Below are 520,000 nucleotides of genomic sequence, written 5' to 3'. Positions count from 1 at the left end.
ACTTGAGCTCCTCTCATATTATTTGTCCTCTGGTATTTGAATGGATGAGGAGGGCATAGGGCTAGGCTCTGCCCAAAACCCACCACCATCTTTACAGTTTGAACCATATAGCGTCCCTATTCAGGGGGGGGGGGCGAAAATAGTTGATCTACAAGCTGTGGTGCAACAGTTGTGCTGCTGCTTGAAGATCGTCGACACGGTAATCTAAACATAGACCTAAGGTATATAGTGTTTAAGTGGTTCTGGCTGCACCAGGAAGCCAGACAGTCAACCTAAAACATCTGTAGTCTGTCTGTGTTTCAGAAGCTTGACCCGATTGGTGGTTGCTGTTGCTGTTAAACAGCTGTTATCCTATATCTATCTCATCTGATCATATCAGTATAGGAGAAAAGAGTATAGGATGCACCAGTGCATTCTGTCATTATTGATGTCCTCTGAAGGTAAGAGAACCATCGTAACAATAAGGCAATATGACACTATGGGCATGGCAAGGCGATATCACTCTAAGTAATGCATGTATGCCTTTCATCATGTCATCTATAATCCTCACTGATCTCACACGCACACACGCAGGCACGCACGCATATTTTTCTCTGTCAATGTTTCTCTCTGTCACACAAACTCCAGTTACCCCACATACTCTCTGCATGTGCACGGCCCGACGTGTCTGTCTGCATCTGTCTCTCACACAGATATGCACTCCTATGGTACTAACAGTAGGGGAAGATGCAACTCTCTTTTGATGCATTAATGAGCGGTCCATACTGTAAACACAGTGGAACAGTATGGTATTGAGTAGTTCACAAATACCACTGCACATAATAATCAATCAACAAATCGACAATTAACACAACAGAGTTAGAGCAGATGGAATTGTTAGCAAAAACATATGTAATATGACTCGTCTTGTCACTGATCTATTTGATGTAGGCCTATATTTATTCTCTCCAACGTTCTTTTTTTGGTAGCCCCTGATATCATAACAAATTTACCCAGAATATTTTGTGATATAATTATAGTCTTGTACAAGATTGGCTCTGCTGAGGATAAAGACTGATTTATATATAATTGTCATATGACTAAATGAAAGTACCGGTAGGCTATTATGTTAGTGCCTATAGGTGACTTGTTGTTTTATTTGTTTTGTGCATTTTGTTGTAACTGTTACATTTCAGATACAATACAATTTTGATTACTATGAAAACCTGCAAAACCTGTCAGTCCGTTGTTCCGTCGGCCATGACGTCGGCGTGACGGATGGAACAACGGACAGAACGACGGACAGAACGACGGGCTGACATGTTTTGCAGGTTTTCTAGAAGAATGGATCATCACCTAGATCTGCATAATATACTGTAGAGCAGGCCAGCAACTCTACATCTGATCTCCATATATGGAGCTGATCTGTTCTGACATTCCATTATGTTGATCCTTCCACCCGTCCTTCCTCTTCGATGTCTCCCTTTTGACTGATACCTGTCCATTCAATCTCTGGACGGGCCCGTCCCAAAGTTATTAGTGCAGCTGCGCCCAGCAGCCGGCGAAAACTAGAGTTCTCAACAGGCCCGAAAAGTAAGGCCCGGCCCTACCTGGGCCCTCATCAAACCCTGTACACTCAAGACACTTCCCCCACTGCCACGGTGCCACCCTTAGATCTCCATATATGGAGCTGACTGTTCTGACATTCCATATGTTGATCTGACCTCATCAAACCCTGTACACTCAAGACACGCTCCATATATGGCCAGACCTCATCAAACCCTGTACACTTAAGACACTGCCCCCGCTACCACCCTTAGATCTTCATATATGGAGCTGACCTGTTTTGACATTCCATATGTTGATCTGATTCTGTACAGGCCATATATGGCCTGTACAGAATTCATTCCATGTTGATCTGACCCCCCATGCCAAATCGCCAGCGCTCGCTCAGCAGTCTGTCCTCCCCCAGGCGTATGTCGCTTCTCGCCCTCAGGGCTATATAGATTCAATGCATTAGAGACTTGTCAAAGATACGGTTGTGTGGTAGGCTACTCATTGTGTTGTGTGTTACACCACTAAAATCATATTGGGTCATGATAATGAGAAACTGCATTTATGTACCCATGTGTGCTCAATTGGAAATGAGATAAGTCTCAATTTAAATACTTCCAGTAGAATTTGTATATAATTTAATGTATTACTCATGTTTCAGGCCACGAGTAATCACATAATATTATTAATTAAGGATTACAGTTGAGAAGTATAGTAGGCTACAAGGAGAGGAATGTCGACGGTGTCTCTGTGATAGTGTGTTTTATTACAGTAGTCACCCTGATGTGGTTGTTCACCCTCATTGGCAGCCTGGCTGGCACAGAGCGAGGGCTTTCCTTCTTTAGGCTGGTCGTACAAAACAAGGCTCGGGGTAAACAATGATAGCACATCCCAGATGCTGTACAGCATTGCCAATTCCCCTGCATTCTTTATTTTTATTTTTTATCTCCCAAGCCAGCTGCACTTCTATATGATACAGTTGATCTGCAGAGCTTTGAACTCACAAACTTTTCTCCTTGAGGGGCTTGGACACGTATACAGTGGAAATGTGGATGTCTTCAAAGACACCGAGACTTGCAGTGTTAAAAAAAGAGATGTAGGCTAGCTAGACAGTGGGGTAACATTAAAACAAAACTTTTCTTTCATTCTTTCTTTCTTTCTTTCTTTCTTGCCTGATTAAATGAGGGCTAAAAAACCAGAGTCACACTTACTATTGTAGGCTATATTTAAATATGAATATATCAGAGGCCATTGTGATTATTATATTATGGCTACAGTGTTGTTTGCAGAGCACCAACAACAGCAGTGTTTTAAGAAAAACAAAAGATGGAACAAAAGGGTCGCTAACGCTAACGCTAACCTCAGTCTTAACCGGCCACGTAGGTCGCTAACGCTAACCTCAGTCTTAACCGGCCACGTAGGTTGCTAACGCTAACCTCAGTCTTAACCGGCCACATAGGTCGCTAACGATAACCTCAAGACACTTCCTCTCTACATCTCTCTCTGTGTGGGGCATGCGATGTTTTGGGGTTATGCATTGTGTACGTGTATGGAAAGGCACGCATGGGGCAACGAGGGACCGTTATAATAATGAATGCTGATTATTCATTCCTTGTGTCAATTATGTTTGTTACAGGGGCGGACTGGGAACACCAATCAACCCAGGATAAATTACAGCAGCCCCCATACAGTATCTGTCCAAATGACTAAATAAAGCATGCAGCCAAAGCATGTTGAAAGCTGATAGTCTATAGAAGAAATGCAAATTAAGAGGAATTAATGCTGCAGAAAGCAATGCTTGTTTGTAGCAAGCATAGCAGCAGGTACAGTGTGGAGGGAGGTTACATTGGATAGCAGCAGGGACACCGTGTGGAGGGAGGTTACATTGGATAGCAGCAGGGACACAGTGTGGAGGGCATGGGCGGAGCTTGAGGGGGTTCAGGGGGTGCACTGCACCCCCTGGCAAAAAAAAATAAAAAAAAGTTTTTTTTTTTTTTTTTTTTTTTTTTAACTTAACTTCTGACTGTAGTTTGTAATCATCTCTCTTATCATGATATGATGACTCGCTTTATGGCTGTAGTGCATGTGTGTATGTGTGTGAGCTGCTGTACTACCTAAATAACTCATTTTTAGGGGTTAGGGCATTGTAAAAACGCTAAAATAATAAAATAAAGGTAAAAGAAATCGCGCGCGCACGCTTTGCGTGTGGAGGGAGGTTACATTGCATAGCAGCAGGGACACAGTGTGGAGGGAGGTTACATTTGATAGCAGCAGGGACACAGTGCAGGGAGGTTACATTGGATAGCAGCAGGGACACAGTGTGGAGGGAGGTTACATTGGATAGCAGCAGGGACACAGTGTGGAGGGAGGTTACATTGGATAGCAGCAGGGACACCGTGTGGAGGGAGGTTACATTGGATAGCAGCAGGGACACATTGTGGAGGGAGGTTACATTGGATAGCAGCAGGGACACAGTGTGGAGGGAGGTTACATTGGATAGCAGCAGGGACACAGTGCAGGGAGGTTACATTGGATAGCAGCAGGGACACAATGTGGAGGGAGGTTACATTGGATAGCAGCAGGGACACATTGTGGAGGGAGGTTACATTGGATAGCAGCAGGGACACAGTGTGGAGGGAGGTTACATTGGATAGCAGCAGGGACAAGAAAATGTGACCCCTATCTGTGCCACACTCTACTTGCTTGTAGATCGCCTATATTTCACAATGTTTGTCCCGACCCCCAATTTGGGAACCATTGCCCTAGGGGACTTGGATTATTATTATTTTTCCAGACACCTTTACAAACAATAGTGAAGACATTTCTTGTTTCTTTCAAGATTTGTGTAATATTCCCAGTCACTTGGTAGACATGCTTTTACAAATGTCACAGTACCAACCCGTAATAATGAATGTATTCCTTATTGGTATGGTATCAAAATAAATCTCCTGAAAGCTCCAACAGAGGGAATTATGTGTATACGTAATTAATTCACCAATCGTGGGCATTACGGCATATAGAAAAGGGAGAAATGTCCTATTACACTGTTATAACCTTATTGCTTTAATATATTGTAATTTTTTTACTATAATTTATATATGCTAATTGGATTCCTAGATCACCAAAACATGGGATTAGGCACCAAAATGACTTGTCTACCGTGCATAAGTAATGACCTTTTAAGGAACTGGGGGCGGCATCTTGAAAATCTGACCTTTCGCATGGTCAAACTTTGGTAAACTTTTAGTATGTTATTAAGGACAATACTACAAAAAACAGTTGAGAAACCTTCTGTTTTTTTAGGGTCAAACCATAATTGCACCCGCCTATTTCTAGGACTTCATGTGCATGTGTTTACTGTTTTGCAGTCCTTCATGTTAAAATTATGGTAAAATCATCATCCAAACATTCCAAAGTAATAGTGCAAAACAGAACAAAAAAACAGAAGTCAGGAGATTTAATAGGACAACATGATGCATGTTTGTGATGTCCCCATTACAATAAAATACTAAAGTGGACTCTCATAAATTATTTAACAGTGTTTGTACTTATTATCTCTTCCAGGCCATGAAGGAAGAGAGATGGAAATAACATTTTCTCCCTTGTCTGTGTGTCGGTGTTTGTGTGTGTGTGTGTGTGTGTGTGTGTGTGTGTGTGTGTGTGTGTGTGTGTGTGTGTGTGTGTGTGTGTGTGTGTGTGTGTGTGTGTGTGTGTGTGTGTGTGTCCGTGTCCGTGTGCGTGCGTGCGTGAAAATGAAGACATGCACGTAATTTTTCAAGTTCATGAGCTATGAAAAGAAGACAATTTACTTGTACCTCGAACACCTGACATCAATTTCCTTCCACTATTTACTCGCAGGCAACTAGGGCGTGACCTCACCGTAGCTAAAATAATACTTTCATGCCCATATTCATGTTCATGGATTCACTGTTGATTCAATTCAATTCAATTCAATTCAATTCAATTCAATTCAATTCAATTCAATTCAATTCAATTCAATTCAAGTGTCAAATCACAACAAGTTGTCTCAAGACACTTTACAACCAACAAAGATCCACCCAGAGCAAGCAAAATTGCGACAATGGTAACGAAAAACTCCCCTTTAGGTAGAAACGTCAGGCAGAACCCGACTCTAGGGTCGGCAGCCGTCTGCCTCTACCGTGTCGGGGGAGATGCGGGGAGGGGGGGGGGGGGGGGGGGGGGTTAGAGGGGGAATAGGAAGAAAGAAGAGAGATAGACAGGGTGGGGCCTGGTCCACGTTTGGTCTAGGTTTGTACTCTGTGAGGCCGGGTCCACAGTCACACTTCTGATGGGCTCCATGAAGAGGCCTGGTCCACGGTCACACTCGGCAGTCTGTAAATATGCTAATTCAGTCACTCAGAGACCCAGTGCGATGTTGTGGACTAAATTAAATTAAATTAAATTTATATCTTGTATTGGCTCTTGATTCCCACTCCTGTTCCTTTTTAACTCTAAGGCTGTTGCTACAGTACATGTATCATGACAACAAACTTAATTTCCTCACAGTGATGTATAAGGTTTATCTTGTAATTTTCTTTCTACTGCATCTTGCGGATATACCATTTTGACTTCTATAATTCTCCTATAATTTCTTAAGCAAAGCTAGGCATACTTTAACCCATTAAAATGCAGGAATGCAACCGTGTCATTACAGAGTTTTTGTACTGGCTATTCAAAAATAGCGGTTATACAAGATCACTTATGTGCCGCTGCTGCCGCACTTGTACATCTTCTATTTTACAAAAATCTTGAAGAGAATTACTGATTTAGAACGTTCACCATCTATCTTTAGAATTCCCATAATTCCACGCACAAAACAGCTCAGCGTGGTTCAAATCAGCAAGTCATATACCGTGACGTCGGCAACACTGCGCCGACACTATCGTCCCCCACTGTGCTTTCTGCTCCTCCTGCTTCCCCTCTGCATGTTTTGTCATCCATCTCCACACGTGATGGCACACTGTGCGCCTCAACGCCCCTCACGCGACATTGAACTGTCCTCTGGCACCAACTGTGACTCCTTTCACCACCTTATAGGCCTATGAGCTTGCATTCTTTAATTTACTTTAATTTAGCCAATTCGCCTTCCCGTAGCATCTTGCCTACTACCGCTTCTGAAAGCCACAATTACACTCACCCCTCCGACGTTGCGTCCTCTGTCAGCGTTAATATTGTAACCTCGACACAGCATAACAACAGAAATTACCCCAGAACGTCCATGTTGTGTTCAACTACTGCCAACACCGCCAATATTAGATCTACAAGCTCCAAGGGTTACGTCCGCAGTGCGTTGTGAGGTCCTCACAAGTATACAACACCGCTACACGAAATTCCTCTGCATCCCCCCCAAAAAGTTGCAATTTACCTCGCACCATACTCAGGCAATTCACAACAGATTGTTATACTGTAATTCCAAATGGAAGTGTATATTATCATTGGGTGTATACTGTATAAATCATGTTTTTTATATGACTTTATCAATGACATTATTCGAATAGGCTAAAATGTACATGAACCCCCCCGAAAATAGTCCAAACTGAGCACATGTGTTTCGATCTATAAGGCCAAACATCAACAAAAACATAGTCGGCTATATGACAGCCTTTTAAAATGTTTATACTGTTACTATATATATATATACTATATATATATATATATATATATATATATATATATATATATATATATATATATATATATATATATATATATAATTATATATATATACTATATACTATATACTATACTTTTACACAGGTGCTATACCAAATAACTACATCATGCCATTCTGTTTGTGAAATCTGGGTCAGATCAGTGTTGATTTCGTCGACTAATACCATGACAATTTATTTTCGTTGGATACCATTTTTCACTGACGATAACTAAATGGAAACTAAGCTATGATGACTAAAACTAAGATTAAATGTATTGACAATTTCATCAACAAATAAAAACCAGACTAAAATGTTATAAGGGACTAGTGGACAAGAGATCCAGTATAAGTCATGTTACACTTGATCCAGTAGAAGTAATTTTACACTTGGTTGCATAGATCGGTTATTTTCAGCAAATGTAAAATCAGTCATTACTAAATCAACTGTAGATTTAGTTGACAAAAATCGTATGATATTTAGTCGACTAAAACTAGACTAACACTAAAACATTCCAGGTGACTAAAATGTGACTAAAACTAAATGAAAACTATTCAGGAGACTATGACTAAAACTAAAATCAAAATGTGCTGTCAAAATCAAGCAAGGAAAAAAACGACCAGTTCCGAAACGGGTCTTAACCAGGAACTGGATTCGTGACACACGCATCGACGCACTGAAAGCCATTTATTTTCCTGTGTGTGTGTGTGTGTGTGTGTGTGTGTGTGTGTGTATTTTAAAAGCTTTGGCAGATACCGCCTTTAAGAAAAATATTCAAAGAGCACTTTACAATGATTGATATAGGCCTACTATTTACTCTGGGTGTGCGTGTCTCTACAAGGGAGTCGAACCCGCGGCACGCCGTCAGGCTGGCTCAGCAGCCTAGGTTAGGCTAACCTGTAACTTTATTTTAAGAGAGAAATCGAGGACAATGTTGCATTCTGCATTTTTTTTAACCAATTACAAAGCATGAGGGAGACAGTTTAGTAGAAGAACAGAAGGCTCTGACCTCATTGGATCCCAGCCCAACAAAGGTATGCATGTAGCTCACTGTCTTGTCGCTCCATTTTCTTCCTAAAGTAGCCCAATCATCATTCAAATTTGACCTTCATTAAAGAAAGGCTTTCTGAATTATTATTATTGCTCTATTTCAGCATTCTTTCAGCACCCACTGGGCAGCTTTGCTAAAGCAATCGGGAATAGAACAAGTACGCCATTCAAGGGCACCTAGTACGAGTACGTGGTAGTTCTTGAAGGGTAAATAAAGCTTTTATGTGTGTTTTTTATGCCAAGAATATTTTTGGATTTTCTCAGACAGTCTGGGGATTCAAATGTCAGATATTCTACCCACACTAATCTTGCTTTATCCCCACATTTAGTCGAGATCAGTTAACTTTATGATTTAGGGGTGATGTAATTGTAACAGGGTGGTATGAATTAAACTATAACCAACTACGTAGGAAATATTTATAAAGATATAGCAATGAACACCCTCTGTACTGACTCCTCACACAGATTTGTTTACATATAAAAGGCAGGCAGAAACATGTTTACAAAGGTACAAAAGGTTTTATTTAAATTAATCAGTCATAAGTATGGCAACCTGAACCAACCAATAATATTTACCAGTTCATTATCCCACAATTAAAACATTTCAAGATTCAACCATTAAGAGTTTAGTCATTATATTCAACAATAAGAATATACATCCAAGGGGGGTAAAATGGGTGAAGACATCCATACAAGCCAGACACTGGTTAGAGTAATGACTATATGAGTCAGTACGTCACAATGGGATATATTAAAAACCCGTATTCTCTATAGTCTTCACATCACCATTATGGCAAGAGATAGGTGTCGACCTAGGAGTGGTCCCACAAACTAACCAAAGTAATCAAAAACAAACAAAATAATAAAACAAAGTTTAGTTGACCTCAGGCTCAGACGGACAATTAGACGACCCCTATTCACAGCCACTAGTCGCTGTCTGGTCGCTCTTGCACTGGCCGTTTGGTGAGAGGGGAGAAGGAGTGGAGGGAGGAGAGGCTGTGTTGACCCCTTAAACAAACCCCAGCAAAGCAGAAGTGTGCCGCTGGCCTGAAAGCACAAGGGGCCGTGTTAAACCAATACTTAAAAACTGCAATCCACTGAGGCAAGAACAGCGAGATGCACAATGAGACCTACTACCGCTTTAATGAAGGCAACACGCACCATCGTGTCCACCACGGCGGAGACCAGGTAGGGACTCTGTAATAACAACAGAGACCACATTTATATTCCTGTGGCATCAAAGCCACCAAATGAACATATACTGCGGAACAGAAAAGGAGAGCCAACATACCTGGGTGGCGTGGTGAAGTTTCACCCCACGCCGACGCAGGACTCGATCCAGAAGGAGTGAGTGTAGTGTAGCCCTGAGGCTAAAGAGACAAGGGGTCACAGTCAAGTTCAAGACCAATAATATAAAGTTCAGGTGATCGTTTAAACAACAAGAGAAGAAACTTACCTGTCCTGCACCAATGTGTATACACAAAACACACTGTCGCCCGACGGGACAGCTTCGTTTAGAATTACCACTGTAGTGAAATATCTCCCAGCCGTTGAAGAGCGTGGCACCCACGAGGCGTGACCGTATGGAGGAGTGATGTCACGAGGCGTTGACCATATATGGAAGCGTGATGTCACGAGGCGTGACCATATGGAGGCGAGACTAACGGACGGGAGATGCAGGTTTTCATAGTAAATGCTTTTTTTTGGTGATAAATCGACAAATTGTTTGTGAGCAAATCGTTTCGGATCTGTGAATCTCTCACACTAGAGGTAATCTATTCCGATCAGCCTTGAACTGGGAACTGAAAAGGGACACTTCGCCCTATATGAAGTGTCCCTATTCCCTATGTTACTGACGTTTAGAAGATTTAGAACACTTTCCTCGGGGTCTTTGTGTAATATGTGGTTTTAGAAGTGACTGATGTCATGGACACAGGGCTCACTAACTTCCTGGAATACATGTTGTCTCAGTAAGACAGCCCTCCCTCTATACTCATATTTGTTGAACATTTGCACATTGAGCTACAGACTGTAGCCTACAGTGAATTAAAACAGCTGTGCACCAGCATAAAATAATACACTGTACACCAATTGGAAATTAATATACAGTTTAACAATTAAGGTTTCCTGGGAGGTGCATGTGCTGCGAGTGAGTATGTGGGTGCTTCATTAGTCACTCCATCCAGATGCAGACAAGTAGTAATTACTGCATCACCTACTGCTATAATGAATTAAACCTGACTTCGGAAAACCAGAGTTTTGTCAGAAAAAGACACACAACTAGCCCTTACCCGTTGTGAGATATTTGCCCCCCCCCCCCCCTTGTGGCCGTGGGGGGTACTGCGCCCGGGTGCGTTTGTAATTGACAAATAAAATCATTAATAATCATTAATGTGTCAAATCGAAAAAAGGTTACGCCCTCCATATTCATATGGTCAATGCCTGTGTGAAAAGTGGGAGTGATTGGTGCAGGCAGTAAGGAGTTACGGCAGTCACAGTGACACACTGACACACACACAGACACTCAGACATTGTTAGAATTATAGTATGATGATGATGATGATAGTATGATGAGTGCCATTTACAATTGGATTAGCCTCAACGGAACAATGACAAACAACAGGCTGCAATTAACTGTTTCCACATGGATGAAGGTATAACAGTGTGGATAGTAGTACATTTACAACAATTTTGAGGTACTTTTACTTTACTTGACTCATAGGCGGCGCGTGCATTTCACATTTGGATAGGCTGGAATTGCGTCTTGACTATAGGGCATATTTTTTGCAGTGTTAATACGGCCATGTTGTGGTGCCTGTGTGAAAAATGTTTATTTTACTATAAATACCCTTGGACACAATCAAATGTTTTATGGTCATGATTCACCAGGAGCCTGGATGGCTTGGTTTCAGGTTTAAAATAATTTATATAAATATTTTCGGAAATCTCTATGGGAAAAATGAATGGGCTTTCGATCTGATGCCAGCTAAGAAGGTCCGGAGGGACCGAAACGTTGCATTATAAAAGAAAATACTCATACCGAGCAGATACATAGTGTGCGGGTGTATTTTCATTCCTTTCAGATCTGTGGCACCACTAAATGGCCACCGCTGCTATCCCCTATTCCATATTCCCCATTTCCCTGATAGTTTATACAGTCGGCCTGCTTCTTCTAAATTACAGTACATCTCAGATGCAAATATTGTGCTTTTTAATCCACTGCACTTTGACAACTTTACTTACAGTAGGCTACTTGGCAGATTGATTATTACAAAACCTGCGCACACCGATCTACAACATCATATGTGACGCTCTGTGATCTTGTACTCAAGTAAAATGTTGAATACAGTCCTGTGTACTTATTACACCACTGGTTACTGTGTAGCTCTGTAAAAGGTTGAATCAATCTTTCTTTGGCAGGTGGAATTGATCCACTGAGAGACCTACACAGGGGCTCCGCCCAAGGTCAGTGAGCTTCTCATGTTAATGCACATGAACACACAATCCAATCTTCACGTCCACCTTCACACGATATACAATAAATATGTGCAGGAGAACTAAACGTTGTGGGAAATCCTCCAGGCTATATTGCTGCTGAAAAAGTAAAAAAGAAAAACGTCCACAAAATGACATTTTTCTTTTCATGGTTAAAACACACAATCATGCTTCTTTTCCTTTATTTTATTTTTAGTTTGTTTTTGTTTAGAATGACCTTTTTGTTCTTGAACATGAATATTTGAACATGAATAATAGGGGGGGGGGGGGGGAAACAACTGTGGCTTGCAATGACTACAAGTGCAAGACTATTAAAATACAATACCACAATATTGAATAAGTACAACCTCACAGACCCTTTGTTTGCGAGATTATAGATTGTCTATTTTCAAATAGCCTATAGGGCTAAAATGGTTAATGTATGTTTTATACTATGATAATTTATATCCGCAAAGTAACTAAAGTTTTCAAATAATTGCAGTGGAGTAAAAGTACAGAGAGAGAAGGATGAGGCTGGCAGGGCACTGCGTCAGGCACTCAGAACTTGAGGCAAGTAAATTGACCCTATGGGAGCCAACCAAGGGCAAAGCCAGGAGGGGAAAGAAGCGTATACCACCTATGTAGACGTGCGTACGGTGCGACAGCTTGGCTGACAACACTGCAGAGCTCAAGAACCTGATGTTGGATAGGAAATTGTGGAGGGCAGCGATCCAGGAATCCTGAGTTGGTGTTGGCTAGTCCTCACTCTCGTAGTAACTAACTAAAAGTACAATATTTGCCTCTGAGACATAATTAAATGATTATTATTGGAAATTGGAAATACTCTGATAATGTAAAAAGTACCTCAAAATTGTAGATAAGTATTAAGTACATTGCTTAAGTATACCGGTATATTACTTTCCACCACTGCACATGTGCGCACATACCCACACGGCACACGGCGCATGAGCGATAAGTTGTTACAGACATTTGGCTCCATTTGCACACTCTCAGACTAAAATGAACATGAACAGGTTTTAACCGTGTAGATTAGGGTCCCAGAGATAAACATTATTTGTATCAAATGGGGGTCCGTGGCCTACTGCATGTCAAAAGATGTTGAGAATCACTGTCTGATGACCCCCTAGGGGTCCCAGGCCCCCTGTTGAAGACCCCATGCATGTAGGGTGTGCCCCACTGACATGAGTGCAGTTTTACTCCTTTTAACTCGGCCCCACATCATCATCTGTATACTGCATGTGCTGCATGTGAAGAAGAAATGCACCATTTAAGAAGGATGCATCAAAGTTAACATAGAAAGTCATGCAAATTTGGGAAAAAGTGGTCCGCCGTCCTTGCTTTCCAAGTACCTCCATCCTTCAGTTGAAGACGCCCCCGTCTGCCTGGGTCCCCTCCCACGGGTGCTATGCCGGTGGCACAAATATGATGTGCCAATTCCTTTCTGTCTGCTGAGACGCCAGTGCGAGAGATGGATGTCTCCACCAGGGGCGAGTCTGCTTGTTTCCATCTTGTTAATGTCCCTCTGAGAGGCGCCGGCGTCCGGCTCCCGCCAGCCAACCCACCAGAGGGCCGGCTCGTTGGACTACTGTTGGACTTGGACAAGATAAACACGACTACAGACGGCGACAGAGACCTTCAGAGCAGCGTAAATAATGACCTTGTGGGAGGCTGGAGGACAGGCGCGCTAATGCTGATGCTTCTGTAGCCACTAGCTGCCTGGGAGACATTCTGTGTACTGTAATGTAAGGGCCAGCCACATTGTACTGATTTATTTTCAACCCATTAAGACCTGAGGCTGATTCTACATTATGCCTTCTAAATTAGTAGTACTCAAACATTTCGTGACAAGAACCCCGAAAATTGTTTGGCCTGCGCACGGACAATGAAGTATAATATGTAGGGTTTAAATTGTGAATAAGTGTCTCTCACATCTCCCTCTCATGTCCACGACCACAACTAAAGAGCTCAGAAATCTGAACAGCTCTCAGAAACATGTGATGTGATTTTATGTACAAATGGTACACATGGGTACAGACAAAGAGACAGATAGGTTATATAGACTATAGAGTAAGTACATTCACACACTGACACCGGGGAGCTGACCATGCAGTATGACCTCATTCCCTGTAACAGCTGCCTGGCTTTTTACCTGGCTGGAACCTCCTCAAGGACACCTGGGGGTCCCCACACCCCACTTTGAGAAACAGTGACATGACTGTCCTTCCCTGTCCAAACTTCTAATTTGACCGAACCGTCTTCCAGTCTCCGAACCGAAGTCTGTGAATTTGGATGCCACAAAGACTTATCAGCATCACCATGAGCGGGGATGAGAAACAAACAAGAGAACGCGACGGAGAAAATAATTCTACATGTTTGCATTGTATTTCCTCACTTGTCATCCCTTTGTGAATTAAGCGGTGTTGTCTCATGGTCCATCGCACCCGTCTCTGTCTGAAGGGTAAAACGATGAATGGACGTCAGAGTAGTATTTCAATATGAGCTCTGCTTGAATGTGATTAGGAGCACAGCTCATGTCTCTCTGTCTGGGAGGAAGACTGAGCACCTGTCCTCTTCAAACACTATCCATAACAGACTAATGGGGCAGCTCACTTCCTCGCAAACAGAAGAATAAATCCATATTCCATTAATTTATTGTGAAGCAGAGCTGAGCTTACTCACCCACCTTTTCTTATAATCAGTTCTCTTCTAGCCATTTCATTTTAAAGCTTATCGTGAGTACAAATGTACAGTGTGGTATAATTTCTCCGTTTGAAGAAAGCAACTCAAGTACAATGTATATATCGTTGTCGGACAGAAACCTCTTATCTCCATATTTTACCTTTGTGTTTTTTTGTAAAAAAAACAAACACAAAAAAGCATAAAAAAGTAGAAGATCCACAAGCTTGAAACGATCTGCTTCTTTTGCTAATTTTGAATTTGAAAATGAGGTTTCAGACAATATTCTACTCATTAGCAGAGGCACGGTTGCTGATGAGAAGATATTGGAATTAACAACTCTTAGTAGGCCTATATTCTTTTTGGAAAATTGCTTGTTCCAGATTTAATAAGCAAGTTATTCATACTGATTTAATTTAGAACTGGGCAAATACCATTCAAAATGCATTTTGAAGAGCTGGCTCATGCTTGAGCAGGAAACTAATACAGTGTGATAGTGTTTGTGTTCTTTACTTAAAAAAACCCACTATGAGTAAGCCATCTTTTGACAGAAGGGACATATTCTTATACAATGATGGATAGTTCCACATATTACAATAAAAGTTGTGTCCTTGGTTGACATGCAGCCTGAAACTACAAAGCACGTTCCTTTCTTCTGTTTAGTCTATCCACAAATGATAGTTCCTATACTGTAGTTATAAAATAGAATAAAGATTTGACGGGAATGGCAAATCAAAACAGATGCAGCAGGATGATTCACTGCCTGTTTCATATATATTGCATTGACCATGAGGTCAACGCTCAAGACCCTTTGTACTGTAGTGTAAACATTGTTACTTTATTAATATTGTACATTTTCTGCATTGCTGTATAAGAACATCTAAAATATCGTTGTGCGTCTTCGGGGGTTTAATAACCATAGTGACCTTGACCTCCTATGTAAAGCCTTTGTTGGGATAAAGACAGGAGCATGCACTGTGATACTAATTGCCCTGGTTAGGAATTTAATTGGGCCATGCATGTACTGTATGTGGTACCGTTTTACCGTAATTAGAAAAAATACAAAAATAATGGGATACATTCTGTTAATACTCTCAGTGAATCTGTCAGTGAGTAGATGCAAGTTGTACTGCACGTAGGTGTGAAAAAGTGGAAATCTGAGTTAAATGAACAGTCCTGGGATGTGGGAAAACCGGGATGTATGCTACCCTACAAAGCCAAAGTGCAGTAATGGCATGGGGGAATTGGCCGATATTGGGTTTAAGTGTTTCAACTGGTCAGCCAAATGAGATATCGGCAAATAAGAGATATTACACTAATTGCAAATACAGTATGTTCTTGAGGTAATTTTTCTCCCCCAAAAACACGAAGGCTAATTTGATCTTTGGGATGCACAAATAAGTCGGTGTGTCCAAACACGTACTTACTGCACACTTTGACTTAACACTCTGCAGTTACATGTCATGGATTTAAATCTGGATTATGAATTATCACAACCTGTCCATTTCTGCTCGTGCCTAAATGAGCAGAAGCGAAAATTAACGTCTTAGAGAGAGAGAAAAAAAGGTAATTCATATAACTCACATGTTCCGTGTACATTCTCAGAGTTAAAGCACATTTTCTTGTGCACTTTCTGATATGTTAATGAAAAAAAGTATCTATTTATGGAGTGTGAAAGACTGAAAGTATATGACAGATGGTGAGGGAAAAGGATCACACCAAGTGTGCATGGGAAGAGTAAATCCTGGTCAAAGCCTCTTCTCTAAGCAACAGACACATCCATAACCCAGGACAGCTGTAGTGTAGGCGATTGGCCGGGATATATATATATATATAGGACAGCAAGCACACACGTAATATTTCATCAGGATTTACCCATGTAATTTAAATAAATAAATACAAAAAGTGGATTGCTCTAAAAGCTACTCAGTTTAGTGACTATATCGTTTCAATTATATAATGCCGCTAGTACTTTTCCAGTGGAGGTCGGCTAGGCTGGCTGCTGTGACGGCAGGGATCCGATCGTCTCTAGGCTATTGCTAGATCGGTCATTATTACCATCGCAACCGTCAGACGTCCTTGAGGTTTTTAATACCACTGGAGGATAAAGAATGAGAGCCCATCTCTTTTCATTTCACAATGACATGACCGCTCCTTGGCAGAGAGACAGTTCATCAAAATCAGCCCTCTGTAGGAGGGCCGCTGATGTCTCCTTGATTTTGGGGTGTTAGCGGCTATGTGTAGAGATCCAATTATTTCTTATTCTGCCGGGGAAGTTGTGACGGGAGACTGAGGAGCTCTGCTCGCTGCTGAAGGACACGTGGTGCCAGCCGTTGACCTTTCACAGGACGCAGGGCAGGACACGCTAACCATTAACCACTTCAAAAGGATGGAAAAAGTTGCACACTCTGGTTCCATAATACATTTCGTAACATTTCTCGGCTCAGAATCAACTAACCACTTAAAACCTATAATTGACCAGGGTCAACTATATCAGTGGTTTAAAACCATTTTCATATCAAGGTCCATTATTTATTCTGCATTTGAGCGATGCACCACAAATTGATGAGATGTAGCCTAGCTCTCAGACTCAAAACGTAGAATATTTTGTTATTGTTGGATAAGATTTTGACCACAATTCCATGCTGTAGTGTAGTCTATTGATGTTGGTACAATAGGAGTGTTAACAGGCAAACGTTGATTAAAATAACAATTCTCCTACATTCTCAAATTGTGTAGACTTCTTGTAAATTAAGTAATGCAGATGTTTAACAATAATCTAACTCTCAAGAGTTAAAGATCTAATAAGGATTTGGTTATGAACTCTCAATCATGTAGCTGGGGACCACCTGGAACCCCTTCAAGGACGACTGGTTGAGAACCACTGAACGATATACACTATAGTATGCACCAGACCAAATATCTTTGCTGAAAATATCTACACTGTGAGTGTGAGCTTGCAGATCAGCTATTTTCAAACAGTGTTTGCCCCAGAGTAGGGACATCAGAGTAGGCTACATGTGGGTACGGCCGATTTATCACAACAGGGCCTGTGGATAGACTAGGACTGCAGTTGCCAGCCACCAACTTCACCTCTTCATGGCATAAGTGCAAACGATTGCAAAACATGCACATTTTATTATGCACTCAAATGAAGATGCATGCAGTATACTGTAACATATGGCAGGGGTTCTCAACGTTTTTGGCTGGGGACCCCCGGACACGCTTTGGCCTGCATGTCTCGCGACAACCTCATTTATGAGGGTGCCTGTCTCTCGTTCACAATGTTTTTTAGTTTTTTTGGGGGCAAAATAAAAGCATCGCTGCATGGAACTATCTAATTAGTGAATTGAAGGCCATCCATACTTTTTAATTAATCTACATTTCACAGACTTTTTCCACAAACTCTAATTACACTCAAATATGTACTCTGAAGTCTGAAGGCCACTTTTTCCAAACGTCTTCATGTTCAAACAAGCCACAATTAATCGAAGCAAGAAAGCAAGACAAAACAAAGGGAATGCTTGTTAGGCTAATGAGCTGGAGGGATGAGAAGTTCAACCACAGATATAGAGCCGATGAGATGAGATTTAGTACTTCACCACTTGGGAAAATGGAATTATTACTCTAGAAGGATTTTAATAGATTATTTTCATGTTCTTCAGAAGACGGTTGATGTACGTACGTGTAGGTAATTTACAAGACTTTTAGCTCATCAAGACATCGGGGAGGAGGGGGATTGACGTAAACAAACGATGCCATATCTGGTTCAAAAGAGTGTTAGAAAATCAAACAGAAAACTGTCCTTGGTGCTTCTGCAAGTTCTTACCAGGGGAAATATCTCATTTGCAGCCTAAGAAGTTGGAAAAGAGTGAGCTGATGAGGATGTGCTTAAATTTCTAATGAGGGCAGGCTGATACATGGTAATTGCACACTCTTGCTATGAGCTCTGTCGTAGCTTGTAAGGACGATAAACAAAAAACAAAAAAAACATTTACTATGGGCCTGAGTATGAGATGAGATACAGAACTATGAACACTGATGACAAAAGGAATGTCCAGTCCACACTGCAGTTTAAGGATGCAAAGTGCTATGCAAAAAAAATGACGAAAATAATAAAATAATAAATGAGTGGCATCAAAAGGGTGTGGGGTGAGAACAGAAAGAGACATTTTGGTACAAATGTTCTTCCGTCTTCCGATAAGAGGACAGGGCACACAGCTGAGTCCTATAGGAACAGTTTCTCTATTCCCTCCCCTGTGTGGTGTTTTGATCTGCTGGATTACACAGAAAGTGAGGGAGGAAACAAGGCGGCTGCCGGCATCTTTGAAGTGATGGGCAATGGAGGACCTTTCATCTCATCTCCAGATTGTGCTTCTGTGCTCAATCAATAGTCCTTGTCTTAACTTGTCTTGTATAGTTTAGTTTGGGCAATATATTGAAGTCCACATGAGAGGAGAGACTGACAGATCATAATAGAAATAGAATGCATGAGTCGGACTGTACTTGGCCACTGGAAGTTGATAATAAAAGGGGCACTGCTGCAGAGAAAGCCCTACAGATAGGAACTGTGGAAAACACAAATCTGTTGTGGACAGATGGAGATGGAGAGAAGTTTGTTGCGAGTCTATTGACCTACAACAAACGTGTATGCCTTGTGGTACCTTGGCACAAGGCTGTGTTACACCACTAGTGGGCATTCATTCAGCAGAGGTGCTTCATCACAGCAAGAAAGAGACAACCACTAGAGACAATGTGAAATAACAATTTCAAATTTCAAAAACAGAGAAGTGTTAACTCTTATTATGGTAAAGTATCCATACTGTGCATATTTTAGCACTGTACCCATGCAGGCATTGTCAAGTGGTTAAGATGTTGACGTCTGCACCACATAGATACAATGCCTTTATACGGCCATATAGAGTGCCTCCTGTCTGAGATAAATAAACATCCATTTTGATATTGTAACCCCCTACAAAAAACTTTTCTGCCTCAGTCCTTCTTCCTGGTACTTCTAATTGCAATGCTCTTTTACCTGGTGAAAAAACACAAACCTTGTGTGTAAATAAAGTAAGTAGCCTTGCCGAGCCATGAGGCCCATAGGCCAGGAGCCTATCTCCTGTTTCTGTAGCGTGAGGCAGCTTGATGTACAAGTACACCCCCTGGACATGACGCTAGTATGTCGCAGGGACTTACCCCCAATCCAACCCTCCCAGTCCAATTTTTACAGTCTTTGGTATGACCCGGCCGGGGATCGAACCCCGACCTCCCAGTCTCAGGGCGGACACTAACCACAAGGCCACTGAGCTGGTAAACCTTTTGTGTACTATCTATTTAATGAATATACTGAAAGGAGTTCTTGATCTCTCTATTAAATCAAGTGGCATAGTCAGCAATCTTAAAGGGTTTATTGAGTTACACAGTAGTATGCACCTTGCACTTTTAAACAGTGCGCCTGAATATATATATGAATGTGTTTCTCAAGAGTTGAACAGTAATTTGTTAAAGTTTTATGTGACTCATTTCGGCCACCGGTCACATTTTTATAAAGACTAGCGACATCCATTGTACAAAATATGTCAGTCGCTTGAATATTCTGAACTGAATTCAATTTATTCAAAAAATCAATAGTATCTTTCAGGAAAGAAGGCAAATTAGATACCAGCTGTTTGATATGAGACATTGGTTCTGTCAAAGACTGTGTCCCAGCCACTATGGGGTGTCCTGGAACGGGTTCAATCAAACTTTTATGCACTTTAGGCAGTGTGTAAAATATAGGGCGCACAGGATGCTCCTGTCACATGAAACCATATTCATTTTTAGATATAAGCTGGTCATCAAACGCCTTTTTTAAGAAAGGAATGTATCTTGAGAGAATTTCAAAGTGGGGTCAAAAGATAAAGGAGTTAACTCATTGTAGCTCAGCTCAGTATAAGACTTATTTTGCACCACTGTGGCTCCACCTTTATCTGCGTTTCTTAAAACAATAGTTTGATCTTTAGATAGATCAATCAACGCTTTCCTCTCCTGAATAGACACATTAGGATAGCATTCATTCCTTTTATTAGTATGGTGAAATAAATCAGCGACATCTTGGTTCGACAAGTCTACAAAAAGTAGCTACAGAGGAATACATTTCTTACCAAGAATTTTCTTCACCAATGTGTTTGTAAGGGTGTCTACTATATATATCCCACATTGGTTTCTATTCAACCACCCTGGGGGAATTTTTGACAGCTGCTGAAAGTTGGGGTACCATCAACAACCAATATTGCAAAATGTTCTAAATTTCATTATACATTAAGTAGCATGTGATTGTGACGTGATTCTGAACCTACCATATTCCAAGCATTAGTTTTACACAAAAAACACTCCTTGGGCTAAAAACGGCCATAGCCGTCATCACAAATGTGACATCAGTGTATGAATGTGCGTGTGAATGGGTGAATGTAATGCACAATCTATGTAAAGCGCTTTGGATAAAGGCGCTATATAAATGTACCATTTACATGTTACTTAAAGAAGTACAATGAAAGTTAGAAAATGTTGCCATATATTGGTTGTTGATGGTACCCCAACTTTCAGCAGTTGTCAAAAATTCCCTTAGGGTGGTTGAATAGAAACCATTAAACCAATGTGGGATATGTTAGTAGACACCTTTACAAACACATTGGTGAAGAAAATTCTTGGTAAGAAATGTATTCCCAGATTTTATTAATATCCTCTGACTACACCTACACTGACTAATTTCCAAGTCAAGGAGCAGCGGTTTGCAATGGAAATTAATGGTCTCACTATTAGTAAGTAAGCAACATCAGGAAGAAGCAGGACTCAACCATCAGGATTCAAACTCCATTCTTTATTGTATATCTCATCACACCAGAGAGAGACTAGTGTCTCTCTCCAGAGCTTCCCTCCGAACTCCATATTTTATACTTTCAGCAGTGTACAGAGTTTCAGGAGTAACAAGAGATGGTCATTCCTTAAATGGACTCTATTCTATAGTTAACTCACACAGTTTGAAATAGGTTCACATGAGTCGGCAGTCTCTAATGAGTTTGTCAGTGAAGAACAGGTGGTAATTAGAGTGTATAGTATCATCTACTAGTAGGCTACATTCAATGAATCAATACCATAGTGTTTATATGCATTTTTGCCACCACAGGTTCTACTCCAGTCTTTCGTGGATGACTGTACTGTCCAACCTATCTCTAAGGGCGCTTGTCTCGGTACCTGATCTTCTAATTTTTCCCTGTACACCAAATCCCTTTGCCGAAAATAGCCGATCTACAAGCTAACAATACAACGCGTTGTGAGCTTGTAGATCTGCTTTTTTCGGCTACCAGAATAGGAATGCAAGGGTTCAAGTGGTTAGTGTAAAAATGTAGTCCCTATCACACAAATATTTGGCACTCATCCCCCTGCGGTATCTCTGAGGAACCCCTAGACCCCTGCCTTATTCCAAAATGCTACTCTATGTTTTATATTACATGGGGCATTACATTTTTAAGAGTTTGAAACTCGGTTGCATGTTGATTTATAACGATATACGAACACTTTAATCCCAAATTACCAACACTATTAGCAACCAAGGGGTAGGTTACTAAAAATAAAGTATATGCTGAAAAACAGAAGCACTGCTGTAAAAATCAATCAAGTAATCAATCAAGTAATTAAGTAATCAATCAATCAATCAAGTAATTAAGTAATCAATCAATCAATCAATCAATAAATCAATCAATCAATAAATTATTACTAAATAAAACTGCACGCAAGCATAAACAGTATATATTCCAACTCTCATCGGTGCCAATCCTTCCCAATAAATTATCTGCTTTGAGCTGACAGAAATAAACCATCACACCTGTGTGAAGTGAGGGGCGCTATATATACATATTTTATGGCGTACAGCGACACAGCCAGGCATTAAACATTCATCTATTTCATTAATCCTCAAACAGTGTGCCAGTGAACACATTAGCACAGCACTTAACCAATACTTACCCAACTTACAATTGTATATAAACATTAGCAGGGTACAGTATATAGCTGGACAACTCAGTCATTACCATTAATGAAGAGATACACTGCAAATGTCATTTAACTTTTGCCTGAGGTACGCAATTAAGTGATTATGTGACCAAGCTGATTTTACTATGACTTTTAAACACTTCAGTAAGTTCAGCTCTACGCTCCAGAACTTGAATATTTGCTCTTAGGCAGGGAAGGAGGGGGAGAAAGACTTATCTTATCTTGTCCCCCCGCAGTACCCTCATCATCACCAGGTGCGATGACAGTGCCCGGCAAAGCAAAACCACACTGATCAATCAGTTTGCATGGCCGTGAAAGTACAGTATATTGTAAATACCCTGGCATGGCCACAAATCAAAAGAAAGCCATGACTTGTTATCGTCTTGCAGCCTGTCCCACGTCTCAGCGGAGAGAGGAGCCATATCTTTGGCTTTGATGTTGGAGCCACTGGCGATGTTTCAAGCATTGCTTATCGACCATGCGCCTGTTCATTAAATCCTCAAGCTGCTTCTAATTACAGGCAGCATCAGGAGGAGCCCCTCAGCGCTGGACACTGGGGCAGAGAACAATGTGCATGACACTAAAGCCAAACAGTGCTGGGGGACACAGGGGCCCCATATGACACAGAATATGTCTGCATTTCACTGATGCTCATAACACAAGTTTACTGGTCTTTATAGAGCACTCTGCAGGATTCAATGTCATGACACTCATTAATGGAGTTCTTGCCAAGGACATGCAAAGTTTGGATTGGCTAAACAACATTGGTAAACATAACGTGTTGAAACTTCATGATCTGGGTGTTTTTATTTTATTAATTTGTATTCGGAACAGCTACAGCGAGGTGCCGTCACTTTAATTGACACTTTGCAGGCTGATGTTTTAGAGCCTGCCAGAGTGAAATGTTTCCCTGCAAGTTAACTGAGCTGCAGCGAGGGAATGTGGGTTGTATTTCAACGAGACTCTTTCATCCTAAAAGTCTCAGTTCCCTTGTCACCTGCGCTCCCAGCCAATCTATTTATAACTTGTAACCATAACAACTGCTCCTTTTCTCCTCACAAATCTAAGAGTATGGATGTCACTAGGTGTCTTCTGTGCCTGAGTGTACAAGCATGACATGATATCTGCATGACAAATTTCATCAGCACCGTGAAGAAGGCGATACTTCCACCATCAAAAGTTAACGGATGCAACTAGAGCTATATTGGTAAGGATCTGTATTATTATCTTTCAGACAAAACATTCCTAAATATGACACTTCCTTCCAATGCCGGATACAAATCTGGAGCACTTTGTTCTTGCATGATGAATGAAGCGTCTGTGCTGAAGGGTGGCTGGCAGAGATGAATGAGACTTTGAGGTGGAGAAGAGTAGAGGCATCTTCATCTTGTAAAAGAGTTTCAAGCGCTTTGCATCATTTTACTAAGGCCAAGAAGAGTTGGCTCACATCTGCTGTGCCTTGTTTAGTCAAGGTTTGATGCGAAATTTAACAGAAAACACGTCTGAAACAACAGCTGAGATGCTGATGCAATGCAAGCAACAGAGGACAGTTCTCCCTTTCCATGCAGTGGACGACTGGTTTAGATTGTGTTGGTCATCATCACGCACAAACGCACTGTGTGCATACACACATACGGTTTAAAACTGACATAAACAAGGACAAAGTGTGAAACGCACGCACGCACGCACGCACGCACGCACACACACACACACAGCCTGACGTGAGACACACAAACAGGTACTTTTCGAATGAAATCCCTGCATGCGTACAGTCTGGGAGCAGTCACGTGGAACAAACCCACAACAGCGCCAGGCGCCATGGAGGCATGGTGTAACAGCCGTTTAGCTGAGGAGGGCTGCAGACCATGCTTGACGTCTCGTTGTGCTCCCACCATCCTATATTCTTTATTGAGGACTAATTGCTCCCAGAGGGACCAATCCCTTGTTCACACCGTCATGAACTTCACCCAACTGCATTGTGGGGGGTGAAGGGGTATGATCCTGCAGGTTCACTTTCCAACTGTACAGTCACTCAGCCATCACACATATCCTATGCCGCACTCACATACTGTATACAAAATGTGTCTCGTGTCTTATTTTTGGGGGAAAGGGGATGGAGAAACAGCTTCAATTAATTTTCAATGGAAGTCATTATGGTTTTGAAGAGACAGCCTTGTTTGCTTGTTTCATGCCCTCCCCCCATGAAACAAGGCTGTCTCTTCAAAACCATTTGACTCCCAAGGTCCTGGGGCAAACATTCTGCAAGAATTGCAGATTTGGTGTAGAGCGGGGGTCTTCAACAGGCCACGGACCCCTTGGTATCAGGTAAAGTTAGCGAAAGTTGTGGGAAACCTGGGAAAAAAATGCTTACTGGTATCCCAACTTTAAGCAGCTGTCACAAAGTTTCCCAAGGGAGTTGGCTTGGAACAAATTGATATGTGATAGTAGACACCTTAACTTTTGCTAACTTTACCTAACTATTAGCTGAGAGAGAGATGGAGCAGGGACCACCACTATATATTGTATAAAACTGTGTTGCAGATTAAACTTTTCATAGATTTCAGATAGCGTCATAGACTTGTTTGACAGCACAGTCGTTGAGTGTCGTGTTGGATGATAATGTGCATTTTCAGACATTTAACCACTTAAACTGTCACTGACTAAACTTGACATTTCACACGGTATATGATCTGCTCTATTTTTCCCTCTACACCAAATGTCTTTGCCAAAAATAGCTGATCTACAAGCTCACAATGCCTCATGTTGGGAGGGCTCCAGACTAAGGGGGTCCCTAGTCCTACGTCCAGGGGACTATACAATATCTATTTGGGACTTCAATTAATGTCAGCCGTGACGGTTTCGTGACTAGAAACGCTCTCCTCCGCGTCAGTCAGCCGCGGGGGTGGAGCTTCTTTTCCATCCACCAGCTGTCTAAAAAGCCGTAATGACGTTGGGCGTCAGCTTCGTCTGTCTGCGGCTGTGCGCTAAGGTGTGCCTGCGCTGAGAGACAGACTGTATTCACGTAGGCTCAGTGCTTCCTGCAGCACAAGGAGATGTACCACTCCCTTTTCCATCAAAAAATGTTCATATGATAAGCCAAAAGTTAAAATAAGGACACTGTCACAAATTAATACTGTACATGAAAGAGTGACTCTCAACAGCCTGTGGACGGTGGATAGAACAATGTGGTGGATGCACCTGCTGTTGGTAAGATATTAAGATCCATAAAAATATATCACACACCTAACACCTGGGGGCGGGGGCATTACCCTAACACCACAAGTGAGAAGCTCACAGTGGGCAAATCGATGCTGCATGTGCATTGATCAGCCCATACATGGGCAACTGGCAGCCCGCGGGCCACACACGGCCCCCACCTTCACTTAATGTGGCCCTCAGAATACTGATAAGTGATATTTTATTGATTTCAGCTGTTCAATTCCAAACATGCTAACATGACCCGCTTTAATTACTTACAGTCTAAATTAGTAGCTTGCTGAGTAGTATTACAAATAAGGTTATTGTCTTTTTTTATGTCCAATATATTTGTATTTAGTTAAAATGACTTTTCAGGATCCCAATTAAAAATAGCAAAAATTTATTCAGGATTTCAATTCAAATATAGCAACAATAGCTGATCTGTTCAAAACACGTCGCAGCGACGCGTTTTGAACTATTTTTGCTACGACATGCATGCAATGTGGCCCCTCTGGAGTGAGTATGGAAATATAATGGCCCTCTCCATCGTCAAAGTTACCCACCCCTGGATCAGCCCTATGTGTCTGAGGTTCTGACGCACGAAAGTGAGGTTCTGACGCACGTCAGTGAAAAAGACGTGTGCATCCGAAAACCTTTACCTACTAATTACCTAAATATGCAATAATATGTAATATGTATAAACAAAAGTTCAACTGAGAGGTGGAACGGCCAGCCACCAACCAACTCAGTTCCCCTTCACCCTTTCTGCCCTGCTCCAACCAGATCAGTGCATCTCACGTCCGGGCCCCTTAAAAGGGTGCCTCCTACTTCCTTGTCTCACCCAAGGAAAATTAGAGAAGGAAGTGACATGTTCACGTGACTGTGCTGCGCCATGACACTTTCATGGGAGCCAAATCTCGCACCGGAAGTGACATGTATACAAAGCAGTGAATGGAGCAAGCTGGACCAGCTCATAACAAACATTATTTATGCACCATTGAGACCTTTGTCATATAATCGGTTCAGGCACATGAAAGAAGACATATCACAGTTTGCTTTCTAATCACTTGCTTTTCGATGTGCACAGTACATCATTTTATTTGGGAATTTAAGGTATCGTTTCTGTTCCGGGGTCTCACGAGATTTGGCTGCCAGACAGGAAACGGTGGGCAATCTCGCGATACTTCAGAAATGTACTTTTTGCTCTTTAGATACCTCTATAAAATTACACAGTGTACACATCGAAAAGCAACACAGCAGACAATAATATGTTACATGTCTTCTGTTATTTGCCAGAAGTGATTACTTTACAAAAGATCTCAGTCATTCAGAAATAGTGTTTGTTCATGAGCTGGTCACTGAGCTCTCATTGACTCCTGTGCATTCTGCCGAACTTCCGGGTGCAGTTTGGCTCCAATGGTGCGACGAATCTGCCGTCTGGAATTGCGTGATAGCGAAAATGACATTGGTGACCTTACCTCCATTTAATATACCTTGGTCTCACCTATGCCTTCCGTTCAGGTCAACCCGCCACCTCCCCGACACCGCCCAGCAGCAGGCACCACCTGGAAGAGCCCACAGGGGCGGGCTCCGGAGCCCCTGCTTTCCATCAGTCAGGATCCGATTCAAGGCTCCCGAGTCCCGACCAGATCATCCGTTGGGGCCGGCGCCAAAGCACCTAACGTCGTGCCAATACGACTGCATTCGTTCTTGACTTTATCATGTTCCATTCATTCAATTGTTCATTCTCAATGTAATCCCCTTCTCGTAAAAAAGGTCAGTGCATTCATTCAGTCCTGTGTAGTGAAATCTCTCTTAAGTTGAAATTCTGTTTTGTGATCGTGCTTTTACTGAAATAGAAAACATGGATCTATTTTTTAATTCAGATTTTCATTACTTTGCACATGCATATTCAGAAATGCAACTGGCGACCCCTCCAAAATGTTTGGTTACCTCTCGGGGGCTGATCTAAAGATACCAAGAAGACATTTTAGCATTAAAGGATTAATGCATTTACCAAGGATCATTATGATACCTTGATACCCATTATGATTCCTTGCCACTTTCAAAATCAATGCTGAAAATCTTTAAATAACTGTTCTGCCCTCACATTAATCATCAAAAAATAAATAAATATGAAGTATATATCGGTACTGTATATATTCACTTTGGGACGGTTCAAATTGTATTTTGGGACGGTCCTGGGACGTTGGTGAAAAACGTTAGTCTGCAGCTCTGGTAAACATCTGCTATTTTTGGCTAAAGTTCTCAAAATAGAGATGCGTTGCAAGGGTTCAAGTGATTAATATAAAAAGGTTCCTGTCAAACAAAGATTTGGCGTCCCCCCTTTTTAGTAACTCTGACTCCTTGGGTCCCGGACACCCTGTTGAAGACCCCTGGTAGGGCCTAGACTCCTGGGGGACAACGGTCAATTAAGTATAGGGTTTAAGGTTAATCCCCCTCCCAGGAAGCAGGAACTATTTGGCCGACCAACCATTAGGATGGATCTAAATAAACAGCTTGGTTTGCCTTCCTCTGCTAATGGTGAAGGGATTAACAATGCTTATCGGAACATTATTGTTTACTGTATTAATTGGCCCTGACCTAATTTGTAATGTAATTTAAAACTTCTTAAAAGATTACGTCGACACGAGTCACATTCCGTCGCCTACAAGCAGCATAGTGTGTGGGAGGACTGCAGTGAGAACGCCATCCCCCCAAATAACTTTTCAATGGCGCTCCAAGGTTGCACAGTGAATAAATGATTCTGAACCCTAGTGTCAGGGACAAACCGTACAGCAGCCTTGCATACAAAATGAGTTCCTTCAAAGTGTTTTTTGGAAGGACAAGACTCACTGACTGTAACCATTAAAAGACTATCAAGCTTGCTGGATTTTAACAGCACAGCTGGAAGGCATCCTTCACTAAACTGATTGCTCGGCTAAAACATTTTAATCCATCCAGGTTAAACGCTTCGTAGAACATCAACTATAAACTAATGTAGTTTATAGTCAATAAAATAAAAATGTATTGTTTTCGTTTTAGTTGACTGAATAACATAAAGGTCACCTAAATCTACAGTTAATTTAATCCAGTGTTTCTCAACCTTTTAGGCTGGCGACACCCAAAAAGACTCGCGACCATCCCTCCGTCACTCTTCGACAATCTACAGTAGCAACATATGGACTCTTGCATTTCCAGCAACTGTGTACAAGTACAATTAAGTATTTACGCTTTGAGTCAAACGGTGAATCAGCTCCAGCAGCACTAACGTTGGCCCTGCGGTAATGTTGAAAAACTGATTTATGGATGTGATTTGGATGTTTGGTGTAACATATCTATTTTTTCACTGACATAAAGCTTCTGTGTGCCAGAGAAACCTCAAACATTTAACCCATTATGACCTGAGGCCGATTCTACAAATCTTTCTGAAAAAACGGTATGTTCCTAGTGTTTCTCAAACTTTTTCATGTCAAGGACCCCGAAAATTATAATTAAATTAAATTATATAACTCCCACCTCAAAATTGTTTAAAAACATATTTGCACACATTTTCAAGATCTTTAAAAAATATCAGATCTACCTTGTAGATCTGATATTTTTCTTCTATTTGTTAATAGCCAGCAATGTGTGTCGCTGCCGTTTCATGTATTGTGTCAGTTTCCTTACATAGATAAAAATGTCGCTGTTGTCTTATGAAAGTTTCTTAAGCTTTTACGTAGCAAGTTACGTTTATGAGGCAAAGGCAGGAGTAAATCTGTCCTGTGCTGCAGCCTGCAGGAAGCACAGAGCAAGTTTGTCTCGCAAACACACAGACCACTGTGCCGCCACGTGCACACGCACACTTCCTCTTCCCACGGAAAAAATACCTACTAATTAAACATTCTTGACTGTGCTTAGTAAACAGAAAAATATCAACTTTATTTATTTTATTTTATAAAAAACCGCATCTTGTGACCCCTCCAAATTATTTGGCGACCCCCCACACACCTTGGGCAGTTGGGGGGTCTGATTTAGTTGACTAAAATGTATTCTGGCGGGCCGGGATGGTGTCGTAATGCCTGATTTATGCTTAGTGGCGTGCCGAAAATAGCCGACGTCACGCAGCGATGTGTTGTGAGCTTGTAGATGGTTTTTTTGAGGGGCTAAAATAACTTCTCCTCCGTAACATTTAATTTCGTTTTTTATTTGTTATTGAAATTGATAATGTATTTAGCTTAGTTTTTATTTAGTTGGGAAAAATAGTTTGTCATAACTTTTGTCGACAAATTAACACTGCAATTCAGGGGCCCACTATTCAAACAACCAAACAAATTATATGAGACCAACTGAATCGTCATTCATTTTCAATGTTTAAGGTCAAACGTATTTGACGAAATGGATACAGTCATTTTTGTAAATGAAATGTTCATCTGGTCCGTATTCTTCTTGGCCTTTCCAAGCTTATTACACAATTTCGCAGATACAGTACAATACAGTAAACTATCCCCTAGGCATGGAACCTACAGGCCCTTACAGTATGTTTAATTCAATAGTCGCTGAGCTGGGGATGAGCAATGGTGATGAACTCCTCAACCTTAACATTTGAATTTCTGAGTAATTTCAGTAGGAAGCCAATTAAAGGGCTGCTTCATTCATTATTTCCCATTTCTTTTAACTTTTCTGACTGAACCAGTGAGCGCAGCAGGGCACTGAATAACAGCATCGCTCACCGTAAGCACTACAGAAAATCAATCCAACACTGTTTCTGTAGTGGAAGTCAACACAAGCATTGTTTGTTTCCTACCTCTGAGAACATTGGCGTTCCTGGTTTGTTTATACATTTCTGCTTTATTGGACAGCGGAGAGACAGCAGTGTATGGGTAGATGGGAGAAGAAGGGGGGGGGGGGGGGGGGCTTATAATTTGAACATACCTTTCAACAGTAACCTTTGTGTATTTATTCTGCCCAGTTCGCTTGAGAGGCAGATTCAGAGCAGTAGCCTATATCGCTGCACAAGTGAGGAGGTGTTTTATTACAATTCGTTCAATTAATCACAGAAATCTCTCTAATATCATCCATCTCAGTCAGGGAATCCTTGAGGAAGGAGGAGTTTGAGGCAGTCCAGAAAGCCATATTTATTTCACTTATGCCTCCCTTCAGTCACTGCAATTCCTTGCTCAAACTGAGACAGTGGATAACACCAAAGAGCCTTGCTTACAGTGGGTGTCTTAAGCTTCCCACCACCTCAAGCTCAACAAACTTAGCTTCTCTTTTTCCCTGGAAAGTCTTGAACCTATTGACACCTCCCTGGTGACTTCTGCTCAAACTGCAAAGGACCAGACGTCACCGGAGTGATCCTGGACATTAAGCTGTCCTGTAGGTTTGCACAGGTTACAACATCCAGAGAGTCATACCATTCCTCGAGTCTGCCCAGCTCCTTATCAAAGCTCTGATCATCTCCAGACTTGGTTACTGAAACACTTTCCATGCTGGTCTGCTGTTATGCTCTCTCATACCCCTTTTACGGAACAACAATGCTGTGCCACACCTGGTCTTCAACCTCCCTACATTTTCTGCATTCCCTTCACTGGCTTTGAGTTGCTGACTGGCAGTGACTGCATAGATATTTAAAAAAAGTGATGACTTACTCAATACAAGGCAAGGGCATGGGTACTCCCCTACTATACCTCCAGGACATGATCCACCTCATCACCTACTGTAGCATGCTTGATTTCCCTTTAATGTACAGTAATTGCTAGTCCACATCGTCACAAACAGTACAATTACAATATGTAGGCCTACTGTACTGTACTGTACTGAGCTTCTTCTCTGTGACTTTCAGATCCATGAACATGGACATGGACACTGGGAAAAAAGAGGAGTGTATTCACATACAGAACTGTAATTTCTGTACAGCTTACCCCCCCCCCCCACCCTCCCACACTATTGTTGATATAATAATTCCTCAGGGGATTTTTTGGTCTGTCTTATTAATCTAGCTTTAGTGTCATTTTCTCAGCCAGGCTAGAACAGCCGTATCATGTTTCTGCTTGAGTGAGTCTGTCTGTTTGTCTTTGAGTTTGTCTGTGGGCAGCACATGTTTGACACTTAGACATCTATGTGAATAATAAGTGTAAATGAGGCATAAATGCTAGAAATAAATGTTCTAGAACTATATTATTGGCCGATGTATTAACATAACTTTTTCCATAATTTTAATTGAAGTCGTTCTCATAATCCGAACCTAATCCTAATCCTATTTTACACAAAGGATGTTTACATTTGGAAAAGCCTTGTTGCATATGCATGATGTGTTAATCCCACCACAGGAGATATTTAATGTTGTTACCTGACATTACCTTTGGTGAAAAAAGACGGCATATATCGTTATCGGTTGATATCCTAATCAGAAATGAAGAATTGGACAAGTCACAATATCGGAAAATTCATGTGCCAATGAGTGTCAAACAGGCCTTTATATTATGAAATTCTTCAGGGCATGACTGTTAGTAACATAGTCTTGCGTAGCCAGACAACGATTCCACAATCTCCGAATGCTATCTCCGTCACATTATGCTTAGATTATTTCTATATTATATTAGGATAGATTTGCGTGACTGTAAAGACGAAACGGAAGTGGGGAGGAGGCTCCACTCCGCTTTATATTTTACTCATGGCTGTGTGACGGAAGCATTTGAAAATTGCAAGAGGCAACAGTCTGGCAACGCGAGACTACTTGAAATAGAGTATTCAATAAAATGTTGCCCTATAGCTGCAATGTTGGTGAGTTTAACACAGGCAGATTGGAAATTGCAATTTGATATGGACTGTCAATGTAGGGTATTGCAACTTTATTTCAACACAATATAAAAAATCTAGTGTTGCAAATTACGACTAGGTAGGGTGGGAAAAGGTAGGAAATGGGGCATTTTAGGTATTTAGCAGACGCTCTGATCTAGAGCGTCTGCAAGATCAGCATAAGTGGCATGAATGTCTATCAGCTCTTTTCGCCAAATTGTCACCCAAAGAATATGAACGCTATAGGGTTCATGTAACCCCTAATTGCTCCATTCAAGCTACACTGTGGTCCAATACTGTAAATGAGTATTGTCAGTCAGCCAGTGTGTACATCAATGCTTCAGTGAACTATGCCAGTGTTACTGTAACTCCATTATTGCTCGCTAGGTGGTAGCATAGGAACACCTAACCTGTGCCACCGGTCCGCTCTCACTCTACGATCCTTAATTGTTTCATTTCCGGGATATCAGTGAGGGGGGGGGCTGTTGTTGTGAGGACATTGATCGTTAGCCGTAACCTCATACCCCATAGCTCTCGTCATAAACAGTCCGCAGTCCGCAGCGTTGATCGTCTGGATGTGCGACAGCTCACCTTGGACAGCGCTCAAAGCTTTAGAGATACAAGTCTTTGAAAATCCTGTTATAATGGAGCCTCAATGGAGCTGGATTTAAAAATCCCATAGCTGGTGAGGACGGAGGCTCTCCATAGCAACCGGAGCAATACTAAAAGGTAAATTGACGGTCGCTGCTTTCATATACTGTATGGCGTATACGGGGGGTACGATTATAATTGTAGAAAGCAGAGGAAAAGTTAATTGCCCTAAGTTAAGGAAGGGGTTACAATTCAGGATTTTTGGGGAAAGACGCGATGGGCGATCAATAGACTTGGCTGGCGATGGGGAATTATAGGCTCTCTAAGCAAACATTAAAGGTCCATAGACTTGGCTGCCACGTAATTTTGGAAAGCTGACCCTCAAAAAGCTCATGACATGTCACCACTCACTACACAGTGTATTTGTAGCTGTAACGACTGCATCTTTGCGACTGCCCATGTGAACGCATCAATAGAGCTTAAGACCTTAAGTGTTAAAAACCAGGAATAGACAACACTTACACATCACAAATACTGAGATAATATCCTTAATCCCAGAGGACATCTAGAGTCATAATATCGTTAAAATACCGATTCATTGCCCAGCCCTAAGGAGGATGCCAAGAGACATGAGAGTCTTGAACAGGATTCAAACCCAGCCAGGATAATGGAATTAAGCGGCATGGGCCTTGAGCCACCAGGGCGAATATTATTCTCAATATCCACCTCTGTATAATGCCTTTCAGAGGTGGCTACAGCTTACATGGGAGCGTGCCGTTGTCTGCTCGACCAAAGGACGATCCTCGTGGGGGCTATATACTGTAGGCATCTGTGGACACCAGATTCATCCTTCAAACATAGCTCACATAAATAATTACTTTTCAGAGTAATTACATTTTCACCATTGTTGACTATGGAGACCCGCTGGCTGTGATCACTCACTGCAACAAAACTCATTAATGAAATCACCAAGTGCTCAGTAATCCTGACAGATGAAATCCCAGTGGGTAATAAAATCCCTACCCCGCCCTCATCCCCCACCTCTCCCGAAAATGAAATAATATCCTGTGTGACTCAATGTGCTTAGAGTGGCAGTGACACTGCCAGAGGTAGCGGAACTATTTCCTGTTATTCACAATGGGTAGAGGATTACACTGCCACCATCCACTTAACCCATAAAGCGCAATTATCGTAACTTACGTTATTTGGTTTAGTCTCGCACATATTAACTATATATGATGATTTCGGGTGTGCCAGTACAGTACAGTGACAGTATAGGGTACAGTAGAGGGACCGGCACACGGTAACTCTCATTTCTCAAACGTTTCAGACACGGGGCGGCACGCTGGAACCGGCCCGGCCCCCTGGGTGCGTTCCTGGGGGTCTGGAATATTGTTCTTCACGTTGCTTGCTGGCCCCAACAATGTGCCATTGTGTCTGTGTGTGTCTGTCTGTGTCTGTGTGTGTGTGTGTGTGTGTGTGTGTGTGTGTGTGTGTGTGTGTGTGTGTGTGTGTGTGTGTGTGTGTGTGTGTGTGTGTATGTGCGTGTGCGTGTGCGTGTGCGTGTACATGTGCATGTGCATGTGCATGTGCACGTGTACATGTGCAGGTCAGTGGCTATTTTTGCTTCCTGACCAGTGGGTACAGTGGCAGATGATGTGGGAGCTATAGAGGTCGTATCCAGGTGCACTATATGGAAGCCATGCCAAGCGGTGTGTGGTGTTTGGGAGCGCCCTGTGAGTGTCGGGTCAGTAACTCTGGCCTCTGTCATGCGGTATCTTTCACAGGGGGACGACACAGTGAGCAGCCTTACATGACCTGCCCACAGTGAGCCCTGCGGTCAGCCTGTGTCCATGGCTGTTCTTGACCTCCTCATGTCTTCCTTCTATATTAGAACTGGCCCATTAGGCAAAATCTCCTTCCAAATTAGAGGTGCAACAGTTAACCGAACTGATCTACAGTAATTGATTATTAAAATAATATGTGATTTTAATATTATCGATTTAGATGAAAAAAAGGATTTGGGTAAATGGTATTCCATAAAGGCGCAGTGAAATGAAAAATACGTTTTTCACACTTTTAGACCATATCCGTGGTCATCATAATGGGCTTCCTATGGGTGCCATCCATAGTGGCATCCTATGGTGGCATCATATGGGCATCCTATTTTGGCATCATAACAATGGATGCCAAACAAATTCTCATTTTTGTGTGTTTTTATATATCAAAAGTCCATCAAAACGAAAACATGCTGCGTGATGACGTGTAGAGATACACATCAATAAAAGCCAATAAAAATGAAGCTCAACAGTTTGTTTCCCATGCTTCTTGTCCTCCAGCTGGTTTTGATTAAAGAACTACTCAGTTTTTAATCTCATTCAAGATGACATCCAGACAGTGTATTACTTGTTTTAAACTTAATCATCACTCTAAAATATGTAGATAGGTTATTAGGTTGTGTATACCGGTAGGTTATAAATAATCCGCTGACTTGTCCTCATGCACTTTGTTTACAAACTAAATTCACATGCAGGAAGTCACAGACTTTGAGGATCATGGAGCTTGATACCCCGAAAAGATCTGATAACAGGCTTATTGAGTATCCGTTATCAATAAGCTTTGGGCTTAATTATCAAGCCTGTTATCGAGCATAGCGGCATTGAGGCCTATGACGTCATGACGTCAAAAGAGAAAAATAACAACAAATAAATATATGTGGGCATATGCAAGGGCTAGTATGCATGTGCTGCAGGTGTTGGATTATACAGTTAAGATGATCCTTTTGAAACTTCTCAAAGGAACTTTCGAGGCCAATTTCAATCTGGCTTGCAGGTCGTTCCATGACCAGGGGCCAGAAAGTAAGACACTTTTTACCCCCCTCAGATTTAAATGCTGGTACTACACACCGTAGCCAGGCATTTTGATCTGAGGTTTAGCCCATTTTTTACCAAATTAAATTTGGAGGAAATGTAAAGGGGCAACACACCAAGAATGGCTTTATAAATGAGAATATACCAATGATGCAGCCTGCGCGAGGTCAGAGAGAACCAACCAACGGCAGCGTACAACGAACAATGATGTGTTCTGAAAGGTGAGTTAATTATGAATCTCAGTGCAGCATGGTACAGGGGATCCAGTTTGGCCAAGGTGGAGGAGCAAGCAAACCTATAAAGGGTATCAACATAATCCAACTGGCACAGAAAGAGGCCAGTGACCAGTTTTTTTGCGAGCTGAACTCTAACTCTAACTCTAACTCCACCCCATACATATTGGACAAAATGTAATTGTATTCATTAAAAAGGTTACATTGTGCCATCATACGTGGTTAATCAGACCAATTTATTTGGTTGATTATATATTTTTGAGGGGCTATGCACAGCTTTGTGTGTTTGTAGCATGGACTTTTTTCATGTCAATTCGTTAAAACTAACAAATAGAGATAAAGATATATAATAGTTGCAGCCCTAGATGATCTCTCAGAGCCGTGGTGAAAATGATGACAGGAGAAGAGAAGACAGGACTCCCAGTGCTCTCCCCTCCTTATCACCAGCCCTGGGCCTGGGGGTTACTGTATCTCTGCACAGGGGAGGAGGCATGCCGCGGCTCCTATATACACCACTGATCCACACAAATAAGCACCCACGGAGCTCAGCAATCGTCCAGGAAGCCTGCGTATGAAAGGAAGGGGAAGAATAGATTGGATCACATACAGGTGCAAGCCCATTTCACCATGCTCCAGTAGACAAACAAGGCAAGGAGGAGTGGTGATTGCCTGGACTGGGGGACTGTCTGAGAATACTATCAGACAGGGGAGTCGGATCGTGAGGCATCACTGTGGTCAGTGGGCAGCGCTGCTGATGGCTTCACATTCACCACCGTGACACACTTGCGTGTTACTACTCCCTTTGTAAGCAACCGTTCGATATAGGGACAGGAATCCGGCACGACATCTTATCTCAGATCTTTTGTACTGCTGTCAGAGCTGCAGCCGTCTTATCTCTGAGGGGGTATAAATATAATGCAGGCCACGGGAATAAACACCTAGTACGTCGATAAGTGAGGTAATGTGTCTCTTTCATTGTTATGTACACCCTTGATCATGATACAGGAAAAAGAGGCCGCCTCACAACACTACTAAATGCCTTATGCTCTTTAGTGTTACAATATTCAACACAAATCACAGGCACTCTTGCCTAAAATAATAAAAACATACTCACTCAATCATTCCTTCTGTTCTGAAGATGTTATCTACTGTATCTCTATGCCTAATGCTCAATAAATGGTAACATATATTATAGGAAAAACAATAGGCTCTAATCAAAAAGGATAGGCTCTGTGTTAAGTGTTATGGATTTATATTACAGTACCATGCACTTGCTTGGAACATATCATCAATTGTTGGTTTCACACTGTCAATCATTATATGGGTTTACAACTACAGTAATCGCTCAAGACAGATCCAGCTAATAGGAAGGAAGTGGTGCAATATGGTCAAAACACTGCACTCTGTACATGTAATACAGATTTTTTGACTTTTTGTCACATACTGTAATAGACCAGATCAGTATATTTGGTAAAAACGTTTATGGATATATCTACCCTATAAGAGTAAGAAGACAGTGTCCAGAATATTAGCTGTATGTCACGTTCGTCAACCTGTGGATATTTAGTAGAGTCAATAACAATATCACAAGTGGACTATAGCTTCCAGATATGAATACTGCTCCAACAGCCAGCGTTATTTATTTATTATTTATCTATCTATAGGTCCTTTCAACAATTGCCATTTTGATGGGTATAAGCACAGTTGAAGGTAATTACTTTTAGTTGTGTTTCATTTAGGTGTTACTGTGTGGCCATGCATAACTGTAGGCTATTTGAGCAACTGGGACATATACTCCACAACTGGAGAATCAGGCCTGTTAATAAACTTTGCTAGTTACAATCAATGTATTCATTTTATTTCTGTCAATGAAGGACAATTTGTAGGAAGGGGGAGGTCTATCAGGGGAACTGCAGACCATTAAAACATTCTCAGGCATATAGTACCCAGCTGAGCCTCTTGGCACACATGTACCCATGTGTGTGTTAGTGCACCATCCAAACACATCGTCCTGGATTCCAATCAGGCTCTTGACCTGGGCCCCGGCTCCCATGTAATCTGTTCTTTAAGCCGCCAACGCCAACCTGTCTTTATCTACAGTTCTATCTGATATAGCTGAACGGCCTTAAAAATAAGATTGACAATATTGTACTTGTGACTAACACTTTCCTTCTGCATGCTTCAAGGCCAGCCATGTGCCCACTAAAGTCACACCGCTACACTACAACAGTACAACAATACATTCAACTGTCAAGTTCCAGTGCTGATTCAGCTCTAAAACAGTTTACTAAAAAGAAAAATCCTTGACATTGAATCAATCATTAATTGATTGATTGATTGATGTCAACACATATCCAGTGTTTGTCAGTCAAAATCAATTTCTAGTCTAAAGGACATAATGAGTGCGAGCTACAATTTACAATTTACAATTTAGGCATTTAGCAGACGCTCTTAATCCAGAGCGACTTACATTTAGGCAAGAACAAAAGCATGGGAATACATCACATAAAAGCATTTATCATGAAACATGCGTAAGCTAAGAAGGTAACAGTGGAATATCTATATGATGAAACTATACATACACTATACATAATAAACTATACATATTCACTACTATGCTATACATATGTACTATGGCGTGCTATGACTATATACAATACAATTATAGTGCTGTCTACATAACATGCTATAAGTCTAAGTCAAATGCTATCTAAGCCAACAGAAATTCTATCTAAGGGGTTAGGGTAAGTGCTATGGGCCATGATGGAGTCTGAAAAGGAGCTAGAGGACAGACGAGCATTACTGAAGTGTAGTTACCAGTTACAACCTCAGTGATGTCAACAAAATGTAAGGCAGGACTATTTTTATTGATTTGATCGGGTATTTCAGCTTTATAAGAAATGTTTATAATACGTGCACATGCAAAATAAATCATGAGCTGCCAGAGCCGATTTATGTTCACTTGTATATTGAAATGCATAGATTATAATCTAGGATCATCGGTAAACCAATAATTTATGATCAGTCTAAACAGTATAATCTCTTCACTGAATAAAGCTATTTGAGATTCCTCTTGAGAGATAAATATTAGTTTAAAGCTCTATATATACATAATATATATATAGTTATTGCGACTGTAGGTTGCAGTTTACTATGAAAACCTGCATTTCCCGTCAGCCGTGTCACGCGTCGTGTACGCCTCCATGGTCACGTCTCCATGGTCACGCATCCATGGCCACCCCTCGTGGCAGGACACGCAACCATATATGAACATATATACCACGACAGTGACCTCATCAAACCCTGGATAGCCATACATGGAGAAGACTGGATCATCAAGTCTAGATTTTTCCCCCCTTTTTTCCTCATTTGGTACAGAAAACACTGCGAGAGCAGGCAGGCACATCCGCTGCAGCACTCGTTACTGTATAAGCACAGCTCTCTTATAATGTTAATGTGAGTGTGCTCCTCATAATATGGGTATAATACATTTATTTCATTGCTTTGTAGTGACTTGTGACTTCAGTGGACTCAGTGGGGGAAGAGTCCCGAGTCCCTTGGTTCGAGACCAATTCAAATTAAGGCGAGACCGTGATGAGACCGAGTACTGTAAATGAAAATGTGGACTCGAGACTGGAGTCGAGACGAGTCAACAACAACACTAATAAAAACCTAATGATTTGGATGGTAAGCAGTTTCAGATGTGCCATTGAATTCATGTCAAAGAAATTATTCTGGAAAGAAATTGATGCACTGTGGATCTCCACAGACGGATAAATCCAGAGTGACTGGTCTAAGGAGAAAGCTTTTGATTTCGCAGCACAAAAATTGAGCCACGCGGGGTGCAGAATGAGGACACCGCACTATAGCTCAGGGAGGCAGGGAGGAACGTGACCGGAGGCTTAAAGGAGATTCAGGTGGCTGGAAAATGAAATTTAATGACGTCCCAGGAGGTCAGGACGCAGAGACAGGCTGACCCTGTCAAGTGGAAGTCGGCGCCAGATCACCTTGGCAGGGCATGGGACATGTAAATGGGCTTCTCTCTTCCTGCTCGCCGCTGTGACATTTCCACCAGCCAAGATAATCTGCCTCATTATTACGAGGGAGCAGTTTGATGAAGTTTAGGCTGAAAGTTGACAGTCATGCAGCTTTTATTGTCAGGTCTTACTTGTGCAGACAGGTGCCGACCCCTGCACCTCACTCACCTCATTAAAACAACAACAACAAAATAGAATGAAACAAAAATCCTCTAAAATGATGATATGCTGCGACACCGCTGAATCATCATCATTGAGCTCTATAAGAGCCGTTTCTAAAATGACTGATGGCGTGCTCGGACAGTGCCAAAACAACGGTGAAGGACGTGGGCAGCAGAGATGTCAGGAGAGACACTCACGCCTCCATCTATATTGACTTGTCTTAGAGAGAGAGCAAAGCGAAGGTAACCTCACATCTGGCGTCTGTTATAATGCACTATATCAACTTTATACACTTGTCTACGTGCATGTCTGTATTCCCCAGACCAAAGCCCCCTGCACACGCCACCCTCTCATCACGCAAGCCCAAGGGTTAAATGGCTGCGCGGTCCTCTTCCCTGTCAGATTTACAACATCGGGAAGGCCTTGGGACACATCCCACATTTTCTCTACGTAGCATGTGACAGCATATGCCGTCACAACAACTCCATTATCCCCGTTGGCCTTGTGAGCAGTCCCCCGTGTGCTGCGGTGTCAGTGAAAACACAGTCGAAATGATGTTGACTCAACAATATCTACAGGCCGTTTCATTGCTACCTTCACCTGGAATTGGCCACAATAAGCACTGCAGAGATATCCACTGAAGTGTATATCCTCAAAAGCTCCTGGGGAATATGATATAAGGTACAGTATGCTAGAGGTTACAATGTGTGTGCCCCATACTTGAGTGGACCATGAGGTTATACTGTACAGTTTTGACATTTTCATTCGTTTTTATTTTGTGATGAATGACTTTGATGTGATGATCTGAATTTCCTCAAGCTTTCTTTGCTTTGTTTTCAGGTCCTCACTTAGTTTTGGTATTTAATTTGCTGATGCTTTTTGGATCGATTCCATCCATCTATTCATGGTGTCTAGATCTTTCAGTGCAATCTGCATCCATATGAGACCAGCACAGACCATGGCACAGGCAGCTAGTAGGCTATGATGACCAGTAACAAGGGGCATGAGACCTTTGCTGCATGTCACTCCCCATCTCTCTCCCCGGCATTTCCTGTCAGTTTACTGTACACTATCACTAATTAACCACATCGGACTCTGTGCAAAGTCAGTAAAGAGTATAATCTTTACAGTTTACACTCTCAGAGTTAAATTGACACTGGTGACACAGTGTTTGCACAGTATGCAAAATAGATCTCTAATGCTACATCTGATAGAGCCGTTTCTCAAACAACAACAACAACCCCCATTTTGATATGTAGCCTATTTTGTCTCGTTTTTTCTTTCTTTTCTTTTCTCTTTTTTATTTGATTTTATTTAAATTGTCACTTTAAAATGTGCACATACCCTACTGTATACACTTATGCAGGGTATACTGTGTTGGTTTGTTTAGTGTCGAGTAAGAAAACAATGTTACACATTAAGCTAATTATTTGGGGTTGAGAAGCAGGCAGCTAGAGGGCATGGTTACAGAAGGTAGAGCAGACCTCTGTGTGTTGATTGAATTCCTAGGCTGAAGGAGTCAGCAGGGCATGTAGGGGTCAGTGTAAACGAGAGCTCTAAATATGCAGATTCTCTTAAGTATCATGGGGCCAGACAGTACAATAATGTGCAAGAGAAGTCAGTATAGGCTACTGTATATATACTGTATATTCTGTAACACATAATATCTGAATAAGACTGCTTTTACAAAAACTAAATATGTTTCTGAAGAAATGCACAGCAGATGGTCACTGGACCAAAACTTGTCTATGCTACACTTTTTTGCACTTTTGGAATAAAATGTGTCTAGATTGCACCAGCCTCTCCTGACTTTTAATGATACTTTGTATCGTTAAAAAGTTTGACTATTAGTCACAGAGCCGTCACTGTTGGACTGTTATTCTCCACTAAGGTATTACAGTTTAAGCGAGAGAATGTTGCCTCAAACTTCTCCAAGTGTTATAATTTATGTATTACGATTTGCATAATGCCCAAAATGCTTTGGTTCCCTGCATATTCTGCATGCTCACTTAAACAGAGTTTAAGTGCGTTTATAGGTGGCCACATAATGTTGAGTAGAAACACAGAATATAATGGGAAGTAGGCATAATTGACTAATTAAGCAAAATGAGCCATAGGATACTGTTGGATGTTAATGACTTAATTTGACTGCTGGATTGAGTAACATCTCCTTGAACTCGTCCAGACATGCTGCATTGCAGCGTTATCCACAGTGATGGAAGAAGTATCAATACTGCAATGTAGAAATACACTGTTGAAAATAGCAGATCTTGAAGTTTCAAGTTTTTGGCTATTTTCAAATAGCTGAAATATATATGGGGCTGAAAGTAGTTAATGTATGTTTTGTGATAATAATCTAAATTTGCAAAGTAACTAGTAGGCTAACGAAAGGTTTCAAATAATTGTGAAATGTAAAATGTGTAACATTTGCTTCTGAAATGTAGTGGAGTAGAAGTAAAATTCAATCTGAAAATTGGAATTTGGAATTACTAAATAAAGTAAAATATATATCTCAAAATTGCACTTGAGTAAACATACTTACAGTATACTGTAAAGTAACTTACTGTAAAGTAACTATAGTTACTTTGCACCTCTGGTGTTGTCTACCTTGTGGGCCCACTTCAGTTTATTATCGATGCTACAGTATCCTATGTATGTTCATTCTTCCTTCAGAAAATTCTCTGATTCAATGCTATAAGCTAGCAGTCTGCATGCCCTTGTAGTGACCCCATGGCATATACAGTAGGCTACTTTCAAATTATTATTTTTTCCCACATTTAGAATCCATTTTCCAAATAATGTCATTGTCACTGACTCCGTGAGTCCAGATGCTCTTGGAGCCCCATGAACCCCTGCAATAAAAGGAAGATGATGCGGTGGTGGGTGGCAAAAAGGGGATGTATTAGTCTTCATCAGACCCTTGAGACAGTGACACTTATGAAGACCTATGTCATTTAATATACATCAGCAGCTTTATTGCAGAAAATGGGAGCAGAGAGCAGATTCAGTGCCTCATGCAGCCCAAGGCCAGGCTGCTAAACCGGGAGGGAGGGAGGGAGGGAGGGATCGGCAGAAAAAGGAGTCCGCTTTGTCCATCAAGGCTAACGCTGCAGACGGACAGCATGCGGAGACGTTTAATTCTGCTGGCAGACATGGAATAATGAACTACAATGGGTGTGAACTATTATAAGTGCCAATTAGTTCAACCACACTTAACAATGCAACGCATGTCCCCGTTTTTTCAAAGTTTAACCATCAGCCCTATGTTACACTTTGGCTATTCGAAAATAGGCAACGTACATTACAAGCTCACAAGCTTTTAGATTGGCTTGTAGATCTGACATCATCGATGTGGAATGCCGTTCGGCAGCATCGTGAGGCGAGTGCCAGTGAAATGCGTAACATACAGTAAGCAAAGAAGAAGAGCCTCATCCGCCTGACCCGGAAGTGATGGCCTCCATATCTGTAGTCTAGCCCAGGGGTTCTCAACCTGGGGGTCGCAACCCCACAGGGGGGTCAGAAATGTTTTTTGTACCAATAATATATTTTTATATTTTTTCAAATCTCGTGTATCTCGTGGATGGCCCAGATGGTAATAATAGCTTTCCTCGAGATATCTTGTGGATGGCTTGGATTGGGTGAATATGAACTGCAGGCTTTCTATTTCTGTGAAGTTAGCATAATAGAAGCCATTGTTCTCACATTGTCATATTGTAGTCACTGGTTTTTATAGTCATCATGTGAAGGCCAGAACCCCAAACTAGGAACAACTGGAATAATTATCTGTGATCATAATTTTAGCGCATACCTAATAAAATACTTGATGCAGCATAGTTTCACTGATCTTTTAAATACAAAATAAATATTATTATTTTCCAGAGACAATTTAACTTCTGAATACCTTTGTTATCCCATGCACAGTGAAATTCTAATTTATTGGGTATAGGCCCTAATGATCGCTGGTTATTATTAACAATTATTATTTGGGTACTTTCTTATTCCGGTTGTGGTTACTGGCCTGATGACTACAAACCGGTGACTACAACATGACATTAGATATCCTCCGTATCATAAAGCCAAGAAGGAATGCTTCCCAGGCTAAATGTTCAACTAGGCTATTATGCCATGTCCAGAAATGGAACGCTATAGGGTTCAAGTTGTCAAGAGTGTCAACAAGTTTACCAGATGGGGTTGAGAACACAGCCAGAGGCAGCCTGTATCACGCATACACGCACACGCACGCACACACACACACACACACACACACACACACACACACACACACACACACACACACACACACACACACACACACACACACACACACACACACACACACACACACACACACACACACACACACACACACACACACACACACACACACACACACACACACACACACACACACACAGTTGAATGCAGTGTTGAATGCATCTGCCATTCCATTTCCAAAATGCTTAAAGCGCAAATAACATGCATTTTAAAACGGCTTTGAATATTTAATATCATATTGTCTATGTCCATCAAAGTTATTTCTAATGGTTTGAGCCTCAATCACCACTCTGATATAACCAGGCCTTGTCATTTCTTTCTGGACTTTAAAAGCAGTTTTAGCTGCAATACCACAATGTCCTGAGGTGGTGGGGGTGCTGATATGCAGAATATTTAATATTTGAGTCATTATAATACTGATGCTAGAAAAAACCAGATTCGTTTCCATTCCATGCCAAAGTGGAAATGCAAATTTGAAACTGAAGACTGAAGAAGGAGGAAATATACAAAGTAGGGTGACATTGATGACATCACGATGAGACCAAAATCAGTTGAGCTGTTCCTGAGAGCAATTTCCATTAAAGCACCAATATGATATGAAAGCCTGATTGTTCAAAATTCGTTATTTGTGGGGAGAGAAAACACATATGGGAGCCCCAAAAACACAAAATAAATTGAAAAAGTTGAATTTTATGTTATAGGTCCTTTAAGTCATGTTCTGCTCCTCCTTCAGGCTACAGCCTGTATCTTACCATTTTGTGGTCTTCAATGTAAATGTTGTGTTTCCCAAAGATGTAGGAACATAACCCAGTTCAGGTTGCGGACCTGTTTTATGCGGGTCTTTTGACCTTTCTGATTAAAAAACTTTAAAAATGAAAAATGAAAAAATGAAAATAGCAGATAAACAAGCACACAACGTGTTGCATTGAACCTCAGTGAGCTTGTAGAAATAGGGCTTAATTGATTAATTCATAGTGTATATTTTTAAGTTTGGGTCTTGACACCCTAATGTCTCTTTTGCGAGTCCATGTCTGTCTGCATTAGACAACTGCAGGATGTTTTTGTTGTGTAATGTCTGTTTGTCTTTAAAAAACCAATAAATATACTTTATAAAAAAAAAGACAACTGCAGGATGAGATGGAAATAAGGAGTTGGATCAGGACTCCGGAGTTTCTCTGATCGGGACATTGGGAGCTAAGCCTTAATATCCCCTTCATCATGTACACACACAGACATCCTACTATAGCTAGAGGCTCTGCAGCCACAGGGACATCCTACTATAGATGCTCTGCAGCCTCATGGACATACTACTAAAGATAGAGGCTCTGCAGCCTCATGGACATCCTACTATAGATAGATGCTCTGCAGCCTCATGGACATCCTACTATAGATGCTCTGCAGCCTCATGGACATCCTACTATAGATAGATGCTCTGCAGCCTCATGGACATCCTACTATAGATAGATGCTCTGCAGCCTCATGGACATTCTACTATAGATAGATGCTCTGCAGCCTCATGGACATTCTACTATAGATAGATGCTCTGCAGCCTCATGGACATCCTACCATAGATGCTCTGCAGCCTCATGGACATCCTACTATAGATAGATGCTCTGCAGCCTCATGGACATTATACTATAGATGCTCTGCAGCGTCATGGACATCCTACTATAGATGCTCTGCAGCGTCATGGACATCCTACTATAGATGCTCTGCAGCGTCATGGACATTCTACTATAGATGCTCTGCAGCGTCATGGACATCCTACTATAGATAGATGCTCTGCAGCCTCATGGACATCCTACTATAGATGCTCTGCAGCGTCATGGACATCCTACTATAGATGCTCTGCAGCGTCATGGACATCCTACTATAGATGCTCTGCAGCGTCATGGACATTCTACTATAGATGCTCTGCAGCGTCATGGACATTCTACTATAGATGCTCTGCAGCCTCATGGACATCCTACTATAGATGCTCTGCAGCGTCATGGACATCCTACTATAGATGCTCTGCAGCGTCATGGACATTCTACTATAGATGCTCTGCAGCCTCATGGACATCCTACTATAGATGCTCTGCAGCGTCATGGACATTCTACTATAGATGCTCTGCAGCGTCATGGACATCCTACTATAGATGCTCTGCAGCGTCATGGACATCCTACTATAGATGCTCTGCAGCGTCATGGACATTCTACTATAGATGCTCTGCAGCGTCATGGACATTCTACTATAGATGCTCTGCAGCGTCATGGACATTCTACTATAGATGCTCTGCAGCGTCATGGACATTCTACTATAGATGCTCTGCAGCGTCATGGACATCCTACTATAGATGCTCTGCAGCGTCATGGACATCCTACTATAGATGCTCTGCAGCGTCATGGACATTCTACTATAGATGCTCTGCAGCGTCATGGACATCCTACTATAGATGCTCTGCAGCGTCATGGACATTCTACTATAGATGCTCTGCAGCCTCATGGACATTCTACTATAGATGCTCTGCAGCGTCATGGACATTCTACTATAGATGCTCTGCAGCGTCATGGACATCCTACTATAGATGCTCTGCAGCGTCATGGACATTCTACTATAGATGCTCTGCAGCCTCATGGACATCCTACTATAGATGCTCTGCAGCCTCATGGATATTCTACTATAGATGCTCTGCAGCCTCATGGACATTATACTATAGATGCTCTGCAGCCTCATGGACATCCTACTATAGATGCTCTGCAGCGTCATGGACATTATACTATAGATGCTCTGCAGCCTCATGGACATCCTACTATAGATGCTCTGCAGCCTCATGGACATCCTACTATAGATGCTCTGCAGCCTCATGGACATTATACTATAGATGCTCTGCAGCGTCATGGACATTCTACTATAGATGCTCTGCAGCCTCATGGACATCCTACTATAGATGCTCTGCAGCGTCATGGACATTCTACTATAGATGCTCTGCAGCCTCATGGACATCCTACTATAGATGCTCTGCAGCCTCAGGGACATCCTACTATAGATGCTCTGCAGCCTCATGGACATCCTACTATAGATAGATGCTCTGCAGCCTCATGGACATCCTACTATAGATGCTCTGCAGCCTCATGGACATCCTACTATAGATAGAGGCTCTGCAGCCACAGAAACCCCAGTTAGCTCACAGTCACATTCAAAGGCAGAGGTGTGCACAGATAGACACTAGAGCACCACCTGCCCTTGCCATCTGGACAGCAATGTGCCCTTTTTTGTACAGTATGTGGACCATGGTTAGCCTGGTTAATAAACCAGACCGAATCAGCCGTTGGCAAAAATAAATTGCCCCGGCGGATTTCGGTCTGGAGAGGCTCAATTGTACGCCCATTTCCTACACCAGAGAATGTGGGCGGCCAATCGGGACACGGTATGCAATATGGGCGGGCTTTGGTACAGTGACTTTCAATGCTTGAGACCTTTGACTGACAGTAGCTCTGACCAATTGCGTCAAAGAGAAAATGTTTCCCTGGAAATGAAATCCAAGCTGAGCCTCCCCAGACTAATATCCCGCGGTCCGTGCGATATTAGTCTGGTTTATTAACCAGGCTAGACCATGGTGACATTGATCAATTCTTGATTAAAAAAAAGCTTCTAATATATTATTTATGCCCCAAAATCTATACATCTCACACTATTAAGGCAACTGGCCGGTTCCACGCACTTGAGCACCTGCCCCTCTAAATGTCTGTGCATGCCACTGTTCAAAGGCATTCATCCTCTTATCTGGACTTCGTTTTACAGGTTTACAGTGACCCTGGAATGATAATTTATTTATAGGCTAACAAAGTATGCTGTAACAGTGAGGAGAACCTCTCATACTGTGTATACAGTATCTGGGTCAATTGCTATTATGATGTCAGTGTGTGCACATGCATTGTATTCATTTTAATCCAACTTCCCTCGTTATCCCAGGAGGCAAAGATGATGTTTTCACCTGTGTGTGTGTGTGTGTGTGTGTGTGTGCGTGTGTGTGTGCGTGCGTGCGCTCGCGCGTGCATGCATAGCTAATCTCGGAAACCGCTGAATCGTTCGGCATCACTGCCAGAACAGAACAAGGCATTTGTTGTACAAAATGTCCTTGTTATTGTACAGTTTTGCACACAATAATCAGAATGTCTGCATGCTAATAGTTAACAAACTTTCCTCATTATTGCATGTATAGCGTTTCCTCACAACGAAGGCAGGCTGTGAGCCTTCCATCGCCTTTAAATCTTCAGGGAAATCAACTTCTTAGTTAGATGCTTCTAACAGTCTATCTTTGGCTTCTCTCCCACCTCCGCCTCTCAGTGATTCTTCAGGCAGTGACACCATCTCCAATGACTCAGTGTGCAACAGACACCAGTGATTAATAATGTTTTTACAGAAATAGTTACACAGATATAACAGCCCCAGTAACCCATGGTTACAGGGAACAACGTCACGAGGTGTCATCGATTCAGTCGACCGTGTTTTTCTAACTCCCAATTAACTGTCCCCCGACAAAGTATGCAGTATATAGTCTCTAAAGAATTTCACATGCAGAACAAACAATCGAAAAAAATAAGAAAAAATAAGATAATTTGAATTCATTTGCTGCAATGTTTGCCACCCAAAATACAATTCAACCTTTTCCTTTTTCTTCCCTCCCACAGTAGATGTGCCCGAGCAGCATGCTGGCTCATTTGAGAAATGTCACATCATCAGAATGCATGGCTTCAGACCTTGAACTCTCTTTGGTAATCTTTGGTAATAAGCAAGGGGAGGGAAAAAAACTAAATTGAAAGTTTACGGAGGGTAGAAGTGTGACTATAATGAACCGGTTTCCTGCCGAGTAATGAAAGGTCTGAGCCTAATGCCAAGGGCAGGCAGACAAGCACGAAGACCATTAGAGCTAGCGCTTACAACTCCATCAGAAAACAGCCCATTTTGTTACAAGGCTCACAGGCAGGAACAATAAGAAAAACACAACACTTGAATAGACTTGCATGTGAGTGACTGTAATGACCTGTCACAGTCTAATGTAATAATAATAATAATAATAATTGTAATAATAATAATAATAATAATAATAATACATTTTATTTATATAGCAACTTTCATGACATAAATGCAGCCAAAAGTGCTTTACAGAGCAATAAAAAGAGAAAAACATTGTGAGCGTGATAATCTAATTGTCTCTCTCTCTCTCTCTCTCTCTCTCTCTCTCTCTCTGATTGACATGTGATTCTCTCTCAGTGATTGACATGAGATTAACCCATTCTGACCCGAGATCAGATTCATACAAGGTTTCCGCCGGACACACACTGGTCTGATCAACCCATTCTGACCTGAGATCAGATTCTAAAAATGTCAGTCGTTCTTCGATTTAAAAAAAAATAGCAGACCTACAAGCTCGTATCGCGCCACTCGGTGGCGCGATATGAGCTTGTAGATCTGCTATTTTTAAATAGCTAAAGCATAACATGATGCTGACACCAAAATGGGTGCCCGTTCAGAATGGGTTAAGTAATCTCCAGCAAAGTTATAACATTATTATTGTCTTAGAAAATTAGGCTCCCTTCCAAACCTTTTCATCATGCATCTATTACCATGAAGCCTGTGCCAGTATAGCTCCTTTTTAACGTTTAATGGTTCTGTTTCCACTATTGTTCACATTTGTGAAGAGTTTACATCAGGGTTGCGAGATCAAAGCACACAAGTAACACAGCGAATGACATTAACAACATTGAGAAAGAACAAAATCACACGCCAATGCCAACCAGAGTGACAGTATATAGCACGAATTAATAATAGGCCTAATGATGAAAAGTGTGAAAAATGAAATGAACACGGCATCATGGCATGTGATTACCAGTCATTCAGGGCTATCTATTTTTGTTTCCGGTGATTTAAAATGTAGGCATTTAGCAGACGTCCTAACAGTAGAATATCCATACATTGAAACTATAAACACTATAGAATGCTATAGGCTAGCGCATAGTTTGGGAGCCAGAAGGGAGAAGAATCTGGGACATGTGGAGCATTGTCCCAGATGTTTTAGTGAAGGTTCTGCCAGTTTCCCTGTGTTGCTTTGTAGGCTAACAACAGTGTTTTGTACTATGTGCAGGCAGTAACCAGGAGCCGATGGAGGGAGCGGAGAAGGGCCAAGACAATTTTTTGTTAGTTAAAGAACAAGCGTGCTGTGGCATTCTGGATCAATATTGTAGAGGCTTAGGCCAGTAAGAAGAGAGTTACAATAGTCACATTTTGATATGACTGATTGCTGGATAAGGAGCTGGGGCTGACTCTTAGGTGAGAAAGGGTCTAATACTTTGAATGTTATGTTATAGAGTGTAAACCTACAGGATCGAGTGACCGCTGTAATGTGTGCTTTGAATGAGAGCTGACTGTCACCAAACTTCTTGGCTGTTGGATCCAAAAAGTCACCAGGGCGTTGTCTATGGAAATACTTAGATCCCGTGTGGGGCAGGGCTCAGTCAGGTAATGTTATTGTCTGCTCATTTTGTATGTCCATCGTGGCTAATTTTACTTTGACAAAAATGTCAACCACAAGCCAAGATGACCCCTGCAAGCACAATGTTGTTGGAACTAAGATTGTTTTCAACAATAATGCAACTTTTATGAGTTGGCAATGTAGCCTACTGCAAACATGTACCTGTGATTGGCAAGTACCAACACAATCCCATAAACCCGGAGAGACCTGAGCCCGATTGGCACATTAGAACTGAGGTCCTTGGCTTGCTGGCAGCCTGAACGTGCACACACGCAGAGACAGAGCCGGATGAAAGAATCTTCTGGCAGAGATTAAATAAATCAGGTGCTAATTAAACTTCTGGCAGAGGCCCTGCTAGAGCCACCACGCATGTTCACTAAAATATTAAATGTGGGTCACATAATAGATAGAACATGCATAACAAGCCCACATCATGAATTGTATTCATGCACGGATATTACCACTGAATCATAATGAATTGGCCTTGTGTAGCATTTAATTATCATAGAATTCGATATATACAGAGGCAACGGCAAGCTCTGTTTTCTCTGTGTCAGTGAAACATAATTTAACCAGAGATAGGCCTTCAGTTCATTTAACAATGTGCACAATACAAAGACATCAAAAGCTGTAGAAATATACAGTATATGAAAGGGATTTACCACATCAGAGATATAGCCCCATTTCATGTAAGAATAATAATTAAAAAAAGAATGACGCATTAAAGGTGAGGGTGGTTTATCGATGTGTATAGTACTAGTCACATAATTGGCACCTCGGTGAAAGAAAACGAGTGAAAGACAGTTAAACATTTATAGCAAGGCTTGCAACTTTTACATTTAACCAATAAAAACCGGGAAAGCATCTTTCTCATTTTAGATTTTATAGTTGGCTAGTATTCACTAATAACAGATCTACAAGCTCACAGTGCATCACTCCATGCCGTGCTGCCATTTCTTAACTTTTTTGGTGTGTTTAATTTACACACACACACACACACACACACACACACACACACACACACACACACACACACACACACACACACACACACACACACACACACACACACACACACACACACACACACACACACACACACACACACACACACACACACACACACAGTTTGTTGTCTTATTCTTCTTTCTTCCAGGTGTACAGGGACACCTGAAAGGGATGATGCTAAGTGGGACTATAACCGAACCCTATTTTCTACTTTCAAAGAGGAGGCGTCTCTGGTGGGCTGTGGTTGTATAGCTCCCCTGGTACTCAGAACAACATCTAAAATGCACGGCTCAAATGAGCTTTGCACACTTTATTACCCATCTGCAAACAGATTAAGTGTCAGGCAGCGCATCCAGACTCATTTATGTTCATAGGAAACATTGAAAGATGAAGACAATTAGCCCTCACATATTCACATGGGCGCTCTATAACCAAACAAACACAAAGCTCTTATGCAAACTAAAGGCTGGCAACACAATTTCTGCCTGGCATTATTGCCAAGATGTAATTGCAACTTGAGAGGGAATGTGTGTGTGACACAATTGGGTGTTCCTAATGAGAGGCCATATAGCAGAAGTCTCTAGAACTTCAAAAGGGACCCAAAGCCTCACATTCTGAATTACTATGCGCCATTGTGGTGCAATTGTAAGTACATTTACTCAAATAGTACTGTGCTTTACTACTTTAGTACACTTAAATAGTGGGCAGCGACATATTTCCAATCTTCAGTAAATTATCTTACAATTTGAAAACGCTATAGTTACTAGTTCATCTGTAGATTTTCATTATGTTACAATCTTGTCTAGGGAAAATTAAGGATTGTCAGATAACAGGTTGGCAACTGGCAAGTGACGTTTTGTTAGTCTTGTCTTGTTAGTTTTACAAATTGACAATGAATTAATTAATTTATGACATGACAATAGAAAATAGCCCCTGGTGAAAACAACAAATAAAGCAACCTAAACCTAACCTTGCACTTAAATGCCAACTATCCTAATATAAAATAAAAACAGACAGTACTAGGCTACGTATACTATCTCTATCTTTTTCTTTTGATCGAAGTTGAGTTGTGTCAAACTGCTATAGCAGTAGCCAGCCAAAACGTCAACTGCCCTGACTGTCATGATTATCATGACAGTCATGACGCAACTGAAGCCAGTTTTACGTGATCGCTACATTTACACGAAAAACGTGTACATAAACATTCAGATTTCAAATATAAAGTCCTCGCCACATGTGCCACGGGTGTTAGAAATTTGCTGGTACAGAGTTTAGCATTGCTGCATCCCGCGTTGTTTAATAAAAAGCATTTTTCTCCGAGCACCCCGACTGCTTTTCTCAAATGGTGTTCGTTTGGGAAATTCACAGCTGCACACCGGGAGCGCACTCGCCTATTAGTCAAGGTTCAAGGTTCAAGGTTTCTTTATTTTGTCTCCCAAGGGAGAAATTTGTCTTGGACCCCAAGGACCCGCCCTGCAGCATACAGATACAATACAATACAATATACAAAACAATACACAATACAAGACAACAAAGGCACACAGTGACCCGTACAACATTTAAAAAACCACACACCAACATACCTAGTGCAAAAGAGGAAGAACATCACCTCATAACCTTCGACCCCTATACCCTGTCTGCCCTCTGCAAGGACTCTGTTAAGGAGTGTGATTGACAAAGGGACAAAGGAATGCTTCCTTGTACCTATTATATTATACCTATTATATTTGCACGCATGGACCTCGTACCTCCTACCTGATGGCATTAGCCGATACTCAGGGTATAGTACATAGGAGGGGTCAGACACAATTTTCTTAACCTGTCCAATGGTGGCCTGCTCAAAGATGACCTGGGGGGTGATCGGAGGTGTAGACATACCCATGATCTTCCCTGCCATTTTGGCTAATCTAAGGATCTCAGGATCTTAGTTTGTATTGGCAGTGCGCAGTGTTGGGGAGTATTAAGCTACATGTAGCTGAGCTACGTAGCTTAGCTACATTTTGCTGTAGCTTGTGGTATTTTAGCTACATTTGTGTACTCATATTTGTGTACCTCGGCTACATTTTGGGTCATTTTTTGTAGCTTAGCTACTCAAGTTACAAGCTACAATTTTGGGCAATAACATGAAAGAAATATATTAATTTTGACCATTAGTTGCTGTGTTAATTCTTGTACTAGAACCCCCTTTGAAAAATCAAGGACTGTTCCTTTTTCTGATTGCTTTGAGGGCATATCAGCACTTGACAAGCCAACAGCTGCCTCTAATTGGCCTCTGATTGGCCCTGGTATCACAGGGTGGGAGGGGTCTCCCAGAGGGGAGCAGGGGTCTCCCAGAGGGGAGGAGGGGTCTCCCAGAGGGGAGCAGGGGGAGGAGGGGTCTCCCAGAGGGGAGCAGGGGGAGGAGGGGTCTCCCAGAGGGGAGCAGGGTGAGGAGGGGTCTCCCAGAGGGGAGCAGGGTGGGGGGGTCTCCCAGAGGGGAGCAGGGTGAGGAGGGGTCTCCCAGAGGGGAGCAGGGTGGGAGGGGTCTCCCAGAGGGGAGGAGGGGTCTCCCAGAGGGGAGCAGGGTGGGAGGAGGGGTCTCCCAGAGGGGAGCAGGGTGAGGAGGGGTCTCCCAGAGGGGAGCAGGGGTCTCCCAGAGGGGAGCATGGTGAGGAGGGGTCTCCCAGAGGGGAGCAGGGTGAGGAGGGGTCTCCCAGAGGGGAGCAGGGGGAGGAGGGGTCTCCCAGAGGGGAGCAGGGTGGGAGGGGTCTCCCAGAGGGGAGCAGGCTGGGAGGGGTCTCCCAGAGGGGAGCAGGGTGGGAGGGGTCTCCCAGAGGGGAGCAGGGGGAGGAGGGGTCTCCCCGAGGGGAGCAGGGTGGGAGGGGTCTCCCAGAGGGGAGGAGGGGTCTCCCAGAGGGGAGGGGTCTCCCAGAGGGGAGGAGGGGTCTCCCCCATGTACATTCTCAATTTAACGCTGAAAAATAAAAAGTAGCTGAGCTACTTTGAGCTACTTTTTCCATGTAGCTGTAGCTTTACAAGCTACATCTCTCCAGGGGTAGCTATGTAGCTTGATCAAGCTACTGCCATGGTGAGCTACTTGTAGCTTTACAAGCTACGCTTTCAAAGTAACTTCCCCAACACTGGCAGTGCGGTCAGCATGCCTATATCGAACACACCCAGTGCCACACTCCTCCCGGCCGATAGGGACGCGTAGTTGAAAGCCAATGGCAAAAAAACTGCTCGGATAAAAATGCCTGTACCAGTAAACACCCGTGGCACATGTGGTGAGTACTTTATATTTCAAATCTAAATGTTTATGTACACGTTTACAATGTAAATGTAGCGATCGCGTAAAACAGGCGGAAGTTAAGCCATGACGCTCGTGAAGTACGAGCGTCATGTGAGCCATGGCTACACTCAACCCGAACACGGGACAATTGTATTCGCATAGACGCCTGACAAACCCTGATGCAACAGTGTGGTGGTGGACAAGGACTTACCACTCTATGTGCCACCTGAGCACGACAGTCACACACACTCACTCACTCACACACACACACACACACACACACACACACACACACACACACACACACACACACACACACACACACACACACACACACACACACACACACACACACACACACACACACACACACACACACACACACACACGACGTGGTTCTGCCATAAAAAAGGCTGTCAATTTGACGAGCTAGGCTGCTAGAGGGATAAATTAATTAACCATTTAAACACTATCTGTACTTGGTGTCCCCTAGGGGTCTGTACTCGACCCCCTACTTTTTTCCTTGCACACCAAAGCTCGTTGCCGAAAATAGCCGCTGTACACTTTACGTGAGTATCAGCTAAATTATGACAATGACGGTTTTAGTTTTTCACTAAGCTCCTCTCCCTCTCAGCCCTGATCAGTCAAAGCAATATCAATTTTAATGCCAAAGCCCCTAGCAGTGAAAGCACGGCTGCCCAACTAATTTGTTTGACCTTTATGTATCCTGAGAAGAATTTTGCTGAAGCATGCATATTCTTTTCCAGAACTGCCCTGCTTCGCATTCATGCAGTCGCACACATTCACACACCTGGGAACGTCCCAGCCCAATCAGTCATCTACTGGTGCCTACCAAGTGGCTCCATTGGAGCTTGGGGGTTACTTTAAGTGTTTTGCCCCCAGGGCACTGAAACAGTTGATTAGTTTAACTTTCCCTCACCCAGGCCAAGTATTAACCTTATGTACTAAATGGAGAAAACATACAGTAAATGTGTCACCAATTTTTGTGAGGTAGGGGGAGGGAGTATGCCAAAGACCAATTTCTGGAGCTTGCCCCTCATGGGTAGGGGGGCGCTGTCGTCGTCGAGGATTCCAAGAGACAAGTAAAGGGTTAAATCAACAGGGATTCAACTCAGGTATGTATCTTAATCTTTAACTTAATTCAAATACAGGGGACAGGTAAGATATTTCACGGTAAGTATTTCTACTCAGCCTGTACTCGAATAGAGTATTTGTACTAGTGGGCGCTAGGTTGACAGCCTAGCGTGCCCCGACGATGCCTGAGTTTTTAACACAGAGAAAGACAGAACGATCAGTTCAATTCACAGGTATCACATATAATGGGATTGTGAATAATAGTGGTAAATCTCGCTTTCTTACCGCCCAACGTCTGCACGCGCCTGCCTGCCTGCTGCTGCTGCTGGAGAGCCGCACTTGCTCTTAATTTTCCATGTTGGGACACATTTTAGTGTTTTCTTATTTCCATTAAACAGATCTAAATCTTTCGCGACAATGTTTAGACCGGTGTCTAGCTGCACTAATGAAAATAGTGACACTGTGGAGTGTGGACAAGTGCACTTATATCCCCCCCTATGCATGAAGTGAGCCTAAATTGTGCGTGAAGTGAATGAATAAGGTCAATACATTCAAACCAGCAGCCATTCGTTCAAACACCGCTACTTTAACCTTGTCTGCTCACTCTTAAAGGACCTATAACATAAAATTCTACTTTTTCAATTTATTTTGTGTTTTTGGAGCTCCCATGTGTGTTTTCTATCCCCACAAATAACCAATTTTGAACAATCAGGCTTTCATGGCATATGGGTGTTTTAATGGAAATTGCTCTCAGAAACAGCTCGACTGATTTTGGCCTCATCGTGATGTCATCAATGTCACCCTACTTTGTATAATTCCTCCATTTCTTCAGTCTTCACTTTGTTTACAATGTCCACCATTGTTGATTTTCCAAGCTGGCATGGAATGGAAACAAGCCTGGTTTTATCGAGCATCAGTATTATAATGACTCAAATATTAAATATTCTGCATATCAGCACCCTCTCCACCTCAGGACATTGTGGTACTGCAGCTAAAACTGCTTTCAAAGTCCAGAAAGAAATGACAAGGTCTGGTTATATCAGAGTGGTGATTGAGGCTCAAACCATTAGAAATAACTTTGAGGGACATAGACAATATGATTATTAAATATTAAAAGCAGTTTTAAAATGCATGTTATTTGCGCTTTAAATAGAAACTGTTGGGAGAAATTACCCGTCATGGGGCTAAAGGTGGTAATGTACCATAGGGGAGGCTCCGTGAGCTTGGTCAGCAGCAGACTTAACCTCCATGTCAACCTTCTTTCCACACATGTGCGCGCATGCATGTGCGCGCGCGCACACACACACACACACACACACACACACACACACACACACACACACACACACACACACACACACACACACACACCTATTTATCCACATACTTAAAACTCATAGAGGGGGTTGAGTGCAGGAGCAAATCCCTGCCATTAAGCCGATGTGCGACAGCAGTAATGGTAATTTAATTCTGCTTAAACGATCCGAAGGGATCTGAGCATCGTACATGTCTCATTATGACCGCTCTCGCCATCCTTCTGGATTGTACAACTGACTGCAAGTGGGCAGATATTTGTTTTTGAGTGGTGCTAGCCACTCCTATGTAGAGCTATGTGTGTATGTATGTGTACAGTACAGTAGAGTACAGTACAGTACCACTCACTTCAGACGGGTCTGATTTTCTTTTTTTTCCTGTCTTCTCCTTGACCCAATGAATGTAATACTATGACGTGCTACGTCAGTATTGTTAAAGTCCAAATGAGGCTCATTTTTTATTATTATTTTTCTGGATCTGTCAGACTCCACTGGACTGTGATCCCACACAGAGGGATAAAGCCCCCCCCCCCCCCCCCCCCCAGCAGCAGATGGGTGCGCTCTGGCCAGAGCAGCAGACACAGGTCTCAACTACCAATCTTGAGAAGGAACAGGTTTTTCGCATAACATTTCTTTCTAAAATGGGACATTTATGCACTTAATACCTGATTCATGTCAACTCCGTCAGACACACTAAAATCCCTTTTAATTGAATTTGATAATTTCAACAATAATATAAAGTCCTCAGTTATCTTATAATGGCTTTCAGTAATCAAGTTAAGTAATACAATTATTTTAATATTGTTTTGTTCCAATATCACACTATTATGAAATATCCAATTTCTCAAATCCGTCATTTCAACCTTTATTTTCAATATTATAACATGAAAACCATGTAAAAAAATATATATATCATCATTACGTATCATTTCAGTTGGTGTTTCAATACATAAGCACAAAAGATTTAACATCAAATTTTCTATTTCTTTGGAAATTAACAAAAACATAACGGGACGAACGTCTGACGGAGTTGACGAACATCTGACGGAGTTGACAAGTTTAACTGATTTAGGTTCTAGACCACCTAGGATCTTGATTCTGGTGACTAATCCCACATTTTCAAGGATGAGGAATACAGTGGTACTATTTATATTGGCCCTGTGACCATGGCAGCCATTTTCAAAATGGCCGCCACCTGCTGTTATTTTACAATAACTCAAGTTCTACACCACCTAGGATCTTGATTCTGGTGACTAATCCTACATTTTCAAGGAGGAGGAATACAGTTGTACTATTTAGATTTATCCTGTGACAATGGCAGCCATTTTCAAAAATGGTGGACCTGCTATTATTTTACCAATTTAGTCAGGGAATATTATCAGAATAATGTCAAATCTGTGAATACATTTCTTACCAAGAATTCTTTCACCAATGTGTTTGTAAAGGTGTCTACTAACATATCCCACATTGGTTTCTATTGAACCACTCTAGGGGCGTTTTTGACAGCTGCTGAAAGTTGGGTACCATACCAAGTGGCTATGGCAAAACTAGGGAGTCTATGGCCAAACTAGGGGTCAAACACCTTGGGCTAAATTCGGCCATATATCCACTTGCCCAAATGTGCTGACCTCATTTTGTGATGACGGCTATGGCCGTTTTCAGCCCAAGGAGTGTTCTTCGTGCATAGCTAATGCTTGGAATGAATTCAGAATCATGAAAACTCCCTAGTTTGACATGTCACATGCTACTTAAAGCATAATGAACAACAGGTTGTTGATGGTACCCCAACTTTCAGCAGCTGTCAAAAGTTCCCCTAGGATGGTTGAATATAAAGCAATGTGGGATATGTTAGTAGACACCCTTCCAAACACATTGGTGAAGACAATTCTTGATAAGGAATTTATTACCAGATTGTATTAATATCCCCTGACTAACTCATCTTCTAGACCACCTAGACCCGACTTCACCAACAGAGACCTGATTGACACCTAAACAACAAGTTTGGACAGCCCCACCAATTAGTGTTACGAAAAATAGCAAGTGTCTACCCTAGGCCCAGAGGGAGACACAGAACTTAGATGCGGCTCACATGTTGCACGACTCCTCAACAAGCTGCCACCAGAGATGAGAGCTGAATTCTGCCGCACAATGCTCTGCGGCCCAGGAACAACCAACACCATGTTGGAGTTCTCTGAGTGGTTGAAGCACGAGTCCTAGCCATATAGCCTGTGCAAAGGCAAACACCTTGAAGACCTGCTTGAGGTGAACAGTGAGCAGTGAACAGTGAGCGAAAGACTGAAGACAGAAGATCTGCCTTCAGGACTATCAGGCAGGATGTGCAGACACTGAAGGCATCAGTGTCGTTCTGTGTCCCCAGCATGTCAACCAAAGCAATGATACCAAATCAAAGGAGCCTTCACCTCAAGTCACCTGGGGCTGGGTGAGCAATCGTATCCTGTATCTAGCCTCACAACTAAATACAGACACTTGGCCAGACTGCCGTTTGAAATCCTGATTCATCCTGATTGGGGAAGACCACCCCACCTAATCACACCAACCGAACAAGTGAGGTTGGGGCCTCCAGGTGGGCCAGCAGCCATCTGCACAAGACTGGGCTGGACCCTGCAGGAAAGCAATCTCCAGCCAAGACAATGTAAGTTGACTATAACAGAGCCCCAGAACACCAAGATACAACGCCACACTGCAGTGGCCAGTAAAGTCAAACTGTGCGTCTGTACCTGAAAGGGACAAGTCAAAGGCCAGAAAGCCCACCTCCTTTTAATGTCCTGTCAGTAGCAACTCAACCTGCACCTGAAATAAGCCCTGACCCCTCCCAGAGAAAGTTCATCCTTGAAAATGTAATGATTAGTCACCAGAATCAAGATCCTTGGTGGTCTAAAACTTGAGTTATTGGTAAAAAGCAGGTTGGTGGTCATTTTGAAAAACAATGGCTGCCATGGTCACAGGACAAATCTAAATAGTACCACTGTATTCCTCATCTTTTAAAATGTATTATTAGTTGCCAGAATCAAGATCCTAGGTGGTCTAAAACTTGAGTTATTGTAAAATAACAGCAGGTGGCGGCCATTTTGAAAAACAATGGCTGCCATGGTCACAGGACAAATCTAAATAGTACCAATGTATCCCACATCCTTGAAAATGTATGATTAGTCACCAGAATCAAGATCCTAGATGGTGTAGAACTTGAGTTATTGTAAAATAACAGCAGGTGGTGGCCATTTTGAAAAATGGCTGCCATGGTCACAGGGAAAATCTAAATTGTACCACTGTATCCCTCATCCTTGAAAATGTAGTCTTAGTCACCAGAATCAAGATCCTAGGTGGTGTAGAACTTGAGTTATTGTAAAATAACATCAGGTGGCGGCAATTTTGGAAAATGGCTGCCATGGTCACCACGAGACAAATCTGTGATGGCCCTATAGCCAAAAATGTTCCTTAAGGCATGCTCTAACTGTGTGCTGTCGTGGAAATTTAGAGATAAACAGTTAATAATACTCCAGTTACAGGTTGGTGCTGTTTCAGTGCTGTTTGTTTTATGACGTCACTGTCCCATTTGGTGAATGCCTTGTGGCTATGTTGGGGGGTTGTCTGTGTGGGAGAGAGCTTTAAAGGCTGTCCTGTCTTGTCCTTCGGGGAATCAGACTGGGGTTTCCAATACATGAAACAGGTTCGTGTAAGTCTTGTCTCCTTACTCGAGTAAATCCTTATACTCTATAACTCCGAATTCTTGTGTTGTCTCATTATTCATTATTGTGATTTGTCTTTTGAGCTTATGTCCAAACAGATTTCCATTACAATTTGGAGGTTTCCCACCGAGACATGCTGTATGGGCTTGGCGGTTCGGCCTGGTGAGTAAAGTTCTGTCTTTCGGCTGGGCCGACATCGCGCAAGTGAGTATATGGGTCTGTTTGGGTGTTCAGAAAATGAGGTATTGCTTTTATTCGGGGTTTTAAAGTATCAGTGATGAATTTGGTTGTGATCACAATTTTCTTTTGGATGGCCTATATTTAAAGAGGGAAACTGTGAAGTTTTGCCTTTCATGTGTGCATATGAGAGATGGAGGAACAGTGTTTGGTTGGTTGAATGACTCAAGTTGGTTAGACATGAGGTCTGACGAATGGTAAAAAAAGTGGTCTATTCAATAAATCATTCATTAAGTTGCCTACTGTCTAAAATAGGGGGATGAGTTCCTGCCTAGGATATCCTGTTGTTTTATGAAGCAACGAATAATTGGCTAGCCAGTGTGTGAATGTAGGCCTACTGTGTTTGAGTGTTTTGCCTATCTGCCTGTGTGTGTGTGTATGAGTGAGGCAATGTGTCAGGATGACAGAGAGAATAACTATGTGGAAATGGGAGATTTAATAATCTAAAATGGAGATATGAGAATGCCTGATATAGAGGTATGCCTAGGAAGTAAAGTAATACATTTTAGTCACATGATATCACATAATTCTCGAGTCGAGAAAACGGAAATGGTTCCAAAATATGGATAAAAGTAAGGATGTGAAACTAAGGAGAGTGTGAGAGTGGTATGGTTTCATTTTTCATCTTGGCATATTATATTTGGTGTGTTGAAATTATAAGATATTCTATTATAGATATTGTTTCTGTGTCATATGTGGAGTTAAAGTAATTTTGGTGAAATAGTGAGCCTATAATAGTTCAATCTATTAACTACATTATATAAATTTATATGTAGGGTCAAAGTATTCTTGATGAAATAGTAACTACGAAATACCTCATATGAGCAGTTGAGTGTCTGAATTAGGTTTATTTTATTTTTCTTCCTCCTTAACACTAGGAAGTCTGAGCAGCCGTTCTGACCGAATTTGAGATTTCAATGTTTATTTTCTCAGCCCATGGAGTCCAGAGAAAGTTCCCCTTGCATGACTTTGTCTAAATATTCGATTGAAATCATCTCTGTTTTTTTCCCCATTTGAAACGTTTTGTAAATATGATTTTAGGCATATATCTCTTACTCAGTCTGACTATATCGGCCCATTCGACCGCTCTCCCCCTTTATCCCTCCACCCCCGCACCACTCGTTCACACCTCTGGAGCTGGAGACGTCATTGTTGCCTACACGCACTCACTTTTATTTTTTATTTTCTTCCCTCTCTTATGAATACATTATTATACACCCAATGAAAATGTACACTTCACGGATTATATATTTGGAATTAGGACAATCGGTAGAAAATTGGCCGAGAATAGCACAATAGCACATTAATTGTTGCCTAAATGTATACGCACTTTTCTGAAAATGGTTAATCTGCAAGCTGCCCCATTTCCTTTTCAACTTGATATGTTTCGTAGAGAGGGCATACACAAGCCAGAATTCCGTGGTTTACATGAGCAAAAAATAAGCGAGTTATGTAAAGAGGGGTGGAGGGAAAAAGGCGATTATTTGGCACAATCAATCAAATATATATTAATTACATCGCGTAGCCTATAATGTTTCCCCCTCTATATAATAGAGGGGGACAATATATAACTCTAATGTCGTATTTCGTCATGTATGTGAACTATATGCTGCTTGTAATACTGTTGGTCAAAGTAACTAGTAGTTGGACAGGCTAAATATAATAGTAGGCTATAAGCCCGTTTTCAGCTAAATGCTTTTTGTTCTCTTTTCTCCAGGCTCACCCGCATCGAGATGAGCTAGCTCTGCGACAGCCGTGCTGTTTTCAATTAAATTACTTGCAGTATAATATTAATAAATACTACATCCTATATATATTGTTTGTCTGTCTAATCATTCAAATGTTTTTCTGCATGCATATTGCATAGTTTATGTAAGCCTGAATTAAAGTCTGATTACGGAGGCTTTTCCCCCGTCTCACAAACAACGAAGCCTATAAATATTGTCTGAGAAGTTGAGAATTGGTGTCATGCACATATATATGCACCACACATTCCTGCTGTTGTCACCACGCGGTAAATAATGAATACTTTGTGTTAATTCAACCATGTTTATTTTTTCTTATTGTTCACAATATCAGAAAGCATGAAAGAAAGCAAATATAAAGCGGAATAAAATCAGGGAAAACACAAATCCTACGCATTAGTTTCTGTTGCTATACTTAGAGACACTTGACACATGTCATTGTAAATGTTCCCGTACATGTACCACATTGGCCATGTATTGCGTAAATCCACATCTTGCCTTGGATGGGAAGAGTTGCTCATCGACCGTGATGTTTCCTCCAGGCACATAGCAAGATATGCAGTTATCTGTGAACTGATTCCAAATGTCCGTTATTGCAGCAAACTTGTCTGTTTCTTTGCGTGCTTCTCTGGTGTCCTTGTCGTCAAATCGCAGGTATCGCATTATGGATTTGAAACGGTCACGAGACATTGTTTCTCTCACCGTCTCATTCCCCCATGCCCCTTTCGCCCACAGTTGATTCAATGGATAACCAGATGTCGACATCGCACGAATGAAAAACACGCTGATGAATGCTTTCAGTTCAGTAACAGACAGATCCCATTCTTGATTCTGTCCATCACTGCGGGCAAACTTCACTGTGCAGTCTTTGACGTTTTCCAACATGTCGGGGTCAAACATACACAAAAAACTGCTCAACTCGTCGTGGATTCTGACTTTGGCAAAAGCAGTAGGACCTGGCCTGGCATTTCCCCTCACTGTATATGTATCTTTATTCTTTTCCCTTTTTGCTTCCTATATGATGAATTCCTGTTCTACTGGCTGGTAGCCTATGTCTTGTATAGGGCCTTGTATATCTGTTTATTTTAAGCATGCCGCCGCATTCTGTCAGAGCAGAGACATATTTATTTAAAATAATCCTGTCTCGCACGGCCTATATAGAGCCAATGAACGGAGCACATTCCCTCAGCATGTATTATTATTAACGAAAAACATAAATACTAGCCTACTATTTTATTGGTCTAGTTCAGTTGATTTAAACAAAAGTAATACATTCAGTATAGGCCTGGTTTTGATATAATGATGCGCTATAACAGAACAGGAATTCATCATATAGGAAGCAAAAAGGGAAAAGATACATATACAGTGAGGGGAAATGGGGTGGGGGGGGGGCCTACATTTAGGCCTACATGGGACAAGCTATATATATATATATATATATATATATTTCCCTATTTGTCTATTGGTATGTCTCTAAATGTTTTGATGAATTGAACAATGTGGACCCTGTTGTAAACAAGTGTAATGCTTCATTGGGTTAATATAGTATGTTTTTGAACGAATATTTGGGCCTAAGCAGTTTTTTGTGTGTGTGTGTGTGTGACCAGTGTTGCTCGTCGACTCGGGAAATGGGGTGGGGGGGGGGATTCAGGTTTTACAGAGGCCACTTCGAATTGCAGCCATCCGTATAGGTGCCACACATCAGGGGTTGGGGGGGTTGGGCAGGCGCACACTGACACAAAGGGCACCTACGGATGGCTGCAATTCCGAGTCGACTAACACTGGTCACACACACACACACAAAAAACTGCTTAGGCCCAAATATTCGTTCAAAAACATACTATATTAACCCAATGAAGCATTACACTTGTTTACAACAGGGTCCACATTGTTCAATTCATCAAAACATTTAGAGACATACCAATAGACAAATAGGGAAATATATATATATATATATAGCTTGTCCCATGTAGGCCTAAATGTTTTTATGATCGAATGTGACCAAATAGTGCCCATTGAGAGTGCAGGTTTTCTTTCTTTATTTTATTTTTCGTTTATAGATTCGTTTTAGGCTTACGTTATAAGTTATATACTATGCATAGTCAATACTAATAGACTGCTCTGACAGAATGCGGCGGCATGCTTAAAATAAACAGATATACAAGGCCCTATACAAGACATAGGCTACCAGCCAGTAGAACAGGAATTCATCATATAGGAAGCAAAAAGGGAAAAGAATAAAGATACATATACAGTGAGGGGAAATGCCAGGCCAGGTCCTACTGCTTTTGCCAAAGTCAGAATCCACGACGAGTTGAGCAGTTTTTTGTGTATGTTTGACCCCGACATGTTGGAAAACGTCAAAGACTGCACAGTGAAGTTTGCCCGCAGTGATGGACAGAATCAAGAATGGGATCTGTCTGTTACTGAACTGAAAGCATTCATCAGCGTGTTTTTCATTCGTGCGATGTCGACATCTGGTTATCCATTGAATCAACTGTGGGCGAAAGGGGCATGGGGGAATGAGACGGTGAGAGAAACAATGTCTCGTGACCGTTTCAAATCCATAATGCGATACCTGCGATTTGACGACAAGGACACCAGAGAAGCACGCAAAGAAACAGACAAGTTTGCTGCAATAACGGACATTTGGAATCAGTTCACAGATAACTGCATATCTTGCTATGTGCCTGGAGGAAACATCACGGTTGATGAGCAACTCTTCCCATCCAAGGCAAGATGTGGATTTACGCAATACATGGCCAATGTGGTACATGTACGGGAACATTTACAATGACATGTGTCAAGTGTCTCTAAGTATAGCAACAGAAACTAATGCGTAGGATTTGTGTTTTCCCTGATTTTATTCCGCTTTATATTTGCTTTCTTTCATGCTTTCTGATATTGTGAACAATAAGAAAAAATAAACATGGTTGAATTAACACAAAGTATTCATTATTTACCGCGTGGTGACAACAGCAGGAATGTGTGGTGCATATATATGTGCATGACACCAATTCTCAACTTCTCAGACAATATTTATAGGCTTCGTTGTTTGTGAGACGGGGAAAAAGCCTCCGTAATCAGACTTTAATTCAGGCTTACATAAACTATGCAATATGCATGCAGAAAAACATTTGAATGATTAGACAGACAAACAATATATATAGGATGTAGTATTTATTAATATTATACTGCAAGTAATTTAATTGAAAACAGCACGGCTGTCGCAGAGCTAGCTCATCTCGATGCGGGTATATGAGCCTGGAGAAAAGAGAACAAAAAGCATTTAGCTGAAAACGGGCTTATAGCCTACTATTATATTTAGCCTGTCCAACTACTAGTTACTTTGACCAACAGTATTACAAGCAGCATATAGTTCACATACATGACGAAATACGACATTAGAGTTATATATTGTCCCCCTCTATTATATAGAGGGGGAAACATTATAGGCTACGCGATGTAATTAATATATATTTGATTGATTGTGCCAAATAATCGCCTTTTTCCCTCCACCCCTCTTTACATAACTCGCTTATTTTTTGCTCATGTAAACCACGGAATTCTGGCTTGTGTATGCCCTCTCTACGAAACATATCAAGTTGAAAAGGAAATGGGGCAGCTTGCAGATTAACCATTTTCAGAAAAGTGCGTATACATTTAGGCAACAATTAATGTGCTATTGTGCTATTCTCGGCCAATTTTCTACCGATTGTCCTAATTCCAAATATATAATCCGTGAAGTGCATGTACATTTTCATTGGGTGTATAATAATGTATTCATAAGAGAGGGAAGAAAATAAAAAATAAAAGTGAGTGCGTGTAGGCAACAATGACGTCTCCAGCTCCAGAGGTGTGAACGAGTGGTGCGGGGGTGGGGGGGATAAAGGGGGAGAGCGGTCGAATGGGCCGATATAGTCAGACTGAGTAGGAGTGATTTTTTTTCAGCCTTGCTAGTGTTAACATGGCATGATAGCTAGCCAGTATTCTATATGGCTCCCTGCAAGGGGAGTTGTCGAGAAATTTAGGATTGTTTTATGTCGAAAAACAAAATGTAATCTAAATTCCCCAGGCAGGCCATGCCCTGATTAATATTGTAAGTTAGTTTAAGAGCCATGCACCATATTAGGAGGCTATCTCCTGTTTTCTGAAATATACGCGGCGTGTTGTATGAGTATGCCCTGGATATTCTTGTAAATCGCTCCGGATTGAGAGCGTCTGCTCAATAGTATATTGGACTGTGTCAATTAGTGTAGTAAGATTGTGAGAAAGATAACTTGATTTTGTTAAATGGCAGATCTACTGTGCATGAGGCACAAGGCACGTTGTCTAAATTGTAGACATATCAGATTGAGAAAAGCAAAAAGAAGTAGTGACAGAATAGTAGTATGTTGTTAATGTTAAACTGTTTGAGGTTTAAGATAAAACAGAATGGAAAAATGTTACAGAAATAGCAGAGAATTGCAGTAACACAGCATGTGGCCCGGATTATAAATACCTCAACTTGCCTGGGTACAAATAGAGGTTAAAGAAGTGCGGATTGGAGGATAAGATTAGAATAGGCCGAAAGTTAACACTGGGTATAGTGTATGCAATCAATGCATCCAAAAGAGCTGAGAAAAAGGAAAAGAGTTTTTATGGACTCACAATAGTGATTATTGGTTAAGTTAAGTTTTGCCATGACCATTTGTTACATAAATGTGTTGTTAAAGTATACTTGTATTGAAACACCCCTATAGGCGAATTGGTAATGATAGGGTTCATTTGAGGAAGCAAATGTGGCTAGAAGTAGTTTGTGTATTAGGCCGTTGTAAAAGCAGGAAAAGATAAAGGAATGTGGAGTGCTGTTGTACGCAAGTAATGCCTGGGGGTAGTGAAATAGTCAGTAGAGGAAGAAACAGTCCTATATAGGGGCCATAGGTAATTGTCCGAAGAAAATAAATTAAGTAAGTAATTAGTATACCAGGTTGGTGTTGTAATCTACAGTATGTCTTAAAGTATAAATCTGCAGTATACGATTTCTAAAAATATATACCAATGTATTATCCCATTAGGGGTGGGAACTTTTTTTGGTGTTAGCATCATGTCATGGACATTTTTTAGAATCTGATCTCAGAATCTGATCTAAAATACGGAATAGGACATAGCAGCTACAACTACAATTGCAAAATTTAGTGTGCAAAGGATTGCAATATTATGCAAAAATAAATGTACAGCTGTCAACAAAACCTCGTCCTGTTCCGTTGGGAAAAGGATACCACGGTCACATTCAACCTACTGGTTTTGTTTTTTCCAGTATGAGGGGGGTTGATACATCAGAACGAACTGAACATTGGACATTGGTCACTAACATGGACATTGATGAACTGACATTGTGAGATGGAAAACACTGGCAAACAGTGATGAGGGGGACTGGGAATCCCTGGGAATCGCTGAAACACTGGGAGTACGATCAGGAACAAGATTCTTGAACCAACCTGCTTGTGACAACTGAGTGAAAAAGAAGCTATTTTTGTGACTGATTGTGTTTTTCTCTGCAGTTATGGAGGGATGAGGTGAAGCCGACAGGTGTACATTGAGATCAAAATGATAGTGAGTGAGTACAGAGTTGCGTTTGTGTAATTGTAGCTGCTATGAGACAAAGTATGTTGTATTTACTGTGAGTGACAGGACGTAAATTTATCTTAACCGAGAACTAAGGGTTCCAGCTGTCGCAAGGCCCTTATCTGAGTTCCTCTAATAGTAGAGACAATAAAACCCCCTTCTGAATGTTAATGATTTTACAACATGATCAAAGCACAACAAAACCCACAGTACTATGATCAGCTGCTCAGAGGTAGCCTTGCCGAGGCATAGGCCATAGGGGCAGGAGCCTAACTCCTGTTTCTGTAGCGTGAGGCATCTTGATGTACAAGTACACCCCCTGGACATGACGCTAGTGTGTCGCGGGAACCTGCCCCAGTCCAATTCTTGATGCTGAGTGTCAAGCAGGGAGGCACTGGGTCCCATTTTTACAGTCTTTGGTGTGACCCGGCCGGGGATTGAGCCCCGACCTCCCAGTCTCAGGGCGGACACTCTAACCACAAGGCCACTGAACTGAACTGGTCAGAGTTTAGATACTGCAATACTAATATGAATTAGTGCAGTTCAATAGTACAGTATTAAATAAGAAATAGATCATTATGTGTGTGCAGTAATACGCTCATTCAAATAAGAAGATGAACAGTTAAGATTCTACTGCAGTCATATAGGTCATGTAACAGTGTAAAATCAGTCAATCTCTACATTGTATTGTATTGGTTAGAGAATTAATTAGGATGTGAGTACAGTGAGTGCAGGCATAGTTTTGTTAAAAAAACAATTGATTTGAAATAGTATTTGTAATGATACATGACGGTTTTGATTGAAGCTATGTTGTGTTACACTCTTGTCTTCAGGACCATTGAATTTAAATTGGGAAATGGAATGTGTGTCATAGATGAGATGAGGTGAGATTCAATTTAATGTCAGTACAGTAAAGTACAGCGGAGAGTAACCCAACCATTTGTTTGCAAATATGGAATTATGGACTATATCCACGAGACCGCAATACAGTAGTGTGAGCAAGTACAGAGCTATGCAGTCGTCATTTAAATAAGTAAATAAATAGGGATAAGGAAGATAAAAAGACACTGACAACATAGATGTCATTTATAGAGTAACGTTGAGTAACTATGCTGCCGACGACTAGTGAATTGTACCTTGGTTAAACGTTGTTTAAATGTGGTCCTAAATTGAGCTCTGAGATGCACAAGTGCACTCGCAAACTCGCAAACGCATGGTAGTTTTAAAAGTTAGACGTTTCTGTGTAGTTTTAATTAAACTATTGATTTAAGTATCATTAGTGAACTTATATGACAGCGTTGTTGTACATTCTAGAATAGAAATACTATATGATGTATTACAAGATATTATTCATAGGAGTCACACAGACTAATGTGAGTGAGTCCGCAGTTCTGTTTCAGGGGACGCCCTGAAATAGACAAAGTATTTAAATACAATGTGTTTCCTGTATAAATGTATGAATGTTCTGATCCCGGTTTCTTTTTAGGTTCAAGGTGGAGGCGGTCCAGATTCATATGTTTGTGGAATGATTTACTAATGAAATGACTAATCTCTAACAGGAATTGAAATTGAAATTGTGCATGCGCGTCGAAAATGGGTATATTGCTTTGATTACAGGGAAAAGTATCATTGGATTGTGGAAATCAGATCTGTGAGTATTAAATGCAACATTTTGATGTTCTGAAGATATTTTCTTGATACCTGCTGTATGTTATATTGTAGTTATATTGTCATGGCTGGCTCTTGCCATGACAAACATTAGGAGCAGGAGACATCTGAAAGGTGAACAATATATGTGTTTATTAAATAATAGGCCTATACAAAGAAACTAAAGCAGTACTGGACATAACGAATGCTGTGGGGTGTGTACTAAAGAGACGTGAGAATGTATTTTAGGAGATGGTTATAGTGTCAGCTGGTAGACAGCTGTCGGTCACGCGGACCCCTGAGGACTTTAATTGCACCCCCAGTAAAAAGTTCTGTTCTCACAGGCTGACTAGGTAAAGACTCTGAGAGAGACCTATAATGACATGCCTACACCTTCTGTGAGTAAGGAACCAACAATATACATGTGTCCATGTTAAATATGATTTATCATATTCCCGTCATATTACAGAGTGTTGAGTCCACCATCAACACTCAAATTAGTACTAGATAGAGTAGGGGCTTTAAAAATTGGTTTGTAGTATGTTTTTTTCCAGCTCCATAAGATCCTATGAAGACGACAGCATGGCAGAGGAGATGATGATGATGATGATGTGTGACTAGTCTGCTACTATGACGTCTCCACACTGATGTTCCTAAATGAGAGTGCTGTTGGCACTCTGGACTCTGAATCCGGCGATCATGTGCGATCGTGTGCTCCGGAACGTCACCTGTGCGGTGACAATTTCTGGTCTTTTGGGAAGCTGTGACGTGTGCTGTTCTGTTGAAATGGCCAATCTGCAAACTCGCAACATGTTTGGGCCCTGCACATTGGTACTCGTGGTCCGTGAAGGAGCTAAAAAGACTTTCGGTTTGGCTTGCTCTGTGTGGTTTTGACTACATGAGACCTGCAGTACACTGTCCGTGAAGTGTGCGAGTGGACAATTCTGAATGGACACTCTCTGGTGCTGAGATGTTTTCTTGGGTCCGATGTCTGCAACGGTTGTTGTATGTTTAATTTGGCGTTGCCTTATTGATGTTTTCTTGGGTCCGATGTCTGCAACGGTTGTTGTATGTTTAATTTGGCGTTGCCTTATTTGTTTATTGTTGTAAAACCATTGTGTCACTGTATATCGTAGGCTTTAAGCGGTCGCTCTATTAAGATGAGGGCCATGTAGGAATTTTCCCTGTGTATCTGACATGTGTTCCAGGTTTTCGCCTGCATCTGCGATGTGCTGATAAATGGTGTTTATGAGTTTTTAAATGTTTAAAAGTGGGGTAATTTCGTGGAAATTTAGAGATAAACAGTTAATAATACTTCAGTTACAGGTTGGTGCTGTTTCAGTGCTGTTTGTTTTATGACGTCACTGTCCCATTTGGTGAATGCCTTGTGGCTATATGTTGGGGGGTTGTCTGTGTGGGAGAGAGCTATAAAGGCTGTCCTGTCTTGTCCTTCGGGGAGTCAGACTGGGGTTTCCAATACATGAAACAGGTTCGTGTAAGTCTTGTCTCCTTACTCGAGTAAATCCTTATACTCTATAACTCCGAATTCTTGTGTTGTCTCATTATTCATTATTGTGATTTGTCTTTTGAGCTTATGTCCAAACAGATTTCCATTACAGTGCCAAATTAGAATACGTCCCATTATTCAAAAACTAGTTGACAAAATGTCATTTGTTTTCATCTTAACCCTCTGTAGTACAATGTAGCCATTTTGTTTTTGCTTCATTTGTTAGCTAAATCTAACCCTAAACTAAAATAATAAACATTATTTTGGAATTCTTAACAAAGATCATAATAATGTCCTGACGGAGTTGACATGTAAAAGCTGTGACCTCATTGATATCAACATTGTTTGTTTAAAATATCAAACAATTGAATGCTTGTCAGACCAGGTGCTCCACTGTTGCAACAAATATAAACGGGACTTGGAAAAGGAGTCTTCAGGCTAAATCTGTCGACAATATTTTCTGATTAATTTAAGAGTTGACGGGAGACGTGGGACACACATTTGATGAGATATCTAATGGAAAATATAAATTAAAATTAACTGTGTATATTGTTTGCCATGTTGTTGACAATCTACTTTCATTTAGTATGTATATTTATTTGATTGTGACAGTATTAGACACTTTTTTAGCAGTTTGAAATTGTGACCACTTGCTGGGGACAGGCTAAATACAGGCGTTTTTGGGTACAGTGCCTGCTTTTAACTAATTCAGATGGCATATGAAAACAATTATAATGAAATTAATGGCATAATAATACACAACTGTATTACATTTAACTTTGCAAGTGCTTTTATTTTTATGAATTAATTTATTTTTAACATAAATAAGGCTCTTATGTGTGTGTTTTCCACTTTTGTCCCTCATCTCAAGAATGAGTGATATAGATATATATGAGCCATATCATGCTCTGTGATTGCTATTTATCTGGCACACTGACAGTCTGACACAACATCTTGAGAGACTGAATCCTGCAGTGTTTTATTGGTTGAAGCACATCTGAAAAGCCGATTACCGATTTAGTTAAGTGGAAAATTATGATCATTACAAGCAATCAAGATGGGCTTGTTTGCATATTGCAGAGAAGTTAAGCAGCTGTAATTACAACGCTGGGCAAACAGTGTTTCTCTGCAGAGATTCCACCCAGTAGATGGGGCGATGAACACTAGAGCCTTCAAGGGGATAATTCCATTCTAAATTGTATTCTACTGTACTACAGTACAGTAGAACTGTACTTTGTTCAATTAAAGTCAGCTAAACCTCCTGTCAATGATTTTCACTGAAATTCTGTCATTTGCTAATTTCATCAGTTACGGTACCAACAATGTAGGACGGAACCAGTTCTAGAACCAAAGTTATTTTGATGGGGTTCCTTTAGGGGTCCAATGGCCAAACTTTACTATAAATGGACCCATATGATATGGATCCATTTGTTTCCATAATCAGTATACACTCAGGCCTCTTTTCCACCAGGGTTCAACCGTTCAGTCATTTTTTCCTGCCTAATATTGAACCAGTTCCATTTGGAAGTATGGAAGCTGCCAATCTCTGGTCTGAATATAAGCTCGGAGAGTTCCGTGCTGCGGCTCCTGCTGTCGGGGGCAGTTTGATACTCCCAGTAGCGGCCTGCTTGCTGAAGATGTCAAATCTCCAGTCCCCAAGCTCTAATTTTCCATAACTATAATACCCCACGAAGAAGAAGGATCAGTAAATCTGTGCTCCACCTGCATGGTCTACTGAGGAAAAACGTGCACGTACTGTTCACTAGCATGCTGATTAAGTTTAAAACGAGTAATACACTGTCTGTCATGTCAACTTGAATGAGATTGAAAACTGAGGAGTTCAGGAAAAACTGAACGCAGCAATGGGAAACAAACAGGTGAATGAAATCAAGATAAATTTTTATTCATGCAGGCCTCGACACGACTCATCACGCATCACGTTTTTATTCAAAGGAAGTAAGTAAAATTGGCTTTTTATGGACTTTTGATTTAAAAATAATGGAAATCTTCCCATTGTTTTGGCATAGATTGTTAGGTATATACCCATATGATGACCACCATATGCTCTAAAAGTGTGAAAAACATATTTTAAATTTCTTTAAGGTTATCATCTGAGGACCCCCAAAATATTGTGGGGACAAAGATTGAGAACCAATTGCCTACTGTAGGCGAGTGCAGTGCATGCCTTTTGTCCGACGGGGCATAGGTCCGATCCATTGGTCCCATCGACTACCTACCCCAAACCCTCACCCTAACCATAACCGCGAGCACGGGGAAGCACACCTAAACCTAACCTAACAGATTTTTTATAATTTCTTGTGTTAAACCGACAGCTTTTCTACAGATGACCCAGCACCGCCTCCCACGCAATGGCCCACATTCATGTCTGATTCCATTATTGGAACCCCAAATGAGAGAGAAAAAAAAGATCAATGTTGGAAATGAAAGGGTTGTGTGTCATCGAGGCCTGTTGTCTGAACAGATTACATTTCATTTTGTTTGTTTGGTCCCCCAGAGTGTTTGTTGTGTTGTGCTTTAAGACTCCCTGAGCGAATTTGACTTTCCTTGTGCCATGTTTTCTCCGCTATTTGCTGCTCCAGATGATTTGTTTGAACAAAGCAGAGAGCTGATTGGAGCTGACTTCTGCTTGCTATCGAAGCTTAGATGGGCGACGAGAGCCAAGAGGTCTTGAGCTCAATCTAAGCTAATCTTTGTTCACAGTGTGTCGACACGATGCCAAAACAAGGACACAGAAAACCCTTGTCCAATAAACCCCTGTCCATTTAAACTGCCGATCACGAATCCAGGGGTTGGGTATGCTATAATCTTTAAGCACAAAATGTTACGATATTGCGTCTATACCCCTACTATATTCTATGCTATTCCTGCAATCAACAACTGCAGAATTTGTTTGTTATAATAGATAATTTCCAATAACCTGCAGGACCATCTCTGCAATCTTTTGATGAAGTAAATTGGCATAGTCTAAGACTAAGTCTTACATGTAGAGAAGTATGGTAAAGTGTTGCTGCATTTTTGTATCACCTACAGCAGGGGTAATTAGGCTGGAGGCCACAACTGTAGAATGATTGCGCGGAAATTTGTGGGTTCTCAAAATGCATTTTGTGCTCCTCAAATATGAAGATTTATGTAGACATAATACATTTGTGCACAGTAATGAGCAGGATAATATGCAGGTATATACCCTAGAATTGATGTAGACCTATTTGACAGTGCATAAACATAATTGCTTTGGCATTAACAAGCGTCAACAAGCACTGCATCAGTGCTCTAGTGTCTAGTCTAAAGTGACTTGAGTCCGTCTCATTCCTTTCCAAAAGAATATGATTAAGGATTACTATTATTATGGTAATCTCACACTTCATAAAACAGCATACCTGCAACTTTCATTAGACCTGGGGGCCACCCCGTGGGCCGCATTTGGCCCGCGGGGTACTTATTTACAGGCTTGAGATGCCATGCATATTTATCTTTTTCACCGCAGTGATTAGTTGATTTCTAAACTACAGTGTTATAAAGTGAAATAAATCAATTGGTGAAAAAATTATAATTACAAACAGAGGAGAAAGGGATATGTGCAGATTGGACAAAAAAACAAGGGATCTCAAATCAAATTAATTAACTAACTAAAATAAACAAAACGCAACGTAGCAAAAAAAAGAAATGAAAGAAACAAGATCAAACTGGCAGCAGACATAACTGTTTTCAAGCTTTTTATTGCGACTACGGGTCGCATTTACTATGAAAACGTGCATTTCCCGTCAGTTCGTCCGTCCACCCTTAGATCTCCATAATATATAGAGCTGACCTGTTCTGACATTCTACGTATATGTTGATATGTTTGATGTTCATCAAACCCTGTACACTCAAGACACGCTCCATACAGAATTAATTCCCGACCCCCCATGCCAAAGCGCCAGGCTGCGCTCGCCCAGCAGTCTGCCGTAAGAGACTGAGTGCATGCGACCTCGCCCCTCAGGGCGTCTTCCTGGTACATTAAAACACATTTGAAACTTTTGTTTCTACTTTTGTTACTTTTTACATTTTGATACCAATACTTTTGTACTTTTACTCAAGTAAACTTTGAATTGCCGACTTTTACTTTTACTTGGGGCAACCAGACTAATAGTATATATATTTTTTTTTTAAGATATTTTTTTGCGGCTTACGCCTTTTTTTAATTGATTTTTTAAGGGACAGATAGTAGGCTGACAGGAAACGGGAGAGAGATGGGGGGATGACATGCGGTAAAGGCCATGTCGGGTTCGGGAGTCGAACCCGCGGCACACCGCGACTGGATCACCAGTCCGGTGCCCAGACCGTTACGCTACGGCCTGGGCCACTAATAGTATTTTGTATGGCTTTTTCTGCCTTTTTATTGATAGTAGACTGACAGGAATTGGGGATAGAGATGGGGGAGTCAAACCTGCAGCACGCCGCCAGGCTGGCTCAGCAGCCTAGGTGCCCAGACGGTTGAGCTAACTGTCCAGGCCAGACTAATAATATGTTCTGTATACATTTGTTTAGGGTCCGTGTGACATCATGTGGGTCAATACAATCATACTGTACTTATGCAAGACTCAAAGCTTGAAAACCACACTTGCAATTTCCCAGAATTGCATCTAGTTCTACAGTACATTGCAGTTTCGATGCTTTTTTTAAGCTTTTACTTAAAAAAAGTATTAGTTTTTCCACCACCATCCTACTCCTCCCACTCAACACTCCCTGCGGTGCCACCCTAACCCGTAGGATTATGTGTAGTGATATCACCCTCCCCGCCCGGCTTCCCCATGTATGTATGTACAGTATGTAATACACGTTTAACGTTTTATCTCAAAATATTGACCTATGTAAATTCATTGTCATTCAATTGTCATAACAAACCTAAAAATCCTACATCACTTATGGCTTAGTTGATAGCATTACAATTAGCATTATCTCCTGTGATGTATATGGAACCACAATTCACAATTAATATAGCTTAAATAACCATGTTTAAACTAAAGTGGATCTTGGTTTCTCTCATGAGTGAGAGAACAAACATGTCAGGACAGGAACAGTTGTCCTTGTATGCTAAATAGAGCACAGCTGTTGATAGCAAGTACTGTTCTTCCTGGTGACCACCATTTAATTTTAAGGGAACAATTTGGGACAGTGGGGGTTTGAGAACCACCTTTTGCCATGTCCCTTTGTCTTTGATGTCTCTGTCTTGAGTTGTATTTAAACCCTACTGAAATGTATCTAGTGTGTGTTAGTCCCAGGAGCCGCCAGGCTGCCTGTTGGAGCTCCATGGCTGTAATCTGCTGTCTTTGTACACTCTGCAATAAAATGGACTTGAAAACTTTCATCTGACTGTCCGTCGTCCGTTCTCTTCTCTCTTTAAGTAGCTAGGAAATATACAACACCTGTCATTCCAGCAGTCCTGATCAGTCACGTATGTCAGTTAACAATTTACATTTGGACAAAGCTGGTCACCTTCTCCACCAGCAGTGGCCTCGCCTCATCCATAACCCCAACAGTGTGTGTGTGTGTGTGTGTGTGTGTGTGTGTGTGTGTGCGTGTGCGTGTGTGTGTGTGTGTGTGTGACACACTGACACTACAGTATGTCATCCTCATGCATGATAGACTACATTGGAGCAGCATGCTTTTGCTCAAGGCCTCCAAAAGGAACAGCAGGAATTTTCTTTCCCTTATGGGGAATAATAATCTGGAACCAAATGAGGTGTTTTTCCAAAAGTGCTCTCTCTCTCTCTCTCGCTCTCTCGAAAAATAATCTGCCTGAAATGTGGAGAATTCAGTACGTCTGACTCTCTTCTCTAATTATCAAATATGGAAAGGACAATCAACAACAAGCTGTTATTGAAAAAGAGAATAATGCAGGCTTGGAGTACATTATCCTGCTTATACCTTGGCTCTCTTACCACCAATAAAAATATGTTAACGTATTATTCAATTGTACGACAGAGTATAAATTAAGCATACTACTCTGGAAAGTGGAGGAAGCTGTAGTAGCGACCTAGAAACGAATACCACAAACATCAACTAGATTCCAATTAAATATTTGCATAATTATACAGTATAACCCTTCCTACAGTACAATCTTTATTATGTGTATTAATATAGAACGATGATGTGGCCACTACTGTACTGTAGTCTGTATGTCAAAGGTGCGTGTGCACCATCCATGCAGAATCAAGGCTTCTCCGTGGCCATAGTGTAACCTTTATTACATAGGCCTACTATAAAAGCACTCACATTTTACAGTCTATCAAATTGTAGCTTGAAGGTATATCACTTGATATTTGGAATTATACTCTTTCCACCCCTCTTGTTATGCTGTACTTTTATATGCTGACCACCTGAACACTGAATTACACACAGTGAGAAGAAGTAGCAAACTAGACGCCAACCAGAATTGTACAAAGCAGCGTGTGTTTGGAGAGTGTTTAGCCCGGGGATGGAACGGTTAACACCTCAGCTTTCTCAGTGGCGCAGTGATGTGGATTGTGGACCGGTGTTCGCAGGCACAGAAGGCTCCCTGCTTCCTCAGTGGTGTGGCCACTAGAGAATGTTGCATCACGCTGCAAGGGAACGCCTGTTTTGTGGTTGTGTTGTCAGTGGTGGAAAGTAACTAAGTACATTTACTCAAGTACTGTACGTGAGTAACGTGGGCTCCGTCACGGGGTAAACAGGGGAGAGAAAGCGAGTGCATTTTCCGGCATCGGCATCAGCCGTGGAACACCTGCGGCAGGTGGTAGTGTTTCTCGGCGGCATCAGTCCGACACTACCCCAAACTCTAAACCTAACCCTAACCGCAAGCACGACGCAACGCATGGCATCAGCCACGGAACACCCGCGGCAGGCATCAGTGGAAATGAGCAGCAGTCGAGTGACATAATCCCCCCAGTTTCCCCGGCAAATGCCGCCTCTTCTCTCGACACGCCACAGCTGTTAACCCACAGTTACTGGCAGTTTACCGGCAGTGCCGAACGGACCGAGATGGAGCGGCAGTGGAGTGACATAATCCCCCAGCATATGCCGGCCCACCCCCATGTTGCCGGAGAATGCACTCACTGCTTCTGCCACAGGGTGCGCACAGCAAGCTAGCTGGATGCCATCATAATGCCATCATGAAGAATCCCTCCCAACCTCTCATAAAGATAATCAGGTACCAGAGTAAAAGAGGAAATGACAGATTCACCAGTGATCGTGGAGGTGTGAGAGACTTGGCGAGTCCTTGGTGCCGGTGGCTTTGAAGATCTAAAATGAGACAGAGACACACAACCGTCGCTTGGCTTCAACCGTAACTTAACCTGGAATAAATAGATGTTTTCAATAAAGACCTCTAATGACATTCCTATAGGGTTTTTGTGCTATTTTTCACTGAGCACTTTCTCATGCATTTGATACTGACTGAATGCCCAGGCAGACCAAGAATCAGTTGGAGGGATTATCTCCAAAATTGTGCGGGAACGCCTCGGGATCCCCAGAATGAAGTTACTGTTGCTCTGAAGAGGGAAGTTTGGAGCTCTCTGGTGGAGCTGTTGCCCCCACGACCTGACTACGGATAAGCGGTTGAGGATGGATGGATGTTATTGATTGGCATTGCACATCTAGCTCTCTATCTACAGTATTTACACATCTAGCTCTCTATCTACAGTATTTACACATCTAGCTCTATCTATTTACAAAAGAAAATATTACATTTTGTACATAATGATATACCTTGTGAAACAGGACATTCTGCATAATGAGTACTTTTACTTTTGGTACATTAAATATATTTTGAATTCCAGACATTTACTTGTAACAAAGTATATATATCTACATTGCAGTATTGATATTTTTACTTTTTCCACCACTGTGTGTTGTTCCCTTACAACAAACCAAAAGAAGTGCCATTGTGACGCACATACAGCCCCTTAGGACAGTTCTGAATTCTTTAACTGGCATCCAAAATGCCTCCCCGCAGTGAGGTGCAATGTTGTGTCGCAAAGCTGCTGAATTATTGAACAGTGAATACAAATGACTCTGCTGACTTCCCAAAGTTAAAGACAAGACAAGGAACTTAACCTCCCTCCCTGTCATTGCCTCGTCACTTTGTACAATTTTCCATTCCCCCATCACTTGCTTATCCCTGCCAAACAAACAGGTGTTGGCATCTTAAAAGACCGTGGGGTGAGTGTCAGAGCATTGCATGCATATTTTATCTTAATGTGCCATATGCCAGAGTAAGACAGCAAAAATCTAGCTAATTACCATGCAGGTCTGCCGGGATGTGGGCTGTTTCCATGGTCTGAAATCCTTCTGAAGGATATATCAGCAGATGCAGCAAAGCCATCCGGAAGTTAATTATTCTCTGACTTAAGGCTGTAGTAGTCTTGTGAAAAAGAGTAGAAGTGATAACGTATACAATTGGGGTAGTTGTATTTGGTCTCCCTACTCTACTGTTGAAACATTTAGATCCTGTATCTACTGCCTGAAGGACACAATTACATTTCTCCCCAGAGCAAGCATACAGGTTATATTAGCTCAAGTGATAAACATTTCTGCACTTGACATAAAGGTTACAGAGCTAGCTTTAATATAGCCATCTGTGTGACTTAAAGGGTGCAAAATGACACAAACGTATGGGTTCAGTTTAGGGCTGCAACTTCTTATTTTATTCATTTTTCAATTAATTGAAGAACCAAGAAGCACTTATTCAGACCAACTAGAGAAAGACCAGGGCCACACAATCCGCCACTCTGGAACTACTCTGCCGGGACTGGGAGGTAGACCAATCTTGCACATGGAAGAACTAGGCTCTGTCGGTTGACTCCTGTCCGGGCCCCTCCTAAGTCTCACCAGGTCCAGGACCTGTGTGTTGCACCAGACTCCAAGCACCAGACACTTCATTCAGTAGTGGTACGTAGATTCTTGAGCCGCAATGGTTCTGCAGGCTCCACCTGGGCAACGGTGGTGCTGCAGGCTCCGCTTGCAGCTTGAGTGGCCCTCCTATAGGCCTTACCAAGGGTTTTTTGGGCTTCCTCCTCACGGAAGACACGTGCAGGCTGGGGGGCCAACCCATACTGCTCCTGGGTACCGACTACATTCCGGCTGTCATCCGTTACTCCGGTGGTCACCAGACTATACCTGGTTGTCACATAGTCCATTCCTATAAGTCAATATAGAATACCTAAGAACGAAAATACATCGCATGGATGCACCTGGGACGTATCCTGATTCCTCAGTGATGTATCCCAAGGTCGTCGGGGGTTTCGGGTCTCGCGAACATCATACCCCTCACTCAGATGACCCAGCCGGGGTGATCAAGTCCCGACTTACGTCCCAGTAGCTACCCTCGACCCACTATAGGGAAATACCAGGGCCACACAATCTGCCGTTCCGGAACTACTCTGACGGGACTGGGAGGTAGACCAATCTGGCGCATGGAAGGACTAGGCTCTGTAGGTTGACTACTGTCCGGGCCCCTCCTACGTCTCACCAGGTCCATTCCTGCTCTCACCAGGTCCAGGACCTGTGCGTTGCACCAGACTCCCAGCACCAGACACTTCATTCAGTAGTGGTAGATTCTTGAACCGCAATGGTTCTGCAGGTTCCACCTGGGTAACGGTGGTGCTGACAGGCTGGGGCGCCAACCCATACTGCTCCCGGGTGCGGTCTACATTCCCGCTGTCACCCGTCTCTCCCGTGGTCAACAGACTACCTGTATACCTGGTTGTCACATAGTCTATTCCTATATGAGTCACTACTCACTATAAATAGAATACATAAGAACAAAAATACATCGCATATGGCTGCACCTAGGACATGTCCTCAGTGATACTCTATGGTATGTGGAAGTACTGCACACGTGTATAAAGTGTCCATTGTTTTATGTATATAGTGTCCCTACTTTTATGTATAGAGTGAGTCTGTACTTTTACATAATTTTGCACTTCTACAGCAGCATAGTCCAACTGACCTTGCTTGCAACTGCAATTGTGTTGGCTTTTTAAAACGATAAACAGTCTTCCATCTATATGTCTGAAGTACTCTTTTGGGATCAATCATGGTGCCAGCAGAAAGTAAAGACAAACGGTTGCCAGAAGAAGGGAATTCGCATTGCGCACGTACTTGCTCGTGTACGCCCGGTGCTGCTGTTCTGACAGCATTCTCCTTTGTTAACTTATGCCCGAACCGGCAAGTCCTGTCAGAAGAGGCAGACACAGGCCCTTCTAATGAGCAGGCCCCAGGGAGGGCTGAGGTGTGGGAATCATAGAGAGTGGATTAGTCAATCCGCTGGTTAGGCCTGTCTCTTGGGGCTGTTCATATTCACACAGTCAGACCTGCAATGGCGACGCTCGTTGCCAAGGTCACACAAAATGAGTCAGGTGGGATGACTGGGATGTGCTCACAGTGCGCGTAAGAGAGAAGGAGCTCAATCGTCCTCTATCCGTCATGTCCTGACACTGTGGCCATGGTGACACAATAACCGCCTGGCTGCCACCCCCACTGGTGGCGCCCCATATAAAGACTTTTACAAAGACTCCTTTGAGAATAGTTGGATGGTTAGGAAGCTCATTTCAGGTCCACAAGGTATCACAGAGTCATGATTATTGTGTATATTAGTACACACTGATTATTGGGTGGATTAAAGCAGTGGTTCTTTAAATTGGGGTCCAGGCATGCATGCACGCACGCACACACAAAGAATGTGTGTTTTTTTTATGCTACATACTGTAGCATAAAACATGGGAGTCCGCAGCCAAATACATATTAATTTGGGAGTTCTTCACTATTCTCATTTTAACTAATTTCTGCATAATTCATTTTGAAAAGCAAACTGATATTGTTGTAAAGATAGGAACTATTATGTAAACATCTCAAGCTGTCCCTCATCTACTATATATTGCCCTGAACAGACTTGTTTTCATTTTCTACAGTCTCTCTCACAGCATGTCACTGTGCCAGATGCTTCAAAACGCCTTTTGGCAATTAAACTACTGCTTAAAGGGCCAATATATACCTCACTGTGCCTCACATTACCGCTCTATCTTGCAGTGTCATCTTGAGAATATAAGGTGCTTACTTTGTGAGAAATGCATCCCAGCAGGCAGGCAGGCAGGCATCCATAACCGCCACAATAGTAGGAAGGGATGTGGCAGCATATTAAATGCTAATTAGTCCAACAGAGGCACTTAAAGAACAACATCAGAGACAACGGCAGAAAAATAGTACACACATTCTTCAGCATGCCCCTTTTCATGATAGCTTTGGAACGCATCTACTCAATTTGCTGATTAATGCTGTATCAGACTAATGCCTGACAGCTGAGTAGCAGGGGGAAAGATAAAGATTTGAAGTGTAAGGAATTTCAAAAGGATGCCTTTGATGTGTTCCCACTTCCCAAAGGCCATAAAGGAGCTTGGGTGACTGATAAACACTGGCATTGAAATGGATTCTTGTATCCATTATCATATTTTTTTGCTGATTTAAAAGAAAATGAAAAACATCTGTTAGGCAGAACACCCTCAACCATTGTAACTACAATTAGAAACTGTTGATACAATTCCAAAAAGAAACCAACTCTCTGTGTTACTAATGTCTAATGAATTATATTCGTTTGGAGAGTGTGTAGGCTGCAGCAGTATAGGGGGATGGTAGCCCCAGTATGTTCCCTCAGCACTACGCTCATTCTGTAGCTCCGAGATGTAACCGTTTAAAGTTGGATTTTCTCGACCGGGGCTAAGTTTGAATTAGTGTAAAACGTTCCTGGCCCTTCACTTTTTGGATTCATTGTGCAGAAAAGGGTAAGAAGCGTTCCTTGTGGAAACATGCGCCGTTTCTGAACAGCGGTGGGAGGGGCCCAGGGTGTGACCTCATCTCGGATGACTACCAACAGCCTGTCACCAGAGAAAACAAGATACGGAGAAGGTGGATATTTTTTAAACCTCAAAAGTGTTGCAAGGGGCATCCCAATCCTAGATTTTTAACATGAGAGTGTATTCATTACTAGGCCTACTCAATGTCTATCAGTATGCAACAGCTGGATTTGCATAGCTTGGTGTGGCCACTCACTTTGCTCGTGCCTCGCTCGGGCCAAAAGGCAGCCTGAGATTTAGGCTAAGAGTGATTTGCAGAAACGTACAATGGCAATGTTTCTCCTCTGGTGAATGGTTTTGCTACCTCTGTGTGAGGCCTCCAATGATCACTGATGAGGAACACTCTCAGCATCTTGGAGATGAAGTGGATGTCTGCCTAAGATTCGGCCCGAGTGAGGTACTAGACTAGACAATTTAAGATCTTACTGATGACTTTTAAAGCCTTGCAAGGCCTGGCTCCTAGCTTCATCCTTGATATGCTGGAACTGCATGCTGGGGAGGTGAGGAGGAGATCTCTTGCAAGATTTAAGAATGACTTTAAATCATGGCTCCATCTTCACACTAACTGGTCATAGTTAGATCCAAACCCCGGATACCCCACTCCCCTGCTCTGGATTCTTCACTTAGGGTACCTTTTGTATAACAACCTCCATCTTTAACATCAGCAAAACAAAGGAGACGATCCTAGATTACAAGAGGCTGCAGGGACCTACTGTATATTTGACAATACGTCCAGATTCCAGAATCCAGTTGCACAAAGCGGTGTCGAGCCCTTATATTAGGTCTCTGAGGTTGGTGATGAGCTTGGATGGCACAATTTTGTTGAATACTGAACTGCACCACTATAGACATTAAACTGTATGTGTTCCTCAACTTCACAAATCAAACGACATTTGTAACGACATTATTTTCAAGCTCCCAATGTTTTGGAATTACAGTTGAGACGAATAACAGTCTAAGTCCACACTAATTATCCATAATGTAAAAATGATGGATAAGGGGTCAGGAGGACAGCTAGGCCTTTTCGGGGAGGGGTCAGAATAAATTATGGATTTAGACTGTTATTAATCTCAACTGCTCAATTATAGTCATAAGAATAGAGATGGAAACAAAGTAAAAAGAAAAGTATGAAAGTCTGAATGGCCCCTAGTATGGCCGTGTCGTATTTTTTTAATAAATCAATCACTCCAACGGTACGGTACACACGCAAACACACACGCACAGAAATGCGTGCACACAAGTTACAACATGCGCAGGCACAGGCACGCACGCACACACGCACACGCACACGCACACGCACGCACACACACACACACACACACACACACACACACACACACACACACACACACACACACACACACACACACACACACACACACACACACACACACACACACACACTCTCTTATGGTAGTCTGACTTCTACTTCTTCTGCTGGTGAGTTTTGAGGTGACTGAGAAGTCCAATTCGAGCACCACATGGTTTATTGCAGTGAGGGCATATGAAGTCATTATTAGTTGTGGTTTTGGCTGCATTGTCCATCTTTCTCCCCTGGCGTTTCCTTTCCCTCACCCCACTCCTCTCTTCTTCAAAGCGCTGCAGTACGGTATGGCAAAGCTGCCTCCATAAAGGGCGTTCTGAGGCAGAGCTTTCAAGCTGGGTGTGCTGAATTCCACACCTCTTCAGTGCCGTTTTGAGTTGGTCCTTGTATCTCCGCTTTTGCCCTCCTGTGGATCGCTGGCCATGATGTAGCTGACCATACAGCAGTTGACGTGGAAGCCTGTCCTCTGGCATCCTGATGGTGTGTCCAACCCATCGTTGGTGATGAAGGAAAGTTGGTGCTGGTTCTCTTCAGGATTTCCGTGTGGTACACAGTCACGCCAGGTCAGCCCAAGGATGCGCTGGAGACATTTGATGTGGAAGTTCTCCAGCTGACACACGCACACACACACACACGCACGCACGCACGCACGCACGCACGCACGCATCCATCCTTTGTTCCATCTCAAAGGTCATAGAGAGACTAGTGTATGAACAGATAAATTCATATCTGCTTCAAAACAAGCTTCTTTTTGAATTTCAGTCAGGCTTCAGAAGATCTCACTCCACTGACACATGTCTGTTATACTTGACAGATAACATCAGACGTGAGGTGGACTCAGGCAAGTACTGTGGCATGGTCATGCTGGACCTTCAAAAGGCGTTTGACACTGTGAACCACTCCATACTGCTAAACAAGCTGAAGGCAATCGGTTTTGATGGCCCATCATTAAAATGGGTGAGATCTTACCTTGAGGGAAGGAAACAGGTGGTCGATGTAAATGGTACCCTGTCTACCTCCCTCCCAGTAGAGTGTGGGGTCCCCCAAGGGAGCATCCTAGGGCCTCTACTGTTTCTAATTTATGTAAATGACATGAACTCGGCATGTAAATGCAATCTGTTCTTGTTCGCAGACGACTCAGCTCTCCTGGTCTCGGACAAAGATAAGTCGCAGGTCGAGAGAGTACTCAGCACAGAGCTCGGTAGCATCTGTCTTTGGCTCTCCGACAACAAATTGTCACTGCACCTTGGGAAAACTGAGTCTATTCTCTTTGGTTCAAGTCATAACCTCAACAAGTCCCCAGGCTTCACAGTTAGAGTGGGTGACAGTGTGGTCACAAATAGTGAAGAGGTCACTTACTTGGGTTTTATACTAGATAACAAACTCACAGGTGAAAAAATGGCAATGAAAGTGATCTCAAAGGTCAACCAGAGAACTCGTTTCTTGGGCAGGATATCCCCTTATGTCAACAGCAGTGCTATGAGGACCTTGGCCGGTGCCCTCATCCAGTGCCACTTTGACTATGCGTGTACTTCATGGTACAGAGGTATCTCCAAGCTTTTGAAAACAAAGCTGCAGACCTCCCAAAACTAGCTTGTGAGGTTACTACTAAAATTGAACCCCAGGTCTCATCTTACCTCTGCCCACTTTAGTAGCCTGGGATGGCTAAGGGTGGAGGAGAGAGTATCTCAGCTCTCATTGTGTCTGGTCTTCAAGATCCTAGGTGCCTCTGTTCCAGAGTACCTGCTGGGCTACCTGCCCAGAGTGAGGGATGCTCACAGGTACTCAACCAGAGGAAATCCTTATGACCTAGTTCCCCCCAGTTTCAGGACACTCATGGGAAAAAATGCTTTTTTCTATGCAGCCACTACTCTGTGGAATGCACTCCCTCCAGCCCTGAAATCCCTAAATTCTATTGCAACTATTGCAATATTTAGGAAAGACCTGAAATCATGGCTCCATCTACACACTAACTGGTCATAGTTAGCTTCCGACCCTGGATAGCCCATCTCCCATGCTCAGGACTTTTCTCTCAGGGTATCTCTTGTCCTATGTATATAGCTCCCAGCCTTATAGGATTATGTATTATATGTTCCATGGTTGTTTTGTCTGTACAGTATGTATGTGTATAGTTTCATGTCACAAAGTGGACCACAATGGAAACAAGCGAAGGCTTTTTAAATGTCATTTTCTGTAATTTTCTTAAACTGCCAATAAAGTATTCTATCTATCTATCTATGCACGCACGCACGCACGCACGCACGCACGCACGCACGCACGCACGCACGCACGCACACACACACACACACACACACACACACACACACACACACACACACACACACACACACACACACACACACACACACACACACACACACACACACACACACACACACACACACACACACACACACACACACACACACACACACACACACACACACACGGCTTCTCACTCAAAAAGTACTGCTCTCATCACTTAAGTATCGTGGTACTGGGTATAGTATATTGCATATCATCACTGTCAGCTGGAAACCTGAAAATGGAAATAAGAACTACTGGTATGAAGTCAAGTGTTCCAATTAATGGATACAGTGTAGTTATTTAGTCACAAGATCTTAATACTTTTCATAGGTTAAATTCATAAAACCCACAGACACGCATAAACCGCTTTCAACTTGATGCCCCATATTTTGGGCTACAACTTTCCAAAAGTATTGGAAAAAGCCAAACTACAAGCTCACAACGTGTAGAAAATGGGGCATTCATTAAAAAAGAAAAGAAAAAAGAGGAAATATGGAGATACAAGGTTTTGTCCACTATGTGACAATATTATACAGTATATCATCGCTGTCGGGTGGAAACCGTGTAAGAGCAAAACCTTTGCCTATTTTAAAATGAGTGAAAATAGCCGATCTACAAGCTCACAACGCCTCACATCATGAGGCGTTGTGAGCCTATAGATCTGCTATTTTCACTTATTTTGTGCGACACTTTTGTATGACGAAGCAGGACATTAATTTATGAAAAAACATAAAAACCTACAAATATGGAGATTTGCAATGCAGCCAGGATATGCAATGCATACAATATTTTGTAAAAATAACGCTACCATGTTGAGCAAAAAAAACCTGTTGTTCATCAGACTAAATTCATTACTTAGACTCTTGCCTGGGTGCTTCCCGGGGCTGATAGATAGACAGGATTGCTGTTCATAGCTCTTTTCCTCTGTGCCCACACCCCAGAGGACATGATGATGGATGGCAGGGTGAGGAACGCTGCGCCTCTCCCTCAAGGGAGGCTAGCTAATGGAACGGGGGGCAAGTGGGCCGGTGGAAGAGGAGTGTACAGAATGCCCTCAAGTGGGAAAATGATTTAATCTCTTATCAGCAGGCAAAAGAAACGCTCAGACTCGGCCTGTGTATAGATTTATCTGGATCAGTTAATACTCCGGGTGACAGATTAGGCACAGAGGAGATGATATTACCTTTGAGGGGGGATTGCTCTTTAAAGTGTGCAAAATGCACTGTGCGCCGGACCCTAGTCAATCTGTGCTGTCCATCTCAGGTCAAATAATAATAATAATAATAGACACAATTGCAGTAGCCTAACATACAATTTTGTTACATTACTCTGGCTTCATGACATGGATGCATATAATATAATTTATCATTATAATTTCATAATTTATCATTATAATTTCTAAATTATTATTATCATCATGATATAATGACAAAATGTTTTATGATCGGTATTTTGTGAAAACTTGAATTTGTGATATAAGATTAGACGGCCCTAGTTGCAAAATCCCGAAACTTGCAATAGCCTTTATATTGCATATTTACGGTAACTGCTTTAAACACAATACTAAGAACAACACTGAGCGAGGAGGGGGCGAGGAGTATCAACACTGTAAGGACCCCGGGTCAATGGAGTATGGAAGTGGTTAACTGCAGCAATATGTTGATGAATTGTTTCCACAATGGAAACAAGTCCCCAGGACTTTTTGTTTTATCCTTTAAGCCTTAATGTCTTACTGTACCACATGCTGTTTACATGTCTGACTAATAAAGTATTCAATCAATCAATATAAAATGGTTTTGTTTTACCTTTGTTTAGAGGTACTATAGACCAGTGCCTGCCTGTAGTGCACCGAGTCAGTAACAATGGAAGTTAGAGATCCATGTCCAACCCTGACTATGCAATACCTGTGTCAGAGTACCCGTTCTACCCATCGGTCTGTGTCCCTTTTCTGCCCATATATGGACATTTCTGTATCTGCCTCTCTGTGTCCTTTATTCTTATATGGAGTTCTGTGTCAGGCATGCCCAAAATGAAGTGTTGTGATGTCAGAACAGGCCAGCTCCATATATGGAGCCTGGGCAAGTCGTGGGGCAAATGGTTCTCGAGTTACATTGATTACAGACGTACACGCGTATGGAGTTCTGTGTCAGGCATGACCAAATATGGAGTGTTGTGATGTCAGAACATATGAAATATGTTCTAAAGTAAGGTAGACTCCAAGTGTGATAAACTTGGAGTCTAAAATGTAAGTGAGTGAAAAATGTAAGTATAGTTGTTTCTGTCGGTTTGTATAATATGAAACATGGAAAAGAATACCAGAACTCACGTTATGTCCAGTAGGATTCTTGTGTATTATTTAGATTTCCCCCAGCAGCAAGTAACATATGCGGCCGGCCTTCCTCAGCGTAAATCTGAGGTGTCACTTATAAACAGGACCTGGGTGCCACGCACAAAACGGTCCGAGTGCAACCTAACTCACGATATTCATAATATTACACATTAACATGTCAACTCATTTTCCCACAGGAGGAGTACATTTCAACAAGAAAAAAGTAAACACATAAAAACCCATACAAAATACACCATTTACACATTACAATTTTATCTTTTAAGATAACTCTTGGAAGCCCAACTGCACCTACTATAAAGTGTCTGACCCTGTGCAGGTCTTTAAGAGCCCTATATAAAGACCACCATTCTAAAAGCCCTTTCAGATGTTCAGTTTGTAAAGTGTGTATACACCATGCTTCTCGCTGTAACAATAATTTATCCCGATCCCCACCTCCTTTTAAAGGCTACAGCCTCAATGCCCTGGAACCTCAGGGAGCACTCATTAAAGTGTCTAACAACTGGTGATTTCTAATCCTTGTTCCAAATATTACTCTTATGTTCTGTAATCCTTACTTTAAATTATCTTTTGGTTTTACCCACATGATGTAACACAGTCCAACACAGTCCAACAAGGGCACACAAATACACCACAAACTTAGTCTTACAGGTGATGATACCCTTAATATCAATCTTTTTTACCAGAATGGTGTAATATATGATTACCTCTGATCATTGCATTGCAATGATCACAGTTCGAACATGGAAAGTTACCTTTAGGTAAATCTGACATAAAATGTGACGGGGGAACATAACAGTATGCTTTCACTAAAGAGTCTCTCACATTTTTGGCACATCTGTGTAAAAAATGGGAGGAGTAGATAACGTCTCTGGAGAGAAGTTATCTACTTGTGTTTGTGTTGTTATAGATAACAAACCGACAGAAACAACTATACTTACATTTTTCACTCACTTACATTTTAGACTCCAAGTTATCACACTTGGAGTCTACCTTACTTTAGAACAAAAATAATCTGTAGTTCCGACAGTGCTTTTGAGAGGCAAGCGAAGGACTTATGTGAGCGTTTTAAAACCAAAGGTTATAGCGACAAAGTGCTGAACACTAACTTAGAGAGAGCTCGTGAAAAAGAGAGAACTAGCTTGTTGACTTCTAAACCTGCTCAGACAGGTGAGTCAACATTGGTTTTGTCCACAACTTATTCTCCTCTATGATTAAAACTGCGGTAAAGAAACATTGGCACATCTTATCTGACCTTGCTCAGCGCCCCAGCCTGTGTCCTCCGTGAGGAGGAAGCCCAACAAACCTTGGTGAGGCCTTTACAGTATGATTCCTGAGTCCTGGGCCTGGTGAGAGCAGGAGTGGACGGAGTGGACCTGGTGAGATGTAGGAGGGGCCCGGACAGGAGTCAACCCACATTATGTTAAAAAAGATTGAGGTTAAGAGTATTATCACCTGTAAGACTAAGTTTGTGGTGTATTTGTTAAAGTGACCTTGTGGACTGTGTTGGACTGTGTTACGTCATGTGGGTAAAACCAAAAGATAATTTAAAGTAAGGATTACAGAACATAAGAGTAATAGGAACAAGGATGAGAAATCACCAGTTGTTAGTTAGACACTTTAATGAGGAGTGCTCTCTGAGGTTCCAGGGCATTGAGGCTGTACAGCCCTTAAAACGAGGTGGGGATCGAGTTAAATTATTGTTACAGCGAGAAGCATGGTGGGTACACACTTTACAAACTGAACACCCGAAAGGGCTCAATGAGGAGTTATTACTTGGCTGTTTTTATAATGTATATCTGAAAATCAGATTTACGCTGAGGAAGGCCGGCCGGGCCGAAACGTCCGTATATATGTTGCTTGCTGCTGAAATCATATAAACAAGAATCCTACTGGAGATAACATGAGTGCTGGTATTCTTTTCCATGAACTGTATTTGCCTGAACCGTGCACCCGCTACAGTATTACTTTGGACTAATCAACTGAGTGATGGCTCCTCTTCCTTTCTTGATGTTAGAACAGGCCAGCTTCATATATGGAGCCTAGGCAGGGGCCCTATCCAGAGCCCGGGCAGAGGCCTTTTGTGGCGGTTCTGGACAACCATGGGTCCGACGGACTCGACCCCAGGCACTGCACTCCCCGCGGGGGTGTGGAACGCGTGTGTCGAATTTGAAGTTGGTGGGACGAACGGTTCTCGAGTTACGTGCACTAACTGCTGCATTACAGCTGTACACAGACAGACATTGTGCAGATAGATACTGTAATGATATGAGCAAATCGTATTTGCTTCATTGATTATTCATGACTGTGTTGTGTAGATCTGTCTTGATCACTACATAGTTTGACTAGTAATGCCTAGAATATACACAGCCTTCCCAGGGTGCTGTTCTTGCATATTCTCAATACAGAGCCCGCCAGAACTATTGTGCTCCTGTTTGTAACTTGCACTTGCCTCATATTCATATTCTTTCAGTAAATTACGTATACTCTTTCAAGAACGTTTCCTTATTGAACTAACCCACAAACACAAGATATTACAGATACGTTGGCTAAGAATGTATTCTCTTTTACAGCAATGTCCTGTCCCAAGCGTATTTGTATCTTTTCCTTGAACATAATCTTGTGATCCGTTTCTTTGTGTCTAAATATACCCAACCTATTGGTATCTGTATACCGTATATGTTGTTTGTATTGTGAGGATTGATGCCAACTACAAGTGACAAACAGGCAGGGAACAGTGTTAGGCTCAGGCATGGCACCCATTTATTATCAGAAATGTACAGAATCAGAAATGCAAAGTCATTCAGAGGTAAGTGCACCTAACCTAAGGGGGGGACCGGGGGACGACACCGCACACGGGTGAAATCACCCCTCAACGGCTTCTAACAGACATACTAGGGGGTGGTGGAACATGCATCCAGTAAGCCCAACCCAGTATAGTCACTTTGAGTGGCACCACACAAAGCCACAAAGGACCCCTCATCAACCTTAATCTGGTCGTTTTAACGGACCCCTCACCAACCTTAATCCAGTCGTTTTAATGGACCCCTCACCAACCTTAATCCAGTCGTTTTAACGGACCCCTCACCAACCTTAATGGCAGCTCAGGTGGTTCTCATCTGAAGCTCTCTAGCAGCTAATCGAGATAATACCTGCCTCCAATTACGCGGTCCAGCCTGTTGCGCTTTACTCCGCCTCCCACGCTCTCTCTCTCTCTTCAAGGAGGTGGTGACGTGGCTCGCGGTCCCTCAGCGAGACACCACAATAGGGAGTCATGCTGTAAGAGCATGGTGGTTTAACTGGATAACTGGTAAGATGGAAATGTGATTTGGAAATTTATATGAATGAAGTTTGGTTCTCACGACCATGCACGCGCACGCACGCACGCGGGGTTAAAACAATACTGAAAACACATTATTGGACACTGGACAGTGTAGCGCATCGAGGCAAGACCAGTTTATTTTGTATTACACATTGCACACACAAGTCCAAGCCACAGCTATTAGCACAACATGTTAGGGTTTATATAATAAGGCAGAGGAGTGTGACTCTGTGAGAGGTCACACCTACGTACATGTATTTTACACCGCAGAACACCTCATGCAGAGTACAGAGAAGATCCCATCATCCCAGAAGTCCAGAAGTGCTTCAACAAGCCCTGTGAGTCCTTTGGGTCTTTTCGACACTTTGGGGGTCTTTCTAATAAGGTTCATTGTAAAGTGCCCACACAACCTAAGCGCACGCGCACACACACACACGCCTAGCATTTTTTTATTTTATTTTTGCACAGCTGCACTTAATACATGAACCAGACTCTAACCTTTCTTTTCCAATCCCACACTGTCACTGTCACTGAAGCCCCCATACTGTATGTCCCATGTTAGACCCAGAAATGTTGTTTAAGCAAACTTTTATGATTCATATGTCATCTATAGGCTTGGCAGATGAGATTAAGCTTGGTTGCTAAAAGTTGCACATTGAGCAATTAGCATAATTAGCGAATGAATCAACATAAACTGTAAATGGCTATAATTGTGCTTTCAGTTAACTTAGAAAAGTGATCTACGGTAATAGTCTAAGCCTATGTTTTTGATGACCACAAAGTAATTTATGACCATGGTGAAGTCATGCAATCTTTCCTCATTAGCATAATTTCCATGAATTATGTAGAAATCCAGTGAAAATCAGGAAAGGGGTTTATTTCTTTGCTATTACTCTGTCTTGATGTCCATAAAATAATTTCCATGGACAGGTGGCTCCAGACTCAGTCCTGTTCCACCATCACTGATCGTGATATGGCTGCCTGAGAAAGGGTGACAAGTCTGTCCTTGTCAAAAGAGTACCTGATAGTATGTCCCAATATTGTCCTAGTTGATGCAAGTTAGCTGCTCTACCACATTGTCTGGCCTGTGGCAGGTACAATTGGGGACATTGCCTCTAGCATTAAATCATGCCTCACCAAAGCCTACACTGCAGTTGGAACTGATGAGACATTTGTCATCTTTGACCATTACAGTGATGTGCCCAGTGCAAAAGACCATGAGTGGAGAAGACGAGCACGGGTTGACACAACCGAGTACAAGTTGACAATCAACACACCTCTTCCTCGTAGAGAAGCTGTGATGAAGAGCACATCAAGCAAAATACAGTTATCACGCCTTCTGTTATGACTTCACTGCTGATAAGATCCTGCTTGTGAACATGGACAGCATCATAAACCATGAGGAGGCTGACATCACCCTCATTAGTTACATGCTGCAAGCTACTGGAGCAGGGGCACCCACCATACGCATATTAGGCGATGACACGGATGTACAGTATTTGTCCTGTTAGTGTACTGGGTTTGGAAAGCCAACATTCCTTCTGCAGTGCAGATGGAGAAATGTGATGGCACCATCCTGGACATCAATGCCACTGTCAGCACATTGGGCGAGAAATGCCAGGGTCTCCTGGGGATGCTGGAAACCCCCATATCAGGATGTGATTCTGTATCCTATATCCATGTGGAAAGGGCAAGGAATCTGCACTGAAAGTACTCCTGGGAAGTGTCATACCTGGTCTGAATACAGTGCTTGGGGAACCTGCGATGCCAGTGACCTAAAACATACAGGAACAGAGTTCTTATTTGCACTGTATGGGATGGAGACAGCCAAAAGCATAAACAATGCTCACTGCAGATCTATACACACAAAGGAAGAAAACACCAGATCTTAAAAAGCTTCCTCCTACTGATGGCAACATGATGCTGCACATAATGTGAGCTATTCAGATAATTATGTGGAAGGCTGCAGATCAGATGGAGCCACCTGCAGAGACAAGATACATCACATTTAGGTGGGAGGTTAAAGGAGGGGCTGTTATGCCCGCTGTTTCCACCCAGGCAGTGGCTCCAATAAATGTGCTTGATGTCATCAGCTGCAGTTGCAGTGCATTGAAGGCCTGCAAGTTAAGAAACTGTAGTTGCCATGCTGCAAGTCTCAGTTGCACTGACTACTGCAAGTGTGAAGGAGGTGAGGTCCTCTGCTGCAACCCACCATACATGGAGACAAAGAAGATGAGGAGGAAGGAAATAAGGAAAGAGATGATGAAGAGGATTAAGCCCATTGAGTGTGATGTTCTATAGGTTAACTTTTGAGATTATTTAGAGTATTTCTAAATATGAATGTATTGACCTTTTCTGTTATTTGGTGATGTATTAGCTAATATCATACATTATGTAAATAGTTGGAATGATGTCACAATCTTTACCTTTCAAATGACGCCATGACTATTTTTTATTTTCACTTTTTTCATTATAGTTATCAACGTGTTATAAGCATTATCATTAATTATTATACTACTAATACAGGCATAATGATGAGGCTATATATTTTATATGCACTATGCAGTAGATAAACATTAAAATACTTAACTTAATCTGGTTAGTCTGCGATTATCTTTTATTTTACCTATAATTTATATATAATAGCTAATTCTGCAAATTGCTCAATGTGCAACTTTTAGCAACCAAGCTGAATTTCATCCATTAGGCCTATAGATAACATTTCTAGCATAAAAGTTTGCATTAATCACCATTTCTGGGTTCATGGAATTTCCAGTATAGACTATGACTCTTCTGGGGCTTTGGGTTTCAAATGATCAGAGGGAATGTAATATAAGGTGATAATATTCAGACGCAACCATCTCCTTCCTTATTCCCTATCTGTGGCAACAGCGGTGGCTGCTGCTGCAGTGCAGTATTATGTTCAACTTAAAGTGTTCCCTTCGGCGCGCACGTGTTGCTCCACAGCTGCCTCCATCTCCTCCTCCTCCGCCTCGCAGGAACCCACCAGAGACAGGCTGGAGGTCCACTGGCACTTATAGGGTCCCGGGTGCCTTTGAAATGCCTTTGATATTTATGCTCCAATGTTCAATTTCCTTTCAAATCACACAAGAGTTGTTTTTTCTTGAATGTTCAAAAAAAGTATTGCATGTTTATACAAAGAATATGAAGGTCACATAGTACACATGGGCATGGGGGGTTGGCTGACAGAATCATATTTTCCCAGAAATTAATGTGCAGTATGTTTGAAACATTTTATTTGTTCCCCAGCTAAAACGAAATTAAGAGAGTGTGTGAGTGTGTGTGTGTGTGTGTGTGTGTGTGTGTGTGTGTGTGTGTGTTTGTGCGTGCGTGCATGCATCAATAGCCTAATGCATACATCACAGTCTGAATATTGTGTGCTATACAGTCTGATGTTTATGAGTTCCTTGAAGGAAAATTAGCCTACAGATGATTTGAATCACACACACACACACACACACACACACACACACACACACACACACACACACACACACACACACACACACACACACACACACACACACACACACTTATCTATAGGCTACCCAATGAGAAATGTGTATGCATTTGTGTCTGCATTAGACGAGATTAAGCCAATGAGCCAGACCATCTTCAATGGAAGAATCACTCAACTCTAGTCTAGTCATTTTAACCAGCCCGTTGCTTATTGCTATAAAGTCCAATGAACAAAGCATTCAACACAGTGTGTGGTTTTAACACTCACCATCACCATTAACCATCACAAATGGGATAAATAAAAAATGCAAATAAGGAAGTTTCAGCGATACTCCCCTTAGAGGCGAGCCCCATAATGCACTTGTGTACGTGTCTTTGTGATTCAGTTCATACTAGTATTGCGCGTGTGTGTGTGGATAGAAACTGGGTGGGAGGGTTCTTGTGGCCGTTTTCCATTTAATCCTACACAAACCTATATAATTTGACTTCAAACTCGCTCTTCTCTTATGAATTCAATACAGAATGTTTTGAGCAGTGGCACAGAGAGAAAGAAAATGTTCTCTAAGTTAAAAAAAATAAAGACAAAAGTAAAGCTGACAAAAAGAAGGCCTGTATACCACCTATAGGGCAGTTCCAGACAGCAATATAACCTGGAATCAATATTTAATGTTCATTCTCACCCAGCAGTCTCCTTCTAAACCAGAGAAAATTGGCAGGGGTGTGTCAGGCCAGATTTATACTTGGTCATACGACCCTATTGTGCGTACGACTATGGTCATATTTTGCCTTAACTGTGTTTATAAACACTGTACTTGATGTCAAATGCTGATTGACCCATTCATTACATGAAAGAAATAAATAATTATTTTAGTGTGTCAAGTGTCATGCCACCTCGTGGCCCATTCTTCATGGGATTATATGATACAAACAATGGTTGTCGGTATTGCTGATCATATACAACATACCAACAGACTATAAGTATAGTTTGCCAGTTTAAATATATATTTTTCAAATAAACAGTTCATAATAAATTGTGTCCAAAGTCCAAACATATTCAGCAATGCATTGCAATGCATTATAATATTATTAAACAATTCTTCTTGGATCCTCCAAGCCAATCGGCATGATTGCTGCATGTAAAGTACGGTCTACAGTGTTCATAAATGCCGCTTGTCATTTCTGAGTACTGTTAGGTCTACTATTTTCAGAATGTGAAGAGAGTATTATACTGTAAATTAAGTTTCAGGCAGATTGTGGTGGCAGCAGATATTACAGATATAGAGTCAAATATATGACTGCCAGACGAGTGAAGTCACAACTCATGGGGTTCAAAGTCGCACTTTGGTCGGTGGAGAAGACATATTGTGGCCGTGGCCCTGACACAAACATGAATCCTCCCTCCTCGGCCCAAAATAAAGCCATCTAAAGCACATCTCCAGCCAGGTGCACTGAAACAGACACTGTGCAGTACTTAACGACCGCACAGGGCTGTTCATTTCACCCCGTCCTGACAAAAGAGGCCACAGAGAAATACCTCATGATCCAAAGACAGAAAGGAAGGTGGCGGAGGACAGGCCTGACAACCAAAAGGACTACAGGTGATTAATCACGCAGCCATGAGATCAATTTATGTTACCAGTACTGTATCTCAATCTGCACTCTCAAACATTCATGTAAGGTATATCCCAAATGCATCATGGGGGATACCTCCATATCATACAATTCTCTGTACAAGTGAGTTGAGTTACTGTATGCTTGATTTATGCTCCGTTGTACTGTATGATGGTGTTGTGCGTTCAAAAGAACCTTTCTAAAAACTCATTGCATCAGCGGCGCACTGTTGTGAGTTGATCGGCTATTTTTGGCTATAGTGAGATGATTGTGCGATGAAGTAGGCTTATAATTGTAAGGTGTATTTAGTTCACACTGCCCAGCATGCACGCACGCTCGCACACACAGTCTCGGCCTAATGCTTCTCATCCAGACCTCGAGCATCAGAGCAGTCAGCCAGAGGATTGGCTACCCACGCTGTGCCATGCCTGTCTATTGATCAGGCCCCGACTTCAGCTTTAGAACAGCATCAGTGAAAAAAGCTCAAATGAAGTGCTGCACCACTGCATTCATCTTCATCAGGTGCACCCTAAGGTATAAGGTATAGGGATTTGCCTTGGAGGGATGGAATGGATCCAAGGGAAGCATTGGAGTCAGATTATTGTCTCGACTAAAAACACATCTGACCAGCCTTTGACCCCCCCCCCCCCCCCCCCCCCCCCCCCCTCTCTCCCGCCGGGAAGAATCCTCTCATCTCCATATACTAACTTTTTTTTTAAATAGTAAATGAACACCCTACTTGATCATACTAAAGCGTCACACACAAAAGTATCAAATGTAGCAGATCCACAACTCAACAATTGTTTTAGACCACTCACTTTGACCTGAGTTGACACTGAAGTTGCACCCGTACAAAAAGAAGAAGAAAAAAGAAAGAACCAACAAGAAATAGAATTACACAAGATGTCAGTATGTAGGTCTGATGGAAAATGTTGGGTTTACTCAGGCTGGTGTAATTCATTAAACTGTTAGGCACTGCCATTTATCATAATCAGTCCAAGGGCGGCCGGGCCAAAAGAGCAATTTACAGCAGTGTAGAGTTATGCCATTGCTGAGTCTGTAATAACTTTGAGGAAGATTATATAAGGCAATATTGGACCTTGGGGTACCGTTTCTGTCAGTGTGTGTAATGAATCATTCATTACGAGAGATCCATAGCCTGTGGAATCTGTCAACAAGTTAACCCAGACAAGTGAAACTAAAACGATGGATCCAGCTGAGGCATTGCATGAATAAATTCTAAGTAATAAAGGTTTCCATGACTGGCCCAGATGCTTCGAAATGGTGTAGAAATGTAAAAGTGATTAATTTATTTTTTATTTTTGGGGGGTCCCCCATTGAAGCAGAGTTGTCGTAAATGAGATTGTCAGGGCTTATCACCCACTCAGCATTCCTGTCTGAGGGTATATTACCATACGTTACATACCATAAGCCTATACCTGCTATATTTAAGCAGGTACTGTAGGGTTTTTCAGGACTGAAGATAATGAGGCTTATTTTCTCACTGGCCCAAATATGTCTAAAAAAACACTTAACCACTTAAACTCATTATACTAGCTTGAATGGGGTCCCCCAGGGCTCTGTAACAGGCCCTTGCTTTTCCCTCTCTACAATACACCAAATGTTTGTTATTGTGACATGTTTATATGAGTTTTAAATTGCCCCAAAGGTTTAAAATTATGATGATCTAATCTGTCAATTCAGGAGATACAGAAGAACAATGAAATGCGTGCAACTGCTTTTCTTTTTTTGATGCTTGTCCTTTTCCTCCCTGATTTTAGTCGTTATGCCAAATTAATTCCTTCACACACACATTTCTGTGTTCTTACCTGACAGTGAGGAGCCCCCTCCGCTTCCCTCATCTGAACACGGATCAATTTTGTTCATATATTTTGTTCGTATAGACAAGCACCGCGGTGTGGATTCGAACCCACAAGCTCCGCGGTGGTGGGTGGATGCAAATGCGTTTCATCCCACAAACAGCAGTGATAGACTATAACTTGTTTGGTGGCGATTAATATGAACTGTCTGTTTTGCTTGGAGCAGGCATCGGAGCCCATTATTGATTGTGACTGACACCAGATGCCAGAAGTTGATGAGCGATGAGCAGTGAGAGGATGGTATTGATGAATGTGCCTGGAGGGGATAGTCTGTCTTTAGGCCAACGAAATGGTGTCAGGATTCTGAAACCCTGACATCCATCAAAATCAAGTTGGCCAACAGAGTACATGTTCATTAACACACATTAGAAGCTGTGGGCACTTTCCCTCGAGAGGGCTGGTCAAAGTTCCGGTCGATCGAGGTGTTTGCTGCCGAGTAAAGTTTGCTGTCCATCTCAAAAACAAGTTGAAATGGAAAACAACAATATTTCTAATGATGCAGTTTACCGACCCACATCTGGAAACCTAAGGGATCCCCAACAGCTAAGATTTCCGTTAAAAAGGTTCACTTAAAAAACTAAATAAATTAAAAGATTTGCACACAAAAAATTGCAGATCTACGTACAAGCTTATTACACGGCACGAAGTGATCGACACGGTATGCGCTTGTAGATCTAGAAGCTAGAAGTATAAAATATGGTTAAAGTGGTTAAAATGATTGAATACATTCATACGTTAACCAATTTAGCTAGGGACCCCCTGGAACCCCCCCCCCCCAAGGACCCCTGGGGGTCCCCAGAACACACTTTGAGAACTTATGATCTCAAGAGAATAATGAGTGAACTAGTCAGTGTCTTGCTCAAGAACATTGACAGGACCCATGATGACGACCCGTGTTGCTAAGTGTGGCAGTGTTTTCTTTTTACAGCGTTTTGCGGCAATTGTAGTCTAGGAAAATGTAAAAATAATAATAATAATAATAATAACTGCTTGACATGCAAAAGTTTAGGAATCTCTGTAGTAGGCTACTATGGTGTGTGTACGTCATGGTATCAATATTCAACTTGGTATCTTGGTCATAACAAAACCCTGTGAATAACTATTGACCCAACGTATTAATTCTGTCTGTGTGGCGCTGAACATGAGAAAATTACACATTGTTTTTTCGTACAATTTTGAAAATCCTGCTTCATCTGTGACATCATCAAATTCTCACATAGTCATGCAAGTGAAAGAAAACTGCTTACAAAGGTTCCCTCTTAGCTCACTGATGCAAAAACAGGCACTGCCTGGCTGGTATTTTTAGCATGATTTTCCCACTCCTTACGCTGGTTAAGAGTAGATACTGCACACACATGCACTGTCCATGGTCCCTTCAGAGACACTGCAGCTGCTGCTCCATTAGTGTGTGTAAGCTGTTCAGCACTTGGGCTATGTTTTGCCCCAGTTACAGAACAGCCTTGTGAAAAAAAGGGAGAAAAAAAAAACTCCTCACTCCTCCTGCACAATAACACACGTCCCATGCATGTGGTGGTGCTGCTATAGCATACTGTAACTCTAAAGCTTCCACATGCAGGCACTTAATGAGCATGACTGATCGTTGGCGTTGAACCTGCCTGCTGCCAATCAGTACTATCTCAAACCAGTAGAGGGTGTGAGAGAGTAGGGCTCAAGTGTGGATGGAAGCCTATAGCTCTTTCCTGTCAACCACACCCCGAGGAGACGCTATGGGGCTTATTAACCATTTTGTATCAGCAATCAAGCAACCCCATTAATATAAACATTACATAATACCAACATCATAATACATCTAGCCTAGTCCAGTCCAGGGTATTGCATTTAGCATGTTTGTCATCATTTATTTTCCAATGAGATAGAGAGGAACAGAAGGTTTTTATGTTGTCAGTAGACCATAACCAGTCCATCATAGTTCCAAAAATAAATGCTGCAGCCCAGAAAACCACTTAGAACATAATAGACACATTGCCTTATACTGTAGCTGCAATTGAGCAGCCTCTCTCATATTAATTTATTATATATTTTGGGTTATTTTTATCACTTTAAAATTTGTAGTGAAGTGAGGGTCATGTGGACCAGATTTCCAAACTCCCACCTGTGCTTCCTGCTGGCTTCTGGGCTGGTTAAACAAGAGGTAGGCCTATTTGTAAAAATAAAAATAAACAACCACAAGAACAACAACAAAAACCGAGAAACAGGTAAACAGAGAAATCTGCAAAGCCATAATATTAAATAGACTGTGGTGAAATAAGGCTATCTTTTCATGTGGGCACAGCATTTACTGTTTTCATGAAACCCCTATCCTATCAGGGGTCTTCAATGTTCTTCAGACCAAGGACCCCTTAGCTGAGAGAGAGAGAGAGAGAGAGAGAGAGATGAAGCAGGGACCCCCACTACATATTGCATGGATTAATGTTAATAATGTGTACTTTCAGACATTTAACAACTTAAACCCTACTGTAAAAGTATAGTAAATAATGTCCATATCATACAAAGATTTGGCAACCCCCCGCCCCGATCTCTGAGGACCCCCATAGGGGTCCCGGACCCCTATGTTGAAGACCCCTACCCATTTACCCAGCTGTGTATTTCTTTCTTGGGAGACAGTGACCGGGTCAAAATCCCTTTCAAATCATTGCAAGCGCACACATATATAGCTTAAAGTGCAGGCTTATATGTGGAACAAAGATAATGCCTATAGGAAGTGCTCACAGCCAGGGTCATGGATGAATAACTGCAGCATAACATTGGCAGTCTCCCAAGAGACACCTTGGGAGACACCTGTCTCCCGAGCACTGAACCACAACCATAAATAGGGAGCGAGAGGTGGTTTTTAATAGGGTTATGAAACAAAAATAACTTGAATGATACTTCAAATGAATCAGGCTACTTCGTTTGCTGATATAGCGGGTCCTATATGGAAGCCAACCAAGCACTTCAGTTTCAATTAATTAAACACTCAAACAAGAGCAGACATGTGTTTCTGCAAACAAACTGTTAATACGTTATCCAATAAATCAATCAATCAATCAAAAATACTTATTTTGCAAACTGTTTAGTTCTTAATTATACCTGCAATATAGCATAGTTAACGCTATATTAATGGGCCAATCCAAATATGATATAAACTATCGAGACATCAAACTACATGCGATGCAGCCTGCAAATAGCATCAGCAGCAAGGTGCACACAGCCTACTGTACTTGCATTCTGTAAGACTGATAATAACGCGCAGGCAGCGCGAGTGTGCTCTCGCAGTTTGGAAGAAGAAGCAGTTTGTTTCCGTGAGGAGAGACACGGTAATCTGATCTCATTCCCATTTGAGTCCTTTAATTAACTTAGAAACGGCACTCCCGGTGTGCACCGAATCAGCATAATACATTTGCTTATCTATCTTGGTGATCGCTTGGTGATCTCCCCCCGTAGCCTAGTGCACTGTACCACGCGTGGATCTCGGTTTAATAGCGTCGGGAATTGGCCTCGTCTTATCGCGAGCCAAATCGCCTGCTACAAGACAAGGACTGCAAATAAGATGGTCCCAAATGTAGTGAGTATAGCAGCAGCAAAAAGGTTTACCAAAAGAGGTATACAGCGTGTGAGTGAGACGTGAGAGGGACACACACGCACCACACCTTCCTTGGAGTTTTCGGAATGCAAGACACAATGCACAATATGCGCGAGTGAAGGAGGACTCTTGCCGGACATATCTGCATTACTCTATAATACATTTCTATCATACAGCCTCAGCCAGGATCATCAAAGAGATATCAAACTTGGGAGAGACCTTCCCTTCTCGGTTGCGGTCCGTTCATTCCAAGAGCCGTATCATCTTCCCAAAGAGGCGGACACGCTTTCCGTGGTGCTGAAAATAAGAAGACTTGGCTGTACTGATCAACTAGTGAAGACACAGAGCCTGCACAGAGGTTTGTGTTGTATGTGCTGTACTGTAGTATGTATTGTCAATTGCACAGGGAGGTTAGATTCCTGAAGCTTTCTGCTTTTGTGCTATAGCTCAAATGTGGAGTGGGGGGAACTCCGCATTTATACCTTAAACATTAATTATAAATAACAATGCTTTAATATTCTGGGGAAACGGCAGTTTCGCTGACATTTGTAGTTGGACTATACAGGTATGCTGTAATGCCTAATTTATTGTTAGGACTACAATCTAAAATCCTGCGTAAATGTATACATTTGTTTCTGGGAGTTTACAAATGTAAATGGTGGGTCATTACAGGATCATCACAGTCATTACCATAGAGTATATACTCTAAGGTCATTACCAGTAGGATCAGTAAAGGGTGCATCATTCTGTACACACTACAACTCACAGTTGTAGTGTGTTAACATGTTGCTGTCACACAGGTTTGGTGATTAGTGGCATTAAGTTATATTTCCATATGCTCCCTGTGTGATGACAATAATGGGAAAGTATATGCCTACTATTGTGCTGAATGGCACACTTTGGCTTTTCTGTAGCTGGTGTTAATTCTCAACAGATTTTTACGGTCTTCCTTTCATAAAAAAAGGGTTATCTTGGTCTTTAAGCTTTCCACTCACTGGCACTACATGTTCTGCTTGGTTTTTATTCAGTTTGCTTTGTTGGACATTTAAAGATTATAGCACTGCTCTTCCCTCACAATAGTCAACCTTGTAGAATCAGAGGAAGTTTGAGTGGGCCACTCATTTGAATACATTAGGTTAGATCTCAGTTTTTAGATTTTTTCCAGTGGGACTTAATTAGTGTGATTGTAGAATATTTGCTGAAATAGGCATATACGAAAAGGTAGCCTGCAAGCATTCTCAGCCTCGTGAGTCTTGATCCAATAGACTAATGTTTTATGAACTTAAATGGCTGAGTATTCAGAACGCCAAAGTTACTGAGTTGTTAAGTGGCTTATGGGCATTTTGGTGTTATGTGATGAGAAATAAATCCTCACAATTATATTTCTATTCCGTTTGTAGTGTTTTACTTATTTAAAATTTCTTGTGCCAAAAAATGCAAACAGACATGCAAACAATACGCAGACTCTTACTAAATGAGTAAAGTAATTAAATGTCACTTCAGCATTTTAAACAAAACGTATGCAAATTATAAACTTAACGAAGTATGTTAAGTTATACAGTTCATATTATGCACCGTATTTGTGTATAGGCTATACTTGTAACATGCAATTCCATGCCGCACAACAAACTGATGATAGATGTGTGTGGCATTCAGTAATTTTTATCTGTTTGTTTTTTCTGTACCCATGTATGGACTGCATACAAACCAGAAGAGAACATAATAAGCTTACACATCTTTCTTGAGGAGGGTGGCGCTGGTGGTCATGTGTGCTTTGATGGGGAGACAGGATGGATGAGGCTGGAAACCTTCATATTGTCTCTGTCGGGTGGAAACCTCATTATGCCCAAAAGTAGCGAGATTCAAATAAAACAATAGCAGATCTACAATCTCAAAACAAGCTTTCGACCTGACAGATCTGCTACTTTTGATGCGTTGGTGTGATGCTGTAGTATGATCAAGTAGTAATTTATGGGGGGGAAAAACACACAAAAACCTATTATATAGAATATGGAGATAAGAGGTTTCTCCCCAACGGCAATGATATTGCAAATGATTGCCGTTTTCTTACAGAAGTGTCTGGCACTCATTCGCTGGCCTTGAATATACAATTATGTAGCCTCTTGTGCTAGATGTAATTTATTGTCATCACAGTACGGGTTTCTGCAGGAGCTAGAACTCAAAACATATGTTCTTCTACACCAGTGGTGTTCAGCAGGTTGCAATAGTATAGCGTGGATGCCAATTAAGCCTGATATACTCCGTTGCTCAACTGTGTTTCTCACCGAAAATTAGTGTTGTACCGTTGTGAAACAAAATGTGACATTAGACCTGAGCTTGTGTGCCATGTCATTTACTTGCTCTCTGCAATTTCCTTGTCTTCATAGACCAATAAAGACGACAAGGAGGAAATGTTATTTTAAATATTAAAAATGAATTCACCCTTCAAAAAACGATGGTCTTTTTCGTAATTGTTGCATTACAGTAGTTGTGAAGTAAAACTCCAGGAGGTAATGCTCAGGATACCATGATTATTTTATAAAATGATCACACTTTTGCATCTAGTCTATACAGACTGATCTGCAGATTTTTCTACTATGCCCCTGAATGATGCAAGGGGAACTACTGTCGTGGATAGCCATTCATGATCTGCATATATGGAGCCGGCCAGCAACTCTACATTTGACCTCAAACCTCAAACCCTTAGATCTCCATATATGATCTGTTCATACAGTATATGGAATGGACCTGTTCTGACATTCCATATGTTGATCATTCCCCACCCGTCCTTCCTCTTCGATGTCTCCCCTTTGACTGATACCTGTCCATTCAAACTCTAGACGGGCCTGCCAAAAGTTATTAGCACAGCCGTGCCCTAATGGGCAAATTACTGGTATAATACCAAAACAGAAATATTATATTATATTTTTACAGCATTTTGGTGGTTAATATGGTTTTAATCAATTATACCTAACTGTCACCCTCCATCCGGTGGGAGCAAGCGCAGGTGTTATCAAAGCAGAGCAAAGTCTCCTTTGAGGTGGAAGCCATGTGCCAGTGAATGGCTTCACTCAGCTGGGTCATTGGACACAGTGGAGCTTTGACAGTGTACAAATCGTGCTTGAAGAAGCTGTGTTCACCCCGGGAGTCTTAACGGCTGGCACAGGACCAGTGGAGCAGGGACATGGCACGGGCAGATGGCCCCAGAGAGTCCCTCGGTTCCTGGGAACTGAGGAAGAGAGCTGGCCAAGGCCAGCTGGGAGTCAGGGAAGCTGGACTGCCGTTAGCAGAGTGTGATGGTGCACCGCACATGGATAGTGCCAGAAAGGAGAGAAAGAAACTAGTGGCATAGTGGTCCTGTATGCCAGGATTTGATTCTCGCTGCTAAAAGTCTACACCTTAATTTAATTGTTAAGCATTTGGAAAAGTTGACAACAGTCTTAAGCAACAGCATGTATGTTGTTTGAGTACCACCACCTGCCAGCATTAATATCTACAGTATTATAGCAATGGGCTGGTAAAGTAGACAATCGATAGACTATCTTTTTTTTTATCAACAGTATTGCTTTACAAGTGCGGCCACCACAGTGTGTGAAATAAGTATTTCCACCCGATCCCTGCCATATACAGTCTTGTATGAGAGCCATGGGAGGTGCTTGATGTTCTGTATGTTCTTCATGGTGCAGTGGAATATAGTTTCATGACACCCTGGTGTGAGCAGAGATCCTTTTTGATATTCACTCCTTGCTCTGATTGAGAGCAAGGAGTCCGTGGTGGCTTATGTGACATCAATGGTCTCTCTCAAGAGAAGTGAGTGAGAGGAAGAGCAAAGAGCAGAGAGAGAGAGAGAGAGAGAGAGAGAGAGAGAGAGAGAGAGAGAGAGAGAGAGATGGAGATAGCGCAAGGATACTGTAGGTACATGGTAGAGACAGAGAGATGGGGGGGGGGGGCACTTTTCATTCCACCACATCCGGTCTGTGATGGAATGGAGCATGATCTGCACTCTGATCACAATAAATTATTCCTTTCCTGGCTATAAATATGGCATGTGCTCTCTCTCTCTCTCTCTCTCTCTCTCTCTCTCTCTCCTGTGACTTCATCCATCATCTGTGCAATTTTGGGTTAATCCCCAAGCGACAATTGCAGGTCTATCTGAGGTGACAGAGAGAGAGAGGCTCCAGCCTGTAGTCAGAGGTAGTGTTGTAGCTTCTATTTTGCATGAGAGCCAATCCCAGCAAATGTGTGGATCGAAGTTGCCATTGCAATGTCAAATAGATAGAGAGGAAATACCCCATCACAGTGGCCCTCACAAACATTGTCATGTCAATAACCCACAAATTGATAGGTATTAGGCCATATACATTAGTGCCCCCCCACCCATGACAAAACAGATTGATAGGTATTAGGCCATATGCATTAGTGCCCCCCCACCCATGACAAAACAGATTGATAGGTATTAGGCCATATATATTAGTGCCCCCCCACCCATGACAAAACGTTCATAGGGAGCACCAAAACCGATCCGAGTTGCAGGCATAGGCCTGAATACGTCGTCCCTGCGCAAGCACCACCAAGGGTTAATCCGGCCCTGTACACCGCCCTGCCTCACATCAAGACTAAGCTGACCACTAAAAGCTGTTTGCAGAGAAGACAGTGACCCCACATGACCAACGCCCACTTTCACATTCAATCCAATCGTAGATGCTTATGTGTTGCACGGTTCTTGCTCAAATGTGAATCTCGATTTTCCTTTTCTCCATTGCAAATCTCGATTTGCAGCACTAATGCTTATTGTAATGCAAAAGAGTGGAATTTAATACAAATAAGGTGTAGTGGAGGATGTATTCAACAGAGCAACGATGCCTTTCCTTCACATAAATCACTGCCAGGTGCCGGACTGAGAGTGTAGTGGTGATTTCAGAGGAGTTATGCCTATTCGTGCGCCGTATATACTGTATGTATTTTGTCGTTGAACATTCGAACATAAACAAACAAATTACATTTCTGCTTGCTTTTAGACTTTGAAGTTACAGTTCAGATATGGCCAATAACAAAGAAATGACTGACATATGATATTTAATAACATTACTAAACAAATTCACAGTGGAAATAGCCAATCTATAAACTCACAAAGTGTCAAATCGCGACACGCTGCAGCTTGTAGATCTGTTATTTCCACTATTTAACAACATGGAAAAGATTGACAATTATACAAAATAATTGCGATGATCGTGATGATCTCAAATAATTGCGTTTAGGCGTTGTTTTGCGTTAATCCTTGTGAGTGTGACAGGTCTAATCACATGTTGTGATCGTGCGCTTGTGGATCAGCCATTTCCGGCGTGCAACGCCATTGTACGATGAAGTATATAAATCAGGCTTTAATCTGCTCTGTGACGGCTCCACACGTTCGTTCCTTCGTTCGAGCCTCACCCAGGAAGAATCAGCTAGCGCTATCAGCCTACATCCCCTCTAATGGGTACAAAAGGTCACCCCTTAATTATTCATCAGGGATGTCAAACAATCCTCTGCCGTCTGTTATTTAGGGGCTGGAGGAGATCCGTTGAATAATTCAGAGCGGGGATTCTCTTTCCTCCGAAAGCGGCAGGGTGGTTCAGATGTACCTGTGGGCCCCTATCTGCGCGCTCACAGCCCCTCTGTCATCAGCGCCTGACCTTGGCTGTCATCATCGTCACTAAGTTGGACAGGGCAGGAGGTGGCCGGGATGCTTGTGTTGCATGTATTTCTCTCCTGGGAGCACACACGCACACTGGGCCATCTCTCCAGGTATCCGTTTACTGGTACAGTATGCGCCACGCTGTGCGGAGCCAAGTGCCAAAGCGGAAAACATAAAAAGCATATAATTATATTCACACACACACACACACACACACACACACACACACACACACACACACACACACACACACACACACACACACACACACACACACACACACACACACACACACACACACACACACACACACACACACACACACACTTCCTCCTTTTCACCCGAGGTATGCTTTGGTGGACTAGCCATGTCAATTGCTCTTAAACAGCTTTCTCGAGATGTATCGGGTGTTTATTGTGGCTGAGGAGGCAAAAATGAGATATTAATGTTATTAAAGTGTATTAAACTGAAGAATGCTGTAATGTGAGTCACTTCAGTGGGAGGATTAGAGGGAGCGAGCAAGGAGCATTCTGAAGAGAGAGAGAGAGAGAGAGAGAGAGAGAGAGAGAGAGAGAGAAAACATGTTCCCTTTGTTGTTCGAGAGGCAGGATGGGAGAGAGGGAGGAGTGAGAAGGAGGGACGTGGGAAGAGAGATTGTGTACGTGCGTGCATTCATACAGTACGTGCATGTGTGTGTGCAGAATAATAATAATAATAATGGATTTTATTTATATTGCAATTTACATTCAGGAAAAAGTGCGCAAAGTGAGCATAGAGCCTAGAGGTAAACCAATGTAGCAAAAAAAGAAATGCTTTGTTAAAAAGGTAGGTCCTTAGACCTCTCTTAAGAGTCTTAAAAAGAGCGTATTGTACATGTGTGCATGCCTCACTGTACATGTGTGTGTTGATGTGGCAGTTTTACACACTCTAAACGCGTGAGGAATCAGGAGGCAAGCAAGTTCCCTTTGTTGATCTTTATTTAACGTGTACAGCCATACACGGATGCCGCAGCTCACAGGCGGGTCTCAAGGCAAACATAATGATACAACACAGAGGTACAGTTTATATACAGTGTTAGTCCCACCCACAAGGTGGAGCAGAAAGAGAGTGGGGGTTTAGGAACAGGATGCGAGGTGAATAAAGCTCTATCAAGATGAAAGGAACATTGCTAAGGAAGGTAGGGGGGGTGGGGGACAGGTGAGCAGCAAATGGTCGCAGGTCACAGGGCCATGTGTCAAACTCTGTTGTTATCACAGCGTGGTTCCGAGAAGCTTCAAAGGGTTTGTCTAGACTAATTCAATGTATTCAAATGGGGTTCAAATGAGCTTTGGTGATGGAAATTCCTCGTCAAATCCTTCCTCTTGTTAATTAAACAACAACTTAATTAAACAATAATTGTGAATTTTCCATCAATATCAAAAGAATACATCATAATACATTTGAAGAAAATACATAAAAAATAGAAGTACTTGTAACATATTTGAGCTAAGCAAAAGAATGACACAAGGGTTTAACAATCGTGGTTAGATAATCAAATAAAGTCCCTAAAAATGATACTAATACAGTACCCTGTTGAATCAATTTGACCTGTATTAGCACAGCAAAATATATCATAACAAATAAACCAGAAATCATATATTCCAAACAATATTTTCTTTCCAGGTATACAGTCAAGTGATACCCCCACTTTCTTTTTTTTTTTAATTCGGCTGTCTGATAGGGGAAGGTGTGTGTGTGTGTGTGTGTGGTCAGTGGAGCAAATGACAGGTAGGACAAGGTCCTGGGGTGTAATGGGTGCATAACCTGGACCGGCGGTTGTAGCGTCGTCCCTTATCGGCCCCAGTTATCCTGTCCACCACCCCCTGGCAGCCAGTGTCCATAATCTTCTTCATCCCTGTGGTCTCCCTCGGATGATGAATGTTAGACTGGATTGCGTTCGTCATAATAGCCCCTACTGTCCTCTCTCTGCATATCTTCTTTGTCTTTTGACAGCATAGTGACAGCGCTTATCATGGCAAGCTGAAGGACTTCAGTCTTGTTTTTATCCTGTTTCTTCTCTTTTTCGTTCATCTCGTTTTCGACGTCCTCTGCATGAGTTGCATGCTTGATGATGTCGGCCGGATCAGCTGTTCTGTAGCCAATGAGAGATTGTTTCACACGCTTAGAGAGTTTGTCATGCATGTTGCTTATCAGCTGGCTGACCAGGAATGCTTTGGCAAACGGGTCGTTCGGGTCTTTTCCTCCTCCGTGGGCGAGTATGGATTCCTCCAGGCGGTGGCGGAACTGACTAACCGTTTCATCTTTGCCCTGCTTACAGTTCTGCACTTCAGTCAGATTTAATATCGTTGGGAAGAGAGTCATAATCTTCTCACACACTGCATCCACAGCAGTCATGTATCTGCGATTGTCCTCAAATTGTACAAGGACAGGCCTCTCATCTTGATACGTTTGGGCGACATCTAGGACTGCTTGCATTTTGGAAGGTTCCATATTCTTGGCACAGATGTCAAGTACCTCTTTCATTGTAGGTCTGTATGTACGACAAAAGGCCTGCAGTTCCTTAGTCCAGCGGCGTCCTCCCACTTCAGTAGGCGTTTTCAGTGTAGCTGCGTATTGGGCTATGTCGTCTGGAGACCACAGGCGTTGCACCATCATTACATCGCCGTATGGGTTGGCCACTTCTACCATGGGACATTGCATGTCAGCCAGCAGTATGTTGTCCCCGTCCTCCTGGTCCATCCATGGGTCAGAACAAAGTTCACTTGAGGTGGGCACACCGCCCGGCAGACGACAAAACTCTGATGCACCCTGTGCACGTCTCACTGTCCCAGGCCCTCTTCTTCCCTGCTCATGTGGCGGTGTGCTGCCCTGGGTGATGCCGACACTGCTGCGATGAGGCCCTGTCCCCCCACGTTGGCCAGGGGTGGACGGATGCACAGATGGAAGCAGCAAGGTCTGTGGTTTCCGTCCTGTTGATGCGGGAACTGGAGCTCTTGGCTGTGCCGTGCCCTCATCGCCACTGTCGGCTCTTAGCAGTGTCATTGGACCGAACGGAGCCTTCCCTGTGTTGAGCTTCTTCCAATAGGCCCAGCGCAGCAGACACCAGGATCGCCGTTGGAGTAGAGGGCTGCAGGCTTGTAGTAACAGTCTCCAAAAGGCTGAGCGTAGCGGACACCAGGATCGCCGTTGGAGTAGAGGGCTGCAGACCCGTAGCCGGGCATTGACTGGCTTGCATGGGTGAGTAGCCCAGGTCTAGGTCGATGAGGGTCAGTGCCTGCTGTGAAGGAGACAAAGGAGGATTCTGCGAATATATAGGCTCTGATACGACATATGCAGGAGGAGCCAGTGGTTGGCTCTCTTCCCTCAAAGAATCTACGTTTGGCAGTTCTTTCATATGACTCTCCCGTTGTCTAAATTGTGCTTCCTCCATCCACATTGAAAATACTTTTTTTGTGGCGGTCACATTTGTCAAGTTTGTGTGTCTTTACTGACTTTTTCTTTCTCATTTTCTTCTCAGCTTCTTTTAGTAGTCGATCTAATTCAAGCAATTTTTTTTATACTTAAAGAGCCTTGTTCCGGGAACCCCATCTGTTTCCACTCATCAAGGCAGTCTAATGCTTCTGGACCATATTTTGCAACCATCTCGCGCATAACAGAAGACCATCTTTCTTTATCTTCTGCCAGCGGCGCACTTTTTTTATTACCCATACTGAAATACTGACTTAATGCAACAACGGTATCTTTATGTTATTTTGTAAGGACAACAAATTGTATGTTATGCCCACAGTTTTAACAAGGTGTCTTTGTTGCTACAAACTTGACTTAATGCAAACACGGTATCTTTATGTTTTTCTTTATGTTGTTTTATACAACAAGGTTAGTAACAAGGTGTCTTTGTGTTTACAAACTTGACTTTGCAAGGTCTCTTTTCTTTTCTCTTTCTTTTCTACCCACTAGGCTAGATTTTCTGCTGTATTTTGTGAATCAAACATACTTGACTATACAATAGAGATAGGTTGGCAAAATATGGTCTTAGAATTTATAATTAGCACTTCAATTGTCTGGAATTTGGAGGATTCTCACAGTTTTCAGTGTAGCCACAGGATTTTTCTTTTTTTTTAAATCCAGGCGCTGAACTCCGTAGATGCAGCTGTGACTCTCCTGTAGATCTGTCCTTTTGGATCCGTTCGTTGACGTGATGGATAAATCAGTCGTGGCTTGATCTTTCAGACGACACAGGATCCCACTTCTAGACACCAAAATGTTGTAGCAGTTTTACACACTCTAAACGCGTGAGGAATCAGGAGGCAAGCAAGTTCCCTTTGTTGATCTTTATTTAACGTGTACAGCCGTACACGGATGCCGCAGCTCACAGGCGGGTCTCAAGCCACCCACAAGGTGGAGCAGAAAGAGAATGGGGGTTTAGGAACAGGATGCGAGGTGAATAAAGCTCTATCAAGATGAAAGGAACATTGCTAAGGAAGGTAGGGGGGGTGGGGGACAGGTGAGCAGCAAATGGTCGCAGGTCACAGGGCCATGTGTCAAACTCTGTTGTTATCACAGCGTGGTTCCGAGAAGCTTCAAAGGGTTTGTCTAGACTAATTAAATGTATTCAAATGAGCTTTGGTGATGGAAATTCCTCGTCAGTGTGCATATGTGTGTGTGCATATACTGTACGTGCGTGTGTGCATGAGTGCATGGGTGTGCCTGCCTGCCTGCCATGTCTATCATCTGATAGAACAATAAAAGAGAGACCAAGGCATAGATGTGTGACTTATCGGGGAACACAGGAAATGGGCCTGCCTGAGCAGCATAGAGGAAAGAAGAGGGCTAGGCATCTTTGTCATTGTGAATGTAACCAATAGAAGAGCCCTATCCTATACTTTCTTGCACAGCTATAGAATCATACTGGCCTTTGTACTATATTGAATCCATGATGGTAATCTAATATTCGTGAAAGAAGCAATACTGGGGCGGGGGACAGAGTCAGAACATCTCATTGCTTTAAGATGGCAAACAAATAACAGCGATCAGTGATTCTGCATATAGGCTACTATCTATCAATAAGGCATTTAAAACAGGGTTGTACCGATCGGATCGGGTGATCGGAAATAGGGGCCGATCACGACATTTTCAAATGATCGGAAACGGATCGGGAGCCAAAAAACGTGACCGGAACATCCCTACTCAATATTATATCCATATCATGATATTAGACTGGATATTGTCTGTGATTTCCATCCCCCCCCTCCCTCTCTGTCAATACCCCTCACCCATTTATGCTTCCCCCCCCCCCCCCCCCCACCCCTATCTGCCTCTTTTTCTTTTTTTTCTATGATGTAAAGAGAAGTTTGTGGCGGCGCGACTTATGTTGCTGCGGCTCATGCACTCAGCACATCGAAGTTTCGTTTTTCTGCTGTTCACAGTTGTAAAAATGACAAATAAACCTATCTATGGCAGGGAAATTATTTGGGATATTATACTATTGGCATAAATGTGTTCTATAAAACATAAATAAATATCGTATCAGGAAAAATCAGTATCGGCAGATGCTCAAAATCAAATAATCGGAATTGGATCGGGAGTAAAAAAACGTGATTGGGACATCCCTAATTTAAATCTTTAATAGGAATGGGTTATGACTGTATTAACAGGGACTTCTGTTGAGTCTGATCTTAGGGTTTTGTGCAGCTGTCATCCAACCAAACTAATCTTATCGAGCACCATTATAACAGGGCGAGCTCCCTGGGGGCAGATTGAAATCATAATAGGGACAGTGGTTTGCTTATATGTATGTTTACTTGTGCAATTTCTGCTTTACTTCATCGTGTCAGAGCACATGTCTGTTTGTGTTGTATCAATGTTAGGTGCACAATAAAATAAAAATGTACCCCCCATTGCTTTTCTGAAAATATACGTTCATAACAATTGAATGTACAGCATATCAATACGAAGCAACTGAAAAACCTGTTATATCAATGGTAGTGGAAGGAAAGAAAGGATTTTCGTCCAACCACGAAACGGCAACCAATGGGTGCGAAGAGGGGCACAACCATGGGCGGGACTTGACAAAGGGTGAGAAGCTTAAGAAATCCCCATCTGCCGATTGGAGTTATGTCACTGTTGCATAATGCTGAGTGCTATTGTGGTTTCTTGCAAGCAAACACAATTGACGAAACAGTTATATTAAAGCGTATGTACTTTACTGACCCCCCCCCCCCCCCACACACACACACACACACACACACACACACACACACACACACACACACACACACACACACACACACACACACACACACACACACACACACACACACACACACACACCTCTACATGATTGAACAACTATAGCTTGCCAGCTCTGCTACTTTGCACCATTGAGCCAGCCCTCTCTCAGACTGTCAACATTCTCTGGTGCTGTGTGTGCAAGTTTGATTACAAAAACTGCTTCCTGACTCCCTGCAGTGCATATACCAATGCCCGTATGCAAGTTCAGATCAACTGTTCAACCCACAGCGGAGGAAAAGTGGACAGCCAGAAGGACATGGTTTTCATAGTACAGTATTATACGATAACCAAGGTCTATGGTGTTCAATAAGTTGTCCCAAGCAATTGGGGCATTGCTGAGAAGAGAAGTGGCACAGTAATTTAATTTGTTGCACATGATGCAAGAACAAGATACTGCATACATACAGTGTGGTGTACAGAGAGTGCATGAAGGCCATGTCACATCTACATACTGTATAAACACTGATGCTGTTAAGCCGTGTTCAGACCTGAATATACAGTATATTGGCCTTGGTTCGTCCCGTTTTTGGTGCTCTCCCGTTCGCGCAACTATTGTCTTTGCATTGACTTTGTATGTAATCACGTCGCTCTAACCATCCAAGTCTGAGCGCAGCTTAAGAGCAGCCTGGCATACTGTGTGTAGTGGTCTATGGCTGCAGCAGTAAAGCCAAAGCAGCAGTGGCGTACAGACCTGGCGAAAGGCCCCAGTGCAGATATTTTGTTTAGGCCTCCCCAACCCTTCCTCCCCACAGGGTCTCGATGCTGTGCGTCTCGCATCTTATCATTGTACCAAAACGTGGAAGATAGTTGTTATGACATTGGCATTATAACAACGATAGGATGATTAAAAACGTTATGTCTGTAGGAGTGCAGGGCTGCATTCTGCAGGCTATCAGAAATGAGTTTGGATAGATGGAAAACACTATAGTTAAACTTGCAGAGTGACGGATTACTTTCCTGGCAATCTTCTGATAGTTGTATACTTGAATATTGACGTGAAATAATAATCCTATCTTTCAGATTAGCGCAAACGCTGAACGCCGTAACAAAATAGGCTACAGCTGAGTGTTGTCATGCTGCTGTCAGCAGCATAACGTTGATCATATACACACACACACACGTTGAAACAAACTTGAAGCTGTTTACCAGTAAGACATCTGAGGTCGAGAAGCGACCTCGACCTAAAGGGCAAGGTCGTGTACACGCATCCGTCTGGGTGACAGCAGACGGCTGGGCGAGCGCTGGTGCTTTAGCATGGGGGGTCAGATCAACATATGGAATGAATTCTGTACTGGCCATATATGGAGCGTGTCTTGAGTATACAGGGTTTGATGAAGTCAGATCAACATTATGTTATGTCAGAACAGGTCAGCTCCATATATGGAGATCTAAGGGTGGCAGCCGGGTCAGTATCTTGAGTGTACAGGGTTTGATGAGGGCCCAGGTAGGGCTGGCTGTTTGAAAACTCTAGTTTTCTCCAACTGCCGGGCGTGGCTGCATTAATAACTGAGGTGCACTGCTGTACCTTGCTGGCCAATATTGACATATATTGATATATCAGGGATCTCCATATATGGGCTTAATATTGATGACATCACGTGATGTAATGACCATATACAGGCATGACCATATACTGTATGGAGGCGTGACTGGCGGGAAATGCACGATTTCATAGTTAACCTGTGATCGCAATAAACCAGTCAGTCATGTTAAAAACGTGAGGTTTGTTTTGTATTGTATTTTATGTATATAAGAACTGTGTTTGAAAAATAAACCAATCATCCCAGCCTTTTCACTCATATGGATATGAAGTATCAACTGAAGGTGGAAATGTACAAATATACCCAAAGAGTAAATAAAAGGTGAAATAACAAACCAATAGCCCCCCCCAAAAGGCTGCTTCTCCTGAGAACAGCTGTTTGGAATTAATAGGCAATTCCTTTCCTGGAAGCAGGACTTTGGGACCTGTGGCTGATGAATTGGGGGAATGAAAGCTGGATTTTATTTGGGGACACTGATGCTCAGAGGTTGGTTTGTGGTGTCAGTATTTCTTTGAAAGATACTGCCCTTATTGCCACTGTTTGAGTTGCCATGTGCTCAGCGGTGACATTGCTCATTTATCTTGGAGCTGGAATAAAGGTGAGGGATAGTGGTTTGCATTGGGAGTATAGCTCTAAAGAACTATAGGGTGGAATGTGGATGGTGCCAAAGAAAATGTTTTGTCAGGGGTGGGGGGTTGGGGTGGCCAGGGTTCGTCTTCAGACCAGGCCAGGTCATACCTTTGGAGGCTCACAACAACTATGGCGCTGTGCCATAATACAATCTACTTTATAGGACTGACTGTCAACACTGTTCTTTGCAATTGATCAGATCAGATTTGTTATTCAGACAACTGTTTGCCCTGCCCTGCTTTTGGTGTTACCGTCTTTTATTTCCTCATACAGCGTTTAGACATTGGTTCCCTCTGGCACTGAGGAAAACAACTTCTTAAGGCTCATACATAGTCTGGATTTACGGTGGTGGGGTGACCACCGAACTACAACATGACGTCACGAGCCGCGGTGAAGAGCAAACCACCGCCACCGCTCCAGCCCTTCTCTCTGTTTTTACTCACCACCGCTCAACGTTATTTCAGCTCCGGTGGTCAGCTCACCACCGGAGCGGTGGTCACCTTACCACCGAAAATCCAGACTATGAATAGGCCTTTAAACACCTTCCTCCCATGCTGTGAGATATATGCTGGTTCCTGTAGAATCTTTTAAGCTTTGTCTGTATTGAGACATGTAAAATACCCAGTACCCATGTAATTTATCACTCTGTCCATGACTGTTCTCCATTTCTTCCACTTAGTTGAGAATCCTTCTCACTGACACTTTCTGGATTTGACATTGTTGTGTGTCACATTGCGAGTGATGTATAGCAATTGGTTTTCAACCTTTGTCAATCATCATTACAACCTTTCAGGGCCTGAGGTCGTTTATAAACTTGCTTGGCTTCTATTGTCTAATTTTCTCATTTATGAAGTGCTAAAACCCAGTACATACTTAATTGATTTAACTTAAACCTAATCTTAATGATTATTCAATCACTGGTGCTTGTTTTGTAAATGCCCCCTTTCTAGGGTAGAACAGTATTATATACTACTTCTATATACTACTCCATATCTCCACAAACTTGAATAGTTAAACAATCTCCCTGCAGCTTCATGTCCTGATGGCTTTACCTCATGGCTGAAACAGCCCTGGCTAGGCAACCAAGCCTGGCGAAGATCTATACGCTCCAAAGTGTGCACTTTTCTAGATTTTCTATTCAAATTTGATAAAAGCAAACTTGTTCAATTCTGGATGTGCCAAAAAACGAACATAGACTTAGCACCATGAGCAGGTATATCTTTGTTCAATTTCTGCTCCATACAGAAATAGAACATACATGCCCACTCAGTCTCAGACTCTCCCCAGCAGGGCTCTTAAAACTTTAACTCCATGTGTTGGGACTCCACATGCCACTGTGCCAGAGTGTTGATCAATTAGGCCACAGTGTTGTGGCCTTCGGTTAATTACACTCATTTATTTTGCCACTGCTTGACAGTAGCTGGCAAAGCATTCAGATCTTAAATTCTGGGCATTCAGTATAGCTTTGGCATTCAGTCATACCCCAGCTGAGGAGGCTAGTTCCTTGATAGAGCCAGAAGTGTTTTAGTAGCTCCTAAGACCAATTAGAAGGTAAATATTAAAGGGTTTAAGACAAGAGCTGCTAATTATATCGCTTGAACATATTTTAATTGCCATCATTGTTGCATGGGAAATGTATACAAACCATATTATGAGAAGTGTGGCTGTGTGTCTTGGAATGCATTTGCGGTGAGGGAAGAAGTACTCACATTTTTTACATAAGTAAAACTGTCTATCAATACCTTGTAGAAATGTGTTACAAGTACAAGTTAGGTATTCAAAATTTACTTAAGTAAATATACAAAAGTATTGGGATCAAAATGTATGTCAAGTACCACAAGTAAAATCGAAATCTCTCTAGCTCTACTTTTCGTGGATTTACATTTTTAAATTTTAAACGTTTTGAAATATGTTTTATATTTGTTATTTTAGGTTATGATGTCCGTCATGGTTGATGCTGTATGTCGTCCGCCGCAAAAATGGACTTTGGATTGGCTTGGATTTATCCAATGGATGATGTCATCAGTTTTTACACGGAACATACAGTGTCAGACTGTGTCAGACAGAGATCATCCTGTTTCTCCATGGAACAGTAAACAGTGTAGTTAATTATGTTTGATCACTTTATCGCCCACAGTTAAGTTTAAATTTATACTGCAATTGTCCAATTTCACGTGGGAATCAATACAAACTCAGCATCAAGAAAGTACTAAATACCAAGGACGACGATTCTTTATGAAACATAGATGGTTAACTGATCAATAGCCCACCTTGCCTCAATTAAAGCTCAGCAGTCCCCATCCATCCAAGAGCATTAAATCCTTCTGTGCTGTGATTAAACAGTGACTAGAGGCTCATTAAATTAGCACTTCATTCAGTAGATTTAATTACCGCCAATCCCTGCCCTCTGTGACTCCACAGACGGCAACATACCGTATGACTGAGGAGGAGTAACGGCGGGGCTCTGTGTGACACGGGTCAAAAAACGAACCGGGGCCATTTTAAAGCAGTCACCGAACGCAACGCAACGCATCGTAGGCAGTGGAGCCACGTACCCTTCATTGATTACGCGTCCAGTGGAGCCCCGGTGTAAGCTACACATACCTGATATTAACCCTGGCCCGGAAACAATGGAGGGGATTGACTGTCATCACATATCCACTCATTTCAAAACAATCTATAGTGAAGATTAAAGCTTCTACTAAGAGATGGGTGTGTGTGCATCGACCTCAGCCTCAGTCTACTCTCTACTAAAGGCCCCTGTGATGCATGTTGCCAGCTGCCCACCTCCACACTCACGTGGGCCTCTTTGATGTTCCAGTAGCCTAGACACACCCTCCTGTCTGTTCAATGCCCCTATAACACCCTTGGAGACAGATGCTGTTCTTCCTCGCTTGGAGTAAAACAAAGCTTGAACTGTACAAGGTCAGAGACAGCGAGAACTCACGAGAGACTTCGCATACTGAACCAATCAAATTAAGTCAATATTGCTAAAGTTCTTTATTTTTTCTTTTTGACAGAGCAAGGTTACCGCAAAAAAGAACCGACCAAACAAACAAATTACCCTTTCTGTATCGTGTATCGCATTTTCAACCTGTTTTCGTATGAATGGATCTCACTAATGCTCATTATAATAATATGGTACCATTTTTGTCTGTGTCTCATATTCGTGTGGTGACATCAACAATGGGGGGAATTCAAGCTAATAGAAGCTACAAGCTTTTCATTACCGGAAAGTTAGCATGCTATAACCATTCTTCTTTGGTGTATCATCATCGCATGTCCAGATCAATATGTTGTGCAGCCACGCCCTCGTCAGGTCCCACATCAAAGAGGCCGGCCTCCGATGGTGGTGTATAGAGGACAGGTGTGGATTATGTGATCGAAGCCATTGTTATCGCACTAGGGTCAAGAGTCAAGACATATCACACCGCAGGGACAACGCTAAAACCGTCTTGACCCTTTGGTGTGGTTAGGGCTTAAGTTTTATGTGAATTAATCACATAAAACATTATCATATTGTTTATTTGCATGACCTTGTGTGCAGCTACACCTTTATGGATGAGACTTTACAATGTTTCTATTTAAAATGTCATGATCATTCGCTGACCTGAGACTCCCGCATAGTCACTCCCTACATGAGGACAAAAGGAGGGAAGAAAGTAATTACGTTTTGCTTGAATCTAGAGGGTACGGCTCTTGGTTTTGTGCTAAATAAGGATGTTTTTGTTCAATCAAATAATCTGTTTGGCTTTAGCATTAAGTTAGTTTTTTCGCTCTTTATTTCTGTTACTAAGTAACCAAACCCAGCAGTTCAATTTCTCTAGGACCGTGGCACTCTCAGGCATAGATCATTTGACCTTTCAATTGTGTGAATGTGTTGCTTTAGTATCTATTCTATATTGGAGAAGTTGTCACGTGGCGCAAAAGTGTGTCACTAGCCAATGAAAAGATGTGCCCATGTGGCCTGTGGCCACTAGCCAATGAAAACTCAACCAACTCAACCAAGCCACACCCGTCACTAGCTCTCAGCCCCCCCTCTCTCTTTGGCTGCTGTAATGTGATCTCCCCTATGGCTCTCCCTCTCCGCAGAGAAACCTTACCTATAGTCGCCTCACCATTTAGCTTATTCCTTCTAAATCTCTGCATTTAAAATATAGGTCGCTCAGCGAATGTCTTAGTTACATTAACATTGTTCTTAGAAACTACTTGGTTTGTACCTAACTACTACGATTAGACAGATCGCGTTTGTTATTTCGCTACTGCCAGTACTTCTGATTGCACGCACACACGCACACACACACACACACACACACACACACACACACACACACACACACACACACACACACACACACACACACACACTACCCGTGTCCCACACACACACAACACTGCCGTGCGGATTTAAGCTGTCAAAACTATTTTGTTAAAGTTACATATGCCACAGACACTTGCCTGAACTGTGCAGCTGATATATATACAGCATTGTCATATTTAAAAGGCGCTTTATAGCTTCTCTCAGCTCAAAGCGTGTATGAATAAGGAGATAAATGAACAGCTGACGTCGGTGGGAGAAGACGTCAGCTGTGTGTGTGTGTGTGTGTGTGTGTGTGTGTGTGTGTGTGCGCGCGCGTGTGAGAGGGAGGTACCGTAAACAGTCAGCAACACGTTAAATTTCTACTTCTACTAAAGAAAGAGGCAGCGATGGAGCCATAAGTCCATATCCATAAATTCGGGGATATAAATTGCGCAAAATACTGTTGAACATGACGGCATCAGCCTGCTGCATCCTCCTAGCTGTTGTGTGCTAAGCTAAATCATCATACAGAACAGTCAACACGGCATTGACCAGGGTTGCCTTATTGACTGAGAGGGAAACAAGCAACCAGGTCTATGAAAATGTTAACAGGCCAGATCAAGTCAGAAAATTAATCTAGAATAAGCAACAATATTGCTGACTGTCAAACAACAATGTTGTTTTTCAGCAGTGGTTCTCAAACATTTTCATGTCATGGACCACTAATATTCTATATGTATATATATTTATATATATATATATATATATATATATATATATATATATATATATAATATATAATATATATATTTACTATATATATTTACTGTATATACTTTTATATATATTTTTAGGCTATGAAAAGTGTGCCCTGGGACAAAAAAGGTTGAGTTAAGCGGTGCCCAAAAGGTAGATCACGATCTACCAGTAACGTCAGATCAGGGGTTTTGTCGGCCAGCGCCAAAAATGCTCCCCGACAGCAAATACCGGGCAGTGTGTATGAGCCATAACGTGTTGACTACACTAACCTACACTAATAAGGACACATAATAATAACTAATAACCCATCCGTTACTACATGTGGAGTCAACTCCCGCAATTTCCTTCTTCCCATAGTGCGCGGCAAAGTAACTCTGGGATGAGCGGCCGCGAAATTCTAGTAAACAATAGTTTCTTGGGGAAGGTAGCCAGCCACCTGAATTAATCTCTTGTGTCTTGTTATGATATGGACCAACAGTTTAGTGCATTATTCACAAGAATTATTCCCCTTGTGTAGGTGCCTTGCATTCAAATTTAATGAAGGATGACTATTAATATTTAAAATCAACTATTCAAGCATTTGTGTCAAATGTAAGCTTGACGCTAATACCTTCAAAGAGAGAGAGAGAGAGAGAGAGAGAGAGAGAGAGAGAGAGAGAGAGAGAGAATGAGACTATGCGAGACAGTAGGGGAAATAACTTTATCCCCTGAATGTAGCCATAATTCATATCTTGCTAAAGTAAAGCATGCATGACCACTCGTGCGCCAGGTATAATATATCTATATCTGGTTTATGGCGAAACAGTGCTGGATTTTTAGGAGTCTGCATGTTTTATTTTGACAGCCTGTTCCCGACCGCAGGCATTTAAATACCACCCGCGCCTTTCATAGAGATTTCATAGAGACCCACCTGTACCACGGAATCCCACTCCCAATGCAGGGATCTTATTAGTACCATCCTACCCCCCCACCGCCCACGTTGACCAAAAAATGTCCTGAGGACACCAAACCTGGTTGTAAAAAAGTGTTGACCCGGCCCTGTACAGTATTGATGTGCAGGCCGACCTGTACCTGAGGGGCAGGCTGAGTCGAGTCAAGACATTTTCACTTTATTGGCGAGGGTTGGTTGCGGGTCAAATAATGGAATGGAATTTTTACAAATGATTGTTGTTGCCACTTGTTTTGATTAGGTGTTCCTATACTGTCGTTTAAGCACGGCTAGAATGATCTTTCAACCAATCAGATTGCTTCCTTGAAACAACCTGTTGTATAATGACTAATTGACTATAGCCTATTAAGACCGTTTACCATCGCACCTTAAAGAATAAAAGCTGTATTCAAAGACATATATGTTGATGTGTATTTAATGTTTGCGGGTTAAGGCGGGGTGGTTTGTGAAAATGTATGTGGTGGTGCGGGGCTGGCTGGCCGGGGCCAAGTCAAATTATTAATACATGCGGGACCCTGGGTCATAAAAAACGAGGGAACCCTGACCATGGGTCATCACTACTGCACAGGACGCACATGCCTCCAGCAGAACTGGTTACCAGAGAGGAGGGAGAAATGTGCTGATGACTCTTGATGCCTCATCTCATTTTAAATGCTCCTTAAAGTGGCAGCAGGTTTCATTTATAAATAAACCAGTTGCTTGCACTATACGCACACAGGGCTCCAATTTCGTCTCATCTTTCTAAATACACTGTTTGGGGATGTAGCAGTGGGGAAGGGGTGTTCCCCCACTAAAGTTGTCTAAATCCCTAAAACACCTCTGTTACCCGTTGTTATATTATGCATGTGTGGTTTGGGCGTTACAATAATTGAACCAATCACCAGTCCACGTGCCATTGCCTTTAAGAGATCCCATATCCGTTGCCCGTTATGCCCAGTTCTATATTGCTTCATAGCCTTATGGTCTATATAGCCCATGGAAGAGCGATGTGTTGCTGCCTTGAAGTCTTGATGCGATATGGTTGATGATGTTGCGTGTTTGGTCGTGTAAACAAATTGTTTTTAAATTCTTTATGTTTTTTCATTTATTTTTTGTTTATCTTGTCTATCCTTGTTTTATATTATGTTTATGTGCTCATACATATGCCATGCCACTTGTATTCTGCTGTTGTTGCTGTTTGTTTTTTCAGTTTATTTGTAAAAAACCCAAATATAGTGCAGATCATAAAAAACAATAGTAAAGTAAAAATGAACAATGAGCATTTTTACTGTGTGGGTCAGGAGCAGTTCAACTCCGAACCTGATATTTCCTCAACAATGTGACACAAGTCTATCCCTCTGTATTGATTTGTTAATTAGCCAAAGTATTAAATAATGGTTGTGTGGTTGTGTTTAAAATCTAAAATGACTCATATGTTGCAGGAGTTGTGGTGTGGCTGTACAACATGATTGTGTCAGGTCAGAAAGTCAAGCTAGAAGTGTTTGCTAATTAGTTCTTAGTTTCTTTTATGACAATGGATTAATGGAGTGTATGATGAGTAGTCAGATATAGAAAGATTTTTAAAAAATCACACCGGTGTGAACTGAGTGGTGCAACTCCGTGTGGGGGTCCCCGGAACTTCCAGACTCCCAGGAACGCACCCAGGGAGCCGGAACGGTTCCGGCGAACCACCCCAGGTATGAAACGGTTGAGAAACACTCTCTCTCTCTCACAAGTAAGAGTGCGGTATATTCTCTCTCTCTCTCTCTCTCTCTCTCTCTCTACATTGTAATTAGCAGGCAACAGTGCAACACTATCTCTCTCTCTCTCTGTTTCTAGCTCAACAACGCCACTTTGGCACGTCTTGTTGGTACCCGGCCGTAACATAGGGACATACAGACATAGGGAGGGACATGAGGGATGGACATTGTTATTCCTTGGAGTGGCTGCATGAAAAATGGTGCAAGATCAAAACCTAAACGTTTCCTCACCTCTGATCAAAGTCAGGCACCCTATTGCATCAAAGTGGCTGTGAAACTGCATTCCTTTGAAATCCTGTCATGCCTGTAATCGATCACTCATCATACGTATCCGCTTTGACTCTCAAGGGTATTCATATTTTTGTTCCATTTAATTGGCATACCTTTAATCACACCTATGGATGGTCCAGGACTCATCAACATCGAATAGAGGGTATGCGCATACATAAAGTGAATTTAATGTCTTTTAACATAATTTAATGCAATCGGATTGATATTTTTTTGCCATTCAGTAGCTGTTCCCGCATAACTTCCGGGTATGATGATAATGTCACGCGCATACACAAACCACAACTATGGACTATATGAACACAGCTGCCATCTGCCAGCAAGTGCAACTTCCCATTGACAGCCCATTCATTCAAACAGAAAATTCCTATCTAATTGTATTAAACAACGTCCAACTCACCAACATTGCTGCTGTACAAAAAGCTTGAATTAACCTCTTTCAGTCTGTAAAGTTTTTGTTTCATAAAAATCCACCATAGACATGTTATGTGCTACTTCCTGTCAAGAAATTCATTGCAGGTGATTCTTTTTGAGTGGTGCAACCACTCCAAGGAACAGCAATGTCCGTGTCCACCTATGTGACGTTAATGTGTGTGTTAATGAGCACCAGTATGACTATGAGTACCAGTAGGGGCGCTGTTGTGCCAGAAACGGAGAGAGAGAGAGAGAGAGAGAGAGAGAGTGCTGCACTGTTGCCTGCTAATGAGAGAGAGAGAGAGAGAGTTCACACGGGTGTGAATTTTTTCAAAGTGTTGGAGTTTGGAAGTGCTCGTTGTACAGTATAATAATAATAATAACTTTATTTATATAGCACTTTTCTGGACAAGGTCACAAAGTGCTGCACAACAAATTCACAGGAAAATCGAACACATCCAAACGGATGCAGCACAGCAAATCAAGAACCCACAGCAGAAAGCATATTCAAAGATACAATATAAAAACAACAACAATGTAATAGATAAAAATAAAAATACCGACAGAGTTTAGTGAACAAACATTCAACGGGGCTAGGGGGGGAATGCTTTTCTGAACAAGTATGTTTTGAGAAGAGTTTTAAAAGATGCAATGGTATCTGCTTGTCGGATGGTTTTGGGGAGGGTGTTCCAAATTTTAGGGGCACGGACAGAGAAGGCTTGTTCTCCCTTGTTTACACGATGAAATTTCTCGGGAACCTTTAGGAGAGCCCCGTCTGAGGACCTAAGGATACGGGGAGGGTTATAGGGGTGTAGGAGATCAGCAAGATATTGGGGTGCCTGGCCCATTTGTACCTTAAATGTTAATAAAAGGATTTTAAAATCAATTCTAAAAACAACAGGGAGCCAGTGAAGTGTAGCCAGGACCGGAGTGATGTGGTCCCGTTTCCTGGTGTTTGTCAGGAGTCTGGCGGCAGCGTTTTGGACAAGTGTAGTACCTACAAGGATTGTGTTTGACATTACCTGTGTATCATACCTGTTCACATAGGTGTTTACATCCATAGTTTCCACCACCTGCCAATAGGTGGCAGTGTTAGTTCACAGCTAGTGAAATGCCTAGTGTGGGGTCACAGAGGGCGGAAAGAGATAAGAGTTGAGGGGGGAACCACGTTCTGATCTGTGTGGATGTTTTGTACCGGTATGTCTCTCCTGCTTTGAAAATAATAAAACGAACAATCTTTTGATACACAACGATCGTGTGCAAGACTGTATGGATCCGAGTGTAATATCTGGAGGTCCTACCGAGATGAAACGTTTTATCACGGAGGAGGACGACTTTTAATGCACGGAACTAACACTAAAACTGCGGTGATCAAGACGGTTTATGGAAGAGCAGTGAAGCGAGGAAGCCACTGTCTTGTCAGAGCCTGAGACACGTTGTTTACCAAGTGTTGAGTGAGTGTAAAGAGACAAAATGTCGGAGCACAGAGAAGAATTATTGTTTGAAATAGAACGAAAACTTTTTGGATTCACTGTGGAAGATTTGCATAATATTTGTAAGTATTGCAGTATCACAGGCGAAAATAATGCAGCCATACAACACAAGAGCCGTCGAGCCTTAGTGAAGCATATAATGCAGTTTTGTGAACGTGAAGAAATAATTGCATTAGAGGATGAAGGCATGTCTATGCTGTTGGCTTTGAATGACGCTGTGAATGCCGTGCGGGACGGAGACACACGCTACGACTCGTCTAGCGACACACCCGCGTTGGATTTGTCCGTCGGGGGACCACCACAAAGCGGGGGGACTCCACAGTCATTGACGCCGCACATCATCGCCATGAGAGACAGAAACGTCGCATCTCAGCATCACCATACAGCCGCCGCGGGAGATGACGGCGCACGTCAGCAGCCAGACAGACAGACAGCCGCCGCGGGAGATGACGGCGCACGCCAGCAGCCAGACAGACAGACAGCCAACGCGGGAGATGACGGCGCACCCCAGCATCACCAGCCAGGAGCAGCGCGGGAACTCAACTATAGGAGGAGTGACAATTTTGGAGCGCAGCATGGAGGGAGAGAATCAATGGGGAGCAACAGCTGCTGCCTTTCTACTAATGCTGCATACCGTCGTGAATTCAGGATTAACGGCCACATTGGTGAGTTAAATCAAAGGGATAACCTGAGTTTCAGTAGTCTTGAACACCAAATTGAAAGTGGGCTTAGGAAAGGATATCCAGAGATGGAAATTGTGGAGGCAGTGATTCGTGCAGTGAGCCCTAGTGCAAAGCTGAGGAGCTATTTAGAGGGGAAAATGGACCTCACCCTGAACACCCTTCGACACATTCTGAGAGCTCACTATGCAGAAAAAGATGCTACTGACTTGTACCAGCAGCTAACTAAAGCTGTACAGGCACCAGGGGAAACATCCCTTGACTTCCTTATCAGAGTACTTGATTTGCGACAGAAAGTTCTTTTTGCATCGGAACGCTCCCAGTCTGGCCTGAAATACAACAGAGAGTTAGTGCAGAGCCAATGTTTTCAGTCCATCCTCACAGGTCTGTCAAATGACAACATTAGGGCAGAAATTAGGTTTTTCTTGCAAAATGTGGACAGTAGTGATGAACTTTTGCTGGAGAAAATGCAAATTGCACAATACAATGAGAATGAGCGGAACCAAAAGATTAAAGTGATGAACAGAACCTCTCATAGAACCAACATTAATGTGATAGAGAGAGAGGATGATGACACTCCCCAGGCAGACCCAGTCTCTGTAAAACCCACTAAACAAACCAAAGATAATTCACTGTATGCGAAGATAGAGGAACTCACATGTCAAGTTGCATCTCTAGTGCAGACTGTTCAACATGAGAGAGCCACCGTGACTAACCCCCAGACAACGCCAGCCAATTCTGAATACAGGAGACCAAACAGGCGCTGTCAAACGTGTCAGCAGCAGAACGTGCCCAATTGCAATCATTGTTTCAAGTGTGGCAGTGACACCCATTTTGCCTTGGGATGTAGAGTAGGGAATGCACAGAGAGGGTCGGGAAACGGGCGGAGGTTGTGACTGAGGGGCGGGCCATAACCTTAACAAAACCAATGTCCCAGATAAATACAGTAGTGCAGCAAATTTCATCAACAGGAAAACCTGAGAGAAATCCAAACAAGACAGCTCCCATGTCGTTCAATCCCTTCACCAAGCGAAGAAATGTTGCACAACTCATTGGTAGGAAGTGCCTTGTGTGGTGTTCAATGAATAAAATGAAAACTCAAGCGCTGTGGGATACAGGAGCACAAGTGTCCATAATGAGTAAGGAATGGAAACAAACAAACTTACCTGATGTCGGGGTGAAGCCAATCAGTGAACTGCTAAGTGCAGATGAACTACTTAATTTGAGAGCCGCAAATGGCTCAGAAATACCATTCCAAGGGTGGGTTGAGGTTAAACTCAGCTTGTTTGATCCAAAGACCAAAACAGCAGGGTCAACTGAACTACTGGTACCCATGCTAGTGAGCAAAGCCTTGGTGGAGAGGCCCATCATTGGTTTCAATGCGATTGAGGAAATATTCAACAATGATAATGGCACCCATGGAGACAATGTGGCCATGCTGAGGAATGCATTGAGGATGGGGGCAGGCAAGGCAGAGACATTACTAAACCTAATCCAAAATACAGCCGATGAAAGTGATACTTTCCTTGTGAAGACTGGATGGAATACCACGGTTGTCCCGAGTGGACAGTTAAAGCGGATCAGCTGCGCTGTCACAACAGACCTCACAGTGCCCACTGAAATGTTATTTGAGCCAGATGAAAGGCTGTCATGGGACGAAGGGTTGAAAGTAAACTGTCAGTTTGTGCATGTCCCACGTTCAGCACGCAGAGTAAATATCTATGTGAGAAACAGTACTAAACATGATATCTCCCTACCCAGTAAAACTGTCATAGGCAGTGTACAAAGAGTGACAGACCATTATCCAGTCCACCCAGAGGAAAATTCCCTGCTGATTCCTGAACCTGAACTGCCCACTGATGAAAATCAAGCCCAATGCACAGGTATTGACCCACCAGTGAAACTGGACCACCTGACAACAGAACAACAGACAATTGTAAGGAGAATGATCAGAGAGGAATCCGGTGTGTTTGGAAAAAAAGATGAGGTGGGCTATATTCATAATCTGAAAATGGACATTAAACTAACAGATAATGTCCCTGTTGCCAAAACGTACAATGCAATACCACGCCCTTTATATGAAGAAGTAAAGAAACACATTTCTGACCTGTTAAACAGAGGCTTCATTCGCAAATCCAGTTCTGCATACGCATCACCAGTTGTGTGCGTGAGAAAAAAAGACGGAAGTCTCAGACTATGCATTGATTTTAGGGAGCTCAACAAGAAGACCATCGCCGACAGACATCCTATACCACGCATGCAGGAAATTCTGGATGGGCTTGGGGGACATGCCTGGTTCACAGTACTGGACCAAGGCAAAGCATACCATCAAGGTACTATCAGTGAGGACTCGAGACATGGAATGGAACAGGATCCCTTTCGGCTTGACTAATGCGCCAGCTGCCTTCCAGCGCAGCATGGAGGAAAGTTTAGAGGGCCTCAGAGACAAAATAGCTGTACCATATTTGGATGATACTTTGATTTTTAGCTCGACCTTTGAACAGCATGTGGAGGATGTAAGACGTGTCCTCAAACAACAACAACAGCACGGTATCAAACTGAGACCTGACAAGTGTGACATGTTTAAAAATGAGGTTCGATATATTGGAAAAATAATCTCAGCTGAAGGTTATAGAATGGATGAGAAGGAAACTGAAGTGGTGAAATCCCTGAAGACAAATACACCCATTAATGTCAAAGAATTGAGAAAGCTGTTAGGTTTCTTGGGGTATTATAGAGGGTATGTCCGTGACTTTTCTCGCCATGCAAAGTGCCTGTATGACTTACTAGCCGGGGATGCCTCATCTGAGCGCAACAACAAGGACAGAAAGGGCCAAGCAAAAAGGGCAGGACAGTTACCACCACATACCAAAGTTATATGGACTGACAATCACCAGAAGGCGCTAGACTACATAGTGGATGTGTTAACAAACCCTCCTGTCATAGCCTACCCCAAATTCGAAGACCCATTCATTCTGCACATTGATGCCTCGGAAGAAGGGCTTGGAGCCGTGCTATATCAAAGACAGGAAGGCAAACTCAGGGTTATAGGTTATGGCTCACGTACGCTCACACCTGCTGAAAAGAACTACAGGTTACATTCAGGAAAGCTTGAGTTCTTAGCTTTGAAGTGGGCAGTTACAGACAGATTTAGAGACTACCTATTTTATGCCCCAGCAGTGACAATTTACAGTGACAACAATCCCCTCACTTATGTCCTGACATCAGCTAAATTAAATGCAAGTGGGCACCGGTGGGTATCTGAACTGGCAGACTATAATATAACCTTGAAATATCGCCCTGGAAGGGTGAACATTGATGCAGACTTCCTGTCTCGCACACCCCGAAACATGGAGGACTACATGGGTGAGTGTGTGGAACAGTGCTCACCTGAAGTGTTAGCTGCAGTCATAACCGCAGTCACGACACAAGAGGATGTGAACTGGATCTCAGCCATCACTTGTAATCCAGCTATTCAAGAGATCATAACTACACAGGAACAGTCAGGGATACGAGTGACACGGCAGGAACTGTTACAAGCTCAGCTTCAGGACCCAGTCATATCTACAGTACTGCACATGAAAAAGAAATTGGAAAAACCAGACCGACAAACACTGAGTAAAGAATCAACCAAAGTGAAATGCCTGCTACGTGAATGGAATAAGCTACTTGTCTCAAAAGAAGGCCTACTGATCTGTAAAACTGTGTCCCGTACTCAAGTGGTGCTTCCAGAAAAGTACAAGGATTTAGTTTACCAACAGTTACATGCCGAGATGGGCCATTTGGGTTCAGAGCGGGTTGTGAACTTGGCCAGAGATAGGTTTTATTGGCCCGGAATGCAGGGTGACATTGAGTATTTTGTAACCAAAGTATGTAAGTGCATTAAACAAAAAAAACCTACTGTTCAAAGCAGAGCTCCCATGGGTCACATACCTGCTACCGCACCATTTGAAATGGTATCTATAGATTATCTTCATCTTGAAAAAAGCAGGGGAGGGTATGAGTATATTTTAGTGATCATTGACAATTTCACCAAATTTGCACAGGCATATGCAACCAGAAACAAATCAGGCAAGACGGCTGCAGACAAAATCTTTAATGACTTTTCCCTGAAATTCAATTTTCCCACGAAAATCCACCACGATCAGGGTCGAGAATTTGAGAACCAGCTGTTCAAAAGACTACAGAAATATACAGGAATGACTAATTCAAAAACGACCCCCTACCACCCACAAGGAAATCCTACAGAGAGAATGAATCGCACCTTGTTGTCCATGCTGAGGACCTTGGACGAAGACAAAAAGCCCAACTGGAGTGAGTATCTGAATAAAGTAATCCATGCTTATAACTGCACAACGAGTGAGGCCACAGGTTATTCACCTTTTTACTTACTGTTTGGGAGAAAGCCCCGTTTGCCGATTGACCTAATCTTTGGGCTAAGTGAAGAAGAGGAAGGGAAGTCATATCAAGAATATGCACAGAAATGGCAGCAGCAAATGAAGGAAGCATATGATATTGCATCTAGGACAATCACAAACACTACAGCCAGAGGAAAAAGGTACTATGATCAAAGGAGACAGAGCTCAGTCCTTACAGCAGGAGACAGGGTTCTTGTAAGAAACATGTCTGAGCGGGGAGGACCTGGGAAATTACGCTCCCATTGGGAAGAGCAAATACATGTTGTAGTCTCCAGGAAAGGAGAGGACAGTCCGGTGTATGAAGTGAAACCAGAGCGTGGGCCAGGGAGAAGCAGAATACTCCACCGCAATATGTTATTGTCTTGCAATGCTCTGCCACTAGAGGAATCAGTGCCTGTTTCTGTAAGAAAAGAATCGCAGGTTCAACAGAGAAGCTGTCGCAAACAGTTGGAAACGAGAGAGATATCCGAGGACTCTGAGAGCTCTGAGGAGGAGGAAAGCCATTGGGCAAACAGGCTCAGACACTCTCAGCACAGACAACCTGTTGTCACTCCTGAAACTAGAACACAATTCTCACTCAATCCTGGGGTGGAGGAGTTCACATTCACAATGGAGAATCTGGTGCAGGAGCCTGTGGAAGAGGAAAGGGCAACGGAGACTGTGCAGCTGACAGGGACAGCGGAACTGGAAGACGACAGCAGTAATCAGGGACCAGCTCAGTCTGAAATGCAACGGCTGACAGGGACAGTAGAACTGGAAGGTGACGGCTGTAACCAGGAAACAGCTCAGCCTGAAACACAACAACGGAGATCTCAAAGAGAGCGTCGGCCCAAAGAGACACTGACCTATGATACGTTAGGTCAACCTACTCACCGTGTTGTAGAACTGCACAATAACCCAGTGTATGTAGATGCACCAAGGCTAGCCAGTGGACATTATGGAGTACCCTGGGCAGTCCCATACTGGTGGGGTCCTCAGATGATACACCCCATATCGGTGCCTGTTGGATATTATTGAAATCCACTTACGGTGTGTGACCGGCAAAGGACTGTCTTACACATGCACACACAGCCTACATGGCTTCGGAGAGACTGTTACATGCACAGTGCAATCAGACATACGGACTAATATGAGGCTCGCATAGCCTTTCGAACTGATCTCTGCATACAGTTGTATATGGAATAATGAGAACAGTAAAGTGTGGCACTGTGATGTGAGTAGAAAGGAAAGAAAAAAAGAGATGAAAAAAAAAGATAACTTGTTACTCACCTGTTATTGCAATGGTTTGATACTATTTTGAAGCAATGGGAAGGGCTGTGATACTTGCCTGGTGATAACAATATTTGACGGTTGAAACTGTAATTGAGTATTGTTGATTGTGATTGACAATTTGACATGGACAGGGAAATTGAAAGAAGGAAATGACAACAGAATGTATATTGCTTTATTGCTTTAGAATGCACATAGTCACTGACTTTTCATTCATTTGGCAGCTCTTTTGCAGAGAATGCACATTCATGTTGTGGACAACATTTATTTTGCAGGGGAGAATGTAGTACCTACAAGGATTGTGTTTGACATTACCTGTGTATCATACCTGTTCACATAGGTGTTTACATCCATAGTTTCCACCACCTGCCAATAGGTGGCAGTGTTAGTTCACAGCTAGTGAAATGCCTAGTGTGGGGTCACAGAGGGCGGAAAGAGATAAGAGTTGAGGGGGGAACCACGTTCTGATCTGTGTGGATGTTTTGTACCGGTATGTCTCTCCTGCTTTGAAAATAATAAAACGAACAATCTTTTGATACACAACGATCGTGTGCAAGACTGTATGGATCCGAGTGTAATACAAGTTGTAAGCGGGAAATGGATTTATGGGTTAGGCCTGTGTATAGTGCGTTACAATAATCTAAGCGTGATGTGATGAGGGTCGGGGACTGTTAAAAATGGCTTGATTTTAGCTATGCTTCTTAATTGGAAGAAGCATGCTTGTACGGTTTTCTTTATTTGGGTGTCAAAGCTAAGGCCTGAGTCAATGAAAACCCCAAGGTTTTTGGCTACCGGTGTGATGTTCATAGCCATGTCTGCTAGGCTGTTTTTTAGGATGTCGGTGACGCTTGGAGGGCCAAAGAGAACTATTTCGGTTTTATTTGCGTTGAGCTGGAGAAAGTTTTGGGACATCCAACTATTTATGTCCAGGAGACAAGCCTTAAGGGCGACTAGACTGTCAGGGGTAGGGGACTTTATGGGGACGTATATTTGGGTGTCGTCTGCATAGCAATGGAAAGTGAGGTTATGTTTATGGATAATAACACCTAGGGAGAGCATGTAAACTGAAAACAGTAGGGGACCAAGTATGGAGCCCTGGGGGACACCACAGGTGAGTGGGGCTATGGAGGAGGAGGCATCTCCGGACGTGACGCAAAAAGTCCTATTTGCCAGGTAGGATCGGATAAGTTCCAGGGCTGTTCCCTGCAAACCAACCCATGTCTGCAGGAGTACAGCTCATCACTCAACAGCCCTCCGTATACCACCACAAATTTTGAATTTGCACATAATACAGGAGGCAGAACGAGGTTGCTTTACTGATAACAAGCGCTTCCAAACTCTGACACTTAGAAGATAAGTGCCACCCACCCCCTGGAGCGTGCTTTGCACACCTGCAAGATGTGGACATTTTTTCCCCTGGATTGTAACAGAAAGACAAGGCCATAAATCACTCAAAGTGAGTGACAGACTCAACACATTGTAGCACACAGCATGCAAGGCAGCGATGCATGCATGCAAACAACATGTTTCTCCAGCTGAGATTATGGGCTCCTAATGGGCTCCTAATGTTCCCATTGACCATGACTTCCATGAGAGCATTTCAGGCGACGTGCTCTAGTCTGTGCTGAGTGCTTATTGCTGCAGTGCAGCAGGCCACAAAACCTACAGCTCTATGGCAGGAAGGTTTAAGAAAACCCTGGGTGGGAAGCTGAGAAGCACCAGCCTGGTGGCTTTGAGGTGGTGATTTAAATGTCCCAGTCTTTGCATACTAGCTTTTGGCAGACACAATCTTCATAACTTAAAAGGTTATTTATTTATTTATTGTTTGTAAATAATTTCCATCTCTTTTCTCTTTTTTTAAACAGCAGGAGGAGAAATAGGCGACAATTGATTTAAATTATCGCAAACCTGGAGTTGCTGCAGTCTCGGCATGAATCAAATATTCACACTAGTGTGTGTGTGTGTGTGTGTGTGTGTGTGTGTGTGTATAGTAGAATTTGAGAAATAGACATTGTGAGGACCATTTTCCTGCTTACTGGACAACTAAATGAAATGCCTCAACTCCAAGTGCTTGTCAGGGTGGGGGCCGGCGGCCCCCACTTTAAATCAGATTATTTTGTGAGGTCGTAGCCTGAAATGGAGAACCACTGTTTTAGTAGGCTGCCTGTTTGCCAGGCTACAGTAGCAGGACATTCTTGCTTATACGTATACGTAGCTATACCGTTGATTCTGTATGTTTGGTGACTCTGGTCACAGACGTTGGTAGTAGCAGATATGTCACTGCCAGTTGTATTGGTATTGATCTGATGCTGCTGCTTATAGGTTGGATTGTGCACACCTAAGTCAAGCTATCAAACTGGGCGAGTGTAGCTGGGGGGTTATTATCACTATCAGTGCCTAACAGGTTTTCAAGAGAGACAGAATTTTGCAAGGGACTTTTAACACTTCAGGTCAAAATCTGGTGATTTGCAGAACGGGGCCTGTCCAGTTGGCCAATTTGGCTTATTACTCCAGTTCTAACCTGTGAGTTTAGGGCTAAGCCCTAGATCACTGCCCTAGACTCTAGGGCAGTGGTTCTCAACTTGTGGGTCTCGTTCAAATTGTCACATTATTTTTCGAAACTATTGCGAAAATAACCGATCTAGAAGTTTGTGAGCTTGTAGAGCATGTAGATCAACTATTTTTGGTGTAAAGTATACTGCTAAAAATTAATTGTCACAGTATAACACCAAGTCCCAGATATACATCAGGGGTATATAATTTGTCCAATGTAGGAAGCACAAATGCATCAATCAATGCGCAATCCATTTAATCTGCAGGTCAGAGCGAGGTCAAACAGAGTGGCAAAAGAAAAACAACAATAATTACAAATCCGAAATCCCAGTCAGACTATATTATATCTAGTCTCATAATGTATCATGATTGATATATATCGCCCAGCTCTACACTATGGAATCTGAACTGACAGGAGATGAAAGGCATGAATAACGATGAGGCAAAAAGAGGGAAAGTGTTCATTTCGACTTCTGATTAAAGCCCTCGATATTTCCACTCAATAATTCATCTAATGTGGTGAACATGTGCTGAATTTACTGAGCTGAATTGCGAGATGGGTGCGTGCCGAACCTACAGAGCATCTGCTGAAGCAGTGATGATTCCGTCAACTAAAGCAATGATGAAAAATGTTCATCGACTACCTTTTTTCACAGACGAAAACTAAATAAAAACTAAGCTACGATGACTAAAACTATAAGACTATAGACGCCTTAACAGACGACGTCACACTGATAAGCAACAGCATGCACGCGCATACCGGCAGCACAAGAACCCTGCCACTCATAAGATGCAATGGAAAAGTTCTAACTGCACTGATTTTTATTGTGATCTCTCGCCCTTGAAATATATATAATAATCCTTGGTTTCTGTTGTGTTTGAACAATAATAGCAATTAAAAGCAGTTGTTCTAAAAACCACACCTCCAGTCGCTGTCATAAGAACAGGAGGTGCGCTCATGATAGAGCCTGCATAGCTGCAAGCGCACCTGCAGCCCATCAAGTATAATTTATGCTTCGTCCCGCGATGGTGTCGCGCACGCAGACCTCTACGCTCACAACAGTCGCATCTGCGATGCGATGTGAGCTTGTATATGAGCTGTTCTCTGTGTGCAACACTGTTGCGCTTTGAAGTATAAATGTATCCTAGGGTGCACCTCACTAGCCAACACACAAGAGGAGGTTGAATGGACTGAAACCAGCAGTCCCCAAAACAACAGGTTTGGTGCATACAGGGTATCTGAAATTGTCTAAAGTGACAAAGACTTTTAAGACCTATTTAATACCTCTAAAATGTCAATGACCATTACTGCGTAAAAAGTAAGCAACAAACTACTCAAACATTGGCTAAAACGAGAACGAGTAGATCGGCTATTTTCTCAGTTTTTGCCAGGTGTTAAACCTGGCCTACAGTCACTAGTGGTTCTAGTAGAGACACTTTTTCTAGTTTGGCTGCCTGATCCTCTAATTCAATGGGAGACTTACCTAGGGTTACCATATTATTCTGAATTACCAAAAAGAGGACACATGACTGAGCATGCATGTGCACGTGCACATCGTGCGTGAGCGTGCATGTGTCATGCGTGAGCGGTTCTGTTTGAATTAAATTCAGATGTCAAAATAATCTATAAAAAAAGTTATGCTCCTAAATTTCATCAAATATGCTCTCCAAACCATCATATCTTATGCTTTGCTAGGTTTTACAAAATATTATTCGGTCAATTTAGTTTGCAGAAGGAAAACTCACCTCGTGCACAGCTGCCTTGTCTGTGTTGTTGACATGGGCCATCGTCGTTTCTCATTGGTCAGTCACTAAAGAAAAGAAAGAAAGAAAGAAAGCTAAGAAAACAGTATCCTACTTTTTCTGCATGTCAATGGTTAGATAGTTCTTTGGCATTTCAAGCACTCCTCACGGAGAGCAAGAGGAGACAACAGTCTATATGCAGACAGCAGCCGCAGCGAGCCTTTCTTTGATCTTCTGTCAGGAGCAGTGCTGTCAGCTGAGCGCATGCAGAGTAAAAAAAAACTCGGACAGCCCACCAAAAGAGGACTTGTCCGGGCAAAAGAGGACGTACAGTATAGTAACCCTAACTTACCCATAGTCTGAACGCCACAACGTGAAGCCGTATTGGCTTATTGGCATAAGGGTAGGCCTAACACCAGTGACGTTGGCCAGCGAATGGCAACATAAGTGTTATGAGCTAAAGAAGCTAGCAGTGTCTACAGAGGAAAGCCATATATTTGATAGATCTTTATCGGCAACGAATCGCAGGTGGCAACAAAAGCTAATGTTATGAGCGGTCACACCACGTCTAAAAGCTGCTGCAAACATTGCGAGATGGATTTTGCGTGGCATGGGAGCCATAGCCACTTGTGCAAATGTGCAGACCTCATCAAATTTGTGATGACGGCTATGGCCATTTTTAGGCGAAGGAGTGTTTTTGTGCAAAACGAATGCTTGCAATGGATTCAGAATCATGAAAACACCCTAGTTTGACACATCACATGTTACTGAAATTTGGACATTTTTGCCTTATATTGGATGTTAATGGTACCCCAACTTTCAGCAGCTGTCGCAAAGTTTCCCATGGGAGTTGGGTTGGAACAATGTTTGCTGTGATAGTAGACACCTTTATGAACACATTTGTGAAGAAAGCTAGTAGTAAGCATTTTTTGCAGATTTGCCACACATTTAGCAAATTTTCCCTTATTAATAGCCAACTTGCATTAAAATCGTAATATCTACTATGATATTAAATATTTAAATAAGAATTAGTAGAACATACATTTATTCTACATTCCTGAGATAAAAGTAGAAGTCTATTTGTGTGCGGAGAACCACAGATCATAAATCTCACACAGGCTATCATTGGTGCATTCCGATGGGAAAAGGAGATTGTCTTGCCTTAGCAGAATCAATGAATGACTATTCAAAGCTTCTGATCCCAAAAGGTTGCAGTTGCAGACTAGTTCCAAGAGGTGTGGATGTTATGTTAAACCACACACATATAATGTCTGATGATCCGGTAATTGCAGGGAAGAGAGAGAGAGAGAGAGAGAGCGAGAGAGACAGAGAGAGAGAGCGAGAGAGAGAGAGATCATCCAAAAGCCATGTCCTCAAGTGGCATAGATATACATAATATATCAATAAAAATGTGTGAGTGTGTGTGTGTGTGTGTGTGTGTGTGTGTGTGTGTGTGTGTGTGTGTGTGTGTGTGTGTGTGTGTGTGTGGGTGCACGCGGCGTGTGTGCGTGCGCGTGCATGCGAACCTACACATGACTGTCACAAACCTAGCCTTTCACAAACGGGAATAAATTGTCTGTTTTGTTTCTCTTTTCCCCGTGTCCTCTACAATATATGTTCCTGTTTTTTGTTTTTTTTAAATATATTTCTGGGGCTTTTTCTTCCTTTATTGATAGATTGATAGTAGACTGACAGAAAATGGGGAGAGAGATGGGGGAAGACACATGGCAAGGGCCATCGGGATTGGGAGTCGAACCCGCGGCACGCCGTCAGGCTGGCTCAGCAGCCTAGGTGCCTAGACGGTTGAGCTAACCGCCCACTGCGCCCAGGCCACCTCTATGTTCCTGTTTGTGCTGCATTGAACTAAACATTTAAACAAACTTTGTACTGTAGGTGAAACAGAATCCCATTTGATCCTGCTCTTTACTGGATTACCCAAATGTGTCTGACACATCTACCTGTCTGTTCCAAGAAAATATGGTCAACGACAATATGTCACTCAAGTAATAAAACCTTAGTAATTTTATTGAATCCTGCATGTTCTCTCAGAAAACGCTGTTCCAAATGCTTCATGCAATGGCTGGTGCAGTGAGTGACATGCAAAAAATTACCTTGATATTTTACCAACTAATTAGCATGAATGAAAGAAAGAAAGAAAGAAAGAAAGAAAGAAAGAAAGAAAGAAAGAAAGAAAGAAAGAAAGGAGGCTACCCTACATTACAAGAAATTAATTAATGCTTTGGCCTCGCTCAATAACTTAAAAATGAAAATGTAATCAGTTTATGCAAGTTCATTATAGACATGATTGATTGATTGATTGATTCTTTATTGCAGACTCAGGGGAATCCATATCACAGTACAGAACAGCAACACAATAGATAAAAAGAATAATAATATAGAAAGAAATATACAATAAAAAGAGTTCCACCATATTCAGTTTCGAACATACAGACAAGTTCGCCAATGGTTCCACAGTCTGGAGGAGAACCTGACAGAACTACGTATCGTGTTAGTGATGACATTAATGATGTCATTTACTGACTCAGATACCCTACACATGAATTTATACATAAGATTGCGTAGCACAGCAGAGCAGGTGGGAACCCCAACACTGACAAACATTTGACTTGCACTGGAGCTTCTTGGAGCTCTCAGAAGCAGCCTCATACAGTCATTGTAGGCCACTGTCAATCGTCTGAAACTGGCCTGCTTGTTGCGGCACCACAGGTGGGCGGTGTACAGGGGTGTACAAAAGGATTTAAAAAGTGAGATCTTCACCGGTACTGAGCACATGCTAAATTTTCTACACAGCATGTTTCCTTGCGCATACAACATCCGACGCTGTCTAAATATATCCTTGTCATCAGAGAGGTCATTCGAGATGATGTGGCCCAAATATTTAATCTCACTGCAGACACTAAGGATAGAGCCAGAGAGATAAAAGTCAGGAAAGGTTAAATGTCTGTCTTCCCTGCTACGGACAATCATAATCTTGCTCTTTTTTGCATTGTATTTAATGTCAAAGTCAACACCGTACTGTGAGCATGCACTCAGCAGCTGTTGAAGGCCAGCACTATATGGACTAAAGATGACCAAATCGTCTGCGTACATAAGGTGATTCATTAGCAGGTTTCCAACCCTACACCCTGTACCACAAGCATTTAATTCCATAGATAAATCATCCATATAGACGTTAAAAAGAAAAGGGGATAAAATCCCACCCTGCCTGACGCCATTGTTTACCCCAAAAGGAGCAGAGGTTGACCTCCCCCCAGCCTCTAGATGGAGCTCTTGTACATGGTCATTCCACCCTGGCTTGGCATTAAACATTTTGGCCTTGTGTTTGCAGAGAGCCCTGCTGGAGATGCACAGAGACGCCACAATAGATTCGTACAGGGAACATAATGCATTACAATGAAGAGGGTTTTTGCAGTGCATATCTCTACACATTAACACATCTTTTGGAACATTGATATTACCCAACAAGGCATCTGAGTGGTTCAAATATTTATCAAGATCTCTCTTGCACAATTTAGACCAGTCTATTTTACCCGCACTTGCGCTGTTATCCACCGGCAACAATATTGGTAAGTTGCCTGTATTTAATACCACACGAAAGGGTATGTGGTCAGTGGTAGCCAAATCATACACAATTTCCATTGATTCAATAGAGTCATGGGCATCCATTGTACAGAGGCAGTGATCCAGCCAGGAAGTGCTGTGCCAAGCCTTGCTTATATAAGTATAACTATTTGCTGGTAACAGTATCTTACTAGATAAAATCAAACCACTGTCTGAACAGAAGTCCATTAAATGATTGCCAAATATAGATTTTGCATCAGTTACGTCAGCATTCAGGTCACCAACCACGTAGATGGAGGTGGAAGGATTATCCTGAATAAAAGTCATAATGAATGCCATTCTACTGAGATACTCATCCTCATTTTGATAGCACTCATACGGAGTGGAGACATTCACAATAATTAACTTTTTACCATTACAGCACAGCTCTATCCCAACAGCCCAGTCCACTCCCAGTCTAATGACATTAACCAACTGGTCATCCAGAAGAGGGGAGAATCGAGTAGCAAACACACTCACCAGTTTGGTTGTCACCACTGCGATGTTGCTTTCCGTGCCCATGCCAACTATGCCAGGGTTCTTCTGCTCACGTTTCAAGTTTGCTTGCTTGTTGTGTTTGGGTCGCGCTGCTGCTTTCAATGACACCGGCTTCTTGCGCCCTTCCTTCACGACAACGCTCCACTGTTGGGACTGTAGTTGCGAACGTGGCGATGCAGTTGTAATGACATCTGTCACATCCACCACTTCCTCATGTTGATCGCCATCCGCGGGCCCTGCATGAATGACCCCCACTCGTGAGGTACTGGGGGTTCCACCAGAGCCCAAACCCGCCGGGACAACGAGCCGTAGCTCCCCGGCGGTAGACGTTAGCTCCTGTTGGCGAGTAGTAGTACCAGAGCCCATACACGCCGGGACAACGAGCCGTAGCTCCCCGGCGGTAGACGTTAGCTCCTGTTGGTGAGCAGGGGCTGTTAGCGGGCACACCCCCTCCTGTGCAGTGACAGCCCTGCTGTCAGTGACAGCTGTCACCCGGCGATCTAGGGCCGCAACAATAGCACCGAGGTTCACGCTCACATCTGTCTGTGTTTCGAGTGACCTCCTCAGACCAGAAACATCATGGCTCAGCTGCTCCATTCTGCTTAGAAGCGCCGAGATGTCCATATTGCCGAACCCCACAGGTGGTAGCTCATCCAGGTAGTGTGAGACAAACCGGGGAATATTTTCTCCGAGCTCATTGAATGCTTTCAAACAGGCCTTGATGTTTTTTACGTCCTTCTGTGGGCCTTTGTGCATTACATTACGTGAGGTGGTATTTGGACAGAGCTCAAACAGCAACTGCTTGGATTCCTCAATCCAGTGGGATGAAAAGTTGTTTGTCACAATTTCATCATGACTCAGTGTCTTCATTTTTACCACAATAAATTTTTAAAGTTCGTCTTCCACAATCACCTTTTCATCCTCCGTTTTGTATATATCGGGTTTTGAGCGAGGGCAAGTAGAGCCTCCACCATCAGCACGCACACCCGCCATTGTCTCTGGCCTCAGTGAATGCACAAACCTCCAGATCCCGTCCCGTTCCATGCTAACCTCAGAAGGCATGATCATGAAACAGAAGTGAATTAATTAAACATAGAAAAAAGAATAATTTACAGCTCTTGCAGGTGAGATTTTCAAACAATCAATCGGTTAGCATGCTACCATAATGTATTACCATTGTTTCAAGATACCTTTCAGGGGGTTTCAGTTTATGCATTTTTACTCGAACCAATCATATACTGCCAGTGTCACCTGTTGCTACGACGTCTTTCTTCAGAAGAGAACATGTGAATTAAGTAGTTTCCAATCTGATGATTGTTTGTTCCAGTCACACTATTAATCCCATGTTTAATACAACCCACTGCAACTCCCCAAGCTAGGGAGAAGAAATTGCTTTGTGAAAAATGCTCATCACCACTCCTTTGAAAAAAAGGTGAAAAAAATCAGAACACGTATGCTCCAGTAAACAACCCACAATCCCTGATTTGTTTCTGGGTATTTTCATCTGTTGAGCAGAAATAGGATATCGGCTGAGAATGTTATTGTGCAATTCAAGAAGAACAAGAACAAAAAAATAATAAGAAGAAGAAAGAAAAGCTGTGGCACCCAGTAGGCATTATATGGGCATGGTTAGAAATTATGCCTACTGTACACTAATGAATAAACAAAGAGAGACACAGATAAATAAGCAGACACATTTTCAGTGCAAGTTGAGGGAGCAGGTTATGGGAGTCGGGAGTGTGATTACAAAGCTTCAGACTTCCATGAAAACCAATTCCCACTTTGTAGTAGTTTCTGTAACCGTACAGTCACAGTCTTGAAAAACAAGCCTGAAGCCCAAATATTTAACAATTATGTGTCATTTATACGTTACGTGGTGACACATGAGTTTGTAGATCAAATTTAATTTCAGGGACCGACTCCGTATAAATCAACTTCTCCAAACGGTATGGCGTATGGAATGATATAGCACTTTAGCTGACATTGAACTGATCTAGCTACCATATATAACTATCTGTAAAAGATGCCCCGAAAAATGTGTCTTTCTTAAGACACAGGTATTACATGGAGATTCAGCAAATTATTAACAATGGAGAATGTACTGTAAATTAAATTATAATTTTAAGGAGAATCAGAAATGGTTCACTCATGTAAACCTTCACACTATGATCTTGAGTTCCATCGAGTTGATGATTGATGTAGTTGTGGTTGCTTTGAGCAGAGGGTACATTTCTGTCAGAATGTCAATTAAAAGCATAGGGGCACAGTGCACCAATGCTGATTTACAATAAAATATGAGCCCTTTCAGCAAGGTATAAAACGCAGATTTATCGACTGCCCTTTCCACTAAGAATATTAATGTCCACTAATCCAGCATTAAGTAATCCCGAGTGGTTTTGAGTTTTTAATGTCAGCTGAGTAACTCATTCACAGCCGGCAGTTTAGCAGTGAAATAAATTAAATAATAGTGGTTACAGACATTCTCCATCTCACATGGGCAACACCTCAAAGTTTCTGGCAAACGTTGTGAATGTCTCTGACTGACTGACCAAGTCACTGAGGGATGAAGTAAGTAAAACCATTGGTCTAACACCAAAATCATCCCTCTAGCAGCAATACCCAGAAAGGATGATTGCTGGGTAATGTTGTTCAATATAGGAGGGAGGGCAGAATCCATTTCTTGCGACCGACTGTCGGTCGTTACGCACCGTCGGCCGGTCTTTTTATAGGTCGGCCGGTCGGTCCGAATGCAATTTTAGCGGCCGACGTATTTCACGTCGGTCTGTATGTGCGTCGGCCGGTCCGTATGTGCGTCGGCCGGTCAGTATTTACGTCGGCCGGTCAGTATTTACGTTGGCCGGTCAGTATTTACGTCGGCCGGTCAGTATTTATGTCGGCCGCTCCGTATTTACGTCGGCCGGTCTATGTTCACGTCGGCCGGTCCGTATGTGCGTCGGCCGGTCCGTGATTAGGTCTTTCTTCATATATTTTTTTTTCTGCTCTCGTTGCAAAAGATAAGTCCAGTGGAACACTTCTTTTTAGTAATGTATGGCTTCCGTAGTGTCGCGGTCTATGCTGTCGCCTCTTGATTTATTTTTGCATGTGGAAGTTAGTTCGAATCACGCTCGCGGCAGGCAAATATTATTATATTTAAAAAAATAGCCGTATGGAATTAATACATTATTTGATAGGCAGGCAGGCAGGCAGACACCAGGAAGGCAGGCAGACAGACAGACGAACGGACAGACAGACAGACAGACAGACAGACAGACAGCCTATCAAATAATTAATAATGTATTAATTCCATACGGCTATTTTTTTAAATATAATAATTTTTGCCTGCCGCGAGTGTGATTCGAACTAACTTCCACATGCAAAAATAAATCGAGAGGCGACAGCAATAGCATAGACCGCGACACTACGGAAGCCATACATTACTAAAAAGAAGTGTTCCACTAGACTTATGTTTTGCAACGAGAGCAGAAAAAAAAAATATGAAGAAAGACCTAATCACGTGACTTGACACATTTACCCCCGCACGCACACACGCACCTCCCCTCCCGTATGTCTAACGTCCTGCGCTATCAAAGCCAGGAGGAGCGCTTATACCTGAGCGGCCCAGGTGAGGAGAGGAGATTTTAAAAAACGGCTATTTAAAAAAAAAAATAGCCGTATGGAATTAATACATTATTAATTATTTGATAGGCAGTCTGTCTGTCTGTCTGTCTGTCTGTCCGTCCGTCTGCGGACAGTGGAGTGCTATAGTGTTTGATTTCAGCCAGTCCACCAATCGACGCTGGCTGGCTTCTACCCATTTTGTAGCTCTCAATCACATTTAACATGGCCTGTCAGGAGAATTCTGTCACTTTTTAGCTGGTTCGCTATCTTGTTTCCTGTGTCAAGCAGCATTTAGTCAGTGTTGTTTCTTTTACTCAACAGAACCGTGAACATAACCAAGGGCTAAATTATGAAAATGATTGATAAAAATGTTTTGCTTGTGTGATTAGTAGGGCCATCCTGGGATGTGTGAGTGAATAGTCGAGACAGTGGAGAATGTATAAAAAAAGAACTCAAGAAATAAACGAGGACAGGGATAGGCCCATTAATGGACCATTTGAATGATGAAATGCTGTAAACGAGCTGGGTTTTTATTTCCCCTTTCCATGGTGTGAATAATGAATATGTATCATTTTAATTTGGAGAGAGACTTACAGTACTGCTTTTCTGTTATGCACATGACCACCTGGTTTTGGTTTGAACATGTATCGGAGCCTAAGTTATTCAAATCATTATTTGATACACGTTTCTCATTCATTCTCAGAATTATTCACTGACATCATTGACTCCCCTTTCTCCCAGACCTATGTAACGTCATTTCATCATTATTATTATACCCTCTGCCTGCGGACAGCCATTCCCGGAGGTATTATGTTTTCGGGTTGTCCCTCTGTCCGTCCATAATGTACTTAATGTATATGTACGTACAGTATGTACGTCTGTCACAACCAATTGTGAAGGCCTTGAGATAATTCACCCTTTGTCAGCCTTCCGATTGGTCCCTGACTGACCAGCAGGCTCTTTCTGCCTTGTTCCACCCTGGTTCCACCTTGTTTATGTTGAATTTGCTAAAGCTAAAAACAAACCCAGTCACAATGCTGCATCTGTGATGTTCCTTTTTACTGACAACAATTTTAAAATAAGAATACCTGGAAGTTATGCCGGAACGCCCACTGAGTGGCAAAAAACTACTTTCTGGCCTTGACAGCGCATCCAAACAGAAAAGTCCTGTCTGATTGCATTAAACAATGTTAAACTCACCAACATTGCAGCTGTACGAAAAGCTTGAATTATCCTCTTTCTATCTGCAGTTTTAGTTTTAGTTTCATAAAAATCCACCATAGAAACGTTATGAGCTACTTTCTGCCAAGAAATGCCCTGCATTTGATTATTTTTCCAAGTGTCAGAGTTTGGAAGTGCTTGTTTTCAATAACAACATTTTGCTGCCTCCTGCATTGTGACATTTAGAAACAACACTCCATGCTGCTCAATAATCTGTCTAGATGAGGGGGGCGTGTCGTGATGGGAAAATCATGCATGTGCATACTCTCTATTGAGTGCACAGAATATCAATATGAAGCAACTGAAAAACATGTTATTTCAATGGTAGTGGATGGAGAGAAAGGACTTTTGTCCAACCACGTAGTGGTAGTGGAGTAAAAGTACAATTTGCTTCTGGAGTAAAAAAAACAACACTTTACACTGCCTGGTTTCATTAATGTATTGTAACTTATCTAAGACTGCTGTAGTTAGGCCCCTACTCAAGAAACACAATCTTGATCCCTCTGTTTTGGGTAACTATCGACCCATTTCAAATCTGCCCTTTCTGGGCAAGGTTTTAGAAAAATGCATCTTTCATCAATTGGATGTGTTTCTACAGAACAATAATGTGCATAACAAATTCCAATCTGGCTTTAGGAAAGGTCACAGCACAGAAACAGCACTTGTAAAAGTAATTAATGATCAATTACAAGAAACATGTATCCGTTCTCTTACTTCTAGATCTAACGGCTGCATTTGGTCCTCTGCCAATCACGGAGTCAATTTTCATTTCTATGCTGATGATATCAAACTATCTTTCTGTGGCTCCAGATGATCCCTGTGCTTTAGACCCGCTGTTGACCTGTCTGTCTAGCATCAAATGCTGGATGAGTGAGAACATTCTCAAGCTAAATGAGGATAAGACAGAAGTTCTCATAATCGGTTCTAGTGAGCAGAAAGAATAAGCAGACTTGGCAACCTGACTGTAGAAAGTAACAGTACAGTAAAGAACCGTGGGGGTCATTATTGATTCTGAATTGTATTTTAATTCACACATTAATCATGTTACCAAGATTTCCTATTTGTCTTTGGACGATGCAAAAACGCTAATCCACGCCTTTGTTTTTTCTCGGCTTGATTACGGCAATGCACTTTTTTCTGGACTGCCTAAGAAAACAACTGACAGATTACAACTTGTCCAAAATGCAGCAGCCAGAGTTTTAACTAGAACTAAGATGAGAGAACATATTACTCCAGTTTTGGCTTCACTGCACTGGCTTCCGGTTGTTTTTAGGATTGATTTTAAAATTATTTTACTTGTGTATAAAGCTCTCAATGGTCTCGCACCTTCCTACCTACATGACTGCCTGCCTAAATATGTCCCAAACCGCCCCCTAAGGTCTTCCACTGCTGGCCTGCTCGCTTTGCCTAAAAAAATGGCAACTAAAAAATACGGGGAAGCAGCTTTTTGCTTCTACAGGCCGACGGCATGGAACAAGCTCCCACTGTACCTTCGTCAGGCAGCCCAAGACCCATTTCTACAACATAGCTTTTAATTGATCTTTTATTTTTTGTTATTCATGTCCTCACTGTATTGCATTACTGCTTGTTTTTTAATGTCTTTGCCTTGCTTTTCTTTTCTTTTTTCCATTGCTCTGTAAAGCACTTTGAGCTGCATTTCATGTCATGAAAGGTGCTATACAAATAAAGTTTTATTATTATTATTATCTGTCCACACTCCACAGTCTATCTATTGATTGCCACTATGAGGTAACTGTAACATCTTTCCCCAATCTATTATTATCTCTTCTCTAATCTCTCATTTTGACTGTTCACATTGTCATAACACTCATAGTCCACATCCAATCACATATAATGCATGGGCCCAGGCGAGAACTTTCACTAATCGGGGACACTCAACGTGGCAAATTCTTCCCCCCCCCCCCCCCCCCCCCCCTAGATAATATTATTTCAGGTAAAATACAAATTTACAATTTAGGCATTTATCAGGTCATACGCTATTTAATGTAGAGTGACTTACAGTAAGCAAGGTATACACGAGGTAATACCTCAAAGGCATAGAAATCATCATCATTTTTCGAGTCGAACCCACGGAACACAGCCAGACGGGATTACCAGCCAAGGTGCCTGGACCGCTGAGCCACGACCCAGGCAATCAGATGCTATTTTCTTGTTGCTCTATGGCTATTATAGGTCTACAATTTATTGCCCAGTATTTGTTGTTTAGGGAGGTTAGATAACCAAGAATGCCTGCTTATATTCTATTCGATATCACACTCAGACTGAGGATAAGTAAATTATATTGCACAGATATTAGGCTTTCCTCTATTCTCAGTGGTTCACATTTGGCAGTAGAAGACATATTTCATTTTATTTCATTACTCCCTTGCTCATATCTGTGGCATTCCTGCTCCATTCACCATCTTAGTCTCACCACATTTGTATAATACGGTACTTCCCACAAGCCCTATCTGCCAAACCAATCTCAGGGAATTCTCTCATCCAAATTTTGTCAGTGAAGTGCACGCTGTCCTGCCTCTAGTATGAGTAATGGCAGCACAAATGCATCTGCCAATGAGATTGGCAGACGTCAGCCTGTTTTTATTAATGCAAAGGTTGTCTACTCTTCCCTAAAACAGCTCCTCTTGTTCATTTAACTTAAATTGAGGCAGCCATTGAGAGATTACTAACATTGAACAGTCTTCACAAAATGTTCTGAGCTGACAGGAAAATGAATGTGTTTTAGTCATGGGATTCAGAGGATGTGTCTAGTCCTCAATGAGGGGGGGTGTGCGTGTGCGTGTGTGCGTGCGTGTGTGTAAACTGGAAACACTCAGTAAAGTAAAAAATCCTCAAAACGGTACTGAAGTACAGTACTTGAGTAAATGTACTTACTTTACAACACTGTGTGTGTGCGTGTGTGTGTGTGTGTGTGTGTGTGTGTGTGTGTGTGTGTGTGTGTGTGTGTGTGTGTGTGTGTGTGTGTGTGTGTGCCTGCGTGCGTGCGTACAGTATATTTCAATGCAGGTACTGACAATATATTGTATGCACATGTCATATTTTCTGGGTCCTATCCTGTCTTATATCTGCTGCAGGTGCGTGTGTGGAAATACCCCATTGGTTTTCACTCAGTAAGTGTCTTTCAGTATACCTAGATCTCTGCTCAATATAATAGAAATACTGTATCAAATATCACTTCTGTCTTTTTTCATCTTTCTGATGGGTGGTGTCATTTGTTATCTGTCTGGGTGAGCTACTGCAAGTCACAGCATTTTGTTTCAGTTTGCAGCAGAAATGGGATGTCTGACTTGGCTGCAAGTGGCAAGGTGTTTTATTTATGACATAAAGTCTGTCCGCTGTCTAACATTTTGAAAAAGAGCACATTACCTCTTGCCTTGGACACAGGCCCATGTTAAACTTGGCACAGTGTGGCTGTATAGAAATTATAATTATAGTCAAAGAATACAGTATAATTCCCACACATAGTACTGTATGCGGCTATGCCATACTTTATGGGAATTAGAAAGATGCAATCATGCAGAATTGCGAGTGCAGTTGCCTATCTCTATAAGAATATTGTTAAATTAGAAGAGTTGAGTTGGTCACTGTATACTGTCCAATCAGATGAGGGCAAAGCTCACAAATGCCTTGGGAAGATTTCCGAATCGCTGGCCAATCAGAGGGGAGAAAAGCAAGTTAGTTATTGCAAAATGTAAACATTTTTTATCAATTTAATCACTGGAGTGCAATAACTATAGTCTGCTTGCCTATAGGCTATCTATCACCTATCCAATCAGCCTGATTGGAATGTAGTTTTGACTGCCTTGAACTACTCGTTGTATAATAATGATTTTATACAGAAGGATGGTCTTCCTGCTTTCTTTGTCGCACCTCCAACGGTGCCATGGAGGACTATATATAGTATGTTATGGATTTTGTATACATACAGTACACTGTAAAGTGAAGTTGAATAGTTATTTGAATATTAAAGGCTCATACATAGTCTGGTTTTACGGTGGTGGGGTGACCACCGAACTACAACATGACGTCACGAGCCGCGGTGAAGAGCAAACCACCGCCACCGCTCCAGCCCTTCTCTCTGTTTTTACTCACCACCGCTCAACGTTATTTCAGCTCCGGTGGTCAGCTCACCACCGGAGCGGTGGTCACCTTACCACCGAAAATCCAGACTATGAATAGGCCTTTAGACCACCAAATCTCTGCACCTGAAATAGCTGATCTACAAGCTCAAACATGAACCCTAGCGCCCCCAGAAAAAGGATGCTAGGGTTCATGTTGTTAATAATCTAATCCTGTATTATTAATACAGGATCAATGGCGGATCAATAAATGAAGGGGGTAGTTTACAATGGCTACCACCGTAGGGTTACTGTCCAAGGACACAATGACAGGGACGGGCACAGGCTTTTTTCAGGGACCTTTCTAGAATGACGTGACTGCTCGTCTCTCCCAGGATATGGGCGACATCTAAAGAATACATTTGTTTTCTACAGTATAGTACTCACATATTATTGTGAATTTGTGACCCATCCCAACAAGTTGCCAATCATGCCACGTTTACAGGATAGGAGAGTAGAAATTGCTTCGCCAAATAATCACCTCTTGTATAGTGCACTGTGCCAACCAATCTACCAACCCCAAGATCACTGAAAACAACAAAGTGGCCACACACACATTTAGCTATGCAGGTCGCCGCCCCGTGTGGCTTTATCTTTCTTTGCGTCTAATATTGGCACTTAAGCCATGTGTGCTATGCGGTCACTTAAAAAAAATAGATTAAGAGGGTATGCGCATGCATAAAGTGAGTGTCAAATCGAGTGGCAAAGTGAGTGGCAAAGTGAATTTAATGTAATTTAATGCAATCAGATAGGACTTTTCTGTTTGGATGTCAAGGACAGAAAGTAGTTATTTGTCACTCAGTAGGCGTTCCCGAATAACTTCCGAGTATGATGATGTCACACGCATACCCTCTATAAAGTCAGAGCTAAAATTGATGTATAAATATAATATAAAAAATATATATAAAATTAATATATTAATATTATATAAATTAATGTATTAATATCAACTCATGTAAGTCGTCCATTATTATATTGCATGGCCGTGTAAAAGGCTGTCTTTCATACTTCCCAAAATACCTCTAATTGAGACTCATCCTTGTGACCGAGTATGATTACATACTAGATTTTCTCTTTTCCCCCTGAAAATATCAATTTCAAATTCATGCAGACCTCAGATTAATTGGTTTCAGTTTCATCATGACAAAGTCAGATTGGTGTATGGCAAGTTAAGAACTATGGCTGAAATCATCACTCTAGAATCTAAAGTTTTAGTCAGAGTACCAAATATAGGGGAGCTATACGAGGAGCTCGTTCGGCTCACCTGAATGAGACTTGAGTTCCTCAGGAAGACTCAGTTGAGAAATGTAGGCTGAGAAAGTAGGCCTATTTTGGTCTTGTTTTGTTGTGTTGTGTCTGGACAAAAAGTCTGTGTATTCAGGATAAAAAACTAATAGTATAGCACTTTATTCAATATAGCATTCAATATTCATATTCAATATATATATATTCTATATCAATTTGCAATAAGCTATGTTTAATAAAGAAATATGTTTATACGGTATATGTGACATACAGTACAGCTCAAACTCCATTATAAAGTTAGCTGACAACATCACCATCACTAGCCTGATTATGGATGAGGACATGTGAGTCCTGCAGATATCGTGGTGTAAGGATAACAACCTCCATCTTAACGTCAGCTAAACAAAAGGAGATGAACACAAGTCCTGTTTACATCGTCAGGAATGCAGTGGAGAAAGTCAGCAGCCTCAGCCAGGTTACTCATGGTTCACAGCATCATAGAGGATCAGGCCTGGTTACAACATGTGGGTGTTAACACCTAGGATTTGAACCCAGGTGTCCCGTGTGGAAAGCCAACATCTTATCCGCTAGCCTAAAGGGGAATTCCGCTCTTGGACATCAGGCAGAGCCTCTAAGCATAGTTGCTACATTTACTCTCCCGTTTTGATCCTCCCCCACCGGGAAACCTGATCTAGGTCACGGCACCAATATAATGCCCAGGATTTGAACCCAGGTCTGCCGCGTGGAAAGCCGATATCTTATCCACTAGCCTAAAGGAGAATTCCCCCTTGGCCAGGGGAGATATTAGGCTTTTGGTCATCAGGCAGAGGCTCTGAGCCAATACGCCAGTCACCACATGGGCAACAACAGCGTCATGGTGGCAGTGGCTTTTCTTCTTCATGCAGGCTGAAGAGGTTGGACTCACTGCAACTTCTACAGCAAAACTTGTAAAGAACATGCAGGACCTCTACACCAGCGGTTCCCAAATGTTTTGCTTGAGAAAGCGAAATGTGACTTCTCCCTGGGACACTCAAACTGGTGACAATTAGGCTCACAATGCGACACGTTGGGAGCTTGTAGATCTGCTATTTAGGGTTTTTGTTGTTCTTAGGGTTAGGGTTTTAATTTGAAAAAATTTAAATCTTTTGAAATATATATACTTTTATTTGTAGGAAACAGAAAAAATGGATTTACTCGCAACCCATGGATTCACGAACCAATAATAGGTCCTTGCTTGCGGAAATAAATCACACTTGTGTGAAATGAGGGGCGCTCTTATCATCATACTTCATCACATCATATTCCGTGCTCAGCCAATCAAATCAAATCATTTCAAATTTGGCACACACAAAGCTGGGCATTGGAGGGGCCAGTGCCCCTCAAAAACCACACCCCAGTATGAAGTGAGCGGTGCCTTTGAGTTGCTCTTGATGATGATGTCTGATGATGATGCAGTACATGGCCCACATCACATGATAGTCATTTATTTTGCCATTGACTTAAATGGGAATTGGGGGCGGAACACACAAAGACATGATGTTGGAGCGGTAGGCACCACTCCAAAACAAAAAAAAACAAATGCACTAAACCCAGAGGAGCAGGTTGAAGACCCAGACTATCATCATGCCAAGGATCGTGGTCAACACAGCAGTGGACTGTTCACTCAGCAACAGGTCTTTACAGTATATCCAGCAGGCTCAGGCTCCCTTTCTATCCTCAGGCCATGAAACGTTTGAACTCAAAACAGCAACTGAATTCACAACTGAGACTCACATATCCCCATGCACGCGCACACGCATGAACCGTACGACTACGCATGCACGTACGCACACACACAATTTCCCCCCCAAAACACACACACCATTGCATACCCCCACACAGTATTCATGCAGCTATTGCGATGAAATATTCACTTGAATTCCTGATGATTAGTCTGCAGAGTCAGACACTGTTTGCCACACACACACACACACACACACACACACACACACACACACGTGTCTCTCACACACACACACACACACACACACACACACACACACACACACACACACACACACACACACACACACACACACACACACACACACACACACACACACACACACACACAATACAGGTTAATATAACCAAGCTTGACAACCGTGCAGTCTTATGCAAAGGTACTGTAGGTAGGTTCATTTGTAGACCTGGCATATTCTAATCTAACTATATGTACAGATTAATTAGTTTTGGATATTACGGTTTAGACTGATGCTATAGGTTCTCGGTTTACCTATTATCCTAGTTTGCTGAAGCACTAACACTCTCTCTGCATTTGATGTAGCTTCTTCATTACTGTCTGTAAGTAGCTCTGAATACAGAACGTGTGCTGAACGCCTAAATTGTAAAATGTTCAGAGATTGCAAAAATTCAGACTGTTCTCTGACCTACTTTTATTCCTGATTATTCCACCCCCCCCCCCCCCCCCCCCCCCCCAATGTATTTATTCATTTATTTATTTATTTGTGGTTTCATGTCTCCTCCAATACACACCTTTTCATCTGACAGCGAGGCGTTTCACTGCCGTGTATAGTGTACATCTCCATCAGCTCCGCTCCCTGTTGAAGAGGCGCCCCAGCTGCCAGTTTGATGTGTAAGCTTAAGGGTCCATATTAGTTCAAAAGCTTCCATATTAAATGTACAGATCATATTTAGATACTCTAGGGGCATGTGGTAAACAAGACTATAGTACACATAATTAGCTGGGCCGTGTACAGTAGCAAACACAATTTGAAACGATGGATACGGCAAACACACACACACACACACACACACACACGCCAATGAGCTTGTACACCGATTTGTTGGTTGTTTCATCCAGATAGAGGAATCAGATAGGGGACATACCAATATCAGTTCTTCTAAAATGTGGGACATGGACAGACTTAAATAAAACTGCATTTTTAATTTACTTTCCCCATCTCATCTTGTAAGATATCAGACTAATCATATAGCCCTACTGCATGCATCGATTGCAACACAGCTGTTGTACAGCACAACTTTGATACACGTATAGCAGGACTTGCAGGACTCACTACATCTTTTTGCACTTGCCTCACTCAAGTATAGTGAATAATGTTATTTACTGACTGTCCAATGCAACTAACAATAGTGTGGTAGTTTAGGGTAGAATTGCTAAAACCACACCAACAATACCCGATAGGCCATGACAGCAAATCATAATAATTTTGTGCTAGGGACATAGATCTATATGAGCTCTTGTAGATCGGCTCTTTTCAAAAAGCCAATGTACAGTATATAGGTTCAAAAGTGCTCTTGGTGTAGGGTTGCTTCTTTTGGGCTCGTTTACATAGACATGCTTGCTTATTTCTCTCACAAAATAATCTGGCAACAATGCTGACCAATGGCGTCTACATCCCATAGCCTGTGGTGATGAACCGCTCGTCAAAGTGCAAAGTCACGGTTTTACGTAATCACTAGCAATAAATTGCATCACTCTATCATCACCAGCTCACGCATGAGCAGCTGTGTTGTATGTCGACAAGTCACGGTGTAGCTGTCTCTCACATGGGCATGCTTTAACTTTTAGCTGTCGCCTGTGGGCATTGCTGTCTGTCGGTTACCATTATGACTCTGCAATAATGACTCAAATAGTTGTTCACTTATTTTACATGAATTTGCATAATTACATTTGAATATGTAATTTGGATATGTCAAATATGACAGGAAAATGTCAGCGTCCCGTGTTTCCTCTTTATGGATGACAAAAAACACCACAGACACATGACAGTGCTGGACAGCAGTGAAGCTCCATCCAGCTTTGACAGGCACAAACGCCTTCGCCCAGGAAAATACCTCTAACATGTTTTGAGTGCAGTGTTTCATAGTTATATGTTTCCATTCTACTGTATAGCTACTGTACAACACAGACAAGTGTTCTAAACTTGCCGATGTTGGCTGGAACTTTCTCATGGCCTGACCATGGTCAATAACAGAAAAAACAGAAGGAAATGGATATTGGCACAGTGGATTACAGCTCCTGCCAATACTTTATTGATTAGTACGTTTCAAGCCAATAGGGTCTCCATCTCTTCACATCTACTTTTATCCTGCACCTGGCTGGCTTAAACAGGCTGGATGTGCAGAGCACTACAGCTACTGTACTGTGTAGAAACAACACACCATCTGTGGCTGATCCAGATAGGATTAATATCCCTAAGTAGCACGGTAAATAATGTAATTACAGAACCTCACATACCCTAGAGAAATTAATCCTGTCCAAACAGAGCTTTTATGTCACATTACATTGTAGAGGGTATAAGGAACTAGTTTTATGGTGTTACTGTAGTATACAGTACCAGCCAGGTCATTACACAGTCAAATCATGGCAGTGAGTGGTCACACACAGGACAACTAGTTAATTGAATTCATGGCGATCTCCACATGTTTACAGTACAGGTTTGTACACTCTACCGTAGGTAGTTTTCCCCAAGGTAGTTTTTCGTCACTGTCGGGTGGAATGTCCAAACCTGTTTCAGGCTTCTGATTTAAAAATAGGAAAGATGTCACAGAAATTGCTTTCTCAGGGTGGGACAATGTCGATCTGTGCTCTAAAGTATATCGAGACAACTTGTTGTGGTGGTTTGGCACTTAAAATACAATGGAAATGGAGTGACACCGTTGTATGACAAAGTATAAATAAGGCAAAAATACATGTTTGAGCTGGAATGAGTGAAAAATGCTGCTGTGCGCAGTTTCAGTCAACATTCATATTCATATTTGGTTTTGTGGTTATTCTGTAGTATGTTAATGATTCCCAGGTGATTTATCTTATACAAATAACAGACTTTTTTCTTTTGCTACATCAAACAAACACCATTCCACGAGATTTCTGTTTTTAGCTGCATGAGATGTGTGCCCCTCTGTTTGCTAATGAACACAGTGTAGAAATTAAACACAATTCATATAAATGCAGCGCAGCTATAGTTCATTACGACATGGAAGGCAGGAGGATACTTCTTTTTTATATATATATTTTTCCCCCCACGATTTTGCAAACCATTTGTTTTACCCAGTGTCAATTATCTACACTTCCACTGCCAACCTGGGGAGAGCAACGGACTGACCTCATGCTCCCTTCTATGCATGAGGAGTCCAAGCCGCTTCTCTTCATCTGACAGGGGGGAATTGGAACATGGGTGGAGGGAACACGTCATTCCAACCAGTTCCAACCAGCGCCTTTCCCCTCCATCAGGCGCCCCGGCTGGCCAGGGGGAGGCAGTTTAGAGACCAGGATTACTGCATGTCTTTTGTGAGGGTACAGGCCAGGGTACCTACCCTAGGGGCCATGGGGAGAACATGCAAACTCCACAAAGGCCCTTTTGGCAACCCCACCCAGGCTATGGGCACCGATGACGAGGAGAGAACACACCCTCAGTGCCCAAGGGAGGAGGATACTTCTAATTATCTCTCCCCGGACCCCCCATTCAGTGGCTAATAGAGGGTATGCGCATGCTTAAAGTGAATGGCACATCGAGTGGCAAAGCAACATGCAAAGTGAGTTTAACATTGTTTAACGTTGTTTAATGCAATCAGATACGACTTTTCTGTTTGGATGTATGGGCTGTCGAGGCTAGAAAGTAGTTTTTTGCCACTCAGTAGGCGTTCCTGCATAACTTCCTGGTTTAATGATGATGTCACATGCATACCCTCTATAGTTAATTTATATATACTCCCACTAATCAGTCTCCTTCTCATTCGCTTCAAGCTAACACACACGGCCACAATATATCAGGCAGTCAATTTAAGCAGTCTATATTCTGTGTTCACTATAGCTGAGACAGTAGTTGTTCAGATGTTGGCGTACAAATTCCCTCCAACTCCCCGGCCTCCTCCCTGTGGCATTTAGATCTGTAATGGGTGATTCTGTGATTATATGTATGGGTTGTACGTACAATGTGGTATCTGTAATGGGTGATTCAGAGAGTGATAATGTGATTTTTCAAGAAATAAAAAATATAAATGTTTCAGTGGTAATGGGCAATCCTGAGCTGAAGAGTCTTAATGAATAAATGCCGTGGTTTCACCGTTTGATTCAATTAGCACATACAGTACTACTAACTACAGATAACAAAACCAAAATAGTTCAGGCATTTTACCCCAACATGTGGGTCAACATCATACAAATTGCAAGAGAAACAAACTCAAGGGATTTGTGTCAATCTGAGCGAGACAGAAAAAAAGGAATTGTATGAAGGGAAATGTTTAAAATTTGCCTAAATATGATCTAGCCAAAAGCACGTTCTTTTTGTTAGCCCTATGGTGCAGTGCCCATTCATGGCGTGGCCACCATTTTGGAACATGAACCTGTTCTGAGCAACCAGTCTGGGGAACCACTCTTCCTATCAACTTCAAACTCAACACCACACTGCCCTTGGGTCCTCAGCAATACATCTGCCACCCTACATTTACACAGTGTTACAAGTTACTCTAAACAGTAATATTAGTAACTAGATAACGTGCCCCTCGGGGCACAGGTCTCCACCAGGGCAGGTGATGTTGTGGCCTCCTGGTTGCACTATAATAGGCCAATGTGAAAAGGGTACCATTTCTTCTTACGCCTTGGATGTCAATTGGATGTTTTTAGGCATTTTGTTAAAAAAATCCACCTGTTAGTGGCGCTATAACAGGCCAATGTGAAAAGGGTGGGATATATTCCTCAGCCTAGTAGAAAAGTCTGTGAAAGATTTCACGTAATATTAAAGGTACAGTATATTCAGTGATTTCACTCAAAAAACCTTAGGTTTCGTTTTTGCCTTGGGACCCAAACTTTCGTCCAATCAGGATAGAGAGTCAAAAACGAAACCTAAGGTTTTTTGACCCCCAGGGGTTAACTGGGGACAGGGAGGAACTCCTTATATGGTCAGCACACTCTATAGTAGAGAGGATTATCACAACAAAACAAAAAAATAAGTGATATTTGAATTAAGTGAAATCACTGAATATACCTTTATATTACGTATATTATAATATATATTTTATTATTAAAAAAAAATGATTTACAAAAGTCGGCCTCCTGGTGGCGCTATAACAGGCCGTTCTGGAGAATTTGGGGCAGAGGTTCATCGTTGGCATCCAGGGAGTGTGTGCTCAAAATTTGGCATCGTCCAGGTTAACGGTGCCGGAGATTAGCTGTTAACAGACGGACGGACACACTGTTTTTTTTTTGTTTTTTTTATATGGACATGCATGGACACAGGACATATTTAATCCACCGGACCATGCGGTTTTGGCTTTTCTTTTCCTTCTTTTTTTTTCTTGTGGGATTAATCCGTTTTTGGACTCGGAAAGGCTATATTTCATCCGATCCAACTACGTTGTATGTTTCCTGATCAAGGTAAGAGTTGGCTATTCTCTGTGTGGCGTCCGCATGTGATCAATATACATTATTATAAATTATTACCACAACGCAGGCCTGGGCCGTGGCTCAGTGGTACAGGCAATCCAGTCTGGCAGTGTGCCGCGGGTTCGACTCCTGATCCCGACGGCCCTTACTGCATGTCACTCCCCTATCTCTCTCCCCATTTCCTGTCAGCCTACTGTCTGTCCCTCCATAACAAATATAAAATAAAGGCAGATAGGTGCTTGCAGCAAAGGCATTAGGCCTATGTGAAACTTTAATTGGCTGAGTCTCTGTCAACATGCTGATCAGCGAGTTACAGTAGGTAGTAAGGATCATCATCAACTGCCTTTCTTATGTCTGTCTGTCCGTCATGTTTGTGAACAAGCGCAAGTGTAGGTGAGCTGGCTTTAAACCATGATATGACTGGCCGACTTTCAAACACGTTGATGCCATTCAGTAATGTGGTCTTCTATTTTTTATATACTGCAGTAACCCTCGATTTCGCTTGCATATAGGCAATGGCATACAAGTGATACTAGGCTTTTATATAGGGCAGGCTATCATGTTTTTATGTGCTGACCAATGTTGGGGACACATATTTTATCTGAGGTTTGGGAACTATTTATTGATTCAGCATGAAGAGTAAAGCCTTCTAAATAAATATAAGCCGTATGCCCTATACACCACCCTGGAGCAGACGTCGATATGAGCGGAGTTTACGGCCAATTAAGGGACGTCAAAGTCAAGTTCAAGTACATGGCCATGAATTCCCACATAACGTGGGAATCCTTGTAAATGCCCGTCCGCTCACGATATGAGCGTAAACGCGATTGTGAATGAGGTCCATGACTATTACTGTGTATGAATTCATAAATTACAGACTAAATGAAAAGCACACCTGGGCTCAAAATCATAATGAAACGCAATATTTGAACAACTTCTGTTGTTTATTAAAGCAAACATAGTGCTATAGCTGCTTTTTTTTAAATAAAATGCCAGTGTCGGTGTCTCCTCCACCTCCATGTTTAGTTTGTTTACTTCTCTTGCAGTCTACCACGAGTCACACACTAATTTGTTGTTCCGCGTTCCGGACAGGTTAAGGCCCGCCCTTCTGCATCCGATACTTCACACGTACTAGTCTCACAAGGTCGCTTCTCACTTACTGGTGTTAAGTAGTATATAAAACGAACACATCTCACTTTAATAATGTTGATAAAACCATGTCGGAATCTACATTGCAGCGCAAACATTTGGACAATGTCTGTGTGTGCGGCGTGTGTGTGTATGTGTGTGTGCGCGTGCACGTGTGTGCGTGCGTGCGTGCGTGTGCACATACGTACAGTACGGAGAGAGAGATGCAGAGAGACAGATAATTACTTTTATGAAAATCAAGATTTTGCCGTTAAATCAGACAGGAGCAAAATGTTTGCATCCTGTCTGCTCTACATTTCGCCCTGTGTATTGTGTGTGAGCGAGAGAGCCTATCGGGTCTAGATCACATATTGGTTATAACTCTGCAGTGTGTGATCCATAGTTGGCAATCAAACGTGTTTAGTGTGAAATACATAACGATCTGATGACTCCCCGACAACTTTAAAAGTCCTACAGTGTGTAGGGGCCATAAGTCTCCATTCTTCCTGCGTTCCTTTTGCATATTGTTGTTGTTATGTGACGTTTGCTCCCACCACTGCCCCAGCATCTCCGGTGGGTGGTTATTGCGAATGCAGTGATTGCGAACGCCATGAGCCATTACTATGTAACCCAGGCAGAACTGTCTGTCTGTCTGTCTGTCACGCTGTGACACCACCCGCCCGCCACCAGAGGGCGCAGCTGTATCACACACAAAAAATACGTACACACACACACACACACACACACACACACACACACACACACACACACACACACACACACACACACACACACACACACACACACACACACACACACACACACACACACACACACACACACACACACACACACACACAAATAAATAAGAGTACGTCATTTATTCTAATTGTTATTGCAATTTACGAGCTGTGTTCGCTTCCCGCGTTCGCATGTCTTACTTGTTACTAGTTCTGTTCCCCATGGGGGAGTTGTTATTGTATCTACTATCACTGCTCTTAATGTTTAATGATGACTGTCTAATTGTGCTGAGCAGGAAGATAGAATGTAGCAGGGCTGAACGTCAAGATGAATATTATATTCTCATTCTATATTAAATATTGGTTAAATATATTCGTGAGTTATCTGACTGAACTCAAATAGCCGTACCTGTGAATGGAGGTGCTAATGAAACATATATCAATCATTCTGTATGGTTAATCACAATCATACTGATTTGAATGCAGCGGTTAAAAGCAGATAAAAAAAAAAAAATCCAATTTGTGTTGCGATTTTTAGTACTGCAGTTATATCATTTGAGACAGAGCAGAGAGCACAAAAAATTAAACAATGGCGCAGCGCTTGATGCCTCCGTGCTAAAAAAATCATAGTTGGCCAGCAGAGACTAGGCTGTAAGAACAGAATATCCTCAAAGAAAAAGATCAAGTCACAAAGTGTAGATTCCTGCTGCTTGTACCCGTTTCCTTCAAAAAATAATTATGAAAAACGAAAAACAAGAAATGTGTCGGATGCTTAAAATGTAAATTGCAGCTACGTGCTGACAATTTCTAGTGACACACAAACATTTCAAAGACAGTTAACAGAAAGCCTTTTGTAATAGTTGTTTGAAGAGACTTTTTGTTGCATGTTCTTTGAAATGGATTACTTGCTGTGCTTTCTAGCAACAAATTTAAACTACAAAAAAACGATGGATGATATGATAGTAACAGACAGCAGGTATATGGATAATACTGAGCTTCCATAATTAATAAATAATAATCAACCCCATATAGGTGTATTGAATCTTAATTAAAATCTTATTTAGCAATTTACCAAGATTTTACCAGGCATTATTGGAGTTTCCAGTTAAAATAAATACAACTTTATTCAAATACCTAGTGTTCCTAATATTTTGCACAACTTATATCATGTTATAAAACTATAGCATTCAAGCTTTCTGTGGCATCTGAATTTAGTTCACCTGGAGAGACAAAAGCAGGTACAAAACACAGCCGTCTGTGCTGTACGTGTGAATACAAGGAACGGGACTTTAATAGAATCCAGCTGAATGATGTGTGAGCTCACCACTCTGCCCGCATTGAGCACACAGGGTCGTCATGAAAGAAGGCAGTGAAAAGTGATAATGATTCATGGGGCCTGAGGCTGCGTGGGTGGCCCCAGTATTAAAGTCATCATCAGTATATGTTTTATACTGAAAGGCGCCCGCCGCCATATCGGTCATGAGCCCCTAGAATTCCTGGCAATTCCCCTGATAGTGGTAAAGACAGCCGTCGGCGATTTAGAACACGGAGAGAGAACATGAGTGGGGTCAGTCAGTGCAGTTGCAGCGTTATTGCTGTGTTTTTGTGCTCGACAGTGGGTCTGGTGTTTGGCAGTGATGGGAGAAGTACTCGCCTTTCTTTAAAAAAGTAAAAGTATCAATGAAATAGTAGTAATGTTAGGCCTACTATTAGGTACAGTACAAGTTCGGTATTAAAAATGTACTTGAGTAAAAGTACAAAAGCATTGGTGTCAAAATGTATACTTAAAGTACCACAAGTAAAAGTACTCATGCAGAAGCTAATCTCACTTTGCGACACGTTTTTCAAATTTGTACGGTAATAATAATAAAGTAGAAGTAAAAGTACAGAAAATTGGAAATACTCCAGTAAAGTAAAAGTAGGCTATCACAAGATTTTACTCAAGTACAGTACTTGAGTAAATGCACTAGTTATTTTCCACCACTGGTGGGTGGGTGAGTAGGTACAGTAGACAGAGATGACATCTGGATATCTAGAGCAGTCGCGAACGACTCGATCCGATCCCAAACTGTGTGCCACTGCCTCGGCACACAGCGGAGTGCCGCGAGACAAGTCTAGGTGTGCTTTGGGATTTGGTGACAACCACTTTTCTGCCCTCACTTTTTATCCTCAATACGTACTTTTCTCAGCCAATCAAATCATCAGAAATGCCTAATTGGGGAGCCAGGCAGTGTAATACCTGGCACAACAGGACAGCAGGACTGAAAGAAGTCTGGGGTTGTCCGGAACTGAAGTCAACAACCAGTGTCAGTCTGTCAGACATATTACTGTTGGATTCCTGTTAGATTTTTTTTTCTTCTTCAAAATCTGTATGGCATACTCACTCAGCACCTCCACTGCATGACAAGACTTGATTATGGGAGTGTAATCCACAGGCAGGCTTATATTTATACATCTACTGCCCCACTCAGAGGTATGTAACATTCATGATCCATGCATGTACCCCCCTGTGGTGTCTGCCAGCAGGGAATATCACACCTTCCTATAGTGAGCACGAGAAGTAGCCGATACAGTACATTTTGATTTAGTTTGTACACCCCTCCAGTAATGACTTAGGTCAGTCATGCACCGAGCTGTAATGCTTCATTACACGCCTGCAGTGCAGTGTCGATGTTTACAGTGCAAACATTGGCAAAAATGCAAAAGATTGTGCATGATCAAGATTATGACACCTACTGAAATTACACACACACACACACACACACACACACACACACACACACACACACACACACACACACACACACACACACACACACACACACACACACACACACACACACACACACACACACACTCACTCAGTTTAATTAATAAAAAACATTGCATTTCTTTGTCCCAACTTGCAAGTACATGAACCACGTGACCGGGCTGTTTTCTGCCCCCTCAATGTCGCAACCCAAATATTTTATAAGATGGCTCTCCGCATCATAAGTGCATAATACTTGTTTATTTGGAGTGAACATGACAATGACGAGTAAATAAATATTAACACGACTCCCGTCGATAAGTTATTTAGCCTGGACATTTCCGCATTTAGCTGAAAACGGGCTTAGTAGCCTACTATTATATTTGATTGATTGTGCCAAAGAATCGCGTCGGGTCAAACCGGCCATGCAAACGAAAAAGTTATATAAATATATATAAAGTTATATATTGTCATTTTTATATAGAGGGGGAAACATTATAGGCTACGCGTGTTATCGATGTAATTAATATATATTTGATTGATTGTGCCAAATAATCGCCTAGTTAGCTGTGTTGTGTGTAGTTGTGTGTTCTTTTTTTTTCCTCCACCCCTCTTTTCTTTCAATCATAACTCGCTCATTTTTTGCTCATTTAAAGAAACTCAAAATACCATGTAAACTACGACATTTGGTCTTTCATTTGGTATATAGATCGGTTATGTAGGCCCTATCTACGAAACGGTATCAAGTGAAAAGGAAATGTCGGGAAATCGGTTTATTGTGTAAAAGATTGGATACGTCTTTTCAAATACGGCCGTTAGTACTGTTAATTCAACATCCGGTGAGGAGAGGATACGGATCGTGTATGTATTGTGTATAGAAATCAGCGCATACAGTGGGTGGGCTTTAGACCGGATGTAAGCCTTGCACACTAGCAATAGCAGCAGCATTTGAGAGAGGGAGGAGGAGGAAAAAAAAGAATTGCCTTGCGTGCAGGGCAGCTGGGCAGGCACACTTGCAGATCAGGTCCACGTCGCTTGCAGAAAGAACTGTTCTTTTGACTGACAAAACATTTAGAGGTTCGGGAGGTCTATCTGGTTGGAATTATTTCAAACACTTTTTATTTTGTATCGCGCATCGGCAAGCATTCTCGCTTCATGGAAAGTAAATGTCGGTCGAGTCTAACCGAGCATTCAATAATAATAATAATAATAATAATAATAATAATAACAATGATAATAATCATTGTATTCATATTCCTATTATCTTATCAAAATAATAAACAAATTCCAAGTTAATTAACCAGCCAAACGTATATGATTTAATTCGTTGGACATGGAATGCAGGCTTGAACAATGCCGTCTCCAGCTGTCGGAGGTGACAGACGAGTGGGGGAGAAAGGGGGACGGCGGTCGATTGTGCCGATATAGTCAGACTGAGTAAGAGATATATGCCTAAAAACAAATTTACAAAAAGTTTCAAATGGGGAAAAAAACAGAGATGATTTCAATCGAATATTTAGACAAAGTCATGCAAGGGGAACTTTCCCTGGACTCCATGGGCTAAGAAAATAAATGTTGAAATCTCAAATTCGGTCAGAACGGCTGCTCAGACTTCCTAGTGTTAACTGAACTGCTCATTTTACTTTAACCAGCTCATAGTGCCATCTGAGCTTGTAGATCTGCTATTTGACAAATCGTGAACATTTGTGCAAATCTTTGAATACCTTATGTATGTTTTTTAAAGATTCTGGGGGTCCCTGGAACAACATATTTTGAGATGGGGGTCCGCTGCCAAGTACATTTTGGGGGTCCTTGTCATGAAAAGGGTTTGCGCACTACTGAATTATAGTAGGTTTTTTAGAAAACTTAAGGGGTTAAACCTATAGTTTCTTCTTAAATACAGTAGTGCTGCTGTAGTGAGCATTCATTTTGTTGACCTGCTTCCACAATAAATGTGGAACAATGTTGCCTAGACACAGTCTAGACAAGAGAGGAAGCAAACATTGCTGTCATTGTTGTACGCTGTGAGGTGTGGTGTTGTTGTATTTGTTTACACTATATAATTTCTATAGAAATTTGTGCAAAACAGGAAAACAGGAAATTATCCTATATGGATCCGATGTAGTTATTAAGCCCTTATACTTTCTATTGGTAAAATATTTATAAAACCCACTTAACCACTTTACTTCCCCCTTAGGGGACATATTGGGTAGATCTTTTTCAGGGGTAGGTAAAAATAAATAAAAACAGTGGGTAGATTTTTTTCAAGGATAGGTAAAACGAACATGTGGGTATATATTTTTTCAAGGGTAGAAAAAAAAGGTTGAAATTATGTTTTCAGGGGATGACATTTTTTGTTTGTCTTGGACTTCAGTACAGAACAGATGAGGGTAGAGAAGAGGGAGGACATGCACCACCGCTGGAATCAATGGAGCAGCTAATGTATAGACCAGTCCTGAAAAGAAAAAAAATAAAAAAAAAAGAAAATGACCCTGTAGGCATTCTTGAGGAAAAGTACGTTGTTTCTATATGATTTGGATGTGCTGAATCCATTTCTGCCGTATGCCGAGTGATACGGGTCACTGTGTGGTCAGAAATGGAGTAATTAACATAATTAATCACTAAAAACTGGAAATGGGCTATAATTCTGATAAATAATTGTGTTTAATGGGTTGTTTCTATGATTTTTATGTGCTGAATCCATTTCTGCCGTATGCCGAGTGATACGGGTCACCGTGTGGTCAGAAATTGAGTAATTTGTATAATGAATCACAAAAAACTGGAAATTGGCTATATAATTCTGATACATTGTACTTAATTTGTTGTTTCTATATGATTTGTATGTGCTGAATCCATTTCTGCTGTTTGCTGGGTGCTATGAGTCACCGTTTTGTCAGAAATTGAGTAATTCACATTTAGTATTTAGCATTTTTTGAAAGTTCAATGTAACCCAAATAAGAATCCACTGTATGCCGGTGAAGGGTCCCTGTTTTTTTTAATTCCTCTTCCAACAACATGGTGATGATGTTTTAGGCAAAACATCCTGGGCAAAGTAATGTATACGATTAGGCCCCTGGTGGTGACCGAAAACACATTGGCCCTCATTTATTAATTGAGTGTAAAATCTGCCACAGATTCGAGTGCAGGTTTCGTAGTACACCCACGTCGCCACGGCATTTATAAAGTGATCGCAAACAGCTGATCCTTCCTTAATTTTGCCGCCTCACCCCGCTCTCTCATACACACACACACACACAGACGCACACGCAACTTGCAAGCCCAACTAACTGGTGTCTTGTTAAATAAATAAAGAACGAACACCTGCATGAATTAAATACAGTTGTAGGCCTACCCTGTCTGTTTCCCTCTCACCTCGCTTGCCTTGCTGTCATGTCCACGCACGCACGCACCTACATGACACATCGACGTCGCATCGCCATGAATGGAATTAGTTTGTAGGCTGGGCTGGCCTATATTAATTTTACCCATTCGTGCGCAGTGCACGGCGAAGGCGTGAGACTGAGAGATAGGCTATCATGTCGTCAAGGCAGTCATAATCAACGTTTATGTAGTGATTTGATCATTGATGAACGAATCATAAACGTATGGATGAAGGCTTAGAAAAAAAAATCCCTCGCTTGCCTTGCACACACACGCTGCTGTTTTGCATATAGTGCTCCTCCTGTCCTGTCTGTCTGTCTGTCTCTCTCTATCACTGTAGTCCGCCCGTGACCATTGACCAACTGACCATGCACGTTCGACAGTCTATTTAGATTGCCTCGCAGTCGCTAGTCGCTGTCAACTGTCAATATATGAATGTGCAGCGGCCAAAACCGTAGCCTCATGTGGCTGCATGGCACTGGTGGTGGTGCTGGCTGGGTACTGGGTAGCCTATACTATCTCCGATGCGGTTCCCACTTGCGCTGGCACGGTACATTTGGCATTGAGCGAAGCGTCAGGTTTATTAAACGAGGAGGAGATTGCACATACCGTAACTCCAGAAAGGCCTGCTGTAGATTAGGGCATTAGGCTACAGTATATGCTACCCACGTTAATTGGGACTCTCCGTCATGGAAATATTTCAGCACAGACAGCCCAAATCCTCGCATGTATGCGCTCATGCAAAACACTGTTTAAATGGCTTAAGCATCTAACTTGCAACATTGTTTTTAATAGCGCGATTTTATCTCCTACTAATTTCATAATGACACAAAGACACATCGTTGATGTATTCCTTTACTTTTTTCTTTTTTACATGTAGGAGTGAATACATATATGTTTAGATGCCTGTGGCAGCCTCTCAGCTGGTCAAACAATGCTGCCCCGCTGTTCTACGACAGAAAAACAGGTGAGGACAAAGCGTACGACAGCTCCCGACCAGACGTGACTTTTGAACTTTGTCAAGTTCAATTTCAAGCTTTGGCGGAAATGGTAAATGCCGAAAATGTCGGTCATTTCGGCGTGCACCCATATTTTGGCGTACGCACGGTTGATAAATGAGGGCCATTGAATTCAATGGAGCGACATTCTATAAATGGCTATTCTATAATATAATGGGGATTTCTGTTTTGTAGAACTCACCCCCAGAATGAGTTATGAGCACATGGAAAAAATACATTTAGCACAATTATTTATGAAAATTATAGCCCATTTCCAGTGTTTAATGAGTAATTGTGCTAATTACTCCATTTCTGACGAAACGGTCACACGTATCACTCGGCATACGGCAGAAATAGTTGGGGCCCTTAGGGAGATTTTAGGGTATGTTCGTTCACTGCACAGGTGTAGCTCAGGGCATACTTAAATGATTTGGCTAGGGCACCCGCGCCGGTGACCTTTGGGGTCGCCACAGAGGCTGATCCAATATGGCCACCACCTGAACACGCTTTTGCCTCTACATTTGAACCAGATGAGCTACAAATCCAAACTTGGTGTCTATTTCATGTTTTTTGACAATTAGAAATATGATGGAAAAATCATCTTTATGATTGGGTGTGTCTGGACACCTAATTAGCATATTTCCAAGATGGCGGCCATGTAAAAATTAGGTGTACCTTAACTTTTGATACTTTTGGCAAACTATTTTAGGTTTTTTGAGCATCAGAAACCTACTGGAATGATCAGATTTATGATTAAATGTATCTAGAGCACTTTACCTTCCATATTAACAACATAGCCATTATTCACCAAAATGTATTGCACAGATAGAATGTAAAGCTGTACCACCATCATGGAGCTAGAGCTACTACTGTGTCGATTCATTCGGTCACTTCGTGAAGGAAACTTCAATTTGTATGTTCAAGTTTGTGATGAACTGTGTGCTTGGTTTCATGTGATGGATCACACAAACTATGCCCGCTGGTTACCTATCCATGTACGAGACATGGTTGAACTATCGGAAAAACATCCGGCAATTTATGAAGAGTTTTTGAAGGGGAATTTTGTAGTGCAACGTTCAGAACACAAGTTCAGCTTGATTGCAAAGGATCAATCACATTCAAACTAAATTCTGCAGTCCTATGGTGGAGCAGCTGGACTCTATGAAAATCCTGAAGCTCTCACACTATTCATGCTTGCAGGGCCAGACAGTGCCAGGTTGGTGCAAGAGTTTGAAGCTGTGTATAGTAACATCAGCTCACCATCCTCAACTTCTCATCATGAAGAGGCACATAGCTTGCAGGTCAAGTTCATGAAAGATGTCAAATCCTTCACAGCCATTATGGAAAGTCACAGGAATCCTTTTCTATCAGTAGATCATGACCTCACAGCACTTGACACGCAGGAAATTGTGGAAACAGAAGTATCTGAATCACTCACAACCGTTCACAAAGTTGCTATAGCCCTACATTTAGCTTATGTAGAGGAGCGACTTGAGAAGGCCACAAAGCCCATTTCGGATATAATTCCACGGACAAAAATCTTGACTTTTGCAAATCGACCAGACCGAAAAGCCAAACGCAATAACTTATTGCGTTTGTAAATAATTCAGAAGCAAAACATGAATCTCATCACCCAACTATTCCTTTCCCTTCAATCGAGGCCTGATGCAGACATGGCAGAGTTCTTCAAGTATGAAAACCAGAGAGAGCCACCCAGCATTTCCAACCAAGGGCTTTTACGCTGCGGCACAAAGGCGGACATACTTGAATGCTTGAATGTCCAAAAAGTCCGCATAGCAGCAGCTAAGAAGGCCACTGTAGTTGTGCTTGATGGAGCAGTAATGGCCAAAATGGTCCGGCCCCTCGCTGCAAATACATTCAATGAATACATAAACACCAATATTGCAGGGTTTGTTAGGTCATACATGAGCCATGACTCTGTTGAGCGCTTGGATATTGTGTTTGACACATATCCATAGAACCTAAAAGCACAAACTCACCAACGCAGAGGAATGGGGAAAATAACTAAAATAGGGGAAGGCAGAACTCCTATTCCAAAGCGTAATTGGAACAGTGAGTTCCTGAAAAATGAAGACAATAAGAAAGAACTGTTTGGACTTGTAAGTGTCGAGCTCACAAAGGATGACATGCAGGGTAAACTACTGCTGTGTACGATTAATGATGATGTTCTCTGCAACAGGCCTGGATTCAATTTGTCTACACTTAAGCCTTTTAACCATCCTGAAGCAGACACGAGAATGGTTCTGCACTTGGCCCATGCTGGGGCCAATGGCCATAAAAAGGCTTTTGTCCGTACGGTTGACAGTGATGTTGTCATTCTTGCAATCCACTTTTTTGATGCATAAAAGATCACAGATCTTTGGATTGGCTTAGGCTGTGGAAAAAGCTACCGAGACATTCCTGTCCATGAAATCCGCAATGCAATGGGTCCTATGTGATACTACATCAGCCTTCCTTGGCCATGGGAAAAAGAGTGCATGGGCAGCTTGGGAGGCAACACCATATCTCACAGACACCTTGGTTGCCCTCACCTTGGAGCCTGAGAAGATGAACTCTGATCCTGTTCATATGCAACGTCTGGAGCGTATGGTTGTCATCATGTACAGTAAGAGTTGTGGCTGCAGTAGTGTAGATGAGGCCAGACAGCGGCTTTTCTCAAATGGTACAAAGTCCCTTGAGAACCTTCCTCCCACCCAAGCTGCACTGACTCAGCATGTAAAAAGGGCACTGCTGCAGGCCAGTTTTTATTGGAGTCAGGCAACCTCCGTCAAACTGAATATTCCCAATTTTGGAATGTGGAGATGGAACAGCTCGACAACAAAGGCTTGGGAACCATACTGGACCCATCTGCCAGATGCCAGTACAGCCTGTGCCATCCTTCTCCGCTGCGGGTGCAAGAAGTCTTGTAGCGGGCACTGCAAGTGCTTTAAATCTGGGGTCTGTTGCACCTCATTGTGTGGATGTGAGGGTGCATGCACCAACAATGAGGGTCCAGCACACTAACCTGGATGCGCACACTTGGTGCAGCTTTTGTCTAGTTATTGAGGAACAAAAACAACAACAACCCCAACCCCCCCCCCCCCCCCCCAGCCTCCACGTGGCCTCCCCCGCAAGTAGCCAAAGAGCCCTTTAAGCGAAACCAATGTCTTCAAAATGTCACAACCACAGCCCCCAGTGTGTGTGTGTGTGTGTGTGTGTGTGTGTGTGTGTGTGTGTGTGTGTGTGTGTGTGTGTGTGTGTGTGTGTGTGTGTGTGTGTGTGTGTGTGTGTGTCTCTCTCTCTAAGGTTCACACTTGTCCAACACCTGTCTCAGAGCTCACATTAAACTTTTCCCACAGAAGCTGGTTTGCTCCCCTTAATCCTCGACTTCCTGGCCGGTAATCCTTCCTCCCCCCACCAACATGCTCTCTCATCATCATATAGTCAATTATCCAACTCTCGCAGACACCGGGTGCATCAAATATTTAAGACCACCATCCTAATATTGACTTTGCTCTACATTACTCCTTCAATGAAGACAATTGATTTAATAACGGAAACCAATAGGTGATCATAGCCTTGGCCTTGAGTTCACCTGGTCAGTGTCTTGGGATAAGAGCAGGTGGTCCAATAATGGTTTACACACACAAACACACGAAGCAAACTGCAGGAGTGAGCCAAACAGCACGGTTGGTATCAGGGCCACGCAGTACTACAATGAGCTCATTAAATATAATTATGGTTATTTAGCCTTTTAAGATATTCAGCAGCCAATCTGTATTCATAGTGCAATCTAAATTGTTTTCCCGGCGGATCATTTGTCTGACATATATAATAAGGGCCATGTACTATAAAAGCATTATAAGGATTTACTTCATTATATTTCAACTAGCTAGTCCAGGTTTCTCCAGGTTTCTTTCAGGTTCAGAGTTTCATTGAGGGTTTCTCTGGTAAATGTAGAGCTGTTTTGTTGTGAGGACAGACAGACAGAAAGACAGACAGACCTGTGTGTGTGCATGCCTGCCTGCGTGCGTGGCTGCCTGTCTGTCTGTCTGTCTGTGTGCGTGCCTGCATGTGAGTCTGTGTTTTTATTGATCATAAAATGCCCTCACACAAACAGCTGGCTTGTTTCCAAAGTGCTGTATTCTAAAACTAAAGGTAAGTAAATACATGCATCTGGATATCAAAGGAGAAAATGACCCAGGTTGTAACCCAGTTATCATTGTTCTAATATAAACATGAAAAAACCTGACATAATAATATGCAAGAGAGGCAATTTTTTATCCTGAGGTCGTTTCTACAAATAGGCCTACATGTCTACAAATATCAGCACTTGAACAGAAGCCTGGGTTCAAATCAGGGGTAGAACAAAAAAATTACATAGTGCAGCATTAAAGATGGAGTGCCATGATTTTTTTTCACCCTAAAACATGATCATCAGGTATTATTGTAATATAAGGAGGATGATCTTTTTCCAAAAAGTGTACAGTATTTGTTAAAATCATTATTTTATGTGGACACGCCCACCAGTTCATTAAGTATGCCTGGTTTGCCTGGTGGGTGGTGATGGGTGGTGATCCACCTGAACTGAAGCTGCACCCACAGCTGTAGTTATGATAAAGGGGGACAGGTTAGAGGAGGGGCTGATAGTGTGATGTCACTATATTACTGTTTATTTCATTTGACTGTCAAGGGTTCAGCCTCCAGGAAGAAACCCTAAATACAAAGTTAATACACCATTGCACATAAAAACGACTCAAGGGTGTCTAATGAAGTACTGTCACCTCATAGACACATGAAAAACTGGAAAAATACAAAAATGGTGGCACTCCATCTTTAAAATATAGCTTTTAAAATATATTCAAAGATTTGCATAAGATTTATTTTTAAATAGCAGATCTACAAGCATAGCACACCACTTAGTGCCGTGCTATGACCTTATAGAGCTAAAAATATTACATCGATGCTTTCCCGGGTTTATGGAGAAATAATAGAAACTAGAAAAAGCCCTCGGGGCACAGGTCTCCACCAGGATAATAGCATTTGTGTTGTTTGGACAAAATGTGTAGGAGTAAATCTAACAGATCTGTGTTGAACACATGTCTATAGACAGACAGATTTGCATGATGTATGGATAAAATCTGTACGAGTAATATAAAGCAATGTGTGGAAAATGCAGGGCAAAGGTTTTTCCTTGGCCTCTGGGGAGTGCGCATACAAAGATCGGTGCAGTTATAGGTGAAAACATGATTTGGCCTGGTATAGCGCCACCATGAGGCTGATTTGAATTTGTGTCATTTCTTCCTCAGCCTAATGGGAATGTGTGCATAATGTCACGGAAATTGCACGTTGCCTGCTTACTTTGGAAGGCAATCGGGATGTAATATGCAAAACAAGATCAGAACAGAACAGATCCGTGTTGATCACATGACTATGGGAGATACGGTATACCGATTTGCATAATGCATGTATAAAATGTGTATGAGTAACATACAGGATTGGCCTCATGGTGGCGCTATAACAAGCCAGGTATAATAGCATTAGCCCCATATATATTCATCACCACTAATCAAAACATATAAAAAAAACGTGAACGTTACACGTGAACTGACAGTTTATCTGTTTGCCGCCATAATGTCGCAGGACAAGAAAATCTTAAATATTGAGTGATTTATTCAGCCACATTTAAAACTGGTTGCTAGGGCTGACAACGATCAATGTGGAGCTGAATAATAAACATACATTTCTCTCTTTAAACGTAAGGAAGGATGTATTACCGTGTATTGTTGGCTGATCATGGAACCGCTGTGACAGGTCTAAGTGTATAAATAGAATACACTAGAAATAGATATGTCAGACGTGCTGTCGTGCACGGGAGAGGAAAGCACTTGGCATGTACTGTATTGGGGGCTGATGTGATATGATGCAGCCCTGGACCTATTGTATTAATTGAAGCCTGTCTGAGCATGTGTTCAAGAGCTGTTGCTCCATCTGCCTGAGCTGGTAATGTCACTGTTCTGACGACACAATCAGGCTTACTGATCGACCGACTATACATGGTTTTTCAGTGGCTGATGCCGATATATAAAATAAATACAACATTAATAATATGAAACAGTAGCTAACAACAACACATAAGTGAAAACAACAAGGTGAGTGAGCCACGGGTGACTGAGTTTTAACCAGCAATGCATGCCGGGAGCCACAGGTGAGTCTTCCCATGCAGCCAAGTATTTGTCGGACTAATGCCTGATCGGACCAACGTATGGGCCCACTTCTAAATCAGTAGTTATCACACTTTCAAGATTTTTTAAAAATATTAAAAAATAGCAGATGTAAAGTACAAGCTTACACACGGCATGAACACTAAGGACTGCTTTTGCAAAATGATTGCATATCTAAAATCCTCAGAAGATTTAATAGGACAAAATAATAATGCATGGTTTTGTATGTCCTACATGAAAAAGCAAAGTTGAATCCCATAATAAATTATTGAGCATTTATTTTATGCCGTGTGAGCATTTCTGAAGATCATTCGGCTCATCTTGAACTGCTAAAGTGATCTGCAGGACTAGTAAGGGCTAGTAATGGTAAAACGGTAAATGGTCTGCATTTCTATGGCGCCTTCATCCAAATACGTGCGTTTCACCCATTCGCACACAGACGGAGGAAACCACTGAAGATACCACCATCGTTGGTAGCAGTTAGGGGTTCATTGTCTTGCACAAGGATACAGTACATACATTGACATTGTTGATATAAAATCACATCAAAATAGGCAAACTTTTGGCACAAATAGGTGATATATGGTACAAAATCACAACTGAGCTTGTACACTATTTTCAACAAAGAAGGCTATAGAGGTAAACGAAAAAATGGCAGGGACCAAGACTAGACCTGGAGAACTAAAAATGTAAAAATGTATTTACTGTTACATTTTGAATTTAACCGCTGTTTTGTTCAAAACAACAAACTTCTAACCCTCTGACCGCTGACTGTATAAGACACCAAGCTTTAGCTGATAACAGGACGGTGATTCTATCTCCCTCTCACGGCTAGTCTCCATCCCAGCGCTCGGAAGAGCACATTAATTCAGATAGGGGAGATGGGCATAAATAAATAAATAAATAAATAAATAAATAAATAAATAAATAAATAAATAAATAAATAAATAAATAAATAAATAAATAAATAAATAAATAAATAAAGACAATTAGCTGCGCTTTCAACACAATTTTACTGGCTCCCACTTCACCCGCTGTCAAATTCCCCTCTCATAGGTAATTATTAATGAATGAAACATGCCCACCAATGGTGCCGGCATCTCTTTGTTTATCAGCCAGTGTTGTTCCTTTCAAACTAGGATTCAAGGAGCAGTAGATATGCATGATATTCATAAAATCTGCCTCATCTTTCTAGGGCACCTGTTCTCCGAAGCCGCTGATTGCATATGCAGAGAGATAATTAAGAGGTTTTTTATGCATTCTGTGCCATAAGGGGCGAGCTCCAAAAGTGGTCTTTGGTATACCTCTCTACAAAAAGTGGTATACCACTTTTAAAAGTGATACCACTTTTAAAAGCTGTCTCTGATGTCTTGGTATAGTGGGCAGGTGGGCAGAAAGTGTAGCTCTGTTTCAACTGCATTTTGTGTGCAGTGGGTGCATAGTCTGTGGTGGCCTCTCTCTATTGCAAAGCTGTGTTCACTGAGCCTGTACCTACAGTACTACAGTTCCTTAGTTTTAGGTCAGGTATTCTGACATTATATTCTCTATTTAGGGCTAGTTAGCGTTCCATTTTGCTTTGGTTTTAGGTTGTCTCTTTTCAGTATGTCAGTTAGCTTTTGTGTTTTCGTATACATAGCAACAATGAATGCCCCTAGTGAAAGAAATCGTATAGTCCTGCCGAGATTCCCATACAATGTGGCCTGGATAAACTTCTATGTTTTGTCAGCTGTGAATTCTATACTAAACTAGATAAAGTGCCAATCGGCACAGGTCTCCACCAGGATTCTTCCTCAGCCTAGTGGGAATATGCGTGCACAGTTTCAACGCAATCGGACGCTGCGTTGAGGAGTTGTGGCCATTTGCTACTCCTGAAAACTGTAGGAGCCAATCGTGGCCAATCAGGATGGAATATGAGAAATCAAACAAACCTGTCTTGATCACATGACTATGGAGATCATGTGTACCGATTTGCGTGAAATGTGGATAAAATCTGAAGGAGTAATAATAGAAAATGTGTTTTACATATGTCGGCCTCCTGGTGGCGCTATAAAGAGCAGATGTGAAAAATTCCAGGCAAAGGTTTTTCCTTGGCCTCTAGGGAGTTGGCATACAAAGTTATCCACAGATCCGTGCAGTTAGAGGTAAAAACACTTTTCGGCCAGTTATAGCGCCACCTTGAGGCTGAGTTGAAATTGTTCATGTGGCATTTCGTCCTCGGCCTAGTGGGAATGTGGGTGCACAATTTCAAGGAAATCACACGATGTGTTCATGATTTGCAGCATTTTGTTTGAAACTGAGCACTCCTGTGAATTTTGGAAGCCAATCTTAACCAATCAGGATGGAGTCTGAGAAATCTGAAAGACCGGTTTGGTTGAATGGCTCTAGAGAGACCAATTTGCGTGATGTTTGGACACAATCTGTAGGTGTACTGTGCAAAAACTTGTTTTGCACAAAGCGGCCTCCTGGTGGCGCTATAACAGGCCGTTCTGGAAAGTTTGGGGCAGAGGTTCATGGTTGGCATCCAGGGAGTGTGTGTGCAAAATTTGGCATCGACCGGGTTAACGGTGGCCGAGATTAGCTGCTCACGGACACACGGACGGACGGACGGACACACGGACGGACGGAGTGCAAAACATACTCTCCCCACATGCCTTCGGCCTGGTGGAGACAATTACTCGGTTTGGTTGAAGTGGTAAATTTCTGTTATTTTCATACTGGATTGTACAAAGAAGGTATGAGAGAATGAGTTCAAGATTCAAGATGTTTATCGTCACCAGGATGTACAAGTATAGGCTACTAGTATACTATTTCTCATATTAAAATATTATGAACTTCGGAATACTGCAGGACTCTTATTGCACTCTATGTGCGTTTGTCGTGGATTGGCTTTGTGAGCTAGTTCCAGCACATTTAATTTTAAATGATTCTGCAATGTGGAACAAAGCCTCTGAGGACTGTCTTATTGAGTTAAAACGCCTGTGTATTCATTCCAATGTATGCTAGTTATAATAATTCATTAGCATTTTGTATTCAAATTAGTGGGATAAAATGGGGTCATCCCTGATTCCCTATGTTCCCCTGCCGGGTTCCTTGATTAGGGTTTAGGGTTAGGTTTATTGTTGTAAGCGGGGAACACAGAACATTTTTAGCAGGTGTAAGTGGGGAACATAGGTACGGTCCAAATAAAAGCCTACCCATGTCAGGCAGAAACCTCTTATCTCCATATTCAAACCTTTTGCTCAAATTTACATTCCTCATGTTGGACAAAAGGTATAGCTCTCCACCAAACAGACTAGTACAGACTAGGCCTACTTCAGACTGGCAGTGGAATAAAGTCAGGAGATCAGTCGGTTGGAACTTGGAAGGTGTATACCGGTATATATTTCTTTGCTGAATGCACCTGAGAGGCGACAACCGACAGAGATTTCGATGGTGCTAAAAATAGTCTTTTTCAACAACAAGCCTGCTTCTATGCAATGGTCGAAAACCATTCAGTGCTTTTCTACAACTCACCCTGCAACATGACAGTTCGACCCAACGTGACAGTGTACCCAGCACCCATTGAACCGCAGATTTTCGGCAACAGGCACTTTCCAACACTTACCGACGACAGTGAGGTGGAGAGCTACCTTTAGAAAGGAAATAAAGTTGTGCACCTCAACTTCAATTATCAATACCATAAGAACCCCCCCCCCCCCCCGTGTCACTTCGCGTCATTTTGTGCGTGCAATAACTATGCAGATAAGATCTGCGGCTTCTATAAAGGTTACACACACCGGGACATTCTGGGAGCGGTGACATTTCGCGGTGGACCTTTATTTACCAGTATTTATTCAACTCTAAAACCTATATATATGGCATCTTTTAGTGTTGTCAGGCCTGGCTCCAGATGTATCACTTCACTCCATTCACTATCAGCGTCATCATCTGTACACACAGTATCAGTCAAGCTAAAGTCCGTCTGACTGCAAGGTGTCATTCTCACTCTGATCTTCTGCTATTGTATTGCGCCATTGCTCACCCTGGCCCTCATTCATGAAGTCATCACAATTTATCAAAAGTAAAAGATTCAAAATGTTACTCAAGTAACATTTTGAATCTTTTACTTTACTTTTGATAAATTGTGATGACTTCATGAATAGTATAATATATACTTAAAGAAATAGCCTACCGGTATGTATACAATCGTATACCTAAAAGGTCAGTACAAAAAAAAACCTGGCAAGAAATATGTGGATAAAACATTATTATGAACACTTCTCTTCTCTGTCTACCCCCCTCAGATCTTCCTGTGTTGGTCCTGTACTGTACTGTGCTGCACCATGCTGTGGATGGAGTGGAGGGTGGTGGTGGACTCGCTGCGCGGGCGGAGGAGGATGCTGCCCTGCACCTTCTGGTTCCTGTTGCTGTTCGCCGCTGGCGGCCTGGTTCTCTTCATCCACCTGCAGGACCTGTCTGAGATGGTCCAGCAGCAGGGACCAGGTTGGTGTGTCTGCCTGCATTCTACATAATACTAGCAAAGATGGTTTATTTATGAGCATCCTATTGGAGTCGCTATAGAGGCTATATAAATGGTCTCCTAAGTGGGCAATAGCACCCAGATCTCGTGAAAGTCCGTTCTTTACTTGTGCTAGATCTCATGAGAGTGTGTTTGCTGAGACAAAATAATTGATTGTCTCCTGATTTATCTCTCTGAAAAAAGCAATTTTTAGTGTGACAATCTTGGGAAGGTTGTGTGGCTTGTGACGATCAGGTCCGATATTTGGTTTAGTGACCATGATGGGGCTGAAGAATATAGTTCAGAAGCTGTGTTCACGTTCACTCTTCCATTGGAAATAATAGACTCCAACCTGCTTCCGGTCTTGTGAAAAGACAGCCTCCTATGTCATGCGGATATGGGAAGAAAACCGGAGATGGCATATCTTTTCTTTTTCTTAGATACCTATTTATTCCCAGCGTTTTCTCAGATCTCAGAGGAGAAAAGCCTGGTAACAACCTAGACCATCTTCACATGGCGGCCATCTTGCCATTACTCATTCCCTCTCTTGTTGTCACATCCTCATTAGAGTCACATCCTGTTGTGCCTCTGAAGTTACATCGCTACGTTTAATACACCTTCATGTCTGCTTTTCACCTTTTAGACACTGAGCTGACACTCAATCCAAGCGCAATGAAGAGTCAGCTACTCGATCAACAACATAAAAAGTTAGCAATAGTAACATGTGCAAAGGGTCAGAGATATAGCCTAGTGGTTCTCAAACTTCTTCATGTCATGTACTTGGCCACGGACCCCCAAATCTAAATATTTTTACTATACTGTCCAAAGCGAAGAGTTGTCAAAAATATTCGCTTGACTTTTGATTTAACAAAAAAAAATATCCATAAACGATTCAAGATGTTTTGTAAAATAGCCGACCTACAAGCTCAAAGTGCTTGACAAAGTGCCTGACAAAGTGACACTCTGTGAGCTTGTAGATCTGCTATTTTTGAATCACTAATTGCGTACACAATTATCACCCACACAAGCACAGAAATGGGCAACAAAATCTAAGGCATCCATGGAGACAGTGGCGTAGTGATGCAAATGCACAAATGGATGCATACAAGCACACATGGCACTCCAGAGAAGCTGGCTAATGGACTCCAAGGACACACACGCACGCACGCACGCACGCACGCACGCACGCACGCACACACGCACGCACGCACGCACGCACACACACCATTACAGTACGATTGGAAAAACAGTCTCCCCTCCCGTGAAACTAAGAAATGGTGTCTCGGAGGTACCAAGACTTGGAGGGGGATTCTGTCCCTATCGATACATAAGTCGGAGGACGAGTCGACTTAAGGTGACTTCCCAATGCTCTGGCCTAAGCTCGCTCGGCAGTGCCTCACGTGGCTCAAGTCACGCTGCGCCTCCGAGTGCTCACAACGCCACTGGGTGGTAGAGCGGCTGACTCATGCATCTTCTTGTCGTCGTGTCCTTGAGCAACAAACTGAACCCATAACTGCTCCCTGCCGATGAGCAGGCTGGTGTCTCGCATAATGGTTTCTCCTGTGTGTGTGAATGTGTGCGTGAATGAATGTAATGGCACATATAGTAAAGTGCTTCGGATAAAAGGCACTATAAGAAAGCCAGCTCCATTTATTTACTTTATTGATCCCTGTGGGGAAATGTATTCTCGGCGGTTGACCTGATCCTACTTATTAGGAGCCATTGAAGCAACCACTGAGCAGTGCCTGGGGACCAGTACAGGTGTGAGGCCAGTACCTGTATGTCCCCAAACGGCAAACTTACATGCATTGTGTTGGAGGAAAGCCACATGTAAGTACAGCTCATAAGCCTAGTTAGTGGTGGGTGAACTAGGCAACCTTAGGCATGGGTGCCAACATTGGCACAGTGGAGGGTAGCCTAAATACTGGCACATGATGCAGGTAGCCTAAGATTTTTCTTTTAAAATAAAATATTATTTTAAAATGTGGTCTATTAAATTAAGTCCCCTGGCTCCCACATATGTAGGAAAATTAAACCCTGCACATAATTCTAGATTAATATAAACGTTGAACGCTGACTGGGGAGAGATTCTGAGAGATGGGTAATTGCTCTGAATCTAATGGTCATTACAATGTCCTGATATGAAAGAAAATAATGAAAATCAAGGCAGTGGTAAAGTCCCACCGCCGTTGTGGGTTCAAATCTACCTTTCTTCCCCTTGGCTTGTATACAGTAACCAATAACCATAATACAACCTTATCATTGCCACCAGAGGAAACAATCAGTTTTCACATTTTTAAGTAGAACTGCATGGTACTACTACTTTACTGAAAGTGAGCTAGTTTCATGGGCTTGGGCTCCATTCAGCTGCAGGGATAGACTTGTTCTTTTACATCCCTTAAAATAGAACCTTTTGGACATGCATTAGTTTTAACCTGTAGCAAATGTTCAACTTCAACAAGAGATATTGCTTAGAGATTCTACATTAAAATTATTCGCCGTCAATTTGAAAGCGGAAATGTTGCGTGTCTTCGCGTCGCCGGCCTAATTCTCTGCAGGTCCTCCTCTCTGACCTGTCAGATTTGGCTTCCCCCATTACCAGACTCAAATTGTTTCCCTCCTTTATCGCTTCCTCCATGCTGTAGTTAACTGTCACGCTGAGAAGCAGGAGTAATTGGCCGTGAACTGTGGCGAGTGTGAAACAGTTGGGAGTCAGTGAGTCTGAAATGAACTCCTGCACACCTTCTGCTCTCGGAGGACAGACACTAACGAAACGCCTCAATCAGAATAATCAGAAGCAATGAAACAATCACAGCAGGTATCGATTCGTATCGTGTATATACACGTAACTAATAACTTGGCCAAGTTGTAATTCAAGGGATTTGGTGTTGCTGTTGCTCACATTAAACATTAATCTGAACATGGCAACATTAAATAAATTAATTGGGAGGGATAACAAATTACTGTAGGCAGCTGGGATTTGGATCTCCTCTGCACATTATGCACATAATCTTGGTAAAAACTAGACTGATTATACTGATTATTTATGCAAAATATTTACAAACGACGTACACTACTGCAGCACACTGAGACTGAAAGCTCTACATGGGAGGGAGGGAAAGAGGAAGACAGAGACAGATAAGCCTGAGTAATATTTAGTTGTGTGGGTGAAAATAGGCAATCTACTACTAAGATCTGTGATTGTCTCCACCAGGCCGAAGGCATGTGGGGAGAGTATGTTTTGCACTCCGTCCGTCCGCGTGTCCGCGTGTCCGTCCGTGTGTCCGTGTGTCCGTGTGTCCGTGAACAGCTAATCTCGGCCACCGTTAACCCGGTCGATGCCATATTTTGCACACACACTCCCTGGATGCCAACCATGAACCTCTGCCCCAAACTTTCCAGAACGGCCTGTTATAGCGCCACCAGGAGGCCGCTTTGTGCAAAACAAGTTTTTCGATGCCATATTTTGCACACACACTCCCTGGATGCCAACCATGAACCTCTGCCCCAAACTTTCCAGAACGGCCTGTTATATAGCGCCACCAGGAGGCCGCTTTGTGAAAAACAAGTTTTTGCACAGTACACATACAGATTTTGTCCAAACATCACGCAAATTGGTACACAGTCTCTCTAGAGCCATTCAACGAAACGGGTCTTTCAGATTTATCAGACTCCATCCTGATTGGTTAAGATTGGCTTCCAAAGTTCACAGGAGTGCTCAGTTTCAAACAAAATGCTGCAAATCATGAACACATCGCGTGATTTCCGTGAAATTGTGCACCCACATTCCCACTAGGCCGAGGACGAAATGCCACATGAACAATTTCAACTCAGCCTCAAGGTGGCGCTATAACTGGCCGAAAAGTGTTTTTACCTCTAACTGCACGGATCTGTGGATAACCTGGTGGAGACCTGTGCCCGGAAGGGCACTTTTTCTAGTTTTCATTGTGTTACACCAGCCAGCATGCAACCGCGTATGGAACCGCGTATGGAAAGTAACTTAGTAATTCTGAGTTATTTTTTTGACAGTGGGTCGCATCACAACGCGTTTTTTTATTTAAAAAACTTGACATTGGATATTCTTCATCGGCCACTACTTCTGTACCTTTAATCAAGTAAACTTTGAATACAAAACTTTTACTTGTAAACAGAGCATTTCCACATTGTGGTATTGGTACAGTAGCCTACTTTTACTTAAGTAAAGAAAAAAGGTTTTATAGGGCCATTGAGGCTCGATCTGGCCTTGTCCACTGCTGAGTTATTTCTATTGGCACTGTGTTGGCCTCTCTGCCCTAGAGTACAGACTCTCCGCTGGCCTACAATTATACTGATTGTCAAGATACGTTTTCTAATCGTCTCACCCAACAATCTGTTTTCACAGGCAGGCACACCAACGTGTGCATCCAATACACTTCTACACGCGCACGCGCACGCGCACACGCACACACACACACACACACACACACACACACACACACACACACACACACACACACGTAAATGTGGCAGCTGAATCATGAGCGAGAGAGAGAGAGAGAGAGAGAGAGAGAGAGAGAGAGAGAGAGAGAGAGTGCTTTGTGCAGAAAACAGTTGCTATTAGTACCGTGAAGGCACAAGGCAGAGTGAGAGAGTATATTTGCCTAAAGCTATGGTGCTTCAGCCCAACAAAAGCTCATATCTAATAGCGTTGAGGTTTAATACATTGTGTGTCAGCTTTGATCTGCCTCTCTCTCATTCTCCTCCTCTTTATTTGTGCTATAGCAGTGCAACAAGGCGATCCAGAACCCCGACGTGGTTGAAGACAGCAGCACATACAGTGAAAATGGCCTGCAGTTTAGCCGACAACAGACTTTGGCCCCCTTGATCTCAGTCACACACGTACAGGAGTAATTGCTTAAGAACATTTTGAGAGTCAACCCAAAGAGCCAATAGTTCAGATAAATTGCCGGCACAAATGTTCATCCCCGAGCAGCACTCTTCTGATACTGTGACTGAGCTGCAGGTGATGACTGCAAGGTCTGGTTTTGTGTCACCTCACTGAAGCTTAAAAAGTGGGTGGAAAGTGTCTCACACTCTGGTCACATTCTTACCTAATACTTTGGTAGACTCATGCGTATGGGCGGAGATTTTGGGATTCTTGCATATTTAATTTGCTGCGGTTTGCCTTCACACTGTCATCCGTAGCAATTGGAAACGCAGCAGGGGGGACCTTTATCAATGTGTTCCATTCATAAACCTAGCCTACAACACAGCCTACAACACAGTGAAATCTATTGTGATAAAATTATACTCATATCGTGCATGTGTCGTGCCGTCTGGGACTGGACCCCCCCCCCCCCCCCCCCTCTCTCTCTCTCTCACTATACGCATGCAGCCACAGTGCCACACACTGTTCTATTGGGCATGCAGGCACAGCGCTGAGCGCACTGATATAACAGACAGCAGCGCAAAATGTTTACACTTTATTGAGATGAAAGTTCCAGTCCCCATACTAGTCCCCACACAGTGACAGCACTCCATGTTTACGGCACGCACAGACAGACAGACAGAATATTCTGTAGGCTATAATACTATTACACTGCACTGCAGTGTTTATGTGTTTTCTTAAGCAATTGATTAATGTACTCGTCCTCATTTTGATCAGGGCTTCAGTCTCCTCATTCGACCACGTCTATCCACGGTAACGGGACATCTTTGCGCTGCGTAAAATATGCTTTCTCCGTCTCCAACTGTGTTCAGCTCCTCACCCGCTACATTGTTTGCTTCATTTCCTTTATTTACTGCGGATTGCATTCACACCTGCACCGAATCGTAATCAAGTGCGATTGGAAGCGAAGCGAAACCCCCGTTTTTGCTCGGAGTATAATGCGGTTCTTTGATACACATTACGATTCGAATGAGCCTTCACACCTGCCAAACGAAGTGCACTTTCTGAAAATGCGCAGCAGAATTCGTTTTAATCGCAGCAAAGCTCTCTGGTATGAATGTGACCTCTGTCTCCATAATGCTATACTGTACCAGTGATTCTCAAACGTTTTCGTGCCAATTAAGGACCCCCAAATTGAGCACAGAGTTGTCACAATGAGAACTGCCCATAAGGCAACCATCCCGTTAGTCAGACCTGCGTGGCCGCACTGGCTGGTTAAAACTCATTTTAACAGCGGGCAAGCATCGGCCGACACATCGCCCGATCGCCCGAAAAGATGAATTATTTTTATCTTTTCGGGCGACGTTCCTCCGCCCACTTTTCGACCATCGCCTGTTCACCTGCTATCCCTGGTAGTCGCCGGGTCCCATAGACAAATAATGCACTTCGAGGAAAATTCACCTGGCTGTCGCCTGCTGTTAAAACGTGCTGTTACTGTAGGGTTAGGTTAGGAATGGTCTGACTAACGGGAGGCCGGATCAATGACATGTTACCGTCAAGACGGTCACGATTACACAATTTCAGATTAAGGCTTAGTAATAACAAAAATTAACAGGGTAGATACAGTATGACAAATAACTGACATATTTAATAATTTTATACTAAACAAATGTTGGAACTGGCTGATCTACAAACTTACAACACGTCACTTTAAGCTTGTAGCCATTTCTTCTTTTTGTATTCATTCAAATCACTTCCAGATAGATAGCTTTAAAAGGGAACAGCAGCACACAATTGAAAATATGCTTCAGCTACATTTTATTGCACTGTCTCCTGATTAGCTTAATGCTGCCACGCCCACTGGCGGCAGACATTTTAACCATGAATAATTTTCATTTTGATTACATTTTATGCCTTCAATAAATGTATTATGCACGCACACGCACACGCACACGCACACACACACACACACACACACACACACACACACACACACACACACACACACACACACACACACACACACACACACACACACACACACACACACACACACACACACACACACACTTCTTCGCCTCTTACTTCTTACGAGGCTTTTCCCATGTATTAGATAAAGTTAACGAACTCAGCTGGAGGAATTTGTTATAAAAAGGAGCATTTGCTTAAATAATGAACTGGAAAATTAGCCTATTATGTGGCGAGACATAACATTCTTTTTTTTTCTTTTTTTTTTTAAGATATTTTTTTGCGGCTTACGCCTTTTATTGATTTTTTAAGGGATAGAAAGTAAGCTGACAGGAAACGGGAGAGAGATGGGGGGATGACATGCGGTAAAGGCCGTGTCGGGTCCGGGAGTCGAACCCGCGGCACACCGCGACTGGATCACCAGTCCGGTGCCCAGACCGTTACGCTACGGCCTGGGCCAGACATAACATTCTTCTAGCGTTTTGGTTCTATATATATAGTTCACCAGTTCTGTAGTTCATGGCACACAAAACCCTGCCTGGAGATTATATTCCCTGTGAAGGGCAGTAGTAGTACAAATCATCTGGACAATGTTTTTTTATAAAAAAATTCAACCAAGGTTCATGTTTTAGGTTATTAGAGATTGTAAAAGATGACAGGCCGCGGGGGAATTCAGACTTTAGTCCTACTAGACTCCCGGAAATTATATCTTGCCACAGTTGTTTTCCATGTGTCTCAAAGAACAACTGGATGCTAGGGGTCTGCCATACCCCATGGGGCACATTTGAGCCGACAGCCGCGGACAGAATAAGCTGCGTTTTATGCCCATGCTGATACTGTGTGTTGTAGGCTCATCAGTTTGTCACCTCCCCCTTCACATTCAATAGATCCTGTATCTTTTGTGGCCAAATATACTTTCCTGAGGACTATAGGCTATATAAAAATAAAGAAATCGCTGTACAATTTTAAAGGGATATTTGTTTTTTGAAAAAAGATTTTTTTTAATAAAAAAACAAAAACAAAAAAACATAATTGAAACACATCGCCGCACATATTAGGACAATATCAGTCATCAGAACGAAGGACGGGCGTTTTAATTTCATTGAATCTATTGGTTATAAAAAAGTGTTTGACGGAGTTGACGGGTTTGTATAGCTGCCGTGGAGATATTAGCTGTCCTGACGATTAGATTGAAGATCAGAGGTGACCGCTCCTTCTCTGTCGCTGCCCCCAAGCTGTACAACAGCATTCCCTTCTCCCTTCTGTGCCCTCCTCCGTTGAATCTTTTAAATTTGTTGTTTCCATATTATGGCACTTCTTCTGGTGGTTAGGGTTAAAATCCTCGGTAGGACATTACGGATTGCAGCTTTAAGGGGGAAAAAAGGCATTACTAACTGTGGCATGTAAGACCATGTTAAAACGTCTCTAGTATCGGTGCAGTCAATTTCAGAGCAAACATGCCACAGGCTTTCACAAATGAAATGGCTGATGTGTACTTTTCCACCCGTTACACTTGTAGGATTATAAATGTTCTTGTTGTGGAGTGAACATTCATTCTAACTCCTCTTTCACTTTGCATCTCGTCTCAGGATATCATCTGATCGTGATTATTCACTGCACAGTATACTACCTCTGCATGCACTATGCCTAATTTCCACGCAGCAAAAACAGATGATCTACAAGTTCATAATGCTTTGCATTAAACTCTATTTTCCACGTTGTTGTATGATGGTGTCGCACATGCAGGCAAAAATAAATCCAGTCCAGATGCAACATTTTCACACAAAAATGTTTCAAAGTGTCTACCTATAATGGCAAATTGAATGCATTGCTTTGAAAGGAAAAAGACATACAGCAACAACAACAAAATTCTCATTCTACTGTTCTGCCACCAAGATGTGGAATGCTCTGACACCATCCATTAACTGCTATCTGTCAACATTGGTCTGAAAAAAGGCCAATCAGGAGACCACAATGTTCCCAAGCATCCAAAGGAGGTGTCATTCACTGCTGCCGTTTTCTCTTTTTCTCCTTTGCATATAGTGTTTTTGTATTCATTGATGACATGTACAGTATCTTTCGTTACCGTTTTAATGCTTTGTCGATTAATTAAATACATACACACAATGGAATGTCTGACTACCATGTTCCGCTTGCATTTCTGACTATTAAAGTATTCAATCAATCAACCAATCAACCAACCCTCAGCCGTGATATCACCAATATTTTTCAAATCAACTCTCATCTTGGCTTTTCCATGAGCAGACTCCCTCCCTCCATCCATCCCTGCCAGGGACTGCGTGGGCATATTGTTTCTCTCTGGAGGTAGAATTTGATCTCCCAGCCAGAGGTCCCGTAATCCCCCTAAGCCCCGTCTGTTTGCAGAGTCTAATTTAGCTGTCTCCTAATGTAATTAAATTGTGCCGATGACCCCTGGAGTGGGGTGGGGGGGGGGGGGGGGGGTGCACAATATTTCTATGCAAATCCCACCAATGGATGATAGTCGTAGTGATGGAGGTGGAGGTGGTGGCAGCAGGGTGGAGTGACAGGATGTTATTTTACCCTTTTTTTCATCCTCTGACTGTGCCCACAAAGCTGCTTTAAACAATGCCGTCTTTCTTGTGTAGTGCTGGCACTGTCCCCTGCATTGGGCACAAGGCACAAGGGAGAGCATTGGAAAGCAATGCTTGGCACGGCTCACTTCATCGCAGTCATTTTACACAACTCCTTAAGTGCAAAACAAGGGAGAGCTTGTGTCTCGGGGGAACCGGCTACGATAACAGACCTTGATTGGAATGTTGCGAACAGCATTGGTGGTGGGGAGTATACTAGGGGGTCCGCTCTGCTATATAGCCTGCTTCTGTGTTCGGCTTGGATGGCCACCTGGACCGGTATCCCCGGCAACTGGGCACCTCGGGGAGCTTAAGGGCGACTCAGGATACCTCAGCTCTGGGGAGGCTTCTGGGATCTCCTGAAAAGAAGGAGGGGGAGAAATGGATTGCCAACGGGGAAGTACAACCCTGTATTCTTCCTCCACGCAGGCAGTGTGCTGTGTGGGTATCAGATGGCTACAGCACACTGCCTTAGTGCCATTTCCAGACCGGGGCTATCCGGAATTGGATTTGAGAACAACTCATGGCAAATGTGAGATCACCCATGTGGTGTTCCATTTACATTAAATCCGTGGGTTATTCCATGGGCTCTCCCAGCGTAATAAGATTTTCCCTGCAATCTGATCTTCCCATCAGTGGCACATATCAGTGTATCACAGTAAAATCCTCACCGCTAATTTAATACTGAGAGCTTACAAATGTAACCATAATGGACCCCATTTGTACTGTTGTCTGTTGTACACGCACTTCTGGTTGCATTTGCAGACTCAGTCACTCACAGAGACACAAAAGTGGATAAAAAACATGGAGGATTTTATAGTGTATAATACGCTGTCAAATAATGGGTTTGTATTTGTCTTCTGCATCTCTACTACGAGCGAGTCTATCATGGAAAAATAAAAAATATCTAAAATGTTGTGAGGCAACAAACGTTAAAGATGCGTTTGATAGAATAATCCCACCAAACCAAGGATTTATGGTTTCTGTCGAGTGGACGTTCTGTCCAAAACTGTGGATTCAAATATTTGTGACGCTTTTTGAGCATGTAGATCTGCTACTTTTGTGTGTACTGTATATGTATGATCAAGCAGTGTATTATTTTTTTTTTTTACAAAAAACAAATTAGAATATATTGACTAGAAAAGAATCGCTGCAAGCAGCGACAAGGCAGGATCAAGCAGGAAGGCAATAAGCAATAAGAATAATATGGAAGAGTGAAATTGTGAAAAAAAAAGGACCATGTAATTGTGACAGGGTCAGTTTTAATCATGTGTGTGCTGTCTGCTACACTCACCTCCCTTTTGACCTCCACCCACGGGGAAACCCGACCCGGGTCACAGCACCAATGTAACGCCCAGTATTCGAACTCGGGCCTCCCGCGTTAAAGTCCAACATCTTAACCACTATAGAACATGTGGTCTACATGACATTGTTCTATTGTTAACAGCAGAATCATTCAATGTTTGTGATGACAATTATTTGTGTCCAGGTCCATTATTCATTACTACAGTGTGTTCGCTTTTCATGTTTTTTTAAGGCTGGTTTCAGTGCTATTTGGCATGACCCTCTACCATACTGTAAAGTTGCAAAAGCATATGATGCTGCATGTATGTATTGGGGACAAAAGAAGAATTTTCACAAAACGGAAATTTCCATTGGCTCATAAAACCGGGTGATCTAGACTAGGTCAGAGGTCAAAAGTAAGAGCACGATACTTGTTCGGCATGAGGAGACGCATATGTGTATCGAAGTTTCATTGCCGACGGTCAAACGGTTCAAAGTTAGCATTTTCAATTGAGTGCTATAGCGCCACCCTTTGGCCAATGGTTGTGGGCTTCGCATCCTCACTGTTTGGCATGGCCCTCTACCTCCACATTTAAAACCAACTGCACGGTTCAGCCAGAACTGCTATTTTTTGGCGGAAGGAGAAGGAGAAGGAGAAAACAAAATAGCAATAACAATAAAGAACCAAGTCCTTTCAGGACTGCTTTGTCCTTTAACACCTTGAGGGCCCGGGCCTATTTAATCCATTAATAAAATGTGCCCATCGTCAGCAAGCGCCTCTAGGCTCAGTGTAGAGCGATGCGATCAGTTTTCATAGCACTAATTTGAGATTATCAATCTCCGTCTCGGGCACATGACCGTGCACTTGAACTTGACGGTGATTTACACCATGGGCCCGATGGTGTTAATAAGAGGTTTATTCTGCCTGACAGCAATGATAAGTAAGATATAAAACACTTATGCCACGTTGAAAACAGTTGGCCGCAACTCAGGAAGCTACATTAGAATCGGAACTGGAAGAAATAATTTCACCTGACAGGAAATGTCCTACTGTTTTACAGTAACTATTTATCAAATACATTACATATGTGTGAAACACATGGATAGTGCAGGTTTTTTTTAAGGGAAAGATTTATTATGGATATAAATGAGTAAACACTGTGATTCTCTGGCAAATAGATGGACATTGCACCGGTATTTGAACACATGGACAAACCCACACCTTGACATGAACACAGAGAATACACACATTCTTTGATAAACCAATAGCTATATGGAATGGAAAAGTAATTAAACCCATCTTTTTCTTTCGAAAGTACTTGATTATTTCCATTGCAAAACGATACGATACAAAGTCAAACGATACGATACTTGCTGTTTACATCGATATACTTCGATTTTCTTGATATTTGATAGTTACTATATCGCTACACCCCTAATATATACTGTGTGTATGTGTATATATACACACACACACTGTATGCTACTGTGTAGGAGAGTCCAAAGGGAATCATGGGTCACAGCCACAAATCACATTAGTGTGGAGCTGAAGCCTTGGCATTATACTCTTTCTCAACTATTCTTCACTTCTCTGACATGAAAGAAAGCTTTAAAAGAGCTGATGGGGGTAATAGAGAGAGCCAGGAAGCATCAAATTCATTTCTTTTCTCTGCTGAAAGAAGCTACATTTGTGATTTTCAACTGAGCACAGACTAGAGGCAGCAAGCAGGGAGTGATGTATATGTAGGCTACTCAAGTACTGTACTTGAGTACAATTTTAAGATGTGGTTATTATATGTATTATATATTTTATTATATTTCAAATTTCAAATACTTTTACTTCTACTCCACTACATCTCAGATGTAAATATTATACTTATTATAACTACAATACACTACAATTATTTGATAACTTTAGTTGGGCCTACTAGTTATTTTGATTATTATTACAAAACATACATTAACCACTTCAGTATACATTTTGGCCATTTGAGACGTGTTGTAGTTCTGCTATTTTTAAAGATGTAGTGGCATGATTCTTTCCACCCTAAAACATGATCATCGGGTATAATTAAAGAGGAAGAACTTTTTCCAAAATGTGTACAGTATGTGTTAAAATCATGCTTTTATGTGGACAAGCCCACCAGTTCATTAAGTTTGCCTGGTTTGCCTGGTGGGTGGTGATGGGTGGTGATCCATCTGAACTGAAGCTGTAGTTGTATGATAAAGGGGTTAGAGGAGGGGCTGATAGTGTGATGTCACTATATTACTGTTTATTTCATTTGACTGCTAAGGGTTCAGCCTCCAGGAAGAAACCCTAAATACAAAGAAAAGACACCATTGCACATAAAAACGACTCCAGGGTGTCTAATGAAGTATACTGTCACCTCATAGACTGGAAAAATACAAAAAAAATTACATTCCATCTTTTAAGAAGTTGTATGGATTTTAAAACATGTGAAATGGGACCTTCTGCAATAATGAGTATTTTTACTTTAGGTACTTTACGTACATTTTGATGCAAACACTCTTGTACTTTCTTGAATATGGAGTACAATAGGGTATTGCTACTTTTACTAAAATATCTGAGTACTTCTTCCGCAATGGGGAGGGGTATAGGACACCCCACTGACGCAGGGAGCAGTAGAGTAGAGGGGGGCCTGTGTGGATGGTTGGGTGGGTGGTTGGTTGTGGTATAGTGGGACTGTGAGGTTTGCCCTTTTCACTAACACCATGCTGGGCTGCATTAAAAAACTCCAAAGGAAATCAAAACAGCATAGTGGAGGGGGGAGGGGGCATGCAGGTGGAAACCCAATAGAGAGGCTGCCCCCCTTTCTATTTAGATGAAAGTCTTTGAGGGCTGTAATCAGGGGAGTGTGCCACTCAGCTGCTGCCGAGCCTAACCCCCCATGCTGGGTCACTGAGCGGTGTAGCTGCTGGAACAGTACAGTGGCCTTTACTGCAGCAACAAAGGGAGAGAACACCTTCATGGATAGACCCAATCGAAATGCAGTCTATGTCAGTCTATCAGTCACTCTATCAGTCAGTCAGAGCAGGACAAGAAGCATGAAACAAAATAAAACATTGATTAAAAAATAAACATTTTGAGGACACAATAGCCAGCATTTTTGTATAATATGTGAGGATCTTGTGTTTTGTTCCTTTGCTTTTCATTTGTTCATTTAAAGCACAGAATAAATGTAGAATAGGCTAAATGTTACACACACCCACACCCACTGCCCCTCATCATGCACCATCAGTTGTTCACTTGCTTGGGTGTGGTATAAGCGTTAATCATGCAGGCTCCCTCTGGGGAATCAAACTCTCATTTCCACCATGTTCGCCATGAATGAACACATATGAACGTACGTAGCATGCTTTTAAAGGTTATTATGGCAGACAGACACTCAAATGAGAAATGACACATGGCTACAAGCATCTCTCACATGCAGCGTGCTCTCCTCTTGAGAGAGAGTGAGGGAGAGAGAGGGAGGGAGGGAGGGAGAGGGAGAACAGTATTGATCAGAACAAAGTTTCTGATAGATTTGGAAAGATTATATTTTATTTGTAGGCTTGGTGCAGTGGGTGATTTGTAATAGAAGTAAAACTTTCCAAATTGATTTCTTTCATAATAAATATGCCAAATTTCATTTCAAAAACTATAATGTTCTACTGGAACTGCAGTTATTTTGCGAATGCTGCTTGCCTTGGGAATCCAATAAACAAAGTACTTGTATCAGCACTATTTTCCTATTGCATAATAGTCAAGGTAGAGTTTGTACTGTTTTACTGTAATATGACTGACGTTCACAATTTTACCTATATCGTGGTTATAGGGTTGTGTATATTATTTTCAAGTAGGTAAAGGCAAGCTGTGCGTGCCATCTGTGGGTGGTGGCTCGGAGTGTGGAGAGCCCCACGTACGAGGCCAGGGTATAGCATGGCCCCGACTGGGCTTTTCCCACCGGATCGTATACTGTAGTAACTTGGCGATGCCCCCTTATATCACTGACGCGGAACTGCTTTGCCCCCAGTAGTAGTCATGCATGCGTCACATTCCAGGAGGACGACAGCACTGCACCGCACTGCCCGGCTTCCTCCGTGGTGGGAAATAGTGCTCAGTGCTGGCACTGCCTATTCCCATTTATGACCCGAGGGTCATTCTACAAAATTCCTTTTAAATCAGTGGTTTTCAAACTTTTTCGTGCTAAGGATGCCCATGTAGATTAGCCAGGCGCCCACAGAAGAAAAGATTTGTGTTAAAAAATTCTAAATTATTTGAGATTTTTCAAACACTTAGCCAATGCTAAAATCTAAAATGACAGATGCTTTACCAGTTTTAATGGGTTAAAAGACGGCCCAAAAGATGACATGGTCGGTGTGTTCCTCTGTATTCTCGCATCTGTCTTCACTTCAGTTGATGAGCTCCCATTGTGTCATTAGCTTGTATCACTTCACAATAGTGACATCTTTTGAACGTATCCTAGGTGATGAACATGGGCTAGCCAACATCATTCGTGTTTCTTTTGTTAACGAATAAGAACAGGTCCGACAGAGTGCTGCATTGCCTAGACGACACTTATTAAAGTTGACACGCTTCTTTCTTATTGGCTATGAAAGAAATGGACCCTGATCAGTGCACCAATCATACTCATACACCATCTGTATAACGCTGTCCAACAACAAATCCTCATCTTTCTCTGGGAAAACAAATCTGTCTGCACCGCAGCTTCACCAATTAATCAAGTCTGGATCGGTTTTCAAAGGGCCTGTAATTTGCCACAACATGGCTGTAATGTAACATGTATCTCAGAGTCAAAACTGACATCTCTGCAATGACTTCAACCAAATTGTTCATCTTATTAACCAGAAATTGGAGAGTTTCAAGGAGAATAATAAACATTGCACTATACATTATATCCCCTATTTGTTTTGTTCCTTGTTCTTGCTTTTGGTAAAAAAAAAAGAAAGTAATCAGAGCTGAGAACAGCAGAGTGATTTTGAGACAGGGCGTAACTATCCTGGGATCAATACCATTTCCAGGTTTCTGGAACGGAAATAACTTCACGTCATCAGGTGGCCAGAACACACAACCTTCTAACTGGTGGTGCAATGACTAAGGGGCGATTCACACTATGGTCCCGGGTGCGCACTCTGGACCACTTGGCAGATGTTGTGGTAGTGTGAATAATGCGTACCGTTCCCAGGAGCGGATCGCCCAACCGTCCCCGGGAACGCATGGGGGGCGGGTCTCTGGACCGTTGAAGTGTATTCGGATACGGATAGTTCCAATGTGAATGCATGCGTACCTAAAGGAGGAAGTGGACTTTTTTTTAGAACGTGACATAATCTCTAGTCGACGAGCCAAGCGTAAAAAAAACCCCCACACTGTTACGCTGCACGACGCGTAACACTAGTACATTTCTCAACGCCGCCCGTCTCCTGTTGAATCTGCGTATACGCGCAGTACGTGATTATCTTATTCTGCTCTGCGGACTACATGTGGCTCTTGGGCTTTGCTTGGCATAGTCACCAAAGTAAAACAAAATAATAATGCTAAAGTAGAATCCATAGCAAACTGACTGACTGACTGACACAGTGAATAGCAGGCAGGCTGACAGTGAAGTAGTATAACGGCAAAGAGCCAAAGAGGCAATTCAATGCAGTGTGTCTGAATTTATTGGAGACAATGTCGCAGAGTTGATGGTCAGTGTCCGTGCGAGCCAGCCATCAAGCAGACCGCCACTTGGAGGATCAAAGTGTGTTATGCAAGTGTACCCGGGTGCGCTGTTGAATCTCGGGCAATGTGAATCTTGGCCAGCGGGGAACAGGCAACCGTATGCGGAAACGGTTCAAATGAAACAGACTCGTCTGCATCTCAGTATGAATCCCCTATTAGACTATAAACTCATTGATTTGTGCATTATATGTGTTGAACAAAAACAATGAACACACCACCGGAACACAATTTTTTCCCCCTTATTTCTAAACCGGATCACATTCACATGGCTCAGTTTTATAATAAATACCAGGCTTTCCTCCGTGGTGGAAAGCCTGGTGAAGCAAGGTTAGGGCATGGCAGATGGTTTCCTGGTGTCCCTGTCACCCTATATGAGCCTGCCCATCCTTCAAACGTTGGTCCCTGTCAGAGCACTTGTCTTTGCTGTGGCAAAGTTTTCTTACAGTTGAATATGATCAAAACAAACATCATGTAAGCATTTAAGCTCTGTTGCCAACTTTTAGCACATCGCGATTTGCGATACATGGTTGACACGACACATGGATGATATTCATTAATTTATATAGCGATACGATACAATGATTTAAAATCGATACAGTATAACTATTGAGCAAAAAATTATGTGTGAAATGTACTGTATGTGTACATGGTACAGGATTTCTCTTTTAAGGGAAAAAATAATGATTCACTGGCAAATACATTTTATTTGACCAAATATGGACTTACTCATACCTTGACAGGCATGCAGAGATGCCCACATGTATAGGCTAGAGATGAAGTATGGAACTAAGTGTGAATACTAAACCCCTCTCGTTGTAACAGCTAAATACAAGGCATAAGTTCTTACAGTCGGTCAATACATTACGTTTGTTCTTTGCAAGTCACACAACACAATATTTTAATGTTTACTCATCAATATAGTTGATCGTTGATTCGTTGGGCAGGAGGAGTAGGACGAAGGCTCTACTGTATGTCCTAATAGGTGCTCCTCACTGGCAGGTGAGTCAAGTCAGTAGGATAAAACAGCAGTGAAAGCTTATAGAAATGTGTGTGGGGAGGAATCAATAACTTAGTATAACTATTAAATTGGGGAGAAAATAAGGTAAAAAGCAACAAAAAAATGAAATGGAAAAATACAGATATATAGAGACGGACTGACAAACCCTGTTCTAGGCGGCTGAACATTTCTACGCCACTATGTGAAAATAGCTTGCTAGACGCCCGTCTGCCATATAGGGCAAGTTGACATAGTAACCAAAGCATTTTGATGTTTTTCGTTGTGGAAACCTGTGGAGTCTGTTGACTAGCGATAAACTGTGTACACTGTTCTATTCTCCCTATAGTTCCCTAGGTCATTTCAGAAAAAAACTCACCACTCGCCTGGGAAAACCGAGAATAGCATAGTATCTGATTTCTTGTACAGTCTCAGAACAAAGACTGAGCCCCTCCATCTGCCAACAACCCCCCCACCTCACCCCCCATCTCATTATAGTCACAGAGACCCATTTTTGACTAAGATTCCAAAATGTGCAATAAAGTTATACAATGTTGCTCCCTGGAGACGAGAAACCTGACCGTGTGATATACGTCACCGGCAGACAGGAAGCCAGAGAAGGACGCTGCTCATCACTGATCTCCCCCCGTCTGCGAGGTGAGCCATGCAGAATGTGAGATCACTGTGCTCCGCTGAGGTTTCCATCACTGTAATCCCTCCACAAAGTGGCCGGGTCTGGTCTTAAGACGGGAGATGAAAAGAGAGGAGAGAGAGGGAGCCCTATTCACTGAGTTGTGTGTCGCCACAGAGGGATTAAAAAAGGAAGAACAGAGTAGATTGACACACACACACACACACACACACACACACACACACACACACACACACACACACACACACACACACACACACACACACACACACACACACACACACACACACACACACACACACACACACACACACACACACACACACACACACACACACACACGCGCGAAAAGAACAAAAGATAAAGCCGTCCTGCCATCCACAGTGATAACAAGCTGTCAACTTCTAAAATGTAATCGGCTGACTCTGGGAGGAAGTGTCAGTGTCAGTGGAGAGGGTCGCCACAGGATGATGCTTATCACCTGAGTGGCACAATGTGATGGAGATGGAGAGAGGGGGGGGGGGGGGGGGGTACACAGACCCACTCTCCCAATGTCTGTCTGTCCTCCCTCCTCTCCACATGGAAGATGGACCACAGAAATCCATCAACGCCACAACTGCTGGTTGGATCCTTTTCTTTTATGTAAAGCGACTTTGGGTATTTAGAAGAGCTATATAAATAATAATAATAAATATAGCTGCAAGCAGCGATAAGGCGGGACCAAGAAAGAAGACAATACGCAATAAGAACAAAATGTACAAATAAGAGTCATGGGCTGAGTCGTCGGTACCCGCATGTGAACCAACAATCTTGTGGTCAGAAAGCAAGAGCTCAACCAACTGAGCTATCTGGACACAGTCAGTTGTTTCATTGTAAACAGTAACATCATGAAGTGTTTTGGTAACAAGTATGCATGTCCTCATTTTGGACATGTCATTATCCGTGTTCGATGTTCATGTTTTCACGTACAAACTTCTCTTCAACCAGGATTTCAGTTAATGTTCCATAGATTGTGTGTAGAACGTTTCATGCAAATTACTAACAAAAAACAGGCAGAAAATAAGGTATAAGTGTTTTTTAAACTGCTCAAAGTGGCCGAAAATCTGAGGGCGGATCTTACTGATCAAAGTTACAAATGTGTTCCCCATGAGTCAAGGAACATGTGGAAACAAGTGCCATGAATTTTGACCAAACGAGGCAAGAGTTATGCCTGTTCAAAGGTTTCATTTTCAAAATAATGCTATAGCGCCACCCTTTGGCCTATTGCAGTAAGACTGGTTTCAGTGCTATTTGGCTTGACCTTCTACCATACTGTAAAGTATCATAAGTAAATGACGCTGCATGTAGGTATTAGGGGCAGAAGAAGAAGTTTCACAAAACAGCAATTTTCATTGGCTCATAAAAACTTCATTTTTTCACTTAAAAATAATGTACTTCGATTTTTTTTGTCCGTATAGGTCCAAACTTCACGTGTAGACGATTTTGTGCATTTTGATCAAAGATCCTGGGAGAATATACATTTTAACTGTTTTTCATATAATTCAAAATAACGGGTGATTTAAAGGTCAGAGGTCAAAAGTCAGAACACGGAAGTTGTTAAGCACGAGGAGACACATGTGTATATCAAAGTGTCATTGCCAACGGTCAAACGGTTCATGAGATATGCACGTTCAAAGTTTGCATTTTCAATGAGTGCTATAGCGCCACCATTTGGCCAAACGTCATGGGCTTCGCATAGTCACCGTTTGGCATGGCCCTCTAGTCTACCAGATTACCGCGTTTCGCGAAAACCAACTGCACGGTTCAGCCAGAACTGCTATTTTTGGTGGAAGGAGGAGAAGAAGAAAAACAATTTATTTATTATAGTTATAATAAGTTATTTAATTTAATTATTATAATAATAATTATTATTATTATAGTTATTATTTGCATTTCATTCAATCTGACCAGAAGAAAACATATCCCCACCAGCTATAATAAAAATAAAGACCAGAAGTGGAATATTAAAAGCAAAGTCAAGCAAATCGAACCCTGCATATACTGTATATACCTCCCTCCTAACACGCACACTTCAGACCAGATAAAAAACATGAATGGCCATAGTGAGGGGACAGTAAGCCATCACCCCTGACAATGCTGACAAGTGATGGGAGGCTCTCTTCTGTCAATGTCGCTCCTTCGCTTCCACCGGACCATTCCCATCGGAGTCCTCCTGATTGTTAAATGTGTTAAAAGCATTATTGCTGCCAACACAGAGAATCTAATGTGCAGGTTGCAGTATGGGAGTTGTCACAAGCCTGTAGCCCAGTAAATCAATCCAACATGGGTATTATTGCAGGTCTTTAACAAGGATCCCAATGGAGTATAATTGACCTTATACCTGCTTCGAGAAGAACTAACCTCAAGCTCCCAGCTTTTCTCTCAACTGTCAAAACATTGCTTGAACGTACCCAAGGCAGCTGATAAAGTACGTCTTTCATCGTTGAGTGTAACAGCCATGAACATTGAGCCATATAATCTCTGTGGTCTTGCGTCTCTAAAAAGGTGAGTCCATTTACAATACCGCGTGGCAGCGGCACAAAGGCATGTTAGTCACAGCGAGGCCATTTGAGGCCGGGGGTGTTTACAGTTTTATTTCAGACTGGAGTCAATGGGGGGTGGGGTTGGGAATCCCAAGTGGATACAGGAGCTATTGGTCCTGTTCATGCGATACGAAATTGATAAGCTTAGTTATGTAGAGCCTGCTGAGACAGAAATGGATGGCTGAAACTCTGGGTGTCCGAGAGTTACCTCGTACAATACAAGACGTAACTGGTTCTAAATAGACAGATAAAGCCCCGAACTAAACGACCATTCTCCGAAAGGTTTCCGAAACGGTTTCCAAGACGCATATGGTGTAAGACTTGTAGTGCTGCACATGCTCAGATGCCCTCTAGGTCGCACACAGAAGCCTGTTAACATAGACATTCCGTGCATAGATGTGCCACGCAATGGTAGGCCTCAGGTCTATCATTCTGAAATTTAATATAATAATATTTGGACTGCTGGACAGCTGACAGTAGGCTCTCTTTACTCTTAAAAAAATTATGATATATATATATATATATATATATAATTTATTTTATATATATATATTTTTAGAGGCCTACCATTGCGTGGCACATCTATGCACGGAATGTCTATGTTCACAGGCTTCTGTGTGCGGCCTAGAGGGCATCTGAGCATGTGCAGCACTACAAGTCTTACACCATATGCGTTTGGAAAACCCAGCCAGTGTCTTACTTACAATGACGCTGTTGATTTGGACTATAGTTGTGTTTTTCATAAAAAAATAGGGCTTTATGCTGCATTGTATTAATGAATCGTTCATTTCATGTCAGAATTCATTTCATGGCTGTGTACAATAGGCTGTAGGGGAATGTGATGTAATATCATGATAATTTATCATCCTATTATAAATGTGTGAAATCTCTGTCCGGCCTTCCATCTGTCCATCTCTCTGTGCATCGGTAGTTCACGTATCTTGAAAACTTGAAAACTTCAAACTTGTCGCGTGTGTCTCCGACAACCAGAGGGAACGCCGTGCCTGGCATCAGACGGTTGTCCAGAACCGTCGATCCAACCGCTATGCCCGAGTGATACTCTAGGTCAGGACCACAGGGACAAACTAACAAGACATAATTTAAAGGGTCGGTGCAAGAGATTCTTTGTTTTCCTGGTTCACAACAAGTAATTGTAAACTTCTCCGGTAAACACTGAAATACAACAGTTTGTTGTATTTCCCTTGAGATCCAACTATTGGTGCTGAGTGACGTGGCAGCACACCCACCACTGGCAGGCCAACAGAGTGCATGAATACTAGTAATAAAAGCAATGACTGCCAAGTCTATTGGGAAATTAACAGCAGGCACAAGCTGACTGCTGGTATATTAGGTAGTGGTATGGCATGGTAGTCTATTCTAGGCACAAAAACAGCCAATGTCTTGACGTTCTCTCCTCCATTGCTATTGACAATTTTACAAATTGGGTATTTACTGGAAACTCTTACGACTTCCAAAGTGCAATTTGAGAGCATGCATGCTCCACGAACACTATATAGTCTTCCAACACTCCACAGAAAGGAATTAGAATACTAAAATGGGTATGTGCTACGTAAGTGCTACGTAAGGAGCCGTAATCAACTGGGTGAGTGGGTGAAATTAGTTTTGTGCATAGTTCCCATTGTGTAGGCCTAGTTATTCCAAGAAAGAAAAAAAAAGGAAGAGAAGAAGGGGGGGGGGGGGGGGGGGGGGGGCAAGGAGATCAAGGCAGGAAGAAAAAGTTAAGTTAAGCTTTTTCCACAAGTCGTACAAAAAAGGGCTTCCCCAAAGAGTTTAAGTTTAAAGCTTTTCGATTAGTAGGACTATAAATAAAGGCTTGGCAAACCTTTGCTACTAGTCACATAAAAACATATTTACATATATAGTACCTGAGATAACATGATAGGTAACTTACCTTACCTAGCATCTAACTAGCTATCTAGGAAGTGCAGACACAAAGGTAGTAACTGTGAAAGGTCTGATATGTGGTGGGGTTTGAAGACGTGAGATTTCAAACTGCGGCACAACATGGAAAATGAGTCTATCTGTAGTCCTGACTGCAGACTCCAATGTCCGCGGAACTGAATAAAAATGATTTGTACTCTTACGTCCTGCCTAGTACACGGGACTTAGGGCTGGGCGATATGACTTCAAATCAAGATCGCTATTTCTGCACACTACCATTGTACAACAAATTATAAAATGGGTAGGCATTGGCACGGGTGCCAACATTGGTACATGGGAGTGTGTTCTCTGGCACCCTGGCATAAGTGTGAGAGAAAATTAAGCATTTTAAAACATTTAGTATAGATTCAATGACATGCAATGCAAATTACATCCTGCACATAATTCTACATACATTCAAACTTTGAACTCTGACTGGGGAGGGTGTTTGGGAGATAGGTGGATTATTGCGTGGATTATTGAGTCTAATGATCATTCCAATGTCCAAATTCCAATGTGAAAGAAATTATTTTGAAAGAAGAAAAATAAGTCAAAATCTTTTGGAAATGTTTTTTTCATGTTGTGTCATCATAATTAAACATAATGTTGATATGGAACACTGACCATCAAGAAAATAAAAAAGGTTGCAGACCCCTTGATATAGGTTAGTCTTCTTCTAGTGTTCTAGTCTTCTTTGTCTTGTCCTATGTTTTTTTCTTTTTTCTCTCAGTCTTATAGCGCACTACACATACCAAACCTATGAACCTAATCAGACTAATCAATTTCGATGAATCTACATGAGCAAGATTAAGTCGATTATTGGTTCTAAATTTCAGTCCAGTACAAAACATAACAAAAAATCCTGAAACGTGAACCTTGAACCTTGAGTATTGACTGTGGGGGGAGCGGAGGACATTCCACGTCCGCTTTGGATCCAGCAGGGAGAAGAATCTCCCTGGAGCTGTGGCCAGGGTGTCGTAGGGAAGGGAGGTATCGTGTGTTTGCTGATCGTAGTGTGTAGGAAGGGCAGGTATAGGGGGAGCAGGATACACGTACAGTGACGAGTGCATGGTAACCATCATGAGCCACTGTGTATGAAATAGTAACTTTCCTGGCCTGTTGCGAGGGAATTGGCAAGGTGCTGCCTGGCTGTTATAATAAGGTGTTGTTCAATAATAAGTGAGACAAACAAGAACATGGGGGGTGGGGGTGACTGACATAGACCCAGACTCCTGCAGTTTCTTCTTTCTCTGCAGATGAGGATGATGATGGTGATGATGGCAGGAACTCAGCAGAATGAACCCTGCTGGCCTGTCAGGCACGTATTCACAAATAAGTAGAGAAATGAGAACTTGGCTATGTACTGTATGTACAGTGATCTGAATGTCACATCCCGAACCTTGATGCTTTCAATGTGTATATCTTCACTACCTCATTATCACTAGCCCTCTCTCTCTCTGTCGTCCTTTTGGAACTGGAAAGGCAACCGCCTGCCATAAACGCATTCAAGTGCAACTTTGCAATTAGAGAACATATGTTTTACATCAATTACTATCTCGCACATATGCATCAAAGCACACACACAGGACGGCACTTCTTATCCTCTGCATCTCCCCACCCTGTCTCAGCTAGCTGTCTAAAGCCACTTCCGTTTTGGCTTAATGACATTGAGCCGCTCTCTGTGGGAAGCCATTAGTATAGCATTGGGGTTGCTGCCAGCGTTGCCAGATTCTGCGAGAAAAGAAGACTATATAGGCCACATGAGAGCCACAAACCTATATTCATCGGCTATTTGAAAATAGCCAATCTGCAAGCTCACAAACAAACAAGCCCCCCCAAAAAACACAACCTGCAACTACCACTGAATTTACGAGCAACTTTACAGAAAAAGATCAGCCCAAAGTTGCTTATATAATAAGCGGACATGGCAACACAGTACAGTGCAGTGCAGTACAAAGGACTACGTACAGTACAGTACAGTACAGTACAGTACAGTACAGTACAGTACAGTACAGTACAGTACAGTACAGTACAGTACAGTACAGTACAGTACAGTACAGTACAGTACAGTACAGTACATGCTAGGTTGCCTCATTTCCGGCTTCCAAGCAACTTGGGATATAGAAACATGCTCGCTTTCATACCAAAAAAACAACATAAAAAACAACAGAGCCAACTTTGCGGTTCACAAGCAACTGCGTATATGAAAACATCATGGGTTTCCATGTTTGCTTTTCCAAGTAAAAAAACAAAACAAAAACAGCATCGCCCTCCCGCTATTGCCTTCTTCCCAATTGCGACGTGTGGCGCTAGGATGAGCGGGCCAAAGGCCAGAGAAATTCTAGTGTATTATGCATTTAATCACATATTTATTCCATCCCCTCTCCATCACTGAAAGCATGAACTCGTACAGTACAATAAGATTGCAAGTGTGCAGGCATAACGAGACTCACTAATAGTCACAGTCACATGGTTTTCTTTGACAGCAATGTTTTACGTTATACATACTGTACTTGTGGGTCCTTTTAACGCCACATGCAGTTAAAATTGAAAAGCTGTTAGACATCTGCCAGGGAGTTGTAGATTGTTTCCTCATACGAATCATACGCATGTTGTTATTCCTGCCCAACTCTCCCCCTCCCCCGCATTAGACTGATCAGCACAAGCCATTCATACAGCAACATCCCATTTAAAATCTGAAATCTGCAGGATTTGTTTCAGCCTCTACCATAAAACAGCCACTGTTTTATATGATAAGAATTGATTTAGTGAGGCAGGAATGAATGGCTTAACTTACAAGGCACGGGACTGTCCTTCATTTCTCAACTTAGTTGTCACTGCTGTTGCTGTATAATTGCTACACGGTACTGCACTCTATGTCCCATGGCCTTTTGGCTTATCGGGATCTTCAGAAATAAAAGCCATGGCAGAAAATAACACAACACATTTCAAACATATCAGCAATAACAATGAATGATTAGAGAGAGTGCTAGCAAAAGGAGAAGCATTGATCCCACCTGCTACGCATCCCTCCAGTAAATCAAATGCTGATTCTGCTAACCTAAAATCAAGCAGCTTTCCTTGAGAAAAAAAGGCTATTGTTACAAATATCAAGGATTCAGTCGTCTAGGTCGGATATCACAGCAGCGCCAGCAAATAGTAAAAGTCATCTGTCATCTCTTCAATGGCAGATTGAGTCAAGTTCACCTTTCATAAGATCATGCTATACACCAAAACATGTTTTAACACTAATGCAATTTGTGGTGATTTTTGTTATCGCCATTTCAGTGTGATCATTATTATCACTATTTATAGGCTTATATGCAGAACTGTAGCTTTCTAACATTTTTTAATACGCATTGTTTTGGCATGTCGCATAATCATCTTTACTCTACGCAAGAGTAACTAATCACTAGACAATATAGTCAATTTTGTAATAATAACCATTTGGTTCATTTAGTTCTCCAGTTGTCTTGTATGGTAACAGAAAGACTGGGCACTATAAGGAAGAATGGGCACCTCAATTCACATTTCTTTCTTTTATTAAATCGACAATAAAGGTCTCATTGAGTGCACCACGTCTCTTCAACCCATAGGAAATGAGCCCACTACAGTGGAGGGATTTGCAAGGCCCACACAGACTCAGTTCATGTGATCGATTGTTATCGGCTGTCTTTTTTGTTGGAAGGGACCACTGGTGTTTGACTGATAATTTATTATGTATCATATATTATATGATACATAATAAATACACGGTGAGATTTGCTACTGGCAACAAAACAATACTATGCATCAATGGCTACGTTTACATGAAGGGTGATCATTCCGAATAAATACTTCCGAATAAAATACATCCGATGTAATGTTTTTTGCCGCGAGTTTACATGGGAAATGGTCATTCCGAATGAGTGTTTATATGGAGAAGTGATAGAAGACATGATACATGTTAATTCACGTGAAACTACGCCATCTGTTGGACACATAAAATATAGGCAGTTCATTCATTGTGACTTTCAGACGAAAGACGACACTTTGAAATCCCATAATTTCATTCCGCAGTAGTTTTGAGGCTGCTGCTTGGATAGGGACAGACATACATATTATGTTTACCGTCTTTTTTTCCCCACCTGCTGCGGCTTCCCTTCTCCGCTGGGAAGGTGATCATCTCGTTTTTATGTGTAGCCTACTTTATTATCTACAGCACGGCCAGGGCACGCAACACACTGATTATTATTGTATCGGGTCGCTCGTTATTTTTGAGAGAGAGAGAGAGAGAGAGAGAGAGAGAGAGTGTGAGAGAGAGACCGTTGAACACACACACACACACACAAAATGCACGAAATAACGCGCTCTATGTGCAAACTCCTCGGCGCGCCTTGGATATGAGGCTTATGAGCGCCTTGGAGTTGGAGCGCAATGGAAATGAGCATGCTCAGAAAGACCAGAATGAATTTACATCCGAAGCAGTGTATACATGAGTCCAATTTTCTTTCAATCGCATTGAACATCGGAGTAATCCGGCCAGTAGCCTCGATACCCAGGCTTTCATTTCGTCTGCGCGAAAGATGAAAGCCTGGAAAAAGCCGTGGGCTGAACCAGTCTAAAAGTGGGAGTCAACCCTTCCGGGTGGGCGTCGCTCTAAATGATGTGACGTAGCGCTGCACTAGGGGGGAGAGGAGGGGCCGGGGGTGACGGACAGATCGATGAGATCCAATCAGGGTGCGCGCATTTCTGAGGCGCGACCCGCCCCTCTAGACCAGAAATGTCTCTGCTTAGGTCAGGCTATCCGGCCAGTGACATCGGAATGGTTTTTAGATCGCATCGAGCGTTTTCATTCGGATGTAAGTTTTTGTAGGTGTTTACATAACAACGTTTAATAGGATTGAACTTCTATTCGGAATGAAAAGGGGATTTAACTGCTCATGTAAACGTAGCCATTGATTGTCTCCACTAGTTTGAGGCCATGCTAAGCGAAACTATTATTTTCAGGATTCAAGTTCAAAACCAGCAAAAGTAGCAGTTCTGTCATGACAACACATCATATAATAGAATATATTTGTATTGAATATAAAATGAGCAATATATTTATTATGGTTTGGCAATAAATTGGATCTGCTTTTTATGTACTCTGATAAAGCGCATCAGTCCCGACCATAGAAAGAAAGAAAGAAAGAAAAGGCCTACTGTACATAGACATTCTTTGCCAGAAATTGACACCATGCCAGTCAGAAACCAATAAAGCCACCCTGTCACAATAACTCACAACAAACGTACTGTTTATCAATCTTCAATTGAAAATTAACATTTAGAATTGTTGGCTGTTATGTCAAAGCCCAAAACCTCTATCGAACCAAAAAAAATAGCGAATTCACTCATAGGATTATTTAAGTGATCAAGAGCCAAATACACATATACTGTTCCCTGTTACAACTCACATACCTTCAACGGCAGATACAACACAACATACAAACTGTAGATTCACATCAGGATTCAATTCCAGAGCCACACACAGTTACTAAACATGTTTCATTGCCACCCAGTCATTGGGTCCCAACATGACAGTAATAGTACACCAGCTTGTATCACACTAATTTACACACAGCATACAACACAAACACAGCAGCAAAGAAGCAAACAACAAATTTTACCTTGAGCCGTCTTCTACTTGACTTCATCAATTGTGTAAGTGATGCCAGGGTCATGATGAGCCCTTCAGCGGCGTCTCCAGTCATCTCCATCCTCCATACATGTGGCTATCTGGCCAGTACTTTCCTTCCAGTATCAATGGCACCGACCAGCCTCATTCTCCTGGCTGCCATCTTCTCACTCAGCCTTGGATGTAGCCCCTTTCGGGACCCTCGGTTACCTTTTCTGAATTTTGGACGGCGGATTTACCTACTCTCTGTTCACAGGAAGTCAACAAGGACGTCAAGGAAGAGAGAGAGAGAAGTTCAGTACTTAACGGCAACTCCGATTAGTGCTCTTTCACACACGTTTCCGTTGTCTCCTATAGCTGTGTTATGCATCTTTGAAACATCTCACCAACACGCGGCGCAGGTCTCCGTGAGCTGAACTTGGGGGTTTGGACTGGGGTCATCACTGGGGTCATCACCCTGGCTAATGTACCTGTGGAGCAGGTTGAGAGAGACACTATAAGCTTTGAGTATATGGTACAAAGAAAGAAAGAAAGAAAGAAAGAAAGAAAGAAAGAAAGAAAGCTGACCAAGAGCAACATACTGTACACAGTGTACACTGTACCCTGCCCTGCCACAATTCAATAGTAACAGCAGACAAACATATACAGCCTGTATACGTATATCCTTCCAGTTATAACATATACAGCCTAGTAGTTAGCCGCAATTTGCAACTCTAGATCTTTTTAGAATGGGATGAATCTAGAGTTGCAATACCCTCCATTGACTTCCCATTCATCCAATTTGCATTTGCGATCTGCTTGTATTAAACAACGTTAGACTCACCAACATTGCAGCTCTAGGCCAAGCTCGAATTATCCTCTTTCAATCTGCCAAGCTTTTGTTTCATAAAAATCCACCGTAGACTACTTTTTGTCAAGAAATTCTGTGCAGGTGATTATTTTTATTTTAAGTGTTGGAGTTTGGAAGCACTCGTCGAAGTCACTGAACCGCCGTCCAAAATTCAGAAAAGGTAACTAACTGAGAGTTCCGAAAGGGGCTAGGCCTAGCTGCAATGTTGGCGAGTTTAATGTTGTTTAATACAAACAGAAACTGCAGATCGCAAACTGGATGAATGGAGAGTTAATGGAGGGTATTCTAGGGTAACTGTAGATTCATCCCATTATAAAAAATCTAGAGTTGCAAATTGTGGCTACCTAGTAGACAGTGTATACTGTATATGTCACAAGTCACAACACAGCCTGCCCTATAGTATACATAGGTGTACATATATACACAAATGTTAGTTTAATATCGGATATACATTTTAGGAAGGAAGCTGTGGGAACTATGCACAAAAATAAAAGGATTTGTCATTTGTGCTGTGACATGCACCCCAAACGAAGCATTTTGTCTGTATATTTATTCTAGAAATGTATAGGATCCATGCACAGAGCACTTCAAGCTCATTTATTTGTTCATGTCACCCACACACACAAGCTAATACTTAGCATACTACTTAGCATACTATACGTAGGTATACAGCTAACTCACCTGCAGAATAAAAACAGATCGACCAAGCAGTTTGTTATGAAGATGAATTAACTTCCTAACAACCCAGACTCAACTTCCATGAAGTTGTTTATTTCACTCTTTTTACTACCAAACATAATGAGCTAGTGTCTGTCTGTTTGTTTGCAGCAGGTGTGTGTGGATGAGGGGGAGGGGGCGTGGCTACCAGCAGAGATTTTAAAGAGCGTGCTTGAAGCCTGTTTAGTGCTCAGGCACTGTCTATGTCTATCAATTCACTAAACTAGAGTGTCTATTCACTAGAATGTCTCGAGAACTACTATTAAACTGACCAACACACATAGAATGGGAAACAGAAGGGCAAAATGGAATTGGTAGGATTTTTATATGTATTATAATTATAACTTGTAATGTTTGTAAATTGTCTGCAATGCTCTTGAAAACAATGTATTGCTTTGTGGGTTTGAGGTAACATGTCCTTTTTATGTCAATTAATCAAGTCGCCTTAATTCAAGTGGCAGATGCCAATTTTATATTTTATATTTTAGGAGCATGTCATGTGGTCTACTTGCACAGCCTATATGATCTACTGGTAGGCCTACTGTAGATCGCGATCTACCTTTTGGGCACCCCCTGCGTCTACTTTCTATTTGAAGATCTGGATTCGGATCCACGGATCCAGTCCAGGTTTTGGTGATGTTCTAGTGTCTGAATCAACTTTGTTTGTGTTTGTTTCCGGTCTAAAAGAGTGACTTTGAGAGCGTACAATGTAAGTCAATGAGGAGCATATTTTGAATTATCAATTTCTAATCACTGGAGCAATTATTTTCTTTTTCTTGTCCACATTTGGAGTTACATCATGGCAAGGTAACTACATCAACCCAGACCTCTACCAAAGTGGCCTTGCCCTTGGAGACTACCCCCTGGCCTCAAGGACCGGACCACTGGTTGAGAACACTGGTGTAGACGCAGACAAACATGGTTGCATAACAGGGGATTTTAACCAACAACCTCTGTGGTGGTGGGCAGGGATTTTACCACTGCACCACCCGAGCAGCTATAGGATCTGCTACTTTTGCTACTTTTGTGTGACACTGTAGTACAGTATGATCAAGTAGTAGGGTGTTCATTTACGACAAAACACAAAATGCATATGGAGATAAGAGGTTTCTGCCCAACAGTACCCATTATCATCGTGGCCTTCTGGAGGTCAGTCTGTCATCAGTATACCTATAGTGTCATATTGATGACAGCAGAGGTGGTCATATATGGACACGTAATGATACCAGATCACATTACGTTCATGTTTGTGATTGACAGCTCATTTGTTTCATTGTTTTATTTATTATTCTCTTTTTCTTTTGTTGAATTGTTTTGATGTAAATGTAATGCAATGGCGTGCAAAAGAGTTGCTGTTTTTCATTACATATTCGAAATAAACAACCACATAAAAAAAAGTACAAGGTAATGAAGGCTGTTGTGCAACTTCTCAGGTAGCACTCATGCTGAACGACTCCCTCCCAAACCATTAGTGCAGACAATTCCAAAATGAATTAGCCGATTTGGATAACAGGACCAGATTGGAGTGGGCTCTTGATATCCGGCCCTATTCATGATGCAACGTGTCTTATTTTTATGGGAGAACTTCATTGTGGGCGTTTATGTGAAAAGAGGATTCTAGGGGATCCATGAGAAATGGTAGAATCGCTGTTAAGAAATAAGCCCACTTCAATGGAGGGATTTGCCAGGCCCACTCAGACAGTGGGAGGGAGCCCTTTCAAAGCTGCCCCTGTTCCAAGGCTGTTTCAAATTGGAACTGTCCACACACAGTGACTGGCACAACTCAGCATGTTTATGAGTCTTTCCACCACTGATGGTGGAACTTAAGTGATTTCGTTTTCAAATACAATTGAAGTGCAGTAAAAATATAATATTTGCCTATGAGATGTAGTGGAATAGCAACAATTTTGGAAATTTTGGAAATAGTCCAATACAGGAAACATTGTACAGTATTTGAGTAGATGTTACTTTACACCACTGCTCTCCACCTCCTCAGAAATGTAATTGGCTCTTCAGCACAGTAAACAGTGTTAATTTAACTCCAAGAGTGTACAGATACCAAATTGAATGTGTCAATTTTGCTACATTTGTACACTCTCAGAGATACAAATTAACACTGAGGAGTTTACTATGAAAGCTCTGTCATACCCTGCACTATTAGATTGCAATCTCCTTCAATGACCAGTACCATTATTTTTATAGTATTCTATTCAAAGGCATTGTATCTTATCAAAATGGATACACAAATCACTACGGCGTTCAACATGTTCATTGTCATTTTAAATCCTCTTAAAGTTTCACAGTTTTACCTTTGGTCATCCATCCAAGTTCAGCTTGACAGCGGCTTTCAATATTTCTGAGAACGTGACTAGCTTGTAATTCCACCAACAGATCAATGTAGGCTTAGAACTGACAAATATGTGCATGCCGCTGTCTGCTGCCTGTCCCCGTCATAGTGCCACTGACCCCTAAATGGCAAATCTATCAATTGTGTGTCAAGCTCCCCACCCTCCCATGAGAGGGAGTGGGGCAGCATTAATTATGAGCCTTTGAGCTACAAGGGACAGTTAATCTTTGTCATTTTGCTCCAGGAGACATTTGGATCTGCCACCGAGATTGGAGCCAGGTCGCAGCTCTTGACCCCTACTAGCTGGTGATCTGAATTCTGTTCACGATCCTGTCAGAGACTAGTGATCATTTACCTTATCCCTTACATGGTTTCAAGGCTTTTAAAAGTCTGTGGATTAATGTGTGGCCCCACCACTTTCCAGGGGAAAGTTTTGAATCACCTTAAGCAAGTTCTTCTAGTGGGTAAAAAAGATCTTCATCAGATTAAGAGCCCATGGAGTGTGAGAAATACTGGAAACTGCACTTTTTAGTTGGGTCGTTTACGCAGTTCAGTGACCGCGGAGAGCAAAGGTTCGTTTCTCAATGGATTTGTCATCTAGGAGGGTTATTAAATCGTAAATCTCAAAAATGCTGGGAAATTTGATGAGAGCCCCAAATCCATAGCCACCTTTGGCTAAAAACGGCCATAGCCACTTGATAACCATCCTATATCCTTGATTTGTTTTTGTTCCGTATGGATTGTTTCTTGTTTTGTTTTGTGTTGTGCTCTGAGGACCCTCCCAAAAAACTAGAAGCTGAACCTCAAGGGGCTTATTTATCCTAGCATCAGCTTTTCAAATATGGTTATTTGACCAACAAGGCCAACATTAGCATTTGTTTTCAACCCTGATAAATATTTTTGAGCACACGTCAGATCATGCATTCATACATTTGGAAAAAAGCTCTTTACATAATGAGCTCTCGCCATTATAAGGGGACCGTTCATGCTCGATCGTGTCTAGTCTGCGAGGCTCATTGTTTGGCTCATTATCATTTGCAGATTGACATTGAAGAGACAGCGCATTCAAGTCAAGCAGCCATCTTGAGTAGGTAAAAGACTCGAGGGAGTTATCATAAACCAGGTGTAGATAATTAACCGATTGATTCACATGGGCAAACCAGACAACAATGCAATAGAGAGAAACATAAAACTGTGGGAAACAATTCAAAAGAATTGGGGCATCTTCTATTTATTCTACATTCTTGGTGCAGTGCCCATTTTGTATGTGCTTAATATCTTCAGAAGCGGGGCAGGTCTCACGTCAATACAGAAAGATGATACTAATAAATACCTCTATATTCACCACAGGCATGTGGTGAATAGTCCAGATAGTCGCATGGGGCCAAGCCTCATGTGCATGCATACATTATAGTCTGGCAGTAATTGGCAGGCTGAGAGGATGCAAACTCACTGCCTCGTGAGTGTATAAGCACAGCAGTAGTATGCAGGGCCATGGGCGCAGGTGTTCATGGCAATAAAAAAGAGGTGTGCTGCTTAAGCTGCTAATTCCACGAATGCAAAATTGCACTGAGGTTTTAATTCAAACACACGTCCTTATTTGCCTTTCAGCTGCTCCCTGCCATGACACACAGCATAAATCATTGCTGTCTTCATATACCATCTCCATGTTTCAAATGTTCATGTTGATTTTTCCTGTGAATTAACGCCCTACTTCGTCCTAAGAGTGTGTCATACAAAAGTAGTGACAATTTCACTTATTATTCAAACTTATATATTCTAATATCCAATAAAGTATTACAAGAGCTTGTGACTAAATAATAACTACATTGGATCCATTGGAGTGCAGGTTATTTTTCCCTGTCCTTAAAAGTAACACTTTTGAACAAATACGAGGTTTCTGCCCAGCAGCAATGAAACGTTGAGTAGCATCCTCCAGAGAATATGCCACCCAATAAGATGGGCAGGCACACGCAGAGCAAGGCAACTCTTTGACTCCTGGTGCTATGAAGATTAATGTGACACTGGGTGTTGTGTCAGTTGTAGGCCACTGCCACCTGAAAGAGGAGCGTGGCTTGTTTGCAGAAAGAGACGGCCCGCTGTGGCACATGTGTCCCGCCTTGAGTGCACGGGTCCTTCTTATCTGGGACAGAATGGGGGGGGGGGGGCTGGTCTAGGGGGGGCTTAATGGAGTGACACAGTGGGGGGGATGGGACAAGAATGCCTCAGCTGTGTAAAGCAGTGTGGTTCTAAAAGTGGCGTCGAAGGCGTCCCCTGGCAAAATGAGAGAGTTCAATCACTGTATTATTTGGACATTTGGCACAGTGGTTATCAAACGTTTTTGTACCAAGGACCTCCGAATTGGTATGTATTTGGCCAAGGACGCCCATCTGAAAATGTGTTGTGCCAGGCACCCCCAGAAGAGAATATTTATGTTTAAAAAAAAATCTAAATGACGATGCGATATTTTTCAAAAGTGGTTAAAGTCATTGTGATGCTGCACTAACTACTTTTGCTGGGGTACCTGGCCGGGTACCCCCTCAGTACAACATCAAATGCATAGAAACAGCTAGTGTAGTGCCTTAGTAATCTAGGATCATACAGTTTACATACAGTACGTAAGCTAAGAACAGCTAAGAACAACAGTCTAAACAGTATAATATCGCAAAATATACTATATTGAATGCCAGGTCTACAAATGAACCTGGCATATGTCTAAATAACATGCTCTCTAAATTGCATATTTAACCTTTGCATGAGACTGATATGGCCGTCAAGGCTATAGTCAAGTGCTACACGTCTGTTATTCTTTCCACTTAATGCACCATGCCACCGTCCAATTAGATTACCATAGTTTCCAGTGCCTTCCACTGGATGCATGCTCATGGATTATAGTGGTGGATAGTAACCAAGTACATTTACCCAAGACATGTTGAGGTACATTTGACTTTACTGGAGTACTTGTACATGTCGCAAAGCGACTCGTTGTGAGCTTGTAAATCGACTATATGCAAAGGATTTTTATACAACTTGTCAAACGGGACATTCTGCACAAGCACAATGAGTATTAACTTTTGGTACTTTACTTTGTCTGTGAGGCCTTTCTGACCCATTTTGAGATTTTTAAGCTGATTATCTTTCCCCGTGAATTGATTGATTTAATATTTTATTAGACAACACACAAATGCATGGATTTGTCAAAGTGTCTGGAGACAGTAGTCAATAACCTGAATTCAGCTTGTGCGGTAGGTGGCCTTCCTTCAGTGTTAACTATACCTTTTGATGCCAATATTTGGTACATTTTGAATACTGAACTTGTACTTGTAACAGTTCTACAATAGTGTATTGCTAAATGTGAGTACTTCTTCCATCACTGATGATCCATTCCCTCCAGAAATAGATTAAGCGTGGGTGGTGGTGGTGGGTGTGGCGGGCGGGTGGACGGACGGGTTCTTGCAATTATTTTCTTTACGTTGTCAGCAGCACAGAAGTGTTAATGGTGTTTCTTATCTGTGATTGATGAAATGATGCATTCAGGGATAAGGTATATCATTATTATTAGTATTCACAGATTAGGTCTATCGACTGTATGGAATACTTGTTCTTCCCCTCAGGAGCGTAAATAATAAATAAATAAATAAATTAGGCCATCAGGTGTGAACACACACACACACACACACACACGCGCCACACAGACGCACGTGTACGTGCATTGCGTGATGATCTCGTTCATTATGACTGATGCATTATGATTAGTGCATTCGATGCGTATGACAGTGCGTAAAATGAGCTGCATGCAGCCAGGTGCCATTAGAGCTTCCTAATTTGCATTCTCTAATATTTGAAGAGGGTTCCGTATTTATTTGCCTATAGAGTGGCAATACATTAGGTTCGGGGGTGGTTTAAACAGAGATTGCCTCACATTCATTTTGCAGATGCATGGTCTCATGGTCATGGCGATGATTCCTTACCCATTCCCAGCATCAGTGAGGTCATTACCATGTCCATATTTAAACAGGTTGATGAGGCACATTTTTCTGTTGATGACGGACTAGAGGCAAAGGACACAGTGTCTCCTTCCAATTCTTAGCTGTTGATTATGGTATATACAATAAGTAAGGATTTTGAATGTAGGTACAGTGAAAAGTTCATGGAAGGTCATGGAATCATCGAATGCTGCCGAAAGAAGAACAGTCAGTCTGCTTGATGTAGATACAAATTGCACCCGCTGGCCATGCATGCAGGAGGATCCATGGCACTATAGAGCACTTCATGGTGAACGCCCTCCCCAGATCAAACATATCAAACATGCCTAAACTTAACGCAGACTAACAAAAAACAAACAGTTTTCTGAATAACTTGCCTTTCTATGTTGGTTCTTCTCACGTATTAGGCCACGGACCCCCATCTCAAAATATTTCGTCCCAGGAACCCCCAGAAGCAAAGATTTGAGTAAAAGATGTTTGCTTTAAAAGTATATATAGGCTATAGCAGATAGCTCATAGCGCTGCACAAAGTGACCTGCTATGAGCTAATATATCTATAAGTATAAAATAATGGTTAAAGTGGTTAAATTCTAAAATGACACAGATGCTGGATGTTTCTAAATCTAAACCAATAACAAAACATTGTGCAATGCATCAGAGATATGCATGATGGCGCCCAGCAGGTATATTTAGCATTCTCTGAGCTTTGCAACTCAGTGCTGCACTAAAATACTGAGAAGACAGCCCACCATATCAATCAGAATGCAGAGGAAAGGGTGTGTGACAGAGACTGATTACGTAACGAAACATGCATTTAAGAGTTTAGTGTTATATTCTTATATACTTGTGTCTGTTGATAAAATGAGCTGTAGACCTGGGTTGTAGATATGGATGGAGCGTGCAGGACACGCTCAAAATCATATATTTTTGAAGATTGACTGCAAAATAATTACCACAGATTCCTTGAGGGAAGGGTCTGTGACCATTATTTATTGCATTTATTTGCTTAAAGTTAAGATATTCCACAACACATTAAAAGTATGTTGAAGAAAAGGGATTCTATATGAAAAAATGTATTCCAAAAATCATGGCATAATGTAGTTCTGCTGCAAAATTCTTTGATTGCCTCTAAATCCTATTACATTTGGAGGGCTTAAAATCAGCTGCCAGAGTCGCCTATGTGTAAAATACAAAAGAAAAAAAGTTTCTGTGAATCAATCAGGTCCAATCAGATATTTAATCATGTCAGTTCAGTGCCATCTAAGAAATAAAACACGTTATATTACTGAGACTCACCTCATCCTATTCGTCACTGTCCTTGGGGAGACAAAGTTATCTGCGGGAGAAGATTCATCTCTCTTTTCACTTGGCTTTTCTCTCTTTCAGTGTGAAACTACAGTAGTACCTGAATACCTGGAGTGAGATCTTTTATTTCAACCCGTTTCAAATTAAGACCCCTGGGTCTGCCACCACTGCACCCCTGCTGGCCTGCATGGACAAATCACGTCAGTGGCCTCTACTGTCTCCCCTCCGCCGTGTTCCTCTCAGGGTTAACCTCTCCTAACGAATTACGTACATTCCCAAAGGTTTTCCATGCACCATCCTTGGGAAAAATGAGAAAATCTCATTTTGAGCAGGTTGGAGAGGATAGGGGAAGAGGGATCTGGTCTGCCTGCATGGCCAAGCTCAACTAATGAATCTTCTTAGCATATATTTGGCCCCTGTGCTGGGTCTCTTACTGGTCCCCTGTTAAAGAAAGGCCAGAGGGGTCGATGTGCTCAATATCCCTCCTGTTTAATTACTCACCTCATTACCACACAGCTGTGCGGATTGACGATCAGCACCTCTGCCCAGTGTGGCGTGCACTGCACCGGCCATATAGTGACTAGCCACTCAAAATACAACCCCAATCGATTGGTCTCTCTTGTTACAGCTGTTAACAGTATTGACACCATCAAAAAACAAGATGACCAGGTTGAGCCGGACAGGGTTTCCACAGAAAACATTTGACAGGGCAATTTGCGAGTTGAGTATGACTGAAGGGTTTCATTCCATTTGAAAAATGAGACCTCGTAGATTTGATAGTGGAAAACAAGATATAGCTATGTTTTGAAGGACTGTAGGTAACTTATGCCTTCGGTTGACCACAACATCGTACTCAACATCGTACGCGACCAATTCGCATAACCACTTTCAACCTGGCGTCCATACTTTGGGCATTAAGAATGTAAAAATAGCACTTGTGTGAAGTGAGGGGCTGGAAATTAACTAATTATTTCTCTGTTGGTCTTTTTCAGTAAACAAGGTAACGGATGTCTACATCTGCAGAGTAAAACGACCTGAAAGTCAATTTTGGTGTAATTCCTTATCCTTGAGAAAAATAATCAACTTTAACATGTGTTGCCAACTTGCCACTGACTTCCCAAACAGTCACATTCTTTGCCATGTTAGATATTCAAACTAAATGAAACATCTGAGTAGAGGGTCTTTCACTTGGACCTTTGCAGACGAAGCGGAGCCCTTAAGCGTTTCCTCATGCCTCCCAATCCTAAACAGGCAGATTAAAAAGGGTTTGAATAATGCATGGGCACAAACTCCATTCAGGGTTCAGCAGCCTCTCGGCTGACCAGCGATAAATCACGCTCGTATTATCACCCCTGCAAAAGTTAAGAAAACGATAAGCAAGGTCCCAGTGACACAAAGATAAATTCTCATTCTTTCCCATGGAGATGGAGGGGATTTTCGGATCCGCTAGGCCCTATCCTGAGATTTGGGTTCATTGATTCTCTTTCTTTTTAGCACTGCCTTTGCTTAAAACATTAAAACTGGAGAGGCACCTGTGTCGTTTTTCATAATTTTGCATCACAATCTTTTAACCACTTTCTTTAACCATAATTTATACCTTGGCTATTCAAAAATAGTAGACATGCAAGTTCCTAGCGCGGCACAATTGAGCTTGTAGATCTGCTATTTTAGAAAAATCTTGAAAATAATGTGCAAATCTTTGAATATTATTTTAAAGCGACGAAATACATATCAATTTGGGGGTCCTTGTCACGAAAAGGTATGGGCACCACTGATATAACAACATACAGTAAGCATTTTCAAAAACTGTTTGATGATTTTGAAGATATTTGTAGAATCGGTCTAAATGGGTTAAGTCTGTAATTTGATTAATTCCGTAGGTCATTTGTACGTCTTGGCTGAATTTGAATGATTCCCTTTAGTATAGCATCACAGTGCCTTAATGCTTCATGTTATCAAGTGGAAAAATGCAGCTGTTTCCGTAGACTAAAGGAATCCACCTATATGGATTTAAATTCAAAGCCTTACTATTTATTTGTTTTCTTGGGCTTTTCCCACCGGGGATATATCCAGCATGTGCTGATCTGTTTGCAACAATCTGCTTTATATTCATAGAGAGATATAAACATTCACATTCTGGGAGCAGCTCAGTTGTCAAACCTTTTAGTCACTGAGCAGCTATTATCCCCCAAAATTATCTTTAACTGGGGACGCCCAAAAATAATCATATTTGAACTGTGGACGCCCCAAAATAATCATATTTGAACTGGGAATGCCCCAAAATAATCATATTTGAACTGGGGACGCCCCAAAATAATCATATTTGAACTGGGGATGCCCCAAAATAATCATATTTGAACTGGAGACCCCCCCAAAATAATCATAATATGAACTGGGGAGCCACACTCTGACAAGCACTTGGTAGGCATTACATTTAGGTTGACTCGGTTCCACAGATCGTTGGCCTCTTTCTTACGTAATATTTGACAATTTGGTCAATGTGGTATTAACTTACTTACTTATTATATCAATCAATCAATCAATCAAAACTTTATTTGTATAGCACATTTCATACAGCAAGTGCAACTCAATGTGCTTCACAGTTTACAAATATAAAAACATTAAAGGAGATGGAAAACAAAGAAGAAAAATAAAGAAAACATTTAAGAAAAACATTAAAGATAAACATAAACAAGGATAATGATATGAGCTAATTAAACGCAATGTTAAAAAGGTATGTCTTAAGGTTTCTTTTAAAAATGTCTGTGGATTCAGAGAGCCGCAGGTTAACTGGCAGGCTGTTCCACATTACCAGGGAGCATTACCATGGATAGATTTAAAAACCAGCAGAAGGACCTTAAAATCAATTCTAGATAAAACAGGCAACCAGTGAAGGGATTTTAAAATGGGTGTGATGTGTGCTCTCCGTCTGGTCTTGGTCAGTACGCGTGCTGCTGCATTCTGGACTAGTTGTAGCCGGGCAACTTCTTTTTTGGGGACACCAGATAGGAGAGCATTGCAGTAGTCTAGCCTGCTAGTGATGAATGCGTGCATCAGTCTTTCTGTGTCAGCTTGTGAGAGAAACCCACGGACTCTGACAATATTCCTCAGGTGATAAAAGGATATTTTGGTGATGTTGCTGATGTGGGCCTTGAAATTTAGATTTGAGTCAAGTATGACACCAAAGTTTTTTACCTGATCCTTGGTGCTAGAGATGAGTCGGTCATGAACGAACGAATCAAAAGATTCGTTCTTTTTGATGAACGAAACCGACCCGTTCATTTCCGTGAACGATCCGTTCAAAATGCAAATGACGGGGAATCGCCCGGCTGCTCTTCTCATTCAGTGCGAGGCTGCGAGCCGGAGGGTGCAGTGAGGGCGGGGCCGAGCTCTCCCAGGGCTCCCACAGCGCACAACAGTTGCAGAGGAGAAGTGGGTGGTGACTGGTCATACGATACGACCGAAAGACCGAAATGCATATTTCGTTCTTCGTTCAAAGTGGGTCGGATCGGTCATACTGGTACATTGACCGAGGAGACCGAAAGACCTTCGGTCTTCGTTCAAAGTTTCGTTCTTCGTTCAAAGTGGGTCGGATCGGTCATACTGGTACATTGACCGAGGAGACCGAAAGAACGAAATGCATATTCTTCGTTCAAAGTGCTGTAACAGTATAACCGACCGGGAGAAGGGGGTGGTGACTGAACGAAGTGCTGTAAACTAACTGTGTTAGTGTACGAATGACTGACTTGGCTCTGACATTGTCTAGCATTGGAAACCCATACGTTTTTATTATTATTATTTTTACTATTTTATAGGAAAGACCGACGAGTCTATATAATAATGCATGACTGACTGACTGAATGACTGATTGTATTTGTAGCCCTCTGGTTGCAAATACAAATACTACTTGCAAAGTTGCAAGTGCAACAAACAACGTCATGATGATTAACTTAGAAACATTAAACTTTGATTGATTGATTGAAATACGTATTAACAGTTTTCAGAAGAGGGTCCACGGTGGACTTATTCATGCTCCCCTGTGACGTCATGGCAGCCAAGTCTGTGGACTTTTAATGCTTGCTTTATTGATTGTCACTCTTTGATGAATTGAACAAGGTGGACCACCTTGTTCAATTCATCAAAGAGTGACAATCAAACAATAAAAGTGACTGGTTATTAAATTAGCTCTCTTCTGTTTAAATGTACTAATATTAAAATGTATGGTGATATATACTATTATATTATTATTATTATTATACTATTATGGTGAAATTATATCAATGGAAAATAAACAGGCTAATGCATACCAAAAAAAAAAGAAGTATTTAATGCTATAAAAACATGAAAATAGATTAGGCTCCTTCTTTATACTAATAGCATTAATAGCATACAATTCATATTACCATAATTGGTTAGTATAGATTAAATATAGGAGGGGCTCATTGGCTCAATAACCATGGAAACTAAAGGGATGGAGGGTAGAGAAATGGAGTTAATCAATGATAATATTTTATTTGTGGATATAAATTATATATATATATCTTAGTTTTACCAACATTGTTAATGTGAAATAGTTTCAATATGCTTATTTAAATTGTGATAATTGCTATAGCTATTGGAGCTCTGGTGGTCCCAGAAGACAGGGGATGTAAAAGAGGAAATTATGCCCGGGTAGGAGGCATCATGCATGGGGGTGACTGGGAGGAGTGACTGGTGTTGACATCACGGATCGTCTGACTCTGCCAAAACGGAACAGTTACCCTTAAAAAAAACACCTCCATTCAGTTTAATTGTAACTGACATTTTCGATCATAATTCATATTTTTTTAATACTGTATTTAGCTATAACGAGCACAAATGTCCGATGCTAATTGACAGTGCTACTATGCTACTACCAATAGACCGCAGGGGAAAAAATGGCTACTCTCAGCCACACAAGAGGAGATTAGACCCCATCCCTCCCAGGAAAATCCCATAGCCTGGAAGGACGATCGGCCTGGCTCGGCCAATGATTGAACGACTCGTTCGAGTGACTGGTGGGTCCGTGCCATAGAGTATGGTCCGTACGGATCCTATAGTACATGACCGAAATGACCGAAATGAACGACATGAACGGATCATTTTAGTGAACGAACGAACGACCGACCCGTTCACTGAAAAGAACGAAAGTTCCCATCTCTACTTGGTGCTTAATGAGCAGGATTTTAGTTTGTGAGATATTTATTCCCTGTGGGGACCATCTCCAATAACTAAGATTTCCGTTTTGTCTTTATTTAGCTGGAGAAAGTTTTCTGACATCCAGACATTGATGTCCGAGATGCAGTTTGTTAGGGTGTCAATGGGGCTGAGGTCCTTAGGGGATACAGATATATAAAGCTGTGTGTCGTCAGCATAGCTATGGAAATCAATTTTGTGTCTCCTGATGACATTGCCAAGTGGCAACATGTACAAATTAAAAAGCATAGGACCTAGAATAGAGCCTTGGGGAACCCCACATGTCATCTCCGTCTTTTCAGAGGTATGGTCACCCAGGGCTACAAAGGACTCTCGACCTGTCAGATAGGATCTGAACCACTTGAGGACAGTGCCAGAGAGACCAACGTGGTGCTCAAGTCTGTTCAGGAGAGTGTTGTGGTCGATTGTATCAAACGCTGCACTGAGGTCCAGGAGGACAAGGACGGACAGGTGCTTAGTGTCAGCGTTCACTCTAAGGTCATTTATGACCTTGACTAGGGCCGTCTCTGTGCTATAATTTGGTCTGAATCCAGACTGGAATAGTTCAAGAATATTATTATTGTTTAAAAACTCATGTAGTTGATTAAAGACCAGTTTTTCTAAAATCTTACTTAAGAACGGAAGATTTGATATGGGCCGATAATTACTGAGGAGTAGGCTATCCAGGTTATTCTTTTTGAGGATTGGTTTTACAATGGCAGTTTTGAGTGATTTGGGGAATGTGCCTATGAGCAGGGATTGGTTGACCAGGACTAGTAGCTCCTCGGATAGTGAGTTGAAAACCGTTTTAAAAAATGCGGTGGGGATAGGGTCAATGGAGCAGGTGGAGGATTTTAATCCTGTCACCACTTTGGTGATCATTTCGAGATCCACTGGGGTAAAGTGGACTAAGGTGTGATAACTGTGTGCAAGGTTAAGGTCAGCAGTGTTTGCTGGTCTCTGATTTATGTTTGACCTGATTGTAATGACCTTGTCTCTGAAGTAGGCTGAAAATTCGTTGCATTTTTTAGTTGTAAGGAAATCACTGGGATATTGGAAGGGGGGGTTTGTTAAACTATCAATGGGTTCTGAAAAATGTGCTTGCCTAGCCTCTCTGAGGATTGTATTGTATGTTTTCTGTTGTTCCTTAAGTATGTCAAAATGAACTTGTAGTTTAGTTTTTCTCCATGTACGTTCGGCTTTCCGACAATTCCGTTTTTGCTCGTTTACTGACTAATTTTTCCATGGGGGCTTCTGTTTGGAGGAGAGCTTTTTAACTTTTATAGGCGCTACAGAGTCAAGCGTTGACCTTAATTTATTGTTAAATGCCGTAACTAGTTCATCAACAGATGAGGGCAGGGTGAGGGTGGGTATGCTATTTAGACAGTGTGCAAACTGTTCAGCTACTTCAGGGGTAATGTAGCGCTTTTTTACAAGGCGGTCAATATTGTACAGTGGTACCGGTAGACATACAGTGAACACAATAAAGAAATGGTCAGAGAACACAACATCTGTGGCTGAAGAAATATGTGCAGTGAGCCCACGTGTAATGACAAGGTCTAATGTGTGACCACATTTATGTGTTGGACCCTTCATGTGTTGAGCAAAGCCCAGATCATTTAATAGGGAAATAAAGTCTATGGCTTTTTTGTCTGTTTTATTGTCAATGTGCAGGTTTACGTCACCAGTAATAATTATCTTATCAAAATTGGTAGTTATGATAGATAGAAACTCTGAGAAATCTGTTAAAAAGTTGGGCAGCTTTGGTGGTCTATAGACTGTTATTACTAATGTGATACCTTGGCAGTTTAGTAGGCAGGCATGATATTCAAAGGACTTAAATTGATCAAAGGAGATGCTCGTAGAGTTTAACCCCTTTGTGATTATAGAGGCTGTCCCTCCACCCTTCTGTACCTGTCTGCTACAGTAGAATAAATCATAATTAGGGCGGGATGTCTCAATAAGAACAGCCGGGGCATCGGTAGTAAGCCATGTTTCTGTTAAGAACAGGCAGTCCAGCTTGTGTGTTGTAATTAGGTCTCTAACTAAAAACGTTTTATCTTTATTAAGGGACCTTATATTTAAAAGTGCCATTCGTAGAACCTCTGGTTTGTGTTTTGTCGGGGGAAGCTGGATGGAAGGTGTGATTGATAATAAATTGGAAAAAATAGGATTTGCTGTTAGATGTGATGGTACTGCAGGACGCTTGAGATGATTACTGTTCAGCCTGGGAGTAATTCTAACAGGGATAGAATGAGCGTGTAAATATGAATTGAAATGTAAATATGAATTGAAGTGTAAATATGAATTGAAGTGTTTTGGTCCGAGCCCAGTGGAGATGGGGCGGAGGAACAGGGCGGAACTATACTGGGATAGACCGGGGGGAGTCGGGGGACGTCAATAGTGGACGGACCTATCTGCGGTCAGCGCTGTGTGGTGGCTTACACCGCGGGCCATGTTATGCGCTAGCATTTTACTTCCCAGCCTGTTCGGGTGGAGACCGTCATTGCGGAACAGAAGTGCACGGCCCCAGAACAGATACAAATTATCTATAAAGTTAAGGTCGTGGGAGCGGCAGATCCTTGTTAACCAGGTGTTGAGGCTGGCAATTCCCGTGAAGCGCTCATCACTGCCCGTGAAGATTGGGATGGGACCGGAGACAAAAAAATATATAAGGCCACTACTAGTTAAAAGATCAAAAAGGCGAAGAAAGTCGGTTTTTGTCTGCTCGGTGTGACAGCGAGCAGTGTCGTTCGATCCAATGTGGACTATCACTCTTGTGATGGACGGTGGAAGTGAATTAAAAACATGTGGAAGTTTCTCCAGGAGGATTGGGACGGTCGCGCCAGGAAAGCAGCGGATTAAAGAAAGGGAAGCAGAAATACCCTTCACTATGGAGTCACCTACAATCAGAAGTGTAGGGGGTGGCGCGGTGGATGGAGCATTGTTATCGATGGGCTGATTCACTTGGTTTATAGGAGGACAGTGCTGGACAGCAGTAGGAGGGGAGGGGGTCTGGAGAGGTGGCGTTGTGGATGGAGCATTGATACCGGGAGGGAGCAGCTGTGGCAGGGGACGTGGTGCCAGTATGAGTTCCATCAGCGGCGGAGGTTTCGGGAGTGTGGGGGGGTGCTTGGCCATTTGCTCGCGGGGAGAGTAACCTCCCGCCCGACATTTCACAGCCGCCTTGAGGAGGTGACGGCGGTCGCTTTTGGGGCCATTGGAGAGTGGGGGAAAATCGCTCATATTAAATACAGAAAATGAGTTGCTTATGGTGATTGGAGGGGCCTGGACTGTGAAAGGACGGGGAGGGGGGCCTCGGGAGACCGTTTTCCAGCGTACTGGAGTGGAGCTGGCCTGGAGTGGAATGGAACCGGGAGCGGGGAGTGTTTTGTCAAGGTCTGACCTGAATGGTGGGCGAGTGTCCTTGGGCCTGGCACCGGCGCAGGTCCAGCGGTCTGGGACAGCCGGGAGGGTTGCGTCCAGCGGCTCCAGCCTTTCCTTGGCAGCGGCGGCGGCAGCAGCAGGACCGGCAGTGATGTCGTCTAGACAGAGGCTGTCGATGAGAGTTTCGTCGGCTCTGATCTGGTGAAGTCTGGACACTCTTGACTTTAGCTGGGAGACCTCTTGGGACAGCTGTAGGCAGCGTTCGCAGTCGGGCGATGAGGTAGGTGATACCATGATGATGATGATGATGACGATGATGATGGCTGAGGGTTAGAAAGCACCTATGGCCAGTAACATAGAAAATGATAGCAGACTAATTGTTTGGGGATAGTGTAGCAAGAAGGACAGCAGCTTCGAAGGGCACTTACACGCGGGGGCCACAAATGTGGCCCGTTGCGGAGAGTAGACTCGTATTTGCACCCAGGATCGATGTTTCGGTGATCCTCCCTTGGCAGATGCTAGCTGTCAAACTAGCCACTGGGCTAGCACCGGCAACCAGCTGTTTAGGCTAGCATCCGACTAGCGTCAGTGAACTAGTGGCAGCAATCCGTGTGGGTTTAGGTCGACAGAAAACATCAAAAACATGACGTTGTTGCGATCGATCATAAAAAAAATGACGTGATCGTGGCAACGGTGACAGGTGACAGGCTGTCAGAGTTAGCCGAGGTTAGCGGTCAGCTGCTAGCTGTCAAACCAGTGGTAAACTGGCGGCAGTGGTCCGAGTAGGATACTCGACAGAAACTTCTAAAAAATAATCAATATCACTGATCATTAATATCTGTTGATGATATTAAAATAGAGATAGAGACTGACCAAATACCAGTAGCTGGATGGGATCGGGCATTCAGAAGTAATTAAAAGTAGTCCATTTCTGAGGAGCTGCTGTGGCGTGCTGCTGCTCTCTCTCTATAGACCATGGGTTCCAAATGGGTAGACCATATCCTCTTCGTCCCGGTTGGGGCATAAGGCCGCAATCATACACGGCCACTGAATCCTGCCTCATGCTTTGGCCTGTGCTTCGTCCCAGTGTAAGACCCATCTCTGCAGTTCCCCTTTGCCTTGGGTAACCTTTCGTTGGGCAAACTCAATACATGGCTGAGCCATCTTAGTCTGCGTCTCTTTATCTCAAGGGACATATGAAAGCTGCCCGTCTTCTTCTAAAGTTCGTCATTTGAGATTTTATTTGGCCAGAAGATGTTACAGATTTTGTGTAAGCAGCTATTATGGAAGACGTCAACCTTTCTCATATCCTCTTTCGTTTCTCTCCAGCACTCAGAACCGAATAGCAGGACAGCCTTAACATTGCTGTTGTAGAGCCTGAGCTTGGTTTTGAGGTATTGTTTGGACTTCCAAATGTTGTGAAGTTGGCTGAAAGCACCTCTTGCTTTTTTTAGACGCGTCTTGATGTCTTTTTGCGTTCCACTTTCTCTGCCTATGAGGCTTCCAAGGTATGTAAACACATTCCAATGTCTCTCCATCGATGGTGATTTGAGGTGCTGTTGCTGTGTTGATGCACATCACCTGGGTCTTTTTCTGGTTGATGTACAGACCAGTTCACTTTGCATAATTGCATAGCCGGTCAGACTTTTCCTGGAGGTGGCTATGAGTGGATGACATGACTGCCAGGTCGTCTGCAAAGTCAAGGTCTTCCATAAAAGAGAACAGGGTTCATTGGATTCCACGTGGACGTGATGTGACGCATAACCCAGTCAATGGTAATCAGGAACAGAATAGGAGAGAGGATGCAGCCCTGTCTTACTCTACGTCGTCCTCGCACGAGCCCTCCATCTGCGTCTCCAGTCATCTTGGTTCTCCATACATCTGGCCAGCTCATTTGTGCTTTCTGCACCAGCATCTTTCTTTAGTACGTCCACATAGGTAGGTGTGGGACATGCTCTCGATCGATGCCCATGTGTTGGTTCCCACAGTACAAGCTTTTTGGCTGGGAGTTCTTAGTGTCGGTGGCAGTGGCCAGCTAGACTCATCCTCCTTACTGCTATCTTCTCTGTTACACTTGGTAATGACCCGTACAGATGCTCGAGGTGTTATCAAGGATTACACTGCATTCAAAGTGTTCATAGAATGTCCCTGTGATATTAACATTTGGTATTAAAAAGGTCTCAAAATGTAACTTTAGAAATGTGCAGATATCCTGTATAGACTGGTGTTGGTTTGTTTACTGTTGAGGTAGAAAACAATGTTGCACAGTAAGCTAATCATTTGGGGCCCACCATGGGGTTTCCGACCCACAGTTTGAGAACTACTGCTCTAGGGCAGTTGCGGCTAGTGTCTCATCCCTTAACCTGATTTTATTCCTTGAGAGATTTGGGACTCTACTGACACCATGCAGCCTCCACTGTACTCTAATAAAAATGTATCACAGGTCGATTCAAACTCACTAAACACATCAGTATATCAAAGTGAAATATAGAGACATACACCCCTACAATTTGTATACACGCTAAAATCCAGAGTGTACGTACCTGCCTCAGAAAGTCCTGCAGTCACAGTAGCGCCTACAAGGCAATGAGGCATAGTGATGTCATGTGACACATGAAGTTCCACCATTTATTTATTTGTATATCTTAACTCTGCAGTTATTGCATCCATTTGTTTGTCATAGAGCTATAATAGTTACAGTTACGGTATGAATATGAGAGGCCTGCTCGCATTCCCTCTCCCCTTCCGCTTCACTGCAGGTTTGACGTGATTAATATTGTCACAGACGATATTAATGCAAGTCTATTTTTAAACGCTGACAAAGGCACGGCTTTCTTTCACACCAATAATACTGCTGATTGAGAGCATCTGCTTTTTTTCTTTCTTTTTTCTTTTTACATAAGAGAACATTTATGTAAGCAATAATTCCTCAGCACATGTTGGTGTGTTTTGGTCTATATTTAAGCGCTGCGATTGCAAAATAGTACAGTATGTGCGAGGAAGAACAGCCTGAGCAGTGTTCTTTGGGGGTATAGGGGGGTGGCGGGGCTGGGGCAGCTGGGGATTCATCCCAGAGTGGTGAGATATTGAATGTAAGCTCATTTGTGTTTATATGGGGGTGGTATTAATAGCTCGTCGATAATGGGATATTTCAAAACTCTAAAATTATAGCTTGCGGAATAATTAAGCTGGCGAGAAATTCACTGATTAAAGACGACATTTTGATAGTCCTGAGAGATCAGAGGGATTTCTAATGCTTCTCCGTCTACCTCTTTCCCTTAATAGATTACCACTGATCTAGTTGGGAATGATGCTCCATCAGTATTACGATGGTGGTATCTGTACAACGTAATGTATATGATGTGATTCCGATTGCCACTGTACAAGCTGAGATCATATTGTCTTTACGCATGTAGGACAACTCTCCCACCGGATCAGAAACCGTTAGAAGAAGGGCAGGCGCACTCAACTCAGGGGGAGTCTTGAGGAATAATCTCTTGGTTGCTGCGGGTACATGCAGATTCTTGAAGATGTACAGAGAAAGGAATATCCGCACTCCCTTGAGTAGTTTCTTATGAACTTGGTTTATTGAAGAACAATTGAAACAACAATTGGCCTTCCTCAGCGTTTCAAAAAGTGCCGAGGAAGGCAGACGTGCTGACTCGAAGAGTCTCCTACTTTGAGTACGAGACACGTTGAGTTGGTCATCAAATTATTGGTTTAGGAATGCGACAAAAACAAAATCTCATTGAATTCAAGGCTTCATGGGATGTGTAATTGATAGAAAATATGTACGTTTTTTTGTGGTTTAGTGGTTACGTTGGGCCGTTGGCAAGATATGTGTCAGCACCCACACCATCAAGACTAAATCTGTAGTTTGGCAAACAACTTGCTGAATCTGAGTCACACTTATAATCATGTTTGCTCTCGCTGCAATATAGCATGTTTTTCAAAAGCTTTATTAATGACTGGGGACATTGTGGGAATTCACTGTTAATTACTGTCAGGGTTTTTAACGATTATGATGAATAATCCCTAACTAGAGGCACGGTATACAGCATGCGTGTGCATGTAATTATATGCATTGCAGGCGTGTATTATTATGAAATCGAGTGCTGCCCTCAGAAGCATTCCAAGGGATATAAGTCTTCTGCGTATTGCTCAGAGTTTCAATGGAAGTTGCTCAGTGGCGTTTGAAGCACCCGGTAGCACTCTACAGTACCCTACTTCTGCATTTTCATGATTTGTGCGGAAGTGCGGAAGTGAACAAGTGCTCTGTGTTTTGTTTTTGGTTTTTTTATGGGTTTTTTTGTGTGGCTTTCGCATTTATTTTATATATTTTATGGAGGGACAGACAGTAGGCTGACAGGAAAGAGAGAGATGGGGGAAGACATGCAGTAAAGGCCGTCGGGATCGGGAGTCGAACCCGCGGCACACTGCCAGACTGGATTACCAGCCAAGGTGCCTGGCCCGCTGAGCCATGGCCCAGGCCAAGCGCTCTGTGTTGAACACCTCTTTTACTCATCTATGTACTTTTCCTGCCTGCCGTTCTAGCTTTGGCCAGTAGGGTGGGGCGGCTTCAATGTGTCCCAGCCGCTCTGGGGGCTTGGTACATGCATTTGAGTGCATGCATACAGTACAGTATAGTCTGTCATACTACAGATAATAGCTGAGCTTATTAACCAGATGCCACAAGCCTGATTCAGACGCCATTCATAGAGAATCACATAGACACTACAAGTTCACAGAGCTTGTAGATCTGTTATTTTCAGCATGCGACACCACTGTGCATTAACAACACATGAACCCTATAGCAGCAGGGATGTCAAACTCAAATATACGGTGGGCCAAAATAAAGAAATTGGTAGAAGTCAAGGGCCAGACTGTGTTTCAACTGAAAATGCATTATTATTAAGCTCAGTGTCCTGTTCTATGATCCTCACAAAGCAGGACGTAGTATTATGGTGGTCCGTGCAATATACCAGAGGGCCAGTTCTAATACTAATTAAATATCATCTCTCGAGCCAAAGATAATTCATTCACTGGCCTGATTTGGCCTCCGGGCCTTGAGTTTGACATATATGCCCTATAGCATCCTTACAGCCGGGCTACACTGCATGGGCGCGGACTTGGCTCTATTCCGTTCGCGGAGCGGAGTCCGCAACGGTACGCTGCCACTATCAATGGAACCGGGCTACACCGAGCACGCCTGCGGTGCGCAAGTTGTGCTCCGCACGCAAATCTTTTTTTACGCAAGTGCTCTATTTTTTCATGTGTACGTGGGGGTTGTGCAGCCCTTCGCCTCGCCTTCAGAGGGGGAAAAACCCAGTAAATACGCCCACGGTACGATTCCGTTCCGTCCCTAGTGTAGCCCCCCCGTTATTCTGACCATGGCATAATAGGCAAGGCAAACTTTCTGCAAAATTTGTAGATCTACTGTACAGTCCCAGTCAACAAAGTCGGGTTTAAGTAGATAAGCGTCAGTCTAGCTAGCCCCACAAATCTGCTACCCTGATGGAACAGACCACAGCAAATCAGCAGCCATTAGAGGTTGGACAGTAAAAACAAAACTAATGCTTTTCTAGCCAGGGCTCCTTCTCAAGTATGAATGCACTGTCAACCAAACATCTGTCTTAATAATGTGGTGTGGTCTGGGAAAAAATGCAATAAAACCACTCACGGATAGTGAGTGCTGCTATTTCCCACTAAGCACAATCCACCGAATAACTGGCACATTGCATTATTGTTCACTCAACCCGATCCATACGGAGGCACAAAACACTAAGATTTCATCAAAGGCTGGAAAATGTGCACCTGTCCGATATTACCTCCCAATTCAAAGCTGAAACAGTATCACAGTATCACTGTTGAAAAAAAAAAAAAAATTGACTGAAAGTCAGATAGTCTACCTACAGTACAACATGATAATGGCACCTTTCAGTTTAACTAAAAGCTAAAATGGCTAAAAGTTCCAATTACATGGCTGTTCTTTATCTGGCAAAAATAATATTGATAAAGAAAGAGCCTATGGAAGCATGCTTTGTACTGTAGGGAATATTAAATGTGGCATTGTGTGTGTGTGTGTGTGTGTGTGTGTGTGTGTGTGTGTGTGTGTGTGTGTGTGTGTGTGTGTGTGTGTGTGTGTGTCACTTACACAGAGTGCACTGGACCATTGCACTACTGTATTCCTGGGACTTCACAACACAACAATGAGAGGGCACAACATTCAAATTGTTCCCGTGTGACCAGGGGCATTTCGGGTCATTCTGGTGACTAGATTGTTGACAGGCGGAGTAGCTGTGAGAATGTTGACCAGCTGATTTGCCTATGCCTAATGCTACTATATAATGACATCTAAGCCACTGGTTATCAAACCGTTTCATGTCAAACACCACCAAATGTGTTTGGCCACGGACCCCCATCTGAAAATTGTGTTGTGCTACAGAACCCTACAAGAGAAGATTTGTCTTTCGATATCGAAATTATTCAAAAAAAGATTTTCGACTGCGCTGTGAGTTTGTACATTTTTGAATAGGCAACATATAAATGGATTAAATGATTGTGATGCTGTATTAACACATTTAGCTGCGGACAGCAAAGGACCCCTGGCCCACTTTGAAAACCAATGATCATGTGAATCCTGATGCGTAGATCATGTTCAATACTAGTTCTACAACTCTACTGCTGCTGCTACTACAATTATTACTAAATTATTACTATATTACTTCTAGAACTACATGGCCTTGTGTCCGGGTATCTTAGTCAGTAGTATTCTCGTGGTGTATATTTCTGTACCAAGTGACCCATATGTTGTAGCAGCGATGGTGAGTGGAAGAAATTGGAGTCAAGCAACAGGTTCTACAGTCTACGAATCTGGTCAGATTTATTGAACAGAATTCACTCAGTTACAAGGCGCCATGGGCAGAAGGCCCTGTGGTATTCAGTGGAGTCACATTGCGGCCAATCTCAATGTGAACACACCATGGTGAATACAACATTACAGGTTATACTAACTTCAAGGTCCCTCCTCCATGGGAACTAGCAGGCTACCTCAGCCTGACACACAGCTGAGAATAGGTCGACTGATATGTACAGATGTCCAGATCTGTCCAGATCTGATACATCTGGCCTTTGGACCACAATGTTCTGGGTTTAACTTTGATCCCGGGCACCAGCAGCTGTGTATGGCACAGCACAGCTTCAGTAGCTACCGTAAGTCGTGCATTATTATTGGGAACTGATCATATGATGCTGCACTCTACCTCAGCTCTACTGCATTTAAAAGGGGACAGACACCCTCGTTCTGGGCTAATACGGACTTACTTTTATTCCTTACTTTATGACTACTACTAAAATGATTACTATACCGACTATTATAGCCACTAAAGCAATTATTGTACTTATACTACTTTATTCTGTTGCCTTTCCTGTCGTTTGGTCTTTTTGGATGGTCTATTTATATGGGTTTAACCTTTTTGCCTGCTTCCCGTAGTGCCCTACTTGTAATGTAAGTGTATTATCACGCGTCTGTATAAAAATACCCTTTAAATAATCTTTAATTCAGTGTTAAGGGGGGGGTGGGGGGGAGGCAACAATCTGTTTGTGTGCTCTGTGCAGCCGTACCAGTCCGCCATGGGCATTGGCCTGGCTTGTGATAGTAGCATGCCTGGTTTGCTGTGCATCCGTCCGTTCATGTGTGCACTTACATGCCCTGCTTACCGGTTGAACACAGTCAAAATAGCCACTACACCAATCCACGAGGCATTTATTTTGTCTGTCCCACTGGGCAGGGACGGGAAAGCTGTTTTTTCAGGCTAACAATTAGGACACAGAAAAGGCCAAATTGTGCCTTGTGCAAACTCACAAAGGATTTGCAAATCAGGGTTAATTATGAGTCAAACTGGCCTTGCAGGGGCAACAGCAACACTTGCAGACGGGCTGTAGCAATGCAGGATGGAATATCATATTTGTAACATACAGTACAATATAAACAGATAAACTACTTTTTAAAATCACTGTACATACTGTACCTTTGTTGATTTGTTTGTTTGTTTTGTATTGTCAGAGCACTTAATTTACACCATTACACTGTGCAATTAGTAGGCTATTATGTTTCTTCCCCCTTCCCCGTGGGACTCACATAGTACAACACCGGTGTTGTACATAGATCACGGCCGGCATTTATAAAGACAGAATATTGTATTTAACATTATCTGACTCAGATTCGGTCTTACTACTTTTAACAACTCTTGCGTTGCTACAGTACTTTAAAGTCTAATTAGGATATTTTTTTCCATGGCATATTCCCCTGACACATTCATTTCATCAGACGGGGTAAAGAACACAGAGGAGCACAGGAACAGAGCAAGTAGATGTGGGTGTGTTGACACGTTATTATGGGGTTCAAACCTGTGTCTTCTGCTTAATGGCACTGTGTCCAGTATTTACCAGACAATTCTGTTGGCCAAAGCACGGTGCAAACATCACATTTAATGATATTCTGTATCTGGTGACTGTTACCCGTTACTAGTCATGGTCTAGTTTCAGTTGTAGATCAGGGGTCTTCAACATATTTCATGGCAAGGACCCCTTAGCTGAGAGAAAGATGAAGCAGGGACCCCTGCTCTACATATTGTATAAAATAAAATTATGTTGCAGATTAAAGGGATATTACACTTTCAATTTTATAGCCTATACTCAGACTCATGTAGTCTGAGTAGGCTACTCAGACTACATGTTTTTAAGTATTTATTTTTTATAGGCCTATATTGTATATATTTTGTTTTTTGGATGGAGCCTTACCCTCAAACCGGAAGAATAATACTTTCCCAATAAAAGTGTGACTCACTCTCCCGTAGCCTGCGATGAGAATAGAATTTCCCTGTGGGATTACAAAGGTATACAGACACTAAATAGTAGACTTACTAGACATAGACTTATGTGACAGCACTATGATCAGTGTTGTTAATGTGTATTTTCAGACATTTAACCACTTAATCCCTCAATACTTGATTGTTGGCTCTGTATACTGGACTGGTCAGCGCACCACTACTTATGATATATACATAATAATGGTAATCGCACGCACACACATGCAATGCTGCGAGGCGTTGCATGTGAGCTTGTGGATCTGCTATTTTCAGCTAATGTTCCCCTCAGAATGGAAGCTGATCTGAGGACACCCTAGGGGTTCTGGACCCCCTGTTGAAGACCACTGCTGTACAGCAGATGACTAATCAAAGCACAGACTCTACCTCAAGGTCCTCCACAATCTTATTATAATTCACCACGACTAATGACTTCCCCTCTCTTCTTCTGAAGTTGGTCAAATAGGTTACTAGAGGCTTATATGCGCTTGCAGGCTATACCAAAAGGTTTATGATTGACATTTCACAGTGATTGAGTTCTAGGAGTTTATTAGGATGATAGTATCAGATCTCCTTGGAGTCCACGGCCCACAGGAAGATGAAATATGCACGTTACAACAAAAGGGTTATAATGTTCTAATGTTATGGCTCTACCTGACTTCATATTCAACTCTTTCAAGCTGAATGACATTTAAATAGCCATTTTTACTTTATTTTCCATAATTGCGACCAAAGGTCGCAGTTAACTATCGAATAGAGCATTTCCCGTCAGTTTGTTGGTTGGTTGGTCACATATATATGGTCATGCCTCGTGACATCACGTAACATCATCAGGGAGGGTGTCATCAATATTAAGCCCATACTGTATATGAAGATCCCTGATGTCATCAATATTGGCCAGCAACTCTACATCTGACCTCAAACCTCAAAACCTTAGATCTCCATATATGGAGCTGACCTGTTCTGACATTCCATATGTTGATCCATCCCCATCCGTCCTTCCTCTTCTCCCTTTTGACTGATACCTGTCCATTTAAACTCTAGACGGGCCTGCCCGAAAATTCATTCCATATGTTGATCTGACCACCAATGCCAAAGCGCCAGCACTCGCCCAGCAGTCTGCTGTCACCCAAGCGGATATGTTGATCTGACCCCCTATTCCAAAGCGCCAGCGCTCGCCCAGCAGTCTGCTGCCCAGGCGGATGCATATACCTTGCTGTGCTTTATGTGTAGATCTATCGCTATCTACAAAGTCAACAGTCGCCTATAACAAAGCCTTGCGTCTAGCAAGGCAGGCATATTTCTCTGGCATTATTAATGAGAACAAGAAAAATGCCAGAGTCCTATTCTCTACCATTGAACGACTTTTAACCCCCCCCCCCCCCCCCCCCCCCCCAGTCATTCCCGGCCTCTAAAGCTAAGTGTAATGAGTTTGCATGCTTTTTTGACAACAACATTTTTAACATTAGAGCTGATATTATGAATGGTGCTGCTGCTAGCGCAAACCTTCAAACAGCAGCTAATGGTCCAGGGTAGATCTCTCCAGGGGGAGCCTATTATCGTTCTGCGCAATTGATGAAGACGAACTCCGCAAAACCATATCACAGATGACATCATCCTCCTGTTCATTGGATACAATTCCCACCACCTTTCTCAAAGAGGTCTTAGACAGTGTGATTGGAGATATCCTAAAAATTGTAAACAGCTCTCTACAATCAGGCGTCTTCACAGATTCACTGAAGACTGCTGTAGTTAGGCCCCTACTCAAGAAACACAATCTTGATCCCGCTGTTTTGGGTAACTATCGAACTACTATTTCAAATCTACCCTTTCTGGGCAAGGTTTTAGAAAAATGCATCTTCCATCAATTGGATGTGTTTCTACAGAACAATAATGTCCACAACAAATTCCAATCTGGCTTTAGGAAAGGTCACAGCACAGAAACAGCACTTGTAAAAGTAATGAATGATCTTAGGGTGCATTTGACACGATTGATCATTCAATTTTAATACAGCGTCTGGAGCACTGGATAGGCCTGTCTGGTACGGCCCTGTCCTGGTTTTCCTCCTACCTATCAAACAGAAGTTACTTTGTCAATCTAGCCGAGTTTGACTCAGACAAACACGACATCAGTTCTGGTATTCCACAGGGCTCGATTCTTGGCCCTCTGCTTTTCTCCTTGTACATACTGCCATTGGGCGAACTAATTACCAAGCACAGAGTCAATTTCCATTTCTATGCTGATGATACCCAACTATATCTCTCTGTGGCTCCAGATGATCCCTGTCTGTCTAGCATCAAATGTTGGATGAGTGAGAACTTTCTCAAGCTAAATGAGGATAAGACAGAAGTTCTCATAATCGGTTCTAGTGAGCAGAAAGAATCAATAATAAGCAGACTTGGCAACCTGACTGTAGAAAGTAACAGTACAGTAAAGAACCTGGGGGTTATTATTGATTCTGAATTGAATTTTAATTCACACATTAATCTTGTTACCAAGATTGCCTTTTTTCACCTTAGAAATATTGCACGAATCAGAGCCTATTTGTCCTTGGACGATGCAAAAACGCTAATCCACGCCTTTGTTTTTTCTCGGCTTGATTACTGCAATGCACTTTTTTCAGGACTGCCTAAGAAAACAACTGACAGATTACAACTTATCCAAAATGCAGCAGCCAGAGTTTTAACTAGAACTAAGATGAGAGAACATATTACTCCAGTTTTGGCATCACTGCACTGGCTTCCGGTTGTTTTTAGGATTGATTTTAAAATTATTTTACTTGTCTATAAAGCTCTCAATGGTCTCGCACCTTCCTACCTACATGACTGCCTGCCTAAATATGTCCCAAACCGCCCCCTAAGGTCTTCCACTGCTGGCCTGCTCGCTTTGCCTAAAAAAATGGCAACAAAAAAATACGGGGAAGCAGCTTTTTGCTTCTACGGGCCGTCGGCATGGAACAAGCTCCCACTGTACCTTCGTCAGGCAGCCTCTGTAGACATTTTTAAAGCTCAGCTCAAGACCCACTTCTACAACATTGCTTTTAATTGATCTTTTATTTTAATTTTTTTGTTATTCATGTCCTCACTGTATTGCATTACTGCTTGTTTTTTAATGTCGTTGCCTTGCTTTTCTTTTATTCTCCATTGTTCTGTAAAGCACTTTGAGCTGCATTTCATGTCATGAAAGGTGCTATACAAATAAAGTTTTATTATTATTATTATTATTATTATAAGCACCAGAGAGCTCTCTTATAATGTTAATGTGAATGGGCTCCTCCTAATGAGTATAATACAAAATATTTAATTGCATTGTCATGTTACTCGAGTGGACTTAGTGGGAGAAGAGTCCCAAGTCCCTTGGCCCGAGACAGAGTCAAGTCCAAGTCAAATTAAGGGCGAGACCGAGACCAGACCAGAGTAGGCTAAATGAAAATGTGGACTCGAGACCAGACTCGAGACGAGTCAAGGACTCGAGTACTACAACACTAGCTTGTAGATCGGCTATTTTCGGAAAATATCCCTGACACTTAAGTATAATGGGTGGTTAAATTCTCCACATTTAATTCACACTTGTTTAGCATCACACTCCATTTGGTTGGGATGCCGCTCATGTTGAGAACCTTTATTGAGAAAAGGATATCCCCTTGAGATGTATCATATCGTTTTCGAGGGGGTCCAGCAACATACAGCAAATACAAGACAATACAAGTACATTCATACATAATCGAGGACAAAACAAACAACAAAGCTCTCCTAAAACTAGCCGCTCCCATCCCACCTATTCACCCGCAACATTGTATCAATAAGTCTATATAGTAATGATACAAGTATACAAGATGATGAACATACTGTACACCGGAAGAACAACAGGCCGAGCATCATGACAGCCATGCGAACAGCTTCTGGGCGGGAACCCATTTTGGTGTTTTACCCACTCAGATCGGGAACCCATATTTGGGTTCTGTACAGTATGTACAGTAGGCTACTCAAAAATGTAAACATTTCGATTCTGCTATATAAATATTTGAAGTTTTTCAGAAACCTTATGTCAGGATTTAGAGGCGTTTTTAGAATCGGCCTCAGGCCTAAATGGGTTAACAACATTGTCATGTGCACGCCACGGCACGCTTCAATATGTTTGCATTTCGGACGGCTTACTTGTCTCTCACTTTAACAAGCGCATGATCCCGGTGTATTCTGGGCGTAATTAATAATTCACATGCTCCAGGAGTGTCAGCTGATGATGGGTCATCCGCAGTGCTCCCACCTTGCGCTTTGTCTCATTAAAATGGTAATCTGAACCACTGACCCACCCTGTTGGTGAGGAGGACTCATAATGATTGACCATGCAGCCATTCCCCTAGCTCTCTTCCTAGCTCTCACACCCTAAGGACCCTACCCACGTACGGGGCTTCCCAGGTGCCAAAGCAGGGAGCTCTTTACAGTCAATAAGAACACGTTGATTTGGTGCGGAAAGAAACATTGTATCTCCATTAGGGCTGTCACCATTATGACATTTTACTTGACTATTAACGTAAGCTTGTAGATTAGCTATTTCCACTATTTTATGAACATGTTTTAAAATGTATGAACATATTTTTCAACATGCAAATGATCATGATTCTATGCAAAATAATTGTGATTATCTCAAATAATTTCAATTATGTCGCACTGCCGATCCCACCAATTTGTCTGATTCACAGCATGTCAGGGGGTTGTACCTGTTTGTCTGTGTCCCTTTCATGCCCATATGGAGTGCCCAGATCAGTATATATGCCCATAATGCCCATATATTGGCATGAAAATGATGGGCATATCATATATGTATGGAGCTGACTGATTTGTTTGAGCCACGTTGAGGTTAGGCAACAGTGCAAGCTTGTAACTTGTATAGGGATATTTTCGGGGCACATGGCAAAGTATAAATCAGGCATTACGATGGCATCAAGGCCTGCCAAATTACATTTGAGTAGACAAAAGGCCCATGCATACTCCAATTTTAGGTGAACCACCTTTTCAGTGGTTAGTAAAAACAACGAGACTTGTTGGGGTGAGCGGTTAGTCGCTTATCACTGTGGCTCAGTGACGTCATATTGTAGTTTTCCGAACCACCGCAGTGAGTAGGTTATCACCGAAATGAGCATGAGCCTTAAATCAACTGTACATGTAGTTGTCTAAAATATTTAGTAAACTAAATCTAGACTAAAATCTTTCAGATTACTAAAATGTGTGTACTAAAAGTGTAATTTTAACGCTTTTGGGCATACAAGTTTTCCACCCGACAGTGGTGATAATATCCACAGTAAGCTATTCATTTATTCCACTGTGCTCCCCTGCTGCTGCCATGGAAACCAAGGCCTCATTAACCAAATGTGATTTCCTTGTTTTTCTTTCTTTCTTTCCCCCCCCCTCCTTCTCTCCTTTAAAATAGCTCTTTTCATTTCTGTCACCTAGCATATACCATACTCGGCAGGGGTGAAGGTTCTGTGTTCAGGGAGAAGCTGCGACCGCAGAGATTATGAAGTGCTGAAGACTCATTTGTCAGTCACAGAACAGTGGGATTCTGGGATATGAGATGGAAAAGAGGAGGGGGTCCTATGGGGTTTAGAGAGGCTCCTCTGGTCCCAGGCCTATTAAATCTGGGGAAATTATTATTTTCTGACCGATATTTGATCTCTGATTATTTGCAGGGTCATATCTGCCTATACAGATTCTGACCGATTCCGATATTATACTGAGGACCACAATGGAAACAAGCCTAGGCCCTATAGGCCTATAAGAGCTTGGCCCAAAGCCTGTAAATAAAGTATTCAATCAATCAATCAATCAATCAATCAATCATTCAATCAATAAATATACTCTTTTTCCAAGTGTCTGTTTTCACTACTGAATGACTACAGAATGAGATGAGTAGGCCTATACTGTTCTAGACTAGAGGTACTATAGACAGAAAAATCCTCTGCTGTCTTCAAACATTAGAAATACAGAAACAAAAGCGACAGAAAGGCGGACTGGCTGCTCTGTGAGTACAAAGCTATTGACGGTCACATTGTCGCGTTATTATTGCATTACATTATTATTGCGTCATCAATATCTGTGGAAATAATCTGGATAGTTTTTTGACCGATCCGATACAGATATGGCATTTTGAGGGGCGCCAGCGCATCCTATACACAGGTTTAATGTTTGTCTTTAGTTCAATGTTTGTTTTGTAAATGCCATTGACAATGAAGGGAAAATTTACGTCATAATGTGCCTCATTACGTCATATTGTCTCTTTATTGTTAATGGCGTTTAATGTTTGTGTTTGCACCATTTGTTTTACATCACCATTACATCACCTAATCAACATGAGTTAGACTTTAATATATTAGTGCCCCTCACTTCACACGGGTGCGATATGGCCGATTTCGATATGCTATCATATGCTATCGTGCATCACTATTTTTTACAGCTTGATGAGCTTGTAGCTATTGTGCTTGTGCTATTTTATAGTATCCAAAAGACAGATTATATCAAAAGCATTTTGTCAGTTAGTAGTACAGACAAATCAACGTGTTTTTGGGATAGAACATTGGCTGTGGTGGTCACACTGTGCACAGGCTCACCAGTCAAGTTAGTCAAAAGTTTTGCATTAGGCCCCTGAAATAGGACATCATCTGGTATTAGTCTAAATACAGTATAATCATAATTGGCTGCGGTGCTCAGTGGCGAGGAATTGTCTGATTCATTTCCAACTACTTGTTTTACATTATTGTCTCTCTGTCAATTTTAAAATGAATGTTTCAAGGCTGTGTATGTACTGTACTGTACTGTACTGTACTGTACTGTACTGTACTGTACTGTACTGTACTGTACTGTACTGTACTGTACTGTACTGTACTGTACTGTACTGTACTGTACTGTACTGTACTGTACTGTACTTGTTGGCAGTCACAGTTGCCAGAGAGTTTGGTGTACTAGCTGCTGTTTCTGACTATAGGTCTTTTGAGTTGATGAAGCTCAACCAGCCTTCGGCCGGTCTCACTCCAGCACCCAAAAATAAGAAAAGAAAGATTGGGCAAAAAAGACAAAACACACACACACACACACACACACACACACACACACACACACGTGAACTGAGCGGTGCAACTATACGTACTGTAGTACCTGTACTGTACCGCACTGGCTACTGTAATACTCGGAGTAAAGTACAGTGCTGTACTTTACTGCAGTGTTCGTACTGTTACCGTAGTGTACTGTACTGTACTGTACTGTAGTAATTGAACTCTACCATACTGTACTATACTGTACTACTGACCCTGACTGCACAGTACTGTACTGTTCATGCTGTACCGTACTGTACTGTACTATTCATACTGTACCTTACTTTACTGTACTGTATAATTCGTACGGTACTGTACTACTCGAACTGTACTGTAAAATACTGTATGGTACTGCACTTTGTACTGGAGTCTATGCTGTATTGTACTGTACACTGTGTTGTATACTCTGTAGGCCTACTGTACTCTGTACTGTACGTGCTGTAGTCTGGACTGGACTGCACTGTAGTAACATTGATGCTGCAGTGGTGAATGGGTGTGTGTGTGTGTTGCAGTACTGAAGTGGAGTGGTTAGGCACCGGAGTGGTTAGGAGTGGTTGGAGTTGGCGCCGAAACTAAAAAAGTTCAGTTCAGGAAGTAGCCAGCGGAGGTATTGCAGTGTTATGTTTATTGTACATGGAGGAAGTACAGTAAGGCTGAAGAAAGTGGCTATTATAATATACAGACTACGGAGGAAGATTTATTTCCTTATAATTATTTGGAGCATGCGTGTTGCCGTGTGCGAGGAGACGCCGGCATAATACTCCTCCGGACTCCATTGCGAGATGGTGTCAATTATTATTGTAGCAGGATCATGTGCATGCATTGTGTGTGTGTGTGTGCGTGCGCGTGTGCATCTGTGTCCAAAAGGTCTGACTGATACCTGATACTGAATACTGATAGAAATAAGAGTGTAGATCAAACAGAAATGCTATATGTGTGAACTAACATGCATTAGGTTAAGGTTTGTACCCTGATTCTGCATCTTTGCTTTTAGGCTGCCTTTCAAGACCTAACCACATGCATTTTTACTTTGTACTGAACCTTTTGTTTGTTACCTATAATTATGCACAAGGCTGTTTTCTACCATGTTTCTACACCAGAAGGTCAGAGTGCCGTGTTATGCAGCAGATATCCTGTGTGTGGTTCGCATGAAAGATCTTAGGCATACTGGCTAAAGAGCAATCCATGCCAAGCACTACAACTAACTATAACAACTACTATAAATGTTGTTCACCACTGTCGTTATCTCCACCAGGCCGGAATAGCCAGGGACAGGGAATCAGGGAATCAGGGATCAGGGGCAGGGATTATGTCTTCACCCTCGTGAGTCAGTCTGTCTGTCTGCTTTTTCTGGTTTTATCCTCGTAGCAGTTTTTGTATAACTACAAACTGTCAGTGCAATTTTCAATCAATCAATCAATCAATCATTCAATCAATCATTCATTCAATCAATCAATGTCAATCAAAGTGCCTTATCTGGCAAATAGAGAGATGTTGATCAATGTCACAACGCCACACGATAAAGCAGAGGTGCCAAGTGCCTTATCTGGCAAATAGAGAGATGTTGAAAGGTACAGCATACTGTGTAAACATTGCTTTGTAGAGCTAGGATTTTATACTTTACATTCAGCTTTCTCATTCCTTACAGTTTTGAGCAATATTATGTCATTTCTTTATTATTATTTTTTTGTCTATCCCCACTTCCCAAATGCTGTGGAGAAAGAAAAAGAAAAGTCACTGCGGCAGTTTGCAGTACTCCACATCAGCTATAACTGGCATTTACTTTGTGAAAAGCTTCAATTAAATTTTGATGTGTGTCACAGGCTCTGCCTGGTGGTGCCAAGGCCAGCCATTCTAATTGACAGGCAGTGCTAGCTTAACTGATTGGACGCCACAGATGTTTAGCCGAGTTTTATTTAATAATGCATTGGATGCCTCAGACGTTAAGACGAGGTATGATAAATTAGGCTTAATCTAGAGTTTTAAAAATATTTATTACCTTGATTTAGCTTCGGTCGCTATAGCCGCTACTGGCTTCAGTAACAGCCAAAATGCGTGCACACAGGGAGCCTCAGTAGACCAGGGGGTATACGTACTTTCAGTTTCAGGCACAACAAGAACTTTTCCTCTCTGCTCATGTTGCACATTTAGCTGGCACTCGGCACATAGCGCCCCCATATGGGTCTAAAGTCTTAATAGAAGGGCTTTACGTGCTGCAGCACAGGGCACCAACCTTGGGCACCAAACATAAGGAAGAAAGTCACAGAAGACTCAACTATTGCCGCAAGAGCACCGAAATTTAGCAACGGCTGCTGAACATGGGCATGGGCCAAATTCCTAAAAGCTTTCTACAGAGGCACCACAGAGAGCATTCTGACTGGCTGCTTCACGGCCTGGTATGGTATGTAGCTGCACCGACCTCAACCGCAAAGCAATGCAGAGAGGGTTGTGCGAACAGCTGAACGCATCAGCGGATGTGATCTCCCCCCCATTGAAGCCCTGAACGACGATCGTTGTGTCAGCAAAGCTCGTGGAATTATGAAAGACCCAAGCCATCTCAACCACAGACTGTTTGAGATGCTGCCGCATGGAAAACGTTTTTGCAGTCTCGAAGCCACTGGAAACAGACTGCAAAAGAGCTTCTTTCCCCGAACAATCAGATACATGAACGAACTGATAAGAACCAGAGCGAAACCGGGCAAAAGAAAACGCTAGACACCCGCCCTCCCCTTCTTGCACTATCAGGCTGTAATTGCACCTTTTAAACTAAATTTGCTGTATATACGGAACATAACCTCAAATTTCCTTCTTAAACTAAATTGTGTTGTACTATAATGGAACATAACCTACTGTGAAGCTGTTCACAAGTTTACCTAACTTTGCTACTACATTGAAAACATGCACAGTATGTAGACTACTTATGTTACCATTTAATTTTAATTTTTGAGTGGTGCAACCACTCCTATACAACCAGCAATGTCCGTGTACTTGTGTACCTGTTTGTGTGTGTACCTGTGTGAGCACCAGTGGTGTGCGCATGCGTGCATCAGCGACGCGGATTGATATCCATAATAAAGCTAATCTGACGGAGCAGAGAGAGAGAGAGAGAGAGAGAGAGAGAGAGAGAGAGGGGGGAGTTGCACCACTCGGTTCACACAGGTGTGATTTTTTTGATCTATAGGACAAACAGACAGGGAGGCTGGGTGGGGATGAATGTAAAGGATGCGGTAATGTGTACTTTGGCTAGAGTCCTAGCCAGTCATACCTGCTGTTACAAGGCAGCAGAACAAAGCAAGATCTTATCAGCACACCAGTGCATCTATGACCGCAGGCGCAGATATAGAATAGTGTCCTGGTTGGTTGGAGAGGTTCACAAGCAGGTCAGGAATACTTTTTATAATTGTCTACAAATGTCTGTCTTCCGTCAGTCCGTCCGTCCGTCCGTTCGTCCATGGACGAGCTTGATCACTGCCAAACTATGCACACACTCCCTCGATGCCAGAGCAGAACCTCTGCCCCGAATGTAAAGTTTTTATCCTCATTTAGACCTGAGCATAACTTTATTTTCTTCTGATCTAAGTGCAGTGGTATTTTGGTTTTGGCTGTAGACATCCCATCTGAAAATATTTTGTGCAACTCTTTTTGGGACCCCAAAAAGATAATATTAGTGTAAAAAGGTTTTCAAATGTATTCAAACATTTTCAAAATTATTCAAACACTTTCAAGATTTCAAAATGTTCCAAAATAGCAGATGTACAAGCTTGCAGCGTGGGACAAAGTGATGCACTGTGAGCTTGTATATCTGCTATTTTTAAATAGCCATGGTAACTAATTTAGCTGGGGACCTCCTCCAAAGACCCCCGGGGGTCCCGGACCCCAGAACCACTGGTATAGAGATCAAAGCAGTCCAGTTATAATGTATATATATTTCTGGTAAATCGTATTGGAGAGTAATTTCAGTCTGTCTTATCAGTGTTTTGGCTTGTAACACATCGGAAGTTGTAAAGATTGTTTTAGTAATGCTAGAGGGCAGTGGATCCAAAAAGTCAAGATGATGAAAATTCCTGTTAAACCCAGAGACCTGCTGTTCAGACGAATTGTGGTAATTGGAGAAGTTGGGTCAGAAAGCTATGTTCTACTTCTCTCTGCTGTAAGTTCATCAGAAAGTGAATGCAGAAATGAGAATAGAAGAATATATTATATGTATTCAGGACAATGTGTGTCATTGCTGCAGCATGGCTATTTTAGTAGAAGCACTACTATACTTAATCTAACCTGCCCAGATCAACTGTCAGTACATGGATACCGCTAGAGGCAGAATGGTAGAAACATTCACTCTTCCATTAGAAATAATAGACTCCGGTCTCCTAAAAAGGCGTCCTATCTACTTACTGATCAAGTAAACCAGAGATGGCATGTCTTTCTATTTTTGTCTTGGGCCATACTAACCTACACTAGTGTAGGCCTGACCATGCATTGTGATCAAATAAAACCAACCAAATCTAGCAGATCTCTGAAGACTACCTGAAATTTAAATGTTGTGTATGTATAATTATAGTTACCAGAGAGTACTGTAGTGTGTGTGTGTGTGTGTGTGTGTGTGTGTGTGTGTGTGTGTGTGTGTGTGTGTGTATACGTCCTAGCCCCCCTGCTCCCCCTCACTTGCACGCATGCATTTTGCACACAGACATTGAACATCATGTTATGCAACAAAGCCCCTTTTCCATATTAACAAACTGAACACTGTTTATTTGCGTTTATTTGCATTTTCCCACAGTTACACCCTTACTGCGCATGCATGGTTGCCACAGCGTCACCCTTATGCATGCGTGGTTGCTTTACTGCATGCGTGATTGCGTTACACCATCATTCGTTGCCTATCGAATTTAGCCACGTACGCTGGACACTCCAAGCCTCATAACAACACTGACTCACAGGCACTCACAGTCGTATGTTTTTGGATGCCTATGTCTGTACGTTGCTCCATTTCACCTCTAAAAACAACCACAGACTCTCTGTGTGTGTGTGTGTGTGTGTGTGTGTGTGTGTGTGTGTGTGTGTGTGTGTGTGTGTGTGTGTGTGTGTGTGTGTGTGTGTGCGCGTGCGTGTGTGTGTGTGTGTGCGCGTGCTCGCGTCGTGTTCATATATTCGAATGGGTACAGACTACATAAATATGACAATTATGTCCTCTTGCGTACGCCTTTTATACTCTGTCGCATAGCTGATCTACAAGCGCACAGAGAGTCAATTTCAGGGCAAGTGGTGCCAGTGCGCGACAGCCTATTTAAGCATCACTGGTACAATCCACGACACAGCTAAAGCTAAAGTTTGAACAATGCTCAGGCTGGTAGTGTATATGTAATTGCCACCGAGGGACTGTGCTTATTGTTCGATGGCACCATTGGCACGCAGCCTGCCCTGTGCTTTCTTAATTACCCTAATTAAGCTGATGATTGTTGTCTCCACCAGGCCGAAGGCATGGGGGGAGAGTATGTTTTGCACTGCGTCCGTCCGTGTGTCCGTCCGTCCGTCCGTCCGTTAGCAGCTAATCTCGGCCACCGTTAACCCGGTCGATGCCAAATTTTGCACACACACTCCCTGGATGCCAACGATGAACCTCTGCCCCAAACTTTCCAGAACGGCCTGTTATAGCGCCACCAGGAGGCCGCTTTGTGCAAAACAAGTTTTTGCACAGTACACCTACAGATTTTGTCCAAACATCACGCAAATTGCTAGACAGTCTCTCTAGAGCCATTCAACGAAACGGGTCTTTCAGATTTCTCAGACTCCATCCTGATTGGTTAAGATTGGCTTCCAAAGTTCACAGGAGTGCTCAGTTTCAAACAAAATGCTGCAAATCATGAACACATCGCGTGATTTCCGTGAAATTGTGCACCCACATTCCCACTAGGCCGAGGACGAAATGCCACATGAACAATTTCAACTCAGCCTCAAGGTGGCGTTATAACTGGCCGAAAAGTGTTTTTACCTCTAACTGCACGGATCTGTGGATAACTTTGTATGCCAACTCCCTAGAGGCCAAGGAAAAACCTTTGCCTGGAATTTTTCACATCTGCTCTTTATAGCGCCACCAGGAGGCCCATTTAGGCAAAAACCATTTCTGTAGATTACTCGTACACATTTTATCCATACATCACATAATTCGGTATACACTATCTCCATAGTCATGTGATCAACACGGAGCGGCACCATTTCCCATCTTCCATCCTGATTGGCTAAGATTGGCTTCCAAAGCTCACACGATTGGTCTGTTTCGAAAAAATGCCACAAATCACAAACGCAGTGTGCAATTTCCCTTAAATTATACACGCACATTTCCACTAGGCCGAGGACGACATGCCACAATTTTCCCCCCCAAATCAGCCTCACGGTGGCGCTATAACAGGCCAATTCCTGTTTTTAGCTATAACTGCATCGATCTGTATACAACTTATGTATGCGCACTCCCTAGAGGCCATGGAAAAACATTGTCCCTGCATCCCTCCACTTCTGCCAGTTATAGCGCCACCATGAGGCCGATGTCTGTAAAACACATTGCTTATGTTAGTCGCACAGATTTCATCCAAATCTCACGCAAATCGGTCCACATGATCTCTATAGTCATGTGTTCAAGACGGATCAGTCCGATATATCATTTTCCATCCTAATTGGCTAACATTGGCTTTCAACGTTTGCAGGATTGGCCCCAGCCTCAAATCAACCAATTGCCATCCAAGGCAAGAAGAAATGGCACCCTTTTCACATTGGCCTATTATAGCGCCACCAGGAGGCCACAACCTGACCTGCCCTGGTGGAGACCTGTGCCGATTGGCACTTTATCTAGTTTTTGCTGTTTCTCTTCTCGATACTTCCTGGGGCAGGGAAAGGCCTGGGGCACACAAACGTACACAAGATTTCTACGGAGGAATTCTCAAATAACTGTTTGGTTATCATGTTAAGGAGCTTACTGTCTGTAGATAGATACTGCATTGCGTGTTTGACACCTGTAAATGTGCTGGTTGGTGATACATCTAATTGTTTGCTCACGCTTTTGATGCTTGCATCCTTAATGGGAAAATATATCTTATACGGTATGTTCTTCCCTCAAGATATTTTTAGTAACAACCACACATTTCTGGAAATGGCAGTAATATCATCCTCTTACGCTGTACATCTGAAATAAATGTATAGTCATCTCTTTGAGCACAATTTGCATTGTCTTGTCTGTCATCTTTGTGGACTAATGCAGGGGTCTACAACAGGGGGTCCACGATCCCTAGGGGGTCCTCAGTACCAGGGGGGCTTCCAAACCCATATGATAGGAACCATCAGACAACAATGTAAAACCTTTGACATTAGCTCTGATAAGCCACTATATGCTTATGTGGATAACAAGAGGACATGTGAGGCAGCATTAGTTCAGGATAATGAACTCATAGTGGCTGATACCAGGACATCTGGCAAAGTGACTGTTCTGTGCATCCATAACAAGAGAGCCCACTGAGAAACAAGGCTGGTGGCAGCCAAATCTTCTAATTAACTCCCAGATTTGCATCATGCTGCAACACCCCTCAGTAGATAATCAAATTTGAACAAAAAAACTACAAAAGTGTTTATTTATTGGTTTGTTTATTCTTTGCCAGAAGTAAAACTATAGTGTGCCATAGCCATCTTGGATGTCAACAGATATCGGTTTGTTTTGAGGGGGCACGCTGGGTATTTTATTTCCTCCAGCTTTGTGTAAAATAAATTCCCAAATAATCATGGAAAGGGCCTCTCTGTTCCTCAGCAGAGATTTATGCACCACTAATTTGGAAAATGGTATGTATATGTATGTATGTGTGTGTGTGTGTGTGTGTGTGTGTGCGTGCGTGCGTGCGTGCGTGCGTGCGTGCGTGCGTGCGTGCGTGCGTGCGTGCGTGCGTGCGGGGGCATACGAATAAGAAAAAAGAAAGAAAGTCTGTAGGGTACTGTAGGAGACAATAGGGACGGCAACAACGGCTATGGCAGGCAACCGGAAATGGATCAGTGCTCGATACATAAACCTGCTTTCCGTCTCAGCCCTTTCTACTACGGCAGAATATATAATATAGGCTTACTTAAAGTACCAAAGTAAAAGTACTCATTATGCAGAAGGTCCCATTTCACAAGTTTTCAAATGTATCAAATGTATAAAAATCCTTTGCCAATAGCATATAAAGCTCACAACGTGTCACTTTGCTTTACCAAATTACTTTAGCTATTTTCAAATTGCTAAAGTATGGGCCTATATCAATATATATATATACTGAAGTGGTTTTGTAATAATTATCAAAACTAGTAACTAGTAACTAATACGTTTTCTAATAATTGTATTGGGGTAAAAAGTACAATATTTGTACTCCAGTTAAGTAAAAAAAAAAAAAAAAAACTCTAAATTGTACAGTACGTGCAGTACTTGAGTAAATCTACTTATATCACATGTTTCATGAGTAAGGAGCACCTCTGTCAGATCAATGTGTGAATCGATGCTTGGATTCTGAAACATTACACATCCCTTTCCTTTTCTCTTTCCCAATTAAAATCACAGTTTGACAGACTTTTGCAACCTGAATGTGGAAAGCCTTTGATATGAAATATTAGTGAAGAAAGAGTTGCTCTGACATGCAGCTTTACACTTGATTCTATTTATATGTGACATACTTTGTGCACTATATGTGTTACTCTGTAATAAATCACAGTTATGTATACTAAAAGCACACTTTTGTATTATTGCTGCTATATATGCATTTGTGAGAAAATGGATACAATATATTCATATTATGAATAGTAAATGCATGGGGGTACTTTTATTCAGCATCAGCACTCTACATCAGCCATTTGAAAATTACTGATCTACAAGTTCACAATTTGTCACTCAAAATCGCAAAATATTTCTTAGGCCTATATTTATGTTTTAAATGACACAAATCTTGGAAAATGACATATTAATCTGGGGGTCCTTGACATGAAAACATGTGGAAACCACTGGTTTAAACAACATTACAAACCATGGCAAGCCAAGAAAACAAAAAACACAACCCGCAACTACCAATGTTTGCGAGTGACTTTACAGAAAAACAAGTGCAATACTGTTGGTTATAATAAGCAGACATGGCAATACTGGTAAACAGAAAAAACCCTTGATATCCCCCTTCCCCCTCTCCCATGGTGCGCTTGGCCAGAAATAAAGTGAACAGTGTCTAACGGTGTTTTGTAAGAAAAAGCTATATAGCTATAAAGAACTAGGGCCCCTCATGGACAGGCGTGCCGTTCTGCAGACGGAAATCAAGATGGTAAAATATAAACCAATCTGCATGTAGCAGGCAGATTGAATTAGTCAATCTGACCCCCTGCACTGAGAGAGAAGAGAAGAAGAAGGAACCAGACAGGCAGATGGGAGACCAATCCCAATCATTTAAACAGACTCCCCACAGTTGCGAGTTGGCGTCTAGCCTGTGAGCCAAGGCAGACAATAACACCTTCTAAATAATGAAACAAGCCTTCGTTTAATGAAAGATTCAGGCCTCGGAATACTGACTCTAACATTACTATGGCTTTCTCTCCTCAGTGCCAAAGCCATTCATTTCCAAGCTATCTTACCCTATACTTACCTGATGGGTAAGTGTTCATTCATGTTCATTCCATATAAAGAAAAGACAGGAGGAAAGTGGGCAAGGATTATGAATTTGGTGGCATTTCACATTGCAAAAGGGTGCAGGAAGAGTGGGCACGTGGGCACCTCAGTGTTAAATATCCTTATTGGCCAATGGCCATTAGGTTGAACATGCCCATGCAGAAGGTATGGGGTGTCTCATTCAAAGACAAAGTTTTACTCTGTCAAAAGTATAATGTGTTTGGCATCAAAGACGTTTTACTATACATTTAATTTATATATATATTGTTTTAATATATATATATATATATATATAGGGCACCCACATTCCCACTAGGCCGAGGACGAAATGCCACATGAACAATTTCAACTCAGACTCAAGGTGGCGCTATAACTGGCCGAAAAGTGTTTTTACCTCTAACTGCACGGATCTGTGGATAACTTTGTATGCCAACTCCCTAGAGGCCAAGGAAAAACCTTTGCCTGGAATTTTTCACATCTGCTCTTTATAGCGCCACCAGGAGGCTGACATATGTAAAACACATTTTCTATTATTACTCCTTCAGATTTTATCCAAATTTCACGCAAATCGGTATACACTATCTCCATAGTCATGTGATCAACACGGAGCGGCACCATTTCCCATCTTCCATCCTGATTGGCTAAGATTGGCTTCCAAAGCTCACACGATTCGTCCATTTCGAAAAAAGGCCACAAATCACAAACACAGTGTGCAATTTCCGTTAAATTATACACGCACATTTTCACTAGGCCGAGGACGACATGCCACAATTTTTTCCTCAAAATCAGCCTCACGGTGGCGCTATAACAGGCCAATTCCTGTTTTTAGCTATAACTGCATCGATCTGTATACAACTTATGTATGCACACATGGAAAAACATTGTACCTGCATCCCTCCAACACGAACCTCCGGCCCAAATCTTCCTCAACAGCCTGTTATAGCGCCACCATGAGGCCACAACCTGACCTGCCCTGGTGGAGACCTGTGCCGATTGGCACTTTGTCTAGTTCCATATTGGTGTGTTCTCTCCTTTATTGAAGCAGTTTACATGTTGCTGCTTGCATACAAAATCATGTCTCATAATGAACATAATGCAATTTAACACCACTTAAAGGAGTAGTTCACCCAAAAAATTACTTATTTTCTATAAATTACACACCCCATCAAGCGCTGAATGAGGGGTCAGATCAACATATCCGCCTGTGTGACAGCAGACTGCTGGGCGAGCGCTGGTGCTTTGGCATGGGGGCCTGGGGGGTCAGCCCGTCTAGACTTTAAATGGACAGGTATATCAGTCAAAAGGGAGACATTGAAGAGGAAGGATGGATGGGGAAGGATTAACATATGGAATGTCAGAACAGGTCAGCTCCATATATGGAGATATAAGGTTTGAGGTGAGATGTAGAGTTGCTGGCCAATATTGATGACATCAGGGATCTCCATATAATGGGCTTAATATTGATGACATCACGTGATGTCACGAGGCATGACCATATATGGGGCGTGACCAACTGATGGGAAATACACAATGTCATAGTTAACTGCGACCTGTGATCGCAATAAGTGTATACAATACCAAATTGCTTCTTTCTTATAGAATATTTGACAATTTGGCCAAACATTGTGAAAATCTGAGATATGTTGTGAGCTCATAGATCTGCCATGTTCAGCCCTCGGAGTAGGAATACTATAGGGTTAGTTTCTATCACACAAACATTTGACGCCCCCCCCCTGTAGTAACTTAAGGACCCCCTGTTGATGAATCATGATATAAATTATATAATCTTTTTATATAATTTCTATCCCACGATTTTGCAACCCAGTTTTTTTTCACCCAGTGCCAAATATCTAATGTAATCCTGGGCGCTACACTTTCTCTGCCAACCTGGGGGGCTGCTTCTTTTCACCTGACAGGGGGGAATTTCCCTGGTCGGACGTAGCATGTGGAAGGAACACGTTATTCCGACCAGTTCTTTCCCCTCCATCAGGTGCCCCGGCTGGCCAGGGGGAGGCAGTTTTAGAGACCAGGATTACTGCATGTTTTTGTGAGGGTATCTACCCTAGGGGACACGGGGAGAACATGCAAACTCCACACAGAAGGGCCCTTTCGCCAACCCCACCTCGGGTATGGGCACTGATGATGCGGAGGAGGGAACACGCCAACAGCGTCCCCAGCGGGAATCGAACTGAAGGACCTTCTAGCTGTGAGGCGACAGCACTACCGACTGTGCCACCGTGCCCCTAGCCTCGATACCCAGGCTTTCATTTCGTCTGCGCGAAAGATGAAAGCCTGGAAAAAGCCGTGGGCTGAACCAGTCTAAAAGTGGGAGTCAACCCTTCCGGGTGGGCGTCGCTCTAAATGATGTGACGTAGCGCTGCACTAGGGGGGAGAGGAGGGGCCGGGGGTGACGGACAGATCGATGAGATCCAATCAGGGTGCGCGCATTTCTGAGGCGCGACCCGCCCCTCTAGACCAGAAATGTCTCTGCTTAGGTCAGGCTACCGTGCCCCTAACAGTATACAATTTCTGTGTACTGATTGAGATTACACTTCCGCATTGACATTAGACTTAGGCTAATTAACATTGCTACAGTAATGTGTTATAAATGTGCACCTTCAAATATTTGACCTTTAACCCCCAGGGTTAGTATAAGTGTTTCTGTCTCTTTGTCTGAAGTTGGAGGTCCATGTGATGAGAGCTATAAAGTACATACTTGCACCACTGGCCTAGATTAACGTCAGTAAGGTTCATAATAAACATTACATAATACAACCATGTAATATTGCAAGCTTGTAGATCTGCTATTTCTAGTGCGACAATCAAGTATAAATGAAAAATTAGTGTCTGAATGAGTAGCAGTGAAAGAAGTGCTGGGGAGACGAGCAAAAGGGGAGACTGGGTTAGCGAGACACTTTCTCCTCATCGCTAATGGGATTACTGATGAGGCTAAGAAGTGCTCTATTCTCCTGAGTGTGTGTGGGGCAAAAACTTACAAGCTTCTAAGTAATTAACCAGTTAAAACCGGGAAGGCAACTGTTTCATTTTACGTTGTAGCTATATAGCTAACATAATATTTTAGACTTTGGTTATTCAAATGCTTGAGAAATTGTGAACATTTGTGCAAATCTTTGAATATATATGCCACCAAAACGTCGCTCCTGGGGATCTCTGGGACAAAATGTTTTGAGATGGGGGGTCGGCGGCCAAATACATACATGTGGGGGCCCTTTAAGTTCTAATTTTAGATTTACATTTCATATTTTGTAGAATCGGCCTCAGGTCTTAATGGGTTAAGCCTGAGGAGACGGTGGAGACCGGGGGATATCCCATATGAGGAGCTAGTGGCTTGTGTCGTGTGAGCAACCACTATATCCTGAAGAGCTCTGTGATATAGTTCAGAGGTTCAAATGCCATGCACAGACACTTTCATGGGGCAAGGACAGCCACATGTACGTATGGCTGACTATAGTGGCAGTTGTCAGAGCACCGAGTGACTTTGGCGCCATGCTGGATGGCATGCTCCTTAAGTTCCTAAATTTCTAAACAAAATTTTGTAATTGTTACAACCCTAGTTTAGAATAGAAAATGTAGACGATGAATTGTCATACAAATTAGTGTGGTTAATGATTTAATTGTGTCATGTCATTGAACACTGAAAATATAAGAATACAATTTTAACATTTCAGTTTGTTAGTTATCAAAAATGGCAAAGGGCATATGATAAATTAACTCACTGCCACGCGATGCGTCCTACTGTGTAAACTCCCCCCGTCAGGTGATACGAATTGGCCTGCTCACTCCTCCTCATTTACATGCATTGAAGGAAGCATGAGCTCAGTTCGGGGCTCTCCCCAGGTTGGCAGAGGGAGAGTAGCGCCCAGGATTACATCTTAGGCAATTGGCAGTGGGTGAAAAAAATATTACAGGGTTAAACAAAAACACTGAATGAAGGAGAGAGAGAGCACGTGAACAAGAAAGACAGAGAGACAGAGAGAGAAAGAGATACGGCCATTATCCATTAATAGCACAGCGACAAATTGATCACTGTTATGGGCTACCATTACAGGGCCACTTCACCCCTTTTGCAACTAGATCCTAGATCCTGGACTACATATTGTCTCAGTAAGACAGCCCTCCCCCTCTCCACAAGGTGTGGTGAATGCAACAAAGCATTATGGTCATTGTAGTAATCCAGCAATCCAGTCAAACCCTATAGTAAAACACACAGACTACATTATTTTTCTGTGCAAATTTCAAATTGTGCTACTGTTATCTAGGCGTACTACCAGTAAGATGCCTAAGAGCGAGAAGCACGCATCTGCCTCGTTGACAGCAGACTGCTGGGCGAGCGCTGGCGCTTTGGCATGGGGGGTCAGATCAACATGGAATGAATTCTGTACTGGCCATATAAGGAGCGGTTACAGGCTTTAATTTAAACATACTATTGGTCTGACTGTCAGTAGACCGACAACCTACCTCAAACCCTAACCTAACCCTAACCGCAAACACGGATCAGCACATGTTCGACCGCATGTCCGACCGTTGTTTCCACATGTCGGTCCGTTGGTGTGTCTAATCTGTGTGTGCATCCCATAAGAAGCATGTCTTGAGTGTATAGGGTTTGATGAGGTCAGATCAACATAATGGAACAGGTCAGCTCCCTATATGCAGATCTAAGGGTGGTAGCGAGGACATTCTCTTGAGTGTACAGGGTTTGATGAGGGCCCAGGTAGGGCCGGTCCTACATTTTTGGGCCTGTTGCCGGCTGCCGGGCACGGCTGCACTAATAACTTTGGGGCAGGCCCGTCTAGAGTTTGAATGGACAGGTATCAGTCAAAAGGGAGACATCGAAGAGGGAGGATTGGATGGGGAAGGATCAACATAATGTGACCAGATTTGACTGAGGGGCTGCCATCCTGCAACCTCCAGCTTTTCACCAGATTTCTTATCCAAAATGAGTTAATAGCACAGGCAGACTCAGGCTACTAGAGCATGTCTGAAATAAATGTCAGAGCTAAATATGAAATAAATGCTTAAACATGTAGCTAGCCTACAGTAGGTGTAATAAGTCCACAAAAGTGAACCTTTCAAGCCTGTTTTCTTCAAGACATTACTCTATAAGCCATATTTCCAAAACTGGTGGGTCAAACTGAACAACCAATACGTCAATTTTAAGCTATGATTCTGCTTTCATATGACATGAAAAAAGTCCCTCAGTCAAATCTGGTTGCAATAGAAGATACGAAACACATATACTGTAAGCTAAATTACGCCGCATCAAGGTTTTTTTTGTGTATACTCTAAATGTATGATGCCCTTGATCGCGGGTAATTCTGGTTCAGGTTTGGTGGTTCCGGCCTGATGATTACAAACCAGTGACTGACTACAACATGATGTACATTAAGTAATTTCCACTCCCGACCAGATCATAAACCCGAAAATGGTATTGATCCCAGGCTAGGCTGCCATAACGTAATGCTTAGAGAAACATGCCATGTTTCAGTGCCTTGGAAAAACTTGGGTTGACTCATTGACTGTACAAGATCCCAAACAAAAGCGCAATCATCTTTCCTTCTTTAGTGGCCTATTTATTTAGATTTGTCGCAAGCTGAGCCCAATCACTGTTATTATTCTTGAGGATTAGGTGTGTATTTCTGCCACAGCCACTGCATGCTCATTATTCTGGACTGAGAAAATGTGTTGTAATAACAATGCTGCAATCATGCAGAATTATGCACGCATGCCACGCACTCAAACGTGAATTTTCTACATTCCATTTTTATATTACTCAAATAGTTTTCAATCCAAAATATAATGCTGTAAAATTATGTTGATGTGGCCACTCACACTGAAGCTATGATTGTAGTGATTGTAGTTTTTATTTTATTTTTCTAAGCCCAGCAGTGTACATGTACTTAATAAAATGTGCCCATCGTCAGCAAGCGCCTCTAGGCTGTGTAGAGTGATGCGATCATTTTTCATAGCACTAATTTGACGGAGATTATCACTTTACTTTTTGTCGACTCACACCCAGTAATATTGTCTCCAAAAGTGTCACACTATCAAGTTTGTTCCGGGACCTGCCCTTCCGCATCCGATACTTCACACGTACAGACAAGTGCACATTGTTTCTTTGTCCGCTCTAGAGTCTAGATCTAGACAGGATCAGCAGCCTGCAAAGCAACTCCATCCCAACCCAGTCTACCAGTATAAATAGCCTCCAAGGCTGAAAATTGTAAATTTTGGAAAATGGTCAAATGTATTATTACTCAAAAAGTACTAATTATATTACTAGTTACTGGAAAAAGGTAATAATATTACTTTAAGTGATAAGTTACTTTAGTTACTTTCCAACAGGGATGATTTAACAGGGAACTTTAATATTCTGCATAATGAGTACTTTTACTTTTGGTACTGTAAGCTTATTTTGATGCCAATACTTTTGTACTCAAGCACATTTTTAATACCTGACTTCTACTTACAAGAGAGTGTTTCTACATTCACATTTTGAATACATGACTTCTACTTATAAGTAACAGAGTGTTTCTACATTGTGGAAATCATACTTTTCCTTTAAGGACATATAGCATAAAACTCAACTTTTTCAATTTTTTTGTGTTTTTGGGGATTCCATGTGTTTTCTATCCCCACAAATCAGGCTTTCATATCATATGTGCTTTAATGGAAATTGCTCTCAGGAACAGCTCAACTGATTGTGTCCTCATCGTGATGTCATCAATGTCACCCTGCTTTGTATAATTCCTCCTCTTCTTCAGTCTTCAGTTCCACATTTGCATTTCCACTTTGTTTACAATGTCTGCCATTGTTGATTTTCCAAGCTGGCATGAAATGGAAACAAGCCTGGGTTTATCAGTATTATAATGACTCAAATATTAAATAAGTTGCATATCAGCACCCCCACCACCTCAGGACATTGTGGTACTGTCCAGAAATAAATAACAAGGACTGGTTATATCGGAGTGGTGATTGAGGCTCAAGCCATCAGAAATAACTTTGAGGGACATAGACAATATAATATTAAATATCAAAAGCAGTTTTAAAATGCATGTTAGTTGCGCTATTAAAAAATAAAGTAAAGTAAAGAAAAGTGAGTTTCCACCACCATCGGTGTATGAATGTGTGTGTGAATGGGTGAATGTAATGCACCTATCTAAAGTGCTTTGGATGAAAGCGCTATAAATGCACCATTGACTATATGCACCATTTATTGAAGCCCTCTCTACGCGGCATCCCAAGAAAACCAAAGTGGAGAATTATAAGCTGGAGTGGTTACGGAGACGGCATCATGTTGGCATCATTGAAGCAGTCCCGCTTGTTCTCCACGTGGGTGGCATGCACACCCATTGTCCAAGTCCTGAAAGAAACGCAGTGAATTAGGTCACCAAAGCGGGATGAGTATGTCCACTGCCATTGATGACTGGAGGTTCTATTTATATCCCTTTCTAGTGGTATAAGACCGTTCACAAAGCTGGACATGAACCATGCCTACCAGCAGCTATTATTAGACAATGATTCAAAACAGTTGTCACCACCGACTGACACAAGGGTCTGCTCAAGTGGTAACCAAGTGGTTTGGGGCAGCGTCCAGCTTCCACAGGACAATGGACCATCGGCTGCAAGACATCCTCCTACATGTGGCCAGCTACCTGGACAGTATACTTTGGTAAATACAGGGGCCATAGACACAGAGCATCTGGCCAACCTGGATCAGGTGCTAAAGTGGCTTCTACAAGGTTGGTGAAGCCGCTGTCCGTTTCCAGTATTAGATTGACCCGCCACTCTTTCAGGCTAGGGTCATTTTAGATTTTTGCTATACATATAGCAGGTGAGATCAATCTGGAAAGATATACCCGTACACTGCCACTTGCACGTTCATGAGAAGTTTTTATTAAACTCATTTACTGCCAATGACGTATTTTTCCCTGACAAAGATTTTGACGTCTATTTATGAGTTTTTAGGTATTTTGCACTAGATGGCGTTCTTGGCTAACTATGGTCACACACCGGAACGTTGGTATAATGTGAGCCGTTCATTGCACGTTCGTGAAATTGAAAGTGACCGTGCTGAAACTGGAATGATACAGCAAGATAAATAATTGGAAGAGAATCAATGTCTGCCGTGGGGAGCAAGTGAGAGGAGATTTTTGCGACCATGTGGTGTCCTTGTGGTCTCGCTGCACAGAGAGGTGTATCCGACTGTCTTTCAGTAGTATTGTAGTCGTGTATCTGATTGCTCCCTAAGCCTAGATCACTTGAAATTCCTTTGTGCATGTCCTTTTGACTCCCTTCCTTCCCTCCGTTAAGCTCGGTGCCTGTGAGTTAGTTTGTTACTGTACTTAATACTATTATTCTGTGAAAGGGTGAACTTAATCATTTGATTTTTGGCGAGCATATTCACACACTAATATTTGAGGTTGAAGGAGGCCAACCTCACATTGTAGACTTCTATGTTCAGCTGTGCCAGGGTGTGTCTCATTGCAGCCTCATCTTTGATAGCATGTGGGGAGAAGTTTTCTTTTAGGAATGTTATGGGCTATGCATAAGGTGCAGGATTAAAAATTGTAATGGGTAGATGGCACAAGAGAAGTGCCGACATGCTTCTTTTGCAGGTGGAAAACATACCCAGCATAATACAAATAGCAGCAGGCATTGAACATTTGGAGTAGAGTTGGACTGGTGGAATTTAACTCAAGTAGAAACAGCTAAATTGAGTGATGCTGAAATTGATTGAAAACTTCTCCAACTGTGAGAAGAATAATTTGGGCAACTATTTAAAAAACAACACAATAACAATTCCTGAGTGAAAACAGATGGCAAAACAAGGATTTGGTGCTTTGTTAGAGATTACTTGAACAGTCACTGTGTGTTTCCTATTTCTGGAAATGTGTTTTCTCAGTTTATTGTGTTGAATATCATACTGCGGGGAAACTTACAGTATGTTTTTGTCTGTGTTAAAAGAGCACATTCTCCAGCGACAGACGTCAGTGGATGTGTGCAATGCTAATGGTGCTAAATGCTAAAGGAGTTCGGCTGTTTCCAGAAGGGAACAATCGTGTGGGAAGTTCACAGTTTCTGCAGCTGTTAAGTTGTAAAACCTTTGAAAATGTGTGCCTGTTAACTTACAGTATGGGTCTGCTATTCTCGGCCATTCTTGGTGTGCTGCGAAGCATAAATTAGGCTTAAATGCTGACACCGATATCAACAAATAATGGCCGATACATTAGCCATATAACTGATATGGGTCAGGCTCTGAAAAAGGCCTCATTTCCTGACCAGATCACATCATCAGTGGGGCTCAGATGCCTGTGAGTGTGAACGTTGCTCTTCCATGATTGGATTATTCTGCCACTCGAGCAGAAGCAGAGCTTGCCACACAGATGTAAAGTGAGAAAACGCAATGTGCAAAGCCCAGATGAGATGTTAATAGAAGAAAAGAATCACCCTCCGAACAAAAAAATGCAGAGTTGGGGAGGCATTGTGAATAAGATATTTTGAGACTGATGTGGCGAGGCTGATATATCTAATGATTTTCCAAGTCGGCCAGCTTCGACGGAGAAATATAATATAGACGCCCCCGTAATCCCCTCTGCTGCCTTCTCCCACACAGCCATTGTCAGTGTGCTAGCTAGCCAGTTAGCCAGCCGAGCGCCAGCTGATGAGTGCTCAGAATCTACTGATGGCCGGGTAGTATTCCCATATCAATTATTATACTTTCTTCGCTACATAAACTTTGCAGAGTTACATTTTCTGCAATTATCTTTTTTCTTTTCTTTCTTTTCTTTTCTTTTCTTTTCTGTTTTAAAACATGTCAGAACTTCAGTCTTTGTTGCCTTAAACAATTCAGACTGCTCTTTTTATGTTGTGGCGTGGTGTGGCGGAGTACATTAAAGAGATAGTGACCGGGCAAAAAGCCATGTAACATTTATTGATAAATCCAGGAGAAAACATGTTATCTACAAAGAGTTATAGCAACATACTGTTTGTTTTTCAGAAAACTCTTAGGATTAAGAACAGTGGTTCAATATGATATTCAAGCTCACATCGTATAGCTGCTATTTTTGGAAAATCTGTGTTTTTTTAACACAAATCTTCTCTTCTGGGGGTCCTGGCACAAAACATTGTCAGATGGGGGGGGTGTTCGTGGCCAAATATATACCATTTTGGCACGAGAGAGTTTGAGAACTACTGATTTGAATTTGTCCCTATTGGGTTAAAATACAAATCGTGTGTGTGTGCATGTGTATGTGTGTGCGTGAATTGTACTCTCTAGACTCCCACACAAGCTTTCTCTCACATGCAAACACACACACACACACACACACACACACACACACACCCACACACACACACACACACACACACACACACACACACACACACACACACACACACACACACACACACACACACACACACACACACACACACACACACACACACACACACACACACACAAAACAGGGACCCTCTGGAGCTAATGGCTTTTTCTTTGTTATGGCCAACACTCTGATTGATGATAGAACTCCAACAGTAGCCTATATATAATGTGAAAGCGCACAATGCACTGTGAACTTCTAAGAACTTTCACCATAAGGGAACTCCTTTCTTTTTTTTTTATTATAATCTTTATCCCACGATTTTGTAACCCATTTTTCACCCCTGTGTCAATTATCTAATGTGATCCTGGGCTCTACACACCCTCCACCAACCTGGGGAGAGCAACGGACTTGAACTCATGCTTCCTTCATGCTTGAGTGTCCAAGTTGCTCCTTGTTTCCCTGGTTGGACGTAGCGCGTGGAAGGAACACATTATTCCAACCAGTTCCATTCCCCTCCATCAGGCGCCCCGGGTGGCCAGGGGGAGGCAGTTTAGAGACCAGGATTACTGCATGTTTTTGTGAGGGTACCTACCCTAGGGGACATGGGGAGAACATGCAAACTCCACACAGAAAGGCCCTTTCGCCAACACCGCCTCGGGTATGGGCACTGATGACGCAGAGGAGGAAACACGCCGCCAGCACCCACAGCGCCCTGAGCGGGAATCGAACCCAGGACCTTCTAGCTGTGAGGCGACAGCACTACCAACTGTGCCACCGTGCCCAAGGGGGGGGGACGGGACGGGACATTCCTGTAGGTTGGATATGGCCCTAAATGGACCTGGATCTGATTTGTGTGTGGGCGGTGTGTATATGTGTGTATGCGTACGTGCTTGTGAATGAAAGCATGTGGGTCTGTACGGGAAATTGTGTGTAAAGCAAGATGGAGAGAGCACACACACACACACACACACACACACACACACACACACACACACACACACACACACACACACACACCTGTAACTACCAGAAACACCAGTCCACCTGATCCCTCAGGTGGCCACCTTTAATTAGCCAATGGAACCAAAACCCTTTTCATGCTGGAAAAGCTGCTCCTCTGACTAAATGAGCCTGTCGATCACAGCCCCATTCCCCATAGAGTCCCTCCCTCATCCCTGTGCTGCTGATTAATGGCGTGAAGTGAATTCATCAATGTGCCATATATATCCAGCATGCAATTCATTATGCCTTGATTTATACCGTGGTTGTCCGTCGAAAATAGCCAATCTATACCGCAGCATGTTGTGAGCTTATAGATCAGCTGGTGCAAGACATGGTGCAAAACCAAGTTTAACTGATTAAAACCGGGAAAGCAGGTGTGTCATTTTAGATTTTAACCACTCTAACCATTATTTTATACTTTTACTATTAAAAATCACACCCGTGTGAACTGAGTGGTGAAACTCCCCTCCCCCCCCCCCCCCCTCTCTCTCTCTCTCTCTCTCTCTCTCTCTCTTACTCTCTCTCTCTCTCTCATTAGCAGGCAACAGTGTCTCTCTCTGTTTCTGGCACAACAGCGCCCCTACTGGTAATGATAGTCATACTGGTGCTCATGGCCACATACATGAACCAACACATAGGTGAACACGGACATTGCTGTTCCTTGGAGTGGTTGCACACTCAAAAAGCAGATATACAAACTCATGCGTCAATTTGTGCTGTACAGATCTGCTCATTTTGAAAAACCGTGAACATGTGTGCAAATCTTTGAACATAGTTTCTAAAGCCATTGGGGGCCCCTGAACACCTGTATGCTCATCTCAGGGATTCAATAGGAAACAAAAAGCCTCTCTCCTGCCCACACACACACACACACACACACACACACACACACACACACACACACACACACACACACACACACACACACACCAACACACCAACACACCAACACACCAACACACACACACACACACACACACACACACACACACACACACACCACACACCAACACACACACACACACACACACACACCACACACCAACACACACACACACACACACACACACACACACCACCCCACACACACACACACACACCCCCCCCCCCCCCACACACACACACACACAACACACCACCCCACACACACACACACACACACACACACACACACACACACACACACAACACACCACACACCAACACACACACACACACACACACACACACACACACACACACACACACACACACGGTTGGCAGGCATTATGGAAGAGGAAAACTGAAAAGAAGGGCAGTCATTAATCAAATCATCCACAGCCAACAATTTAAAAGCATCAGTCTGGCTGGCTACGTATGGAAAAGTCCGAAGGGCAAATACTTACAAGGCTGCCGCAAATACATAAATTAGGCGGCGGAGTTAATTCCCCGCCGGTGCTTCAAAATGATTGTTTCATGGCCTCGGTGAGCGCAAGGGGCTCACTGATCGTGTCTTATGCAGATCATGTCATGCCTGTCTACAGTATCAAGCTTTGTGTCTTTCTTGTTTCCCCATGTGCATCCACCGTCCGTACATGCTCGCAGGTTCCATCACATGCCATTTTTTACAAAGAAATCTCCAATTTAAACATGCACAGGCCAGCACCTACCTCCCCTATGATTTATTCGATCACATGTCCACGCTAATTAAACCAAAATGTCACGCTAATTTAAGAGGAGAAATGATTCTCTGAATCATCTGACCAAAGCTCTCACTGTACAAATGAGCCTGTGAGTTATTGATAGCTTCCATGCTGAGCTTTACTGTGCGCTTATTAATCTCATATTAACTAAGGCAGTGTGGAGAAAAGAAAAAAAAGCGCTGTTTGCGTTCCAATAATCCACGGTTGACTGGATTTTTTATTACATGACATTTTAATTAACAAGGCTCAGCTGTATATTCTCAATATACGGTGCAGTGCACCTTACTGGAGTGTCTTGCATATCATATCATCCATACAAGCTTGAACATCTGCACTTTCTGAACATTTTGGAAACATTTTAACACAAATCTTATCTTCTGGTGGCTCTCTGGCCAATAAATAAAAAAATATAAACAATCACGTGGGGGGTCTTGGGTCAAATAACATTTATATCAATTAGGGGGTCCTTGACACGAAAACGTTGAAGCAGTGGTTCCCAAAGTGTGGTCCGGGGACATAGGGTTCCTTGAGTTCCAGAGGGTCCCCAGCTAAGGAACCAAATGGACCCTTATGGGTCTGTAACTCAGAGAGTGTAGTAGTTAAATTAACTGAGTTAACTGAGTTAAATTAACAGTGATTTTACAATATACTGTACATTGGGGTCCCAGAGATAGAAATGCCATTAAATAGGGGGCCGTAGCCTAATTCAGGTAGAACCGTGGGGTTCATGAAATGAAAATGATAGAAAATCAATGCTAGAGCCGTAAAAATTATTTGGCATATATTTTCAAATGGGGGTCCGCGGGTCAATGAGTATAATTTTGGAGGTCATTGACATGAAATAGTTCACTGCTCTAACTAAATAGCTTTCCGTTTTCATCCTCCTCATGTCTGGAGGTTTTATGGTGTCTGTCTGTTTGATGACATCCATATAAAGCTCCTTTGGGAAGGCCACATGATGTGGAGAAAGCAGTTCCAAGGTGTGGTGTGGACCAGCAATAGGCCGGCAGCAGCGTAAAGGAACCGGGGGAAGTCAGGATGTGTCTCTGATTGCCTGGATGTGCTGGAACGTTCTTTTACTTTTTTTTTAAAAAGCCTATAATCATAAGAATAGTTTGATTCGGGTGCCATATTGTTTCATGCATGGGTCATGTCATGTGCATATGATTATTTTTTTTATTTTTTTGGGATTCCTTCATTGTTCACCAATGGGTGAAATGGGGAAATTAAAATTGGTGCATCGATGCAGTGAACTGTAGAATGGCCACTTGCCCAAATGTGATGGCCGTTTTAAGTCCAAGGAGTGTTTTCCGTGCAAAACAAATTGCAATTGATTCAGAATCATGAATAGTTTGACATGTGCTACTTAAAGCATAATAGAGATTTGAATTTTGGTTCACACAGTATTACCCTAAGTTCACACTCATGTCAAACATGCATGTCAAACCTCAATAAAGGCAGAAGCTGCAGATCTAAGTTCAAACCTTGAGCTTGTGGATCTGCTACTTTTGTGTGGCGTTGTAGAATGTAGATGATCAAATATATAGCATTATTTACGGAAAAACACAAAAAGTTAGAATATGCATTGCATATATGAGGTTTCTGCCCGACACCAACCATATCGAAGATGACAGGTCGCAGAAGAACAGCGACCCAGAAATGTCAGAGAAGTTGTAAGCGCAGCAGTCTTGGCCGCACCTATGAGGGCAGGAGTTGTGAATATAGAAGCCCACCACAGCTCAAGCAGCCTTTAGGCTCATACATACTCCAGTTTTTGGTGATAGCTTATCACCGCGGTGTAGTTTTTAAAGGGTTGAAAAACTACACCATTACGTCAGTCGCGGACCGGTGATGATCAGCTATCGCCGTGGACACAGACCCATCTCTCTGTTTTTACTATCAGACAAGTCTTTCACTGATTGGTCTAGAAGTTGGGTAAACCACCTATCACCAAAAACTGGAGTATGTATGAGCCTTTACAGAGACACAGACCAATGGTTATGGATGATGCAGAGGGTCACTTTGAAGAGACGAAGGCCATGTTCGCAGGTGTCACACTTTGCCTAGTGTGGATAGTGTTAGGCCGGATGGCACAGGTTGCAAAATAGCCAAAAAGCAGGAAAGATACTGAATAATACTCAAAATAGCAAGTCTGAGTCCCTGAGTCAAAATTAAACAAATTAAACAAAACAGAACCGGAAAGATTGGCCTGGGTTTCAAACCCCCACAGTCCAACCTTGACTGATCTGGCAGTGGCAGGTCTCCATATTTATAGGCTAAGCCCCTCCCACTGGACCATACCAAATCTTAATTTAATCCACAATTACACCAGTTCAATACACTATGTCCAGAGACATTACATTTCTTAATACACATTGTGTCACACATTACACATAATATAAATTATCCCCATAATATGATTAAAGATAAGTGTCTCTATACATAATCAAGTTGGTGTGTTCCACACACAAACCCAGTTAGTATGCTCCCTACCCTGGAGCCAATTAGCATTTAGCAATCACTTCATCAGATACCACACAATATACATAAAGTCACAATAACAAATATCACTGAAACGCACACAATAATTCAAACTTTAACACTGTGTTGAATTCAGTCTCAGTGGCAGGCTGAACTGCCACAGAAGGTACTGCACATGGAAGTATAGGGATGGAAATTACACGATTAAAGGCAGTTTCAGAAGGTGGAGCGATGACGCGCCTTTAGTCATTCTTGTTAAATGAGAGGCGGGCAATTATTTGGGACGCACAGAGAAGTTGAGGGGCAGAGAGGCAAGTGGGCGCGGTCCCGGGAAATTCTCACACGCGTGCTCGTTTCATGCAGGCAGCAAGAGATTGAGGATTGTGGTCAGCTTTTTTCCCCACGCTACGTCTGCACATAAAACCGTGGGGCAATCCCTGCTGATCCAAGCAAGAATGCCCGCATCAATAGTTCCCCGTCTGAAATGGCCTATACCGTGGCAAAAATGAATAGCGATTATTTTATCACGATAATCAAAATATGCTTAAAACTTTAAAAGCACATACCTATTCCGTGGGGGGGAAGGGGGGGGGGGGGGGGGGAGACGTTCGCCCCAAATAGCCGATACATGCTAACAACGCATTATGTTGCAATGCATTGTGAGCTTGTAGATTTGCTATTTTTGGCGAATCTATTGTGTAGAGTGAATTAAGAGCGTACCAAATGTTCTTCTCACAGGTCCGTTTTAGCGTAGAGGGTCAAGTGAAGTGGCACTGTGTTTGTAGCTGAACTCTTGGAATGTTAAAATGTCAATGTGCAAATCGAAAAAAGAGAGTGAATTACCCACACACATGAACCCATAAAAAGATTAGAATGACAGCATTTTATCGATACAAGAAGCGAATAGACCTGAACTTGTGAAAGTGAGAGGTAATATTTTATCATTGCCTAGGCTGGTAGTCACGTTTTGAGCCTGAGCAGGCAAATAGGATTCTGGGGGAAAAAAGGGGGGAAAAAAGAGAAAGACGATGGGTCTTTTATGACATTGAAGATGAAATTGAATGCTGCCTTTCAAAGCTTTAATGGAAAGTGGCTGCAATTTACAGGACTTGAAAGAGTGAATGTACCGGTGACAGAGGGCATGCAAAACAGACACAAAACGAAGAGAAAAAGATCCGAGCAGAATCATAAGCTTTTAATGTGCTTTCGGCTAAACCTTTCCTTGTGTATTTAGCCGCGGATTTGAGGAGAGACTGAACGGGACCCTTGCAACCAATCTAGTGTAGAATAACTTGAATAACTCTCTGAATGGAATTCAGAGAGCAGGCCGTTTGGCTTGGTGTTGGGACACAGGGTTTTTGAATTTCAGCTATTTAAATTGAGCGCATCAGCTATAATGTTTTCATGCCCGAGAATATAGATTGCACATTATAAAATGACCAGTCATACACGTCTGTGTGAGACATCTGAGAAAGCCATAATTGTGGGCATTAAAATGTACTTTATCATTCAATCTAGTAATCACGACAGCTACTTCGTCATCATGCAGAACTGTGATCGGTTTGCAAAACTGGTACTTGCTACGGTGATAATTCAATCAGTTCTTTGTATACCAAACGGTAGCATTTCCTCAGGCCAAATATCAGAAAACCATTAGATGCCCCAATAAAGAGAGCATAGATCCATTTCTGACAGCAGGGCAGCTAAGGAGAATGGTTTTAGGATTGCTAGACAAGGCTTGCATTAAAATGCTGACGAGCAGGATGCCCAGACATTCTATATTAGTGTGTTTCTTCCAGACAGCAGAGATGTACTACTTTGTCCCCTACGGCTATTCATACACCAACTGTGCCTGGAGCCTGGAACCGATAAATACCATACCAGTGACAAGTTCAGTATAATTTGTCTGGGAATTAATGCAGATTGTAACCTTTCCCATTAAAGCCAAAAGCAGTGGGTTAGTGCGCATGCCCTTTTTATTTTTTTTGCATGCAATATATATATATATATATATACATACACGTGTGTGTGTGTGTGTGTGTGTGTGTGTGTGTGTGTGTGTGTGTGTGTGTGTGTGTGTGTGTGTGTGTGTGTGTGTGTGTGTGTGTGTGTTTCTCCATTATCCGTTTCATCAAAAAGGTTATCGATATAATAAACCATTCCACCATGTGACCCCCTGAGCTTTTCTTCATTGGTATATCACAGATCCCACACTGTGCTCGTCCCAGCAGGGGGAAGTGCCACTCTGTAGCTTAATGTCTACACATCCTACTTGTTTCCTTCAATGACGAATACAACAGCAATGAACCATGAGGGAATTACATTGAATTACAGGCTGTCTACACCTCCTAATAGCGGTACGTGTTTGGGTATATTGGTGCTATTACTGTCACAGAATTGTGCATCATGATGTCTGGTGGATTCCTCTTTTGGCAGCTATTACTTCTTATTCAATTTGCATGTCAAATGACTCAGCTATTGACCCCTCTCCCTCGCTCAGCAGTCTATTATACTAGGATGGTTATTGCACTCATAGATGCATACTGCATGGCTGAGTGTGTGTGAGTGTGAGTGTGAGTGTGAGTGTGAGTGTGAGTGTGAGTGTGAGTGTGTGTGTGTGTGTGTGTGTGTGTGTGTGTGTGTGTGTGTGTGTGTGTGTGTGTGTGTGTGTGTGTGTACATTTTTATCAGCCAGTAAATGTATTGTACAGCAAAGATGGCCTTGGAGAAAGTGATGGCAGGCCATACATTTTCAGTTCATCAGTCCACTATCTATAAATGATGAAGTGGGGAGATCTTGCTGTTGCAAAACTGCAAGATAGTCTCCACTGGTGGATATCAACACCAGAGAGTTTGTCAGTATACTGCATGCCACCACTGTACTCCTTTAACCACTTAGACTCTATACTGCCCCTACTGTACCCATGTACTGTAACCACTTATAATCTGCAATAAGCCACAAGAGGTGTGAGGTTAGTTACCTTGTGTTTTATAATGGCTGAGAGGCGTGGTGAGGCACAAGACGTAGTCGAGTGCCTCCAACTACTTGGAACCGAATTTCGGTACCCACCCCTAGTCACCACTCACCATGCGGTACCCACCCCTAGTCACCACTCACCATGCGCGGGCGGTGCTTAGAAGCCTGCATGGTTTCAAGCGCTTCCCTTCCCTAGTTCAGCTACAGATGTGCTGGATCACTGTAGTAAGTAAGTATATTTTATTTATAAAGCACCTTTCAAAACAATGTTACAAAGTGCTGTACAGTGGACAACAAGGTAAAACAATCAAATTAAAACACAAGAGCAATAACACAACAAGAAGAAAAGCACAACACTGACCTGCACGAATAGGTCAGGTACAGTAGACATTTCATAGGCCAAAATGCATACGAAATAAATACGCTTTCAACAAATTCTTAAAACCGTCAGCAGACTCTGCCTTAGGTTGGGAACTTGGGACCAGGCTTTATACATAAAGAGATGCAATGACAGTTGAGTTGATCAAAGTTTGGCGGAGCCTGGTGGTGGCACACACGTGTCCTGCCCCCCAACAGCTCTGGTAGAGTGTAGGCTAGTAACGTGGAAGAAGTCAAGAGGAGAGGGTGCCCCGTGGGCGGCTGAACCGTTTGTGACATTAAAAAAAAAGGTTTTGGAATTGTTCTTATTTTTTTTAGGTTTTCTAATCTCAATTGCACCCAAAAAACATGAACTTTTAACATACAGTAGATTTTCTGTGATCTGGGGTTTTCTGGCTCAAACAGGTGCTCTGATTTGCCGGCAGTAAGTGACATCACTTTCTGCAAATCCCATATGTCAATGGGATTTGCCAGCAGATGTCACTGTTTCACTGTGTTGCCTGTTTTCATTGTAGCTCAAAAGTAGCTCCAAACCCCAAAGAAAACTTCAGACCACAGAAAATCCACTGAATGTTCAAAGTTCAGGTTTTTTGGGTGTAATTGAGGTCATAAAACCTAAAAGAAAAAAGAAAAAGAAAAATAAATGAAAATGAATGTCATAAAACCTTTAAGGTGCTGGAGTGTTTAAACAGATCAATACTAGGCCGGCATACAAAGAGAATACAGCCCCATTTCAAAGACATTTCTCATGACAAGGACATAGGCAAGGGCATGAAAAAAAAGAATGCATGGACCTACTAGGTGGACGTTTGTCCACATAGTTTATTTGGCGAGTAGGAATTGGGTTTATGAACTTGGACTTCACACTGAGAAACACTTTCTCATGGCCAGATGTAAACTGCGTCTGTTATTTTCTCCCAAGATAATTAATTCCTCATGATCGCTTGGTGATCTGTTTGGGGTGCCATATTATTTAACGACTCCGCAACTTCCTCCAACACAAGGACATCAGCTTGCTCTTGGGAGACATGTAGTTTCCAACGCTTTTCTTCTTCCATCACACTGTGGAAATGACCAGTACACCATCAAGCTGAATGTGCACTACACTGCTCTTAAAGGTAATCACCACAAGTGACCATTTGATTCGTCATGACTCAATCCACCTGCGGCACAGTATGCACCACTCAGCCTATAATCCAATCCACCTCACCACTTCACTACACCCATCTCCAGTCAGGAAAATACCAAACGTGTGTCACCAACAACAACCACACCACTGAATGCACTTCACGCAGCTTCAACTTGGACTGAAGTCGAGAAAAATGTGTTGGCTCATTTTACCAGCAATATGATGATAACAATGCTGATTGTGGGTATGTACTGTATGTTCATATACAGTACAGTATATATATGGGCCTGTGGGTGCATGTATACAGCATGTCTTCTTGGTGAGTGTACAGTATGCCTGCACGTGTGCATGCAGGTGTGTGTGTGTGTGTGTGTGTGTGTGTGTGTGTGTGTGTGTGTGTGTGTGTGTGTGTGTGTGTGTGTGTGACTGTGCGTGCGTGATCCAGTTAATCAGACATCCAGGCTCCTGCAGGCTCCTATATGATGAAAAGAGACATCTCGCGTTAGAATCAATGCGAGGACGTCACCGTGATGAATTCATTTTCCAACTGGATTCAGTGTTGGGGGAACACACACACTGCACATTATCCCATGTTGAAGACCTGGCTTGTATACTCCTCATGAATACAGCTTGTACATCTTTATTTTTAATAGCCAACGCAAAAATCTAATCAAATGACACAGATGCTCTCCCAGTATTAATGGGTTAACCACTTGAACCCCTAGTAGTATTTATAGCAGACATTGCATGCTGCGTTCATGATTTGAGGCATTTTGTTAAAAACAGACCAATCCTGCAAACTTTGGAAGGCAATGTTAGCCAATCAGAATGGCATATGACAAATTTGACAGATCCATTTTGATCACATGTCTATAGAGATACTGTGTACCGATTTGCATGATGTTTGGACGAAATCTTATAGTAACAAAAATGTGCCTCCTGGTGACACTATAACTGGCCAATCTGAAAGATTTGAGACAGTGGTTCTGCTCTGGCACTCAGGGAGTGTGTGTGGCACAGTTTAGCTGCGATCAGGCGACCAGTGGCGGCGTTTAGCTACTCGTAGACACACACACGGACATGGACACACGGATGTACGGACAGGATGCAAAACAAACCGGTAGTCTCGGCCAGGACAAATTACATACAGCTGGGAGCAAACAGAAATGTAGAACCAAGAAAAGTAGACCAGCTAACAAAACATAATCTGTGACTGTGACACACCCTGTTCTATAGACTGCTCATCCATATAGGGCAGGCCTATAGGAGATACGCTGATCCACGCCCACCACCCATATTTCATTTTACTTTTTCAATTGAAGTCTTGGGCAGAATGCCATCTGGAGAAAAATTATACAGTGAGGAGCGTCGATTGCAATTCATGGCAACGTGCTGTTGGGTGGGAGAGGAGAGGAGGGAATGGGGAAAGTCGATTCATCAAACTCTCAAGTAACTGCCTATTTGCAACACCAAAACAACAGGATAGCAATTTTCTTCCAGCTAGGGCGAAATCCAAAAGACTGAAGTGGCGGTCGGGTCTTTTGGATTTCGCCCTTCCTCAAGGTTTGTTCTCTCCTGGGCCCTCCGGGGAACATCTGCATGATGATTTCTTAAAATCAGGTCAGACACATAGGGACAGCAGGAGGTATTACGGACCATCATTTCAAGTAATCTGTCAGTGTGTCTGCGATCGGCAAGGCCTTAAAGCAGAGGTATTCAACTATATTAGGCAGGGGGCTGCAGAATGATTGTGTGTGTGTGTGTGGGGGGGGGGGGGGGGGGGGGGGGAGGGCACGAAAAATGTTTGCGTTCTCAAAAATGCATCTTGTGCTCAAAAACGAACATTTATCTATAGTCTATAATACATTTGTGCACAGTAATGAGCAGGATGATATATGTATATATGCTACCTTATAGATGTATACCTTAAAGGTTGGTTAACTAGAGTTTCTCTGTTCTGTTGAAAACTCTGTTGCAATTGCAGAGCAATTTGTTCACTGGCACTGACATGCCATTTAATATGTTAGGCAGTAGGCACTGTCCAGATAAATCTAGGGCATGTCCAGAGTGACTGGGTTCATATCACTTTTGTATGGGAGTGTACTAATGTAAAATAGAAATACTGTACAATTGTAGACTTTGAGTTAAGGCCAGCAGAGAGCACAGTTGGTTCTCAACAGTTTGATATGCATTAGACCAGAAACCGGACAAATCTCTGGGACACACTAAACCATGCAGTAATATTTATTGTCAGTGTTCATTGAATCCTGGTTCCATTTGTACACTCTGAGTTACAGACTGATAAGGTTCCATTTTGTATCAAATCAGCACTGTAGATGGCCCGGCGCTCCCCTGGCCAGCTGGCCTGGACTCGCCCTCAAGGACTCCTGCGGATCCCTAGACCACACACTGAGAACCAGTATAGAGCCATGCTCAAAGACATTTTTGTAACAAGCCACATGATGGCCATTAACAGGCAAACCAATGGCTTTTTGGTTACAAGAGTCTCTTTATTAAAATGGCCAGGCCCTGTCTTTCTCTAAATCGCAATGCCGTACTAATGGCACAGAAGAATATAAAAGGGCTTATATACGGTTTCAAAGATCCACACATGAATGACACCAGAGGTTTGGTATAGCCCCCATTAAAATAACACTATACGAAGCGCTCCATAACTCTCACGCCACTGAAGCTGTTCCCACATTGACCCATCGCCGGCTTGATTGGGCACTTCTGTCAAAAGCCCTAGCATCACCGTAGGAGATCTTTACGATGCGCAGCCAGAGAGGGCATGTTGATTTTATGACATACTCTTCAAATAAAATAGAGAGCGGGAGGGGGGGGGGGGGGGGGGGGGGGGGTGTTGGGGGAGAGAGAGAGAGAGACACACGAGCAATAGGCTACCATTAATTTCACTGTGTGGGCTGTAAAATATTTTTCTCGTTTGCGTGTTGTGTGGAGGTTCCTTCACACTCTGCGATTCCAACATGTCATATAATTCAGTGCCGGGGCAGGGCTGACGCATCCCATTCTGGATACAACTTCCTCACGGTGGAGCGCACTGATGAACTGTAGAACACACTGACACCTGATTTATACTTGGGTTGTGGGTCGTGTCGCGCACCGATATACAACTCACGACGCGCCGCAGCTGCATCGCGTTGTGAGCTTGCAGATCGGCTGTTTTCGGTGTGTGATGACGCAACCAAGTAAATCAGGCATGACTGCACTTCCCCAACCAGCTGTTAATACATACACATGTGTAGTGGTGTGATATGTGTATGGTTTGCTGTCAAAATAGCTGATCTACAAGCTGGAAACGCAGCGCGAAGCAACGCATTTCGACACACTGACAACCTGACTTCAATAAATCCTGTAAAGAAATGGAGTAAGTCTTACAACATTTCTTTACAGTATTTGTTGAAGTTACCTCCCCCCAGCAACATACATTCTTCAGAAAACAGTTTTTAGAAGATTCTTCTTTTTTTTTACTATGTATGTAAATTATGAGTTTATGTCCCCGCACCGGTGTCACAACAGTGAATGTGACTGAAGTTTCTGTTTAGCATCACAGGCTAGACCTGTACTGTAAGACTCCCCGTTTTCTGATCATAGGAGGTAGCCAGTGGATTCTCTTGTTACAAAGCACAGGCCTGGAAAAAGAAGACAGGTGCAATAGAAACTAGATAAAGTGTCTACACCAGGGCAGGTCAGGTTGTGGCCTCCTGGTGGCACTATAATAGGCCAATGTGAAAAGGGTGCCATTTCGCCTTGGATGTCAATTGGATGATTTGAAGCATTTTGTTCCAAACATGTGGTGGCGCTATAACAGGCCAATGTGAAAAGGGTGGGATATATTCCTCAGCCTACTAGTAGGAAAGTCTGTGAAAGATTTCACGTAAATTGCACGCTGCGTTTTTGTGAAAAAACGGGCCAATCCTGAAAACTTTGAAAGCCAATGTTAGCCAATTCGGATGGAATATGAAATATCAGAGAGATCCGTCTTCAACACATGACTATAGAGATAGTGTGTAACGATTTGCAGGATTTTTGGACAGAATCTGGAGGAGTAATATCCAAAAATTTGTTTTTCAAAAGTCAGCCTCCTAGTGGCGCTATAACAGGCCGTTCTGGAAAATGTGTTCATCGTCGGCATCCAGGGAGTGCGTGTGCAAAATTTGGCATCGACCGGGTTAACAGTGCCGGAGATTAGCTGTACACAGACGAACGGATGGACACACACACACACGGACACACACACGCGGACACACACACGGACGGAGTGCAAAACATACTCTCTCTCTATGCATTCGGCCTGAAGGAGACAATGAACTGCAGGATGCTGTTCATTTCTATTGCATCTGTCGGCAGCCTTCTTTTTGGGGAAATTCATGATTTTCCCCACCCTGCTGCTTTTTCCAGTCTATTGAATTTGTTGTTGTTTTTCTGCAGTAAAGCCAAATAACTCCATTATTAGACGAACTGAAAGCATAAAGCAGATTATTGACCACTGTTTGGAACCATGCCAATTGAGTATTGTTTGTTCTGCCTCATTTGTTTGTTGTTGGACAGTGTCATCTATTTATGATCATATTAATCCAACCTATTTTCCCACATTGCCTCTGTATTATACAGCACTGACACTATATACAACTACGTTATAGAAAATATATGGGTTTAAAAGAGCAAGAGAAAACAGGTTATCCATCTTAATTAATTAATTAACAAAGATTGTAACCACTTTCATACCTATTCATAAATTTCAGCATTATAGGCAAACCTTTTTTAGCAAAAGGCCGATGCACACCTCAGAAGGCTAGTGACAGGTGCGTAGGGCAATAGAGCATACATTAAAAAGGGTATCTTTGAAAAACAAAGAAAAGGTCCCACACAGGCACACACTGTCAGACACTTGCTGCTCTTTATTAGGTCGACGTTTCGGTCGATTAAACCGTCATCAGGACGGTCGATTAGACCTTCATCAGGACAGACATTGTCTTTCCTGATGAAGGTCTAATCGACCGAAACGTCAACCTAATAAAGAGCAACATTTTGGCAAGTGTCTGACAGTGTGCGGGACCTTTTCTTTGATTTTCAAAACCTTAGTTTAAAAGAATGTTTTCCCCATTTCTTTCATTCATTCATTCATTTATGAAAGTAGCATACCGGTATCTATACGCCTTTCTATTTTTGCTATACAACCGTATACAACCATCAAGCTCCAAGGTTCCTCTCTGCATCATTCTAGACGTCACAGCTCTCTTATTGTCACCGTGCTGACCTTGAAGTGAGGGGGGGAAAATCCATGTGTTTACATGCAGGAAGCTTCGGACTGTGAACCCACAAAGGGCCACTATGTTTTAAAAGAGGCCATTAGATCTAACGTCTAATTTGATTAGAATTTTGATTAGAACTGCTGTGATTAACCTCTTTTGTAATTAGTCCCAGAAGCAATCAACTGTGATTCCAATAGCAACTATCATCGTATGATTAAGATTTGTCAGGAACCATAGACTAGTATACTGTGATTACCATTTATTGTAATTAAAAATTTTACTTATAATTTGTCCACTGCATTCTATTTCCATTGATGTAATGCATTTTAGATATGCATCATACTTCTCTTATTGACAATCTGTATTAATGTATTGCATTTGCAACTGTAGCTGCTGAACAGAACAAATTTCCTTCGGGTTTAATAAAGTTTATCACAAAGCTCGGTTGAATGCTTGATTCTGATTGGTCAATCACCAAATTCAGCTGTGTGTTATAATGACAGCATGGTCAATAACAGACCATGCTGTCTAATCAAAGCCTCAGAGCACCTGCTGCACTGCTTGATTTTATGCAGTATGATGTAAACAAACGCACAGCTAAAAATTGCTCTCAAGAATGTTTTTGAAAACATTCCAAGCTTTCAAATCAATCAAATCAATCGCACACCAGATGCCATATTATCAGGGGAGTTGTGGTTCCCAAACTTTTTAGCTCAAGACCCAAAAGATAGAATTTAGTTTGCGGGCAGTGAAAATACTAAAATAGCAGATCTACAAGTTTACAGTGCTTCATGCCTTGTTGTGAGCTTTTGAATCTAATATTTTCACGACTTATTAAACATTTTATTTATTTATGGAAATTATTAGATTTCTTCATTTTATTTATGCAATACTTTGTTTGAATTGTTTTTAATTGATGAAAAGTTTTTTTTATATATATATATTATAATATAATACATGAAAAAAAAACCCACACAACTTTTCATCAATTAAAAACAATTCAAACAAAGTATTTCATAAATAAAATGAAGAAATCAATTAATTATATTTTTTATGTAGGAAAAAGAAAAAAGTATACATTTACTATAGCAACCCATAAAAAATTGGTCTGCGATCCAAAGATGGGTCCCGCCCTACTGTTTGGGAAACATGATATAGACTATACAGCACAGTCACACAAGTAAAGACATTAGAACCACGGTGTGATTAAAGTCCATTAGGCGGATTTATGGTTTTCTATGAGGATGCTGATTTCAACCAAACAGCCATTTCAAATTTGCAATGAGTCATGCTCCATTAAATTCACGAGTTTAAAGATGGAGAATATTATTAAGCCGAGAGGGAATTAATTAAAGTATGTTACTACTTTCTCAATTCGTTGAATGTCAGACGTTCTTCTTCGTGGCGGGGATATTGTATAGTAAATCTGGATTTATATTAAAGTCAGGATGGCCTTGAGGTTAGTTTTATTGGACAAACATGTTTACTCATTGAAGGTATATCACTTGAGGTGGCTCGCAGGTCTCATTAAACACAACAAGGCACAGAGACTAATACGGCTGGACAGGGACAAAAACGTGTCCCTGGGCATTTAGGCTAATGCCTTGACCTGCCCACATCTGATGTGAGGAGAGTGGGTGGGGGTACTGGCTCAATGTTATTTTCATCCCTTGTGCTCATCAACAATGCATTCCAGCATCAATTCATTAACAGTAACAGACTATAATGCGCAATGGCGCACACAGCCTCTCTCACACATGGCTGATACAGTATAGCCGGGTGGCTCAGGGGTAGAGTGGCCGGATGCCGGTAACCACAAGGCTGCCAGTTCGAACCCGGGCTCCCCCAGAGTTAGTGTCGAAATGTCCTTGAGCAAAACACTGAACCCAGAATTGCTCCTGATGTGCTGGTTTCCGCCACCATCAGTGTGTGAATGTAATGCACAATTTATGTAAAGCGCCTTGGATAAAGGCGCTATATATAAATGCACCATTTACCATTTATTTTAGTCCAAGGTTGTTGTCACAGCTTGCTTATCAAATCAAGTAGATTGACAAATTAGCCTAAACCCAAATCTAGTCACTCAGGGCTGCCCACAGAAATGACTCCAGGGCTCTATACTTGGTTTGCGCCTTTTATTTCCCACCCCATCACACCAAATCTCTCTGCTGAAAATGGCCTTGTAGATCTGCTATTTAACCCATTTTGAGCTGGAAACCCTTTTGGTGGTTACATACATTATGTTATAATTTAGCTATTGAAAAATAGCAGATCTACAAGCTTGTAGGTCTGCTATTTATGAAAAATCGTTAAAATGTGCCTCAAAGCTTTCAGAAAATTGTCATGATTTAGAAAACTTTTTTTTCTTTCCGACGTCAGGCCTGAATGGGTTCAAATGAGTGTTCACCCCAGAATAGGGACACAAGGGTTTAGCTCCATTATGATCTATGAACAACAAGACATCTGACTCAGGATCCTACACTCTCCACACACAACGCCACCAAGACCAAGCATATAGCAGAAATAGAGAAATGGGTAGACAAGAGGAAACTCACTCACACAGGCAATTATATCCCTCTGAAGTTCTCGACAGCGGCCCAGGAGACATTTTTCTCAATGTCAACATTAATTTGAGTCAGACACTTTTGCTACTGTAGGTTTTAGGGCTCTGAAATAGAATGTGGTCTACACACTTAGTCAGTTTGAGGTTTGAAAGGATTTTATTGTCTCCAACAGGCCGAAGGCATGTGGGGAGAGTATGTTTTGCACTTCGTCCGTCCGCGTGTCCGTCCGTCCGTCCGTGTGTCCGTCCGTGTGTCCGTCCGTGTGTCCGTCCGTGTGTCCGTGAACAGCTAATCTCGGCCACCGTTAACCCGGTCGATGCCACATTTTGCACACACACTCCCTGGATGCCAACGATGAACCTCTGCCCCAAACTTTCCAGAACGGCCTGTTATAGCGCCACCAGGAGGCCGCTTTGTGCAAAACAAGTTTTTTCACAGTACACCTACAGATTTTGTCCAAACATCACGCAAATTAGTACACAGTCTCTCTAGAGCCATTCAACGAAACGGGTCTTTCAGATTTCTCAGACTCCATCCTGATTGGTTAAGATTGGCTTCCAAAGTTCACAGGAGTGCTCAGTTTCAAACAAAATGCTGCAAATCATGAACACATCGCGTGATTTCCGTGAAATTGTGCACGCACATTCCCACTAGGCCGAGGACGAAATGCCACATGAACAATTTCAACTCAGCCTCAAGGTGGCGCTATAACTGGCCGAAAAGTGTTTTTACCTCTAACTGCACGGATCTGTGGATAACCTGGTGGAGACCTGTGCCCAGAAGGGCACTTTTTTTAAACTCTAATTCTAATGGTGAACTGTGCCATATTTTCCCCCAAACGAGAGACCCAATCATTATTCCCTGGGCAAGATTTAATTTCATTTGTGACAACTCGTTCTGTCTGAGCTCAGTAAAGCTCCAGTTACCATTGACCTTCTTTGTCCTTGGGTATGTTTTACTTAAAAGTTGGTCTGTGATGAGTTACTTTCATAACATTACACTTTTATAAAAAGGCAATAAGAGCTTATCTTTTCTTGGGTCAAACCTGAAGGCCAAGCATATGATCTATACGGGTAATTTAATATCTTTTTCCCAGTTGGGTAGACAGATATTTTTGAGGGGCGCTTTTGGTGTATGCACACAAACGTTGTCCTACACAAACATTACATTCCCATTGACAATGAATGTACAATTTAACGTCATAGTGTCTATTTTACGTCATGGTGATGTACGATGATAAGAGTACCCTCAGTTCACACAGGAGTGATTTTTGAGGGGCGCTAGCCCTTTCTATATACAGGTTTAATGTTTGTTTTTATTTTATTGTTTGTTTTTAAAACGCCATTGACAATGGAGGGAAGATTTACGTCATATTGTCCCTTATTACGTCATATTGTCATTTTATTGTTAATGGCATTTAACCCATTCTGAACGGGCACCCATTTTGGTGTATGGCATCATGTTATGCTGTAGCTATTGAAAAATAGCAGATCTACAGGCTCATATCGCGCCACCGAGTGGCGCGATACGAGCTTGTAGATCTGCTATTTATTTATTTTAATCGAAGAACGACTGACATTTTTAGAATCTGATCTCAGGTCAGAATGGGTTAATCAGACCAGTGTGTGTCCAGTGGAAACCTTGTGTGAATCTGATCTCAGGTCAGAATGGGTTAATGATTGTGTTGGCACCATTTGTTTTACATCACCATTACCACCATCACCTAATCAACATAAGTTAGACTTTAATATATTAGCGGTTTAGCGCCCCTCACTTCACACGGGTGAGACGGGTGTGATATAAGGGCTACGCTTGCATGCGGGCCCTTTGTCTAAGACAAATTTCTTCCTCGGGAGACAAATAATAATAAAGAACCTTGATTTTTTAAAGGCATCTAGTCTGGAGAGGAGATTGTTTGCTCTATTCACTATACAAGCTTGATCATTAAGCACATAGAAATCTTTCACGCAATTACTTTTAGAAATTATGTTTTCGTTACCATGGCTATGAATCTTACTTATTTAACCATACAAGGGCAGATAAATTATTTTCTTAATGTTCCTACTCAGTTCATCTTCAAACCTGCCCTGGTCATTTGTATTCCATTAAAAGGCACACTGTCATTACCAACAACATTTTGATTATGATGTTCTATTCCCTTGGCACCACTGTGCCATCCCTATGGGCATGTGTCAGCTTTGTAATTACCTGGCTGACTGTACATGGCTGACTGTACACATAAATGCCAGCCACAAAGGGAGTCTATAAAGGCAGGCCATTAAAATGTAACCCTGCTGCTCAATAGCTTCCATTGAATAGCACAGACTTGACCTGTAGGCACTCTTCTTTCCCTGTGGAACGACGGATATTTCTCCCCACCTATGCCAGGGAGATGCATTTATAAACACTTTATTAAGGCTCCCTGGCACATCGTCCAGTTCAGCGTTCATGTTGGATGTATTGTACATGCATGTGTGTGTAAAATGCATGTAACATGTAGATGTACTGTAACAATTGCTTTTCAAAAATCCAGAATTCAACTTATTGTTTTATTGAGCACTGCTTGAAGACTAAGAGAAAGTACTTTGCAAAAATCAACCCAGCTAGTCTGGCATTGCTTGCCCCATCATTGAAATTGATTACGCAAATAGGAGGGTGAAATGCAAAGGTAAAGTGACTGCGGCTGTAGCTGTCTGATTTAGATCAATCCTGAGTGCAGTGACACTAATGGCAGTGGAAAATCAACCCTGTCTCCCAAGCTAAACGTGACCTAGTAACGTTTCAGAGAAAACATTTACACCGTAAAAATGTCATTATTAATTTATCCATTTGTAACCCTGAGAGTATACAAATAGAACCAAAATGGAACCTTATTGGTCCATTTGGTTCCATTTATACACGGTAAGACTTTTTTTACAGTGTTGAAAACTAGATGTTGCACTCAGAAAAATGCCACATGCTGCTATAGTAAATGAGACCCTGGTGTCATTGTAAGACAAAGACACAATGCTGTTTGACTGACTGATTGACTGACTGATTACCAGACTAGAATATGGAGATGATCTCTGCAGACTCACCCATCTGCACCAGTGCTCATACAGAGTGGATGGACAACTGTTGATGGTGGAGAGTTAGCAATTCAGTGGATGCGCACAGCCCCTGCACCAGATGTAGTCCTGGAGTTTTTGGCCTGTAAATGTGCACGAGAATGCAAGCTTCCTAACTGAAGTGGTCTCAGCAGTGGTTTGAGATGTACAGACCTCTGCAAACTCCAGAACTGTACAAATCAAGCACCTGAGGAAGATTCAATGCCTACAGTTGAACAGGACAGTTCTGATGAGGAAGAGGTTGCATAGTTCAATACAGCCATTGACATCTATAGACGTAATTTGGTGTTTTCAGCGTTTACGATACAGGGTGTGCAACCTGTGCAACGTTAATCTACGGCTTCCGAATCAGCGGTAGACAGGAGAAAATGTGATCAAAACCAATCCAAGACATGTGTACTAGTATTATAGGACATTTTTGATCCAAAATGACCTTGACATTGACCTTTGACACATGACCCTGAACTTGAATTGCTTCAGTCACCTCTTAACCCATTTTGGGCGGGAACCCCTTTTGGTGTTGCATTATGTAATGCTTTAGCTATTGAAAAATAGCAGATCTGCAAGCTCATAGCGTGCCACCGAATGGCGCGCTATCCTATCCCTCCAGTTCCTGACTGAAATACCTCCATGTCTCAGACGCTCATGGATAGGTGATCACAGTAGCTGACTTTTGTTTGTACTGTCCATGACCTTGCTTTAACCATAACATACTTAATATCTCATTTTATTTTTTTGATTTTGACATGTAGATATATTGTATTTATACACACTATCATCACTTAAGAGAAAACACAAAAAGGCATTTTTTTATGCTTTAAGTATTTTATTGATTGATTGGGATTATATTGTTGAATATTATATAGAAAAGCTAAGGTAAGATCATAGGAATCAGAAGAACATTTTAATAAATGCTGATAAAATATGATTTAAAAAGAAGTATTGATATGAATCACAGAAATCACATAAATCAAAAATCTTTGTAATATACTGTATTTGGGACTCCTTGCATCGTTGACTGTGATGTCAGACAGCAGGCTCAGATCCTCTTGGCGCAGATAGAGGGATAACGGTGGGAGCAATAACCATCGTCCCAGCGCAACCCCGCTGTTGAGCACAGAGACAGATGCGGATGTTGGAGTTATCCATGACACACTGACACGCACGCACGCACGCACGCACACACACACATACAACAAGTTTATTTTAGTAGCCAATTATTTCACCCCCCTTTTTCTTCTCAAATTAGTATGCCAATTGATTCCTCCCTGTGCACGCACATTTCTGTGTGGTCACTGCTATTACGTGCAATGACCAGTATCACCCTCCCTGTCCGGCCTCCCTCCCCGGTACACAGGCCAGCTGTGACCGGTTGCATGGTGCACCAACCTCCGTGGTGGTAGGAAGGGCCTAATACCACCCCTTGCAAGATATTGTGTGCTGTCATTTACCGTTGTAGTTCATCGCCAAACAGTGCTGATTACGTCCATTTCCACCATTGTTTGGTTCTCCTATGGCCCAGGCCCGATAATTCATCCTCGACCCATCAGTCCAGAACCAGAAATGCTCCTGAGAAATTATATAAATCAGACACACACGTGTGCGCACACACACACACACACACACACACACACACACACACACACACACAGTATGAGTTACATTCTGACACGTGTTTTTGTTGATTTAATCCTACATAAAATGGTAATTGTTTTGTTCACCTGTGTTGCGTCATAGCCTCCTATCCAGGTGTACCTTGTGGTCAACAGCTGCAGGAAGTGGTATTCTTTAGAGCTGTGGACCGAGGCCAGGTGCCCTCCGTGGATTAAACAATACCTCTTCATGGAGACACAGACAGATGCAATGCACGTTTTTTATTTATTATGTTAAGCCCTATGTGTTTCCTCAAAACTACCACTAGCCTCAACCCTATAACCATAACCCCTAATCCCAAATTTAATGATACACTAAGCCTAAACCTTAGACTAAGGGAATACTAGGGCAGATGGAACATAGGCATGACCCCTTGCATATTAATATGACTGGTTGTGACGGTGTCATTATATGTCAAAGTTCATTTCATTCAGTAGCCTACTTCTACATAGCCTGGCTAATAAGCCAGACCGAATCAACAGTTGGCAAAAATAATTGCCTGCTGGCGGATTACGGTCTGGAGAGGCTCAATTCTACGACCATTTCCTACACCAGAGAACTGGTGTGGCCAATCGGCTGACTTTCTCCCTTCCTACAGGATGCAAAGTTGCAAACGTTCCTCACCTCAGCCTCAGCCCAGGTCCTTGATGTCGACTTGAGTGTAAAGCAACGTTGTCCGTACTGGCTCCATCCCCTCGGACATGATGAACTTCTTGTCTGCACGAACTGGACGAGCAGAACAGCGGACAGCACTGTCATCAATCTCATCATGGTCCACATCCTGGAGATCACAAAAACAAAACAAGATTAGAGCAATTACAACATGCAAATTTCAAATGCAAATGTTCAAACTTCACAGATCTAATGCAGGAGAATGACATTCTGCAGTGACAGAAACCCCTAAAGACATCAGCTCCATCGGCCAATGCAAACACCTCTCTCACCTTCAGTATAGGCCTGCCAACAGCTTGTGTTTGAAAGTCCACCAAGAAGTGAGCATTTATACAATTTTGTTGGTGTCACATGGTACCAGGTGACCACTTGGTTCCAGTGAAAACTACTTCATTCCTCATTCTATTTCCAAGGAACATCAAGAATGTCAATGATGTACCGATACAAATCCACTGAGGAGTGTCCTGGGTGCAGCCATAGCTGATGAGTGATGAGTTACATTAAGCTTGACACCTGGGCACGGTCCGCGCGTTTAGAGTAAACGCACACACACACACACACACACACACACACACACACACACACACACACACACACACAAAGGACTTTCCGCATGTCGTGAGAAGGAGAACTGAACTAGCACAACAGAAACATGTTTTGACATAAATAATAATGTGTGATCGGAGCATCCCTACCTAACTAAACTAAACTAAACTAACTAAACTAACTAAAAAACGAAAACTAGAATAAAAAAAACATTTTAGTTAACTGAAACTAATTCAAACTAAAAATAAATTAAAAAACGATAACTAAACTGAAACTGTATTGTGTGTCCTCAAAACTAACTGAAATTATAGACAAAATAACCCTAGGTTTAGTTTTTATCAATATGTATATGCCTTTCGGATATTTATAAATAATCCTTCTAAATTCATTAGATTCATTTCCTCATTTCTCCAACAAGTTTTACGGCAGTTTTCAGCACCGTACGGCAGCATGTAGCCACGCTAACCCTAACCCACAAATAAACCCAAGTACGAAAAAAAGTTAAACTAGATAAAGTGCCAATCGGCACAGGTCTCCACCAGGATTCTTCCTCAGCCTAGTGGGAATATGCGTGCACAGTTTCATCGCAATCGGACGCTGCCGAGTTGTGGCCATCATTTGCTACTCCTGAAAACTGTAGGAGCCAATCGTGGCCAATCAGGATGGAATATGAGAAATCAAACAAACCTGTGTTGATCACATGACTATGGAGATCATGTGTACCGATTTGCGTGAAATTTGGATGAAATCTGAAGGAGTAATAATAGAAAATGTGTTTTACATATGTGGGCCTCCTGGTGGCGCTATAAAGAGCAGATGTGAAAAATTCCAGACAAAGGTTTTTCCTTGGCCTCTAGGGAGTTGGCATACAAAGTGATCCACAGATTCGTGCAGTTAGAAGTAAAAACACTTTTCGGCCAGTTATAGCGCCACCTTGAGGCTGAGTTGAAATTGTTCATGTGGCATTTCGTCCTCGGCCTAGTGGGAATGTGGGTGCACAATTTCAAGGAAATCACACGATGTGTTCATGATTTGCAGCATTTTGTTTGAAACTGAGCACTCCTGTGAACTTTGGAAGCCAATCTTAACCAATCAGGATGGAGTCTGAGAAATCTGAAAGACCGGTTTTGTTGAATGGCTGTAGAGAGACTGTGTACCAATTTGCGTGATGTTTGGACAAAATCTGTAGGTGTACTGTGCAAAAAGTTGTTTTGCACAAAGCGGCCTCCTGGTGGCGCTATAACAGGCCGTTCTGGAAAGTTTGGGGCAGAGGTTCATCGTTGGCATCCAGGGAGTGTGTGTGCAAAATTTGGCATCGACCGGGTTAACGGTGGCCGAGATTAGCTACTAACGGACGGACGGACGGACACACACACACACACACACACACGGACGGACACACGGACGGACGGAGTGCAAAACATACTCTCCCCACATGCCTTCGGCCACACACACACGGACGGACACACGGACGGACGGAGTGCAAAACATACTCTCCCCACATGCCTTCGGCCTGGTGGAGACAATAACCAATGGAAAACGCTATGATTGCCCTGATTACAACCTCAGTTGGTTTCAACTCAGAGTCTAAGTCAGTGTAATGTTATGTTTCTAAATGCTATTTAGCTATTTAATTCTGTTACATTATCATGCAGTGTACAAACAGGCAGCCTGGCCAAGGTATATTTTATCGGTAGCATTACGTAGTAAAAGATGACGTTTATAGAATCATCATAACTCAACACGTCAACATTTATTTCTTACCTTTCCAACGGACGGCGTCTATGAGAAAGTGATGACTTGAAAGACCAGCTAGTGCCAGAGAGGGTTGTTGAGATTCCAGAGGAAGGTGAAGGGTGTGTCTGAAGGTTGACAGCTCGCGGTGTGTTCTCCCGGAACCACACCAGCGTTTTATAGCTTCTGCATGGACTTGTTTAGTCATTGTGTTGTTGTTGTTGTGTATTTCACCACTGTGTTGTATCTGCGATAGCGATCACATGTCGTAACATCCAGGATATGTGGTCACACACACAAGGCCTTATCTCCACGGACACAGACACGACACACGTTTCTCGTTTTCTGATGGCGCTCATCGCCATCGTCGCGCTCAAATGCATGGGTCTTCAACGTGTTGGGGGTTCCGGGACCCCCTATGAGGGCGAGGTCCTCGGAGTTACAATAGGGAGGGGGCTGCCAAATCTTTGTGCGATAGGGATTTATAGAATACGGTAGATTAGATTAAATTACAGGTGTTTTTATTATCCACAAGGGATTTTATTTTCTCGGGTCACATAGCATACAGACAAGACAATATTAATACAATATACATACATGCACGACAATTAACACCCGGCAAAGTACTTCAATGATATAAAAGCTCATTCTAAATGTAAAAGAGTCTTTGAGAGAAAGCAATGTCCTGCACTTCTACTGAGACGTTTAGTTGGCATAAGGTCATGGGTCACCCAGACAGCCTATAGGATCTGGCACGAATTGTGACCTGATGGTCAAGATTAAATTTATCCCCTGAGCAAGCGTTAGCTCAGTGGTAAGATCAAAATCAGCACTCGAGCAGGAAACCGGGTTCAATGAAATACAGGGTAGAGGAGGAAAGTTACATGAATCTAATAGATTAACTATTAGAGTAATCTATGATTTCTAGATTACATTAATATAGAAATCATTTCCACCGGTTGGTTCCCAATGGGAACAGGTTCTTTTGGTTCTTATAGTCAGAGCTCCACAATTGGACCGTTAATTATGAATTGAGTGTGGGCAAAAACACACGGGTCGTTGTCACCATGACACTTCCTCATACACGGAGACAATGATTTATTGTAGTACAAATGTTATTTTATTTTAAATATGTAAAAAAAAGAAAATATGAAAAAGCTGCTACCGTTTACTTATATTGATCCTATAAACACCCCCCCCCCTCCACTGGGGAGGCACTGAGGGGGCACTTGGGACAGTGGAGGCATTGGGGGGACACTGAGGACAGTGGAGGCATTGGGGGGACACTGGGGACAGTGGAGGCATTGGGGGACACTGGGGACAGTCCGCGCGTTTAGAGTAAACGCACACACACACACACACACACACACACACACACACACACACACACACAAAGGACTTTCCGCATGTCGTGAGAAGGAGAACTGAACTAGCACAACAGAAACATGTTTTGACATAAATAATAATGTGTGATCGGAGCATCCCTACCTAACTAAACTAAACTAAACTAACTAAACTAACTAAAAAACGAAAACTAGAATAAAAAAAACATTTTAGTTAACTGAAACTAATTCAAACTAAAAATAAATTAAAAAACGATAACTAAACTGAAACTGTATTGTGTGTCCTCAAAACTAACTGAAATTATAGACAAAATAACCCTAGGTTTAGTTTTTATCAATATGTATATGCCTTTCGGATATTTATAAATAATCCTTCTAAATTCATTAGATTCATTTCCTCATTTCTCCAACAAGTTTTACGGCAGTTTTCAGCACCGTACGGCAGCATGTAGCCACGCTAACCCTAACCCACAAATAAACCCAAGTACGAAAAAAAGTTAAACTAGATAAAGTGCCAATCGGCACAGGTCTCCACCAGGATTCTTCCTCAGCCTAGTGGGAATATGCGTGCACAGTTTCATCGCAATCGGACGCTGCCGAGTTGTGGCCATCATTTGCTACTCCTGAAAACTGTAGGAGCCAATCGTGGCCAATCAGGATGGAATATGAGAAATCAAACAAACCTGTGTTGATCACATGACTATGGAGATCATGTGTACCGATTTGCGTGAAATTTGGATGAAATCTGAAGGAGTAATAATAGAAAATGTGTTTTACATATGTGGGCCTCCTGGTGGCGCTATAAAGAGCAGATGTGAAAAATTCCAGACAAAGGTTTTTCCTTGGCCTCTAGGGAGTTGGCATACAAAGTGATCCACAGATTCGTGCAGTTAGAAGTAAAAACACTTTTCGGCCAGTTATAGCGCCACCTTGAGGCTGAGTTGAAATTGTTCATGTGGCATTTCGTCCTCGGCCTAGTGGGAATGTGGGTGCACAATTTCAAGGAAATCACACGATGTGTTCATGATTTGCAGCATTTTGTTTGAAACTGAGCACTCCTGTGAACTTTGGAAGCCAATCTTAACCAATCAGGATGGAGTCTGAGAAATCTGAAAGACCGGTTTTGTTGAATGGCTGTAGAGAGACTGTGTACCAATTTGCGTGATGTTTGGACAAAATCTGTAGGTGTACTGTGCAAAAAGTTGTTTTGCACAAAGCGGCCTCCTGGTGGCGCTATAACAGGCCGTTCTGGAAAGTTTGGGGCAGAGGTTCATCGTTGGCATCCAGGGAGTGTGTGTGCAAAATTTGGCATCGACCGGGTTAACGGTGGCCGAGATTAGCTACTAACGGACGGACGGACGGACACACACACACACACACACACACGGACGGACACACGGACGGACGGAGTGCAAAACATACTCTCCCCACATGCCTTCGGCCACACACACACGGACGGACACACGGACGGACGGAGTGCAAAACATACTCTCCCCACATGCCTTCGGCCTGGTGGAGACAATAACCAATGGAAAACGCTATGATTGCCCTGATTACAACCTCAGTTGGTTTCAACTCAGAGTCTAAGTCAGTGTAATGTTATGTTTCTAAATGCTATTTAGCTATTTAATTCTGTTACATTATCATGCAGTGTACAAACAGGCAGCCTGGCCAAGGTATATTTTATCGGTAGCATTACGTAGTAAAAGATGACGTTTATAGAATCATCATAACTCAACACGTCAACATTTATTTCTTACCTTTCCAACGGACGGCGTCTATGAGAAAGTGATGACTTGAAAGACCAGCTAGTGCCAGAGAGGGTTGTTGAGATTCCAGAGGAAGGTGAAGGGTGTGTCTGAAGGTTGACAGCTCGCGGTGTGTTCTCCCGGAACCACACCAGCGTTTTATAGCTTCTGCATGGACTTGTTTAGTCATTGTGTTGTTGTTGTTGTGTATTTCACCACTGTGTTGTATCTGCGATAGCGATCACATGTCGTAACATCCAGGATATGTGGTCACACACACAAGGCCTTATCTCCACGGACACAGACACGACACACGTTTCTCGTTTTCTGATGGCGCTCATCGCCATCGTCGCGCTCAAATGCATGGGTCTTCAACGTGTTGGGGGTTCCGGGACCCCCTATGAGGGCGAGGTCCTCGGAGTTACAATAGGGAGGGGGCTGCCAAATCTTTGTGCGATAGGGATTTATAGAATACGGTAGATTAGATTAAATTACAGGTGTTTTTATTATCCACAAGGGATTTTATTTTCTCGGGTCACATAGCATACAGACAAGACAATATTAATACAATATACATACATGCACGACAATTAACACCCGGCAAAGTACTTCAATGATATAAAAGCTCATTCTAAATGTAAAAGAGTCTTTGAGAGAAAGCAATGTCCTGCACTTCTACTGAGACGTTTAGTTGGCATAAGGTCATGGGTCACCCAGACAGCCTATAGGATCTGGCACGAATTGTGACCTGATGGTCAAGATTAAATTTATCCCCTGAGCAAGCGTTAGCTCAGTGGTAAGATCAAAATCAGCACTCGAGCAGGAAACCGGGTTCAATGAAATACAGGGTAGAGGAGGAAAGTTACATGAATCTAATAGATTAACTATTAGAGTAATCTATGATTTCTAGATTACATTAATATAGAAATCATTTCCACCGGTTGGTTCCCAATGGGAACAGGTTCTTTTGGTTCTTATAGTCAGAGCTCCACAATTGGACCGTTAATTATGAATTGAGTGTGGGCAAAAACACACGGGTCGTTGTCACCATGACACTTCCTCATACACGGAGACAATGATTTATTGTAGTACAAATGTTATTTTATTTTAAATATGTAAAAAAAAGAAAATATGAAAAAGCTGCTACCGTTTACTTATATTGATCCTATAAACACCCCCCCCCCCTCCACTGGGGAGGCACTGAGGGGGCACTTGGGACAGTGGAGGCATTGGGGGGACACTGAGGACAGTGGAGGCATTGGGGGGACACTGGGGACAGTGGAGGCATTGGGGGACACTGGGGACAGTGGAGGCATTGGGGGGACACTGAGGACAGTGGAGGCATTGGGGGGACACTGGGGACAGTGGAGGCATTGGGGGGACACTGAGGACAGTGGAGGCATTGGGGGGACACTGAGGACAGTGGAGGCATTGGGGGGACACTGAGGACAGTGGAGGCATTGGGGGGACACTGAGGACAGTGGAGGCATTGGGGGGACAGTGGAGGCATTGGGGGACACTGGGGACAGTGGAGGCATTGGGGTCTCACTAGGGAGGCCCTGGGCAGACATTGGGGAGGCACTGGGGGGACACTGGGCAGTTTTTGGGAGTAAAAGAATAAATAAAAAATAAATGTGTGGCCTGTAGGAAGGGCCGGGCCTGTATAAACAATAAGGGATAGTTTTGCCCCGCACTCAATTCATAATTAACGTTCCAATGTTGGAGCTCTGGCTCATGGACTAAGAACCAAAAAGAAATGAACCATTGGGAACCAACTGGTGGAAAAAGGGGCCTGAGTGCAAAGCAAACAGCGTATATCTTAGTCACCTGGAATGTTTTAGTGTTTAGTCTAGTTTTAGTTGACTAAATATCATAAGATTTTAGTCGACTAAAATCTTGGTGGGCCTTGATGCTGCTTGTTGTCAGTAAAAGTCTCCAGGTTTTCTTCAGCATATTTATGTACAGTATGACATTGATTTACACTATGGCATATTAGGAGTCCTGCAGTACCAAATGTTTCATTCGCAAAGACCTCCTTAACTCTAAGAGCTTTGAAATGGAACCAAGTAGACCCACGGGTCCATTTGGATCTCTTCTCCACTCGTGCCTCCCTAACATTTTAGTGTAGTTTTTATTTTATTTTACGAAATTGTCAATATATTTAGTCTTAGTCATCGTAAATCTTTATTTTTATTTCGATTTTATTCAACCTTTCCTCTGTGTAAAAAGGTAGCCGACGGACATATTTCGTCATAGTCATAGTTCCAGTTGACGAAATCAGCACTGGCGTGAACAAACACTATTTTTGATCATGGTGAGCGATCGAGCTAGGGCTGTTGGGCAATGCCGCCACTGTCACCATGACTGCTCGCTTTTATCGATTGAAAGGACGATACGGAGGTGAAAGATCTGATCTGCGATGAGTTTGTCATGCAACCGTTATTGTGAAAGAAGTATATGTCTATAGACTATAGGTCAGGAGTCTTCAACATGTTTTAGCCCATAAGGACCCCTTGGCTGAGAGACAGATGAAGCAGGGACCCCCCTACGTAGGCCTATGAGGGACCCCTTAGCTGAGAGACAGATGAAGCAGGGACCCCCCTACATAGGCCTATGAGGGACCCCTTAGCTGAGAGACAGATGAAGCAGGGACCCCCCCCTACATATCCCACTGTATATGAGGGACCCCTTAGCTGAGAGACAGATGAAGCAGGGACCCCCCCCCCTACATATCCCACTGTATATGAGGGACCCCTTAGCTGAGAGACAGATGAAGCAGGGACCCCCCTACAAACTATATACAATTATGTTGTCATGTCATAGATTATTTGACAACTTTAGTTACTATATAGCCTATAGTTACAAAGAGAAATCAACCATGGGGCCGGACTGGTAAACCAAATCAGGTCGGGAGATGAATCGAGGGTATGCGCATGCATGAAGTGAACGGCAAATCGAGTGGCAAATTGAGTGGCATTTTGTGAGTTGTCAAGGCTAGAAAGGATACTTTTTTGCCACTCTGTATAAGCATTCCTGCATTTCTGGTTTGATGATGATGTCACGCGCATATTACCCTCATATATAGCCAGGCCACACACTTTTTCAAATTAATTATTTAATTCTTATTTTTTGCGCCCCCGTGGATGTAATGTTGATCATTAATCATTTTTTACTAATTATGATCAACAAAAACACAGACAAAGCCGGTCACCAAAACAACATATATGGAGGTGTGACCGACCGAACGACTGATGGGAAATGCATGTTTTCATAGTAAACTGCGGCCAACCACTTGGATGGTTTTGAAATTAGAAGAGTGGTAATATGTCTTTTTTTCTAAAATAGTCTTGCCTAGGCTGCCTATAGGCTATCATATATCTATCATGTAGTCCATATCCATATAGTCTAAAAGGCTATAAACAGCCATATCACTTTAAAAGTTAAAAGTTGTAGGCTACTATTGTGCTCAGTTTGTACTATCACCCAATAATTAATTACCTCGCACCACTTGCACCTGTCACCAAAGGAAGTTTTCATAGTTCAGTCCTGCAGTTTGCCTGAACTTGGAGAATGTTGTCTGTGGGAATATATTTTTCGACACAGCCCATGATGACAGAAAGTTTCATTAATATGAAACTTGAGGACATGCATAGCTGATCCCGAATTGCAGCAGGCTATATAAATGCACATGACAGAATAACTCTTCTGGGCCCCTTCCCTATACTTCCTTCACAGGTGTTACCGATGATACTAATTGTCTCCACCAGGCCGAAGGCATGTGGGGAGAGTATGTTTTGCACTCCGTCCGTCCGCGTGTCCGTCCGTCCGTGTGTCCGTCCGTGTGTCCGTGAACAGCTAATCTCGGCCACCGTTAACCTGGTCGATGCCAGTGGAGGCATTGGGGGGACACTGAGGACAGTGGAGGCATTGGGGGGACAGTGGAGGCATTGGGGGACACTGGGGACAGTGGAGGCATTGGGGTCTCACTAGGGAGGCCCTGGGCAGACATTGGGGAGGCACTGGGCAGTTTTTGGGAGTAAAAGAATAAATAAAAAAATAATGTGTGGCCTGTAGGAAGGGCCGGGCCTGTATAAACAATAAGGGATAGTTTTGCCCCGCACTCAATTCATAATTAACGTTCCAATGTTGGAGCTCTGGCTCATGGACTAAGAACCAAAAAGAAATGAACCATTGGGAACCAACTGGTGGAAAAAGGGGCCTGAGTGCAAAGCAAACAGCGTAGAAGTGCTTCACAGAGCAGTTCAGGGGTCATCACTATGTCCCTACTCAGTCTGGACCAGTGTTGTTTTTGGCAGCAAAAAAATTGTTTTTTTCATATTTTAGTCACCTGGAATGTTTTAGTGTTTAGTCTAGTTTTAGTTGACTAAATATCATAAGATTTTAGTCGACTAAAATCTTGGTGGGCCTTGATGCTGCTTGTTGTCAGTAAAAGTCTCCAGGTTTTCTTCAGCATATTTATGTACAGTATGACATTGATTTACACTATGGCATATTAGGAGTCCTGCAGTACCAAATGTTTCATTCGCAAAGACCTCCTTAACTCTAAGAGCTTTGAAATGGAACCAAGTAGACCCACGGGTCCATTTGGATCTCTTCTCCACTCGTGCCTCCCTAACATTTTAGTGTAGTTTTTATTTTATTTTACGAAATTGTCAATATATTTAGTCTTAGTCATCGTAAATCTTTATTTTTATTTCGATTTTATTCAACCTTTCCTCTGTGTAAAAAGGTAGCCGACGGACATATTTCGTCATAGTCATAGTTCCAGTTGACGAAATCAGCACTGGCGTGAACAAACACTATTTTTGATCATGGTGAGCGATCGAGCTAGGGCTGTTGGGCAATGCCGCCACTGTCACCATGACTGCTCGCTTTTATCGATTGAAAGGACGATACGGAGGTGAAAGATCTGATCTGCGATGAGTTTGTCATGCAACCGTTATTGTGAAAGAAGTATATGTCTATAGACTATAGGTCAGGAGTCTTCAACATGTTTTAGCCCATAAGGACCCCTTGGCTGAGAGACAGATGAAGCAGGGACCCCCCTACGTAGGCCTATGAGGGACCCCTTAGCTGAGAGACAGATGAAGCAGGGACCCCCCTACATAGGCCTATGAGGGACCCCTTAGCTGAGAGACAGATGAAGCAGGGACCCCCCTACATAGGCCTATGAGGGACCCCTTAGCTGAGAGACAGATGAAGCAGGGACCCCCCCCCTACATATCCCACTGTATATGAGGGACCCCTTAGCTGAGAGACAGATGAAGCAGGGACCCCCCCCCCACATATCCCACTGTATATGAGGGACCCCTTAGCTGAGAGACAGATGAAGCAGGGACCCCCCTACAAACTATATACAATTATGTTGTCATGTCATAGATTATTTGACAACTTTAGTTACTATATAGCCTATAGTTACAAAGAGAAATCAACCATGGGGCCGGACTGGTAAACCAAATCAGGTCGGGAGATGAATCGAGGGTATGCGCATGCATGAAGTGAACGGCAAATCGAGTGGCAAATTGAGTGGCATTTTGTGAGTTGTCAAGGCTAGAAAGGATACTTTTTTGCCACTCTGTATAAGCATTCCTGCATTTCTGGTTTGATGATGATGTCACGCGCATATTACCCTCATATATAGCCAGGCCACACACTTTTTCAAATTAATTATTTAATTCTTATTTTTTGCGCCCCCGTGGATGTAATGTTGATCATTAATCATTTTTTACTAATTATGATCAACAAAAACACAGACAAAGCCGGTCACCAAAACAACATATATGGAGGTGTGACCGACCGAACGACTGATGGGAAATGCATGTTTTCATAGTAAACTGCGGCCAACCACTTGGATGGTTTTGAAATTAGAAGAGTGGTAATATGTCTTTTTTTCTAAAATAGTCTTGCCTAGGCTGCCTATAGGCTATCATATATCTATCATGTAGTCCATATCCATATAGTCTAAAAGGCTATAAACAGCCATATCACTTTAAAAGTTAAAAGTTGTAGGCTACTATTGTGCTCAGTTTGTACTATCACCCAATAATTAATTACCTCGCACCACTTGCACCTGTCACCAAAGGAAGTTTTCATAGTTCAGTCCTGCAGTTTGCCTGAACTTGGAGAATGTTGTCTGTGGGAATATATTTTTCGACACAGCCCATGATGACAGAAAGTTTCATTAATATGAAACTTGAGGACATGCATAGCTGATCCCGAATTGCAGCAGGCTATATAAATGCACATGACAGAATAACTCTTCTGGGCCCCTTCCCTATACTTCCTTCACAGGTGTTACCGATGATACTAATTGTCTCCACCAGGCCGAAGGCATGTGGGGAGAGTATGTTTTGCACTCCGTCCGTCCGCGTGTCCGTCCGTCCGTGTGTCCGTCCGTGTGTCCGTGAACAGCTAATCTCAGCCACCGTTAACCCGGTCGATGCCAGTGGAGGCATTGGGGGGACACTGAGGACAGTGGAGGCATTGGGGGGACAGTGGAGGCATTGGGGTCTCACTAGGGAGGCCCTGGGCAGACATTGGGGAGGCACTGGGGGGACACTGGGCAGTTTTTGGGAGTAAAAGAATAAATAAAAAATTAATGTGTGGCCTGTAGGAAGGGCCGGGCCTGTATAAACAATAAGGGATAGTTTTGCCCCGCACTCAATTCATAATTAACGTTCCAATGTTGGAGCTCTGGCTCATGGACTAAGAACCAAAAAGAAATGAACCATTGGGAACCAACTGGTGGAAAAAGGGGCCTGAGTGCAAAGCAAACAGCGTAGAAGTGCTTCACAGAGCAGTTCAGGGGTCATCACTATGTCCCTACTCAGTCTGGAACAGTGTTGTTTTTGGCAGCAAAAAAATTGTTTTTTTCATATTTTAGTCACCTGGAATGTTTTAGTGTTTAGTCTAGTTTTAGTTGACTAAATATCATAAGATTTTAGTCGACTAAAATCTTGGTGGGCCTTGATGCTGCTTGTTGTCAGTAAAAGTCTCCAGGTTTTCTTCAGCATATTTATGTACAGTATGACATTGATTTACACTATGGCATATTAGGAGTCCTGCAGTACCAAATGTTTCATTCGCAAAGACCTCCTTAACTCTAAGAGCTTTGAAATGGAACCAAGTAGACCCACGGGTCCATTTGGATCTCTTCTCCACTCGTGCCTCCCTAACATTTTAGTGTAGTTTTTATTTTATTTTACGAAATTGTCAATATATTTAGTCTTAGTCATCGTAAATCTTTATTTTTATTTCGATTTTATTCAACCTTTCCTCTGTGTAAAAAGGTAGCCGACGGACATATTTCGTCATAGTCATAGTTCCAGTTGACGAAATCAGCACTGGCGTGAACAAACACTATTTTTGATCATGGTGAGCGATCGAGCTAGGGCTGTTGGGCAATGCCGCCACTGTCACCATGACTGCTCGCTTTTATCGATTGAAAGGACGATACGGAGGTGAAAGATCTGATCTGCGATGAGTTTGTCATGCAACCGTTATTGTGAAAGAAGTATATGTCTATAGACTATAGGTCAGGAGTCTTCAACATGTTTTAGCCCATAAGGACCCCTTGGCTGAGAGACAGATGAAGCAGGGACCCCCCTACGTAGGCCTATGAGGGACCCCTTAGCTGAGAGACAGATGAAGCAGGGACCCCCCTACATAGGCCTATGAGGGACCCCTTAGCTGAGAGACAGATGAAGCAGGGACCCCCCTACATAGGCCTATGAGGGACCCCTTAGCTGAGAGACAGATGAAGCAGGGACCCCCCCCCTACATATCCCACTGTATATGAGGGACCCCTTAGCTGAGAGACAGATGAAGCAGGGACCCCCCCCCACATATCCCACTGTATATGAGGGACCCCTTAGCTGAGAGACAGATGAAGCAGGGACCCCCCTACAAACTATATACAATTATGTTGTCATGTCATAGATTATTTGACAACTTTAGTTACTATATAGCCTATAGTTACAAAGAGAAATCAACCATGGGGCCGGACTGGTAAACCAAATCAGGTCGGGAGATGAATCGAGGGTATGCGCATGCATGAAGTGAACGGCAAATCGAGTGGCAAATTGAGTGGCATTTTGTGAGTTGTCAAGGCTAGAAAGGATACTTTTTTGCCACTCTGTATAAGCATTCCTGCATTTCTGGTTTGATGATGATGTCACGCGCATATTACCCTCATATATAGCCAGGCCACACACTTTTTCAAATTAATTATTTAATTCTTATTTTTTGCGCCCCCGTGGATGTAATGTTGATCATTAATCATTTTTTACTAATTATGATCAACAAAAACACAGACAAAGCCGGTCACCAAAACAACATATATGGAGGTGTGACCGACCGAACGACTGATGGGAAATGCATGTTTTCATAGTAAACTGCGGCCAACCACTTGGATGGTTTTGAAATTAGAAGAGTGGTAATATGTCTTTTTTTCTAAAATAGTCTTGCCTAGGCTGCCTATAGGCTATCATATATCTATCATGTAGTCCATATCCATATAGTCTAAAAGGCTATAAACAGCCATATCACTTTAAAAGTTAAAAGTTGTAGGCTACTATTGTGCTCAGTTTGTACTATCACCCAATAATTAATTACCTCGCACCACTTGCACCTGTCACCAAAGGAAGTTTTCATAGTTCAGTCCTGCAGTTTGCCTGAACTTGGAGAATGTTGTCTGTGGGAATATATTTTTCGACACAGCCCATGATGACAAAAAGTTTCATTAATATGAAACTTGAGGACATGCATAGCTGATCCCGAATTGCAGCAGGCTATATAAATGCACATGACAGAATAACTCTTCTGGGCCCCTTCCCTATACTTCCTTCACAGGTGTTACCGATGATACTAATTGTCTCCACCAGGCCGAAGGCATGTGGGGAGAGTATGTTTTGCACTCCGTCCGTCCGCGTGTCCGTCCGTCCGTGTGTCCGTCCGTGTGTCCGTGAACAGCTAATCTCAGCCACCGTTAACCCGGTCGATGCCAGTGGAGGCATTGGGGGGACACTGAGGACAGTGGAGGCATTGGGGGGACAGTGGAGGCATTGGGGGACACTGGGGACAGTGGAGGCATTGGGGTCTCACTAGGGAGGCCCTGGGCAGACATTGGGGAGGCACTGGGGGGACACTGGGCAGTTTTTGGGAGTAAAAGAATAAATAAAAAATAAATGTGTGGCCTGTAGGAAGGGCCGGGCCTGTATAAACAATAAGGGATAGTTTTGCCCCGCACTCAATTCATAATTAACGTTCCAATGTTGGAGCTCTGGCTCATGGACTAAGAACCAAAAAGAAATGAACCATTGGGAACCAACTGGTGGAAAAAGGGGCCTGAGTGCAAAGCAAACAGCGTAGAAGTGCTTCACAGAGCAGTTCAGGGGTCATCACTATGTCCCTACTCAGTCTGGACCAGTGTTGTTTTTGGCAGCAAAAAAATTGTTTTTTTCATATTTTAGTCACCTGGAATGTTTTAGTGTTTAGTCTAGTTTTAGTTGACTAAATATCATAAGATTTTAGTCGACTAAAATCTTGGTGGGCCTTGATGCTGCTTGTTGTCAGTAAAAGTCTCCAGGTTTTCTTCAGCATATTTATGTACAGTATGACATTGATTTACACTATGGCATATTAGGAGTCCTGCAGTACCAAATGTTTCATTCGCAAAGACCTCCTTAACTCTAAGAGCTTTGAAATGGAACCAAGTAGACCCACGGGTCCATTTGGATCTCTTCTCCACTCGTGCCTCCCTAACATTTTAGTGTAGTTTTTATTTTATTTTACGAAATTGTCAATATATTTAGTCTTAGTCATCGTAAATCTTTATTTTTATTTCGATTTTATTCAACCTTTCCTCTGTGTAAAAAGGTAGCCGACGGACATATTTCGTCATAGTCATAGTTCCAGTTGACGAAATCAGCACTGGCGTGAACAAACACTATTTTTGATCATGGTGAGCGATCGAGCTAGGGCTGTTGGGCAATGCCGCCACTGTCACCATGACTGCTCGCTTTTATCGATTGAAAGGACGATACGGAGGTGAAAGATCTGATCTGCGATGAGTTTGTCATGCAACCGTTATTGTGAAAGAAGTATATGTCTATAGACTATAGGTCAGGAGTCTTCAACATGTTTTAGCCCATAAGGACCCCTTGGCTGAGAGACAGATGAAGCAGGGACCCCCCTACGTAGGCCTATGAGGGACCCCTTAGCTGAGAGACAGATGAAGCAGGGACCCCCCTACATAGGCCTATGAGGGACCCCTTAGCTGAGAGACAGATGAAGCAGGGACCCCCCTATACATAGGCCTATGAGGGACCCCTTAGCTGAGAGACAGATGAAGCAGGGACCCCCTATACATAGGCCTATGAGGGACCCCTTAGCTGAGAGACAGATGAAGCAGGGACCCCCCTACATAGGCCTATGAGGGACCCCTTAGCTGAGAGACAGATGAAGCAGGGACCCCCCCCTACATATCCCACTGTATATGAGGGACCCCTTAGCTGAGAGACAGATGAAGCAGGGACCCCCCCCCTACATATCCCACTGTATATGAGGGACCCCTTAGCTGAGAGACAGATGAAGCAGGGACCCCCCTACAAACTATATACAATTATGTTGTCATGTCATAGATTATTTGACAACTTTAGTTACTATATAGCCTATAGTTACAAAGAGAAATCAACCATGGGGCCGGACTGGTAAACCAAATCAGGTCGGGAGATGAATCGAGGGTATGCGCATGCATGAAGTGAACGGCAAATCGAGTGGCAAATTGAGTGGCATTTTGTGAGTTGTCAAGGCTAGAAAGGATACTTTTTTGCCACTCTGTATAAGCATTCCTGCATTTCTGGTTTGATGATGATGTCACGCGCATATTACCCTCATATATAGCCAGGCCACACACTTTTTCAAATTAATTATTTAATTCTTATTTTTTGCGCCCCCGTGGATGTAATGTTGATCATTAATCATTTTTTACTAATTATGATCAACAAAAACACAGACAAAGCCGGTCACCAAAACAACATATATGGAGGTGTGACCGACCGAACGACTGATGGGAAATGCATGTTTTCATAGTAAACTGCGGCCAACCACTTGGATGGTTTTGAAATTAGAAGAGTGGTAATATGTCTTTTTTTCTAAAATAGTCTTGCCTAGGCTGCCTATAGGCTATCATATATCTATCATGTAGTCCATATCCATATAGTCTAAAAGGCTATAAACAGCCATATCACTTTAAAAGTTAAAAGTTGTAGGCTACTATTGTGCTCAGTTTGTACTATCACCCAATAATTAATTACCTCGCACCACTTGCACCTGTCACCAAAGGAAGTTTTCATAGTTCAGTCCTGCAGTTTGCCTGAACTTGGAGAATGTTGTCTGTGGGAATATATTTTTCGACACAGCCCATAATGACAGAAAGTTTCATTAATATGAAACTTGAGGACATGCATAGCTGATCCCGAATTGCAGCAGGCTATATAAATGCACATGACAGAATAACTCTTCTGGGCCCCTTCCCTATACTTCCTTCACAGGTGTTACCGATGATACTAATTGTCTCCACCAGGCCGAAGGCATGTGGGGAGAGTATGTTTTGCACTCCGTCCGTCCGCGTGTCCGTCCGTCCGTGTGTCCGTCCGTGTGTCCGTGAACAGCTAATCTCGGCCACCGTTAACCCGGTCGATGCCATATTTTGCACACACACTCCCTGGATGCCAACCATGAACCTCTGCCCCAAACTTTCCAGAACGGCCTGTTATAGCGCCACCAGGAGGCCGCTTTGTGCAAAACAAGTTTTTGCACAGTACACCTACAGATTTTGTCCAAACATCACGCAAATTGGTACACAGTCTCTCTAGAGCCATTCAACGAAACGTGTCTTTCAGATTTATCAGACTCCATCCTGATTGGTTAAGATTGGCTTCCAAAGTTCACAGGAGTGCTCAGTTTCAAACAAAATGCTGCAAATCATGAACACATTGCGTGATTTCCGTGAAATTGTGCACCCACATTCCCACTAGGCCGAGGACGAAATGCCACATGAACAATTTCAACTCAGCCTCAAGGTGGCGCTATAACTGGCCGAAAAGTGTTTTTACCTCTAACTGCACGGATCTGTGGATAACCTGGTGGAGACCTGTGCCCGGAAGGGCACTTTTTCTAGTTGATTCTGAATTAGGATCTGATTACACTTATGACATTTTGAATTGTTAGTGGACAGAGGAAGGAAAATATTTCTCTCTCTGTTGTACTGTATGTGTGAGCATATGCTGGATTAGGCGAGAGGTGCCAACAAATTCCATGAAATGATTCATCAAATCTGAAAAATCTGCCTACTTGGAACTGGTTCCAAATTGGAACCAGCTATGGACCAATCTTGAAATGCTTTTCATAGGACCCATCTTCTAAATCCCTGCAACCCCCGAAAGGAAATTGCAGGGTTAAGCATGTTCTAATCAAGTATACTTTACTTATTAAAAACATTTCCTGTGTTTCTATGTGACACAGTCATTTCTGTCTCATGATCATATAACTGGTCAAATGAGCAGACACACTGGCCTGATGCAAGTATCAACTATCAAGTCTGTCAGAGAAGTCTCAATTGGAGTCACAAGGTTTTCTTGTGCATTCAGTGGTGTGGTTGTTGGTGGTGACACACATTTGATATTTTCCTGACTGGAGATGGGTGTAGTGAAGTGGTGAGGTGGATTGGATTATAGGCTGAGTGGTGGATTGAGTCGTGACGATATAAATGGTCACTTTTGATTACTTTTGATTAAGAGCAGTGTAGTGCACATTCAGCGCAGACAGCAGCCCCATGTTGCTAGCAGATCTGCCTTTTATGCATAGTAGGCCAAATAAGTAACTTTGTCATGTTTTACGGACGCTATACACAATTTCCTACGCTACGCAATTTCCTCCCGGAATTATCCTGTTAAGGACGCTCCGCGACCCGTTTTTTCTCCCAGATTGTATCGATATTTGCCGGCGGTCGATATATATCGCAATATCAACATTTCAGAACACCCCTACTATTTATAAATGCACCAATAAGTCTCTGTACATGTGTGTGCATATACGTATGTCTGTAATCCACGTACTGTAACTTGAAAACCGTTCGCCCCGCCGACTTCAAATTTTACACACACGTTCCACTCCACCACAGCGAGTACAGTGCCCTGTGTCGAGTCCGTTGAATAGCCCATTGTCCAGAACAGCACAAAAGCCTCTGCCCAGGCTCTGGACAGGGCCCCTGCCCGGGCTCTGGACAGGGCCCAAATTTTCCAATTGATCAAATCTGATGATTGGCTAATTTCTCAATATAATATTGGAGCTGGCCTGTTCTGACATCACAATGATGTTCTGACATCTGCATAGACTCCATACTTTAGGCATGCCTGTCAAAGAACTCCATATGGGCATAAAAGGGACACAGACATAAGCATGCCCATTGGCCAGTGCACAACGGGCCCTGCTCTAGTAAAAGGGACATTTCACAGCTGGAAGAAATTGCAGTCACTCAATGTTAACCCATTCTGACCTGAGATCAGATTCATACGAGGTTTCCACCGGACACACACTGGTCTGATGAACCCATTCTGACCTGAGATCAGATTCTAAAAATGTCAGTCGTTCTTCGATTTTTCAAAAAATAGCAGACCTACAAGCTCGTATCGCGCCACTCGGTGGCGCGATATGAGCTTGTAGATCTGCTATTTTTCAATAGCTAAAGCATAACATGATGCTGACACCAAAATGGGTGCCCGTTCAGAATGGGTTAATAGTATTTGTAGTAGAAAACAATGGTAAAAATATCAGCACTCGCGCAGGAAACCAGGTTCAAATCCAGGGTAGAAGAGGAAAGTAACAGCTTCAATGTATACATCTGTTTCACTGTTCACTCAAGTATTCAATTGCCACTGAGAAAGGTGCAGTGAGGTTAATAAGCCATGTATTGCAGTTCTTTGTTATGTTCAGTTTACTGAAGGACCTCTCTCCCCCTGTCACAGTAAAGTAATGTTAGTTGTAAGTAATGTTAGTAAGTAGTAATGTTAGCTGTAGCATTCAGACTGAGCAGGTTTCAGAGCTGAATGAAAAAAGTATCATCTCTTGGCATCCCTGTTTAAATGTAGCCTACAGGTCCTGACATAGCAAGGACATTCACTCCAGTAGTTTAGATCAGTAGGCCTATTGTTGATATTGTTATTGTTGTACAGTATTGTAGCAGAAATCTATTATCTCCATATTTTTCCTTTTTGTGTGTGTACTTTGAGGGGTGCTAGCCCCTCCTATATACAGGTTTAATGTTTGTTTTTAGTTTAATGTTTGTTTTAAAAACGCCATTGACAATGAAGGGAAAATTTCCTCATTACATCATATTGTCTCTTTATTGTTAATGGCCTTTTATGTTTGTGTTTGCACCGTTTGTTTTACATCACCATTACATCACCTAATCAACATGAGTTAGACTTTAATATATTAGCGCCCCTCACTTACACGGGTGCATTTTTTTAAATTAATTCCCAATAATGGCTTCTGTGCATATATAGAGTCTATATTTTCATTTTATTCCAAACATGTTAAAAATATACAGTAAATGAGGAAAGACAACGGATCAGCCAGTGTGTCTTTGAGCAATGCCCTAAAACCTCTTACCCATTGCAAGTCTCTTGCATAAGCATGCAGACCAGCTAAATGGCTTGAAATGTGAATGTTGATGTACAGTATTTACAGGATCGCTCAAGTCTCATGTGACACGATATATGTCACATGTCTAATACACACACAACCGGAGTGGGTGGAGGGTTAAACCGTTAAGACCTGAGGCTGATTCTAAAAATGTTAAAGGTATATTCAGTGATTTCACTCAAAAAACCTTAGGTTTCGTTTTTGGCTGTGGGACCCAGCCTTTCGTCCAATCAGGATAGAGAGTCAAAAACTAAACCTAAGGTTTTTTGACCCCCAGGGGTTAACTGGGGACACGGAGGAACTCCTTATATGGCCAGCACACTATATAGTAGGGAGGATTATCACAACGAAACAAAAAAATAAGTGATATTTGAATTAAGTGAAATCACTGAATATACCTTTAATGTCTTTTTTAATAAAACGCATGTTGCTACGTATATCAGTGGTTCATGTCAAGGACCCCCAAAATGATATGGCCACCGACAACCCCATCTTTTAATTGTTTTTATTGTGACACACTTAAAGCTCAAATCTAAAATGAAACGGAAGCTTTCCCGGTTTTAACGGTTTAAGGGATCAGAGTGAAGTCCTCTGTTCTAAAGCTGTGTATGCATGTGTCAGACACCAGAGCATGCACCACGGTATTGCAAAGTGGCCCAATGGCATTCTCAGAGAGTACACAGTGGAGCATCGGCTATACAGAAGGAGATTTGCCATGGTTACTTAGCTTCACTACCGCTGTTGATACAAATATGTCTTCTTGAGCAGATCTGTTCCCTTTTTTTGACAGCATTTGATTCGTATCAACATAAAAAAAAGAAAAACATAATCCTTGGCATACTGCATAATTTTCATGTAACTGTGGGTGGTCTGTAAATGCTCATTCAGGCCTAAGTGGTCGGTGACATGCAAACAGGGGATAGGCTACAATTTTCCCCTGCATGCATTATTACGGTATCTTCAATATCTTGTCATGTCAGCTTTTACATGATTCTACTGTATCTGATTTGTACCTTAAAATGGTATCATGCTCAAACTTCAGTTACTGAGTTACAGTTATGTTGCATCTTCTGTAGTCTATTCCACAATCTCCGAATGCTATATAAAGTCTGGAACTAGTCCCCTCCCAAAAGCCGTCATCTGTTCGTCATTTCCATTCATGAAAATATATTTAAGAAAATCTTTACATTTTATTTTAGATTTTACATTTCTGCTAAGTAGCCTATATTGCTTAGATGATTTATATTTATATTTAAATTTGCACAACTGTAAAGGCGAAGCAGAAGCAGGGAGGACTAGGCGTCACTAGGGGCTTGATCATTTTCAGAGCTTCCGTTGCTCCAGACTGTATGATGGAAGCATTTGAAAATTGTGGGAGGCAACAGTCTCCTCACGAGATTACACATCGTCTGAGTCATGAGTTTATTGTTTATGTACGAGTTCACAAATGATGTGTCAAGTATCCTTACACAAGTGCAAGTGCATAGCGACAGACTGTATATTACTTGTACGGCTTATTCAAATGTGCAGTACAAAAGCGTTAACATTTCATTTCCAGTCAGGAAATATGAAGTGACTGTTTAAATATAAAGTCGCTGATGCATAAACGGAGTGGAAACATACTGTGTTCAGGTTATTTCACAATATGATGTATAATAAAGTGACTGATGCATAGCGAAAGAGTTTAATATAATATTGGAGAGTGTCTCCCCAGTGTTTCCAGAAGGGAAATGTTAAATTATCGTACCTGAGGCATATGATTTTAAAGAAAACAATATGGTGCACAGCCAACTTGGAACGATGCAAGTTGGAAATGCATGCTCACCCAGTGTACAAATATGATGATTATCGTACTGTACGTACATCTGACAACACTGCTTGTTTTTTTGTCATTGCTCACAGTATAGAAGTGTTACTTTATTCCTAAAGAAGAAGTTTGGATATGTCTTGACAATTATTCTGAACTACAGTACAGCAATGTAGTGGAGATGTTTTGAAGGTTCCGGGCTAATAGCCTTTCCAGAATATTACTATCAGCAATGACAGTGTGACTGAAAGGCATACATGTTGTTGGGGAACTACAGCATTATCCTGCTCTTCTCTGCCTGCAGCCCAGAAGCATTATCAGTTGGTCCAGTGCAGTTGGTCCATAATCATAAACCAATTTATATTTTAATGAGTGTGACATTAGATGGAAGTTAGTGTGGAATAAGCGGTGTGCAACCATGCCAAACAACAGCAGTGGCACAGGGGGGTGGAATGGCCGCGGATGAGATTTCAACTCAACAAGTAAGGTCGCATTCACACCTAATACTTCGGTAGATTTGATCCGAATGGGCGGAGAAGTTGGGATTCTTGCATATTTAATTTGCTGCAGTTTGCCTTCACACTGTCATCCGCAGCAATTGAAAACGCAGCAGGGAAATGTGTTCCATTCATAAACTACACAGTGAAATCTATGGTGTTAAAATAATACTTTGAGTAATAGTTAGAACGTAAAATTAGGGTAACGTGTGTCGGGGACTAGACGTCTCTCTCTCTTTCTCACTCTTGCGTGCGTGTGTGCACGCACTGTTCTTTTGGGCATGTGGAGGCACAGTGCAGACAGCAGCACAAAATGAATCCGACCTCCGTTTACAAGTTTATCGACATGAAGAAAGTTCCCACTCCCTCCTCACACAGTGACAGCAGTGACTGACAACACTCCATGTTTACGCACAGACGGACTGAATATTCTGTACACTACAGTGTTTATGTGTTTCCTTAAGGGTTTTCAACTGGTTTTGACCCAGGGACCACCATTCTGACTAGCAGCAGCCTGGGGACCACCACTGTTGTGTCGGGTGGGTTCATCGTAGATCTACGATGGACCCACCCGACACAATAGTGGTGGGGCATTCATGCACCATGGGTTAAGATTGTTTTTGTTTTCTTCTTACTTGTTACTCACTAATCACACTATCACAGGCTACATTCATGAGCTGGACAAAGCTCATGAATGTAGCCTGTGATAGATTCATGAGTGAATCTATCACAGGCTACATTCTAGCCTGTGATAGATTCACAGGCTAGAATGTAGCCTGTGATAGTGTGAATGTAGCCTATCACAGAGTCTCTGTGATAGGCTACATTCACACTATCACAGGCTATCACATTCAGGCTATCACATTCTATCACAGAGGCTCATGAATGTAGCCTCTGTGATAGGCTACATTCTATCACAGGCTACATTCATGAGCTGGACAAAAAAAACTAAGTATTTTATTATCAAAAGTTTAACAAAAGTGTTTTTGAGTGGTGCAACCACTCCTACAACCAGCTTGCAATGTCCTCGTACCTGTTTGTTTGTGTGTGTCTGTCTGTGTAAGCACGAGTATGTGACTTAATAATAGCAGTAGGGGGCGCCAGAAACAGTGAGAGGGGTAGTGACTCTAATGAGAGAGAGTGAGAGAGAGAGAGAGAGAGAGAGAGAGAGAGAGAGAGAGGGGGGGGGTGGGGGGGGGGAATTGCACCACTCAGTTCACACGTGTGTGATTTTTTACTTGTACTAAGCAGGACTCAAAATAAGTCTCAAAATAATAATCCATTTCAGTTAATCACCCAAACACTGAAGACACATTTGACACTTGGTGCATTTGACAGTCACAGTAGGTTTGTTTCTGACAAACCCCCCCCCCCCCCCACACACACACACACACACACACACACACACACAGAAACAGAATATATATTTTTATCTTTATCTTATTCTATTAATCTAATAATCTTCTCTTTATTTTAACCAACCTACAACCTGCACCGGTTTATACATTACCTTTCTAACATACAGAGGGAACTGTTCATTGTGTACCGTCACTTTAAAAGCGTAATGTATACATCATCGTACGACGGTGTCACGCACCAAAAATAGCCAATCTACCAGCTCACATTGCACCTGGTTGCATCGCGTTGTGAGCTTGTAGCTCTGCCTTTTCGACAACGATAGACTGAGAAGTTGCACATTGAATAGGTCTACGTCACGTATTATGTGAGACTATTCAATCGATCCGCGGCAGATATTATAACTCTGTGGCAGGGAGATTTGACTTTCCCAAACGTATTATTATGAATTGGATGAATAATTATTGCAACGTCTTACCGTGCTTGCCTTGGGCAGCAAGCACGGTAAGCATGCATGCGTTGGGTGGAAGCACAACATGCGTTGGGTCGGTGGAAGAGAAGGATGCGGTTGTTCCGCTGCAGCAGCTGATGGCTCCGTCAGCTTTTTTTTTGTTTATTTGACACGTTGAGCACTTGACTTTTTGAATTGTAATGTTAGATTCGACTTAAGTTATTATTATTCACAAACAAGTAAAAATAGTGCAAATAAGTTTTATATATATTATTAGAAAGGTAAAAAAAAAAGTAAAGAAAAAAAGGCAAAAATACAACTTTTCTGAATGCTGGCTGCGGACCACCAGCAGTACCTCCGCGGACCACCAGGGGGCCGTGGACCACCGGTTGAAAACCCCTGCCTTAAGCAATTGATTCATGTAGGCTACTCGTCCTCATATTTCAATGAGGGCTTCAGTCTCCTTATTTTCCCACGTGACACGTCTATCCACGGTTAAACGGGACATCTTTGCACTGCGTAAAATTAATATTCCTTCTCCGTCTCCAACTGTGTTTAGCTTCATTTCCTTTATTTGCTGTGGATTGCATTCCCACCCAAAATCAAATGTGATTGGAAGCGAAGTGAAACCCCCGTTTTTTGGTAGAATGCGGTTCTTGATGCGCATTAGGATTCGAATGAGGCTTCACACCTGCCAAACGAAGCGCACTTTCCGACAATGTGCAGCAGGATTCGTTTTAATCGCATGAAAGCTTTCTGGTGTGAAGGCAACCTAAAAGTCCTGTAGGCCTATTCAACATTTACTTGAATAAACATGCAACATCAAAATATACTTAACGAACCAATAGGCCGTGTTGGGACCCATGAAAAAGTGCTTAGAAAATGAGTTTCGTTCCCATGTCAAGCGAACTACGCATTCAATGCATTTTTTCATAGATAATACCCTTCTAGACTTTGGGTAAAAAGTTCTACTCATAAAAACCTGCTGTTTTTTTTTTATAGCCATAAATGTATAAACAGTTTATAACCAAAAAACGAAAATCGTGTGCTGCTGTTTTTGCTTGTAAAATGTGTTTTTGGCAACAATTTTTTTTCCTCAAATGTCAAATGCATATACATAACATCTGACATAAGTATTGGTGCCTTTAGTTTACTCATATGTGAATTTATATCATGAAATGTAGCATATTTGTTAAAGAATATGCTTCAACTTAAGTGTTTGCCACACAGTACAATGAAACCTACACAGTAAATTGTGTCAAGAGCTTATGTTTCATACATAGAAAATGTCTCATCCTAATGTGTAATGAAAGGTAGAAAAGAAAATCAGGGCACCTTGGACCAACATGGCAGAAAATCTATCAAAATGTTACCACGCCCCCTAAATTGGAATAATGCAACAAATGGACAAGACTAAGAATTAAAGTAGTAGAGGTCAGAATTATTACAACATATGGTATGAAACATTTATTTATTTACAAGTGGGTCACAGCAAAGGGTCACAGCATCTGTCATCTGTACATCCACCCCCCCGGCCAAGGAAATATATGAAAATTGAAAATACAAAATAACATACAAATGCATAATAATTGTTGAAAAACAAAAGTAGTAGGCCTACATGGTAACATGTTGGGTTACTCATCCCTATCACTTTCATCAGAGTCATCATCCCATGTAGGCCTACCTCTTTCTTCTGTTTCCTTTGACACATTTTCACAGTCCTGGCAGTGACATAAATCAGTGCAAAACAGTTTTGCAGACATACATGAACATCTTTCAGTCTCACATTTGCTTTTTTTGCAATTACAGTGGACTACCTGCAACACACTATCAGGGGCAGGATTTCTAGTCATCCATTGTACTGTTAACTCCCCATCCTCCATGACCCATCCACTGCCAATGGGTGAAGGAGCACACATCCTACTAGTCAGAGAACGTCTCATCACTGCTGCTTGGTAGTTTGCCCTTTTGCAATGTTGGTGGAGAGCATCACTTGTTGGGGGAATGTACAGTTCTGGCAAAGCTGATGATGCCGTACAGAATGATTTGTACCTTGCATCATTCACGTTTTTGGCAGATGATTGGCCATACAGGTAGCACACATATTTGCTCAGTGTGTTGAAAGTTGACTGGTCAAGGGTAAAACTGCTGCCAAGATGAACCTGCTTGGCTTACCTCAGTTGACTCAAAGAATGCCAAAGAGGTAACCTAAAAGTTCCTCAGAAAGATTGAGGCGCAGCTTCCTCAGTGTAAGCAGAAGTCTCTGAGTATCACTAAGTGACTGTTTTGCAGGAGGTGGTAAACTTGGTGACACAAAATTGACAACATGAAAGTCCTGTGAAGAATTTCATTTTGCTGTCATCAAATTCTGAAGGATCAAGAGTACGATGTTTCAACTCACTTTCTAATTTGTTGACCCTAAGTGATTGACATTCAGCATTTAAAGATTTAATCTGTTCATGTAATGAGGCAATGTCATTTTGTGTTTCCTCTGTCTGGACCCCAATGCCTGGGACTTCAACAACAGTCTGTACCTCTGCTGTACTTCGATCAGTGATGGAGGTGAAACCAAATAACCTTGGCACGTAGTCAGGATGTAGAGGATCATCACTCTTTTCCCCTTAAATAACAAAAACAACAAAAACATTTACAAGAAATATGATATTAATTTGTTTACATATATGGGGTGTTTTCACATATGTCCTGTTTCAGACATCAGCCTCAAAACAAACTCATCCGGGACGGGGCTGCCAAATCATTGTGAGATTATTTTTTTACATTAACCACTGGAACAATAGCATCCCTATTCTGGAGGGAACATTTGCAGAAAATAGCAGATCTACAAGCTCACAACATTGTTGGTGTAGAGCAGGGGTAGGCAGCTTTAACCACGGGTGCTAAGGGTGACCACTGGCACACACTGGAAATGCCAGTGTCTCACTCTAATGCCAGTCTGGCATTAGAGTGAGAGAGGATTAGCCTGCATGTCTGTAACTGTGTACAAATGGAACCAATGGACCCCATTGGACCGCAAATGGACCCTTCTTAGGAACCAAATGGACCTTACAGGTCTGTAACTCTGAGAGATGGAACCAAATGGACCCTTACAGCCTGAGTGTACAAATGGACACATGCAGGTCTGTAACTCTGACACTATGGGTCCATTTGGTTCCATTCGTACACTCTCAGAGTAAGTCCATTTGTGCAATAACAATCAAACGTTATGTGGGTCCTTGAAAAAAACAAACAAAAAAAGTTTGATATTAAACCACTGTAGTGGTTATCAGTGGACTCTTAATGTGTCATATAAATCAGTGTCATACGATATTCTGAGGGAAACCATGGAGACTTAACATTCAGTAACTGCAGGGTGTGTTGATCAATAAGAACATTAACATTAAAGTCTTTCCACGGACTCACGTAACATGTTGATGAGTAATTACTCCTGACCAGATCTCTTTCCGGGTAACGGACTATGTTAATCCACTTCTTGGTCCACAAGAAGAGAACTCCGTTAGGTTCGTTTAAAACGGGACATTGTGTGAAAAGGCCCTTTTACATTGAACGTATGGTTTTACAAAAAAAGCAACATACCTGACACAAAGTGAAAGTGGCACCCCCAAATCCATGTAGCCCTGAAACATGACTACATCGGCGAAGTGCAGCGATCCATTTACTTCTTTTTTCTTTACATTTCGGCAGTCTGTAAAAGGATAGCTCCGAGTTCTTTTTTAATCTGTTTGTACAGTCAATCGCACAACGGCTCTTTCCCATTTTCCCAGTTTAGAGAATGAAAACAGCGTCGCAACAGTGAGTTGCTAGGTTGCTATGGACAACAAAAAGTTCTTCCGCATACGAAGACGTTACGCGCATACTCAAGGGAATAAAGCGGCTACGCGATTGGTCCACGTGACCAAAACCACACCACTCCCCTTGCACATATTATTACGCCTTGTAAGAAATAGTCCCGTTTTAGATCGCGGATTATAAAATAACTGCAGCGTCGGACGAGTAGAACTTTTTTATTTAGACTGTCTACCTATAAATCTCTTTTATGGAGAAAAAATTGTGTAGTCCCCCTTCCGTGGGAACGGACCTGAACGAAAAGGGACCTCACAACACGGCCTACAAAGGAAAAAGATTGTAGAATGTCGGTTTCACAAGTTTAAAAAAATGTATACAAATCTTTTGAAAATAGCTACAAGCTCACAACTGTTGTGAGCTTGACGTTGGCTATTTCCCAAAGCCAAAAGTATAAAATCGGACTTAGATGGTTAATGCATGGATAATAATCTTACTCTATAAAGTAACTAAAGTTCTCAAATTGTAATGGAGTAAAAGTTAATGGAAATACTCAAGTAAAGTAAAAGTAACTCAAATTGGTATTTAAGTATAGTACTTAGTTACTTTACAACTTTGTCGACTGTTGTAAGGAGAGGTATAGGACTGGGTGACTTTGATTTGTGGAAATTGGCAATGGTTTCTGCTCGATTCCTAAAGCAGCAAAAAAAAACGAATTGGGTTTATTACTTTTCCCACACAAAGCACAGTGCAATCAATCCCAATCAGACAGCTTCAGTCACTCACAAAGTTATTTTGAATGCAACGCCTAATTATTTTTTGTGGATTGGAGTATGGCCACTTTCACATAATGAGCTGCTATATGGATGTTTTCAGTTGAATTCATTAGACCATTGCAGCTAAAAAGCAGCAGAATTGGAAAGGAACAAAAGATTGCAAGAGTTTATGGTGATATAGATTGCAATTATTACTGACTACGACCATCATTGATTTTTGCCATGACACTTAAAGCCCTTGTAATTATTTCCACCAGGAGATAATGCATGTATCCCTGTGTGTGTGTGTGTGTGTGTGTGTGTGTGTGTGTGTGTGTGTGTGTGTGTGTGTGTGTGTGTGTGTGTGTGTGTGTGTGTGTGTGTGTGTGTGTGTGTGTGTCCACAGCTAAGCTTCCACAGTACTAGGCCTTGCTGACATCAGGCCAATTTACCAATTATAAGAAACTAAATTCTTTGAATCTGTCAAAAACTAAGCCATTTTTTTAAATAAATCGCAGATCAATCATCCCTTCAGGATATGGGAGAAGCATCCTGCCTGGCTGTGGACCGGAGCTAATCACAGACACGCAGACCCCCCCCACCCCCACCCCCCCCCACCCCCTCACATTCAAATCCATGATTGAAAGTGAATGTTTATTGTCTGTGCTCATCTTTTTGTCTGAACAGTGAGCTGGATGATTCGTTTTTGCAACTAATGACAGAGGAGTTGAGTGTCATTAACTAACTACCAACAGAACCCATTCAAACTAATGGCGGTGGTCGGTGGAGTTGAGTGTCGACAAACTACCACCAGAACCCATTCAAACCGGGAAAGCATGCGCGAGTCATTTTAGATTTTAGCACAGGCTATTCAAAGAATAACATATGTACAGTACAAGCTCTCAGTGCGATACTTTGTTCCAAGATTCGTGCTTGTAGATCTGCTAATCTTGAAAGTTTGAGAACAACTAATTTAGGTGACCTTCACACCAGAAAGCTTTACTGCGATTAAAACGAATCCTGCTGCACATTGTCGGAAAGTGCACTTCGTTTGGCAGGCTCAATCTAATCCTAATGCGCATCAAGAACCGCATTCTACTCCGACCAAAAACGGGGGTTTCGCTTCGCTTCCAATCGCACTTGATTACGATTCAATGCAGGTGGGAATGCAATCCGCAGCAAATAAAGGAAATGAAGCAAACAATGTGGCAAACAATGTGGCGGGTGAGGAGCTAAACACAGTTGGAGACGAAGAAGGCATATTTTACGCAGTGCAAAGATGTCCCGTTACCATGGATAGATAGACGTGGTCGAATGAGGAGACGAAAGCCCTGGTCAAAATGAGGATGAGTACATTAATCAATTGCTTAAGGAAACACATAAAAACACTGCAGTGTAGCCTACAGAATATTCTGTCTGTCTGTCTGTCTGTCTGTGCGTAAACATGGAGTGCTGTCACTGTGTGCAGTGTGTGGGGAGTAGGGACTTAAGTCTGTCTGTGCTTAATCTGAGTTCCCAGAAGTTTTATTTTTCGCCACTAGGGGGGCGAGAAAGAAGTCTATGCTCAGTGCGCCTCTATGCCCAAAGGAACAGTGCGTGCGGACTGCGGAGGGAGAGGGAGAGAGAGAGAGAGAGAGAGAGGTCCAGCCCCCGACGGCACGACACATGGATGGATTAGAGTGAAAATAGGCCCTGTGCACAACACCGAAAGGCCACCCAAAGCCTGCCCAATTTTATGTGTTCAGCACGGTTGTTTCAACTGCCTAGCAGCCTAACAGTAAGGCAGAGGTGAAAAACAGGCAAAAATCGGCAATCGAAAACCGGCTAAAGTGGCCGTTTTCATTATCTTTGGCCATTATCTTTTGGCTATTATCTATCATTATCTTTCTGACGTCCAAAGTCCAATCTGCTCAGTCCGAAGCTTGTTGGAGCCGTGACTTTGAGGACATTCTGAACCCAAGGGCCCCCATTGGCTCAGGGCCCCTGTGCACATGCACACTTGGCACAAGCCAAAATTCGTCCATGGCACGACACATGCACGTTATGAGTATAATTTTAATTATACATTTTGTGTAGGGTAGGCTATAGTTTATAGCCCTAAGTGGGTGAATGAAGATGGTTGCCGGATTGTATATCAAAATGTGTGTATTCATTCATGCAGCACACTGATCCAGTGGGGGTGGGGGGTAATTCTAGTAACTCTTCCGGTTACTAACTGACATACAGCCAGGACATGGAGACGTCGGTCGAATGGGGTGGATATTGACCCTTAATTGATGCAGAGCCTGGTCCATTTTTTTTAACCATTACTATCCGTTATTATGTCTGATATCTTGTGGTCACGTCAGTTGGGATCCAGCTCTATATATGTTCCTGTACGTGTAATAAACTTTAGCGTGATACTGTCTCGTGTTGTGTTATTGTTCTCCCAGGCCCGCCGCCGCTGTCGCCGTACCAAGGTATACTTCAACCGGATTGTCGCACACCACACAGCCGGCACACACTACCTGTCTGTCAAACCAGACGAGGGTTCAGTACTTAGAGTTTTACAACACTATCTATACCAGCCAAAGGCCGGGGGCAGAAATTCTGTTTTCATCCCTGTGTGTGCGTGTTTTGCGCATGTGCATGTGTGTGTGTGTGTGTGTGTGTGCGCCTGCGTGCGAATCCAGAGCTAATCTTGCAAACCGCAGGATCTATTAGCAAACACTTTGTGCACGCATTCAGTATACTTATAATTATTATTATTATTACTTTGTATTAGTATTATTAGGCCTACTGAAGTCAATGTATTCTGAAAATGATTAGTTTTTATATAAAGACTATTTCTCAGCCTCAGATGGAAACAGAATTGGGTCGGGACAGCATTCGATATGGTGAACCCACGGCTACCACATGAACATGCTAAAATGGAGGCAGAGTGGCTAGGAGGGCAAGGGTGTAGTTGCTGGAACGAGAATGAGCCTAAATATCGTCTCTCAATATCGTCTCTCAAAACGGTTACGTTTCAGGATTCAAATTCAAAAGTAGCAAAAGTAGAAGATCGACACGCCACGCTTCAAGCCTTTATTGATAGTGAACTGTACTATATAGACAGGAAAGGGGGAGAGAGATGGGGAGTGACATGCGGCAAAGGCCGTCGGGCTCGGGAGTCGAACCCGCGGCATGCCGACCTGCTGGCTTGGCAGCCTTAGCCTAGGTGCCCAGACGTTTGAGCTAACCGTCCGGGCCTTGGATCTGGTACTTGTGGTGCTTTTATGTGACACTACTATAGTATGATCAAGTAGTAGGGCGTGATGCAATGTGTTGCAGCAGCTTTCGTTTAGATATAAGCTTAGAAAGTGGCAGATTTGATGGGCTGTGTGGTGTGGTGGAACAGTAAGGTCAGTGCATCAGTCGGTGCACCCACTGATGAGACAGTGACAATTAAACCACACAACATGTGCCTTAGTTGCATTAGTGTAGACGGGCCTTATAAACACATCTTTTGCCAGGAACCGGCAAAACCTTGACCTTGTGTCTCTCTCTGCTGCCTGCGGCTACTGTAGGAACGAGGCCTGTCTAAATTGCCCCAAACATTTCCTGGCATATCAGCATCCTTTAGGACACGGTAGCCAAGCAGTATGAGAGATAATGGCAGAAGCAACACTGAAGACACTAGTTATTAATATGCTCCGTGCCTCAGATTCTGATCAGTACGTTTAACCATGAGGCTGATCCTACAAAATGCCTTCTAATTCAGTAGTTACTGTATCAAACTTTCTCGTGCCAAGGATCCCCAAATGTATGTATGTATGTATTTGACCTCATCTGAAAATGTTTTGAGCCAGCCTGCCCTGTTAAAAAAAGGCAAAATGATTTGAGATAATAGAACAAACACTGGGGCGCCACTGGCCTAGTGGTTAAGGCACATGGCTCTAATGTGATCTCTCTCCCTGTGTCTCTTTCTACTGTATATTTTATCAACAATAAAATAAAATAAAATATGTACAATAGATTGTACAGTTTTCTTTTTTTGCAACGTATGTTGCCATCATGACACGGATGCCTTCCCAGTTTTAATGTGTTAAAAGGAAGACTCATGCAGTGCATTTATCATGCAGCTGCATGCCCGGTGGCTATCTACATTAACACATAGTCAAACTATATTAAACGTAGATTAATTGCCAAGGTGAAATGCATAATTTAATAAAACGTAATATCCCTAATGTTTTATTTAGCAATTATGTATAATACTATAATTATTAAATCGCCATCAACCTATTAAGGAGCAGTAGCAGAGGGTAGTCAAGAGTGAATATAGGATTAAGACATGTGATATGTGACCACCACCCACCATCAATCTCTCTCTCCAATGCTGTCTGGAATCAGTCATAAAATCTGAGTTGTGGCCAGACCTGCACATGAACACATTTATGACAATACACGAATGGTCTGTCTTTATACTTTGTTTCTTGGGGGTTATTCTAGTTTTTAGTTTTTTTGCTGACCACATATCCCAGTGGTCATATCTATCCCATAGAAGCATTTTCTGTCCTTCCCGATTCTGTTTCTCCACTGTGCTTTCAAACAAAGCCAGAAAAAATATCTTTGGGGGATAAAGAGAACTACATCACCAGCCAGCCTGTGTTTATTTCTTGTATGTGCAGTTTCCACTATAGGCTATATTTCTATTAGGCAAACAGATTAGGAGGATTCGGCCTCAACTTCCGAAGCATTTATAGCTCCCCCAATTTCTGTCAATAATCCAGACCCTCCCTCGGTGGTCCTGACGTGATCCTGTTATGTATTGATTTTGAAATGCGTTGCCAGTTGCCACGGGCAATGCCTCAGTAGTGAGATGTCCTTTGTGTCGCCTTGCTGGAGGCCAGTAGAGGGGGTTTGAGTGGCCGGAGGACCAGCTCACCTTAAGGCCGTTTGAGGGCTGTTCAGTTCGGAGCCTGACCTGAATCTCCAACCAGTTGCTCCTATTGCTCCTATGCCACTAAAATGTGGAACACCCTACAAACAGCCATTACGAAATGTGAATCCCTTGACTCCTTCAAAACCGCTCTCAAAGACCACAGATCTACGGACGGCCACAATCCACCCCACCACCGTCTTTTTCCCATAGTGTACATGTTCATCATTTTTGTCTCCACCAGCCGAAGGCATGGGGAGAGTATGTTTTGCACTCCTTCCGTCCGTGCGCATGCGTGCGTGCCCGTCTCCGTACAGCTAATCTCTGGCACCGTTGGCCCGGTCGATGCCAAACTGTGCACACACACTCCTTGGATGACAATGAACCTCTGCCTCAATTTTTCCATAACGGCCTATTATAGCACCACCATGAGGCAGATTATTGCAAAGTATTATATTACTCATTTACTTATAGTTTACATAGAAGTGTATATTTGTTCTGATGAATTGACCCTGATGTAAACATTTCTTTTCATGCTTTTTATGGTTTCGTCCTCAAGGTAGCAGTTTTTGTATTGACTTTTGTACCAGTTCCAGTTCTGTGAAATAAAAAATGCAATCAATTTCAATCAATTCTGTGTTTTTCTTTTTTTTCTTTTTTTCAGAACCAGCTCTTGGCCAGGTATTGGCTGGTCTAGAATCATACTTACATACATGAATAAATGCATTTATTTAGTTATAATAGGAAAGAAAACACATACAGCAGACACAATATCCCTGGGGATAAAAAACACAATAAAGCCAAAAGCCCTCAGGCTTTATTTCCATTGTGGCCTCAAAAATCTAAAAAAAAGTGCTGAGGCGGGATTGTCGAGCTTCAGGACAGCATTCAAAGTAATAGGGCGACTGAAAAGCCTAGGTCCAGCCTACAGTAGGTGACTGGACCACTCGGCCGGCCCAGGCCGATTAACTAAAACTTTATGGCCATTAAAAACAAAACAAAAACAACAGTGTTTCAACACGGACAAACCAAAAAGTATCATTCTAAACAACAGAGTATATAGTGTTTACGGTTTGAATAGCCTCGCAAAAACCAAGGAGCAACATAACCTCATGAACCCGAGCCTCCCTATTCTGGGCATGTCATAATTGGCGAACATTTGGTGGGAAATAGGCAAACATGAACTGAAAACAGTCAATCCACAGGTCACAACACACCACATTCGCTATTTGACGTACAAGTACTGTGTATAGCGTTTAAAGTGGTTAAAAAGATGTATGTAAACTTAAATTAATGGTTGTTGAGCCTTTAAATTGGCACTAATCGCCAGCCCAGAACCACAACAAGGTCTGCGTTGGTGGGAATGGGGGTAAAACGGATGCCCGTAGGCTGATGGCTGTGGGCAAGCATAGAGAACAGACAAGTGGGCAGATTAAAAGCTGGCAAGTGTGTGTGTGTGTGTGTGTGTGTGTGTGTGTGTGTGTGTGTGTGTGTGTGTGTGTGTGTGCGTGCATGCGTGCGTGGAGGGGGGGGGGGGGGGGGGGTTGGTTGGGGTCAGTGAGAATTAGCTTTCAGGAGAGAGAGGGAGGTCTGTGGGGATTGTTTTTGCTACTAGATGCACTCAGGAATTATTTCTCTTCTTGTCAGTGGGAGAACGATTCCTCATGTGATCTCCAACGGCCTGAATCAAAACGCACGTTATTCATATGCCGCACCACTACGGACATGTATGTGCAGCATGGTCTTTAATGCACTTCTCTTGTTCCTCTGAAAGCAAGGAAAAGTGCTTTTGTCTTCTCTCATACATATGCACATGTTACACATACTGTACATGCAAACACATTACACAAATCGTCTCTCTGTCTGTCAGGTGGAAACCTCATATGTCCAATATGTTACTTTTTAGGAAAAATAGCAAAAGTAGCAGATCGGCAAGCTCAAAATGCGGCGCTTCACGAGTCACGACGCTTTTTGAGCTCGCAGATCTTCTACTTTTGCAACAAAATAGTAAAATTGGGCATTCAGGTGTCAAATGTCTACACACAGTGTATATATTTTACCCATCTATTTGCTGGGGGGATTGGGTGAAATGTCATGCCTCTACTTTTGTCCGGTGGGGATAATTACGTTTCATCCCCTGCTTCTGTAACCTGACGCTGCCAGATCCAAGAAGCTTGCTACACAAATTTGTTTCACAGCTTATTGGGATCTGGGATCGCGGAAGCAAATTCGATGACGGGGCTGTTCCTTTTTTTCAAGATACTTGGTAGATGATTGGATGGGACCGTCTGTCTATCACCGTGTGGGCGTGCAAACACAACCAATCATATTGACGTGTCTATATAGCTTCACATCCGGTTTCGCACATATCCCGCCCTTAGCTCACGCTGATTGGTCCGGTACGGAACGGATTTTTGTCAGCTCAACTCCCTGAGAGATCCCAGATGAAGGCTGTGTTGGGGAACATGGTTACCCAATACCGCCCTCATCTGGCAGCGTCAGGTTACTGCTTCTGGCCATGCAGACTGAATTAAAATACATGCATTTTCCTTTTGAGAAATGTAGATGTGTGATATGTGTGAAATGTTTGTTTGATAATCACAATTTAAATTTAAAAACAAAATCATGTCAACCATATTAACCCATTAAGACCGATGTCTTCTAAAGCAGTAGTTATCTGTGCCAAATTGAATTGACAAATTTTGAATAGCCAACTCTAATGACAACGATGATTTCCTGGTTTTAAAGGGTTAACCCTGGTCTCCTGATTTGGAGGGGAAAAAAGGGAGCCCAATCCATGTTCCCTATGTACTTGTACAGAAAAAGTATACTTAAGAAGCCCCCACTCTGTTTTTTTCTTTACAAATGGAAGCCTGAATCTGAATGTTGTTTTGTTGTACAGTAGATGTGTGATTCGTGTCTTACCATCTTCTTGCAGGTGCTCAGAATATTAATGCTCCCCAATGTGTTTTTTTCTTTTTTTTTTTAAAGAGGCCGCTATGTTGGCTATAACTTGCCTCACTCTTTTTCTCTCTCTCCCTCTCTGCCCTCCGTTTTCATCTCCAACCGTGACTTGTCTGTATGGCCATTCATCCGTCCACATGTGCATCATCATCTAACAGGTAAGCACAAATCTCACTATTAATGTTATTACATTACACCAAGCAGGGGGAAGCACAATGCTTACAGTCGCTGAACTTTCAAAGGACCTTCCCAACTATTGATTTGATTTCTTATCACTTTTCCAGCTCGGGATTATCACTTTGAGACTGACACTTTTCGTTATCTTCTCTCGAGTGTGCATAATGGTTATGCAAGCAATATGCGTGAGCCACTCACAATTTAGTTTGGAATACAGAATGCAGCCTTAATAAGCGCTTATCGTCTTTTCCAAACGATGCCTATTGACTTATCCAACAGTACAGTAAGCAAACTATAACAATAAGCCACCACCCCCCACGCACACGCACACGAGGAGGTGACATGCTGTAGGCATTCCTCTTTGGCAGGGTTAAAAACTATACGCCGAGCTGACTGAAAAGGAACATAAAGCAGATTTCAGACGAGTTGCGCAAGGTTGCTTGTTCGCAGAGAAGAGTGCATAATAGATATGCAAAGTGCATCCCTATGCACAGCGCAGCATAGCAGAAAAACATTTCAGCAGAGCTTGCATGCCTTGCATTCGTTTGAAGACATCAAGGCTATTGTTTTCCCCCCTGAAGGAATTTAGTTTGTTGAAGAAGGGACATTTATTTATTTATTTTCATATTATTATTGTATTAAATTTTGAGGTGGCTTCTTAAGATGTGTACAATGTGTCAGTTTATGAGCATCAAGATGAGAATAATAACCTTAGCAAATTGAACATAACTGATTCAAAACCTGCTGAGAGCCTGAAGGCCTTTTGAAATTTGCATTAATACATCAATCACTTCGACTTTGTCGGTTCAAAACCATATGAAAGAACCAAGTTCAACTCCATGCTGAAGTTCTCCTCGACTCTGACATTAAGCATGCACTGCTTTTCAACACACAAACTGCTTTTAGTTCTTACCGCTTAAACATTGTATCGACTCTGTCGGGTGGAAACCTCATACTGTATGTCCAAAACTGTTACTTTTCAGAATCAGCATTCAAATTTAAAAATAAATAGCTGACCAGCAAGCTCAGCTGCTTGTGATGTTTTTGTGTGATGCTGTATGATCAAGTTGGAATATGGAGAAAGGAGGTTTCTGCCGACAGCGACAATATACTTTGTTGAGGGTCCCCCAGCGGTGCTACAGTACTTGGTCCCCGTCTAGGTAAGGTAATCCATTATTAGTTGTTGTTGAGCTTGAAGTTGGTGCTTATCACCAGCCCAGAACCACAACTGGGTTTGCGTTTGTTGGGAATGGGTGTAAAAAACGGATGCCTGTGGGCTGATGGCTGTGGGCAAGAATAGAACAGAGAAGTGGACACATTAAAGGCTGGTAAACAGCATTCATGTTGCGATTGTGTGTTTCTGTAAGCGCAAATGCGCCATGTGTGTGTGTGTGTGTGTGTGTGTGTGTGTGTGTGTGTGTGTGTGTGTGTGTGTGTGTGTGTGTGTGTGTGTGTGTGTGCGTGTGCGTGTGTGTGCACAACACTATAGGGTACAGGCGTTGCTACTGTATATTTTGGTGAATGATACACTGAATCCCCACCTACAGTAGATACACAGTTATATAAAAACAACTGCACTTCCTCACAGTTTTGAAGACAATGCAAATTGTATTAATCAGAAGCATAGCAGTACTGCATGAGCTGTTTGTTGGCCTAGTTTGAATAATGAAACCACGCTGGGGATCAAATGAGGTCAGCTCTTCTTGAGGAGAGCAGCAGTTTCTTTTACAGTGTGATTTCTTTATCAGAAGACAATCACGGAATGATCTGGAACCAGGATCTCAACAGGATTATAAAGAAGCATCAACATATCGCACATGCACGCGCCCGCACACACACACACACACACACACACACACACACCCCTCTGTATGCCAACCTTTGACAGAACATTTCACAACAATGTCGTCAGCCGTATACTATACAGTAGCTTAATTATCCCTCCTTATTTCCCCACACGACGGCTTCATGATCCATCAGCTACCAGACAAGTTTGTCAGTAAAGTGAAACTTTGTTTTCCGTTTGCTGCTCAGCTCTTTGTGCAGTTCTAGCTAAAATCTTAATTGAACTCAATCTACTGTACATTAAGTACATACATAATATATAATATTTGGCCCGATACCATCAGCACGCCACTACAAAACGGCCTCACAGTTGCTGGAGATTTATCAGGGTCAGCATCTCTCTGCGGAGTGCCAAGCAGCAAGACATGCCTCTTAATCCTCCTCCGTTTCATGGGTGCAGTCGGTCCGCTCACGGATTCAACCATGACAGTACAAGCCAATGCTGGAGCGATGTGATGTATGTGAGCTTATAGATAGTCTATTTTCAGCATGTAAAACTGTTTTGTCTAATAATACATTGGCTTTTGCTTAATCCATACCCCTTATATATACAGCGTTATGCAACAAAATATGAATCAGGCTGTGTGCACCATAGAGTATAAAGACAGATAGAGACTGAACTGGCGGGTCCGCCTGCAGTCCCTCCTCTTACCACTAGGGCCCAGTGCTTCAACGTTGGAGAGCCTCACTGGCCCCTTGGGTGTGCACAGGCACCTCAGTTAGGGTGTGAAGGGGTATTTTATTTTTGCAAGCTAAAAACACGTCGGAGCGCTCTACATGTTCTGTGTGCTCCAGAGCCACATGACACCTTCCCTCCACCATGTGCGTGCGTGCGTGCGTGCGTGCGTGCGTGCATATACACAACACACTATGAGCTTTTTGTTATAGATTTGTGTGTGAATGTGACGTGTGTTCATGTCTGTGACTGTGCATGCATCTAGTATGCACGCACTGTACGTGTACAGTTGCATAAGTGTGCATACCATATATATACTGTATATATATAATATACTATACATACTGTACATACAGTCTATATACTGTGCGTGTGTGTGCCCTGCTGTCTGTATGTGTGCACATGCTGTATAGTACATAATCACCTGGGCATTTGTTCATCACGTGCCTATCGTCCACACCGCGTTGTGAGCTTGTACTGCCATACTTAACATGTTTGGTTTGTCACAACATGTGAATGGCCCGACCCATGACAGAGGACACACATTAGATTTAATTATTACCAAGGGTGTTAACATCTCCAATGTTAATGTGCTGAAGGTTGCTCTATCAGATCATTCTTGTATATTATTTGACCTCTTCATTACACCAAAAAATAAGATTGTATCTGAAACTATTAAAAAGAGATACATTAATGAGAATACCACAACACTTTTTGTGGAAGCCATTAAAGCTGAATTCGATCTAGCATCAAATCATGACAATCTGCTTGGTACATTCAATACTAAAGTACTGAATGTAATTAATGCCATTGCTCCTGCTAAGGATGAATTAATTACCAATAAGCAAACGGCACCATGGAGAAACACTCTCTCTGTAAGGGACCAGAAAAGAGTGTCGAAAAGCAGAGCGAAAATGGCGTAAATCAAACCTGCACATTAATTTAGAAATGTATAAACAAACCCTGCATATCTTTAACATGAAATTGAACAGTGCCAGACGATCTTATTTTTCTAAGATCATCAAAAAGCACAGTAACAATTCACGCATGTTATTTGCTACATTTGACAGACTAACTAATCCTCCAGATTCAATATCATCAGAACTAGTCACTACCAGCAAATGTAATGAGTTTGCATCATTTTTTAATGACAAGATTCAAGGTATCAGGAATGCTGCTAGCTCCTCAGTGTCAAACTCGGCCATCTTATCACTACCACAGACACACAGAAACAACATGGTATGTATGGTGCAATTTAATTCTATTGATGACAAAACACTTGAAGATGTTGTCTCCAGTTTGAATTAATCTACTTGTTGCCTTGATGTTTTACCCACTAGTTTTTTCAAAGCTGTTTTGGGCAGTCTGGTGAAAAAACTAGTAAATATTGTAAATGATTCTCTTCAATCTGGTATTTTTCCTGAGGACCTGAAAACTGCAGTTGTCAAGCCTCTCCGTAAAAAGAGGAGCCTTGATGCTGCTGTACTAAATAATTACCGGCCGATATCAAATTTACCTTTTATAGGTAAAATAATGCAAGCTAGCTCTAATATAAACTTTAAGCAACTTTTGACTTTTTAGTCTAAAACTGTCCAATCGGGATCACATTGGATCCAAAACTGATGAATTGAATACATAAGACCACAATGGGAAAATAACTTGTTTTGTGTTATCATTTTAGCCTTAATGTCTTACTGCACCACATGCTGCTTACATTTCAACTAATAAAGTATTCAGTCAATAGGAAAGAAAGAAAGAAAGAAAGAAAGAAAGAAAGAAACTTAGATGGTCTACTTAAACAAAAAGCCTGAGGTCTCCGAGGCAAGGCTCTTACTCTCTTTGTCTGTCGTCCATTATCACATGCAACAAAAACAACAGCTCTGAGGCCATTGGCAGAATGCACAGTATAGCTCCATACCACAATCAGGACTACCAACCACCTTGGATCCTGCAGGAGTCTCCTACTGGATTTTGGAGAGTCGTCCCAAAACTTGGATTCTCACAGACCAATGTTGGCAGCCCTGATACTATCCCAATGATTAATTAATCCCCCATGGGGTGTGATAATCACCACCTCTGAAACAGGAGAATATGAATCAGATCTATCAAAGCCTGAAGTAAAGAAAAGCCTTTTCCCGCATACAGGCTCTGCCGTCCTCATAATTAAATGCAGCCCATTGAACCCCATTAATGCTTCTTGCTAGCAGGCCTGACGAACAGCTACTGCAAACACAGGCCTACATTCTATACAATACCATTATTGCTGTATGTCATAGACCTCTCCACATTATTTCCATTATTGCTGTATGTCATACACCTCTCCACATTATTTCCAGTGTGGTTTCAACAAATGGGCGAGGGTTATAGCTCTCTATGGCAGAGAGAGCCCTTATTATGCAAGTTGAGAGGTGCAAATAAATCATGACTTTGTGCATAACAAAATCCCCCAACCCGGCGTGGAGGACTTAGCTCCAGGGCCTATCTGGTCTTCCTGGCTGCAGGTCTGAAATTCAATTACCTAGTGCCGTGGGTTACTGCTCGCCTGGAAGCAAATCATGGATCTCCGCTCACGTTTAATGGATTCAAAATATAATTTGCTTCTGGCTTTGGCTCCTGAGAGACAGGTCACCATTACCTGTAACCACATTAGGGGTAATCAGAGATTCTCCTGAATTCGTTACCGAGACATGAAGCAAGACACCTTGAGTGTTCCATGCTGTTGTTTTTTTTTTATGCTCTGAAGGACAGGGGGAAAAATAATAATAAAAAGAAACCCCATGGACATAAATCATGCATGTTTTGAATATGGATGAATCGTGAAAAACATCACGTAACCACCAGTACAGTTTGTTTCCTTCATACTGTAAATTGGCAAGTACATTTACTCAAGTACTGAACAGATTTTGAGGTATTTGCAGTTTACTTGAGTATTTCCAATTTCCAATACTTTTGCTTCTACTCCACTACATCTCAGATCCAAATATTGTACTTTTACTCTATTACATTTTATTATCATCCTGCTGATGAAAATGTTTTGGCTGTTTGGTTTTATTCATCCATCCAACTGAACAAGTCGCTTTGGTTAAGATGATAATTTTCTTTCTTTCTTTCTTATTGATTGATTGATTGATTCTTTATAAGTCAGACATGTAAACACCATGTGGCAAGACATTAAAGCTAAAGGGAAACAGAAAAAGCTCATGGGATTGTTTTCATTCTGGTCCTAATACATATCATCAAACACTACATACAAAAGAGATGGTGAAATTACATTAACCTCCCCTTGTGGTATCGTGATAGATTAAGGCCAATTTTTAAAGGAACCAGTGTTACACATCCTATAATGGGTGGTTTCTCTCTCTCTCTCTCTCTCTCTCTCTCTCTCTCTCTCTAGCTCTCTCTCTCTCTAACAGGCATAGTTCCCCTCCCCCTCCCTCCCCTCCCCTCCAAAGACACCTATTATTAATTATCCTGTTTAATCAGAGACCTGGGAGTATAGCAGGCACTCCTCGGATGACAAATGAATTGGCGGTTTAGAAAAATGGAACCAAATTCATCCACTCTTGGAATTTCTGTTCCATATCCAGGCAAACTTCTTCCAGAATAATGGATGGTGTGCAGCAGGGAGAGTGTTGGAGGCGTGGCCCGGAATGCCAATAAATAGTTCATGTTGTGAAAAGTCTACTGCTTCCTAGCACTACTGTATTAGTTTTCTAGATAGTTTCAATGCTTGCCTTGCGTTCTGGTTAAAGTCAAATAGCGCAGTCTATTGCAAGAATTAAACAACAGAGAACAAACGCACTCTCCATATTCTGTTTGTTGTACAGTGTAAGTAAAAAAAGGTTTGCTTAAAATATATAAGAGTTGCACACATTTTCGTGACAAAAAAAGCTCTACAAGCTGGTATATCTGCTATTTTTGAATTGCCAAAGCATAAAATATGGCTGAAACGTCAAATGACACAGATGCTTTCTATTCCCAGTTTTAATGAGTTAAGTGCATTTATATCAGGCAAAGTACCTCACTTTGATTCTGACCAGATAGTTACATTACGATTACGAATATTCACGATAGCATTGAGCATGGCTGATGAATCTGCTGTTTTCAAGTTTATAACTACTGTATGCAAACAGCTGAATGTAAACACTATCTGGGATTTGTATTGCTCCCCTGCAGCGAGAAGTGGACTGTTTGAATGATTGAATATGCTGTATGCTGCAGTGGGGCGATACACTTAAAACGAAATAGCTATCACGTCGCAATGTGCCGAGTTTTTCAGAAGGCATTCAAATTGTCATGCATCAGAGCATTCTTATTGCATTAATCAGTAACAACAACATTGCTTATCAAGTTTTATGCAAAACAAAATATGCAGAAAATTAACTGCAATGTGCCCAGGCTTTGCCACAAGTTGGGGGAAAAGTGAAACAATTTGATATAAATGCATAGAGGTTTCTCTAGCGTGCAAAAGTGTTTGCGAAATATTACATCATCGCACATGTACGCGAAGCGGCGCACACACACACACACACACACACACACTTCGATTTCTTTATTTGAGTCCACATTTATAAAATACATTATCAAGGGCAGTAGGGCACAAATATTTTCAGTTGCTTCTGATAATACTACGCACTCGAAACATCACGTGTCTCAGTGCTTGAGTCCAAACAAGCCCGAATTGTACAGAATATAGGCAACACATGAACTTATTCACAGCAAACATTGGTCACTTCAGTCTGTCATATTACCAACATCGAAAGTAAATCATGGGTACAAAAAGCACCTTCTCCTCCAAATAGACCGACTGCCTATAATGGAGGAGATTGAACAGTATATGTTGCAAGCTGCTTTGCCTTACACTTGGACAACCCTATAATCCTCAAGCCTCTGACCACTAGCCTGTGGACATGGCCCAGGCTGCCAAATATAAAAACAATGAGCTGACACGTATATAGCCCAGTTGTATAATGGCCTGTACTAATGGTTTATATTTTACTTTTTTAGTAAGGAAAGCTTCCTCTAAACTTGAATCAAAAACACAGCCAACTTCCAATAGAAAAACCTCTCTGCTGTTCTATATATTTATAATGACATCTGGTGTATTTGCAGTTATATTTGCAAACACGGTTGGGTCATTGCATTGAAACATTTCTGGTTTGACACAAGATTTTTTGTGAAACACAGATGGAATGCACAGTTATATTAATGTAATATACAGATGGGAATGCAACATTTTCGAGGCTTTACACAACCCCCCCCCCCCCCCCCCCAACAATGAATGATTGATTTAATGATGATGATTGTCTTACACTATGCGTAGCCTACTGTTTTTAACCATTCATCCTTGTTAATGATGTACTGTATATATTGTAGTTTTTTTTTCACTATACTATTGTACATACTGTCAGAACAGTAAAACTGTAATAACGCAGTTAGTAATATCAACAGATTTCACCAAGACACATTTCTGAAGATTTTTTGTTGTTGGTTTGTGCTCAGCAATCGGAGTCATTGTGGTTTTGAGGTATGCCTTCTCGAGCTCACAGCAGCTGTTACAGAGAAACCCACTGCTGTCATTGATGGCACTGAATTCTGTTTGATCACTTTTGCTGGCTCGTCATATAGAAGCACCACAGAAGCTCATCCCAAGAACAGCTGCCCAGGGGCTTGAAGTTGTCCAAATAGCACATACAAATTGCAAGAGTTTGAACATTCACGGCGCACAGCTTTCATCTTTTAGATGATTGCCACGTGCCCTGTTTACAAGTGGATGGAAACGCGTCACCAACGTGTAATCATAAATAAGACAGTGGACATTTAAGCGGATGAGAAGCAGGACAGCAGCGTTTGGAAGCCAACACAGATCTTGCCATCTCAACATCAAAACTGTCATTCCCAAAGGTCCTATTCTATTCCCTTTCATATGACAGCTTCCTAATACGCTCCCCTTCCTTCTCCCAGACAAACAGGCTCTGATAAAGTAATACCAGCCGATAGATTGCATTTCAGACAAATTTCACAGGCGCCCGATTGTCATTCAGTGTCCATTGCTGTGGATGTTATATAGATAGACTTACAAAGGACACAAGAGAGACAGAACGAGAGAGAGGGAGGAGAAGATGGCTGTCTAGTATGATTATGCACCATATTTTGCTGAACATAAACCTTTAAGAGGCTTGGAGCGCTCTTAAAAGATAACGGAGATAGAATGTCACCGTTTTGTCATTGTAACTGACAAACTTTGTGTTGATTTGGGTGAGCATTAAAAAATAAAACCAACATGCTATAACAGCCTGTCTCAGGCTTGCTCTTTGAGTACAGAAAGCCCTGAAATAATTAGATTTGTCACGGGATGTCGCCGGTCTTTGATGTGCCAGTAAGAGCCAGTCATCAGGTTCAGGAATTCACTATAGACAGACACTGACGGCAAAGACTAAAAAATTGTCTCCACCTCTGCCTCAGCTGCCCTCATTTTAATGTTTCAAAACATGGCCCAGTGTGCTCAAGGCATAAATCAAAGGCCCAGCAGCCATCGCTTGCACCAAACTAATACCATTATCAGCATTCCTGGGGCCAAGGAGGGAGGAAGCAACTAATTCATTTAATTTTCTTTTTTATAATGAACTCGCACATTAAACTCACTTTGAGCGTCTGGCTGAAACAAGATAACGGGTTCATAATGGAAAGTGGGCTTGACACCCCTCTTTAATGAGACTAAAGGTCTGCAGAACTCATTTAATGAGCTTATGTCCAAGACCACAAACACACGACAGAGGGAGGAAAGAAGATAAATAAATACAATTATATATCATATCTGTCGGGTGGAAACGTCATATGTCCAAAACTGTTACTTTTCAGGATTCAAATTCAAAAAGGAGGAAAAGTAGCAGATCTACAAGCTCAAAACGTGTTGCTACTTTGTTTTGCTTTTCTGTGATGCTGTGGAGGATTAAGTAGGGCACCAATTCACAGGAAAAAAAACACAAAAATGGAGATAAGGGGTTGCTGACACACACACACACACACACACACACACACACACACACACACACACACACACACACACACACACACACACACACACACACACACACACACACACACACACACACACACACACACACACACACACACACACATAAATGCCCTATGTTAAACTTACTAATTCAGTGAGGAAGACTTACGTAAATGCCAGTGGTCCTGTTGTAAAGGGCTCTCCGCACACAGTTGCAGCCATTGGTCAGGTAATAAGACTGTGGTTGAAGCCCAGGCTCTGAGTTATCATTACAGGGCCCGTTGGGGCTGGCAAGTAATGCCCGTGTGATTCTCCATCCTCCAGTAATTTGCCAGCTGCATGAGGATGGCACTGAGGGAGAGGCAGGGAGAATAATCAATGCTGTGGGTGTGAACCTACAAAACAAATAATTACAAGGATGGAGAAACTTTTTCTGAACTCAATGGCAGGATGCATTTTTCCCACTCGGGTAAATAAAAACGTACAGTAGGCCGTGACCAGCCAACATAATCGTATTTTAGCGGGGGGGTGGCCACCCTGACAAGCACTTGGAATGGAGTTGAGGCATTTAATTAAAACCAAAAATGAATGCCTCAACTCAGAGATGCTTTAGGGAAATAAAGACTGGAGTGGAGCTCAATGATAGTTAGCCAGACCATTGTGATTGCATGCTTCCGTGTGTGAGCACTGGTAGCTGTCCCATTGTCGATCAATGACTGTCCGACTGTCTTGATGTATCTGACAGCTCAGAGAAGGACACAGAGAGAGAGAGAGAGAGAGAGACGGAGGCCGACATCACTTTTGTAATTGACAAAATGATGAAAAGATCCGAGGCCAAGCCCCTGAGTGACACATGGGTAGATGGTAGATGGTAGCTTCTAATCCATTGTGCTGCCAGTGGAACACAGCCTTGGCCTGAGCTAAATGCCATCTCTCCCCTCTGAAGAATTATTCTTCACACCTTTAATTGGGGATCCAGGTAAGGTGAAGCATTTTTTTCCAAGACCTGTACGTATACCTGCTTATGAGGTCACCGGTAGGCCTTGGATTTTCAGTAAAGCTATAGCTGTCAGACAAACACATCAGACAGCCAAGTCAACATAACACATTATTCATTTAAATCCATCAAAAGAGAGATTCCAAAAATAATATAAAAATCTGTTAATTTAACTGAGAGTTACAAATGAATAAGATTAAGCGCTGAGAATTTACATGTGTATATAGAGGACGGTTCTCATTCTTTGTTTCCCCATATAATGCAATCAAAATGTGGGATTGTCTACGATTTCAAGTGGAAAAACATCTGAAACAACAAATATTTCAATGGAGAGGAGAAATAGGCGAACAAACAACAAAACAAGGCTATAAATGTGATGCATTATGTGCAAATGCATTTCTCCCAATCGCAATAAAAATAGCACAGATTAATATTTAATGCTATATCTTATTGTCGGTTCTCATCAAAACAGTCAAACGGGAGTCCTTCTCACTGCTGGTAAATCGATTCCAAAGCAAGATTGGCTTTCATGTTTTTAAAGGTAATCCTGCTTTAACCGATACAGCGGAGACAGGACAGACAGAAACAGAGAAAGGAGACGACATACATATTTATAATATTATTTGAAACCACATTGTTACGGTAAGGACTGTGCCTTTGTTGTCCCTTAGGGCAAATTCTCCAATAAGTGAAAGTCTTCCAAAAAAAGGATAAAAATCTTGAATGTTAAATCATTAAATAATAACAATAAAACTGTTGCGCAGGTCTCTGCCAGGCGGGGTTGCCTACCCAAGTACAAGCTCAGTGCGAGCTTGTACATCTGCCATTTTTAATAAATATTTGACAAATATCACAATATTTTTAGATGGGGGTCCATGGCCAAATACATATCAATTTGGGGGTCCTTGCCATGAAAATGTTAAGATTAACAAGAGCTCTCTCTATGTATGTAACGGTATTTTTATTTCTGTTTTTGTGTCATGTCAAATGTGAGTATATGTGTTGCAGTGCAAACTGACAAAGTATTATATCATATCATATCAGCAATATATCAATAATGACTACACTGGATCCATTGGAATCTTTTTAGATTTTAGTTTTTAGATTAATTACCTAAAAAGGTTTCCCATTCAATTAATCAACAGTCATTGGCGCCAAAAAGGTGCATAAGGTGAATTAGCAGTTCAACAAGTGTTGAGTAAAAAACATGATACTGCTCCAATGGCTACAGTACATCTTATACACCAGCAGAAACCCTCCCCCCACCCCCGATCAATTGAAAGTGTTTGCTTGTCTACCCTGATTGTTTGACTGGGAGGTTGAGACCGCGTCTCGCGGGGGAGGAGAGCAGAGCAGGACGGCTGCTGCTGATGTGTTTATTTATAGAGAATAATGAGCCTAATTGGTAAATTGGTCTGATGATTGATTCACTATCGAGTTTGGTGTCGTCTGTCTGGCCTCCGCGGTGAGGGATGTCTTTAAATAGCATGGATGACAGCCAGGCAGAAAGGAGAGCCAATGCGTACGGTCCCAGGGAGCGAAATCCTCTGTCTCTCTCAATCTCACTACCCAAGCACCTCCACGAGAGCTTATCTCAAATATCAGCAATTAGACAGAGAAAGGTTACGGCCCCTCTGTCTGCTTGTCATGATGTTGAAGGAAGACAGTGACACGTTGCTTTTCTGTACCCACTGGACTGTAACTTTGCAGTCTGGGAACCCATTTGGTAAAAAAAAAAATCACACCAGTGTGAACCGAGTGGTGCAACTCCCGTCTATTGGTTCTCTGTATCATTCCAATTTGTATCGTCCAATTTCTTCTCTGTATCGTTCCAATTTACTCTGGTGCCCCCTACTGGTATAAATAAGTAACATACCCGTGCTCACTTATACAAACATACATACAGGTACCTACCTACCTACCTACCTAGGTACATGGACGTTGCTGGATGTAGGCGTGGTTGCACCACTCAAAAAAGAAAGGAAAAAAGTACTTTTTCCCCTTTATTTTGGCCTCTGTAGAAACAGGAACTCGGATTTGCAACCCATTTTTTCACCCAGTGTCAATCATCTAATGTAATCCTGGGCTCTACACTTCCTCTGCCAAACTAGGGGGCAGCGGACTGACTTCCTTCTATGCATGAGGTGTCCAAGCTGCTTCTGGGGGAGAGTTTCCCCGACCATGCAGTTCCTTTCCCCTCCATCATGGGGCCCCGGTTGGCCAGGGGGAAGTAGTTTAGAGACCAGGATTAATGCATGTTTTTTGTGAGGGTACCTACCCTATAGGCCTAGGACACGGGGAGAATATGCAAAAGAAAGGCCCTTTCGCCAACCCCGCCTCGGGTATGGGCACTAATGACGCGGAGGAGAGAACACGCCCCCGCAGCGCTCACACTACCAACCCGTGCCCCTATACTAGAGATTTTTTAAACATAGTTGCCACTTTGTGAACTTGTAAATCAGCTATTTTCGCTACCTTTGTCATACTGTACAACAAGCCACAACATGTTATACCTCAAAACCTGTATTATCGAGACACAAGGTTTCTGCCCGACAATATACTAATTTGCTTCTAGTGCTATCCAAGAAACTAACTTTGTTTGCCACACGGCGGCAGCAAAGGGTAGGTAAGCCATGCCAAGGCATTTTCGCTATATACTGTAGGGGTACTTTCATTCCTGGAGACCGCCATTGTAAGGAACGGCTAATATATATATACCTTTATTGAAAGGATAAGCCCCTTGAGATGTCGCATCTCATTTTAGAGGGGGTCCTCAACACAGATACATTGTACAATACAGTTCACAAAGCAATACAACAGTACAACCATACACACAGAAAACAAAACAAGACAAAACAAAAGCTCTCCCAAAGATAGCTCCCACCCCACTGTTTCAACCCTAAATAGCAGAGTTCATATGGGGAAAAATATATACCCTTTGCACAATAAGACCATGTTATTAGGCAAAAAAACTAAACAAAAGCAAACAAGCAATGCCAGCATGCATAATGTGATAATAATGAACAGCAGCATCGAGCCAGCAGGGAACACATATGAAGGTACATACAGATCGGTCGGTATGTTATATTTATGGAAAACAAGGGCAACTGCCAAGAAGAGTACGTTAATTTAGAAGCATGAGCACGGCGTTAGAAGGTGTATGAAAATTGATTCCTTAAATACGTTGAGGGAAGTGATTGATCTGAGTGGACTTGGTAGGTCATTCCAATCAGATGGAGCTTTAAATTTGAAGGCACGGCGCCCACTTTCCTTTTTTATCCTTGTGGGGACTGTAAAGTAGGGATGGTCCGTGTGTCTTAAATTATAGTGTGGTGTGTATGGGACAAGAAATTGTTTTAGGTACTGTGGATAAGGAAAGAAAATACATTTAAAAATAAATTGTAGCCAATGTGAGTGTCTTCTTGATTTAGGTGATAGCCAGTTTAAAGACTCTATATGGGCATCTCAGTATGAATCTACATAGGTTATTATAGGTGACATTGAGGGGGTAGAGGTTTGTATCGGTGGTGTTCTGATATATGACATCCGCATATTATGGGTAGTAGCAGCTGTGAAATTAATCTTTTTCTAATCTGAAGGGTAAAACTATTGATGGATCGATATAGAGTTTTCAAACTGAAATTTATTTTCTGAACAATAGAGTTAATATGAGTCTTAAAGGAGTGTTGAGGATCCAGCCAAAGTCCTAGGTACTTAAACTCCTCCACTTTCTCCAATGCTGCCCCATCGGAAAAGTTAAGGACTAGAGGATGAGGGTTTGGGCTTTGAGTGAACAGCATACTGACAGATTTTCTTTTGTTCAACAGCAGTTTATTAGAGTGAAACCATTTTTGAACGGAGTCAAAATCAGCCTGTAAAGTACGCTCAATTTCGGAGATAATTAAATTAGATGAATAAATAACTGTGTCATCGGCATATAGTTGAATATGACTGTTGGAGCAGATTGAGGGCAGATCGTTTTTTTTTCTTGTAATTGAGAAGAGCAGTGGACCCAAGGAAGAACCTTTGGGTACGCCCTTTTCCATGATCGTGGAGTCTGACTGAGAACCCTGATAAGATACACTTTGACGTCTGTGATGGAGATATGAATTGAACCATAGTAAGGATTGTCTTGAGAGACCAATTGCATAAAGCTTATCGAGGAGTAAATAGTGGTCCACCATGTCAAAAGCCTTGGAGAGGTCTATAAATATTGCTCCTGTGGGCATACTGTTACCAAATGCGGAAAATACATTGTTGGTAAGTTTCATAAGTGTGGTTGTTGTCGAGAAATTTGGCCTGAAACCTGATTGGAAAGGTGATAGGATATTGAAATTATTGAGATACTTAGACAGTTGGTTAAAAATCAGTTTCTCAAAGATCTTCACTACACTATTTATAATTGAGATAGGCCTGTAGTTGTTTAGATCATGAGGATCACCTCCTTTATGTAGTGGCATGACTCTGGCACATTTCCAGGTAGAAGGAACTACTCCTGTTGAGAGAGATAAATTAAATAAATCCGCTAGTGGATATGCCAGAATATGAGGTGCAATTTTGAAGAACTTGATGTCCAGACCATCTGGCCCAGCACTGCTTCCTGATTTTAGGTCACGGATAGTACGTTCAACATCGGATGGGTAAATGTTTTTGAGGGAGAAAGAGTTGACACGTTCAGGGTTATTTGGAGGGGCATGAGAGTAAGGTGGGTCTGATGGCTGTGATCTGCAAATTGAGGAGAAATGCTGGCTGAATGAGTTACATTATTATGGAGGGATCGTCGGTTAAATTATTATTTATTCTGATACGGTTGGGGCTTTTGTTTCCTTTATTTAATATATTATTCATTTTATTCCAGAATTGTTTGGGATTATTAGTCACTCGTCAAACAGTTTTTAAAGTAATCGGCTTCGGCGTTTCTTGTATTTGTTTTGCATGTATTTCTTAGATGTTTATAAATAATCCAATCAGCAGGGTCATTTGTCGAGCGGCACTTTCGCAAAGCCTTATCTCTTTGTTTAAAGAGGCGTATGAGCTCACCACTGATCCAGGGCAAATGTCTGCCTTTTACTTTTATTGTTAACAACGGGGCATGCCTGTCAATAACATTAATCAGTTCGGTGTAAAAGAAATTCCAGGCATCCTCTACAGATGGTATCAGTTGGAACCTATTCCAGTTTATGTCGATCACGTCACGAATGAAAAGATCAGAGTTTATATATTTTTGTTTCCGCACTTTAATAAATCTTGGTGGAAGTCTGGGAAGTTTAATCTTCCAAACGCAGGAGATGATGGAATGGTCACTAAAACAGTCCGGTAATACTTCGGATGACACAATCCTGTCGGGATGAGTGACAAGGATCCAGTCTAATAGAGACTTAGTTTTGTGTACCGGGTCGGTTCTGGTGGGCTCTTTTATAAGTTGAGTGAGGTTTGCACTGCTAAGGAGGTTACATTCTTTGGAACAGGACCGGTCTGTCCTGTTCCTGTTAAAATCACCACAGATAATGGCCTCATTTGAGTGATCCAGGGACTTAATGGTGGACAAAATGCAGTTAATAGATTCCGCAGGGGCATTCGGAGGCCTATAGATGTTTCCTATAGTCAAATGTTTATTATCATGGTATTTTAATAAATAAGGATTCAAAATGCAAAGGATTCTCCTTCGGTGTAACAGGCTCGGAGGCCAGATTGGAGGAAACATATGTAGCCACTCCTCCTCCTGCCCCTGTTCTCCTATCAGCTCTATAAGGAATAGTTGTCAAGATGAATAGCATTGTCAGGGATCTTACTAGTTAGCCATGTTTCCGAGATTGTGATTACATTAGGTTTGTTATAGACCACCCAGGCTTTTAATAAATTAATTTTAAGGAATAGGCTTCTGATATTCACATGTATAATATGTAGACCTTTCATTCATTATACATAGGTGAGTAAAGTGCTACATGGGTGTGCAACATGAGTATATATAGATGGAAGAAACATTGTATAGGGTGGAGGTGGAGAGAGCAGCGTCCCGGGGAGCAGAGGAGCTACAAACACACATACACACAAGAACAGGATCAAACAACAAAGACGAGAAACAAATAAACAGAAAAACTAAACAAAAACAAAGACAAAAAAGGAGTAATACAAAACAAGCAAGACAAAAAACACGGCAGACATGCCATGTGTCGCTGACACATGGCGGCAAAGTTACCAGGCCGCTATCCATTAGTATCGATAGCAGAGTAACTTTGCAGTGGGCGTTCGAGAGACTGGGTGTGTTGGTATAATTTATGCGTCTGAATGTAGCTCTAGAGGTAGTGTGGCGATAGGTAGTGACAGGACAAGGAAGCATGAGTGACAAGCGGAAGCACCACTACCACCCAAGCCCCAAGCAGCACGGGAGGCCACAGCGGACAGATGGCGCATTGAGGTACATTCGGCAAGGGACGTATCCCCCGACCCCCCACCCCTCACCCCTCTCCCCCTCGGTTTGAGGTGGCATCCGTGGGACCCATCGGGATTCTACGATTCTTCATCGGGAGCTACTCCCAGACCCTGGGGAGGGCGTCAGCCCACAGCATCCTCCCAGCTAGGTCCCACAGTTTTAATTAATTAAAGGTATATTCAGTGATTTCACTTAATTCAAATATCACTTATTTTTTTGTTTTGTTGTGATAATCCTCCCTACTATAGAGTGTGCTGGCCATATAAGGAGTTCCTCCCTGTCCCCAGTTAACCCCTGGGGGTCAAAAAACCTTAGGTTTCGTTTTTGACTCTATCTTGATTGGACGAAAGGCTGGGTCCCACAGCCAAAAACTAAACCTAAGGTTTTTTGAGTGAAATCACTGAATATACCTTTAAGTTCTAATGTTAGCATTAGCTCACAATGTTTATCTTTCATCAGAAACGTTAACATGTCAGGTGCGATGCGATGAAAAATCACAAATCACATCCGAACCTCGGATGGATCATCATTTTTGAGTGGTGCAACCACTCCTACAATCAGGAATGTCCGTATGTATCATGTATCGTGTATGTATCCGTCATGAGCACGAGTGGTGTGCGCATGCCTGAAATTGTAAAGAGAGAAGTATGTGACATGGCTGCCACCTGCTGGACGCAAATCCAACTACTGACTGTCTAGGTTCATTGATATCCATAATAAATCTGACAGAGCAGAGAGAGAGAAAGAGAGAGAGAGAGAGAGAGAGAGGGGGGGGGGGGGGGAGAGGGGAGTTGCACCACTCGGTTCACACAGGTGTGATTTTTTTTTAGAGAAGAGTCTATGCTTTAGAAGAGCCTATGCTTTTAATGGAACCCTATGGGATGCGCACGCAAGCATCCTGGGACTGGGGGTATGCAAAGCGTTGCCTTAAAAGTTGATTTTCAGCTAAACTATTTCAATTTTGATATAAAGCTATATCTAGTAGTTTGCACACAAATAATTAATTGTCCGTAGTTGTAATATAGGGTCTTATTATACTGCTATTGTACGTCATGTTAAGGTTCACTCACCCTCCTATCAATTCATCTTCATACACTTTAAATGAAGCAGTTCAATTGCTAGCGCTTTCAAATTGTTTGAATTGTGAATGTGAATTCATCAAAATATTATAAAGGGAACAAAACTGTCCATACAAAAAAATAGAGATAAAGATCAAACCTAGCCCCTTGTGACACTTGGATACTTATTACGCATTTGCATAATCTGAGTGTAATGAATGTTTAATAGCCGTCTATACAGAAGAACACAGTGTACAGTACCCCTCCAATCATGAATGTTCCATGTGGCTTCTTCCCCAAAGGTTCATTATCACTTCATATTAACAAATTAATACAACCCCAAGAGAGGAAGATATATAAAATTTAAAAAAAGAATGGTGTCCGCCTAAAATGAGCGTGGGTTAGTTACTCAGGTCTAAATCATAACGTTTAAAAAAAATTGGGGGGAAATTGGGAATGCCAGAGTCAACGTTTCAAGAGCCTGTTTTATAATTCATAGCGAAGGCAGAGAGGAGGCACTTGGCATCATCTCCTCTCCTGGATGTCTACCTGCATTCTCTCAGGCTCCTGGTTGGAGCTGCTGTATATACTGTATTGCTTCTCAGGCTGTCAAAGATTCAAGATCGTCCAACCTCCTGTCACCACACAGAGAAAAACATTTCACTCACACTGACTGAAGCCTCATGTCAATACCTCCTCCAAGACAAACACAAGCATTTTAAAATAAACTGTCAAGACGGCCAAGCTATGAGCGTCAAGAAACATATCTACAAATATTTCTGCTATTGTACAGTATGTCTATCTGTCCACTGAAGGCATGAACTTGCACAAAGATATAACGTCAGTATCTTGAACGAGAGTCAATTTTGTCGCAGAGCAAACCTACGTGTGTAGCAACCAAAGAGTTTGTCTGGGTGGCATATGTGCAACGACATTATGCAACGGCAAATGCAATAGCACCATGCACTGACTGACACAGGTGTTGAAGGCCTTGCATACTGTACAGTACAGTGTGATATAGTAGAGATGTTTGAGGGTTTTGCAGTTATGACATTGTGACACAATGTGACAGGCAGAGTATAAGCCCAATTAAGTGCTTGGTTTTGAAATCGTTATCAATGTGACTGTATTCTATGGCTTGCTGGGGTTTTTTGCAGGTCGCCTTGTGTTTTTGAGGTTTCCCAAACAGTGGGTTGGGACTCATATGTGGGTCCCAATGTTTGTTTTGACCTATTATTTCAAAACATTTTCAAAAAGCATTCCCGAAAAAGCTAAATCTTTCATTGAATAAAAGAAAAAAATGTTTTTTTTCCCCAGTAATTTCATGAAGAAATAAAACAAATTCCATGAATTAGAAAACAAATGTATAAGTAGAATTGAAAATAGCCGATCTACAAGCTCATAGCTCGTTGTGTGGCATTTTCACTAGTTTGGTTCCCAGTTTTGGGTCTTGAGCTAAAAAGTTTGGGAACCACTTAACTGCTCTATTGGGCCTTGAGTTATTGGAAGGGTGCCCCGGGGGTGCCCCCAAGTTGAAAAGAATTGCACTCAAAGCAGTAAAGTGAAAAAGGTGCTGTGAGCTACTCTGCTTTGTAGACTGCATGAAAAAAAGTCAGTGCGGCACTGCCGTGTGTTTTGCAGCCTGAAAAACACATCCCTTCTGATTGGGGCCTTAGTGGGTTTTATGAATTTGTGCAGTGAGCCTTGAACTCTCCAAGCAAAGTACAAAAAACAAAAGAGAAAATGCATTTTATCAATATTCCATCAGAGAGGGGCCTCGGCCCAAGTTAATATAGTGGCCACACTATAGTGGCACAGCATCGACCCAGAAGACCTCACAATTGAGACACTCTGCACTCGGTCTGCACTCTGCACTGAGGCAGCTGCCTGGCTCATGGGACCATGTTGAATTAAATGGACCGCCACTGGTCATGTCTCTCTGTTGACAGGCATGCTTTGTTGTCAAATGTATTGACTGTGATTTTCTTTTTGTGCTTTTCGTCTCTCCATTCAAGCCAGTAAAAAAAGAAAGGATTCGTTCTGTCACTCTCACTTGGGACTTGGGAGTGTCAGTGTGTACAAGCTAGCTAACACATTTCTGAACCTGAGGCAGACTCTACAAATCAAAACCAGTAGTTCTCAAATGTTTTCGTACCGAGGACCCCCAAATTGATAATTATGTATAGGCCACGGGCCATGATCAACAAAAACTGGGCTTGTACACTGAAAGGAAAACTGAGGCTCTGCAGATGCATTTTTGAGTGGCGCTAGCCCCTCTTATAAACAGCTAAAGTGTAGATTCTGTCTGAACACAAACATTACTAATAATGAATGGCGAATGGAGAATGTGTCTGATCAAATCAGTATGCGGGTGGGAACCATTGGCCAATAAGGGACCACCCCCATCAAATATATTATTTGATTATTATTGAAAATACCCTTGACCTTAGTGTCAGTTGGGGCCAGCTATACCCAGGGAGGGCAGTGCTGGGCTGGAGGCTGTGAGTTTCAACTGCTGGGGGGCTGGAGGCCATGCCAGTGGTGGAGTAGCTGGCACATCAGCATGGCTGCTTGCCCCATAGCTATGAGTGTTGGTACCTGTTCAATGCCCAAGTGCTTCCAGCTCTCGAAGGACCATGAAAGAATATGTAGGTTGCGGGTTATTGTCTTTAGCACACAGGCATTGGAATACCGGTCAGGATATTAGGACCAGGCTCAGATTGTTTAAAAGCTGTCATTTATTTGCTTGGAGGGCATACAACAGGAACAGATATGGTGGTGATGAGTGATGATGGAATGATGATGTTAAAGTCGAATAATGCATCAAAGGGAACACAGGAAAACCAAATACAGGAACAAACTGTAGGTTAAATAAGGAACCGACAGGGATAACATCATGTCTCTTCTCACGAGGGCACCAAGTGAGTGCCTTTTCAAGACTTTACGTAGCATGTGACATGTCAAACTAGGGGTTATTCAGGATTCTGAATCCATTCCAAGCATCTGTTTTGCTAAATTCGGCCATAGCCACTTGCCCAAATGCCCTCATCACCTTTTGTGATGACAGCTATGGTCGTTTTTAGCCCAAGGAGTGTTTTTCCCTCCACCATCAAGAGCCAGTTAAACCCTGGCATTGGTACATATTTTCATTACGTCACTCACGCAGCCACGGCATACGCATAAAACAACCCAAGCAACCACAGTATACTACTTATCAACTTACAAATTATATATATAGGCATTCATATATAGGCATTCAGTGTCGGGTGGATTAAAGGTAATGCCTCTATACATGTATGTAATCTGAAACCTACCTTTATTACGTCACTATTGAGAGCCAGTTATACCCTTTTAGATCATGTATATTTGTCACGATCTGGTGGTGGTGGTGGTGGTGCAGGACCCAAATGCAGGACAGCCAGGCAGGTAGCCTATAGTGATCAAAACCAACGGTTGGGTATTTTAATAAACAGTAGGTGAACAGAACAGAAATCACAAATACAGACTACCTAACTAAAGCAGAGTGACAACAAACAATGAACCGACAAGGACTGACTGGGGAACAAGACTAATATACACAGGAGGGCTGATTACACATGAGAAACACCTGGGGAAGACATGAACATAGAACCATAACAACTAGAACAAGAACATAGAAATGCAACATCTAGAATGTGACAATATTTTAACAAATATGAAAATACCCTGAAGAAGACAACCTGTTTGTCAAAACATTGGTAAAATAAAACGTATTTTGGCATCGGGAGTTTGTGCGACCTCTCCTTTCCTTTTTAACAAATATGAAAATACCATTACAAACATTGAAGTTAGAGACACCTATTACTCAGACTATGATTTAGTATTGAGAGATCACTAAAATCCTAAATTAAGTAAAATTAAAGCAAGGTCATTGAAGGTTTAAAATAAATAATATTATACTATACTGTATACGTGATACATTTTTTTTTTACAACTACAAGTGGATCCTGGACACTTCTAAACCGATGGGACTGTATTTATTTTATATATTTTTTTACCATACTTCAAAATACCTTTTTTTTACCTCCAATGACTAGGTACAGCGCTGCTAGGGTCAGGTACAGCGCTGCTAGGGTCCTGATGAGAGTGCGTAAACACGAGCACATCACACCCATACTCCGCTCACTCCACTGGCTCCCCATCTCATTCCGGACTGAATACAAGATTTCCCTGCTAACCCACCAGTGCATTCACGGCAACGCCCCCCCCTACCTCAAGGAACTTGTCACCCTTCAATCCTCAACCCGCTCCCTCCGCTCCTCAAACACCAACCTCCTCAAACCCACAAAGACCAACCTACGCACCATGGGTGACCGGGCTTTCTGCTCGGTCGCCCCCGAACTGTGGAACGCTCTCCCCGCCCACCTGAGAGCCCCACAGTCGGTAGACACTTTTAAGAGAGGACTCAAAACTTTCCTTTTTACCAAAGCATTTTTTTAGCCTTGCCCTTAAGTTTTAATGTTACTGTTATTTTAGATGTTTTTAATGGTATGTTGTTTCTTTTGCTTTTATTCACTCTGTAGCACTTTGAGATTCTTACGAATGTAAAGTGCGTTATAAATAAAATCCATTAGTACGTACAGTAGACCTAATAACTCCATATTGAAACCAATCTTTCACAGAGAGGCTGAGATTTGAAAGTTCGTAGCGGCCGACAGTACTTAGTACTTAACGCGCAAGTAGGCACTCGACAGAGTGCAGTTCTAGTGTCTGATATATATCTTATGTTATATTACTCATACTGTACCCACATGAGGGACCTCTGTGACAATCTTGAAGAGTAAACTGATACATTAAAAGTAGATTGCCAGTGCAGGGTTATAACGAAACCACTTTAGGCCTATATATCCACAATGCCAGGACTATGAAGAGAGCGCTATTTATCTCTTGAGTGATGTTTGGGAGATAGATGTTAATGAAAGAAAAAACATAAACTAGAGGCGTACAGCCGTACACCTAGACAGGAGTGTGATAAAGTGCGACAAACGGCATAGGAGGTGTAATTTGAGGAGGAGAGAGAGGTTGGTTGGGTGGGGAAGTGCGTGTGTGTGGGGGGGTGGGGGGGGGAGTGACTGTGCTCTCCTGACCGGGGCAGGAATCATGTGGAGACTTAGTAGTCGACATTAACATTTCACTCGGCACGCAGGAGCTGTTTATTCTCCATGACAGTGTGGTTGGGGATGTCCCACTTAATGCACAGAGGAAATTGATTTCAGAAGACACAGAGGCTCATTATACAAAACGGCCATGTCCTGCAGACTAACAAAGCAGCCGCTTCTGGGTTTAAAGGTCAACAGCTTGGGAAAACAAGCATGCAAGGGTAGTTCGGTACGACATACTACATGTTTTGAATCATCCTTTTTACATCCTTTTACCCTCCCAGTGACAACATGGTAAATGTGTTATTTATTGCTCAGATATGCCTAAATAAAAAACAAACCCTCTGCGATTGTTATTGATTAATTCAGCCTCCATGGTGGCTGATTAATTAGCATTGACGACAAGCAAGTCTGACTCACGGCATCACAATGGCAATTCAACCGTATTCTCTACAGCAGAACGCAGACAGACCTCCCCTCAGTATATGTAACGAGGAGAATCTCTATACAGCACAATGACCTATTTCCTTCTGCGGGAGGGTTGGTTTCTTTGTACTGCTGAGATGGAGGAGGGAGGGCGTGCTAGAGGGAGGGACAGAAAGGCGAGGCGTTGTGAAGGGGGCTGCATCTGTGTGGGTTGTCACTTGCCACTGTGGATTATGATATTCATCACATGGCGCTATGCCATTAGCCCTGGTGTGGTAATCCAAACAGCCCTCGGTGATAAGTAGACAGTGCGGCGGATGATTGCAGCCCCAAGGAGAGGGGGAGTTTGAGGTGTTGAACCGAAGCCAAGCTGGCTCCTTCATCGTCAGCCAAGGGAAGGTGTCACAGCCCTGGCAGCCCACGCCGGGGCTGAGCGCAACTCTTCAACAACCATCAGAAAAACAAATGCTTCTTCTCCGCTATGACCTCGGGGTGGAACACACATTAGAGCCATCCATGATCACAGTGATTCAGCATTAATGCGCATTGTCGGGAGCCTTAGCCCGAAGTGGCCCTTGTGGTGGGAAAAAAAACATGTTTTATTTAAGAGCAGTAAATCAGCCCTTTACGACAGTAGGAAGGTTATAGTATAGACAACAATTTATAGTTCATCACTCGATGAATAACATTTGAGCCTTAAGATAGCATGAAGGAATCATGGAAAAGATGGCAGTGGTAAAGTTCCTGCCCACCACCACGTAGGCTGTGGGTTCGAATCCACCGCCATGCATCCGGCTTTGTCGAGCGACACATAATGTGTGTGGGGATCGAGGAATCAATTGGCATAACAATTAAAATCGTTATAAAATGTTTCAAACTGGGGCCATGTCATCATCCCGTTGCTAGGAACGTTTATTGAAAGCCTATTGCATGCATGGCTTTTCATTTGCAGACATTTTACACCTCATCATCCTGTCCTGGCAAAACCAAATGCACGCCGCTTGGTGCATGATCCGCACAAGGAAAGCTCAAGGAGGGGAATGTGTGCAGAAGAAGACATGCACATCATTGTGCTGGCTGCATCCTGGGCTCATGGAAAATGAGGAGGTTTGATGGAGAGTGCTGGCGTGCCCAGGCAGGCAGAATGCTTCCTAATGCTCAGGCTAGTTCTAATGAGGCGGCTTGATGTAGCAACCAGGCCCAGTGGGCCCAGCGAGTACCAGATGCCGGCTGTACACTCGCTCGCTCTCCCTCCAGCACAGCCCACATTTACCACTCAGGCCATCTGCTGCCATGCGGCACAGTCAATATTTAGCCGTTGGGGGAAAGGGAGAGGCAGCAGGCTGCACCTACCGTACATCATTACAGTGCCTTTTTATTTCTCTCCATCTCGCTATCTTTTTCTTCTAGTCAAACTAAGAACAGAATGTATGTCTTTCAGCCCACACAACCTGACCGCTGTGCTCGCTGCACGGTAAAAATCCCCCATGTTAATTTAACTCTGAGAAGTGCAACCAAATGGACCCTTCCATTTGGTTTGTGGATAATGAAGTGGATAAATGAAGACTGAACATTTTACTGTGTGGCCTTCTTGAAGTTGCTCATTGTCTCTGTCGGGTGGAAACCTCATATGTCCAAAATTCATACTTTTCAGGATTCAAATTCCAAAGTAGCATATTAAGTATAATCCACAAGCTCAAAACGCGTCGAGACTGCAAGCTTGCAGATCTGCTACTTTTGACGCATTCGTGTGATGCTGTAGTATGATCATTTAGGGCCATTAATTTACGAAAGAAAACACAAAAAATGGAGATAAGAGGTTTCTGCCCGACAGTCACGCCATACCGTATTTCCTTCTTGTCACCTGTGCGACATCGACATGTGCTAATGAAGTTTTTTCACTGTTATCGCTATACGGCAGATCCTTCCGTCCAGCTGCAGCCGAATTGGCATCCAAACCACACGTTGAAACGGGGAAAGCATCCGTGTCACTTTAGATTTTAGCTATACTATATTAGCACATTGGTTGGCTATTCAAAAATGGCAGGAACATCTTTTTTTTTAACCGTGAACATTTGTGACAAATTTTGAATATTATATATAAGTGAACATTTTAACCCAAATCTTTGCTTCTGGGGGTCCCTGGAGCCAAATATTTTGAGATGTGGGTCCATGGCTAAATACAAAAAGGTTTGGGGGTCCTTGACATGGAAAATGTTTGAGCACCACTCACATAAGTTTTTCAGAAAAGGGTTAGGATATAGAAGATATTCTTAGAATCGGATTCAGGTCTTAATGGGTTAAATGTCTCATACAGTATATATTATTCTCACTTTAGACTGTTAGGTGTCAAAAAGACTACATGATGAACATTTAGTAATTGTTTGAGTAGAGGTGGAAATATCGGATGAAACCTTTCTTTTACGGCATCATTGTAAATGCTTACATACTGTAAAATGGTAAATAAAACGGTGCATTTCTATAGCACCTTAATCCAATATATGCTTCACAACGTGCATTAGATTCACCCATCACATGCACAATCACACACCAATGGCGAGGGCAACCATGCAAGGCCAACTCGCTAATTGGGAGCAGTTTGGGTTTATAGTGTCTTGCTCAAGGACAATTCAACACAAAGCCGCAGGAGGAGGTGGAATTGAATATAGAGAGAACCTTCAGATTCCCAAGTGAATGATGGCTCACGGGTTGGGCTCACTAGACTAGTGAGCAGTTTGAACAAGTATCTATCTAGACAGGACTCCCTCTTGCATTGGTGTGTCACCTGGCCAGGTTGCGTCTAAACCCTAACCTTTAACCGAATCTCTGCCAGAATGAGATAATCTCGTGAATAGCTAATGTATCCAACTGTGCCATTCATGAGATTACGAGATTTGATTAATAAGCATTAATCCAGCATTAAAAATAATATATTTTATTTTATAAATGTTTTAGTTTTTTGAATTTTATTTACTCGCATGGTAGAAACACCTACATCCCGATCAGACGTGCACGCAGCCGCGCCCACGCTTAATAGTCCTTTTTCTCCTCAGAATGAGACAAACTGCAGAACTTGGGACCTTAATCCTTAATCCTTAATCCTTGATTGCGCTGATCGCGTTGATACACAGTTTAAATAAGGATTTGCCTCAAATATGGAGGGCTATCACTTCCGGGTCGGGCGGAAGTGGTCTCTTCTGCGTTTTTCGCTCATTACTAGCCTCACGATCCCACCTATAGTAACGGGAGGGAATGTGTTTATAACTTCCCAAAAACTATGGCTAAAATCCTCAGTGTTACTTAATCCAGTTGTAGGTATACTCTCTCAGAGTTAAATTAACAAAGGATTTTCCTGTGTACGTTTTCGATCGTGAAAATAACTTAACTGCCGCTGTTTTTCACTAACTTTTGAAGAATCTATCTCCATTTCACGATCGTCCACAAATAATATGGTCAATTTTCCTATTATCGGGTAATATCCCACAAGTGCACTCGATAACAACACAGAGAATCGTCCATTTCCAATAGGATTGCATTGAGACTAGATTTCCCAGCAGCGCTGAAACGTGAGCGTTAGTAGTTTTGTTGTCTTCATCAATTAGTACGGGAAAGTCAGGTTCAGCAGTCAAAATAGAAATGTACATTTTGATAGTGAGGGAAAGGGTGGGAAACACAAGGAAAAAGAGTTGCACTGCGAAATCCAGTGTGTACAAATGTAACCATAAATGGACAGTTTAACACTGAGACTGTGTAGCTAGTCTCCCTTCATTTTCAAATGCTTCCGTGATACAGTCTGGAGCAACGGAATCTCTGAAAACGATCAAGCAATAAAACGGATGTGACGCCTACTCCCCACTTCCTTTTTACAGTTGAGCAATGGTGTCCTACGGTAATATAGGCTAAATTAAAATAATCGAAGCATACTGTAGCTTATCAGAAATAAACATTTTCAAATAAATGTAAAAGATATTTTCGTGAACGGAAATGACAAACACATGACAGTTTCCATTCTTGTATTTCAGGAGGTGTATAGTTCCAGACTCTATACATTCAGGAATTAGCCGTTTGGCTATATAAGACTATAGGCTACTGTGTAGTCAAAGCACTGTGCTGGTTCCAGGACTCACCACAATTGAATATGATGAAGTACAGCACTGTAAAGTTTGTTTCCATGCATATTATTGCTTCAATATGAAGGAATAGTTTTCAGTGAGGCCTGAACACCATCACTCACAGTGCAGTAGAGCCTAAAGCTGGATTCATAGCCGAACTACAAGCTCACAAAGTGTCATGTATACAACACTTGTAGTTCTGCTATTCTCGGATGGTGGTGGATGTATGTTTGGAAAAGCTCAAAATTGGGTATACTACAGGGCAGGCTGGCCAGTTCTATTAAGCTTGGCCTACTATAATGAACTCCATTCAAAAAGTGCATGTTATATCCAAAACTTGACCACTGGAGCAGGCAGGCAGAATTTAATTCAAATTGGCTACTATGCCTGCCTATGAATTCCACAGGCCAGGATAGACAACCTGGCCTGGCGGGGATATGCGGACCCTGCTCACAGCAGCACTGCGCTGTGAGTGTAATTCTCCGCCTCCCGACATTATATTTAAGCTTGATATCGATTCATAGAGATAGTGACTCGTCTCGTCACTCTCGTGACTCGAGTGGACTCGGTGGGGGAAGAGTCCTGAGTCAATTAGGGAACAAAAAAGAGCGACAAAGAATAGACCCCTGGGGTCAATGAAGAATACAGGGTTAAAATTGTTCAACTCAAGGTCAGAATCAAGTTGATTGTCACATCACAGGTCTGAAACGAAAGTTGGTGAGATTAGTTTGTTTGTTTTTGTCATAAATCCTGGCATGTGTGGCTGTTTGTGCAGTTGTGCACTGTGCAGTGCACTGTGCATTTGTCCACTGTGCACTGTGTGCAGTGCACTGTGCTTTGGATGGATGTATTCCATCTTTGGTTTGAGCATGTACAGTACATGTCTTCCCCCCACCCCCACCTCCACATTCTGCTCCATGATTTGAAATCAAATCCAATATCTGCAAGGCAAGGCAACCTGCTGAAAAATACGGAAAACAACATCCCCTGTTTGCTCTTCTTCTCGGTGTGGTGGTGCGTTGTGGCGAGGCACTCCTGTCGGGTGGAAGTGTATTTCATATTCATAGCACTGCGTGTTTTTGTCTGAGAGCAGCCCCACTCCACTTGCATGTCGTCTCTGAACGAGGGAAACCTCATAATTCCAAAAGTATAACTTTTCAGGATTATTTATCTACAAGCTCAAAACGTGTGGCTTCGTGTTGTATTTCTATCTTGTGGATTTTCTACTTCTGATGCTGTTGTGTGACACTGTAGTGATAAAGTAGGGCTTTAAATGACGAATAAAACACAAAACGTGAATATGGAGAGAGGTTTCTGCAGCAACGATGTATAACTTGAAAGGATGTAGTTCTTGTCAACTTCTGCATGGGCTAAAAGCGGGGTGCAGTGTTTTTTTCCCCCCTGACTCATTCTCACAGCTGTGAATTGGATCCTGTCATTTATACTCTGTGTGGTTCTGAACGCAAGACCACTGGGAGTTTAATTTGCATACCATGAAACAGAGCATTGCGCCGGGTCTTCTGCTTATTATGATAATGAAGGTTAATAAGCAGCCAGTGTTTGAAACTCTGCTATAATAAAGTTGAAGAAATGTCTGCTAAAATATTTAACATCCCCTCTGTGGTTTCTTCTATCACAAGGAGGGGGAGAGAGAGAGAGAGAGAGAGAGAGAGAGAGAGAGACTTCTCTGTTTCCTGGGATGGAAGTGAATATATATAAGGATTTAATAATTGTATTCAAAGTTGGATATATTTTAAGATTTTTTTTTAAGAATTACACTGCTTCATTAAGTGCTAACTAATCAGAAACTTCTAAAAGTCTACCATATCAAGGTTCTCAGTAATACCTCATGTATTGACTAGAATTATTAGAGTTGACAACATGAAGAGTATACAGTATGCAGTCAAGGAACATATTATTGACACAGCAGTTCATCCCAATCCCCTTTGTTTTAGGACAAGGGTTCCCAAACTTTTCAGGCCACCCACGACCCCTCAAAATAATCATATTTGAAGTGGGGACCCCTACCCTGACAAGCACTTGAAATCATAGGCATTCACAGAGAATGTAAACATATTATAAAGCGTCAACATAATTTCCTTGAGCGGTACTTACGCCAAAATCCCGCTACCTCTGCCAAATTTCAGCAATGCACTCTACAGCGTATATTGTCCCAAATTACAGTATGTAGACTACTGTTGCAAGGCATTATGGAAAAATGCAAAACCACAGAATGAGAATGACCTAACACAGCACCCCATCTGCTGTTGTCTTATCAATATTTTATGAGGCAGTGAGCAGAGACCTTTATTCTTGATGGCAGTATGGAGACAAATTGGAAGTTCAGGACTGTAATGCTATCAACAGAACTACATCAAATGATGTCTACACTGTTTTGTCGAGTAGAAGCAATTGGAAAAACTTGGTGGTAAGCAATAAATATTGAAACTATTAAACAAAGTGGAAATCTAGCTATTATGCGGTAGCAAGATGAGAACGGTTTATATTCAAGGCAGCAGCCTAACAAAGCTCACATTCGGGCCAGTGTAACAAATCCTATCCACAAGATATTTTCAACAAATATTTACAAGTAATGAGAAAAACCTTGGATACTGCGAGTGAAAATATATAATCTTTGTCGATAATCTTACAATACATGCACCACATCTCTGTATGTGTGTACGTATGTGTGTACGTCTGTAATCCACATAACTCGATAACCGTTTGCCCCACCGACTTCAAATTCGCCACACGCATTCCACACCACCTCAGCTAGTGTCGAGTCTGTCGGATAGCTGGTTGTCCAGAACCGGCACTAAAGGCTCTGCCCAGGCTCTGGACATGGCCCAAATTAGCCAATCACACCTGTCCAGCCAATGTCCAGGCTCTGCCATGAGCCAAATGATTGCCATGGCAACCCCAGCCTTATTCCCCACACCAGCCATTTGATTAGCCTGGGTTTCAGCCTGATTCACTGCGTTCCGTGGATTTGTTTTGTCACTCGCTTCGCTACTCAGTCTGGAAAGGGTCCCATCTCCAAGGTAGGCGGGACATGTAAAAGGTAGAAATCTACCCGTGGCTTCTGATTGGTCTGTGGTGCAAGTTGGGACAAAAACACCAGTTTGACATCGTATCAATGCGCACTGCGCAGCTACTGCTGTTGCCCTGCAACGTTCCCTTATCATTCACCAAACTCTCCACACAGCTGTTTTGTACTATTGAATCTGACAGTGGACTACTGAATCAAATGAGTGTTTACATACTTACCGTAGGTTTTACACTCGAGTCTCGAACTGGCGCTATTTTTTTCAAAAGTGAGAAGCATGGACAGAGTGGCACTGACTGATGACGTATCAGCAACATCGTGGCTACGTAACAGGTGACGGGTGTTGGTCAGATTGAGTAGCGAGTGACTAAACAAAACAAATCCACTGAACACAGTGAATCAGGTTGGAACCCAGGCTATCATTGATTACTTAGTCAGTCCGCTTTTCACAGTCAGTTTTCTCTTCAGACATTCTATACAAATTCTCCACCGACGTTTACCACTGCACAAGGACTTACACAGACAGACAGGTAGACAGTTAAAATGGGTGCTATGACAATGGATATAACGGGTATTGCATACTAGGGCTGGGTATGTATTCCCGATTTTCATTGTTCCCAAATTGCATCATTCCCAAATAGGCCGGTGGGCGCAGGTCTAGTAGATATAATTCAATATATGGCTGAAGCAGTGTTCAAAACTATGAAGACAAATGTTCATCGACTCGGCCGACTCGGCCACCAAAAATACACTTTAGTCAACTAAATCAAATGTACCGCAGTCGCCTGAAATATTATGATATTAAATATCATAAGATTTCAGTCGACTAAATCTACATTACTTACAACTAAAACATTTCAGATGACTAAAATGTGACGAAAACAAAATGGAATTAAAACTAAATAAATAATTGCTGTCAACAGCAGCGTGGATCAATCAATCAAATGGACATTTGACAGACTAATGACACGCAGCAGGTGGAGGAGACAGTGGGGAGTCCTCCTCCACCCCCCGCCAGATAAGAGACATGGGCATGCCAGTCTAATGTTTATGACTGGCATGTATGTCACTGTCAAGGCGGAATACAGCAGTGGTTCTCAAACTTTTTCATGTCAAGGACCCCCAAATTGACACCCATAAGCTATGCCAGGGACCCCAATAAGAGAATAATTTTACGGCTCTAGCAGTGACTCTCAACCATTGTAATTTCAAGGACCCCCAGTTTGACCTGCATTAGGCTACGGACCCCCATTTAATGGTATTTCTATCCGATCTGGGACCCCAATTTATATTGTCAAATCATCGTTAATTTTACTCTGAGAGTCTGAGTTACAGTCCCATAAGAGTCCATTTGGTTCCTAACTATCATTTAGCTGCATGGGGACCCCCTGGAACCCCCTCAAGGATCCCCGGACCCCACTTTGAGAACCACAAGAATACATCACCCCCTGCTATCAGTGCCTGAGTCAGTGCAAGACTGCAAGTATACACAGCCCAGATGTGAGTCTAATTACAAGCCCTTCACCACCTCAGTCATCACACAAAGCGTTGTGTTATGGCCTGCAGGGTTCAACTCAATGCATTGTAAGCATTGCATGGACTGCATGTGCACCAGGCCATCCATGCACTCTTTACTGCAGCATGTCATTGGCTATAGCGTCTATAATGGGGGCTCTTATGGGCCAATGCGTCCTGAGGGCAATATTGCCCTTTTCACTTCACAGCTTCATAATGTCATTAACATTGCGCTAACACAGATTATATATATATATATACATATATATATATATATATATATATAGGTGGTATATATATATATATATATATATAGGTGGTATATATATATATATATATATATATATATATATATATATATATAGGTGGTATATACTCGGCCCCAGGCTTTTTTTTCTCCCTGGAAATAAAAACGTCTGGGTTTGCATGTGGGCAAATACATATCAATTTGAGGGTCCTTGGCATGAAAATTATTGAAAACCAATTGGAGTAGCCTATCGTCAACCGGTACACTATGATAGCCCACCAATAATGTGTAACTGTATCCCTCTTCAAGTACCTGCAACACTTAAGCTTCGAGATGCATTGTGTGTCTGTATTATCCTTGTTCAGAGTCTGGTCAATAGTTTTGGTGTTAAAGCAGTCTTATCTTTTCCGTTGTTCCAGGAGTTTGAACCTTTGAAATGACGAGCATACTAAATGACATGACCTCTAAGCTTGTAAACACAGGATGACCTCCCTAATCTCTCCTGAGTCCTACTTCCCACTGCTCTGCAGACACACATTACAGTGATTACACACAGCACAAGGCGGGCAGTGGCTCAGGAGGTAGAGCAGGCAATCCTGGAACTGGAATGTTCCCGTTCTGCCAGCTCCTCTAGGCTGCGTGTCCTTGAGCAAGACAATGAACCCCAAACTGCTCCCGATGAGCAGTTTGGGAGCATGGTGCCTTGCATGTTTTGCTCCACTGTCATTGTGTGCGTGACGTGTGTGAATAGGTGAATGTACTGTAATGTGATATATAAAACGCAACATTTACGATTTTACAATGCACTTAAGAATGGATTTATATTCAGAGAGTTCTTACAGGGTTTTTGGTCAAATTAATCAAATGTGACACGTGTTCATTTTCTTTGAAAATACCCTCAATGCAGTCATCTGATAAGATATCACACATTAGATCAAATTGATGACATGGAGATGGGGATGCAAATAGAACATGTGACATCAGTCTCCATCTCTCTCAGAAAGGACAGCATGTGGAGGGCTAACACGAAGGCTAACATAAAATCCAACACGACCCAATTACTGAAGTCAAGTTTCGAGGTTTTCTTCTGAATATGTATGACACTTATTTACTACGACACTATGTATGGCACATTAGGAGTCCAATAGTGATCATCACACGTTTTATTTGCAAGGACCCCCTGAACTCTGAGAGAGTACAAATGGAACCGTTCCATTTGAATACTCTCAGAGTTATCTCTTTATGTGTTTCTGGTAATATATTATTGTCCACTTATGTCTGTGGCAACATTTTTATTTTGACAAAAATGTCTACCACAAGCCAACATGGCGATGAGCCCTGATTATGAATTGGTTTGATTTGGCAATTATAAAAAAATAATTTGAATATGAAACTTACAAAGAATTGTCAAAAATGAATGGATATAATATAATAATATAACAAAATAATGGATAGTTGCATGTCCTTTCTAAACACATTCACCCTCCCATGTTGCCACCAAGAGTACATACCCGCCATCTCCAGCCAGACTTTTAGCCTACAATTTACAAACCGCCTCAAACAATCTTCACTTGAATTGGCTCATGACCTTTTGGGTGACACTTGATGTTGAATAGCCATCATAGTAAATAATGTCTCATTTGAAGCTTTGCCAAGGAGGATTGTACTCACTACGCAGTGTCTGCCAAAAAAAGGAGCTCTCCCTTCCTTTCCTATTTAATAAAATCAGTCCCTTGGGCATGGAGGACTAAACCAGTGTTTCTCAAACCTTTTCATGTCGACTCTCAAATTGAAAAGTATTTGGACGTGGACCATTTGAAAATAATTTGTACCACAGTGACACATAAGAGAAGATGTGTGTTAGAAATGCAAAGGTAATGTTGTATCATATTTATTATTATATTATATTTTGACATTTACTTTGGCAATGTAAACATACGTTTTCTCATGCCAATAAAGCTCCCTTGAATTTACATTACAATACATTTTCGATCTTTCAAAGATTTTTGAATATGGCCAAAATGGATAAAGTGGTTAAAATGATTGACTACGGATTAACTACTTAAGAAGGGCTTAATTGGCCCAGGCCGTGGCGTAACGGTCTGGGCACCTGACTGGTAATCCAGTCGCAGTGTGCCGCGGGTTCGACTCCCGAGCCCGACACGGCCTTTACTGCATGTCATCCCCCCATCTCTCTCCCGTTTCCTGTCAGCCTACTGTCTGTCCCTTCAAAAATCAATAAAAGGCGTAAGCCGCAAAAAAAGGAAAAAAAAGAAAAGAAGGGCTTAATTACTACAGTGTGCATTTATTATGTGACAGGGTGGAAAAACTGTCTCCATTTGGTAATATCACACAGCATCTACATTAACACAAGGCTCTGTGTTCACTGATGAACAAAAATAGATGGACATTTTGTGAAAGTTTGTGAACATTCTCCGAAAAGGTGTTGCGACATCTTGCGTGACATTGTAGTAGATTTGCTATTTTCGGCAAAGACATGGTAGAGGCTAAAAAGCCCTGGAGGACCTCAGTAAACTCAAGTACACAGAAGAATGATTATTCTTTAAGGTGCTCTTATTACAAAGATATTATTCTCCGAAATAGTTGTCATGAGCTGAGAAATGGCATCACTTTGGGGGTAGAATATATGTCAGAAAAAAGTGGAAAAGAACAAAATAGTTCTTCTCTCTAGTGTTAAGACTTGAAAGGAAACAACTCTCAGTGAGCTGTGGAGCATAATTCTGCATGGGATTATTTTGTTATAGAAACAAGGTGAGGGCTCGTCTTCAGCACACAAAATAAACATATCTACTCACATTCTTTTACATTAAGGAAAGGTATCAATATTGCAATGTAGAAATACTCGGTTACAAGTGAAAGTCAAGCATTCAAAATGTAATTGAGTAAAATTATACTTAAAGTAGGCCTACAAGCTCACAATGTGCTGCATTGCGATGCATTGTGAGCTTGTAGATCTATTTTCAAATGGCCGAAATGAATATACAGTATGGCTGAAGTGGTTAATGTATGTTTTTTTAATCATAATCTAAATCTACAAAGTAACTAGTAACAAAATAAATCTAATAGTGTCAAATATTGTACCGGTACAAAGTACAAATACTCAAGTAAAGTAAAAATGCCTAGGCTTGCTCTGCTTTGGGGCGGGGGCTTGTCTGCCCTTTGGGTATGGGGGGGTGGTCGCCCGGGCAGGGGTCTTCGAAAAGTCGAAAGTCACTTGTCATTATGGTTCATTGTCCTTGTCATGTCTTTGTATATTCAATCTTTTTATTTACGTATAGTAGTGTTGTGCCTGAGCTGTTTTTCTTTTCTTTTCTTTTCTTTGTTATTATGTTCTTGTTGTGTAATGTCTGTGTCTTTAAAAACCAATAAATATACTTTATAAAAAAATAAATGCCTAGGCTCAACATTATACTTAAGTACAGTACTTAAGTATAACTGATTTCTACTCAATCTGGAGAGGGCTCCATCCATGAGAAGACCACACCTATCACACTACTCTATGTTCTCAGATTACCATGATGTATTCAGTGTGTAGACAATCGCATCACTCGCCGCCACAAAGGCCCCACTGTACGCTCTGTGGTTTTGCACAAACGCAGCACTTTGCATTGGCACTTTTGGCACTTTTTTTAGTACAGTAAGTAGAGAAATATGATTAACCACCATGGAGGCATAGTTGTGTATATGGTATGGCATTTTTACAGTTCATCTCACTCTGTGATTGGACATGTTCCTCCTGTCTGACCTTAATTTGTCCCAACCCGCCATGTCAGCATGATGCACTTGGGAGGACCTCTCCCACAGCACACATCCCCAGGCTGTTAAGAGGGGATATTGCTCATGGGCAATGGAGGAGGAGACTGAGATTAATCTTCTACAGCATGAATCAATCCAGAAAAATAGGTTTTATATCAGGGAGGATGATGCTTTTGTTCTCTGTTCTGGCTTCATCCCTCCCCCTAGGTCACTGGTTTTCTAACGTCGGGTGGGCCATTTTAGTTCTACAACAAATGCCTTCGAAATCAGCTAGCTCTAGCCCTTTTTCATGCCAAGGACAAAAGATCAATATGGATGCATGTAATTGGCCATGAAGCCGCATCTGAAAATGTTTTGTGCCACAGGGAAACCCCCAGAAGAGAAAGTGTAACAAAAATCTAAATTCAAAACATTATAAAAAATAGCAGGTATACAAGCACACAGCACAGCACGGAGTGACACGCTGCAAGCTTGTATATCTGTTATTTTTGAGAACCACTTTGTTCTAAATCCTAAAAGTTTTCTGAAAAACGTACGTTGATCAGGTTAAGAATCACCATTTTACAGGTCATGCTCACTGCTCTGAGCACAGAAAAAACGTTGTCTTATAGCACAGGCGTTTGTATCCGCTGTCATTCCTGTAGATCGATAATCATGCAGTGTCTGTGGGCCCTAGAGCTTGGAGGCTGGCTGCAGGGGCTATTTATACAGTGGAAGGCGTAGGCATAGACTCTGCACTGACCCACACATCTCTGAAAATCTCTAACACTTCAAACTAGTTAGAGTAACAGGACCCTGGAGTTAAGTAAGTCACAGCAAAGACTGTGGCGGTGACGGCACTGTAAATCTTTAGCATTATTAGACTATAGGAGTGAGGAAATAAGGTCAGTGGCACTTCTCCCTTCAGCGACACTGGTGGAAATAAGCTGCCTTCTCATTCTTCGCACGGCGTGAACAAATCCCCAAACTGCAATATTAAACCCTCATGGAGCAAATCATCTATTAGTGGCTAAATAAATTGGATGGCAGCCCAGCCCAGCAGAGAGGCATGGACAGCTGATGACATTTTCATCATGGTGAAATACACAGGCAAAGGATTCTGCAACTCTGCCCAGACAGGTGACAGATGGAGGAGTATCATGGCACTATAGGAGACAGGTTGAAACAAATACATTATTTAAAGAAAGGGTGTGAATGTTTTTGTTTGGAAACTTCTTTTTTAAGTATAGTGATGAAACTGAGAAAAGTAGTTGTGTTCAATTCCTTCTTTTAGTGTGTCTTAATAATATATATGGTCATGCTTAAACAGCACTTGAGACAGACCATTCACGCAGGATCAGCGATCCCTGCAGCACAAGGAGATGGACCCCCTCCCTTTTTCACATAACAAAACTTTCATAACAGATAAAAGTTTATAATGTAAGGAAACTGTCGCAAATTAATATTGTACATGAAACAGTGGCTCTAAACAGCCTGTGTCAACGGTGGATGGAACAATGTGGTGGATGCATCCTGCTGCTGGTAAGATATTAAGATCTATAAAAAGATATCACACACCGGGGGTGTTACCCCAACACCCAAAAATGTCAACTTCGACCCGCAAGTGAGAAGCTCACAGTGGGCAAGTTGATGCTGTGCAAAATTGATCAGCCCTATGTGTCTGAGGTTCTGATGCACGAAAGTGAGGTTCTGACGTCAGTGAAAAACTACGATTAAACCAGACACCCAAATCACATTGATATCTGTGGAGTTTTCGGTGCCACACACGCAAACGTGTGCACCTGAAAACCTTTGCCTACTAATTACCTAAATATTCTGTATTGTGCTTTTACTGAAATATTAACTTAGAAAACATGGATTGATTTTTTTATTCAGATTTCCATTACTTTGCACATATTCAGAAATGCAACTGCATGGTGACCCCTCAAACATTTTGGTTACCCCTCTGGGGCTGATCTAAAGATTCTAAGAAGGCATTTACGGATTATTATGATACCTTGATAAATATTATGATTCCTTGCCACTTTCAAAAACAATGCTAGAAGTCTTTACATAACTGTTATGTGTTCTGCCCTCACATTAGTGTGAATGGTTAGAATGACATAAAAATCATCAAAGCACTGGAGCCATGATAATATGCCCGGATGGAATCGTGAGGACCCATGTCATTACTGTTGTGAGCTTGTAGATCAGCAATTTTTGCCATCTGTCATACAGCAAAGTAGATACTGTAGGGCTTAAGTTGTTCAAACTAACTACAGAGAGAGAAAGAGAGAGAGAGAGAGAGAGAGAGAGAGAGGCAGGCGTCCGGGCACCCCCAGGTGTTTTCAGACCGGGGTTCGCAGCAGTAAGATAAAGGGAAGAGACAGAACAACAAGATTGCAGATTGCAGACGGTTTAACACTGGGCTCCCGTCCAGTGAGGATGAGGATGATGAGGATGAGATACAGGGAGGAGCAGTTGGCAGCCAATAGGTGGAGCCTGGCTGGAACAGGACACACACACAGCATACACAGAGCAGACAGAAGGCCAGGTCCAGGAGGAAGGGAAGGATGAGCAGAGGGGGGGTAAGAGGGGGAGGGTGTGTGTGTGTGTGTGTGTGTGTGTGTGTGTGTGTGTGTGTGTGTGTGTGTGTGTGTGTGCTGGACACTGTGTCGGAGAGAACAGCCTGTGGTCAGTGTGTTGATGTCCTGTGGGTTCATTTGGGGAAAGGAAAAGAAAAACATGGCACGAAAAATAAATATAGACTGTAGCATACTGTGTGTTGTAGTATGTATAATTATTTATATATATTATATATAAATAATTACAATAATAATATATTATAATATGCATATGTCTTCCTGGTGTATTCCTGGCATCTTCCTGAAAGCTGAAAGCCTAAATCAGCCAATCCTCTTATTATAAGAGGTCCAAGTATTGTATCTTTTGAGTATTGCACAATCGTTATGCGATGCTCAACCAATGGCACATCTCCCACCCAATCACGCCGGCCAATCCCAATTTCCGTCCTCACTTTTGTCTTCAATGTTTGCCGTTACAGTGCTTACACAAACAGTTACTGTACTACACAAACCTGGAATCCTTGGCATAGAAGGGGCTAGCGCCCCTCAAAAACAGTACATTAGAATGTACCCCCCTCTTAACTCTGTCATAAGCATCAGTAACCATGCATCAAATCAGGAACTACTGTAGTGTTGATATTGTTTTGTGTTTTTATTTTCAACACTGCAGGTATCTAGTTCTAGTCTCCCCTCAGCACTTGACGTGCTAAATAGGCTTGGCAGTTTGTACTTGCTATGCTGTCTAATTGTCTATAGAAATAATGTTAATAGATTCTCCCCAGTCCGTATGGTATCTCCAAGCGGACAGGTAAGAAAGTAAGCGGGTGAGAGGTGTTCACATCTCATTGTGTAACTCCACCTCCTCCTCCTCTGCAAAGCTGTCATGGAAGAGATGCTCATCTGCATGAGAGCTTCCTGTTTAGGGTGATGGCCAGTGCACGACAGTTTTCCTCACTGTGAGCTATGACACATCCAACCACATGTTGTAACACCATTCTGGAAGTATGTCCCTTTGCATTTGATATTCATTGTATTTATTTATTTATTTTACCTTGCATTACCGCTGATTTAATTCTTTATTGATATGATATAGTACTTTATTGTCAGTTCACTACAGTTGCTGTAGTGGAAAATACATCGTATTGCTGTCGGGCAGAAGCCATCACTGTTTTTTTTTGTTTTTTTTACATAACAGTGTCGCGCAAAGTAGAGAAAATGTATTTTTTGGGCCTATAATTGACATGCTCCCAAGTTGGGATGCCAGGTTGATAGTGGTTAAGTTTGTCTGTGGGATTTATAAATATTTTACAGAGATTGTGTCAAAATAACTACATTTGAACCAATTTCCTGAGGTTTCCGACCGACTGTCACGGTTGTCTTCCGTGCACACACACACACACACACACACACACACACACACACACACACACACACACACACACACACACACACACACACACCTGAGATCACATTCTGGCCTGATCAGTTAACTTGCCTCACTCCCCTCACACACTTTTCTTCTATGACTCAAGTTCAAGTACCGTATTGTACCAAATAGAAGATGACCCCCATTTTTGTAACCCATTTTTCACCCCTGTGTCAATTATCTAATGTGATCCTGGGCTCTGCACACCCTCCGCCAACCTGGGGAGAGCAACGGACTTGAACTCATGCTTCCTTCATGCATGCGTGTCCAAGTTGCTCCTTTACACCCGACAGGGGGAGTTTCCCTGGTTGGACGTATAGCGTGTGGAAGGAACACGTTATTCCAACCAGTTCCTTTCCCCTCCATCAGGCCCCCCAGCTGGCCAGGGGGAGGCAGTTTAGAGACCAGGATTACTGCATGTTTTTGTGAGGGTACCTACCCTAGGGGACACAGGGAGAACATACAAACTCTACACAGAAAGGCCCTTTCGCCAACTCGGTTATGGGCACTGATGACGCGGAGGAGAGAACACCCCGCCAGCACCCACAGCGTCCCCAGCGGGAATCGAACCCAGGACCTTCTAGCTGTGAGGCGACAGCACTACCGACTGTGCCATGCACTGTGCCCCCACGACCCCCATTTTTCATTAGTACATTAGAATGTACCCCCCTCTTAACTCTGTCATAAGCATCAGTAACCATGCATCAAATCAGGAACTACTGTAGTGTTGATATTGTTTTGTGTTTTTATTTTCAACACTGCAGGTATCTAGTTCTAGTCTCCCCTCAGCACTTGACGTGCTAAATAGGCTTGGCAGTTTGTACTTGCTATGCTGTCTAATTGTCTATAGAAATAATGTTAATAGATTCTCCCCAGTCCGTATGGTATCTCCAAGCGGACAGGTAAGAAAGTAAGCGGGTGAGAGGTGTTCACATCTCATTGTGTAACTCCACCTCCTCCTCCTCTGCAAAGCTGTCATGGAAGAGATGCTCATCTGCATGAGAGCTTCCTGTTTAGGGTGATGGCCAGTGCACGACAGTTTTCCTCACTGTGAGCTATGACACATCCAACCACATGTTGTAACACCATTCTGGAAGTATGTCCCTTTGCATTTGATATTCATTGTATTTATTTATTTATTTTACCTTGCATTACCGCTGATTTAATTCTTTATTGATATGATATAGTACTTTATTGTCAGTTCACTACAGTTGCTGTAGTGGAAAATACATCGTATTGCTGTCGGGCAGAAGCCATCACTGTTTTTTTTTGTTTTTTTTACATAACAGTGTCGCGCAAAGTAGAGAAAATGTATTTTTTGGGCCTATAATTGACATGCTCCCAAGTTGGGATGCCAGGTTGATAGTGGTTAAGTTTGTCTGTGGGATTTATAAATATTTTACAGAGATTGTGTCAAAATAACTACATTTGAACCAATTTCCTGAGGTTTCCGACCGACTGTCACGGTTGTCTTCCGTGCACACACACACACACACACACACACACACACACACACACACACACACACCTGAGATCACATTCTGGCCTGATCAGTTAACTTGCCTCACTCCCCTCACACACTTTTCTTCTATGACTCAAGTTCAAGTACCGTATTGTACCAAATAGAAGATGACCCCCATTTTTGTAACCCATTTTTCACCCCTGTGTCAATTATCTAATGTGATCCTGGGCTCTGCACACCCTCCGCCAACCTGGGGAGAGCAACGGACTTGACTCATGCTTCCTTCATGCATGCGTGTCCAAGTTGCTCCTTTACACCCGACAGGGGGAGTTTCCCTGGTTGGACGTATAGCGTGTGGAAGGAACACGTTATTCCAACCAGTTCCTTTCCCCTCCATCAGGCCCCCCAGCTGGCCAGGGGGAGGCAGTTTAGAGACCAGGATTACTGCATGTTTTTGTGAGGGTACCTACCCTAGGGGACACAGGGAGAACATACAAACTCTACACAGAAAGGCCCTTTCGCCAACTCGGTTATGGGCACTGATGACGCGGAGGAGAGAACACCCCGCCAGCACCCACAGCGTCCCCAGCGGGAATCGAACCCAGGACCTTCTAGCTGTGAGGCGACAGCACTACCGACTGTGCCATGCACTGTGCCCCCACGACCCCCATTTTTCTCATTTGTGGAAAAAGAACATTGAATGTCAAATGCCCCCGATTTTAATACGACACCGTTTTTTAGGATATTTCCATTGGAAATAAATATTATATTCAGACAAATGTGGTATTTTAGTTTACCTTAAATTGATATTTTACTTTCAAATAAAATAAAAAGTGAAAAAAGTTTAAGAAAAAACAGCCCCTCAAGGACAATATCAGTCACTAGAACCAAGGACGGGGGTTTTTAATGAATCTATCATGGTTAAATGTCTGAAATATCCCATAAGTCTTAAAGGCTATCGCCCCAGATACAAATAATTTGGACCTTTTTATTACCATCCACCCACAAGCCAAAGAACCAATGTAAGGAGGATGAAGTCTTCTGGCTCCTGGTTCCCCTCCAGCTGGAGGGAGCAGCTACTGTATAGTAGATGGGATGGGAGCTCTCATTTCATTAGCAGCTGGGCTCTGCCAGCAGCAACAGGCTGCACAATACAGCTTGTAGAGCACAGTCCCCCAGGAGTGTCCAGAGGAGCTCGGGCCAAAAGTAGGAAATGAATCCGCTTCACTCCCCCTGTAATCCCTGCCGCTGCGATCGCACGGGAAGACGGAAGAGATTAAGGCCTGCTTGGAGGCTCACGTCTTGATGAAGGAACAATAAGAAAATAATAGCCGGCGCTCCGAATTCCTTCTGGTGCTTTTTTAATTAATTTGAGGCACGGACAGGGGCATACATGGACGCGTTTTCTACGGCAAGCCTGCGGTGAGCCGTGCACCCGGTAAATTGCCTTTATATAACTCGTTTAAGTTTCTACTTGATGAAGGAACACGCACAACAGATATTTCCACACGTATATGCCCGTTAAGTCCCCAGGCCATTCATGCTCAATACCATGGGAGCATTCTGGGTTTACGGCTTCTTGCCTTCCTCAAACAATGACCATTCCCTTCCCCTTCACTGAGTTGGTCCACAGCGTCCAGAAGTAATAGTCACTCACCATTAACCCTGGTCTAATCACCAAGTGCGCTACTATCTACCGCTAATGGAGTGACAGTCAGGGATGCAGTATAGGAGAGACTGACACACACTGCCTTGCTTGACTGGGCTGTGTATTGGGTCACCGCTGTGGAGAGAGTGTTGTTTAGTGCATTGTGTGATCTAATGAGATATCAAGACATGTTGTTGGCGAGGGAAAAGGGAGCTCTTCCTGAATGGCAAGCTGGGTACATACCAATCCCACTCGGGGGAGATATACACACACTGCTCACCCAAATACTGTGCTCGGGTATATGGCTGACTGGGCTGTTGCTACAGGGCATCTAGTATGTCTTATTTGTGCATTAAGAGATGTTCCCGTGTCTCAGCAGATTGAAAGTAACATTACAATTGAAGGATTACGGACATGTGCAACTAAGTGAACATGGAGGGGGAGCAGTTAGGGGTTAAGCGACGTACTCAGGGACATTAAAGGGGAATTCCACTCATTTTCAACATTTTACTATGTGATTAATATACCTTAGAGCTGTCCCCCCATTCTGTGTTTCGTAGAACTGGAGGTCTGGAAAAAATCATTAACATGGTGAAGTACATCTTGATGACATCATCAAGATGTACTTCACCATGTTAGGGCGGGTGCTCAGATTGGTGAACCAATAGGATCCACCGCCTTTTTTGACCAGCACCCGCCCCTCTAGGTCAGACATCATACAGGCTGGGCCAGGCTAAACTCTGATTGACTTTGTTTGGAAAAGACACAAGATGAACGTTTAGAATGCAGAGTGGGTGCTGCTGGGTTTCTTACGACTGTGACCATTCCCCGATATCTAACAGAAGAAATTGTTACAAAACTTGCACTTTAAAACGTCTATACTAGCTAATAAAAAATAGATCCTTTACTTTGCTTCACTGACACACTAATGATAAAATATGGTTGGTTAGTGGGTCCTCGGCTGCCAGAGGCCCTCAAACATGTCTGTCTGATTTTATGGTTTATGTTTATGAGGATTTATGTCCCACTGGGTCCCAGCATCAGGTAGAGAATAGGTAGTATAGAGCAATGTTTCTCAAGCGTGTTTTTGGCCACGGACAACCATCTTAAAGTGTCTTATGACTATGAGACGATTGGAAGATAACCCAATGTTATTCTCCGTAGATCAAATACTTCTGTGAACATGAACAAGTGATGTCAGGACTTCTGACAGATACATCTTGATCACGTGACCACAGAGATAACGTGTAGCAATCCAGCGTGTGAGGGTTTGTGGCAAAATGGCACAAAAGCTTGCCAGGCAGAAATGGGCTTGGCCTATAGGGAGTTGTGTCATGATTTTTTATTGCACAACCTGTGGTTCCAGAGTTGTGTGCCAAATCTGAATCTGGCCATTTACACTACAATCTGGCCATACCTTACTGTAAGACCCTGGGTTTAAATCCAGCTCAAGGCCCCAACTGTACAGTATGTTGTACATCATTCTCACCACCTCTTTCCTGTTTTTTTTTATCTCGATACTAGCTAGACACGTGTCTGACTTAAATATGGCTTGGAGTGTGGCATGAATCTGCTATGGTCCTATGGAGAATGATGAAATGTTCCACATGCTTGTTTCAGGGTACAGCTGCATGCTTTGTACAGGCTCAGGAGGATGGTGAATGCATGTGTCCAAGACATTTCTGATGTACAGTATGCAGTCAGGCCTGCTCCCTCATGTCAGAGATTGATTCAGCTCTGAGCCCCTGCCTGTCAATAATTGAAACGTTCTCTCCATGGTACTTGTTCAAAAACATGCCCACGGCAATGAGCTCTACAGGAGAGGAAATGGATTGTGTACCGTGGAATTCTGTCTCCCTCTCCTGATACAGATTCCCATAACTTGCGTATTGATCGATACTGAGTAGCGATCCGATACCAGTGTGTAATTTAAACAAATAATGGGACAGTGGTTCTGAAAGTAGGGTCCCCCCACCCCTGCACCACGGTGAACGCCGAACGGGACCGTAAATACCACTTCAGACTAAAACCCTCAACGTGGCTCAGTTGCAGCATACCTGAGGCATATACAAAATGTATAGGCTCACAGGTTGCATATCGAAAATCATGTCCGTAACCATTCCTAACGAAGCTAATCAAATACTGTAGTGTAGGGTGTAGGCTGCTACTCACATATAGTTGTGCCTGCCGTCTGTGGCTGTTTAATCAACTCAGGAAAGTTGATTAAATAGTCTCTTAATTTTTCAATTCAAGTGGTAAAGTTAACGTGGGCATGTGTCCATCTTTATGATTACTGTTGTTGTCTTGGTATTTCTTTCACCGGCATGCGACTTCACTCACCTCCACTCCACTCAGTGTGGATGGAGCTGTTGTGGTTCCAATTCCACCTTTACTCCATCTATCTTGCCCTCTCTTTTGAAAGTGTCTGTGGTAATTTTATGTCTTGTTTGGACTGTTCAAAGAATCAAAACTCAACTTTACCAGTGCTAAAACTGTTTACAGCAACACCAGGCAGACCGGAGCAAATACGTCTATAGCCTACTGGCCTACTCTTAACGTGCACCAGTAAGCAGCCCAGTCTTAGTAAGTAAGTCTAAGTAAGTCTTAGGTAACTTAACAGCGTGTGGGAGAGAGAGCCAGAGAGAGAGAGTTTACAGTTTACTACCAAGAATCAGAGCGGCCGGCCGGGCCCTTGCCCCCGCGGGCCCCGATGCGACTGCATCTGCTGCTTCTACTATATCTCCGTGCCTGGTCCAGGGGCTATCTGTTTTTCCTTGAGAGGGTTCCAAATGGACCCTTACAGGTCTGTAACTCTGAATTTGTACACTCTCAGAGTTAAGGGTGTCGTTAATAAATAAATCAAAGTTCAATTAAAAAATGTTAAGCTACAAGTTAAATACCAGCATTTTAAGCAATATTGGCAGCTTTTCCAATACCGGCATCATTATCGAAACTACTGTACTCTCTGTGCACACTGCCCAGCAACACACAATGGACTGGTCGGTGTCTGTTGTCTGTTGTCTGTGTCTGTTGTGTCGAACCTGGGACCTACAGTATGTATTTGAAAGGCGCATACGTTACCAGACGGCTAAAGAGCCCGGGCCAATAGCGATGAGCAACACGGCACCCTATAACCTACAGTCGTCTCCGCCTACCTGGAAGCGACTCAGCGAGTCCATGCACACCAGTCAGGCTCTAGGCTCGACTGACTGGGGCGACCTCCACAACCAGGCAGGTAACGTGCTGTTGACTACGCTGCATTAAGTCTGTAACGGTGAGGAACGAACTGAGGAACCTATCCCACCACTGCCACCAATGTTGCCTCGGCCTGGAGGCAAATCCGGGACCTATAAATCCGAAAGGTGCATATGTTACTAGTCGGCTAAAGAGCTAGGCTCAATAGCGAGTAGCAACGCAGCACCCTATAGTCTACATGAAGTACTGTGTGTCAGTTTTGCAGTGGTTATGATGATGAATGGAAGTGCCTTCCTCTTCACTCCTATCTCCTTGACTCAGCAAACAGGCTCCGAAGGCCCCATTACTAATATACAGCAGGAATACATTTCATGATCTTGTCTCAGATATGATTAATTTATCTGTACAGTTACTATAGGGAGTGATGTCCTTTTAACAATGTAACAGAAAAGATAAAAGTATCCAGGTGTAGCCTGACCTATACCCACACTGCTGTGTATATTGAGTCTCATTTTGGTAGTCTGCATTTGGTAGGAAAGTAGGTACTGTAGGTATTACTAGGTAGAATTAGATAGGGTAAGGCTGTCACTATTACAACATTGAAGTTGACAATTGTCACACATAATTGCGATTAACGATTTAATTGTGTTTTTTACATTAAACATTATAACATAAATCTTTCATTTCCTTTTGGCTTTTAGGCTTTGTAAAAGAAAATTGCACAGGGGCAGATATGACAAATAAAGAGATTACAATATAAAGCCAGAGAGCGTGAATGAAGAAAGAAGACTTAGCCGTGGATGGTGAGATGGAGAGAAGACAGAGAGAGAGAATGAAAGCGAGAGAGAGAGAGAGAGAGAGAGAGAGAGAGAGAGAGAGAGAGAGAGAGAGAGAGGCCATCTGATTGGCCAGTCTTTCAGCTGTACTTTGACGTGTTCATTCAGCTCTGAGGGTTTCAGAGTTGGCAGGCAGACACAAGGCATACCGGCTCGGAGAGAGAGAGTGATGGTCAAAGACAGATGAAATGTTGAAGAGACAGTAGGAGTTTGCGGAGTCAGTTAGGTGGTTGGGGAGGGGGGGTTGTGAGAAGATTAGAAAGGAGAGGATAGAAGACAAGAGGGAGTTAGATACCCCAGATTCCATCAAGTGGTCACAGCCAGGACAACAAAATAAAGACATGATGGCATCTCCGGTTTACTTTGCATGTGTGTGTGTGACGTGGGTGGCTGCCTTTTTAGGAGACCGGAAGCAGTTGGAGGCTATTCATTCCAATTGAAGAGTGAATGTGAACACAACTTCTGAACCATTCTTTAGCCCCATGGTCACTGGGACCCGATCGTCATAAGCCACACAATCTTCCCAAGATTTTGGGTTTTTTCAGGAGTATAGAGAGAAGACTTCCGCACACCCGGCAGGCAATTTGGAGCAGGTGCGATGATGACAAAGAGTATACAATGTGGAAGAAGGGACATCCGCACACTGTTTTTTCAGGAGAAAATCTACTTTATTATCAACCTTTCTGTCCTCACACTCTCCAGCTACATACTAGCCTTGCGTTGCGATACTAATATACCACTGCGCTGCACTATATGCATATGCAATAGGGGCGGATGATGTCTGGCTGCGCCAGGCTAGCTAGCTACATACTCTCGTAGGATCTGGCATCAGTAAACATTGGGCTTTCGCAAGATTAGCCAGCGACCATTTGCAGGATTTGTGTACGAATTTGGGTCCAATTGGGATGGCGTACTGTATCTTTCATAATTTAATATCTTTGACTGAAGTCACCCAGTGGAACGAGAGTTGAATGTAGTTGATAAGAATATCCAGTGATTCAAGGAATTCATCAAAAATAGCATATTATGATTTTCTCACATCAACAAACAGGAGCCATTATATAAAATATTTATTTACTAAAACCACCCTTTCTAGAGATTCACATCTCAGTGACCGTGGGTCGGTTTGTGTTTTTGTATAGTCTTTGTATAGACTTTCATTTGAAAGTAATTTGCTACAATGTTACTGGTATTACAATGATATTTTAGGAATATACCAGTAAGACGCCCTGAGGCAGAGATGCGTGCGGGTGGATGCTTGCACAAGCCTGGGTGACGGCAGACTGCTGGGCAAGCGCTGGCGCTTTGGCATGGGGGGTCAGATCAACATGGAATTCTGTACTTGCCATTATATGGAGCGCGTGTCTTGAGGGCACAGGGTTTGATGAGGTCAGATCAACATATGGAATGTCAGAACAGGAAGGACGGGTGGGGAGGGATCAACATATGGAATGTCAGAAGCAGAACAGGTCAGCTCCATACAGTATAATGAGATCTAAGGGTTTGAGGTTGCTGGCCGGCTCCATATATGCAGATCTATAGGTGATGATCCATATCCAGGGTTAGATGAGGTCTGTGTCATGATCTTGGCCATATATGGTGGCTTAACGTGTCACGAGGCGTGACCATATATGGAGACGTGATGTCACGATGCGTGACCATAAATGGATGCATGGGTGACGGACGGACGGGAGATGCAGGCTTTCATAGTAAATGCAACCTAGGGTCACAAAAAATATTTTAAAGCCATGATGAAACAACTCGCTAGCATTGCTGTTTGTGTAAAAGCACTAATGTCAGTGTAATAAAATAGGCCGTGTTCTGTTCTGATTATGACTGCTGCCCAACTATTGCAGACCACTGGTTGGAGAAACACATCTTTTTCACAGAATCCATATAAGCCTTTGCATTTCACTTGGTCATGGTTTCCAGTTTCCAAATCATCACTGGCTCAGCGCATTTGTCTGCTTTGTTTACATACTCTATACTCCATCCTTCTGGTGCTGTTAAGTATGCACTTAAAGGACCACTTCACCCGTTTTCAAGCTATCTCTGCATGTAATTGGTCCTCACTAATGCTCATCATAAGATATGGCACTATTTCTGTCTACTCTCCCTTTTGTCTCAGAGTGAGTAGACCGAAATAGCGGCATCTTATAGTGACCATTAGAGGAGTATGGACCAATTATATAATAAGAAAATAGATTGAAACTGGGTAAAGTGATCTGTTAATAGCACAGTGATGATTTCCTCATTCTCAGCAAAATATGGCTAAATAGGCTCTAAAAAGAGGTTCAAAAGTGTCCTGTCTGCCCATGCTCATTCTTGCATCTTATCGATCCTGTAGGTTTAAACTAACATTCGAAGGATCATAGTTCACATTCACATTTGGATGGATTTTAGCAACAAAGGTTGGTAATACACTTATATTTGTATGTACTGTATGATGGTCATTGGTCAGTTATTATTTCACTGCTCTATTTAAGCATTTTAACTAGTTTTACAACTTCACTTTGCCGGCTGCCGCTGCTCTCTGTCTCTGTACAGTGTAGTGCCTCCTCCTGACCGTAGTCTACCTTTATAGACACATAAAGGTAGACTCTTCCAGCGTCTACAGTAGACTTCTGTATCTCGAGGGAAGGCAACATGGAGGCAAGCTTTCCCGAGATTCCTTGCGAAGCAAAGAGGAAGCTTGCCAAGCTTCCAGGTACGTAACGGATAGGGATGTTCCGTGTTCGGTAGGTCAATCAGAGGCGCGACTCACTCTTTCCCAGCGAAATTTGCTTTTGCGATGTAAAAGGAAGTTCCAGAAAAGATGTGCTGTGATTGGCCAGTAGTCACTTGAGTGGCAACGACGCAGCATGCCTTCAGCACTTCCGTTTGACTTCTTCCCGTTGGAGACAGGTCGCTCCAACAAACTGCAGTGACCAATGAGGCATCTATAGTTTTAAATATCTATGTGCCTGACTAACCGTGTGTGTAGACTATAGGGGAGGAAGGCGTGGTTAAGCAGTTGCACCCGCTGTCTTTAAAGTACACCCTTGTCACTGGGCCAAATTGTCCACCCCCGTATACATCTGTACAGGATTCTAATTCCAACAAAGTTTAGAATTGAAAGGAATGTAAATCCACGTGTTGACTGACGTCAACATCAACAATCTCTTCATTGTAAAATAAATGTAACGTGGCTGACGTGTCGAGTCCATCATGTTAGTCAGAATGACATAACTGAGGCTAGATAAATATGAACAGACTAGAAAAAGTGCCCTTCTGGGCACAGGTCTCCACCAGGATAGGAATGTAGGTTTTTCCTTGGCCTCTAGGGAGTTGGCATACAAAGTTATCCACAGATCCGTGCAGTTAGAGGCACTAGAGTGTGTGTGTGTGTGTGTGTGTGTGTGTGTGTGTGTGTGTGTGTGTCAGTTGTGAGCTATGTTTGGGGCAGGTGGCACCCGCTGAAGTTGTACCTTCTCAGGCTGCTTGCCAGGCTTAAATATTAATGCGCTGGGTGGCCGAGGGCCTGTCAATGTGCATCCACATGGACAGCCTGCACGTGACAACCACAGTCACACACCCTGAGGACTATATGCCCTGTCGTAGTCCATGGAGGTGAGCATAACCAGTTGAACGACACAAAATAAGACAGGGGTAGAGGATAGCTGGGCATCCTAGTCGCAGCCCTAGCAACAGTCCTCTGCTCTCACCGTGACAAACGGAAATAAATGGCAATTGGATTGTTCTATTTGTTTATAAGTTACACAAGACAATTAAATGTTGATCAACATCTCTCTTAATTATCTCCCTCTCTTTATCGCCTTGCATCACCTCTACAAAAAACGCTGTGCTAGTATTCTTGCTCAAGGGCCCTATGAAAGTTTGAGTGGTGGGTATGACAGCAACGAAACCCCTCCACCCTCCAGATGGAAGCAATCAGAAAACACAAACCTGTCAGAGCAGGAGGTCAACCTGCAACACTTTAGATAATATTTATTAGTCTACTGGCCTTTGTACATCAAGGTCAATCTATCTTCTTGCCTTATGCTCCAGGCTCTGACAGCGCTCTGTGTGTGTGTTTGTGTGTGTCTGTGTGTGTGTGTGTGTGTGTGCGTGCGTGCGTGCGTGTTAAGTAGGAATTAAAATCCCATTAAATCAAATGGGTTGTTGACCTTAACTCTGTCGGGGGGAAATTATGGAGGCGGTGAACTCTTAAAATTACTAAGCACAAAAATAAATAAATAAATAAAAGTCACTGCCATGCAATTTTCAAGAGCAATGCAACCGCAAATATGAATCATAACCCAGCCCACCCTGTGTAGATAGCAACGGTAGGCTAAATATATCTTTACAGTACATCACCATCATGAAATCATTATTTATAGCTGGAGATGTATAGCCATTGATACAACGCATTAGGATTTGATTGGAAGAATCAAGATTGTGTTGCTGTCGGGCAGAAAAGTGGTGCGTTTTGAATCGATCTGCTAATTTGGCCATTTTTTTATTTGAATCTTGAAAAGTAACAGTGTTGGACATATGAGCTTTCCCACCCGACACAGACTATTTGCAATCTGTTCAGAATGCTCCTTGTGGGCATGGCACAATAGGAGCGCTTTCTGTGACAATTGCAGATCTACAAGCTCACAATGTCTCACGTTGTGAGCTTGTAGATATACAGTAATACTATTTTCGAGATTTGGTGTAGAGGGAAACCAGGAGGGGGCCAAGTACAAAGCCCTGGGAGACACCTGTCCACCAAGTAAATAGTTTTTTAATGATTTTTCAATAAAGCATACAAAATTCACATGACTTACACAAAAGAAAAAGACAAGAAAAAACAAACAAAAAACAAAACACAACTAGCAGTCAAAAAAAAAAAAAAGGAAAACCTCTGGACAACAGGCACTCTGTTGTTGACACTCGTGGTTATATAGTAAATAGTTTTTAAGACAGATTGACTGTAGGATAAATTCATGGACTGGGTAATTGATAATTTGCTGTCTGTGTTGATGTTGCCTACATTTTCCATCGCAGGAACATGGCAGTCACCGAATATGAAAGGCATAAAATGTTTGCAGACACAGAGCGATAAAAATGAAACCTGCGGTGGATATTAAATTATAAGGATATTAAAACGGCTCCTCGTGGGAGCCTCACTAGGCGCCGTTTATATGGCCCACAGGATTTTAATAACAATAAAATATTGCTTTGGATATTCATAATAGAAACGGCATTGCTCTTTATTTCAGGCTCCTTTCTTTAATTTTGAGAATCATTTATTTATTGGCTTCCTTCCGGCCCATCCCGGCTCAATGAAGTGAGATTTTGAAATCCAGGTTACTCTTCGTTTAATAGCCAACTATGAAGCCGGGGAGAGCAATTTACATGCAGAGAATGGCTGTCGTTGCTGCTGTAGGAAGTTGGGAACCCAGGCGATATTACAGCCTGTGTACACTGGATGACTTTTCACATGGTGCATTTCATACAAGGCATTCTAATGGTTTGGATTCTCTGAACTGTTTCAATTTCTCACTGTAGCAGTGTATACAATACTGAAGATCCGACGTCGGTCCCACGTACCCCTGTGTCACTGAGTTATGTTTTGTATTGGAATCTCCATATGGCAAGTCTTACAGTAGATTGTGTCATATACTGTGTTCCAAAAATAAACAAATCACACTAGCGATGTCGTTTATGATTTTGAGTTACATTTGATAACGTCTGTGTTTGGAGAAAAATATATAATAATCTATATTACTAATTCATTAGTACTTTTACAGCCTTCCAGGCTGTAGAATTCAATAACCATTCCTCGATGTGTTCCCCACAGTGAGAGAACTGAGAATACTGCCAGTGCCATTATGACAGTAAGACAGATGGTAGTTTTTTTTAACGTATAAAATAAGGCTTAACTGATAGCAATCAAGAAATATCAATATGTCATATTAGTTAGAGTGTCCACCCTGACAACGACTATAAAAGTCATACCAACGACTATAAAAATGGGATGAATCCCTGCTTGGCACTCAAGGGGGTTAAGTCCCTGTGCCATATACTAGCGTCATGCAGGGATGAACTGTAGTGTACATCAAGCTGCCTCACGCTACAGAAACAGGAAATAGGCTCCTGCCCTATGGGCCACAGGCTTACTTATGATATTATGATATTGTCAAGTAATTTGAAATCGATATTGATGACAACATACTTTTTATTCCGTTTCATGTACATAGCTACACAATTGACAAAGCATTCAACAGTAGCTGCTCAGTTAGACCTTTGTAAATGTACAATAGAGAACAGGGTTCTCTTGATTCACTTCAAAGGTTGGCTCCCAAAGCAGAACTTGCCACTGCAATAGAATTCATGATTGAATTTCACAGCTTCACATGATACTATTACATGGGCTGACAGCTTGTTTATTACATCGACTTGATCATGTCCATGCCACGGCATGTTTATTCCTCAGTTCCATTATGAGACAGCCACAACTGCAAATTCTATCCGCAAACAAAATTTCCCTCACGAGACAATACATATTGGAACAGATTCTAGAACTCACAACTCAATTGAGATCACTCAAATGTACTGTTTGTGTCTAACAAATTAGCCTATTTGGCATCCATTGTCAACTTGTTTTACTGTGATTTCACCACATAGAATATTGTCTCGACTCCTATTTGCCCCATCGATTTGTACGGTTTTGGTTGTACGGCTGTACAGCCTGTAAATAAGATAAGAGAAACCCAACAGCTGCGCTGTCTGTGAAACAAGCTTCTAAATGATCTGAAACCCTTTTTTACTTGTACTTTCTGTGGCAAAAGCGCTCAATCTTTCTTCTTTTACAACCAGTACCAGGTATTAGGCAACATAATAGATGCTCTATAACCTAGTACCTGCTAAACAAGCCTACTAATAAATATATATATATAAATTATATATATATGATAGCATCAGCTCTATATATATTTATCACCATTAATCAAAACATCACAAAAACAGCCAACGGCTGTTACATAATGGGAAGACTGGTACAGTCGCATCATCAGTTACAATAGCTTTTACAACACCTGGTGGTAATGCTCGTGTCTAGTTTTGCCAACATTGCTTGTTAGTCCACGGGAGATGAATGAACGCTCTATGCTGCCAAGTCAATAGCCATGAGAATATGTCTTACATTTGTTAAGATTTTCTTTATGCATTCATAGTTACATCAAGCATATAAGCCCGCCTAAGATCACATCTATACAGTATGTTAACTTCCACAATTTGGAATAATTTAAATAGTGGTCAAAAGGACAGGCTAACTGGCGATGGATTGTTTGTTTGGTATAATGTGGGCTGAAGATGAGAGGAGTCTGCAGTGAAGTGGGGATGTTTCAGGCAGATTGGATTAGACTGTATTATCAGTGGGTGTGTTGCAAGTGGATTCAATATAATGACCAATCAAATGATCACTCACTTAGCATACAGTAATTGCACAATGGGAATGTTCATGGTACCGTGGAAGCAAAGCCTCCCAAGAGAAAAAACAAAACAAATCTATGGCACCTCAAAAAGACCACCCTAGAGCAGTCCTACCGCTGGGTAGTATAGAGAGACTGGAACTGTGTTCCAAAAATAAACAAATCACCATGGTCATTCTGTCAGATAGCCTTCGTTACTGATTAAGAAAGAAAATATTAGTCTTTGGATAAATTACCGGTAGTACTCCCTCACTTTTTCACCGGCAGTTGATGCTTCATATCCATACGGCCCGGGAATAATCGCCGGGTGTTTTATTTTATTTTTGGAACACAGTTCTTATAATAATTCCCCATAGATAAATCTTAGATTGCATCATATTACGCTGCAATCTAAGATTTATCTATGGGGAATTTTTATGAGGGACATAATCTGTGATCCAGGGGGGTAGTGCCCTCTAGCGCCTGTAACGTCAGACCTTGGTTGCTCTAATAACTTGCCTGGAGACACAATCACTCCACAGACATCCAATGTGGACCCTGAGCAGACATTGGTGTGTGTCCTGTCCATGAGAAATGTTGTCTATAAAATGGTGTTGGTGCACTTTGACAGTGTACTCATATTTTAGTTAAAATATCAATACTGCAATGTAGAAATACTCTATTACAAGTAAAAGTCTCAAATTAATAAAAAATATTTTGAAAATAGCAGATCTACAAGCTCACAATGCGTCACATCAGGCCCACCCATTCATTACCTCTACAGTACATCTCTTTGACAAAAATAGCCTCACAACGCATCGCAACGCAACACGTTGTGAGCTTGTAGATCGGCTACTTTTGGCGAATGTGCGTCCTCAGAATAGGGACACTAATGTACTACTGTATGTGGTTAAATACGACATAATATAACATTTCAATGATGTCTGGCGATGAGCCCACCAGAAACTAGTAATCTAATCTAGTTGACCAATCAGTAACGATAACCAAACTTTGAAATAAATCAATATAAGTACTGTTATATTCAGTGTATAACATCAATAGTATAATTAGGTTTCAAGTCCAGTAGAATTCGTACATATCGTACAGAAAGGAGAGAGAGCGAGTACATTTTACGGCAGCAGCATCTGCTGCGGAACACAGTGTTTCTCGGCAGCATCATTCAGACACTCTAACCCAAACCCTTACCCTAACCATAACCGCAAGCACGACGCAACGCATGGCATCAGTCCGACACTCTACCCCAAACCCTTACCCTAACCATAACCGTAAGCACGACGCAACGCATGGCATCAGTCTGACACTCTACCCCAAACCCTTACCCTAACCATAACCGTAAGCACGACGCAACGCATGGCATCAGTCTGACACTCTACCCCAAACCCTTACCCTAACCATAAACGTAAGCACGACGCAACGCATGGCATCAGTCCGACACTCTACCCCAAACCCTTACCCTAACCATAACCGCAAGCACGACGCAACACATGGCATCAGTCCGACACTCTACCCCAAACCCTTACCCTAACCATAACCGTAAGCACGACGCAACGCATGGCATCAGTCTGACACTCTACCCCAAACCCTTACCCTAACCATAACCGCAAGCACGACGCAACGCATGGCATCAGTCCGACACTCTACCCCAAACCCTTACCCTAACCATAACCGCAAGCACGACGCAACGCATGGCATCAGTCTGACACTCTACCCCAAACCCTTACCCTAACCATAACCGTAAGCACGACGCAACGCATGGCTTCAGTCCGACACTCTACCCCAAACCCTTACCCTAACCATAACCGTAAGCACGACGCAACGCATGGCATCAGTCCGACACTCTACCACCACATCTCTCCAAAATGTGCAGCCTGCCTAAGAATAGAGTGGTGCGTGGTAGGAGTTAGTCTCCGGAAACCACATGAAACTGCCAGTGTGAAATAATTTGCTTAATGCTTGTGTTTTTAGTCTTGCCATGCCAGGCTAGCCTGTCTCAGCAAGTGCACCATAATGCTCCTTGTGAGCACAAGGGTCATGTCCTGCACACCTCTACCCTTGCTTTCCTGTCTCTCTACTACACTGACCTATCTGAAATAAAGCATAACAATACCCAAAAGTAAACCTGAAAAAAAGAAGAAAAAAAAGAAAGTAGAAATGTGTGGAGGTAAACACAATCCCCATGTCAAGTTATTTTTTAGACAAGAGAAACTGGCATACACAGTATTTTTGTCCCATTTTGTGTGCGTGCAGCATTTATGACTGAGGCGCTTGGTCAGACACAGCGGTTCTCAGAGTGGGGTCTGGGGATACCCAGGGGGGTCCACTCCACACCCAGCAAAATGTGGAACAGTTTAAACAGCTGAGCTGTATTATATTTTCCGGCCAATTGACACTAGCTTATCTACAACCTCACAATGTGTCGCAATGACAGTCGAGCTTGTAGAACCTATAGCCTGTATGGAATCCAGTCTGACTGACTGTTCTGCGCCGAACGGAGCGAATCAGTCTGGATTCAGGCTATGTACGTAGATCTATCTATTTAAAAATAAATGTTACATTTGGGGGGTCGCTCGTTAACATGAAAATGTTTGAGAACCACGTACTGAGAACCAGGCACCAACATTTTCTTCCCAAGATTTTGTCTGGTCTTATTTGTGAATTGTGACTGTGTGCTTGTACCGGTCGGCCTTTCCCCTCTTTGTGTGGGTGCCTGATGTGTTTTATTTGTGCGTGTGTGTGTGTGTGTGTGTGTGTGTGAATGTGTGCTTGTGTCATTTGAATAATCTGTGTTACTGTGCGTGTGTGGGTGGGTGGTGGGGGACCAAGCTGACCTTTGCCTGATGGATTGTTTTGTCCCAAATGGAGACGTGAAGGAGCTGTGTGTGTGTGTGTGTGTGTGTGTGTGCGTGGAGGGGGGGGCAGGGGGGGGCAGGAGAAGGAGGAGAGATGAGCCTCTGCTCTGCCGTGTAATTATGTCCTCCCTCTCTCACCTCTTGCTGCCACCTTCCTCATTCTCCTCTCCTCTCTCTCTCACACGACCCTCATTCCCTCAGCCAGGTCCCAGCTGAGCCGCAGGTGGCACCAATCTCTGTCCACACACACACACACACGCACGCACACACACACACACACACGCCTGCCGGGCTGAAAACACAGGGAATATAATATGGGTTTACATTACAGGCGGTGCAGACATGCTCACACACGTACACTCTCACTGTACGTCACATAGACACAAATGGCAATGTGTGGGAGCAAAGGAGGACACGTACACATCCGCACACACAAAGCCATCGTCAATTGCATCTGCATGCCTTGCACGCATGATTATGCATACATGCTCCCGCGTTTCCCCGACAAGCAATGTATACATTTGCATGATTACACAATGGGAAGATGGCCGCGAGCCGTTTTTAATATTTAATTTCTCTGGGAAGGAAATATCTATAGGTGGCCCTTATTTTCCTGCATGCGCTCATTTTTGGTTCCATTATCCTAAATCGAGTCAAATCCAGTGTTTAACTGTTAAAGTCACTCTGACTTAAATTAACACTGAGGATTTTACTGGTATCTTTCTGTCACCCCCCTTCACCCCCACTCTGCCCTGTTGATCTCTCTCTTTGTGTTGTATGGATTTCTGTCTGTATCCATGGCTCTTTGTCTCAATTTCGCACTCAGTCCTGCTTTCTCTCTCTGTCCCTGTCTTGAGGTAGCCTGTTCTCTGTTTCATTTCGGGTATATGATCCCGGCGGGAGCGGATGATATTGTTACGCCATGTTGTAGTATTGTTTTGTATAGTCGACAGGCAGGAACAATCAAATGGAACTTCCTTTTCCCTCAAACCGATTTTTCTCAATAAAAGCTGCAGGCTATGAGAGCTTTTATTGTTATTCTTCCGGTTTGAGGGAAAAGAAAGTTCCATTTGATTGTTCCTGCCTGTCGACTACAAAACAATACTACAATATGGCATAACGATATCATCCGCTCCCGAGCGGATCATATACCCGAAATGAAACAGAGAACAGGCTTTCCTCCGAGGTGGAAAGCCATGGTGAGGCGAGGTTAGTCTTGAGGTGGGAATATCTATCTTTCTCCATCTCTAAGCACGCATCCCCTCTTTATGTTTGTCTTCTACGATCAGAGTTGTTTATTTTGTCAAGGGGGGCTTGGGGGGAAGGCGGGGGGCTGTGTTTGGGTGCTTTAATTTTCACAAATCAAAACGGCAATTATTCATCTCCTGCTCCCTGGGGGTGGTAATTTATTGCGTCGCTGTCGCCCGAGAAACACGAGGTGGCAAGTAAAATGAAAATAGCGCGCTATGAAGGACACCACACCAGAGTACTAATCTATCTTGCCATGTATATCCAGTGGTGGAAAAAGTACTCTACTCAAGTACTTTCTAGATTAAGTAAAACAAACATATCAATACTGCAATGTATAGTAAAAGTCTGGAATTTTACAAAATGTGCTCAAGTACAAAAGTATTGGCATCTAAATGTACTTAAAGTACGAAAAGTAGAAAGTGCTCATATAGTGCAGAATGCACAGAGATCTCTGTATCAGTCAGTCCTTGACCCTATATGGAGATCGATGAGTGATCAGTATATGTATACATATATGGGCATATGCCCCCCTTTGTGCCCATATGGAGCTAACAGACTTGTTTGCGCTTGATGGCATGACGAGTCAACACATTGAGGTCAGACAACACACTCCATATTTGGGCGTAGATCCATTAGTAACTCCTTATATGGTTATGGTCCTTATATGGTTGTGGCTTATACAATGTGGTCCACCTGCCCGCCCATCCTCCCTTTAAGCCAATTTTTATATTGGATTGAAATGTCATGTTCTCTTTTCGCCTCTTGCTGACTTTGACACGTGTAAACAGAAAGGAAGAGACAAAGACAGCAGGATACTTTGTAATGATTTGTCTGTGAAATTAATTTGCAGCCGTACACTGGTAATAATGTGTAATTTTCTGCACCAAGAGGCCATGTTCACAAGCAATGTTTTGTAACAGAATAAAATCAAACATTTCAGAGCTCCAATTATATAGTGTGTAATTACAAATGCATGCCTGCAGTCACATTAAAGGGATAGTTCACCCCAATGTGGTGACTTGAATTCATGGATATTGCTTTGTTTTTGTCACATTAGGCCAATAATTTGATGAACAGCAGTGGTTCCCTATGGCAACTATTTCTTTAAGGCTGCAGAATGTCATAAAAGTGAAACAAGAAAAAATAAAATGTAATATTGTTTGTTTAGTTCAAGGTGTATGTTGGAGGCCATACACATCTTTTGAGAACAAATTAAATATTGAGTAACCCAACAAGCAACAACCACATCCCCACTCAAACTCCACCAACAAGCTAGCGGCTTAAGTGAGATTCCCCTGGAGAGGAAAACAGAGAGAGAGAGACCTTTTATTTCATGGACCCATACCTCTATTGATTGAGAGTTATTGTCTGAGTCTCCGAGCTTCTTTAATCACTTCATCGCATCTCCTCAACAGCATGAACAGGCTTTACATGAGAGCCCAAGGACTGAAGAAACCCCCCCCCAAGCACGCCACTACAGGAATCCTTTTGAAAAAACAGTGAATATATACCGTGCATCTGAGAATACACAGAGGACGTTGGGAATCAATGAGCACTGACATGAAGGAGCTATTTTCCAGGTTCCCCACGTGATTTATTTTTATTTATTTTGAGGGGGACAGTAAAGTGACAATTTCATTTTATTACTTAGTTTTGAGGCCATTACTGCATCTAACTATACTATTAAAGTAAAACTGGTCAAACATTGGGCAGATTGTCAAATAATATAAGAAAGAGGTAAAAATTGTGAAAATGGCTGATCTATCAGCTATTTTATTTCACAACTTTTATCTGTGTAATAAATGTGCTTGTCAGAGTGGGGGATTCCCAGTGAAAATTCTGATTATTTTGGGGCGGTCACGGCCTAAAAAGGTTGAGGAACACTGTCCTGTAGATATTGTGGTATTATTGAGGTTGCTCCTCATGTCCTCCAACCATCCCCTGAATCCACCCCATCTCAACCAAACCTTTTAGCATCAAACCAAACCAGGATGAGAGCGTAGCATTTCTCTGCCGGTTGAAGAAGCGACGGTATGCATGTTTATGAATATTTGAACACTCCTTTGAGAGAGAGAGAGAGAGAGAGAGAGAGAGAGAGAGAGAGAGAGAGAGAGTGGCATTTATCTGGCTCTTGCACAATGAGGCCTCTTCCCCCCCTTCAAATCCATTTATGACAGGAAGCAGGGACGGGACAGCCAGCCACACTGAGCATCATCGTCTGTCTGTGGTGAAATGCGAGCAGTTGCACATGTGCACCCTACCCTCCACCATACAGATCACACAACCACTTAGGCTATGGCTTTACCCTCACCCTCATCACAAAGTCAATGTATAATTGACATGCAGTCATGCAAGGCATTTCACAGAATAATCAAAGTTGTATGAAACACTCAATTTAAGTTTATAGTTCCAAGTAATATGATCAGCAACTGCAGTTGGGTAACCATGCCGACTCGGACTCGATATTAAACACACCTGGATGGATGCCGTGAAAGCCTTTGTAACAGTACTTAATATAATCTGGAACATGTCATTGTCATAGCAGCCACAAATTCAAAGCTTTTATGAATGTATTATTTTTCTCGCTGGATGATATCACATTTCCATCTGCATCTTGTATTTTTAGCTATTATAAGTACTTGATCAGTAAGTGTGTACACAGGTACACATAAACATTGGCATCTCTATTCTAGTTCAGTTTGCAACAATTGCGCCTGAGTTCTATAGTGCTTTGAAAATCTTTTTTTTTTAATAAAGCCTCCCTAAAATAGATCACTAATCTCAAGTGTTATGCCTAATTTACGCTCTGTTGCTTGTGTTGCATTCATGGTATAATGGAGCTCAATAGATTAGCTATTTTTTGGACTATGACACTGTCATACAATATAGTATAAATCTGTCCTTAGACAGTAATGACAGTTGAATCAAATCCAAATTGCAGGCAGGTATGAAGGTATCCTTCATTTGTCCTTTATTCGTCTGCCATGTGCACGCAGCAATGTGCGAGCAAAGAGAGCCTGAGAGACAGAGACAGACAGATCAAGCAGAGAGAGACTGAGACGGACAGATGAAGTGAACAAGAGCAGATAAGTGGCAGGGATGGCCGCTGGGCAGCAGGTCATAAGTGCCACATGCACTAACACTTTCCATACAGTGCCATCGTCCCCAGAGTGAAAACACAGCTGACCTTTTCCAGCATTCAGTTCCACAGGATCTACAAGGATTATGAAAGGCCACTTGATTTTTATTATGCTAGGATATTGCTGCCACACACACACACACACACACACACACACACACACACACACACACACACACGAAGCAGGTCAAGGCCATACTATACTGGTACTCAACAATTCCCCATTGATCAAAATGCTTGGCGACAGCAGCAAGGAAAAAAAACTCCCCTTTAACGGGAAGAAACATGTGGCAGAACCTGGCTGGCTCTAGGTGGGCAGCCATCTGTCTTGACTAGTTGGGTTGAGATGAGAGAGATATAGAAAAAGAGAATCAAGAGTAGTTTAAAAAATGTCTAATTACAGCTACCTTTAGAAAATAAAAATAGCGTTGCGTTCAAGCTTGCAGATCTGCTACTTTTTATGCTTTCGTGTGATGCTGTAGTACAATAAAGTAGGGCGTTAATTTACCAAAAAAAACACACAAAAGGTTACAATATGGAGATAGGAGGCAACGATATAGTAAGTTAGCCTGGCATAGCCAAGATATTAGTCTGGAATCTCCCTTGGATTTCCAAGGGATGAATTATAAAAATGCCTCTGGTAATAAAACCCGCCACATATTTGCACACTGGGCGCTGATTGGTGCCTCACTACTTCAGCCGGAGTGAAGTCCAATCACAAATGAGCGATGCTAGACCAATTTTTTTTTTCTCTGGCAGATTCATCTGGTTTTCAGGCTAATAGTATGTCACTGTTTTACTTTACAATAATAACATTGTAACACTGTACGTACTACTTGGTAAAGGTCACTTTGTCAAAAGTGACCTTTATATAGTAATCCCTTGGTGTTACGGTTCGCTCTCCATCACCTCTACATCCTTGTGCTGTGGGTGTTCTGGGCACTTCAGCGCCACCAGGGGACTCCAGAGCACTCCACAGCACCTCTCTCCCTGTTACTATCTCCCCACCTGGAGGTCGTCTGCAATCACCTGATGAGCCTACAAGAACCAGGCCTGTCTGCAGCTCGGCGCCAGTTCTTCACCAGTCTACGGTTGGTAATGTTAGACAGCTAGACTTAGGCTCTCAGTGTTGTAGTGTTAGACAGTTAAACGTCACGCCGTTACTGTGCTATTCCCTTTACTCTGTGAACCTGCCATTGACTCGACCTTCTCTTCTCCCCTCCAGTGTTTCCGGGACCCGAGCTCTGTGGAGCAACCTATGGATCCCTGCACTCCTTTCAACCCCCCGTGTTTGTGAATAAAAACCCGCCCGGGTGGGCTTTACTCATGATCTGTCTCTCCTTGCTGTGCTTTTGGGTCACACCACACTCGAGTCATAACACTTGGATCCCTACACAGTTGCTGTGTAGGGATCTATCTAAGCTACCTATACCTACAGTGCCTAACAGTTACAGTCTATTCTACACTAGACTGTCTAGCTATATACCAATAAAGGACTACAGGATGATTTATATTGTGAAAAGAGGGATATGAAAAGCTGTCCATCACACGGCAGAACGCCTGCTGCTTTTAATATTCTCCCCTCTTATCAGCCTCACATTTCATCAGACAAAGCAAAAGGCGCCGACATTGAAGCTGATCGCGTTTTCAGCATCTTTTGATCACGACACGATCTGTTCTAATCTTCTTCCCCTGCGGGACATGACATAACTTTCTCTTGTATTCAGGCAAAACTCTAGATTTATTAATAAATAAAATAAAATAAACTGTGAAGATGCTGTGTGTCCCGTCCTCCCGAGGATGTAATCCAAATACTGGCATGAAACAAGCCATTAGCCCTGGGGTGAAGTCATCTTCGCCAACTCAGATAATGCCAACTTGGAGATTGGCGATCATGAAAAGGGGGCAAAAAAGAGGAGAGAGAGGAAAAAAAAACAATAATATTTCCCTCACACCCACTGCTTATCTGCTGCATCATATTTGAAAAGGCCACTTCAGTAGCATGTGGAAACTTCTCGTCAAGGTTTCAGCATGACCTTTTCCTCCATGCACCATAAAGCGACTGAATTTAACTTGGGAGACAATCTACATTATCTTTGGGAGGGATCGAGCGAAAGGGAGTGTTGAGGAATTGGAAAGGAAAGCCCATATGTAGAAGGAAAGAAAACAAAAATCCCAACAATGAATAAAATGTTTGTCACACACTGAAACATCCCCATGGTGTTCTTGTGGCTATAATGAACAATGCCTCCCAGGTTTCTTAAGCGATTAAGGTTAATTAGTAGATGTACAGCCGCCAGCTGTAATGTTCTACGGCTGTGAAGTTATGAGGACGCCTGTATACAGTAGAAAAACACCCCGTATCTGGCACTCAACGCACACTGGAGGTGAGCTAATGGGTAGCTGCAGTAATTAGCTGACGTTCTCCCTCAACAATGTTTAGCAAGGTGCCAAAAATGTCCCATCACTCAGTGTTGGAAAGGCTTCATATACTGTATACTAGAGGAGAGGGAGGCTTTGATGGTAAACTGCGTAGTTAAAGTCTACGGAATGATTGTCTACGGAAGCAGTAGAGAGAATGGCAGCGTCAAATAACAACTAAAGAGACTGGACTCTGTCGTATAATTCCATGAACCAAAAAGTACCATTATCAACAAGTCAGTAGACTGTCTCATCAAACTACTTTGAGATACATGGATTCCTCTGTAAACTCAGAGGAATGTGTTTACATTTCACACCAGGATCCGAAGCTATTGTTCTCACTATGTTTGAAGCTCGCTACCCTGGAGTGAAATCACCAGCTGCCCATTTTTCCACTTTGTCACTAAAACTCTTACTGATTTAAAACTATTCCACAGCTAAACTTAAAGAAGGACTTTCAACAATCGGTCATGAAACTATTAATAGTGAGTGCAACTTGTCTCCTTTAAAATGTACTATAAGAATATAGTGTTTCGCTCCACCGTGTTAATTTACCTCTTAAAAGAGAGTGTTCAGTTTTATTTTATAGTTCCGTTAAACATTTCCTATGTTTCCGTTTCATATACCTTTAGTTATGATTAACCATGTTCATAAGAGTCTGTTCACAGTTTACATTTAAGTCTTGTTAAGTTTTAAACTATGTATTCATTGTATCTGGTTATAAATCTAAACATTACGGCTCCAGCTACAAACCAGGATCAGGTTCTTTTGTAACTAAGTCCCGCCTCTCTCCAACCGGAAAAGAGCTCCGGATGTCAGGGAGAGGAGGGGCTAGTTACCAATAAAAGGACAGGTTTAGAGTTGATCAGGGTTGCCTGGATCCGGTGCTCACTTTTGGCTAAAACGAGTCGCTGTGTGTTTTTACTCCAGAGTTTCCCCAGAGGACTTTTCCTTTGTGTTTTGCCTTGACGCTGGATTGCTCTTTTACTGAAAAATAAAGACGCCTGCTTTTAAACTCACTCCATCTGTATCCTGACCCTTTCCTGCACTGCTGCACGCTGGTTTTTCGTTCTTCACGCTGAAAAGATACCTCAACTCAAACTAAGTAATTCGACACCCCCACTATGGGAAGACTTCTACTAAGGTGGGTGAAATGCCAAAATATTCCTATCAGCCACTGTCAGCCGCAAACTCAGCGATCGTGCTGAAATAAGGTCATGTGAGAACAGCTCTGCTCCCAAGCTGGAGTTATAGCTCACCGTACAACGGACTGTGTGCAGAAAATAGCAGATCTACAAGCTTGTAGATCTGCATTGTTTATGCATGCACTTTTAAGTTTGTTCTTGACTCGTTTCCGACACCTGCATGTCAGATACTTATGTAATGTGTAAAATCACTGAGATCCACAAGCATATCAGACGTGTTATTCAGAGTAGAGCAGAACAACACTACGCCAGGCACAGAGGTGCAATCTTGATCTGCGATTCTGACTGCAAAAGCAGTTCTGGATGGATCTACATATTTCATCTTTTTTTTGTCAGGTGAAAACTGAAGCTCATAAAATGTAGACGACCAGATGACCACCTAGTCATACTGATTGGCTGCCTAGTCTGCCTCATCTGGCCAATCCATGCACACACGCACCTCTGGCCAAAGGGACAGGGACAGCAAGCAACGACATGCCAACGGCATCCATGCACACACGCACAGCGCACACACTCGAGTCGAGACTCGCAGTGAAATTAATCCGCAGCATGACAGGCAACGCTGAAGTGGCACAACAAGTAATATAGATATAGGTCCAGTGCTGGTTGATGTGTTTGTAAAGAGTTATACTATTAGTATTTATTATAGAGCGCCGAAGTCCTGCCGTCACTCGCTCATCCCGCGGGTTTTTCTCTATGGAGAATAACATAGGGTCATCTTAAATCGTCTCATATAAGAATTGTGGTCCAAAAATAAATAAACTGTCTCTGCGAAATTGTTGGGGAGGTGTCTCTGTATCGTTTACTGTTTATTATTATTATTATTATTATTATTATTCAGAGATTCCGAAAAGAGGGGTGATTGAAGAAAAAGGTTGCGAGACACGTCCAAAGCATTTCCGGGGGTCCCCAGCCAAAAACGTTGAGAACCCCTGGTTTAATGGATGTAATAATACACCATTAAACCACCAAACCAACAACCTGAAAGCAAATTCTACCTGCCCGAAATTTGTATTTACCCAGCAGGGGCAGGTGGGCAACCCTTAGGGCTGTATTTTGCGTGTCTTAAGTACCAGGTCTTATTCCCTAACTTGAGTAAACTAAAGACCTGGAGGCGTGATCAATGCCATTTGGCTATTCTGAGTGGCCAAAGAGCATTGATCACGCCTCCAGGTCTTTAGTTTACTCAAGTTAGGGAATAAGACCTGGTACTTAAGACACGCAAAATACAGCCCTTAGTGTCAATGCCCATTTCCTTGTTGTTGAAACGAAATTAATTGAAACTTTGTTACAATGTAGTTTCAATTTAATTCAAATATGCACATTTTTGTGCTCACCAACCTTCTTCAATGTGGCTATAAATAGGCTATTTTCTAAGGATAGGGTGTGCATTAGCACAGTTAGGATGCAGAAAGGGGTGCAATGCCTAAAATGTCTCGGAACCGCTGCTTTAAATGTTTGAACATTTATGAAGATCATGAATGAAATGTCCAAAATAGGGATGTCAGGTTGAAAGTGGCTAAGTTAAGTTGTATAAATATTTAACCATTAGGCTATTATATTTCTGTTAACTAGAGCTTGTGACTAAATAGTAAATACTTTGGTTCCATTGGAACACTGTTACTTTTCAGGAAAGTAAAAGTGTTTGAGAGTGATGACAAACTGGCATCCCTTTATGCATGTATCCCATTGGTTCTCAAAGTGGGGTCCGGGGACCCCCAGGGGTCCTTGGGGGGGATTCCAGGGGGTCTGCAGCAAAAGTATAACATAGCATATCCATTTATATGTTGGCTATTCAAAAATAGCCAAGTTAAACTATCAAGAGAAGTTGACAAATACAGAAACACAGTAAAAGGACGTGCAAATATCTACTATTCTGTAAAAGAAATAGGTCGGGAGTGGCTTATTGTCGGTAACAGCCGGTAACACGCGGGAGACTATCCCCGTTACAATGCGCTAGACCCCTGGGAGATGGATTGCTGAGGTGGAGTGCCACACCAACATCAGCTCCCAGTACTTCCTTGCTGCACAAAGCCATGCTACTCATTCGCTGAGTTGGTGGTGCCCGGGATCGAACCCATGAACTTGTGGTCCAAAGGCGAGAGCTCTACCAACTGAGCTACCCTGACACACATTCTGTGAAAACTATCTGTCAAATACAGTCATTTCCAATCAATCCTATATGTGGACTTTTGTTAACTTTAAGTAGTGTCACTCAAACAATGCAAGGTATTTCCTAATCTGATCAAGATATGGTACTCTCTAAGGTCTGTTTTCTAAGGTCTGTTGAGAGACTAGTGTACATACATTTGTTTTCATATCTGCTACTGATACAGTGTATATATTTGTTCATATTAATTGATAAACCATGCATATACTATATCAAAATGCACTTGTACATACTTAATTTGAAAAATACATTGGCAGTAGATGTTTTCATGACTGCTGCTGTATTAATTTATATTTAACCGACTTCACATACATATGTTAACATTTCCAGTGCATGTGTGTGGAGAAGTCTTGAGCACTTAACCCATTTAGTCAGAGTCCCAGTGCAGGTGTGTAGTGCAGTATCAAGATTCACCAAGTATTTTATTTGCATTTTGGTTTGGTTCATGACTTTTACTCTTACCAGTATCTCTCCTGCCCAGGAGATGGTGTTTATATTCAAATGAAGCAGCAACTTGCCTTAACATCCACTATGATGTAAACCCTTGATGGGAGGCAGTGGCACGGCTCTGGTGGGTGGTGCAATAAATTACAATGCATGATACATCACTCTCAGAGTGCTTGAGAACAACTCAACACCCACAACACTCAACATTTTAAATGTTGAGCTGTATTGCTGCCGATTGTGACTTTTAGCTACTCTTGACATATTAATTACGGATGTGGTGATAACTGCTAGAAGAGAAGGTCACTATGGCTTTAATTGACGCAGGTTGACGGTTCAAAGATTCCGGACGGTGGTAATCTGGTTTGGAGAATGTGACCGAATACTTCTCACTTGCATAATTTCTCATTTGGTTCAAGCTAAAATATGCTTTAAATAATGCTCCCGGGGTGCTGTCTACATTCCGGCTGTCACCCGTCTCTCCAGACTATACCTGGTTGTCACATAGTTTATTCTAGTCTAGTCCACTACTCACTATAAATAGAATACCTCAGAACGAATCGCATGGATGCACCTGGGACGTATCCTGATTCCTCAGTGATGTGTAAACAACTTCATTCATTCATTCATCTCCCACCAAACAACCCTATACATGTGCCTTCTTTTAGTTGCACGCTTACATAAGGCCCATCTGTGTACTGAGAAGCTTCTACTGTACAGTATGTGTACATACTGTACGGCCACCAGGAACCTTGGTCTGTACGTCCTAAACCAGTGCATTTCAACCCTTTACATATCAAGATCCATTATTTATTCAGCATTTGAGCCACGGACGGACCACCATCTGAGGAGATCTAGCCTCTCAAACCAAAGATGTGGCACCATTAGGAGAGATAACAGGCAAACGATATAAATAACAATTCTTCTACATTCTCTAATTGTGTAGACTAAATTAAGTAATGCCGATGTTTAAAAAATAATTTAATTCTTGAGAGCATAAAATGCAACCAAATCCATTCAGTTTCATTTCACGCCCTCAAGAGTTAAAGATCTATAAGGGCACATTTGGCTAACAACTCTCCATCAGCATTAGCTGGGGACCACCTGGAACCCTGCCATGGACAAATGGTGGTCACAGGACCACTGGTTGAGAACCCCTGTCCTAAACCATTACTTTTTATAAAATGGTAAAAATAACTATTCCAGCCTGATTTGCTGCATTCAGCAGGTCTGAATGTGACATTTCAGACCCGTGGAACACAGCAAATCAGGCTGGAACCCAGGCTAAAAAAGAACCTGTGTTCCAATGGAGCTTTTTCTGGTACTTTCGTTTAAACTGTTACTGTACCCCTTCTGAAAACTGTGAATACAACTTTCAATCAATCAAAGATACAAGGTTTCTGCATGACACCAATTACATGAAATAGGAGCACTGTTAAACGTGGTCCATAAACATTGGCCGGATAAATAAGACAGAAGAGGAAAGGATAAAAAAGAAAAGTAATGGGGTATGGGGAACTCATTTTATCCATAAGCAAATGTGACGGGAAGGACGACCTGTGGCTCCGTTCCACATTTAGATCCATGGAGAGAAAATCCCCACACATCAATTCTCCCGTTGAAGCCTAAGCTAAGATTAATGACAGGTATTAAGTCAATGAATATAGCCATGTCATATCTCAGCTGCTTTAGTTAAATTGAACATAAAAATTGGCTTGGGGGGAGGGGGTAACATTTGCATATTGCAGCGGAAACCACACCTAGGCTATTCTGTCACACTGACAGCCATGACTGCAACTTCACTGCATATACGGTATGCCTCGTGTGTGTGTGTGTGTGTGTGTGTGTGTGTGTGTGTGTGTGTGTGTGTGACTGTGTGTGTGTGTGTGTGTGTGTGTGTGTGTGTGTGTGTGTGTGTGGTGACCGATTAACCGTTCCGTGATTATAAACTCCCTCTCTTTCCGCCCCACCTGCCCAGTGTCGATGTGTGGCGCTACATTATATTTCCGCGGCACAGCCAAGCATGTCATTTATTCATTACCTGGCCTCGGCCCCTCCGGGCTCTACCTCAGAGCTGTCAAGCGTTGCCCACGAGCCGGGGCCGTAATAAGGCTTTAAGTGGCTGTCATTAATAACGCAGAGCTGTCATGGCGGACGGCAGATCTATTGCCGGGTATGTGGGTTTGTGGGCCAGCAGCTGCCGTCGATGTATGGTTTAGTTGGCACACGTGCGAGCATGCGCCGCGCGCATGAGCGATAGGCACCCCCAGTTTAACTCGCCCTGTTGCTGAAAGCAGCCACTGTGAAGTCGTCGGCGAGTGTGTCAATAACCAGAGTGACAGCTCGTCACAACTTGCAGTGTTGTTTTCATCAGGGCGGCGGTTTGAAGGCTTCATGTTAGCATGGCAGACGTGTAGGCATGGGAGAGTAAAGCACAGAGAGAGAGATGAATGACCCAAATGGGAAGAACAAGCTCACACACACACACACACACACACACACACACACACACACACACACACACGGAATACAGCCTGCCTATATTCATCCACTCTTAATATATCATTGCTGTTGTGCAGAAACTTGTATCTCCATATTTATATTTTCGTAAATTAGTGTCCTACAAAAGATGCTCATCATGATGAAGGGAGGACCAGGTGGCTCTGAACACCGCCATACAGAGCTGGGTTCAGTCCCTGGCAGCAGTGGCATGGCTGGGTGCTCCAACAAAAGACAATCGTCCGCTTCACTGACAGACAATGACTCTCTACTGGCCACGGTTTGTCTCTCCAGAGCCAAACAGACATACAGGCAAGATGGTGTTGGTTGCGTTGTACTTTTAAGTTATTACTAGTATTACTACTGTGTAGTAATACGGAAGTAGGCTACATGTGTGTAATATATTTTATTATACAACAGGTAGTTCCGACCAAGCAATCTGATTGGTTGAAATCGGATCTCTACTCATGCTTAAACCAGTATGATGGAACACCTAGCCCTGGGACTAATCACATTAATAAAATCACTCCACAGTCCGCACCTGATCACAGGTCCAAAATAATTGCCCGCCTCTGCTTGAAAATGTATATTACCAAGGCGTGTCAGTCGCTTCCTGTCTGAAATGACCTTTAGAAGGCATTTTAGAATCTGCCTCAGGTCTTAATGGGTTAACACAGCTTTAGTATAGAGGGTATGCGCGTGACATCACCATCATACCAGGGAAGTTTTGTCCATACATCCAAACAGAAAAGTCCTATATGATTGCATTAAACGACTTTAAATTATGTTAAACTCACTTTGCCATTCGATTTGCCACTCACTTTATGCATGTGCATATACACTCTATAGAGCGTCGCAGTCCCGCCCCCTCGAGAGACCCGGAAAATAAAACCCTGTTAATTTTCCTCATAGACTTTTCAGAAAGTATTTATTTAAAGACGTTTACGTCGCGGACAAAGCCAACTCTTGTCGTGACAAATCATGACATACAACAAACAAAAATTTTCAGGCCAAAAAAATAATTAGATTTAACACTTTTTTGTTGTTTTTCTTCTTTGTAATTATTTGTTTGGTCCAAAATATTGTGTGTGTTGTCATGATTTGTCACGACAAGAGTTGGCTTCGTACGACGCTTAAAAGGTCTTTAAATAAATACGTTTTTGAAATGTCTATGGGAAAAATGCATTGAGATTAATTTCCTGGGCCTGGCGTCGTCATGAAAGGGGGCGGGACTGCGAACACTCTATTATGACCCTGGATAGTGTACCAGGGGAGGATCCACAGGGTGGACCCATGGGTAGGACCAGGCCCAGCCAAACTGACCCACACTCTGCTAAATGTTTTTAACATGCCACTAACAGAAAGCAGCCATGCATAACCTCCACCGGTCATTACGATATCCAAGCATAAAATAAAACACTGCAGGCACACCCAGATTTTCTGTATAATGTGGGAGAAGCTACGGTATATGGAGGATGTTGTCAACACTAGCACACACAGACACACTTGGCTTTGTGTTTCAGTTCAGTGTCATATTTGGAACACACTGTGTACCTTTGGAGCTCATAAATAATTGTCCCTTGCTCTCTCTCTCTCTCTCTCTCTCTCTCTCTCTCTCTCTCTCTCTCTCTCTCTCTCTCTCTCTCTCTCTCTCTCTCTCTCTCTCTCTCTCTCTCTCTCTCTCTCTCTCTCTCTCTCTCTCCTCTCTCTCTCTCTCTCTCTCTCTCTCTCTCTCTCTCTCTCTCTCTCTCTCTCTCTCTCTCTCTCTCTCTCTCTCTCTCTCTCTCTCTCTCTCTCTTCTCCTATACTCTTCCCTCTTTTGTGACAATGTTAAGAACCTGCTTGCCATTCCTCATGTCCTCTCCTGGTCATTTCCAATGTATAATAAGCACACTAAACACTTAGTGACATTCAAATCCTGTCCCTCACCACTCACCAGAGAGAGAAATGTTCAATACCACATCCAGTAAAAGCTTATTCTACACAATATCAGCCAGTGGTTTGCACAGAATGGGGTATTTTTAGCACTGTACTGTACATTAGTGCGTGCTTGGAATTCCCTGCGTTTACCTATTTACTAATACAGCGCAGAGGGAGCAGTTAGTGGTCTTGTGTAATATGTTATGTATCATTATATCACAATTAATTTGGGATCAGTTTAACTGCAAATTGACACTTCGCTCCTTTGGCTCTAATTATGGCTGTCAGCTCAATTAGACCTATTTAAAGCTTAATTCTGCCTAATATTGATTCCTGTTAAGGTTTTTTTCAAATGAATAACTTGGATTTGAAGTTAATCATCTGAAACAGACATTTTCTCTGGTGTTTAAATCCAATAATTTTAACGAAAGGCAATATTTGGTTTGTAAGGATCAAGCCCATTTCCCCCACTGAGTAAAAATAAAATGGCTTAAATTGCAATTGCATATCTTAAAATTCTTCTGAGATACAACGCCATTCAAACGGAAATGGGCTGCGATAGTTTTGGCTGCCATTGTAATATTTTTGGTCCGTAACATATCTTGTTTATGATGTGGAGCCTACAAAACGTAAGGTCAGATATATGTTTTTGTCTCTGTTGGGTGGAAACCTCATTATGTCCAAAACTTTTCAGGATAAAAAAAAGCTAAGAGCTCGAAACACGGCGCTGTGATCAAGTATAAGTCATTAATGTTAATAAGTAATTAACAGTAATGTTTTGTTTAATTTAGTTCCATGAAGACGTATAGGCTGCTAGATAGTGCTTTGCATCTTGTGGGAAAATGTGCCAACAGTAGGCTATACTGGATGTAGCTTTTGGCCAAGATTTCCAAGGATGTGCGGTCATGACAGGGCTGTGACAGAGAGGCCTCCTCGTCGTAACGCACCAGCAGACAAGCTCAGCTCCGAGGTTCTGCCAAGGGATCCTTCCTCACACAAAGCTATTATTTATGCGACGCCAGAGCCATCAGACATGTGGCCCGGTGAGGAAATACACACAGCGGCCATGGCACTTCTCTTTAGTGCATCACACTAAAACTAAAAGGATTGTGTGTAGACTGAGGCATGCAGGAGTTATGTTGCATGTGAAAGAGCTGTTCTACACCGAGTGCAACAGCAGAATAACAATGTGACAAGACACAACGCACACCGTGGCATGACGCCCCAGCTATTTGACACCCAAGTTTGCATCTTTAAAGTATCCCTGCCTTTTCCTCTGCTGCAAAACCTGCAACATGCTTTGTTTTCCAATTTCCAAATAACAATTTTGTATTGAATAGACCTTTAATACATTTTAAAAGTAATTTGAGGAGTAGGTCTGGTCCGAAGGTCTATTTTGCCTTTTTTTTGCTGCGCAGCAGTAGAGGAGAATGCAACTATGCATTAATTTAAGCAACACAACTTGTGCAGGTTCACCATATGTTTAGAATTTGCATCAAAGCCCAATAAACAACGATACCGAAGGAGCAGCGCTATCGGCTATATTATGCTATGCTATCGACTATGTTCCAACTCAACTGTCTGCAGTTGAGTCCGTAATTAACGGGACGCACGTTACTCCATGGTATTTTAAGGTCGGGTCGGGGAATAATTTTGTCCTGCTCTCAGTCAGTGCTCCAATCCTCCCAACGAGAGAGCACTCAGAGTGGACGACCTGTCTGTCTGTGCCACTGCCCTGGCTGTGAGTGTGACTGCCTGTGTGACCTGTCTGGGAAGCTCATAGAGCTTCACATCCCTATACATACTTAATCCGTGCAGCATATTCCTTGTAAATGAGGTTGAAAAGAGAGCAAAAGTTTGAACTGCATGTCAGACTAGCAATTCCGTTGGGTAGAGCCAACGTAAAAAGTTGAATGGCCCCATCTGTGGTGAGGGGGCCCCAAGGACCACATGGAGTAATGTATCAGTGTTGTGTTGACGAATCTGTGTGGTACAGATGGCGAAAGAGGCCCTTTCCCTCAGGTACACACACACACACACACACACACACACACACACACACGCACCAATGATTCGCCATGCAACTCCTTGCAACATGCGACTACTTGCAACTACAGTTGCAAGGAGTTGCATTGGTGCGACTGACCTTAAAAATGTTTTGTAGCAAGGAGTTGCGACTAGTTGCATTGGTGCGGTTTGGCCTCAACTATTTCACCTTCTCTTCATGTGTCTCCCTCTCTTGCTCTGCCAATTCCCACTTTGCTCGTGTCTCTTTTGATTAATGGATTCCACCAAGGTTATAGGAAGACCCACCCATGGGCTCGCCCTACCCCCTGGCAGGCATAGTTTCCCTGAGGTTAGGGTTATATGGTTAAGCTTAGGTTTAGGCATAGTTTCACTGAGGTTAGGGTTATATGGTTAAGCTTAGGTTTAGGCATAGTTGCAAAAACACTAGGTATAGGAAGAGCTGCCAATCACAGCGACTACTGGCCAATCACAGCAGGACTTCCTAGCACTGCAGTGGGAACCATAAGAACCCCCCAGCAACCCCACCCCCCACCCACCCAACTCTCACATTTTATTTCCCACTCCTTCCCCTGCCACATTCATGCCCTCTGTCTATCACATCCCCATCTCTCTCTCTCTCTCTCTCTCTCTCTGAACCAGGCCAGTGTCCAACAGTATACAACAGTATAGTGCAGAGAGGAACAGCACCTCAGGCCCCAGCCTTCCTTTCTTAGCCTTATCTTTATTCCCTTCATCACACGCACACACGCACGCACGCACACGGCCATACATTTAAAGTCCAGACAAATACAGGCCAACTCATTTATAATGAGTTGGCCTCCATGTTGAGTTGCAGCCTGGAAGCTTTGTAACTTCTCCAAATCCACCTCAATGCTCAAAATATATGGTATACAGTTAAAGCAGAAGCCAGTCATGTCACAGCTTTGGGACCCTTTTCTTAGGTGATAGAGGTGACGTGGACAAAATGTGTACAAACACAAGCCTGCAGGCACATGCTCAAATACAAACCGGCACACACTCTCTCAGCCTCATACACTATAACAAACCTTAAACAGTTCACAGCAGCTATACAGTGGTCTGGATCCAGGCAAGGCTAAAACACTAATCCATAATGACAGCGGGAGATTGCGCTAAATTACTCCAGACATCACAGCCAGTGAATAGAAAAAAACAGTCCCTGTGGGAATAAACTGTAATTCACACAAAAGGAACACAATTCCTTTGATGGCACAGTTATCACTGCCACTCTCCCTCAATATTGCCTGTGCTCATTATGGACAAAATGAGGTGAGATAAGATGGCATGAAAGAAAAGGTATGTGAGATAAAATGATGAGGTTTTTTTGTTGCCCTTGCAGTGTAGTGAGTGAGCACACAGACAGACAGTATAGAGAGCACACAGACAGGACATACATTTTGTTTTGTTAAAATACGTGTTCAGTTAAATGGCTTCATATGTTTCTGATATATAGTACTCCATGTTATAGCATGTTTGTTCAGTAACCAGAATGTCTTTCCTGTTCTTTAATAAACTAAAAAGAAAATGCCTTTTCTAGTTTTTATTGGTACAGTAGAAGAAATGTCCAGTATATTTAATCATAGTTTTAGTCATATAGTCTTTTATTTCGTTTTCATCAGTAGAAAAGGGTCGTCATAACTCTGACCAACGTCAGTTAGTTCTTCACACCATGGTGATCTAGGCCAGAATGAAGAATTACTTGCAGAATTGCAACAGCATTTTCCTGCATGGCCTTCAAAGTACAAGCAGCTCTGACTAAAGGCCAGCCTGTGAGTTTTGTCTCATTAACGCTCTTCTTCTCTGCCTTGTCAAATCTACACCCGACCGACCAACAAACAAGTTACAACCACTGTACATCCCGCTCCCAAGCTTCAGTCAGACCAAAGGTGGTTGCACACCGGCCGCGTCTTTCGGAAACCCGATGGAGAAACGCCGCTTAAAAATCCGACTTCCTGCCCGGTGTGTGGAGACCTTAATGCTTGATGTATACTCGTTGCTCACCGAGAACAGCAGATCTAGAAGTGCACAACGTCATCGACATATAATCAGGCTTAAGTCTCGGGCCGTTTCCGTCAGTGACACACTGTCACGTAAATGCGAAACTCCAATTATTCTACTGCTCGCTGTCAAATTAGTAAAGCCTTGGAGCTCAGCGTGGCTCTACGGCGTCTTTCTGGCATTTTCACTTGACAGGGAGTCAAAAGGAACCGTAGACAGACAGACATACAGATAGTCAGACAGACAATAAAAAGGGTGGACATGTACAGTACAATGTATGTGGAAGGGAGACAAGGGGATTGAATGTTTAAATGCTATTCAGAAGAAGGGTATCCCCTATTTTTCAAAATAGTTTTAGCTATGCATCATATGATGAAGTATATAGTGCTTAAAGGTTTCATGACATCAAAAGAAATTCAAAGAAAAGTGCTGTGATTGGCCCGTGGACTTCATAGTCCATTTATCTGGAGCTTGTAGATCTGCTATTTTCACAGTTCTTCCCCAGAATATAGGGAGGCCGTGGTTCATGTGCTAATTAACAGAATTAATCTAGCAAAGTTAATTTACTCAGAAGAAGATTTTCAGGATGTTTCCTCAGTCAGGTCCTTGATATGAGAAATTATACATAGCCAATCTAAATTATGTATTACACAATCTTCAGAAGAAAGTCAAACTGACTTGGCACTCTGTTTCAATTTCCTGATTACATTCCCTAATTAATTTTTTCCTGGTGAAATATGGACAGAAATGTTTTAATTAATGAACATAATATACTATCAATTGCCCCGCACTTCAAGAAGTTACCTCAGAATTCCCTGGAATTGTAAATGCATCACACTTCATCTCAAGTCTCTTTGTTGCTGAAATGTTGTATTCTGACCTTGGTCTTTGACCTTTTCAACCCTCTTAGGGGAAGCTTACTGATCATTCCCTCCAAGTAAAAAAGTTATGGAGTTTCTGCCTATGAGGGGTTCATACAGCACTGTATGTCCATATGCTGTAATAACTATCTTTAGGCTCAGCGTAATATGATATTAGAGTTTGTGTAATGCAGTCCGGCAGTCCAACTCTGCTTGTTACAAGTAGGGATGGAGCTCGATAACTGATATCCGACAAAATCCAAAAAGCTTATTGAGTACACGTTATCAATAAGGTTTGGGCCCAGCTGTTATCGAGCATAGGGGCCCATGTCGTCATGTTTAAACAATCAAGACAAGAGGCGATCAAGAAATCATCAGTGGTGTCATGGAACCACGGAAAGTCACGTGCACACGCGATGCACACAGAACAGCTGCATAGCCAAAAACACGCTGCTGCATCATGTATCCGTATTTCTTAAAACAAACTAATCATAAACACACTGATTTCAGAGACTAGACCATGAATATAAACGAGACAATAATGAAACTCACCAATAGACGAAGCAAAATGTAGCACGGCACAGCACAATGGGGTTCACCATGTACGTATGTGGATCTGTTGAAATGCGTTGACTTTCTGCGTGGATTGAGTCACTTCGGAGTCGTCCATACATGTCTTTATATTCCCCAAAATAACCAGGTCTTTCTGGTCCTTTGAAACGCTGCCACACACACACACACACACACACACACACACACACACACACACACACACACACACACAAACTGTTATTATTAAAACATATTTTCACAAATATCATTGTGGCTGTTGCAGATCGGCTGATGATAGATTCTGCAGCGAGGTGGGTGTTAACGTTCCAGTCAAGGAGGACCACAGCTGGTGTGCTTGTTGCTTCGTTGCGGTTGTTATCAACAGTTTTGTTTGGAGGCTGTGGGTCACTGGGCCAGAGGTTACATGCCTCAGAGGTAGAGATGGATGGAATAAAAGACTAGGCTACAGAGTGGGAGGAAAACGACAGAGGTTTGAGACCAGAGGTATGGGAAGAAGAAGCAAACAGGAAAGAGCTAGAGGCTAGATATGCGGTACGTTACGTACTGTACGTTTACTACCACGGCCGGGCGCTCATGCTTGGTATGGGATTTGAAGCACAGAGGCGAGATCTCAGGGCTGTTCTCAGACACTAAAGTATCGAGTGCCTAATGTGTGCAAGAGGGAGCAGTACTTGTTGGCAAGTGTCACCGTCGTGCAATGGAGTATAAATGAGCTTAACCCATTAAAACCCGGGAAAGCATCTGTCATTTTAGCTATATACTGTATATACGGTTTTCAGAAAACTCTTTTGAACAATGGTTCTCAAAACTCAAAAATAGCAAATATACAAGCTCACAGCACGTCACTTACGGGGGGGGGGGGTCCCTGGCACAAAACATATGAGAACTACTGATTTAGAAAGCGTTTGTATCGGCTATTGGACTTAATGTTCCGAATCGTGTCGTCTGCAGTCAAAAGTACTGAAGAAGCTTGAAGGAGTTCAAGCTAACAACGTTTTTTTCCCGACTCCCACTCAAGCCAAGGAGCAGCATCTTCCCTTTGACAGCTAGTCAATCGGTATTGTATGCACTTCAGAGTTCAGATTCAGTGAGCAAGGTGCTCTGTGGCGCTAGCTTTTCACACCCGTTGTGATCTGATTCTCCTTTAATTGTCAGTCTAGCTACGATGCTTGACCAGTTGGAGGAGAGGACCAAAGACCCCTTTTTTCTTGTTTTCTCTCTCTCGGTGGAAGGTACCCCTGTGGCTTACTGCCATATACCATGTAGGATTAATGACCCGGATACTGAACTCCAGACAGTGGGCGAGTATCGAACCTGCTGATCTGCAAACACATGCGAGGGCGGCCAGTCCACCCTCCTTTGAAATCCACTTAGCATTCAGCCGCCGTCCGCCGCGCTTTACTCACCCGTCCCAGTTCATCACGGCCCTGCTGTATTCAGTGGTAACGTGACAGGAAAACGAGGAGTGCATGAGGGAATGTGGAAGTTTGCTCAAAGGGGAAGGTGTAGGTAAACAGTGACAGGGCCAGGGCCAATTCAAGTTCCCAATCTCACAGCAAATGGGGGTGGCCACGAGGACATGTCCGCTTAACGAAGACGCAGCGGTGCAGAGCATTTCAAGCGATCACAAGCAACCCCCGGCAGACCGCATGCACACACACGGGTTACAATAAAAGGATCTGCCATTGCTTTTTAACTCAAGTGATAGAAAACGGTGAGAGAGTAGCCATTAACAGACCAATTTAAATTCTAAACATAGTTTGTGTGTATGTATGTATGTATGTATGTATTTCTCTTTTTGATGTCTATGCCTGCTAACTAGACTTGCACCTCCTACGGGTCTTTTTGGATATGCAGGAGTCCCTTTTTTGTCTCACATATATATATATATATATATATTATTTTTATTTTTTATCAAGCATTTGTGTTTGATGAGGGGGGAGGGGCAGAACACCACCAGCAATCAGCAATCAAACACAAATGTTTGATCAAACCATGTGACTCCCATTGGAAAAGCATTGTGGTGGCCCAAAAAAAACAAAAAAACAACCAAACATTTGCTTGATTGGTGTTTGGTACGTGTGAATGAGGCCTAATGATGCATTGCATGCTACAGCCTCACAGGTGTTTCAACAAATCAAAGATTAGTAGCTACTGTCAGAAGAGCCCAAATTAGTGTAACATTCCCTCTTCTACTGCAGTTCTAGCCTTCAAGAGATTGATTCTAGCATTCATTCTAGATTGGGACAACACTAATGGTTCATTTATACTACTACGGTCTACAATCTACAAGCTCACAACGCTTCACATCATGACATGTGAGCTTGTAGATGTGCTATAATCTTTGGCAGGCTCAGGTCATCCGTTTCCAGTAGGACTGTGACTGCACAGCCAAAACGCAAAGGGATGGTGGCTTATTTTGTACTCATTTACAGACCTTCCAAAGTACAGTATTAGGAGAGTATTAGGCGGAGGCATTTGAAAATTGTGGGAGCCAACATGCCAGACACTACCAACACTCCATAACATACCAGAAGTTTTCGCTCCAAAAACAACTGGGTATATGAAAACATCGTTGGGTGCCAGGTTTGCTGTTCTAAGTAAAAAAGAAAAAAAGGTATCGGCCGATAAAAATATAGAAAATAAAAATCGCTGATTGGGATTGTCCCCCAAAGAACGTGATCGGACCACTCTTAATTTTAAAGTCTCTAGCATTGACGTTGTTCATTAATCGCCGTATATACCATTTATTGCAAAGCTATATGCATTTAGTTTGGCCGTGTGGCTCCGCTCATGTGATATTACAGATTAGCTGTGCAACATACAGAATCTGAGATCACAAACCCCCAGAGCAGAGCATTTAGCATTACATAAACAACGTAATAACTTTCAAATATTGAATGCCATATATCACATAGATGCATATGAAGATTCAAGATACGATACATATATCACACATATGGAACAATCCATAAATCACTTTATAACCCATTACAGAACTAGATACCACATATCATAGTAACCCATAAATCACATATAATCACAGGATCACCCATTACAGAACTAAATGCGACAGGGAGGAGGCGAGGAGAGTTAGCTTTAAGTGAATGGGAAACATTCTGACTGATTAGTGGGAGTATATGAATGAACTATTAGCGAATGAATGGTGGGTCCAGCGAGAGATAATTAGAAGTAGCCTCCTGCCAGTCCATGTCGTAATGAACTGTCGCTGGAATTGTTGTGGTGACAATAAACCTTTATTGACGGGCATGGATTAACGCAGATGTTGTCACCTGGATCAACGATAGGTCTGCTCCAGGTCTGCTCATGAAGGGCACGACAACACAAGCGTTAAAACAAGCCAAACAGAATCCAGATCTGGTCAGTCGCAGGCGTGTGCTCGAAACAAACAATGCAAGCGTATATTTCCGTGGGCGCGTTCCCGTGAAATTGTCACGCGCCCACGGAAATATACGCTTGCATTGTTGCCCCTTGACTTCTCTGCGCGTACAGAAAAAAAACTCAAGGTCTCATTAGTTGCTGCTCGTTTGAAAGGAAGCTGAACATTATTTTTCAATTGTTAAATGTTAAAAGTTTTTTGTTAGTGAGAGCCCCATACGCTTCACAGAATAAGTAACCTATTAACACCAAGCCAGTATATTTATAAGTGGGACTGTGGCAGCATTCTATCCGTATTATTTGCTAGTGTTGGTGACAGCCTATAGGATTTGGGTCCCTTCCTTTGGTAACAGTTGGAGCTTTTTAATGAGGTACCGGTCCATCGCAGAAGCCAACTTCACTGCAGCTGCTGGTGCAAAATGTACTGGCCTCTGCCAGGCATTGCAACAGCAGCACTATTGGTACTATGTGTGTGGGTGTTGCCCCTCGATCATGTTTTTTAGTAGCATTCTGAGATAATTTAATGGATTATATTTTTGCCCTATGCCCCCCACTAATCTTTCAGTAGACATCGCTCAAAAGGTCTGCCAGAGCAGTAAATGTTAGTGACACATCCATTAAACCACTTTGGGATCACTGACAATCTTTGACTTTTATCAAGAGCTGAGGGTCTTGTTCTTTCAGAAAAATCAGACTGTACTGTACTGTACTGTACTGTACTGTACTGTACTGTACTGTACTGTACTGTACTGTACTGTACTGTACTGTACTGTACTAGGCCTCCTCCCTGGCGTGTGTGTGTGTGTGTGTGTGTTAAGCTGCGCAACGTTAACACTTGGTGGTGAACAAACGCTATAATGCTATTTCCGTGCTGTGCTGTGTGTACATGTTCTCTGCCGAGGTCAAGAGCTGCATCTAAATAAGATGGATGCCAATTAAAAGCTCCCCGCATCGCAAGTCCTATATGCCACAAATTCAGTTAACCCCCTGGATCTCTGTTGACGGGTAGATTTGTTTACACGTCTCTGCTGCCACGCCTCTCCCTCGGCTTTCTCTGCGTGATATTAAAACAACCAACCAAACACCTCAACACACACACACACACACACACACACACACACACACACACACACAAGCTTTGCTCTGTTTCCATGGAAATCTTCCGGAGGAAAATGTTGGCGTCTATACACTCCCAACCTTGAAGGTAACTTGTGGAGTGTTGAGATGGAGTACAAAGCTGTTACAAAGCTAACAGAACGGCCTTCCGTTGACACAAAGAACAATTTGTTTGCCGTCTGGGCAGAAACCGTGTATCTCCAAATGTTTTATTTGATTTTATTTTGTTACTTCATCATACAGGGTGTCACACAAAAGTAGTGATATTAGCAGATCTACAACCTCACAAGGCGTGCAGATCAGCTAATCACTATTTTAAATTGTTATGTTTTAAATAGGAATGGGTTTGGACTCACAAGGTTTCCACCTGACAGACAAAATATTTGTTCATGACGCTTTGTCTCCCTAAATTCCGTTGGTTCCTCATCATTGACAAATACATTTTTATGATTGAACTGCAAAATTGGCACTAAAAAAGGTCACTGTTTGTGCACTGCTGTAAAGTAAGTACAGCCAAGAACTGCTGTAATGGCAGCCAATCCAGATGTTCTCGGTAGTTCTTCTTTGGCAAGAAATTGATGGGAAGAAAAAGTCAGGCACATAAGACATTCCTGGTTATAGATCAGTTTTATAAAGAGCTTTTCGTAGTGCTCATACAGTATTTGTTTTTATTTTAATTCATTTTTAACTTTATATCCCTTCCAGTATGTTGTTTTGTTCCTCCTGAAATATTTACAGCATCTTGTTTGGTAAGCATGCGCTGCCTTGTTTTGATTAAGTGTTTCATGCAGAAATAGTCAGAAGGGAAAGAAGTATAAATATGTATCAAATAATACTCATGCAATCTGAAGAAATTGTTGAAGTTGAAGAAATCCAAAATTAGCTTCTTGTGGTTATATGTGGAATTTATGATTATATCCCGTGTCAGTAGAACAAAACATTTCGACTACAGTACACCTTTTAACCTTTATATTTATATTTAGCATCACAGATTATTAGTACTAAACATGTCATTTATTGTGAGCTTATAATGCATTTACATAGATTAATATGAATACTGATAACTTGGAACAAGAATAATATTTCTATGACCAAAAATAAAGCCAAAGAAATCCCCCAAACGAATTAAAGCATGGAGCAGATTATTACCGTGGGTTTTAGTCACGCCTCACTAACAGTTTCTTCTTGCCAATTGTCATCATTAGAACGCTAGCACAGTTTATTTTATGGGGACACATAAAACAAGAAAAAGAAAACCCCTTATGAAGAGGCTTCTTTTGGGCCACTTTTATAAGATAATTAATTAATTATCCAAACTAATTTTGGCATGGTTACCAAAGGTGCACAGCACATCAGTCCTTGCGAGGTGCCATCCAACGGATTAAACATTAAATTGTAAAGGAACCTAACCTATATCCGCACATCCGCTTCACTTCACTTCACTTCACCCATTTTCAAACTATCTTCATATAATCAGTCCTCACTAACGCTGAAAATTGTATAAACCTGCCTACCAGTGACATCATCGTTATTTAGTTGTTCTAAATTAGTTATTTTTGGCTTTCGCCTGTCGGACAGACAGTAGGCTGACAGGAAATGGGGAGAGAGATGGGGGGAAGACATGCAGTAAAGGCCGTTGGGATCGGGAGTCGAACCCGCGGCACACTGCCAGACTGGATTACCAGCCAAGGTGCCTGGACCGCTGAGCCAGGGCCCAGGCAGTTGTTTTTTTAACACAAGAACAATGGCTTCCATTATACTATAGCATGACAACTTTCCAGGAATAGAAAGCCTGCAGTTTCTATTAGCTTGGATTTCCCATCAATGATGTCACCGTTAGACCAAGTAGACAAAAATGGTACCATATAATATTGTTCACAGAGAAGATTGTGTGCACATGGTATATTTAGGCCAGGTGCTTGACATCAATAACCTGACTTCGCCGGATTGAAGAAGCTTGCTTCACACTTGTTTCACAAGCTACTTCCATCTGAAATCTCTGTAGTCTGATAGCATTAGGTTTAACACAAAAACTAACTATCGTGTCAGATGTGTAGGTCATGTCTTCGCTTGCTTCCAAGAATAGAAGACTATTTTCCAATTTTAAGGCAATAGGAAATAGAATTGCAACAGACGCTTCTCAATGCCGCCACACCTGGTCTCGCAAAGATCCCGCCCGTAGCTGCCGCTGAATGGTACACCTTGGCGTGGGTCAACGCCAATCCCTGATTGGTACACCTTGACGTGGGTCAACGCCAATCCCTGATTGGTACGCCTTGACGTGGGTCAACGCCAATCCCTGCGCAATCCCAGATGGAGGCTGTGTTGTGAATTTGTGAACTCAGAGTCAGGTTAAGGCATCAAGGTGATAATCAAGGAGAAGATACAGTAAAACCTCCTCCACACTGTTCCTAAGCTGAAAAACATACTTTTAATGCGCAACGTTTCGACCGTGTAGGTCTTCAAGGACCGAAACATTGGAGCTTAAAAACAGTGTGCGGATGTTTTATCTTCCCCATATTATATTGAGCATTACTGAGGACCAAATATATGAAGATAGGTTGAAAATGGGTGAAGTCATCCTTTAAGCACTGACTTGATGTTGACGAGACACCCAGCATTCATGGCAACTCACCACAGTAGAAAAACTAAAATAAATACTGCCATGGATGGACCCACATGACAAACAACCCCTTCGCCATAATGCTCAGGATTTTATCTGGTCCCAATATTGATGCTCTAGGTTTAGTGTGCATTCGCCGGTGCCCTGCATGTCGTCGGCAAGAATGATGAGCCAAACCAATGTTTAATTTATCTATTATATTATGGAAAGGTGAGCAGATTTAATGTGCTGGTAGTGGGGGAGGATGTTGTAAGAGCCACGGTTCCCCCTGTTTCTCCCTGTGAATCCCAACTAATAAGAGCGCGTGAGATCAAGGATTTATGGCTCTGTCCAATTGTTGACCTTCATATGGGGTCAGGGGTCGCGAGGCGAAGCTTGCGTGGCATCATGAATAAGATATAATTTATGTGCTGCACTAATCACTCTATCAACTCTAACCCCCCCACTCCACCCGCCGTCAGGTGCTGTAAATTGGCTACGAGGCAGTTCAGAGTTAAATTTAGTAATAGGTCACAGGGATCACGATGACAAAGTGGGTTGCGTTGGGGTGGTTGAACGGGTTTCATTTGATTGGATAACTTTACAGGTTCAGACTAGAGCTCCACTTGATCCATCTGTATCCTCATCCATAACATACTAGTACAAGATACTACTAGTACTTTCGACAGTCCCATACACCGGGTTGATGGTTCAATTAGATGGGGGGGGATGATAATACCTGCCCACACCCCCCTCTATGGACGGTGGGGATACAGTATATTAGCATCTCTGCTTCTGGTCTACTAAATAATGCATTTCCTGTTTAGTTGGGATATGTCTCTCTTTATACGTTTGAAATATATGTTTGATGATATCAAATGCATGATAACCACATTAATGCTTGTTGCTTGCATCCCTTGGGGAAAATTATTGGTCAATCAATATATCACATTGCGTGTTATGAGCTTTTAGGACAACAATGGAAACAAGTCCTTATGCCTTTTTGTGTTATCCTTTTAACAATCATTGTAAAATAGTACCACTGTACTGTTTAAAAACCGTAAAATAAATCAATCAATCAATTAGATTGGTTATTTTCACTATTTGTCCTATGGGGTGGTTAAGAAAATATCCGCCACTTCGTTTTTTTTCCTATTTTTCCACACAAAACCCGGTTTCTCTGTTAGGTTCTCCTATAAAGACTAGACTCGTCTTTAGGTATGGAAGACTCGTCTTTAGGTGTGGAACGCTGTCAGTGTTCAAACTAAAAGTCAACCTGAGTGAGTGAACGTGGGGAGGTGGGGGAGGGAGGAAGAGAATCTCCAGGCCTGTAAGTCGTCATGTAAACAGTAGCAGAGTGACAGTATTTCAACAACTATTATAGATATAGCCTTTTAGGAGGCTCTGCCAGCAGTAAGCCGTCAGCCCAAAGCAATCAATTGCCTATCCCCGGCTCTGCTCGCGGTGTCACACATCAGCCATCAAACTTGTGATATACGTTGTTCCCTCAGCTTCTCCTATACCCACACCCCTTTCACCCCCAGCAACTGCTGAATGCCTCAATGCCATTTTATCTCCCAATATAACAACCTGAGACTAGGCTTAAGAGCATAATACCTCTGTTCTCAAGCATTTTCCTCTCTGATAAACCAGCACACACTAGAAGCCAGGGCTCCCTATTCCCATGAACAACCAGGCTGAGAAGCCTTTGTACAGTCAGTGAGTGCAGTTTGTAGAATAGATGGTGGTAGGAGGGTGTGGTAAAATATATCACAACATATGCAGACCACGCCCATCTTGCCAGCAAGGTGGCAACTAGATGCAATTTCCCAAATCCAAATAGAAAAGTCCTATCTGACTGTATTAAACAACGTCAAACTCACCAACATTGCAGCTGTACAAAAAGCTTGATCAATTATCCTCTTTCTATCTGCAAAGTGTTTGTTTAGGCTAATAAAAATCCACAGTAGACATGTTGAGCTACTTCCTTGCAGATGATTATTGTTCAAGTGTCAGAGTTTAGAAGCGCTCGTTATCAGTAAAGCAACCTCCTGCATCACATGCAAATTCAAAACAGGTGGTACGCCAGAAAGTATTTTTTTTGCCACCCAGTAGGCATTCCCGCATAACTTCCAGGATAGGCTATATGATGATGTCACGTGCATACCCTCTATATCATTAAGATACCATATCCATAAATTGCCCAGCCCCAGTTCGGGGTCAGTCACTTGGATGTGTTGAATGACTATTTATGAAAGTTAGTTGCCCTGCCAATTCCACCCACTCCTGCACTCCTTGACCAGAACAGAAACGCCAGAAAAGTCCTCCCATAGCTCCCATAGGATGGCATATAATTATTGTTAATAATCATTGTTTCACATTGTTACTGTGTCCTCATGCCCCGCCTTGGAGACAGTGGCAGGAGAGCAAATGTGTGTTGGCGTTGCAAAAGCCCCACTAATGATGTGTGCACCCTTTCAAGCCCTCTCCACAGTCCACACACAGCTCTCTCCCCATAAACACTGACAGTATGAATATTCAGAGGCCTTTGTCAGCAAAGGAGAGGATGTTCAGGACTGAGGCATGAGGAGGAGGAGGACAACCGAGGACAAGGTCAATGATTCAATTCCACTGTTCAGTCACGTCCTGGTGTCAGCTAAATTACCAACGAGAATGCCAGCAAAACAAAGTGCATAACATACAGTACTTCTCCCTCTCTCTCTCTCTCTGAAAGCATCCGTGTCATTTTAGATTTATTTAGCTATTACAAAATAGCAGATATACAAGCTCATAGCTATAAACTTGCAGCTCTTTGAATATACATTTTCAACTCAAATCTTTGCTTCTAGAGGTCCCTGGAACTAAATATTTTGAGATGGTAAATGGACTGCATTTATAGCGCTTTACATTACAATGTACATCACATTCAACAATTCACACACCGATGATATGGTGGAATAAACCATGCAAGGCACCAACGTGCTCATCAGGAGCACTTTGCCATGAGGAGCTGAAAATAAAACCGGGGACCTTAGGTTTCCAAGTACTCTACCTCCGGAGCCGCTGCCGAAATGGAGGTCGGAGGTGGCCAAACACATAATTTTTGGGGTCCTTGACATGAAAAAGTGTGAGCACCACTGACATAGCAATTTATTTTCTTCAGAAAACTGTTTAAGAAGACATTTTTAGAACCGGGTCTCAGGTCTTAAAGGGGTTAACATGAGGGAATGTGTGAGGTACATTGGTGTATTTTGTATTTTATTTATTCAGCACAGTATAAAAACAACACAGGGAACATAAAAATATAAGAAGGGTAAAGTGCTAGGCTGAGGCAAAAAACCCAAGGGGCTTATACGAGGCCTATATAAATTATAATGAAACATTTTACATAAATATGACTTTACAAAATATGATTGCAGTATATAAAACATGATCAAAACAACAAAACAAAAACACAACAAGAACATGATTAGAATTGTTGGTTATCTACATGATTAGAGAAAAGAATAGATGATACAAAGAAATAATAATTAAGTGATCTGGTCAATTAAGTGGGTCCTAAACTTATTTTCTTTTAATGAAGAAGAATTTGATGAGATTGCTGTATAGGTGTTCCATAGCTGGGCCCCCCTGTATCTGATGGAGAACTGACACAGACCAGTACGGAACTTTGGGAGATGTAAATGATTTGCCTGTCTCGTATTGTGGTGCACATCACTGTTGAACTGGAAAAAGTCTTTACATGGCAAAGAAAATGATGGTGAAAAAAAAAGAAAAAGACCTTGTACCAGAGCTCCAAGAGATTAAACCTCTGTTAACAATTCATCACTGCATCACAACACGACAGTGAAAATCAATAGCATTAATACTTACCCTGAATGGAATTGACTGACTGTGAAATTGCAATCAAACAGCAAATATTAGCCGTGACCAAACACGCACTACAGAGATAAATGATGTTTACGAAAACGAAACAAAATTAGATTCAGTTTCATCTCATTACATTACTTGGAATTATTGTCTGTCGAGAAATGCAGAAAGGGCTGATTTAATCAGAAGTCACTTTGTCTCACAAAAAAAAGAAATTGCATTTTTCTGATGCAGGCAAATGTTAATCCTACAGTATAACTTGTGTTTTTAGATTGGTGAAGATTGGTGGAGAGTTGGGTCATATTAATTTCTAACACACCTTCGACCTATCTGGTGAACAACAGCAGCGCTAAGCGCTTCACAGAGCAGCTGCGGGGATTGAGGTGGGGATAAAACATACAAGAGAACAAACCCTTTGTATTTACTTTGTTTGTTGTCCAGACTGATTCAGATTGCTCAGCAATCAGACAGAATAGTCTCACTGGCTACATAGTGAAACTCGCTGTGTTAATTAATCCATTTGAGTCGGGAGCACTCTTTATTATAGCAACGGAATACATATGGCTCCTCTCTTAAAACATTGTTTCTATGCAAGGAGTTGCAAAGAGTTGCATTGGTGTGAACTGGCCTTAATGATGTATCCTAAGTAGCAAGACATTTAAAGTCATGCCAACTTGAATGCATTTTAATATTAAAGCCATAGAACATTCATTGAATTCAGTTTAGAGCTGTGGAGGCTGGGGTGGTGTTGGCAGCAGCAGCGTGTGGCAGCAATTGAAAAGCAGTGTAGGAGGGCGCTGTATTTAACAGACCGCCTCGTTGAGGGAATGAGGTGTGATTGGTGTGTAGAAAAGCGTGGCTGATTGAAAACAATCAGCAGACTGACAGCTGATTACAGCTGAGGCATATTTGACTCCCGTGCCCTGCATGAACGAACGTAATCCTTCATTTTTAACTCTTACAAATGTAACCAAATGAACCCAGAAGAGACCATAATAACGCTGAGGATTTCACAGTGTACTTTGAGTTAAGGACAACCGACACTGCACTAAGTATTGAACGAATGGGCCTATCGCCCTTTCTTGGCCACACAGTATCAACAGTCATCTACGTCTGTGACAACATCTTAACAACCTCCTAACGAAAAACAACTCCACGTGGGATCTAATTAGACCTGTGGAGATTTCAATTACCACCTCGATGGGGTTTGTTGGATCAATATCAAAGTGCGTATCTTGGCGGGGATGGTCGAGGCCTAGCAGCGCGGGAGGGAGATGGGGGATGTGTGGCCTCATAACACTATCGCTCCCGTTGTACTTGTAGCCTATGTTTTCACAGGGTTCGGTGGTGGCTGGTCGTGTGTGTGTCGTGATAAATATTCATGGATTTTATATTTACCAATGTAAACTGACATCAAAGATTCACGGTCCTACGCGGGCTATCATTAGGGTTAGGGGATCAAATGGTGCAGGAGCGAGCCCCGAACAAGATTAGAAAATGTCAAGCGCCAGTGCCGCTGAGCGCCACCCACCCTCGTGTCTCCTCCACTAGAACGGAGGAGTCGGGAGGGAGAAAAAATAAATTCTACATGTAGAGAGGGCCAGACACAACCCTTACCCAACACACACCACTCTCTGGTGCATGCTAAACTAAAAAGAACATTGCAACATATCATCACGGTGGTACAGTGTCTCCCCTCCGACTGTGCTGCTGTGTTTTAAGCTGGAGACGCTGCAAGATCTCATCACTTAGGGAAGGTTGTGGCCCTATAGCGTCTTCCTGCCCCACCCCACTCCCAACCCTCCCTCAATTCATCCTCCCCACCCCATCTCTCCAGGTTCCTATCAATTCCGGCCTCAAATTGGAAGTGACAGGCCACTCAGGCAGAGGTGTACGCCTGCCACCTTCAGCGGCCGTGGAGCCTGAGCTTCCAGGCTGTCACTCTGATTACACATCAGTGGGGATGTGGGGGTGAGGGGGTGGGTGGGGCGGTGTGGTTATGGGGGTCCATGGGGGATAACGGGAAGGGGAGAGGGTGGTAGTGGGGGAGTGGGAAAAGGAGATGTCCAGCCAGCTGGAAGACAGACCACTAAAGACACATCTGGGCTGTCCTGCCGGCTAACATCTGCCAGAGCACAAGCCACCTGTCCTTCCTGCAGTCCTCTGATGGCTGCTGCCGCCCGCCACCAAAACCAATCTATCTGTCACTGGAGCTCTCTCTCTCTCCCTCCTTCCACCACTAATGACTGTATAGGCTGTGGCTCTCATCTTTATTTTTCCAACTCTTTCTCACTCCCCATCTCTCCTTTCCATCTCCCTCTCTCACTCTCTGTCTTAAGTCGTTACTGTTCACTTGCTCTCGTTCCCTCAAAAATAGAACAGACCCCCCCCCCCCCCCCTCTCTTCCTCCTTCTATTCATTCCTATCTCCCTTCCTCTGCATCTCCCCCCTTTGTGCTTACAACTACTGGCAGCACAAGTCATTTACCAATACTTTCCATGCTTGTGGCAGCTCATTACGCAGATAGAGCTACTGTACCTGTCTGTCCCCCCTGTGTACCAAGCAGCGCATCAAAATAAGTGCCAGTGCTCAGTGGTGGGCAAGCTAGCTTATAGGAAGCGTTAAATTGCATTTTTTTCCTGTCTTGCCAGTTATCTTGCACAGCAATAAACTAAAAACATGTTTACTTATAAAGTGCTGTTTTTCCTTCTCTCCCTGTGCAGGCGTGAAGCTCGGGGGCACCCCGCGGCAGTCCAGAGAGGTGAGTGTTTGCTCCATTTATCCCCTCAAAACAAACATGTACTGTACGCAGGCGTGTGCCAACAGTAACACCCCTTATCAGTTTACACACAGGTTCCCAAACCTTTCCATGCCAAGGACCATATAATAGTGGGGATAAATTTAAAGAAAGTGTGAACTGTGAAAAAAGAAATTAGCCGATCTACAAGCTCACAATGTGGCGCATTGTGATGCGTTGTGAGTTCGATCTGCTATACGTTCGCATTATAATGTTCCTTTTTCCCTCTTCTTTCCAATTGGCTCCCCTGGCAGGCCTCACTTTGAAAAGCTGCTTGTGTGCCTTATCAGTTTTAACAGTCCCCAGTCAGACTGCTATAGCCCTCAGCCCAGGCTGATAGCATCAGTGTGCAGAGAGAGGCCAAGCCTTCCCATCGTATAGACTCAGCATGCCCAGAGACACAAGCGGACTAATGGCCACGGTCAAACGCCAGCCTCGCCCTTAGTCTTTCCACATCCCTGGAAAGGAAAGGGCATGGAGGCATGGCGTGTGGGGGAGGAAGGCCTGTTTGTAGGATGAAATACTGCGTTTCTGCCTAGCATCGGTGATGCAGTGTCTGAAGGATGGAAGAGAGAGAGGCTCACGCATACTCCCGTTTTTACTAGGTTATCGATAACCTAATTCACAGCGGTGGTTGGGAAAACTACAACATGACGTCACTGAGCCGCGAAAGTGAAAAGCCACTCACTGCTCACCCCAACACATCTCTCTGTTTTTACTAACCACCGCGGTGGTTAGGTTATGCCAACTTAAAACCATATATTTTCAAAGTAGGGGCCCAGTTTAACCACTTTCAACCTAGCGTCTCGATTGTGGGCATGTCACAGTGAAAAAAAAAAAAAAAGATTCAAACATCGCAAAGCACTTCGGCTATTTTAGCTATTTTGGGGATTTCTAAAAACACAGGGGCTGCAGCCAGAGGCTATAGCTATTTCAGGGTCCTTGGCATGGAAAGGTTTGGGAACCCAAACTCGGTTGCTACAGTATGTCAGGCACGTCTCCAAGCCGACCCTACAGATCACTCGTCTGCTCTGTGAGAATGTACAAATTGAACCAAATGGGACCCTTAGTACAGTAGTAGCTTACGTTTTTGTGTCATAAATGGACCCTTGAATCTTAAAAATATATATATATATTATTATAATTATATATATAGCCATGGCCATAGACCCCCATCTGAAAAGGTTTTGTGCAGGGACCATCAAGGAAGAGAAAGAAGATCTGCACACTGCACCTGGCCTAAATATAGGCATTGAGATGTGTACACAATCTTCTCTATGATTTGTGCCAGGGACCCCCAGTAGTTAAGACCCTCAGAAATAGCAGATGAATTAGCTGATATTTTCGTATACAATATGGATGAAGTGGTGAAAATGATTGTGATTGCTGTATTAACACATTTGTCCAGGGACCCCCTGGACCTCCACCCCTAAGGACCCCTGTGGGTCCACGGGCTCCACTTTGAGATGTCCCGTTGGTACCATGTTCATAGGTACCTCTCATAGTTAACTGTCACCGAGGCTTTTACAATGTAGATTGGCGTCCTGGAGAAGATAAATCGTATGAAATGTGAGTCTGTGGCCTCAATGCAGATCAACCTGGGGGATTAAAAAAGGGCTTGATGATGACCGATTTAATAGAAGGGAGGAGATTGGGAGGATGAGCCAAGATTCATGATGGTCTCATCACCTAGCCTGTTGTAAAACTGAAATTATACATCCAGTCCATTGGCTTTATTACACGATTAGGACTTCTAATTGAAATAAAATGTCACAATACACAGTGGCCCTGGGTGTCATCTGACGGCTATCAGGCAGTAGATGATTCTAATTTAGATTTTCCCATTAAGTGTTTATAATACATTTATATGGTATTACAGCTCCAGTTTATGGATGGGTCGTGGGTGTCATTGTGCGCAGTGCGTGACATTTCAGTTAGAAGCACAAGCAGAGTTCCAGTTTCAATCAGCGAGAGCTGATTTAAGGCAAAGACAAACACTGCCACCAAGTGGTCTGTTCATGCATTGACGTGCTGAATTACAGAGAATCGGGTGAATGAGTCCACCCTAACCAAGGACCTATAACCAAGGACCCAATTCATTTGTACAATGAAGGAATACAGTCTAAAAGAAAAAAATATAACATAATAGTTATATCTGTCTCTTTAAGTAGTTCTCAAAGTGCTGTCCGGGAACCCCCAGGGGTCCTAGTTGGGGGTTGGAGTTCCGGGGGATCCCATTCCCCAGCGAAATGTGTTAATACACTCATTTTCAAGTTCACAGTGTGGCAAAAAGCTTGGACATCTGCAGTTTTTGAATAAAAATAAATAAATCTTGATAGTACTGGAACATTTATAAATTAGTATTGGAACGTTTTGAATATTTTTTATATTTCTGGGGGGGTTCCTGGCACAAAACCTTTTCCGACGGGGTCCGCGGCCAATTGCATATCAATGTGGGGGTCCTTCCATAATCACATGAGAACCACTGATCTACTGTATCTCTTATGTGATGTATCCCATGCTTTTTGTTTTTGCTTAAATGTATGCCATGCTTTAGTTTTTTGCTTAAATGTAAGTCGCTCTGGATCAAGAGCGTCTGCTAAATGCCTAAATTGTAAATTGTGTGTGCATGTCTGTTTAACGTTGTATGGTTTGTGCTCCAGACGCTATGCACTCAGGACAGAGAGGGCCCCAGGCCTCACCCAGAGGGGGGCCAGCGGAGAGCAGCACAGGGCCTGCACAGCCCCATCCCTCCCATGCAGTTCCCTGACTTCGAGAGGAGCAGGCGGCAGACGGCCACTCCCGGGTCTCGGGAGCACGACATGGGCTCCCTCCATGTCACCAAGCGCCACAGGAAGCTGCTGAAGACCAGTCCCATGTTGCTACAGCCGTCCAGCAACAACAACAACAACAACGCCTCTTTGTCGGTGGTTTCCTCTTCCTCCTCCTCTGCCTCGGGCTCCCTCCCGCCGGAGAGCTGGAGCAGACTCTCGGGCGCCCTGGAGGCGCGGCGGCAGCTGATGAAGGAGATGTGCGCCAAGTACAAGAGCAGCATCTCCCGGACCATCACGCAGCACCACGTGGCCAACATCTTCGTGGAGGACAAGTACAAGCTGTTGTACTGCCAGGTGCCCAAGGCGGGCTGCTCCAACTGGAAGAGGACCCTGATGGTGATGGCAGGCCAGGCGCCCGACACCCGGAGCATCAAGCACGACACGGTCCACTACGGCAACCACCTCAAGAGGCTGGACGGCTTCGACCACGACAGCATCATGCACCGCCTGGAGACCTACGCCAAGGTGGTGTTCGTCCGTGAGCCGCTGGAGAGGCTGGTGTCGGCCTACCGGGACAAGTTCGAGAACCCCAACAACTACTACCATTCGCTGTTCGGGAAGCCCATCATCTCCAAGTACAGGGCGAACGCGTCCCGGACGGCCCTCAGCACGGGCAGCGGCGTCACGTTCCAGGAATTTGTGCGCTACCTGCTGGACGTGCACCGGCCCGTGGGCATGGACATTCACTGGGAGCCCGCCAACCAGCTGTGCAACCCCTGCCTGCTGGACTACAACTTCATCGGCAAGTTTGAGAACATGGAGGAGGAGTCCAACTTCCTCCTGAGACGGACTGGGGCGCCACGCAACCTCACGCTGCCAAATTTCAAGGATAGGAACCCTGGCGCTGAGCGGACCTCTGTGCGCCTCACGCAAAAATACTTTGCACAGGTCAGTGCGTGGGAGCGCCAGCGGATCTACGACTTTTACTACATGGACTATCTGATGTTTAATTACTCCAAGCCTTTTAAAGATTTATACTAAACTGACTGAAGACTTTTCTTCAATTAAAAATCAACATTCCTCCATATTTACACCTCATGTCAACCATTCTAACCTGCACAGTACAGAGAGAAATACATAAAATCATAGGAATATATCTGGGAAGGCTAATTATGTATTTAGCCACAAAATGAGGTCCAAGTAATATCTATTGTGAATTGTGTGGCCTGTTGAAGGGAAGCAAGTTTGTGTACTCTACAGTAAAGTATAGCATAATATATAGTCAGTGTGGAAAATGAGACACTAAAATTGTGCCGAGGTCATACGATCAATCAATTAATGGAATGCATCAGCCACTATGTTTGGCAGCGTGGACAAGAAGTCAGTTTCCTACCTAGACTATTAGGTAATGTTGGAATCTAACAGTCATCTTCCTTTCCAACACAAAATGACCGATTATGGTTCCGTTGTAAAACTGTAATACTTTCCTAAAATGTAATGTGCCTGTTGTTGATCCCCACATTGATTACATGGCAAGGTAATGTTGAAATTCTTTGTATGCCCCTAAATAGGCTTTATACCATGTTCCAACAGTAGGTGCAAATATAGTCATGTACAATCTACAGTATGTCTATATAATATTACATACATATACATTAAATGGCCCAGGCCACTGATATTTTTAACAAATTGGATAAACAGCATTTTGTAAATGTGAAAACGTGCATCAACTATTTGAACCGTGGCTGGCATCAATATACCTCAATGTATCAGTGCATACTAAAACATAAATCCATGTGGTTTCAGTCTGCATATACTACAGTAACCTAATGAAGACACTATGTGTGTGTTTAAGTGTGAAGTGCTGCCCAGCTTGAATTTGTATTGCACTCAGTAGCCTTTTGTACCTCCAGATGTCCATAATTCAGTAGACATCTGGATACAGATTACTTGATGCTAGCAGGCTTCCTTTAGGCTTGTTGGCATTACAATCATTCCTTCTCGCTGTACTCTTTTTACAACGGAAAAAGAAATGGGAGACAGGTACAGTATATGACTAACATCATGACAGATATAAAAAATAAAAAATAAAAAGTTAGTTAGTGATTATTACCCTATTTGTGTTTTTCCTCACAAAAAGGACAAAGCCCTACCTTTCCATGTTGATCTATTGAATCAGAAACCGTAAGTTCATCTGACCATCAGTTAACAAAAGCTAGACTTGTCATACCTCATTACTCTTTATAAATATCATAACCACCACACAGCACTGTCTTTTGCGCTTTTTCTGACACTGATGTGTAAAGCTGTACTGTACATTGGGCATTCAGATGATATATTATATATTTTTCTATATGTATATGTATTTCTATATGGCTATATCCAGTGATTCATTAATTTTTGATGTCATCAATTGAGTAATACCATGAGAGTATAGGACAAGAATTTTGTTCAAAAATGAGATAGCCATCATTTGAAAACAAAATCAAATAATGTACTTTAAAGATGATTGCCAAAAGGGGGGAGCTGCAGAGATGGTGTAGAATCTGTAGATGAACTTCACTTGGCCTTCTTTCTCACAATGGCTAATAACAACAACATACTGTATACCCGCATAGCCTAATTCATACTTTCGACTGCCATGTCACACTTCAATGTACTGTATGAATCAAGCAAGCTATAGTATCTCCATTCACACTCACTCACAGTACCTCATTTAAATCATCACAATCACTTGTACATGGTGTACTTGGCACACACACACACACACACACACACACACACACACACACACACACACACACACACACACACACACACACACACACACACACACACACACACACACACACACACACACACACACACCTTAACAAGACTGTATCTTTCTATTTTTCTCAGCAATCAATAAGGATGACACATAATCATTAGAACTATTAACTCCCATATAGATTTTGAGCAAACACAATTATGGTAGTATTCAGTTTGCTTTCACAGTGTCGGCCAGGTGGGAGTGGAGCTTCAAAGACAAAAATAATGCACATCCTCCTCAGTCTTTGGTGCTGAGCCAAAATGCAAACAGCAGAATCATGAAAACACCAAGGTGGCTCGCAAAAAACAGTTTTCTGAATAAACAGAAAGTGGTGAAAGTGGTTCTCAACTATTTCATGACAAATTATATACATTTCAATCTTTTTATTGAAAGTGATTTAAAACCGAGCACAATACCCTTGTGAAGGCAAAGGTTGAGTGGAGTTTACTACAAAAGCAAAGTGGTGGAAAAGGTACTGTAGGTAAAAGTACAAATACTGCAATGTAGAAATACTCTGTTACAAATAAAAGTCCAGAATTCAAAATGTACTTGAGTAAAACTACAGAGGTGTTGGCATCAAAATGTACTCAAAAGTTTTGAAAATAGCAGATTGGCCATTTTTAAATGGCGGAAATGTATATAGGGCTGAAGTGTATGTTCTAAATCTAAATCTACAAAGTAACTAGTAACTAAAGTTTCAAATAATTGTAGTGGAGTAAAAGTACAATATTTTGATCTGAGATGTAGTAGAGTAGAAGTAAAAGTACTGAGAATTCGAAATGCTCTTCACCACTGCTATTATAGCCATGCAAGCAAATGGTTTTGTAGAGTGGTGTATTATTTCCAATGGCGGATATCTCACATTGTAATGAAACTCCTCATATAATCAATATTTCATTCAACCTATTATAATTTTATGTTTTTCAAAAGAACATACAATGCATATTATGGTATGATATTATGGTCATGATTTTTGACGGTATACTATGCTTTAAAGTGATGGCAATTCTATGAAAACTATCAGTGTAGTGCGTTGGCTTTGCAAAATAACAATATACTGTATTCCTTGTTCAGGAGATGTTGAGAGTTCAAACTCTCACCACAAAAAGCTCTCGCATAATTACAGTTAGAGCTGTCACTACCATGACATTTCACTTGACGATTAATTGTCACAAACGATTGCGCTTAACGATTTAATTGTGTTTTTGTCATTGAACATTGGAACACATCCATAGAAAATACACTTCTATTTGGCTCATAAAAAAACGTTCACAGGGCAGATATAACAAATAACTTGTTGACATATTTAATAACTTTCCACTTTCAAATGTTTTAAAACAATAGTAGAAATAGAAGCTTGTGTAAGCTTGTAGAACGGCTATTTCCACCATTTTTTTATATTTGAAAATGTATGGACATTTTTCAACATGGGAACAATGTTGACGATTATGCAAACTATGGGATTATCTCAAATAATTGCTATTAGGCGATTATGTCATAATTGTGACAGACCTTGCATGTTTGCTGCCCTACAAAGCCAAAGAGCAGTAACTAGGCCTACATCACTACAGTACAGTAGTGAAACTGAGAAGAAATATTAACGGACTACAATGTTTATCTCCTGTCATGTTACTCGTACAGAAGTCGATAAGTGTATTATTTAGCAGTATTTATGGGTAGTTTGCTGATGACATATAAACCCTGATCTCAAACTTTGATCTTTTAAAATCATGTAGCTGCTGCCGTTTGCCCCTGTATGAGTGTTGCTCGTACGCAGTACATCCTCTGTGTTCATTTAACTCCCAAGAGACCCTTACAGGTCCATTTGTACACATCTGAGTTAAATCAAGACTAATGGATTTTTACGATGTACAAAACACTCCACACCCCCACTCCCTGCTAATTGAAGTCTATCATTGGTATATGGAAAGTACAAAGATATATCAGAAAAATATACACATAAATATATTTATGGTAACAAGTGAATGTATAACTGTTTTATTATTGGTGCAAAAGTGTATAAAATACGATCTCAAGCCCTTTGCCTTATTTCACACTGCCAATCAAATGGTGTATTTCAGGAAGACATTCTTCAGGTGGTTGATTTTCTTTCTGATGAGTGTCTAACAAATAAATTGTCTTTAGCATTTTTCCATGTGCGTCTTTAATTTCTCAGATGATTATTGGAAGTGTGCCTGTGATCCAGTGCTTTTTACTGTTATTCCAACTCATGAGAATATGATAACATGTTTATTTGAAAGGAATACTGCATACAAAACAGTGTTCATTTTTTCAAAATATTTTGATTTAGTCTTAGTCTTTTGAATAAAACACCATTTAGTCTTAGTCCTATTTAATCTTCTGAAGAAATCTTAGTCTTTTATAGTCTTAGTCAACAAAATGAACACTGATACACAATACTGTGCAAAGGTTTAAGGCACTTTAGATGTTTTAGCATGTTGATAGGATTTCTTCTTTTCGCAAGCTCCTTTCCCCTTTAACCCTGGCCGGAACTCTGGGCTTCAATCCCGGGTGTTGCTGTACATGACAGCAACACCATTCATTTACAAGGTGGTGATCCTGCATCAGCAAAGTCTCTCAGACACTAGACAGACATACCGTACCAGCAAACTTTAACCATATTTTATACTTTGTCGATTCAAGAATAGCATGGAAAATAGTGAACACTTTTGGAAATATTGAATATAAATTCAATTTTAAATCAAACATTTTTAATTCAAATATTTGCCTCTAGAGGTCCCTAGCACAAAATAGATGCCAATTACATATTAATTTGGGGATACTTGACATGACACAACAAGCCGACAGTGGTGCCCCACGCAAAAACTAAAGAAATATAAATCAGGCTTTATTAGCTTGAATTTGAAGATATCCCACAGCACCATTATCAAAGAAAGGCAACTCAAAGCAGGTTTGGGGCTAAATGTCTGCAAATGGAGATGGGGATTTGGTCAGAATTATTTGTGTCTTCTTATTGTACAGACTGATTCTCATGCATTATGCAAGACCATCAGGGAGGCATGTGATCAGTCCCAAACTCATCCATTTCAGAACTTAAGCCCTTCAGTGCCACATCCATTATGTGTCAATGTGTCATGTCATCATTGGTGCTATCTCACATGAATTACCTAACATTTGCATAAAGTCAGCCTTGTAGACTAATACTAGTTAGTGGAGAAGAGATGCAGTAGAACTTAAAAACAAGGCATTTTATGCTTGGTTGCGCTTGTGTGTTGCACTCTGAAAATAGCATATCTACAAGTAAGACGCGCAAACGCAGCTCGTGTGTGTGTGGTTGTTTGTGTGTGTGTGTGTGTGTGTGTGTGTGTGTGTGTGCTACAGCTGCGCCCTGTGTGTGTGTGTGTGTGTGTGTGTGTGTGTGTGCTACAGCTGCGCCCTCTGGTGGCGGGCGGGTGGTGTCACAGCGGGACAGACAGACAGAGACAGACATGATCTGCAGGGTCTCATAGTTAGTGCTCACTGAATTCGCAACAACTACAAGCTCACAATGCATCGCAGCGTTGTGATGTGAGCTTGTAGATTGGTTATTTTCGGGGGTCGGGAGTCGAACCCGCGGCACACTGCCAGACTGGATTACCAGCCAAGGTGCCTGGACCACTGAGCCATGGCCCAGGCCAAAGACAGCATTTCTACTGCTCAAGAACAACTGGCGCTCAAGTCTAGAGAGATTCAGCAACAAACACAAATAAGAATCTTCAAATCCAACATCAAATCAGTCCTGCTTTATTATGGGGCAGATCAGCAATCTATGGATGAAGACAACACAACTTCCAGCAGGTGACCGAACTGGGACAAAGATGGAGATGGAGCAGGCACACACTGCGCAAACCATGTCAAACTGACTCTCCCTCTAAGGGTAGTGATGAGAGATATTTCAGTTGTAAAGCGTGCACGTAGAACAAGATGACACCAGGCAGTGTCACACGACATGTTCTGAAGTTTATTACACACAGAGAATATAATACAGTATGGGACACATAACGTGACTAGAAGATATAAGGCAAGGACAAAAACAAACAGAGAGTAGGCCTAGTTGATTGTCATGGTATCAAGTGTATATGTGCTTACGCAGATGAGAGTGACTCACGACATGTACTCTGTCAGTCAGATAAAGGTCAGTCCCATAATGATACTCATAAGAGACTGGGATACACCTGGTCGCAAATAGAAAAGAACGCCAGTGACCCAGAACTCTGGAGGTCTCTTATCTCTGGTCTCTTGTCTCTTATCTCTGGTCTCTTGTCTCTTATCTCTGGTCTCTTGAACTCTGGAGGTCGCTTGTCTCTGGTCTCTTGTCTGTTGTCTCTGGTCTCTGGTCTCTTGTCTCTTGTCTGTTGTCTCTGGTCTCTGGTCTCTTGAACTTTGTCATAATAACTGATCTGAGAATGTTCTGATGGAAATGACACTGAGGTGGTTTAAAACTTTATGACTTTATTACGGTATATACACTGCAGTAGGCTATTATAATATGGTGTATTGCGCGCGCACACACCACACACACACACACACACACACACACACACACACACACACACACACACACACACACACACACGCACATGTCACGATTAAATCTTCACATAGCTGTTGAAGCTGGTTGGAACCATATAGAAATGCAGATTTATCTGCTTAAGCTATACAAACAACAGCTGCTCAGTGTCACGATAAAAAACAGGCAAAACTAAATAGACAAACAAGACAGTCAAACATATACAGATAAATAAATAGAGTGCGAGTGCGAGTGGGAGTGTGAGTGTGTGCTGTATACATATGAACACACAAGTACCGTAAATTAAGTAAATGTGTGGTGACATGCAACAGCAGTGTTAATAATACACCCTTGAACGCACACAGCTCCCCCCCCCTGAAAGATTAACCCAGAAATGTATTTCATATTAATATGCCTAATCAGAAAGAGAACCACATTATTGCAAATCTTTGTTTCAACTTCCTCAGCACAGGCAAGACTGTTGGGGGAGAATCACCGGATTACACTTTCTTATCAGTTCGGAACCCTCAAGATGATCCAGCAGCAAATATACGTGCTCCCCTCAAAGCACGTCGACATTTCCTCACACGCTAATGAGGTGAAATGGATGGCTTTTGTTCTTCCAAACACAGTTTTAACATCCCCCAAAGTGCTCCCGTAAAGCAGGCCTACAGACTGTACACCAAAGCAGTTGTGGAAATGAGGCATGAACGCTTCATCAAATTTCCCTTCAAACTCTGCACAGGGATCAATCTGATCACGCAGGCACACACAAGCAGATGCACACATACACACGCACATATGGAGAGAATCTACGATTGAGCAGTAGCAACATTTGCATTGTTTTTGTACAACCTCCCATTAGTTTTCATACTGCAACAAAACCAAATAATATTTCCTTAAATGTCAGAGAACCCAACCCCTCTTATTTAAAAGCAGACGGGTTGATTTTCTCCTTTTAATACGAGAAGCGACCTTGCCCTAAAGGGCCCAGATATTGAGCGTGTCTTGAGTGTACAGGGTTTGATGAGGTCAGATATGATATATATATAATATATAGGTGCAATATGTTATGTCAGAACAGGTCAGCTCCATATATGGAGATCTAAGGGTGGCAGCGGTGGCAGTGTCTTGAGTTTACAGGGTTTGATGATTTTTTTGCCGGCTGCTGGGCGTGGCTGCATAAATAACTTTGGGTCAGGCCCGTCTAGAGTTTAAATGGACAGGTATCAGTCAAAAGGGAGACATCGAAGAGAAAGGATGGATGGGGAAGGATCAACATATGGCATGTATAACAGGTACTGACATATATCCATATACTAATATTGATGACATCATGGATCTCCATATATGGGCTTAATTGCAACAGCAGGTCGCATTTACTATGATATGATCCCTGATTTACTATCATCCCTGATTATGTCATAGTAATGTCACAAGACCTGGGCACAATATATGGGGACTTTCCCCATGTATGGGGATTTTACCATCATCCCTGATGATGTCATAGTGATGTCACGAGACAAGGGAACAATATATGATGTGACATGACAAATTGAGTGTGACATGAAAAACGCAAGGTTTCATAGTTAACTGCGATCTTCGGTTGAACAAGTCCTTGTTCTGTGAAATGAGCCCATGCCCATGGACAAACATCTGATAGGAAAGCTTACATTGAGAGCTTTCAATGTGCAAACTGCAAACATTCTGACAGAAGCAAAATGTCATGTGCAAGATGTTGGATGTCTGTGAAGGACATGCACAACTTCATCGCTGCAGGGATAAAGTAATGCTTCCCCAACACATCAGCTGTCCTCCCATTTGGTTAACTGTCCTGGCCCGGCTGTTCTTTCTGGGAACGGGCCCCAATGTAGCATTTGGCAAGATGAGAAACAGAGCCCACTGATAATGTCAGCATTATTTCTGGGAGAAGGGGCTTTGTGAAGTATGGATTTAGCAGAGGGTAATCTGCGGTCTGTTTGATGGGATATTTTTGCCGTATCTTGCAGTAAGCGAGTAAGGTCATATCATGGTTACAGAAACAGAAACCATGCCAAAACCGATGTGTCTATACATACTGTGATACTGAAGTGTCCTTGACTTTAGAAGCCTAAGCCTCAGTACAGTGGCTGGTTCTACATTGTAAAAATATGAGGCTATACAGTGAGACAAAACAGCAGGTGTGGTGCTTTAAAATCCCAAAAAATCAACTTTGAATCTCATGCATGGATAGGGAGTGTATTGTGTATAATATTGTTTATGGCCACATGATGGCAGCACTGCATCATTCTGAAAAACTGACATTGCTTTTCAAATCAATGATAGGCCTACTCCAAAGTGTATGCACAAGCACATACTGTATGACATTGTCTCCATACCAACTACACAGTCAAATCTTCAGTATTACTTTATCTATTTATTAGTCAGAGTGTACAGAATGGACCCGTACACTATGTGAGTTCAATTCAAACTCAGATTTTACAGTGTGCGATGTCCAATTTTCTATAGCCTTAATTATGCTTGTGTTCTGACACTAAAACGCCTATGAAATTCACAGCGCCAGCTCTAATTAAGGTATACGGGGTGGCATTGACATGAATTATGCAACGGCTTTAATGAACTTGAATCAATAAACACAGGATCTATAATTAAACCAGTCACGCACGCTGGTGGGCAAAGAACAGATCTCTAACCTTGAGGCTACGCTGCAGCTGGATCTCCACTGTAGTGTGTTGGCAAAGCTGCTTGGAGCTGTCAGAAACATTTGGCCGATAAAGTGACCCGTGTCTATGGAAATGCTACTTTCTCCACCAATAACAGCATCATGATTCATAATGTCTATGTACTGTATATATAATGTAGAAGCACATTTAGGGCTGACATGAACATCTGAGACAGACAGGGTGGGAGTGGAAGTGTTCAGAGGAGACAGGGGGATAAAGACAGGATGGAGGACCGGACCGGGTGTAACCTGACTGGTGGTGCACAACTTAACAGGACCACAATGGAAACAAGCCCTCAAGGCTTTTTGTGTTATCCTTTTGGCATTAGTGTATAACAGTACCTCTGTACTTTTAGCAAACTGATAATAAAATATTCAATCGAACAATCGATCACCATCGTCTGTGGTGGAAGAAGTACTCAGACTTGAGTAAGCAATACTTTTACTTAATTACGTTAAGTAAAAGTCCTGTATTAAAAAATCCTGTAAACACAAATCTACGCGTGTAAGTATGATGCAAGTTTGATGCAAGTAGTTCCATCAAAATAGTTTAATTTGAACTTTGACCCTGTCTACTTCTTTGTCACATATATAGTAATATTTGTAGTTTACTCTGTCCGAAGTTGAACACCAAGAAGACTTTTGTGACTTTGTTGCCAAATACAACCAGAACTGTGCACTGCCAGGGCCGATCTGTATGAGGTGCCACAATTTTCAAATATAGGCAAGGTGGGCACTGGGCACAATGTACAGCATGACCTTTGATCATCATCCTAGTATAAGAAATGGTGTGATTGGGTGAACAGAGTAGCCTATAGCCTATATACCACCACAGGCATGTTAAACAACTAATGGCAAATATGACCAGTGACCCACCTCATCGTCATTTAAAGCAGTCAGGTGGTTTATTATGCACAAAGCATTAGACAACACATTAAACGCACACAGCGCACATTAAACGCACTAATGGGCATCACTAGTCCATTAGTGCAAAGTACCCCTCGATCATCTCTCAAATGAATGGTCATACACAGGGACATGAAAGCACCAAACACTTAATTATACTGTAGTGATACGCAGCAGCCCAGCTACTGTACCAGCTCCCAGCCTGGGATTGAACCGCAGTCTCCCACTCGCCAGGCTGAGCCCGATGTTGCCCGGGTCTTGGCTGGGGGCTACATATTATAGAACATCAGAAGTGCAAAGCAGCTGACCACTCTTTACACCCCAACACACACACACACTTGCCGAAATCAGACAAATATTTCAAAACGGTAAGGCACACTGAGTTTCTCTGAAACTAAACTGGATCAATCTGAAATTGAAATATAGAGAACTATTCAATCATCAGAAACGACAGAAACAGACAAGGTGGTGGTGTATGCAGCATGTATATTCACAAAGACACTGAATACATTACTCGTACTGACTTACAGCATGATGAAATTGTAACTGTGTGGGTTGAATTAATTTTCAAAAATGCAAAATCAGTATTAGTGGGCACCATATATTATAGACGCTTCGACAGTGATCTCCAAACCTAACTGGGCATCCTAAAAACCCAACGAAACAAGCTAAGAAATGTCGTAACTGCCATGACCAAATCCACAAAAAAAGACTTTATCAGTGATATAGGAAAACAAAAACAATCCTCGGGAAACCAGGGGCCTGTTTCACGAAACTTGGATTAGAGATTAAGCCGGGATTTAACACATATCCTGTTTTACCGTAATATCCTGGATCAGCGATTAACCGGTTTCATGAAAGCTGGTTAATCTTGCCAGATTAATTTAACCAGTTAAACCTGGATATGTTGAGGCTTGATTCGGTGATGCTACATTAGTTACCATGGAAACTAATGCTTTGGAAACAGCCAGGTTTAACCTAATCCTGATGTCTTTACTGTTCATTAAGCAGTCAAACTCAAACTGATCACAAACCAATGATGTTGTCCAGACTTATTCAATTATTATGGGTTTATGTTGCCTTATTTGTATCGGTCTGCATTAAAGGACAAATTTAAGCACTATATAAAATCAAATAACCAAAATATATAGGCTGCACAACATCATGACAGCTTGTGAGCTTGTAGATCAGCTGCTTTTGGTGAATGTTCCCCAGAATAGGTTTGCTGTTGTGCAAGTGCACGGTTAAGAAGAATTATTATATTATATTATATTATATTATTATTTATTTATTTTGTAAAAGTGAAAACCACTAAATATTACCATTACTCATTGTTTTACAACATATTACCATTGTAACGTTTCACCCACTATTGAACCCATGACCCACAGTTCACCAGTATGGCCCCTGTCTGGACAACAACCCCCTTCCCCAAAGGTAGCTCCCTCAGGGGAGGGAGTTATGGCCAAATATCACAATGCGACAATATCATTATGCTTACAATATTAAGAATTCTGTTTTAAGTTAATAGTAGTGGTAAAATGTAAACTATATTTTTGGGGTAGTTAATTCAGTCTATCCACTATTGAGAGTATGTTCTCTCTTTATTTACAGCAGCAGTATTTCTTTTAGAAGCTTAAGTCCTTGTATCAGTAAGTCTTGAATAGATTAGTAAGGATACTGAGATATACAGAAGGGGGCAGTAATGCAACTATTAAGGATGCAAACTGCCATAATACCCCATGAAGAAGAAGGATCAGTAAATCTGTGTTCTACAGAATGGGTCTAGAGACAAAAAGCCAGGCTGTCTATTCAGCCAGGCTTGCTGATCCCGGCTCGCCAAATCCGCCAATTCTGAGCCTCGCTTGGCTTTAGTGGAACGGAATAAACCAGGCTGTAAAGACCAGGGGCCTGTTTCACGAAACTTGGATTAACTAATCCAGGATTAGGCCAAAACCAGGCTTTTTCAATCCTGGTCTTTACAGCACTACTATTAACTTAAAACAGAATTCTTAATATTGTAAGCATAATGATATTGTCGCATTGTGATATTTGGCCATAACTCCCTCCTCTGAGGGAGCTACCTTTGGGGAAGGGGGTTGTTGTCCAGACAGGGGCCAGACTGGTGAGGGTCATGGGTTCATGTACCGTAGCATGCCAAAGTTTGTGCTATTGCCATTGAGAATGCATTGGGCGTTTAAGTTAAATAACTCAGAAACTACAAAACATTTCAAAGTAAAAAGTTCCAGCATGTGTCTCCACAGTAAGCTGAATTTTACAAAGTGTGAATGGAGTTTCTAGGTGAAAGTGATTTTTTGAAGTGCCACTATCTGCCTATAAATGTCTCAAATTTGAAAACACTATATTTCTAAAACTATGAAACATTTCAAAGATTCCTTTTCAGGCACACATGTCCACCGTAGGATGAACCTAAATAGGTTTGAATGGGGTTTCTAGGTGTAAGTATGTAGGACTAGTAGTGGGTGAAACGTTACAATGGTATATTGGGGCACGGTGGCACAGTTGGTAGTGCTGTCGCCTCACAGCTAGAAGGTCCTGGGTTCGATTCCCGCTCGGGGCACTGTGGGTGCTGGCGGCATGTTTCCTCCTCCGCGTCATCAGTGCCCATACCCGAAGGCGGGGTTGGCGAAAGGGCCTTTCTGTGTGGAGTTTGCATGTTCTCCCTGTGTCCCCTAGGGTAGGTACCCTCACAAAAACATGCAGTAATCCTGGTCTCTAAACTGCCTCCCCCTCCCTGAAGGAAGCATGAGTTAAGTCCGTTGCTCTCCCTAGGTTGGCGGAGGGTGTGTAGAGCCCAGGATCACATCACAGGATGATTGAAAAATGGGTTACAAAATCGTGGGACAAAAAATATAAATTATAAAAACAATGGTAATATGTTGTAAAACAATGAGTAATGGTAATATTTAGTGGTTTTCACTTTTACAAAAAAAATAATAATATATATAATATAATATAATAATTCTTCTTAACCGTGCACTTGCTCGACAGCAAACCTATTCATGGGGAACATTCACCAAAAGCAGCTGATCTACAAGCTCACAAACTGTCATGATGTTGTGCAGCCTATATATTTTGGTTATTTGATTTTATATAGTGCTTAAATTAGTCCTTTAATGCAGACCGATACAAATAAGGCAACATAAACCCATAATAATTGAATAAATCTGGAAAACATCATTGGTTTGTGATCAGTTTGACTGCTTAATGAACAGTAAATACATAAGGATTAGGTTAAACCTGGCTGTTAGCCTGGTCCGGAGCAGGCTAAGTCCAAAGCATTAGTTTCCATGGTAACTAATGTAGCATCACTTTCATGAAACCGAATTAAGCCTCAACATATCCAGGTTAACTGGTTAAATTAATCTGGCGAGATTAACCAGCTTTCATGAAACCGGTTATGATCCAGGATATATTAAGCCAGGATATGTGTTAAATCCCGGCTTAATCTCTAATCCAAGTTTTGAAACAGGCCCCAGGATTGAAAAAGCCTGGTTTTGGCCTAAATCCTGGATTAGTTAATCCAAGTTTCGTGAAACAGGCCCCAGCTAGGCTGCGGTCAGAAACTAAAAACCAGGTTTACAAACATAAACATCAAATCGAACAACACCCTTTGTCACTGACAAACTTGATGTAGCCAACTACTTAAACATCTTCTTTACAAACATTGCAAAAACGCTGGTTAACAAACTGCCCTCCCACTCTGGGCACTTTGTAGCCCCTCTCGGAACCCTACATAAAGCTTTTCTGAAATTTTGATGAGTTTTATGTAGGGTCCCTGTTCATGACTATATTTCCGTATGGGAATTCTGGAACGCGGACATAAACATGCTCTCTAAGATCGAATCTGCGCCGTTTGACGGCTTTTTTTTGTTTAAGTTATTCTGAATTCGTGAACTTTAAGTAGCCTACCTATACATTCCGCTGCCAATATCTCCTGTGGCGCGGAAGCCGTTAAGTATTTTTAATCTTTGTTTGACCGATTTGGTCGCTTTATTTCTTCTTGTTTGTTTACCGTTTATTGTACCGCCTCCCGGTGTGCGGTTGGCTTGTGCCGGCTACGTCCCTGCCTCTGATCTGCTCTGTCATAGCTATAGCGCCACAAGCTAGGCAGATAGGCGGTACAATGGTGTCAATAAACAAGGAAGGAAGAGAAGAATCAAAGCGACCAAATCGGTCAAACAAAGATTAAAAATACTTAACGGCTTCCGCGCCACAGGAGATATTCGCAGCGGCATGTATAGGTACTTATACTTCACATATTCAGAAACCCTCACACGAAATAATGTCGTCAAAGAGCACAGACAGGCGTTATCCACGTTGTTTATGTTTTATGAATGTCCGCGTACCAGGTGGCAGGATACTGCTGCAACAGGACCCAATGCACTGGGTCTAACAAATGTCAGAAACTTCAGTAGCATTGGGTTCTGCTTGGAGGGCTAGCCGGCTAGGCACTTTGGTGTAGAGAACATCCAAGCCTTCTACAAAAACCTAGGTGTTTGTAAAGATGGCCCCCGTAAAATCTGCTTATTTTCTCTTTTTACCTGCTATGATGATTTCCTGTTTTGTAGTTGTGTATACATCCGTGTGTCTCTAAATGTTTTGATGAATTGAAAATGGTGGGCCCTATTGTAAACAAGTGTAATGCTTTATGGTGTCGTCCAAGTCACACACTTTTGTATTGAGTTGTACTTGAAATGTAGGCTACTGTAATTCTGCAAAGTGCAAACTGTTAATAAATCAATCAATCAATCAATCAAACAAACACGCACACACACACACACACACACACACACACACAATCTGAATTTACCCTGAATGGAGCTCTGTCGTTCTCCTTCTGTCAAGTTGAAGGTGTTGAAAGTTGAATCGTCTCACCACACAATCTCATCCCATTCATCCTCAACTTCTGCAAGATGCTCTTCAAAGGTACTTCAAAGGCATTAAGGCACACTGAATAAATTTAACGGGAGGGGGTATAAACTGTCTATTGTGAATCAGTGGACCATGACACAGCTTAAACACAACTCTTCTTTACTTTCAAACTCAGAGTAATCATAACAACGGCAAAAGCAACATCATCACACATCATGTTGTATATCAAGACTGAAGTAGTCGATCCCAGATAATCCCCCCAATCATCACAAAGGCAACACAGGAATATGCAACAAGCGCAGCACAATCAATCAATCAAATCAAATCAAACAGTCAGTGAGACATACGGGTGATATAGGCTACACGGCTTGGGATATCCGTGGATATACACGGTTTGGCAAGCCATGGATCTACAAGCTCTGTGTTGCGTTCACATGCAGCGCGTTGTGAGCTTGCAGATCGTCGGTGCCCCACTCACCATGAATCCAAGCAGAACAAAGAATGTTTCAGGTCAGTGTCGTGATCTTCATATATGGAGATGGCCATATATAGTGGCATGACTTGTCACAACGCACCATACAGTAGAGATCTAAGGGTCTTCATGATAGTCATGTGATGTCACGAGGCGTGACCATGTATGGACTATTTATTATGGAGGGTGGGGTGGCGGACGAGAGATGCACGTTTTCATCATAGTAAATGCGAGCTACGGTCGCAATAACGCAAACAAAAAGTCTACATGGCTATGAGTCATGGACCATCACCTCCATCCTTGAGAAGTCCCTCAACGGCTCTCCTCCTGAACATGTGAACAACACCGTCCTTTACAGCGAGCTCCCAAGGGTTGGTGACACGGTAGCAGCAGAATGCAACTGCCAGGTCATTGCCAGAGTCACCTGGAGCTCAGGGCCAATCAAGTTCTCCTGTGGGAACCTGAGGCACAGCATGCAGAAGACCCTGTATGCTGGGGTAGTGAAAAAGGATGCCAGAGAATACCGAGCTGGCCAGCCTGATCACGCAGCATCCTTTTGAAAGCCTATAGCTAAGGCAGACCAAGTAGTAAGTAGTAGTAGTAGTAGTAATAATAGTTAACACTCACTAAAATAAACATAGGCTGAAAGAAAGAAAGAAAGAAATTGGCCCAAAATAAATCTATAGCCTACCAGCACCAGTTAACATCAATTCCCAACCATATAACCGTGTAGCATACCTCCTATAGCGACAGCAAATGTGAAAGAACAGTGTTCTGCTTAAACCAGCATGCATCCCCTGCCAATAAAGAAAGCCTGGATATGTATTTGCCACTCAAAGTTGTGTAACATATGTGTAAGCATCAATTTATAATTTAAAGTATAGTTCACTTTGTAGAAAAGAAGTAAATTTTCATGAAATACTTTTTTGGCTCACGGCTTTCACAGATCAGATAAAAAGACATCCACAGTTCCTCTACTACACCTACCCTTTCAGGAAGAAAGCAGCGCTTTCAATGAATCACACCCCTCTTCCCACTGTGATCTGAACAGTCAGTCTGTCAAGCAACATGAGTGATGGAAGAGACACCTGCCCTGAACTGCCTCTAACAAAGCGAGAGTGGGAGAGGGCGAGAGAGGGAGAGACAGAGTAGGGCAGAGGAGGGATGGGGAGTGAGCCGAAATGCCTGACGGGAGGAACACGCAAGGAGGCAACAAACTCGCAGAGACTATCACTTATAGTGACAGGCCAGGCGGTGCCGTGCTATTAGCAGGCCGTGGGGTTGGCCCAGAGCACGGCCCGTCCCACCTACGATGGATGGGCCTCTCTCGCGGGACTAAATTAATACTGGGAGTCTAGTGAATTGCTTTTGGAACAATGTCCTCCTAAGGAGCTAATCAGACAGGAGTTATCTAGGATTGCCTGTAGGCTCACTGGCTTGGCTGCATGCACTGTGTCTGCCTGGCGGAGGGCAGGTGCACCCATGCCCGCTCGCTCACTAAGGTTTCATTCTGAAAGCGAGCAAGATAGTGGAGGTGCCATCCATTTTAACCGTGGTGATGAATTGAGAGATAGTTTCAAAGTAAAGAAAGACAATCAGATGGTGTGTTTTTTGTTGAATGGATTCCATGTATGAACTTTTGTTGATGATCTGAACATTGACAAGTACAAATCTGAACAAGATGAACACTAGTATCTCTATTCTGTGGCAGACTGACTTACGGGTTTTTTTCGGGAATGTAGAGGGGGGGAAAAGGAGCCGACCAAGTATAGAGCCCTGGGCCTGGGGGACTCCAGCCAACTAAAGTATTAAGTATATAGGGTTAATTAGTGGTTAATGCAGAAGTAGACAATCGTGCCAATGTTAATGTTTATTTGGGCATGGAATAAATCATCTTCTTTCTACCCAGTTTTACTTTGCCAGTCTAATGGAGATTCACAGAAATACTGTAGAATTATTCTCATATTTCTGAGTTATAGCCCAAAAAGATGAGGCCACAGCTAAAACGTTTGGGCTGCCATAGCTAAATGGGTTGAGAGTGGGACAAGTGTCCCAGAGCAAGACAACATAACTGCTTGCTGGGAGCTGAATTAATGGCACTTCCCAATTGCTAGGAGAGGTTCAATGTGGAGGACAAATTTCCCGTACATTATGTACAAATGTACAAGTGAAAACTGAAAACTGTCAGAAAAAGACTTGCTCGCCGCATAAAGAGTTAAGGACGATTCTATAGACAGAGATTTAGGAAAATAAGAAAAACTAGCAAACGTTTCGGTCCTGGGATCTTCTTCGTCAGTGCTATATGAGTGGATCATAGACAAACAAGTTGCTCTTATAGGGCTCTACGATCAGCTCAGCTCAGGTGCTGAGGATCCCTACTCAATGTCATCACCATGCCAATGGGTGGGGCATGGACATGGAAAACATTTCATCATAGTACCTGTACATTGCTATTCAATACAGGGTTCCTAGCACTGGAGGGTGATGTCTTCATTCATGCTACCCGTCGTTAACAGACTGTAAATGAAACATTCATCTAGATTCAGTTTGAAGGAGTTTGGTGTCTAAATCACCACCTTTTCTTGATTTCTTAACTTGTTCTATCACTATAAATGACAGATCTGCTATGGAGTGACTGGCTACCATAAAGTGTCTGGCAATAAGATATTTCTGTCCTTGAGTCTGATGATGCATGTGCAAACTAGTCTGGAAGTTCAGATCGGTGAAGCAATAGGATCCACCGCTTTTTTCGTGCCGGCAATTCACCCCCTCACTGCCATTGCGACCCCAACCTAACACCGGAGGTAATTTTATGCACATAAACATGCACAAATTGGTGCTCATTTGTCTGCACGTGTAATGTACAGTATTAATCCTAGGAATATAGAGGTTTTGTAATGTAACAATCATGGTTAAAATGTAGATTTGTAATCATTTTCACTCATTCTGTTGAATTCTATTCAGGTGTGTAAAATATTTTTGATGACCCAAAATAGTTTTGCGACCCCATATATACTTTTGCTTCGTTTTATGATTTACACATTTTCGATTATATAATTTATATATTGTAATGTTCCTCTCCTTTCCAATGGGCCCCCATGCCACTTTGAAAACCACTGTACTAACCCAACACACTGTAGTGCAGAGCTAGTACCACTGGTGGTACTTTAGCCCCCCTTTGGTGGTAGTACACAGAGGAGTCGCCCAAAAAAGGAGAAAAAAGACAAAAGTGGAATGAAATATTTATATTACAAGAAGTTCTTCTGACCAAGCAATTGGTTGAAATAGGCTATCCAGCCGTGCTGAAATGAGCATGACAGCACACCTGTTCTCAAAGAATATTTGAGAACGGATTAATCACATTAGAATATCATCAGTTGTGCTGATTTTGTCAGAGCAGCAGCATCATTGGCTTAGGAATGGAACACAATGGGCAGATATTAGCTCCTGTCTTTTACCATCATTTATTATGGTGGTACTTGGAGAGCCACATATTTTCTGAAGTGGTACTTCAGTATAAAAAGGTTGGGAACCAATGCTGTAGTGCACACACATGTGGAATTCTAGTATTACTAATGGCCAGTTGGCCACTTAACAAAAAAGTGTTCCTGAAATAAATAAAAATAAAGCTACTGTATGTCTGCAGGGGCGCCCTGCGCCTTCCCTGCACAGCACTCCCTTTCAGCCCTGACAACAGGCCAGCCAGCTCGGCCCCAGAGTTTGGCCCTGAGAGAGAGAGAGAGAGAGAGAGAGAGAGAGCAGCCTCCAGCTAGCCTTGTCCCCATCACCATGCCTCTCCCCACCCTCTGGAGGACTGCAAACACATTCATTCACGCTGTGATTCACAACGCAAAACAGATACATCACAGGCTAACAGGGCCATAACACCATAATCTGTTAGAACTGAATTCAACCGATACATATATTGTTCACGCCAGAATGCTGTGGTTGTAATTCTGGAGAGGTTATGAATGCACACTTGAGAGTATTTCTATGATTTGTACACCTATGTAATGAGGGCTGGGCACCTTTGGTGCATGACACAGACATAAAGAAATCTATCTATACTGTCACTACATGCCGTTGTCTTTTACATAAGGAATAATGGACATAATTATAACCCCAAAATTATTTGACACACAAATAATGTGGTTGGAAATTAACCATTGCAATCCTATATATGTCATATAAAGATCATTATTCTACCGCCCACTGCTCTATTTACTGCAATTAATTTCAATTCAACGGATGTGATAACATCAACAAATAATTATTTGTGTAGCTGGAACAAAAGCAAAAGACAACAAACAAACAAAAAAAAGATTAATGCACAAAACAGTCTAAAAGTTGGTGGGATTGCATGTTGTGACCATAAAATGTCATCAGCTAGCAGCCCCAATCCCTGTATCAGCCAGTCTGCTACACAGAGCACTCTCCCTGCTGGCCTAGGGCACTTGGCCATACCAGCGAACACCCTTCCCCCGTTTCTCTCTCTCTCTCTCTCTCTCTCTCTCTCTCTCTCTCTCTCTCTCTCTCTCTCTCTCTCAACTCTCTGTCTCTCCCCCATCTCTTTCTGTCTATCTCCTGTGACCCCCCCTCCCCTCCCAACCCCACCCCTACAGCCCCACCCCTACACCCTGCGGCACTCCGCTCCCTCTCACAGTGTCAGCAGCATAGAGGCCTCAGTGTTGACAAAGCAGCAGCCCTTCATAAGACACATCAAACCCAGTCCTCTCTCCGTGCTGCGCTGTGCTGCAAGGGAGCTCGGCTGCTCAACAAAAGGACAGGGACTTGAGTTTCAGTCCCGGGCCATTACTAGTCTCAACAGTCAAAGCTACAGACAGACAGGCCCCTCGAGGATATAGCTATACTGTGTACATACCACACAACTTACAAATACTCAGCCAACCCAGAGACAAGGTCCACATATCATGACACATGACAGCAGTTAGATCAGATGGGTGATCATAAAATATAAATCTTATACCACTTGAACCATAGCTTGAACCATTTCTATGTTGTGGGGAACAGTCGCTGACAATAGCCGATTTACAAGTTCAGCTATTTTCAGCAAAGAGATTTGGTATAGGGAAACAAGTATAGAGGGTTTAAGTGGTTAAATCAAGGCTGGGGGTTGACACAACTTCTACTTAGACAGTTGTGTGAGGATTGTGGGGGCCATGTAACACCGGTATCTTGCCCTCAGGGCATGTTAACGGTGGAAATAATAATATCTGATGCATGCCAGATGTGAATAGAGGCATCTATTTGTTATTGCCAACCAAACAGTAACAGCGGCAGCCACTCTGAGACATTCCAGAGAAATGCTAAAGCATTAGCGATACCGGTACACATTAAGATTCCTTGAGGCTATGTCTCTTTCTGAACAAAGGTTTGGAACTAAAACCATATCCTTCTGTAATTTGACTCCCAGACCACATGATGGCAGCAAAATAGATCCTTATTCAAATGTCAATTTGACAATTACTGTGTGTGTGTGTGTGTGTGTGTGTGTGTGTGTGTGTGTGTGTGTGTGTGTGTGTGTGTGTGTGTGTGTGTGTGTGTGTGTGTGTGTGTGTGTGTGTGTGTGTGTGTGTGTGTGTGTGTGTGTGTGTGTGTGTGTGTGTGTGTGTGTGTGTGTGTGTGTGTGTGCGTGCGTGCGTGCGTGCGTGCGTGCGTGCGTGCGTGCGTGCGTGCGTGCGTGCGTGCGTGCGTGCGTGCGTGCGTGCGTTAGAGCGATGACTGTGTGTGGAACTTCCACTGACTAATGTCGAAGGTCGGCACAACAGCAACATTTGTACTGAGCTGAAAATACAAGGGAAGATTGCATGTCTCCCTCCTGCGACCATTCTCTCTTACTAGAGAACTAAAAATATTGCCATAGATCAGTGGTTCCCAAACTTTTTCATGTCAAGGACCCCCAAATTGACACTTATTAGCCTGTGGACCCCCATTAGAAAAGATATGCCAGGGACCCCCATAAGAGAAGGTTTTTACGGCTCTAGCAGTGATTCTCAACCCGTTTAATTTGAAGCACCCCCAGTTTGACATGCATTAGGCATTTATATTGTAAAATCAATATTAATTTAACTCTGAGAGTGTACAAATGGGACCCATTAGGGTCCACTTGGTTCCATTTGTACACTCTCAGAGTTACAGACCCATAAGGGTTCATTTGGTTCCAAACTATCATTTAGCTGGGGACCCCCCGGAACTCCCTCAAGGACCCCTGGGGGTCCCCGGACCCCACTTTAGGAACCACTGCCATAGATGAGTGCATTGTTGTCTTTACTCTGAAAGCGAGGTTGCAGATTTTACCTATGATGATGCGCAGCTAGTTCAGGCAGACAACCTGATCCAATCTGATCAGGTGACTAGTCGCATGCACTCTTTTCATGATCAGAGTGGCTATTTAAACTTCTCTGCCTACCCGCTCATTCCTGGCTTTTCTCCTGCCGTGCTGACGTGCGTCGCTGTTGCTGCTGCCTCCCTGCCTCGCTTGCTAACCTACTGCTCATGACGTTTTGCAAATCCCAGCATCCACCTGTAGGCTCTATTTCTAGATCCCCCTGGGGGGTCTTAATTCATTCCCTGTAATTCTAAAATGTTCATACTACATGGAATGAATAGTGACAGAGCCCTGACACCAAACTATGCTTCATCTATGTTCAATTATGCTCAATAACTTATTTTCTAAATTCATTCTAAGAGTTGTCTGACTGAACTAATCTTAATCTCTCCGTCTGGTTTCCAAGCAATCATGCTTCTCACTGTATACATCATGGTCATGAACAAATAGCTGATACCATGTCCCACATCTTAAATGGGGCCATGTATACAGGGGACTCTACATAAGTAGACATGACAGAATAGTGGATTTGATATCAAAAGATATCTCTTCCATTTCCAGGTCCTCATGGTATATAAGCATTCTATCGTGAAGCCGAGCATGTTTAGTTTGTGTAATGATGATACTCTGTTCTCTAACATTTCAGCTAACATCCTTGATGTCATTGTTGTTAATAAAAAAGTACTGTATAACACAGAGTCAGAGGGGGAGGGGGCGTTCATCAGAAGTGTTTTTTACGTGCAAAACTGGGTTGACACTTAATAGCAACAATAAGCTCTCAGAACAGAACACGCTCACTTTGTGCTCCAGTGTTTTTTCAAAAACTTAATTGCTGGTCTTAAACACTTGAGGGAATAGCTGTTCTTGTTAGGTGTTTGTGTGCAACACAACCCCACACATTCTATTAATAAACTGACATCCTTGTTGCTCTCTCTCTCTCTCTCTCTCTTTCTCTCCGTGTCTGTCTGTTTTGCTCTGTCACTCTCTCTCTCTCACACTGTCTCTTTCTCTCTCACTTTCTCACTCTTTCTTTCTCTCCCATTGTCTCTTTATCTCTCTCTCTGAAATAATGAACAATAAGTGTCGCTGCTGCACCTCAGACACACGCTGACATCAAGCAGAATGTCAAATGGCTTGAAGAAGGGAACGATTGACAGCAAACCGAGCTCCACAAAGCATGCAGATTACTAAATGCAAGTTCTGAATATTCTTTTAAAAAACTTTCTCCACTTTTGCCCCTAGGGGGAGTGGGAGTGTTGATCTGCTGTGTGTAGCGCTTGAAAGAGGTTCTTGTGAATGCCAGCATTTGGCAGCAGGCCAGGTGCACTGTTTTCACCTCCAAGTATAAAATGTCCGGATTACCCAGTAATTTATTATATTATGTATGGTCATGGTCATGGTCATGGAAAAGGGCTTTGATGGCAATCAACCACTTTCACCCTGCTGGCATCCCTATTTAGAATTAGGACAGGTCATTGTAGGTGACTTAAACAAAATGTAACACGTGGTGAGTTTGCTGATCTTGATAGAACATGAATCAAGCAAATTGGTACAGTAGGTGTTGGTGACTTTGTGTAATGTGCAGCAGATGTGGGGAATAAGGCTGGGGTTGCCATGGCAATCAATTAGCTCAGGCAGAGCATAGAAATTGCACAGGTGTGGGGACTTAAGGCATATTCATACTGATAAAATAATGATAAAATGTCAGTCAAGCCTAGCAGCAATTTATTTTACTTTGTATGAATGTGTACTTTGTGTAAATTAGGCTTTAAGGTTCAAGGTTCAAAGGTTACTTTATTGTTGCATCTTGTGTACAGGTATATAAGAGTAAACCTTATTTTTGTTTGGCTTCCTTTGCCCTGTTTTGCTCTGGTTCTTATCAATTCGTTCATGTATCTGATTGTTCGGGTAAAGAAACTTTTTTGCAGTCTGTCTTCGATGGGGGGGATCACATCCGCTGATGCGTTCGGCTGTTCGCACAACCCTTTGCATTGCTTTGCGGTTGAGGTCGGTGCAGCTGCCATACCAGGCATTGAAGCAGCCAGTCAGGATGCTCTCTGTGGTGCCTCTGTAGAAAGCTTTTAGGACTTTGGGTCCCATGCCAGCTTTCTTGAGTCATTTCAGGAAGTAGAGGCATTGTTGGAATACAATTAAACGGCGTTAATGGTTCTGCTCTTTAAGATATCCCCTAAATTTTCCTAAGCAGCATGCTGCGCAAAATCAGGGAACGCTATGCAAAATCCCGCCATGCCTATACAAGATAAGGCCCATAGCAAGACAGTTAATCAGATTAACATACAAACTTGAATGCATTTTTTATTTTATTTTTTTATATCAAGTATATTTATTGGTTTTTAAAGACACAGACATTACACAACAAGAACATAATAACAAAGAAAAGAAAAGAAAAGAAAAACAGCTCAGGCACAACACTACTATAAATAAAAAGATTGAATATACAAAGAAATGACAAGGACAATGAACCATAATGACAAGTGACTTTCGAATCTTCATAGACTCCCAATCAGGGAATACATCCATACAGTACATTAATACATATATTAAAAAGGCAGACAACAGTTATCATAGGCACCAAATCATTACAACAAGAGCAGACCCATGCATGCTCCACTCAAAGGCGACAACCGCCACCCCTCCAGGCGGCAGGGCCACCGCCCCAAGAAGCGCCCCCGACGCAACGCATCGAGACCCCTGCCCGGGCGACCACCCCCCCATACCCAAAGGGCAGACAAGCCCCCGCCCCAAAGCAGAGCACCCACTAGGGAAGAATGCTGGCATATAAGATATCTAAGGTTGGTACGGAAAACCTCCAAGTATCGTGGCAGACAGTGTGGTTCCAATATGATTCAAATAAGGGTCCCACATTTTGTAGAAAGTGTCCAATTTAGAATGCAACATGCATGTAATGTATTCACAAGGAATACAGGCCATTATAATGTTATGCCATGATTTCTTTGATGGAGCAACATCCTTGATCCAAAACAAAAGAATATTTTTCCTAGCAGCAAACGTTAATAAGTTGAACAACAAGTTGAACCTTATGTTTGACATCAATGAATGCATTTTTAACATTTACACATTATAGGACATTAAAACCTAGAACTGTAACACCACTGTCTACCATGGTTCTGGGGGCTAGGTTCAGAATATGGGAAACACCACTGTCTACCATGGTTCTGGGGGCTAGGTTCAGAGTATGGGAAACACCACTGTCAACCATGGTGCTGGGGGCTAGGTTCAGAGTATGGGAAGTGGAAGTCATTGGCGACCTCTCGTTGGCTGGCCAATGTGAGAAAGTAACAAGAAAGTGACGACTAGTTGCTAGTGTCTATGTATTGACAGCTTTGCCAAGCTGTAATAAAAAGGTGATTGATTCCTTGCAGTGATCATCCAGTGCAATATAACTTTCTGCATTACAGTGTATCTGTTAAACCAGTAAGGGGTGCTATTATGCACCTCACCGTGATCCCAGATTACAATGAACTGATTGACTGGTTGATGATGCCTGTGAGGTTCCTGACATAGTTGTGAAGGGTGCCATGGGCGTGCCATCTCCAAAAACTAAAACTGCCCAGTGTCCAATTAATGTAGGCCTACTTATTGGATTCTAAAGATAGGCCGAAATAGGCCTATGTGCTATTTCTGCATGCTGAATACACATACAATGACACATTTGCGTTTAATGTATGTGAGTGAGAGAATAGCATGCCATGTTGTTAGTTGTTACACAGAATACACACCCACTGCATTGGCTAGCCCTCAAGGGAATAGGCATTCTCATAACTACATGTCAAAATCATAGCATATAGGCCTAGCACTTTATCACACTAATGTATATCATTAAATATGGGAACATTTAAAAAAGAATTAAACACCACAGCCCCACACACACACACACACACACACACACACACACACACACACACACACACACACACACACACACACACACACATGCACACGCACACAGTAGGCCTATATATGAAGTAAAAGATACAAGGGAGGGAAGCATAATGTTGTCCCCTGAATGCCACTTTCAGCAACACTATTAATGGCACCTGCTTTTGGACCTTGAGGCTAAGTTATTATTCTTATAGGGTCATGCATTAATGCATACCCCTCATTAACATATGTGCGCCACGGGAGACATGGAAAATTCTGACTTATTTTCCTTTTTTGTTCATATTTACAGTATAGCATTTCTTGCTGCAGTAGCCTAAGTACACCAAATTAAGCAAATTGATTCAATATTAATTTTACTGCCAAATTCCAAAACGCCTGTTAATAGTCTATCCGAAGTGAGTTGGAATGGAAATGGTAAGGACATACACAAAGAGGCCAAGTTGAACATATTAGGGGCCAAATGTGAGTGAGATTCCCATTGTAATTTGAGAGCCTGATCTTTGAATGAAATAATTTGCTATAGCTGGAGGTTTTGGTTTAGGCTTTGCTATAGTGGAATATAGACCACTGCTTCTCAAAGTGGACCAGGGGTCCTTGGGGGGGAGGTGCAGCAGGGGGTCCCCAGCTAAAGTGTATAGGCCTACTGTAGCATCATAATCATTTTAACCACATGTAATATCCATTCATACATTCACTATAAGAAAAAGAAAAATATGAATATCAAAAGATATTTGAAAACTTTAGTCATTTGAAAGATGTAGTCATTATTTAAACATATACCACAACCTCTCTCTCTCTCTAGTTTAAACAAATACATCACAACATTTCATCAATTACCAATTTTTTTTTATAGTTCATAAATAAAAATAAATAATTTACATGAATATATTTAAAACAAAATCTTCAAGAAGTATAGTGAAAAATACCAGATCCACAAGCTTGCAACAGCGCTAAGTGAAGCATGCATGAGCTTGCAGATCCGCTATTTTCATTGTTTGGGTGCCGGTCAAAAGGGTGCAGTCCTGCAATAGGCTGGACAGGTATAGGCCGGGGCCCTTTATTAAAGTGCAAGGCTGCATGTAAATCTCCAAGATGACCTATTTTTTCCTTTTCACACAACATCAGACACTCCGCTAAAATCCATAAATTAAGGAAATTAACTGATGGGGCCCAGGGCAACTTTGTAAGCTATTTAAATCTTTAAATTTACAACATCCCCGCATACTTCATGTAATTGAACTAACTCCAGGGGTTGTTACTTTAATGAGAAAAAAAATCCAGTTTGCCCTCCAGTTTGTACTCCTGGAAACAACAAATCTGTGCCAGAGGGTAAGATCCATGCCCCGCGAGGGAGCTGCTTAAAGGCGCTCTGATGTCTATCTAATTATGAGCACTAGACCTATGCATAAAGAAAAGCAGAGAAAGGCGTTTCTCTCTTTCTGCACACCCTTCTGCGGCACTTCATTGCCAATAAATAGCCTGCATATACCACTCGGAAAAATACTTTATAGCCTACGCGTCGTCAATCATAGAGAGGTAAATGAAAATATGGTGTTGGTGATGGGAAACAAAACTCTTATTCATCCAGCTGTTTTTAGAGAGACAATAATCATTTCCTAACACTGGTTGGCGCCAGATATCAAGGAACGAAAGTCGACCTCTCTCTGGCTGGTTAAGGGTGGTGGTGGTACTGTGGAATATACAGTAATTACTGGGCATCAACTGTGCATCAATTATTCACAGTTATTTACACGCAAATAAACAAACATACAAATAAATAAATAATCACCTAGACAGTGTGAGCACCTGCGCAGGAAGAGAAGAAGAGAGGAGCAACGGTGCCACTTCTTGACTCTCACTTGGGCGCATTATATTAGTCAGTAAATGTAAAAGTGGTGCAGCAACACTTGAGGCTATACATCTTCGGTGTGTGTGTGTGTGTGTGTGTGTGTGTGTGTGTGTGTGTGTGTGTGTGTGTGTGTGTGTGTGTGTGTGTGACTGTGTGTGTGTGTGTGTGTGTGTGTGTGTGTGTGTGTGTATATATATATATATATATATATATATATATATATATATATATATATATATATATATAGGATGAACAACAATATTCAGCCAGAATCTCTTTCATTTTCTTCAGCTTTCTCTTCTTGCTTTAGTTGCATGCATGGAAAGCTGAGCTCCAGTCCTTGCAGACATCTCCATCTATAGCCGTGTGCTGAGCTCTATAATTGAAATGGCTCGTTTAGCTGCGGGCAGGTTGTGAGGGAGCTTTTTTTTCCTTTCTTTTTTTTTCCACAGCAGCGTGCATGTCGATAGACGTCATTTGGTTTTAATGGCCTACAGCAGGAAATTTGGCGTTTGCAACTCGCCACAGAGCGGACAGACAGGGGGAATCGCCGCGTGACAAAAGTCTTCCAGGACAGCTGCCTAATACATTTTCTTCATTTTCACTAGGCTAGCTATATATATTATGTTTCTATTTCAGACTTTTATCAACAAGTTACAGCGCCTTTTATTATTGCCTGAGTGAAGGACTGTGGCAGCCTGCCTACGCCAGTGCGCCTCTCTTTTTTTCTTTTCTTTTTTCCCTTAAATGTATTAAGGGCTGGAGATGGAAATGTATGTAGCCTATGCCTGCTAGCCGGGGAAATGCCTGGGGAGCCATTACATCAGTCGAAATGACAATGATTAAAATCAGCCTTTTTCCTGCACTAAATCTATTGAGCGACTGACACTTGCCTGTTACCTACCCTCTACCCCCAGCAAAACCACAACTTTCAATATAAAGTGGGGGAATGGTCTATGTTTTGTAGGCTACTTTTGCGGTTATTTCGCTGAAAAAATAACCCAAGTTATTACATCTGTGTAGTCATAATTTCGGGGGAAAGGGGGAGTATCTTTTTTTTTTTTTTTTTTTCCTTTTTTTTTTTAGAGGAGTCTAGCTAATTGTAGCCTATAATCCTGTTGCCCCAGAGGCGTTTGGGCAGCCCGGAGCAAAGAATTCATTTTTAGCTTCTCCTCTGTTATTTGGAGACGGGATTATTGGCTTTCTTCTTCTAACAGATCGGCAGTTTCATTTATAGTCACAAAAAAAGGCAGACGAGAAAAGAAGCAAGAAGAAATACGAAGCGGTAGGCTATTTCATCATCATCAACAACGACAACAAAAAAACGTACACAAATAAGCAGAGAAGGGGAACGAGACACCTCATGTACATTTACAAGGTAAGAAACGCTGCTTGTGCGTAACTGTGCGCTTTAGTGGAAAGAAGCTTTGATGAGAAACCATTCAAGTCACCCTGGCAAGTGGACCGTTCGTTCTGCCCTTTATCTCTCACAGACTCACACGTCGTGTTTTAAAAACTGTTTGAGGATATGGGTTAGTGCGAAGAGTTGGTTTGGATATATTGTGGCGCTGGATTGGTATTTGTTGTAGTTCTCCGAAACACTCGGGGCATTTGGAAAAGCCCAGGGCGCACACACGCACGCACACACGCACGCACACACACACACACACACACACACACACACACACACACACACACACACACACACACTACACCACACAAGATACACACACGTACAAACTGGGGGAGATTGAAAACCGGCACGGATTCCCTATACGGACTCCTACAATGTTTGAAACGGTAGGGTAAAAAACTAAAAATATTAGAATATATATATTATGTTTTACTTCTACCTTATAATCTACTATTTGTGGTCTATTTCGGGGGGGAAGTCGTTAGCCTCTGACCCGCGGTATCGTGCGATATGAATGATGTGTCGAGTCGAGGATCTATGTGTATATGTTTTTTTACGCATCCATCGCTGCGTTTATGGATTAAGCGTGTCTTGATAATGCCTTTATGCACAGCGAGAATAAGACGCCATATTGAGAATGTTGTAGAATTAGTCTTACTATAGATACATGCAGGCTGACTATGACTGATCATTTTCATGTAAAGTGAACTGTTGAATAACGCTGCGGTGCGATGTATTGTATTGTAGCCTATTCTATTCTTCTTATCGTTCATGTGTAGCCTTGAAACATGATATGTTTTAACATGGTCGTTAGGTTTTTGTGTATCATTTAAGTTTAGCCAGTGAAGAGCTGTTATGCTTGGATCTGTAGCGGTGGTGGTGGGAAACACATGAATAAAGAGGCAGATTTGTTGAGAAAGTTGTATAGTTTGCTTTGGCCAGTAGCCTATTGCATTTGGCTTTGTGTGTGTGTGTGTGTGTGTGTGTGTGTGTGTGTGTGTGTGTGTGTGTGTGTGTGTGTGTGTGTGTGTGTGTGTGTGTGCAGTGTGCACTGATATGATTAGTTGATTGATTGAGAGGGGAGGCAGGGATAGTGTCTGTTAAATATTGCCCAACACAGTGTGAGAGTTGGCTTAAATAGGATATCACACATGTCCCCAAACATGATCCCAATATGAAACGTTGCAACAACTATATTATCCCACTAATGGCAATGGGCAACACCCTGGAAAAAAATCTGCTCTCCCACTTGGTGCCCAAGGGCACATCACTTAAAGCAAAAAAGAGCAGATCTGAATGGGGTCTGTTCCCATTTTAAGAGTATACTGTATAACATGTGTGGAAGAACGAGTTACTAATTGTTTCGCCAAGTCATGATTATTTATAGTGGTTTCCAATCATTTAGCCCATCCCTATATTGCCTGTTTAGATCTCATGCCAGCTTTAACTAACCTCCCAGCTATGGAGCAGATTTGTAGTTCCGCTGTAGAATAAAAACCTTTTAGTGTCTTCAGAATTATGTTTGTTAAATATCATAGGAAACATAAAGTAGGCTATTAATGGAGACCTGGGTCAACGGTTTACATAGAACTTGACCTCAATTAACTGTACTCTTAACTGGACCATAAGCAGTTGGCTGACATAAGTAAACTTGATGTGTTTCCTGAGTTTCCAAGTCCACCAGGGCCCTACATTATCTGCTTATTATCAGGGGTTGTAGTTGCATGACCTTCTCTAGGTGACCCCAGAGTACCAAAGCAGTGATTTATAGTCTCCCCAAATAGTGATCGTCTTCTCTAATGCCCAAATCCACTTGACGAAACATTGTAGTGTGCTGTAACTGCTACTCTGGTACTTTCCCCCAAAAGTTCACGCAATCCGTGTTGAAACACTAGGCGTCTGATATTTTGTGTCATTTTACAAGTGTTTGACTTTGTCAGTACATGCTTGTTAACTGTATATAGTTACCTTACTTGTGGTCTGGATAGGATTGTGGTGTGTAATATGTTCTTGTTATACCATCCCACTATCAATTCTGACAGCTATTGTTTGTGGTAAGCACAGATAACATGCATGTTAAAGTGGTCTGACAATCAGCTATGCTGTAGGATCACCCTGGTGATATTTTTGTGCACTGTGTGTGCACGGCCACGCACGCGGGCGTGCGTGTGCTGAGAACAAAGTTGCCGAATGCCCTGGATTCCTTGCTCTGAGATTGGTGGTTGGTGTGTCTGGGCATATCACGTCTAACACATAAGGCGACCCTTAATTAGAATATAGCAGCAGCAGTTTGTTTTATCCCCCTGGAGGCTGACACCTAGCATTCCTCTCTCTCTCTCTCTGTCTCTCTCTCTCTCTCCTTCTCACTCGTTCCCCTAATAAGCATCCTCCTATCCTCGCCTCCGGTGTCTAAAACAAAAAGATGCAAACATACTTAATTAGAGCGGTGGCAATAATTTCTAAGCTAAATATGAGACCAGACAGAAATGGAAGTGATCTGATAGGATTCATCAGGAGCGTGGAGCCGGTGGAGAAGGATATCTGCTTTCCTTGAGTAGCATCACCATCACTCATTTATTCTCCATGGCGTTTATATACACTTGTTTTCAGGAAGGAAGAAGCATGTCTCGCCTGTCCCTGACCCGGTCCCCGGTCTCTCCTCTGGCCACCCAAGGAATCCCTCTACCGGCTCAACTGACAAAGGCAAACGCGCCGGTTCACATTGACGTCGGTGGACACATGTACACTAGCAGCCTGGCTACCCTCACCAAGTACCCAGACTCCAGGTAAGAAGCTGTCTTTTACATAATACTTTTTGTATTTATTATGTTATGTATGTCCTTTATTTAATACGTAAACTACACACACACACACACACACACACACACACACACACACACACACACACACACACACACACACACACACACACACACACACACGTTTGACATTATTTGGGTATATTTACGAATATCTTTCTATTGTATTGAAAAACAGACCCTGTGGGGTTTTTCTGTGTAATTGTTTCTATTTATAATATAAAACATGTAAATGAATCATTCACTATCAATTAGCCCATCATACATTTTATAATGCCGTTTTCATTTAACTTTTAAGTCTGACATTTTGAAATTGATACTTTAATCAAGTGAATAGCTCATCGTGTTGGTTGGTACAGGTTGGTGCCTATACTTTGAATTCAACTGATTTGCAACAGAATTGTGACAAATCAGATGCATGTCATCATAATTAATATTAGGTATGCTACAATGTAATATGATAATGAAAACGACAGCTGTCTTCATAACAACATATGCAACAGATCAAGCTGCTATGAGGAATACTATGAGGAAAAAATAAGAAAAGTTGACATCAGATCCCTCATCCCACCAATCAAAGATTTATGTGACTTCTAATGTGTGAATGTAATAAAGTTGAAATCAACTACTAAATTGAATATCACAATAGCCATTTTACTGTATGTCTGTGGGACTGCTAGCGCACATTATGACCTGTTTTAGATCAGATCAACTGATCCACAGGTTGAATGTTAACTGTTAAAGTATGGCCATGCACAGACCATCACTTTCAAATGTGATACAGAATATATATCTCATTTTGATCTATACCAAGATGTCTGACAGCTACTAGTGTACATCATAGCAATACCATTACCATTGAAGAGAGACATCATAAAAAGTGGTATTATGCTTCGGTCTTTGACTCGACTTCACATGGCCGAGTCCCTTCTCTGCCAAGATAAACTTGCATCAGTGCTGTGCAGGAAGACTTGCCAAATTGGCTACAGGAAATGATCCCCATAATCCCGGGAAGATAAACCTTTGAAATTTACAGTGTAACTGACAGCCATCTCAGTTATTATACATTTTTTGTAATGTCATATGAAGAAGAATATATGGCTAATTCCATGCAATGGCTTAGTCTTTTTTATTAAACATTTTAATTCAATAGTGCAGATCATCACTGATATTTCTAGGGTATGTACCAGCTGTGTTGATGGTGCTGGGTTTTGCCTTATTAGAAACGTCCATACTATAAATTGTCACTGTTTTAAGAAGCATGTCGTGAGTGCAGTGCATACATCTGAATGTTCATCAAAGCTATCAGTGGATATCCAGTTGCCTTATAATGTGTTAAGACATATCTGAATGCTGATAAATATAAGTGTGATTTGAATTTGTTTGAATTGAATGTAATTATTGCAGTGGAGGAGTCTTTTGAGTAGCTCCTGAGATGCTAGATTAGACAAAGTTATTCATGCAGAACCCATTGAGGCATGAAACCATGCAAATAGAGCAGAGAGTCATGCCAGGGCTCCCAAACTGTGTTTTTACACTGAGACTCTAAAACTCATAACAAATATGAATGTTGGTTGGTGTTGTCTCTGACACACAGTCTCTCTTTCTTTAAATCTGTCTGTCTGTCTGTCTGTCTGTCTGTCTGTCTGTCTGTCTGTCTGTCTGTCTGTCTGTCTGTGTCTCTCTCTCTCTCTCTCTCTCTCTCTCTCTCTCTCTCTCTCTCTCTCTCTCTCCCCCTCCTCAGTGTACATTTGGCCTCAGGGCTCCACTTTCCACTGGTAGAAGGAGGAGCCCTTTTGTGTGAATTAGGATAATGGCTGACAGCAGAAAGCTAAACAATGACACTGGGTATAGCCAGAGTGTACATGTACTTTAGGTCACATCCGGTAAAAGCAGGACCCCTTCACAGAAAGAAGGAGAGAAAAAAAGTTGACAATTAAAAGAACAAGGTTAAGGATTTTTTTTTTAAGTTGATGATTACTTTTAATAGATTGCCCCCTTAATAATGCAGCATGCGAAGAGAAAGTTAGTCTAGTAACTAATGTGCAGCTATTTATCTTCCTCTGCGAGGGCCATATTAAGGGACAGGGGTCATGAAACATTGATGCACACTCTGTGTAGCTTTCAAGAGACGACAGCCTCAATGTTTCACTGGAAAAGAAGATGTAAAAAAAGAAAATCTCAGGAAATGTTCCACAGACAAGGACACTGTTTTGGATGAACATTTATTTGTGTGTGCACGTTTGTCTTCAAGTTCAGCAGCATAGAACATCATGTAAATGTAATCTAAATCTGTACCATTATTTATACAATATGTGAATTTCTATTTTTTTAATGAGGAATATATTAGTATCCTATACAGTAGCCTATATACAAAACATACTTATTAGGTAGTGCATGGCCCCCCACCAACACAAGGTTAGAGGACACATTCTCCTTGTAGCTCCATGGATAGAGTGTGATCCTAACACCATCAGGGTTAGGCCTTCCAACTCCCTGCGGAGCCGCCCACGCTATACAAATTAATCATGGTCGGATATTAATGTACATGGTTTCATAATAGTGGTTCTCAACCTGTGGGTCAGGACCCCCAGGGGGGAGGGGGGTTGCTCAGATGACAGTGACGTGACAATTTAACCCAACAGTTCTCTGAAAAACCTATGTTTCTATGTCAGTGGTGCTCAATCATTTCCATGTCAAGGACCCCCGGAATTATCTGTATTTGGCCATGGACCCCCATCTGAAAATATGTTGTTCCAGGCACCCCCCAGAAGCAAAGATTTTAGTTAAAAACGTTTGCTCTGAAAGAATATATATTCAAAGATTTGCGCCACATTTTCAAGATTAAAAAAAATAGCGGATCTACAAGCTCGTAGATCTGCAGAGAGCCGCGCTATGAGCTTGATTGGGTTAAAGACTTTCAAAAGCTTTTTAATGCCTCAAAACAAAAAGAAAGACCAAAGGCTTTACATAGTCGGAAGAATATACATCCAAGCCCAATCCCCTGCTTGAATATACATCCAAGCGCAATCCCCTGGCTGCTTGCTTGCCGTCTTCGAGTGCACAGCTGTTAGAAGTCCAGCGCGGGGAGGTTTAGCGTCTGTTATAGAGACTGGGTTCATTAGAAACTGTTTTCTGTGTTTTGTGATGGAAAACGGCTTGATATGCACCTGACCCTCCCACACCCCCAGCTTTGAATATCGGGGGCTGATTCGTTAGCTAGCCAGCTAACTGGTGTACTGAAGTCTGACATGTGTTGGTCTGTGAGATGTTCCTACACACATCACCACCACTACCCGCATGCCTCCCTCCATTTGGCACCACCGGGATGGGAGATCTGAGCAGCTTCTGTCCTTGACAGCCTCGTACACCCACCACCTCTCTCTCTCTCTCTCTCTCTCTCTCTCTCTCTGTCATGCATACAGTACATGTGCACAGTCTCCCATTCTCTCCATGTCTCCCAGCTCTTTCTCACTTCACCCCATCTTCTTTTGCTCTCTTCCCACTCCCCCTCTTTTTTCTTTCTTTCTTTCACTCTCTCCATCTCCGTCTTTGAGTCTCTTGTACCCGGTCCCTTGCCCCTTCTACCTGTTAAAAAGGACAGATAAAGAGCTAGAGCTGAACCCCCCACCCTCCCACCAATCAGTGGTTTTTACTAAAAGGAACAAACTGAGACCAAGTGAGAGAGAGACACACACACACACACACACACACACACACACACACACACACACACACACAGAGAGGGAGAGAGACAGAGAGGGAGGGCGAGAGAGAGAGAGAGAGAGAGAGAGAGAGAGAAAGAAAAAGAAAAACAGGCAGCATTTTAATTGCTTTTAAAAAAAGTGGAGATGAAAAACAGAGTTTAGCCTGCAGGGGTATGGTGAAATTCTAGCTGGAAGAATTGCAAGACCATATGAGAAAGAAAGACCTCGGGCAAAACAGGGAGATGAGTATTGGTTTTTTATAAAGCATTTTGCATCGATTTCCAGAAAGAAAGGGAGTAGGAGAACGATGGATAGAGAGAGAGAGAGAGAGAGAGAGAGAGAGAGAGAGAGAGAGAGAAAAGGGAGAGAGAGAGAGAGAGAAAAGGGAGAGAGAGAGCGACAAAGGATGGAAGGAAGGGAGAGGGCAGAAAGGCAGAAACATCTTTCCTCCACTTTTTCATACAGCCAACCCCAAGGAAAGAAAACTGGACAAATTGAACAAGATCGTTTTGGAATTCCTAGCCTATAAGTTTGGGTTTGAGTATGACTCCGTCCAAAAACAAGCCTTTAGTATAAGCACAGAATCATTTTGGACATTTTTGTACAACACATCTCAGAACAGGACTTTGAAACCGGTCCTGCTCTTTGTTTCATTGGCATTCCCAATGCAATCCCCTTCCCTCAGTAATAGTAATAGAATTTGACAATGAGTCAAGACAGCTTGTATAATGTGTGAGTGCGTGCGCCACTGCAGCTATGCGTGTGTGTACTGTATGGGCACGTGCATGAATAGGACTGATTTTCTTCGTCGTGCGACTCTTGTCAGCCGACCTGGAAGCTGTTATGAGTGATTAAAGTGCTGATTACATCAAATGATGATAATAAAAGTAATGCAGTGCCCTGCCAAGAGCTGTTTCTGAGGAAGACCATATAAATGTACTGTGAAGCCATTAAGCAGGTTACCTTCAACAGTTTTGTTGGGTAAATCTTTAGTTTAGCATAATTCATACAGCACGAGGAGCAGGCTTTCCAGAGTACTCTCCTGCATACAATTAGAGTAAGAACTAAGGGCAAAAATAAGGCCATATATAAACCATAGACTTAATGACACCGATCAAATTAATTTACCTTTGTAAAGTTTATCGTGTCAACACTTGACAATGTGTATGATGAAGATATCCGCATCATGTAACAAGTCACTCCTACTCTTCACAGAGACATATCTGTCCGTGCATATCTAGAGGCAGGGTGCAGACATGCTGTGATGAAAGCTAAAAGATTGGAGCAATTTCCAGTCTTTGCCTTGATGAGCCCCCTGTAGCTAACTTCATAACCAGAAGTCCTTAATCTCAGCACACAGTCTTGGACACTGTGAGGCAACAGGTGTCTTTATTACGCCAACATCTTGGCAATAATCCATAGAACCTTCATATATCATTTTATTATTTTTATGAGCTGGGTCCCAACATATAAAATGAATCAAATAATTATGCGAATTAATTGACAGGTAGTAAGCACACACACACACACACACACACACACACACACACACACACACACACACACACACACACACACACACACACACACACACACACACACACACACACACACACACACACACAAAAACACACACACACACACACACACACACACACACACACACACACACACACACACACAGAAAGAGCAAAAGTGGAAATTGAGTTTTCACCACACAATGTAATCATATGCCATATGGCTCCATGTCATATAACTGTGTCGCTTGTGTATTCCTACTTATTTATTTTCTTTCTAACATGGTTCATTGACATTAAGTGTACATTTCAAAAGGCCAACGTGTTCTTTTCTTCTGTGGTGGCATTTCCACTAATGTTTTCAGGTCTCCCCACAACATGTATTCATGATTGTGATTGTTGAACGGCTACACGTGGTCGGTAGCACATTCCGCCTATCAGAATCGCTTTATTTGTATGATAAATGTACATGGTGGCAATGTTGCAGACACATTGTAAGGCTACGGTATATGTATACTTGCACCACACATGGTGCTGGCATAACAGGACCTCACATACAGTGTAAAGGGACATGCAATACATAGAATAATATCAATACAAATGTACAGCAAACTCAGTATCCAGTCATTCTTGGTAGCTTGGCATGAAATAGTATTGCCGGTGTGTAGAGGAGCAAAGTTTTAATATATGTGTGCAGATATTTTTAAAGGTTCACATTCACAACACATAATTCAAACAGTAGAAGTAAAATGTAACCGTTTCTGACCGAGGCTAAGTCATTGAATTAATTTTATTTTGTGGCTTTCACCTTTATTTTATATTTTTTATAGAAGGACAGACAGTAGGCTGACAGGAAATGGGGGAGAGAGATGGGGGAGTGACATGCAGTAAAGGCTGTCGGGATTGGGAGTTGAAATTGCGGCATATGAATATGCTATTAACTAATTTTGTCCTCTCCTGAACAGTTAGCAGATACGATACGACCCGACACGATACGATACGATACGATACGATATGATACGATACGATACAACTTTATTGTCAGCTTGCACTGAAATTTGTTTTGCATGTAATACATTACAAAATGATAGACCTTACAGGACACAAATCACAGAAACAGACAGGAACAAGAACATATCCTCTGGTTTAACGATTTTGGTTTAAAAGCAGGACAGACTGATATACAAAAGAGTTCTTTAGTCTGTTTTTCCTAATACTTATAGTAAACCACCTCACGGAGGGCAACAGTTGATATTCATCATTTAAAACGAAGAGATACTTTTCGCCAGTCTATAAGCATGCTCTTGGTCTGGGCATCTTTAAAGGTATGTAACAGGCCTACCAACAATTATAGCACAGATCTTAATTTGGCTATATAGTTTGTTCTTATGGATAGTCCCCCGCCAATAAGCATAATCTACGTTAATTGATTAGTCTGGCTGACCGCCAATACACGTAAATTAGTTAATTCAGTTGTATACATGTTTTGATCAGCTACTGACATTAGCTTTGGATGGCTACTGGGCTGCGCCATCTGTATGCGCGTGCACGCAACCACGCTTTACAGTCGCTTTCATCTCTAATTCCCTGTCCCAGGCGGCATTTCTTGTCAAAATAAGGCTTATTGCACTCTATTTCTCATCGGCTAGCGATGAGAAATCCTAATCCGACAACACACACCTAATCCGACAACACACACCATTATGTCAACATCCGGTCGCTGTGTTTTGGATCTTCAAAATAAGGGTTGAACAGGGGAAATCCTGGCATATAACAACCATTCTTTAATTAATCGTGGCGGTCTAAGTGTTAGTCTTGCCGCCATGACTTTCTCTGTATCAAAAAGAGTCACAAATGTCTCTGTCAAAATAACAGTATTAGCCCTTTCCTAGATACAACACACCCTACATCCATCCATGTATTACAAGTCCACACGGTAAAAATACTATATCTTTGCTCATATAATCTCAAATATCATTCGTGCACTATATCATTCGTGTCTGTGAGTCCTATGTCTTTATACAACGCTCAGTGTTCATTTATCTTCATAACCCAGTGCGTGTAAAATGTAACAAAATGAACCTGTGTATCTTTCTGTGGAGGTCTTGTTAGCATATCTTATTAGCGTATCACATCAATACATTATATATTCACTGTCTGGGTGGAAACCTTGCATGTCCAAAACCATTACTTTTCACAAAATAGAAAAAGAGAACCAGCGTTCCAAAGGATCCAATGTAATTGTCTCCACCAGCCGAAGGCATGGGGAGAGTATGTTTTGCACTCCGTCCGTCCGTCCGTGTGTCCGTGTGTCCGTCCGTGACCAGCTAATCTCAGCCACCGTTAACCCGGTCGATGCCAAATTTTGCACACACACTCCCTGGATGCCAACCATGAACCTCTGCCCCAAACTTTCCAGAACGGCCTGTTATAGCGCCACCAGGAGGCCGCTTTGTGCAAAACAAGTTTTTGCACAGTACACCTACAGATTTTGTCCAAACATCACGCAAATTGGTACACAGTCTCTCTAGAGCCATTCAACCAAACCGCTCTTTCAGATTTCTCAGACTCCATCCTGATTGGTTAAGATTGGCTTCCAAAGTTCACAGGAGTGCTCAGTTTCAAACAAAATGCTGCAAATCATGAACACATCGTGAGATTTCCGTGAAATTGTGCACCCACATTCCCACTAGGCCGAGGACGAAATGCCACATTTCAACTCAGCCTCAAGGTGGCGCTATCACTGGCCCAAAAGTGTTTTTACCTCTAACTGCACGGATCTGTGGATAACTTTCTATGCCAACTCCCTAGAGGCCAAGGAAAAACCTTTGCCTGGAATTCTTCACATCTGCTCATCCTGGTGGAGACCTGTGCCCAGTAGGGCACTTTTTCTAGTTATTATTGAGTCACAAGCTCACGTTAATACGTTTTTGATGTTTAAATATCAATAAAACCCACAGAGACTTAACCACATTCAACCTGGCATCGCAATGTGACACATGGAGATGTAGATACAAGGTAAATTTCTGCCCGACAGAGACAATACAGTATGTCACATCTCTCACTGTCAGTTATCTCATTCAGCTGAACATATTCCATTGATTTCTACAGTACACAACAGGAGAGACACATGTAGCAGAGAGTGTGTGTACATATGCTGTTGTAATCTTTGGAAAAAGGGACACTCACTGACTTCAAACAGGTCTGGAATGGAGGAGCTGTGCCTTAAGCCTCTTGTTTCAACCAGGGAGGCTAATACATTTTCAAGCTTAGCGCTAATAAAATTGAAAACTAAATGGATGGTAATTGTTTCATGCATTGGCTGACGGTGCTCATTCCATTGTGTGTGTGTGTGTGTGTGTGTGTGTGTGTGTGTGTGTGTGCGCGCACACACACGCGTGCTTCTATGTGTGTTTCAATTTTTTCAGAATCAGCCGCCTGTTCAACGGCACAGAGCCCATCGTGCTGGACAGCTTGAAGCAGCACTACTTCATAGATCGGGACGGGGAGATATTCCGCTACATTCTCAGCTTCCTCAGGACAAGCAAACTGCTCCTTCCAGATGACTTCAAGGTACGTCCACTCCACACCAGAGCATACTTTGCAGTGTGTGGTGGTATGTGTGTGTGTTTTATCAGCTCTCAGTGTATGTGTGTGTTTTATCAGCTCTCAGTGTTTGAGCCAAAAAAAAGAAAATAAAGTGTTTGGAGAGTTCCTCCAGCGGTAGTAGTAGCGTGGTCTTCTATTGTTTTTGTTAACATTGCGCTTTTCACTAAATGCTCAGTGGACATGAGAATATTTGTTATTTCAACTGTTCAGGTGCATGGTTTTGAATGTTACGGGCAATTCATACGTACCCTGTTTTTCATCCTGTCGTGCACTGGAAATAGCCGACCTACAAGTTCACACAACAGTGACAACACGTTGTGCTATATGACACACACACACACACACACACACACACACACACACACACACACACACACACACACACACACACACACACACACACCTTGTAGATCTGCTGTTTGTGGCTCACAACTAAGTATACATTTGTACAAATCTTTGAATGTAATGCTTGTCAATTTGTACTTCTCAGCTTTAACAAACATTGTGTGCATTTAGTATACGGTTTAATAGATTGCCAAACCTAACTTACTAAACAGTGTATAACTCTACTACAAGCCATAATAATTTGCACCTTGATACCAAATCTCTTCCATTTTACATGCAAAAAGCAGTTTCTATGTTCGCTTGTTATTAACTCCCAGGTGCTCCAGGTTGATGTAAGTTGCCTATGTGGAGCTAGCCACTAATATACACCTACACTGTAGTAGTCCCCGAAGGGTCTGTTCTTCTACAGCTAATCTCTTTGCTGAGAATAGCTGATCTACAATCTCACAATGAGTCATGTTTGGGCGTTCAGTATAGCCATACAGTTTAAGCTGTGTAAAGCAAATGTTTCCTCGGCTGCATCCGATTGGCCAAAGTGTCTCTGGCTGGCATTGATTGAAAATTCTATTCACAGCTGTAACTTTCAGCCAATCTTTGACCTGCATGATACTGTACTTGGTTTTGCTCTTCTGTTACAATCCTGATCACAGTAAAGCCAAAGGGAAACAGTTGGGAAGAATTTGACTACATTTCAATAGATTTAAATTACTATGAATCAAAGGCTTGCATTAATATGGAGCAAATGTAATACGAGATCTAAAAAAAGAAAGCAATTTAGGTCAAAATTATCTGGATTTATGTAAAATAAGTAGCCATGGTTGTAAATGGATGTTGTACAAAATGACACATATTGGGACACCGTTATGGTAAATGTATTTTCTTATCAATATTTCATGTCAAGAACCTCAAAAAGAATGTGTAATTGGCCGCCGACCCCCATCTGAAAATATGTCGTTCCAGGGACCCCCCAGAAGCAAAGATCTTAGCTAAAAACGTTCGCTCGACCTACAAGTTCATAGCGCGGCAAAAAGTGGTCCATATACCATATTTGCAAGACAAATTATGCATTTAGCAGACACTCTTACCGAGAATGACTTTCAAAGTGTAAAATCAGATTAAGTGACATGAACACTAGTTAACAAGCAACGTGGCAAATGGTCATGTACTGTTCGAAGGGACAGAACACAATTAAGTTCTGCAAGGAAACTAGGGTAGCAGCAGGCAAACATCAAACCTAACATCCATGTCTCAACTTAACATCATACTATAATTCTAACAATGTCTGACATTCTGTCAGAAACACAACGACAGGTTACAGCCCTGCGCACACCCAGCGTGGCTGCGTGACACACTGAACAGCACGATCACAACGGAATGCTTATCTGTCGGGGTCTCGGGGTGGCCAAATGGAGACGTTTGGGGAAGACAGATCCCGTGCCGTCGGAACAACACAATGACAAAATACATACAGACAGATGCAATGACAACGACACATTCCTAAATCACACAAAACATCAAATTCTTATCCTGATTATATAAAGAACAAACTACAACTTGCTTTGAAGCCCAAAAAGCCAACCTCCGCGTTCACCGTTTAATAGCTTATATCTCCATGGGCAGCAGACGGTGAGCGGTTAGGGACCGTCTACAAAGTGCAACAACAAACTTGAAAATATTCAATAACTTCCATTTATAGGCAGAATATCACCACCATATTTACATCACACATCAATGGTGTACTTATGATTGTACTACAGCATTTAATTAGCCTATACTTTTGTGCCCAACCCAACTTCCCAAGACCATCTGTAAACAATTGCCCCCCTATCAGTAATGTGATCTATTACATCGCACACTGAACATGATTTGCTGTTCATATATTCAGAACGGGTAAGGACTAGTCTAAATAACATAATTAACATTAGTGATCAAGCTAATTGTATAAATCTGTCTAAATAATATATGCCTATACATATAGCATTTGTGAACAAGTGACCAACATAATTCTGCATAGTGTAACAACAGTAGCATCTATCCAATTAACAGGTATGTGATACAAGGAAATAAGGAGTGCTATGTAGGTATGTGAGGTAGATTCTGAAGAGGTGAGCTGCAGTCCTGACTGAGGGGTGAAGTCTATCCACAGCCCGGAGGCATCAGAGTCTTGGTTGCTTGGAGAATTTAGAGTCTTGGTTGCTTGGAGCATTTAAAATTGACATTTTCCCCGTTAAGAACCACCAGCGAACATTTCCCCAACACTGTTGCCAGTATACTCAATAAGATCCCCCACGACGTACATATTATTGTTGTTCCACGCCCACTCGACTGTCAGGCAGAGCTGCAGTCGCTCCCAGGAACGCACATTAGAGCTAAAACAACACTTCTCTGGCGCCATTCTGATGTGAAACCGCTATAAAACAACCGACTAAACCACAAGATTGCACACATACCCACAGATACACCTATACTAGAAAAGTGGCAAAGACAAAACCAACTTTGTAGCCAACCTAATTAATTAGCTTTAGCAAATAAACCCAATGAAAGGACGTTTCCTTCTAGGAATTTGAGCACAGGTCTATTGTGACTGATCATGTGAGGATTCCAAAACGATACGGTCACGACAATGACTTTATGTGTCGCTGTACAGGCAGTGTGCATTGAGTCAACCAAATTAACACTTTCAGGGCTTTAAATTGTTTAATCCAACATTCCGTTTAAAAATAATTAAAAAGAAATAGCAGATTTGTCGCGGACCTGGTGATGAGGCCGTCGCGTTATGATGACGAAACCGGAAATCAAGCCATGCTCTGGGCTGCTAGGACTTCTGGGAAAATGAGCTCAATGCAAGTGAACGAGGGGTTTGTTTGAACTACAACATGCTGTGGAGGTGGTTCTTGTCTCGCATTGTAATGGCGGCCTGTTTTTCTCTTCAACAACAAACCATCTGACTATTTTTCGCCGGATTTTCGTCGAACAAAGCTGCAAATACTTTGGTGTATGCTCCAAAGGCAATCTAGGCAGCGTATAATATTGGATTAAATAGCAGGGAACGCGGTTTACACAGTAGAACTGTTAATGAATGAAACCCCGGTCCGCAATCATGACCATGGTTGGTAAAGGCTCAGTCAAGGCTGATGATGTTTGTTTTCTTCCGGAAAAGGGTCACGTGATAGGGATGTGACGAATCACGTAAGGATACAGCGTGACTGATTAGACCCAATTAGGAAGCAAACATTTCCAATGACATAAGCCTATACAAGTACAACTATGGAAGCTATAGTGAAAATTTGACATATTAGTGTGGATGTAGCCTCAGTATACTCTGGCATTATGGCCATTTGTATCAGCCTTTTCCGTCTTTGGATTCCCAAAACAGAGGGCTACTGTACACTACACTGTACACGTCTTGTTGCAGACTTAGGTCACATTCATACCGGAGAGCTTTGCTGTGATTAAAAGGAATTCTGCTGCGCATTTTCAGAAAGTGCACTTCATTTGGCATCTGTGAAGGCTCATTCGAATCGTAATGCGTATCAAAGAACCGCATTATACTCCGAGCAAAAACGGGGGTTTCGCTTCGCTTCCAATCGCACTTGATTACGATTCGGTGCAGGTGTGAATGCAATCCGCAGTATATAAAGGAAATGAAGCAAACAATGTAGCGGGTGAGGAGCTGAACACAGTTGGAGACGGAGAAAGCATATTTTACGCAGCGCAAAGATGTCCCGTTACCGTGGATAGACGTGGTCGAATGAGGAGACTGAAGCCCTGATCGAAATGAGGACGAGTACATTAATCAATTGCTTAAGAAAACACATAAACACTGCAGTGCAGTGTAATAGTATTATAGCCTACATAATATTCTGTCTGTCTGTGCGTGCCGTAAACATGGAGTGCTGTCACTGTGTGGGGACTAGTGGGGACTGGAACTTTCATCTCAATAAACGTGTAAACATTTTGCGCTGCTGTGTGTTATATCAGTGCGCTCAGCGCTGTGCCTGCATGCCCAATAGAACAGTGTGTGGCACTGTGGCTGCGTGCGTATAGTGAGAGAGAGAGAGAGAGGGGGGGGGGGTCCAGTCCCAAACGGCACGACACATGCACGTTATGAGTATAATTTTATCACAATAGATTTCACTGTGTTGTAGGCTGTGTTGTAGGCTAGGTTTATGAATGGAACACATTGATAAAGGTCCCCCCTGCTGCGTTTCCAATTGCTACGGATGACAGTGTGAAGGCAAACCGCAGCAAATTAAATATGCAAGAATCCCAAAATCTCCGCCCATACGCATGAGTATTAGGTGAGAATGTGACCTTAAAGGAGAATTCCATACTAAAAGGCTTTCTTACCTTTCTTTGTAGTTGTTACGTCCCCACCAAAGAGGTCCAGGTGTTATTTTGTGCAAAAGCTCCTTATTGGCTATTTCCCCTACCATGAGCCCTACATGAATTGCATTGAATTGAATGGGGCTATGGGGTGTTGTGCTAATTCGCTTATTTCCATCGCTCAAAATTATAATTTATTTGTATATATCCTCTCTTCATAATGTAAATAATATCCCAAGCGGCACACTTTACTGCTTCTTTCGATGGAAATAAGCGAACTAGCATAACACCCCATAGCCCCATTCAATTCCCATTCAATACAATGCAATTCATTGAGGGCTTATGGTAGGGAAAATAGCCAATAAGGAGTTTTTGCACAAAAAAACACCTGGACCTCTTTGGTGGGGACGTAACAACTACAAAGAAAGGTAAGAAAGATAAGAAAGCATTCTAGCATGGAATTCTCCTTTAACTTAAGCACAAAACAATAATTTTCTTCTCCCTCTCTTTAACTGAAATTTTTAAATTGATTCATTTAAAGAAGCCTGGAGACAGCAAGTGTTAATATTAATTTCAGAAGAACAATGTATTCCTCCCAAAGAAAAAAACACAATGATTTGTAGAAATATAAATATTATTTCATTTAGCAAAATACAGTACAGTTCGGTACAAAACCATCTTGTATTCTCCTGTGTGCATCCTGGTTCTGAACGTTTTTTATTTTGAACACATTTTAACCACTTGGTGTTCCTATTCTAGTTATAATAGTAGAACATTCTGTGAAAATAGCCGAAGAGATGTGGCTGAAGGAAAGGTCAACGAAGTATACAGGGTTTAATAGTTTAATATTTTGTTTTTCATGAGATCATGGCGCGGTGTCCTGGAGTTCACAATGTTCCCTAATCTCAGCTCCTGCCTGTGTGTGAGTGACCCTGTGAGAATACCTTGCAACTATACTTTTGGGTCACAATTTTGTACACAGGTCACAAAACTAAGTACATACTTCTCACAGCTGCTGTACAACGTTTGGTGACCTTAAACCGTGCCAGGAATACACACATGCATGCATCCAAATTAACCTAACCTTCCACAGCACTGTACTCCACACATCCATTTACCTGTTACCTGTAAATATAACCAAGCCATCGCAGTATTTTGGGAATGAAATATGAAATCATTTTTGATACAAACAGACTGGAGGTAGGAAGGGGATGGAGGAGAGGAGAGGAGGAAAGCGCGGCTAACTGGAGCATGGCCCTGCGATGTGTGCCAATGCCCTGAGCTGTTGTTTTTCCCTCTGAAGCCTATTTCTATAGAGGTGAACACAGGTGAAATAGCCTGTATACCCCCTTGCTCTGCCCGCTCTCTGATGGCTGACTCCCACACATACACACTGAAACCAACACAGCCAGCTCTCTCTGGCACCCAGAGGTCTTGGCTGGGAGAGATCCACTGCTGGAGCTCTGGCTGCCGAAGACACAGAAAGCAACTTGGGTGGCTGTGGTAATTAGTCTGGCGGAAAGGTGATGCAGCTCATTAATTAAGTTAAATAACACACACACACGCACGCAATCATACGCTACACAGGTGATGTTTACCGTGTATCTTTGAACAGTATGCAGCACTGTACACACACACACACACACACACACACACACACACACACACACACACACACACACACACACACACACACACACACACACACACACACACACTTGATAGCCATCACTTGATGGATGCTTTTGTCCAAAGCACCTTTCCACAGTGCCGCAGTCTCCCAACGAGGCCGTCCATTTTTAGCATGGGCGGTCCCAATGGGGAAACAAACCCCCCTACCATGGCACTGTCATGCTCAGGTCTACCCTACCATGCACAGGACAAGACACACACAGGTACATGCATATTTGCACGCACGCACGCACGCACGCACGCACGCACGCACGCACGCACGCACGCACGCACGCACGCACACACACACACCTACATGCATGGCCACACACACACACACAGTCGCACACACAAACACACACACACACACACACACACACACACCCTCACACACACACACAGGTACATGTACACACACACACAGGCCTACACGCACACACACACACACACACACACACACACACACACACCTTGGTATATCTAGGTCATTAGAGCTGGTTAGCTCATATTAGCCCACTGTGGCAGTGCACACCTGGCTCGTGTTTTTACAGCGTGAATGAAAGAGCTGTATAGGCCAATAGCGAGCACACAACATGGACCCCCCCTGTTATGGTTCAATACTGTCTTTGGCAACACTGCAGATTGCAGTCACCACTTAAACTCTATACGCTATAGGCTACTTTGTCGGGGAGGGTCCCAAAGGGGTCTATAGCCTACTTGAATATCTGATATTTTATCTATTTAGAATGTATGTAGTCCATGCGTAGCCAGACAACTATTCCACAATCTCTGAAAGCTATCAAGTCTGGAACTACACCTCCCAAAATCGGAGTTAGGAAGTTGGCATCCGTTCGTCATTTTCGTTCACGAAAATATATTTAAAAATATCTTTGTTTTATTTTTTAATTTCCATTTCTGCTGCATTTTCGCTTTCCCCCTTAATTATCAAAAGAGCTTCCGTGCTCCACACTGTATGGCTGGAAGCATTTGGAAATTGTGGGAGACAACAGTTAAGCCACGCAAGACTTGAATGTATGTAATGCTAGCAGGAATTAAAACTAAACTGAAATAGAGTACCCAAGTCCTGACGTCAGTCACGTCACTCCCACCACGTCACTCCCGCCACATCACTCCCGCTACATCACTCCCGCTACCCATGGCTCATGGAAGTATATATATATTTTTCACAGTCAGTTGATTCTGCACATCCATATGAGTAAAGTCGCAGGGCTGTTTTGTTCATTTTTGGAACACAGTTATTAACATGCTCTACTATACATAAATAAAATAATAGTAGTAAAATAGTGTTGTAGTCATTAAAATAAGTTCCAGATTGCAGTTTTAAATGTTTATTATTCTTACCAAGGAAAACAACTTACCTTTCAGCTCTACACAGTAATAATTATCTATTTTTACAATTTCAGAGTAAAAGTTTTTACTATGATTTGACTGTGTATTCTACTGTAATGTGCATGTCCTTTCCTGTGGGAAATGTTCATGATTATTCAGTTTAAGGGTAACTAGGCGAGGCTGATCGCGCTATAGCTAGAAGCCAGAGGGCAAACTCTGAGGGCTTGTGCAGTGAAGTCTGGGCCAGAGCCAGACCTCCAACAGCAGTACAACACTGAGAGGGTACAACTGGAACTCTGTGGGTCCATGTGGTTCCATTTGTACCCTCTCAGACACTGAGGATTTTATTCTGTGTTCTTTTCTTTTGGGGAAATGACAACCTGAATTGGTTTTGATTATATTTGTGGGAGTTGCTCTCTCTCGCCCATCCCTCCCCAACCACACGACTCCCTCTCTCTCACCCATCCCTCCCCAACCCCACGACTCCCTCCATGTGAAGTCTTGACAGTCCAATCAGGCACCATGGCCCAACACAACGCGTCAGACCTCATTGTTTCAACTCATTACTCCCCCCCCCCCCCCCCCCCCCCGCACACACACACAGTCACACACACACACACACACCAAACTCCCCCTCCACACACCAAATAAAAAGCCAGCGTTGATCTGCATACCTTTCAATTTGCGTGAAGTCGGAAAAAGCAGGAGGGGAGAGAAAAAAAAATGCAAATAGTGCGAGGCAGAATTGAGCATGTCCTTATCTGAACACAATCAGGCCTCCCGTCGCCCCAGGGCCGGCCGCGGTGCGCTGCTGGCAGCCACGGTGCTGCTGTGTGTTTTACTAAACCAATGTGAAAGTCTGAGCAGAATAGAAAAAGAAAGGAGCACATTTTCTTTTAGCATGCATCAGTGGATCGAAATATTCACCATTTTAATACCGCTCCAACTTTCGTCTCATTATTCAAAGTACTACAATTAGTCACGTGTATGTGTGTAAGCAATGCGCAGTCAGAAGCATGAGGGTAAGGTTTGTGAGGCGTTTTGTGTTATGCCATTTCTGTGTTAAGGGACTCGAGGGGCCTTTACGACTTCTATATACCCAAATGCTATATTTTCTGACGTTTGCACCACGCTAAATGGTTCTATTTGTCACAGGTAAAGATCAATAAAGATTTCAATCAATCAATCAAAGGTCCACTGTATTAGATGGGTGGGATGGGAATTTATTATTTCAGTTATTGAATGGAAAAACTGAAAACCACTGAATTGTGTGTGACCACATGTCCCAGATACGACAGTCATGTGGACTTTTTTTGTATTGCAGTGCAATGTGAGTGCTTGTAGATCAGCTATTTCCGCTATTGAAATGAAATGTTTGCCTATATTGAAGTGGACTACCCAAAATCAGGATGGCATATTTAAAGGGTTCTCCATCTTACTTGTATCCGCTTCCCCTGGCTTTGTCTCTCCAACAGGCCCTGGGATGTAGGCCTTGCTAGTGGGCAATAAGGTTGGGTCATTATTTTGAAACTAACAAGTCTGACTATACACTGGACTGGGGATTGAGGGAGGGGGTGGGCGTGGTTTATTGTCTCATAGAGCTGCCAACAGTATCATTACTATTAGCAGTAGTATTGTAGAATTAATAGTAGCAGGACAACAGCAGTACCTAGAAAGGTGTGGTCCGTGGGAACTCATATCTCCACCAGGCCCGGTGGCCTAGCCAGGGCTATGTAAGTTGTGGGTTGCAGACAGTCGTCAGGACCTGAGGAAACTGCAGGGGGACATAGCATTCCTATGACATACTCTACTGCTAAACCTTTCGCATGAGTGGCACACTCTATGGTCACAAGTGAAAGTGCTTTGGGGCGTCTTACTGGTAGTAATAGTAGTGGTGGTAGCAGTAGTAGTAATAGTAGTAGTCTCTTGTTTTCCACACAGCTCCAAATTGACTAAGGTGCCTTGCAGACAGGCCCCAGTTAAAAACATATCCATCCATGGCTTCAGACCTGCAGTGAAGGATGAGGAGCTACACTTTGATACAGAGCGCCGCCCGAAGGCAAGCGTCTCATTGTGCGTTTTGTCAGCTACAGCGAGAAAGGACCAGGAGAGAGGGAACGAGAGGAGAGAGAGGAGGGAAAAGGACCCCCCCCCCCCAACACCACACACACACACACACACACACACACACACACAGCGTACACCCCTTTCATATTCTATCATCTTGAATATTAGACTGCAAGTTTAAGATGTGTTGCATCAGCCCTCAGTTCAGCTCAGACAGGTTTTGGGGTGTCATATTGGAGTTCACTCTAAGATGAAGGGTGATACATGAGGGGTTAAAATGTTGGGGGGGGGGGGAGGGGTTGGTGAGTGGAGCTTTTACAGGCTTGTTCTTCACAACAGAGGCATCAGTGTGTCAATGGGCCGCCCGCTGCCACAACGTCCCGTCTCTGTACCCAGCAGGGCTCCAGAAAAAAGGTCTGGGTCCCCAACCACCCCATCCTTGTTAGCTCCCAGCACCCACCACAGACAGTGATGATGCAGTCCACACACACAAATATCACTCCAAAAGCAGTTTTTAAAGTCTCAGTATAACACAGTAAGTAGCCATGGGTTCAACTAAAGGTAAGAACGCCAAGATGTCCAACTTAAAATTTTATCTGTAATGTATGCTATGAAAAGCTTGATCAGACACGGGTGGCATTAGCCTGATGGGCATCATGGTATAGCAACACATCAATGTCACGCTAAAGGTGGCCTTTGCCTTCAGTGCGGGAAGTGCATTAAGGGGAAATCAAGTTACCGGACTGATAACTGTATTTCACCCCCTACCATTGCATACAATAAAACAAACTGTAGCCGAGAGCCAAGGAACACAAACGTCATTTTAAGAATAAACTATGAAAGCTAGCAAGAGCTAACCATGAGCAAAGACATGAATTAAGCTGTCTTTCTTTGTCACTGCGAAACACTAATCAGAAACACAGCTTCATTAATTACTAATTGCTTCACAAGATGGATTTACAACATTTTAGTGACATTTTCCTCCAATTAAATCATGTTGTAATAGGAGCTTAACATCAGGCCACAAGTCACATTACCATAAAAATCCCCTCCACGCAAGGAATACATTAAAATTCTCCTCGGCTCATGAATTGTCCTCATGTCCCCATGTGCTCACACCATATCATTCTCCTATCACCTCCTATCTGCCTCCTCAAACAGTGAACCTCCTTCTACTCTTCCTCCTCTGTATTTTCTATGGTACTGCTGAATGATGGTGCCATCTGGTCTTGTGGGAAATTAGAGAGAAGAGTGCAGGGGCAAATGGCCCCCAGCAAAGGCCCAGCCCGAAGGGGGGGGGGGGGGGGGGGTTGTCAGGCAATCTGCTGCAGACTCTGTCTGCACACAGGAATGCTCTCCATCCCACTTCACTGGAGCCTTGCTGACGGCCTTGCTGGAGTCAGCTTTGCTGAAACATGCTAAAGGCTAGCCCGGCTCAGCCAAAAGCTACTGCAACAGCAGTTGTTGGCACCGCTTGGCTTATTGAGACAGACGTCCCGTGGATGAGACCCCACAAACATGTGTGAGAACCATGCTCAGTTCCATGAGATACTCTGCGTAACTAGAGGACAAACAAAGGTCATGCTAGCTCTGCTAGTGGTGATGCTCTAAGGATGGTGAAGTCAGTTGGTCTATCCAACACTTTGTCTGCCCAACACTATAGTGCCAAGCAAGATATCTCACAAACTGCAGGCTGGCATGCTCCCGGATGGATGAGCCCTAACCATCTGAGTGACCCTATGACCTTTCCACTAGCTTAGCCTTAGTCTAATTATGGTAGGCCTTTATTTTACTTATACGCTGTTGCTTTTGTTTACAATTAGTTAAAGGTATATTCAGTGATTTCACTCAAAAAACCTTAGGTTTCGTTTTTGGCTGTGAGACCCAGACTTTCGTCCAATCAGGATAGAGAGTCAAAAACGAAACCTAAGGTTTTTTGACCCCCAGGGGTTAACTGGGGACAGGGAGGAACTCCTTATATGGCCAGCACACTCTATAGTAGGGAGGATTATCACAACAAAACAAAAAAATAAGTGATATTTGAATTAAGTGAAATCACTGAATATACCTTTAATCCTTCAGTTAATATACACTATAGATAGATAGATAGATAGATATACCCGCATACATGCGTTACATACGCACACAGGGGTAACCATTTTGGGCTGGTTCTCAGAGAAGTACCTGGTTATGTAGCTTGCGGTAATGATTAGTCAACACTACTTTTATATTTAAGTCTACTTACAGGATGTAGATAGATAGATTTGTAGTATGTGACATCAGAGCTCGTAATGGGGCATGCTTCTTCAAGAGTGCCTGGCTGTATGCACCGGAATGTTGTATCAGGATTCTCAGGAAGTAAATTCCCGTCCAAGCGGCCCCAGCTCTTGGTACGCAAAAGTGCCTCCATGCCTTTGACCTGCACGCATTTTGACGACGGATGCGCACTGGCACACCAGTTATGTGCACCCCTGGCCAGTTCCAAATTGCAGCTCTAAAAGTGTTCTTTTAGAGCGGTTTTGAAAGAGAGTAGGGATTCACACTTCTTCATGGCGGTTGGTAGAGCATTCCACATTGGTGGCATATAGCAGGAGAACAAATTGAAACCCTTGTTCGTGCCAAATCTGGGTTGAACGTGATCTGTAGAGCTCCCTCTGATGTTGTGGACTTGACGTTTTTGGACGTTTTTGAAGTAGTTAGACAGGTACATGGGCAGTGTTTCCTGCAGGAAAAAGCTTTGGCATGGTGCTGGGAGCGTGGGGGGCCTTCTGGCGAAAATGTTGATTAATTAATTAATTAATTAATTAATTTGATTAATAAATTAAGATTAATTTGTATTATTGCTCTTGTATTGCTATTGGAGACACTGGGGGACACTGGGCAGGCACTGGGAAGACACTGGGGAGGCACTGGGAAGACACTGGGGAGACTGGGAAGACACTGGGGAGACACTGGGGAGGCACTGGGAAGACACTGGGGAGACACTGGGGAGGCACTGGGGAGACACTGGGGAGACTGGGAAGACACTGGGGAGACACTGGGGAGGCACTGGGAAGACACTGGGGAGACACTGGGGAGGCACTGGGGAGACACTGGGGAGGCACTGGGGAGACACTGGGGAGGCACTCAGGGGCACACTGGGGAGGCACTGGGGGGACACTGGGAAGACACTGGGGAGACACTGGGGAGACACTGGGGAGGCACTGGGGAGACACTGGGGAGGCACTGGGGAGGCACTGGGGAGGCACTCAGGGGCACACTGGGGAGGCACTGGGGAGGCTCTGGGGAGACACTGGGGAGGCACTCAGGGGCACACTGGGGGGGGCACTGGGGGGCACTGGGGAGGCTCTGGGGAGGCACTGGGGGCTCAGGGGCACACTGGGGGGGCACTGGGGGACACTGGGGAGGCACTGGGGAGGCACTCAGGGGAGGGACACTGGGGAGAAACTCGGGGGGACACTGGGGAGGCACTGGGCAGACACTGGGGAGGCACTCAGGGGCACACTGGGGAGGCACTGCAGGGGCACTGGGGAGGCACTCAGGGGAGGCACTCAGGGGGACACTGGGGAGGCACTCGGGGGGACACTGGGGGGAAACTCGGGGGGACACTGGGGAGACACTGGGGAGGCACTGGGCAGACACTGGGGAGGCACTGAGGAGAAACTGCAGCCACTGGGGAGACATTGGGGAGGCTCTTGGGAGGCACTGGGGAGACACTGGGGAAGCACTGGGGAGACAGTAGGGAGGCACTGGGGAGAAACTGCAGCCACTGGGGAGACATTGGGGAGGCACTCAGGGGACACTGGGGAGGGGAGGTACTGGGGAGCAACTGGGCAGACACTGGGGGAGGCACTGGGGAGGTACTGGACATTTCATATCACACACACCATGATTCACTAGCCCCCTTGTTTGTTTGTTTTTGCAGCTTGGCATGGCGCGATTTATTTCAAGCATGGCGCAGCGCCATGCCAACAACATTGTGCAGGAAACCCTGATGGGTGTCACTGAGGAGTAGTGTATCCTGTAGACTAGGCCTATTGCAAGTTGCTGTACTCTGTCTTATACCCTGAGCCATCCCACCCTAAATGGGTTCTAGATGGAAGGCCAAGAAGTAGCCTGGCAAGTTCAAACCATTTTGTAGCTATAGTCAGGCTTTTAGACTTTTAGCCAACACAATTCTGATGACTCCCTGGTTCAATTACACTCAAGTGATCCAATCTCTCTCTTTCTTTTACCTGTATTCTCAGGATTTCCGCCTGCTGTATGAGGAGGCGCGTTATTACCAGCTGGCGCCCATGATCAAAGCGCTGGAGTGCTGGAAGCAGGATGGCGAAAACCGAAGGTTGGCCACGCCCTGTGACTGCCTGGTGGTGCGCGTCACACCCGACCTGGGCGAGAGGATCGCCCTCAGCGGGGAGAAGGTCCTCATCGAGGAGATCTTCCCCGAGACTGGAGACGTCATGTGCAACTCGGTCAACGCCGGCTGGAACCAGGACCCCACGCACGTCATCCGCTTCCCCCTCAACGGCTACTGCAGGCTCAACTCCGTCCAGGTACGCTGCTGGGGATCATTCCTCGTGGAATGCTGGCTGCCATGCTGGTCACTTCACACAACGATAGGCAAAATAGTAATGGCTCACTGAAAAAAAAGAGGAGAGATGTATAAAGGTAGCTTTCCACCGCACTTACGTCGGTAAGTGTTGGAAAACGCCTGTTGAATGGGCGCATGTTGTATAGGAAGCGTCGAATGTCGGATAGCAGCAGGTTTGTTCTAGAAAAGGACGTCAGGCCATAGGCTATTTTTAGCACTACAGTAGCCGTCTGACGGTGTCTTGGGTTCATTAGTAACTGTTTTTCAAACCTTCCAACCGACTGATCTCCCGACTTCATTGAGACGGACAATGTATGGGTCTGATTAATTAGTTATGTAATATGCCTCACAATGAAAGATCGCTCATGAAATGTATTTAGACAATCACGTTTAGATTCCCAATGGGATTTACACCAGCTATATTATTTATACTTTTATTTAAATCCCATAACCATTGAGCATCAGATATGAATTGTCAAAGTACATTCTGGTACATCAGACAGAAGAATTGCACGGCGTCTTTATTGTTGCGATATCTGTGACAGTTTGGCGCATCACCAGAGCAGTGGATGTGTGTAATGCCTGGTTTATACCTACAGCCGCATGACACCAGTGTGTAATTAAGAATTACCATTAAAAAAAAAAACCTATGCAACCCCCTCATGATAGCTTGATTCCTGGCTCTGCCAGGAAACAAGTGCCATAAAATCTGGTAGAAAACTAAACCAAAAAACACATGGGTAACCCAAAGAGAAGGACAGCTGTATGGGTCTGATTAATTAGTTCTAAAACAAGCACCCATACGTTTTTCAGTATATCACCTTCGCTCCACGATTTTTTCACCCTATGCCACTTGTAATTACAATCGCACACTGGTGGCAGTGGTTACATAAGCCTTTGTTTTGTCAAAGAAGATTTGATGATCCGGTCTGGTGTCATTTGTTGGCATTCCTCCAAAACGTCTGTACCTTCTGTTCTGTGGCATAAATAATTGCTAATTGCTTTAATAGCTGTTCATGAGGTACGGTGTTCATAATAAGGCTACAGCAAATGATAGTTAAAAGTTACAATGAGTGCTGCCTGGTGTCTCAGCCAGTTAGTGCACAGACCATATCATCTCTGTCGGGTGGAAACCTCATAATGTCCAAAAGTGTTACTTTTCAGGAGTTAAATGCAAAAGTAGCACACTCCTTTTGATACTTCTGTGTGACGCTGTAGTATGATCAAGTAGGGCGTTCATTTACAAACAAATCGGCGGCCATTAGGGGCTCAGAGTCTTGCTCAAGGACACGTCGACAATAACTCTGGGCGAGCCAGGGATCGAACTGGGAACCTCGCAATTCCCATCCGGCCGCTCTACCGGCCACTCTACCCCTGAGCCACTGCTATAGTATTAGGAGAGGTATTGTACTGTACTGTATGATGTACATCTATAAGATCAGCCGTGGGACATGGATTCTAACTCCACGATGAGTCAGTTGACTTGACTTTGGCTGTTGGCACATGTTGCCATTGTTCCACACCTTGTATTTATCCAGGAAAACGTCTGCTGAGTATGCAGTTTGACGTTTGGCACCGCCCTCCTTCACATTCATGCACATTGCACACCGCACACCTGGGATCTTCCCAAGGCAACCACTGTCTTATGTTGGCCACTGGGCAGCTTCACTGTAACTATAGGGGTTACAGTACACACTATAGCACTATAGCATTATGCATAATTAAAATGAAATTATTTCAGCTCAACATATTAAGTTATTGTGGGCGAGCAACGCGCTCACACCATGAAGTCTAAATTAGCCATTAGAAATAGCCTTTTTCGTTTTGCTCAAAGTATACTGTACAGTAGGTCATCACTGTTCACCTTTTTTGCGGAACATCCATCTTGACCCTTTGGTGTGGTTAGGGCTTAAGACCGATGGAGGTTGGGGTGGGAGGGGGGGGCAGGAGAACTGTAGGAGAACACATAACAGCCTCACACCACAGGCACACCCGCTGTAACACACTGCAGCGCCCGTAGCCATGCATAGTCCAACCAACACCTCCCTCTACACCCCCCAGAGCTCTAGTCCTCTCCCAGGCAGGCGAGCCTCGCACTGACAACTCCACCTCCCCTCCTGCCAATGTAAGAGAGAGACCACCTCCACCTCCCCTCCTGCCAGTGTGAGAGAGAGACCACCTCCACCTCCCCTCCTGCCAGTGTGAGAGAGAGACCACGTCCACCTCCCCTCCTGCCAGTGTGAGAGAGACCAGCTCCCTGCCAGTGTGAGAGAGAGACCACCTCCACCTCCCCTCCTGCCAGTGTGAGAGAGAGACCACCTCCACCTCCCCTCCTGCCAGTGTGAGTGAGAGACCACCTCCACCTCCCCTCCTGCCAATGTAAGAGAGAGACCACCTCCACCTCCCCTCCTGCCAATGTAAGAGAGAGAGACCACCTCCACCTCCCCTCTTGCCAGTGTGAGAGAGAGACCACCTCCACCTCCCCTCCTGCCAGTTTGAGAGAGAGACCACCTCCACCTCCCCTCCTGCCAGTTTGAGAGAGAGACCACCTCCACCTCCCCTCCTGCCAGTGTGAGAGAGAGACCAGCTCCAGCTCCAGGGATCCAGTGTGAGAGAGAGACCAGCTCCAGCTCCAGGGATCTCTGACTAGAGTGAGGCGGGACAAAAGCACCGTTTGGACTGAGGCCATGTTTTCGAAAAGAAACACGAGAAATGGGGAGGAAAAAGAAGAAGAAGAAGTAGGGGGGAAATTATATGCATAATTCACGCTTTACTCCTTTTTAAGACTCGGTTCCTTTTTTTTTTTGAAAATGAAAAAAAAAGACTCAAATGTAACACCACCCGGGGCCAATTGAAATACATGTATTGCATTTTTTAATACCATACTTACAATTCCTCAAACAGCCTAAACCCGGTTTATACTTCTTTTATAGATTTTTAAATGACTTGCAATATAATTAATTGGCCGCATCAACTAACACAACATTTTCCTACTGTGTTTACCAGCGAGTCTGGTTGTGGTGCCTGTGCATGTGCGCGTGTGTGTGCGTGCGTGCGTAAGTGCGTGTGTACGTGAGTGGTGCGCGTGCACGTGTCCGACTGACCGTCTTGCGGAGGGAAGGCTTTTTTTGGTTGTTCATTAGAGCATGGTCCTCTGAAGACAAGGTGAACTGAAAACCTTTTATCGTGTGGGGGGGTGTGTGTGTGTGTGTGTGTGTGTGTGTGTGTGTGTGTGTGTGTGTGTGTGTGCGCGCATGTGTGTGTGTGCGTGTGTGTGTGTGTGTGCGCACCCGCTCGCGCGTGTGTGTGTGTGTGTGTGTGTGTCTGTGTGTGTGTGTGAATGAGCGTGCGTACGTGTGTGACAGAACAGAAAGGGTAGCAGTCTCCTCAGGGTTTCCTGTTAGCCATGCCCCTGTTAGAGGAACAAGGACACGCTGTAGAGAGCTGCGAAGGCCTTTTGTCTCAGCGTGGACTCTTCTCACATAAAGAGGTGTTGGCTCTTTTACCTTTTTTCTTTTTACACAAACGCACAGAGATGCAAACTGTGTGTATACACACATACAGTAACAGTAAGCATAACGTATTAGTACACGGCAAAAATCTGAGAGTTCGACTAACCGCTTTCTCAACCTGGCATCCGTATTTTGTTATTATGGGCAAAGATATTTAAAAAAAACAATCCTCTAAAACATTAAAAATAATTTTAGCACAAAAAAAAGAAACGTGAATGTAGATATAATAGCTCCTAACTTGTGGGATCACATCACGTTGTGGTGGGCTTGTAGTTCTTTCACTATTGGTCGTACAGCAAAGTACTGCCTGTATAAGGCCTTAAGTGGTTCCGTGGTTAACATTTTTACTGTGTACCCACAAAGACACAGAACACACACACAACATGCAACCACAAACAGGCACACAAATGAAGTGGCACGCACGCATGAGCACACACACACACACACACACACACACACACACACACACACACACACACACACACACACACACACACACACACACACACAGCGGCGTGACTCGTCGGGTGGAGGGCATGGTGAGCAGATGGAGGTGTATTTTTTTTTCTGTGTAAGTGGAGATTTTTCTAAACAACTTATATTACTCATCCTGTCCTCTCTCATTGTTGCGTGAAGGTATGAGAAGGTTAGGAAAATAATCCTCATCTTACCCCAGCAGACAATGAGCCTGTGATCTTATTTCAGTCCCGGGACCCTGACCCAGGGGTATGTGGGACACGCACTCACGCACGCACACACGCGCACACACACAGCCACACCCTGCCCACAGGAGAACAACAGGGACAAAAAGTGAGAGGAAAACAGTGTGAGCGAGAGAAGAAGGACAGACGAGCAATTAAAAGAGAGATCACTACCACATTTTTGGCCTGATTTGGATGCAGCCTTGACAAGAAAGGCACTTATGTGGAGTTAGGTACCCTAAGGTAGGTGAGTTTAGGAGTTAGGTACCCTAAGGTAGGTGAGTTTAGGAGTTAGGTATCCTAAGGTAGGTCAGTTTAGGAGTTAGGTACCGTAAGGTAGGTGAGTTTAGGAGTTAGGTACTCTAAGGTAGGTGAGCTTAGGAGTTAGGTATCCTACGGTAGGTGAGTTTAGGAGTTAGGTACACTAAGGTAGGTGAGTTTAGGAGCCCTCGCTAAAAACATGTAGTAATCCTGGTCTCCCCCTGGTCAGCCAGGGTGCCATGATGAAAGGGAAAGGAACTGGTTGGAATAACGTGTTCCTTCCTCGCGCTGCGTCCTACCGGGGAGTCTCTCCCCTGTCACTCCTCATGCATTGAAGGAAGCATGCGCTCATTTCGGGGCTCTCCCCAGGTTGGCAGAGGGAGAGTAGCGCCCAGGATTACAGTTTAGGCAATTGGCACACGGTGAAAAATAGGTTACCAAATTGTGGGATAAACATTTTGAAAAAAGCACTTATTTTAGCAGCTTTTTGAATGGCATGCTGGTTTCTGTTGATCACTTCATGCACAGCAGCAGCAGAGGAACAGATCAGCCTAAAACATACACGGGTCACAATGCGACAAAAACTGCGAAAAACTCACATAAATACTGCAGTGTAAATCATGGCCCCCTGAACTCTCAGGGCACTCTTTCAAGCGATGTCTTCAACTGCACTATACGATCTATGCTACATTATTGTATTGTCTTTGAGGCACTACCGTGAAATACAAATAACAATGCAAAAACTTGGCAGTTATATGTCGCTTGGCTACCACAGAGGAAAATGCATTGCATTATACCATAATGGTTTATTCCTCCTGTACCTACAGTGTGGCCTTTCTCCTAGTGTGACTCAAATCTCAGGGACCATGAAGACGAGTAAACAACAACCCCACCTTGGCAAGTGATTCTCCATGAAGTCATGACGGGAATTTGGTGAATAATTCAAACCATCTGTACTCTGATGTAGGGCCAATGGGGTGAGCGAGAGAGAGAGAGAGCAGAGTAGAGTCACTTAACAGAGGGAAAACATTTAGCCAAAGAACCACAGAGGTGTGTACACACACCTCCCAGAGCTGGAGTCAGGGGCCAGGCTGCTCCATACATCAATGTGATGGAGCACTCGGATCAGGCCAGAGCCGATCTGTCCTTCATCACAGTGACAGCGGAGGCACTCAGAGAGAAGGGGCCTCCGTGTCCCTTATCGCTGCTAGGGCAGGGGACACAACACGGCACACCACAGCCACTCTCTGATACACGTCACATTGCAAGTCCATCAATCCCCAGCCAGGTAGAGAGGAGAGAACAGGGATCATCAGAGCAGAACAGACTGTCACACAGGCTGTTTCTCTTGTTTGTGATCCCTGTGTAGAATGTGGAAGGCATGGCACAGCTGTGGAGGAGGCCTGTTTTCTGTGCAGGCTACTGTAGCTTGATGAGTATACTGCCCTGCCACACAATTAGACTGAAGCACACTCTAGCGCGCACCTTGTTTTATATTTTATACTCTGGTAGGTACCACGTGCTCTATATTGTAGCTCGGTGCAGTGGTTTTCAAATTACAGTATTTTTGCCCAAGGCCCAACAGTGGATCAAATCAAAATCTCAAGGCACACCTGTATTCATAGTGAAAATCAAAAGTACATTAAATAGATGATTCATAACTTTCTGTATAGTTGTATAGCAATAATACAGGGAACATAATGGACTCACCTCCTATGAATATTTAACTGGAACAGAACACATTTTTTGTGCATTAGCTTAACCATATTAACCCTAGCTGGCATCCTTATTTGGGGCAATCAAAATCTACCTCAAACTATTTCAGATTTGATAAAACAAACTAGGCCAATGTCTGTTGTCTCAGTCAGTGAGGTCATATTGATGACATCCAACTGATATGCCCAGACAACTATAACATTGTATGTCTGAGTTATATTTAAAGAACTAAAATAATAAAGGTAATGTACCTGCATCAGTAATTATTCATACTGTAAACAAACTGTATTGCAGACCAAAAAGGAAAACATTTTTAAATTAAATTGCATATATCTTTATCTGACTTAAACTTGATCAAACAAAATAATTTAATTGGACAATCAATATATTTTAAAATACAAATGTCTCCAATGAGTCTCAGCCGGTGGTTTGCGACCCCACACTCGCCTAGGGAGTCCCGCACAGCATCCGTCTATCGTCGGCTGCGGCCCCTTGGAGGAGGTCCCGGTCGGAGGCCCCGACCTGCCGGACGGGGCCTCAGACCGTGTACCCAACTCGCCTCCGCGGGGGATTATAAACAATAAACCCCCTTCTTATCACCCAGTATAGTTATTTTCATTCTCTTTCAATACTCATACCAGGACAGGAAATATATTTCTTCACAGTGTCACAATTACAGTCACTGCTCCTTGTCCATGCATAGTTAAACAACCCCCCTCCCTCTCACACACACAAGCCACAGCGGTGGCTGCCGTGTTGTTGTGCACGATTCCTGTCACTCAGCCCTCACCGTGCCCCGAGTGCCGGAGACACCATCTCAAAGAGCATAGTGTCTTCCCCCAGCACCTCCAGAGAGGAGCTGTAGTGATTGCAGCGCACACCGCTCCGGTTGCCATCAATATTACATTGTGCTCTTCTTGTTTTGTTCAATGCGTAAAGTCTCACCCTCTTTGATTTGTGCAACATCTTGCCTGCCGTATGATCAAGACAACACACGATGCTGGGAGGTTAGTGGAGGGAGTCTGATGTATCACGCTCTCTGCTCATCCTCAGGGTGGGTGACCCAGGATTGAATGGAAGCTCTCCGAGAGTGAAGAGTGAAGTTTGTGTGTTTGGGATGACTACTTAAGTGCGTAGTCTGCGTACAGTATGATATTTAATTATCTGCACAATCTGTCCTCATCTATAGGATTTTAGCTACCAAGAGGTTTTTTTATTGATTGAATACTTTATTAACAGTTTGCAAATAGTACAGTGGTATGATTATACGGCGGTGGCTCAGGGGTAGAGTGGCTGGATGGTAACCGCAAGGTTGCCAGTTTGAACCCGGGCTCCCCCAGAGTTAGTGTCGAAGTGTCCTTGAGCAAGACACTGAACACCTAATTTCTCCTGATGTGCTGGTTTGTGCCTTGCATGGTTTCTGTTGCCATCGGTGTGTGAATGGGTGAATGTAATGCACAATCTAGGTAAAGCGCCTTGGATAAAGGCGCTATATAAATCCACCATTTATCATTTACCATTTTATACTATCGTGCTAAAAGGATAACCCTAAGGGCTTGTTTCCATTGTGGTCCTGTCCTGTGTATTCAATTCATCAAGGCATTTAAAGACGGGACCCGGGACCTCGCGGAAACACACCCTCCGCTCCCGCACCAATGTGCACGCCAGATGTGCCGCTCAAACTTGCGTGTAATACCCACATTTAATACATTTACCCTAAAACACACAACTAGCCCGGCCATAGCCCCCGCACTGCATGTTGGGAAGGACACAGCTTAATGTAGGGGGCACCGATTGCTGTACAACATCCCCCTCATGTTCTCACCACCCATTGCGGCTACACCACACACACACTAACCTACACAATTCTCCACCCGCAACACAGAGACCTTATTGGTTAGCCCGCTCACATGCCGATCCCCACGCAGCAAAACACAGCTGTGATTGGCCTGCCAGCCACACACACACACACACACACACACACACACACTACCATCTATAAATCTTGGGTACTTGCCTGCTTCTCTGTAGTGCCTGGGAGGCTGGGATACGTGTTGGCGTTACTCCAATGTAGCCATCCTAGCTCGTTAGAAATGTTGATTTTGGTTGAGAAAGTGGTAAAGGGTTGTGTCTCCAAACAGTTTCGTGGTTGTGATTTCCCCACAAAGCTGGACCAGCTGTGTCCCTCTCTACTAATCACACTTTCATTCTTGCCTCTATTTCTCCAAGAATGGACAATTAAAGCAATTAATTATTCAAGCTGCTTACACTTTATTCATGTTTACATGAAGACTGTAGCATTTCAATCTGGCTCTGTCACTTGTCCACTCTGCTGCCCTGGTGTCACACTCAAATCTGTCCGTGTGGAAACACATAACCAAACCTAACAATCCTATTGTTACAACACTGAGCAACTCCCTTATCTCTCCTCTGACCTCAGCCACTTCTGTCAGGTGACCTAGGTAACCCATGGGACCCAGATGGTCTGATCAACCAACTTCCACCAAAAAGTTGGAAGGTAGCATTCCCACTGCAGCCAAGTCAATCACACAGCAATGGAAACTGTGTTGAGTGTGTGGAAGGCTCGTTAGGGATCAAGGGAGATTAGGGGAAGCAAGTATTTAGCTCACATCCATTGCTTAAAACACGCAATGTGAGAGAGGAGAGGGTTGTCATGCGTCGAAGACTGCCTGAGTTGAACGGCGAGCGATTACACTTTGTTTACGAGTTGTTTGTTTGATCGCACAATGCCATCAAAGTGTTTATTTTTTTCTGTTTTCAGAGAAATGCAGGAAGGCTGCCCTCTTCAACGATAATAGTTGAGTGGGGAATCTGTATTGTGATTTTTAGGAGATGGTAGTTCAGTGTCGTCCACTCTGTTTAGCATTTAACAGTAGAGTGTCTGTGAAGTCTTTCTGACCCATTTTGAGATTTGGAAGTTGATTATCTTTGCCCGTGAAGCTCTCAGAAGGTTCCCCTTCCATGAATTTTCCTAAATATTCAATTCAAATAATCAGTTTTTTGTTTTTGTTTTTTTTCATCTGAAACATTTTCTAAATATGATTTTAGGCCTATTTGTTTTCTGTCATAATGACCCCTGCCAACCTTCCTCCCCCCCTAGTGGGGGGAGGAAGGGTGGCAGGGGTCCTTGGCAGCCCCTTGTTCAAGTTAAAGGCTCTACCCCACTGGAGACAGTAGCCAATAACATCACATGGAAAAAAGGGTATTTTTGACCTGAATTCAGCTTGTGTGGTAGGTGGCCTTACTTCAGTCATGTGAGTTTACATTTATTGAGGCATTGATTAGGAAAGACAGAGACAGGGAGGCACATGGGAGAGGGTTCTCATGCATGGGGTTTGATCATTGTGAGCGTTGTGATATACACTGTGAGCTTGTAGATCCGCTATTTATTTTGGTAATGTTCACCCCCAGAATATGGACGCTGGGATTCAAGTGGTTAAAGTACAAGTTTGTAAAGTACAAGTGGAACAAACATGACGGCTGCTGTAAGGTTGTTACCAATCCCTGCAATCACAAGTAGACTTATGTGGTATTATAGCGAACTGCAGCCGCACATTTCACTTTCCCAGAGACAGCTTTTAGTTTAATGTTACCGTTGTGGGGATTAATGTTAGGACATTGTCCTGTGGACATTTAAACCTTTATATATCTTAATTATTCAGCGTAGCTGTTGATGCACCTCTGGCACTATTTCACCACATAGTCAGATCCAAACCTCAAGTTGTTTATAGTGCCCAAAAAACCCTTTTTTAACCATTACATTATACCCAGCCCAATCCAGACAGCACCAACTCTCTTCTCTAATAATATCCTTAAGTCTTATGAGTCGTCGTGCATTCATGATAAAAGTGTTCTGCTGCGAGTGTCTTTATTGATCAGCCCTGCCTCCTCCTCTGTGACCCAACGCCATGCCGAACATGACAGAGTCCCATATGTGTTAAGGAGATGATGATGATGTGTGTGTGTGTGTGTGTGGGGGGGGGGGATGCAATGTGATGCAATGATCAAAGACGGGAGTGTAATATCATTTCCATAATCGTTAGGCTTTCCTCTCCTCCTCTCGTCTGTCGTGAATTTGGGAGGCGTTTGATGCTTGGGCAGGTCTCTTAATTAGTCATCTTTCTCTCTTATAAACCCACCATTAGCGGTTTGATTCATTCATCCCCCCCTTTCCTTTCCTCTCTCTGACAGAGCTACAGATTGGTTGTTGTTTGTGATTATTATTGCCCAGACAAATCTCCAGGCATCACAATTGGTTACCATCAAATGCTGCGTGACTCCAGAGTTGGCTGTGTTTGTATATTTACAGCTACCGGTAGTTAAGTCTCAGTAATTAGGCCACAGAAATGTGAGCAACTATTCAATGTTACCTGCCATGCATGAGCTCTGAGTTGTGAGAGACAGCAGCACGTCAATTAGCCTGGCTGGGATATAGGTATGTCCTAATACCTACAGTTAAACTGTTGCCTGGCTGGGATATAGGTATGTCCTAATACCTACAGTTAAACTGTTGCCTGGCTGGGATATAGGTATGTCCTAATACCTACAGTTAAACTGTTGCCTGGCTGGGATATAGGTATGTCCTAATACCTACAGTTAAACTGTTGCCTGGCTGGGATATAGGTATGTCCTAATACCTACAGTTAAACTGTTGCCTGGCTGGGATATAGGTATGTCCTAATACCTACAGTTAAACTGTTGCCTGGCTGGGATATAGGTATGTCCTAATACCTACAGTTAAACTGTTGCCTGGCTGGGATATAGGTATGTCCTAATACCTACAGTTAAACTGTTGCCTGGCTGGGATATAGGTATGTCCTAATACCTACAGTTAAACTGTTGCCTGTATTGGTGCATTTTATACAAACATTGGTGACTGTATTTTACACACAAACGTCACATACACATTTGGCCTCATCAAAAGACTGAGCCAACAGGAATTTATCTTATATCGCTCATGAATGCATTTGCGCAATGTGGTATTTATCAGTAAGTTTTCATGTATCCGTTTGTTTATTTCACCAGTGCTCTAAACTGTTGGTATTGCATGCATATGTTTATATAGATGATTTGATGTGCAGCTGCCCCCCAGGCTTTATGCAACAATAAGGTAGGTATACAAGAAACGTACAGTACCTTCAGATTTGGAGGATGATCGATCCAAGACGAAATGGATTGATCCACTGTATAAAAAAGATCGCTGTCACCCCTACGGGGTAACATCCAGCCTTTTGTTTTCTGGAGCCGTGTGTGCATTACCATGAGCGGAACAAATAAATAATCAATGAATTCCAGTCAACGACATCTCTCCAATGCCGAATGTGTATCGTGGCTGTCGGGCAGAAACCTCTTATCTCCGTATTTTAAAATAACTACTACTTGACCATGCTGCAGTGTCACACAAAAGTATCCAAAGTAGCATTCGAGCTTGCCGATCTGCTACTTTTGCTATTTTTGTTACAATTTTGGACATTTCCACCCGACAGAGACTTGACCGCCACATTTCAATCAATTTACAATCGATTGGTGTTTATCAGCATACGCACAGAAGGGAGGCCAACAAATGCTGACAAATCCAGTGGAATGAGCTAGTGGAGGCGTTGAACTATGAATGTTGTTCCTTCACACTTAAACACAGTGTCCTAATCCTCAGAGTGGGGACACTGAAGGCTCCATCCAGGGGCCTCCTTCCCCTCACTCCTGTAATTAAGCCGGGATCACTCTTGTGTCTTCTGTGCGTGCGTGTGTGCGTGCGTTTGTGTTTATGCGATGCAGTGTATTTGTGCATGAACTCCTAGTGTCGGGCAGAACGAAGCAGGTTTGCCCTGCAGAGCCAAACCTTTCATTTCCATGAATTTAGTGCACACTTTGTATAAAAGAAGAACTGGAGAGAATATACCTGTAGGTAAACACACACAGCACTCCTCTCTCTGGGATTTAGATTCCCCCCTTCCAAAAAAAGACCCCACAAGGATTAAATAGTAGCTGAGAGGAGGAATCGTGTGTAGTTTATGTGTAGTCTAACAGGTGTCAATTGTCTTTGTGTGTGTGTGTGTGTGTGTGTGTGTGTGTGTGTGTGTGTGTGTGTGCGTGCGTGCGTGCGTGCGTGCGTGCGTGCGTGCATGTGTGCGTGAGCGAGCGTGAATGAGTGTATGCGTGCGTATGGGTTTGTGCAATCAGACTGGTGTATCTGTAATCATACCTACTTTCTGTTGATATGCTGTCGATATATCCACCTGTCGATCGGCTATTCTCAGAGATGGTTCAACCCCACAATAACAGAAAACAGAAAAGATATGGGACAATTATAGAGCCCACATTGGGTTTAAATGGTTAAAGAGGAACTCCACTATGCCAGCAGCCCAGCACACACAGTAAAAACCTTCTGAGAGGGTACAAATAGAACCTAATGTACCCTTACGGTTTAATGTGTAGACTCTGCAGCGCGCCCTCTCTCCCCTCTCCTTCTGACTCCCTGTGGCTTCTATCTTGCTTGAAGTCCAGGCTCCGATTGCCCCTGACTCTCATTCAGCACACGTCTGTCTCCTGCGCTTGCAGCAGCACCAGACCGCACTCCTCTCTCCTCACCCCAACCTCATTACTCAAATTAGGAGCCCTAGTTATCACCGCGCGCCGAGCTAGTCGACTCCCTAACACACCTATCATGCGTGGCCCACATCCCTTTGAGCTCATGCCCTCAGATCTGTAGCCGCCGGATCCAAAAGCAAGCGGCATGAATATTGCAGAGACTATGTGATGTCGGAATCCCCTCTGGTTTTATTCCATCGCACCTCACAGTGGTGTGATTGGACGGAATGGGGAGGTTCGTGTAATGACTCGAGCTACGCGTTGGGATTGATGAAGACCTGGGTCATTGGTATGGGGTCGATATTTGATGTTCATGTTGTTCAAAAGTTTGAAGAGAAATCAAACTTCGTGCATATTTATTTGATAATTATAATCCTGCATTTTCTTTTTAGTGCTCGATTTGTATTTAAGCAGATAAATGTAGCATGCATAATAAAAAGATTGCTATCTGACCAAACTGACTGAATCTGAATTGGTGGCAAGTGATTGTGTTTACCACATTCCATTCTGCGCTTCCTTCAGTGTTTTGTCTTTACGGACAGCAGGAAAGCAGAGCTTTGCTCGTATACACAGAAAGAGGCGGGACGATTAGACCAGGACGAAGCACATAGGTCCAAATGCAGCGTTCTTCTTAAACACTGTACCATAAATAGTCAGATAAGTGTGTTATATTAACCCCCTTGTGCTTTCCCCCGCCGTCAGGTCCTGGAGCGTCTGTTCCAGAAGGGCTTCAGCGTGGCTGCGTCCTGCGGCGGGGGCGTGGACTCGTCTCAGTTCAGTGAGTATGTGCTGTGTCGCGAGGACCGGCGGAGTCTTTCCATCAACACGCCCATCAGGATAAAACAGGAGCCGCTGGACTAGAGCACTGCTGCTGCAGAAGAGAGGGACTTCTGGTGGTGAGAGGGGGCCCATGCAGCCTCATCACCCCCCCCCCCCAAAAAAATAAATAACACTCACCGCTCCATAATCACTTCCAACAAGAACATACCTGGTTACCCTCTGAACCCCCCCTCGCCTCTACTACCCGTCCAAGCCCTCCAAAAAACAAACAAAAAGAAAACTGTTCAACACACCTAAGTATTAGCAGAGGCGCGTTACCTTTGCAGGCTCTGCGAGAACTCTTAAGGGGAATGTAGTACCGAACACAGAAACAACTAAAAAATGACAAAAAAAAACTCTTTCTTTTTTGGATTATGTAATAAAAAAGTACCCTAGAAACTGGTACCGTGACGAACAAAAAAGTAAAAAAAGGACTGAACAGCAGCTCTCTTGAACCGCTGCACCGTGTCCAGTTGATTTTCCCTGCCCATGCTACGGTGCACTGACCTCTCCTACAGTGACCCCGGCCTGCTTCGAGGGACACAAGCCCCTCCTGCCCAGCCCCCCTCAGCCACTCAGGCCAGCTCATGGCAGCGTGTTGTCCAGTCCTGTGTCCGTGTGAGGCCCTGTGTGTCGTGTGGTAGTAGAGCGCTGACCGAGGCCCAGTCCACTTTATCGGGAGGCTTTCGGGGAGACTGAGGGTCTGGCAGAGAGAGGAGAGACGCTAGAATAAGGATGGCAAAAAAGAAAAGAAAAGAGAGAGACGTGTGTAACCAACCGTATCTGGTCTGCCAGCCCTCCTCCCAGCTTATCCAGATCGCCTCCCCCGTCCAAACCACCCACAACCAATCAACACACCTCACTACAAAAAGTCCTTGCCAATCCATCGTTTGTCAAATTGACTATTGACTATTTTTTTCCTTTTATCTTTTTTTTTTTGCTTCATTGTTTTTCTTTACTGTTTCTCAAGTATGTTACCTAATACCTACTCACTTTTGCCCCCCCCCCCCCTCACCACAACCTGGTGAAAACAGTTATTAATGGGAATATTATTATTTTTTTTCTCTCTCTCTCTCTGTTTCCTCCAATATGAAGGATTGTATGAACGTTGTAGTCATTAGCACCTGAGAGCTTGTGAGAGTGTTTTCCTGGCAGTGGCTGTAGAGACTGCTGTCCGCAGGCAACGTGGCTAAAGCGATCTGGCTCACAATGCATCCACAGCTGGAGAAAACAAGTCTTATTATTAAATTGGGGCTGAAGAATATGGAGACTGTACGTCTACAGCGATTAAACGTTTATTATTATTATAATTCAAATGTGTATCATATATATGGTAAAGAAGTGCTTTTGGAATTTCAGCTCTATAAAACATATCCTGGATCCCTTTAACCGGATCCGCTTCACAGCAACAACATGGCAGATATGTTGTGATTGAGCGAAAAGTTCAGCAAAAAATAAATAGGCTCTAGGCACAGCAGCCATGTTGAAAAAATACATTGGGCCTCTTCCTTATAATTTCCTTCATAGGTCTTACCTATGACACTAATGAAGGCTCTGTTCCAATGGGTCTCAAAGTGTGGTCCAGGGACCCTCATGGTTCCTTGAGGGGATTCCAAATGTCCCCTTACAGGTGTGTAAGTTAACACCAGTGGGTCCTTGAAATTTAAAAGTTTGAGAACCAGTGTGCTACACAGTGTAGCACAGTGGTGCCTTAATTAGTATTAGTAATTAGTAAGACCAAGAAGAAGTAAGAAAGTGGCCCAATTTCGATCTAGCCTATTGTTAAAAAATGGAAAGAGCGAAATTGCACAAGCTCTGAAGTGTAAAGTTGTCTGAGCCACGAATGTTTAGGACTCGAGGGCCAACGGAGGAAGTTTGAGGTTTACCAGTATATCTCCCAATGATTGTCAAGAGATGTACTCTAAATGCTTGATGACACTTGTTTTTGCACTTAAATATATAATGTACAGAACGGCCTGCCCAAGTAGGCTACTACCCTCCACAAATATGTTGTGGTGTGATGACCACTGCCACATCAAGCGTTCACGAAGAGCTCTATTCTAAAATGTTATACGTCTGATATGACAGAAAACTTAAGAACTAAGAATTATTAAAGCAGGGTGCAAAAATGTTAATATTTTTGTCAACTGAGACTGGTACCGACTACTATTTAAAAAATGTATGTCTCTTTACTCTGTAAGAGGAGGGGTCATTTCATGTGAATTACAGATAATTTTGGAACACGGCTCTGTGTTGTTTTAGGGGAGGTTATAAAGACATTGGAACATTTCAAGAGCAGAAAGGTGGTCCAAAGATTAGATGCCCTGTTTTAGTGATTGTATAAAAGGTAAAGTCAAGAAAGTACCTCTTTCTACAGTTGTTATAGAGCTTTCCACAGTTTGGTGACAGAAGACACACTGGGTTATTATTATTGCGTACAAAATGGTTTCCGCCTAATAATACCTAAAAACAAGGGTATTATTTGTTCATCTGAATTCCTCATCTAGATGACTTGTTGAGAGAGGCTTCACACCAACTTTAAGGCAGAACGAAAGACACTGGTTTCATTTCTTTCTCTGTGTGTGTGTGTTTTATTTGTACTGTCACTTCTAAGCCTGAGTTATTTTAGTGACTCCTTACATGTCTGTATGACAGAACCCAGCTTGAACCGTACGCCCCGCATCAGAGCAATTGTTCTCAAAGAGCCAAGTGGGAGGCACTTACTCCATTCTGCCCACACTCCTTTGGTCTCATTCTAAACATTTCTGCATCAAAGACAGAAACAAGAAAGGGCCAAGTTTTCATACTTTGCGTGTATGTGCAGTGCACGTGTGTGTGTGTGTGTGTGTGTGTGTGTGTGTGTGTGTGTGTGTGTGTGTGCGTGCGTGCGTGCGTGCGTGCGTGCGTGCGTGCGAGCGCAAAACTTACAGATGCTGTTTATTCCATTCCAAAACATTGATGAAAAAATAAACACCCCCATGGCCCATAGTCTGATCTGTTAGGGCACTGGCAGTTTGCTTTAGTCAATGATATAGGTAGGGGAGGTTATTTCTAATAACCAGTTGAACATATTACAATCCAAGATGCGGGGATAGTTCTGCAAAAAAACAAAAAACACACATTTTCATAATATCTCCTGGATGGCCACTGATTAAACAAACTGTAGTAATGAAGATGAGCTTGAGTGTGGCTCTTGGTCCGGTATGGACAATCCTGGGGGGGGGGGGTTCTCCTCTCTCACAATCCAGCTTGTCTTTGTTGTTGTGAGCCCACTTGTTGCCCCGCGCCTTTCGCGTCCAGTCGCCTCAAAGGGAATAGCCAATCAGGGCCTTTCATGTGCCGAGGGACGTTGGGCTTCAGAGCGCCTCTCCACACACTCCCCCCAGGCGGGCCTCCATCTGAGCAGCGCCAGTAGAGAGAGACACGGGTTGTACCATCACCCTGTCCCTCCCGCTGTGTCACCCCTATTTGTTCTGAGCCTCCTCCCCAACCCTCACTGGACCACAGCACAACATGCTCAAACAAAGTGATGAGTCAAAACTCCTTGAATAGCCATCTGGGATTCAAGATGTTCTTTGCCAGATTCTTTGCAGGTTCTTTGCGGCCAATGTTTTGAGCTGTGTGAGTGAACGAACAGCATTTAGTTAGTCTTGGCTTAGTCCTCGATGACACAAAACACACAGGATCATTTGTTATCCAGGAGCAAAGGAAAATAATGTTTATTTTCTCTCGTGTAACTTTATAACTTGTACAATGAATGGGGTTCTTGGAAGGTTTGAAGGACCCAGGGGTCATGAACACTAATCTGTAATTATGTGCCCCAAACAGCACACACATGTACGAGCGCACGCACGCACACAGACACACACAGACACACACGGATGCACGCACGCATACACGCACACAGACACAGCAGCTGAAGTGATAGACAGCATACCTCTTTACTACGTAACATGCAAATGACGGGTGTAAACCAATGTCCAAGACTGTTACTTTTCAGGATTCAAATTCAAAAGTACCATTATGAAGTGGGCGTTAATTTGTACTGTACTGTACTGTACTGTAGTGTACTGTACTGTAACTGAGGTAGTAGGCATGTTCAGAACTTCAGACTGGGCAGTGCAGTGGCCATGTTCAGAACTTCAGACTGGGCAGTGCAGTGGCCATGTTCAGAACTTCAGACTGGGCAGTGCAGTGCAGTGCAGTGCAGTGGCCATGACCATGAACTTGGCATCCAAACCACCTAGAAACTCGTCCTGGAGTGTCCGTACAGTGGTTACAAAAATGTATGATGGATATCGGTCCTTAAGCTTGTCATCTTTCTTTTCTTCCTTTTTTGGGGGGTACATTTTCAAATGAATGCCCTACTTTGTCGTTCAAGACCATCACACAAGAGTAGTGGTAAAACAGGCAGCTTGCAGATCCACCATTTATATAGCTCTATTTCTGAAAATAAGAAGTGAAAGTGAAGGTGATTAAGTCTGTCTGTGGCAGGTATTTATTTAACCAATGGAAAAGTATTAACAAGAGCTTGTGAAGTTGTGAGTACCGGTAAATAACAACTACATTGGATCCGTTGGTTATTTTTCTCCCCTAACATTTCCTGAAAAGTAACGAAAATTGACACCATATTCGCATTTTGAGCATGTAGATCTGCTATTTTTGTTATTTGAATTTGAATCCTGAAAAGCAACAGTTTTGGACATAATGAGGTTTCCACCCAACAGAGATGATAAGTGATGTTACTTGTAACATCACTTGTAACACTACAGACACTCAGTGACAGACCTGTTTGTACAGTAATTGTATATTGAACTTGAACTATCAGGACTGCTTTTGTTTTGTTTTATTTTGTTTAGTTTATTTGTTTAAAGAACCCTAATGTTGCTAAGTCCTCTTCGTGGGAGAGTAAAATAATGAAAAAAAAGATTTCAAAGCATTACATCGTGTACATAATGGATTCAAACATTGCAAAAGGGTATACTAAAGGTGCAAAATGTATATTATTTAAAGTGTTTAAAACGATTAGACTGTGGTATTAAAGGGCATGTGTTCATTTTACAGTGTCTCCATTTGATTTCTTCTTGCATATTTGCGATAATAAAAAGGATGTACTGTATATGCACGGTCGTGTTCCCTGCTGTTACTGTCACGTGGTTGTTGTATGTATCAGGGGTTCTCAAAGTGGGGTACAGGGGCACCCGTGGGGCCCTTGAGTGGGTTCCAGGGATTGAAGAACAGTTTAATTTCACTATTATTTCACCAGCTAAGTGAGACCAGTGAGAGAGTATGTATGAGGATTACTATTCACATTGTAGGTTTCACTCTCCACTGTTATTTCCCCACCTACAGAAATAGACTTCAATGTTTTTCAGCTTCCACCAACAGTTCAGTGCAGCATTGAAGGCCTTATAAATAACAGATCAAAATAATACTTTAAGAAACATATAAAAAAGAAAACACTTAAACTAAACTATTAAACAACATTAAGAAACTGTAAAACAGGTAACAACTTTACACACTGGCCCTAGTAGCTCTCTGCTAGGTGCTTACAGGTTGTTGTTCTCTATCGTATCAGAGACTATCTCTCCACCCAACATATTTCATATGTATGGGGAATGTCCCCACCTCACTTGTGACGTGGATACCTCTTTAAGACACACCAGTGCACTGGCACGCACGGGTATATAAGGCCCAGGTGGTGCGTGATTACACTGCTTTTTTGATCTCCACCGAGCAGTCCAAGACGTGGTCTCCTCAACGGAAGTGCAGAGCAAGTTATCAACAATAACTGCATTTTTTAGACTTTTTGAAAAGCAACTACTCACGAGTTCTGGCAGCCGGATTAATCCACTGCTGGAGGCAGGTTAGAGAGCTGGCGTGGATCGCTCCTCTCTGGATTGCTGTCACACAGCTCGTTTGTAGGTATAGCAAACAAAAACAGGGTAACACCAGCCAAAACACCGTTACAGGCGTATTGCTGACATAGTGTTAGTTTACGCGTCCTGTGGTGTAGCCTGTCTGTCGACCTGTGGGCAGGGACACAGACAGGACCATTGGCTCTGTAATCCTGTAAAGCAGCGGAATAATCGCACTATACGTTTGTATCACTGGCTTGGTGTCAGTTAACGCATCCGTGATGCATATTCCGTGGGCTGGAGTGGACCTGCGGTTGGCGCAGCGAAACATCAGCCCCGCTATAGGATCATTGGCTCTGTAATCCTGTAAAGCAGTGGAATAATCGCACTATACGTTTGTATCACTGGCTTGGTGTCAGTTAACGCATCCGTGATGCATATTCCGGGGGCTGGAGTGGACCTGCGTTTGGCGCAGCGAAACATCAGCCCCGCTATAGGCTTATCATTTAACACAGCACACTATACACTAGTGTATAGTATACAGGCGTATTGTCGCTGGGGCGGCTTCCGCGTCTTTGGTGCTGTGTTCTTTTGCTTCGCCTCGTGAGAGACAGAGCTCCCTGGGGTGTATTGCGGCTAAAGCCGTTCACACACCCTGGTGTAGACTGCGTGGTAGAACCCGTACGGACGGGGGAAGCCACGGAGCAAGCTTATCCTCCGAACCGTGGGTCCTGTCAGTCATAGACAGGACGAGCTAATTCCACAACAAACAAAGTTTGGTCTCCAGTGCACGGTGATATATCGTAGGGTAAATTGTTGCCTGGAAAGTCGAGGGAGACTCTCATAAATCCCTGTTCTAGTGGCCAAACAGTGGAAATTGGTATACGTATATACACTACATAATGCAAAACGTTTGGAGCAGAGTGTTTGTCTCCAACTCAAACACTCTGTGTCTCAGTGCAGCTAGGAAATTCAGGTGCAACCTCCTCCAGAGAGAGAGAGAGAGAGACTATAGAACTCAGCTGGCTGTTGTTTAGTTATTTTTCTATTTGGAAAGATCCCCATTAGCTGATGCCATGGCAGTCAGCTAGTCTTTGGGGTCCACATGAAACATGTTACCGAAAAAAAAAAAAAACAACACATGAATATCAATATGTGACTGAGAGACAGCAGTGTAAATTGCACATAGGGTAAATTGTGCCCTCACTTCTCAAGCACATTACTATACTCCCCGTTTTTTGAGCATGTTTAAGCAATTAAATTTGTATATATTTAATATAACATATTAAAATAATAGTGTATATAGGTATTGAATTAAATGGAAACAGCAGGGGTTTCTCTGGGGCTGCGTGGGGCACATATGCCCACAGAGGATGGCCATGACCAGTGGGTGACCTGTGGGTTCCCTGGTCATGCTGATAGCAGCTCATGAAGATCCTGACTCCTGTATGTTTTTCTTCCTCTTGCCAGTTGAGGCTAGGAGGAATGAAGGAATCCGACGGCCATATAACACACTATACAGGGGTATTGCTGGCGGGGCGCCAGTTTACGCTCCTGTGGTGTAGCCTGTCTGTCGATCTGAGTGCAGTGACACAGACAGGACCAGTGGCCCGGTAATCCTTAAAGGCAATGGAATACAACGCACTATATGGGTGTATTATTGGCATGGCGTCAATTCACGCATCCATGCTGCATATTCTGTGGGCTGGAGGGGACCTGCGAGTGCGCAGTGAATATAGTTGTGTATATTCGTACGTCTCTAAATGTTTTGATGAATTGAAGATGGTGGGCCCTATTGTAAACAAGTGTAATGCTTTATGGTATCGCCCACTCTCTGTTAACAGTATTTGTATTGAGTTGTACTCGAAATGTACTGTAATTCTGCAAGCTGTTAGTAAATCAGTAAATCAATCAATCAAAACAACAGCCCGGCCAGGCTATAGCATTAAAACGCACTATACAGGCGTATTGTCGCTGGGGCGACTTCCGCATCTGTAGTGCCGTGTTTTTGCCTCGCCTCGTGAGAGAGAGCTCACTTGAGTGTATTGCGGCTAAAGCCGTTCACGCACTCCGGTGTAGACTGCGTGGTAGAACCCGTGCGACGGGGGACGCCACGGAGCAAGCTCATCCTCCGAACCGTGGGTTCTGTCATAGACAGGATGAGCGTATGGCTGCCGTGGCAGTCAGCTTTCCGCGTTCAGGTGTAGTAGCGCACTATACAGTGTATAGGACGTGCTGAGTCTGCCAGGAGCAAGCCCTGAAATCACAGCCATTTGCACACTACTGTATATACGGCGTATTGCTGACCGTGTCAGCTCACGCGTCCGTGATGTAGTTTCGCCAATGTTGGCAACTCGAGTGTGCCGCGGCTGTCGGGCGGAATACTCTGTACGGTGTATCACGGCAAGGCCGTTCACGCACCTATAGGTGTAAACTTGCATGGTATAATCCGGTTACCGGTTCGAAACCACAAAGTAAGCTCCTTCTCATCCCGAGAATGCACTATGGCTATCTAGGCACAGCTAGTCAACACAGGGTTATTCTGTCACTGCTTCAGCACCGGCTTATATGTGGCACTTATGTGACCATTAGGGCCCGGACCTTATTGAGGAGCTGCAGCGACTGGCTTTCAGGCTCCCCAGGCAGTGGCAGCAGGCATGCTATTGATGCCCTTTGGTGAGGTGCCGTCTGTGGCAGCCCCAGGCCAAGCTGCGATAGGAGGACAAGCTCCCCCACGCTGCCTATTGAGCCACCGGCCATGTTTGGCCAAAAGGCCAGTGCTTTGCTACAGCATCCTAAGGAGGCTGTGGAGGTGCACAGGAGGTGCAGGAATGCTCCGGCAAGGCCATGAGTAGCCTGCCTCGGTCACCCCTCAGGCTGTGCAACCCCAGTCAGGTTTGGCAGTTCCAGGGACCTACGGGTCCGGTTACAGGCCAACCGGCAGGGTATGGCTAAAATGTGCTCGGCGGGCTAAGCCCATACCTCAGTCCTGACAGTTAAGGCCCCAGACCCCACCCGCTGTCTCTCGGGACAGCGGTTGTCCTGGAAGACAATTCAGGTGGACCCCTGGGTGGGTTCCACTATGTCTTCGGGAGGGTGGGGTGCTGCTTACAGCACTCCCGGCAAGGAAGGGCTGAGGGTCTTACAGGCCATCCTCCAAGGCGACTGGCTTGCCATGCTCGACCGGGGATGCTTATTCTCAGATCCCGGGTCTGACGCACTGACCGGCTTGTCTTAGATGACAGAACCTTCGAGTCCCGTGTCCTCCCATTCGGCATATGTCTAGCCCCCCGATTGGACATAGTCCTTGGCGGGAGGGCCTTTGCATCCTAAATTGGATAACTGAATGGTGTGTGCTCGCTCAGAGGTGCAGGGCCACAACAACGTGGCCAGGCACCTGCAGCACTTTGGGCACCTAGGCCGGCACCTCAACAAGAGGCCTTGCAGGCGTCAACTCTCACAGTCCGCAGCGCTCCTCGGCATGTGTTAGAGGGCAAAGCAGGGACTCTGTCCCTTGCTCTAGTGAGTCGGGCCACCCTCAGGTTGTGCCTCCGCCCCTTAGGGCTGAGGGCAATCATGGTGCACTTTGTGCCTCCGGCTCTTCTGAACATGCAGCCAGTGCATTATCTGTCATTCACAGTCATGCACTACGTGGGCGTATCGTTGACAGCGTCAGTTTACACGTTCCACGTTGTTCCAGCGAATTCACACTGCTGTTCACACAGCAGAATGTGACGAGACTGTCAGGGGTGAGCAGAACCACCATAAGGTTGTATTACGGCATGGCCGTTTAAACACCTGGGTGTAATTCTGTGTGTTGGAGACCGGTTGAGCTCCCTCCTCATCCAGAGGTAATCGTGTGGCTAGGCCAGGGATCTGGCAACATGGCGGGCCGCTGTCCCACACAAGGGCGACACAATAGTCACCCAGTTGGTCCTCATACCGTTCATCCCTCACACAATAGGCCAGCAGTCCCTCCTCGGGGAGTGGTATTGTCTGCCTTACGGCATGAGCCAATTAAGCCCGTGGAGACTTGGGCTGCAATGGCTTCTCACAGGACAGCATTCTTGCTGTTAGCACTGCAGTGTCAGCCACAAGAATGTCTCTGTCAGTGAGGGGTGCTGCCGCTTCCTACATGGCAATGCTTAGGTGTTGTCGCCATCAATCCCTGCATTTTGCCTACGGCCTGATCAGAGTGTGAGCCAGTCAGTCTATTGATTTTCACCCTTCCCACCCTCCTATAAGCAGGGTGGTGGAGCAGGGTAAATGGGCCTAACTGTCTTAGGCAGATAGTCTCCAAGACTGGACTTCACTCATTGGCTTGTGAAACAATCCAGCAGGCATATAGGTGGGCAGGCAGGCCAGCCCCAACGGGAACATGTGCACATTCCACACAAGGCCTCGCTGCCGCATGGGTTTACGGCGAGATGCCCTCCAATCTGAGTTTTGTGGGACAGCCTCTTGATCGATGCTGTCAGCATTTATCAGGTTCTACCATTATGTGGTATCAGTGTGGCATCCAGCACCCTTCTCACTGGGTGTGTGCTTAGCTCCGCAGCATAAACGCGATGGGAACTATGCACAAAAACGAAGGCCATCCACTTTTTACTTGTAAAACCGTGATGTGACATAAGGATCATTCCGGTTCAGAGAACAGGGCTTCAACAGTCAGCTGACCGAGTGTTCGGCAGGCTGACTTGAGCGGGAGCGCAGGCCCTGCAGACTGCAGTAACCTCGTTACAAAGAAAGGAAGAGCATTTCCTGAAGGGTGCCCTGAGGCCCAGAGGAGCTCAGGTTAGGGACCCAATCAGGCCCATCTGGGGTTAGCTCCGGAGGCTCTACGACCTTTAGTCAGTGAGCGTGACATGCTCAAGACAGCAGTCTTGTCGGTGTCACATCTGCAAGGAGAAATGGGGGAGTTGCGAGCTCTGTCAATCCATAATGAGCTCTGCAGGCCTATGCCGGATGATGGTATAGTCTTGCCCCAAACCGGCCTTTCTCCCCAATGTTTTCAAAAGGGCACGTCTCAATCAGGTGATTGAGCTCTGTCCTACCATCGTCATACAGACAGTAGACATACAGAGACGGAGTCGGTCCTCACTCTGCCCTATTGGAGCATTAGATTCGTATGCCAGGGCCACACAAGGCCCACAGAGTAACGAACCAGCTCTTTGAGTGCTTCAAGTGAGAGTGCATGGATCACAGAGGTTATCCAGCACACAAACAGGTAGGAGTACCAGTGCCGCCTGGAGGGCAGGCACACTCCACCTGGGGACGCTGTGGAAAGGTGCGTCTCTGACAGACCTGCACAGCGGCGACATAGTCTACTCCGTCTAATGTACATTCACCCGGTTATACCGGCTGAACATGCAGCATTCGCTCCCTTCGGGGAGTTGGTCTCGCATGCTACTCAGCGGTGGGTGTCATTGTCACCTTCACCAGTCAAGCCAGCCTTGCGTCTAGTGGGCTGGCTTGGGCGGCCCTTCACCCCTGTGGTCTCTGGCCTTAGCGTCTTGCAGGGCCGGGCTCTGGGTGGCGCCTAGCGCCTGAGCATTTGGCGGCGGATGGCGTCTGGCTGTCCGGCCGTTCCAGGGGTTGTAAATACATTACATTGAACATACATGATGAATCATTCCAAATTCAGTATGTGCTGGGTCGAAGCCCACTGGTGTTGTCTTTGGGGTTCTGGGACTGCTTCGCTTCCTCACGAGGTGTCTTACAGAGTTCCCCATACATATGAAATATGTTGGGTGGAGAGATAGTCTCTGATACGATAGAGAACGTGTGGTTACGTGGTAACCTATGTTCTCTGAGTGAAGAGACTATCTCTCCACCTCGATGTCGCTCAGAAGCGGTGTCGATCAAGTAAACCAGTGTAATCACGCACCACCTGGGCCTTATATACCCGTGCGTGCCAGTGCACTGGTGTGTCTTAAAGAGGTATCCACGTCACAAGTGAGGTGGGGACATTCCCCATACATATGAAATATGTTGGGTGGAGAGATAGTCTCTTCACTCAGAGAACATAGGTTACCACGTAACCACACGTTCCTAGCCCAACTAAATCACTGCCTCTGCAGCCTCTTATAAGGAGTGGATCCTACCACATGGTATGAAATCAATTAACAGTCATTAAGTTAACCCAACTACACATTATCATAGCCTGCTATGACTGATGGATGTTGTACAACATAATATAAGATACCTTTCTCACGCATAATTATGATTAAAAGACAATGAAATTATTGCTCTTAACTACAGACAGACATCATGCACCCCTCCTCCGCTACTATACTTGGCACCCTCCAATCTAGAGAGGTGTGTCAGCACTGAGGTGAGGTGACCAATCAATAAACAGAAAACTTCAAACATTAAAATGCATTGTGAAATACCAGGATAAACACTGTCCATGAACAAACACTTCCACACAGTCACTTCCCAAAGCCGGCTGGCAATGTTGGTCAAACAGAAGCTGCTGTACAGTGTAGTTATTGGTACAGTGTAGTTATTAGTACATTGTCCTCTTACCTACTGTAGCTTGAAAGATAAATGAAGCAGCGAGGGACGACCACTATGAAATTGTGTTGCAGATTAAACCTTTTCATAGATGACTTCATAGTAGACTTGTTTGACGACCCGTCATGTCATGTTGAATTCATGTTAACGTGTGTTCTTTAACCACTTAAAGCCTCAATACTTAGTGAACTTGACCTTTCACTCTGTACTTGGTGCTGTTTTTATGTTTATAGGGATGCTATAAGGTTAAAGTGGTTAATGAAATGGAAAAAAACACCCTATCACACAAAATTTGGCGGCTCGCCTGTAGTAACTATGAAGACCCCCAAGGGGTAGAATTCTCTACTAACAGCTTTCTCTTATGGGGGTCTAATGTATGGCCTGGCACTATTAAATGGTGGATCCACTGCCTATTACTCTACCTATCAACTTGGGACTCTTTGATATGGAAATTATGATTTATAATTCTCACAATGCACCTGACAATTCTTTCTGTACATCGATGACACTTCAATCACAAACTATCTCACAATCTGTTATGTCTTGGTGTATGTCGGAGACCTTTCACTGTACACGGTGCTTTAATTTCGATAACATTGATTCAGGAATTTTGATTTATTCTGTTGCTGCAGTCAATTTAACCACTTTACGTAAACCTTTCATTGATTAGTGTCACCCAGGGTTCTATACTTGGTCCTCTTCTTTTTGAGTGTTGCACACCGCTCCAATGACTTGCCGCGTGGGTCCCCATGTCCGTATGTTTGGAGTATGAACAGCTGCAATACCACTGGATGACCTAAGTGGCACTGTTGAGCAGCCTTAACACACGCACGCACGCAGGCATACACACACACTCCACCGCTCATTTCGGACTGGTGCGATTTCCCCCCCGATATAACCTAATACATTTATCCATTTATATGTTGGCTAAAACAGTAGATCTACGAGCTCACAGAGGGTCACTTTGCACTATAAGAAATGGTGTAAATCTTCTCTTGTAGGGGTCTCTGGCAGAAAAACCTTTTCAGATGGGAGTCCGCGGCCAAATAAAAATAATTGTGGGGGTCCTTGAGATGAAATAAAATGGAGAACTACTGATTGAATCAAAGCTTGAACTCTCAATGGTCTTAGAGTTAAACTGTGAAACCGGCTACATCCTTCTACACTCCAAAGGGACTAACAAATACTGTGGGCCAATATCAAAGACAAAAAAACAAAACCAATACAGTATGCTCCCAAACCCTAATATTTTATTATACAGAGTTAAACGGTTTGGTCTTTTTCAAGAAACACTGCTGCTTAATTAGCAGCAGGATCCTAAGGGGACTTCAGTAGCAGCGTTCAGCTTGGTTTGTAGGCTACTTAGCATGTGTTAATGTTAGCAAATGGAAATTAAGTAGGATAAATGTGTTAATTTGATTCTCGCTAAAACTGATGATTCTTCGATTTTATTTGTTATCAAAATTCTTCCAAAAACACCATACAATGTTTTGTATGTTTGAATATTTTAATTACATAAAATAATGTATGCTTAGCAATGATACTGGTCTTACCATTGTTAATTCTTATATTATATTGCTACAGTAGGTCTATGGGAGAGTAAATAATTAAGGATATATAAGTCAGCATCTGTTCAGTTTAGTAAACAGCTTATTTATTCCATTACAAAATAGGTACAAATACAGAAGTATGTTTTTTTTTCTTCACACAAACAAGAAAATTTCCAAGATATGTACAAGTTTACCAAAAATAACGTAGTTCTAATAAACACATGGTTCTTGTAGACAATATTTACAAATCATCCTTACATTTAAAACATGAATACCCCCCCCCCCCCCCCCACTGTGTACAAGTGTAATTTTGTTCCTAGCATTTTGGCTAAAAAGCTGTAGCAGTATAAGGGCCGCCTGTGTGTCAACAGAACAAAAACAAAAATCATACAAAGCGTTGTTAAAAAAAAACAATACAAAAACCATTTGAAATCACTTTACTACAACCTGTTGTGCTTCTGTGCCACTAGTTTTATCCTAGTGGTAGTCTACTTTGAAATCAAATTAATTTGCATGACATGTAATAAGAATAAATGCCAATTGACACATAGAATGCAAGGAGGAAAATATATTATTAATTTAAAAAGAATAAGTGCTTTTTTTTTTACAGCGATTCACAACGCTGTTTAATACTATATAGGTGACAACGGGATCTGGTACATTAGTGACAGCTTTTAGTTGTCAGGTTAAGATGTTAAAACACATATACACATACATATGCAGTATACGTCAAAATGCCATAATGCACATTAATTTTCGTTTAAAGTGTTTCCAATTTTTTAATAAATTACAATAGTTGTATTCAGTTTTAAGAAAAAACTAAACAAAACAAGGATTAAACAAAGAACGAGGATTAAAAGATAATAATAAAAGGACCAGAGAAGCCATTGCGATTGGTCAAAACAGGAGATGCTGCAATGATGGACACAACTAAGACAAAGGAATAAAAGGGCTAATTGGTACTTCGCTGCACGCTGCGGTGTGCAGATAAAAACAGCAGATCTACAAGCTAACTCAGATCTGGCATTTTGTGGTGATCTATTCATGAGTGAAAAACAATAAAACAAACAAAAACAAAACATCTGAAATTAATACTTTTCTGTCACTAAGTTATTTTGTCAACCAGTTGTTTTGTACTTTCTTTGAAAAAGTGCCATAGTCTTACATTTTCAATATTGATCATTTTGGTAGTCCTTAGGTAGGGATTAAGGGTTGCCATCGGTAACATCGTACAATTTCTGTAAAAAAAGATTTAATTTCTCAACCAAAGAACGGAGTGGGCGCCCCCCAAAAATGGACATGCATGCTGTCTGGATAAATATGATCATATTATGAACATGCAATATGCCCATTTATGGACATGCCCGACTTCAGAGCAAATCAATGTTGTTGGCCAATGGTTTCTGTTGTGTGTGTTGTCAGCCCCGATTTTGATCAGCGGGACATGGAGAGTGGGGGAGGGATTTTACCCTATTTGTGCAAATCTGCAAGTAACGGTTGACATCAGCACAAATTGATGTTAAAGCAATGGTTTGGTTTCAGACCAGAGCTAAATCAGTAAGAGGGAAAGAGAGAGAGAGGGGGATATAAAGGCAGAGAGGGAAGCAGGTTATTATATGACAATGTAAGATAAGCAATAACACAGGGAGGGAGGGTGAGCCTATTTCATCTGCGTACTCTGGGTGCCAGTCTATGGCACCCAGTCTATGGCGTCTTCCTGGCTACCTGTAGCTGTGTAAACCAACAGCTTAACTTAAACTGGTTCAATTTGATTTAATACATATGTGCATGTTATTTGTCATTTTAATAAATGCATTGCACTAGTAGGGGACCATGGTTGATAATATCTCTGTTTGGAAAAGTTCAAAAAGGTACTGTATGTAACTAAAAAGGATAAGGAAGTAGATGCAAAAATCAGAAAATACTAAACAGAAAGATAAAAAAATAAAAAAGAACATTTAAAAACAAATTGTGGTACCATGGTCAGTGGTGGAAAGTAAGTACGTACATTTACTCAAGTACTGCACTTAAGTACAATTTTTTGGTATTTTTACTTTCGTAAAATGCAGTACTACAATTTTCAATTATTTTACTTCTGCTCCACTAGATCTCAAAGGTAAATATTATACTTTTACTGCACTATAATTATTTGAAAACCTTAGTTACTAGTTACTTTTGTATATTTTTGATTATTAATTGAAAAATTCCAATCTATGAGTACAGAATGAGTACTTTTAGTTTTTGATGCAAATACTTTTGTACTTTTACTCTAAAGTAAATTTTGAATAGCGAACTTGTACTTGTAATTATTTCTACTTCTTCCATAACTGAGCACGGGCAATGACTGAGCAATGACTCCTCCAGCGGGTTGAGATGGAATCTCTACCTTGCAGGTAAAACAAAAATGTATTTAAAAGGATTACAATCTTATTTTGACTCGAATGACTTTGAAGAACTTTTACAAAAAAGTCTGATTTCTTAATATAGACACCTTTTTCTTTAATTCTTTCTTTCTTTCTTTTTCTTTCTTACAAAGCTTATGTGATTAAAAAACTATAATACATGCGTTTTAAAATAATTCAATTAAACTATTTACACTTTTACCCCTGATTTATACTTGGTTGTATGGAAGTGTCATGCACCGAAAAAAGAAAAGAAAATGCATATATGTTTTTGTCACATGCGTTATTATGAGCTTGTAGGTCTTCAATTTCTTTGATGTGTAACACTGGCGCGTAATAAACCAAATATAAATCAGGCATTGGAGAGTAAGATAAGTGGAAGTTAGTTATGTGATGCAGTTGTGGAGAATCAGAGACATTTCAAACCAAACGTCTCTTAATTGGTCAGGTTTCAATATTAAATGCATCCATTGAACGGCGTTCAACAAATAAGGATATCATAGGCTGTATCAAGGGTTGAACAGGTTTCCTCATTTTGAGATGATGGGGTCATTCGAGCTACTGCCTCGAACAAATCTCTACCCAACATTACTGGCTCAAGTCCTTTGACATGAAGACACACTTTCGCTCTTTAACTTCAAACTCCCCACACAAATAAGAACTTGCATGGTTGAATATCAGTGACCTATATGTACACATATCCATCGTGAAGCTAAAACAGAGAACACGCAACAATTACATTTATTTTTGTGAGTTTTTCTTTCATTTTTTCCCTGTCCCTTATTCTCTCTCACGCTTCTCTTCTTCTCATCAAAAGCTACACGGAACGTCACCACAGTACACATGGAGACACTGAGTTGATACATTAGACCCGAATAGGCTCTATTCACAGCAGCCATATTGGAAATAAATTGAGCCTCTTCCCTATTTCCTTCACAGGTCTTACCAATTATACTAATAAAGGCTCAATTTAAAGAACAGTGGTTCTCATACTTGTTGAAGTTGTTTCATTGCAATGTCCTCCATAACTAATGTGCAAATACATACACTCTCATAGTTACACACCCGTAGTGTAGCAGAGCGTTTCCAGTGAGCCACCGTGCCACCGTCAGCACCCTGGATCTGTTTGACCAGAAATGGAACAGCTAGCCTTCATTAGTATGAGTGGTAACACCTGAAGGAAGTAAGGAAGATAATTATGCTCAATGACTTTCCAATGTGGCTGCTGTGCATAGAGCCTATCTGAAGGCACATGGCGGGGAGGAGGAGCAGGTTGAGGCGAAGCTACTTGAGCAGGGCGCGGTACAGCAGGAGCGAGTGGGCCGTCTCCCGCTCCTGCTCCATGTAGAAGATGAAGTCCCTGAGGTTGACGCGGGTGATACGCTGGCGGCCATGGCGCGAGGCGGATGCGGACGGGCTGGACGAGCTAGATGGAGAGCTCACCATGGTGCCTGAAACCTGCACACGCATACACACACACACACACACACACACACACACACACACACACACACACACACACACACACACACACACACACACACACACACACACACACACACACACAGACAGACACACGCACAGGAAGGAAGGAAGATATGAGGAGAAAACATTTCTCTTATGCTGAGCACAGAGGTTCTCTCAACATTTTGAATTTCGAGGTTTGATTTGCCCCCATTTGATGCAGTCAGAGGAATTAAGATGTCATCTAGGCCTGCCAACATACATTTCAGTCGACTAAATCAACTCTAGATTTAGTTGACTAAAATCTTATATTTAGTCAACTAAAACCAGACTCAAACTGAACCACTGTAAAGGTTACAACATCAAAGTGAAGGCAGGTCGACCCGCTGACAAGGTAGAACAACTTGGCAACCGCAAACAAGATGTAACTGCATGCTGGTGTGAGCTGGTATTTCATTTCCCACCATGAGCACGAGGTAACAAAAGGATGATTAATATCTGACATTTTGCTGGCCCAAATCCCAAAACACGAGCAGGAAGGTGAATCACATCTGTATGATCTAGGGAATGAAGGGCCGCTGTTATTCAACGCCAAATGCGTTTGCAGCTTTATTGTCACAGTTTTACAGGTAAAAATTGGGTGAAATATTTGTTTTTGTGCATAGTTCCCATCGTATCATTCTCCCAGGAAATTTAAAGAATGGGAGCTAAGGAGATCAAGGCAGGAAAAGAATGAAAGTTTGAGTGCTTTTACCACAAAAAGTACAGGTAAAGAGATTTCTTCTGTGTGGTCCTATACAAGCTTTTGCAACAAACGTAAATGGTAAATGGTGGCGCTTTACATATATTGTGCATTACATTCACCCATTCATACACCGATTGCGGCAGAAGCAATGCAAGGTACCAACCAGCACATCGGGAGCAATTTGGGGTTCAGTGTCTTGCCCATGGACACTTCGACATGTAGACAGGAGGATCCGGGATTCAAACCGACGACCTGCTCTACCTCCTGAGCCACAGTCGCCCGCACAACCAAAGAAAGGGTCTCTTAGATTATTTACAGCTTTTGCTACAAACTGTACAGCCGAACGGTCTCTTAACTACCACCCCCCCCCCCCCCTCCCGCAAAAAATAAACAATAAAAAACACATTTACACAGAGTAACTGAGATTATGGAAGGAGAAATAAAAAATATATAATATAATGTCAGCCAATCAAAACAAATGTTTCATAGCTCCTAAAAGTACACCAATGATCTTGGAAAGTCTTAAAGAGATCTGTCTCCTTTTCTACCAAAATAAATTTGATTCTAGAACTGGTTCCGTTCTTTGTTTTATGATGGTTTATATCACATCTACATGTTGTTTAAGTATCTTGGGGTCTTGTTCACGAGTGAGGGGAGGACGGAGAAGGAGATCAGCCGGAGAATGGGCGGCATGGGCGGTATTGCAGTAGCTGTACCACACGAACCATAACGTCCAGATCTTCAGGTGCGGTCGAGGGAAGAAAATAATTATTTTATTAGCGCCTATACTAGTTGAACGCAGGGGCCGAGTGGAGAGCAGCACCAATGTGCTCCGACTGCAGGGAAATCATCATTTACTTAAGTGTGTTTTATGGCTCTTTATATTGGCATGGTATATGAACAGATCTTTCTCTCAAAATAAACAAGAGCCAGGCTGACATAGATCTGAGCTGACGGCTTAGTCTAAAATGAAACCCTTGTTGTTCTGTATTCAATCCAGGAAAAATGAAAAGATAAAAAACCCGAATGTATACACAGCAGGCTCGATAGAAATCAGGAAGGGGGAGGCATTTACATTTGGAAATGAGAAACACCGGGAGAAGAAAAGCTCCATGATACAGCCAGTGCCCACACTTGAACCCGGGCAAAGGAGAGAAACACAAAGGAAGGCGCTTTTGCTTCGGGAACACCCTGTCTCACAATTACATTGATTGCACCGGTCTATAAACACACAAAGTACAGACGGGGGTCCTAATTGCTAACATACGCGTCGACGGCATATGAATTTACAGGATCCAAACAGAGTCCCTCCAGCTCACCCCCAGCGTATATGCTATATGCTTGGCTTTGTAATGCACAACTCCATGACACCACCTCACCTCAAATTCTCCAAACACACTCTGCGACCTCTCAGAATGTTTAGGAGAGTAAATTGTGGCCTCTCTCTCACAGCCAACCACTCCATCTCCTGTCTCTCCTCTGCCCATTGATGTTGACAGACGGGGAGGAGGGCTGAAGGGCTGAGGGGTTGCACGCGGAACAGCTTCTGCACCCTGGGGGCGGGCACCCATCCACCCGGTCCTCTCCCTCACTGAGGGGGCGAGTGACTCTGCCTAATCAGGCCAATCTTGGCTGACCACATGTGAAAGATGGGCCTGCCCGCTGCCATGCCAATTACTGCCAATCACGTCGCTTCCCGCTCGGGCGTCAGAGCTACCAGACGTCACCGGTCGCATCCATCCGTATCCACCTGGGCGGACGACACTGGGCTCTCTCTGGCCCCGCTGGCGGTAGGTTGCAGAGGTGGTGCAGCGACTGTGGCTGTGGTGGCATTGGTGGTGAGGAGGGGGAGGACTGTAGCTACCCATAATGCCTCATTCCCACAGGGGGACAGGGCGCAGGCTGGGTAAGTGATCCAAATACAGGGAGAAAGGTCAGGCTTCTGCCAGGGAGCCAAGCTGACTTCACTTAATTCTCCCCCCTCTCTCTCTCTCATCTCCCCCTTCCCTGTGTCTTCATATGCCCTCTATGTATGGCATGCCAGCAACCCAAACACCAGCCTGTTGTTGTCTGTGTCTATGGAGACCAAGGGCTCCCGCCACTACATGCCGAGAGCCATGTTGTGGAAGGGGAGGGGCAGAGTAAACAAGCAAAACACCAAACAAAGCAGATGGCAGAGAGTCGGTAAAAAAAAGGGAATGTGAGACGTCGTCGACCACGCACTCCCCCCGTTGACAGCAATTACATAATTACATGGTAATTGTGTCTGAAATTAAATGAAAAGGGGTAAAATGGCTCTGTTAAGGCCATGGCCACAGAAAAGATAAAAAAGAAAGGAGAGAGGGAGAGAGCAAAAATGAAAGTCTCAAAATTGGCTTTGTCGAGAAAGATCCATGAGGCAAAAAACAGCATCTGTCATTTTATCTGTGATGGCTGCTTGGGGGCATTATGTCATATGACATATCCATCGTACAGAGAGCGCAGCGATACTTCCATACATCTCTTCAGACATTTGACTTGTTCAGAGCCGGGGACAGAGAGAGAGAGATGAATAGAACCTGAGGAGAAGAGGGGGGGGGGGGGGAGCAGTGGAGAGTGACAGGGAGGGCTGACGGGAGGAGATGAATAGGTGAGAGGAGACGATGTTAGCGCTGAGCCCTGTCGCGACGCAGGGCATCACACAGGCATTATCTGTACATGTATACACTTACATGTTTGGAATCTGCTGCTAAGTGATGTCTCTCACTATAATCATATATCTATATCATATACTTGCATGCACTTGCCCGAGCCTTGACAACCTTGCAAGGGTTAAAATGTAATTTAGATTTAGATGTTATGTATTGTTATGTATTTTATATATATTATTTTTTTATCCTCGTTTTTCATCATTTTTGACCATGGGCTATAGCCCATATCGTACGGCATACTATAGCACGCCGTTTTTCATCATTTTTGAGTTTTTGAAAAAAATGAAAAAATGAAAAAAATGATGGGTTATAGCTCATCGTTTTTTATGTAGACAGGGGCATGTTCATTTGTAGACCTGGCATTCTATATACAGTTTGAGTTTCCCTTTCAATGTACAGATTATTGCTATTATACTGTTTAGAGACTGATGATGGGTCTTGGTTTACCTATAATCCTAGAATACTATAGATTATTACTATTATCTCATGTTTTCCTTGTTTACTGTATATCACTCTGGATTAAGAGCTGCTATAAATGCCTAAATTGTAATTTGTAATTGCAAGTTGAATCTTCTTTACTTGCACAAGAGGGGCATATTCTGCCTCATTATATTCCTATTTTGTACTGTAATTCATATATTTGGCATAGAGTGAGTATGTGGTCTGTCTGTATAAATTAACAGTATGTAATACGGCCAGTGTTCTGAATATGCTGTTGACATTGCATAGCATTTTCTTGTGAACAGCTGATCTTAGATTCTGTAATGACACCGTGATTACAGGCTGCTGTACAGGCCACATAATGTTTGTATACTGTTTGCTTTCTCAGTGTGGGATGCTGTTTTTGACACTGTACTACCGTACTGTAGGTTTTGTCCTGCATAGTGCGGGCTATTTAGAGTGTTCAGTACTGTCGTATACCCTTTTGTCAGGTGAAACCTGACCTATGAACGCTCATGAAATGTAAGCGACCATTGTGGGACCTTTTTGTAATTGGCTGCTTCTAGCCAATGGGACAGCAAGGCAAGGGCAAAGCTCCCTTTGGCCAATGGGAAGGGGAAAAGGCAAAGATCCCTGGCAGCCACGCAGGCTGCAGAGTGCAGACAGACAGTGCAGAGCAACGCAGCAGAGAAGCATGATCACATCATGCACAGAGTGACGGGGAAGGAAGAGCTCATACTACAGTTATTTGACACGTTTGCAATGTTCGAACGTCACTCGATATAACTTCAAACCGAACACGGCTGAAACCAGCGCAGCGCAGACAATGCACAACAAAACACAGTCATTGAACCACGCACAGAAAGTCGGAAACTAACGCAAACAACGGCCGTGAGGCGTGAGGTTGTGACACAAACATACACGTTACTAAAATATGGGGGGAGAACACAACGGAGACAAGAACACAACGGAGACAGCGCTTCTTTCACCTGACAAATATCACTATGTGATCATTTCTTGTTTGTTGATATTGACGGTGCTTCTTTTGTGATGTTTTGTTCCTATGACTGCACAGTACTTCTCTTTGTCTGTAACTTAACTGCTGTGCTGGTGTCGGAATTTACCAGCGGTGTTAAGATATGCTCTTAATTGTAACCTATATATACAGAGGCAAACTTATTATTATTTTGGTGCTTGTTAATGAGGAATTGAACACTGATCAGTGCCACCTGCGAGTGGGTGTGATGTGATTATGGGTGTGTCAAGTATTCAATAAAAAGCCTCACTTGCTGTGAGGACAGGGTCCTGTGTGGAGCTGTGAAACATGAGCTGTCTGTGTCCGTCTCATCTATTTGATTTCCCTCGTATGGTGCTATTACAGTAATGGTCTACATGCTGGGGCTGTGATACTGTATACTTTGTTTATCAAGCGGGATCAATACAGATAGATCTATAATATTCTATAGATTTTAAATTGCACTTGTTTCTTGCTCTATTCTCCACCCATATGAAACTTTTTTTCTTTATTTTTGTGCAAAATGTTGGGAACTTCTACAGTAGAAGTTCCCAACATTTTGCACAAAAAAAAGAAAAAAAAAAGCCGGTATCAAAGATTGGGTGAAATGTTTTTTAGTAGACTACTAAAAAACATTTTTTTTAGTAGACTACTAAAAAACATTTCACCCAATCTTTGATACCGGCTTGGATACCTGAAAGTCGTGCGGAAAATACTGGGAGCTGATGATAGGTGTGGTGCTCCACCTCGGCAATCCATCTCCCAGGGGACTAGCACTTTGTAACGGGGATGGACTCCCGCGTTCTGACTGATACCTTCAATAAGCCTCTCCGACCTACTTACTTTACACTTAGAAACTTGTGATGTCACTGATGTGGGTGTGACAATAACTTTGAAGTTATTATGGACACTAAGCTGCAATTGGGGCCTTATCCTTAGGTTACATGATGCCCAGCCTGTCTGTATCTTTTTTCCAGAACTTTAACTATGTATTTGCACTAGAATTTCGCGGCCGCTTTGCGGCCGCTCATCCCAGAGTTACGTTGCCGCGCACTATGGGAAGAAGGAAATTGCGGGAGTTGACTCCACATGTAGTAACGGATGGGTTATTAGTTATTATTATGTGTCCTTATTAGTGTAGTGTAGTGTAGTCAACACGTTATGGCTCATACACACTGCCCGGTATTTGCTCCGATTATGGGGAGCATTTTTGGCGCTGGCCGACAAAAACGCTGATCTGACGTTAAGCAGTGCCCAAAATGTAGATCAGGATCTACCAGTATAGATCACAAAGGCTTTGCAGTTAGACCACATGACATGGCCCTAAAAATATATATAATTTTAATATAAAAAACGATTTTTGCATCTGCCGCTTGAGATGACCTGAGATGACTTGATTGATTGACATCAAAAAGGGCCTGTCAGCTCAAACACACAATGCAATACTTGTTGTTGCGTACAATCATCAGTAGCAAAGTCAAATACAAAAAATAAAAACCCTACCATTTCCATTTCCCCCCTCTATTTACCATTCCATGTGCGTTTGTCTTATAGTTCTCTGGCCTCTGTACTACTGCCACCTACCGTCCATTTATTGTATTACACAGTGGGTGAAAGAAACACACCCCTTAAGACTAAACCCCACCCATCAGAGGTGTGGCGTCCAGAGGTACCTTTGACATGACATTTTGTGTGTGTGTGTGTGTGTGTGTGTGTGTGTGTGTGTGTGTGTGTGTGTTTCGATGTGCAGGGCGTTGCTGAAAATGAGCACCTGTGCTCAGCTACTTCCCTGGGTAAATAAAGAATAAAAAAATGAAAGGTACCTTTCAAAACCTATAGAAGTCAGCCTGGTACAGACGAACGGGACACCACTGTATGTAGCCTATGAAAGGCTCCTCAATTACATTTTGTAACTATTTTCAGCAATGGGATGATAGTTTTATTTGGTGGGTATATGGGCTGGTCGTTTTGAAAGTAGCTAAAAAAAAGTGTGGGCAGCCCTGGTATAGATGATTATATATATATATATATATATTCATATTAACATAAATCCCTGTAGGCTACCCACATATTGGTAGCCTATATTAGCCCAATATTGTCGTTACGCATTTCACTTGAATAATGTTGTGTGCGCACATGCGCGTGCGGAGAAAGACAGTTATTTACTGAAATTCAAGATTATAACGTCCTGTCTCACTGACGCCGTGTATAGGCTGCACGGCTATAGAGCACCGAAGTCTGACGTCACTTTCAGTAGAGGGCGTCTGTCCCCAGGTTCATGTATTTTTTTAGTTGCATTGTAATCCCCATAGGAGGATTTTTAGATTGCTTCATATAAGAACTGTGTTTGAAAAATAAACATGTCATCCCGGCCGCTTCACTCATATGGATATGAAGAATCAACTGACTGAGAGAAAACGCTAATGTTACTGCTGCTGAATTAGTTACATTTTCGCTAGAAGCAGACTGTATCATATATGAGTGACTGACTGTTGCAAACGATACAGACACCTCCCTGACAATAACGCAGAGACAGCTTGTTTATTTTTGGACCACAACGCTTATAGTAGACGATATTAAGATCACCCCATGTTATTCTCCATAGAGAAATTACTTCCGCGAACCAGGGGAATCGAAGGGATGAGCGAGTTACGTCAGGACTTCGGTGCTCTATTCCTGTGTGTGTGTGTGTGTGTGTGTGCGTGCGTGCGTGGCGTGGCGAGAAAGAGAGAGAGATCGTGGCTTCCAGGCGTGCGTGTGTGTGCGCAATCAAATGTACTCGGCAGTATGGCTGGCAGGCGAAATGGCGAATTCGAACAGTGTAATTGTAATAGTTTGGAAGAAACCAAAATATGTCAAACACCAATGTTGATGTAACTAAGAGATTCGCTGAGAGATCGATATTTAATATACAGAGATTTAGAAGGAATAAGCAAAATCGTGAGGCGAAAATTCCTCTCCTTCCTCGTTTTTTTCTCCTGCGGGCTGCGGAGTCCGGACAGTGGACAGGACTGTCAGGGAGAGTCGGAGAGCAGCAGAGGCTGACAGGCAGAGCTAGTAGCCAATTAAAAGACGGAGTAGTAGTTGCCAGGTTCGCGAATTGTAAGCGAGTCGTAGTGTGTGTTGAATGGCATTTGAATGGCATTTGTGGGCTTGTGAATGAATTTTCTCACATGTCATTTGTGCTCACTTGCATAGACCTGGCGAATTTAGCGTGGTGAAAGGGCAACAGTGTTCCTGTGTGGGGGTGTTGCGAACAGTTTTTCATGCGAACATCTTTTCATTGGCTAGTTCGCTTGCGCCACGTGACAACTTCTCTAATGTTAATATAGATTACATGATCCACCCATTCATACACACCCATTCACACACCAGCAGCCACACAGGGCACCAACCCGCTCACCAGGAGCCAGTATGGGTTCCGTGTATTGCCCAAGGGCACTTTGACAAGATGCCAAGAGGAGGAGAAAGATTCTCATTCAACCACTCTACCATCGCTGCCCTATGTGGTTCATGTTAAAGATAGTCTACATGCAGTATAATAGAACTATTTAGGCATTTACAATTCAGGCATTTAGCAGACACTCGTAATCCAGAGCGGTTTACAGTAAGCAAGAACAACACATGGAAATAGATCAAATACATAGTCAACATAAGCAAGCAAGGACCTAACATATGACTATCTGTACAATTAAACTATGAGTGTATACTAGAGTGCTATGTCTACATAAAATGCTACTGTATCTAAGTTACATAAGTTTAGCCTTTGCCTCGTCAAGGCTAGTGCAAGTCCTACGGTTCTGTAGCAAGTGCTACAGAACCAAAAACGAACTAGAGAAGTGTGCTCCTTGGAACTCAGGTTTCCACCAGGCCGAGTTGCCTCATCATGACTACAGAGAAAATGTATACCGTGTTACTGCTCCTATTATTAATGATTTCTTGTATAGTATTGTATGTCTTTATATATTGATGAATTAAATACACAGGACTGCAATGGAAAGAAGCCCTCAGGGCAAATCAGTGATGAAATTGTAATCTGTGATAAATGAGGATGGGAAAAAATAAGATTGCAAACCGGAATGTTAAATAGAAGACAGACGAAGACTAAATAAATAAATAAAACTGTCAAGTCCAACAGATTTAATTTAAGACGAGAATTAGTATTGACTTCTATGCCAATTTAGCCATTCAATCTAGCTTCTAAAAGGCACTATAGGGTCCAGGTGTTTTATAGTCTACCCGATGACCCCCTGACTCCACCCATCAGGGACGTGTCACAGTTAGACAAAACGAGGCACGAACCCTGCTGGCAAAACCGGAGCCGGCTTCAAGAAGAGGTGACAAAGGCACTTCGCACACTGAAGTGCAAGGGGAGATTGCAACAAATAAAATGTACTCAACACCACCCCACCTACACAGTTTCAACACTCTACACTAGCCAAGAGGCAACACACATTTTTACTAAAGAGAATATTGGCAGGGTAGATAACATACTCTACTCTTATTCCACATTTATTATACAACCAGAGTGGAAGCCCAGCTGCTTTAGTCAACTGAAGCTTCTTTTTCCCCCCCTCAAATCTACATTATTGTATTTAAGGCTGCTGCTTCTGTGTGCAGCATACTTAAGCGATAACGAGAGAATGTTTCCGTTTCCACAGAGGGGCAGGGTTGACTCTTTCATGTTTGCAGCCCCCCATTCGATAATCAACAACGTTCCCTCCACCTTCAGAGGGCCAAAATTAATCCCCGTTTTGCTAAATTCACTTTTGATTAATAATGTATGCCCCCCCCACCCCTCCTCTCTTCCCGTGCCTTGGTCCGCTTTTGACTCCCGTCTCTAATTGTGCGGTGGCAGCAGCGATGCTTCGAGCTGTCCTGAGGAATTTACATTCAAGCCGCCTTCATTGTTCGAAGGGTCCTTTTTCTTGCTGATCAGCGTCTTTTGAACCCTGAGTGGCACCGGGGCCTTGATGCCGGATCCAATATTGGATTTGGCCCAGGTCGCACCTCAGGGCAGAGGGTTAATGGCACACTTTGCCAGGCACACACAGAGCTGCTTGGCCCGGCACGCTGAATCAGCACTACCACACTCCTCACAGGAGGACGAGTTAGAGGCAGAGAGAGAGAGGGAGAGGGAGAGAGAGAGCAGGGAGAGGGAGAGATAGAGAGAGGGAGAGAGAGAGGAAATAGAGATAGGGAGAGGGAGAGAGAGATAGAGAGAGGGAGAGAGAGATAGGGAGAGAGAGCAGGGAGAGGGAGAGAGAGAGAGAGAGAGGGAGAGGGAGAGAGAGATATATAGAGAGCAGGGAGAGAGAGAGATGGAGAGAGGGAGAGAGAGATAGGGAGAGGGAGAGAGAGATATATAGAGAGCAGGGAGAGAGAGAGATAGAGAGAGCAGGGAGAGGGAGAGAGAGCAGAGAGATAGAGATAGAGAGAGCAGGGAGAGGGAGAGAGAGAGATAGAGAGCAGAGAGAGGTAGAGAGAGAGAGAGAGAGAGAGAGAGATCTCCTCACTGTCAATTTGTTTAATATAATCCTGAGCGCTACACTCCCTCTGCCAACCTGGGGAGATAAATAGCAGATCTAAGAGAGCTTGTAGATAAGCTATTTTCAAACGGCCGAAATGTATACAGGGCAATATGTGTTTTGTAATAATAATAAAATGCACAAATTAACTAGTAACTAAAAAAAACGTACAATATCTCCATTTGAGATGTAGCGGAGTAGAAGAAAAGTACCTCAAAGTACAGTACTTTTTTTTACAGTACATTTTGTGTGTGTGTGTGTGTGTGTGTGTGTGTGTGCACGTGTGAATGCGAGCAGGTGCGTTAATTCCACAGCATTTGTGTGGAAGAAAGATGTTTAAGTTGTTGACGATGCAATATTGTCGTATTGTTGTCATGACTTTGATGTAGAAAGATCCCTTTAAAATCTTGACATCTACACCTCGGGCAAAGAGCAGAGCGATTGTACAACGAAGGAGACAAAGACAAGCAAAACATAGAGGTGAAGACACTAACATAACCAGGTCAATGCCTTTCACCCTAAAACCACGATTGAGAAATGAACCACCAGCTAAATACTGGCAAATCCTTTACTGTGGTTGGTAAAAAGCTGGCTGTTTTATCAGCCACTGTGGTAGGTAGCCAACCAACCATGGTTTGAGGGTAGGCTACAATTCTATTAGGCTAAAAGAAAGCAGAATATTAACCACAGCATCCTTATCATGCGATAAGGATGGCAAGAATAACACGTTTTAGTGTGGAGAATGGAGATGAGCTTTTTTCTGTGAAGAGATCTTAGCATAGACCAGAGGGAAACAAGGGCCTGAAGAAGATGGCGAGGTTGAAACGTCATTGTTTTTGCTGCTGTTAATAACGTTTTGGAGCATCTAAACTGAAGCGAGTCGCGAGCCCTTTCTTCCACTTCATGATTTTACTGCTTTTGCAGTCTGGCTCAGCACCAAGGTTGAGCGTTTGTCTTTGAATGTTTACCAAACAAGGAGTGGACCTGCTAGACCCAAATATATTGGGTATATTACATTTAGCCATTGCTGTTTTATCAGATGTTATTAGATGTTATGTGATGTGATTAGATGTTATGTGATTAGTGAAAATGTGAAGTGCTTTAAAAAGAAAACTTATTATTATTATTATGATCAGTCAGTATGGCTGGCGGACAGGTTATTTGAAAAATATCTGGTCCAACAAGTACTGTAGCTGGTAATGCATTTCTACATCTGTAAAGACCGCCATTATATAGCATGCGACTGACTGATGGACTGACAAACAGCCTGACTCTCTGACTGGACAATTGACTGATTAGCTGCGTGACTTGGCTGACTTGCTCGCTTGTTTGTCTACCTCTCTGACTGACTGACTGACTGACCGACTGACCGACCGAACGCTTGCCTGGCTGCCTGATTGACTGGTTGTCCATGTGCCAGGACTCAAAGCTTTCCCACATGTTTTCCTCCACGCTGCATTTCAGCCGGGGAACGCTGACTGCGTCGTCCCTTTTCCAGTGTTTACAGCGAGGAGCCCAGCCGTGGGAGTGCAGTCCCGGCTCGCCTCTCCACGCTCGGCCTGCAACGCCTCTCCTATATGGCCGCCATTAATCAGCAACAGAAAGCCTCTCTCTCCCTCCTTCTTCATCTCTCTCTCTCTCTCTCTCTCTCTCTCTCCCTCTCTCTCTCTCTCCCTCTCTCTCTCTCTCTCTCTCTCTCTCTCTCTCACTCCTTTTCCCTCGCTCCTCTACGCCCACAGACATGCTGGATGAGGCCATTTTGAAAGAGTTAACAGATGTTGGCTGATTTGCCCCGGGCTTTTCTGACATCGCCCGATGTGATGTATTTGATGTGGAGTTTATTCAGCTCTAATAAACGTATAAAGAATTAGAATAATAATTTGCAGATGTACGTACACAGATTATATGCCAGAGCGGCCCCCTCTTTGAAGCAGACAAGTCGGCCAAGATTAACAGAACCAGGGGTAGAGGATGAAAGCTTTTTCCTACCGATAACCAGTGGGGTCACAGGGTGGACTAATAATACCACTGCTTTCTTTTCGTGGGCAGCGACACAGATTGCCCTTTGTTTGTGTCAGGGGTCTCCCTTGTCTGTCGGAAGTGTCGCCCTAAACAATAGCCCGACGTTGTCACAAGTGATCTTCAAAAGGCGGGGAGCATGCTGGACCGTGCTGGGCAAAAATCTGGCCTTTTTCATCTCAATTGTGCTTTTTCTTTTTTTTCTCACGTGTCATACCGTGAACAACAAAAAGGAAAAGAACTGAAACAGTGTGGGGGAGGAATACAAAGGCGGTAGAGAGGGAGGGAGGGCTGGGCATTCTGATCATGGTGCAAAAAAAATGAGGGAATTACTCTCAAAACAAACAACTTCCATTTGGTTCACAACTAAAGAACAACAAATCTCTGAAATGGCCAGTTGCAGAGCATCTTAATGCCCACATAAACCATAAAAACAGCTCCACGGCTCCGCAGCAATGCATAGCAACCGTGCAGAATTTTCAGTCAAGGAGAAAGAGAGAAGGCAAAAAAACACCTTATTACTTCTAACTCCTGCAAGCCATTTTGGTCTCCAAAGGTTTTAGAGCGCCGCGGGCCATGTGTCTGCAGTGTTTCGGGAAATGACTTGCCTTCGCACGAACACTGCTATGTTCTCTGCAGCACTGCTGCCCCCAGCATCCCCGCTCAATTTCTGTTTAACCCCTTCCTGCCTTTCCCTGCACTGACTCACACACTGCTACAACAGACCGGCTCGCACCGAGCAGCACAATGCTGTCACATTGTTCAGCCCTCGCAAACAAAACCCAGGCATATCATACCAGCCTATTTCTTCTTTATACCCGCTATATGAGACATTAACTCGCTATCTAATTTAGGTGCTTGAGCATGTGGATGGCTGTTCAACAAACACGGCACAAAGAAAGGTTATATGGGGCACGTGAAGACGGTGTAAAGGGAGGAAAAGAAAAGCCTTTTTTTTCACCCTCCACCATTCCACTTGATCTGCTACGATGTGCGACACAGTTTGCACACTTTGAGCGTGTATCAACTGTGGATTAAATCTGCAAACTCGTTGACACAACACGTAATTAAAACATCTCGCTCGAGGTCAGGAATTTTCTAATTAGTAAGTGTACTGACAAAGCTGCAATTCCATCGCCTTGAGTTTCAAAGTCCACAGGTTACCGCTAAAGATGAAAGCTGACCCTGGAGCACTGTTCTGGAGGGGCTGCTCGCACAATTCCTCAGAAGACAGTCACAGGGTCACCGAGCTAAACAGTGCGCAGCACCCGGAAACCTTCCCTTCCAAACAAAGAACTTCAAACTTTCATGCCTGGGAACATATTCTTCTTTTTTATTATTTATTTTTTATCCCCCATACCCTGTTTTCAACCTGCCTGAGAAACAAAAGATTGTGTGCAAGTAAGAGGACATACGGAGGAACACTATGGTGTTGTTTTTAATCTGTTTAATTGCAATGCTTGCAGCTGGGCTATTGAAACCCCTCCTATTAAGCATGGAAAACATTTTTATTAGCTAGGGCTTTATTATGGACAAAGTTGGTAACACCGTTAACAAATGCAACATTTAATGTTTGAATTATAATTAATACCATTTCATTTCTGACTAGAAAAACCCCATTGTTCTGTGGTCATGTGTTGCACAACAACGGCAATACAACGGCTCAAATCAAACGTACGACAGAGGCATCAAGTTCCCGGCATGACATCAATCAATAATCAAAGCGTGTGATGAATCGTTGAGTCGTTTTTTCCCCCTCTTTGGCTCAATCTGTGGAGATAAACTACATCTGCAGAGACTCCACTATTACTAGTTATTAGTTATTACTATACTAACCTGGACTATGATTATTTCTTTGGCAATTCCTAAAACTATCAAAAGTGGAACTTTTTCCCCTTCATTAAATATTCAAGACGTTTCATATATAAAATGAACCCAATTAAAGTTAAAATGTGAGATGTGTAATGAGTCTCAAGTCAGAGGATGCTTGTCTTCAGAACTACCCGCTAATGAGCCCTTGTTGGTTTTTGCACACTTTACTTTGAATGGTGTGGCACTGTCATTTCTGCCGCTTTTTAATTTTTAATTCAAGTCGAACGAGAGGAGTGGTGACTGAGTTAATAATCAAGGCACCAGGGTGTTTTGTTGTAGCCAATGTATAGCTGGAAGAACAAAGTTGCCAAATGAGGCTCCGTTTTATTCTCCAACCTTTGATGTCGTTGTTCCAAACAGGATCAACCAGTTAACAAAAAGCCAATCGAACGTAAATGACCACACTAAGGGAAATGGCATTCTGCAAAATGACCTAATTAGGAAGAGTAGGCCTAGAAAAAATTACATTATACCGAACAGTACGGCATTGTGGCACTTTATAGATGCTTATAGAGAACGAGGCGAGAGACCGAAAAAAGGGCATAGCACTCGATCCCAGCACTCGGCAGACATCTACTGTACGCCGAAACTGTCAGTCTTTCCGTAAATCCTCACACAAGCTACGAGCAGTGACAGATTTCAGTTCCAAGGAAATGGGAGCCACCGAGGGGCTGGATATGGAGATGGGGGGTAGATTAGAGAGCACGTTTACTGTGGAGGTTCACGCTCCGAATTGGCGCTTGATCTCAAATTGACATAAATGGGGCCGTTTTTTACATCATTTAGCCATCACAGGCTACGGTTCCAGTGCCACCGTCACTGTCAGGTCCCTGTGCACCTAGCGCCGTACGCCCCAGCTAAGTGAGAGAGGCAGGAGAGCTGTCTGTCTGCACAGAGGAGGTCTGATTAAAATCTACCCTCTTCTGGGGAAACGAGGAGAGCGTCATGTTTTATATAGATGGCCCAGAAAGTGGTGCTTGAAACTTCACTTGGAGAATCTTTTGTTTCTTCTTTTGAAGAGGCTGGCTTTATTATGAACATTCCGTGACCCCCAGTGTCGTCGTTGGAATCCCATTCAACAAACTTAGCGAGGCGAGTTGAATCTAGGCTACGGCATGGTGTTTGATGCTATTTAGAAATAAGCCACTTTGGGAACCACAGAACTTTTTAACATCAACAACTACGCCATCTCAATTAAAGGTTATTTTGCATTTTTTCAAAGTTTTGTAAGACATTTCTTACGAAAGAGTGGACGGTGGTGCTGGCACAGCAGTCAGACAGCAAAGTGAGTTGTCCACTGGTTGAGCCAAAGGGAGCCACAAGGTTTATTTAGCCTTTTAATAAAAAGAGAAGAGACAGACATAGATTTTTTTTTTCAAGCAGACATTGTTTCAACTCTCAGTGTTGTAGCCTACTGTATATGAGTCAAACCCCAGCATAAAGCCTACTGTATATGAGTCAAACCCCAGCACAAAGCCTACTGTATATGAGTCAAACCCCAGCATAAAGCCTACTGTATATGAGTCAAACCCCAGCATAAAGCCAATTAGGTCAGCTGCAGGGTCAGAGACTACAGGATGCACGTAGGTGGCTGGCATATTATA

The 520,000-nt window shown here is 42.6% G+C and overlaps 3 protein-coding genes across 5 annotated transcripts in view; 2 read left to right on the top strand and 1 right to left on the bottom strand.

Annotated features, from left to right (window-relative positions):
• Positions 1-180,032: 180,032 nt before the first annotated feature.
• On the top strand, positions 180,033-417,842 carry chst8 (carbohydrate (N-acetylgalactosamine 4-0) sulfotransferase 8; the record flags this gene model as incomplete). The annotated part of the gene is made up of 3 exons (XM_083791685.1): positions 180,033-180,192; positions 413,954-413,991; positions 416,691-417,842. 3 exons carry the CDS (start codon positions 180,033-180,035, stop codon positions 417,840-417,842), a joined length of 1,350 nt encoding a protein of 449 aa, XP_083647811.1.
• A 27,953-nt stretch (positions 417,843-445,795) lies between these two features.
• Positions 445,796-487,310, top strand: kctd15b (potassium channel tetramerization domain containing 15b; the record flags this gene model as incomplete). 3 transcript variants are annotated; one of them, XM_083759739.1, is made up of 5 exons in its annotated part: positions 445,796-446,640; positions 449,287-449,462; positions 458,148-458,292; positions 472,335-472,640; positions 486,180-487,310. In XM_083759739.1, the coding sequence occupies 5 exons, from the start codon at positions 446,626-446,628 to the stop codon at positions 486,336-486,338; spliced, it is 801 nt and encodes a 266-aa protein (XP_083615865.1). In that variant the 3' UTR covers positions 486,339-487,310. The 3 variants fall into 3 exon arrangements, with proteins under 3 accessions (XP_083615865.1, XP_083615866.1, XP_083615864.1); XM_083759740.1 differs by lacking the exon at positions 445,796-446,640 and adding an exon at positions 446,991-447,062; XM_083759738.1 differs by lacking the exon at positions 445,796-446,640 and having other exon boundaries at positions 449,260-449,462.
• A 15,221-nt stretch (positions 487,311-502,531) lies between these two features.
• LOC310854477 (transcription initiation factor TFIID subunit 4) overlaps positions 502,532-520,000 on the bottom strand; it is a 168,126-nt gene continuing 150,657 nt past the window's right edge. The window contains exon 14 of the mRNA XM_083759145.1: positions 502,532-504,080. Within this exon, the coding sequence (XP_083615271.1) occupies positions 503,907-504,080 (174 nt within the window). The 3' untranslated portion in view covers positions 502,532-503,906. The remainder of the gene's footprint in view (positions 504,081-520,000) is intronic.

Source organism: Protomyctophum parallelum (assembly GCF_964188405.1).
Source record: "Protomyctophum parallelum genome assembly, chromosome: 2".
In the NCBI taxonomy this organism is placed as follows: Eukaryota; Metazoa; Chordata; class Actinopteri; order Myctophiformes; family Myctophidae; genus Protomyctophum; species Protomyctophum parallelum.
This window is presented reverse-complemented; position numbering and strand designations above follow the sequence as displayed.